This window comes from Felis catus, chromosome F1 (assembly GCF_018350175.1).
Source record: "Felis catus isolate Fca126 chromosome F1, F.catus_Fca126_mat1.0, whole genome shotgun sequence".
Taxonomy (NCBI): Eukaryota; Metazoa; Chordata; class Mammalia; order Carnivora; family Felidae; genus Felis; species Felis catus.
In genome coordinates this window covers 62611164-63095100 of record NC_058384.1, presented here as the reverse complement: position 1 = coordinate 63095100, position 483937 = coordinate 62611164, and the positions used below count along the sequence as shown (strand labels likewise).

Here is a 483937-nt window from a genome sequence, read left to right as displayed (position 1 = left end):
CAATATTCTCTGGATTAACTAAAAGACATTTAAAATGTTTGGTTGGTCAGATATATATCCCTGCATTAATTTTGAACCATTTTCCACTGTTTTTACAAAATACTAGTTTTAAATTCCTATACTCTTTCTAAAAAGAGCTCTTTTAAAAAGTAAAAGATTTAATTGCAAGTTACTTTTAAAATTACTGTAGTTTTGAGAGAAAAAAGTTCATTCTCTTACTTACAAAATAGGAAAAGTTAGCATCTTGACTGCTCTACAGACTTATTTTCTGTGACCTTTCTAGTGATACACATAGTATAAGAGGCCTCCGCCGGCTTCTGAGAGTGAACTTGCAAGTTGGGTTTTAGGAACTCCGAGCAGTTTCTTGTATTATATAAATGGTGACATGATTCCCAGACCAAACATCAGAAGCCTATTTATGTTTAGTCCGTAATACTGATGAATGTGATTTCGATAGTGTCACGATTGCATTTTGTTTTCCTACTAGTGCTGGGTATTACCGAAAACACAAATAATGTTGTAGCACCTTGGTATCATCTAAAGATGTTAAGGCATCTTGCTCATAATCTAGAAAAAAGAAAAAAGAAAAGAAAAAAGCCCAGAAATCACTGTGGTCCAAAGAGAAAGTCCCATAAGGAATATACGAAGTACTAAAGAAATTTAGTAAAGGAGAGATTATTTCCAGCTGGGTTCTTCATGGAAAAGAGAAAGAGCTTACTCCCAATGCCAGCTGTGTGTGGTAAATGAGCACAGTGTATCTCGTTGACTAATTGCTTTCTCTGACACATCATATTAGGGCTCTAATGAAACCGGGGGGACTGGCCATCCTTCTCAAGTCCATTTCTCCGACGTAATGGAACTACCCGTACTTTTTCTGTCTAGGAGTAGGAACCTCACAGTTTATGGGTCAGCCAAAAATGAAAAGCTCCTGGAACTAACCTGTAGTTGAGCTAGTTCACATTCTGACCGACGGTCATAGTTAAACAACCACATACGATTATTAAAAAACGAAACGAAACGAAACAAAAATCACTGGGATTCTCGATAAATTCCAGTAAGATTTAGTCTTGGAGAAAAAGTATTAGGTATTCATTGTACATTTTAAGACCGTAGAGGACCATAGAATTTCAATGAGCCGGTTCCCGACCGCTTATTAGAAATGCTCAGGAGGCAGCTTTATAGATATAAAAGAAAAACTTTGCTTTGCTGATGTCTAAAAGCATCATGACATTTTCTTAGTCTTACAAAGACATTAGAACAAATTTTTAAAAAACAAACAAACCGGAACACCGAGAACCTCTCTTCCTTCAGTGAAGGCACACCTCCAAGGCTTTCATGGAGCAGTCCTACAACTACGTCAAGAAGAACAGTACATTCCAAAGAGTATGTTTACACTCGAAAGAAGATGTTTGGGAAGTAATCGTCTGTTCTTATTTCATGGGTACCTAGGTTTCTGTGCTTTGAACCATAGTAGATTTAAGTTCTGGTCAGCTCACGCTCAGAAAGGCTGTTATCTAAGCTTCGAAAGACAGAATTCACGGAATCTTGTTCTGATATTATGCTCTTATGCAAGAGAATGCCCGGTGTCATTTTTATAACAGTGAGCTATCCATAGTTATTAAGCCAAAAACAATAAGATGCTGTTCCACTCTGTTTATCTTGGCCCGGGGACCAATTTTTGCAAATGAGCCTTTCATGGGTTTAAAGAATACAGTCACTTAGAGGATCATTTCCTTTTTAATCTGGCTTGGATTTCTTGGTAAATAAATTCAGTTTTTTCCTTTTTAGAGTACAGTAAACCGTTTGAAAAGTTAAGATTCAAATTCAGGAGATACTGGTTGAACGTATAGCATGTGCTAAGCACCGTGTGGCGTCCTCGGGCTCCGTTCTGAACGGTCCCTTCACTGTTTGCTCACGTTAGAATCTGATTTTGCCTCCTCCCCTCGTGTGCCTGTGAGCCTGCAGGTGGGGTGGGTGTATCCTTGCTCCCCGCGGCAACTTCCACATCATCTCTCCTCCTTTCCCCCTCAGTCCCCCTGACATCTTAAACTGTGTAAAATCAGGCTTTACTCCTCTGACCCCTGTTTGTTGCCGTCCTCCCCCACCATCACCGATGACTCACCGTCACTGCTTTTGCTAGCTCTCTGTACAACTTCAGCATCCGCACAGAGGATTCATCCAGCACCCCCGCCTCTTTGGACCCAGTTCCCATCCATATGGTCATCCTCTAGACCTCGTCACCATCACTGATGCACTGACTGCCCTTGAAAACCCATCTCCAAGCATCCCACTCCTCCCACTGCCCTGCGTGGCTGGGCAGGGCAGGGCAGTTCGTTCTTCCGTAGCTCGGCCGCCTCATCGGCGAAAGGAGAGATGCCTTCATACCTTTATCTTCGAGTTGGCGAGAGAGCGAAATGAGCGAAGGCGCTTTAAATAGCGCCTGGCTCTTCTCTGGCTCTTCTCCGCCTGGTCGCGCGTGCCCCTGGGTCACGGTCGTCGTGGTCACGCTCACCGTCACGGGAGGGGCTTCCTTCCTTTTGGATCCCGCGTCGCGGCCCCTCTCACGATTTCAGACCCTTGGCCTCTGCACCGACACTTCCCGTCCTGCGCGGTCAGCGTCTTCTCCGCCCCATCGCTACACACAGCGTGTTAATACCGCCCGGGTGTGGGGCGGCCCTCCCAACGCCCAGGTTCCCTGTGGCCCTTCAGAGAAACACTCTGGGAAGGGTTTGCTCATCTCTGGCTCTCTCCTCCACACTCACGTTGTGGGTTTTTTTCTGAACCATTTTGAGACCGCGTTGCAGGCACTCTTACATTTTACCCCTGAATGCTTGAATATGCATCTGCTAAGCAGGGGGTATTCTACATAAACACAGGAAAGTGACTACACTTAAAAAAAAAAAAAAGTTTGGGGCACCTGGGTGGCTCAGTCGGTGGAGCATCTGACTTCGGCTCAGGTTATGGTCTTGCGGTTCGTGAGTTTGGGCCCCACGTCTGGCTCGCTGCTGTCAGCCCAGAGCTCCATTTCACATCCTCTGTCCGCCCCCCCCCCCCCCCCGCCCCTTCCCTGCTCACGCTCTTTCTGTCTCAAATATAAGTAAGCATTAAAAAAATAAGTTTAGGGGTGCTTGGGTGGCTCAGTCGGTGGAGCATCCCACTTGGGCTCCAGTCGTGACCTCACGGTTCATGAGTTCGAGCCTGGTGTCAGACTCTGGGCTGACGGCCCGGAGCCTGGAGCCTGCTTCAGATTCTGTGTCTCCCTCGCTCTCTGCCCCTTCCCGATTCATACTCTCATTCTCTCTCTCTCTCTCTCTCTCTCTCTCTCTCTCTCTCTCTCTCTCTCTCAAAAATAAATAAATATTAAAAAAATAAGTTTAGCGTTGATCCTATACAGTTTAACATATAGTCCATTCACATTTCCAGTTGGCCCCCGAAATACTCCTTACGGCTTTTTGTGGGGAGGGATTCAGAATCCAGACACCATATATTACACCCACTTGTCACCCCTCTTTAGCACCTTTTCATCTAGAACCCTTGCCTTTAAAAACAAAATTGGTCTTTCATGACGTATACACCTTTTAGAAACCAGAGTTATTAAAGTATAACGTCCATACAGTAAAAACTAACAATTTTATGTGTACAGGTTAACGAGTTTTGACAAATGTAAACGGTTGTGAAACCACCACTCAATCATGATACAGATGTTTTCCTTACTTCGGAATGTCTCCTTGTACCCCTTCGCAGTCATTCCCCTGAAGTCCGTTTTTTGACATTCCTTCCTCTTGAAACGCTTCATTTTATATGGTCTCATGAAACCCCGGCTCGTCTGGCTTTCCTTCTGTGTCTCCTTCTCAGTCAGCTCAGCCAGCTCCTCTGTGAGGACAGCACGTTTGTCTGTCACGTTATGTTTGCCAATTACAACCCGGCACCTACCGCAATGTCTGGTGCATAAGAAAATTGCAAGACGAGGCACTTTGATCTGTGCTAATTCAGGTAATGCTCACCTGCCAGCTAAGTATTATCCTCCTTTCATAGATGAAGACGGTAAAGCTCAACAAAGTAATTTGTACTGCTTGCACAGCCACTGCATCCCCGAGAGCCAAGAGCCAAGAGCCAAGAGCCGGGATTTAAATAGTGTATAGAATACATCCTGATTAATGAGTGTATTGTTATTTCAGTGTTAAAGACAGATATATGAATATCAAAAATGATTGGGATTCCAGAATTTAAGGTAGATTTTTATACCACTTTATCCCTTAGGGGGTAAGGCTGTGCACATTCGGTGAGCGCAACATAATGCAGTGTGATTCGTGTGTTTTGAATTTGATAGGCTCACGCTTGTTGAATGGCAGATTAATTAAGTAAGGTAAATGCTATTTGGTCATTACTTTGTGGTCACTTGAAAGATTTTACTATTTTAATTCTTCACATGATTAAAAACAGTTGGCAAGCACGGTTTTTCCAATCTTCTCAAATGTAAATTAATTTGTGTACTTAGTTAACCTTTCTACCACATTGGTCGAGATTTGGAATTCACGGTAAGGAGTGAATTGAAATTATTAACCTCCTTTTCAATGCTTGTTGTACAAAGGAAAATGCATGCAAAAAATGGAAGGGGGCGCCTGGGTGGCTCAGTCGGTTAAGCGTCCGACTTTGGCTGAGGTCGTGATCTCGCGGTCTGTGAGTTCGAGCCCCGCGTCGGGCTCTGTGCTGACAGCTCAGAGCCTGGAGCCTGTTTCAGATTCTGTGTCTCCCTCTCTCTGACCCTCCCTCCCCCGTTCATGCTGTGCCTCTCTCTGTCTCAAAAAAAAAAAATGTAAAAAAAAAAAAATTGAAGTACAGAACTCTCCAAGATCCATAAATTGGATTTCTTTGGCCTTATCGCGGGTATGAATTTGTATCACTTACAGTCTGAAGAGTGTAAGTTATGTGCACACAGAAACGTTCGGGCACCATTTGGAAGAGCAGAGGTGTAGTGAGGACATCTCTAACATCAAAGTTTTTCATCCTGAGCAGTGTAAGGGCTTGAGAAATTTGAATGAAAGATATTTTCCACCATTTCTGAGTGCAGAAGTTACATGTAACTTGCGAGGGAACATGAGTTGTGGGCTTGATCCCTCTCGCTGACTCAAGTGGTGCCTGAGGCTTTGGAGAGGGTGATAGAAGGCATAAAATCAAATTTTGTTGAGCCGTTGGTTTATGTCGTATCCTGGACAGGGATATTTGGGAAGAGGAATTTGCTTTTCCAATTTTGGCAAAGTAAATTAGATTCCGAAGTCAATATCGGGTCTTAAACCATAACGTATAACGATTCTACTTTGTGGTTTTGAGCTGTGGAAAAAAGTCTATACAAGAAATAGCTAAAGAGACTAGGATATGGGTGTGAAACTCATGCCGTTTAGAAAATAGCAGTGACATCATTCTGTTTTCTGTGCCAGTTCAATTTTTGTAATTTACTTCATTTTGCAATCCCTTTCGTTACTGAATTTCCTTTGTCTCGTATGACCTTTGAAAACGGGTTAGTAAAGCTGTAAGAAGGGCTTTCTTTGAGGGAATTCTTCACACTGAAAATTATTAAAGTAAAATAAAATGCTAGGTATGCTTTAAAAACGCTTTTAAAAAATGATTGCAGATGGTTGGCAGAGCAGTGGATGATAAATTAAAGGCTATTGCTATTTTTAAAGAAAGGATTCTGGAAGTTTTCCTTATACTATAAGTCAACATTTCCTGCTTTTAAATGATTTCCACTTATGTTGTGGTAAAACTGTTCATTTCCTTTCTTTCTTTCTTTCTTTCTTTCTTTCTTTCTTTCTTTCTTTCTTTCTTTCTTTCTTTCTTTCTCTTTCTCCTTCCTTCCTTCCTTCCTTCCTTCCTTCCTTCCTTCCTTCCTTCCTTCCTTCCTTCCTTCCTTTCTTTTCTTCATAAGTAACTCAACAAAATAGACCATAGTAGAGATCTTGTTTTTTTTAATTTTTTTTTTCAACGTTTATTTATTTTTGGGACAGAGAGAGACAGAGCATGAACGGGGGAGGGGCAGAGAGAGAGGGAGACACAGAATCGGAAACAGGCTCCAGGCTCCGAGCCATCAGCCCAGAGCCTGATGCGGGGCTCGAACTCACGGACCGCGAGATCGTGACCTGGCTGAAGTCGGACGCTTAACCGACTGCGCCACCCAGGCGCCCCTAGGTCTTGTTTTTAATGGTAGCTGCTTTGTAAGTATCTTTCACAGAGAATGAACACTGCCGTTAGCAAACAGGTTCCATAATTTGACCACCATTTTCACGGATTGGGTTTTACTGTTCTCCTGCCCTCTGTGTGTCATATACCTAAGTTAGTGTCATACCTAAGTAATAAAGAGAAAACTCTAACTCAGATCCTACCCTGTCCTTAGTAAGGGTTCACGTAGATGAACAAATGACTGTAAGGCTAAACTGTATTTATATTTAATCTCGAAGTAATTTCCACGTGAAGAAAATTGAGAAGAACTTACTAGCAATGAAACACCTTTTTAGTTGAAGAGGACGTAATAGAAGGGCAGGAAGAAAACCAACTAAATAAATGTGTTGGTTCTAATAATAAGAGAATGTTGATACAACTGCTTTTGATGATCACCGGTTTCATAAAACTGTGATCCCAAAGAAAATGTATTTGGAAACTGGCCTATTTAGACATGTTCTACACAAGCAGGCTGGTTATCCAAGAGAACTGTGCCTGGAAGTTGTGCCTTTTACTTTTGTAAGTCCATTTTTTTTCTTAAAGGTCTGCAAATTACCTACTTTCCTAAAATACATTTGCAAGCTTGCATTTCCTTTGCAATTTATTCCATGTCAGTGTTCTATAATTGTGTCCAGACAGTTGAGTGGAGTCTTCTCTTCATACCACGTTTTAAATTTTTTAAAGATGCACAAATATTTGACTTTTGATTCACTACTGAGACCAGTAGCAAAAATTCCCACACTGAGAATTTCTACTGAGAAAGGGAGAAAAAGGACACTACTCACCCGGAAAAAAGATTGTTTTCTTTCAGGGTATATCTGTAGATCTATTAATTATGTGTAACTGGCAGTAAAATGATGAGTGTTAATATTCACTATACTGGCTGTGATAAACAATACCTTCATAAAGACCCAAGTTTTCACTTTAATTCCTCGGATTCAATTGGCAGTTTCCTAGTGGAAGATAATCACGTATGCGAAGCAGAATATGACTCAAATTGTCTTTAGAATGTAGGTAAAATTTGGCTCATTTCCTTAGGTCCCTTTTTAGCCATGCTAAATCACCAGCTAGGCCTAGACCAACAGTGGTGATTTAGATCGGTTCTAAACCAGACACAACATGCTGATTAATATTTTAAGAGAAATCAGTTAAGTACCGGCTAGTTATAAATCGTAACGCTTCTGGCATAGGATAAAAAATTTGAATATATGAGAGGTGATAGAATCTTGGTGACTAACCTCGCTTGGTACCTTGGAAAGCAAAACTTGAACTGGACTGGAAAGGAAACTTAGAGTAGGATAAGGAGAGGAATATGTATTTACATAAGGACTGCATTTAGCTGTAAGTAACAGAAAACCTTAACTAAGCATTGGCTTAAATAAGTTGGATTCATTTTTTCTTCTATATTAAGAAGTCTACAGCATTGAACCGGTCTAGTTGCCAGTGTTGGTTCAACAATTTAAGGATGCTAGGGCTAAGGTTGCCGCAGATGTCCTCAAAGTGGCTGCTGCAGCTCAAGCCATCGCATCTGTATTCCAGGCAGGAAAAAGGAGGAGGGCATGGCGTCTTTCAGGAAAGCAAACGTTGTCCAGACATTTCTAGCAGACTTCACTTATGTCTCATGGGACATAAACTGGCTCACGTGCTTATGCCTAACTTCAAGGGAGGCTCAGAAATACAATGTTTTAACCAGGCACACTGTGATCGGAAAAAAACACGTGGACTTCTCTTAGCATGGAAGAAACGGATACCGAGTGGACAGATCAGCAGCAGCTGCTTGCCGCGGCACTTCATCATGTGCTCAGTTGGGATTGAGTAAAGCGTCTGGGAGGAGACGGGAAAGAGAGGACGCGTGTTGAAGAGAGTGAGAAATAGTGTTTACTGCCTGAGACGCAGCTATATGATTGAGGCCATTAATGAGTGAAGGAAATGACTGACAGCTCTCCAACATAAAAATTACACCGTGAGAGCTCTATTAAGAGACGGCTGATCGGGCTGAGGTCTGTAAACGAAAACAAAAAGTTAGGAGGCAAGGTGAGCTGGGATGCCTTGCAACGGTGTTGGGGTGAGGTTGTTAAAGGCCTGGGGTGGAGAGAAAGGAAAAATGTCCAAAGACGTTGCAAAGGAAAAGTCTGTTGCGCTTGGCAGCTGAAGGAGGGCGAAGGAGGAGCCGATTCCACGATTCTGGAATCGCCGTCCTGTGGCTGTTTCTTGCCACCCTCATTTCCCCTGGTTGGAGTCAGCAGGGCATCCATGAGTAACTCCTCCCAAACCGTTCGGTTCTCTCCACTTGGCATAGCCTCTTCTGAGCCCTCTTGTACAAAGGAAGTCTGAAAGTAGATGTGGGGAATGGGAAAAGGAAGGTGAATGCCGGGCCTGCCTTTCTGTACTTGAACGCCTCTCACTTTGTTGAGAGTGATGTTGCTTTGAAGATTTACCGGCAGTTGCCCAGGTACAGTTTTTTTTCAGGAGTAGTTTGTCTTTTCTGTATTTGGTTTGCTAATAAACTTTTTAATCTGTGGGAACGTTTGCGAGTCTCCAGAGACTTACATCGGCTCGGCTTGCACTGCGCCTTCTCGGATATTCGTACTTCTTTTCTTTCTTCACCCAGAGGGGCCAGTTCCCGAGACCCCTGCACCTAGCCGACCTTCCGAGTCCCGTCAACTTTCACTGAGGCCACTTTCCCTCTGTCTCCCTTGCGGCGAAAATCTGTTTCTACTCAAACAGATGGTTTAGCTTTTGACTAATAAAAACTAGAGATCAGCATCTATTTGAGCCAACAAAGTTGGTTTGAGCTTCCTACTACTGGCTGTTCAAAATCCGAATCATTTCTTTATTTTAACGTATTGAGGTCCTCAGATTGGATTTTTCTTTGTGCTGGAACATCAAGGGTCTTACTGTAGTGTGTCGGAAGACTGAACCATCTCACATCATCTCCAGTTTCTGTCTTTCCGAAGAACTTCTTAAGCTCAGGGCTCAAGTCCTCGGTTTTCTCTTCTGCCGTGATAGCAGCTGGAAACAGTAGGGATCCTAACTTTCTGTGGAGCATGACAGATAATTTCTTTGTTACTTAAGACACGGCTGGGGACGGATGCTAGGCCAGCATCATCTCAGGGATATACGTGTCACAGACGCTGTCATTCTGTCCACATTGGAGAATGCTCCTTTTCTTGGGCTTTTACAAGTAAAGGTTAAAGCATCCTCAGAAATCCAGGTTTTTCTGAATCTAGAATGTTGCAGCTGACAATATGGATACGGATCGTTAAAACTTTCGCTTTGGGAATCTTGAGCGAATCAGACAAGAATTGCCTTTGGACTTAACCGAATATCCGTAGAGATATTTTCTTCCATATTTATTACAGATTTTACGATCTGAGACAATCGCGTGCCTTAAACATAAGATTTAGATTAAATAATGAGGCAAATGTGAACCGTAGAATAGTTTGTTGCTAGGAGCCGAGTTGTTAGGAGGACCGTACTGTTATTTTGAGGACGTCTAAAGCCCATCGCTTTGTTTTCATCCTATTTACCATACGGGACAGGACCTTGTGGGAAATGTGATCCACTTGGTATCCCTACAGTAGAGATTAGGACAAGGAAAGACTCATTAATATTCATGTTGTCCAGCCATGAAGTACCAGGGTTAAAAGGCATCCAGGGTGGGGCGCCTGGGTGGTGCAGTCGGTTAAGCGTCCGACTTCAGCCAGGTCACGATCTCGAGGTCCGTGAGTTCGAGCCCCGCGTCAGGCTCTGGGCTGATGGCTCGGAGCCTGGAGCCTGTTTCTGATTCTGTGTCTCCCTCTCTCTCTGACCCTCCCCGTTCATGCTCTGTCTCTCTCTGTCCCAAAAATAAATAAACGTTGAAAAAAAAAAATTAAAAAAAAAAAAAAAAAAAGGCATCCAGGGTACAGTCATCCAGGGTAACTCCCTTCCGGTGGTAGGATTTTCTCCTGCAACACTTTGCTCCGTGGCCAGCCACTTTAGATACGGTCCCCTCCGAGGACGCAGACTGCCTGCTTTCAATAGCTCTGGCGATTGGGAGATGGTTCCTCTTCTGTCTCTTCCTTCCCGTACCTGCAAATCCACAGGATCACATATAAAACCAGTCTTTCTTCCACACGACGGACCTTCAGCTACTTGTAGTCCACAGATTTCCTCGGAGGCTTCGGACACCAAGGCCTTCCGGTTGTCAGAAGCTGCTCTTGTGACCTGGGTTCAGGGTGTCTCCGTCCTGGGTGGGTTCAGGTTTCCCGCCTCTGAAGGAGGGCTGTGAATCCTGAACATAATGGAGTATCCCCAAAGTCTGTGGACTGTATTTCGTTTGGGGACAACGAAGTGTTTTTTCCCGGTCACATTGTGGGTTTGGTCCGTCCTAGTCCGTGGCTCCTTTCACGTATATTACCACCAACCCGTGTCTCTTCCATTTTGCTTGCTGATTTTGATCTTTGGGCCATTTTTTTATCCTGATTTAACGTCTTTTTGATAGTTTTTTTTTTTTTTTCCTTAAATCCCTTAAACACTCCGGGAAGGCTTTTCTGAGCCCACAGAATGGGTTTGGTGCCCCTCTCCCACCTCCACTGCCCCGAATACTCTGAACTCTTTATTTGTGTAACATTCATATTATTTATCACCAGTAGCTTATTGTCTAACTTCACTGCTAAACTGTAGGCTCTCCAAGGCTAGGGACCCTATTTGTTTAATGTTTTTCGTTAGTCCTAGTGCCTCCTGAAAAACATGTGCCTAACACACAGTAGGTGCTCATGAAAATGGGTTGGATTGAGTTCCATGGGTACAGCCTCTTTGTCATTGGTTTCTAGGAAATGATACCATTTCTTCATACCAGGTACTGCCATGTGTATCCAAGAAAAAAAATTTAATTAAATAAACAAATACACAATCACAGAGTGATCTTTGAACTGAATCCCAAAGGATTCATAGGATCGGCCAAGTGTGTGGGACGTTCTGGGAACAGTGGATATCCGAGAAAGGAAACTAGTTAGCCTGCATGGGAGATTAAAGTAGGAGTTAAGTGCCTGGGCCTTGAAGTGCAGAGGAAGCCAGAGAGGCCGGCAGGGCTCGGTTCACAGAGGCCTGTAGGACAAGATGTGGAGTTTTGGGTAATAGGGATCTACCAAAAGATTTTGGGCAGAGGAGAGGCACTAGTAGAATCGTGTTTCAGATACTTCCCTGACAGCAAGGATGGATGGGGGGGTGGGGGTGATACTTTTACAGAAGCAACAGTTAGAAAGTTACAATCATCTAGGCAAGAAACAGCAGTTTGAACACACACACAGATTACGTCACAGTTTCTGGGGGCCAGGGATGTGGGAGCAGCTTCGCGGGGTGCGTGTGGCTCTAGGTCCCTCGTGGGGTTGTAGTCAGGCTGTGGGTAGAGCCGAAGGTTTGACGGGGGCTGACGGATCTGTTCCCAAGCTCACTCAACTGTCGGCAGCCCGCTCCAGCTCCTCACCATGAGGGCCTCTTCCTGGGGCTTCCCCAGAGCAACTGATCCGTGATCCAAGAGGGCAAGAGAGTGAGAGAATGAGAGAGCTCCTCAAACAGAAGCCAGCCGTTTAAACCTGGTCTCGGAAGTGACACGCCGTCTCTTCCCCGCATGCTGTAGATTACACGGGCCTGGCACGTTGGAGGCGGGGCTGCACCAGGGTGCGAACACCTCGAGGTGGGGCTTAGGGGCGGAGGGAGCATCTTAGGCCGCTTACCATGCTGGCTTGTCACAGTGTACAGAGAGCGAGTCCAGAAGTCGGGAATATTGTGGGGGTTTTACGGAGACAAAAGGACAGAATACCTCGCCCCGAATCTAGCCTGTTCATCGTTTCTCCCAGTTCATTACTGCCTAGTGCACTTGCTTGACTGGAAGGTCAGATCATGGAGCCCCCACTGTGAATGTTAAATAAGGGTTAGTGTGCCATCATGGCTTCGCTTCCCGGGCTCTGATAATCTGGTCCCACGTTTGTTTGATAGCGTAACGCGGCTGTCGTTCAGGTTCACACATAGCCATCACATGGCACTCTGCTATACATAACGCACAGATTTTGGAGGTACCCTACCATGTGATTTATGCCTTCAGAGAGCTCATAATCTCACTGGGAAGCAGGACCTACGTAGATCAGAGAGAATCTCAGAGCTGGAAGCCTGAGACAACAGGCAGGAGGGGGATTATGGAAGGCAGGAGACAGCAGCCTCCTGACACAGGTAAGAAAACAGGTGGAGGCAAATGACTGAGGGGCTGTGACCCAAAGCCCCGTCTTTACATCCCCCCCCCACCCCACCCCAGGCACAGCTCGTGAGTTAAATGTGAAAGGTAATGTTTTTCCTACCACAAGGACATTGTTGGAAAGCAGAAACCATTTTTATATTTGAAGCAAAATGACCTAGTATTTGATGTGGGGAAAGGCGAGGCGTGTCTTAGAAGACGTTTCTGTCTTTTGTTAGAAAACCACCTCACTCCGTCATGATCACTGTGTGGCTTGAGGCTGAATTATCATACATGAGTAAACACAAAATAATTCACGGTGCCACATACCTTACAGTGTTGAAAGCAGGGACCACCCTAATGGACAGTGAGATCTTTACATAAACTTTCCCGTGTGTGTGTGTGTGTGTGTGTTAAGTTTATTTATTTTTGAAGGGGAGAGAGATAGCGTGAGTGGGGGGAGAAGCAGAGAAAGAGGGAGACACAGAATCAGAAGCAGGCTCCAGACTCTGAGCTGTCAGCACAGAGCCGGATGCGGGGCTCAAACTCACAAACTGTGAGATCATGACCTGAGCTGAAGTTGGACGCCTAACTGACTGAGCCACCCAGGCACCCCAGACTTTCCCATTTTAAAGTAATAAATATCCATGGTTAAGTAATGTAAAAATTATAGTGCAAAATTATGAGTAAAGACAGTATGCAAACATAAGCTATGTGGTTAGAATGAGAGTAGAAATAAAGAAAATAAAGCATTTACAAGATCTACTCAGTATATATCTACCACAGCTTAAAATATTTTGGAGGGTTTTTTCCTTCCAAAACAAAATGCTTTTTAATCGTCCGTCGTCTATATCACTAAATAGTTTAAGTTGCAAATTCAGGTTTAGTTCCTCTGTTTTGAGCACCCACCATGTGTGTTAAGCATATCGTGGGGTTCTTTGACATACATAATTGCATTTGGTCCTCAAAAGGCTTCATGACAATTTGATCCCTGTTTCGCAGCTGTAGTGGCTATGAAATTCGGGGAACCATCAGTGAACTTTCTGAATAGTCTTTTGCCATCAGTTTCCTGTGGCCCCAGCACTGGCTCCTGTCGGCCTTGCCCTCAAGCACGGTTTGCGACTAGTGAAGACAGGAGAATTGAATACGAGTTTACGCTCCCATAATTCCAGAGTAACAGCTGCTGCGATTATGTTCCAGTCATCTATAAATATTTTAATATTAAGCACATAATTTGGCGTGCTGGCCAACCAAAAGATGACATATTTATATTCTTAAAAGATAGACGCACTCACCCAACAGTTCCCTGGAATTTCCATGGTAAACTGAGAAGACTTTTTCACCACTATCTTAAAATAGAAACAGTAGGAAGCTTCAGCTTCCTTGCCCTCCTAAGTTTACCTAATTAAAGCGCTGTTTAAGAAATTCATTCCATCCAAGTTTAGTGGACATTGATTTCAAAGTTTGCTGGCTTTTTCCATGGTACTTAAACATACTTCTCCCCCCCATTTTCTAGGAAATAAATGTTAGTCATTTCCCTAAACTAGCTTGTCCCAGACCAATAGATCAGTTCCACGTTCAAAATAAAACATACCACTTTGTAGTAAAATTAAGCAGTCTGTCTTCTCACGAATGAAGTTACTGTCTGCATTTGTATAGATGTGGCCCTGTGTTTTCCCAGGAAAACAGGCCTGCAGTGAGACTAAAATAGCTAGTAAAGTTCCTTTAGAAGGACTAGACTGTGAGGCGCCTGGGGGGCTCAGTCAGTTCAGCATCCAACTCTTGATTTCAGCTCAGGTCATGATCTCACAGTTCGTGAGTTTGAGCCCCACATTGGGCTCTGTGCTGACGGCATGGAGGCTGCTTGGGATTCTCTCTCCCTCTCTCTGCTTCTGTCTATCTCTCAAAATAAATAAATGAACTTAAAAAAAAAAATGGAATAGGCTGTGAACATGAAAAATCTCTTGCTCCCTCAGTTGAGTTGAGTTAATCATGTTCTTCTCACACATTCTAGCAAATGTACTGTCCTGTTAGTGCTGTCTTCTCTTATCCCACAGAGCCTCATTCAGCGTACAGTTAATAAGTACTACTTTGTAAATAGCCAGTTTGATTCCACATTTATGAAAAACCTACTAAATGTTAGATGTCATTTTATGAGCAGATACTATTTAATACGAAAATTATACATTAGGCCCCTGCCCTAGGTAAGCTCACAATATAATAGAGCTTTTTTTTTTTTTTTTTTTTAACTTTTTACTGCTTTTATGTGTAAGTTTTCTTTAGTTTCAAATAACGGGGTATTTAAGCAGAATTTGATAACATAAGCAGAATTTCTAGGAGAGTCAGAGGAATAGACTTAGAGGTTTGTTAAGCAAAAACAGAGCCCCAAATTACCCCACAGAGCGTGCACCACTGATAACACAGATTCCAAATTCTGCTTCCAGAACCAGTGCCATGGGTGACTCTTGAAACCAGATGCTACTGCTTCCAGCGCCAGCCCCCCCCCCCCCACACACACCCCAGAGGAGTTTCATAGCCATGGCTTCTATTTGGTCTAGAGCCTGGTGCCTTTGGTTGGCATTGCCTAGGTCACATGCCCACACCCTCGTTACAGGGAAGCCTGGGAACTGAAGTATCTGGTACTGTACTGGAAAAACCTATAGCCCTCCTCTCCTGTATCTTCCTCCTTTACTCCTCACACGGAATAATCAGGACACTTGTGGCCACCATTTTGGGGAGGCGGTCCCCTTACCAAGCAGTTCTCCATGACACCAGCTAAATGTCCTACAGTTTAGCTCAGTTCTACCTGGAGATTGCACCCGATCCCTGGGTTGAAGGGCTCCATTCCATAAGATTGCTCCCACCTCACTTCAAACGCCAATCACAAGTAGGTCCCCAGATTACCCAAAACTTCTGTCCAAGTTGGCTATAAATCAAGGGTTCTCTTGACCCCTTTCTCAGGTTCAATGAATTTGCTAGAGCAGCTCACAGACCCAGGGAAACACATTTACGAGTTTATGAAAGGATGTGATAAAGGATACAGATGAACAGCTAGATGAAGAGATAAAGAGTGAGGTCTGGGAGGGTCCCAAATGCAGGAACTTTTGTCCCTGTGGAGTTGGGGTTGTCTATGTTTTTAACAGCCTAGAAGCTCTGAGGTCCCCATACTCTTGGGGTTTTTATGGAGGCTTCATGGTTGAGGCATGATTGATCATTAACTCCATTTTCATTCATTAACTCCCCCCTTCACCAGAGAATGGGGAGTGGGCCGAAAATTCCAGACTTCGAATCTTGGTTTGGTCTTTCTGATGGCCAGCCCCCATCCAGGAGCCCACCCAGAGTCACCTCATTAGAACAAAAGACATTCCTGTTACCTAGGAAATTACCTGGTTTCAGGAACTCTGTGGGCAGAGACCAAAATATATCTTTCTGTTATCTCACAGGTACTTAAACTTCTATAGTGGGAGGTAAGTGCTGCCTCATAAAATAGGAGAATCTCTAAACCTAGGAAGATGGTCAGATGCTTTGGCCCAAAACTTCTCCCAATAGCATGTTGAATAATCAGAGAAGAAAAACACAGGAAGTGAGAAGAAGAAAACAACAAGCAAAGGAGAAGTACCGTGAATTTGGCCTTAATGTCACTAAAAGAAGTGTTGTTTTTTAAAAATCGTATTTTCCAGAGGAAATGCAAACTGGTGCAGCCACTCTGGGAAACAGCGTAGAGGTTCCTCAAAAAATTAAAAATAGAATTACCCTATGACCCAGCAATAGCACTACTGGAATTTATTCAAAGGATATAGGAGTGCTGATTCATAGGGGCACACGTACCCCAATGTTTATGGCAGCACTTTCAACAATAGCCAAATTATGGAAAGAGCCTAATGTCCATCAACTGACGAATGGATGAAGAAGATGTGGTTTATACATGCAATGGAATACTACTTGGCAATGAGAAAGAATGAAATCCTGCCACTTGCAGCAACATGGGTGGAACTAGAGGGTATTATGCTAAGTGAAATAGGTCAGTCATATGTTTGCAGTCAGATGTGGAACTTGAGAAACTTAACAGAAGACCATGGGGGAGGGGAAGGGGAAAAATTAGTTTCAAACAGAGAGGGCAGCAAACCATAAGAGACTCTTAAATGCAGAGAACAAGCTGAAGGTTGATGTAGGGGGTGGGGGGTGGGGAGAGAAGGGAAAATGGGTGATAGGGGCATTGAGGAAGGCACTTGTTGGGATGAGCACTGGGTGTTTTATGTAAAGCGATGAATCATGGGAATCTACTCCCGAAACCAAGAGCACACTGTATGTTACCTAACTTGACAATAAATTATATAGAAATAAGTTAATTAAAAAAAATGATAATAAACATGTTTTCCTAAACCATTTGATAAAACTCCGTTAATGGAAGGCTAGATGAGAGGACCTAAGTTCAGAAATCCTAAAGAATGTACCCTCCACTTGAGGCTCATTTACTCTCTGCAAATACAGGCACTATCATCTCTTCGGAAAGGGTTATTAGCCTCAGTATAACATACAGGAAAAAGGCCCACGCTTGGAGTCAAAGCTCCTAGTGTTCACCCTGCTCAGTCCTCAGCCAGATGTGTGACCTGTTATCAACTAGTTCAGTTTTACTGAGATGGTTGAGGTACGTGATCTTTAGTCTCCTGTGGGCTCTAAAATTCTGTAACTTCTACATGATAGGCCAATGACAATTATTTTTACTTGAATTGATTGTAGGTTTTAGAAGGCCAGTAAATCGTGAGTTTATTTTTTGATGACAATAAATTTCCATGAACTCAAAGAATTAAGTCTCCATCTTCCACTTAGTTTTTTGTTGTTTATTTTTTAAACAATGGTATTTTCCCACACAGTACAGTTTAAGCATTCAAGTTGCGACAGGGGAAATACTCACTGAATTTGTCATCATTATTTTTGGCTTCTATTTTTATGAGAGCCTTGTTAGTTTCCTAGTTTCGATAATTTATTTTTCAAATAGATAGTAAGCCGCAGTGTATCTGATTTAACACTTGGGGATTAAATTGCACTTATGGAAATGGATTAGAATGGTGCCATGTTTCTTTCAAAAAGGGCTTTATCTTAGTATGAAACACCAGATGCTTCATATTTATTGTAAAGTAGAGAATTTTGGAGACTTTCTATATCCCCTGATAAGCTGTTTTGATTCAGTTGATTTAGTGATGGAAATGGCCACACACCGTGCATATATAATGAATAAGTGAACCAAGCAAATAAATGCTGAAGAGTTTGCCACGTTTTACCTGCCCGCCAGTTGTGTACAGGGGTTCCATTTTTTCAACATTCTTGACAACACTTTTTTTTTTTCTTTTGATTATATTCATCCCGTGGGTGTGAAATGGTTTGTCAGCTCGTAGTTTTCATTTGCATTTTACCAACGGCTAATCATGCTGAACATCTTTTCACGTATGTTTATTGGTCAACAGATCATTTTTCAGTTTGGTTATTTGTCTTTTTATTACTGGCTTGTAAGAGTTCTTTATATTTTCTAAATAAAAGTCACTTACGAGATACGTGATTCGCAAATATTTTTACTCATTCTGTGGGTTTGTCTTTTCACTTTCTTGAGCAAACCTTATTCTTAACTCTGGTTAAATTTTGGTTTCTTGAACTTTCTGCTAAGTTTTCTAAGTGTCTCAAGCTGTGAAGTAACCTGATATTCTTTGAAAGTAGAACTCGATTCTTTTTTTAAAAAAAATGTTTATTTCTTTTGAGAGACAGACAGAGAGCATGAGTGAGGGAGGGGCAGAGAGAGAGAGGGAGAGACTGCACCAAGGAGGCTCTGCATGGTCAGCACAGAGCCCCACACGGGGCTTGATCCCAGGAACTGTGTGATCATGACCTGAGCCAAAATCAAGAGTCAGACACTCAACTGACTGAGCCACCCAGGTGCCCCGAAAGTAGAACTAGATTCTAATATAAAACTGTAACAGAAAAGAGTAGCTGTTACAGGAACCAGTATTTTTTGGTTTTTTACCATGGGCCCAGCATTGCACTGAGTGCTTTATCACCCTAAAATGTAGGAGTTCTTACTCCTGTTACCTGTGTGGAGAAACAGAGGCTTGAAGAGGCTGGGTCGCACTAAGAAATTGGAATGCCAGTGCACCTTATTTTCTTAATTGCTATTCATATTTTATTTTGTATCTTCATATCACACTATCATGTTTTGTAGAACGATGTTATCTTACAGCTGCGTTCTTCATTCATTGATAATCCCGAAATTTTTCTCGGGTGTATTGGAACCTAGTCGTTCATTTCTGCTCTTGGAGCTTTCCCTCTTTGAAACTGGATTTCTTAGTTTCTGACCAAATCTTTCCACTAATACAACCTTTTGATTTTTTTCCTGCCCCCTCCAAATTGGCTCTTTCAAACTAACTTTAATATTTGTCAGTGTTTAAAAAATATTATGAAGGTCAACTTGCTGTTACAAAGTAATTAAATGTATATTTTAGGCATTGTAAATGTCTTTCAGATTTTAGCCACTGTCAAGAATTTAACTGGTCTCCTTCTCCTTTAAAATGTGGTCCAATGGATTAGTTATAAATTGCTGTGTAACAAATTACCCCAAAACGTAATTGCTTAAAACCACATTCACTGTTTCCCAGTTCCTGTGGGTCAGGAATCCAGGTGTTAGCTGGGTGCCTCCGGCCCCAGGTCTCTCACGAGGCCACTGTGAAGCCACCAGCTGGGGCTGCAGGCCCATTCTGAAGGCTCGGTTTGGGGAAGATCCATGTCCAAGTTTACTCACATCATTACCGTTGGGTTTCAGTTCCTTATGAGCTGTTGGACTGAGTGCTGTGCTTTCTCACTAGCTGCTGGCCAAAGGCCTCCCCCAGTTCCTTGCCACATGAGCCTCTCGTAGGACGGCTCACAACATGGCATCCGGCTTCTCTCAGAATGAGCAGACAGGAGAGTGCTCCCAATAGAAGCCACAGTCTCTCTCTCTCTCTTTTTTTTTATGTTTATTTTTGAGAGAGAACACAAGCGGGAGAGGGAGAGAGAGAGAGAGAGAGAGAGACATAAAATCCGAGCTGTTAGCACAGAGCCCAACATGGGGCTTGAACCCACAAGCTGTGAGATCATGACCCCAGAACGGAAGTCAGACGCTTAAATGACTGAGCCACCCAAGCGCCCCAGCCACAGTCTCTTTGTAACGTAATCTCAGAGTTGATAACCCATCAACTTTTATCCTTTTTCAGTCACTGGAAGCAAGTCACTAACTACAGTCCACACTCAACAGAAGGGTGCCAAGGGTATCAATACTGGGATGCAGGGCCCACGGAGGTTGACGTTAGAGGCTGCCTGTCACATGCAGTGAATGTGTCGTTCAGTCGTGAAGTATCCGCGAGTCATGGCGTGCTTAGAAAACTGGCATATGTAACTCCATCATGCAAACAAGTGATAATTTTCAGATAGTATGTATTGGAAGTTGTCTCCATCCTAAAATGTGTGTGTGTATTTAAAAGTATCTTAATTGTAAATACTTGCTACTCATTCACTTTATTGAGACAGCGTTCGAGTCCTGGGACAAAATCAGGAGAGAAATTTTTATGTGTAACTTCATTTTTTTTTTTTTCCTTGACTTAGAAAGATGGACGTTGGTCAGTTTCAGTAATGAAAGACTTTGGCCGGTGTAAGAGGATTTCCGTTTGAACATGTTGGGCGTGCCCAAGAATATTTTTCTTCCTCCTAAACCTTACTGTAAACTTCAGGCCTCATCTGACAAAATGAGTAGTTCAGACTGGACTTTAATAATTCATTTGTTCAACAGGGCTTTACTGAGTTACTCTTACAAGTCAATTATGAGTTGCACCTGCAATTAAAGTCCACACTCCTCCTTCGGCCTCCATAGCTCAGTTGATCTCTGTCCGTCTCTCCAACTTCCTTTCCAGTATCACCACCACCCCACCCGCCTTGTTCTTTCCACCAAGAGCCCACAGTTCTTCTTGCGCTTCTTTGCCCTGGCTGCTCATTTATGCCTCAGGCCTTTCCATCTTTCTGGAAACCTCTTACTCCAGATGATCACATGGCTCACTGCTTTACTTCATTTCCTTCTCTGGTCCCTCATCGCTGCCACAAGGAGGCATCCGTTCACCACTCTTCGCGATGTAGTGAGGACCATCAAAGGCCAAGGACACGGTAACAATGATGTTCGAGAAAGATTATTCTGCTGGCAGTGTGCAAAATGACTTGTATGTAGGGGCGCCTAGACGGCTCAGTGGGTTAAGCGTCCAACTTCGGCTCAGGTAGTGATCTCACAGCTCGTGAGTTCGAGCCCCACGTCAGGCTCTAGGCCGACAGCTCGGAGCCTGGAGCCTGCTTCGGATTCTGTGTCTCCCTCTCTCTCTGCCCTCCCCCCACCTCCACTCACGCTCTGTCTCTCTCTCCCTCAAGAATAAATAAACATTTAAAAAAATGTTTTAAATGACTTGTATGTACACAGAGGTTGGACTGAATGTGCATGAGCAGAGACAACAGTTAGGAACTTTCACACTCACGCAGGTGTCCATCGATAATGGTCTGATGTGGAAGAAAGGACTGTGTATTCTTTTTTTTTTTAATGTTTATTTTTGAGAGAGAGAGAGAGAGAGGGAGAGACAGAGCATGAGCATGGGAGGGGCAGAGAGAGGGAGATACAGAATCCAAAGCAGGCTCCACGCTCCAAGCTGTCGGCATGGAGCCTGATGTGGGGCTTGAACTCATGAACTGCGAGCTTATGACCTGAGTCAAAGTCAGGTGGTCAACCGACTGAGCCACCCGGGCGCCCCAAGGACTGTGTGTTCTTACGCAGAACAGAATATACTCCAGAAAATGGCAAGTAGTGCTCCAAAACCACATTACTTTTTCTTGACCATTTAATTGACCTCATTTTTTTTTGATGTTTATTAATTTTTGAGAGACAGAGACAGAGCGGGGGAGGGGCAGAGAGAGAGGGAGACGCAGAATCGGAAACAGGCTCCAGGCTCCGAGCTGTCAGCCCAGAGGCCGACCCTGGGCTCGAACTCCCGAACAGTGACATCATGACCTGAGCCGCAGTTGGACGCTTAGCCCACTGAGCCAACTGACCTCATTTTTAAAGGATCCTGTTTAGCTCTTTGCGTACAATTTTATCCATTTTATTGCCTCTGCCTCAGAGACTTGTTCATGAGAAATGCTTCCCTCCTGAACACAGATGTCTTGCTGAACATGTGGGATGTCCATGGTTACTCTGATTATGTCTGTTTAGCGCAGGGGAGATAGCTGAGCTTAAATGGAAAACATCTGCTATTAGCCTTTCTGTTTACCTGTCATAGGGAACGTACGGGGTCAGTCTTCCCCGAACCGGCGGTCCAGTTATCTTTGTCTTTTCAGTGAGATTGCAGACCACTCTTTCTGCTTCTACGCTTGTGTCGAGAACCCCGTGAATTTTTCAGAATTCACGTCAAGCGGTCATGGCTCCTGAGCACGCTGTTGGCTGGCCCCCACCCCCACCCCCCGGTCACTATCTATAGCCTACCAAAAACCCACGTACCCTTTGAGACCATTGTCATTGCAGGCATGCTGGTTCTTGTGTTTTCTGGACTATATATAAAGTTTCTTTGCACATATTTCTTTGTCACCCATCTGTGCCAAGGACGTTTTGGAGACCGCAAGAGACGTTATTGTGGGTAAGTAGGCCCTTTACCAGAGCCACTGCACAACCCAGCCCCTGGTGAAGCTGGATAAAAACAGGAAGTGCCAGAGAAGGAGCAGGGAGTTCTTTATCGGGAGTGAAGACCACCAGGCCGGAGGGGCTGTGCTGGGAGGAGGGAGCTCTTCACAGGGGCGCACGTGGGTGTGCTCTCGCGCCCGAGGCTCCCTCAGCCCGTAGACGTTTCCCGGTGGTGTTGGCAACAGCGTCTGCTGGGCATGCCACAGACTTTCCCAGAGGCCTTTTCAAGGAAGCTTACGGCCAACACCCTCTGTGTAAAGGCCCATGACTCTCGGGAGCGTGGGCTCTACTGGAGGTTTTTTCCGAGGGAGCTATGATTTGGCGGTTTCTCTACTTCCAAGCTCCCTTCTAATTGTTTTTCCCCTTGTTCTTAAGCGCAGTGATTTATTTTTTTTTCCCCCTGTATTTTTCACATGCTTGTGGAAAGAACAGATATGTTTCCATGGCACTTAGCGTGTTGTAAACTGCATCGTTTTCCAGGCGGTGAGCTCAGTCTACTTAAGCCCGTGTTCCTCAGGTAGCCCGTGTGTTCCGAGGGGCGGGGGAGGAGTCGGGACCAGCTTTCGCCTTCCCTGCTCTCCTCCTGGGGCATCGCCCACCGCGCCGCCCACTCCCAGGAAGTTTCCTCCCCGAAACACCGTTACTTCTCTCCTTACCCTCGTTCCGGTTGACCCTCTATTACAGGTGGAGAGAATCCGACTCTGCCGAGAAATCTGACCATGTTCTGCTCCTCCTTGAGCTACACGATTTGTTCACCGTCCCGCTTTGGTCTCTTCCTAGCACCACCCCTGTGTGCAACTCTGGTTTTGTTCTCATTTCTCCGCTGTATACAAGTGCCGTGAGGGCAGGAACTTCGATTTTCTTGTCGCTCTACCTCTGGCCCCTGAGATGGTGCCTGAGATGTGTCAGGTGCTTGATATTTCCTGGATGTTTGGCCGCTTCTTCGTATTTCACCGTGGTGTGTAAGCCGCCAGAGACCCAGCAGCCCGCCGCAGATGACGTAGGAATTCAGGGTTCGGGGAAGGACCACACGTGCGGAGTAGAGATGGGCGGACTGTCTTTTGTCCTCTGCCATCTAAATGGCGGCCCCAAGCGATCTTGGATTTGGACATCCAAGTCCCTTCTCGCCTCTCTAGCCCCACGCTCCCCCTTTCCATCTCACACTCTATACTTCAGCGACACCTTGCACAGAACGTTGCCCCATGACTTCATGTATTTGCTAATGCTTATCCATCCCTCTCTAGAATTTCCGCCACCTCAGACCAGGCTGAAGAAGCCTTCAGAGCTCAGCTCAAGTGTCACCTCCTTCAGAAAAGCCCGCCTCCCCAGGCAAGGGAAGGCCCCTCTCTCTTTGTTCTCATTACGCCACACGCATACCCGTATCACACTTATGCCACTGCCACCGCGTTTTATCTGTTTACATAGCTGGCTCCCGAACCGCATGGCAGACGCCTTGATCGGGGGCCAGGTCTTACTCATCTCTGTTTCTGCAGCACCCAGCACAGTGCCCAACACATAACAGCTGCTAAGTAAATATTTATGTAATTGAATCATATTGATCATATGAACAAACTCCCACTGGGAGAACATCAGCCCTGCCTTATGTATCTGAAAAAAGCCCTTGTGTAGTACAGTCTATTAATTGAGAGCTGCCGTGCTATACATAGGAAGTTGGGTATTTTAGTCCCTGCTTAGAAAATAAAGGTTAAATTGAGCATATTCATAGTTCTGTTGAGATTACATCGTGGCTGTTAGTGCGAAAACAGGTAGTGACTACAGTGTGCGGTTGTTTGGGATTTGCGATGGCCAGCTGCAGTCTAGGGGCTTTCTGCGTCTCGTGGTGTTTTGACTAGATGAGCTAATAGTGTAAAAGTAACAAGTCACTGTTGCTCCGTGGAAGAGGGTGGCTGGCAGACCTTCTCTGCTTTCAAGTCTTGCTCTAAAAAAAAAAAAAAAAAAAAAAAAAAAAAAAAATCCCAAGAAAGGCAGATTCTTTCAAGAAGGTTTATGGCCTGCATTTTCTAAGCCTTCAGCCTGGCTCTCCTCAAGATTAGCGGCGACCCGCATAAACGACGTGGTGGTTCCACTTGTGTTACTCAGGACGGGCCCCCAGATGTTCACTGAAGAACCCCAGAGGGAAGAGGTGTCACAGATCCTGCTGAGAAGTACTGAGTTACAAGAAGCCGGTTGGGATAACTTCTCCTCGAAATGAAAGAGAGATAGGAAACTTGCCAGGTTTTCTAGCACTTTCTTAGCACTAAAAAAGGACTTAAAGAAGCTCTTAATACTTGCCAGGTTTTCCTTTCTGGAACCATTTCTGCTATGTGATAGAGAGCCGCTGCTCCGAAATCTGTTTGGTTTTGTTTCCTCTCCCCTCCCCTCCCCTCCCCTCCCCTCCCCTCCCCTCCCCTCCCCTCCCCTCCCCTCCCCTCCCCTCCCCTCCCCTCCCCTCCCCTCCCCTCCCCTCCCCTCCCCTTTCCTTTCCATACACTAAATCATCGAACTCAAAAGACAGGACGATGTTTTCAAGATAAACAGATAAATCCCACATTGTTTCCAATGCAACAGCTTCCTCTGGACTCTTTCTTTCGCTGTCTCCATAGGGTAAGGCTCAGCCACACTTGTATTAACAGTGGAAACAGGCTGAAGCAAATCCTTCCTATGGCGGTGTCACAAGCATTAACTCAACTGTCACACCACCGCAGCCACTGTCACCTCCATCCATGGCAGAGACGGAGAAGATGAGACCGCGAAGCAGTGGGAGGTCAAGGCTAGACGCCAGGGTCGCTGATTGCTAGGGCTCTTCTGTGCTCTGGACCTTGTGTTTCTTGGTCCCCGGAGAGGCGCGTGTTACCTGCCACGTCAGGCGCGTGACCTAAGCTTTGCTCTCCCAGCCACCCTGCCGGTCAGGTGTTACCCTTCCTGTTCCTGATGAAGTCACAAAAGCCTGCTTTGCTTGCTGGCTTCTGATCAGGAGAGCTGGCCTCCAGGCCCCTGTCCGTGATCCCGAAGCCCTCTCCACCTCTCCACGTGCCACACCGACTCCACACAGCCACCGTGCGTTACATTTGCTGTCACTCGGTAGCCTGGCCGTCCTCCACAGACACCCTCGCGTTCCCCCCTTAAGAACTTTGGAAGTAGGAGCGGTTATCCTACCCTTTGTGGCAGACAAGACGCTGGACCCGACGCTCTTGTTAAAACCGTCGATTCCCGGCGCTCCCGCTTGACCCCTCCAGCTGCGTCCGTCTAACTAGAGTGAAGGCCCAGACCTCGTGCGGCCTGTAAGGCGTCTGGTGCCCTGGTTCCTCCCCCGACTCGTTCTCCTTCTCTCCCTTCACTGTCTCTGCCCAGGCGCGCCGGCCTCCTCGCTGGGCCGCAGATACTCAGGGCCTTGACTCTGGCTGTCCCCTGGGGCCTGAAGTGCCCTTTCCCCGGGTGCCTGCAGGACCGGCCCCCTCGGTTCTGTCAGGGCTTGACCAGAAAGTTCTCTTTTCCCAGAAATCATCTTTCCAGTCACTTGTTCCAGACCGTGCCTTACTTTCGATCCTGGTCTTCGTCACTTTCAAGCATTCTGTGTACTTGTCTTGTTCACCATCTGCCTCCTGCCCCCTGGGACAGAGACGCCCTTGTCTGTCTAATTCACGTCTCAGCTGCAGAACAAGGTGGGCGTGTGGTAGGCACTCGGTGCGTATTTGGCAAATGAAAACAAATTAGCAAACGAACGATCAGGGGTGCCTGGTTGGCTCAATCAGAGGGTCGTGTGCATCTTGATCTTGGCGTTGTGAGTTCGAGCCCCGCACTGGGTATAGAGTTACTTAAATGAATAAGTAAATCTTTGGAAAAAAAAAAAAAGAAAGAAATTGAAAGATTCAGAGAGGTAAATTTTTTTTTCCCAAGGTGAATGTTTCCCCCAGAAAATGATGTGGCCCCAGAAGTGCCAGAGCTTGAACTGACACTGGTCTCCTGACCCACACGGTCCATGCTCTTTGAGCGTGGAGCCCAGCGAGGTCAAAATCGGGAAAAAGTTGCAAGTAGTGTTACCAGGAAAACCCAGTTAGTTATGAACACTTTTTATATAATATGCACTTTCTAAACAATTGTTGCATCAGTTAGCGTATCACCCTCACTCGGGCTGGGATGGAGAGCAGCCTTCCTTTGGACCGTCTCCAGGCAGCAGGAATAAGGAAGTCACAGGACTTCATGCCAACATACTTATTTCTGGGCCTTCTGAGTCTGAGCCTCTAAAATGATGAGCTGTGTCATTTCAGAGTCCCTTGCAGCTCTGACTTATCTCGACTAAATCACAGAAGTGGACGAGATGCCGTTGTCTCTTGCATTTGCCCAATTCCACGCACACAAGGTACGCACAGTTGGTTCAGGAGATGAACTGGGGTTGTGCCTTCCTGCAGCTCCTCCTTTCTCATAGATGGTCCACACCCATGTGCTCGGTGTCTTTATGTTTGTGCAAAACGTAGGCTTTTCGGCTCACCGTGTTGCGTCGTGGGATCATCTCGTGCATCGTCTGTTGCGGGAAGACTACAACTGCTGCCTCTGCAGCGTTTCCCAAGAGGCAAACAGACCAGAAGGCCAGGCCACGTAAGGCCAGGGAACTAAGTCAGAACAGTGACACGTGGGTCCGCAAAGGATGCCTGTCAGCGGCAGAGCCCCGCCCCCACCATTCTGAATCAAGGACATGCACACGAGTTGTCAGACCTAAAAAGAAGTGCAGTAAGTCAGGCCATCGTTGTCCAGCTGTGTAGACAGTTTTGGCAGAGAGGCTTAAATGCAGCATTTAGCACTGTATCTCAGCCTGGTTCATTTCCCTGTTAAAAATTTCCGGGGCGCCTGGGTGGCGCAGTCGGTTAAGCGTCCGACTTCAGCCAGGTCACGATCTCGCGGTCCGTGAGTTCGAGCCCCGCGTCAGGCTCTGGGCTGATGGCTCGGAGCCTGGAGCCTGTTTCCGATTCTGTGTCTCCCTCTCTCTCTGCCCCTCCCCCGTTCATGCTCTGTGTCTCTCTGTCCGAAAAATAAATAAACGTTGAAAAAAAAAATTTAAAAATAAATAAATAAATAAATAAATAAATAAATAAATAAATAAATAGAAAAGTTTAAAAAAAAAAAAATTTCCTCCACAGAGAGAAAATGCAGTTCTTTGGAGGTGGTGTCCACATCCTTACGAGCAGGAGTGAGATTTCCAAGCTCCTTCACAAATATGAGTTATTAAAATGCGCGGTTTGAGGCTGGTGAGTCCCACTCCTGTTATATTGCTGCACAGTGGTTTATAACAACGTGAGCCTGCACGCCGTCGCGGGATAGAACACGTCAGACAAAGTTTGAGACAATGAGAGTGGCAGGTGAATTACTGAACTTGGGATTTGGTCAGTAACTGGACCAAAACTTCTATCTGAAAACAAACTAAAAGAACACACCCGCATCTTCAGTCACCTTTCTCTTACTCCATTTTCTCCGAAAGGAATGTATCTCTTCCTTCTTCTCCCCAAGCACCTCCGTATCTGCACTCGGTTAAAGGCAGCTCTATTAATTTCTTTGCTCAAACTGAAGTGTCTTTGATCGATCGTAACCGTTACGCCTGTCGCTGTACCCGCTAGTGTCTGGATTTCACAAATAGGTCTTGCGGTTTCCAAAACACCGTCTATATTTACTCCTGAGTGACTTTTCACAGGGAGAAATTATCATCGATCCTTCACAACAGAACTACAGACGGGACAGATTTGCCCTTTGTTAATTTCTGTTACACTTGGGCACGCTGTTGCTTTGTCTTCTAATTTTTCCACACCCCAGTTTTCTGATTGTAAACTCCTTACAGACAGAAAGAATCCATGCTACTTCTGTGAACGATGGCAGGTGACCGGGAACTTGGCTAGACACGTCTGCGAAAGCAGTCCCTGCCCCGAGTCCACCCCGGGTCTGCTGAGCCCTCAGCCACTTGCTTCTGTGAGCACATTTCCTGTGTCTCCCACCCAAGTATTTCCAGAAGATGCTACCGGGTGCCTGCCTTCAAACCTACAGCCTTTCTCGTCCAGGAGTAAATGCTGGGAAGAACCTCCCGCCTTTTCCCCCTGGTGCTAACGCTTCTGTGAGGCAACTGCGGGTCCTCTAAAAAGATGATGTTTTGGCTCTATCAGTGACACCTATTAGCTGTTCATGAGAGAGCATGAGAAATTCTCTGGAGTTCAAAACACCAAAATGACATCCTTGGTAAAAAAATCTCTTTATGATTTGAGTATCGTGGTTAAGAGCAGGAATCTCTGGGACTTTGGCCTCGAAGCTGTTCTCAGAGCGCGTTGTATACATTCCACGAGGGCCTTGGGGGACGGAGCAGGCTTAGGTTGGAGTTTCCAGCCCGCTTTGTCATCGTCACAGCTGAGCGGAGTGCTGGAATGTGACATTTAGTCAGTTGTGCCCATTCCTCATCCAGTATTTATCATTTTCCCGTGTGGCAGCTCTTGTGTTAAAAAAACAAACACCTGCTTTGATTTTGCGAGGTTAGTTTGTAAAACACTTGAGAGGAAGAAACTCCTCTCCGCTGGACTTCACCCCCGGGTTTCACCCCTCACTCTCTGCTCCTGCTTGTTCCTCAGCAAGTCGGATGGCATTTACTGACCGGACCATTTTATGGTTAATTCACCTTTAAACTTTCCAAAATGCCATCTGGCTTCGTGCCTGCAGAGCCAGGACTTAGGAGCCTTGTAAACATGACTGCTGCCCTTTTCCAAAAGAATAGAAGCCACAGAGAGACACACACAGAGAGAGAGAGAGAGAGAGAGAGAGAGAGCGCGAGCGAGCTAGAGAGAGAATGGCTTCCCTGCTAAAAAGAAAAGTTACTTTTTATGGCTCAGAGCGTAATCGTGTAACTACAGCAAGCGATGGCTTGTCTGTGTCTCACTTTATAATAATTCAAAATCATGATAAATTCTTGGAGAAGGTGCATTTGTTCTAAGATCCCTAAGTCGTGCTGTTTGCAGACGTATGTGATACTGGTGTCAGAATCCACTGAACGGAAAAATCCCTCGATGTGTAGAGTAATATGTTCCGAACGACTCTGTGTTATGAAGTCAAAAACACTCCACAGTCGTTAAGCTGTTTCTTTTGAGTATCTGAACAAGGGTAACAGCCCGTGCCTTCCTCACTCCGTCGGTTGGGGACTTGAGTTCATAGCAGAGCAGAGCCTTAATTGATCTTGGTGGCGACCTTCCAAGCTCTTCAGGCACATATCCTCCTTCTTCTGTAGATAATGTAGAGATCCTTCCTCGCTTGTTAGGCGGCTTCTCTAGATTGGTGTCTCACCCTAGCAAAAGGGAGCGTCCTTCCTTCCATCTTTTCCAGAATATTTTCTCATTACTCCATCTGCAAGAGTAAGGCGGACATTGAAAATGCCCAGGTGAGCGTCAGCCACCTGTCAGGCACTCATCAGTCACTTCTCTTCTGTGATCGTATTTCTGTGGGGCTCGAACCCACGAACCGTGAGATCATGACCTGAGCCGGAGTCGGACACTTAACCGACTGAGCCACCCAGACGCCCTATGATTTCTTAAAATCCTATTTGTTATCAAAGACCTGTGTCTAAAAAACAATTCTTTTCTATTCTTTGAAATAATAAAATCTTAAATGACTCAACATCCAGGTTTCAGCTAAGAGTGAGATTGAATCAGCAGCCTCAGATTCTCCACATCCATTTAGCCTTACCTATTGTTAACCAAACTTGCCTGCGAGCCGGGCTGCATGTTGCAAAACTTAGAGCAATAAGACTATTTATAAATCCAAACACCTTTATGAAGACCTGTTTCCTTGGTTTCACTTATGTAAGCCCACAAAACTATCAGTTGCAAGTAACTGAGGGTAGCAAACACAAGTGTTTTCAAATGCCTAGACTTTTTTGAACGTTATGTGATTGAAAAGCAGCCAAGTTTAATGCCGACTGAGAACTGCTGACATTTCTGCAGAGAAAGTGACACCCGGAATGGCAAATAACGTTCTGGACACCAACCTGCGAGCTCGATCTCCGCCCCTCCTGCCTCCACTCCTGCCCCCCCCTTTTTTTTTTTCAGGGGGAGGGACTCCTCTACTTAATCCAGATCTGTAGGACAGGAGTCCATTTGATGAATAAAAGGTACGCTAGGCTTTTAATAGGCTGGGAGGCATTTGGTAGTCTCAGACCTCATTACCCTTGGAAGGTTCCTTTATGCTCTAAAACGCTTATTCAGGGATTCCCTTTAGAACCTGAATCTGACGAACACAATGGGCACAGAATTACTGCAAAAATAATATTGCAGAGAAAGCTATGTCAGTGCCCCGAGAAGAAGGTGTAATTCCCAGACATTGATTTTAAGTGCGATTCAAGAGCCACGGTGTTTCAGAGGAAAGAGTGCTTTCTGACCCAGTAGCAGCAAAGGCAGAGGTTTGGTCTTTAATCTGCCTGCAGGGAACCCTGGGTGCTGGATTGTGCAGGGAGGTGCTTCTGAACATTGCTTCAGTGTTTATGGGTCTCGAATTTCAGATTGTGACACTGCAAAGCAGTCTTCTAGGCGCTAGTGCCGGTGATTTAATTCTTAGAAGCAAGAAAGTTACTGGCCATCCCTAGAGTTGGGCTCCAGATCCCAAACTAACACTCCCAACTACAACCTCAGGGCAGAGCAGGGACCAGGCCCAGTTCACTCGGCCTTCGGAATGAATTTTAACCCCCGCCCAGTCTTATGATGGGTCCCCTACCTGCAGTTCACTTGTTTTCAGTTTTTGAGGCAATAATTACAGTTACATAAGCAGATGTCTGTTTGGTAGTTCAGGAACTCAGTTTGAAGAAACGAGTAATAATTTTGTTAATCCTATCCTTTTTAATGATCTTTCAGGAGCTGTTTGAGATCAGTGAACCAGAACTCTTCTGCCCATCCCATGAAAAAGCCACCCTATTTGTGGGCAGAATTCTCAGGGAAAGAGTAGGCAGGCCCAGAGAAAAGCAAGTCTAATACCATCCATCTCCGAACAATTGTGGAATGAGCCAGGTTTCCTGAAATTCTCCTAGGAGGCTATCAAAAGCCCCAGAGGATCTGAACTTGAGAAAAAAGTAGGAACTTGCCCAAATAGATAGTGTAGACCTTTGTAGCATAGGCCTCAAAATTTCCCAGGGGATCAATCTCATCTGGTCACCTTTAAGAGAGTCTTTGTTATTGTATATGAACTATATTTCAATAATAATGATAATAATAGTAATAATGAATCATTGTGGATGATTAGGAATTCAATATATAAACTAGAGGTTGAAGAGAAGTGACTGTGTTTCAGAGACGAGGTCTTAGCGGGACTGTTTTTGTGTTTGAGGACATTAGAAATCCTTTGCTGCTTAGCACCCTTTCTGGAACCTTTCTGGGATGGCACTTTCTCAGGTTGGAGCCAAGAATGGTGGAATTTTCAGGAAGCAGAGTGTTAGCTGATGACATAATTAGCAGGTATGACAGGTCAGCCTTCTTAACACTAAGGTCACTTTCTGTATTTCTCATTGTCTGCTGGGTGCCGGGCAGGTGCTGTGCCAGCTCTGGGTGTGAGTAGTGGTGAATGAAACAGACCTGCTTCCTGACTTGACCGAGCCGATGATCTAGTAGGGAAGACACACATCAGTAGACAAGAAAACAGGCCAGTGTTTAATTATGCATGTGACAGGTGCTTTGAAGAAAAAGGGCTGACATGACTCGGGGAGGTTACTTCAGTTTTGGCAGTAAGGAAAGGCCTTTCGGAGGAAATTCACTTGCGTGATATTTTACCCAGTATGGTTTTTTTTATTAAAGGATAACTGGCATACAATATCCTATTAGTTTCAGGTGTATATCGCAGTGATTTGGTATTTTTATACAAAATGATCCCCACAAAGCTAATTACAGTATTGTTGGCTATATTCCTCATGCTGTACATTACATCTTGACTTATTATAAGTGTAAGTTTGTGCCTCTTAATCCCCCTTCACCTATTTTGCCTGGCCAGCCCCCCCCCCCATCCCTCTCTCTTTTGTTAACCAACATTTACAAACACACCAACAGTTTGTTTTGTATTATCTACGAGTCTTTTTCTGTTTTGTTTTCTTTGTCCTTTGTTCATTTGTTTCTTAGATTCCACACATAAGTGAAATCATACAGTGTTTGTCTTTCTTGGTCTTATTTCACCAAACACAGTACCCTCAAAGTCCATCCATTTGTCTCAGATGGTAGGATTTCATACTCTTTTATGGCTAATACTTCATTGTGTATAGGTACCACACCTTCATTATCCATTTATCTGTTGATGGGCAGTTACATATCTTGGCTATTGTAAATAATGCTGCAGTGAACATATAGGCACATATATCTGTTCAGATTTGTGTGTTTGTTTTCTTCAAATACTCAAAAATGGAATTGTTGGATCATGTGACAGTTCTGTTTTTAATTTTTTGAGGAACCTCTATACTGTTTTCCATAGTGGTTGCACCAATTTACATTCCCACCAGCAGTGTATAAAGATTCCCTTTTCTTCATATCCTTGCCAAAAATTGTTACGTTTTGTCTTTTTGATAGTAGCCAGCCTGACAAGTAGGAGGTGATATCTCACTATGGTTTTGATTCGCATTTCCGTAATGATTAGTGATGTTGAGCATCTTTTCATGTGTCTGTTGGCCATCTGGATGTCTTCTTTGGAAAAAATGTCTCTTCAAGTCCTCTGCCCATTTTTTAATCGGGTTGTTTATTTTGTTCACATTAACTTGTGTAAGTTTTTTATATATTTTGGATATTAAGCCCTTATCAGGTGTCTGATTTGAAAATATTTTCTCCCATTCAGTAGGTTGCCTTTTCGCTTTGCCAGTGGTTTCCTTCATTGTGCAAAAGCTTTTTTAGTTTGATGTAATCTCTTCTCTTTCTTTTAGCTTTCATTGCCCTTGCCTGAGGAGACTCATCCCAAAAAATATTCCTAAGACCATGTCAGAGAGCTTACTGCCTATGTTTCCTATAGGGGGTTTATGGTCTCAGATTTTACATTCAAGTCTTTAAACCATTTTCAATTTATTTTGGGGCATGGTGTAAGACAGAGGTCCGGTTTTATTCTTTTGCATGTGGCTATCCAGTTTTCCCAACACTATTTATTAAAGAGACTGTCTTTTTGCCATTGTATATTCTTGGCTTCTTTATCATAGATTAATTGGCCATTTATCCATGGATTTATTTCTGGGCTCCCTATTCTATTTCATTGATCTGTGTGTCTGTTTTATACCAGTACCATACTGTTTTGATTACTGTAGCTTTGTAGTATAGTTTGAAATCAGACAGCATGACACATCCAGCTTTGTTCTTCTTTCTCAAGATTGCTTTGGCTATTTGGGTCTTTAATGGTTTTATACAAATCTTCAGATTCTTTGTTCTGTTTCTCTGAAAAATGCCATTGGTATCTTAATGGAGATTGCATTGAATCTGTAGATTGCTTTACTTAGTGTGGACGTTTTAACTGTTAATTCTTCCAGTCCATGAGCAAGGTATATCCTTCCATTTATTTGTCTTCAGTTTCTTTAGTCTGTGTCCTATAGTTTTCAGAGTACAGGGTTTTACCTCCTTAGTTTACATTTATTCCTAGGTGTTTTATTCTTCTTGATGTAATTGTAAGTGGGATTGTTTTCTTAATTTTTTTCTGATAGTTTGTTATTAGCATATAGAAACGCAACCAACTTAATTTTGTATCCTGCAACTTTACCGAATTCATTAATTCTAATAGATTTTTGGTAGAATCTTTAGAGTTTTCTATATGTAATATTGTCATCTGCAGATAGTGACAGTTCTGCTTCTTTCCAACTTGGATTGCCTTTTATTTCCTTTTCTTGCCTAATTGCTGTGGCTAGGACTTCTAGTACTATGTTGAATAAAAGTGGTGAGAGTGGGCATCCCTGTCTTCTTCCTGATCTTTGAGGAAAAGCTTTAGCTTTGCCCCATTGAGTGAGTGATGCTAGCTGATGGTGTGTTGTATATGACCTTTATTATGTTTAGATATGCTCTTTCTATACCTGCTTTGTTGAGTGTTTTAATGCATCTATTGAGATACGATTTTTACCTTCAATTTTGTTAATGTGGTGTATCATGTTGATTGAGTCATGGATGTTGAACCATCCTTGCATCCCTGGAATAAATCCCACTTGATTGTGGCATGTGATCATTTTAACATATTATTGGATTCAGTTTGCTAATATTTTGTTGAGAATTTTTACGTCAATGTTCATCAGGGATATTGGCCTGTAATATTCTTTTCTTATGTTGCTTTTGTCTGGTTTTTGGCATCAAGGTAATGCTGGCCTCGTAAAATGAGTTTAGAAATGTTTCTTCCTCCTCAGTGTTTTGGGATAATTTGAGAAGGATAAGTACTCTTTCTTAAATGCTTGGTAGAATTCACCTGTGAAACTGTCTTCTGCTGGATTTTTGTTTGGGGAGTGTTTTTAATAAGCTGTTGATTCAATTTCATTACTTGTAATTGTTCTATTCAGGTTTTTTGTTTTTGAGAGAGAGAGAGAGAGAGAGCATGAGTAGGGGAGGGGCAGAGAGAGGGAGAGAGAGAATCTTAAGCAGGCTCCACACTCAGCGCAGAGCCTGACATGGGGCTTGATCTCATGACTGTGAGATCATGAGCTGGGCTGAAGCCAAAAGTCAGATACTTAACCAACTGAGCCACCCAGGCATCCCAAACTCAAGAGTAGATTTTCTAAATATTCGAGATTCAGTCTTGGAAAGTTTTGTGTTTCTGGCATTATTTCTTTTAGATTTTCCAGTTTGTTGGTGTATAATTGTTCATAGGAGTTTCTTAGGATTCTCTGTATTTCTGTGGTATCAGTTGTTAACTTCTTTCGTTTCTGATTTTATTTGGGCCATCTTTTTTTCTTGATGAGTTTGACTAGAGGCTTATCAATTAGAAGAAAAAAACTTTTACATTGTTCTATTATTTTTTTAAATCTCGACTTCATTTACTTCCTCTCTCATCTTTCCTTCCTTCCACTAACTTTGGGCTTTGTTTGTTCTTTTTCTAGTTCCTTTAGGTGTGAAGTTAGATTGTTTATTTGGGATTTTTCTTGTTTCTTGAGGTATGTATGCCTGTATTGCTATGAATTTCCCTCTTAGAACTGCCTTTGCTCCATCCCATAGATTTTGGAAAGTTGTGTTTCTATTGCCTTGTGTCCCAAGGTATTTTTAAATTTTTTCTCTTTGATTTCTTCATTGATTTATTGGATATTTAGTAGCATATTTAGTCTCCACTTATTTGTAGGGTTTTTTTCTCAAGTTTTCTTATTGTAATTGATTTCTAGTTTTGTACTATTGTGGCCAGAAAATATGCTTGCTTGGTAAGATTGCAGTCTTCTTGAATTTATTGAGACTTGTTTTGGGGCTGAACATGTGATCTATCCTGGAGAATGTTCCATGTACACTTGAAAATGTTTATTCTTTTTTTAAAAAAATTTTTAAAAATTAACATTTATTCATTTTTGAGAAACAGAGAGAGAGCACTAGTGGAGTTGGGGTCCAGAGAGAAAGGGAGACACAGAATCCGAAGCAGGCTGCAGGCTCTGACCTATCAGTCTTGATCCCGACACAGGGCTCGAACTCAGGAGATCATGACCTGAGCTGAAGTCAGACACTTAACCAACTGAGCCACCAGGTGCCTCATTTTTAAGTTTTTTTAAATGTGTATTTATTTTTGAGAGAGGGAGAGGGAGAGAGAAGGAGGGCACACAAGTTGGGGAGGGACAGAGAGAGTGGGAGACACAGAATCAGAAACAGGCTCCAGGCTCTGAGCTGTCAGCTCAGAGCCTGATGCAGGGCACGAACTCAGGAACCACGAACCATGAGATCATGCATGACCTGAGTTGAAGTCAGACACTTAACTGAGTTACCCAGGCACCCCTTGAAAATGTTTATTCGGAAGGGAGGAAGGGAGGTAAGGAGGGAGGGAGGGAAGGAAATGTGTATTCTTAAGTTTTAAGTCCATTTGGTCTAATAAGGCCAATGCTTTTGTATTGATTTTTCTGTCTGGGTGATCTGTGGTTATAAGTAGGATATTAAAGTCCCCTACTATTACTGGCAGCTAGATAGGCACGGGCCAGGTGTCCCTGGGAGTGCCATGCTGGGGTTACCCTGGGAGGATGGACAGCTGGAGCTGGGGTGGCCCTAGCAGGCTGGCCCTGTTCTCACCTGAGCTATTATGATTTGATGGGGGGAGACGTAAAAAATGGCACTGGCTGGCACCTCCAGCCATGTCTCTGTGTGGTCCTTCTGTTGTTTATTGTGCAGAAGCTGTTCAACCAATCCTCAGTTCTTCCTTAGGAGGAATTGCTCTATATGTGTAGATTCAGTGTGTCCATGGGAGGACATTGAGTTCAGGGTCTTCCTATGCCGCCGTCTTGGACTGCCAATATTTTAAAGATTTTAAATATTTTAAATTCTGCTTTTGCAACACTCCAGGAAGTTGTGGAAGGGAAGAAGCCCCATTTTCTTCTGTAATCCCTCACAGTTTAAAGCACTCAGTGAATGTTGACAGTTTTGTAACCCATCATATGTTGTCCATGTTCCTTTAGAAAATGCTCCCTAGGTCTAATTGGATATGGCCTAATTATGGTCTGGGACCTAATGTTTATAAGAGTCGGTAACAGTACCTGGCCTGTAATCAGTGCTCAAATACTGGTGAATGAATGAATGGATCAATGTAGGTTACAAATTGAGTTTGGTTTCTCAGATAAAGGTACTCTCCGTGATCTGATGAAACCACAGACCTTCCCTTTTCTCCTCATGCTCGTTCTTCTTTTTTTAAATGTTTGTTTATTTATTTTGAGAGAGCATGCGTGTGTGCAAGTGGGGAAAGGTCACAGAGAGAGGGAGAGAGAACAAGCAGGCACCGTGTTATCAGTGTGGAGCCTGATGCGGGGCTCGATCTCATCAATCATGAGATTCAAGACCTGTTCATGCTCTTCCCCCCTCCTCCCTCTCCCCCCTCCTCCCCCTCCTTTTTTTAATGTTTATTTATTTTTGAGAGAGAGAGAGTGAGTGGGGGAGGGGCAGAGAGCGAGGGAGACACAGAATCCAAAGCAGGCTCCAGGGTCCAAGCTGTCAGCACAGAGCCTGACGCGGGGCTCGAACTCACAAACCATGAGATCATGACCTGAGCCAAAGTCGGATGGATGCTAAACCGACTGAGCCACCCAGGCGCCCCCATGCTCATTCTTCTTAACCCACATGTTCCCATCACTCCTTCCCCAAGAGTGATACCATTTGGTCCCATCTGTCTTTTGTCTGTAGACAACTCCCAAGTTACAGTGCTAGCCCTGTTCTCTCCGGCCCATCAGGCCTCACCTGTTTCCTATCGTTTGCTGCTCTTCTCTACTAAATGTCCTCCTGGCATCTCAGATGTGCCCGAGACTCTCCACTTGAGGGCTGCATGGCTTGCCCCTCACTTCCTGACGTTTTTACTCAGAGATCACCTTCTAGGAGAGGCGCCCTGGGCACCGTGTCTAAACCCGCATGCCCCTCCCCACCCACCACACTCGCTAACCTCCTTCCATGCTTTTGTGTTCCTCTGTAGTACTTAACATTCTGTATACTTTCCGTCTCTGCCTCCTCTCTCGTTTTATAAGAAGGAAGCTCTGTGAGGACAGGAATTTCTTTTCCTGTTTGTTCACTCCTCTGTCCTCAGTGCCTGGCACGTGGTAGGAATTCAGTAAATGTCTGTTGAATTCATGACTATTTATGTATAATGTTCAGGCGCTATATATCATATAGAAGAGGTAGTGACCAAGTCAGGTACTTGCACCAATGCATACTGTCCCTGCGAGCAATTGCTAGAAATGCAGACTGATGCCAATGTGTCCTGACAGTGATCAGATTCCAAGAGTGGTTCTGGCACCGGTGATGTGATTTTCTGAGATGAACCCTTTTTTTTAATGTATGTATTTATCTTAGAGAGAGAGAGAGAGAGAGAGAGAGAGGGAGCTGGGGGAGGGGCAGAGAGAGAGAAGCGAGAGAGAATCCCAAGCAGGCTCCATACTGTCAGTGCAGAGCTCGACACGGGGCTTGAATCCACGAACCATGAGTTCGTGATCTGAGCCCAAGTCAGACACTTAACCGACTGAGCCACCCAGGCGTCCATGAGATGAACAGTTCTCGAGTTCAGAAAGAAACAATATTCCCAGCATAGTGGGGTAGTTATAAGAATGTATTCTGAAGCCACACTACCTAGTAAACCAGTGAGGTTCTGTCTTGATTAATATAGTAGTAATAAGGGTTTTTTTTTTCAACCTATGTGAATATTGCACGAGATGTGGGACTATCCCTGTGCCTTGCAGATTGTCCAGCATCCTGACCTCTGCCCCCTGAATTCTAGTAGCTCCCCTCATTCATCATGACCACCCCAAGTAAGGGTTAATGGTTTTTGTATACGCTATTCCAGGCCCCCACTTTTTTGTGTGAAATTATTATAGATCTGAATAACTAGATAGGCTCTTTGTTATTTGACTCCCAATTGCTCAGTGCCCATAACAAGTTCTGGTTTGTCTTTTTAATTATATATATATATATATATATATATATATATTTTTTTTTTTTTTTTTTTTTTTTAAGTTTATTTTTGAGAGAGACAAAGACGGCACAAGTAGGGAAGGGCAGAGAGAGGGAGAATCCCAAGCAGGTTCCGCACTGCCAGCACAGAGCCCATTGTGGGGCTCAAACCCACGAAGCCACGAGATCATGACCTGAGCTGAAACCAAGAGTCGGACACTTGACTGAGCCCCCCCAGGTGCCCCCCAAATTCTGGTTTGTCTTACAGCTGAACATGATATTGCTCCCTCCCCCGGGTCTCCCTATCTTTGGACACTCCCAGCCCAAAGTTCTGCCCGCCCCCCCCGCCCCCCCACTGCTTTTAGTTTCTTCAGGCAGAGGGCAGACATGGGGTCGCAAGGGGTTCTTTTGCTTGTCCGAGTTCCTTACGTCTCCAGAAAGACTCTTCAAGTCGGAAGTACCTACTGTGTTTCCACCCGTAGTGTGACTGTTAGGGTCCTTGCCAGCTGAGCAGGGAGAGGTTCTAGCTGCCCCACCTTTGGAAGTGCCAGTCATTTCTTAAAGGAGCCAAAGCTCTTTTCTGTAAGTATTTTGACATGGTTCAATTAAGTAGAACATTTATATATTGGGTATGAAGAAAAAGGTCAGTGGCGGAGTTCTCGTGGAAGGTTTCTAACAAGGGGGACTTGAAATGGACCTTAGAGGGTTAATAGAATTCGGAGAGAGAATTTGGGTGAGAAAGAGCAGGAAGGGCGATTTTTCCAAATAGAGGAAAAAATACCAACAGAGATACAATGCATGGTGTGTTGGGATGGTCAAAACCAGGACTCGAGTTGAAAATTGGCGATAAGATGGACCAGGCGTAGTGGCCCCAGCTTATGGGAGTTCTTGGGAGCCGCCATGCCGTGACCTTGTGCCGCTTCACTGTTCATTGTATTCCCTTCCCTCCCCTCCTCCCCTCCCCCTGCTCCTTCCCTCCCCACTTCCTCCCCTCCCCTCCCGTGGTGTCTCCCCTTTTGGACTTCCTTCCGTGTTTTTCCTTTTGTTTGTTTTGCTTGAAGGTATCTCTTGTGGTCTGTGGATTGGCGGATTTTTATCTACTGTCCACGCAACCCTACACACCCCCACCCCACCCCCCAACCCCACTGGGTTCAGGCACAGATACCGACAGCCTGTCACTGCCTGTCACCAGCTTAGCTTACATGGAGCCAACTACCTCTTGTTAGGATTAGCGTCTGATCCCGAATAGAAATCTGTTTTATGACACATGCTTCTTTGCAAAGCATTGAAGTCTTGTGACTTCTTAAAATTAAACTTCCTGTGAAACGTCTGCATCTTTAAATTCTGTTTATGGTCAAGGTTCTGGCGTGGGCTAGCCAGCTAACCGCCTCCTTCCTGGCAGGCCGTTCTCGGTTATTGTGCGTTTACAGGCTGTTCAAAATTCCACATTGCCTGGAGTCTTTCCGCCTCCAGGGTCCAGGCACATTTGCTGCTTCCTCAACCCTTCTGAGCTTTCAGAGTCACATTTTAGCGTTCGTATCTGAAGTCCTTCATTCCTTTTCCTTTTTATGTGTCTGATGAATTTTGTATTTGAAGTATCCTTTTTTTTTTTTTCTACACCTTTTTCCTGACTCAGATCAGGGTTTCGTCTCATTCTCCTGCTCACTTCAGAAGGCCCAGGACGGAAAAGGACTTTCGTCACCTGTGCAGTAGCCACATGTTTGCTGAGAGGCGACGGAGAGCGAGCCCTTCGCCTCTCGCTCCATGCCGTTCCTTTTGGGCCAGCTTTCCCCGGACAGTCCAGGCCTTTTTTTAATGAAGTACCCCAAAACAGCTTAGCCGTCCTGTCACATATCTCAGCTCTCGGCTGTCCTGTCACAAGGCTCCTGCGCTTGACGCTCTTAGTACGAGGGCGCTGCGCGTGGACGGCGGGGACCTGGCCCGCAGTGGAGGTGCGGAGTCTGTTACTCACACTGAGGCGCGAATCGTGGGCGACAGTTGAAGACGCTGGCCTTTCAGGGACGATGAGTTGTTGACCACACTCACAGCCTTGGGGTGAAAGGTAACAGGAGCCTCACCTGCCCTTTCGAGGGGACTTTCAGAGCCTCTCCGCTGCTCCTGCAAATGTACCGTGTGAACAGACGCCCGACAGCCCAGGCGAGGGGTCCCAAGTTACCATAGGCTGTTTCCCAGTCCGTCCTCCTTTAATTAAAATAGTCAGAACCTCACCAGTAGTGGTGAGATGCAGGGGTGAGTACTGAAACGCCCAGAGAACTCTTGACTGAGTCCCACGGAGCGGATAGGAGATTACGCTGTGCCCCTCGACTGCCGTGCAGAGGTCCGGGTAACCTGGGGCTCCTCGCGGCAGGTCACTTCACGCCCGGAGACCCCAGCTCGTCACGCAGAAGGGGCTTCCCGAATCCAGCTCAAGGCATTCCCGTCCTCCCTGGTGGCCTTCCGACGGCACTCATCGTTTCCTTGCCCCAGAAGTCGCTGCTTCCAGGAAGGAGGAAAGCACCGAACCCGTCTTTATGGCGCCTAGACCATCCTTCGTCTGAGTCTCCCGGCTGGGCTTAAGATGGCAGTGCCGTTGCAGCCACGGCTGGGGACTCCCGGGTCTGGGGGCCAGGCCACAGCTTTACTTTGCCCTCAAGGCCTCTGAGCTTCTGTCACCAGGTCCTCCGTTTCTCCTCAGCACTTAAGGTATCAGGGAAATCCAGTTATCGGTGTGGACCACCGCGGGCACACGGGCTGTAGTGACTTCTGCAGGTGGCTTGGGCCACGTACGAGGGAACCTACTCCTGATCTCAAAATTGTCATCTGGATCCCACATTAATCCAGAAAAGCAGTAAAAATTAATAACGTACGTTACATGTCTCTAACACATGTGCTTTCCGTTATCGGGGCACGTATGCCCCAGCGTGCACGTGAGCATGCCTGCACCCCCCCACCCCCCGCAACACACACAGTTTTTCTGAAACGGGGAGTAACTGTGGTTCCAAAAGGAAACGACTGGTGTGACCCCTTGAAATCTGAGCCCAGCCGCACGTTCCAAATGAAATGGCTCCAAATGCACGGGCAGGTTGTCTGTCTTCCAGAGAGCCGCAGCTGCCCGAGAAGCGGGGAAAGAAAGCACTTTGGTAGGAAACGTTGGCTAACTTGCAGGCATTCGGATTTAATTCTCCGAAGATGAGCAAACGACTTCCACAAGGTGCTCATATAGGAAGATCCCGACTCCCCTCCTCCCGCACACACCTACAGCTGCCTCTGGAAAGTTTCCCTCTGCTTCTCCCCGACAAAGGGTAGAAAGACCCCATCCGGACGGGTGAGAGAAGCAGAGAGATGCAGGGGTGCCAAAACCCCGTCCCTGGCACAGCGATGCACAACAGGGAAGGAGCTCACCAGCCCGCGGCCTCTGCCCGGGAAGCAAGGGGTCGGCGCCCCACCTCAGGCCCCTCGAGTCCTGCACTGGAGAGAGAAGCCCAGAACATCCGGCTTATTAGGAAGTGAACGAGGCTGATTATCCAAAGAACCCAAAGGACTGTAGAAACCGAGGTCCCCTTTCAGAGAGCTTGCCTGCAGCCTCATTCACCCCGACCCAGTGCACAGACAGCAGCTTGACAAGTGCTTAGACTAGATGAGAAGGAAATTCACTTGCCGATCTAAAAGCAGCAGCTGGAGGGGAGACAGTCGAAACTCTCCCGGAGGAGAGGCACTGGTGAGGCCAGTTTTGCACCCGCCGCCAGCACCCCCCCCCCCCGCCCCCACCAGCACGCAGGGAGGAGACCATCCTGCTGCCTCACTGCAGCCAGAGAGTGCCTGTAGGCAGGTGCCGCGCTCCCCTCTCCCTGGCAGCTGAGCGCAGCATTGCCCCACCCCCAGCCGGTGCTCCGGCACAGGAAGGCGCCCTCCTGCTGCAGTCCTGATGCCCACAGGCGGGCTCATCTTCCGGCTGCCTTTCTGAAGCCGGCGAGCATGCCACGCCCCGTACGCTCTCCACCTGCCTAGTTGAAGCCAGCAGGTAGGCACAGTCTACACGGTGCTGCCCTTGGTTGCCTGGCCCTAGTGCCAGGGGGGCTGCCGTTCCTGAGCTCCAGGGGAAGGTAACAGTGGAGAATACAGTTCCTGGCGGGCCACCACCCCTAGAGCACTGCAGACAGCAGTCTCCCTGGGGAAAAGGCCAGCTACCCTCGAGCTCCTGCCTGGGCAGTAGGCTTCAGGTTGCCCACACAGGGAGAGGCTGATAAGGTGCTCCCGGGGAGCGTAAGCCAGGGAGATACCTCTGTGTCCGCTCCTCTGGCCTCATGACAGATCTATAAGACCTCCCAGAAAGGAGATTATTCATTCATCTGGAGCCCCACTTGTTAAAACTGTTGCCCAGGTGACACCTCCAGATCTCCTGGTCTGGTGGCCAGCACAGGGAAGGGATTACGACTATCTCTTTGCATACTTTTTCTTTTTCTTTTTTTTTTTTTAAGAGAGAGAGAGGGGGGAGAGGGCCAGAGAGAGAGAAAGAAAATCCTAAGCAGTCTTTGCCCTGATGCAGGACTTGATCCCACAATCATGAGATCACGACCAGAACTGAGATCAAGAGTTGGACACTCAACTGACTGAGCCGCATACTTTAAAAGCTCTTGGCCGGAGGGATTTCACTTTTAATTGCCTGAACTCAGTGTTAAATGAGATTCCTCCCCTGGGAACACTGACAGGTCTTGGCACACTCTCAACAGCAGGGACACATCAAGAAGAAATCAGGTGGTGTAGACTGTCCCAAAGGTTCAAGAGATCATCATGAACCAGGGCAAAGTTGAATGAGAAGCTTCATCACCTACAGAGGCCAATCCTTCAAGATTGAGAGAGAGAGAGAGAGCTGCTTTGTCTAATACATAGAAACACATGGGGAATCAAACAAAATGACACAGAGAAATATGTTCCAGATGAAAGAAAAGACAGAACCTCAGAAAAAGACTTTAATGATACAGAGGTTCAGAAATCTGATAAAGAATTTAAAGTAGTAGTCAATAAAGGTGATTGCCGAACTCAGAGGAAGAATGGATGAACACAGTGAGAACTTTATCAGGGAGAAAGAGAATACAAGAAAGGACCAAACAGAAGTCAGAGACCTGAAGAGAAAAATAACTGAGCTGAAATATGCTATAGGGGTTCAACAGCAGGCAGAGTAACACATTAAAAGGCTCAGTGAGCTGGAAGACAAGGCATTGGAACTCATCCAGACTGAGAAGCCGAAAGAAAAAAGAATTCTTTTAAATGAAGAGACCTTACGGGACCAAAAAGACATAAAGTAGAATTACATTCACATTATAGGGTTCCCAGAAGGAGAAGAAAGAGAGGGGCAGAAAATACCCCTAACCTGTGGAGGGAAACAGACCTCCAGATCCAGGAATCCCAGAAAGTTCCAAGCAAGATGAACCCAAAGAGATCCACACCCAGACATGTTATAATTATAATTAAAATACTTAAAGACAGAATCTTAAAAGCAGCAAGGGAAAAATAAATTGTTACATACAAGGGCAACCCATTAAGGCCGTCAGATTTTCGAGCAGAAACTTCGCAGACCAGAAGAGACCGGCAGGATGTATTCAAAGTGCTGGAAGGAAAAAACTTCCAACCACAAATACTCTACCCAGCAAGGTTATCATTCAGGATTGAAAGGAGAGAGAAAAACCTTTCCAGAGCTTTCATCACTACTAAACCAGCCTTTCAAGAAATGTCAAAGGGACTTCTTTAAGCTACAAAGAAATAGCAGTGATTAATAACAAGAAAACCTGTGAAAGTAAAAATCTCACGAGAAAAACTAAATCTATAGTAAAAATAGTGGATTCATTCACTTACAAAGCTAGTATGGAGGTTAAAACACAAAATTAGTAAAATCAGGGGTGCCCGGGTGGCTCAGTTAGTTGAGTGTCAGACTTTGATTCAGGTCATGATCTCGCAGTTTGTGGGTTCGAGCCCTGTGTGGGGCTCTGTGCTGACAGCACAGAGCCTGGAGCCTGCTTCAGATTCCGTGTTAACCTGTCTGCCTCTCCCCTGCTCACGCTCTGTCTCTGTCTGTCTCTGCTGCTGTATTATGTTTATCCAGTACACCCAGAACACCCACTAGGACAGATCACATATTAGGCCACAAAACAGAGCAGTAAATTCAAGAAGGTTGAAATCCTTTCAAACATCTTTTCTGACCACAATAGTATGAAATTAGAAATCAGTTATAAGAAAACTAGAAAAACTGCCAGTACATGGAGATTAAACAACGCATTACTGAACAGCTGCTGGGTCATAGAAGAAGTCAAAAGGTGAAAATACTTAGAAACAATTGAAAACAAACACAAATACCACAAACTGTAAGATGAACAAAAGTGAGGAGAGACGTTCGTAAGGATACAAGCTTACCTCAAGAAACAAGATACATCTCAAACAATTTAACTTTACGTTTAAAGAAACTAGAAGAACAAACAAAGCCCAAAGTTAGTACAAGGAAGAAGGTAAAGATCAGAGCCGAAATAGATGAGATAGGAGGCTAAAAGGATAATGGGAAAGATACCTGAAACTAAGAGCTGGTTCTTTGAAAAGATAAACAAAATAGACAAACCTTTAGATAGACTCACCAGGAAAACAGAAGGCTCAAATAATGTCAGAAATGAAAGTTAAACTAATACCACAAAAATAAGGAGGATCGTAAGAGACAATTATGAACAATTATTTGCCAATAAATTGGACAATCTAGGAGAAATGGATAAATTTATAGAAACACAATTTTCCGAGACTGAACCAAACATAAAGAATAGAAAATCTGACTAGACCAATTATTAAGATTGAATCAGTAATCAAAAACTTCCAAACAAACAAAAGTCCAGGGCAGATGTCTTCACTAGTGAATTCTACCAAACATTTGAAGATTTAATATCTATCCTTCTCAAACTCTTCCAAAAATTGAAGAGGAGGGAACACTTTAAACTCATTTTACGAGGCCAGCATTACCCTGATGCCCAAGCCAGACAAGGACACTACAAGAAAAGAAAATTGTAAGACAACACCCCTGCTGAACACAGATGTAAAAGTCTTGAACAAAATACTGGCAAACCCAATTCAGGAATACGTTAAAGTGATCATAGACTACAGTCAAGTGAGATTTATTCCAGGGATGCCAGTATGGGTCAACATCCACATTAATCAACATGATACACCACATTTATAAAATGAAAGATGAAAATCATATGATCGCCTCAAAAGATGCGGTAAAAAGCATTGGGCAAAATTAAACATCTGCTTATAAAAACTCTAAACAGGGGCGCCTGGGTGGCGCAGTCGGTTAAGCGTCCGACTTCAGCCAGGTCACGATCTCGCGGTCCGGGAGTTCGAGCCCTGCGTCAGGCTCTGGGCTGATGGCTCGGAGCCTGGAGCCTGTTTCCGATTCTGTGTCTCCCTCTCTCTCTGCCCCTCCCCCGTTCATGCTCTGTCTCTCTCTGTCCCAAAAAATAAATAAAAACGTTGAAAAAAAAATTTAAAAACTCTAAACAAAGTAGGTATAGAAAGAGCAGACTTCAACGTAATAAAGTCCGTCCACAACAAACCTGCAGCCAGCGTCCTACTCAGTGGCGAAAAGCTGAAAGTTTTTGCTCAAAGACCAGGAACAGGACAAGGATGCCCACTGTCACCACTTTTATTCAAAATAGTATTGAAAGTCCTCACCACTGCAGTTGGGCAGGAAACAAAAGGCATATGCATTGAAAAGAAAGAAATAGGACTGTCACTATTGGCAGACGACATAATACTGGGCCTAGGAAACCCTCAAGATTCCACAAAAAAAGGACTAGAATTAACGAATTCAGTGAAGTTGTAGGATACACAATCAGTAAACAAAAATCTGTTGTGTTTCTATACGTGAATAACGAACTACCAGAGAAATCAAGAAAATAATCCCAATTACAGTTACATCAAGGAGAATAAAATACCTCCAAGGAGGTGGAAGACCTTGCACTGGAAACGGTAAGACGTTAATGAGAGAAATTGAAGAGGATACAGACAGATGGAAAGATATTTCACACTTAGGGATTAGAAGAATTAACATTGTTAACTCTCCATCCTAACCAAAGCAACCTACAAGTTTGGTGCCATTTCTATCAAAATGCCAATGGCATTTTTTCACAGAACTAGAACAAGTAATTCTACAATTTATGTGGAACCACAGGAGACCCCGAATACTCAAAGCAATCTTGAGAAAGTCCAAAGCCAGAGGTACCATGCTCCCTTATTTTTAACTGTACTGCAAAGCCATAGTAGCCAAAACAGTATGGTACTGGCACAAAACCCTGTGGGTCTGTGGAACAGAATCAAGAGCCCAGATACGAACCCTCATATATGGTCCGTTAATTTTTGACAAAGGAGGCAAGAATATACAATGGGGAAAAGACAGTCTCTTCAGTAAATGGCGTTGGGCAAACTGGACAGCTATGTGCAGAAGAAGGAAACAGGACCATCATTTTATACCATATACAAAAATTAACATGGATTAAAGACTTGAAGACCTGAAACCATAAAACTAGAAGAAAACGTTAACATAAGTGGTAAACTCCTTGATGTCATTCTCGGTGATGTTTTTTTGGACCTAACTCCAAAGGCAAGAGAAACAAAAGCAAAAATAAGCAAATGGGGGGCGCCTGGATGGCTCAGTCAGTTAAGTGTCCGACTCTTGATCTCAGCTCGGGTCATGATCTCATGGTTCGTGGGTTCAGGCCACGTGTTGGGCTCCTCACTGACAGCACAGAGCCTGCTTGGGATTCTGTTTCTCCCTCTCTCTCGCTCTCTCAAAAAAAAAAAATTTTTTTTAAGACGTATGTATATTTATACGTATGATGGAATAGTACTCAGCCATAGAACAAATGAAATCTTGCCTTTTGCAACAACACGGATGGACTTAGTGGATGTTATGCTAAGTTAAATAAACAGACCCAAAAAGACATACTCCACTCATATGTGGAATCTGAAAAAATAAACGAAACCAAACCCAGACTCCTAGACAGAGAACAGACTGGTGATTGCCCGAGGGGGAGATGGGTTGGAGTGGGGAGCAAAATAGTAAAGGAATCAGGAAGTACAAACTTGTAGTTCTAAAACAAGTCGTGTGGCTTTCATGTACAGCATGGGGAATGTAGTCAGTGATATTGTGTTAGCTTTGGTGACACATGATAACTAGATGTACTGTGGTGGTGACTTTGCAATGTATATAAATATCAAATCACCAAGTTGTACACCTGAAACTAATATTTTATGTCCATTATACCTCAGTTTTGTTTTTTTTTTTAAGCTAAGCAAATTACTTAGTTGTCACCGCATGGTGGCAAGACTCCTAAAATTGAAGTGTCCAGAGCGACGGTCTTAAAGAATAGGTAAGGTTAGTCAGTGCGCACAGTTCTTCCTCTCTAGTAAAGTGGGAAAGAAGGAAATCAGCTCCAAGTGTAATAGAAGACATTTGCAATACTTGTAATGAGAAATCAGTCATCCATGGAGACTGTGTTAAAAATTACAGCAGGTAACCAACCAAGAGAAGTGGAGGGATGGAATCTTCCATTAGCTTTGAAATAGACTAACATCTGCTCAAGGAACTTAAAGTTGATAGGTTATTAGATCCAGTAGTTTTCAACTTTCGGGAAGTCATAGACCCCATTGAGAATGTGATTGGGGCCCTTCTCCAGAAAACTAAGCACACAGAACTTTGCATGCAATTTCAAGGAACATATGGACTCCCTGAAGTCTGTACATTAGACCCTAATTTCAGACGCCCTGGATTAGCGCATTTCTGTAAATCCTAACCTGTGACACACTCCATGGCTCAGTGTTCCCAAACATAACAATGGAATCTGAAGATCAGATGTCAGACTCTGGATTTCCCTCCTCTAGATTAATAGTACTTGGCGTACACAGCGTGAAAGTAAAACAAAAAAAGAAAAATTCTACTTTTAAATTCAATTCCTGGTCCTGGAGAAGCCCAGCGTGTAATTTCAAAAGTCACTGGTGGGCTGCGTATCATCTTCATAAACAGGTAGTAAGCTCAGCCCTTGCCCGATCCCCCTCCCAGCTCCGGATTCACAGGGGAAACACTAACGGACACGCAGGCGTGAATTCCGCACTCACACACCTTCTAACTGCATTGCCGTGAATGTCCAGCTGGCCTTGAAAGACTATCCACTTACAGTTCCCTCATCAGTTTTATGCCCGAGTTTCATTGACTTCAAGTTGGAAAGCGAGTACCCAGAATTACAAACCAGGAAATAATTTGGCTCTCTCCCTAAAATAAAGAGTTTTCATCCTCTTAGGAAGTAAGAGCATGTGTCTCTATATTTTGAGCTCATGATGAGTTACCCAACACGTGTCAGGTAAGTGTGGCTCTGTGTGGTTTTCCTGTTCCCTCTGCAAATAGCCTCTAGTTTACCTGCAAGTCCTGTAGCACTCTCTCTAATCCCAAATGGGAAATGCACTTGTCTCTTGTACCAGGAATCAAGAACTCTGGGATGGGAGTCCCTTCGCGCGGAAGGGGAGCGATGGGGACCTCTGGGCAAGAGCATCACTGTCATGTCTACAGCTTGTTTTTCCTGTGCTTTATGCTGCTAAGGCAGACCTTTAAACTCGTAGCTGGGAATCTTAGCGAAATTAGAAACATGACTGATGAATGGGAGGCAAGTAGTCTGGCCCAGGTCTCCTTGCCACCCACATGATAGGTTTGTTCTTTTGACAGTTACTCGTTCCCACTGTTGAAGGGGAAGGGAGCGCTTAAGCATTCTTGCCTCCACCCGCCACCGAAATCTTCCTGTAATGTCTGTGGACAGAAGCTCTGGTGTTAACTCGGCCACTGCTCCGAGACCTTACTGAACCGACGAAGGCGGTTTGGGAGCTGGAACCGAGGAGGACGGGCCATCTCAGCACCTAGCCCAGCCGCAGCGCCGCTTGGTGACTGATGGAGTCCCTCTGTTCCCTTGAAAGCGTATTGACAGTTCGCAGCCGTTAAAGCTTATTGATGTCTTTCTGGGATCGAAGCTGATGGCAGAATCGCACACTCTGTTGAATATTGATTCCGTATGTGTATTCCTCCCGCAGAGAACGTGATCAACGGGCAGGATTACGAAGTGATGATGCAGATTGACTGTCAGGTGATGGACACCAGGATTCTGCACATCAAGAGCTCGTCCGTTCCTCCTTATCTCCGGGATCAGCAGAGGAATCAGACCAACACCTTCTTTGGCTCCCCTCCTGCAGCCACGGAGGCAGCCCACGTCGTCAGCACCATCCCGGAGTCGTTACAGTAGTGACGTGGGGCTGCGTGGGAAAACAGTGGGACTCTGCCAGACCGCAGAGCGGGGAGAGATGCTCCTTCCTGCCTGCTTGGTGGCGAGCACAGAGCCGCCTCGCAGTGGGGTTCAAGGGAGTGGGAAAAGCTGTTTTTCACCATCTGCCCTTGCACTTGGAAAGCACTGAAATTCAGACTCGAGGGAGACGGCATTTCTCCAGTGGCAGCTGCCTCCCTGTCCTCCAGTGCTGCCTGGGGTGGACTGTTTCCTGTACTTTCTGAATTGCTGTCTCTTCTGTATTTCTGTTGTGTTTAAATAGTCATCTTTACAGTAAGATCCCCTTCCCTCCTCTGCCATTTCACTTCTTGATAAAGAGATTTTTATTTACAGCCGTGCAGCACGCCAAGTGTTTCCGCGGATGAGCGTTCCCGTTGACTTCATGCAGATCCGTTGCGGATATTGTGCTGATTGGAAAACAGGTTTCAGAACCGGAACAGCCAAAAAAACACCCCCCAAAAAGGTCAAAACAATGTGGAGCTTTAGGCAAAGGGGGGGAAGAAAAAGACTCCCCATTGGGGAAAGTTGGTCTTTACCTGGGATTGTGGTTCAAACGTGACACTGAATGTGTTGGGCGCCACAGGGAGGGCGGCGGGTTGGGGAGGACAAAATGCGAGAGCGAGGTGGGCCGTGGGAGGAGGGGCCAGCTCTGTGAACACACACGTGGAAGACACGGCAGGTTTTGATGCGCTTGTTGGAGTTTAAGATTAAGCCACAGCAATGCTGAGGCCGCTGAGCGTTAGCATCTGAGCCTGTGCGGGTTCCTCAAGGACCCGGGGACAGATCCTTCACTTTTGCCGTGAATTCCCACCCACTACCCACCTTCTGCTGATAGTGACGTGAAGCAAACAGGTTTTCTTTTCTCTTGAGAACCGACAAGTACTTATTCCTTAAGACTATGCAGACAGGCGAGCTTGGATTCCTGTTTGGCCAGTGCCTCCCATGACTCGGCAATAATCTTCAGCTTCTCCAGGGAAAAGACAGTGAAGGAATTCACTTCTTTGTCCTCCCAGATTAAAAAAAGAAGAAGAAAAAATAGCCCTACCACGTTCCTTTGTATCTTATTGTACTTTGACTACTTTTCTTTTTCTCTCTGATGTTCTGCCTTCGGTTTCTCGACGGAGTCTTCCTTCTTCTCGTCCTGCGAAACTTTGCAAACACTGCTTCTCACCCTCATCGCCCGGGCCGCCTCTTCCTGCAGATCCTCCAGGGGACCGTGCGGCTGGGGCGTTGTCAGCCCACACGGTCAGGCCTGGCTTCGGAATCTGAAGACTCGCTCAGGCTTCTGGCTCTGGACGGTGATGCCCCTCTGCCCGAGCTAGTTGGATGCTCTCCGAGGAAATCAGTTTAACTTGCGCCTGCAGGGTGGGGGCGAAGCGCCCTGCTGACTGGGTACCCGGCCGTCTGGAGTTGGCCGTGATAATGAGCCTCGCTCTGCCCCACGCACAAGCCTCCCAGAGTCCGGGGCCATATCCCGGCAGGGACTGTCTTCCTGGGATGCTCCACTTGGAATGGGCACCAGGACGAGAGGGCCGTGCCAACGAGACCCGCAGGTCACAGGACCGTCTTCTCTTGGGAGTCTCTTCTCCGTCCCCGTGCCTTCCGTCTGTCGTGCAGATCAGCTGAGAAAGCAGCGGTGGCCGCGGCCAGCGGGAAGGTGACCTCGTTCCCCAGCCCCCGGCCTGCCGGAGCTGCCCACGAGGGCGACCTGCGCGTGCACCTCCCCGTCTGTCCCAGCTCTCCCTACCTGTCCGCCGGCAGGTGGCGGTCATGCCATCGGCCCCCCCAAAGGCCTCTCCTCCAGGTGGACGTGCAGGAGGGACAGCAAGGAGTCATGACCTTCAGCGGCAGCCTGGGAGCCCCTCCCCCCCACTCTCCCTGCTGAGCCTCCAGCTCCTCGTGGTTTCCTGGCCTTGACTTGGTGTTTGGAGATGAGGGAGTGGGCTTCTCAGGGTGCGGTTTCAGGAAGCGAGTGAATGGCCGCTGACAATTGGCAAAGAAGTATTCCACCGTCTGAGTTTCCATCAAAGCCACTACTACTCCCTGGGCCCCACAGTGCTTTTGATCTAACACGTGTAAGGCTCCCGCCAGTGAGGGCTGTCGGCAAATAGCAAGCGGCTACACCTGATTCGTTAATACAGCAAGCTGGTGTTTTGGTTTAGTGTGTTGGTGAAATCGCCTCTGGGGGGTTGCAGCCAGAGCTCTGCCCCCAGGATATATATGTGTACATATCAATTTATTTTTTAAGTGGGGTTTTGCAAGCTGGCAGGGACTTGGTTAAACTAGAGCGGGCAGTCCCCCCGGGAGGTACAGGACCCTGTTCCCCTGGGGCCGCCCCCGCTGCAGTCTTGGGAAGTGATGACGGGGACGGCCAGGAACGGTCCTTCACCTGGTGGCAAATCCCACGTTTTTAGGCTTTTAATGGAAGTAGGTGTTTCCCCGTGCGAACTACTGAGTCAGACGTAGGGGCTCCTTCCCCAGGGGGGCGTTGAGCTCGCTCAGAACAGATACGCAGCTGCGTTACAGTAGTAGGTGTAGACGGCCTCTTTCCAAAGTGAGGATTTGTACAAGGATCATCTCGAACCCAGTGTTTGCCAGGCTTGTAGTTGAGAAGCTTTATGTTAGATTATTGAGTGTCAGGGTTTGTCTTTTCACAAGTAAAAACCAAAAAAATCTAACAAAACTAACTTTTTTCTAAATGGCTGCAGCCTCCCAACACCAAGTTGGCACGGCTTTGCCTTTTCTTGTTAGCAAGGAGTAGACACGGAGGTATTTGAAAGCAGCAATGTTCTGTGAGTCATTCTTGAATGTTCTAAATAAACATTACTTAGAAACAGACAAGCAACTTGGGATTCAAACTGATTTTTCTATCATTTTTAAAGAGACACTGTCCCGACTAAACCTTCCTGGCTGGACCCTTCCTGCCGGGCAGGAGCCCGGTCGTCACAGCAGTGACCCCGACAAGACAGCCGTTGCTGTGGCATTGGGGGTCCTGGACACTGGACGGCTGCCCAGCTCCTGCAACTTTTGCACTACTTTCTGACTCCTGCCATTTTCCTAAAGCTCAGGTTGTGAAACTTGGCAGAAAAACAGCACAGGGAAAAACCCGTATTCGACTTCGCGACACCGAAAAGTTTCAAAGCAACTCCCACGTCAACTACCTATGAGGCGTGACCCCCTTTTTTACTGATGAGCCAGAGTAAGACCCCCGTCCCCTCCAGTCCGACCTCCCGCAAGCTGTCCACCCAGGAACGCCCTCTCTCCGCTGCGCACCGATGGGCCGACTCCGGGCTCCTGCAGCAGATCCGCGGGAACCGAAGCTCCAGTGGAGCCTTTTATACTAGCCGCTGATTTATACGAACTAACCTCTCAAGTACGACTGCCGACGCCAGAATCGATAGATGCTTGTTACCACCTGTGCACCCCACGCTCTTAACCAGAATGTTAGTTTTGCCCATCCTGAGTCATTCTGATCTACAGAAAGTAGGATCTTTGCTGCTGATATGAACACTAGTTACGTACGTTAAAAACAAGAATAAAGCCTAAAGAAAGGAAATATGAGAAATTTTCATTTGTACCCCTAGTAACATTTGGGGAGGGGGGAAGTTTCTGTGCCCCCCCACCCCCCACTCCTAGGGGTTACGGTCAACTTTTTATTTTCTAGGAAAACAGGATACTGGACTGTGCAGGAGGATGTTGCTGGAGTCCAGACGGAAGTATGCACGTAACAGAAATGCCGTGTTCTGTTCCCCCCAAACAGAAATCGGAACGTATCCTGTTAACTTCTATTTTTAGTGACTAAGCTGAAAACAAAGTCTATTTTAGATAAGTCCAGAACTTTGAGCAGTTTGTTCTAAATAGCTGTGTTACCTGTCAGATTATCTGTCAGAATAATCTGTATAAAAAGAAGGACAGAGGCATCTTGATCGGGAAATTCGGTCCTGTGTGTGGATCGTGTCGTAGCTAGCCACTGGCGGATAACGGACACCAGTCTCGACGTAACGGTTTGCTCACTTTAAGCATTAAAGGTGCAGCACATTAAAAGCCTCCATTATATTAGTTTGGGGAACCAAGGAGTAAATAAATCCTGGTCTGTCATTTGCCAAGGTCAACAAACAGCACACTGTGTTGCTTCTTGTGCCCAGTGCAGCTGGTGACCATTAATTAAACCTGGAGGCTTGAGACGGCCCCCACATGGGAACCCCAGAGAGATGAGCAGGTTGACTTTCACAGTGAATGCAGATTGGACCATTCCCCTCACCCTCGGCCCTAAATGCCAGGCCAGCCACCTGGATAAGAGATGAGGGGGACGTAGAACGGTGGGTGAAAACCGCCACGTACATCTGGCCTTAAGACACCAATTACTTAGTTCTCGTCACGTTGGCAAGTGTGGTGGGGCTGAGACCCGTGGTGCTTCACCCGAGCAGCCGTTAGGGCCCGAGGAGAGAGCGTTCACCAAGCCACATCAGCGGGTTTTCCTTCCAAGATCGTGTCCATGCTGAACAAAGAACAGGTTAAAAGACGAGGAACGGGCTACAATTCTCTCCAATAATAGTTACGTCGGTTCATGATGCGTAAATGACACCAGATTTATGTGCTTTTAAGCAAGTCTTTATAAGGCCATGCTTGTCCTTTGTCTAAGATTCAAATAAAGGACTTTTAAACCTGCCTTATTTTGTTCTGTATAGACCAAGAAACAAGACCCCAAATGAATCTTCAGTGTTAAGTGATTAGTTATGAGAAGGGAAACCCAAAGGGTTCTGTGGCCTGTTACTCTTTAGGTGGAAACAACAGAATGCTTTTCCACTCCCCCCCCCCCCCCCGCCCCCCAGCCTGGTTAAGTAAAAGTTTCCTTTATTGTGTCCAAATATTTCAACTACAATCTTACTAAGAAAAAAAACTCGCCTAAGGACTCACACTTTGTCCTACATCAACAAACTGGGTCACTCAATCCCATCAAAGGCCTCTTCCCGGTTTGGAGCGACAAGTGTCCCCGTGCATGGAGACAGTCGCTGAAAAGCGACGGCAGCGGGTCCATCCGGGGGTCGTTAGTGCAGGCGCTCACTGAGCGCTCGGCATATGCTTCAGACGACACCTGAGGCTCGTCAGTCCTGCTGTCCTGTTTCGGTCCTCCCAACAACCCGGTCCCGATCGCGGCCACGTGACTAGGAAGCAGTGTAGCCAGTATTTGGACCCAGGCAGTCTGCTCCAGCACATGGATTCTCGGCCACCGTATTGTTTCACCTCCGGAGACCCAGATCCCATATAGGTCCTGCCCTGCAAGGCTCACAGTTGGCCTGTGAGGCCAGAGACGGAAACACACAGAGTAACGTCAGGGTTCTCCTAGGGGCAAAACTCCGTGTAGTTCCAAAGACATTCGAACAGACCTCTTGGGCAAGTGAGACCCAAGGCCCCTTTTCCGCCGAGAAAGCAGACCCTGGAGGACGGGCTGAGCGGCAGAAAAGAGGGATCGAGCCCCATGGCGCGGTGTCTGGGTGCTGCAGCTCCGGAAGAGGAGTCATGAGAGGGCTCCCTGGTGGCGGGAAGTCAAGAGGACTTTTACAAACCGTAGCACTAAAATGTAAATGCTCTTGGGGGCACCGGGGTGGCTCGGTCGGTAGAGCGTCCAACTTTGACTCGGCTCGTGATCTCACGGTTTGTGAGTTCAAGCCCCACCTCAGGCTGCTGTCAGTGCAGAGCCTGCTTTGGATCCTCTCTCTCTCTCTCTCTCTCAAAAATTAATAAACGTTAAAGATAATTCATTAACGTAAATGCTTTTTCTGCCCGAGCCCTCAGTAAAGCCTGCTGCGCGCACAGTGCCGCGTCTGTGGTTTGGCGAGCGACGTCGCGGAGGGTGCGGCGTGGGGCGGCCAGTGACAAGTGTGTACGCGGGACAGCAGAGAATCCAAAACCGAGGAGTCCGTGAAGCCCCAGGGGTGAACAGGGAACCAGAACCTCGCCACCAAATCCTTACGGGATTGTCCCCTGGGACCTCCCACTGTATGTGGGATTCGGGTTCCGGCCAAGTTTTGGATCTCGGAGGATAACCACGTGGCCACTCGCCCTGTTAGCCACAAAGGATGCGGCCGGCGACGAAGAAGAGAGGAAGAAACCGAGCCACGTGTCACGGGCAACGAGGGCGTTGAGGCGGGTTCAGGAAAGAGGGACGACAGCTGAGAGCCTGTGACCTCCGACAACGCCGGCGGGTTTTCCACGGGCCGCTTCCCTGCGAAGCCACATACTCCGTGCTGGTTGTGGGTGGGGCACACGGGGGGCTACCGCCCTGCTTCTCCTGCACCTCAATCCCCGGGGTCTCCACCCCAGGTGAGCCACCCGCGGGGTGAAGACCAGCCTGGTGCTCCTGTGATCGAAAGCCCCAGGCTCAGCTGACCTTCCCACCCTGCTCATGTCCAAGAGCCTAAGCGGGACGTTGGGCCCCGTCCCCAGGGTGCGTTCAGTGCCTACTCCTTGGGTCGCAGGTTCTGTCTTTACAGTTTTCGCTGCGGGATTCACGTCTAGTGTGGATGTAGACCTGAGGCGGGAAAGGATGCTTCTGTAAGAGATCACGGATCTCCAGATGCAAAACTGGATCCAGAAGTGAAGGACAGATCTAGAAAAGAGACGCCAGCCACATGGCCATATTAAGAAATGGGTCATCTGGGGGGCGCCTGGGTGGCTCAGTCGGTTAAGCGTCCGACTTGGGCTCAGGTCATGATCTCACGGTCCCTGAGTTCGAGCCCCGCGTCGGGCTCTGTGCTGACAGCTGGGAGCCTGGAGCCTGTTTCGGATTCTGTGTCTCCCTCTCTCTGACCCTCCCCCATTCGTGCTCTGTCTCTCTCTGTCTCAAAAATAAATAAACATTAAAAAATTTTTTTTAAAAGAAAGAAATGGGTCATCTCGTAAGAGTAACTGTCGGCAGCACTGTCACTCCTGAAAACTGCGCGTGTCGATGGGGGACCCGGCGAGGCTAACAAGCAGAACGTACTATACGGTCCTCCCAGTTGTTGACGGGCATAGCCCCGTACCGGTGGGCATCGGCTGGTTGCAAAGGGAGCCCCGAGAGCCCCCAGAGCCATCCCGATTCTCCTTTCCTCGGCGTCCTGCCTGACTTCCACGGCCTCCAGGCTTATCCACACGGCCTGAGCTTCCAGCGGGACTTGCGTTCTTGGGGCGCGTTTCCGCACGGCCAGCGGGCGAGAGGGTGCGACCCCAGAACTGAAAGTCCGCCGCAGATTCTCGGGGTTGGCCCAGACCTGTCCCACGGATCTGTGGGAAACCGTACAGATGAACCAGATGATCCCCTCGCCCCAGAGGCGTGGGAATGATGTCTCTTCCGTGGGTCTGTGTGGTCGCCCTGCTGTTCCCACAGAAGAGTAAAGATAACTTCCAGGACGGGGGCAAGATTTGTGGACAGCCTGAAAAATGAGCTCAGACGCACAACAGCTGCTCCCGGGAGAGCGCCGGGGTCGAAGATTCGTTGGCCGGCGTCTTTGTCGTGGCCGCAGGGCTCACCCACTCACTTGGCTGCCGGTCCTAAGATCCAAACGATGCGCTTCCCCACGCGGTCTCTGACTTCCCGGCGGTGCTGGAATTCTCCTCCGCCGAGCGACTTGTGCACAGCAGACCCGCACGCTGCCCCCTCCGGCCTGGCAACCCTCGCGGAAGACGGAGTCGCAGCGGCCCCCGCACCCCCAGCCCGGCCGCTTCCATCAGATAGATCCTCGGCAGGAGGGGGACTCGAAGTTCATCTTAATTGGAACAGTATGAGCAGCGAAGGTGCCGGAACATTTAGCCTCTCGTTACGCGGCTCTAGGGGTCACGGCTCAGGCGAACGCGACTAGAAGCGCGTTCCGGCGAATTCCGTCTCCCCCGGATCCATAACCTGGTGCAAGTCAGCAAAGCGTGAACAGTCCGAGCAGGGGAAAATCTAGGCTTAGGAAGACAGCTGGGGGTCTCGGGGGCTCCCGTAGCAGCATCTTGCCCTTCTCCTTCCCAGACTCCCCCCTGCAACGGCCTGGGTGTGCCCGTCGCCCCCGCGGGGCGGGGCGGTCCGGGAGGCCGGGAAGCCGGGCTGCGTCCAGGCCACCAATGCCACGGCGTGCTTGGAACGTGCCACCTGGGGGCATCTCAGGCTGACCCGGCACTTCTTGGTTGAGCCGAAGGACGGAGCGGTTGACCAGGCCGCAGACAGACCCGGTCTTTCCAGCGGACGGGACGGACCGGCACCTGTCGCTTGCCGCGGCACATCCTCGCTACGTCGCCCCCCGGCGAGCGCACGCGGAGCCTGGGCCCCGCGGGGCCCCGCTGCCCGGATGCTGAGGCGGGACCGCAAGCGACACGCGAGGGCCCGCCTTCCCGCGGCAGGGGCGGCAGCGGCAGCCTTCCTCCTCGCTTTTCGACTCCCCCGATGCCGGTCCGTGGCGAGCGGCAGGCGAACCCGGAAAGAGGCCGCGGGCTGTGGCTCCGCAAGCACGGTCCCCGTCCCGCGGCGGCAGCGGCTCTTTGGGGTCCGCTACAAATGCAACCTCTCTGGCCCCAGCCCAGACCCACTGAGTCAGACGCCGAGCCTGGGCCCAGCAACCCGCGTCTCGACGAGCCCTCCAGAGGACTGTGGCAGGAGTTTGGGAACCACCCGTAGATGCCACGTAGAGGCTGGGGGAGGGAGAACGCCGGGCATCCACATCCACCGGAGCCGGACCTCCCCAGGCCACCATCGCTGGGGCCTTATGGAAACACCAGGAAAGATGTTCCCGTTGTCACTCCCTTTCTGGGAGTCCACGGGGGTCACATCTTGAACATCCCCAGCCTCGCACCCCCGGTGGCATCACCTGTCCCCCTCCCTGCTGTTGGTGGCCCGGCTGTCGGCCGGGGGGGGGGGGGGTGGGCATCGGGGCTGCGCAGAGGGGCCCCCGATCACGGGGGTGCACCCGCTCCGTCAGCAGGCCCAGGGCTCGGGCTACACCCGGGAAAGGGACACGGATCTCCCGGGGACTGAGCTCCTGGGAGTCCCCCCCTCCTGGAAGGGAGAAGTCTCCTGGGCTACCGGAAACCCTCCCCGGGGCAGGGAAAAACTCTGGGCACCCCAGCAAGAACGCCCTGGCCCCGCCGGCAACACGTGACATGCCCCCGCGTCCCCATCCGTCACCGCTCCGAAGACGAGGTGGGCCGGCGGAGGCTCTGACCCCTTCGATACAGCGCCGTGTTCCTGCTTCTCAAACTCTGCACACTGGAATCACCCCGGGGACCTTTCAAAACGGCCACTGCCCGGCTCCCACCCTCAGACGTCGTGACTTCATCGGTACAGGGTGTGACCCCGCCGAGGGTGGTGCCGCGGACTCCTGCCCAGGTGATTCCTACGTGCGGCAAAGTCCGGGGACCCACGACCGGTGTCTTTCGAGGCCAGGCCCTCACTCGTGTTCTGATGTCTATGGAGCAGCGGGAGGGGGGAGCGGGGTTCCAGGGACGAGGAACAAACGTGTCCGCGTCATCAGACAGAAGCGAGACTTAGCAAAGAGCTGGTAAGGAAGGGAGGGGGAGCGGGGAGGGCTGGGGGCGCTGGTGAACACTGGATTCACTTGCGGAGATGATGTCAGACATTCCCCCGTGATGCTAGAACTGGGGAAACGCATGAAAATAACCATGGCTGTGAAAACGGGGCTTTCTGTGAAATGGCACATTCTTGGAAGGAGCGGGAGCGGGGAGGGGGAGGGCCGGGCCAGAGGGGGCGCCGGAGGGAGACTGGCTCCCGGCCTCCAGAGAAGGGGGGGGGGAGGGGACATAACGAGGGATGGTTTGTGCCATTGGCCTGAGGGATGGTGCGGGAGGACAGCTGCTGACCAGAGGAAGCCGAAGCCCCAGAGGGAAGAAGCCAGGAGGGAGAGGAGGAATCGGTGCTAAGAAAACACACGGACTTAAGGGCGCCTGGGTGGCTCCGTAAAACATCCGACTCCGGCTTGTGTCATCATCTCACCATTCGCGGGTTCGAGCCCCACATCGGGCTCTGTGCTGACCGCTCGGAGCCTGGAGCCTGCTTCGGATTCTGTGTCTCCCTCTCTCTCTCTGCCCCTCCCCTGTGCGCGTGCTCGCTCTCTCTCTCTCTCTCTCTCAAAAATGAAAAAACATTAGGGGCGCCTGGGTGGCGCAGTCGGTTAAGTGTCCAACTTCAGCTAGGTCACGATCTCGCGGTCCGTGAGTTCGAGCCCCGCGTCGGGCTCTGGGCTGATGGCTCAGAGCCTGGAGCCTATTTTCCGATTCTGTGTCTCCCTCTCTCTCTGCCCCTCCCCCGTTCATGCTCTGTCTCTCTCTGTCCCAAAAATAAATAAACGTTGAAAAAAAAAAATTAAAAAAAAAAAAATGAAAAAACATTAAAAAAAAAAAACAACGCACCCAGCTCCGGGCCGCGTGGGGGGCTCCCATGACAAGGCTGAGTGGCCGGCTTCTCGCCCTGCAGCCCCTCCGGAAGGGACGAGACACAGCAGAGGGCAGTGCACCCCTGCAGGAGGGCACCGGGCCCCAGGCCAAGGCCACCAGGAAGCCAGGCCCGAGGCAGGTGGGCGAGTCCCGGGCACAGGCGTCGGGCTCCTGTGTAGGGGTGCGGTCCCCCTCATTCTTAGATCTCACCCTTCCCTCCGGGAGGGCCATCCACATGTTAAGTCACACGGAGAAAAACACCCTGCAGATAAAACCAAATCACACAGGCTCTTAAATTCCCAGGTGAAAGGCTTTCTGCCTGCTCTGTGCACTCAGGAGACTTCCCGAGCCCCGGCGTGTCTGCGACCCACGTGCCTGTGACGAGCCGTCTGCTGGGTAAACGTGCCAACCGGGCCGCACGATGCGACGTGGCCCCCGAGATGCGCCCTTTGGCCTGTCCCGAGAGGTGGGCAGGCAGGTCCCCTCCCTGCCTGTGTGACGGCCGGGAGGAGCGGGCCCGGAGACCCCGCCACCCCGTCTGGGGGTTCATGCTCTCCCCACAGGGCTCCTTCCGGAGGGTGTCAACGGAAACGCTGTTGGGGCTCCAGGAGACGCCGTTTGGGGTTCTTGGAAACCGATCTCAATGTCAAGTGCTTTGAGATGCTGAATGTCCTTCCCTAGCCGGCGCTCCTCCTCCCTGGGCACAGCCTTGCCAGGCCAGGCTGCACGCCCCCACCCCCACACCACCGGAGCCTCTGCCCCAGCCGTCCCCTTCCCCTGGGGCATCTCGCCAGCCAGCTCTGAGGTGCCCCGGGATCCGCACAACCTCTGAGCGCCTCGGGAACTCTGGTCAGTGGTTTCCTGTGGGAGAGAGGCCACGGCCTCGGCTCTCCACTTACTGGAAGGCCTCCCTCTCCCCTCTCTGCCTCCCGTCCACCCTGACCACCGGCCTGGCCTCGCAGAGGAACAGAAGTGGACTGGCTTCCCTGGGGGGTAGAGCGGCAGAAAGCCTGGGGGCTGTGACCCGCCGCTGGCCCTTAGTTTTCAGGGGAGGGGAGGGGAGGGGAGGAGAGGCGGAGGGGAGAGGCGGAGGGGAGAGGGGGAGGGGAGAGGGGGAGGGGAGAGGGGGAGGGGAGAGGGGGAGGGGAGAGGAGGGAGAGGACAGGAGGGGAGAGAAGAGGCAGGGAGGGGATGGGGGAAAGAGGGGAGAGGAGGGGAGTGGAGGGAAGGGGGGAGGGGAGGGGAGAGAAGATGAGGGAGGGGAAGAGGGGAGGGGAGGAGGAGAAGGGGTGGGGGGGAGAGGAGGGAGAGGACAGGAGGGGAGAGGAGGGAGAGGACAGGAGGGGAGAGGAGGGGAGGGGATGGGGGAGAGATGGGAGAGGAGGGGAAGGGAGGGAAGGGGGGAGGAGAGGGAAGAGGACGGGGGGAGGCGAGGAGGGGAGGGGAGAGGGGAGAGGAGGGGAGGGGAGAGGAGGGGAGGGGAGAGGAGGGGAGAGGAGAGGAAAGGAGAGAAGAGGAGGGGAGGGGAGGGGGGAGAGGGGAGGGGAGGGGGGAGAGGGGAGGGGAGAGGAGGGGACTCCGGGGTCAGGAGCCCATCTCCTGCAAAGTGGCAGCGTGTAGGACAGTGTGTCCGACAAGAACGCCATAACCCCGGGGTGCCCCGTGAAGGCCGTCTTTTCTGGAAATCCAGCACGGAGGGCAGTGGCCCGTCCGTAACAGGAGACACAAAGGAGTCAGAACTCGGCTAAGGTCTTTAAGGAGGGGGTTCCGCTGCCGACAGAGCGGCTGGAAGGGTCAGCTGACTAAGGGCAACCACAGCCTGAGGGTCAAAGGTCCTTCTGTGCAACCAGAATGGGGCCCTCTGGTGACAGCCTGCCTGTCAGCCCGTCACGTCAGGCCACCACTCTGAGCCAGGCCCCGGCCGAGCCCGGACAGGCCCCCAGAGGCAGAGACGTCCTCCAGCTGCAGCCAGGCTGGCCGGGGACACGCATGCAGGCCTCAGTGGCTGGGAGGCGGCCAGATGTGGTGCGGGCTCGGACCCGGGTGAAGAGGGCGGAGGGGATGGGCACTGTGCCCAGTGAGCCCGGGAGGCCTTCCGGAGGGAGGTGGCTTGGGGCAAGGCCATGGTGGGGGGGGGGGGGGAAGAATTCACCCAGGTAGTGCTGGGGTGGGGGGCACGGAGGATCACCTGCCAGGGCCTCCTCGCAGGGGAAGGGAACAGCCTGAGCAGAGGCAGGAAAGGTGAGCTCCAGCCGCGTGGCCTCCGTGTGGGAGGCCTTTCGTGCCCAGGGGGAGCCAACTCGGCTGGTAGGTAACTTCCTGGATCTCAGAGCACCACTTTGACGCAGAGATTGGTTCTGGACAACCTCAACTGGTCCCTTGACCTTGGATGGCTGTCTCTCAAGAATGCCATGCTCGGAGGAGTTTCCTAGAAAGACCGAGGGGTCAACATGCAAAAAGGGAGTCAGTGCTTCGCTGAAAGTCAAGAGCGTCACTGTCCTCCAACAACCGGAAGGTGCCGCGTGGCCCTCAGACTCACTGGGCCCAGCGGCCCTGGGGTCCAGGGATGCCTTCCACAGCACTTTTGACAAGAGTCCTGGGCTCTGAAGGTCCGGAGGGGCGTCTCAGGGGCCCTTTGAGAAGCGGCAAAGCCAGCGGAGCTAACCGTGATCGAGACCTTCTCTCCAGCCGGGGCTGGTGGACGAGGGGAGGACGCGCTCTGCATGAACGGGGGAGCCGGGCCGGCCAAGGGGTCCGAACGACGAGACACAGCGAACGAGGAGCACTCAAGCTCAGGGGTCTCACTGAGGCCTCTTAGGCAGAGGTGGGGGGTGGGGCACACACAAGGTGCGTGGGCAGAGGACAGACGGTTCCTGAATTCTCTGTCTCGGTCCGGAAACGACTGTGGTACCTCCCCCCACCCAATATCCGCCGGGGCACCTGCTGTGTCCTTACAACCACTGTCTTGTGTCTGAGCGTCTAGGAGCCAGAGATCCCCGATGAGAAAGCCCTCCCCCCTGGGTCTCCGGGCTCAGGCAGGAAAAGCCAGCTTGTCATGGAGCAAGGAGGGAGGAGGGAGGAGGGAGGAGGGAGGAGGGAGGAGCGGGGTTCTTCTGAGGGCAGCGGGCGGACTTGGACTTCCCGGCTTCCTCTCCAGCCCCGAAGTGAGGCTGCTATGTGACTCTGGGAAGTTCACCAGTTTTCCGGCCCGTTCCTGGCACCTGCTGCTGTTGGCTGCACTTTAACCCCCCCCCCCCCCCCAGGCACTACCAAATTCTCCTTGGTGCTCCCAGGCCAGGCCACCTCCTCCAGAGAGAGAGAGAGCTCAGCTGAGGTCACATGGAAAATAACCCCGAGGAGAGCCCTGCTCCGAGCTGCTGTAGCTGATTTCCCTTTGCCCGCCCTCCCTCCCCTACCCCCCACACAGGGAACATCCCCACAGGTCACATCACATGCCCCTACGCATAGGGGTGCCGTGCAGTAAACGTTTAATACGACTCATTTGCATCTGGCGACTCTGGGGGAGCTTGACAAGTACAGAACTCCAGGGACCCCGTGCCACGAGGCGTGTGTCACTGCTGGCTTCCAGACGACAAGCCCTTCCAGTGGGAAAGCTCACGGGGCAGATGAACCTTGCTTTACACCAGAACGCATTCCTGAAGAGTCACAGATGATCGTTTCTGCTCTGCCTTATGCCAGGAAAACAAAACACAAAACCACAGCAAACACGAAGACGGCGAGTTAGAAAACGGGACATTAGAAGCAGAAAATAGAAAAAGATGCTCGGCAGCACTCAGCACCGGGGAAATGCAAACCGACGCTGCAAGGAGTGGTCATCTCTCACCTGTCAGAACGCCAGAATCAACGACTCGAGAAACCAGCGTTGGCGAGGATGCGGAGAAGGGGAACCGTCGTGCGCTGCTGGTGGGAATGCTAATTGGTGCAGCCGCTCTGGGAAACAGTGTGGAGGTTCCCCCCCAGATTAAAACTGGGACTGCTCTATGACCCAGCAATGGCACTACTAGGTATTTATCCAAAGATACAAGGACACCAACTCGAAGGGGTACACGCACCCTTATGTTTTATAGCAGCGTCATCTACGACGGCCACGCTATGGAAGCAGCCCAAGGGTCCATCGACTAATGAATGGATAAAGAAGGCATGATATATACCTACACGCACACAGACATGCACATACATGCAAGGGGACATCACTCCATCAAAAAGAATGCAATCTTGCCATTTGCAGCAACATGGATGGAGCGAGAGTGTCTTAAGCTAAATGAAATAAGTCAGAGAAAGAGAAGCACCCATATGATTTCAATCGCATGTGGAATTTAAGAAACAAAACAAACAAGGAGAACAGGCGGATGGCGGGGCGACTGGGGAAATAGGGGAGGGGGATTAAGAGCACATTTAGGACGACGAGCACCGGGTGACGTATCGTATAGAAGTGTTGAATCGCTATATTGTACGCTTGAAACTAACGAAACACGGTGTGTTAACTATACTGGAATTAAGATGAAAAATTTAATTTAAAATATATAAAACAGGGGCGGCTGGGTGGCTCAGTCGGCTGGGGGTCCGACTTCGGCTCCAGTTATGATCTCACGGTTCGTGGGTTCGAACCCCACGTCGGGCTCTGTGCTGACAGCTCGGAGCCTGGAGCCTGCTTTGGATTCTGTGTCTCCTTCTCTCTCTGCCCCTCCCCAACTTGTGCTCTGTCTCTCATAAAATAAATGAAAAAAAAAATTAAAAAATACATATATAAAATAGAACCGGGAGAGAGTCAAAGACAGCATGGACGCCCTAAGACTCCAATGTGCTCGCTACGGTGAAACACAAGTTGGCCATAAACTCCCCAGCAGCTAGCACGAACAGAGAAGTTCGATTAGTTTCCCAAAGCATCACGTACACACTGAGCTTTGGGACACGGAGTCCTATTTCAAATCCGTGAGTGGAGCTGCTATTCAAGAAGATGTTTGGGGCGGACTTGTGGGTTCGTTTTTTGTCTTTGCGGGGCAGCCCTTCATTTAGGGGAGAGGCCTTTCCTCACTCGGTGTCATCAGGGTGTGGTGTCAGTCACAGAATCCCCGCCCCTTAGGGAGGCAGGCTGTGGACCCCGGCTCACCCATCACATCGGACCCTGGACCCTCCGGGACACCTGCGACCTGAAATGGAGACACCTGGGGGCCACAGGTGGCTAAAGCCGAGTCTGTCACGAGACCATCTCCAGACAACTCCTGCATCCAGCGACGCAGAGCCCCAGACCTGACCTCGTTCTTTCTTCCCATATCTTGAGTTTCCAGGTTTCCCTGGAGTCTGTGAACTTTGCAGATTCTTTCCAATAAAATCCTTTTCGTTTAAGCTCACGAAAGTCTTTCTGTTGCTGACAGCCCACAACTCCTAAAGACACGGGTGCCAACGAATTCACGCGGAATAGGAGAATGCTCTCAGAGAGCAAATACTCATCTTGAGTCGTCTTCTTAGAAAGTCACAATCCAGGACCTTTCATTTGCACGCACAGCGTTCGGGGCTACTGCTGCCCTGTCTGGGGAATTGGATGAGGCCCCCTTTGGCGGTGGGGGGACCTTGAAGACGGTCTGAGTGTGGAGGAGAGGAGGGGGTGGTGGGGAAGGTATTCTAGAAGGGCAGAACCTCGGGGTGTTACAGGAAGTGGGTGGGACCTTTCGGCCCGGCCCCAGGAGACACTAGACCCCACGTTCCCGAGACGGGGCCAGACCGCATGCTGTGTTCTCCAAGGCGACGTCCGGAACTGGGTAGAGACTGAAACTCTTCACCCACATTAAAAGTGCAAAATAAAAACGGAATTGGACTTTTTTCAAAGGGGATGTTTGAGGAGGATTCCTTGGGAGAGATTCTTGGATCCCTACTCTTTCCCTGGGGTGGGGCGAGCCTGCCGGGCTCCTCAAGGCTAAGCGGGGAGAGCGTTAGGTGGACCCACTGAGACACTTCATCCATGTCTCTTATGGTTTGGGGGTCACAGCGGATGAGTGACTAACTCCGTTTGGGGTAGGCTGGGAGGGAGGGAAGGTAGGCTGGCTGTTACGTTTCAGCAAAGATTACTTAGTGGGGGCAACTGCTTCCAGGCTTGGTCAGGGCAAATGGGTTGGACATTGTCTGCGGACCAGATATGGCCACACGTGGGGTCTCTCGGGTCTGGTGTAGAGGGACAGTGATTTTAGCAAAATGCTGCTGGAGGGTCTCACGAAATTCCCAGGGGCAGGGGAAGGGGTGGGCAACCAGGCAGCACGGGGACACTTTCATCCACATGAAAAGCAAAACAAAAGTTGCTTAATGATCACAGCCCTGGAGGCCCTCCTATCAGCCTGACAGTCACAGGGACATCATCAAAGCAAGATCTGTCAGCAGTGGGCTCGACAGGTTTGTGGGAGGGGACCCAGGGGGCAGGTGGAACTGGTATAGGGTGTTTGCGAGACGCCATCACGGGGTGGGGAGGCTGGAGAAGGTCAACGGCCGTCGTAGGGCGGACGTGGAAAATACCAAGAACCAACCGCACAGCATCACCGTGAAGTCTTTGTACCAACAATACTGAACCTGGATGTCATCAAACCTCTAGATCTAACTTCTAGTTTAAAGGAAAAACAGGGGAGAGAGAAACAAAAGAAACGTTTGAAGGAAGCAGTCAGGTCATGTCAGCAAGGGATATTCTGCCGAAAAACCAACATCATTTCTTCAGCAAATCGACGGCAGGAACGGAAAGGGGCAGAAGAGCGGGGAACAAATCTGGACTAAAAGAGATTTGACAACAATTAATACCGGGGCGCCTGGGGGGCTCAGCTGGGTAAGCGTCCACTTCGGCTCAGGTCACGATCTCATGGTTCGTGGGTTCGAGCCCCGCGTCGGACTCTGGGCTGACAGCATGGAGCCTGCTGGGGATTCTCTCTCTCCACCCCTCCCCCACTCAGGCTCACTCTCTCTCTAAAAATAAACAGATTTTTTTTTTTTAAAAAAAGGGTCCTCGAGCTTATATCCCAGGGGACCATCAAGGGAAGTCCAAAAGGAGAGCAGACTTGAGGAATCAAGGACTTTAGCTTTGGGGGGTGATAGCGGCCGGTATTTTTCACTTAGGTTCCTCGCACTGCCTCGTTCGAACCTTCCGCAAACGCTCTCCCCATGCAGGTGGAGGGTGCTCCTGTTTACAGAGGGCAGCCAGGCTCAGAGAGGCTGACTCCAGGTCACGTGAAGGCCAAGTAGGGGAGCCAGGACTCACGCCAGGCACTGGGGGCGGTTCCCTCCAGCGGACATCCGGCTTCACCGCGTGGTAGCCGTCGGGGAAGGCGGTGCCGGGTCGGCCTCAGGTGCGGCGGCCTCACCGAGCGCCTCGAGGCCTGGGCCGTCCCCCACCCCGCTGCCAGCCTCTGGAGGTCTGCCCGCTGAGCCCCTCACCGTCCTCTGCCTCCGCCCAAATGTCCCCTCATCGCACAGACGGTCCCCGAGCTGCCTTTACAAACAGCCACGCCCTCCCCTTCTCCCATTTTTCTCTAGCATCTTTCCCTGCTTGGGACTGGTGCCACCTGTCACCTTACACAGAAACGCATTTCCTCCTCCCTCCCGCTCTAGAACAGAAGCACCCTGAAGTCAGGACTCGGCCAGTCCCGGAGGCTCCATGAATATTTATCGAACGAATACATGCGCACACACGAATAAATGAATGTAAAAAGAGGGATGTTGGTCATTTGTTTCTCTACTTGAGAAAATCACGCTGCTGGGAAGTACTGTAATGGGGGGGGGGGGGGAAGCACACTTGACCCTTAAACAACACGGGTTTGAACGGAGGTGCATTTTTTCCGATACAATACAGCACTGCCCGTGTATTTCCCTTACAATTTCCTTAACATTCTCTCTTCTCTGGCTTCCTTTACTGTGACATACAGCATAAAACGCATATAACATAGCAAAAATGTGTTAATCCACTGTTTGCACTATTGGTAGGCTATTAATAGCTATGTTTTGAGGGAGCCAAAAGTTATAGGTGGATTCTCAACTGCACGGGGGGGGGGGGGGGGGCGGTCCTACTCCCCGCGCCGTGCTGTTGGAGGGTCGAATGTAAATCTGTCTTCCCGTCACTGTCACTATCGAGAGGTGGCAGAGCCCAGAGGAGACTCAGCAGGTTTGAAAGCCGGAAGGCCCCCCCCCCCCCACTTCTACAGGTGAGGGGAAGGCCAAGGTCAGAACTCACCTGGCGTTGCTCTCTCTGCAACCATCTGAGAAACTCATCCTCTGATTCTTCGCGTTTCCAAAGGTGGATCCCATGATGAGGAAGCGGCCTGGGGAGTCCTGCCTGAGCTCAGGGAGGCCGCTTCCGACCACCCGGCCTCCGGCCGGGGTCACGCTCCGCACAGGCCCGACCGCCTTCCTCTTCGTCCTCCTTCCGGCCTGTGGGAGCTGAGCCGCTGCCCACCTGGCCCCAATGGGCCGTGGGGCCCGAGGGTAATGAGCTCACACACACACGAGCTGCAGCTGGCACCCCAGGGGCCGGTCCTCGAGGCTCTTGGCTGGAGGGCCAGCGGGTGAGGACGCCCCACAGAGGGGCCGGGAGAGTGCCGCTCGGATCCGGATCCGTGGCCAGGTGTTTCCAGGTCGGAGAGTCAGCGAGGGGGCGGGGACGTGCCCTTCGCACCTGCTGACCACCTCCCCCCCGGGGCCCGGACCTCGACGTGGCCAGTCAGGGCAGCCACTCCCCCGGCCCAGGCAGCACCACTGTCCCCTCCCACCTAGAGGCTTCTCAGGCCAGGGCCCGGCTGGCCGGGGGATGCGGCCTGTGTCCCGGGATCCCGCGCCCCCACCTCGCGAGCTGGGCCCCTCGGAATTAATTCTTTGGCACCACAGCTGGGCCCTGACCGAGCCTCCACCCCTCCTGACTGCCCCCGGTTGCCGGTCCTGTCGCCCGGCCCCGAAGGCCACTCTGTCCCGGAACCCTGGGGTCTGAGGCCTTTCCGGACACCGCAGGGCAGGCCAGCTTTGAGGTTGGGGCTGAGGCTTAGACAGGAAGCAGCCCGGGAGCCCTGGCATCGTGAGGACAGCAGCAAAGAGCCGAGGCCAAGGGTGAGGCATAGGTCACAGGGGGCAGATATCCCGCACCGGACTCGGCCGGCCGCCCAGCGACGAGGTCGCCAGGAGTGGGTGGTGGGACGGGCCCCGGTCCAGCAGGCTGGCAACCGTCAGCACGTCACTTTGCAGGGACGGACGGAGAAGCGGACGTTTTCATGCGTCACCCCGGTGCCTCAGAGCAGCCCTGCCTGGAGCTCGAGCCTCTGCTACGGTTTCCAAGCCGGGGCCCGACCAGAACACCTGTGCCCCCCTCCCGCCGAGCGGGGCTCTGGACACGGGCACCAGCCGCCGTCTGTTTGAACCCTGGACACGCCACCTCTCTCCCTCTAACCCTCCTGCGGCCGCCAAATCTGGCGGGCACCTGCATTTGCTGAGGAAACTTTACCCACGCAGTCCCGGGACAGAGAAGTCACTGGGTGCAAGTGGAGGGCGGGGTGGGGGTGCAACCACCTGGCCACACAGGGAGGCTGGCCGCAGCCCGGGGATGACCACGCGGGCCGTGTGTGCGTGTGTGTGCGCGTGCGCGCGTGCGTGTGTAGGGGGCACCTGAGGTCTGTACAGAAGGACTCTCCAGGCAACTGCTCCCCCAACGGTGGGGGGCAGGGGAGGTGGGGACAGCGTGGTGACATGATGTGCCTGACTTCCAACCTCATCCTTACGGTCGGCCCTCTTCCCACAAACTCAGGAGTCACCTGTCGAGGCTTCTCCGTCTGTTTTGTGTCATGAGGAGGCCAGCGCAGGCCGGTGGGCTCAGCGGCGTCTGGAGAGGGGCCCGGGCCTTCCCTTCCTGCACACGCTTCCCGGCAGGGGCGGGGGGGGGGGGTGCTGCTTTCAGAGCGGGGCCGAGTCCCCCCCCCCCCCCCCCAGGGGAAGGTGGGCAGGGAAGCCCCGCGGAATGGGAACATTCACCACGAGGATGAGGAGGGGGAGGCGGACTGAGCAGACTGATCAGGCTGCGTCCAGACCCCCCTCAGCAGGGGAGGTGGCTCAGGGTGGGTACAGCTCCGAGGGACAGGATCGACCCTGCCGGACACAGCCACGAGGAACAAAAACGCGTTTGGGGGGTGGTTTTACATTTCCTCTTTATTAAAAAAAAAAAAAAAAAAAAAGCATTTTTCTGGGTTTTTAAAACTTCTCCAATACATAAAAATTTTCCCGCCCCTTAACGCTTCTTTCTCGCCTCCTTCACCCTGCTCCTGGGGCCTTCGGCCTGCAAGACCCGGATGGAGAAACCTTTCCAACGGCCAAGATCCGGGAGCTGGAGGGGCGGAGGGTTTGAAGGAAGGTGGTTCCTGGTCAGAAGGAGAAGTTCATTTGCACACAAATATAAACCGTGGAGGATGAGACCAGCACATACGCGTATGGATCGATCTACAATCCACTTAAAAAAAATAGACCCGAACTGTCATTTTACAACTGCAATATTATACAAAATATTATATATTTTTTAAACAACACACACCCACCCACACACGCGCGCACGCACGCACACAAGGCGCCGGGGGCCCCTCTGCACTTCCGCACGTGGGGACGGGCGTCAGTAGGCGAAGATGACGTGGTAGGTGACCTGGTGCCCATTGTCCCAGGCGTAGAGCAGGCGGTCCTTGGGGTTGTAGTCTATCTGCGTGGTGTACGAGTACTCGTTCTCAAACAGCAGCCGGGGCACGATCTGCGTGTTGGTGTGGGTGTCGAAGGCGTAGGAGATGTTGGCGTTGCGCTGGTTGTGGCTGTCCACGGCGTACAGCACCCCGCAGATGACGAAGCAGTTGCCGTACAAGTGCCGCCGCAGCCCCGTGCGCCACGTGGTCTCCTTCTGCGTGCTCAGGTCCGCGGCGTTGAGCTTGCTCAGCACGATCACCTCCTGGCTGAAGCCCTCCTCGTCCAGGGCCGGGTAGATGAGCCACAGGCCGTTCTCGTCCACGGCGAAGTCCACGTCCGAGTGGCCCTGCCACCGCCAGGGCGTGGCCTCCTCGTAGGCCACGTCGTGGAGCATGGCCCAGGCGGCCACGAAGCGCTGCTTCAGGTCGTACTTGATGATGTTGCGGGTGAAGGCGCGGTTGTAGTAGAAGGCGCCGCCGTACACCACGTGACCCGTGCCGATCCAGCTGTAGGGCAGCTTGTAGGAGTTGCTCCAGCGACCTGGGGGGGGGGGGGGGGGGGGGGGAGTGTGATGGGACCCGCCAGCGGCTAGGGGTCCGGGCCCTGGGGCTGCGTCTCCGCTCTGCCACTTTCGGGGGGGGGGGGGGAGGGGTTGGGGAGGGGGAATAGGGGGAAGGGCAGTGTGATGGGACCCGCCACCGGCTAGGGGTCCGGACCCGCGTCTCCGCTCTGCCACTTATGGGTTTCGTCCAGCACACGGCGAGCCTCCGCACGCCCGCCCACCACCCGGAGAGAAGGCGGCCCACTCCCCTCGCCTGGCGGTTTCCAGTCCCGGGGCGCTAACCCACAAGAGCCCGGCCCGCACCCCACCCCACCCCGCGCCCTGGGAGGGGGAGGGGCTGTCACCACCGGCCCCCTCCAGTCCACGTCCCAGGAGCTGTGCGCAGGGAATGAGGGGCGGGCAGAAGTGGGCCCTCCCGCGACCAGGAAGGACCTCTCGCCACCGGAAGGAAGGCGGAAGGCCCTTCTCATCCGCCCCCTGCTTCCGGAGATCTGGCCGCGATGGAAGCAGGAGGGGGGAGGGCGCCCACGAGGGCCTGCGATGGAAGTAGGGGTGGGGGCGGGGGGGGGGGGGGGCAGAGGCACCCACGGGGCCCGCGGCCTGTACCCTGTTTGAAGTTCTCCAAGTTCCGGAACTCCACCAGCGTGTTGCCATAGTAATAGTTGGTGACGTAAATCCGCTCATCCTTGGCCAGGGGGTCCTTCATCCAGGCCCCTTCGTTCCGCCCGTACGTGTTCTGGGTGATCGGTCCCGTGATGGTGGACAGGGTGTCCTTGCACCTTCCTGATGGAGACAGGGACGAGGGGCAGGGGTGAAGGGGGACCTGAAGCCAGTGCCCCCCTCCCGGGTCTGACCCCGTGCGGCTTCAGCGGCCTTCGAGGCGCCCAGAGCCGAGACGCCTCGACATCGTCCGCTCCTCCTCCCGTCGGTCCTGCGCTCTACTCACTCCGAGCCACCTGCTGCCACCATCCCCACTGCGTTAATGTCCCCGTGCGGGCTTGTCAGCCCTACAGACTCCTCCCTCAAGGATCTAAGCTCCAGAGTTCTCTTCTGACACCACAGCCTCCTGTGAAAAACCATCCTACTTCTACTGGATTCCATCTGTTCCCACCGTGCTATGAACGAGCCTCTCCGGGACGTCATTTCTCTGCTGAGTGACCCTGGTGCCTCCCCCTCCGCCCTCTAGGTCTCCCCCACCTAGAACGCGAGCACCGCGGGAGGCAGGCAGGGGGCTTCCTCCTCCCCCACGGTCCTCAGGATACAGCATCTGGGTGGATACGTGGCAGCTGGGGAAGCCCGACCAGAGCTGAGCAACTTGCCTACTGTCTGTGACAGGGACGCGGGGCTCCACCAGCCGCTGAGCTGCCCAGAGGCATCTGGCCAGGCTGTCTGGGGCCAGGTCAGTCCCGGTTGAACAGTGGCTGTTGGTGCCCCTGAGGCCCACCCCCTGGGTCCTGGAGAGCTGCCCTCAAGCCCGTGCCCCTGTCGCGATGGTGGGCAAGATGCCAGGGTCCCCTTCTGGGGAGCTGGGGGAACAGGGGACCCAGCTCCACGTCAGGAGCTGCTTGGCTGTAGGTGCCCCTTCTAAGCCAAGTCTGCCTTCGTGGGACAGGTGCTCAGTAACGTACCCCTGATGGGCTCTCTGGAGTGACCTCTTGTGCCCAGGAGGGGCCCTAAAAGGCCACGGGAGCCACGCTGAGTTCTAGACCAAGTGGAAAGCCTGCCGTGCTTAATACGTAGTGTTGTTATGTAGTGAGCGCAGCCCTCCCAGATACTGAAATGATGTGCGACCACTGAGGACGTGTTCTTTCTGTCCCCGCACTGGTGGGTCAGGGAGGAGGTGGGAAGGTGAATCCAGCCCTCACACGGCCCCCCGTCCTGCTCCTCCCGGCCAAACACCCCCACCTGCCATCAAGACTGGAGTGCACATGGGCAAGAGTGATAAGAGTAACTGGTCCCTGACGTTCACCTGGGACAAAAAACAAAGGCCTACAGTTCAGATTCAGGGTGCTCTCGATTCCAGGCCACCCTCATTTCCAAACTGCTCCGATCCGTTCCATCCATCCTGCTTCCCCATCAGTGGGCTGAGGAAGGAGCTCGAGCTGGCAGGACAGGCAGGCACCGTGCCCTTGGCCCCGGGCCCGGGGCAGCAGGCGGCCGGAGGTGGGATGAACATTGTTTCCCAGGCGGGCCCCGCGGTGGGGTGCAACTGGCAGGCTTCAGGCAGCTCTGTGTGGGGTTCATTAGGTCCCGATCTGACAGAGCGGGGAGGGATTCGGTCTCCGTTAGACAAACAACAGAGCCGACCAGCCAAAGCCTCATTCCCCCACATCTGAGCTCATCTGTTCAAGACAATAAACCAGAAGGCTAGAGCCGAGCCCAGGCAGCGGCGTCTGATGGAAAATATCTCCTTCCCTGGCGCCGACCGGGGGTGCCGGCTGATAGGTGGGGAGGCCGTGCTTCCTCTGCGCGGAGGTGAGCCCTCGTGTGCCACCCCCAGGGAGGAGCACTTCTCGTGTCCCCTCTCTGACCAGACTCAGGAACTGCCGATGAGCTCCCGGGAGCCAGGACTCCTCTGAGTTTTTTGAAACACTAGGGTGCCCTGGGCAGCCCGCTAAATCCCTACAGGTCCCGTCTGAGCCCCGAGGCTCTGCTGCGGCTCCCGAGGTGGGGGCGGGGGCGGGGGAGGCTTTAGAATCTGTCCCAGGTTTGGAGCCAGAGGCCTGGCCTTGGTCTTGGCCCTGCTACTGACCCCAGAGTCTGTGTTACCTCCAAAATGTCATACAGCCTTAATTTCTTCTGCAGTAAAGCGAGCGTAATATATGTCCTACCTACTTCACAAAGGTGCTCGGAGAGAATCCACTCCGATGACGGCACGGTAGGCTGAGCCATGGCCCCAAAGACACCCAGGTCCTAACCCCTGGAACCTGTGAATGTGACCTAACATGGCAAAAGGGACTGTGCAGACATGATTAAGTCAAAGATCTCGAGATGGGGATATCCCGGATTTTCCGAGTGAGTCCCCAATGGCTCAGCAACTCCCTTATAACAGGGAGGCAGGAGATTTGACAGGAGGAAGCATGAGGGACGCAGCCGCCAAGCCAGGAAAGGCAAGATAGGGATTCTCCCTTGGAGCCTCGGGAAGGAATCGGCCCTCCAACATCTTGATTTTAGCCCCCGTGAGACGCATTCCAGACTTCTCACCTCTAGAATGGTCAGAGAACAAATTTCCATTGTTTAAGCCACTAAGTTCGTGGCAATTTGTTACAGGAGACATGGAAACTGAGGCGGATGGAGTCGGCTCTGGAGTCAGGCGTCCCTACCTCTGTAGTTAGACGGAGTCCCAGCTGGCAGGCACCCAGGACCTCAGATAGAGGGACACGGGCCAGCAGGAGGGCAGAAACAGCGGGCACACACACGCGGTTTCAGAGCACTTGAAAACATGTTCAAGGTCAGTAAAACCATGAGGCCCAGACCCATCACCGCGGCCTGAGAACTGGGGCCGTTCGGACGCTCCTGCCCTTGGCAACAAACTGTCAGCCTCGGAGGGAAGACGCTTCGTGTTAACAACTCTCTTCAAGGACAGGGAGAGAAAGGCGGGAGGAAGTTCAAAGGAGCCACAGGGGAGACGGGCTCTCTGTGACTCACGTTACAAGCGTCCCCCGCGCTCAGTGACGGCAAACGTGTACGAAACCCTCTCTAGGTATCAGCCCCTTTAATCAGACACTTCGGTGGCTCTCCTGCGCAGGGTCCCAGGGGCTGAAAACAAGGGGCTCCTCTCCTGAACACATGCACCTCCCGCCCCCGAGAAAGGCACCGCATGCCACCCAGTCACCACACCAGGGTCCTGGTCCCTCCTGCTGTCTCCTCCTCCCCCACCTGCAGGTGGCTGTCTCCCACCTCTCCCTCTCCCCGCCTTTCCCCTCCCCACCACTGTGGCTTAGTTCAGACCTCACTGCCTGTTTCCGGGGTCACTCCAGTTACCCCGCTGGCCTCTCTGGCTCCTCTCTGCCCCTTTCCACCTCCCCTGCCCCGTGGTCACGGGCTGTTTTCTGCTTAAACCCTTAACCCGCCATCGCCATCACCGGCCACCGTGGGACGCTGAATCAGCCCCTATCCCGGCACGCCTGTCCTCCTGCAGTCTATCCCTGCCCCCGCCGATCCCCACCAAACTCTGGTGGCTCGGGGGGCCAGGCGGGGACAGAAACAGGTGAAGCGGGGGGGGGGGTGTGTGGGACGACAGGCAGCAATATAGAGGCCATGGTGGGTTGGGAGAGCAGCTGGCCCAAAGGCGTCCAAACTCAAGGCTGTAAGAACATCCTGGGATGAATTCAGCCCTCTGGCCACCACACTAACTGCTTGTGTTCGCGGGCTGCCCTCTCGGGGTGCACAGGCCTTCGTGGCCTGTGATCTCTGTGCCATCACAGCGGGCCCCCGCTAGGAAGGGGCCGCCCTGGCTTTAACGCTCTGCTGTCACCATCCTGACGCTCTTGATAATTTTACCTGTGACCTTGTTTCTAGAAGCAAAGTCTAACAGGACCGTGGAGCGCGTGCACGTGTACAGGAGCACGCAACACGTGTGTGTCTGCCTTCCTCGTCACCCGTTTGCACACGGCATTTGCTGGGTCTGATGGACACAGGACTCCGGGGGACCCACCGTGCACAGGGGTTCAGCCAGACTCGGGTGAGCGCGTTGCCCCCACGGCGGAGCCAGGGGACCCGCGGCCCCAGAGGCCGTGCTTTCCCCGGGAGCCAGGACTTAGCGGAACGTAGAAGACAGTGGCGCATTCAGAAACGTGAAAAACCAAGTAAAGGGCCCTGTGTTATTTCTTGTGTTACTTCCTGGGATTAGCCAACGACCGACAGCCGGTCTTGTTAGCCTTCCCCGCCCAGCGGGCTGGAATGGCGCGTCCTGCCATCACGCGCACCTACCAAGAAGGAAAACAAAAGAGCCGAGCGGGCTCGTGCGGCCTTGCACCGGCCTGCTAAGAACAGAATCCGCCTGCATGAAGGGGCTGTGACGTAGGAATTGCGTCATTCTGGTGACTTCCACACGGGAGTTAAAAGATCTTACATTCGCATTTAAAACTGATGTTTCACAATGTAAACGTGAATGGTAAAACTCACGCGAGTAATTTGAATCTTTAGTATTTCTTCACTTACACTGGCACGAAATAGCAAAGAAAAACAGCATGAGAGAGACAGAGAGAGAGAGAGAGAGACAGAGTCACCGCAGAAGAAAGGGAAAAGCTTCTATTCACTACCTCTCGTGACGCCCCACCCCCCGCGCTCTCATTCCGGACGAGGCTCCACAAGTCACTGGCCGCCCCGACCATGACCATGCCGCTCCCGCAGCCCCACCTTCCTGCTCGGCCCGGCCAGTTCTTCCTCATCCTTCGGGACGGCCGGTCCAGCTCTCTTTCCAGGAGAGAGTCCCTCGGACCCAAAGCACCCCATGCATCCCTCCGCCAGAACTGGAACGATGTTCACGGGTCCCAAACACGAGCGGGGACGCTACCTCGCCTGAGTTGTGAACGCCTCCTGCACCTGCCGCCAACCTGCTGAACACCTGCCTTCCACTGGGCATCTCAGGTCCCGCCTCAACAGCTCCCTACCACTTTCAGAGTTGACGCTGTGATCCCTTTTGTCATCAGGCCCCTGTCCCTGTTCCCCCCCAGCATGTGCCCTTGCCTGGGGGGCTTCCTTCACGCCCCCAGGCAGGTGGCTCTGCCTGCAGGGGCTGCTCTCCCCCCACCCCGGGGGTGCCGTATGCTGCTGGCCATGCCTGGAGATGGGGGTCCACAGTCAGAGCTGCTGTCGGCTTTGGCCGGACCAAGAACATCCCCATGTGCACGGCTCCCTCAGGCCACACTAGCCACTTGTCCCCGCCTAGTCCCCCTGGGACGTGAAAACAGCTCCCGCCCTTTCCGGCACCAAATGAGCCTTTTCCTGGCAGAGAGGTGAGGACTGGATTCCTCAGCCCCTTACAAGGAAGCCTCCACTGCACACTCCTGCTTCTAGGCCCAGGGCTCCTACTTGTGACTGAGGTTCCCTGTGGCTTCAGGGGGCCGCTTAGGTGACTGGGGACAAAGCAACTGACAGCAGAGTGCCCGTGGGGTCAGGGAACGAGCCTGTTAGGTGGCAGGTGGCAGGTGGTGACTGGGGCAGTTCCTGTCCGGGCACTGCGGGGGGTCTGGCCAGCACTGCTCCTGGCCCGTCAGCACCACCTTCCTCACGCAGCCCAGACCGGCACCCCCTGATACGTGGCAGGCAGGGCTGGTCACCCCACCCCTAACCAGAGGGCCGCCAGACCTCGGGGACTGTTAGTGTCTCGGGCTTGTGGGGGAGACCGGTCTTCACAGATCGGGTTTCCTGGGTTCAACGAGGAGACGGGCTCTCACGGGTACTGTCGTCATCCTGACGGTCCCCTTGTCTGCTCCTCCTCTCTCCTTCCCCACCCCAAACCAGCCCCATGGAAAATCTTGAATCAGGAGCTGCAGCTGTTGGAGTCTGGGGCTCTGCAGAGCCTGGTCCACGTGGCATAGGCTTTTCTTCCTCTGCAGGAGCCTCAACAGCCATCCCCAGGCCCCAGGTTGGTGGCTGACCCCTCCCCAGGCTGCAGGGACAGTGGCTGACCCCTCCCCGGGCCCCAGGATGGTGGCTGACCCTTCCCTGGAGAGTTGGCAGCATCTTTCCTCTCCTGGTCCTACAGTGAGTAGACTTTAGCCAAGGCTTGTTTTCATAACCAAACGTTAATTCTGATTTACTTGTTTTTGGAGTTTTTCTGAAAGGTTTACAATTCTCCTGAGGATCATGGTAGACATTTTAGGACATCACAAAATCAGATTTGGAAAACATGGCATAGGACGTTCCTTTTAAAAGCAGCCCCATTTAAAACTGCATCTCAAATAGCTCAACATCAAAATTGCCAGACTCATTAAACAGCAAACAGCCTCCACGGGCAGCACACTAGTAGCCTGTGTCGGTTTCAGCCAAATGGTTTTTATTTACCTGCAACTAGGACACGTGGGCGCAACCTGGTCTAACTCAGCCGGGCACAGACAAGCAGGGGTCTGCAGAGAAGGTTCCGGAAAGGAAATCCCATCCACACTAACAACAGCTCGAGGGAGCCACCTGACAGTGATAAACGATTAAAAATGATCCCCCAAAACGAGCCAGCCAAGACCACGCCGCCGGAGACACAGAACTTTCCTCTCTCTGTGCCCCCCTCTCTTTTCACCCCTCAGTGTTCGGAGAAAACACCACATGTATGTTCACATCCCTGTGTTTTCTCTGCAGTGGACTCCAGAGGCAAGGTTTTTCTTCTGGAAAACCCTCTGGGCCAGTCTTTAGGCAGACCCTTATATCCTCTATGTGCCAAGGTCATTCTGGTTAAACAGAATACTGAACAGCAAGAGAAAATGATTTCCCACCTCCGGCTCCCACCAGGTAAATGGCCACGAGGACGCCAGGTTTCTCCCGTCTGGGCCTCAGCATCTCAGACAGGCTACTGGAGGTGGACAGAGTCCTAAGAGCCCTAGAAAGGCACGTGTTGGCAGCTACACTGGGGGCAACCACCCGCGAAGGCAGGCACAGCAGAGAACCCCACTCCTGGCTAGGAAGTCACCCAGGGAAGAGCTCTCAGGCTGATAAATAGCATCGCTGAGGGCACACAGGTGTGCAGGTTCACCTGTAGCCTGTCTTCACCGTCAGTATCTGAGCCACCCGTGGAGGGACAAGTCTTCTGGACGAACTGTCCCTCCCACTCAATGGGGAAGCGGTGGGGGTACAGGGGCACCGGGGAGCTCACTCCATTTGGGGGGGTATACAGTGCTGATCTCAGGGCCTGTGGTCCCATGAGCATGGTCAAGGCCGCCCAGAGCCAGTGCGGAAGTGGAAAGCTCGGGCTCAGACCCCAGGACGTTCTGCAGAAATTGGGTAGGACCTGTGGCTTCAGGATGGACTTTCCACGCAGTAAGGAGCCGCCGTCTACACTGTGGTCAGCTTGCTTCCGCCACGGAAGGGAAAGGAAAGGAAAGGAAAAAAAATGTTCTCTCCTGTTCCCACCCCAACCTCTGCGGCCCAAGAACTGCCTTCTTCTCAAGGTTCATGAGATTTTGCCCTGGGGTCTATTTTTCCTGGATATTTCCCTGCTCCCACTCTGCCATTATTCTGGGATTTTCCCCCAAGAAGAATCTCGTGCCGTATCATGGCCTGATAAACCTACCGCAAACAACAACAACAAAAAGCCATAGGATTTCACGCAGACGACAGTCTTTAGCAGATTTCTGATTTCATGTGAGACCCACAGAAAGGCAGGGATTTGGCCAAGGTCACACAGCTGTCAGCGGCCGGGACCAGACTACAACCCAGGTGTTTGCTCCCGGCAGGTGCTCTGTCCACCACCTGGTCCGACAGCAGCTACCAGCACCTTGTTGGGAGGAGGGAACGGGAAGAAGGAAGACCCAGGCAGAAGGCAAACCATGTCTTCTGCAAAGCTCGTGCACTTTTCAACAAGCATTTTGATGAAACTATGATTCAACAGTGTTTTCATTCACTACCCGTGGTGACTTAACTAAAGTTGGGTGTCGTTCTCTTTGGGAGAGGCACCTGTGGCTCCCACCTCCTTCTGTTGTCGACTTTCCCCCACCCCGTGTCCCACGGTTCCCAGAGTCCTCCTGTGGCCGCGGAGCCCCCAGAAGGGGGCACAGAACAGGGCTGCACTCCTCCATGCTTCTGGGACACGTTCCGCTCCTTTAGGCCCAACAGTCAGAACGCTTCCCTTTCTCTCTTTAGAAAACTCCTGCTCATCCTTCAAAACCCAGCTCCAATGACGCCCTCCTCGGGAAAGCTCCCCCGACCTTCTTGGCATCCGGGCCAAGCTGGTGCTCCCCTTTCCACTCCTCTGTTCCTCCTCTGTGAGCGCATTTGCCACACGGGGCTGCGATGTCCCCGCGCTCTCCAAGGCCGCCGCTCGTGATCCCCACGCTCTCCAAGGCCGCCGCCCGTGAGATCTGGCCCTGGGGCCCGTTGTACTAGTTACTCCCCTGCCCCCTCCCTGACCCCACAGATAGGAACCCCTTGTTATTTCACGGCCTGGCAAACCTCCTGCAGAAAACTTAACTCAGTCATTGCCAAAGACCCAGTCCCCACTACAGGAAAGCACACCAGTGTTTACAAAACTGACCAATGCAGGCGGGGCCCTGGCTCCGCTGACTTCGATTTACTCTGGAAAGGAGCTTCCCACCGGGCTCGCCGGCCACACTAGGAACGCATAAACCCAGGGTCAACCTGCGGCACTGGCCGAAGATGCAACTCCACTCACTCTCCTTTCCGGAGAAGTCTGACCATCTGGCTCCTGTCTCTCCATTCAACCTCTCCCGTGTGAGTGGGAGACAGGGCCAGGCAGAAGGAACTCACCTATGACATTCCGGATGTCATCCTCCTCCTCCGGGCTCAGGGTGGGGCTGGCGGAGGCCCCGCCCTGCCCCGTGGCAGCGTCTCTCCCCAGCGGGTCTGTCTGGACTGTGGTGGGAGGCACCAGGGCCGTGGGTGGAGCCTCGGTAAATGCGTCCCCAGAGGCCCCTGGCACGGAAGGTGAGGCCGGAGGCTGCTGGGTGGCTGTGTGGGCCACGGTGGTGGCTGGGACCTGAGTGGAAGGTTCCAGGCCTGCCCCCGTCGTGGGACCTGGAATCACGGAGGAGGTCTGGAGCGGGTCTGGGAACCGCGTCGCTGAGGGGGACAGGGTGGGGTCGGGGGAGCTGGGATCTGAGGGCGAGGCCGGGGCCGAGGTCTGCATGTGGGTCGTGCCGGTGGTGCCCTGGTGGGTGGTCACCGGCCTCCGGGGGGCGCTGGTCAGCAGGTCGTTGTGTCTCAGAAGCTGATCTTCAATCAGCAGATCCACTCCGTTGTCCCCACTGAAAAACTCGTCTTCTGGGAAACAAACAGAAGGTCATCTGTGATTCGGGCGGAGGAGCACTGTCAGGCGGGCAAGACTATGCGATATTCGGCAGATTAATAACAAGGTTTCTTTCCTCGACATGACGGCCTGATTCAGAGATGCAGCCCTGTTGGGACTGCAGAAGAGGCAGGTAGGAAGCAGCGGAGATGGGAGGGCTCTGCATCTCCTGGAGGGTCTCTGAACAGACCGCCTCTGAGCTCCACCCGGTCTCTGGCGCACCGGGAGGACGCACAGCCACGACCTGAGCTGGAGGAAGTCACCCCACCCATGTCCACTCCCCTGGCAGACGCATATGGAGCACATTCAACAACGGTGAGCAGTACAAACATCCTTCCCCTTCATGGAGCTTCTGTCCAATGGTGCAGACACTAAACAATAGACAGCGCACTTACAGTGCTTGGGGGAGAAAGTCGAGGGGGGTGAGGCATGCCCTGGAGCAGGGAGGCGAAAGGAGACTTCCAGTAATGGATAAAGTGGTCAGGAGGGAGATGAGCAGAGGCCCTAAGGAGGTGAAAGAGTTGGCCAAGCAGCCATCAGAGGAAGAGTATTCTGGGGAGAACAGCAGCAGTGCAAAGGCCCTGAGGCCAGAACCTGCCTGCGAAGGCTGAGGAGCAGCCAGTGTGGAAGAAGCAGAGGGTGTGAGGGGAGAGTAACAGGTGACATCAGGGAGGACACAGGAGCCACGTCACATTGGGTTTGGCTGCTGTTTGGACTTGAGTTCTTCTTGTGCATGAAATGGGGGACTGTGCACGGTTTTGAGCAGAGAAGGAATATGAGGAGGCAAAGATCTCTTAGGACACAAAGTCTAACCACAGATGAAATAAACAGAGAATTGCATTTCATCTGTTTGTTAAAACCACCATTAAGGAACTGAAGCCATGGGCAGGGCAAAAACGTTTGCAGTACATACAATGAACAAAGGACTTGTTCCAGAATATGTAAAAGAAAAAAAAATCCCATAAGTCAGTAATTTAAAAAGACAGGGGCACCTGAGTGGCTCAGGTGGTTAAGTGTCAGACTTCAGTTCAGGTCACGATCTCACAGTCCGTGGGTTCGAGCCCCACGTCGGGCTCTGTGCTGACGGCTCAGAGCCTGGAGGCTCCTTCGGGTTCTGTGTCTCCCTCTCTCTCTCTACCCCTCCCACATTCATGCTCTGTCTCTGTCTCAAAAATAAATAAACATTAAAAAAAATTAAAAAAAAAGGCAACAAACATGGTTAAAAATGGGCAAAGGGCACCTGGGTGGCTCAGTCGGTTGAGCGTCCGACTTCGGCTCAGGTCATGATTTCATGGTTCGTGGGTTCGAGCCCTGCATCAAGCTCTGTGCTGACAGCTCAGAGCCTGGAACCTGCTGCGGGTGCTCTGTCTCCCTTTCTGCCCCTCCCCTGGTTGCACGCTCGCACGCTCTCTCTCTCTCTCAAAAATAAATAAACATTAAAAAAAAATTTTTTTTACATGGGCAAAATGACTATGCCAACAGCTAGGTGAGCATCAACTGTGAGGAGGGACAGGGGAGAAGCCCAGGTACCCTGGAGGCAGGAACAGGTACGGCGGGGGCAGGGGTCTGAGCACATCATCCCACCTCCAAGCCTCAGTGTCCTCATCTGCAAACTGGGAAACCAGGCTGGGGGGTGGGGGTGGGGGGTGCATAGAAGTCCCTTAAAGCTCTGCTGTGTGATCTTCTGCAAGCCCAGAGAGGTCAAGTGACTTGCCCAAAGCTGCTCAGCAAACTGTGAGAAGATACAGCAGGAACTCTGGATAATTCGTAACTGCAGGCAATTTTCCCATGACCTGGCTGGCCCGGAGAGGCCACAGTAGCAATCGGACCCCAGAAGGGGCGTGTGGCTCAGAGGACGTGCAGATACACAGGGTGCAAACGGTGACTCCCTCCCCACCCCGCCGACCCCCAACTCACGCTGCTCTTCGATGTTGTTCTCCTCCTCCGGGACCTTGGCCTTGTAGTAGGTGATGCCCCGGATGACGGTGGGCTTGGAGGCCGGCCGGCCCCGCAGGGGGACCTGCCTCTGTAGGGGCCGCTGTGGCCTCACCACCTCGGGCGGGGCCAGGGGCCGCGTCTGCAGGAGCTCGATGGAGTTGATCTGCTGGGACACGGTTTCTTCCTGCAGAAACCGCTCCTCATACTGTTCAGAGGGGACACAAGTTAAGGTCAGGTCACTGGCCAGACAGGAAGTGGTAGGCAGAGGGACTGCTGGAGCCGGGACACTGTCCTACGTGCTTTATGGACGCCAACCAATCTTCCCGAGTCCCACGAGGTAGGAGCTATTTATCACTCCCACGTACACATCAGGAACCTGAGGCACAGAGACGTCATGTAAATTGCCCAAGGTCCCACAGCAGGTAAGTGGTAGCAGCAGGATTTGAACCCAGGCCCTCTGGCTCCAGCATGTGTCTCTGTAACGTCCACGCTGTGCTTCCCAGCCTAGGGCTGCTGCGTGACTTAGATCTCGTTTCAGCTGTTTCCGGGGAGGTCTGTGTGTGGGCAACGGTGCCCAGGCTGGAACATGAGGCCCGAGAACGAAGATGCACCCCTCGGGATGAAGCTTTTCCTTCCACGATCGGAAGGAACTGCTCCACAGCCTCCCTGATGCATCCAGGATAAAGCCCAAAGTGCCTGGCCTGGCATTTTCCACCCTCTTAAGCACGGACCCGGACCCAGCTCAGCATTCCCCTGTCTTGTTCTGCACCCCCAGCCCCAACCCTTCCTTGGTGCTTGAGTCACCTGGCTGACTCCTCAAACTCTCGGCTCTCCTGAGCTGCTGGGCCTTTGCTCGGACTGTTTTCTCCATCTGGAAGGCCTCCTCTCTTCCCCGCTCTAGCTACTTATCATAATGTACCCATTTCTCAAGGCCCCGCTAACCTCTCACGTCCTTAAGAAAAGAGTCCCAGCCCTTCTCGTTCATAATTAATCTTTGTTTCCCAGTTCTCACTCTGCACTTTGTGGCAGAAACTTCCAACCGACCACGTAAATCCCGTCTCCTTGTTCCTCTCTAATGGGAAGCTGGCTTTGTGGGAGGGGCCACGGGACAAAGTCCTGGCCGGTGGGGTATAAGTAGAAGTTGGTGGAAAGAGCTTTGGGAAGAGCTCCTTAAAAGGGAGGCTGAGTCAGCTGGAAGGCACTCTTCCTGACTGGTCTGGCCTGAAATGCGGACGGGCGGCTAGAGTAGAGCAGCCCTCCTGTGACCGGGGCGGGGGGGGGGGGGGGGGGTCTGGAGGATGGATGCCACTGATGGCACCCTGAAGTTAACCACCCACCACGGTCTGCCTGCCCCTGGAGCCCTTCCACACGAAAGAACAGCAGACTCGGGCCTTCTCCTCACGATGCTGAACACAGCTCCTAAGGGACACAAGTCTATACCTTCTACCACAGCACCTCTCCCAGCCTGCCTTCCATGGGCATTATTTAAGAATTTGCCTTTGCAGCCCATATGGAATAGAAGGACAGCAATCACCTCTTGCTCATTTTTGATGCCCCCGGCTGGGCGCTCCTTAATATTTACACTGAATTTCCCTTAAGTCATCTCTGTGCCCAACACGGGGCTCAAACTCATGACCCCAAGATCGAGAGTCGCTTACTCTACTGACTGAACCACCCAGGCACCCCCCGTTGCGCTGAATTTTTTAATCAGAACAAATCCCGAGGAACAGTCTACATTTGTGACTGGCACTGGGATTCTGTCAAATGATGCTTTAAAGTAGGCAGCCCATGACCCAGGCCTCTTTTTTTTTTTTTAAGTTCCGTTTATTTAAGTAATCTCCTCCCCCAACATCGGGCTTGACCTCATGGCCCCGAGATCAAGAGTCGCACGCCCCTCCGATGGAGCCAGCCGGGCGCCCCGACCTGGGCATCCTGACAGCACCCTGAGGACGCGGCCATGCTGGTTCTGGTCCAGCGGAAGAAGCGCCCTGTCCTCCGTGGAGCTGCTGCCCGGGGAATGGCCTCTTGTGTCCACGGCGTGGCACGCTCTCTGGGTCCTGCCTCGGCCCATCTGGTCACGTAGCCGCCCCCAACCCAGGATCCCGATCACCCCCCACTGAAAACAACAGACTTTGGGCACAGGTTCCTGGGAGCTGAGTTCAAAGCCAGGGCCGCCCACAGGTGGGTCCAGTTCCTGAGGGGTGTGGCCCTGTCCTGCTCTCAGGAGGAGGCTTCCTGTCACCCCCGAGCCATGGAAGCCCCCTCCTCACCACGACGAGGTGGGCAAGCGCCCCTAAATCCCGTTACCTGAGACCCCAGTGACATCCCCCCAGAGAAGCAGAGCCCACTGAGAAACAACACCTCTGTCCCCGGAGGCCCAGGGTCCTGAGAGGCAGGGCAGGGCCTTCAGGGTCACAGAATATGAGCTGGAGGAAAGCCAGCCCGAACGGCCAACTTTCTCACTTTGCACAGAAAGAAGCAAATAAGGCTCCTGTTTTGACCTTAAAAACCTGGCCTGGAGGAAACCTGGAGTCCTTCCCGACCGCGCCCCCAAGGCGGTGCTGGGTTTTCCGGTGACAAAAGAGCTGAACCAGGTGACAGAGCAGACATGGCAGCTCCATGCTCCCTGGCGTCCCGCGGGGACCGACTTCTCCAAAGCGGGGGCACCTCTCTGCCAGCCTCCCCTGGCTGGGGCCAGACGGCGCTCTAGAAAGGGGCAGGCGTGTGCCCAGGGGAGCCCCCACTCCTGCCACCTGCCCCCTCCTCAATTCCCACTTCCTGCGGTGAGCTGAGCTGGACTAGAGATGCAGGGATACGTGGCCCGTGGGGAAGAATTGCAGTGGGCTCCCATTCCGACCAGACGCGTCCCTTTATGGCATTTTTTAACCCTTGCGACAATGAGGCAAGGTAGAGAGCACTTTACAAATAAGCAACGAGGGGCTCGGGGTCATTTAGAAATTCGGCTGAAGGTCAATCAGTGAAGTGGCTGAGAGGGGCACTTCCGAATCAGGCCCAGGGCTGCTGTCTTTAGAGCCTGCACGCTTCCTTACATTAAGCCACACTGCCCACACCGGTGACCATGGGACGGACTTGTCTGCCATCCAAAAACTCGTCTACACCCCCAAGCCCACAAGGCCATGGTCTGGCTACTGCCCAGCAGACTCGGGGATCCCTCATTTCCCACTGGGAAAGGAGGCTGGGAAGCTGAGAAGAGGCCCCCAAGCGCCTGACTCAGACGCTGTGGGCCGGCTAATTGCTGGACCCTGGCCTCCCTCCGCATTGCAAAAGCAGGTTGTCATTTCTTCATGGTAAACCCAGGAACTGTCTTTAATTCCAGGCTCTCCGGGACAGGCGGGAACTGCAGTTCCTTCTCCCAGCCAAGCAGATGGAGTAAGACCATGGCGGCCTCTGCCAGAGAACATATAATTTCCCTGGATCCGCTGGCGACAGGCTGTGCTGGGCGGCCGCTGCCCCCACCAAGCTTTGATTTCCTCTCTCTGTTAATCCAAGAGTCTGTTGTATGACTTCAACTCCTGGCGTCCCTGTGTCCCCACTCCCAATCCGGCCCCCAGAGCCCCTTGCCAGCCCTCCAGGCAACGACCTTGTTGGAGACAGGCCTCCAACAAATGGCCATTCACCACGCCGAGAAACCCCAACATCGTCGACGAGAACCCTGAAAATAACCACCGAACCCAGCACCCCATTTGCCCCCTTTTGAGTCATGGGGTTCGCTACAGAGACAGAAAGATGAAGCGGGGGGGGGGGCAGGAAGATCCTAGCCTTGGCCTTCCCCCTTCCCACCCCTCCCTGGCCCAGGCTCTACCCCCTGGCACGGGAGGATTGTGCTCACCTCAGCAGCGTGCTGAACGGGGATTTCAGGAGGGGAAAGGGCTTTGCTGAGCAAGGACAAAACGGGTTTGGTGCATTTGATTTGGTTTACTGTTTGCCCTCAGGAAATATGAGCCGGGTTGCTGAACATACCACATAATGTATCATCAAGACAACAGACGGGTTCTCAGGCTCAGCCGACTGGGAAACTGGAAGCCAGAGAGGGCAGGGAATGCCGGACTCCGCTGGGCACTGGGCCAGCTCAAGTTGCCAGATGGGCTGGGACAGGAGTGGCTGGGTCCCAGGTGCGGGGAAAGGGGACCTCCAAGTTCCCTTCCAGCCCAAATGTCCTCAGCTTTTTGGTTTAGAAGCTCAGATCTGGGGCGCCTGCTGAGTGCCCGACTTCGGCTCAGGTCATGATCTCACGGTTCTTGAGTTCGAGCCCCGCGTCGGGCTCTATGCTGACAGCTGGAGCCTGGAACCTGCTTGGGATTCTGTGTCTCCCTCTCTCTCTGCCCCTCCCCCACTCATGCTCGGTCTCTCTCCCTCTCAAAAATAAATGTTAAAAGAAAATTTCTAAGTTCAGACTTGTTCAAGGATGACCCACTAAGCTGACTAAACACATGCTCAGCAGCTAGTGCCTTGGGGACAACTAAAAATGAGAATAAAAATAATTGCTTAAGAAACATGGTATTTCCAAAAAATCATCAAAGCAGTCATCATGGGCAAAACCAGAAAATTATTGGCCTTCCTTATACTTATCTTCTGGTCTGGAACTGGTTTTATTTTCAATTCCTTCTTGGGCAGGGCGCAAGCACCGTATGGTCTTCAGGGTTTCTGGCCTCCACAGTCCTGATCTGCCCACTGTCCTGCCTTCGGAATACATGTGCCCAGGATTTCCCCTAACCCACAGCTGCCGCCTGCCTGGCATCTCTTTTACGAGTCTCCAAGCGTTCCGAGCATCGGCTGACTTCCTCTCTTACCCCAGTTCCTAGTGGCCCAGGCAACAGGCTCCCACGCGGCAATGCCTAGCCCTTCTCCACGTCGCAGTGCACAGCAACGGCTCAGACGCTCTGAGTGTCCAAGGCCCTGCGCCCTGCCTGCCCCCCAACACCCTGCCAGGGGACACCTCGGCGACAACACTCACTCACGGAGCCCCTCTGGGCCGCAGAGTCAACCCTGCCCCATCACACCCACAGAACTGCTATCTAGATAAAATGACACCGTGACCGTGAAAGAACCAAATCCGGCAAAGCTCTGTGCACGCGTGAGAGCCATGCCAAGTCCGCATGGCAAGAGGAAGGTGACCGGGCACCGATGGGTTCCGCAGGTGGCAAGCGTGGGGCTCATGGGGGTCAGGGCAGAGAGGGAATGGGCACAAAGCAGGCTGTGCTCGGAGGCCAGGGAGCCGGGGCCGTACCTCGGGGTGGGTGTAGGCGGCCGCCGCGTCCCTCTGCAAGGCCGAGCGGACGTCCGGCATGCTGTCCAGGAGGCTCTTAGAGCAGTTCTCTTTCCCCCGCTTGTTCATCTCCGTTCGGATTTCTTCCATGTCTTCTTTGATTTGCTCATTTTCCTTCGTGAGGTTTTTGGAAACTTCCTGAGAAGAGAAAAAATGTAAAAAAGAAAATCCATGATGAGGCGTCTGGGTGGCTCAGTCGGGTAAGCATCTGACTTGGGCTCAGGTCACGATCTCACGGTTTGTGAGATCGAGCCCTGCATGGGGTTCTATGCTGACAGCTCGGAGCCTGGAGCCTGCTTCGGATTCTGTGTCTCCCTCTCTCTCTGCCCCTCCCCTGCTCAGTCTCTCTCGCCTTCAAAACTAAATAAATGTTAAACACAGTAAAAAAAAGAAAAAGAAGATCCATTAATGTCCTCTAAAGATGAGCAGAAGGCAGCTGGCAGCCATCTTCGGCTCAGAGCTAGAAACGCAAAAGCGGGCTGAGAAATCGGCCAAGAAGTGACTGGGGCTCTGGAGAGGTCCGGCCCTGTGCTGAGGGCCAGATCCCAGGCAGTATTTCTGGGCCAATGCGGCTCTGGGGTGTCCCACTGCCGGACATGCCACCCCGAACTCCCATAGCTTTCCTAGTCATGACACTGCCTTGTCTCTAGGTCACCAGGACACCTGGCTCCTTTTCTGTCATTTGCACATGGTCGTCCTTATCCGGTGAGAACACTACACACACTTCCACTCGTACCCCATACATGTGTACCAGCAGTTCAACGAACGGAAGAAGGGTTTTTAAAGCAATTTTAGAAGAGGTGGCTGAAGACATCTACTTAACCTGCGTCTCTAATGAACACAAACTAACCCCCAGCACTTTGAAAGCATCATTTACGTAGAAAACCCACAGGCTGGTTTTAAACTTTCCTATTTACCCATAAAAACAGATTCCCTAAATGACTTCCACCTGGCAAAGGAATGGTGTTCCAGTCCTGGTTCATACCGGAAGGGACCAAAGGTACATCTAAGCCAACCGACACTGGTGAGTACCTCCTGTGTGTCTAAGGAGCAAAGCCTCACGATACCCCGGGGCTCTTGGTCTGGGGGTGCCGGGGAGGTGCCAACTATAACTGGGAAGAAGGTCCGCGTGGCAAGAGGAAGGTGACCGGGCACCGATGGGTTCCGCAGGTGGCAAGTGTGGGGCTCGTGGGGGTCAGAGCAGAGAGGGAATGGGCACAAAGCAGGGCCCCAGAGGCGGTGACGCAGCACGGGATTTGAACCAGGGATGGGTACCGACAGGCTCAGAGGGGCCCTTCTCCTCTGGTTATTCTGCGGGAGGTTGGTTTACTGCACGGAGACCCAACACTGTCCTGCTCTGGCCTGCATTCTAGTTTGCATGAGCATCTGAGTTTTTATTTTTTAATTTTTTTTAACATTTATTCATCTTTGAGAGACAGAGAGAGATAGGGTGCGAGCCGGGGAGGGGCAGAGAGAGAGGAAGACACAGAATCCGAAGCAGGCTCCAGGCTCCGAGCTGTCAGCACAGACAGGTGCCCCGTGAGTTTTCAAATGTGATGTTCTCTTTGGGCCGTGTTTATGACGTGGGTAGAGGAAGCCACCGTGTAAAACAGAAGATGCATTTGCTTTCTGTCTTGGGGACCATAAAAGCACAGACGTTGACAGGCACAGCCCTGCAGCCTGGCAGGACACTAAGTCCTAGGGGAAAGCCGCCGTAGCTCCGAGTGGGGTGTAGAAGTATCCAGGCCGGCAGTAACCCCCGGCACTGGGGCTCCCATGGCTCCCATGGGGGCTCCCCTGACCAGTCCACTAGGCCCCGGAACCACCGGCCGTGCCATTCTCCTGACATTTCATTTCACGGCAGATTTCGAGCACTGGAAGGGCTTGATGTGTTTTGTGGGGCTCAGGCTAAGCTCCTGTCTCTAAATAGCGGTTAACTGTGAGAGAGAAAGCCCCTGAGAAAGAAGTCTTCCTTAAGGAATACCCGGAAGGAGCAGTCTTACCGGCGGTCAAGTGCAATGGTTAAGAGCATGGCTTCTGGAGGGAACAGTCTGGCTTACATGTCGATGTTATTCCTACTTCTTTGATCCTAGACAAATCAAAGTCCCTGAGCTGCAGTGTCCCCAGGGGTAAAATGGAGTAATACTAGGATTTTCCCTACGGATTATTAGGAGTAAATAAGTGAATATATATGGAAGTGCATGGGACATGGTGATTATTTTTGATAGGATGTTACAGCTGGGTGTTCTAGGCCCCTGCAGGATCCCAGAATTCAAGCCCTTCTCAGATGGGGAAACTGAGGCCCAGAGGCACGATGTGGTTTTCCCACGATGATAGACACAAAAGCGGCAGAGCTGAGCCCAGCACCCGGCCTCCTGGCCCTCGCGTCCGCAGTTCACTTGTGGAACCACTAAGACGGCGGGGGGAGGGTCCTGGAGCTCAGCCAGTTCTCTGAGCAGTGGGGAGCCCATCAGAGGGGCCTGTGAATGTGGCAGTGTGGTCTCAGGGTATGTGAGAGAATATGCATATGCAGAGAAATGCAGAAGTGGTGGACTCCCCTAAGTCCTTGTTACACAAAGCATGTCTCAGGAACCTGTCAGGAGTGCAGTCTGGGGCCCCGCCCAGGCACCTGTGGAATCAGAATCTACATTTTAACAAGACCCCCAGGCGATGTGCATACACATCAAAGTTTGAGAAGGGCTGTCTGAAATGTTGGAAGCTTGGGGTACATCCGCTGGAAACAGGGCCAAAATGTATGAAAGGGGCTGTTTCACCGGAGCCAAATATTTGGATTCACACGTGTCTTTTTTGTTTCTAAAGATTTCATTTTTTAAAAATTTCTTTTACATGTTTATTTATTTTTCAGAGACAGAGAGCATGGGCGGGGAAGGGGCAGAGACAGAGCCAGAATCCGAAGCAGGCTCCAGGCTCTGAGCTGTCAGCACAGAACGTGACTCAGGGCTCGAACCCACGAATTGTGAGATCATGACCTGAGCCTAAGTTGGACACTTAACCGACTGAGACACCCAAGCACCCCTAAACATTTTATCTTTAAGTAATCTCTACACCCAATGTGGGGCTTGAACTCACAACCCCGAGATTAAGAGTCTCATGTTCTACCGCGGAGCCAGCCAGGCGCCCCGGGATTCACGCCTTTCTATACATCCACGAGCACCCGCTAAGAGCAGCGTCCAGGCATCTCCCCCATGAGTTCTCCACATCCTGAGGCAACACAGCCCAGCAGGCTCAGTGGTTCAGAGTGTTACTTCTTCATTAATGCATTAATGTGCTCAGTGCTGGGCACCAAGGGGTCCAGCAGAAGCCACAAAGCCCAGGATCCTGCTCTGATAAAGACCACCCTCCACTGAGGGGAAGAAAGCAATAAACAAGAAAGCACCAACTAGTGACAAGTGGAAGGCAGGGCGAGGTGACAGAGGTAGCTTCTGACTCCTCATCGAGGTCAATGACTCTGTCTCTAAGGTGGGGGCTGAGGCCCTCGGACTCCACTCTGGGTGGATCCCGCATAGGGCCCACATAGCCCACATGGCAGGGCCCGCATAGCCTTACGGCCAAAACAAGATTCCGCCTGATTCCTGAACACCCTGCAAGAGTCCGCATCGGCCTGTGCGCTCACTGGGAGGCAAAGGGGCGGCCCCCCAGATTCACCTGCTCTCTAGACCCCGGGGGTTCTAGGTCCCTGGAGGGGCTTCCTTCTCACTGATGTATGAGTCCCCAGTACCCTTTCAGATTTCAGTGAGGAAGCATTATTTTGGGTTTCAGCACGGGAGGGTTGACATGGCACGGCCTTGAGCGCCCACGGGAACAACAGAGTTTACTCTCCTGAATCAACACCCGGCTGGCGGTGACATCACCCCACCGGCCAGCCAGGCTGAGCCAGGCGGTGTCCCCCAGGATGGCACAGCGGCTCTACCTCCTCAGCCACCCGCTGACCCGGCCACCTCCCCCCTCCCCGGGGGTGCTGGCCCTGCAGGGCTCCCCACGGCCCCCTGAGAGTCTGGCTTCCCCGTGGGGCACTTCTCAGGAAGTACGGGGGAGGCTGCTCACACAGGGCCCTCTAGACTCAGCCCTGGCAGAAGAGTGAACCCCATGACCTCATGCCTTGGGCTCTTCCCCCGGGACAGCTGCAACCGTGACGTCCGTGGCGAGTGCTGCTTGGCTCACGGGCAGCGCTGGCAATGTGTCTGAGGAGGCAGGCAGGGGGTCTACCTGGCAGGGGCCGGCACACCGCACGGTGGCCGCCAAGGATCCCGGTGCTATGAGGAGGAGGGTGGGGAGGAGGGCGGAGCAGCCAGTGGACAGAAGGCTGGCACCAGAGGCTGGGTGCAGCCAGGTGCAGCACTTAAAGACCCGAGCAGAGCCAAGGACCTGAGAGGCGCTCACAGAGCAGGCGGCTCGTGCTGGAGGGACACGCGGTCGGGCAATGGGCACGGGAGGGTGTGAGCTCAGGGCGCGAAGGGGACCAGCGTCCCGTGCTGACTACAGCCGGATGCGCAGATACCAGAGGAAGGAACCAGGCGAGGGGCTGGGTGTAGGCGAAGTCGGGGGCACAGCTGGCACGTGGTCAGCCAGAGCCATGGAGGGTCTGGTGCAGGTGGGTGGGATGGGGGCAGGGGCCAGGGCCGAGGGGGAGACTGAGCAAGAGCGTGAGCCGGCGGTGCTGGGACCTGCTGGGAACTGCTGGGACCTGGGGAAGAGACACCACGGCGCAGGGCTCTGGCCGCTCGCTGTGGTCTCACTCCCCCTGCCCGGAGCCCTGGATGGCGCTGCTGTGAGGGGAGGTGCTGGCTCCGGGGACCAGCCCACACCGCCATCGCCACAGGAAGGCAGGTGATGGGACCGCTCTGGGAATAATGACGCTGCCCCCTCCCCCCAAGCAGGCCTGGCGTGGAGAATGAACCAGGGGCTGCCTGCACGGTGCCAGGCATGGAGTAGGACTTGGTGCGCCCAGCGAAGCTGGAGTGGGACCCCTGCGACCCCAGCAGCAGACAGGCAGGTGGGAAAGGGCAAGCGAGCTAAGGTTCGGTGGGCTGGGCAGGAGGGAAGGGGACGGCCCCGAGGCTGCTGTGTCTTAAAGAGATGCACCAGACGCCTGCAGGAGGAGACAGAGCTGGACTGCGGCTGGGCCAAGCCTGGGCCCCAGGTCATGCAGCAGGCACGTGTCCCCACATCCCAAGAGGCCACCTGACCCCATCGCTCGCTGGCTGGAAGTACACAGGGCCCGATACAGATGGCAAGCCTGAGGGCCCAGACACTGGCCTTCCTTGAGGGGGTGAAGGTGTGGGGGTGACTGGATACTGGGTGGGGGCCCACTCACAGCTCCTGGTCACTCGCCTGCCCTTCCCCCTCTGAGCCGTCCAGGACACAGCGAGGACCAGGTGGCCTGGGACAGCCGCCCCAGCCGACAGCTGTCTCCAGCCCCTGGAGAAAGAGCTGGGTGGGGGGAGAGCAGCTAGAAGCAGCCGGTGCTCCAGCTGACAGGACCCGGAGCGATCCTGGAGCACGGATGACGGAGCTGGGCAGGCCGCCTGGGTGCAGGGGCCACCTGCTGTCGCCTTCAATCACTCCCCCTGCCCAGCCCCAGACAGCTGCTGCGTGTCTAGCCCGCATCAGCTGTGGGGCCAAGACCCGGAAACAGAGATGGCTCAGGCCCAGGTTGCCCTCAAAAGTCCAGAGCCCGGAAGGACAGTCAACCAAGCAAAGAACAAGAAGTCCCAGGCCTCTGCTGGTGAATTTGCTTTAGGGGCAACCTCACCCCTTTAAAACAGCCACGGGCTCCTTCACGTCTTGGTACCTACGAGCTGCTCCCAGGCCAGCAGACGGAGGGCGGGCTCTCACACCTTTAGTCTGGTTAGCCGAAAGAAAACCTTTCTTTCCACAGAGACAAACTGGATCTGAAGTACATACAAGCCCAGGAGATGGAATATATTCACTCGAACCCATATTCAGATGTAATTGAATTAAGTAACATTAAAGCCGAAATCTATCTCAGAGATATTATCTCCAACCCTTTCCCCTTTCAGAGATGACAACACAGTGGTCGGACAGAGTGGGGGACACTTCTCCCCAAGAGCAGGAGAGGCAGGACGTGACCAACTGCGAAAGCAGATTTGCTCAGGAAAAACGGTGAATCCTGGGGGTGTCTAGAAGGGCATGGAAGGCAGGCACAGAGGGGAGGCCTGGAAAGAGACAGTTCCCCTAACTCACGGCCAGGCCTGCACAGACGAAAATTACATTTTCCTATTAGTTGATGAAAAGATACATCCCCTCAAGTCAGGAATGCTCCTGTGATCTTGCCTTTCAGACCAGAAACACAAAGGCCACCGAATCCTTTGGTTTGAAGAAGAAGCCTCAGCAAAGCCTGTGCTGGCACATTCTGGGGGAGCAGGCCAGTTCTGAGTCTGGTAACTACATCACAGAGTTTTAAATTTTTTTTAATGTTTACTTTTGAGAGACAGAGCATGAGCAGGGGAGGAGCAGAGAGAGAGGGAGGCACAGAATCTGAAGCAGGTTCCAGGCTCTGAGCTGTCAGCACAGAGCCCGATGAGGGGCTCGAACCCACAAACTGTGAGATCATGACCTCAGCCAAAGCCAGATGCTCAACCGACTGAGCCACCCAGGCGCCCCATTTTTATTATTTATTTTTTGCATCACAGATTTTAAATCTTACTCGGACACAAAGCTATCAGGGGAAAAGGCTTCGGAGAACACACAGGGTTCCACGGTGACCATCTGTGCTCACGGACAAGCTTTACAAACGCCGGCAGACGCGTGTGAGGAGAAGAGTCGGGTCACCCTCTCCAGAAAGTGCAGGGCTTCCGCAACAGAAAGCACACTCCGGGCAGCTTGCAGGCATGCAGCTGTGTTAAGAGCAGGGGCCGTGCACCCACACGTACACGTGGACATACGTATCCACAGTCACACGCATATCCAAGTACCTGGGAGCACTGACAGGTGTCCTTCTGCCACGCGGGGGTGGGGCACTTCTTCACAAAGCCCTGCAAGTTGTGTAGGAATGACTTAATCATACTAAAACCCTGATGCTAGAAGAGATTATTTTAATGACCTGTCCCTCTGTCCTCTTCTCCACTTTGATAATCAATCTGCTCCTGGAAGCAGTATTTGGCACTGGGCATAGGACCCCATGACTCTGTCCCGCTGCCTTCAGAATCTATCCCCGGGCCTGGGCAGCCTACAAGGTTTCGGGTCTCCGGGTGCACTCAGAGCTCAGCGTAAAAGTCTCCTCAGCGGAATCACTGTCACTGCCGGGCCTAGACGCAATGAACAGGGTTTGCCTTTGGAAGCCACAGATTGTCCTTCTAGACTTCCGATTCCCACCTCTGCTGGCACCTATTCTCTGTGCCCACCCACCCCTGACTCTAATGTAACTCATACTCCTGGATCTCCTTCCCCTTCCCAGCCACTGCCAGGAGAGGGTCAGCCTTACTCTGCCACATCCAAGGTCCTGGACCGCTGACCACTTTGGATGTTACTTCTCCCCGGACCAGTTCTCGAGGAACGCCCGTGGGGTTTCGGGCCTCCACCAGGCGAACAGAAAAGATGTGTGGGGGGTTAGGTTTCCGGAATACGGTGAAATGGCCCTGCTCTGCTACACCCTCCAAACTGACGAAAGCTAGAAAGTCTGACCACAGCAGGTGCTGGCGAGGACGTGTGCGGCACTTTCAGTCCCCGCTGGAGGGAACGTCAACTTGAACTACCACTTGGGAACACAGCTTGGCAACCCCCCGCCCTACCGATGAAGATGAGCGTAACTAACGTCCCGGTAGCTCCCTTCCTACTTACACACCACAGAGAAATGCACGCGCGTGTGGGCCAGGGACACAGACAGGGACGTGCATGTACAGGGAGACTCCTGGGCTACTGTGAATTATGAAACTGAAAACACACCCCGTATCCAGCATCAGTACGACAGAGCGACCAACGGTGGAACATTCACACAATAGACTACTACACGGCGATAAAGGTAAATGAACCACAGGACACAAAACTGCGTAGGTAGCTATTAAAAGCAAGGGGTGCCTGGCTCGCTCAGTGGGTAGAGCATGTAACTCTTGCTATCTGGGTCATGAGTTCGAGTGGCATGGAATTTACTTAAAAACTATTGAAAACAAAATTGAGGGGCGCCTGACTGGCTTAGTCGGTTGGGCATCCAACTTCGGCTCAGGTCATGATCTCATGGTTTGTGAGTTCGAGCCCCACGTCCAGGGCTCTCTGCTGTCGGCGTAGACAGAACCCGCTTCAGATCCTCTCTCCCCCTCTCTCTTTGCCCCTCCCCCGCTCACATTCTCCCTCTCTCTTGAAAATAAACAAATATATTTTAAAAATAAATGTTTAGGGGCGCCTGGGTGGCGCAGTCGGTTAAGCCTCCAACTTCAGCCAGGTCACGATCTCTCAGTCCGTGAGTTCGAGCCCCATGTCAGGCTCTGGGCTGATGGCTCGGAGCCTGGAGCCTGTTTCCGATTCTGTGTCTCCCTCTCTCTCTGCCCCTCCCCCGTTCATGCTCTGTCTCTGTCCCAAAAATAAATAAATGTTGAAAAAAAAAATTTTTTTAAATAAATGTTTAAAAAAAACAACAAAATAAAATCTTAAAAAAACACACAAATGAGTGAAAGAAGCCTAACACACACGTGTGTGCACACACTGACACACACACTTCTGTAGGACTCTTTATTTAGAGTTCAAAAACAGACAAAACTAGTGTATTTAGGGATGCATCCTTAGGTAATGAAAATGTTTAAAAAAAAAAACAAGCAAGGAAGATGATTAACATAAAAGTCAGGACAGAGGTTCACTTCAGGGAGGGGGTGTGAGGAGAGGCCATGTGGGGGGCGCTGAGCTTTCCTGAGCTGGGTGGTAGTTACATGGGCATTTGCTTTATAATATTTTTTTAAGTTTATTTATTAAGTTTATTTATTTTGACAGAGAGAGACAGAGAGAAAATGCAAGCAGGGAGGAGCAGAGAGAGAAAGAGAGAGAGAGAGAGAGAGAGGATCCCAAGCAGGTTCCGCACAGACAGTGCAGGGCTCTAACTCACAAACCATGAGATCATGACCTGAGCTGAAATCAAGAGTCGGACGCTTAACTGACTGAGCCCCCAGATGCCCAGCTCTGTAATAATTTAAGCTGTACCCTCACCATGTATGTACTTTTCTATGCGTATGCTATTTTCACAATTCAGAACAACAGCTTCACCAAAATCGCTCCACGAAGCAGAGCTCTCGGAGTTGATTTTACCAAAAGGTGAGACTCGAACGGTTTAGATTCGACTTCTCTCTCCTTCCTCTTTCATCTGCAAATGGAGTTTCCATTCCTTCGTCCTCCTACATCCCAGGGGCGGGGATGCACACGTGTGCCCACTCCCACTGCCAGGCCCTGATCCTACTCTGGGCAAGACGCCCCTTCAATCTGCCCCCTTTGTCCGGTCTGACCTCCGAAGCACTCCCCTTGGGCTTCCAGAATATCCAAAGACCAGGAGCAGGATTGTACTTCCATTCCTCCCGCAGAGCCCGGCTGCAGAAGGAGTGTTTTCCCCATTTACCCAACACCGTGCCTCTCCACCGAATGCAGACAGACAGTCAGCCAGCGCCAGCCGGGAGACGGTGCTCTGCTCCGTGGGCCCGGGGCCCGGACCCATCTGTGACAACTGCCACGCCACAGCACCCTGCAGCCTTGGACTGCCTGCTGTGTGGAACCTCTCACTCCTGCTAATCCTATTTAACAGGAATTCTGGGACACAGCCACAGTTCTGCCTAGAAGTTCCCTTGGAAGAGCTATTGTTTTCAGCCCCAGTTAGGAAAAACTGATGCTTCCAGGGCAGATAGCAATGATTCAAAGCAACTTACGGGGCTGATTAGAAAGAGCCCCAGCCCAGGAGCCAGAAGGCCTGAGCTCCTGCCTACGTTTCCCTAGCACTTTCCACAGGCCTCACATCCTGCCCAGCTCACAGGGACAAATGTACGGAATGTATACGGGGTGGTTTGAAAACCATAATTGCTATATAAATATAGGGGATTATTATTATTAATACGAAGGGCCAGTTTTTGCTACTAAACATACCATGGTTTTAAAAAAGAGATCACTCTCAAAAAAAAAAGAAAGAAAGAAAGAAAAGAAAAGAAAAGAGAAGAAAAGGAAAAGAAAAAGGAAAAGAGATCACTCTTGCTGAAAGAACTAGGATCAATTTTGGCAAAAACCCAGTTGTTGTGCGACTGCACCAAATTCACCCACTAAACCCACTCCTCTCCTGTGCCGGCAGTAAGGGCTCAGCTGCTAACAGGCTGCAAAGAGACCACAGCCCTTGAACCAAGCGCTCGGAGGCCCAGCGCCTGACTCGGCCTCACAAGCACTGTGCTCCACCCCCGGAGCTGTCTTTCCCAGGCTCCAGGCTGTTCTGCAGACAGAATGAAAACCAGGTGAAAGCGGAAGCGGCTGCCCGCCCTGTTCTATTAAAAAAAAAAAAAAAAAAAAAAAAAAAGCAACCCTCTTTCAGAAAGGGCATTGCCCGTTTGGATGGTGCTGGATGCCAAGGATTAAAGCACTTTCCAATTTCCAAGGACGACTTGGGTCCTGGTTTAACTTCTTTTGAGCCCATTTGAAAGAATCAGGAGAAAGAATCCCAAGCCCGCATGAAGCCCTTCGATAGAAGGGTGGCGTTGACCATTCCCAGTCTCTGCACGCCAGCCGCCAATGCTGGGGACGGCGAGAGTGAAGATGAGGCCAGCTTCTCTTGGGAAGTGCCCTCAGCAAGAGTGGGCCGATGTGGTCCCGTTGGCCGCCTCGAACTGTGAAGCTCAGGCTCCAGGGCCCCGACGCTTCTCGGCAGACCCAGTAACTGAAAGGCTGGGGACCCCCCAAGCCTCCCAGGGCTGGTGGCCATGGTCAGAAAGCGCTCATCACAGCACAGGGGGAGTCAAGCCTAAAGACGGGCAGACAAGGAAGCGGCGTTCGCTTTCCGGGAACACTGGGGTGTAAGGAAGGGGCTGGAACCAACCTTCGCAAGGGCAACGTTTCATCACCCGCATCCCAGCGACTCGGACAGAGCAGCAGAGAGATGCTGCCCCCACTCACTCCCTGGCCATACCCCGAGCGCCTTGTTTTGTTTAACCATTTCAAAGTGTTTCCAAGATGATTAGCTCACTTTTTTATCCCCTGAGCAACCATGCAAGGTACGTAGGGCACCTCTCCCACTTTACAGATGGGGAAGGTGAGACACAGCCGCTGGGGAGCCGCCAACAGAGAGGCGTCCGCTCCGTCCTGACTCCCGGCCCAGCGAGCGCTCTTTCTGCCAAACTGGAGAGTCTTACCTTTCTTACATCCTGCGGCTGCTCTTCAGCCATCATGGAACCCCAGCTCCTCCATGAGAGCCCACCCCCAAAGCCCACTTTTTCATGAGGAATATTGGTCTATTAATCATTCCGTTATTAAACTTACCATTTACGGTAACATTCTAAAGATCGAACAGACCTAATTTTTTGAGTCACCGTTTCAGGTATCAGTTCAAGACGTGGATGCCAGGCAATGACACCTATGTAAGCTCCCGACCAAGAAGGGTGAGTGGGCAATGTCCCTTTTCTGGTGATTAAATGACTTATCTATGTGTCAGAGCATTACAGCAATGGAATGGTGTCCAGGTTACTGTGGTGTGTGAGCATTTCTCTCTCGCACCCCGACCCCCACACCACCCCCTGGAAACCATGGTGCCAGCCACACATCTCCCTGGAGCCCGGTCACAACCATGTGATGCCTGTCTGTGGAAATGACACTATCAGTCCGTTCTCCCAGGGGGTGAAGAGCCTGAATGTTTTCCAGTGGGGAATATTATGCGTCAGTAACCGTTTTCACGTCTTTTTCCTCTAACGTGAACCGGAGACGCGTTACCACACAAATGCACGCGCACGTACAGAGACAGAAAGCAGAACGGCTAAAATGACAAAGCAAAACCAGAAGCAGAAACGAACAGCCATACACCCAGGAGATGCCGCCCTCTTAAAACCGGAAGTGAGAGGCTTTCTGTACTTTTATGTTTCATTTAGCTCTGAGTTCCCTGGAAGTCAAGGTGAAAACAGAAATACGATGGAGACACCTGGATGGCTCCATGGGTTAAGCATCTGGCTCTTGATGTGCGCTCAGGTCATGATCTCACGGTTCATGAGTTCGAGCCCTGTGTGGGACTCTGCACTCACAGCATGGGGCCTGCTGGGGATTCTTTCTCTCTCTGTCCCTCTCTCTCTGCCCCTCCCCCTCTTGAGCACACATACGCACACACACACTCTCTCTCTCAAAATAAATAAACTTAAAAAAAAAAAAAGAAATACATTGATTATATGGTTCTTGTGTGTGAAAAAAGAAAGTATTTACATTTATATTCATCAATTCTTTGTCACCCACGATTTGGCATGAGTTTGAATGGGTGTTTTATGTATATGTTTTCTTCCCAAAGCACAGGATAGGTGAAGTCTAGTCAGGATACATGCTTTCTGAAAAAATATTGTGGGAAGTTGGATATGCTTTCGGGCCTGATGGAGAGAAAGATACGGAAACCCAGAATCTTCCTTACCTCCTCCAGTTTATCCATCCGTCCAACCAGTTTGGTAGTGACAGAATGCAGCTTCAGGAGATCCAGACCATAGAAGGCTCCTTCCAGCATGTCTATGATGGTGGAAAGCTATGGAACGTGAGTAGCAGGTTAGTCGAGGGCTGGGGTGTGACACCCAAGACGAGACTTCTCCTGTCAGATCCCCAAGCTGGAGGCTCAACAGAGAGGCCACTGGCCAGGAACGGAGAGGGGGGCTCTTGGAAACTGGCGTTTTGTAGGTGGGAAGTATTGTGCCCCCTGGAATACTCAGATAAGAAAATGGAAGAATCCAGGGGTGCCTGGGTGGCTCAGTCGGTTAAGCGTCTCACTTCAGATCAGGTCATGATCTCACAGTCTGTGAGTTCGAGCCCCACGTCGGGCTCTGTGCTGACAGCCAGGAGCTCGGAGCCTGCTTCGGATTCTGTGTCTCCCTCTCTCTCTGCCCCTCCCCTGCTCATGCTCTGTTTCACTCTGTCTCAAAAATAAAATTTAAAAAAATTAAAAAAAAAAAAAGAATCCTAGAAGAACAAGTGAAACAAGTCTACACATCTTCACCCAATCGCTCAGACCCCTTTTCTTCTCTTAGGTGTATGCCTGCTTGTCTTTCCTCTTAGACGCTGAGCTCCTTGAAAGTGGTGCCCCATCTTTGTTTCCCCAAGATCTCTAGCACAGCACCTGGCCCACAAGAGGTGATCTATAAATACTCAACAAAGTGGCTCATAAACTTCGATGCCTTGAGGATGTGCTCCTGAAACACCCAACCTCGTTGTCTACCCTGGGAGATACCAACAGTTTTCCCTCAGCACTAAAACTAAACTAACCACGGGGTAAAAGAGGCCCCATGACCCATCTCTGCGATAGCATGCCATCGTAGGGCGCGAGCCTTCTCAGTGCTTTTAATGCTGTCCTTCCCGCCAGTACTCTGGGAGGACGGTGGCCGAATATCTGGTGACATCCAGGTCACCCAGAGCGCAGGCAAAGGGGCAGGCGAGAGATGCTTGAACTGGGCCTCCCTGCCGAGGACCAGTCCCTGGAAGAATCTGCTGGACACCCTTCTGCGATTTCTGTTCCCCACCCGACTCCCGGCCTTGCTGGTAGATGAAGAATTCCATGTCATGAGACACTTGTGTTCAGAAGCCCTCCTTCCTCCCCACCAGAGGAAAGTAGCTGAACTGGGGGTGAGAGCCGCAAAAAGGCATCTTGTTGGCACGCACTGGGATGATTTTCTGAGTGGCTCCCAATAGAAAATTTTGCCTGCTGCTGTTCCAGAAGCCCCCAGGAGTCCAATCCTGTAACTGGGTGGTTCAGAGAGCGGCTTGATGGTGGGGCTGCGGCTCTGAGGCACACTGGATCCCGGGGCAGGATGTTAAAGCACTGTCCTGCTAACCCCCGCTCTGCGAGAAGGGCATCCATGACCGCCAGCTACCGAGCGCGTACCAGGCACGGGCACAGAGGCAGCTCTTCACGTTGGTCATTCACGAACAGGACGCGTGTCTACTGACCCTGACTGCGTATCAGGCACCGTGCCAAGTACTCCGTAGGGTCATCCATCGGTTCCCAAAGCAACCCCCCAAAGCAGACGTTGTTATCCCCACTTGCTACTCAAGGAGACCAAGGTCGGGCAAGGCAATTAGGCACCTTGAGTAGGATTACACGGCAAAGAATAGCAGAGCAACAATCTGGACCCAAGTCTGTGTGACTGCAAAACCAGGCCCAGGCCACCGCTCCCCCCTGCCGCCCCCCACTGCAATGAAGCGGGGAGGGCAGAGATCGGACAAAGCCCTCAGCCCACCCCTGCAGCAGCCTCAGGCAAGCCTGAGCTTCCCCCCCCTCCCCACCCCCCCCCCCCCCCCGGACCAGGATCACAGTCTGATGAAGACCCACAGCCGGCCCCAGGCCCCTCCTACCCTGGGTCACCCCGGCCCGCGGGCTGAGGACTGACAGGCTCGCCCCTCCGCGTCTCTCGCCTCTTTAGGGTGCGTGCTGGGCTGACAGTAAATCGTGGCAACAGCTCTCCGGGAGAAGAACACTGAGTTCTTCTGGCCCCCGGGCCTGGCAGTGGCTCCCAGGCCCAGCCTCCCTGGCTCCATAGGGAGAGGCAGGCACACTTTGCTGTCGGCATCCCCTTTAGACGTCCGGATCGCGAACGACCGCTTTGTCACATGACCAGCCTTGGACACACACAGTACTCCAGATGCCAGGGCCTGACCTTTACAGGCTAAGACACGTCCCATTTACTCAAAGGCCTTACAATCCCTGCAACAGCTTCTGCCAGAGGCCTGGGTCCTGAAGGCGTCCTCCCACCCCTGGCCTCGCCCCCACACCAGGTCCTACCTTCAAGTCCCGGCTGTCTGCCTCCCGAAGCTTCTGGAGCCGAAAGTCTCCCTCACAGGGATTGAGGGCCGACGGGGGTGCGACACAGGCACATTTGCAGGACGAGCCCGAGGTGATGGTTTCCACGGTGTAGAAGTCTTCCTTCCTGGAGGTCCCCTCGTTGACCCTCTGACAGGCGTCTCGGCCCAGGGGTCTCACCACGCACTTGCACTGACAGTCTGAGCCCTCAGACACAGCCTTGACCTTGTCATAGTCTCCCAGCAACTAGACACAGAGATAAAGCAAGAAAGGGCTGGGTGTGCAAATACAGGCGCCTATCAGCCCAGCACCTAGGAAGGCTCTCCACTCACCCTGTTGAATGTCCTGCACTAGCCCAAGACCTCAGACAACTCTGAACTGTGGCGAGAAGAGGTCATCAGAACACAATTTGCTGACTCTGAAATTTCCTTGAAGGCACGAGGAGTTCAGCTCTCTTCATTTGTCTTGGAAAGCTGTGTGCTTCTCAGGGGGCCTTAGCCTTTCATCATTTCAAGGAAAAAAACAAATGAGCCCCATCATTCTTCCAACGGCCCTTGCCTTAGCGGACATCCAGATTTAGATTAAAAAAGAAAAAGGAGAAGGGGCTAAAGGGAGGATTGGAAAGCTGATATTCCAATCTGAAGGCTGCTTGCTTTGATCCTTGTTCACTCAGTGACCACATACCGAATGCCCATTCGGGGCTGTGCCAGGTAAACAGATGGGCCAGAGAGCCCACCCGCGAGGGAGCTCTCCGTGCAGGAGGCACACAGATCACAGCCATGCCAGGTAAAGGGTGGTAAGTGCCCTGACGTGATGATGCAGGGCAGTTGGGGGGAGGGGGCGCTCAACCTGGCGAGAGAAGCTCCGGCCAAGCATCAGAGGAGACTTCCTGGAGGAAGTGGTATTTGATCTGGCCCTCGAAAGACGGCTTCAGTTTGGAAAAAGAGAGGCTGAGTAAGGTTTACGCAGCCTAGGGATTCATTTGGCTCCTTGATCAGCTTCTGAACCCAAACCCTAGGCCAAAGCCAGGAGAGCAAACTGGCAGTGGTTGCTGCTTCTACGATGCTAAACATTTCCTTCTGAGCCCTGGCCCCTGCCAGCCTCCCCAGGCTGGAAATCACACAGCAGCAGCAGCAGCAGCAGGCTTTCTGGAGCCACCATTCTGGGCACTTGCTCGGTGGGGGGGGGGGGGGGGAAGCCTCCTTCCTCCTCTGCACAGACCCCGCATCCCCAAAGCCACGGGGGCCCCCAAAGCCTTTCTAGGCACCGGGAAGGGTTCCCTTCACTTGCCTAATGACCTCGGCAGGCAGGCACAGACCTAGCTGGAGTGGAAATGTTCTTGGGATGCTGTCTGGGGGCGGGGGGAGAAAGCTTGTAATGTTTTTCTTGCAAAGGCTGGGTTTCTTCTAACACTAATATTTGCTTTAGAGCTGTTGTCAAATACAGAATGGCGCAGCGGGCTAAGGGGTAGCAGTGCAGGGTGACTGAAGCGGCCGGTCCTCAGGGGCTGACAGTAAATCGTGGCTGTCTGCTCTCTGAGACTCTGCCTAGATTCCTGCCGGAGCCCGCGCCGAGGCCCCGGGTGGATTCCTTCCTTTCAGACTCCGGTTTCAAGAACACTTGTGGATGGTCCTCCAGAGCCCCAACATGAAGGGCTTTCATGTCCTTTCGGTTTAGGGGACGATGAGAGGTTATGGGTGGCTCTAGGGGTAGATAGCAGCCTAACTTCCCGAGGAAGGGGAACTGATTGTTCTTCCCCCGGGAAGGAGACAGGACCCAGAGCAAAGGCTTCTCCAGATGCAGCCATCCCTCATCTTGAGGATGACGGCAACTCCCACCACACGTCATCATGCTGAACAGAACACTCCAGAGAACTGTCCCTTCCAGTCACCTGGGCTGCAGATTGTCAGAAGACCTGGCTCTACCCACCTGGAGCTACAGGCGGGGAACCAGGGTGTGTGTGACCATCAAGTCAGATAAAGCGAGCCAAGTGCTTTGTAAAGGGGCACTTGACCAAGCCGGTCCCTATCAGCTGTCACTCACCCCCCACTGACCACGCGCCAGAGGTGAGTGGGTCTGCATTTCCACCCTGCCTTCACCAACACACGCCGCCCCTCTGCGCGGGGCCACCTGCCACGCGTCACACCTGCAGCTGCTGCTGGGTCTCGACCCCGCTTCTCCCTGGTGGGTGTCTCACTCCGGCCCGTCAAGTGTCTCCCCCTGGGGCAGCCGTCCGCCCGCCCCAGTCCATCGTGCCCGCCTGTTGTCACATTCCAATTCCCACGAACAGCCACACAGGCAAGACACGACCACACTTTCGCAACCCTTGAGCTAGAAACTAGGTCTGGATTATTATTGTCCGTTTACCTCCCTCTTTCCAGGGAGCTGCGCGGAGTCTTCCCTTCCTTCTCTCCTTTCTCCCGATTCGGTAACCTTGAAGTACCCGTCCCGTCCCCGGAGAAACGCAGCGAGGAGGGCACCGCGCACGCCCCTCCCTCCGGGAACGGGGCGCAGCGGCCGGCCGCACGCCAGCGACGACGGCCACCTCCGGTCCCCCCTCCACCCAGCGCCCCGGCCCGGGGGTGGCCAGGGCCCGCCGCCTACCTGCGACAAAACGTTCTCCTGGTTGTCCGCCTCGTTCTGCAGGGTCTCGTCCTCCGTGGGCGCCACCGTCGGCGCGTCCGGCGGCTCGCTCGTGCCGGCGGGGGTCACGGTGGCCCCCCACTGGGCCCGGGCCACCACCAGAGCGCCGCAGACGACCAGCAGCAGGGGCTTGGCCATGAGGGACGCGGGCAGAGGGGCTGCGCCCGTGGGAGAGCGGCGGGCTCGGGCTGCGGGCTGGCACTGAGGCGGAGGGCGGCGCGGCCGCGGCCCGGGAGTGGCCGCTCAGAGCGCCTGCTGACGCTGGGCGCGGCTGAGCGCGGCGGGAGGGTGCGCCCCCGAGCCCCGGCGCATGTCCTCCCCGGCGCGAGCGGCCGCGACTGTGCGGCCCCGGCCGAGAACTGGGCGCGGGGCGGGGGCGCGGGGCGGCGCGGGGCGGCGCGGGGCGAGGGGGGCGGGGGAGAGGGGGCGGGGGGCGGCGGCGCCGGGAGCGAGCGCGGCGTCCGCCCGGGGGCTCAGGTGGCAGGCGGGGCGCCGGGCGCGCGGGGCGCCGGGGGGCGGGGCGGCGCGGAGGGAGGGAGGGGGAGAGGGCGGGGGCGGGGCCTCCATTGTGCGCGCGGCCCGCCCCTCCCGGCCCCGCTCCGCGCCCCCGTGGCCGCCGCGCGCGCGCGCGCGCCCCCCCATCACGCTCCCCGCACCCCCGCCCCGGTGAAATCTGGGGTCCCCCGTGCGGTTCCGGCCCGCGGCCGCGCCCCCCCACCCCCACCCCGAGCGGGAGGTAGGCAGGCAGCGGGCGCTCGCTGCGAGCCCGAGCCCCTGTCCTCCGCGCGCTCCTTTTATCGCCCCCCGGGGAGAAGGAGCCTTGCTCTCGGCGTCTCTCTTCCCGGACTCGGCTCGCAGCGCGAGCTCCGGCAGCTTTGAACTTAGCGCCACTGGTAGCCTGCCTGCCCGGCTCCGCGTCACACCCTGGCAATACCTCCACCCAGAGGATGGCCGTTGAACTCCCTGCCGGAGTGGGTCCTGGTTTGTGCGACTATCGAATACGAAGACCGCGACTGTCAATCGCGGACGCTCTGCGGGTCCCCGTGGGGGAAGCGGCTGCCCGAGAAGCCGATGATTGTCCAAGGGAACAGCTCTTAGCTAGCTTCCTGCTTTGGGACAGGTGTCAGAGTCTGTCGCTACGTGATCCCCAAGAGGGCGTCCACTTTCAACAGCGTGCGATTATGTTACAGTGTCCCTTAATTAGTGTCCCTTTGGGGGGTGCTTGGGTGGCCCAGTCGGTTGAGCGGGGGACTTCGGCTCAGGCCATGATCTCACCGTGAGTTCGAGCCCCGCATGGCGCCCCTCAGGGCTTGCTGCTGGCAGCGCAGAGCCGGTTTTGGATCCTCTGTTCCCCCCTCCACCAACACTTTGGATCCTCTGTCCTCCTCTCTCTGCCCCCCCCCATCCCCCGCTCATCCCCCCCCCTCAAAAATAAACATTTAAAAAATTTAGTGTCCCTTTTGGAACCTACTGTAAAGATTAATACTGTGTGAATTCAAGGAAAGGCACAGTGCCTTCCGGGACAACTGTCATCCTGAAAATATTGAACAGAACCAGACCCCTTCAAAGATGTGAAAGGTGTCAGTACGCGTCTGGGGAATTACAAACACCTTGCCTCTCACGCTGAGGAATAAGTTGCAATAGTCAAAGTCATAAACTAAGGAGTTTCAGCTCATGTAAGTGATGATAGTTGACAGACATATAATGATTGTCTTTATTAATGTTTAAATAGGGGTTTTTTTTGTTTTTGTTTTTGTTTTTTGTAATCTCAGTTTGTGGACAAAAGTCCAAGGTTCTGGGTGTCTGGGCCTGTGGAAACCTCTCTCTCGCACAAACACACACATACACATGCAAAGTACTCTGTGTGAGCTAGCAAATGTTTTCTGAAACTAGACGGTAGTAAACATCCATAAAATATAGTTTTCAAATTCAGTTCGAATAAGCGTTGAATGTTGGCTAAGCGCAAGACAACAAACTAGGTTGCTAGATCTTTAATGGGAAGATAAGAATGTCCGTGTTTTCCAGAAGGGGTGGGGTGGAAGTGACGGGGTAAGCAGAATAAGGGCTCGAGTTGTAAGGCAGGGTGAGAGCATTGGCCAAGGGCGTTCAAGGAGGTATGGGCCACGTGTCATTGAAAGGTCAGGGCTTCGTGGAAGAGTGACGCTGGAGGTGTCTGGGTGTATGGAAAGGCTTCAAGGGAGAAGATAAGCCAACAAGACATAGGCAAGAAAGAGAGGGCATTGTGGGCAGAGACACAAGCCTGAAGCGGATATTCAGATCTCAGACTGCTCGCTTCTCAGGGAGACCTTCCTGACTCCACCACCAGGGCCATTCCTACACTGTATTCTCGTAGCACCTGTACCTTTGCCCCGCAGCATTGTGGGAATTACATTTTTCTACTCCTTCGTGGATTGCTTCAGTCACGCCTGTCTTCTCCACTGGAATGTAACCTCCATGAGGGCAGGGCTTCTGTCCGGGTTTGTTCACCATTACAGCCCCAGAGGTTAGCCAAGTGCCCGGAACAAAGTAGACACTTCGCAAAACTGGTTGGATGAATGGGGTCTACAAACAGTCCGGGTGGACACATCCCAGTTACTTTCACAAAGACTGCCTTTGTATCTATTAGCGTGCATTTGACCGCAAGTCACAGAAAATCAACGGTGGCTTAATCACATATGCATTTATTTTTCTGTCATTCTAAGAAGACTGGAAGTTGGCCATTTTAAATTTAGTTCAGCAGCTCAATGATGTCATCAAGGACCCACGCTCTTTCTGTTTTCCCAACTATTATTCTTAGGGTATTGGCCTTTGTACTTAATCACACGTGGTGGAGGCCAGTCCTCGCTACCCCTCTGCCATTGTCTTTGGCCAGATACTCAATTCCCCAATCTTTCTTGCAGCTAGGGGCAGCCACGTGATTCACTTCTGGTCAATAGAATAAAATAAACCTACAGAGACTAGAAAAGATATGTGGCCTCCTGATAAAAGAAACAAATTAGAGAGAGGAGCTTTCTGGTGCCCCCGTTTCTTGTGTTAGATTGTAGTCATGATGGCTGGAGCTGTGGCAGCCATCTCACGACCATGAGGCCTTTCTCCTATTGAACTGAAATAGATCTCCTTTGAAAGTTTCTTTTTCAGTTCAGTCCTGGGGCACCCGGGTGGCTCAGTCGGTTAAGTGTCCACCTCTTGATCTCAGCTCAGGTCTTGATCTTGGGGTCATGAGTTCAAGCCACGCATTGGGCCCCATGTGGGGCCCCATGCTGGGTATGGAGCCTACTCAAAAATCAAATAAAGCTCAAGCTGTCTGGGTGGCTTGGCCGGTTGAACATCTGACTCTTGATTTCTGCCCAGGTCATGATCCCAAGGTCAAGGGGTTAAATCCCAGGTCAGGCTGTGTGCTGAGTGAGGAACCTGCTTGAGATTCTCTCTCTCCCTCTGCCCCTCTCCCCTTCTCCTCCTCTCCCTCTCTCCTTCTCTTCCCCACCCCACCAGCTCTAAAAAACAAAAAGTATTTTTAATTTTTAATTAAAATGAAGTTCAGTCCCATGGTCATACACAGAACACATCTAAGACCTTTCCCACGAGAGAGTTTTTCTTTCACTTAAATATAGAAGCTAAGTACCTTCTGGATCTCCTTCTTTCTCAAGCTAACTAACCAGATAACTAAGTCACCTTATATATCCATTTTATTCACCTGTTTCTCAGACCACATGGTCTTTTGGACCCCCTATTATTCCAGTTTTTTTTTTCTCTAGAGAGGTTTGAGTAGATGTTACAGCATATTGAAACCATTTTTTCTCTTTTTCCAAGCACTGTTAGTTTATTACTGTAACCCAAGATTGACTTTGCCTTTTTGGCATTACATTGCACCAATGATTCACATTAATTTATTTTTTTAATATAGTTTTTTTTTCCCTTTTCTTTTTGTTTTTAACATGAAGTTTATACTGGTTTCCTCCATCCTGTACTTTCCAGCTGTGTTCTTTTTTTTTAATTTTAATCCAAGTACAGACGTTTACATTTTTTCCCACTGATTATCATGATGCTTTTGGCCCATCTTTTCACCCTGTTGAAATCTTGTCTAAGTTTTCCGGATTAAATAAGCACGATTTCTGTCTTAATTCAAATCATTAATTTATTAAGTCATAGTCATTCGAATACAGCTAGATTCTAGAGCCCTATACCCATAGAAAAAGTATTTCCTTATTGCTATTACGTCCTTTGGTGTGTGATTGCTTGGGTAGTCGGAGGTGCTGGTGCCTAGCCCCCAGGGCTTCCTCACATCTACAAGCGTTTCTCGAGAGACTTTTAGCACCTGCCTTTCAGAAATCAAGACACTGCCCATGGTGTTCCTTCCACCTGCCGGTCTGATAGCCTGATTTGAAGATCCTGAAGTGAGCTTGCTTTGGCTTTTGAACATCCAAGCCGATGTACTGGAAATTCCTTAGGATCCTTTGCTAAACACCTACAGATTCGACTTCACTCGATCCTTAGCAGATGAGCGTCAAATAGGTATTACGCTCCCTGTTTGACAGGTGGAAACATTGAGGCATTAAGATAATGAGGTGGGGACACCTGCGTGGTGCAGTTGGTTAAGTGTCAGCTCCTGATTTCGGCTCAGGTCATGACCTTGCGGTTTGTGGGATGGAGCCCCACATCGGGCTCTGTGCTGGTAAGCACGGAACCTGCTTGGGATTCTCTCCCTCTCTCTATGCCCCCCCCTCCCCCCTCAAAAATAAATAAATAAGCTTTAGGGGCGCCTGGGTGGCTCAGTTGGTTAAGCGTCCGACTCTTGGTTTCGGCTCTGGTCATGATCTCATGGCTCCTTCGTAGGTTTAAGCCCCCCATCGGGCTCTGTGCTAGCAGTGAGGAGCCTGCTTGGGATTCTCTCTCTCCGTCCCTCCCCCAGTTGTGCTGTCTCTGTCCCTCTCAAAAATAAATAAATAAACTTAAAAAAACCTTTAGGGGCACCGGGGTGACTCAGTCGCTTAAGTGTCCGACTTTGGCTCAGATCATGATCTCACAGTTCGTGAGTTCGAGCCCCGCCTCGGGCTCTGTGCTGACAACTCCGAACCCGGAGCCTGCTTCAGATTCTGTGCCTCGCTCTCTCGGCCCCTCCCCTGCTTGCACTCTGTCTGTCTCTCTCTCAAAAATAAATAAACATCAAAAAATTTTTAAATAAATACATAAACTTAAAAAAAAAAAGGCAATGAGATGTATTGTAGCTACTCTGCCCAGAGTGCTTCCCATGTGCAGACATTATTTGGTATTCAAAATACTCCTGGGGTAGGTAGTGTCATCCCCTTTTATAAATGAGAAAGCAGGCTCAGAGATGGAAATGTTCAGAGGGTCTTAGAAAGGCCCGAACGTGCCACTTCAGCCACCTGGGACCCAGGACCCTCATCCGGCAGGTTGCCGGGTCCCAGGAATCCCTGGTCAGCGGCTGCATCCACCAGGCCTCCCCAGCCAAGTCCACTGCTGGCAAGAGTATCTGTTTTCCAGTTCATCTGGGAGCCTCTTGGCCTCGCTCTGAAATGTCTGCCTGTAGAAAACCAAGGCTCCGTTTGCCAGGTGGGGCTGGGGCGGCTATAAATGACCTGCCACCTAAGTGGGTAATTTAGCATATGCACCTGCCCCACAGCAGCAGAATCAAAGAACGGGACAAAATCCCACGAGCAACATCATTCTGCCGCCCCCCTCTCCTGGCTTGCTGCAGCGTGGGAGCCCTGCCAGGGAACTGCTATAAAAAGCTGGAAAGGGGTGATGGAATGCTTGGCTGAAAAAGAGTTCTCCACCACCCCCCCCCCCCGACCCCCGTTCACCTCGCGTTGCTGCTTTCTCGGCTTCTTAGTTCGTCTTTGATCTTCCACGTTTTCTCTCTTCTTTAATTCAGTTTAGCTCACTTTTTGAACATACGTTAGGAGCCAGGTGCTCTGTGGCCTGCTGAACACGCAGATGAAGACGGCCAGACCCCTGCTTTCAGGAGCTCCTATGCTAAAGCTTATAGATGCGTAACTCTGGGGAAGCACACAAAAGAGCTTTCACTCCCCTCGAGGTATTTTAGCAAAGCAAAAACGGTTTTCTTCCCCGTGAGAGGGATGGGAGCATGTCTGGTAGGCAGGGAGGAGCCGTGAAAGGGTTTGGGCCCGGGAGGAGGGTGCCGTGGTCAGCTGGGCAGACCAGATGGGTTGATCCGGGCGGCGGAGAGCAGAGCGCAGAGGGAGAGGCAAGAGGGCAAACACAGTTTTCTGTTTGCAGACCACCTGGCCTCCCAGGGTGGCCCTGCCTGAGCCTGAGTCCTGTGCTGGATGGGTCAGTGCTCTGACTCAGAGAGGAGCGCCCTTGCCTTGTGGTGACCTAGGGAGGGCCAGGTGGACAGAGGCCCTCTGCCCTCCCATGGGATTTCCCAGCTCTGCTCTGTGGCACAGCTCCGGGAGAGACCAGTCACACCACAGTCCATGTGAATGGACCCCTGTCCCCCAAGAATCAGGCAGGCACAGCCCCCAACCAGGCCAGGTCAGGAACACTGCAGACAGCCTGCTCCGTCCTGCCCACCATCATATCCCTGCCCTCTCTCACCCCCACCCCAGCCTCTCCCTCCCTCTTCTCCCGGTGCCCCATCTTCCGTGATCACAAACAGAGCAGTTCTGATGCCGATAATGTGCGTCAGGCTGTGTGGCTCCCCTGCCTTCTCACACATGCCTAATGTGGCTTTAATAATTCTGCCTCAGTGGGGAGCCTTTACAGGCAAATACTCCTGGTAGAAGTAACTCATTGCCTTAAACCTATACCAGGAAATAAATAATTGGTAACAGGTTTTGCTAGGGACGTAACAGAGGGAAGACACTGGGAAGTTAAAAAGACTCATTACGGGGGGAGGCCTGGGCGGCTCAGTCGGTGAAGCCTCCCACACTTAATTTCAGCTCAGGTCTTGATCTCTCGGTTCCTGAGTTCAAGCCCCACATCAGGCTGTGCGCCGACAATGCGGAGCCTGCTTGGGATCCTCTCTCTCTGCCCTCCCTCCTCCCCCACTGTTTGCACGTGCTCTTTCTCTCTCTCTCAAAATAAATAAAAATTTTTTTTAAATCTTCGGAAAAAAAAAAAGACTCATTATGGGACAATCCCAGAGGTCTTGGACTTTGACATGAGGTCTAAAGGACTCACGTTTGTTGCTTATCATTAGGAATGAATAGAAGCTTGTTCCACAGAGATGGAAGAGGAACGTTCCAGGTTGGGAAACGCAGGCACGGGGGTTACAGGGAAGGAAGAGAAGGGGAAACAGGTGAGAACAGGGGCCAGATCACACGAGGCCTTTACACTATGCCGGGAGTTTGGAATTGAAGTCAAAGGCTATGGGGAGAGAGGGAGACAGAAAAACTGTCTCTGGAATAGAAAGAGAGCATGTGCACGGCAGGGGAGGGTTGACAGAAGGCTGGGGATATTAGTAAGAATCCTTAGTGGTCAGCAACAAAGCAAAGAAGGAGACTTATTATAAAGATACAGGAGTGGGGGCGCCTGGGTGGCTCAGTCGGTTGAGTGTCCGACTTCAGCTCGGGTCACAATCTCGCAGTCCGCGAGTTCGAGCCCCGCGTCGGGCTCTGGGCTGACGGCTCGGGGCCTGGAGCCTGCTTCCGATTCTGTGTCTCCCTCTCTCTCTGCCCCTCCCCCGTTCCTGCTGTGTCTCTCTCTGTCTCAAAAATAAATAAACGTTAAAAAAAAAATTAAAAAAAAAAAAAGATACAGGAGTGTCTCACAGAACCCGAGGTCTCTAAGGTCAGTAGGGTCCATACAAGAGACAGAAGATGTTCAGGCCACAGTTACGTGAAGAGAAGAGTAAGGCTTTCTCCTTTTTGGGGCCAATTCCAAATGCCCAAAGAAGGGAGTCCTATCTCACATGGTCAGGTACATTTCCTGAATGAATCACATAAGGTGGGTGCCGAGGGGGTCAGGTAACTTTGTAGAAAGAAAGTGGGGAGAGGCGCAGGCCCCAGGAAGGACCAGACAAGTCAAAGGGGATCCATTGCACTCTTGCCCGTGGCTGGCTGGCTCTCTCTGCGTGTCCCCTCGACCTCCAAAGACGCACTTACTTAACATAAAGTAATCATCTTACAGGAAAGCAGAAATATCTCTCTATAAGAGACAATCCAAATCATCCTGCATAAAAAAAGAGAGAGAATCCAAATTAGTATCTAGGAATGTCAAAGGCAACTCTTCTGTGTGTCCACATCTCCAGGAGATATCTTTTCCAGCTCGGCGTGAAACTTGTCCAGATGTGACTTCTCACTAGGTTCAACCACAGCCAATAGCTCTCAGCTCGTTATAGACACTTCACTTGGCAGAATAGCCCCCGAAAATATTTAATCCACACACGTTCTCTTCAGGATGCTCCCTTTCCTTCACTGGGACACTTGAACAGCTTTCAACCCTAGCCTCATCAGGCAGCCAGGGGCCGTGGGGAGCCCGGGCTCCGGGCTCAGACAGATGGGCTAGGGAATCTGGCCTTTCCAAACTTACTAGTGACCTAGTAAGTAAGTAAGTGGGCAAGTCACTTCCCCTCTGTGAGCCTTGGTCCCTTCATTCCAGCATGGGAATCATGCAAGTACCATTCTGTGCTTACTATGTGCTCAGCAATGTTGCTTTCTCTACCCCTTGAGGAATGAACCCCACCCCCCAATTCCAATGCTAAAAATAATGAGACATATAAAAATCGCAAGTGGATTAAGAAAGGTCTTGTGTTGAGCATCGAGAGGAAACCCAGACACTGATACGAAGGTGAAGGTTCACTTGGGAGCAAGAGAAGTGATTGTAGCCTGAGCTTTGGAGGGGCTTCAGAAGCACAGACCTGGGTTGATATTAATCCTGCTACCTATCCGGTGGGTGATCCTGGGCGAGTTTTCTCTCCTAAACCTCACTTTTCTAATATTACTAGGTTGTTGTAGCATTTAGAGATACATAAAAAGGCCTAGCCCGTGGCTTGCCATGTGCACAAATATTTGCTGAATGGTGAGTGGCTGCTAACATAGGAATCATTCATTAAATGCTAGGATATTATTATGCCTGTTTCTGATTTACTATGTGACCTTAGTAGGAACTCTGTGCCTCGATTTCTTTACCTGAAAAAGGAAACCGTCATTTTTTTTCAAATATTTATTTTTGAGAGAGAGCGAGAGAGGGAGCAGGGGAGGGTCAGAGAGAGACGGAGACGCAGAATCCGAAGCAGGCTCCAGGCTCCGAGCTGTCAGCAAAGAGCCCCGTGCGGGGCTCGAACTCTTGAACAATGAGATCATGACCTGAGCCAAAGTAGGACGCTCAACCGACTGAGCCACCCAGGCGCCCCAGGAAACTATCATTTTTGATTCTCTGTTCCTTCCACCTGGGGATAATGGTTTAGGCAAACTGAAGGTTTTCCCTTTTGGGGGTTTGCTTTGTTCCAGGGACTAAAGTTCAACCAGGTCACTTTCTGAAAGTTGAACGATTCCTGAAGTGTCTTCAGCAACTGGGCTCTGGAGGCGGCTGCCAGCCCCTTGCTTTTGTTGGCCGGACAGCCCAGGCACATCTGGAGGCTGCGGTGGCCCAGGTCGGGGGCGGGGGGTCCTCAGGGGGGACCAGCGGCATAGCCTGGAGCTAGGCAGTGAGCAGAGCGAGGCATCCCTGGCCTGATGTGGAGTCCCGAGTGAAAACCCAAGGGACCCCTCACTCCAGACAGGAGGAAAGCCAGCTCCGTGCTCTGAGAGCCAACCCTCCCGTCCAAGGAGAAGACACCTAAAATAGCAGCAACACGCTTGGACGGAGAGGCAGCGCCACGGGTTTCCATCTCCCCCGACTTTCTCCCCCTTCCTCTGAGAAATTACTTTCTCCCATTTGAAAACCCAACTCAAGCTTGTTCCGATTAACCTTGGGGCTCCCCCGTCCCCCTCTTCCACCCATCGTTCCCAGCCGTCCTTCACCCCATCGATGACACCCTGCTTCCCTCCCGTTCTGCTTGCAAGGGAAGAGCCACTCAGAACCATTATCTCAGTGACGGGTGTGGTTTCCTTCCTTCACTGGAGATTTTCAGCGTCTGAGGGTCGATTCTTCTTGACCTAGACTCGCACGTCCCGTGACCTGTTGCCTTTGCGAAACTCCAGGGGGCGCCAGGCAGTGTAACGTCTGTCCTCTGGGGTTCAGGATGGTCTGCGCCCCTAAGTAAAGCCGGGTGCAGAAATCTTACGTCATCCTCACCACCGTCCTGCGCTTGGGTGGACGAAACAGAAGCGGGGAGGTTGACCTGCCCAGGGACAAGACTGCACAACTAGCGAGGGGTCCACCAGCATTGACCTCAGGTCTGTCTGCCTCCAAGCTCATGCTGCGAATCACACCCAGCACGTGTCCTCCCACATTTAACTTTTAAAACTCAACTTGGGCGTCTCACCTACATGCAACCTCTTCTTCTAGAAGCCCGTATTTCAGGTTCTCTGGCCACTGGCGTGCAAAGTGGCACATCTCTGGGAACACAACTGGCTGCAGCCCCAAGCGGGCCGGCAGATGTCCCGTCGGGAGACCCCGCTCCCCGTCACAACGCTGCCACTCCCGCTGTGGATGCGAACTCGGGAAGTCCTTGGCCTCTCTGGGAAGTCACGGGCCTAGTTTTGCCTCTTTGCCGAGAGAATCGGTTGGACTGAGTGATTCCCAGGGCGGTGCCTTTCAGCCCAAACATTCTGGATTCCTCAGTCCAAGCAACTTGATTTATTGATCCTCCCGTTGTGTGTTCTGAAACACAGTTGGCTTGAACATCGCTACCGATTCTCAAAGCAGGTGCAGTTTTCTCCATCGTATAGATGAGACAAACCGACACTCAGAAGGTAGGAGTGATTAGAGCAAGGTCACAGCGTCTGGATTGGAACTCGGTCTTATTTATTCAAAGCCAGTACTCTGAAACACCCAACTACATCCAGGCTTTCTTAGGAAACGTCTAAAGGAAGAGTCTAAATGTAAAGCGTGAATTAATTTAATATCTATTTAAAGAAAAGGGTTAAGTCCGTCTAAGTGATATGACAAAAATCGCGAAGGTGGGGACTTTTACACATGCCTGAGGTTTGGGGACCGCTGAATCAGATAAATATATTCCGATGTTCATTGGTTCTATGAAGACAGAGCAGGACCACGGCCTCTTCCTGAGCACCTGGTACTGTGTCTCCAGCTCTTGGGCATTTGGAGCCCTTTGAAGGGGGGAAAAGAGGGGCGCCTGGGTGGCTCAGTTGGTTGAGCGTCCGACTTCGGCTCAGGTCGTGATCTCGCAGTCCGTGAGTTCGAGCACCGCGTCGGGCTCTGTGCTGACAGCTCAGAGCCTGGAGCCTGTTTCAGATTCGTCTCCCTCTCTCTCTGTCCCAACCCACTCGCATTCTGTCTCTGTCTCTCTCAAAAATAAATAAACTTAAAAAAAAATTTAACAAAAGAAAAAGAAAAAGAAAAATGAAGGGGGGAAAAGTAACAAACTGTGTATCCGGAAGACTTACTTGGTCTGGATACTCTCATATCTACTCCCCCAGCCCCCCCTCCCCCCCCACGTCTCCTATGCATCCAAGACTTTGCTGTCAGGCATCTGTCAACATATCCCTTAGAGAAGGGCTGAAGTCATAGGTTGCAAGGTGGTTGGCCGAAGGTGTATTTAGTTAGGCCAACGCAGTGATTGTTGTCGATTTCTGAATTTGAATGTCTTCAGGGACGGCACCCAATCTGGTTTGCACAGACCTCACCTCCACGTGAGGTAGGTAACCCCGGGCCCCTGAAGGCATATGAGCCTGTGACCCCTGGTTTAAGGCCTTATCTTCCCCGAGATCAAAATCCTCAGTAGGGGGACTTCAGAGCCCAGAGCTCCCGGGAGCCACCAGCAGCGTGGATGTCACTAACACGGTGTGAGTCTCTGAAGCTTCTATACCAGTCCTGCCGGAGACAAAGTCAGGACAGCAGTCCGGACCAGGAGGTGGCTATAAAAGGTCACAGCTTTTTATGATCCTTTGGGAGCTCAGTGGCTGCTTCTTGATTTTTCAGACTGGGAGCAGAGTGACACCTGCTGTCTAGTGTCGCGCTTCCAACCCAGCGGTTCCCCGTCTCCATCCCCACACCGGCTGCTCTTCCTCCCCCCACTCCCCTGTTCCGCTGCCTGCAGCCCGGTACTGGGCTGAACACGTCAGGGCCATTGGCGATGCTTTCTCCTCCCTCCTCTCCCGAGACCCCTCTGTTGCCACGGTCTGTCAGTTGGACTTAGTTGAGTTTGTGTGCCTTGCCCCTTCTTGTCACTGCCTCTTTGGGACTCATAAGTTCATCTCTGTCTTCCTAGAGTGGAGGTCCTCTGATGACAAGGATGATGTCATACTTGTTTTCTTTCCCTTAACAGAGCCTAGCACATTCTGCTGCATTATGATTGCTCATTAAACGCTTCTTAAATTGTTGGTTGATTCTTTTCCTTGCGATGAGGCTACTTTTTCCTTTATTTTCACTTCTTTATTATTCTTTCTTCTCCTTCAATCTCTCTTGACCCAGGATGTCTCTTTTTGCATTCTTTTTAAAAAAAATTTTTTTAATGTTTATTTTTGAGACGGAGACAGGCAGAAGGCGAGTGGGAGAAGGGCAGAGAGAGAGGGAGACCCAGAATCTGAAACAGGTTCCAGGCTCCGAGCTGTCAGCACAGAGCCCGACGTGGGGCTCAAACTCACGAACCGTGAGATTATGACCTGAGCCAAAGTTGGATGCTCAACCAACTGAGCCGCCTGGGCACCCCTCTTTTTGCATTTTCTAGTTTTTCCTCCCCATGTAAACTCTCAGGTGACTAAGCGTGGCCGGGAGCATTGCCTTGCTGATCTAGGTTCTCTTGAGGCTAGGAGACTGTGCAGTTCTAGAATAAATGAAGATCGTTTAACAGTTAGAGATAGTAATGTCCCCTGAACACTCTCTGAAATAGGTCACCAGACTTCTTACAGAGACAGGGTAACCTTGGCTAGAGTGAGTCCAAAACGGACGAAAGAAAAATCTTTAGTTGCTGCAGACAGAAAGGGTATTTCATTCAATGACGGTCCACGGGGGCCCATGGCATCGTATTCCTACTCAGTTCAATTTTTCTAGGGTTTTCTTTCTTTAGATGTTGTCCTCAAAGTGCCACAACCAGACGACTATGCTCACAGAATTCAGCAGTAACTGAAGGAATACACACAGACACGAACTCCCTACCCAGGAGACTGAAAATGCCCCTCCCCCTTTACATCTTAATCCGGGGAACCTGTAAATGTTACCTTATTTGGAAAGAGGGGCTTTGAGATATTTTCAAGGATCTTGAGATGAGGAGGTTACCTGGATTCTCCAGGTGGGCCCTAAACGCCATCTCAAATGTCCTTATAGGTGAGAGGCAGAGGAAGAGTTGCTACACACGGAGGAGAAAGAGAGGTAATGAGGGGGCAGAGAGAGATTTAAAGTTGCTGGCTTTGGAAATTGGAGCAAGGCAGCCCCAAGGCAAGGAAAGCCAGCATCCCCTGAAAGTTGAACGAGACAAGGAACAGATTCTTTGTTAGAGCCTCTGGAGGGAATGCAGCCTTCTGCACACCTTGATGTGGGTCCAGGGGAGCCGATTTCGGCCATCCGGTCTCCAGAACTGTGAGAGACTACTTTTCTGTCGTGCTAAGCGGCCACATGTGTCGTGATTTGTTACAGCAGCCATAGGAGACTAATACGAGACACCGGTGAAAAAAGACAAGCCATTGCCTCGATGATAAGTAACCACTGGTGGTGGGGGTGCGGGGGGGGGGGCATTTTTGCAGAAGTGGAGCACGAAGAACATTATTATTGGAAGAGAGAAAAATATCACTACTGATTTGGTTGTGAAAGACCCCGACGTTCAAAGTAGAAATGAGCAATTTTAGACAGAGGCTAAACATCAGTTGTGCCTCTAGCAGGAAAGGCACTGATGGATAGACGTCCAGCCCACCCTTCCATGAGGCAGAAACAGCATGGGACGCTCAGAAGGGGATCGGCCAAGCCAGACAAGGCTGCGGAAAAAGGGAAGTCGACATTGTTCCAGAACAGGCACGAGCCTTTTAGGCACACTTGGCTAAAGATTTTTCCACCTGCCTCGTAAGGAAAATTTTGAAGTTAATATAAACAAAACTCAAATGTTGAGCGATTGTTATTTTATGCTTGACTAATTGTAACACGTAGTCCTTTATTCTTGTTTGCGATGTGAATTCAGTTACTTTCAATCGGTCCTCGTGCTATTTTCACAATCTCCTGAGCTAAAGACGTCCTCCCAGTATCGTTACGGATAATGCTGGTCCCAGTGGTACCTGAGTATAGCCGTCTCTGTCTGTTCCTCAGATTGGTTGGATAACCCGGATGAAATGTGCCCCTTCCAGAATGCTGGCTTTACAAGACTTATTCCAGAGTGTGAGGGCAATCCATCCACTAAAGCAAGAGTAGCAAGCTGATGGTTTCTGGGAAGACAGAGCTAAAGTAAGCTCCTTTTCTGTAACAGGAAAATATGAAATCCGAAATGTGGTATCTCCCCATAGGAAAGGAATCCGCTTTGCTTAAGTGGGGACAGGAGGATGACTCCCTCTTCTGGCTGCACTGGGGTAACGGACAGATTTGCACTCCTGTTGGCAACAACCAGAGAACTGGACAAAGTGTGAGAAACACCTGTGGTAGACGGTGGCCGGTAAGACCACATAGAACCGTGGTCCCGGAGAGAAAGGGAGCAAACACAGTAAGTGCTACGACGAACAGTTTCCGGCCTGGAGGCCCTTTCTAGAATGTGGTACAGAGGTGGGAAGCCCCAGAAGCCCACGGCAATTTCACTGAGGTGAGGAGAGAGCGTTCAGGCAGGTGAAGGTGGTGCGGGTGCACGAAGCAGAGTGCCAGGAAGGAGGGAGGTAAAAAGAGAACGAGTCAGCAACCTGCAGAAGGTGAAGCCTTGCCTGGATGCTGAGCTGTACGTGTGGATAAAACCCCGTGAAGGCCAGGCGAGTAAAAATCCGAGAGAAGGAGCAATGGCCGGAGAGAGATATTTGATGAGCAAATCTCGGAATTCACATGGGATTACCAGCATGCCTTTGGTATCATACAAAGATACTTAGTCTTTGCCCCGGGTTCCTAGCCCAGAGCTCCTAAAACCCTTGGAATTTCCTGAGTTACAAGGGTAATAGGAGCGTCCTTTGTTCTGATGAGGTGACTATTGACAGGCCCCTAGACAGCCTCAGTATGAGGGATGGTTGCCAGGAAGACCAAGGCTTGATTAGAAGCTTAGAACTCTTGGGCACCTGGGTGGCTCAGTCGGTTAAGCATCCGACTCTTGATCTCAGCTCAGGTCACGGTCTCATGGTTGGTGGGTTCCAGCCCCATGTCAGGCATCTGCACTGATGGTGCAGAGCCTTCTGGGGATTCTCTCTCTCCCTCTTTCTCAAAGTAAATAAGTAAACTTTAAAAAAAAAAAAAAGAAGCTTAGAATTCTTAGCCCCCCTGCCCAACCCCTGGGATGGGAAATAGACTGGAGATTGAGTGAATCACCAGTGGCCACTGATTTAATCATTTGTATCTGCATAATGAAGTTTCCATAAAGACCCCCAAACGATGGGGTTTGAAGAGCTTCTGGGTTGGTGAACATATCGATGTGCTGGGAGGGTGGGTGATCGGCCCCACACTGCTCCCCCATACCTTTCCCTCTATATCTCTACCATTTGGGTGTTCCTGAGTTGTTGTATCTTTGTAATAAACCAGTAATAGTGAGTAAGGTGCTTTCCTGAGTTTTGTGTCATTCTAGCAAATTATGGAACCTGAAGGTGGGGAGGGGTTGCGGGAACCTCTGACTTTGGAGCCACGTTGAACAGAAGGGTGGATAACCTCGGGACCCAATACTTGTTGCTGACATTCTGGTGGGACTGAGCCCTGAAACCTGTGGAGTCTGACATTGTCTCCAGGTAGTTAGTGACAGAATTGAATAGCACTATAAGACACCCAGTTGATGTCAGAATTGGTTGGCGTCAGAGGAAAAAAACTTCTCAATACCACCGAGGAAAGACTGTACAAAGTCTACCCTAAGAAAGCCTTTAAAAAAATTCTTAAAAGATTCAAGGTAGTCTAAAAATAACCACATCTGAACACAAAATTAAGCTTTCATTTTTGGGGGTGCCTGGGTGACTCCACAGGTTGAGAGTCTGACTTGGCTCAGGTTATGATCTCACAGTTCATGGGTTTGAGCCCCATCAGCACAGAACCTGCTTTGGATCATCTGTTTTCCTCTCTCTCTGCCCCTCCCCACACTCTCTCAAAATAAATAGATAAACTCTAAACTTTCTTTTTAAAAAAAAGGCAAAAAGGTACCCAGCTGGCTCAGTTGGTGGAGGCCATGAGTCCTGGGGTTCTGAGTTTGAGCCCTTCGTTGGGTGTAGAGATGACTTAAATTTTTTTTAATCTTTAAAAAAGCATAAAATATAATCAACAATGTCCAGCATCTAATGAAAAAAAAAAAATACTACTGAACACACAAAGAAGTAAATGTGATCCATCCCTAAGAGAAAAATAAGTCAATAGAAACAGACCCAGAGTGGGGTTTCTGGGGGGCTCAGTCAGTTAAGCGTCCAACTTCAACTCAGGTCACGAGCTCACGGGCCAGTCCATGAGTTTGAGCCCTGTATCAGGCTCTGTGCTGACAGCTCAGAGCCTGGAGCCTGCTTTGGATTCTGTGTCTCCTTCTCTCTGACTGCTCCACCCGCCCAACACTCATGGTCTCCCTGTCTCTCACAAATAAATAAACATAAAAAATTATATTAAAAAAAACAGACCCAGATGGAATTAGTACACAAAATTTTAAAACATATATTTGAAATATGTTCAAGGGGCACCTGGCTGGCTCAGTCAGTAGAGCATGCAGCTCTTGATCTCAGGGTTGTAAGTTCAAGCCCCACATTGGGTGTGGAGATTACTTAAAAAATAATGAAAATTGGGATGCCTTGGTGGCTCAGTCAGTTAAGTGTCCAATTTCAGCTCAGGTCATGATCTCGTGGTTTGTGTGTTCGACCCCGCATCAGGCTCTGTGCTGACAGCTCAGAGCCCTAGAGCCTGCTTCTGATTCTGTGTCTCCCTCTCTCTGCCCCTCCCCCACTCTCACTTTCACTCTCTCAAAAATAAACATTAAAAAAAATTTTTTTTGTAATTTTTTTAACGTTTATTCATTTTTGAGACAGAGAGAGACAGAGCATGAATGGGGGAAGGTCAGAGAGAGAGGGAGACACAGAATAGGAAACAGGCTCCAGGCTCTGAGCTGTCAGCACAGAGCCCGATGCGGGGCTCGAACTCACGAGCTGTGAGATCATGACCTGAGCCAAAGTCAGACGCTCAACTGACTGAGCCACCCAGGCACCCCTAAAAATTTTTTTAAATAATGAAAATAAATAAAATATGTTTAAGATTTAATGGGAAAAATATATAGATTATCCCATACAACAAAAAATAAACAAAGCAACCCTTAAAAAAGTTTAATGTAGGGGGTGCCTGCCTGGTTCAGTCAGTAAAGCATGAGACTCTTGGTCTTGGCATTGTGAGTTCAAGCCCCATGTTGAATGTAGAGATTACTTAAAAATAAAACCTTAAAAAAAGGCTTAATATAAAATATGAGTATAAGAAGAAAAATGAAAGACATAAAAGAATCAAATGGTCTCTCTAGAGCTGGAAAATATATTCACCGAGTGGACTTAGAATATTAGAGGCTATAGAAAAGAGATTTGTAAACTTGAAGACAGCAATAGAAACAATCTAAATTGAACCTCAGAGTGGGGAAAGCTGGAAAAAAACACTAGAAGCCAAGTGACCTGTGGGACAATTTCAGGGGGTCTACTATATGCGAGATTGGAGTCATAGGGTGGGGAAGAAAAATATTTCAAAATGCAAGAACTGAAAAACTTCCATTTTGATAAAACCTACAAACCGGAGCTAAATGAATCCCAAGTGAAATAAACACACACACACACACACACTGCCCCCCACAAAAACCACACGAAAGAATGTAATAATTGCATTTCTGGAAACCAATTGTAAGGACAAAAATCTTAGAAGCGACCAGAAGGAAAAAAAATAAAGGCACACAGTGTATAGCAATGCAAAACACAAGAATTTCTTGACTCCTTATCAGAAACAGTGCAAGGCAGGAGACGATGGAATGAACTTCTTCAAGTGCTGAAATTATTTTTTTTTAAAAACCCATCAACCTAGAATTCTATATCTAGCAAACATATTCTTCAGAGATGAAGGGAAAATCGAGACCTCTGTAGAGAATCAGAAGCTGAGAAAAGACGAGGCAGCTGGGTGGCTCAGTCGGTTGAGTATCCGAATGTTGACTTCGGCTCAGGTCATGATCTCACAGTTTGTGAGTCCGAGCCCCTCACCGGCTTCTTCACTGACAGGGCTGAGCCTGCTTGGAATTCTCTCTCTCTCCCTCTCTCTGCCCCTCCCCAGCTAATGCTCTCTCTCTTTCTCTCTTTCTCCCTTTCTCTCTTTCAAAATAAATAAATAAATAAATAAATAAACAAACAAACAAACAAACTTGAAATTTTTTTAATATTATAAACTCTAAAGCAACCCCATAAAAAATAAGTTTAAGAGGTATATAGCTAATGTATCAGTTTCCTGGGGCAACTATAACAAACTATTACCAACTGAATAGCTTAAAACAGCCAAAATTTATTCTCTCACAGTCGTAAAGACTAGACGTCTGAAATCAAGGTGTCAGCAGGGCCAAGGTGACTGAAAGCGTTAGGGGAAAATCCTTTCTTGGCCCTCTCTAGCTTCTGGCGGTTACTGGCAAACGTTGGCATCCTTGGTTTATAGATGCCACACTCAATCCCTGTCTCCCTCATGTGGTGTGCCATGTCTGTATGTCTCTGTTTTCTCTTCTTATCAGGATACCAGTCATGGGATTACAGTCCATTCTAATCCAGTGTGACCTCATCTTAACTGTATCTGCAAAGACCCTTTCTCCAAATAAGGCCACATTCCTTATTCCAGAGGTGTTCCAGTGAACATACAGTACACTGGATAAACGTCCAGTACAGCTGATAAACCCAAAGTGGAGATGAAATGGAATTATGAAAATAATAATATTACTTGATTATTAGAAAGTAGACAACCTCGTCAGGTGTGAAAAACAATCCAGCTAAGTCTTTATAGAGCTAAACTGGCCAACTCTTCTTTTTATGTCCGGTTCAGGCATTTTGGTGAATGGAAGACGTGGTTTATTTGTTTATGTATTGATGCCCATCTAGTACCCATTTCTTTCCTTTTTCTCACCGTGCTCTCTCTCTTACCCACGTGACTCATCAGAAGGTAACGCTATGCCCTGCTCAGGGTTAGGTCTTAACTGGTTGAAGCCACACAGGTTAGTCTCATTTCCATCAATGGTTGCTTATTTAGGGGTGAGCAGGTGACACAGTTCTGGCCAATGACTAAACTCTTTCTGGGAGAAGTTATTCTCATTCCCAAGGAGGACATACCAGGAGAGACAATGCTTTTCCTATCTCCGAATATCGTGTTTGAGTACCACATTTAGAACTGTTGCGGCCATCTTGCTACCAGGATTATAGAGACGAGGAGTTGGAGGTTGGTGAATCCTATGTGGAACTTCCCAACATCTGAATACCTTATGACAGAGAAAAAAATACGAGTCCTTTTTGTTGAAGCCAAAATGAACGCAGATTTTCTGTGCCCGCTGCAAACTCACAGAATGGGTCTGCACAAGGCTTAGGCGAATAAGCCTAGATTTGTATTAGTCAGAGACGGATGGATGGAAGAGGGTTCCCATTCGTGGGATACAATCATGTACTATCTTTTCAAGGCCAGGAGTGAATCAGCAACTCCTACCAAAACAAAGACAAAGATTGTCTACTTGTGAGTGATACTGTCTTGGAAATCTGATATCTGATTGTAATTTCCTACGGACGTTTTCTTTTTCTTGGTCATGTTGTTAGCCTACCTCTTCCCTCTACTCGTGATCTTATCAACCACATATACTCATATATACATATCAAAATATCTTACATGTTGTGTAGACATAAGAACAGGTGAGGGTAAATCTGACATTATGATTGTCTATGTCACAATAAGGAAAAATCTGATGATATGTCTATCTTTCCATAATTTTTTCATCTTATATTTTCATTTTGAAAGTATTTTTGAAGTCAGATGTCAGAGTATTCTAGAACAGGGCTCATATTTACATTTCTGTTGACGGTTGCATTGCCACCCAGTGATCCCCTAAGTGACAGTCCTTGATTTTTAATGTGTTAAGATAAGATGTGATATGTTCTAATGTCCAAGTGATAATTGGCCCATGACTGTTATTTGTCCCATGTGACCCATGACTGTTACCACGGCAAATTCTTCTAATAGTTTTTTTTTTTGAAGTACTCTATGCCTAACATGGGGCTCAAACTCACGACCCCAAGGTCAACAGACGCACGCTCTACTAACTGAGCCAGCCAGGCACCCCTGAGTTATCCTAATGGTTTAAGGACAAACCTTTTCTTCTGCAAGGATAATTCATGTTGCAACATCATATAGTCTTCCATTGGCATGAAGCATTATTCATATTTTTTGAGAAATAAAACTCCTGAATTATAGTGTTGATACCTAAAATGCAGCAATTTGGAGTTCAGCATGCCTGTGCCCTGTGACTCAATTCTTCCCGCGTTTCTCTCTATTTGAACTACTAGTAAGTAGCGGTATTTGGTCATCTACGACGGCATTCTGGATGATCCCCAAATACACTTCTTAAAAAAATTTTTTTTTAACGTTTATTTATTTTTGAGACAGAGAGAGACAGAGCATGAACGGGGGAGGGTCAGAGAAAGAGGGAGACACAGAATCTGAAACAGGCTCCAGGCTCTGAGCTGTCAGCACAGAGCCCGACGCGGGGCTCGAACCCACGGACTGTGAGATCATGACCTGAGCCGAAGTCTGCCGCTTAACCGACCAAGCCACCCAGGCGCCCCCCAAATACACTTTTTATTGCATATCTTCTTTCTGAAAGTGAAACAGAGGCTCAGAAATGTTAAGTAACGTTTCAAGGTCAAATAGCGTTTCAAGGTCAAAGCATCAGAACCCTGATTTGAAGTTAGGTACGTTGGCTCCAATTCTAATTGCTCCTCCCCCTTGTAAGAGTATTTCCCAAGTTGGCATACACACCGCTGGTGAGATGTCTGATAACCTTACGTGACAAGCGGGAAGACATTCTTATTTTAACAGTTGTCTTAGTTAACCACCTATTAGAAAGTATAATGAATTATATTTCAAATCTTTGATGACTCAGGCTTTTGCATGGGACAGGGGTTAAAGTAGCGAGTGCCATGAAAATCTTGGTCAGAATTCCTAAAACACAGGACGTGCTCTGGCAAGTATGTGGGTGTTGCCAAATTCCAGTAACTGAATCTTCTGTTGTAGAAAATTACTGATGTTAGAGACGGCGTAGATCACTTATATGGCTTCTCATATAATGAGTGTTTGCATCCTTTTTGGCAAAATATCGAAGACTGTTCCAGAAACTCCCAGTTATTTGCAAGAGTAATAAGAAGGTTTATTTCTCATATAGAATCTATTATAGCAATAGAAAAATTTACTTCCTGCTGTAACCACAGGGAAGTCTTTTCCACTAGAGAACTGCATGAAGATTTAACAAATCCGTTAAAAGTGTCACGTCAATCCCATTATAATAAATTCTTTTTTTTTCTTGAAGTTAGTTAACGTCCAGTGTAGGGACACTTGGGTGGCTCAGTCGGTTAAGCGTCCAACTTCGGCTTCGGTCACGATCTCACGGTTCAAGCCCCGCATCAGGCTCTGTGCTGATGGCTCAGAGCCCGGAGCCTGCTCCGGATTCTGTGTCTCCCTCTCTCTCTGTCCCTATCCCGTTAGTACTCTGTCTCTCTCTCAAAAATAAATAAAAAATTAAAAAAAAAAAACATACAGTGTAGTCTTGGCTTCAGGAGTAGAACCCAGGTGACTCATCTCTTATCATATGACACCCAGGGCTCATCCCGAAAAGTGCCCTCCTTAATGCCCACCACCCATTTAACCCCCATCATACCCACCTCCAGCAACCCACAGTTTGTTCTCTGTATTTAAGAGTCTCTTATGGGAGGGCATGGGTGGCTCAGTTGGTTGAGTGTCCGACTTCGGCTCGGGTCATGATCTCACAGTTCCTGAGTTCAAGCTCCCCGTCGGGCTCTGTGCTGACAGCTCAGAGCATGGAGCCTGCTTCAGATTCTGTGTCTCCCTCTCTCTCTGCCCCTCCCCTGATCATGCTCTGTCTCTGTCTCAAAAATAAATAAAAACATTAAAAAGAAAAAAGGGTCTCTTATGGTTTGCCTTCCTTTCCATTTTTATCTTATTTTTCCTCTTCTTCCCCTATGTTCATCTGCATTATAACAAATTCTTGATTTCTTTTCTCGGATAGGTGGTGATCATAAGCAATATTCATTTCATACTGAATGTTAGTAACTGTCACAAGAAAAAGCCCTCTTTTGTCTTTTCATGTTTCAAGAAGAGCTTCAGGACTTCTAGAAGGAACCCATCACCCTGTAAGACAGTAGGCATGATTAGGACTAACATCTCACAAATATATTTGATCATTTAAAAAATTTAAATTTGGGGGTGCCTGGTAGCTCATTTGGTTAGGAGGCCAACTCTTGATTTCCGTTCAGGTCATGATCTCGTGGTTCGTGAGGTCAAGCCCCACGCTGGGGTCTGTGCGGACAGCGCAGAACCTGCTGGGGCATCCTTCCCTCCCCCCACTCTATCTCTCTTTCTCTCTCTTTCTCTGCCCCTCCCCTGCTCACACTCTCTTTCTCTCTCAAAATAAATAAACATTAAAAAAAAAACCAACTTGGGGCGCCTGGGTGGCTCAGTCAGTTAAGTGGCAGACTTCGGCTCAGGTCATGATCTCATGGTCCGTGAGTTCGAGCCCCGTGTCGGGCTCTGTGCTGACAGCTCAGAGCCTGGAGCCTGTTTCAGATTCTGTGTTTCCCTCTCTCTGACCCTCCCCCCGTTCACACTCTGTCTCTCTCTGTCTCAAAAATAAATAAATGTTAAAAAAAATTAAAAAAAAAACAACTTAAATTGTTCCTTTCAAGACAAGCCTATGAAAATGTACCATGTGCAAAATCAGGTGCACACATTCTCGTGAAACTAGAGTGGGATACATGCCATGACTGTCTGGTCTTAGGTCCTTTTTATCTACACTATCTGCTACTGCTTTGATTTCTGAGCTGCCCAATAACATCGTTTCCTCCTATGTTCTCCCTGTACATTCACTTTGTGTCCTGTGGCTTGCTACACCCATTTACTACCTCTAGTTTAGTTTTTATAGATTCTTCAGGACTTTATACATAGATGATCATATTGTCTGAGAAATAAGGAATTTTTATTTCTTCCTTCCCAATCCATATACCTTTTATTTCTTTTTCATGCCTTATTGCTAAGGCCTCCAGTATGGTATTGAATAGACCTGGGAGTGGACTTGTTGCCAGTGTTGGGGTATGACATTGTGATTTGTAATAAGAAACATATATTTGGTTTTCACCCAGTTTCTGGTACAGAGTTCCTAAAACCCTTGGAATTCTCTAAGTAATGAGAGCAATAAAGGTCTTTTTTTTGTGAGATGATTCTAAGGGCAGGGCTGGTTTCCAGAAGGACCAACCATGTGACTAGAGGGTTAGAACTCTCAGTTTCACCTCTCCGACCACCGGAGATGAGGAGGGTCTAGAAGCTGAGTCAGTTGCCAAAGGCCAATGACTTCATCAGTCATGCCTACGTAATGAAGCCTCCGTAAAAACTCAACAGGACAGGTTCAGAGGATTTCCTGGTTGTTGAACACATGGAGATTTGGGGGGAGTGGCCACACCTGGAAAGGGGCAGATGCTCTATGCATTTTCCCACACCTCGCACTATGCATCTTCCATCTGGCTGCTCTGAAGTTATATCCTTTTATAAAAAAACCGTCTAGGTAAGTAAAATGTTGCTACCCGTTCTGTGAGCCATTCTAGCAAATTAATTGAACCCAAAGAGGGGGTGATGGGAGCCTCTGATTTATAGCCATTTGGTCAGAAGGGACAGGTGACAATCTGGGCTTGCAATTAGCACGTGAAGTAGAGCGGGGGAATTCTTACAGGACCGAAGCCTTAACCTGCAGAATCTAATACTATCTCCAGATAGATAGTGTCAGAATTGACTTGGATTATAGGACACAAACTGGTGTCTGCGAATTGTTTGGTGTGGGGAGAAAGCCCCACACGTTGGAATTGGTGATCAGAACCCATCAGGGAAAAAAGACATCAAACTTTCACCGTAAGAAAAAAGTAAGGTGAAGTTTTCTTAGATTTCCTTTTCTATATTATCTGTTTAATTCCCCCATTAAGCTTAGTGTTCGGGCAGATCTAGTCCCATTTACAGATAAGAATACTGAGGCTCAAAGAAGTTATGTAAATTTCTACGATCATGCAGCTACCAAGAGGCAGTCAAGACTCTGACGCCAGGGCTGATTCAACTGTACCAATGATCCAATTTGTCGACTGCCTGGTGCTTTACTCAATTTCAATCATTCAATGAGCTCATACGGTGTGCTTTGACAGTGCGAAGCACTGAACAAAAGTTATTTACTTGAATTCATAGTTTTTTTGTTTTTTTTTTTATAAATTTTTTTTTCAACATTTATTTATTTTTGGGACAGAGAGAGACAGAGCATGAACGGGGGAGGGGCAGAGAGAGAAGGAGACACAGAATCGGAAACAGGCTCCAGGCTCTGAGCTGTCAGCCCAGAGCCCGATGCGGGGCTCGAACTCACGGACCGCGAGATCGTGACGTGGCTGAAGTCGGACGCTTAACCGACTGCGCCACCCAGGCGCCCCTTGAATTCATAGTTTTAAAATTTAGGCGATTACCCTTGTGATCTTTTAAGGAAGGTTTGTAAGATATTCTTGCACAGATTACTTAGAAAGATAAAAGGAAGCCATTTTACTGATGGAAATGTTCATGTTCAGTCAGGATGGTGCCTCCCATTAAGCATCAAAGAGATGCTGAGTTTTAGTTCTTTTTTTTTTAAGTATTTATTTGTTTACTTTGAAAAAGACAGCGAGCGAGTGGGGGAGAATCCTAAGCAGGCTCTGTGCTGTCAGTACAGAGCCGGACTGGGGGCTTGAACCCAGGAACTGCAAGATCGCGACCTGGACCGAAATCGAGAGTCGGATGCTTAACCGACTGAGCCACCCTGAGTTTTAGTTCTCAAAGAATGATCTCCAGAGATCATCTGTGATAACAACTATGTGTTTGATGGCCCTATTTATCTGTATTGAGGAGCACGTACGTCTACATCAGAAACACATCCTATTCCAGGAAGAGCATCGTTGATGTGGGTGATTGCCATTGTCTGCTTGAAGCATTATATCAGGGACGGCTCTTCCATTCTGAGTTTATTGGGAGTTAATTTATTCACATTTTAGGCATTTTAGATGAGGACATTTTGATTTTAGGTACAGACTCTAAAAACAATCTTTGTACATATGTATGTTCTAATCCATTCATTCTAAATTGAGGGGCAATTTGCAAAGAAGAAATCAGTTCATCTTTCTTCTTCAGATTATGAATAAATACGAGGAGGAAAGTAAAGATTGTCAGAAGACAATGCTCCCAGAATGTTAGGGCTGAAAGAAACAGTGGCGGTCACCCTGTCATGTTACAGATGGGGACATTGAAGTCCGGAAAAACGTAAGCCACAGGCAGTCGATTAAGCATCTGACTTTGGCTCAGGTCATGATCTCACGGTTCGGGGGTTTGAGCCCCACATTGGGCTTTGCACTGACTGCTCAGAGCCTGCTTCAGATTCTCTGTCTCCCTCTCTCTCTGCCCCTCCCCTGCTCTCTCTTTCTCTCTCTCTCTCTCCAAATAAATAAATAAACATTGTTTTAAAAAATTTAAAAGAAAGGACCCTTGGGGCGCCTGGGTGGCTCAGTCGGTTAAGCGTCCGACTTTGGCTCAGGTCATGATCTCGCGGTCCGTGAGTTCGAGCCCCGCGTCAGGCTCTGTGCTGACAGCACGGAGCCTGGAGCCTGCTTCAGATTCTGTGTCTCCCTTTCTGTCTGCCCCTCCCCTGCTCATGCTCTGTCTCTCTCTGTCCCAAAAATAAAATAAAAACATTAAAAAAAAAAATTTTAAAAGAAAGGACCCTTTCAACTCAGAGTCCTTTATTATTTTTCCTATTATATTTAGAATTTTATATTATTCCTACAAAAACTAACATTTGAAATATTTCATGCTATTCTCTCTGAATAAAGAAACACTTCAAATTAAAAACAATAGTTTTGGGGCACCTGGCTGACTCAGTTGGTAGAGCATGCGACTCTTGATCTCAGGGTCGTGAGTTTGAGCCCCATGTTGGGCATAGAGATCACTTAAAAATTAAAATTAAATAAAATAGAATAAAATAAAATAAGATAAAATAAAATAAAATAAAATAAAATAAAATAAAATAAAATAAAATAAAAACAGTAGTTTAAAAAAGTCAATTATAGGCCGGGGGCACAGGGCTGGCTCAGTCGGTTAAGCCTCCGACTTCTGCTCAGGTCATGATCTCACGGTTCGTGGGTTCGAGCCCCGAATCGGGCTGTGCTGACAGCTCAGAGCTGATGCCTGCTTCGGATTCTGTGTCTCCCTCTCTCAAAAATAAATAAATAAACATTAAAAATAAGTTTATAAGAAAATAAAAAATCAACTATAGGCCAGTTTAATTAGAATCACTACCGCCTTTGAAGAAGTTTTTCTTCAGAATTCATACGCACGTTTTAATGAAACAAAACACTTTTGTACAACTGTTTGTGTTTTGTAAGATCCGTGTTGAAATGCTACCACCTGTTTCCTAAAGGACCTGTGACTCCCCTGCCACCCTGGAGACCTTTACCCCCAGGGACTCCACCCATCTGCACCTAAATGAGCAACTCAACACTTACTCTTTTTTGTTTTTTTAAGTAATTGTTTTAATGTTTATTTTTGAGAGAGAGACAGAGAGACAGAGAGACAGAGAGACAGAGTGTGAGCGGGGGAGGGGCAGAAAGAGAGGGAGACACAGAATCCGAAGCAGGCTCCAGGCTCCGAGCCGTCAGCACAGAGCCCGACGCGGGGCTCGAACCCACGAACCGTGAGATCGTGACCTGAGCTGCAGTCAGACTCAACCGACTGAGCCCCCCAGGCGCCCCAACATTTAGCTTTCTTGAGACAAAAAGTCAAACGTATAAAAATTGGATCCCTGCTTTAAAATTTAAAATGTGCATTGCCAACAAATGAAACATACATATTCAACTTTTGAAAGCTCTATGATAAGAGTATACCGAGTGACGTGAATATTTTCCTTAAAAAAAGGTTTTAATTTTTCTTGGAGGGTGATGGAAATCTTTTTTATTTCTGTCAAATCCACCATACTGTAGCCTCTTAGCTGACAGTTGTTTTCAGCTAAGTCCCCAGCACATACCAGAGAAATACTTAGTCATGCTGATTAAAAATGCAGATTTCTGGTCTTACCCCAAATCACCCTGCTAGTTGGGGCCCTGGGACTTTGCATGTTGACACATTCTCCTCCCTACTCCCAGGATGATACTTACATGCACTAAGTTTAGATCATCAGCCTGGAGGACAGTTTTTTATTTATTTATTTATTTATTTATTTATTTATTTATTTATTTATTTTATTTATTTATTTTTTATTTATTTTTGAGAGAGAGAGAGAGAGAGAAACGGAGGGCAAGCAAGGGAGGGGCAGAAAGAGGGGGGTGGGACGCAGAATCCAAAGCAAGATTCAGGCTCTGAGCTGTCAGCACAGAGACCGATGCAGGGCTTGAACCCAAGAACCATGAGATCATGCCGTGAGCTGCTTAACCAACTGAGCCACCCAGGTGCCCCCTGAAGGACAGTTTAATCTTAGTTTAAACACCTCCAACCACACAGGGTGCTTGCTTCTTACTGTACTCTCTGGCGATGATCATGTAATGTCCACCGAGCTCTTGCTTCTCAACCCCTTATACTTAGAGCTAACTCAGTCCGTACTTACAGGTCAGTCCCCACCTAAGTTCTGGGATCAGTCTTGCACACGTTCAGCGAGAATTTTAGAACCCACAGGTCCGTAGCCAGAGATAGGCATGGAGAGTGATGATTCAGTGACTTCGGTATCTCTTCTGGCCCCTCTCTTGTTCTCTGGGTTTGGTATAAAGCTCCGGGAAAGGGAGTGGGTGCATACCGTAGGATCCCTCTTACTTCTAGGGGGCCCGTTTCTCACTAGTTAGTTGGTTCATTCTACAGAGCTCACCATACAGCCCTTGGACTGACCCTTCCCCTCCTCCTCTTTCCCAGGTCCACCCAAAGGGCCTGCTTGGGCAGGATTTTAGGCTTGGGCAATATTTGTATCTATTTTTTTGATTGAGGAGGGAAGCATTAATTGTTATATCCCAAACAGAAGCAGTCTGTTTGGGATATAACGATTAACACTGAATTGTCCCTTAATGTAAACTATATCATCGAGAGCGTCTGGCTGGCTCAGTCGGTTAAGCTTCCGACTTTGGCTCAGGACATGATCTCCAGGTATGTGAGTTTGAGCCCTGCGTCGGGCTCTGTGCTGACAGTTTGGAGCCTGGAGCCTGCTTCGGATTCTGCGTCTCCTCCCTCTCCGCTCTTCCCCCCACTCATGCTAAGTCTCTCTTTCTCAAAAATAAACATTAAAAAGAAAACCAAGATTTTAAAGTCACTGAATCTGGGGGTGCCTGAGTGGCTCAGGTGGTTAAGTATCCGACTGCAGCTCAGATCATGATCTCTGGGTTTGCGAGTTGGAGCCCCTCTGAACTGTTAGCACAGAGTCTGGAGCCTGCTTCGGATTCCGTGTCTCCCTCTCTTTCTGCCCCTTCCCCACTCATGCTCTGTCTTTTTGTCAAAAACAAACATTAAAAATAAAAAAAACAGGGATCAGGTCTAGGCTTTTTTTTTTTTTAACGTGTATTTACTTATTTATTTAGAGATAGAGACAGAGCACCAGCAGGGTAGGGAGACAGAGGTGGGTAGAGAGAGAGAATCCCAAGCAGGCTCCTCACTGCCAGCACAGAGCCGGATGCGGGGCTCGAACTCACAAACCATGAGATGATGGTCTGAGCCACAATCAAGAGTTGGACTCCTGCCTGAGCCACCCAGGCGCCCCTGGTCAATTCTTTTAAAGGTGTTTGGGGGCAGTTTGTGTTTCAAACATATTTTGATGGTTTTAAACATGTTTCATGATCTTTGAAATGAAAAGGTGATTCCAACACATTCTGTAAAATTGGGTGGAGGTGAATCAGAGGGTTTTATTTCTCAGACGGCCTCCAGATCTTGTCGTGTGAGTAATTCTCCACTACTCGATTCTGCCCCTTGAGGGCACCAGAGACTGCTTTACGGTACAGAGACCTTAGAAAGCAGACAGGTTCTGGGGAGCCAGGGGGCCATCAGCCGTGTGACCCGTGAGCAGTCAGTGTTTGGCCTCCGGGATAGTCCTGCCACAGGCATAGCCCTGCAGAGTTCTGCATGGCAGGTAGATAATAGCTAAATTACTGGGGTCACGGAAGGACCCAGAAGCCTGAGTTCTAGCTCCAGCCATGCAATCAGCTAGCTGTGTGGCTTTTCAAAAGTCACTTACCTTCTCTGGGCGTCAGTTTCCTCCTGTCTTTTTTTTTTTTTCATCGTTTTATTATTTATTTTGGGGACAGAGAGAGACAGAGCATGAACGGGGGAGGGGCAGAGAGAGAGGGAGACACAGCATCGGAAGCAGGCTCCAGGCTCCGAGCCATCAGCCCAGAGCCTGACGCGGGGCTCGAACTCACGGACCGCGAGATCGTGACCTGGCTGAAGTCGGACGCTTAACCGACTGCGCCACCCAGGCGCCCCAATTTCCTCCTGTCTTTAAAGGATGGGGGTAGAAGGAGCCAGCCCAAAAAGTGTCTTCCTTCAGTGTTTTAAATTGCTCTAAATAATAAGGGAAAATGGGAAATGATAGAATAGTATAGATTCTTGTTTCCTAAAACCTTTGAATGCGTCCCTGTCCTGGCCTCCCTGACTGGGAGCGAGAATGGCAAGGCGGCTGGGAATGGCGGTGACGTCAGAACTGTGAATGACAACATAGGGAAATGAGGCTCGGGAGATAAACTGGGGGTGGAAATTTCACAAGGTGTCCCTCATCTGGGATCCCGGCCAATGCTGGGAGCAGAATCTGGACAAAGATTAAATAACTTTTTTGTAACCATCCCCAGCTGCCTTGCTGTGTATGGAGGAACAGGTAAGAGGCACAGTATGACCCAGGCCTGCCCAGGGCGGGGGGTCAGTACCACTCACCAGCCCCGTTGCAATGTGGGTAGCGGTGTCCATGGTATTCTGAGGTACCAATGAGCTCTCCTTGACAATTCATTTCCACTCCCGAGTTCTGTGTGATAAGGCACGTATGTAGCATTTTTCCCGAATAAATGAATGAGTGAAGCGACGGATGGAAGAAAGAATGAACATGGACAGGGAGTGTTGGCTGTGAGGAGAGAAGGGGCAACTCTGATTGAGGCAGAGCCCTCTGGGGTGGCAGAACCTAGCTTCTGAGCAGAGAGAACATGGCGGCCAGCCGATGGGGTGTAATTAGCTGTCCCAAGCAGTGCTTGAACGTAGGTCAGACGTAGAGTCCAGGGTGTGGCAGAGGCCCCTAAAGACACTCTGTGGGAAATGCGGACGACAGAGAGGATGTTCTGAATGTTGGAGAACCACGTGATCCCTCTGCTGGGGCAACATCAGACACCTCACTACTTGTTTTCTAGGGATGCCACACGGGACGTGGCTCAGTCAAGTAAGACAGAAGTCTGGGGGAAGATGGCTTAGAGACAGAAGAGTTCATCACTCTTCCTGAGGAGCCATGAGGATGGCAAGGACCTTGTCTTTGGTCTTGGCTTTGCAAATATGCCCCTTTCCACAAAGTCCCTCTCATAAAGGCAGATGGGTTGACCGTGGAGTGGAGTATGGGAGTCAAGGACTAAACAGAAGGAATGTATAGGGGGTGTGTGGTAAGGCGTGGAGGGCTCACCCTCTAGACCTGGCTCCGTGATTATGCTCATGCTCCATGAGTATGTGCTCTCCAGGAAACCCTATAACCTCCTTTGCCTTAGTTTCCTTACCTGCACCATGGGAGCGATACACGCCCCTTCCTCAACGGGGTCTCATGAGGATTCAATGAGGCAGTAGAAACAAAAGGGCTTGGCAAACTGCGAGGAGGGCATAATAAAACAATCGTCTAATTTTTTTTTTTAATACTCATTTATTTATCCTTGAGAGACAGAGAGAGAATGAGCGGGGGAGGGGCAGAGAGACAGAGGGAGACACAGACTCTGAAGCAGACTCCGGGCTCCGAGCTGTCGGCACAGAGCCCGACGCGGGGCTTGAGCCCACGAACCGTGAGTTCATGACCTGAGCCGAAGTCGGACGCTCAACTGACTGAGCCACCCAGGCACCCCTTATTTATTTTAAATGTTTATCCATTTCTTTTGAGAGAGAGAGAGAGTGTGTTTGCACGCAAGTGGGGGAGGGGCAGAGAGAGAGAGTGGGAGAGAGAATCCCAAGCAGGGTCCCTGCGGGGCTCGATCTCACGACTGTGACATGATGACCTGAGCTGAAATCAAGAGTCGGATGCTTAACAGGTTGAGCCATCTGGGCGCCCCTCAACCATTTTAAAGCGTACAACTCAATGGCATGAAGTACATTCACAGGGTTGGACGACCATCACCGCTACCGGACTCCGGAAGTCTTTCATCAAATAGACCCCTGTAATTCTCCATCACCCTCTCCTCCCAGCCCCTACACTCTCTATTCGACTTTCTGTCTCTATAAATTTGCCTATTCCAGGTACCGTTTAGAAGCAGAGTCACATAATACTCGCCCTTTTGTGACCAACTTGTTTCACTTAGCATAATTCCTCGTGGTTCATCCGTGTTGGGGCATGCGTCAGAATTTCCTTCCTTTTTAGGACCGGATAATATTTTATTCACATTTTATTTATCCATTCATCTGTTGATGCACATTTGGGTCGTTTCTGCCTTTTGGCTCTTGCGAATTACACTGCTTACAGCTTTTTTTTAATGGAAAGTTCCAAACATGTACAAAAGTGGACAGAAGATATAATGAGCCCTTATGCAGAACAATTACCAACTCCTCAACAATGATCGACTCGTGGCCCATCGTGTTTCATCTGTATCCGCATCTAATTCTCTCATCCCACGTTACTCTGAGGCATGTCTCAAACATCATACCTGCCATGACTGCGTCCATTTCAAAGATGGGTCAACTAAGGCACAGAGTGTCTAATGAATTATCTTACCAAAGTTAGAGCTCGTGAACAATGGGCTGGGATTGAAACTCAGGCACACGGGGGCACCTGGCTGGCTCCGTCAGGAGTGCACAAGACTCTTGATCTCTCGGGTGGTGAGTTCGAGCCCCATGTTGGACATGAGCTTATTCTAAAAAAAAAAAAAAAAAGAAGAAGAAGAAAAAGAAATATTAAAACAAAACAAAACAAAACAAAAAAACCTCTGTATGACAGATGGGTCTGTACTCCTGAGCCTTTGTCACAACTCTGCGTGTGTGTGTGTATGTGTGTGTGTTCTTGTATACACATATGCACCTGCATCAGGTCAACTTTGGGCAAACTTGTACACTGGGACAAGTTTGCCTCTGGTGCCTCTTCTTACATCTTCTCCCACACCCGGCTGCCGTGTGGAGTGTGGAACAGACAGGCATTGAGTTTGAAGTCTTCAGTTCCAAGAGTCAGTGCTCCCCACTCCCCAGGGTTGTGTGAGAATTAGATGAGATAAGGTCAGCGCTGGGCACCTAGCAGCCTGCCACAGCGGTCATTCTGTGTACTCTTCCCTTCCCTCCTGGGCCTGGGGTGCCTGGCTTCCCTCCGCAGGAGCAGACGTCAAGAAAACACACACTGCCAGAGTGTGACTCTTGGAGGTCAGCGTGTCATTGCTGCTGGGGGATTTGTCTCGTGAAGTGGAAGGATTCTATCCTTTCACGTTGCAGTGTGCAGTGTCGGTGAGTACAGAACAGAGTGCTGAATCCTTTTTTTTCTCAATATTTATTTACTGAGAGAGAGACAGAGAGAGAACAAGCACGGGAGGGGCAAAGAGAAAGGGAGAAAGAGAATCCCAATCAGGCTCCGCACTGTCAGCACAGAGCTCGATGCAGGGCTCGAACTCACGAACCTCGAGATCATGACCTGAGCCAAAATCAAGAGTCACGTGCTTAACCGTCTGAGCCCCCCGGGCGCCCCGGTATGGTTGCTTCTTGTCCCTGAAATCACGGACGTGTGTGGATGTGTGTGCGCACAAATGGGTAAGACAGGCCCACGGACAAGCTCGGTTTCGTTCTCTGCTCCAGAGCGTGACATTGTCTTTCTTTTCTGTAAGTAATTGTGACCTTTAAATACACAACCACGTTTTCTATCCCTTTTTCCTCTTATTGGCTTAAACGGGAGGAAAATGCCCTTTGTGGGGACCCCATCATTTTCTGGCCCGATAATGCAGAAGCAGAGGAAGGAGGTCTGAGCTCACACAGGTCTTGCCAAGTTCTGCTCATCCCCCTCTCAAAGGGCCAAGCCCCTCGAGTTAATTTGGGAAGGGAGAGCAGAGCTCTGCGGACGATTGAACAGGGTTCCCCCGCTGACCACAGAGGCGTCTCGGGGAACCCCACAATGCATCACCTGCAGAGGAGGATGGGGGAGGGGCACTGCTGCCTCAAGTATACCCAGTGACAGCGAGAGTCTGGCCATTTCCTCTGCCTGGAATGCCCTTTTCTGCTCTTGCCCATGGACGTACTACAGTCCTCCAATGCCAGCCTGAAATATTGCCTCCCCCACGGAGCTCTCCCTACGTCGCCTCCCACCTTCCACCACGACGCACCCCTGGCTGCCATACAAAGTGACTTCTCTTACTCCGTTAACTCCTTGATAGGTCAAAGTGAGTTCTTCGAGAAGTGGAAACCTTTTTTTTCTTGCCCCCTAATTAGGCTCCACACCAAATGTGGGGCTTGAACTCATGACCCTGAGATCAAGAGTCACATGCTCTACTGATTGAGCCAGCCAGGGGCCACAGAAGAGGAATCATTTGATCTATTTCCTTCTGCTGATCAGAGCTGTTCACAGCACCCACAGTTAGCGACCAACAATGTCTGTTGAGGGGCGCCTGGGTGGTTGAGTTGGTTAAGCATCCGAAACTTGATCTCGGCTCAGGTTGTGATCTCACGGTTTATGAGTTTGAGCCCCATGTAGGGCTTGGTGCTGACAGCACAGAACCTGCTTGGGATTTTGTCTCTCTCTCTCTCTGCCCCTCCCCGCTTTCTCTCTCTCTTAAAATAAATAAACTTAAAAAAAAATGCCTGTTGAATAAGTGATGTGTCTCACAACGGCACACAGTAGGCACTCAGTAAATGCATACTGAATGAAACAACATCCATCTCCAACAGCCAGGAAATGTAAGAGCCTTTTTTCCCTGCCCTCGATGTTCAGATGGAAATCATTTTCATCTAATCCTTCAAGCTCTAAAATCTGTCAAAACTCCCAAGAAAATAACCATAAAAATTGTCTCCAGAGGAACCTGAAACCGCACAGAGTACGTGTTCCATTAGAACAAGTGATTAACCAGAACTTTTCTGCTCATCAGTAGAACAATGACAGATACTCGCAGGAGTGACCCTGCGGTTCCACAAGAAACCCAAATACCTTAAGGAAGTGTTAACAACGTCTTCAGGAACGCGCTTTTTAAAAACCATTAAATTTGTTTGGTGTTTATTTATTTTTGAGAGAGACAGAGTGCAAGTGGGGAAGGAACAGAAAGAGTGGGAGACACAGAATCCCAAGCAGGCTCCAGGCTCTGAGCTGTCAGCACAGACCCGGATGGTGGGGCTCGAACTCAGGAGCCGTGAGATCATGACCTGAGCTAAACTCGGCTGCTCAACCCACTGAGCTACCCAGGCACCCCTAAAAACCCTCTTAAGAGGTACAATTCAGGGGCGCCTGGCTGGCTCAGTCAGAAGGGCGTGCGACTCTTGATCTCGGAGTCATGAGTTTGAGCCCCACATTGAGTGTGGAGATTACTACCACTATGAAATAAAATGTACGATTCAGTGGCATTAAGCACATTCCCACTGGTGTACCAGCACCACCACTGGCCATCTCCAGAACTTTTTCATCATCCCAAACAGAAACTCTACCTACTAGACCACGAGTCCCCGTCCGCACCCCTCCCCTGAGCCCCTGGTAACCTCGATTCTACTCCCTGTCTCTACTGTGTAAATGCAATCACACATATTTGTCCTTTCATGACTGGCTGACCGTAGCACGTGTCCGAATTTCATTTCTTTTAAGGCCGAATAATATCCATTGTACGTATCGACCACGTTTTGCCCACCCATTCATCTGTTGATGGACCCTGGGGTTGTCTCTGCCTTTGGGCTATGGTGACTAATACTGCCAGGAACACAGGTGTACAAATATCTGTTCAGAAATGTGCTTTGTATCAGAGTCTTTTTGTCCTTGGTAAAATCCTATATCCATGGTAACTTCCCACTAACCAGAAAATGGGACTCGTTAGAATAGTCCGTTCCCCCGTTAGGCTTTGTAAGGACTTCCTGGAACATGTGTTAGAAGCGCCGTGGGCAGTGATGGGGTCTGTCTCACGGATGGACACGGGCCACAGGAGGCAGATGACCGGGCACCAGCAGTGTGCCCGGCACGCGGTGTGGACAACCAGGTCTGCGTCAGGCAATCCCATCCCACACCCACCTTCTCCCCCACCCCGTCAGTGTCCCAACGATTAGACGGGCAGCTTTTCTAGAGAGGTAAGAAGTCGGGGAACATTTGTTCTGAATTAAGCTTGGCTGCAGTTAAAGTGTTATCACGTACGTAAAGCTCAAATTACAGAGGCCACCTTGGGCCAGGGAATGGCACAGAGACCGGCTGCTCAGAGACCTGGAAATTTCTGAGGCCCCTCCAGCACTGTTTCAGGGAAAATGTTCAGAGTGGTGTGGAGGGGGGCCAGCTGGTGATGTCAAGGGATTTATAGAGGAGATTTCAAGACCTTTTAAGGGAATGAGGCAGTTGCTGACGACTGGGAAACGCTAACTGGGAACCACTAACGCCGCCGTCCCCGGATAAGTCCTCAACCCTTATTTTGCTACTTATGCTGAAACGCTTGCGATGTTTAAAGAACATCTTGTGCCACTCCCTTTACATGTGCTTCAAAAGACAACATTAAGTTCTGGGGAGGGGGGGCGGTTAGGGGGATCAGAGTCTAGGGTAACTGAGACTGAGCTCTCAGAAGACATAAAGCCCAAAGTGGGTGATCCGGGACCTGGGAGGGAAAATTAAATGCCCAAACACACCTGGGTGCATTGCACATCTGTATTTTCCTTTCTTTCTCATTTTTTTTTTTTTTTTTAAACCACACTAGTCGGGGGTCTGGAGGAAACTTTATTTTTGTAAGCAGTTATAAAAGCTGCTTAGCAGCTTTGCACCTCCAAAGAGAGATCTGAAAATAAAATATTTACTTAACATCGGGGCACCTGGGTGGCTTAGTCGGTTGAGCGTCTGACTTCGGCTCAGGTTTGTGGGTTAGAGCCCTGTGTTGGGTTTGGGCTCTGTGCTGACAACTCAGAGCCTGGAGCCTGCTTCGGATTCTGTGTCTCCCTCTCTCTGTCCCTCCCCTTCTCGTGCTCTGTCTGTCTGTCTGTCTCTCTCTCTCTCAAAAATAAACATTACCAAAAATTTTGAAAACATTTATTTACTTACATTGCATTTCCAAGTGTTTCCATACTCTTCCCCAATGGTCAGGGTCCCCCCCCCCCCCCCCCCAATGGTTTCTTATCTTAAGAATGTGGGTTTTATAAAGAGGAACCAAGATCGATTACAGCGACAGAGTAGATTTAGTGGAACAGATAAGCTCCAATTTGAACAGCTGGGCTTACTTTGTTGTTTTAAATAGATAACGAAGGAAAATAGTCCCAGAGTTAGGAGCAGGGATCTAAGTTTGGAGGAATGATGGTGAAAGGCCTAAAACCAACTTTGAGCGGACTAGAAAATTCTCCCTGCCATCAAGGAACACCAAGACAAAGGAATAGACCACGCGGAACCAAGCAGAGGACCCTACAGAATACTCAATGCCACCCAATGACAAGGCCCAAGGCCCAAGTGGAATGGAAGGATTAGGAAGCATCTGGAAGTGAGCCGCGCGGAAGTACTTTGGGGGCCGCCACACTGAGGGGTGACCGATTGCCGCTCTGTTTCCTTTTATTTCTGGGTGCGGAAGAACTCACTCCTGCGATCTGGAAAAATCCAATCATCTGCTTTAGCGCCAGACATTTTTTTCAATTGTAGCGCCAATAAAAGGGTCAGGGAACATACGTTTTCTTTTCCTTTTCTGAAGGGCGGGCCGGGGGGTGCTCTTTCTGAATTAGCACCCGGGGTCCCATCCCAGTTCAGATGTTTCCCACGGGGGAGGAGCGCAATCCTGGAAGCCTGCGTGTGGAAGGCGCCTGCGCGCTGCTTCCAGACTCTGCTTGCCTGCATCACCCCCAACGGCCCTCTCGGCTCCATCCATCTTGCGGGATTCTCCCTCCGGGGAGCTTGTCTCCTCACTGACTCCGGAAGACCCTTTGTAGATCAGTGTCACTGCAGGCCCAGTCTCCACGTCTTCTGCGCTCCTTCTGTGTTCTTGAATTCTTTCCCTATTTCAGACCGGGCTCAAGCCTCATCTTCCTGAAGCCTTCCCTTCCCTCCCATGACCCTTCGAGACGACGCCTCTCCTATGCTTAGATCACCCTCCTGCCCTTAAAAGTATCTCATTACGGTGTATCCATACCTCTCTTACAACCCGCCGCCTCTCCGCCCATAGAAACTATTGTTAGATTTTGTTAAATATGATTTTATTGCCTTTGATCAAAAGGCTTTGTGGCGACAAGGTGTGGCATTAATAAATATTTCTCTCCTGAGATACTAAGCAGGGCCAAGAAACAAGGCTGTTAACTTGAATCTGAATTCAAAAAGCAAGCAATGGTCCCATAGTCAGGGAGAGCTTAGAAGAATCTCCATGAGAAAGGACGGGCAGACCCAGCACGGCACTCAGCCCTCACGTCCTTGGAGTCAAAATTCAGTAGGCCCTGCTCCCTTCTCCAGATCTCATTCCACAAGTCTTCCAAGAGAAAGAAGGCAGTTAGGCCTCTTCCAGAACCTCCCAGAATGTCTCAAACCTTCAATACGGTTTGTTTCTTGCCTCTCGGGTCCAGGGAGATGGGTGGGGAAAGTGCTGGAGAAGGCCAGAAGGTGGGGGGCGGGGCGGGGGGTGTAGGCTCCTTGCTAATCGTGTCTTCCCACCGTGTTCCTCTGCGGGGGGGGGGGGGGGGGGGGGGGAAGGGGGGAGGCACCAGCACCAGCCTCCCCGTGGAAGTCGATTTGAAAGAGTACTTAATTTATAAAAACGTAATATACATAATTGTGTGCACAGAGAGGCTTACCTTTAAAAGAAATAAATGGGAAATGTGACCTGCCCTTGGTATAGGGGCCTAGGTCACAGGAGTCAGTTTCAGTTAAGGGGGAAAGATGATGCAGGCCAGCATCAGAAAATGTGATACATGTAGGGTAAGCTTTTTTATAGGGCAAACAACCCAAATTAATGCTTATGTAATAAAAGATCATAATAAACCATTGGATTAGACACCACTAGTGATAGAAGGATTTTTTTTTTGGCAGAAAAATTACTTAATATTTTTATTGTCACCTTTTAAAACGGGCTGATGATTAGGATGCCTGAGTGACCCAGTTGGTTAAGCGTCTGACTCCTGGTTTTGGCTCAGGTCATGATCTCACGGTTTCATGAGTTTGAGTCCTGTGTCAAGCTCACTTGGGATTCTCTGTCTCTCCCTCTCTTTCTGCCCCTCCCCCACTTGCACCGTCTCTGTCTCTTTCAAAATAAATTAACTTAAAAAAAAATCCAGCTTAAAATGGCCTGATGAGCAGGTGATAGATAGCACAGTGTGATAGAACACTGGACCAGATATTTTTTTTTAAAAACCAGGTCTCTCATCCTGCCTTTGCCATTCATTAACTGACATCTTAGGCAATATGGGTCTCCGTTTCTCTGCTATCAAATGAGACTAAAAGGATCTTCAAGTAATGGCTTTTCCAGCTTGAAAATCTTATGCTAAGATTATTTCATCATGTATACATCATAGGCCCACCCTAGGTATCTTTGCAAGTTCTTTATGTGAAACTTTCATTTGCTATTTATCAGGAATAAATTCACTACTCTATAAAGTAAAAACAAAAAAAACAAAAAAAAAACCAAACCACAACAAAAAACAACAACTCTCCAGTCCTTTGTTTCAGTAGATTTGAGCTCAGATTGAGTTCTGAACCGTGAGTTCTGAGTTCTCTCCCCTATTGCAATAGCCTTGAATAAAACCTTCCTTATCAATTGAGGAAAAAAGAAGGGGGGGGGGGCTAATGATTTCTAGCTCTCTATGCCCCAGGAGACACTGTCGGGTTAAAAACAATAGCATGAAAAAAGAACCTTTTGAAGCTAAGTGTTACCTAATAGGAGGAAATCATTCTGTGTTCTTAACATTTTATATTATTTATGCAAAGATTTGATGAGTTCTATTCAGGTGTGCATCTGAGCAGTATTAGGCAAGCTGATACAATCTTTATTCTTTGTTGGTTAAACTCACAGAAGGATTCCCAGGACCTATTGCTCTATGACCTACCCTTCCCTCTCTCAGCCTCAGTTTCCTCATCTGTAAAATGGGTATACTGATCATACTTATCCCGTATGGCCAAGTGAGACAATGCACAGGAAGTGCATTGTAAAGCAGGTATTTTACGACCAAAAGCAAATCAATTTTCTCAGTTCCAAATATGTGTTACGGTTTGCTGTCAGTTTACTTATAACCCATCATCGTGTGATGAAAAGATTACTGAGGTAGGAGCTGTAGCTTACAGGGAGGACTAGGCAAACTACTTCATCTCCCTGGGTTTCTGTTTCTTTCCAACAGAGGAGCTGAATTAGAGGACCCCCTAGTAACTTCCACTTCTAAAGGGATTTAGGAATTTTTAAAAACACTTTTAAACAAAGTTTTAATAAAATTTAACATAGCAAGTATTATACGCTTAAGCAATTTACATCTTAATTAAATGTACTTCAGATTAAAATTGTGTTAAGCAGTTTTTAAATACAGAAGGATACGGAGAGTGATAAAACTTGATTCATTTAAAAAATAGATTTCGAAATGCTGTGGGAAATTCAATCATGTTTAAAGGTGCAAAAACAAGATTGAAATCACTGCTAAAAAATAAGGAAATTTACTTTGGACGCCCATTGTTTCTGGAAGAAGGGTGTTTTCATGCCTGTGTGGCTCTGACGTATTAAATGGAGGCCAAAACAGAGAACAGGCCTCTCCTGTTTGCACCATTGCTTCTAACTGAAATGGACCGAATACAGCTTAGCAACAATACACATCTAAATAAAACGCGGACCCTGAATTTGACGGGCGTCTCATTTGCAATAAAGAAGACTTTCATGGCAATCCAGGCCATGATGGAAACACCTTGTGACATAGAATCGGATTTAAATTCTGGCTCCTTTCCTTTCTAAGTGTGTGACCTTGGGTACGTTCATAACCTCTCTGTGCCTCAGTTTCTTCATAAATGGGATGAACCTTAGGAGTGTTTTAAATATTAAATGAGATAATATACGTAAAGCTCTAAGAATAATGCCTGACACATAGAAAAAGCTCAATGCATGTTAGCTACAGTGATTGATTCCATACATAACTACTAGAGGTCTATCTACTATGTAGTGGTCACTGTATTAGGGACCTGAAATATCTTTGGGGCTTCAGCTTTTTTGTGTCTGGTCTACAATGTGTTACAGAGTTAGACAGGAAATTCCAAAAATTCAGCCAGTCCAATGGGACCCAAGTAAATCTAGAAAGAAGGCCCTTCGGAGTCAAAAGACTTCAAATTCAGGAGGGAAAAGGAGATGTAAGTGAGGTAGTTGCTTAGGGTCTTGCCTTGAAGTGGTCGAGTTCTGATGCCAGCTTTTAGAGAGCACATTATGATGCATGTTAAAACCACCATGACATTCAAAGAGTCAGACATGCCCGATTAGATTTTCATGTTCTGTATTTATAAAAATGTTAGAGGTGCATTTCCTCAGTGCAAATGATTTTTTGGCTCTTACTAATATTTATGTCTGTAGTAAAGTCTATACAGCATAAAGTAGGTGATGAATTTGTTCTAGTCATCAGTTTGCCTTTATTTAAGGGGATGTCTCAGAAGATGCTGCATCTTGGCCAGGAATTTCAGCAGATTGGAAGCAGGCAACATATAGGAAAGGACAATTGTACTTTAGCACTAGGAGACAAAATGAGAAATACAATTATGGCAGTAATGCATTCTCTTATATAAATTTATCATGGAAATCGTCTAGGAAGCTATGCCTTTTGCAAGCCACATTGTGTTGCTTTGTGGTGATTCCCAGCCTTGCCTCTATGACAGTCAGTGTTGTTTGGTTTGGGAGTTGTCTCGGGTGGATGTGTCCACAGGGCACCAAAAGCAGGATTCAGATGATGAGTTCAACCATCATTCCTCCTCCTACAGAGGAGCTGACCATTTGGTCTCAGTGATCTTAGGCTGGACTGGCTTTGGCACCAGCTTTTGGGAGGTAATAATTTGAAGGCACGGTGATCATAGCTTTCATGGACCACGACCTATAATGCTTCACAGGTAATCCTATGACCCCCTCATTTGCACATTGCGCATAGCAGAAGCTCTTGATGTAAAGGAAAGAAGTAAATGGGTCTCTTCTTAACAACAGGCAAATAGACTGAAGTATTTGCCAAAGTGGAAAGAACAGTCAGAAATAACTTGGGGGGCGGGGCGCTTGGGTGGCTCAGTCCATTGAGCGGTTGAGCACCCAACTTTGGCTCAGATCATGATCTTGCTGTTCATGAGTGTGAGCCCCACATCCGGCTCTGTGCTGACAGCTCAGAACCTGGAGCCTGCTTGGGATTCTGTGTCTCCCTCTCTCTCTGCCCCTCTCCAGCTCGTGCTCTCTGTCTCAAAAATAAATAAATGTTTAAAAAAAAAAAAAAAGAAAGAACTTGGAAGTTCACCTTATCCATACCCAGTTACAGAAGGTTTAATTAAGAAAAACAAAAACGTTGAGGATTCTCTTGTCTTTAGTATTCCTTTTTTGGCCTACCCCATTTCCACGGGCTGATGGCTTTTTAATATTACAACCATTCTAAAAGGCACTCCCCCCCCCCCCCCCGCCCCCAAGCCTGTATGACAGAAGTCACAAATCACCGCTCAAAGGAAGAAAAGGCTCCTGCGATGGGCCCCCAGTGAGCACAGTCTTGATTCTCCAGGAAAAGGGAACTCTCCGAATTCACGATTTGCACAGATCTGGGCCAGGACTGGGGCCTTCCTGGTAGAACATAAACACACGACCGTAAACACCGCCCCTCCCCCCCCCTCCCAAAAACAAAAACAAAACATCCAGGGCGCTGCTACCGCGTCTAACCCTCAGCAGCCCGGCCCCGAACGTGACCGTAAAAACAGCAGCGCGCTCGGGAGCAGGGCGCAGCTCGCGGGCCGGGCCGCAGGGCTCGCGGGCCGGGCAGGGCAGGCGCGGCGCTCCCGAGGACTTTCACCTGCTCGGCGGGCGGGCGGCGCGGGGCGGGCGCGGGGCGGGGCCTGGGCGCCCGCGGGAGGAGCCGGCCGGGGCCCGCCCCGCAGGAGGAGCCGCTCGCTGGCGGCCGATCCGGCGTCTCCGTGACAGGCACCCCGCTCCGCCGCCACCGCCGCCGCCGCCGCCGCCGCCGCCGCCGCCTTTTCTTCCTCGTCCGGGGCAGCCGCCGCGCCGGGTCCCGCTTCGGGCCGCGCGCCCACCGCTCCCCTCCCCCGGCCCGCCGCCTCCCGCCCGCTCCCGCCGCCGCCGCCGCCCTCCTCGCCCGCAGAAATCGCGCGGCCACAGCGCCGCCCGCAGCCGCGCCGCCCGCTGCCGCCCGGCCCTCGGCGCCGCTCGGGTCCCGGCTCCCGCGGCCGCCGCGCGCCCCTCCCCTCCGCTCCCCTGCCCGGTCTGGCCGGCCCCTTCCCGCTGCCGCCTCTGGAGGAGCCGGTCCACCGCGGGTCACCATGCCCAGCAAAACCAAGTACAACCTTGTGGACGATGGGCACGACCTGCGGATCCCCTTGCACAACGAAGACGCCTTCCAGCACGGCATCTGCTTCGAGGCCAAGGTGAGGGGTCCCGGGGGGAGGGGGCGCTGCCCGGGAGGGGGCACGTCCGAGCGGACGCGGGGCTGGCGGGGGGCCTTAATGTTAGGGAGGTGACTTCCCTTGTCGGGACTGAATTCCCCGGGCTCCTGCCCAGAACTGCTACAGAGCAGCTGCGAAGTTTGGGCGGAATGGCTTCGCCCCCTCCTCCCACCTGCAGACTCCCCCATCCTCACCTCCCGGGACTGCTCGACTTGCCGATCCCTCCTTCCGCGGAGGAGAAGCCGGCGGGGGAGCGCAGCCAGGTCCCCTGGTTCTTTAGAATCGCTTTAGGGAAGCTCTGGTGTTATTTACCTGCTGGGATCCCTTGGGAGAGGTGTTTTCAGGAAGGTCTTTTAAAAGGGGAATGCCTGCTTCCTGATCGAGGAAAATAATACCGGAGTGGTTTTTTTTGTGTGTGTGTGTGTGTTTTTGTTTTTTAAATTCCAGGTAACCGGGTCCAAGTGTCAGTCACTTCTTAAATGCTTGATTTGCCACGACTCCTTTGCAAGTGCCAGTCATTGAAGGGGGGAGGGGTGAAAGCTGCCCATTTGCTAGTTTTGTGGCGTAATGTTAAGTTTCAGCAGCCAGCAGGGAACCGCTGCTCAAGAATTTAGCGGGGATGACTGGAATTTTCAGGGCCGAGGCCGGAGCCCCAGCAGGTCGGTCCTTCGGGGAGGGGGCGGGGCGCGAGCCTCGGGACTGGACCAGTAGGTGCGGGATAAAGGCTGGCCCCCTGGGATGCACTTCCCCGGGGTGAGGCGTTCTGGTTTCTGCGATCCCAGCTGGGGCTCCCGCTGCCCATCACTTGGGAAGAGTGCTTCTGCTTTCTTTATGCCGCCCGCCCCCAAAGGTCCAGGGTTTCTCAGTGTGCCTGCCACTGATAAGTGACGGAGAGTACTGCCCCTCCGAGTGGGTTGTTTTTTAGGTTCTTGCTGGTTTTGGAAAGACAGTACTTCCGATGTGGAGGCAGTTTTACTCTTCGTTCCCTTTTTTTCCTTGATGACTTCGTGGATGCAGGGTGTGATTTCCGGCAAGGATGACTCTGTCAGGTGGCTTTTTCCTTCAATTTGTAAAACATCTTTGGAGTGTCTGATAGGCGCCCCATGCAGTCAGTTATCTTTAGATTTTTTTCCTTCTCCTGGAGATGTGTGACTTGGTGAATCTTAACCTTTTTTTTTTTTTAATCCCCCCGAATAACCTTCGCCCAGCCATATTTGCCGCACTAGGACACCCCCTGCCCCCCACCGCCCGCCCCCCCCCCCCCCCCCCCCCCCCCCCCCCCCCCCGTCAAACCCTGCACAGCTGAACTGCTGGGTATGGCTGGGACCAGAGTGGGGCTGTGGCCGAGATCTTATCTTGCTTCTCCCGGAATAGACCTGGTTGGTCTAAGATGGGGTGTTTGGGTTAATTTTCGTCGAGGCCTGTTGCTTTGGTGAGCAAGTTTTTCACGTTAAAGTATGAAATTTTCATCACGGTCATCACTCAGTTTTCTTGGATGTATTGAAACTGGGGAATTGGCTTCGCCTTGTGTGGCTCACCAGTGCCCCACAAGAATCAGGGCAAGAACGGGGATCAGAATTAAAGTGTTCTAAAAACCTTTTTATTCAACATAAATAAACAAGTACATAAAGTAAATCCTTTTTGTTCTTTTCTCAGTCTCTGCCTTTGGTCCCAACTGGGTCTCAGAACCCGGTATGCGTCAGAATCACCAGGTGAGGGGACTGAAAAGTCTGATTCTTGCCACCCCCCCCCCAAGTCTAATTTGCTACATCTGGGGAGTTGGGGAGCCTGGGACTGTGTACCTTTAATGAGCATTCCAGGTGATTTAATGCAAGTGACTGGGACCAGACTTTGAGAAGCATGGGGCTTGAGGCTGGCCTCCAGCTTGCTGGATCTTACCTTCGCTTTCCCCATATGCAGTTTTTTTTTTTCCTAAGCGAACGCCTGGGGGCTGCATGACGTAGTGCCGATCGTTAGCAACTTCCCTGGGTTCACACGCAGTGGTGCTTGATTAGAGGGGGTTTCACAGTTGGTCCAGGCGGTGTTCCCAATGCGGACCTGAGACCTAGGGGACCAAGGAGGCCTGCTCTGAGTTCTGCAAGGTAGAGGAGCGAGGGCGGGGCTCAGAGCTGGGTCTTAACCCCCAGCCCTTTGTAATTGACGCTGGACGCCAGTACCGTCAGACCCCGTCAGTCTAGACCTGGGTAGAGGTGGAAGCGGAAGCTTTTCTGTCCCATGGGCTAGCGCCGCCTCTGGTTGGTTTCCGCCTCCCAACAGAGCAGTGTCTGTGGGCCTGCGTGGTCCCTGGGATTTCAGGGTTAAATCCACACCACATTTGTCTCTTGTTTTGGAAAATCACAGGCTGTAAAATGTAAATGTATTCTTGCTGCCTTGTCAGATACCCTTGGAAAATGAGCCCATGTCTTTCTGTCCCAAGGGCTGGCAGCTTTTCAGAATCAACACTGGGTGAAGTGACTGTTTGGATGGATGCCGCTCATTTTCAGGGTTCTGCAGAGATTTGAAAGGTTGCGGCTGGGGCTGGAGGGCGTCTGGGAGTCAGAGGGTCTGGGCACTTACACACAACATCGTGCGTTTAATTATTAAGCGGAATCGTGTAATTCTTACCCCTTCCCTAGAGGTGGGTCTCCTCATGTCTTATGAATGAGGATCTAGGCTCAGGGAGGTTGTTGCCTGCTTTGGTGCACACAGCTGTGGATGGCAAAGCCAGCATTTCAACCTGGGAACTTTGGCTTCAGACTCCCAAAGGTATTGCTTATTTAGTCATTTTTATGGAGTGTTCACTCTATGCCGGGCAGTGGCCTCATTCACAGCTCACTGGTGGGGCATCCTCAGGCTGCTGGCCTCTTGGACTCTGATGTAGGAATTACTTAAATTTTTAATGCTGGGCTGTTTCCAGATGTCCCCGTGGACTGGTAGTGGCTCCTGAGGGATCACCTGCGTTCCGTGTTCAGCATGGGTGCCTCGCCCATTGATCATTGCTGGTGGGTGGGTGGTAAAAATCTCACTCGGCTTGAATGCTTGTATGGCCCTTCTGTACCAGCCTCTCCCTTTCCCGGGGTGTCTTCCTGGGGGCCAGTGCCATCTCCTGACTCTCTCCCCTTGCCGGGCGAGGAGGAGACTGCTAATGGTTTTGGCCCAAAGAACAATACAAGTGTTACTAACATAGTTATGCCTTCCATTTGTAGGTGATTTTTGATTTGCATGGGACTTTCCCATACAAAGAGTTTTCTTCACGTAGAGACAGAAACATTGGTTTTATCTCCATTTCTCAAATGAAAAAAAAATTGGGGATCAGAGGGATTAACTCGTCTATAGTCACAGAACTGCTAAGACAATATGATTAGAGCTGGTATTTAGTGAGCACTTACTATGAGCCATGTAGCTGTCCCCTCTATTAACCATCCAGTACTTTTGTCTCCTGGTCCACGCTTCCTTCCGATGCTGAAGTAGTTGCCCCTCTATATCCACAGCGCTGATGGCCTCGCCCGTTGTCACAACTGGGTAGCACTTTAGCGCCACCTGCAACAACCTTCTCATTTTACAGATGAGGAAATTGCAGTCCAGGGGGAAGTCACTGGCCCAGGGTCACCTGGCTAGATGCGCACGGGAACCAGGACTCTGGCCTAGTTTCCTGGCTTCAAGTTAGTTTCAGGAATCTGTTGCCACTTGACAAACTACCTGAAAACTCAGTGGCTTAAAACAGTATCTGTTTAATTGGCTCATGATTCGTGGGCCAGGAATTCAGGCAGGACTTGGCTGGGCCGTTCTTATGTTGACTGGCTCACTCATTTGGCTTCATGGCTGGGCTGGGCTGGAAGGTCCTAGAAGGTATCACTCACATGGCTGGTCCTCCACGTGATGGTTCTCCCCAGTGGGTAGCTTGGATGTCCTCACAGCCTGATGGTGCTTGTATTTGTCAGCTGGCTTCCAAGAGACAGTGTTCCAAGCAGGGAAGGTAGAAGCTCTTAAGGCCGGGCCTCCAAAGTTACAGAGGGTCGTTTTTGTATCCTGTTGGTCAAATCAGGCCATAGGCTGGCTCAGATTCAAGGGGAGAAATGGACTTCATTCTTGGGGGGGTATTAAGGTCACATCGCAGGGGTGCCCATGGGGCGGGAGAGATTGCCGAAGCTGTCTTTGGGTCATGGTCTGCCACAAAACTTTGTGTTCTTTTCCCTCTGCATACACCTTCTCCAGTGTTCTGAGTGTTGAGGACCTTGTCTCCTGCTTCTGTGTATAGCCCCCTTCCCCCGCATCAGGAACCTACATAGCAATAATAAATCTTTTGTCAAGTGCAAGAAATGTCCAGTTGTAGAAAGTCTGAAAGCAGTAGGTATATATTGTCACCCAGCGGAGTGATTTTGCAGTTTGGGAGCTCTTGGTCAAATCTGAACTCAATTCTGTGGCCCTGTTTCCTTCCCTCCTTGCTAAATGGCTTCACTGGCTGGTGTTTTCCATGATGCGGATTTTAGAGATGCCGGTAACTCTGAACAGCATGCTGTTGGGAGGGCTTCCAGATTAGGACATAACGTTATTGGCTCGCCATAAAAGGGGTGTTCTGACTCACCCTTGAGCCTGCAGCGTGGTAAAGGCTCCCATCGACTTCACTATATCCTGGGTGTGTGAACTCTGCCTCCAGGGTCCTGTTTTTCTAGGGTTCTGGACCAGTGGGGATCCAGATGCAGGGCCTGCTGTATACACGAATACCATCATGGCTTATTTCACCTTCTTGTGTATTTGCCCAGATGCTTTCAAACTGATTGTTATCTTTTTTTTTTTTTTTTTAAACTAAGTTGACCTCCAAGATGGGGCTTGAACGCACTGCCCCAAGATCAGGAGTCCCATGCTCTACGGATGGAGGCAGCCGGGCGCCCCTCCCGTTGTTATCTTCTCCGACCACTTTTGGGGGGCAGTAAGTCTCAAAGATACAGCGCTGCTCTGAAATGATGCCTTTATTTTTTTTTTTTTTATGCGTCAAGGTGTCCCAGGGCCACAGCTGGCGTTGGGGGATCTGATGGGCAAGTCTATTTCTACCTGGCTGTACATTTCATGAATCGATGGCTTTCGGTCTGGTCTCCTTGGCCCCAAACGTCCCAGTTGTTTTAGTGATGCGAATCGTGCAGCCACACGGAATTTGACCTTTGCCACAGTCATTACCTCCAAGACCCTAATCAGACGCACTGTTTATTATCGCTTACTCATAATGCTGCTACTTCCAAGAACTCAAACTTTCAGAATGCTTTCTTTGACTATAATTATCTGCCTCCTCACAGCCTCATTGCCTCAAGGCTGCTTTTAGCTCCTCAGTGACCTCGCTGTCCTTCTTCCTTCCTCTTTTTGGAAAGTGAGCTTCCTTTCCCCTTGCTTTCTGATAGCTTTATGGAGACATAATTCACACACCACACAATTCACTAACTTAAAATAGACAATTAAGTGGTTTTTAGTATATCCCAGATACGTGTAACCATCACTGTAGTCAATTTTAGAATATTTTCATCACTTCAAAAAGAAACCTCTGGGGGCGCCTGCGTGGCTCAGTCGGTTGAGTGTTCGACTTCGGCTCAGGACATGATCTCACAGTTTGTGAGGTCGAGCCCTGCAGCGGGCTCTGTGCTGACAGCTCACAGCTTGGAGCCTCTTCAGATTCTATGTCTCCCTCTCTCTCCGCCCCTCCCCTGCTTGCACTCCGTCTCTCTCTTTCTCTAAAAAAAAAAAAAAAAAAAAAAAAAGAATAAACAAACAGAAAAGGAACCTATATACCCTCTGGTTATAATCCCCCTACCCCTCCATCCATCCCAGCCCTAAGCAACCATTAATCTACTTTCTGTCTCTAGAAAGGACATTTCGTATCAGTGGGATCATAAAGTATGATTTATGTGTGTGCACATGTGCGCGTGACTGGCATCTTTAACTTAGCATAGTGTTTTCAGTCCACACTGCCTGCGTCAAAGCCTCATTCCTTTTTATGGCTGTATAATATTCCATTGTATGGACATACCACAATTTGTTTATCCATTCATCCATCGACGGACATTAAGGTTGTTTATTTTTTTTTTTAAGCTTATTTATTTTGAGAGAGAGACCGAGAATTCCAAGCTGGCTCCGTGCTGTCAGCGCAGAGCCCATCGTGGGGCGAACCCACGAAACGCGAGATCATGACCTGAGCCGAAATTGAGAGTCGGACGCTTAACTGACTGAGCCACCCAGGTGCCCCAAGGTTGTTTATGCTCTAGCTACTGTGAATACTGCTTCTGTAAACACTGGTGTGCATGTTTCTGTAGGGAGGTATGGCTTCATTTTTTGTGGGTAGATAAGTAGGAGTGGAATTGCTAGATATCGTAGTAGCCAGGTTTAACCATTTGTGGAACTGCCAGGTGGTTTCCAGCATGGCTGCACCTTGGCCACCAGCAGGGTTTTGGTTTCTTTACATCCTCACCGACACTTGTAATTGTCTTTTTGATTCTAGCCGGCCTAGTGGGTGTGAGGCGCTATCTCCTTGTGGCTTTGAGTTGCATCTCCCTGATGAATGATATAGAATACACATTTATTTGGCATTTATATATCTTCTTTGGAGAAACGCCTGTTCCTTTACCCATTTTTTGGGTGGCCTTTTTAAAAAAAAGTTACTGAGTTGCGGGGTGCCTGGGTGGCTCCGTTCGTTGAGCGTCTGACTCTTGATTTTGGCTCAGGTCACGATCCCAGAGTGGGGAGATCAAGCCCTACATCGGGCTCCATGTTGGGTGTAGGAGCCTGCTTGGGATTCTTTCTCTCTCTCCCTCTCTCTCTGCCCCTCCCCACTTGCTCTCTCAAAATAAACTTAAAAAAAAAGAAAAAAGAAATTGTCCTACTGTTACCCTTTTCTGTCTTTGTGCGTCCTGAGTTTTCTTCCTGCTCAGCCCGTCCTCCGTGGTCTGCTCTCTGAGCAGACTCTCCTCTTTGCTGGCTGCTCTTTCTCCTCCCTTGGACCTCTTGTGTGAGGGCTTGATTGCTGTGCGGGTTGGCTCCTGGATCCCTAACTCCAGTCCAGGGTCCGGATCTCCATTTTCTGTTTCCTGCTCGTGGTCTCTGCACCGAGGAACAGGTTGCTGGCTCCTTCCCCTCAACAAGCTGGATAGCAAACCTCTCTGACTTGGGACTTCTGTTAGCGACCCCAGCATGCTGTCGAGCACCCAGGCCTGATACTTGGGAGCACTGCCCGGACCCTGTCATATAACAGGCGAAACTCACTGGCTGTTCACTGGGTCCCTACCGTGGCCAGGCTGTTCTCTCCGCTAGCCTCCACATGAAGTCAGTTGCTGTGTTCTTGAATCTTCTCCGTGACCTCCATCCACGCACCTCCGCCTGTTCCATCCTTTCCCACCTCTGGCCGGTTCACACTCTCACCGCCTCTCCCCGGACTGTTTGAGTAACTTTCTGGAGGCTTCCACTTGATCCTATAAACTTGTGCTCTGGTAATTTTCCCGAAGTATAATTATGTTGTCCCTCCTCCTCCAAAACACGGTGAGTTCCTAGGCCTACTATATTAGGTCCCGATTCTTAGCATGATATTCAGCGCTCTCTGTTTCTGAATAATTCCCTTTATCACCCTGCGCTCTGACCCAATCAGAGCACACCCCGTTCCCTAGGCCCCCTTGTCACGTCCCACCCAGTGTCTCTTGGTGAGGTGGATGTTACCAGCCCCTCCTCTGTGTGGAAGGGACTGACGAGACCCCACGGTGGTGCTGAGCTGCTTGCTGTGATTTTTTTCTCCGCATGTCGTCATCGGGGGCCCTGTCACTCTGCCCCCCGATGCCTGTACCTTCTGCCGTGCTCAGGCAGCGACTTGCATATAGAATGTGCATTTGGAGGGAAGGAACATGATTTCTGGGATGTTCACTACGAGGACTGCCAGGAGGGCCCTGCTGTGAGCCCAAGAAATGCATTTGTCTCAGCTGGCTCCAGTCCCTTCTCAAGCACAGTTCCCGTGCTTTTTGCCTGGGTCCCTGGGGACCTCAGGGCCTCCCCGGCCTCCCAGGACGCATCCGTACTCCCACCTCACAGAGCGGCTTTTCCTCCCAGGGGAAGTGCCGAGTAAGCATTTTTTCCTGCATTAAATGGAATTCCTGTGATGGGCGTGCGGTGGAATTAGAATCTTTGATTACAGAACATATGGCCAGTTTCAGGAATACCTAATTGCCATTTATTAGTAAAAAACATATTTGCAGCCTGTTGTGTTCTCATTAACGAATCGACACCTTTCCCCCCTCATTCACTGTTTTGTTTCCTTTAACTTGCTCTTTGGTAAGTTTGGTGACATGAATTTGGTTGACGTGCGGCATGGCATGGATTCCGGAACCAGACTGTCTTTGGGTTCAGATCCTGGCCCTGTCTTGCTGCGTGACCCCGTGGGAGTTACTTAGCCTCTCTCCTGTGGTGCCCTGGTCTGAACAAAGAGGGTACGAATACGTACCTTCTGGGGTTCACGAGTAAATGAGTTACACGTGGAAGTGAGTTACACGTGGAAACGCCTGGTGCTGTGCCTGGCTCAGGCCCGGCTGCTATTTTTATTGTTACTTCATCCGACAAATTGCACCTTAAATTTCATGTGTGTTTCATCTGGTTGTAATCTGTGGAGTTAGCAGATTCATTCTCTGATAAGTCAGAGGCCTCCTGGTGCACCATCCCCATTCTGCACACGGGGTAAAGATCCAGCCGAGGCGGCCGGAGTGCTTCTCAAAGTTGCAACTCAGGCAGCGTGACTACTTTGTGGGCTTAAAATAGCTGTCAGCCTCCTTGGGAGGGAATAAAGAAGGGTTAACTAGCTCCTGGGGCATGCCCCCATCCCATTTGTTCCAGCCCGTGAGCCTCGTTAGGATTAAAAAATCACAGAATCTCGTTAAGTGCGGTGTGCTGTCTGTCTGCCCTGTCTCTCTCTGAAATTTCTTGGATAAATATTTCTTTAAGCAGGGGTAATCTGAGCAGAAGGAATCTCGCATCATGGGATTAATTAATATCTTGTGATGCTTACATTTCCCTTTTCAATTTTTCTATTCAGCATCATGTTTCCTTTTAAGCACCAGAGCAGCTGGTTTAAAAGTGACTTACAATGGCACTTCCAGCAAGTTCCGTGCCCAGAGTGTCGGAACGCTTTCAGACCCCTACGCCTCTCCCGCTGCGGGCAAGGCGGTTGGTTTGGTGCAGCGCTTCTCGGAGACTTGTGTGTTCTTACACCCTTGTGGTCCATCCATGAGAACTGAGGGCCGTGGCTTCTCCCGCACATACTCTAGAGGCTACAGTGCTTTCCAGGAGACCTGGTGAAATGATCGGCCCTGAGAGGTGAGGGAGACCTGGGACTCCCTACTAAGGGGTGTCCGGGAAGGGGGCACTTGCCACCCAGTGCACCCTGTATGCAGAAGAGTCTGAGCTCCCTTAGCCCGTGCGTGAGCACGTGGGTGGGAAGTGTGTGCTTGCAGAATTGTCCCATGTTCTGTATTCTGGGTGCTGTTCCCTGCTGGCTCTGGGTGTGCATTTCTCATCTCCTGATCTGGGCTATGAGCTGCTCGAGGGCCAAGGGGAGGTTCCCCCTACCTCAGCCTCGTATGGTCCGCATCAGAGAAAGCTAACAGAATCGCCATTATCACGTTAAAAGCACTTGCTGGGTTCCAGGCACTGTTCACATTCTGTGAAATGGTTAATCCTCTCAACAGCTGCCTGAGTTAAGGTTCTCTCACCGACTTTTACAGATGGGGAAGCCGAGGCAGAGAGAGACAGAGTAACTTGCTCAAGGTCCGTAGTTAGTAATGGACAGACCTTCCAGTCAAAGCCAGGCAGTTTGGCCCAAGGCATCTCTGCATATCTTTCAAAATATCAAGAGCTAATATTTGTCAACTACCACCTTCTACCCTTGGTTCTCAGCGTTTTATTTATTTATTTTTAGGTTTTAAAGGTGTTCTTTTGAAGTAATCTCTACACCCAGTGTGAGATTCGAACTCACAACCCCGCGATCGAGAGTCACATGCTCTCCCGACCGAGCCAGCCAGGCGCTCCTCTCGGCCTTTTACGTATGTTAACTAACTTAATCTTTACAGTGGCCCCGTGAGGCTAGGTGCTATTGTACCCGTTTTGCAGATGAGGAAACTGAGGCACATCTTTCTAGGTTAGGTTGAATGGGCAAATGGTCATTAAAGGTGGTGGTCTTCTTGCCTGTGGCCCAGGGACTGGTCTGCTGTGTGCCAGCAGGTGGTGGGCCATCTGCCGAGACCGCTCTTGTGGGCCGTGTGGCTGAGCTCTAGACAGGGACCTGAGGCATTAGTGAGAGGGATAGCAGTTGAGGGGAGAGGAGCTTTGGGGGCCCTTCCTTCCTGGAGAGGGGTGTTATTTGCTGGGCTCTTGCCACGCACTTCCTGTCTAGCGATGGGTTCCTCTCCCCCCCACCCCCCTTACCACACCTCTTCCTCCCAGCAACTTCCACGCCCCCTTCCCTGCCTTTTCCTGCGTTTCTGAGGCCCCCCCCACCCCCACCCAGGAGACTACAAATGCTGGAATGGAAAACTTCAGCCTGGGAGCTGCTGTTGCCCTGGCTTGGAAATCTCCGTGCACAACAGAGAAGCCCCTGAGTTGTGTCTTTTTGTTCTCTCTTGATTATAAACTCTTCCCTTTTTGTTTTGGTCCCTTTGGACGGGGAGAGGCGCTCATGTGGAAGCATTTCTTTTTCTGCCAAGAGGAAGATCAATGTCTCCCAGGGGCCAAGTGACAGGCAACATAATCTCTCACTCCCGTGCTGTTTCCACATAAACACACACAACCTGGACCTGGGCTGTAGCTAGCTCTCTCTGCAAACCGGCCCTCGCTGTGCGTGGATTTTCTTTTATTAAAAAAAAAAAATTTTTTTTTTTAATGTTGTTATTTATTTTTTGAGACACAGAGAGACAGAGCATGAGCAGGGGAGGGGCAGAGAGAGAGGGGGACACAGAATCCGAAGCAGGCTCCAGGCTCTGAGCTGGCAGCACCGAGCCCGACGCGGGGCTCGAACTCACAAACCGTGAGCTCATGACCTGAGCTGAAGTCGAGCGCTTAACCCACTGAGCCACCCAGGCGCCCCTGGATTTTCTTTTTTTTTTTTCAATGTGGCCGCCCAGGTGAAGCGCGTTATGTCCCGGGCGCCCGTACCCAAAGTGTGATGGAAACTACTTCTGGACTCAAGGTTATTGAAATGCGACTCTGTCCTCCTCCCGGCCCAGAATTTTGCAGCGTCTTTCAATGAGGAGAATCACCTGCAGATTCCTTTGATTAGTGAAAGCAGCTGTTCTCAAACTTTGGCGTCTCTCGGAATCATCTGGAAACGAATAAAAATACGGAGGCCCAGGCTTGTTGCAGTAGTGAGAGGGCCTGACCTCTGTCTTGATCATGTTTCCCAGGCAATGCTGACAGACGCCCTGGGTCTGAAACATCGTCGCTCATTGGGGAGGTAAAGAAGGAAAAAAAAAAAAAAAAAAGACTGATGACTGGGGGCTCCCAGCGATTTAAATCCAGCTCATACAGGAGCCCCCGGGTGGCTCAGTCGGTTAAGCGTCCAACTTTGGCTCAGGTCATGATCTCGCGGTTCATGAGTTCGAGCCCCGCGTCCGGCTCTGTGGTGACAGCTCGGAGCCTGGAGCCTGCTTCGGATTCTGTGTCTCCCACGCTCTCTGCCCCTCCCCTGCTCAGACTCTGTCTCTGTCTCGAAAATAAATAGACATTAAAAAAAATAAATCCAGCTAGTACAGGGTTGTAGCCTGGGAGTTGCAGTTTTTATGTCCTTGGTTTCTTTGCTGAGACTTTTTTTTTTTTGGTCTCCAGCACATTAAATGAAGGCTGCCTTAAAATTTTTTGTCAGGTAATTCTAATATGTCTGTCCTCTTGTGTCGGCATCTTTTGATTGTCTTTTCTCATTCATGTTGAGGTTTTCCCGGTTCCCAGAATGATGAATGATGTTTGATTGAAAGCCGGACGCTTTGGGTATTATGTTATGAGATTCTGGATCTTAATTAAATCTTCTGTTTCAGCGAGGCTCCTCTGTCCTTGGCGGGGAGTGCTGCCTCATTACTGTCAGGTGGAGGCAGAAGTCTAGAGTCTTCTCCTGGGCCTCGGCTGATCCCACACTGGAGGCGGGCAGGAGGGCCTCACCTGCCTCGCTTATGGGGCCTCCGCTGACGCTCTGCCTTTTTTAAAAAAATTTTTTTAATGTATATTTTTGACAGCATGAGCGGGGGAGGGGCAGAGAGAGAGGGAGACCCAGAATCCAAAGCTGGCTCCAGGCTCTGAGTTGTCAGCACAGAGCCCGACGCGGGGCTTGAACTCACAGACCGCAAGATCATGACCTGAGCCGAAGTCGGATGCTCAACCGACTGAGCCACCCAGGCACCCCTGATGCTCTGCCTTTTTTAACTGCTGGGCGGTGGTGAAAGTTCTGGACTCTCCCCTAGGCCTCCTCTGCCCCCCAGCAAGGAGGGGAGGAGGCTGTGTTGCCCCCGTGGCCCAGCTTCCCTTCAGCCTTCCCTGATAGCCCTGGAGGAAGGTAAGGGTGCAGGCGTCTCCATACAGCCTGGTGAAGGCCGAAGTCGGGTTTCTGGACCCCGCAGGTAGGAGTGAGGGTGGGAGGTACAGTTTTCTTGTATGGCGTTGGGCTGGAGTAAAGCTGTTGTCTGTCTTGTGACGCTGCCCCTGTCCTGGTCCTTTGGCTGGAGAAAGCAGTCTCTTCTTAGACCTTTCTTTTTCTTATAAGTTTATTATTATTTAGTAATTTGTACACCCAACGTGGGGCTCGAACTCACAACCTTGAGATCAAGGGTCGCATGCTGTTCTGACTGAGCCAGGTGCCCCCGGACTTTTTAAATTGTCTTTTGGCGTTTCTGGGTCTCTGGCTTCTCCAGCAACCGGTCTGAGATGTGTGAGGCAGAAGGAAGACCCAGGGAAGCCAGGTGCCACGTTGTGCCTTGGGTGCTCAGGTCCTTGGCTGGCTGGCCTTCTTTCCATCTCTCCAAGTCCTCTTCTGCTTGTTTTATGTATAATGGCTGGAGTTTGCTGGTTATTAGCAGGAGGAATAGAGAAAAGTTTGTCTCCTCCATGTTTCTGGAAATAGGAGTTTTGCACATTTGGAACTTTAAAAGATGAATAGGGATGCCTGGATGTTTCAGTCGGGTAAACGACTGATGCTTGATTTTGGCTCAGGTCATGATCTCCTGGTTCATGGGTTCGAGTCCTGCATTGGGCTCCATGCGGATAGTGCAGAGCCTGCTGGGGATTCGCTCTCTCCTCCTCTCTGTCCCTCTCCTGCTAGCTGTTTGCTAGCTCTCTCTCTCTCTCTCTCTCTCTCTCTCTCAAAATTAAGAAAAACCAAAAAGATGAATGGATGACGAAGTTGTGTGTGTGTGTGTGTGTGTGTGTGTGTGTGTGTGTACATGGACACATATGGTGGAATATTAACTCAGCTATAAAAAAGGGATGAGATCTTGTCCTTTGTGACAACATGGACGTGGAGGGTATTGTGCTGAGTTAGACAGATGCCATGTGATTTCACTTATATGTGGAATCTGGAAAAGAACACAACACGTAGCTTCATAAATGCAGAGAACAAACTGGCGATTGCCATATGGGAGGTAGAGGTGGGTGGGTGAAACAGGTGATGGGGATTAAGATGTACAAACTTCTAGTTACAAAAAATAAGTCAGAGCTGAGCAGTGCGGCAGAGGGAACACAGTCAATGGTATTGTGATAAAGTTGCATGGTGATTAGATGGTGAACACACTTGTCCTGGTGAGCATGGGGTATGGAATTGTCGAAACAACTTGCACGCCTGGAACTATAACCCTGTCAGACGTCAGTAAAGCTCCCGAGGTGATTGTGATCAAATCAAGACGCACAATTGAGAATCTCAGGGTCAGCGCTGGAGCAGGCCAAGGCAGTTTGGGTGGAAAGACCAGAAAGACCTGGGCTCTTCCCCAAGTGGTGGTCTTTATGAATCATCGTGTCCTCCCTCCCAAGTCCTTATAGTACTTAGATTCACTCTCCTTCCATAGATTTATTTTTTCCCCTCTGTTTAGCCCTTTGTGAACCTAACTTGGGCTCCCTAAATACATGCTCCTAAATGCAGATGTAGAAATTGATCCGGTCCTATAGGAAGTATTTATTGTGCTTCTGTCTTTGGGGCACAGTGCTTGGTGTGGAGGTCAGAGAGTCAGAAGGCCAGATGGTGACTTAGGGGAAATCCATGTAGATGGGGAGGTCTGGGTAGATGGAAAGACAGGTGTAATGGCAGGATTATGTATTGAGCACATACTGTGTGCTGGGTATTCTACAAGCTGTTTTCTAAGCTTTCTCATTTAATCCTTTGAACTACACTGCATGATAGACGTTTTCTTCTCCCTTTTACCGTGGAGGTTTTGAAGGCTCGGTATTAGGTGACTTGTCCAAGGTCGCTGGCTCCATGTCCAAATCTGAGACAAAATTGGACCACGAATTTGCTAAAACAAGGCCTTGCTTTTTCCAAAGGAATGTTCCACTGAGGTTTCCTCATGAGCTGTGGGTTCTGCTGTGTTGGGGGAGAGCTTATCTGTTTATATTCTTACCCAGGACAGTTTTCAGAGGCAGCTGTGAGTGGCTTGGTCTGTGACTTTGGAAGGGGTCTTGCAGGGGCGTTAAATGACTCTTAATTTCGGGTCAGGTCATTATCTCGCGGTTGGTGAGAGGGAACCCCGTGTCGGGCTGTGTGCTGATAGCGCGGAGCCTTCTTGGGGATCTCTCGCTCCCTTGTCTGTCTCTCCCCTGCTTTCATGTGTGTGCTCTCTCCCTCTCTCAAAATAAATATTAAAAAAAAAATGTCACGATACTAGTTCTGTGAGGAGTGGGTTGTGGCAGGGGGTGGGTGGGTTATAATGGACCAGAGAGTGGCTCATCACGTACTCGAGATGAGAGCTGGTAGTGGCTGGAACGAGGGCGCGTGGTCCACTCCGGAAGTTGCCAAGAGGCGCAAGGCATCTTTCGGTTTGGAACGACCACGTGTGAAAGCGATGAAGGGAAGGGGCAGATTTTAGGTAAGTGCAGGGAAGGGTGGTCCTGTGGTTGGGGTAGGGGAGAGGAGGGTTTATATGGTAGGGTTTAGTATTTTTTTTCTTTTTTTAAAGAGACAAAAAAAAAAAAAAAAAAAAGGAAAGGAAAAAATGACTGAGGTAGGAAGACCTATATCCCAGGAGGCTTGAGCAATGTGGCTTAATCTTGTAAACATTGGGGAGCAAAAAATATTTTTAGGGGATGAGCTGTGTACCTGTGTGTATATGTATGCACACACAGGTGTCCTGTGTTAGGACGAGGAAAGGGATGAGAGCTGTTTGTAAAAATTGCAGTGAGGGCCATTGCTAAAGCCCGGGTGTAGGACCTGGACCAGGATGACTAAGGGGGGGGAGGCACGTGGAAATGAAGGGATAGATGTAGGAGAAACTACAAAGACAACATCTATTGTGTCCTCTGGGCCAGTCCATGTTTGGGAAGGAGAATCGGAAAAGATGCAGAGTTAAATAGTCTGAACTTGGATCGGATCGTTACAACTCACATGACAAAGCTTTGGATGCCACCTGTTTGCAGGATCCTCTAATACCTGAACTGCATGAGCTGGAAAGGTGGTTTAAGGTACCTCCTCTCTGTATCTGGTCCTAAGCTGGTCGCCAGGGGTTAGGCCCTTAGCTGCCCGATGTCCTCGGGTCCCGTGTGGCATTCTCTACTTCTTAGAGCAGTTCCTGATCTCTTTCACTACCTCCGAATTGAGGGAGCACGTTGTCAGGCTGTAGAGACTTGGCACCTGAAGGTCTGTTGAGGCAAAGCGATGAGCACGAGACCGAGGCCGTACGAGCCCCTTGTGACATGCGGGGAAACGCTGAGTGGGATGCTCGCAAGGGCTGTAAAAACACGGCCCCTGGACAGTCTGCCATCGCAGCAAAGGGGCGGCCCTTTCTTCCCGCCAGCCTTTTCTTGGGAGTGGAAGTTGCTGAAACATGAGAAGTTCAGACAGGGATTGTGTAAGTCTCTGGTGACAAGTCTGTAATGGGTTCCCGAGGCTAATTAGGTTGTTAGGGGTATTAGCAACTCCCCTTGTGTCCCTAAGGCTTTCTGTTAATACCACTGCCTGTCCTGCAAGGACTTCTGCCTTCTATGGCCTCCCCCACCCCCCATGGTACCCACTGGGGGGGGGGCGTGCGATCCTGAAACGAGCACCATATTTGATTTGCTTCTGACGCATTGCAGGTGCACCACTGATCGTGACCAGATGCATGAAGCCAACACCATTGGGTTTGCCCGGCTCTGCTCCCCCTTACCTTTCCCTGGAAGCCCGTGTCTGGCGTGGGGTCCCTAGTGTGACTCTTGCTGCCAGTAACTCTTCTTTGGCCCGGCCCAGCTGCCGTCTGGGTTGTGTTGGTTTTTGCACAGAGAATGTGCTGCTTTGGCTTTGCCCTCTCAGCCTTTCTTTCCCTTTCAAGATGCTGCAGATCTCTATGGTACGAGACTCCTTTTTCTTCCGCTGAGGTGATGCAGCCTGCGGCCCGAAGCTCTCTTGGTTCTCGCGCACCTGGGATGGACGCATCCCCCCCACGGTCCGCTTGCGGGGCTTACCTCCTCAAATCCTGGTTTCTCCACTGGTCTCCCAGCTTTGCTGCCCTCCCTTGGATTGCTAAGCACCATTTCACATATAATCTGTCGTCTGTGTCCGTAGCATAGGCTCCGTAAGAGGTGGTTGAACTTCTGTATTTTTGGCAGACGGCCTGGCACGTAGTAGCTGCTCCCTAAACACACGTGAGCAGGCGCAGAATTCACGGATTTAGTTCGCCAAGGTTAGGCTGCTCCTTAGCGTCCTTCAGACGTCTGGTGCCTCCTGCCCGTGGTGCATTTCATGATGATTTCCTTTTTCCAGCAGGGCCTTGTACGTGTTTCTCGTGACACACATGTCTGAAGCACACACTGGAGGCTGCTGACTCCCCTCTTCTTCGGGAGAGGGCTTGGGCACTGGGTGTGCCGTGTGGGAGTGACGTGCCTCTTCACGAGGGTGTACTCAGGCTCTGGGAGACGGGATGCGGCACACAAGAGCTCTGGAAGCCTGCAGAGCCAACCCTAGCCTTGGATCAACGGCCTTGACCCTGTCACTTTCATCCCTTTGTACTCTATCCCCTTGCCCGTAAAATACCAGAGCTGACTCAGAACCTAAATCTTACATGACCCCAGGGTCCCTTCCCACACGAACGCTCAGAGGCTCTTGTATCCTTCCCGTTTCTTCAACAGACCATCCCCCCTTTCCTGGTGAAGTCACATCCCAATTACCTAATGTCCACATCCTGGCAGACGGATCAATCCGAGCAAATAGCCAGAGCACAGCAGGACTGCACGTGGCACTCACCACGTCCCCGGCTGTGGAGGTGCCCGCTCTCTGAGGCGTGGGAGGTGGGAACTTGTGTTCTTTCTTCCCTTAACTGTTCATCAATATGCTGCTCAAGCATAACCACCCTTAAGCAGCATTTAGTCGTTACTTGTCTTGTGTCCTCAAACATTTACACCTTTCATTCCTCCTTGGGTGGGGGGGACCCTTTAAGTCATGGTTGTTGGGTTGTCCCTAATGCGGTCAAAAGAGAAGTTTTGAAAACCTGTAGAACCGTACAGGGTCACATTCTGCAGGAAGATGGAAGAAGAAGAAAAAAAAAAAAAGACTGAGTTCGGTCTTGGGTTTTGCAGAAATTCATGCAGGAAGAGGCCTCCGGGTGCTGACAGCTCTGGGGGCCAGGGCCGTGGCCTTCAAGGGCACAGCCTCGCTGCCCTCTGCTCGGGGGTTAGCCCTCGGTCCTGCTGCCGCGGAAGCCTAGGCCTGTATTATGACAGGGCCTTGCCACCCAGCTGTACCTCAGGATCACGTGAGGCTCTTCAAAGCAGAGATCCTGCTTCCCCAGAGTTTCTTGTTTCATCTTCCTGGGCTGGGGTCTTTCCATCACCGTAACTTTGTTTTATTATTAATTTTTAGTGTGTGTTTATTTTGAGAGGGAGGGAGGGAGGGAGAGGGAGAAACCCAAGCAAGGATTCGCCACTGACTGTGTGGAGCCTGATGCGGAGCTCAATCCTGCAAACCAGGAGATCATGACCTGAGCCAAAATCGAGTCGGACGCTTAACTGACAGAGCCACCCTGGCACTCCTCTGTCACTGTAAGTTTATTTTACTAGATGTATAACATACATAAAATAAAGATTTATAATATATAAAAACATATGTTTATATAGCACTCATATAGTATATATAACCATATATATAATATATGAACATATATAACATGTATATAATATATAAATGTATAATATATACATATAAGTTATATAAACATATAAATAAATATATAAATACATATAATACATAAATATATAAATAAATACAAATATATATCATATATATAAATATATATTGTATACAAAATATATATATAAAATATATATTACATATATGTTGTGTGTGTATATATATATCTATATATATACATATCTATCATATATGTTGTGTGTGTGTGTACACACACACACACACACACACACACACACACACACACACACAACATATATGATAGAGGCAGAGAGAGCGAATATCCCAAGCAGGCTCCACACTGTCAGTGCAGAGCCGAACGTGGGGCTTGAAAAAAACCGTGAGATCACGACCTGAGCTGAAGTCAGATGCTTAACTGACTGAGCCACCCGGGTGTCCCTCCATCACTGTGATTTTAAAAGCTCCCAGGTGACGGCCGCGTGCAGCCGGGAGAACCGATGTAGACGCAGTGAGGCACGTGTATGAGCAGGCCTAGGTTATTCAGATTGACAAGCTGATTTATTGGACCAGAATGCCTTTTTGTGGGTTTACGATGAGATGCGTAATTGAATCAGTGACTGGATATGCCCAGCGCTTGCCTCCTTGCAGGTAAGAGGGTGGGGGTTCAAGGGGCCACCTTCTCCGTCAGAAGGCGGGTTGATCTGTTTGATGGCAGACCTAGGGGCTCTGAGGTGTCCACCCACACGGTGGCGAAGCCAGAGTACCCAAGTCTGTAGGCCAAAGTATTTGCCTTTCTGTGTTGTGTGTCACCATGATGAGGGCCGATAGTTTCCACCCCCGTCCCCTGCTTTCTTGCCCTTCTCCTCTCTTTGACTCCTGATACATTTTCTGCTTCAGACTTGAATCTGGTATATAAAGACAGAGCACAAGAATGAATGTGACAGATCTAAACATACTTGTGAGTTCATACTCCTATTCTCTTTTTTTTTAGTTATTTTTTAATGTTTGTTTATTTTTGAGAGAGAGACAATGTGAGTGGGTTAGGGGCAGAGAGAGAGGGAGACACAGAATCCGAAGCAGGCTGCAGGCTCCGAGCTGTCAGCACAGAGCCCGACGCGGGGCTCGAACCCACGAACTGTGAGATCGTGGCCTGAGCCGAAGTCGGACACTCAACTGACTGAGCCACCCACGTGCCCCACATACTCCTATTTTCAACTACAACTCAAGACTACGAGGTTTCTACTTAACCTCTTCTGTATTTCCTCTGTTCTTTCTGCCACACCACTTTCTGGTTCTCAAGAGCATAGGGAACGATGGAATGGAGTATCCTGGAATTACTCATTTGCCCTATCCCATAATACCCAGTCTGCCGTCTCAGAATAGCAATCTTTTTTTTTTTTTTTTTAATTTTTTTTTTTCAACGTTTATTTATTTTTGGGACAGAGACAGAGCATGAACGGGGGAGGGGCAGAGAGAGAGGGAGACACAGAATCGGAAACAGGCTCCAGGCTCTGAGCCATCAGCCCAGAGCCCGACGCGGGGCTCGAACTCACGGACCGCGAGATCGTGACCTGGCTGAAGTCGGACGCTTAACCGACTGCGCCACCCAGGCGCCCCTCAGAATAGCAATATTAAGACCAGCATCAGTTGTTATGCTGAAAACATTAAAAAACCTTGTTTTCCTATGCCATCCCCGTCCTCCACCATTGAAGAGAATGGCTGCCCTAGATCATTGTGGTTGGCTGAATAACCTGTGGCCCCTCACGGTGTCCAGGTCCTAATCCCTAGCACCCATAAATGGCAGAGATTGCAGAGGTGAGGAAGGAGGATGTCGAGAGGGGACGTTATCCTGGATTATCTGGGTGGGCTCCAGATGCCACCAAAGATGTCCTTAGAAGGAGGAAGCAGAGACAGATGATTCACAGAAAGGGAAGAACCATGTGATCCTGGAGACAGAGACCCAGTGATGCAGCCACCAGAAGCTGGCAGAGTAAGGAATGGAGTTTTCCTCTAGAACCCTTGGAGAGGGGGACGGCATGCCAGCACCTTGATTGCGGTCAAGTGGAACTGATTTTGGACTTGTGGCCTCCAGACCTATAGCAGAATATGCTTCTGTCATTCTAAGCTACCACATTTGTGATAATTTGTCATCGCAGCCATAGGAAGCGAATACCATTGCATAGTCGTTGCACATTGTAATAGACCCTTTTAAGCCTCACTTAGCCTTATTCCTTTATAACTGCTTGGTTAATACTTTGGATACTTCTATCCATGCGTCTCGTCATTAGGTCCTCTGAAGTTCATTCTCTAGGATCCTGAGGAAAAGCTCATGCATGGGACAATATTCCCAGGTATAGACATGCCTTCTAGTTTTCTTAGAATATGTCTTTACTCTGAGTTTGTGTTCACAGATACATAGTATGCTCTTCATAAGTTTTCGATATATGTATTTTGGGGGGGGAAGTTTTCATGAATTACTATTCTCAGAATTCTGTTCCCTTGCTTTGGTTTATTTTGTTTTGCAAGAGCCCCTCTTATCCCTATATTGGTTCTTCTTTGCCCGTTTTCGGTACTTGCCACTTTCAAATCCCTTTGATCTTTCTGTGTTTTTCATTTGAGTATGTTCCTGACTTTCCAGGCCTTTTGTCAGATTTATTTTTTATTCTTTCTAGTTGAGTTTTCATTTCTAGAATGATTAAAAAAATTTTTTTTGATTCTTCCTTCAATTTAGTCACTTTTGAATTTTCATAATTCTAATTTGTTTTCATGTCTTGCATAATTTACAGTATTTTTAGCTCATTTTGAAATGATGTTACATTTTAATGTTTCTTGAATGTCTTTTTGGCGTGTTTTCATTGTCCCACATCTCCAGAGGTATTTTGGTCCTTACTCTTTTTCTTTCAGAACTGCCTATGGAGTTGACTCTGATACTTTCATTAATTTTTATTATGAACATGTTTTCCTGAATTAAAAAAAAAATGTTTATTTTGAGAGGGAGAATCTTAAACAAGCTCCATGCTCAGTGTGGAACCCACTGTGGGGCCCGATCCAGCAACTGTGAGATCGTGACCTGAGCTGAAATCAAGAGTTGGACACGTAACCGACTGAGCCATCCAGGCGCCCCTGTTTTCCTTAACTTTTAAGAGGATGGTAAGTTCAGGAGGATTTCTGACTTCACAGTTCCTTTTCCAATTTCATTTAGATTAGAACATGTGGTGTCTCTGTTCCTTCTCTCTCTCTCTCTGAACCTTTTTCTTTCCTTTGTCCCTGTTACCTGTCCCGCTCAATTTCGATTCTGCTCCAGATGGTTTCTCCTCCCTGCGGGATCCAGTCCTGGTGAGTCAATTGAGCGTTTACAGGGGCTGGGCTGCCCCTGCCTTCAGACCTTGCTGTCGGCCCCTGACAACTGCTGTAGTTCTCCACTTCTGTGGTCTTCAGTGAGTGGTCTTCTGTTGGCCCTGTTGGAGTTGAGTTTTCAGGATCGTGGAGGGCCCAAAAAATATGGTCACCGTTGCCGCCATTTTCTCCAAACCGGGATGCCATCTTTTTGTTTCCTCTACAATAGGCCACACTGCTGAGATTGTTCAAAGGGGTTTTCCTCCCCACGGAGTAGCCAAAGGTGTAAATATTTGAGGACATAGGACAAGTAACAAATAAATGCTGCTTAAGGGTGGTTATGCTTGAGCAGCATATTGATGAACAGTTAAGGGAAGAAAGAACACAAGTTCCCACCTCCCACGCCTCAGAGAGCGGGCACCTCCACAGCCGGGGACGTGGTGAGCGCCACGTGCAGTCCTGTTGTGTTCTGGCTGTTTGCTCGGATTGATCCGTCTGCCAGGATGTGGACATTAGGTAACTGGGATGTGACTTCACCAGGAAAGGGGGGATGGTCTGTTGAAGAAACGGGAAGGATACAAGAGCCTCTGAGCGTTCGTGTGGGAAGGGACCCCGGGGTCATGTAAGATTTAGGTTCTGAGTCAGCTCTGGTATTTTACGGGCGAGGGGACAGAGTACAAAGGGATGAAAGTGACAGGGTCAAGGCCGTTGATCCAAGGCTAGGGTTGGCTCTGCAGGCTTCCAGAGCTCTTGTGTGCCGCATCCCGTCTCCCAGACCCTGGCCTCCCTGCTGCGTAAAGGGTAAACAGAGTATCGTCAAGTGAAGAGGCCTTTTGTAGAGTAAATTGAAGGGTATTCAATCTCTTGTTTTAAGAAGTTCAGTGTTTCAGTTAGTAGGTTTTCTTAAAATAGAGGCACATATAATTGGGGGTTTGTGTGGAATAATTGAGGGGCAGAGCCGAGGATTTCATCCACGGTATCTCTGCTTTCCTATGGCAGAATCAAGAACAGAACCTGAGGGCCTGACCTCGTCCCACTGAACTTTTCACTCCACCAATGATAAATCTGGTGTTTGTGGACATTTCCAAGAAAAAGAAATGTTTCTCTGGAAGCTCTGTGCTACCCATTGCACAATAGTTGACGACTGATGATTTAATGAATTGACATTGATTCATCTCCACAGATTCTCTCCTAATGGTTGACTTGTTTCTTTGGCCAAGGAGATCATAAGTCACATTTGTGTCCCCAGTGCCTGGTATATGATTTCTGTATGTATTATGGGCAGAATCTGGAGAAATAAAACTAATAGGTGGAAAAAAATACTCAAATTCCGTGCATTGTTGAGCCCTAAATCCACAGATCCTTAGAAGGTGCAGTAGGGCAAGCCTTCCTGGATGAAATGGTCGAGAGGATTTGAATGCGAGTCCCTCTCCTACACTCCTGGGCACCAGCCCTGTCAACTACCATACTGTGATAGTCACCGTAAATAAGGGATGACCACAGGAAAAGTGTGTTTTGCCATCAGAAGAAGTGGCTTCTTGGAAAGGCAAGTTCAGTAGCTGCTTTTTTTTGTTTTAAACATTAATTTTGAGATAGCGTGACAGCAGGGGAGGGGTAGAAGGAGAGGGAGGGAAAAAAAAAATCCTAAGCAGGCTCGGTGCTCAGCGTAGAGTCCGATGCGGGGCTCAGTCCCACAACTACGAGATCGTGGCCTGAACTGATACCAGGAGTCAGATGCTTAACCGACTGAACCATCCAGGCACCCCTCTTTACTTAAAATTTTTTTAAAGAATTCTCGGGCACCTGGGTAGCTCAGTCAGTTAAGCATCTGACTTCGGCTCAGGTCATGATCTCACAGCTCGTGAGTTTGAGTTCGAGTCCCAAGTCAGGCTCTGTGCTGACACCTCGGAGCCTGGAACCTGCTTCGGATTCTCTCTCTCTCTGCCCCTCTCCCCCACTCATGCTCTCTCTCTCTCTGTCTCTTGAAAATAAACAGTTAAAAAAACTAAAAAAAAAATGGGATGCCTGGGTGGCTCAGTCGGTTGAGCGTCCGACTTCGGCTCAGGTCATGATCTCGCAGTCTGTGAGTTCAAGCCCTGCGTCGGGCTCTGTGCTGACAGCTCAGAGCCTGGAGCCTGCTTCGGATTCTGTGTCTCCCTCTCTCTCTGCCCCTCCCCTACTCATGCTCTGTCTCAGAAATAAATAAACATTAAAAAAAAATTTAAAGAATTCTCTATATCCAGTGTGAGGCTCAAACCTACAGCCCCAAGATCAAGAGTTGCACGTGCCGTTGACTGAGCCAGCCAGGTGCCCCAGCTTCTTCCTCCCTCACCCCGCCTGCTTGCTTCTGCAGTTTCTCAACCTCTTAAATTACTGTATTTGATATGGAGGTCCTTTGTCACTGTTATTTCCTCTTATAGGTTGGAAAAGTAGGTCCTAGCCTCCAAGCGTTTTCCCTCCCTTGGCTAGTGAAAGGCTTTTCCCAGTGGAGCTGGGACGCCAGAGCCCCTGCCATATTGCCTGGCCATCTCTCGGAGCTGGTTCTGAAAAAAAAAATATCCCCCAACCTGGCTCCCCAGCAGAGGACAAGTGGGAACGTGCTGAGAGTAGAGGATCACGGAAGGTAGTTTTGTGACTGCAACCAGTAAGTACTTGCTGAGTGTTCCGGCAAGTCTGGCACAGCGCTGGGTTTTAGGGCGATGACTTTGAACGAGATCGGACTGCCTGCAAGGGTCGTGTGGTCTAGGTGGGGCATCATGCAGAGGTGGCCGATTCTGTGGACTTTTCAGGATTGCCCAGGCAGCAGGCGTGAGTAGTGTTTTTCCACGTGGGGACGCCAGGTACGTGTTAGGCATTTTGTCTCTCCCTCAGGCTCCGTATGGGTTAGTGGTGGAGTTGCTGGGGGCATTCTTGAAAAACGCAGCCGTACCAAACAGCTGGGCAGTACTAACGGGGCCACGATACAACTTCTGTCCTCTAGGACTTGTCTGGGCTGATTGTGACCGGGAAGATGGACCGTGAAGTTCCTTTCTGCATTCTGGTGATTCTGTGACTGAGAACTCGGCGGGTGTTAAAGTGCTGCTCTGGAGCCTTCCTCAAAGTCTGTTACGTCCTCGTGCGTACCGACCGAGGGACTTCTGCTCGTGGCAGCGTGTTAGTTGAGCTCTCGGCTGAGGGATGGGCCTGAGTTGTTACCCCTAGGGATGGGGAGAAGGCCTTGGCGTACCCTTGCCTCCCCCTGAAAGTGGACTTGTCTCTCTGATGGGGCGGCCCTGACAGTCTCATAAACATGCGTTGAGTCCCTTGGTCCTTCTCCCTCATGCTTGTGGTTCCGTTGATGGTACTCTGCCACCGGGACAGCAGTTGGCGTGGCGTGGGGAGGGTGGTCTCTGATCCTTTTGGAGACTCTTGGTCTCATTTAAACGTTGGCGGTGTGTGCTGGGCCAGACTTGGTAAACTCATGCTTGATTTATTCTTCCCCTGGAGCCCACAAAACCCATAAAACAGAGTTAGAGAACCAGTCCCTAATTGTGCTTGTTAGGGCTAACCATAAACGGTCTTGTTGATGGATGGATGGCTTAATATCCACTGAGCACCTGACTTGATTCTGCAGGCATGCCCTGGGCCTGTCCTGAACCTGAACTTGGCCAGAGGCAGACATGGACACGTGGCAGATTCTTGTGTTCTTTGAGGTCATCTGTTCCTTCTTCTTGACTTTTTACCGGTTGAAGCTCCGTCTTGGATAAGTTTGGTGACTTATGCAAGATCACACAGCTATCCGCTGTGTGAAATATCGTTAAGATTGCTGGAGGGAGGTGAACTGATATGCAGCGTGTGCTTGTGAGTTGCCTCACACCCATGCTCACACTTGGTTTTCTTAGCCTTAACTTTTTTTTTTTTTTTTTTTTTGGCCAAATATGCTGGATGTGAGCTAGCTTTCAGAATTTGCATTTCCTTCATCACTAGTCAGCATCAGTTCTTCTGATTCGTCTCTTTTTTTTTTCGCCTGAGGTGTATGCTCCTATCTCTTGTCTGTTTTTCAACGGAGTCTTCAGAGTTTGCCTTCTTGACTTGTAGAAGTTTTATCTGCCTGCTGAGCTCGGTTGTGCGTATTACAACTCTTTTCCTATGCTGTCTTGTCATTTCACCATCCTAGTGGTATCTTTTGATGTATGAAAGATTTATGTTTTAATATAAAATGTATTGATCTTTTCCTTTTCACATATGCTTTGTCTTTTAAAAAAATTCTCTGTACTCGGAGATCATAATGGTGCCATTCTATAGCTTTAAGTTTTATAAGCTTTGCCTTTCACATTTAGCTCTAGAATTTATTTTTATGCATGGCTTGAAATAGGAGTCTAATTTTATTTTTTCCTCCATGTAGATAACCAGTTTCCCTGGCACCGTGTTAGTCGGTCTATTCACTACTTTTGCTCCACCGCTGCTGTCCTATATCAAGTGTCTGTAAAATGTAGACGTTGGTTTCAAGGCTTCCTGCTCTGTTTTCCCGGTCTCTTTGTCTCTCCTTCCTTTAGAACATTTATTATTATTTTTAATGTTTATTTTGAGGGAGAGCAAAAGTGCAAGTAGGGGAGGGGCAGAGAAAGGGGGAGAGAGAATTCTAAGCAGGCTCCACCCCACGACCCTGGGATCATGACCTGAGCCTAAATCCCGAGTCGGTTACCTAATCGACTGAGCTACCCAGATGTCCCGGAACATCTATTTTAATTATAAGTCTTGTCATTCGGTAGGATGATTCCCAACCTTATGGTCTTGATAATTCGTGGGACTTTGCTCTTTCAATAGAGTTTTAGAATTAGTTGAGTAAGTTCTTTAAAAATCTCAACCCCCCAAAAACAAATCAGGGGTGTGCTCGTTCAGTCCGTACACAGCAGATGACTCTTGATCTTGGGGGCATGAGTTCAAGCCCCTCGTTGGGCATAGAGCTTACTTAAGACAAAAAGACATGCCAGCAGGGGATCCTGGGTGGCTCAGTGGGTTAAGCATCCGACCCGCTCAGGTCACGATCTCGCAGTTCGTGAGTTCAAGTCCTGCGTCCGGCTCTATGCTGACAGCTCAGAGCCTGGAGTCTGCTTGGGATTCTGTGTCTCCCTCTCTCTCTCTGCCCATCCCCAGCTCTGTCTTGGTGTCTCTCAAAAATAAATGTTAAAAAAAAAATACCAGTAAAGGAAACACTGATCTAAAGATCCTTATTTTAATCACAATTAAACTGAGCTTCTAGAATAATTTTGGCGATTACGGACATCCTTATGATAGTCTTCCAGTTCATGAATATGGCATATCTCTTTATTTAGATCTTCATTAATGTCTTTTAATAAAATTGTATAGTTTTTGAATTTTTCATCTGCCTTTTATTGAATTGATTTGTAGTGCCTTATAGTTTTGGTTGCTACAATAAAAGGTATCTTTCTGAAACTTTTCTCACTGGGGGCTGGTATTCTGCACTTGTATCTCATGGCTCTTTTTCACGGGTGGGCCATCCTAAATGCTTCCTGTCTCCCCAGCGGTAGAGGTCTCTGTTCTTAGGCTGGTCAACAATAGACCTTTGGGGGCACCTGGGTGGCTCAGTCCACTAAGCGTCCGATTCTTTTTTTTTTTTTTTTTAATTTGTTTTTCAATGTTTTATTTATTTTTTGGGGGACAGAGAGAGACAAAGCATGAACGGGGGAGGGGCAGAGAGCGAGGGAGACACAGAATCGGAAACAGGCTCCAGGCTCTGAGCCATCAGCAAGCGTCCGATTCTTGATTGCGGCTCAGGTCATGATCCCAGGGTGGTGGGATCGAGCCCGCGTTGGGCTCTGTGCTGAGCATGAAGCCTGCTTGGGATCCTGTCTCCCTCTCTCCCCTGCCCCTCTCTCTACCCCGGCCGAGACCTCTCCCCTCCTCATGCTGTGCATGTGCACTGTCTCTTAAAACAAAGAAACAAAACACCAGGGCGCCCAGTGGCTCATTCTGGAATAGCCAACCATGACCCACCCACCCTTCCCTGGAGCAGCACTGTGCGGATTAACTATGGTGGCTCCACATGATGGAGAACATGAAGCTGAAGAAAAGAATCCAGGGCGTATCTGTAATGCAGCCATCTCTCAGATCTATTGAGCAAAAGGGCAAGGTAATTTATCTGAAACGAGAGAGAGTATGTATTTATTTACATTAAAAAAAAAAAACGGTGGGGGCTCCCGGCTGGCTCCGTCAGTGGAGCGTGCGACTCGATCGCGGGGTTGTACGTTTGAGCCCCATGTTGGGTGTACTGATAACTTAAAATGTTGGGGCGCCTGGGGGGCTCAGTCGGTTGAGCGTCCGACTTCAGCTCAAGTCACGATCTCACGGTTTGGGAGTCCGAGCCCCGTGTCAGGTTCTGTGTTGTGACAGCTCAGATCCTGGAGCCTGCTTCACGTTGTGCGTGTCTCCCTCTCTCTCTGCCCCTCCCCTGCTTATGCTCGCTCACGCGTGCTTTCTCTGTCTCTCTCTCAATAAATAAATATAAAAAAAAAACCCTTTAATTACCATTTAATTTTTTTTTTAATCTCTTAGGAGAAAAGAAATAGCCTGGAGGGAAAAGGAATAAAACTTTGTCTTCTCTGAAGATTCCTTGCTAGTTTGAAGTCGGAATTGTGTAAATTCTTAACATGCTTTTCTATTTAAATTTAAAAATGAAGCAGTCCCTGAGAAAACCAAGTGAATCTCGCTGCGTCGAGCTAGTTGGCATAACCTGCAGAGAGAAAGCGAGGAACTCTGCCAACTGGCTATAAAACACAGTGATTTGATTGTGCATTGTTGGTGGTGCATACCATAAAGATACCAGACGTGCAGAAAATAGACTTTTGTAGACTTTTTTTTTAATATCATTGGTGATGGTGGTGTTGGTGGGGGTGTTCTGAGACCCTTTATATTTGTGGTGGGATAGAGAGAACAATTACGTTGGTGGGAAGAAAACACTAACGTACGAACAACGAGGTCAAGTAAAATCCCTACTGTCCTGATTTTGAATTGGATGTGAAGTATGAACTCATGAAGCATTTCGTTATTAAAATATGTTCTAGCCTTGTCCACTGGCAAGGCCAAGAAACCAGGACAGTGAGCATTCTTGGTGTCCAAATACCATTTTCTATTAAAAGGGATCAGGGCTCTTTGGAGAAATGGCTGCTTTCAAATCTGGGGACGCCTGGGTGGCTCAGTCGGTTGAGCGTCCGACTTCGGCTTAGCTCATGATCTCGCAGTTTGTGGGTTCGAGCCGCGTGTCGGGCTCTGTGCTGACAGCTTGGAGCCTGCTTCCGATTCTGTGTCTCTCCCTTTCTCTCTGCTCCTCCCCTGCTCATGCTCTGTCTCTCTCTCTCAAAAATAAATAAACATTTAAAAAAAAAATTTAAAAAGTAGAATAAAATAAAGGGCTTGGGGCACCTGGGTGGCTCAGTCGGCTGAGTGTCTGACTTTGGCTCAGGTCATGATCTTGCGGTCTGTGAGTTTGAGCCCCGCATCGGGCTCTGTGCTGACAGCTCAGAGCCTGGAGCCTGCTTCCAATTCTGTGTCTCCCTCTCTCTCTGCCTCTCCCCCACTCATGCTTTGTCTCTCTGTGTGTCAAAAATAAATAAAAATTAAAAAAAATTAAAAATAATAAAGGGCTAAAGAGGAAGCAGGTGGGTATGGATGAAACCAGAGTGGCCCTGAGCTGGGCGTGACTGAAACTGGTGAAGAGTTCCTGGGAGTTCGTTCATTTGTGCTCGCGCTCTACTTTTGTGTATAAGGTTTTTGATGGTAAAGCCTTCAACAAAAGAAGAATTCGCATAAATGTGGCTCCGAGGAGGTGCATTTCTGAAAAGTTTTGTCAAATGAGAAGTCTCTATTAAACTTGATTTTCCTATCCTCGTACATGAGAGGGACAGTCCTGGAGGGACTGGAGTTTGTCCTGGTTTCGATTCAGTGGTTTAGCCTCCCACCAAGACCCCGAGGCCCATGATTGCTGAGGGAGCAACCCAAGTTCGCTCCCTGGAAGACCATTCGTCAGATGGCTTGCCGGTGTGGATGATGATGCTCTTGTAATCTGGCTCTGTCTTCTCTCCTCACCACCTCCAGCCAAAGAGGCTATAGTCTCTTTGATGGAAAAGGGCCCGTTGCTCTGTTTGCAAATATTTAAGGGCCTCTGAACCGCTAGGCACCTAGAGATGGCCTGTGACCTCCCAGCATCACTTGGCCGGTTATGGGATAGCTGGGATTCGAACCTGAGTCTCTGGGCCTCCACTGCCCTGTACTCGATGCTTTCCTCTTCTGTGAGAAGCTAACTGCTACCTGTTGTTTCCCCAGGTGATGAGGGGTGACTGCATTCTTTGAGCCTGTGCTGTGCTGTTTAGAGCGAGGTTTTGCCCTGAATAATTCACACACCACTGTGCTTGTCCGAGTGTATGTTCACTAGCCAGATAACCCTTTTTTTTTAAACGTTTATTTATTTTTGAGACAGAGGCAGAGCATGAACGGGGAGGGGCAGAGAGAGAGGGAGACACAGAATCGGAAGCAGGCTCCAGGCTCTGAGCCATCAGCCCAGAGCCCGACGCGGGGCTCGAACTCACAGACCGCGAGATTGTGACCTGAGTCGAAGTCGGACACTTAACCGACTGAGCCACCCAGGCGCCCCTAGCCAGATAACTCTTAACCTGCCCAGGGAAGTGAGCGCTGCCTCCCAGGGTGTGAGGAATGTTAAACTGGGGACGAGAACATTTTTAATATTGATAATACTCATAAATATCGTGCCTTCGAGTTTAGAAAGTGCTTCATGTAAATCTACTGTCTCGTTTGTTCTTTGAAACCTGCTGTTATCGGTGATGGAATGCCTTGTCAAGTTGGAGACTCCAGTCAGGGTCTTCTGACCATGCCAGTGCCACTTTGTCACGCTGCCTCCTTCTTTTAGCAGAAGTTGAAAATGGTAACAGATGCTGTCTTGAGGTGCCAATGGCCTGTCATTATTACGGCGTAGGCTATTGCTGTCACCGCCACCGCCACCAGCTTTATCAAATGAGTCAAGGTTACCACTAATGTCCTCTTACGACTTAGTGTCTGTTAGGCATGTTTAGAAGCCGGAGTCCTGATACTTAAAAATCCTAAGACTTAATTTTCATCCACACCCCGTGGCATACATCTTGAAACCTTTCCAGCTGCGCGATCTTGGATAAGGTGACTTTCCCGAGGTCACGGCACTAATAAAGAGCCGGGCCGGCATTTGAACCCAGGCGGGTCTGATCCCAGGGCCTGCTGTCTCCCCATTAAATCATTCACTGGCATTCATTCAATTAACAGATTCCGCCCCCCCCCCCCCCCCCCCCCCCCCCAGCATCCACTCTATGCTGAGTACTTTCCAGGCACTGGGGATGTAGTTGTGAACGAGACAGACTCGCTCTCCCGTCTTTAAACCACTTACAACTTGTGGGGTGAGACAGAGTAAGCCAGATATTTTTAGGCGAAGATGAGTGGTTTGAAGGAAGTGAAACTGGGTAACGTGATGCAGAATGTCTTGAGCATATGACTGGGTTGCTGCTGTAGGCTGGTCAGGGGGCTTCTCTGAGGTTAGCCAGGACTCGAGCGTTTTAGTCAAAAGGTGCAAGTGACCACTAAATGTTATGGAGTGGGAACTTGCCTGGTGGGTCTGCGGGAGAGAACAGAGAGTGTGCGGGAGAGAACGTGGGAGCCACTGGAGAAGAGGGGTTGCTCAGAGTAGCGGGTCTAGATTGGCAGTGAACTTGCCACATTCCCTGTCCTTGGTCTCTGGTGACCCAGGCGTGACCGGGGCCGCGTCTGCTGACTGCCTCTGACCGTGGCGCTCGCTGACCTGCGACAGGCCTCATTTTTTGGAAGAAACAAGATCCCTCCCGGAGAACTGGTCTGTCTCTTCAAGAGTCCTGGCACTGTCCTCTCAAAACCAGTAGGGCAGGTCTAAGATGCAGAGACCCAAAATGTGTGAAAACGAGCCCAGGGTCTTAAATGGCATCGGGAGGAAGTAACGTCAACAGCATGACTTGGTTGCCGGAAAAGTTGCTGCGGTCGGAGGCTTTCCCGACGGATGATGTCAGCAGGGGTAGATGTCTGCCAAACGTAAGGAGCGCGGTCCCAGCCAAAAATGGAAGAGGCTTCTTCGGAAGCTGCCGCATTCCCTCGGTTGATGCGGAGCTCCGAGACGGCCCCTCGTGCGGAGTGTTTCGAGATGACTCAGGCGTGGCTGGGGGCAGGGGAGGAGGTGGCCTGGGGGCATCGCTGTGGGCCTTCCACGCCGTAGTTACCGTTACCGGGGTGGAGGTCAATTGCAATGAGAGTTAGTAGCAATTTACGGGAGACGCGTTTTGTTGCCGGCTGCCTCGCGCTGGAGGCCGGGGCTCCCTCCCCTTGCACGACTACACCGGGCCCCTGGTTTCCTCTGGGATCCCTATTATTTTTAGTGGTGTTTGGTGCAGTTCTAGATTTTCCAGCTCACCACCACCATCTGTCTGTAGTCACACTTCTCGGAGCTGCCTCCTTGTCACCAGCCTGCCTGCCTTTCTGACGGGCTAGGAACCGGTTGCGTCTCTGTACTTGCTGTGCTTTAAAGTTTGCACTTGGCACGGTCCACCGAGGGACCTCACGGCATCTGCGAAGCTGGCGAAAGCCTTGGAGCAAGGGCTTGCGTTGTCCTCTCGGGGTAAGAGCATCCCGGTTCCTAGTATACTGAGCTTGCAAGGCGGCTCTGGGTTCCAGTTCCTTTGTCACTGGGTTTTGTCTGTTTCTTTTTTTTTTTTTATTGTTTATTAATAAAAAAATTAACGTTTGTTTTTGAGAGAGCATGAGCAGGGGAGGGGCAGAGAGAGGGAGACAGAATTCAAAGCAGGCTCCGGGCTGTCAGCACAGAGCCTGATGTGGGGCTCGAACTCACGAACCGCGAGATCATGACCTGAGCTGAAGTCGGCCGCTTAACCGACTGAGCCCCCCAGGCACCCCAATGGCCACTTCTTTCAACGCCTTCGGGCTAATTCTTTTATCTCTGAACAAGTTGGCGAGATCAGACCTGTGGCTCTCGGAAGGGCCCGTCCAGCTCTTGGGTCAGTCAGGAACTTTCTGGGCCCGTGCTCTGCACCGTCGGGAACATAATTGGACTCTCGGGTCCTGACTTGTCAGAGCTCGCCACCCAGGATGGTCTGACGCGTGCGCACCTTTTAAAGACGGATGCCCGACAGGTGACCGGACGGTTTTGTCCATGGCATGATGAAGCTGTCACTTCTCAGAAAAGGATGTGTGTGTCTGCTTGGGTTTTCACTACTTCGGTTACGTTGTTTCCCCTAAGAACTCCCCCAAATACAGGCGTGCGTGTATCGTGTGCTGCGTATGTGAGCTCCGTGAGCACGTCCAGGACGAAACAGCCGCTTTTTACATAGAGTATTTATGTTCTTCCTAACAACTCTGCAGAGCGAGCTGCTCTGATCTCCAGCGAAGAGATGCTCGCGTTCAGAGAGAGGAAGTAGCCTTCCGAAGGTGACGTGGCCCCTCCCTTGTGTCTCACTTGAGTGCTGGTGGCTTTTTCCGCTGTCTGGACGGCGTGTCCTGCTGGGGGTGTCCGGTCGGGAGGTGGGGGGCATGGGGGTCCCTGAAGAAGGCAGGTTCCCACAGGATCACAAGTATGCATTCCGGGTGCCCGGAAATGGGGGCGAGAGGGAGTTGTTGCCTCTCCTGTCCGTGGCCTTGGGGGGCGGAGGGATGGAGCTGGAGGCTGGCAGCAGGTAGGGTGTGGGTAGTCTTGGTTCCTGTTGGAACCAAGGGTTGTCGCAGCAGGACGGAGGCAGTCTGCGGCTTAGCTCGCGGGACGTCTGTGACTCAAGCGTCCAAAGGCGTGTCGGGTGGCCCTGTGGAGTCCTGTCGTCCCCACGGTGGAACGTGCTTGGGGCTGAGGCTGCCAAGGCGTCTCCTCCCTCCTGCCCATCCTCCCCCCCGTGGAGAGGCAGCCACAGTAGAGCTCCTGCCTCTGGTTGCTCTCGCGTGCCCTTCCAAGGCGGGAGAGTTACAAATCTGTTTTATTTTCTTACTTTTATTCTTTGACTTATTTTGATTTATTCTGAAGGCAGTGCTGTCACAGGCAGCTTGAAAACCTAGAGCTTATGCAGAAAAACATAAGTCAGTGGGAGAATGTTTCAAGTGGTGGGGTGGCAAATGGGGTTTCCTCGACCCCTCTGTAATCTCAGTTTATGTGCCAGACGTTGAGGCACTTCAGGCAGTGCTTAGTATGATTGGAAAGAACTTCCATCGTGAGCCCCCCCAGGGCTGGAAGAGGCCACGTTTGCTCTCCTGCGGGGCAAGATCACCCCGCTTTGCAGGAGTATCAGCCAGGGTTCAACCCGAGAAATGGGCCGGTTGGAAAGGCGTGTGAAAAGCTTTGCTGTAAGGGGCAGGTGGGCACGTCCCACATGCACAGGGCCGGCTCCGAGGCTGGAGCTCTTGGGCACGGGCAGCAGCTGTCCTCCTAAGGCCTTTCGACTGCTTGCATCAGGCTCATCCGGATGATCTAGAGTAACCTCCTTAAGGAGGATTGCAGACCTTAATCACATCTCCAGGACACTTTCACAGCAATGCCTAGATGAGTGTTGGGTAGAATGACTGGGGACTATATCTTAGCCAAGAAGCTGTGAAAAAAGAAACAACAAAAAACAATCATTTGGTCAAGTATCCTGTTTGAAAATTAATTTGGAAAATTGGGTGCATCATCTGCCTTGCTAGCCCAACCCTTCTCCTGCAGCCCTCCCTGATTTACCAGCTCTAATGTGAATCCTACTGGTCTCACCTGGACCTGTGCGCTCAGAATGTTGTGTCCTATTTGGACTTGGTTATATTTATACTTTTTTCTTTTCTTTTCTTTTCTTTTCTTTTCTTTTCTTTTCTTTTCTTTTCTTTTCTTTTCTTCTCTTTTCTTCTCTTTTCTTCTCTTTTCTTCTCTTTTCTTTTCTTTCTTTTTCTTTCCTTCCTCCTAAGTTTATTTATTTTGAGAGAGAGAGAGAGAGAGAGAGCAGGGAGGGACAGAGAGAGGAAGAGAGAGAATCCCGAGCAGGCTCCACACTGTCGGTGAGGAGCCGGATGTGGGGCTCAAAGTCATGAACCGTGAGATCATGACCTGAGTCAGACGCTCAACTGACTGAGCCACCCAGGCGCCCATCATACTTTTTCCGAAGTATGCTTAAGTCTTGTGTGTCTGTGGCATTTCCCCGTGACTAAGTTGGGAGCTCTTGCCAGGGTGGGTAGAGGCTTCTGTCGTGTTCGTCTGTATCTGGTCTGAACCCATGCCACAGTGCCCTGAGAGGCTTCTCCGTGACTGAAACTGAGGACCCTTCTGCAGGTCCCAGAACGGCCGAGATTCTTGCTCTGTCTCCTTTTGGAAGAAAAAGCAATTTGTTTTGTTTGCTTTTGTTCACGCGACAGATATTTTCAAGTGTCCCCTGTGAGCTGGGGATTTTTCTATGTACCAGAGATCTAGCGACGAACAAGACAAACATGATCCTTGCTCCTTTGGAGCTTTACAAACTGGCCTGGGTGTTGGGGACGTGGGAAGAGGGAGAATAACAAACAGCCATACAAACGAAACACAGGCTGATGTCAGATGGTGCTGAGTGAGTGCGTTGAGGACGTACATACAGCAGGTTGCTGGGACTAAACCTGGTCCCTTTCTGAGTTCAAATAATGACTTTCTAGTTGTGTGATGTGGGACAGATTCCTTTATCTCTGTGAGCCTCCGTTCTGTCTACGATAAGAATCTCAGGTGTTGGGAGTCTGGGCTGCCTCGGGGGGAGGTGACTGTTGTAGGTTTTGGAGAAGAGGCCCAAGGAAGATGAATTATCTAGGAGTTCTTTGGGGTGGTAGGAGCTTTGGTTCTCAGGGTGTGGTTTGCAGAGCTGGCCTCTACGTCCCTGGAGATCTTGTTAGAAACACGGACTCTCAGGTCCTGTCCGGGACCCACGGAGTCAAGTCTGCATTTTATCAAGATCCCCAGGTGACTTGTGCACAGACTCCAGTTTGAGACCCATGGAGCGGAGAGGCTGAGGGTGCTTCAGAGGCTGATAGAGCAACTCGTAGAAATCCTTGGATTCTGGAGGGAAACGGGGAGGAAAGAAAGCACGCAGGGGGTCCGTTTTCCTACTTGTGTCCTGAGTGAGGTCCGTCCGTGAAGAATGGACTGGTAGGAAACTGCCTTATTCCCGGGATTGCCAGTTGGTTACATCATCACAGGAGGCAAATAGTGGGCATTTGCTCTGGTGGCCGGGCGTCGGATACGCAAAGTGGGCGGCTGTGCGGAGAGGATCCAGAAGGTGGAAGTGGCTTTTACCCAAAGGCTGTTCAGGCCACTGTGGCTGGGTGTACCCTGTTCCTTGGCTTCAGGAGTGCTTCCCTTTGAGATCTTGCAGCCTTCCGCAAGCAGCCCCAGCTTCCAGCGTGCGGCCTGCTGACATAGCCACCGTCCCCTTCTCCGGAGGCTGGGTGAGGGCTCACCTCCGTGTGCGGGCTCCCGTGTCACTATCTCCCACTGTAGTTGTGACTCTTGGACTGTAGTGTGCTGATCCCCTTGGAGGTTGACCGCTTTTTGATGCCTTGTGGGAGTTGACTGCATCATCTGTCCGAGTTTCCGGAATAGGCTGCGGCCCAGTGAATTTGCGTCAACAGCTAACCCTGACCCATGGGATGTCTGTTCTCGTGTGCCATGTCCCCGAGAGGGCAAACCTTTCTCCCTTGGGCATTGTTGAGGCCTGTATTTCCGCCAGCTACAGCTTAGAAAGTTCTTGGGTGAGCTGGTAGCTTAATAAGATTGATCAATTCATAGTATTTTCACCTCAAAATCCATTCTAGTTAGGGGTGACTAGAAGCTCTAGGGGTTTCTTTAAACAATATTTGTGTCTTGGGGCACCTCACTGGCTCAGTCGGTTGAGTGTCCGACTTCGGCTCAGGTCACGGTCTCACGGTTTGTGGGTTCAAGCCCCGTGTGGGGCTCTGTGCTGACAGCTCAGAGCCTGGAGCCTGCTTCGGATTCTGTGTCTCCCTCTCTCTCTCTCTCTGACCCTCTTCTGCTTGTGCTCTGTTTCTCTCTCTGTCTCTCTTCAAAAATAAATAAAAGCATTAAAAAAAAGAATTTGTGTCCCAGAGGTGACAGGTGGGAAAAAGTCAACCAGGCAGGCAGAGGGCAGGCATAGTTTGTGATTTGACCACGTTAGCATTCTGATTTGTTGACTTGGTTGCTGATCCGGGACAGGTGGGTGTCTCAGAAGTTGCCATGTGTGATGTGAAGACCCCTTCACCCCCTTGCCACCCTTCTCGCTGCCCCCCCCCCCCCCAGCATCTTCTTTAACAACTAAGAGCTTCATCAGAGGGCTGTCTTGATGTTCCCACATAGACCCGTAGTTTCTTTGCGGGTTAAGTGTGTATTTCATCAGCTTTGGAAACGAGGGGCAGCCTTCGTTCCAGTGCCTGCATCACAGTGAAACCCATTTCATTTTTAAGTTTCTCGAGCTCTCCTGCAGCTTCTTGCCGATCTATAGACCACAGCGCCAGGGAGGAGGACAGGCGTTGAAAGTGCCCGTGTGGACAGCATTAATCCATTTTGGGGGCATTATCTAATCAGAAAATGCTGGCTTCTGTTTCCCGGGGATAGGAGCTCATTTTGTGCATTTTGCTCTGTTTGCATCGGCTGTCTCTCCAGATACTGCCCTTCTCCACACATGGCTCCCGTCTTTATCAGATCGGTCTCGGCCAGTAGCGACGAGATGCGTGTGTGGATTTACTTGCTTCTGTTTAAATGGATCGCAGCCCGTGTCTGATGCTTCGGTGCCAACTTCTTGGTAGCTATTTTTTTTTTTTTTTTTAACTGATGAATTCTTGCCAGGTAATTCATCATGAGATTTCTCCTTCTCTAGACACGGGGGTATGAACTCATGCAACCTAATGCTGTCATCTTTCTTGTTTGAGGGGAAGGGAAGGGAACGTGGGAAAGCCCACAGACACATCGTGGGCCCTGGCAGCTCGGGACCCCGAGCCCCACAGAGCCCCAGTCGCCCTCCAGGTCAGGACTGCTGGCCTCCTCCCTCCTGGCCTTTCAGACAGGTCGTCGAACCCATCGGTGAACAATGTGCCCTTGTGCTCCTGGAATAAAAAGAGGGGCTGGTGTCCCGAATGTACCTTGTCGGGCCGCTACGGGGAGACCCCTGTAGGCTCTCCCAGGACAGCTGCTGGGGCTGCACCCTTCCCGCCCTCTGGGAAGGTCCTGTGCAGATAAAGCTGCCTGGCCTGGCACGTATGTGCATACACATGTATGTGCGCTTGTACATGTGAACACAGGAGGCGTTTTCACAGCCTCCTGGGAGCCTGAGACCCATCTGAGCGGGGACAAGTCCACATACTCCACACTGGTTTCCACTTTCTCGCCAGACATGAGCCCGTGAACATTGTTCTGCCTTCCAGGCCCTGGCACATCCTAGGGTCCCTCTTCCCAGTGGTGTTAGGAGAAGATAGAGATCAAAAGAATGAGCTATTTCATCAATGACAGTTGCTTAGTGGGCACTGTGCCTGGCTGATACTCCGTCAACTCTTCATTTAAAAAAAACCCCCAAAACCCAAACCGTCCTTGGCCTCCAGTGTTTCCTGCGTGATTGATCAGTATTTGTAGAGCCCTTCTGTATAACCACTGGTTTCTGAGGAGTCACTTGATATTTTTGGATTTGCTCCCTACGTCCTGAACACGCGCTGCGTATCCAGGGCTGTGCGAGAGGTGGGGGCGAGTGTGGGTTCGCTGGGGATGAGTCAGAACTCCACACCCGGTGGACGCTTGGTTCCTTTGAGTCACGGACCCTGTGGAAATCTAATGAGCTCTTTGGCCTCTCTCTTCCGAAAACTGCTCGTGAACTGAACCTAGCATCTCATTTCAGGGGGTCCATGGAGCCTGTGAGAAAGTTCACGGGGATTCCTCGGACCCCAACATAGGAGCCCCTTGTCTTGATGATGTGACCGACCAGTCTCTTAAAAGCTGCCTGGTAATATGTTATCATGGGTATTTTGGGAGGTAGGGATAGTAACTTCTGGACCCTCACATCATATTCTCCTTTTAAAGAAAAATCTAGAAACTGGACCGTTTCACTGTCCTAACCAGAAGAGGGTCTGTTTGGAGTCCATGAAGGGGTGGGGTGGGGAAGCTATTTCACTAGCCCCTGAGGGAAGGCAGGGAGAGGTATTAGGAGGTCCGGACATTCCAGAGAGGTTTTCACCTTCCTCCAGTTTGGAAACGGGGTCTGGGCTCAGTGCCCGACACAGGCGATGTGCTGTCTGAGTAATAGGGAGGGGTTTGCTCCGCAGACAGCACGCCTGGGTGCCCGTCCCCGAGGACCGTATGGGGATGTCCCTGCATTTCAGCTTCTGTTTACATAGAGCTGACGTCGCTGGGTTTACTCCACATTCTCAGAAAAGCCAAAAACCAAAACAAAACACCAAATGGCAAAAAATAAGCAAAGAACTTATACTGCTGCTGTTCATTTTTTATTTAAAAATTGGCAACGTGAAGAGGGTTCGGTCAGCCTTAGCAGGAACTACTTGTGTGACTTTTTAAATTAAAAAGCACAGGAAATAGGGGGGGTGGCAGCATGGACTAAATGGGCGATGGGCCTTAAGGAGGGCACTTGTTGGGATGAGCACTAGGTGTCGTATGTAACACCGGGTTCCACTCCTGAAGCCCAGGCTGTGCTGTATGTTAAGTAACTTGAGAATAATAATAATAAAAAAAATACATGAAATAGTGACGGGGATTAAGAGGACACATACGATGATCACTGAGTAATGTATAGAAGTGTTAAGTCCCTGCGTGATACACCTGAAACTAATATAACACGGTGTGGGAACTATCCTGGAATTCAAATAAAAAAATGTAGTAAAATTATACACACAGAAAAAGTACATGAGTCCCCCTACTCTGTTCTGCAGCTGTAGGTTTCGCTTGGATTCCGGGGCACTTAACAGCCAGGGCTAAGGAATCTCTGTCTTGTCTTCGTGGGTATGGGAGGCTAGGGAAGGGTGTTCTTGTTGGTGAGAGGATTTGCGGAGCTATTTGGAAATTGCCTAGAGTTGCCCTCTGAAGTCTCGGAGAGGGAAATACGCTGGGGGTCCTGGGCTTGTTGGATGGGAGACGGAGGGCATCGCGGAGGCAGTGGGCATGCTGATAAGCCGGTGTACGGGCCGAGGTGACAAATGTGATCCTAGTCCACGAATAATAGAAGGTCTCCTCTGCTGCCGGTAGGAGCATCAGTTGGTACAACCTTGAGAAAGCAGCTTGATTAGGGGCGCCTGGGTGGCTCAGTCGGGTAAGTGTCCGACTTCGGCTCAGGTCATGATCTCGCGGTTCCTGAGCTTGAGTCCCACATTGGGCTCTGTGCTGACAGCTTGGAGCCTGCTTCAGATTCTGTCTCCCTCTCTCGCTGACCCTCCCCTGCTCACACTCTGTCTCTCAAAAAAGAAAAAGGAAAAAAAAACAAAAAACAAACCACAGCTTGATTATATACATGTGTGCATGTGCACCTGTATGTAGCTATTTCAACATTTTCCTACCCTTTTGCCAAATAACTGCTGCTTCTGGGGATCTGTCCTAAAGAAACAGAAGTGATTTTGCGCATGTTCAGCCCAGTGAAAAAGTGAAAGGCAGCTTTAAGGGAGTACAAACTGAGGAATTGTTATGCAAGTTGGCAGTTCCTTCAAGGGGGGGGGGGACATTTGTGCAGTTGTGATGCTCATTAGGAGTGGGGAAACAAGGGAAAGATTGGGGATCTGGTGCAGGAGAGGAGGGGAGAATCCTTTCAGGTCCTCCTGCCCCCCCTCGTACTTTTTAACATGTGCTTCTGCACATTCTCCATGTAGACCCCCCCCCCTTGGCCCCCCTCCCCCCAGTTCCTTTATCTGCCCACCACACTCCTCCGCAGTCTGTCTCTTTCCTCCGCAGTCTGTCTGTCTCCTCCCGGGTCTGTCTGTCTCCTCTGGCTCTTGGAGAAGTGTTGATGCTTCTGTTCTCTAATCCCCGAGTTCCTCTCTCGGGTGCACGTTCTCAAAAGGCTCCCTGCTCTGTAATTTTCTATTTACCCGCATCTCCAGGGCAGAATTCCTCCTGCGGGGTTAAGACAAAGGATCCCTGTGGAGCCGTGTTGGGGTACAGTGAGATGCCTTTCGGCCAAAGGACTTGGAACTTGAGGGTTTTTTCCGTTTACGAAACTGTGTTTGAAAAGGGGTAGACTAATCAGACTTTGAGGGCGTCTGTAGTCCAGCTTCCTCATATTGCCGGTGAGGAAACTGAGGCCTGGTGACGTGCTCGGAATGGCGCAGCGGGTGGTGACAGGTGCGCCTCCTCCCTTTTACAGAGGAGGACGCTGACTTATTAGCTGTGTCACTTTGGGCGAAAAATCTGAGCATCTCGGTGGTTGCGTTTTTTTTATTTAAAAAAAATTTTTTTTTTAAATTTTAGAGAGAGCATAAGGAGGGGAGATGCGTCGAGGTAGAGAGAAAGAGAATCCCAAGCAGGCTCTGTGCTCAGCGCGGAACCCGACGCGGGGCTCGAGTCCCTGACCTGGGATCGTGACCTGAACTGAAATCGAGAGTCAGACCCCCAACCAGCCGAGCCACCCAGGCTCCCCAGCGGGTGCATTTGTAAACTGGAGGTTATGAGGTGCCTGCCATGTACGACGTGGATCTACTATAAAAAATGAAAATAAAAATAACAGCGAAAGTTAGTAATTTTTATGGTTATTACTAAAGAGGAAGGAGTTTTCTGTTATTGTCTGTACCTTCTCAGAAAGTGGAACCCTTTCCTGTTAAGGGGTGTGGGATCATTGTTCAGATAATGTCCCCACGTGGGAGACATAAAGCAACAATTCAGTGTTTACAGTCAGGGTGGAGTAACCCCTTCCTGAAAAGTTAAGGTCATTATGTTGAAGTAGAGAACCTCCTATTGAGTATGACAAGATTATTCATGGACGGTTTTCTCGTGTGCAATAATTAGCAGAATGAAAATGATGTAAAGCAAGACATGTAATCCGTTAAAATTGTCTTTTTTTTTTTTTTTTTTAAGTTAGTTTTGAGAGTGAGGGCATGAGTGGGGGAAGAGCAGAGAGAGAGGGGGAGAGAATCCCAAGCAGGCTCTACCCTCTCAGTGCAGAACCTGCCGCGGGGCTTGAACTGACAAACCCTGAGATCATGACCTGAGCCGAAATCCAGAGTCAGCTACTTAACCGACTGAGCCACCCAGGCGCCCCTAAAGTTGCCTTCTGATGATGGAATAAATGTCCAGAAACTGTGCTCTGAACTTCCAATGGTGCTTAGAAATCCTGACGCTAGAAAGTGTAATGAACTATCTGGTGGGCATGTAAGAAAATGAGAATTACTGTTTTAATTTTTATTCCATACAGGTTGTCCATAAATCTTAAATTGAATTTTTGGGAAGACTAGCAAACCCTCCAGAATCCAAGGTCACATTGTGCTGTGTATGTAGTAGGTCTTTGGGAAGTCTGTTTTAAGACATTTTATTGTGAAAAAATTATAAGATACACAAAAGTAGAGAGGGTAATATAACGAGCCTCTGAATACTCATTACCTTGATTTAATTGCTTTTAAGATTTTGCCACATCTGCTTTATCTACAACCTTCTTCCATTATTTTGTTGAAATATTTTAATGTAAAGTCATGAGATCACGTTTCACCACTCTATCCTTGAATATGAATCTGCATAAAAATGGGGACTTCTCTTACACACCTACAAAAGTTAGCAACACAATCCCTGTACTGGTCCTTTAAATTTCCTCCAACTGTCTTCAAATTATACTTGGTTTGTTGGGACGAGGATCCGAATGCAGGTATACGCATTGCACTGGGTGGTTAGGACTCTGGACTATTGGCAAAAGTAGACCCCCTGCCTCCTTTATTTTACCCCTCTGATGCGACTTTGAAGAAACTGGTTCAGTTGTCTGGGGGAATGTCCTTCCACTCTGGAATTTTGGGGGACTCCTGAACACCTATATATGATCTATTCAGTGTGTTTCACAACTTTTATAGCCGTTACTCATTTTGATGCTCCTGCTGTGTCCTGTTTTGATAGGGATGATTCTTCCACTCTAGTGTCCTTTTGACATGACCCCATTCATTACAAAAAAACAATTTTCCCATTAGTTTTTATGGCCTCCCTGCTTTGTGGCGCATGGAGATATCCTAGGCTGATCTATTTCCTGGCTGGGTCTGTACATTTCCCAACCCAGACCTGGAAGCAGCCTCGTCTTCAAGGAGACCTGTTTTCATAGAAAAGGATTTGAGAGACCATAGTTCGGGTGTTGGGGGTACTCATTGCTTGCTTCTAGGCCTTTTCATCGTTAAAATGAGGAAACCTATAGTTTTGAAAAATTTATACTGCCATTTCCTATTTTAATGAATGTTACAGATTTTTTAATTTCTTTAATTTTATACTTGTGTATTTTTTTTTATTGAAAAATCTTGGTTCCTCACAATGTTGTCTTATAACATACAGAATACTTTCTCCCCCGAAATACCAATATTGCTACTACTAATACCGAATAAAGTTGAAGATTTCATTGCAGTTCTTTGTCCTTAGAATCTGTTCTATCAAGTATTTATTGTCATCAAGTATTGTCCAAATACTGTGTTCTGAAAGCCTGTGAAATACTGATTTTCCTTACGGATTGTATCTCCAACTTGTTTCAAATTTTTACGTTAAATTTTTGAATAACCTAGGACTACAGATTCACAGCTGTTCACATGGTATATTCTGAGATGTTCACCATCTGCCCTGGGTCTCTTCTCATCCCGTATGTAAACAACATTATTAGTTTTTGGATAACACGCTTTTTGGTGTTTCTCTTTTGCAGATGTAAATGTATGTAATATAAAGCTGCCCCTTGAACAACACGGATTTGAACCGTGGGTCCAATTAGATGATGTGGGTGTTGGTAAATAGAATTCATTACTGTAAAAGTATTTTATCCTAAGATTTCCTTTAGCTCACTATTGCACATAGTGTAAGAATATACATGGGGCGCCTGGGTGGCGCAGTCGGTTAAGCGTCCGACTTCAGCCAGGTCACGATCTCGCAATCCGTGAGTTCGAGCCCCGCGTCAGGCTCTGGGCTGATGGCTCAGAGCCTGGAGCCTGTTTCCGATTCTGTGTCTCCCTCTCTCTCTGCTCCTCCCCCGTTCATGCTCTGTCTCTCTCTGTCCCAAAAATAAATAAAAAACGTTGAAAAAAAATTAAAAAAAAAAAAGAATATACTACGTAAAACCAAACATACAAAACATATGTTAATTGACTGTTACTGGTAAGGCTTTGGTCAGTAGTAGGCTATTAGTAGGTAAGTTTTGGGGGAGTCAAAAGTTATACGCACTTTGTTGATCGGGGAGGTGGTGTCCCAGCCCCTGCGTTGTTCATCTGTGTGTATGTGTCCATCTCTTCCCTAAATCCCAACAGAAAAGGGAACATACTCTATTTACCATTTGCCATGTTGGTTTTTTTTTCTTTGAATTTCAAACAGAAGAGTTGCAAATACAGAAGGAAGAATTGCAATTTATTCTTCACCTTGCTTCTCCTTCCTTCCCTCCCACCCACCCATCCATCCACCCACCCACACACACATTATCTACAGATTTTACCATTAATTGCCACTAAAATAATTTTTTTTTTACAGTCAGGATCTAGTCCTGGATGGTATGGTATGTTCTGTCTCTCTAGTCTTCTTTAATCTGGAATAGTTCTTCAGTTGTTCTTTTATGACCTTGACATTTTTGAAGACTACAGCTCAACTTGCAGGTGTCCCTTATTTGGGGTTTGACTCATGTTTCCTGATGATTAGATTTAGGGTTACCATTTGGGACAGGAATGCTGCAGAAGTGATGTTCTGTCCTTCATGGTGCATCCTATTGGGAGGTACACGATGTTGGTTTGTTCCATTATGGGTGATGTTAACCTTGTTTTCTCCATATTGTTTTTGTTCACTTAGCAATATATCCTGGAAACCACGTAAGCGTATGGAGCTCTTCTTCATTTTCTTTTCTTTCCTCCTCTTCGTTTTCCTTTTTTTCTTCCTTCCATACAGCTGTATGGCATTGTATCCTGATGAACATGATTTGTCAACTCCTTCCGTATTGACTGTTAGATCATTTTTAGCCTTTTGCTGTTAAAAATTGTGTCACAATGCATTACCTTAGGCAAAAATCTTTTAAGAGTTTTGCTGTTTTTTTGCTTTGGGGATAGATTTCTAGAAGGGGGAGTTCCTGGGCCAAAGGGGAAATGCATATGCATTTTTGATAGGTTTTGCCAGGCTTCTCTCCATAGAGATGATACCATTTAACATTCCATACCCTGGCCAACAGTGTCATGAAGCATGGAGTTGAGTTAATCTCATATGTGAGAAATCGTATCCCTGTGTAGTTTTAACTTGCATCTATTTTGAGTGGGATTGAGCACCCTTTACTTTGTAGAAGGGCCACCAGCATTTATTTTCAGTAAAGTGTTAAGATCTTCTGCCATTTTTCTATCAGAGTTTTGGTCTTCTTCTTAAAATTTGGAAGCTCACTGCCTATTAGGGACACAAGTCCTTTGAGATCAGTTGCAAATATCTCTTCTACTTTGTCATTTGTTTTTTGACTCTTTATGGTGTTCTGTGCCTCCCACCTCCACCCAACTGCATACAACTTTTTGTGTTTGAAAAATTAAAAACTTGAAAGGCCAGTACAGTGAACCTCTAAACTCTATCTAGGTTCACCAGTTTTTAATAATTTTGCTGTATTTGTTACATCTTCTTTTTTACACACTACTGCTGTTCCACTTAAAAGTCTGTTGTAGAAATTATGACTCTTTCTCACTAAATACTAAAGATCCCTGTCCTAAGAATAAGGACACACCTCTATGTAACTATAATAAGGTACTGGAAAAAAATTAATGGTTATCGAATTGTTTCTGCTATAGTTTCATATAGTTTATACGCTTTTATATAGTTAAATTTATCTTTTAGTGCTTCTGGATGTTTGAAGCATTATAAGATTTTTCTCCTGTGAGAGATGGGAGGAAATTTATCTATGTTTTCCTTTAGTTAAAAAATTTTTAAATGTTCATTTTTGAGAAAGAGCGTGCAAACAGGGGAGGGGCAGAGAGAGAGGGAGGCACAGAATCTGAAGCAGGCTCCAGGCTCTGAGCTGTCAGCACAGAGCCCAACGCAGGGCTCGAACTGGTCAACCACGAGATCCTGACCTGAGCCGAACTTGGACACTTACCCGACGGAGCCACCCAGGTGCCCCTGTCTATGTTTTCTTTTAGTATTTGGATGGTTTTAATTCAGTTCTCTCATTTGGTATTTACCCTAGTGTCTGAGATGAGGGGCAGATCTGATTTTAAGTCTTCTAAATGCATTCTGGCAGTCCCAGCACTATTTTTTAAAGTAAATTTCCCGCTACCACTGAAGGGGAATATTGCCTTTATCATACACTTCATTTCCGTATACACTTGGGGGGTTTTGGCACTTGTCTTTTGCATTGTCTTTTAGAGACGTATTCATTTAGTTGTATTTCATTTCACTCCACAATCTGTTACCCTGTGGCTCATTCTCCTCACGGAGAATTCATTCCGTGTGCATATTTACAAAAAGTTCATCATATCAGAATGAAATATTCAGTGGTATTTTAAATATTGATCATTTTCTTCAACATTATCCAATATCCCTGAATGAAAATGCCTCAAAAAAAATTTTGTATTCCAAACTGAAGTTGATCTGTTGCACTTTGTATCAAAGGGGTAGAGGTTCCGGGTTTTCCCCACTATCTTTGTTTTCTCTCCTTTCCAAAAGACAGAAGTATGTGCTATTTACTTAGGCGGTACAATGGAGTTTGCAAATTGGACAAACAGGGAAAAATTTGTCCCACATTCAACCCCTGCTTCCTCTCGTAATTTGCGAAAGTCCGTTTGAGCCTCCAGACTCCCCACCAGGGATCAGCTGCTGGGCTGGGAGGCCAGCCTGGGCCTTCCCTTCCCGGTCAGCTGATCACTTTGGTGGGAGGGCTGTTGAGTGACCACAGGATGGGTCCCGATGAAGCCACTGATTCTTTACCCAGTCCGGGGGATTCTCATTGGGCCCCCATGACCCCTGGCTGAAGTTTACACTTTACTCTGCATACCGGGATTCACGACGACTTGAAGATGCAAAATGTACTGGTTTTTTTTTTTTTTTTTTTTTAACGTTAATTTAATTTTGAGAGAGACCCAGAGCATGAGTGGGGGAGGGGCAGAGGGACACAGAATCCCAAACTGGCTCCAGGCTCTGAGCTGTCAGCACAGAGCCCGACGTGGGGCTCGAACCCACGAACCGTGAGATCATGACCTGAGCGGAAGTCTGACGCTTAACCGACTGAGCCACCCAGGTGCCCCTAAATGTGCTGGCTTTTGTGAAAGTTCCCATCAGCTCACGCCCGGGTGTGTTGGGTCCCCGTCTAAGCTTTTCTCTCTTTGTGTGTCTGTGGTTGTCTGTGTGTGCATACCTCTCTCTGGTTTGGCTGCAACCTGACCATTCTTGCCTTCTGTGCTCCCTCTCTTCTCAGAATTCCCCCCTTTGACCTGTGGTCACGTGTGCCACGTGTTGTTGTATAACTGTTTCTCTAGGTCTCCTCCCCCGATTGAATAAACTGGGCTCTTTGTCATCTGACCTCCTTTTTCTTTTTTCTTTTTTTTGGTCAGCCATCATTGCTCACGTGGCCACAGCATTGACTCCCTCCTCTCCCTCCTCCTCAGTGTCCTGTCATTGCCACAAATGCACCATGATGCTTTCCTACCTCTGTCTCACGTGTCCCGTCCCCCGTTTCCCCAGCTCGAAGTGTCCTCCCTTATCACTTCTTTATATCCGTGTGTCCCAACAGGCCGAGCTCAAACGCTACATCCTCTGGAGCTGCCCCTGATCTCGGCTTCGTTAGCAGATTGCACGGTCTCTGTAGAACCCTTCATATGCAAATGCCAGTCTTCAAGAGGCTGTGAGTTCCTTCAGGCTGCTGATCCCATGTCGTTGAAGTGTCCTATCTCGTGGAAGCCTGTGCTGGGCCCACGGCAGGCGATCCCTGCGTGTTGCGAAATGAGTAAATACAGATCTTCAGCCACTGCGGAGTCTGGCTCCCACCCCTGCAGGACTGTTTCTCTTGCTATGACTGAGGCTTTTTTTTTTAAGTGTATTTGTTGAGAGAGAGAGAGAGAGAGAGAGACTGAGAATCTCAAGCAGGCTCCGTGCTGCCAACGCAGAACCCAACGCGCGGGGCTCGATCTCACGAATCGTGAGATCGCGACCTGAGCTGAAATCGAGAGCTGGACGCCTAACCGACCGAGCCACCCGGGGCTCCCCTGACCGAGGCATTGCTGAGAGAGTTGGTGACGAAGCCGAACGCAGTGTCGTGCACGTATTGTCTGGCTTGGTTGACGCGTGTTAACTTTTCCCATCTGAAGTGAGTCCCTTGAGGTCAGAGACCTCTCCGCCGTCACGAATATATCGGCAGAATTGTTGCCTATAAGCGTCTCGGTAGGGGAGATGCTGTGCTAGGCTCCCTACATCTTAGTGCCAGACCTAGTCTTGCAATATGGAAATACCTGCTACTTTGCTTGAGCTGTTTTGGGAGCCCACAGCCGTTTCTGATACCGGCTGTAATGACGATAGCCCCAGAAGGCGCGTGGCATTTCTTCCGTCTGGCAGATGAGAAGGCAGAAGCACAGAGAGGTTAAGTAACCGGTCCAGTTTCTCTCAGCCTGTAAGCGGCAGAGCTGGGATTTGAATCTAGGTCTTTCTAACTTTTGAGGCCACAAGGCTCCGTAACAAATATGTTATCGCCGAGTCTTCATTTCTCCTACGGAATTGACTGTGGCGCTTTGCACCCAGCAGATACTTCCTACGTTACCGTTCCGGAGCTGTTTATCGGCGTCGCTTTCACAGGTGATGAGTGTTCACCTGCTCTGCTCTATTTCTCGGGCAATAACCACATGACACTTGCTGAAAGCCCTGTTTCTGTCACCTCCCAAGAACAGGAGAAACCGAGTGCTTTGGGCCCTCTCTGCTGCCGCTTACATCAGGGTACAACGTCCAAGGCAGGGAAGAGGCCTTTCCAGAGGCGCTCTCGCTATTGAGCAGAATGAGACCTTGCAGGGATAAGTTAGTCCAGAATCTTCACACTGGGCTCTGGAAGTTGACTTCACGAGGCAGTTGCCATGTCGGCTGTACTAAAGTAAAACCAGGCACCTTGTCAAGTGCCCACTGTGTGCATGATGTTTGTCGGTTGAGGCTGATCATCAGAACCACCTAGTGAGTTGAAAAACTGTGGCTTCTCAGGCCCCACCCAAGGTCTAACAGATTAAAATTCTCTTCATTGGGCTCAAGTAGGTCTGATAGTCCAGGTTTTCCATCCACAAATTTAGTCCTTCTCCATCTTTCTCCAGAGAAGAGAGAATTGAGACTTGGGGGAATGGATTTGGAAAAAGTCTTGGTTGTGAGTGAAGCAGGAGTGCTTTCCTATTTTCTTACTGTTTTCTGCGGCCAGAGGAGTTTCTGCGGTGGGGGCTCAACGAATGTAGTGGGAAGCACGTCCCCTCAGGGCTCGTGTATCTGTTGCATTTGCACATTTGAATGCCTGCTTGCTCTCTACTAGGTGCTAGGTGTGGGGAGTCATGAGGTCTTTGGTCTTGGGGTCTGTCAATTTAGTGAGGGGCAAGTAGGTGAGCAAAGGACTTCATTCAAGCTGATTCCACGACGGGGGGCCGGATGTGAGGGGGAACACAGAAGGGTCTTCGTTATGTGAGCTGTTGGGGTAGATGGGCCAGAAACAGTTAAAGTTTGTGATTTCCCATGGAAAGAGGCTTCTAATTTAGATCGGTAAACAGGCTGACCCAAAGTACAATGTCCTTGCGGGGACATTTCCCTGGGAGGTTGGAAAGTATTCAGAGGTGACTTGATTTAGTTGCTGTCCAAGCTCAGCAGAAACAGCCCTTTTTTTTATGGGCCTCTTGGACTAGTCCCTGGGCTCCAGGGTTATCTGTTGGCATCTTTTTTGTTGATTGAGATTTAGAGGTAGAAGGAGCACCAGACAGGAAGTCAGAATCTCTGCCTTTCAGTTTCTGCACTGCTGTGAAACTTTGGCCAAGGGTCTCCGTTTCTCCAATCCTCGGGCTTCTCACCTGGGAAACAGAGCCAGCAACATTGTCTGCCTGTGTTTTAGGATGTGTTAGCAGGATCCAATGAAACAATGTGTGAAACTACTCTGAAAATTGTGAGCTGCATAATGTAGCCCTTTGTGACCGTCAGGACTTCTAATTTGGTGGCACTGGCACATGTGTGTTCTAGACACGCTGACCTGAGGTGTGCATGAAAAGGCGGACCCAAAGCCTTCTAATCGTGGTGGAGGGAGGTGGGACAAGGTGGAGTCCCCGGGAGGGAGGAGGTCACGGGACCCCTGATTCAGCTAAGTACCGGGTGTATTACATCAAACACAATACTCCTTTGAGCAGGAAGTGAGGGCATTCACAGACTCTTTGGGACGTGAAGCCCGTTGGAGAAAGCCCAAGTCACAGATGTCTCCTCCAACAGGGGATCCGTGGGAAGCTCACGATAGGAGATTTATGTCCGGTGAGATTAGGTAGATGGGTGCAAGGCAGTGGCACCGTGAGATCATTTCCTATCCACCTTGGTCAGATCAAAGGAGAAATGACTTTGGTGTAGAGAGTAGTAGCCAAGGAAAAAAACCTAGATTCCTCCCTGAGCTTCAGGGACAGTGGAACACGGAAGGTTACCTTTGGACAGAATTACCTGGTGATGTGAGATCACGGGAATGGGATGACTATTATTTAATAATAGCACTTAATAGGTGTTCAGTGTAATCTCAGCTTATTAAAGTAATACGGAAAGTGGTGGTAACTGTGTTCTGAAACTGACATTAGGGTACAATATTCTGATGATGATCTAATTCCCAGCGCACATGTCTCCATGTTGAGTCCCTCAGCCCTGTGGGCCGTGAGCGGCCTCTCCTGGGCTCAAGACCCCTTTGGTTGACCCCAGTTACCCAGTATATACCCAGTGCTCTCTGGGTGATCCATGGTGGGGTAGAGATCTGTTTTCTTGAAACCAGAGTTCTCCGCTAGGTAAGGTTTCTGGCTTTGCCTGAAGGTGTCCCGGTTTCCTTGTTTGCTCTGGCTGTTTTCTCTGAGCTGTAGGCGTTTTGTCTTTTCCTTTGTGGTCTCTTGACTTGGCACCTCATTGAAGCTTTGGTGTTAACAAGGTACAGTGATCGTAGTTGATGGAATATCACGAGGTCATGCGTTGGCTGGGATTTCTGGGTTCGTCACTCCAGTTCCATCTGTGTTCACTCTCTAGCAGCCGTTTACCTAAACTGCTCTCCAGGTGTGTGCTTGTTATGTTAGTCTACTTAATTTGTCTGTGTTCTTGGTGTTCAAGCCTTAGACACTTGTCATGAAACTCTTTAACGGCAGAGGCAAGTCATTGTTATCTTAGATTCCCAGCATTTGGTTCTATTTTCCTAACTTGGCCACAGGAGACCTTTTAATCCCACCAAACAGTTTATATCCCTTGTGTGTCTTACCTATTTTTGATAGAGGCAGCTCTAGTAGATTGCATACCCCTCTTGGTTACCATTGTGTCTGAACCCAGGGACCATTAACAGTTTTCCCTCAAGTCTATAAATGAGGTCATGCTCTCGTGCTGTTCTCTTGTTCTAAAAGTGGTATTTTATACGAATGAGATTTTAGAACAATCTCTCCTTTTTGTAATCCGACAGCAGTATAAATTATTGATGTTTATTATTCTCTTTTACGTGATAGATGAATCTGCTCAGTTTTAGCCATCGGGTGACTCATATGTTGTTAGCATTCTGCTGGGGCAGTGGGTGGTCTTCAGCATTTTATTGGACTAATATGAAACTCCACCAAGGAAATATGTTGGAACTGGTATTTATTGCCTTAATCTTGTTGTCTGCCTTGAGAAGTTGCTAACTAAATGTTTTCTCCAGCTTTTCCTTAATTGCAGTGTGGTTAGTTCCTCTTCGCTGCAGGAAGCCGAGGTATTTATAGATTGTTGTTATTATTTCCGTGGTCGGTAGAAGTAACCAGCATTCACCGAGTGCCAAGAACCTACTTGGCGTGAAGCAGAACACAGAAGCAGATCTAGTTCCTGCCCCACGAACTTGATGCAAAGTGGGCTGGGCAGGGAGGAGGGAAGGAAGGGGAGACATTTCCCCCAAATCGTATGTATTCGAAAAGGGAGAGAAAATGAAATCAGCTCAGAAGGACACCTTAGGAATTAAATGGGATAAAAGACAGGTGACACCGCCATCAATATTGCCTTTATGGTCAATTACACAAATCTGAGGAATGAGTCATAGCCATAGCGAGTGCGGGTGTAATGGATAATGTCTTTCAAAAACAGGTGAGGGTGGTGGGCGGTGGGGAGAGGGTGACAAGCGGAGATGCAGATGTTTAGAGGAGTCCCGAAAATCATCCTGGTTCTGTCCCCCTCCCGAACGGCCACATCTGATGAGTTTCCCAGGCCTGTCTCAGTGCCTCGTGGGTATCCCCCCCCTCCTGCCCTGATTCTGTGGCTCTGGTTCAGGTCCTTCTCTCTCACCGGTCTGTCCTCCACGAAGCGGCCATATGCATCTGAACAAAGTTTGCGTAAGTCCTCCTGTCCCCGGGTGAGAGGACGTGCGGCCCCTAGAAACCATGTGGACCGCGGCTCTGTGTGTGCGTGCTGTGCTCCCGTCGGGAACGGGCTCCTCCTCAGCTGCCGTGTGACAGGAGCTGTTTCTCCTTCAAGCTGACTCTTCAGTGAAGACGTCTGACCTGACCTGATCAACTTAGGTTTTGGCCTTCTGTGCTGCCGCTGTGTCTCGTAGGTAGGAGCTCATCACAGCGGTGACCTGAGTACTTTGTCTTGTCCAAGCGCAGGTCTGTCCTTGTAACCTGGGTTCTCGTAGAAGATCGTTGTTGTGTCTTCGAGTTTTCATATCCTCAGTGGTCGTGGCTGCGGGCTGGGTGACGGAGGAAGGACCGGCCGGGTGGTTTCGGGCTGCAGGCTTCTCAAGGACAGTGTGCATGCTGAGTATCTACAAAGGCTTTTGACTTTTACAGATCACGAGAGGGAAAGACAGGCTCTTGGAATCGTGGGAAGATGAATTTCTTTCTCATTCTGGAAGATTTCCAGTACTGGAGGACAAGAACAGTTGGTACAAATGTCCTGAATGTGTGGATATGATCTTGATAGGGGAACACCTGTTCTACCCACAGAACTGGCATTTACTGGGGACTCTGAGAAACGGAAGCCTTCGTTTCTTTGTCTCCCAGGGGGACAGCCAGGTCGTGCGGGGAGGGGGCAGACCCAAGTTTACCTTGCAGCTTGGCAATTACTGTCACCATCTGGGGCTCTGCCTTAAAGCATGAGGATGTCGGGGACACTTCTGACCTTCGTGGAAACTCAGGAAGGGTAACTGAATTTCGAGAGCAGCGGTGACAAACAGACCTGTTTTCTAGAACACCAAAGGCCTCATCCTAAATGAACTTTAGCATGCATTTAACGTCTAGCTAAAGTGCTTTAGCAGTTAATTTAGTTCATTAAGTGGACTGCATGTCATTTCGTTTGCCCGTGTCCCTTAAATTTGTTTAGGAAATGGAATATTATGAATTGACTTTTGAGGTGGGAACTCCAAACATTTTTTTTTTTAATTTGAAAACTTCTATACTTGCCTGCCTGTGTATATGTGATTAAGTGTTGTAGGGGGCGCGATTTAGGCACACAATGCAATCTAGGATGCTGAGATTTGGGGAGTCTAGTGAGAACTGTTATATGAGGGGCACCTGGGTGGCTCAGTCGGTTGGCCATCAGACCTCAGCTCAGGTCATGATCTCGCGGTCCGTGAGTTCGAGCCCCGTGTGGGGCTCTGTGCTGACAGCTCAGAGCCTGGAGCCTGCTTCGGATTCTGTGTCTCCCTCTCTCTGACCCTCCCCCACTCACACTCTGTCTCACTCTGTCTCTCAAAAAATAAATAAACATTAAAAAAAAAACTGTTATATGAGCAAGTGAGAACATTAAAACAACCCAGGTTAGTACTGTGACAATCGGTTTCAACAAATGCTGCAAACCTCGTCAGAAGTGGAGATTCTGCTGTGGGCTGGAGGGGGTTGGAGAACGTTGTGTAGGGAAGGAAATGAGATCGAACCACGTCGTGAAGAGGGTGGAACGTGAAGAGATTTAAGAGAAAAGAAAGAGTTCCAGGGCAGGAAAACTGTACGTGGAAAGCCAACCACATGGGGATCCTTCATACTTTTAATACTTTAAGAAGTTACGGTGTTGATTCAACCAAGTACTTAATTATAGAAATCTGGCTCGTGATCCCCCTACCCCCGCCCCCTTGCTCTTTTATCTAACCTCTTCTAATTCTGGGCTGGATATGAAAACAAATGCAAGATCGTGTCCTTCTCCTTATGGAGCTTCAGTCTCGTGAATTACTCCCTCCTACTGCAAAGTGGAATCCACTGCAGATTTTGAAATGAAAATGTCAAATTAGAACCTCAGATTCTGTTTTCCTGGTATGGCGCCCTGGGCTCACGCTCTCATTTTCCCACTGCCTTCTGGAGATATTCTGTCCCTCGCCCCGCCCCGTGCCGCGGAGGTGGGTGCATGCCTTACCTTTCGCCGGTGGGCAATCTCATGTTGGGTGGCTTGCCAAAGTTCAGGAGACAAGTTGGTGGCAGAACCATAGCGTTTGTCTTTAATTGCTTCTCAGCTGGCGTGAAGGGAGCCGCCTTTGAGCAGACAGAAGTGCCTCTTGGCCTTTGCGGGACGGGTGCTGCCCTCCTAAACACGCCCCGGGACTTGTGGAAGCGGCGGATTGCGTCAGGCCAGCCAGAGCGCAGGTCACAGTGCAGCAGGTCCCAGCTTCCTGGGGGACGCGTGGGAAAGCGTACGAGGATTTGGAGATCCTGGGCGTCTTGGGACTTGGTCTTTGAATCTCGCCCCTACCCTGAGTCCTCAGGGCCCTTGCTCCTGGTGATACAGGTGGAAGCTGAGCGTTGGAGTGCCATCTTCCTTCACTTCTTTGACTTTGTCACGTATAGATGCTCTCCCCACCCCCAGTTAGGAGGCAAGGCACGGTTGGCGCTTGGACACCACCGCCTCCTACGGCAGAACCGCCTCCCGACATTTCCTATCCATCTATCTCCTCTCGGTCAATTTCAGCCTCTCAGCCACACTGTTGTGTACATTCAAATTCTGGGCCACTCCTGCTACCCCCAGAGCCATGTGTCTGTCCCTCCGTGCTTCTGCAAGGCTATTGATTTGCCATTTGCATGCAATTTAACCGGATTTGGGTTGGCGTGTGTTTCCGGATGCTTTTATATCTATTGATCTGATTTGATGGTACCCATCACCATAGTTTCTAGGAGTGCTCTCAGAGGGGAGCAGCATGGTGGGTTGCTGTGTTTTCTTTAAAGATGAGGCAGTCCAGGGACGCAGAGGCCCTAGAGATAAACTGCAGAGCTCTCTCTTCTTTCTAGAGGTCTGTGTGTGGGGACCCTTTTCTGCCCTTTCTCCTTGTTTTCTAACCCCGTTCTTCAGCCTGTTCAGTTGCCTGCCTCCCGTTCTGCTGTCGCATTAATCAAAACCTGATGCCTTCTCTCTACCGCAATCGCTCGACATCTGTCCTGTGCCTTAACACACGCACATGTGCTTGCATACACACACGATTCTGTCTTACTATCGTGTTAGATACGCAAGCTGGCATTTCTCCTGGGGTTACTCAAGCTCCTCTCCGTCCATAAATCATAGACAGAACACCCTCCTTAACTGAAAGTTACAACAGCTGTGGATTGGCTTGGAGCGTGTGTGTAAACATATCTGTATCTGTGAGTGAGAAACTGTGCAAGTGGTGTGGTCAGGGGAGCCCGCCGTCTGTCCCTCACATTAAATAACCTGAAGGAACAGAATGCATTGGACAGTTTCTTTGGATACATAATACATTGATTTGTTAAATAACTCCAGCTAACGTAACAAACGTATTGTGTACTAGCTGCCAGTTACCTCAAAATTTAGCTCCCAGAAACAACCATAATCATTTATGACATCACATAGTTTCTGTGGGTCAAGTTTGCGGGAACAGCTTAGCTGGGGGCTCTTGTTCCAAGGCGCTTCGGAGATTGCAGTCATCTGAAGACTTGATGGGACTGGAGAATCCAGTTCCAAGATGGTGCACTTGAATGGCTGGCAGATGGGAGCTGGCTGTGGCCTCACGGATCTGTCCGTAGAGCTGCTCAGGTCGCTCCAGGACATGGCGGTAGGCTTTGCCCAGAGGAAGTGAACAGAGAGGGGTAAAAGGTTTACTCTAAAAACCCACCTACAGAATTCATACTCTGTCATTTCTGTAACATCTTACTGGTTCCTCAGATCAGCCTATTCACGCTTGGAGGGAACTACACTGGGGTGTGAATACCAGGAAACGAATCATCTAGAGCCATCTCAGAGGCTGGTTACCATACACCCGAATCTCAGTGACTTCCGTCGGTCAGTATTTGTCACTTCTCACCGCACAGTCCTTAGTTCCTTGCGGACCCAGACCCTTTGCATCTAGTTTATCCTCCTTGAATGGGAAAGACAGCAAGGATGTCCCGTGGGAATCTTTTTAATAACCAGATTTGGTGGTGGTGAGCATCACTTCTGTTCACATTGTATTGGCCAGAACTCACAAGATCTCACAAAGGGGGTTAGATAATGCCATCAAGCTGTGTGTTTTCAGCAACCGAAGGGCACGGATACGTCCGAAGCCTTTCCTTTGAATTCACAGCTCTTCGCGGAAGACTTCCCATGTAGTGAGGTACACCCTGTACTTTACATGTCTTATTTTTCACGTTAAGCCCTTCACTGAAGTATCATCTCCGTTTTCAGATGAAGAAATTGAGGCTCACTCAATGCCGGGCCGCCTCTGAGCTATCCCAAAGTGGAAACTGATAGTACTAACCAGTCTGGTGATCTTTACGGTTCCAGTCTTGGGCCATGGCATCTGGAGAATGGCTCTGCTTCTCCCTTTGCAGGAGAGAGGTGGTGACTGAGGGCAGCCCCCGACTGGAGCGCATTGCTCTGCGTCCTGGGAGCAGATAGGGCTGTAGAAAGGGAGAGTCTGTGGTCCCCCCACCCAGAAAGGCTGGTGCTTTGGTTTGGCTCCACCCTCCCTTCTCCCTTTGATTGTACCTCCTGCTCCCCATCTTAGCAGGCAGGGAGCCGGTGCCACATTTCCACTCTATCGCAATAATATCACCTTTTAAGATTTTTGCCCCGCCCCCTCCCCTCACCGTTTTTTCTCAAGTAGGCTTCGTACCCAGCACAGAGCCCAACGCGGGGCTTGAAGACCCCCGAGATCGAGGCCTGAGCTGAGATCAAGAGTCGGATGCTTAACTGAGCCACCCAGGAGCCCCTATAATAACTTCACGTCTTGGGGCGCTTGGGTGGCTCAGTCGGTTAAGCGTCAGACTCTCGGTTTTGGTGCCGGATGCGGTCTCACGGTTTGTGAGTTTGAGTTCGAGCCCTGCGTTGGGCTCTGTGCTGACAGTATGGAGCCTGCTAGGGATTCTCTCTCTCTCTCTCTCTCTCTCTCTCTCTCTCTCTCTCTCTCTGCCCCTTCCCTGCTTATGCGCATGCTCGCTCACTCTTAAAAACAAACATTGAAAATAATATCCGCTTTTGCAGAGCTTTATGATTTGCAAAATCTGTTCCCATCGATCACTCCATCGAGCCTCACAAACACTCTCTGCCCGCTAAGGGGTGGGAAGAACAGGTGTCCTGACCCCTGTTTAGGGAGGCTGAAGCTCAGAGAAATCAGTGCACCCTTCTGTTGGGTAGTGGGGTGGTGGTGGTGATGGGGCACATGGTTTTCCTTTGGTTTGGTTTTGTAAGCGTGGGAAGAGTGGCCCAAGAGGATGAAACCGTGGTCATAGTGGGTGAGGAGTTTGCAGTTCTTGGGATTTGTACAGAAATGTGTACATTGATATTGTGGTCATTTTTTTAATAGAGTTAAAAAAATTTTTTTTTGTTAATTTATTTTTGAGAGAGAGATAGAGCGCAAGTGGGGGAGGGGCAGAGAGAGGGAGACACAGAATCTGAAGCAGGCTCCAGGCTCTGAGCCATCAGCACAGAGCCCGTTGCGGGGCTCCCACTCTTGAACCGCGAGATCATGACCTGAGCTAAAGTCGGACGCTTAACTGACTGAGCCACCCAGGCGCCCCGATATTAATGTGGTTATTAATCGTTATACTCTTGAGCATTTTATTTTGTTCTTTTGCACCCCCCTCCCCCCACCAGTCCATCCCGGGCAGATGACAGAGGAAGAAGCTGGTGGGGCTGAGTACTACTTCTCAGAGGACATCCCTGTACCTCTGGCAAGATGGGGAGTCTGGGGTCTGGGAGACACCCCAAGGGGCTGATCTTCTTTGCTCTTCAGTCTTCCTTCCTTTGCTATAACTTTTTCCAGGAGCTGAGGCAGCAAGAAGGCCATTCTCTGGGAGAGTTGGTGTGCTTAGCTGGTAAGGCTGATGACACCTGAAGCACTCCTGCTAGGTCAGGAGTGTTTCACCATCTTGCTGGGCAAACCAGGATAGAGGGGAAAGGGGACACGGCGCCTGGGGTGACCAACCAGGACAGGTTTACCCTGGAATGGGGATTTCTCTGATGTGGAATTTTCAGTGCTAAAACCCAGGACAGCTGTAAGGGCACCTGGGTGGCTCAGTCAGTTAAGCATCCAACTCCAGCTCAGGGCATGACCTCACAGCTCGTGAGTTTGAGCCCAGTGTCGGGCTCTGTGCTGACAGCTTGGAGCCTGGAGCCTGCTTTGGATTCTGTCTCCCCCCCCCCTCTAACCCTCCCCTGCTTGCGCACGCATGCTCTCTCTCAAATATAAATATTAAAAAAAAAGTAAAAACGAGGATATCTCTAGATAAATGGAGATGGCTGGTCACCTGGTTGGCCTCCCCTTCCCATCCTCCGCCCTGCCCTTCATGCTCCAGGAACTTCATGGCTCATGACGGGCGAGCATCTGGTGGGAAGGCTCCTTGTGGATCAGGGTCCTCTCCCTGGTGGCTCCCTCTCCACGCATGCTGGCTTTTGGCTCCTCCCCTCCCTAAGTGTTCTCTGAATCTCCCAGAACAACAAGGATCCGGTAGACCGCTAACAAGGACAGCCAACAGGTTTTCGTTAGCTCTGTGCTACATAACGTGGCTCTTTTCCACCTCTCCACAAAAATCTTTACTTAAAATACCCATTTCTCCTTAAAAATCTAGACACTGGCTGTGCTTTGTTGGCATCTCAGAATGGGAGGCAAAGAGTGTGATTTGAAGTTCAGCTTTAGGCCTGGTTGGGCAGAGTCTTTTGTTTTCTAGAGCTTTTCTCCAGGTCCCTGAGGGACCTTTGCCTGCAGCCCCTTCTGTCCCTGTTCCAGACCGCTTCCTTTTCTGTAACCTGATTCCTCTTGTATTCATTCAAGGTTCTCCAGACAATACCTTCCAAACCTAGTTCTTTGTTAGGATAGAGCTTGGGTATTCCTTATTATTATTATAACCCACTCCCCCCCCCCTTACAATCTCTTCTTCTTGCTCCCTGATCTTTGGCAGATAAAAAGTTCTCTTTAACTTTTTAATAAAGGCTTGGAGCTCTCTGATAGGCTACTGTATGCTCTTACATAGTCTCGTTTACTCGCCTTGATAAAGTTCCATTTCCCGTGAAGAAGACGAGATGCAAGGAGGTTGACCAGCTGGCTCCTCTTTGTAGACCAGTTTAGCTGCGACTGGGACTGCCCAGTCTTTTGATTCAATTCTGTCATGCTGTTTTTAGAGCATTGACTTGGAGGCCGGGACACCCGGGTCGTAGTCCCATCTTGACTCTAACTGGGTGACTTAGAGCAAAGCACTTGATCATTGGACACCTGTGTCCTGCCTTGTCGGAGTAAAACAAGAGGTGGGGGTGAAAGCCTTTGGAGATGCCCTCCTGTGCTTATGCTTCACTTCTGTCCTTTCTTCTCTCTGGGAAACTGTCTTCACAGTCCAGGTGTTCTCGTTTCTGCCTCCTCTCACTGGCTACCCTTGTGGGCTCTTCTCTTTGATTAGACTTCTTGATTATCTCTGCGGCTTACCCTCTACCACTTGGTAAGAGGACTTGTTACTGTGACTTTTGATTTCCTAGACTTCCTGCCTCCTTTAGGTTACCTGGATGACCGTATCTGAAAAGTCATTGCAAAAGTATTTGCTGTGCGGTGGGTGGTGGTGGTGATTAATTACTCTGCTAGGAGGACTGTTGGGTGATCACCATGGGAAGGTGGGTCATTAGATGCAGGCTGGCAGTCTGGGATTGCCTGAAGGGAGGTAAGAGAACAACATCTGAAAGATTTTGCTTCACAGGAAAAGCTGCCACGTGTTTGTTCATTTGTTTGATGGGCCAGGCTTTGTGCCGGGTATTCAGAAACGGTGTTGATGACAACAGCGACTCCTAGTTATTGCAGTCTAGTTAGGGTGGGCACAGTTAATCTTAAGAATCAAACAGAACTCACGACTGATGAATGAACCAAGTACAACGGGGAGAGCTAACCTAGAGAGCTGAAAAGATGTATGAACCGAGCACTTTATGTGCGTTATCTCATTGAAATTTTTTTTTTTTTTTACATTTATTTATTTTTGAGAGACAGCATGAGCAGGAGAGGGGCAGAGAGAGAGGGAGACACAGAATCCGAAGCAGGCTCTAGGCTCCGAGCTGTCAGCACAGAGCCCGACGCGGGGCTCCAACCCACGAACTGTGAGATCATGACCTGAGCCAAAGTTGGACGTTCAACCCACTGAGCCCCCCAGGCGCCCCTATCTCATTGATGGCGGCTCTGTAAGGAGGGTAGACTTCGTCCTGTTTTGTAGAAGAAGAAACCGCAGCTGATTTTAATCCAGATCTGACTCGAAAGTCCAGGTTCTTTCTGCTGTACCTTGCTCCCTCCCTGACCGGTCCTTGATCCCAGCCTCTCTAATTCTCTGTGCAGAGGCTCTGCTTGTCTTTGGGTGGAAAACATGGAAGCTTCCATGTCGTGATTTGAAGGGGCTGGTGAAAAGGCATCTCGGTCCCCAAATAGCCACTGTATGGTCTGATGCTCCGTGCTGGGAACTCTGGCCAGCGAGTAGCTGCTGAGGATGTTGGGTTTCCGTGAGATGCTAGGAAGGCAGGCTCATTAGTCCGGCCATTGGCACCAGTGTTGTCCTACCACGGGTTGGTTTATCTAATTAGCTGGCTGTGTGCGGAGTGGGGAGAGGGACTTGGAACAGAGGACAGGGGAGTTTTGGTGGGGACAAGGGAAGGGGGCAAGGAGATCGCGGAGAGAACGGCTGCCGCCCTGGAAGGAGGGCTGGATACAGGGTACCTGGAAAGGTGAGGAAAGGGATCGAGAATGAGGAGTAAAAGGTCACTAGAGACCAGCTTTGCCTCCCTTGTTCTTGTCAATAACCGGTCTGTCTCTGCGTTAGTTCTCCTTTCAGAGATGGAGCGCACGAGCCTTTTGTTTTCTCAGCTCTTGTGGGAGAAAAAGGAACCGGTATCCGTGGCCTCCGTTGCACACTGATGAGAGACCAGTGCAGCCTCGTGGCTGAGCCCAGAGCGGAGCGGCTCAGGCGTCTGCTGGAGTTCTCGAGCGTCTGCTGCTCAGGGTTCGGGTGGCGTCGGGGTGAAAGCGTAGCCTCTTGGGGCAGCTGGCTTTCCCGGCGCCTCTGGTGTCCCTCCCGTGCCCCTTCTCACTTACTTTGTTGTTCCTCGCTTTATTCTGATCTAGACTGCCCCTCCTCAGCCTAAGCCTGCCAGAGGGCACCCATGGTGGTGCTTGGTAGAGCTGGTAGCACCTGAGACCCCTTATTGAGGAGGGTGGGGAGGCCTTACCCATAACTTGAACTTGAAAGAGGAGAAGAGCTCTAATGTATACAAGAGCAGGCCCATGGCTGCCGGGTGATGAGAAACATCTTGAGGACAGAGTAGAGTCTGAATCTTTTTGGTTTTTTTTAAGCTTATTTATTTTGAGAGAGAGAGAGAGAGAGAGCGAGCACGCACGCACGTGAGGGGCAGAGAGAGAGGGAGAGAGAGCAAGAATCGGAAGCAGGCTCTGCACCATCAGTGCGGAGCCCGATGTGGGGGCTCGAACTCACAAACCGTGAGATCATGACCTGAGCCGAAATCAAGAGTCAGATGCTCAACTGACTGAGCCATCCAGGCACCGCTGGAGTCTGAGTCTTTATAGAGACCAATTTTAACCTTCCATAAAAGGGAGAACTTTCTAGCAGCTGTCGTCTGAGGGAGTGATCTCTTCATCGGGGGTAGTATTTAAGCATTGCTGGTTGACGATGTGGCGGGCACCTACAGAAGAGATTAAAATTCCAGGTGTATGTATGTGCGTGGGGGGTCAGGCAACATGATCTGTATTTACTGTCCCTCCCAACCCTGAAATCTACTTCCTTTCCTTAGTCTCACTGTGGCCTTTTCTTTTTTTCCCCCCTTTCACTCATGGTCTTGAACGTTGAAATTTCTAAGCTGCAAAACGTAGGATACGTTATTTTATCTTTTTTCTTGGTGTGTCTTTAAGAATCTATTCCCGCCTAGAAGATGAGCACTCTTTGTGTTTTGGGATCGCCCTTGCGTGCCTGGTTCACCCAGACAGTCCCAGAAATGTCATGGTGTTTGGACTCTTTGCTTTAGAAGGTTCAGCGTGATACAGAAATAATCTATTTTGTGAGCTTCTGTTTCATTTTATTGCATTGGAGAGTCGGGACGTGAAATGAGATTGCTATACTCTTACAGTGTGGAAAAATGCGTATTCTTTGGGGGAGGGAAATATATCTTCTAGAACTAGCGCTAAAATTCAGTACAGTTATAGCTCATATTTTTTCCCTTGGAATGCTTTATCTGGTGAATTTAAGCAGCTAGATGACAGCCAGCAGTGTGGACTCGCACGGACGAGCGTTTGGGCAGCCAGAGTGGATGTTGAGGGTCATGGCCTTGCCTTAAAGAGAGCACTTCAGAGGCTCACTCAGAACCCATTTTGGTTGTAATTCCAGTTTCTTGTCCACAGCAAATCAAAAGAAGGACGGTTATTTTTTGTGTGTGGGTTTTTAAGATCACAGCTTTACTGAGAAGATGCAGTGAGTTTTATGGTATGTGAATTTTAACCGTACAATTCAGTGGTTTTTAGAATAATCACCTTGTAGCACAGATGCCACCACTATCGAATTGCAGACCATTTGTATCCCGCCCAAAGGACCCTATCGCTCCTAATCTCCCGATTCCTGGCAACTGCTTACCTACTTCCTGTTTCTATGGATTTGCCTGTTCTGGATGTTTCCTATAAGGTGTAGTCTTTGGTGACTAGCTGCTTCCACCCGGCATGATGCTGAAGTTCATCCGTGAGGTAGCATGTGTCCGTACCCCAGTGCTTTTTACTGCCGAATAACAATACGTTTTCTTTGCACATCCCTCCATTGGTAGACACTTGAGTCGTTTCCATTTTGGGGCTATCGTGCATAATGTGGCTATGAGCGTTCATGCACAAGTATTTGTGTGGCCTTACGTCTTCATTTTTTTTTTTTTTTGGTGGGGGAGGGGGGTGCATACCTAGCAGTGGGATTGCTGGTTCATATGTTAACTCCGTATAACTTCTTGAGAAAGTGGTTGCACTGTTTTGTTTTTGTTTTTTAACAGCAATGTATGAAGATCCTAATTTCTCCATCGCCTCATCAATACTCGTTATCATCGGTCTTCCTTTAGCCATCCTAGTGGGTGTGAAGTGTATCTCATTGTAGTTTTGATCTACATTTCCCTGACGACTAATGATGAGGCATTTTTTTCATGTGGTTATTGGCCATTGATCTTTTTGGGAGAAGTGTCTGTTCATATCCTTTGCTCCTTTTTGTTTCTTAACGTTTGTTTATTTTTGAGAGAGAGCGTGTGCGCTGGAGGAGCAGAGAGAGGGAGACAAAGGATCTGTAGCAGGCTCTGCGCTGTGAGCGCAGAGTGCGACATGGGGCTCGAACACATGAACTGTGAGATCATGACCCGAGCCAAAGTCAAGAGTCGGCCACTCAACCAACTGAGCCACCCAAGCTCCCCTTCTTTGCTCATTGTTTGTGTAGATTGTTTGTCGTTTATTGTTGACTTGTAAGAGTTATATTCTGGATGAAAGTCCCTTATCAGATATGACTTATAAATATTTTTCCCATTGCATGAGTTGTCCCTTGACTTTCTTGATATCCTTTGAAGCACAAGTGTTTTATCTATCTACCTACCTACCTACCTACCTACCTATCCAGCAGGGTGTGAGTGGGGGAGAGGGGCAGAGGGGGAGAGAGAGAATCCGAAGTAGGCTCCACACTCAGCACAGATCCCAACGTGGGGCTTGATCCCTCAATGCTGGGATCGTGACCTGAGCCAACATCAAGAGTTGGATGCTCAACCGGCCGGGCCACCCAGGCGCCCTGAAGTGAAAGTGTTGTTAATTTTGATTAAGTCCAATTTATTTTCCTCCTGTTTGTGCTTTTGTTTATCCTAAGAAACCATTGCCTGATCTAAGGTCATGAAGATTTACTATGTTCTAAGAATTTTATAGTTTTAACTCTTAGATGTATGATACATTTTGAGTTAATTTTACATAATAATGTGTAGCAGGTGTCCCGAGTTCATTCTTTTGCATGTGGATATTTAGTTGTCCCAGCACCACTGTTGAAAAGACCACTTTTTCTCCAATGAATTGTCTTGGCATGCTTGTCAGCAATCAGTTGGCCATAAATTCAAGGATTTATTTCTGGACTCTCAATTTTACTCCATTGATTTATATGTCTAGCTTTATGCCAGTACCACACTATATTGATGGCTGTAGCTATGTAGTGCTTTTTGAAATTGAGAAGTCTGAGTCCTACGACCTTCTTTTCCAAGATTGTTTTGGCTATTCTGGGTCCCTTGGATTTCCACATGAATTTTAGGATGGACTTGTCAATTTCTGCAAGAAAGACCAATGGGATTTTGTGATACTGTAATGCAATCAATATGTATTTGGTCTCTAGTTCCTGGCACAGAGTTCCTTAAAAACCCTTAGAATTTCCTGAATGATAAGAGTGAGCGGAACATCTTTTGTTTTTCATAAGAAGCCTCTTTGTACCTTATCTTGAGCTGATCTTGAGGTGACTCTTGGTGGGTCCCTAGTAACTTCAGCATGGGGGATGGTTGTGAGAGAGACACCAACCATGTAACTGGAAGGTTGGAACTTTGAACCTTACAGGAAGGCAGAGGGACTGGAGACTGAATTCAGTCTCAGTGACCAGTGACTTATGCCTGTGTGGTGGAACCTCCATAAAAACCCTAAACAGTGGATTTGGAGAGCTTCTAAGTTGGTGAGCACCTTGAGGTGTTGGGTGGCCTTCCTGGAGAGTCTCACTGGAGCTCTGTGTCCCTTCCCACATACCTGTGTACTTCTTTATCTGGCTGTTCATTTGCATCCTTTGTAATAATTTGGTCATAGTAAGTAAAATGTTTCCCTGAGTTCTGTGAGCTGATAAAGGCAAATTATGGAACCTGTGAGGGGATCATGGGAATCCCTGAGTTATGGGTGGTTGGTCAGAAGTATGGGAGGCTCGGGATTTTTGACCAGCCTCTGAAGTGGGGGGCAGTTTTGTGGAGTTGAGCTCTTAACAGGTCGGGTATGTGCAAACTCTGGGTAGTGAGCGTCAGAATTGAATTAAATTGTAGGATACCCAGTTGGTGTTTGCAGAGAACTGGAGAATTACTTGGTGTGGAAAACCCACATGTTTGATAGTGGAAGTGCCAGTTTATAAACAGGTTATAGATTTTAATGGAGATTGCATTGAATTTGTAGATCCGTTGGGGAGCATTTCTTTTTTTTTTTTTTTCTTTTTTTTAGTTGGGGAGCATTTCTATCTTAAGTCTTCCAATCCATGAACATGAGCAGTCTTCCTGCTGATTTAGGTCTTTTTGAATTTTGCAGTATTGTTTTGTAGTCTTCAAGGTACATGTCTTATGCTTCTTTTGTTAAATTAATTACTAAGTATTTCTTTGGATGCTATTGTAAATGGAGTTGTTTTCCTAATTTCATTTTTAACTCATTCATTGATTTTGATAGTGTGTGTGTATTCCTTGGGATGTTTTATATACAAGATCATGTCATCTATGAATAGAGATAGTTTGGCGGCTGCTTTTCCAACTTGGATGCCTTTTATTACTTTTCTTGCCAAATTGCCTGGCTAGGACTTCCAGATCCGTGTTGAATAGAAGTGATGAGGGCAGACCTCCTTGACATGGTCCTGATCTTAGGGGAAAAACATTCAGCCTTTCACCATTTAGTAGGATAGTAGCTGTGGGTTCATTTGTTGGTTTATCACCCTTTATTAGATGGAAGAAGTTTCCTACCATTCATAGTTGGTTGAGTATTTTCATCATGAAAGGGTGTTGGATTTTATCAAATACCTCTTGTCAATTGCGTTGATCAAATGGTCTTTGATCTTTATTTTATTAAGTGGTCTATTAACTGTTCTATGTTCAACCAACCTTACATTCTTGGGATAAATCACACTTGGGCACTGTGTATAATCCATTTTATAAGTTGCTGGATTTGTATTGCTAGTACTTTTTTGAAGATTGGGGGCAGTTATTGTTAAAGGCAGAAGCATATTTATAGCCTGTTGTTATCATCCTTGCCACTAACAGTGTAGGAAGCACTAAATTCTAAAATCAGCCTCAAGGACTCAGAAGGCATAATAGTAGTCTGGAGCCATTTCTCATTGCTTTAGAGCTTGTACACTAAATGACATGTATAATGTTTATATATTTTGAATCCTGAAGAAATGCATTGAGTGCTCGTTTACAGAATCTCATTTGTTAGGGCAGAGTATGATGCATTGTAGGGAGGTCCTACTCAAAACAGTCCAACGTAGAGAAGAGTTGGGTATTTTAATGGGGTACCAGCCAGTGATCTGGAAATATTACTTGGTTGTGGGGTTTCATTCGGTGATACTGATAAGTGACTGGGTTAATGATCCTGCACCCCCAGCTCTTGGCCGGGGAGGTGCTGTTCCTGGTCACAGCTCATGCAGTCAGGAAGGAAAAGTGGCAGGGTGTTCACCCCAACTGCACCCCCCCGTGAGTCTCTGTGAGCAGTGTGATGGCCATTACTGGTGTGGGCTGGTCCTTGCGGCCCGGGCACACTCTCTGCTCCAGGGTTCACCCCTTCCCTCCTCACAGCTGCTTGACCATTGGACTGAATTCTCGACTCCGCCTTCCACTGACCCCATGGCAGTTTGGATCACCTTGCTTTGTCCATTCATTAGTCTGTGAGAATCCAAGAGGCGATTATTGTAAAGCTACAAATTCTGTATCCTCAAGGTCTGGTTGGCCCATAAAGCAGGAACATAATGATACAAGGAATATCCTCTTTATGATTCTGTGGTATTTTAGAAGCTCTGGAACTTTTATCTGCATTATCTAATTTGGATTCTAGGACAACCCTGACCTTGAGGCAGTCCAGATACTAGCTGTATTCCAGGGAGGAAACTGAGGCTTGGAGAGGTTAAGTACTTAGAGTTCGGCTGGTAGAGAATGTTGCTGCCCCAAGGCAAATGCCTTTGTTCTTGATGTGAAGAATTAGGGGACCCCTGGGGGGCGGGGGGGGGGGTCTTCTCTTTTTCTACAGTTCCATCCCCTAAATCTTTTGATGAATCAGAGAGTGAGCCCTTGTCCTTTTACTGCAGATCTTGGTGCCCTGCCTCTGTCGACTGGTTTGTTTTAGAGCTGACGACCGTTCAGGTGCTGGTGCACAGGCCCTCTCATCCACCTCCATCCAAGGTTAATGTAGTGAAGCAGCCCTGAGTGGGGCATCGGCCCGGGTTCGCCCTCATTGCTGCTGTATCAGGCTGGCGGTGTGGGGTAGGGAAGACCCACTTTGGTTCTGATCCCCCCGCTGTGATTCGGTTCTCTCTGAGCCTCCGTTTGGCCCTCTGTAAAATGAAGATTTGGATCAAATGACCGTTGTGGCCACTTAACGCCCGGTCATTGCGGTCTGCCTTCCCTCTGATTTGGTGGTGTTCTTTGTCCATCTCTCCAGCGCTGGTTTACCCGGTTGATGTACAGGTGACGACTTAAGTACCACGTAGCCTTGGTCAGTGTTTTTCTCTTTGCCTGTTTCCCCTTGTCCGCCCCCCCAGAGGAGAAGTAACCCACTGGGCAAGTAAGCCTCCCAGATGGGCAGGGCAGAAAGTGCCTCCCTGGCCTCTCCCACACGCCTGCCTCTGTGATGCGAGCCAGAGCTCAGGCTTTCATTCGGGAACTGATAGTTGAAAGACCAGAACGTTTTTTTTTTTTTTTTCTGCCTTCCTGCTTTTTCTCTCCCCTTTGCTAGATCTCTCAGATCCTCATAATAAAGAGAAATAATCAGGCCAACCCATCTGAGCTTTTGCTAATGGACTAAAAGAACCCACAGAACCCATGTTCTCCACGGGCGGGTGTGCTGGATGGTTCAGTCCTACCCTCTGTCCCTTGTAGAGAGTCGCATGGCATTAGCATAAAGACGACTCACCACAATTCTTTTGCACCCAGCCCCTTCATGTTGAGCAGGAAGGATTCTGCTGTGATCTCCGGCACATTCATCGGCCCCCGCTGAGCCCCTGATCAATAGTGACACAGTCCCATCAGATGGCCCTCAAATAGTACTTCCTTTTTTGGATGGGCTGGGAGAGAGGGGAAGAAATATAAATGCCTCTTTCCTCTTAGACTACAAATAAATGCAGCTGCATTTCAAGCATCTTGGAAGCTTTTCTGGTGGTGTGAGTGTATAGGGCGAGGAGGGGTGCGGGTAACCTGCCCTGAGCTGCTAAATGTCCATACGGGTCCTTCCAAGTCCCCCCTGCCCCCGCCCGCACACCTCGGCACCTGGAGAACACAGAGAACACAGAACCGGCCTCAGAAAGGGGGAGTGTGCCGCCCCGAGGCCACGTTTTCCTTCCCCTCCCCCAGAGCATCTGGGGGGGGTGGGGGGGAAGGTCATTGGCTGAGTGTGTGCCCTGGAATCTGGGGCCGCTGCTGCCTGCAGTTAATGCTGCTTTGTTCGATGCTAAATGAGGCGAGAACTTTCACCCAGGTCACATTCATAATCCCGCTCAGCAGGACGCTCAGCTGTGCACCAAGGGCAGTCTCTGAGGCTTGGGAGAACCTTTCCCGTTGGAGCGGTGGCGGGAGAGTGGGCTTCTTGGCCCATTGCTGCCGTACACTGGGTCTCGGACAGGTGGCCCCCTCATTCATTCCGCAGATGCTCGGGCCTTTGTCTCCCAGGCCCTCTTCCAAGGGCTGGGGATGCGGACGCGGGGAGGGCAAGGTCCCGGGGAAGGCAGAGGGGGACCCCGTGAAGGAGGCGCACCTCACACCTGCAGACCGTGGGAAGTGCTGGGACGGAAACCAGAGGGTGATGGGAAAAAGGACAACGTAGGTGGGTCGTGATGGTGGACGTGTAGGAGGCGTTGGCAGGATACCCAGCCTCTCTGACTGCTGTTTGGTCACGTCCTCCTAGGACGTGACTCCTAAGGTCCCTTTTGGATTTGACACCCTCTGCCTCTACGACTCTGAGTTTTTAGAAGGTAATTGGGGCAGGATTGGTTAAGGGACTAGTTGAGATGGGCCCCCCACTGGGGATGGCTGGATTCCAGCAGAATATGGCACTGCTCGTGCGTGTGTCTGAGGAGAGGACACAGTGTGGCCAGGAGACTGGTGGGGGATACGAGAAGGGGTGGGCAGGGTGGCGGAATAGAAGCCAGGCTGGGTCTGGACCTGGAAGGAGTGAGTTAGCACAGATGCAGGCAGGGGGGTTTGGACCCGCCTTACGCGGGTCCTTTGTCCTTTTCTGGGACAGGAGGGGCTTCCTCCCGAATCCCACATGGTCTTTGCTGTGGGCTGGGGCTGTCCGAGTGGTCTTCAGAGAGAAGAGGAGCGCCGGGAAGGCAGAGTCTAGGGACCTTTACATGGTGCCCCTTTATGGGGGCCCTTGTCCTTTTGCGCCAGGAAAACATGGCCCTGTGGCCTTTGCCCATGGCCTTGCCTGCGCTGGTCAGTCAGTAGGGTTTTAACAGCCCTGTGACACAACATTGTGCTGTTCTCTTCTGAAGAGTGTTGAATTTTGTTCTTCATGATGGTTAACGTGGCTGGTCTTAAATCCTCAATCTGCCGCTCCTGGGGTGGGCCCTTGCCCCCTTCTCCTGGGCTCCTTGGAATCTGCTTCGCAAACGTATAGTTTGGAAGTCGTCTACGGGCCTGGGTGGGGTTGACACGATTTGGGAGCCCCCTCTACGACCCCCTTCTGCTGGGGATTTCTGCCCCCCACCGTCCGGTTCCTCAGGCTATTGCAACTCTGGTGTCCGGACCCCCCAGGCTGTCTGACTGGGTCTCTGGGCCTGACCTCCAGCTCCCTGGCCCCGTGTTTGCACTTTGTACCACTGGGTGGGAGACAGCACAAACCAAGCGTCACTGAGGGCAGTGGCCTTCTTTCAGGGACGATTCCCTGCTAAGCCCTGCCTGTTCTTGTCCAGTGCCTTCAAAGTTATTTTTATTATTTCAACCAACAGACTTGATGTTTTAGGGTTACAGAAAAATTGGGTGGCAAGGACAGAATTCCCATATACCCCTACTGTTCCCCACCCCCCACCCCCGGCCGTCCCCATACACACATAGCTTCCCCTGTTAGCACCTTGCATCGGGTGGTGCGTTTGTTATGACTGAGCCGATATTGATTCGTTGTTGTTAACTAATGTCCCAGTTTATATTACGGTTCACTCTTTGTACATTCTCTGCAAAGTTGTTTTTTTTTAAATAATCTTTTCCAGACTTCCTATTTATTGCTTGTTGGAGGCCTAGTCCGGTGATATAGTTCCTCCAACATTATCAGAAGCAGAATCATCTGATACATTTTTTTATTTTTATAAATATTTTTGACTCCTATATCTATCTATCTATCTATCTATCTATCTATCTATCTATCTATCTATCTATCTATCGTTCTGTCTGTCTGTCTTTCTCCTTTTTTTTTGGGTGGGGGGGGGTTGGTCTCTGGAAACAGTTGACGGAAACCTTGTAAATAAGGGGAGTTCCTGAGGAACGTGATGGCAGAAAGTCTAGCAAGTTCCATGGGTGACTGTTAAGTCTTGCTGCCTTTTAGCCTTGTGATTCATGCACATCACCGGGAGACATGGCCACGGTGCAGTTTATCAGTGTCTCCAGGAGTTCATCTCTGGGAAGCGGAAGCAAGAAAATGAAAGTGATTTCAGGAGGTATTAATCTAGCACGACGCTGAGGTTGTCCAGAAGCTTCAAAAGAAAAAAAAATACCTGAAGTCTGTCTGATTAACCTCATTTGCAGCGAACTCCTCCTTATCTGGGAGATGAAGCCGCAGATAAATTGGACACAGGTCATTTGTATCTTGAGTACCGCTGCAATTTGAATCTTCCTTCTAGTTTTTTTTTCTTGTGCTAATGAAAAAGAAGTAGGCCTGGATATTTTAAAACGCCGTTATTCTCCCCTTAAGCTCTGTGGTAGGTGTTCTTCTGAATAGGAGCCCTAGGAGATGCCTCACCGCAGGGATTTCTGGAAGGCGGGCAGAAGTCCAGCAGAATGCCAGGTGACTAAAAATCCACCAATGCAAAGGTGGGATGTACTTCATCTTCCTTTTTTTTTTTTTTTTTAATTTTTCTATTTGGCATCAGTTTTTTTTTTTAAGTTTTATTTATTTATTTTGAGGGAAGGGGGAGTGGGGGAGGAGCAGAGGGAAAGGGAGAGAGAGAATCCCAAGCAGGCTCCACGCTGTCAGTGCAGAGCCTGACGCGGGGCTCGAACCCACAAACCGCGAGATCGTGACCTGAGCGGAGATCAAGAGTCGGATGCTTAGCCGGCTGAGCCCCCCGGGCACCCCACGTACTTCATCTCTTGGCAAGCCAAGAATTGCATGTGCTACTCTGAGAGCATCTGGCTTAGGTCCAGTTCAGGTACCGGCACAAAATAGGTAACTAGATAGAATCACCACAGGGACTGTCCAGGGTGGGATGGCTGATGCCTGTGATGTCGGAACACAGGTCAGGATCCAGGGCTCAGGCCTCTCCCGTCCCTCCTCAGTGTGGTGATTGTCCGTGGGGAGTGCACGGGGCGGGTGCGAATATGCTCATTCTTGGAGGATTCCAGCCAGGTAGGCGCGGTTAACCCGTGAGGAGGGAGTCCCTTATGGAGCCGCGTGTCGATGTTCTGCAAGAGAACTGGGGGGGGGGGGTGGATCGCGGGAGTGTTCCGGAGGGGGCCGCCTTCCCTGGCGGTCAGCAGAGGGAAGTAGAGGTGAGCAGAGGTCTGCAGGGCCCATGGATGTTGGAGGGCTGGAGAGGGAGGGTAGATAGGTGCACAGGGAAGGCCCACGTGTAGAAGCTCTTGGGTGTAGGATGTGTTGCGGGCCCTTCCCAACGACGGAGAGGCCTGTGGTGTGAGAGGGAGCTGTGCCGTGCGGGCCCATGGGCAGTGTAAGCCCCACCGAGGGCTTTGACGGTCACCTTCAGAGTTGGCGGTGCACCCGAGGGTCTTAAGGGAGGAATACGGTCTAGTTTGCATCTGAGAGTGAGCGCTGTGATGGCCTTGTGGGGAGTGGTTTGGAGGGGCCCTGGGGACAGTGGAGAAACCTGTGAGGAGCCACTGTGTAGATGGAGGGAAGGGTTTTGGGGGATGAGGTGGTGAGTGTGGGAGGAGAGGGACCCAGCAGGTCCCTGGTCGGCCGTGCCGACTGGCTGTGGTGGCCAAGGCAGAAGCTCGTTCGGGGATGACTCCCAGATCTCAGGCTTGAACGACTGGTAGACGTTCTGGAGGCTGTTCGTCAAGATGAAGAAACTGAGGTGAGCCTGGCGTTTGGGGCACGTTTCCCTTCTGGAAATGAGCCTGTGGCACCCAGAGTCCTGCAGGAGAGGCAGATAAAGGGGATGCCCTTTCTGACCGAGAACCCGTCACTGTGCGTCAGCCTTTGACTGAAGGCAGGGAGTAGATTTTGCCTGATCCCTGCAGGAGGTGATGGAAGCGAGGATCTTCAAAGGTTGTTAGCTCAGCAGGTGCATGAGGTTCAGGCCTGGGAGCCGACTTCCCGAAGGTGAGTGGGAAGGCTCTCTTCCGTTTACACGGATATGAGGGCCAACTTGACTGCAGTTGAGCGCAAGTTGAGCGGATGTGAGGACCCGCCTCCAGCAGGGGGGGAGGGACTGGTCTCAGACCGTGTCTTACACTTTCTCCATCTCAAGATGCTCGGACTGAAGTTCGTTGGGGAGGGGGTGATGTTCGTGCCTGAGACGGGTTGTTGCGAGGCCAGACTGGGACATCGTATTCGCTTGGCCGTCGGGTGTTGCCCCAAGGAATGGGCTCCCTGACCTGACCGCTCTCCGGCTTCCTTGGCGTTGCGGTTCTGCTTTTTGCCTCATGTTCTTGGTGTGAATATCTAGGTGTTGCCTAGATGTGGACTTGAACCCTACCTCGCGTGTCCTTTTCATCTCTTTGACCCTAAGGGACATCTGTAGTGGGGAATTTGACCCTGAGCTACACCTCTCGTAGGTTCCCTCCTCCGGACAGATTGTCAGGAGGGCGGATTTGTGACTTTGTGGGACTGGGAAGGAAGGCAGACCAGTGAGTGCGTGCATGGTGTGAATTGAGTGTCGGAGGCTAGTATGCGCGATGACCACGTGGGTGTGAGCACGCGTGCGCCGTACGTGTGTGAAGGTGTGTGGTGTGTGCACGGGTGGTGGCTGATGGAGCGAAGGAGGCACGTGGGGACCGGTCCCCTCTGGGCATTCGTGTTCACGCGCAGGTGTGGATCTCACCAGGCAGCGTGCCCTCCTGGTGTGGCAGGGATCAGCGTGGGAAGACGGGCCGGGTCCCCGGGCTCACCTGTAACGAGTGGCCTTGCTCGGTCTCGAGGTCCTGGCTCTCACGTGACGGCTGAGGGAACACGAGCCCCTGGAGGTCTGACTGCTTGGAGTTCAGGGAAGGAACCCTCGGGCCCGCAGGGTCTGGGACAGGGAGGGGGAAACTGCCCCTGGCTGGGGGCTCTGCGAAGACGGGTGGTCACAAGCCCGGGCTGCCGCTCTGGGCCGTGGAGGTCACGGACACGTTGCCTGATGCTGTGGGGTCCCAGCAGCGCTCGGAGGGGGGAGAAGCGCCATCCATATTTAAGTCTGACCACACTCTTAGATCTAGGGGGCCTCATTCACCCAAGTGGGTTGCCAGACGCTTTATCAGCAGGTACATGGCTTCCCGCCCACGTGGTGGGGCTGTCCGCCTTGGGCCCACAATGCAATGGGCTCACAACTCACCACTGGCTGCTGGGACTGTGCTCCTCAGGGGATTAGCACAAACTGGATCAATCCTAGGGGAAACCTTTGGCAGTTTTTAGCTCTTGGAACCTTGCTTCCTGGGGCTAGCCTTCACTCTAAAATTTCAGCAAGAACCTTCTATTCCTATATAACCACAGGAACCGCATTTCTTACAGGGATGACTACCCTCTTCTTTTAATGCCATTTTTGCCCAGGCAGACTTATAAGTTATTTAGAAGCTGTTGATTTCTAGGATATCCCCCAGGCTATTTTATATAATTTGAATGAAAAAAGGAAAGGCGTACCCCAATATCAGTATGGAATGGGATGGTGTATGTGAAGGAACCAATACATGTGCTTAAAAACGTCCCCCCGCTTTTCTTGTTTCATCCTACTTAGGAATGATCTCAAGATCTTTCTGTACTTTTGGTCCAGCAGTCCTGCTTGTAGAAGCCCCGCCTACAGAGCTCTGGATGAGCTCGGAGGTATATAGATGAGGGCGTAATGGAAGCAGTGTTGTTAATAGTGACATGTGTAGGGTTGGTGGCCACCACGCGTAACGTGACTGACTTGTACGCGTTGGCAGAGAAAAACGTCCAAGTTGTGTTTAATGTTAAAAAGTAGGGGCGCCTGGGTGGCTCAGTTGGTTAAGTGTCCGACTCTTGACTTTGGCTCAGGTCACGATCTTACAGTGTGTGAGTTCGAGCCCCGCGTCAGGCTCTGTGCCGATAGCGCGGAGCCTGCTTGGGATCGTCTCCCTCTCTCTCCACCCCTCCTCTGCTTGCCCCCCCCCAATAAATAAAAATAAAGTTAAAAAAAAAGTTAAAAAGAAATCAAGTTGTAGGACAGTGCGAAGAGCGAACCTTTTTACGTAAAATAAATTCCTTTGTGTCCACGAATATGTGTCCATCAGCATATAAAAAGACTATGTCAGACTATCAATGGGCTGGGGGTGGTTATTTTGCTCAGCATATTTCTACATTATTAGAATAGTATACCGTGAGGAAGTATCCATGTATTAAACATTAACCTGGATGTCATTTTGTGTTTTGAAACGTTTCAGAAGATTAAGTTTTCTTTTTTCTTTTTTCGAAGATTCAAATTTTAAATAAAACATAATTAGCGTGTTCCTGTCCTCCAGTTAGGAACTTAATCAAGTGTGTGAGGTCCCTATAACATCGAGGGCTAACTCAATGAAGTGCCGTTAATTGAATAAAGCACATATTCCTTTTTTTTTGAAGGGGGGGTTCTGCTTTGATATAAGCAAAGCATATCTGTGTAAGACATTTTCTACCTCCTCGCATTTGATCTTTACTGGAACCCCATTTTACAGGTGAGGAAATTGAGACAAAGGCCAAGCGCCTCCCCCCAAAGATAGCGGTTCGGAGGTTCATCCCACCCAAGTCTTTCCGATTCAGGAACCTGCTTGAACACCATGCCCGGCCTCATTTCTGATGAGGAGCAGCATGACAAAGGAAGCATTGGTTTCTTGCGTTGATTTTTATAAAGTTAGAAGTAGGCCCCGAACGAGACACCCCTTTGGCTCTCGGTTTCCTCCTCCACAAAATAGGGAGCTTAACTGGATCTCCTTCCCTCCGCTAACATTCTGTGACCGGGGTCCCTTGCTGTCCCTCTTCTCAATGAGTGCTTGCTTCCTCCCCGCAGTACGTCGGAAGCCTGGATGTGCCGAGGCCCAATAGCAGAGTGGAGATCGTGGCGGCCATGCGCCGGATACGGGTGAGTGGCCGGAGGTGGGGCTGGGGGGGGTCAACTCGAGCATCTTAGCTGGTGCCCTTTTAGATGTGCTGGGGGTACCAAGGTGGGAGGCTGCGCCCACCGCCAACCGCAGACCCCTCTCCCTCCACTCTCCAGGGAAGCCGTTCTGAGTCGGGTGGTTCATCTGGATTAAAGGCCAAGGATTAAATCGATGTGGTGGCTGGAGGGACACTATCCCCCCCACTCTTCCGCTGCCCCGCTGCTCCTGAAACGAGGTGCAGGTGCCCTTGAGGGTGTGTGGGGTCCGCTGGGGAGTGAGAGAGAATGCTGACGTATCTTTTTAATTCAGATTTTAGGGGAAATGTCTGATAATTAGCTGTTAATTGACTCAAAAACACTAAAAAGGTAAAGCAATTTATTGTGGTATGTAAGAAGGTTGACTTGAATTTTTAAGAACAAACGTGGGATTTCAGCATAATTTCCTTGATCAGTTGCTTTGGGCCCCGAAAGGGTGTGTGTGCATTCTCTTGTGGCATTTCGGGCACCTTCTAGCAGCGTCTGGAAGACATTCCAGCCCGTTGCTTTCCGACTCTGGTACACAGAGCAGAGACTGAACAAAAACGAAGCTGCCTTCTGATCACCGTGAAGGAATTTGTCTGTGTGCTCTGCATTGACATAGGAGCTACTTGAAATTTTGTACATTTCGAAGGTAGGCTAAGCGATTGGTCAAATGGCATTGCATAACTTTTTGGAGAGAATGGGTGTCGGAGGTGGCTGGGTTGGTCATCCAGGATGCAGCCTGTTTTGGGCTCTTTGTTTGCAGAAGCATCTACCACCTAAATGGAAAACGTGTAGCAGATGTTGGGAGCTCCAGTTGGCTGTTCACCAATTTTACTTCCAGCCAATTCCTCTCCCCTGCAGAAACCTCAGGTCGGGGACAGCAGATTTGGGAAGAAAATTAGCATGTTTGTCCCTGTTTATCTGAGCAGTTCGTTAGCCTATTAAAATAACTTTTTCAGGGCGCCTGGGTGGCTCAGTCGGTTAAGTGTCTGGCTCTTGATTTCGGCTCAGGTCATGATCTCACGGTTCGTGAGTTTGAGCCCCGCATTGAGCTTCCAGAACAGAGCCTGCTTGCGATTCTTTCTCTCTCTCTGCCCCTCCCCTGCTGGTGCATGCTCTCTCTCAAATAAAACGTTAAAAAAAACAACAACAAACCACTTTTTCACTGCCTTGATCTTCCCAATTCAGCGTTTTTTTATTAAGTTGTATTTGTTGAAACTGTCAAAAAAACAATGCTCTTTTTCATGGTTGTGGGAATGAGTTGCTTCAAAGCACCTTCATGTGGGTTCATTTGATGTCCACAGCAAGCTGTCGAGGGGGGGGGTCCTGTTGCCCTCATTTTTTTTTAGATTAAAGCTCAGAGAGGGGCGCCTGGGTGGCGCAGTCGGTTAAGCGTCCGACTTCAGCCAGGTCACGATCTCGCGGTCTGTGAGTTCGAGCCCCGCGTCGGGCTCTGGGCTGATGGCTCAGAGCCTGGAGCCTGTTTCTGATTCTGTGTCTCCCTCTCTCTGCCCCAACCCCGTTCATGCTCTGTCTCTCTCTGTCCCAAAAAGAAATAATAAAAACATTGAAAAAAAAATTTTTAAAGCTCAGAGAGAGAGGGGTCCTGAGGAACCCTGGGGTCTAGGAGATGGTGGGCATGTGACCTGTGTGTAGTTCTCCCCTCACTCTCGAGAGACTGAGATTCTTCATCCCTGTGGCTTCAGGCTTGGCATTAAGTATATTCCCAGGTCTTTCCTCTACTTTCTTCATCTTCCTGTTCAGATAGAAAGCCCAGCAGCCTTGGTTGGGGGGGCGTCTGGGGGAGGCGTTCCCTGTGCTGGGATGGCCTGTGCTGTCACTATGGTTGGCGTCATTGCAGCCTGGGGCTGGCCTATCCTTGGGGTTTCACCGAAAATGCCTCTTTTCTTCATGTCGGACTAAGACATGGGGTGGGGGGGGACTATGTTGTCATTAATACCTTTATCATAGTTAGAGTCCTGTCTCTGTTAATATTAGCCGTCAATGGAAATAGTTACCGCTCCGCACGAAGTATGTGTGAGGTGCTTCATTAGGCCTTTTAGTCTAGAAATAATGATTCGCGACTACTCTAGGTGAGGCGAGGATACGATCGCATTTTGTAGGTGAGGAAACAGAGTTTGGGGGAGGTAGTTCTAGGTCAAGCTGCTGTCAGTAGGTGGAGCTGGGGCTCACACCCAGGACGGTGCTGCCGCCTCTGTGACCCTGCTCTCGAATGATCTTTTGGGTGATCGGCCCAGTTGGCGAACCAAGGCTTAGGATGTGGAACTTCCCTGGCGAGGGAGTCCGTGGCAGAAACACCACTTTGTGGAAGGAACAGAGCGTACCTCTGCAGAAGGCATCACCCCAAAGCTATGGAGGCCCCGGGGCATCCGGCAGGACTGGCCATGTGTTGGGGGCTGGAGCGGCCCCTGTCTCCTCTGCCCTTGTCACTTGTCAGCCCGTGTGGCCTTGTGCCAGCAAGTCCCTTCCCTGTGACCTGCTTCTAGCGCTTAATGAGCAAGCAGCTCATTAAATCAGAGGGAGAAACACACTGGCCAGAAAGCGGCTTGGTCTGGCTGGCCAGTCGCTTGTTTCGACTGGCCGCCATGACAGCAAGCGCTCTGGGTGTGTGTTTTACCCCGAAACCTCCAATTCACGGCTAGGTCCGGGCTGCTCTTTTCTGCTCTCCCTTTCACAAGCTGTTTGGTTGTAATTACAGTTGTCAAGGACTGAGGCGTGGGGTTTCTGTGTAAACGACCGTTCCTGACTTTGTTTCTCTGTGGAACGGTGCCAGGCCAGCGCTGGGCAGCAGACTCCGGGGTTTGGGTTGCTGGCTGCTCTGCAGATCCAGAGACGCAGGCCTCCCAGCTTGGCCGGGGCGGAGTGCTGGTCCTCAGGTTATAGAAGGATGACTGGGTCTTACACCTGGGTGTCTTGCCAAGCCCTTGACCTGCCGGTCTCCCTGATCTCTCCGGAGCTCTGCACGGGACAGGGGATAGGGCATCAGAGAGAAGGGACCGGCCTGAGGGGGGCCAGATGCACCTTCAGAGCTGAGGCCGCAGCAGGTGTGTGGACCCCTGTCCCTTCCTCAGTCCCACACTGGAGTGTCGGCTCCCCACTGAGTGTTTGGACCTTGTTGGTGTGACCTGTGTTTTGTTCTTCCCTCTCTCTGCTGCTTCTTTGTCTTGCCATACAGATTTTCTCTTAAAATTTATGTCATGTGTTTTTGGCATCTTTTTTCTTGTGTACTGTGCTTTTGAGATTTTTTAAAACAATGGTTAAAATACGTTAAATGTGACTATTAAAAAAATTGTTTTTAATGTTTATTTTTGGGAGAGAGGCAGAGTGGGGGGGAGGGGCAGAGAGAGAGAGAGAGGGAGACGCAGAATCCGAAGCAGGTTCCAGGCTCCGAGCTGTCAGCGTAGAGCCCGATGCGGGGCTTGAACCCGTGAACCGTGAGATCGTGAATTGAGCTGAAGTCGGACGCCTAACCCACGCAGCCACCCAGGCGCCCCGGCAACCACCTGTATACTCCGTTTCTATGATTTCGGCTGCTTGGATACCTCATCAATGGAGTCCTGTTGTATTTGTCATTTCGTGACTGGCTTACTTCCCGTAGCATAACGTCCCTGAGGTTCCTGTATGCTGTGGCACATGCCGGGACTTCTCTCCTTTATAAGGCTGCGCAGTATTCAATTGTATGTGTGTAATGAACACGTTTTCTTTATCCGGTCATCTGTTGACGGACGCTTGGGTTTCTTCCCCCTCTTGGCTGTCGTGAATAGTGCTGCCGTGACCATGGATGTGCAGATACCTCTGAAATGCTGCTTGGAATAATTTTGGGTCTCTACCCAGATGGGCGATTGTTAAATTATATGGCGATTCTATTTTTAATGTTTTGTATTGTCTTCCATAATGATTGTACCATTTAAAACTCTCACCGGTGGTACGCGAGGGTTTCAAGATTTTTTTTTTTCTCCTTAGTAACACACGAAACTTCTTGATGCTGGCCCTTTAAATAGATGGGCTTTCCTTTTCTGGACGGGATCTGTTGGGGGCAGGGGGGTCTCAGGAAGCAGAGCATGCATTCCCGGTGACTGCTAGGTTGCTTGCTGTCACAGAGTCCTCCTGGCTGAACTGTCCCCATGCCAGGGCATGCGGGTTCCTCATACCGTACTTGTGAGGACTGGGCTCGGGGTTGTGGATGGCAGTAACTTTAATACCTGAGTTTTGAAGCATTTTGGAAACGCAGGTAAATGCAGGTAAATACACCGAGAGACCCTCAGTTGCTTCGTGCAAGTCCTTAAAACTGGCAACGTCTTTTCACGGATTTCAGTGCAGCCCTCGCTGCCTTGGGGCGGCCCTCCCCCACCTGATCGTTTTGTTCCTTCCTGTGTTCTAGGGCACCTCTCTTCTGTGGTTTTTGAGTGACTTTCCAATCTGTCAGCATGACAGCCTGTGCTCAGTAGACTTTTGTTGAGTGACTCAGAAAATTAATCTTAGATGATAACCACGTGAGCATAAAGCAGGGAAACCCAGGAGGGGTTGTGCCAAGACGGGGGGGGGGGTGCGGGGGGGACCGGGAAGGAGGAATGCTCTGGACTCCGGTGGGTGGGGAGCCAGGCGGGGCTCCAGCGTGGCACCTGGTGTCGCCTTACCTCCTCACCTTTGGAACGTGTAGTAGCTTCTAGAAGGGAAGCCCCAGGTGGGCAAGGGGAGAGGCATCTTGCTGCGCCTTTGGTGCTGGAGAGGGGACAGACAGCCGTCTTTGTGGCCAGAGACCGAATGTCTGTCTGTTAAAACACCAGGGGACAGATCCCCACAGCCGTGTATCCGCTTGTGACTCCTGGCCCTGAAGTCACTTGTACTGCTTAGAAGTCACTTGTATTGCTTGTATCCAGATGCGTTCCGAGATGCTTGGTCTCCCGCTGAGGCCCCTCTGGCTGTGGGCTGGATGAAGTCCCGGCCACATGGCAGACAGCTTTCACAGTGGCCCAGCAGGGGACCAGAGTTTTCTGTTTTTGCTTTTTTTTTTTTTTTTCTTTTAAATGTTTATTTTTGAGAGAGACAGAGCATGACCAGGGGAGAGGCAGAGAGAGAGGGAGACACAGAATCCAAAGCAGGCTCCGGGCTCCAAGCTGTCAGCACAGAGCCTGTTGCCGGACTCGAGCTCACAAACCGTGAGATCGTGACCTGAGGCGAAGTCGGACACTTAACTGAGTGAGCCACTCAGGCGCCCCCAGAGTTTTTGGTTTAATCGTGGCTTGATTTCTCAAGTGTGGCTGCTCGGGGGTGGTGTGGTCATGCGGCCTTGAACAGAATGGGCTGGTGACCAGGAAGTGGCCAAGTCCTCCAGTCGCCCACAGCTCCCTTCTGGGATTGCCGACTCTTCCAGAACTTTTTCTCAAGGGAAAAGAAAAAAAAAAACCAACCCCTTGGGAGAACATGAGTGAAATGCCGTCCAGAGAACATCCGGGTCCTGGGGGCTGGTGGGCTTTATGGAGCAGCGTCTGCCGTGGTGAGGGTCTCTTGTCCTTGCCCGGGTCTCCTTCCCCACGGCCGGTAAGTCCCAGCAGTCACGTCCTCACTGCGTGTAACCCTCTGCATGTAACGTGGTCCCCGCAGCAGCATCTGCTCCTTTGCTGTTCATGGTCTTCCTCCTCGGGCTGGGAGCTGGCCCGTCCTCCTCGGAACACCGGTCACACAAAACTAGCACTTGCCACCCTAGCCTGGCCCTGTTAATTTCCTGTGGCTGCCGTAACCAGTGACTACAAATGGAGAGGCTTAGAACGCCACAAGGTGATCATCTTGCTTGGGGGGTCACAGATTTGAAACGGGGCGGAAATCAAGGAATTGGCAGGACTGCTCTCCTTCCTAAGGCTCCAGGAGCACATCCATGTGCTTGCTTGTCCAGCTTAGAGGCTGCCTGGATTCCTGGGCCTGGACCCCCTTCCATCTCCCGAGCCGTCAGCCATGGCACTCTGCCCTCTGCTCTGGGCCCCCTGCCTTCCCTTTCCCTGGTCAGGACCCTTGTCCTCACACAGGCCTCTCCTTCCTGCCCTCCCCTGATGATCCAGGTTTATCTCCCCTCTCAGAGCCCCTTTTGCCGAGTAGGGTAACCTAGTCACGGGTTTTGGAGACGAGGTTGGGGACCTCATGGGTGGCAGTGTCCCTACTCTGCCTACCACAAAGGGGTCAGAGCATTAGGCTTGTAGCAGGGATTGGAAAGATTCCACCCCTTTACTGAGGTGCCCTTGCGTGGGGCCAGGACGCCGTCTGCTCAGATCCCGCCTTCTGTGTGCTGCCTGAACGACTGTACAAGGTTCTTACCCCATTGGCCTTTGTTTAATCATCGGTAAAATTGGGATGTCTTCTTGGCAGATAGATGTTACGGTTATGTGTGTGCGTGCAGAGCACTGAGCAAAGCCCTCGTGTGGGTGGTGCTCTGTAAATAATAGTTCCTTCCCCCCCTTTCTAGTGTGTATCGGGGAGGGACAGTGGGGTGAGAAGACTGCACAAGATGGCTGCCGGACACACACAGGCGCCTGGTAAGTGTTTGCTAGAAAAGACCTCGTCAGCTCTGTGCGTCAGTTACTTTTTTCCCTTAGTCTGTAGATGAGTGTTTCTCAGAGGGGGATCCGTGGCACTCTTGGAATCTATGGGTGTGTTCTCCAGGGTCTGAGAGTCCTCTGTAAGAATTCAAAAAAATGTCCGTTTTCATTTGATCCTAGTAAAGTAACGTAAGCCTGTCCCGGCCTGTGGGAGGGCCCCCCTCTGCCCCAGCGCCTTCAGCTAATTTATGGTCCGCAGTTGTGTTTGTCTGCTGACGTTGGCACCAAATAGTTCTTCCGTCATCATCGTGTGCTGCGGAGAAAGAAAAGTTCATAATATGTCTGTGATGAATTCCCGTAAGGCGTGGGACACATGACTGTACCGTGCCCTGTTTGGAATTAAGACCGTGCGGTGGTTTGAGCGGAGGAAAGTGGCAGAGAATGGGTTCGGTGTGTGGGTCCTGGGACGGAAGGCAGGTCCCTGGGGCGCTGGTTGAGATGCTCGTGGCTGATGGGACTGGCACCTGTCCTGGTTAGTTCCGGCATCTCTTCTGATTCATTGGCACCTGAGCTTTCCTGGTTGTCAAAATTCCGAGTATCACCCCTGAGTTTGCGTACCCCAGACTTAGAAGAACTTGGGTGAGGTGGTCACTTGGTCGCCTTGTGAGCAGTGACGGGATTTCAGTGAAATAAACTCTTCTCTGAAGTTACTGGGCGTATAAGTTGTGTTTAATTGAGAAATGTGTGCAGGCTGTGGATGTATGGGTACTTGCTGTGTAGTTTTAGGCCCTACGTATTGAATGATGTGGCAAGCACGATTTGTTAGCGCTCGTTTTGGGAGCTGCTTTGTTGAGACCTAATCACATATCCTACGATTCACCCGTTTAAAGTGTATATAATTCATCAGGTTGTAGTCTATTTCTGGTGTTCTGCTGCCATTACCACAGTCGATTTTAGAGCATTTTTATCACCCCGAGAAGAAATCCCAGTTTTTTCTCGTTTAAATAATTTATTGTCAAGCTAGCTAACATACAGCGTGTACAGTATAGTCTTGGCGTCGAGAGTAGATTCCTATGATCCATCGCTTACCTACGACACCCAGTGCTCGTCCCAACAAGTGCCCTCCTCAGTGCCCATCACCCATTCTCCCCTCTCCCCCCACCCCCATCAATGCTCAGTTCTCTGTATTTAAGAGTCTCTTATGGTTTACCTCCCTGTTTGTAACTTATTTTTCCTTTCTTTCCCCCATGGTCTTCTGTTAAGTTTCTCAAATTCCACATGTGAGTGAAAACATATGATCTCTGTCTTTCTCTGCCTGACTTATTTCACTTAGCGGAATACCCTCCCGTTCCATCCACGTTGTTGCAAATGGCAGGATCTCACTCTTAGAAATCCCACTTCTTAGCCAGCACTTCTCAGTCTCTCCCTTGAGGCCCCCAGCCGCTAATCTATTTCCTGTCTTTATGGATTTGTCTGTTGTGGACATTTCCTATAAATGGCATCGTTGGTACACGGCCTTTGATGTCTGGCTTCTTCCACTTAGTGTGATGTTTCGTTTGTGTTGTGGCACGTATCAACACTTCATTTCTTTTTGTTACTGAGTAATATTCCATAGTGCGGGTGTGCCACATGTCATTTATTCAAATGCTGTTTGTGAAAATCTTTTTTTCTTTAAAAGCGGGCCAGACTTCATTAAACTTCCTAAAACACTTGATATGGCTTGAATGGCGTGTGACGGGGAGGTTACTAGGGCTCTTTCTCAGCCAAACGAGAAAGGGATCATTGCTTTCTTAGGGATGCTGGGGCAAGGCATTCTCATCGATATGAAGAATAGTATGCTGATAGCATAACTTCATTTTTTTCCTGCGCTCCTTTAAAAAAGAAAAAGGTATCAACGTCTTTTGTGAGCCAATATTGTTTTAGGCTCTGGGGATACGGCAGTCTACAAGACCAAGGGCTTGTCTGCCTGGAGCTTATATTCTGGTTGAGATGGAGGTAGGAGATGGTTACCCTCCCGTGTCACATGTGACTTGTCTGCGGGCAGATAAAGCACCAAACAGGATAGATGGTGTCAGGAGGTAGGGTGGGTGCTATTTTATACAGATCGCCGGAAAAGGCCTCTGGGTTATGGTGACCTTGGAGTCTGTAGAGGTGTGAATACGGAAGGGAGGGAGGACTCTGTGAATCTCTGGAGAAAGATCTCCAGACAGAGGGAGAGAAGCAGTGCAAAGGCCCTGGGGCAGGAGTGGGTTTTGCTGCGAGAAGGGAGAAGGTCGTCAGTGTGGCTGGAGACTCAAGAGTCCCACGCGGGGAAGGCAGATTATACCTCGTGAGAATCTGGTTCACCGAGTGAATCCCTGGGTGCCTGACCACACGTGAGAAAATGCATTTATCTTTCCCCCGAATCCGTACCAGAGCGAACACGCACCCTGCACAAGGAGTGAGTGATTCTGCTCCCGCAGTGAGTGATTCGGGAAGGATTTTAAAACTGGGGCAGAACTGCCAAATGCGTTATCCGTCAGCAGAGGAGTTAGTAAGAATCCGTTGTTACCAAAGCCAAACACCTGTCTTTATTACAGCCGTGCATGCTCAAGAGTAAGAAATAATGTAATTGGGTTTCCACGGGAGCATTTGCATACTGCCCAGCCCGGTCGACAGATTCTTGCACCGGCCCACTTAATACCTAAAGCCAGCAATGTTTATCCATCACACCAGGAGGATATGAAGAGTTCAAGTTCATTGCCGCCACAGCAGCCAGCCTTTGGGGACCCATGTGTAACTGACCAGCTGCTCCTTGTTTTGATGGCTTCTGTGGATTTTTAAATCTACCTACCATGATGCTTATTGTAACCATTTGTAAGTGCACAACTCAGTGGCATTAAATACGTTCACAAGACTCTGTACCCGTCACCACTACCTGTATCCTAAACCTTTTCATCGACCCCAACGCGAGCTGTGTACCCATGAAACATCACTGCCTCTTTCCCCTCAGCTCCTGGTAACCTCTATTCTGCCTTCTGTCTCTATGATTTTGCCTATTTTGGCTTCCTCCCCTAAGTAGAATCTCCTACAACACGTGTCTGCCTCTCTCTGGTGTATTTCACCATGCAAGGTGTTTTCAAGGACCATCTATATTGTACCGTATGTCAAACACTTGATTCCTTTTAATTGACTAGTATCTTTTCTGCACTGCACACACCACACAGGCTTTAGTGTGTGGCTGTTTCCTCTTTGGATCTAAAGCTGCGTCCTCCGGGAGAGCGATGCACACCCCCAGACCAAGACCTCAGAACCGGCCGCTGAGGACCTGAGCCGCCGGGAGGGAAACCCCTGTCCCCTGTGGAGAGGTCCAATCCCTATACACAGGAGTCAGTGTTCACGTGCATTGTCCTCAAATATTGGTTTCTAGTAACCCTGTAAAAAGCAGGTATTACCCTTGCTTTGCAGGTAAGAATGATCATAGAGAAGTGACTTGCTCAAACTAATGATAGTGATTTTTTTTTTAAATGTTTATTTTTGAGAGAGAGAGAGAATGTGTGAGAAGGGGAGTGGCAGAGAGAGATGGGGACAGAGGATCCGAGGCGGGCTCCATGCTGACAGCAGAGAGCGCGACACGGGGCTCCAACCCATGAACTGCGAGATCGTGACCTGAGCCGAAGTCAGACGCTAACTGACTGAGCCCCCCAGGCGCCCCTGGATATTGTTGTCCTTACCAGTAATAACCAAATTTGAATATAGATTGTACCATTTGCTGTCACAGTGCTAGGTTCCATGCAAAGTGCTTCACAAGTGTTACTTGATCCTACCACAGCTCCGTGTGGCATAGGTACGATCGTCATCTCATTTTATAGATGAGGAAACTGAGGCACAGAGAGGCTAATTAACGCGTCCCGAGTCACAAGGCTGGTATGGTTGTGGTATCATAACCGAGACGAGGCTGCAGCCTGCTCACTCCCTCCCGGCTCAGACATCCTGCTCAGAACCTCCGAGAATGTGCTGCCGGGCCCTGCTTTACCGCGTGTCGCTCCAGGCGGCATCGTCCGTGTCCCTGATTGTGCCTTTCTCTAGTCTGGGCACACGGCCAGACGTTGTACAGCGTGAGATGTCAAGAAGGCCATCGTCTGATTTTTAGAAACGACTTTTTTAGAGTTGGAGGCTCGCACATCCTGTGCGACACCCCCCATTTGGACGTCCCAAAGGCTCCTTCAATTCACTGTGTCAGAAACGGAGCACATCATTTTCGTGGTCTCTTCTCTTTGCTGGGAACCCTCTCCCGGGGTCGTTTCGCTCCTCGCGCTCTCTTACCTCATGGCAGGCATCTTATCCATGCAGGAGCGGAAGCCAGAAACCTCAGGGTCATAGACTCTTTTCTGTGTCTGCCCCCACATTCGTCACCCTTACCAGCTTTGCCTCTGAAATATTTCTCAATCGCGTGTCTCCCCTTGAGTCCCTGCCTGGGGAGGACCATGTCCTCTTACTGCTTGGACGGCTGCAGTAGCCGTTCACACGGCGGCTGGACCACATCCTATCCGTCCTCCACACGGCTGCCCAGCTCCTCTAGCTAAAGGCCAGTCTGCAAGAGTTGTCTTGCTTAAAACCACTGGGTGATGATTCCTCACCTGCAGGCCGGAGCCTCAACTCCGTGCAAGACACACGGGGTGCTGCTGGGAAGCTCAGGCCACATCGGTGGTCCTCTTGCTCGGAGGGCCCTGCGTGTGGCCTGTCCGGGGGTCCGCCTCTGCTCTTCCCTCTGAGAAGCACCCCCTTCTCAATCAGGACTCAGCTGAACTTCTGCTTATCTTCTACAAGGCAGGGGGACTTTTGGTCCCTTCTGGAGGCTCTCCCTCTCTGGAGACCTCTGTCTCTGCATTTACCACGACGCATTTGTCTCCTGGAGGGCTCGGACTGTGATCATCATCCTGAGAGTCAAGGGGGAAGTTTCTCAGCTGCTAGCTCTTCTTAAAACAGGGCAACCCTGCAGGAATTAAAGTCAGTTGATGGGTGTCTGGTCCTTAGTACGGGCTGGCCTGTGGTCGATAATCCAGTAGTTGGGGGCGTCTCCTTTCCAGCCCTGCTGGGGATGTGACGGGGACACGGAGTAGTTGCTTCGTGTAGGTTAAATGAAGTGCTACATGAGGGGCGCCTGGGCGGCTCAGTCAGCTAAGCATCCGACTTCAGCTCGGGTCGTGATCTCGTGGTTTGTGGGTTCGAGCCCCGTGTCAGGCTCTGTGCTGACAGCTCAGAGCCTGGAGCCTGTTTTGGATTCTGTGTCTCCCTCTCTCTGCCCTTCCCCTGCTTGCTTTCTGTGTCTCTCTCAAAAATAAACATTAAAAAAAAAAAAAAGAGAGAGACCCCGTGTGAAAGGCTTTGTAAACTGTCACGTGCACGTGCAGACAGGCGGTTGTTGGACCCAGAAGGCATCGAGACGGGCGGCCCCGGACCCTCGCTGGTGCGGTCTCCCGCCTGGTGTCGCAACCCCGGGTTGAATCTGGTGCTTCCCTCCCCGGATCTCGATGGAAAACGTGCTGTGCCTGCCTATCCTGTATGGCAGCCGGCCCTTTGGCTTTTCAACAGTGTGAAAAATAATGGGGCAGCTGCTGTTCCCCCGGAGAGGTCCACGTGGCAGTCGGCTGCGGGGGTGACGAATCGCTTCTCCTTAGTGAACTCAACCCTGCTGTTGAGTGTGATCTTAGCAGTTTCCTTAACCGCTAACCCTGCTGAGAAGAAGCGGCATTCTTTTTTTTTTTTTTTTTTTTTTTTTTTAATGGTGTCATCTCCACGGGGCTTGATAGGTGGGTGAAGTGCACAATCCTGGCTTTCTGCTGCAGAGTGGGTCTTTGTTTACCCTGGCCCGGGAGATGCTGGAAGAGAAGGCAGTTGGCAGAGTTCAAGGTATGTGTTAATATTTTAAAATCGGACTCGGCGCCTTCTTCTTTCTTCAGAGGTATGAACCTGAAAGCCCCGTCCTGGAAAATCCGGCAAAGAACAGGGAGGGGATGGTTTGATTTCTTCTAGGTGACCTGGGCACCCAGACCTAGACGCGCAGGCATTAAGAGCCTGGTTCAACTGTAGCAACGGCAGCGAGTCGAACGTCGCCGTCATCAGTTGTCACGCGACAGGTGCCGTTCTGCGCGCTTGGCCTGCGGTGTCTTGCCGAACCCTCCCGGTCACGTGCCCAAGGTCACACACTCGCTCACTGGCCAGGAATCTGGCTCCAGAAACTGGGCTCCCCACTGCTTCTCTAGGATAGACCTACATCCCCACCAAGTGCGCCCTTTGGAGATCATCTGTGGTCGGACGTCACGTGTTCGCACAGCGCGCAGCCTTGGCCTCCCTGCCGGGCTCCCCCCTGCGCCGGCTCAGCAGTGGTCTGCATTTGCTCCTTCCCGTTGACAGTGGTCCCATCCCATCTCTGCTTCCTGGAGCTGCTGGGTGAGCCAGTGTGCCGAGGTGGGGCTCCCAAACCGACCCTTTCCTGCCCGGTCCTCGGCCGGGCTCCACTGGCACAGCCTCGGAAACAGCTGCTAACTGGGGTCAGGCCCCTCGGAGGGAGAGGGGACAGCAGGGGACCTGCTGGCTCGGAAGAGCAAAGGCCGAGAACCCATATGCCATTGGTGTGGGTGCTGTCTCAGGCTTGGGGGCAGAAAGGTCGGTCTGTCTCTCTTGCCTCCTTCCTTCATGCACCGAAGCACCAAGAGGAGGTCGTGGTGAGGACAAGATGGGGAGAGAGGCTCGGAGCCTCCAACCACGGTCTCCTCTAGGTGGTGGAGACCGCGGCTTATCGAATAAGGGGCTTCAGGGGCTGAGGTCGTGAGGGATTGGAATCCAGTCTGGCTCAGTGCGGGCGTCAGAGCCGAAACCGGGCCCGCTTTGGGGTCGGGCCGCCTGCCTGGTGTGAGGCTCGGACCCCAAGATTCTGTTCCACGCGGGGGAACCGGGCTGGGCCGTCTTTGAAGCACCGGACTTTGAGGTCAGAATAAAAGGTTGGCTTCTCCTGACCGGGATTTCCGAAGGAGCACAGGACGCGAACCAGCAGGATGCCGGGTGCCACTTCCGGATGAGACCCGCCGCGAGGGGGTGCCGGGCACCCCTCCGCCTCTCCACGCTGCTGCCCCTGCTGCCCCGGGACCCTGGCTCTTCTCCCGGCACCTGCCTTCTTGCGCCCCTGCCCCCGGTTTTCTACAGAGATCCCCCTCCTTCCTTCAGCAGGCATGACACTTAATTTGAGCAAGAGTTTGGCTGCCTTTACACAACTGCACCCTGCCAACGGGCCAGTGGGGAGTCGGTAGCTGGGTCGTTTATTGAAAGATGTCATATTGATTTATGATTTTCACTTTAATCCACTCCCAGACACCCCTGCATTTAATTGCCTGGCTGGGCACTCAGGCTGCTCCCTTAAAGAATCCAGTGCCCTGGGGCGCCCGGGTGGCTCCGTCGGTTGCACGTCCGACTCTTGAATTTGGCCCAGATCATGGGATCGAGCCCCCCATTGGGCTCGGCGCTGAGCATGGAGCCTGCTTAAGATTCTGTCTGTCTCCCTCTGGCCCTCTCCCCCACGCGTGCGTGCTCTCTCCCTGTAATTAAAAAAACAAGCAACAGAACCCAGTGTCCTGTCCCCAGAGAGAAGGGAGTTTCTCTTGAGTGTGCATGCAGAACCGCTGTGTGCGTGCGGCTGGCGTGCGTCCGGCCTCACGGAGGAGGCTATGCTGGCAGGGCTGGAGGGCTTGTCTTGTCCACCCAGCACGTGGCTTCTGGACCAGCCGGAGGTCCGTCACGTTCCTGCTCAGACGCCTTCAGTGGCTCCCTATGGCCAGCAAGTGAAACCCGGAGTTCTCAGCGGGCGGGCAGGGACCAGCTGTGCCTGTCAAAACTTCTCTCCCATTGCTGTCCAGTTCTGTGGGCAAACTGACTTAAGAATAATTAGTCTTCGAACGTGTGGTGTCCGATGTGTCCCCCTGTCACGTGCTTCCCTGTCTCTGGAATTCTCTGCTTTTGCTGCCTGCCTATCGTCTTCGTCTTCGAGGCCCACGTCAGATGAAAACCTTTGCTAGGAAATTCTTGCGATTTCTGAGCCGTGGCTCAACTCAGCCGCCGTCTGTCTGTCTGTCTCTCCCCCTCTTTCCTCAGGGATTTCAGCCTGCTTTGTGTTATAATCGGTCGTTCGTATTGAATTGCGACTTGGTGAGAGCAAGTGACAACTGTTTGTTGGTCACACGCGTCCCGGCAGTGTGGGGTTCCGTGCCTGGGGGAGTGACACCGAGCATCTCTGGAGGGGTTCCCTCCGTGTTCAGTGCACTAGTCCTCGCCGGAGCTTTCGAAGATCAAGGCTGTGTTTAGTCCCATTCTGTCAGCTCAGGGCCAGCCAGGGGAAGTCAGGAGCCATTTGAGTCACCTTGCTGGCATGGACGCTGAGGGTTGAGAGTCCACTACCCAGGCCATGAACTACCCCACCCGTTAATGGAGTGCTATTTTTCTGTGAACCCACAGAGCAGAGTTTACCCCTGCCCAACGGGAGTCTTTTCTTTTTTCTTTTCTTTTAATAAGCTTTTTACTTAAAGATGTTATGTTTACGGAATTATTGTAAAGAGAGTAGAGGGAGTTCCTGTATACCCCCACCCAGTTTCTCCTCTTATTGGCATGGCACGTTGGGAAACCTGAATGAACCAAGTTCGATCCGTTGTTGTTGACTGAAGTCCATACTTGATGGCGATTCCTTAGTTCTTCCTAATGTCCCTTTTCCAGGATCCCATCTGAGATAGCACATGATATTAAGTCATCATGTCTCCTTAGGCTCCTGTTGGCTGTGACGGTTTCTTAGCCTTCCCTCGTAGTTGATGACCTTGATAGTTTTGAGGATTCCTTGTTGGGCGTGTTGTATAGGATGGGGGGCTGAGTTGGGTAAGCGTCTGACTCTTGGTTTCTGCTCGGATCATGATCTCATGGTTCATGGGATGGGGCCCTGTGTCGGGCTCTGTGCTGACAGTGCTGAGCCCTCTTGGGATTCTCTCTCTCCCTCTGCCCCTCTCATACTTGTGTGGGTTCTCTCTCTCTCTCTCTCTCTCTCTCTCTCTCAAATAAATGCGTAAAAAAAAAAAAGGCCGCTCAGCTGGGATTTGTCTGGTGTCATGAGTGAACCAGGGTGTTTGGGGAAGAACAGAGGTGAAGGGTCGTTTCTCAGCACATTCTGTCACGGGCCCATTCTGTCCCTATGACTTAATTGCGGTTAACGTTAACCTTGATTACATGGCTCGAGGTAGCGTTTGGGAAGTTAGTCTTTCTCTTTCCCACTTGCTTTACTGTCCTCTCTGGAAGAAAGTCACACGTAGTCCATAGTTACAGAGTGAAGAGTTAGGTTCCCAAGGACGGAGTATCTAGCAAGTTGTATGGAATGCTGCCTGGGGATTTGTCTGTCCTCCCTCACTTTGCGTCTTCAAGCGTTTATTTCCATGTGGACTCACTGATCCTTATTTCACACTCTGGGTAATAACTTTCTTTAGTTTGTTGCTCACATTGTCTCTGCTTTGCCATTGAGCACTCTTCCCCTTTATCCTATATCCCCTGGATACAACCCCATCATTGTGGGGTTTTTTGAGTGCTCCCCTGCCCCCCCGCACTACAAGGTGCTCTAGGCTCATGTAGATTTCCTGACCTGGCTCTAGAATCCATCATTTCTGTAAGGAGCCTTGACTCCTTTCATTGGAGAATGGTGCCGGGAAAGCAAGATGTGGGCCCCAGGTGCGCGTGTGTGTTCCTGATGCAACTTTGCTCCTAGGCCCCTCAGCTGTCAGAGCAACACAGGCAGGCGTACAAGAGTTTGTGCACACGTACCGTGCTCCGTCACTTTCTCTGCATAACCACCTGTATCTGTGTTAAGCTCGACGTAAATTCCTGCCGGGCCTCCGGGTCTAATCGCTCCCACATGACTCATGCCAGCCTTCTCCCTTTGCTTAACTGGGACTTCCTTTTCCAGCGGTGAGAAAGCTCCCTCCATGCATTCCCTTCGTCGTCCAGTTCCAGTGCAGTGGTTTAGGAATCGTGAACCTGCGGGGAAGCACTGGGTCAACTCTCACGCAATGTGGACGTACGCCTCCTCCAGCCTTTGGTGTGACAGACCCCACACCTTTCCAGCGTCACCTAGGTCAGCACCTTACTCCTCACCTCAAGTGACGCCGTTTCATACGTTCGTGATACGTTTAGATTCTTGGGTCCCAGTTTGCCTTCCTGCCCGGGACTCCCCCTCCCCGCGCCCGCCACATGGTTTTAGTCCTAATTGAGTGTATTAAGGGTTACTCCAGTGCTGTGACGTTCTCCGGGGTTTTGACGAACGCTTAGATGTCCTGTATTTACCATTGCAGGGTCGCACTGAGTGACTTTCCCACCCTAAATAAGCCCCTATGCTTTACCTGTTCAGCTCCCCGTATTTGCAGTTCCCTGGCCACCACTGCGGGGCCCGTCTCTCTAGCTTTGCTTTTGCCAGAATGCCACAGGGTCACGATCACGGTGGGCAGCTTTGGCATACCGGCTTCTGTCACTTAGCCATACGTGTTTAAGATTCATCCACGTCCATGAACAACTCAGGCAACAACAGATGTTGGCGAGGATGCGGAGAAAGGGGATCTCTTTTGCACCGCTGGTGGGAAGGCAAACAGGTGCAGCCGCTCTGGAAAACAGTATGGAGGTTCCTCAAAAAACTAAAAATAGAACAACCCTACGACCCAGCAATTGCACTACTAGGTATTTATCCAAAGGATACAAAAATCCTGATTCGAAGGGACATATGCACCCCAACGTTTATAGCAGCACTGTCGACAATAGCCAAAATATGGAAAGAGCCCAAATGTTCACTGACTGATGAATGGATAAAGACGATGTGGTATATGTATACAGCAGAATATTCCTCGGCAATCAAAAAGAACGAAATCTTGCCATTTGCAACAATGTGGATGGAACCAGGGTGCATTATGCTAAAAAGATAAGTCAATAAGTCCGGGAAAGACAAATACTATATGACTTCACTCATACGTGGAATTTAAGATCCAAAACAGATGAACATAACGGAAGGGAAGCGAAAATAAGATAGAAACGGAGAGGGAGACAAACCATAAGAGACTCTTAAATACAGAGAACAAACTGAGGGTTGCTGACAGGGGAGGTCGGTAGGGGGATGGGCTAAAGAGATGATGGGCATTAAGGAGGGCACTGAATGGGATGAACACTGGGTGTCCTATGTACGTGATGGATCACCAAGTTCTATTCCTGAAAAAAAAAACATTTTGATTAAAAAATAGAACATAACCAAAATATGAAAAATGTGTCCATTGTAAAACAGTGGATGTAACTGAATGTCTAGCAGTAAGAAAATATTTGATTTACAGACCATCCATAAATGAATTATAATGTAGTCACTAAAATTGTGTTCAACTATTTCTAGGAAGAAGAAATGTTTAGGCTGTAATGTTAAGTGATAATAAAAGGTATTAAAAAAAAAAAGATTCATCCATGTCTGTGTGTGGCTTGCCTCTCACTGCTGGGTAGCATTCCGAGCCATTGACCTACCACTTCCTGGTCACCAGTTCAGTGTTCTTCATTGAAGGGCAGCTTCGTTGCTTCCAGAGTTCGGTTCGGGAATGAAGCTGCTGCAAACGGCCTGCAGATTTTTACGTGGACCTAAGTTTTCAAGCCAATTGGACAAATAATCTGGAGGGATCTGCCTGCCCTCATTCACCCGGACAATGTCAGCAGCCTCTGCAAACGGACTAGTTCTCTTGTGGAGCTGCCCAAATGCTGACGTTCTCTTCTCTTTTTCTTCTTCCCTTGTTTATGAGCGGTGAGCCTTGCCCCCTGTGTTGCTGAGAACTTTTTTTTTTTTTTTTAATTCTGGGAGGTGATGTGGACGCACAGGGCGGTGATGATGTGATTTGGAGCAGCCCTGGAGGAATCGGAAAGGAGCTTAACATGCTCCCTGAAGCTATTTTCACCTTACTTGGGTGTGGCGGGAAGGCCACCAAGCCCGGGGGAGTTTCCCCGCAGCAGAGCCGGCCACCCTGCTGTGACACAGGGGGAGAAGCTGGCTCACACGTGGCTGACCCGGGTCACCTTAGGGTGGGGAATGTGTTCTGCGGGTGGCTGGGTTACCGAGTCACTGCCTGAGGACAACCAGCCCCAGGATCAGTGCTGTGCACCTGCCCGCCTAGGTTAGCCACACCCACTTTGCAGGCAGGTTGCTGGCCTGCACGGGTTTTAGGTTGAGACATGTCCTAAAGTTCACCTACTCTTATTTCTGAGACATGCGTACTGACTACCTTGCCAGGTAGCAAAGGCCGTGTCTGTTTTTTCCATCCGTTATTTAATCCTCTTAGCAACCTTAGGAGTTAGGGTTTTCCATTTTATAGCTGAGCAAAGAGAGGCCGAGAAGGTCGAATAGTTAGGGACAGACTTAGCATTTAGATTTCTGTCTCTGGAGACCGGGACGTCTCTGGATGGCCATCTCTGGAGAGAAGGATGGCCTAGGAGATGATATCCATGGGCTGGCGGGGCTGGAGACTCACACGGCCGCACGGCTGGGTGGCCACTGCCGCAGGAAGGATGGGGCCCTGGCCCACGGGCTGTGACTCCTCTCGGGACGCCGGGCCGGTGCTGGCTTACTCAGCCTTCCGTTGTTTTCATTACGGGAAATCACGGAACATGCGAAAGCTGACCCGAAGAGTTACTTAGGCCCGTCACTCACGTACTGGAATTTCTGCCTTCTCTGTTCTGTCCTCCTTTAGTCTTCATTCCCTTTCTCTCTTGGCGAAGAGTGTTTTCAGAACGACATTGATGACAACGGGGTTACCGTTGGCTCCTCTCCCCGGTCTGATGTCTCTCCTCCGTTTGGATGAATTTCTCACCATTGCGTATCACGCGGCTGCAGGGTGTTTATTTTACTGAACAAATATTTGTATTGTCACAATCCCATCCGTACCTTTTTCTACGTCCTTCACAAATAAGAACCTGTTTATTCCTTCTAGTGATCTTATAAAACAGGTATTCTTTTTTTTTTTTAATTTAGAGAAGTTCTAGAGTTAAATTTTTTTTTTTTTTTTGGATAAAGATTTTTCATTTGGAGATGATGAAACCAAGGTGCAGAGAGGTTGAGTAACGTGCCCTGAGTCATGCTACTAGTAAGTGGTGTCACTGGCCTTCAGACCCAGGCTGTGTGGTTTCATAACCCCGGGCTCTTAATTGCCACCTTGTGCTAGAAATAGGGTTAATTCACATGCCATTAGTGTTTCCTGTTTCCTGGTACTGCTAAGATTCAGGAAGGAAAAAATGACCTCTTGGCCTCCAGACTCTGCCCCCCACCCCCCCCCCCCACAGTATGGTGGGGAGAAGAATCTGGAAACCGGTAGCTGTAGCAAAGAAGGTAAGTGCTGTGTAACAGTCATGTGGAATATGAAAGATCATGCAGGACCCCCTGTGGGAGCCAGGGTTGGCCTCACAGAGGCTGTTCTCCAGAACGATGGATGGTTGGGCGGGGCGGGGGGGGGTCACCTGAGTGGCTCAGTCAGTTAAGTGTCCGACTCTTGATTTCTGCTCAGGTCATGGTTTCACAGTTCATGAGTTCGAGCCCCGTGTTAGGCTCTACACTGATAATGAGAAACCTGCTTGGGATTCTCTCTCTCCCTCTCTCTCTCTCTCTGCTCCTCCCCAGCTCACACTCGTCCTTTCTCAAATAAATAAACATTTAAAAAAAAAAAGGAGGGGATGGGTAAGGGGCAGGGAACTCCAGGCCGATGGAACCCCCTGGGTCTCAAGGGGAGAGCGGGAGAGAGAGGCACGTGGCAGTGGACTCCTCGGGCCCCAAGACCGTGAAGGCACTGCCTTGCTTGTGAAAAAGCATTGACTTCATCCTGCTGCTGCCAGGGGGCTACGGATGCCTTTTAACTGGAACACGGTGAGGTGTGCGTGTTACTGAGCCCTCTCTAGGGGCGGAGTAGAGAATGGATCCGGGGGAGAACAAGACTGGATGCCATGTCATTCGTGCTGTGACAGGAAGTGCTGGACCCAGCAGGGCCTTGGTGGTGGAAATGGGGAGCATGCGTTTGAGGGTGGGGACCAGCGGGCTCCAGAATTACGGGGTCACCTAGGAAAGCAACAGCGTTTGTAACATCTAATGGTCCTGATGGTAAATGTGCCCTAACCTGACCCCCCCCCCCACCAGGGCATCATGCTCTTGTATGATCCCCCCCAACCCCACCGAGATTGTGTCCCTTTGTAGGAGATGGTGTTTGGGGGCACCTGGGTGGCTCAGTCAGTTAAGCATCCGACTTTTGATTTCGGCTCAGGTCACGATCTCACAGTTTGTGGGTTTAAGCCCTGTGTTGGGATCTGTGCTGACAGTGCAGGGCAGGGCCTGCTTGGGATTCTCTGCCGCTCCCCCCCCCCCCCCAATATAAAAATATAGAAAACCAGACTTTTGGAGTAAGACCTGCTCCTGATGGCTTTGAGGAAGTGAGGGGTCCTGTGGACAGGACAGGTGCGTAGGAACTGAGTGACCCCCCTAGCTGACAGCCAGAAAGAAAATGGGGGCCTCAGTCCTATAGCTGCCGGGAACTGAATTCTGCCAACAACTGGGAGCTTGGAAGATGACCCCGAGTCCGGAATGGAACACCGCCAAGGCCACACGGGAACAGCCTGTGAGACCCTGAGCAGAGGACTCCAGCTGGGTCTGGGGAACCAGAGAGATGATAGATGTGGTTTGTTTTAAGCCTTGAAGTTTGTGGTAACTTGTTAGGAGGCCACAGAAAACTCCCGTCGCCCCCATTCGGTTTCTTCCCCTCAACACTGGCCTCTCTCCGGGCCCGTCCTCAAGGGCTGTACCGCAGTACAATGCAAATTCCATGCAAATGTATTAACATGTGAAATTGCAAATCTTGCAAAAGATGTGGGATTACAGATAGTCAATAAGGATTGCTGGAGGACGGCTCACACCAGACAAATGAGGCCCAGACAGGGTTAGATCCTTTCATAATTGGTGAGAAAACCAACCAGCACGCTGACAAGAAACTGGCTTCCAAAGAGGATTTGAATATCTTTGGATATTAGGAAATACCTCTGAGAAAGTGTAAGCCCTGAAATAATTTTTGCAAAGGTTACCCTCTTACAGTAAGTAGCGTGTGTGCAAGTCAGAGGTGAAGGGTTCACCCTGTTGTTGTCCCATTGGAACAAAGGGGAAAAAGTACACCGGTACATCGATAATCAACGCTCGCTCCAACGGAAGATGTCAAAATTCGCCGTAACCTCGGTGTTTCGCGTCTTGATACAGTGGCTTGCGTTTTCAATAAGCGCATTTATGTACTTTTTGACTTCATTTTGAAAGATGAAGTCTTGGTCAGCCCTTTTACTTTTTCAACACTTTGCAATATTTTTCAGATATTTTCACTGCTTGCTGTAAGATTTGGCTCTTGTTTCCGGGGGCCTGGAATAGAACCGGCTGCCCCAGATGAGCCTTGCGGAGGGCCTTCCGTACTGGGGGCTGTTCCTCTGAGCCCCTCACGACAGCCAGTGACATCTGAGGATGGACTATGGCCTTCTCGCTTCTGGGAAGGGACCCAGAATGTCCAGTTTACTTCATTCGTGGCTTGTGAGCCGTCAGTGACTCTGATGCATTAGGATTTCTGCTTAGTCTTTTCCTCAAGCACAAGTAGCATCTTTTCCGGTGACGACCTGATGTGGGCAGGCCCTGATGAGGGACCCCGAATGGAAATGAAAAGGTCCCCCTTCCCATCTGCGTTGGGCTTGTGTGTTTCCCACTGTTTCCACAACCGTTTTAGTTTTCATCCTCAGAGCTGTAGCGCGAGACGGGTGGGGAGCCTTCCTCATGGACTCGCCAAGGAAGCCAAGGCCCAGAGACCAGAGCCCGGTGCCATGTTTGTGACTCGCAGGCCCCGAATGAGATCAGTTATTAGCCGCGATCGCTATTACAGGGTCTCCGCTGACAGTGTCTGCTCTCTGATGGGACGTTCGGTTGTCGACGTTCACATGTATGTAATCGTTCCAGTTGGTCACGGCGCTGTGAGGTTGGAGGAAACTGAGGCTTGGATGGGCTGCTTGCTTCTGGTGAGCGGAGCTGGGATTTGAACTCTGCTCTTCCTCACTCCCAACACCTCTTTGCTCATTGCGGGGCGTTCCAGCAATTGTCCTTTCTGCCTCCCCCCGCCCCCCGGCACTGTGCCCAGCCTAGTAGGAAAGGGCCCCAGAGGATGCCTGTGGAGAGCCCGGCTGCCCTGTCTCCCCACCGCTCCCCGAGCCAGACAGAGACGAGCGGCTTGGGTGACAGGGAGGCTGCAGCCTTGTTGGTCATCCTGCAGTGAGTCACGGGATCCCAACCGTTGACCAGTCAAGATAGTCTCTGTTATTTCCTACTGCTGTGATAAATTACCACAAATTCAGCGACTTAACATAAATTTATTATTTTACAGCTGTCGGAAGTCAGACACGGGTCTCCCTGGGCTAAAATCAAGGTGTCTGCAGGGTCATCGTGTCCCTTCTGGAGGGGAATCCATTTCCTCACCTTTTCCAGCTTTAAGAGGCTGCTGGTATCTGCTGGCCTGGGGCCCCTTCTTCTGTGTTCAAAGTCAACATGGTCACATCTCTGACCATTCATTCTTCCATAGATGCTTCCCTCACACTCCTGCCTTCCTCTCCCATCTTTAAGGACCCTTGTGATTACATTGGGCTGCTAGATAATCCAGGATAATGTCTCCATAGGATACTTGACTTAATCATGTCTGCCAAGACCCTTAAGGGCCGGGGAAAGTAGCATGTTCACATGTTCTGGAGATTAGGATGTGGACATCCTTGTTGGGGTGGGGGAGTTATTTTGCCTATCCCAGTATCTATTTGGGGACACTAGTTGGCAGCCTGTGTTCATTTTATGCTAAAATGATTCCACCCTACTCTCCAGAACCTGTTGCTTTAATGGATAACTCTTGTCTTTTGCTCAATGGCTTGGTGACTTGAACTGTAGAGTCTTTCTTTTTTTTAACTGTTTATTTTTTGAGAGAGAGGGAGAGACAGAATCTGAAGCAGGCTCCAGGCTCCGAACTGTCAGCACAGAGCCCGATGCAGGACTCAGACCCATGAACCGCAAGATTATGACCTGAGCCAAAGTTGGACGCTCAACCGACTGAGCCACCCAGGCGCCCTGAAGAACTCTAGAATCTTGATGGGGGTTATCTGGACAGCCATTTAGAAAAAGGGCTGGCCTGAAGGGAGACTGCCACATCAGCACTTGCTTCCTCAGTCCTGGGCTCTGATGCACGGTCACCTGGTGATCACATTGAGACAGCACGTCCCGACTACACAGCCTTCTGATTCTCCAGATGTCTCCGCTTTCTCGCCTATCTCCCAGTGCCTCTAGAATCGCTGAGAAGAGGATTATAGTGTAATTTCTAGTAACAATTTTGTACCTATATGCGCAACGTGAAAGCCAAGATAATAATGAGGAATGCCCTGGGATTTGTGGAGAGGGACGTATAAAACCTTACGCCTGCAGTTTCTAGAAAGAATGTGTGCACATCACCTCCCTTCTCTAGAATCAGATCTCAGTTCTGGACCTTTGGCTGACACGTTCCTGTCTCCTCTTCCAGGAGACAGCGAGGCTCTGAGGTTGTTCCCAGGATTTGCTAGGAGTATGTCCCTAAAGGGGCTGAGCCTGATGATGAGCTCTGCCTGAGACCAGAAAAGCAAGTTCTTTCCTTCTTTCATAGTTGCTTTTCTTAACTTTGTGTGTGTGTGTGTGTGTGTATGCAAATGTTAAAATAACACTTGTAATTACGGCATCGAGATAGGGCAGTCCTGGTGTGATGGGTCTATATCTGGCATCATTTATTTAAGACCTCAGGAGACACACAGTGAAACTGCATTCTGGCTGGCACCATGTTATAATGCGTGTCGCTGGGCAGAAATCTTAATGTCACCGTGGTTGCTTCTGAGATGTTGTGATTGTCTCCCACAGACGAGTGTTTAAAGCCTGCGAGATGTTTCCACCGTGCATTGAATTATTTTTAAATCATAACCCCTATTCTCTTTGATGTGCAGCCTGTTTCGCATTTATTGTATCAGAGTTTTTTAAAAGCTAAGGAGAAAAAAAACAAAATCAGAACTTGCCAGTAATCCTACTGGGCAGAAAAAGCTGCTGTAAAGCTTTTTGGTGTATATCTTATAAGATGTAATTTGAACAAAAATGGAACGCTTTTAACAGAAAGGAGATCTTCTCATGAAGAAGCTTTTGCCATCTTTTTTTTTCACTTAATATTTTATAAGATTGCTTCATGGTATTAATCCTGTAGTACAGCATTGTTCTGAATGGCAAGTATATTTACATTGGAGGAAATGGATATAGCATCATTATTTAATCAGGACCATGTTGTTTGACATTTAGCTTGTTTCTAGTTTCTCATAGCTCCCTGTCAATATCCTTGTAGTTCTGTCATTGAATACCTTCAGAATTACTCCTTTAGAATAAATTACTAAAAGGACTTGTTGCAATCGAGGGTATGTAGAATCCTAAGGCTTTTGATATACAGGTTGCCAAATTGTCCCTCCCCTCCCCCCCCCCCCCCATCATACCCTTTGGGTGTAAGAGTGTGCTGGGTTCTCGGTGTCTCTCTCTCTCCACTGTGCTGACGTTTGGTGCTGGTCTGTGAAGCTAGTTGAAGAAAGAGCTTAGTTCGTGGAAACATGGGTCCCTGATGGTGAGCCGGAATCTGATTCAGAGTGGTCTTGTTCTCGCAGCAGGTGTCCAGAGCCCATGACCACTAGTCTGCCGCCCTGATTTGGAATTTCCCAGTGTCTCAGATGTCAAGTGATGTCCTGGATGGAAAACAGGCTGCGTGTGCCCATGCCTGATTCAGCCACACTCATGCAGTGGTTGTAGAGATGAGACTCAGAAGAGCATTTGGAGAAGTTTCCGGGGCCACGGAAATATGGTGGTATACCATTTTGTAGTCTTTATCGCTGGCTTGCCATTCTTTTTTTGAATGCTAGAGAGAGAGAGAGAGAGAGAGCAAGCGAGCAAGAGCTCGGCACGGCCAGCGGGGGTGGGGCAGAGAGAGAGGGTGAGAGAATCCCAAGTAGGCTCTGATCCCAAGTAGGCACACCGATTGAGCCATCTCGGCGCTGTATTCCCCCTGCCCGGCTTCCCCGGCTTCCCCATTCGTATTGTGAGGAGGCCTCTTGCAGCAGGGAGAACTCTCAGCAGCCCAAGTCACAACCGATCTCATCACCCTTTGATGGCTTTCCCAGCTGCCTGGTGGAGAAAAGGGGCAGAGAATTGGGACGGATTCCCACTTCTATTTAGCATCTCAACAGAAACGGCCTCTGGTCAGATGGTAAGCTGGAGTTTTCAGAAAAAAAGACGCAATTTTGTATAAGCAAATGATGCCCTTTGCAATCATTTAGCAAATTATCTGTGGCCTGTTGGGAAGCTTGCTCAGTATTCTGTTCCACAAACTTCTCCATGAGAATTCTTCCTAGACTTTTGTTGCTGGAGCTGGGCCCATACGCGGTCTCTTTATAGGCCGTTTTCATGACACTTGATTAATGCTCCACTGTTAATGCCCCTTATACGACCTGGACCACTGGGTTTATTGAAATGGGATTTTTTGAGCGCAGGCACACCACTCCTGTTTGTCACGTGGCCCGAGACCCAACTCTGGCAAATACGGCGAACGGCTGTAAGAGCAGTCTGCCTGGTTACTGTCGAATCCTTGGGAGGAGCGATGGAGGTAGCCTGAAGGTCGACTGCGTTGTAGAGGTATTATGTGTCATCCCTGAAGTTCAGAAAGTTTTGTTGAACAATACCCGTGTGATAAGATACTAAGATTATTTCAGTATCTTCCACAAATATGGTTTGTTGAATTTGGATTTGAATCCTAGTATATGTGCTGTGATATGTTTATATCCTGCCCTTCTACCTTACCGTAGAAGGTCTAAGAATGATCTTGCACATGTGGGACATTTTAGGTATTAATAACCACCCAGCCTTATCACTTGAAACTGCCATTATAGGGCACCTGGGTGGCTCAGTTGGGTGAGCCTCTAACCCTTGATTTCGACTCAGATCATGATTGCGAGGTTGTGAGAGCCCCGCCTTGGGCTCCTCCCTGGGTGGGGAGCCTGCTTAAGAGTCTCTTCCTCCTCTTCTAGTCCTCCCCTGCTTGCACTCTCCTGTCTCTTAAAAAAAAAAAAAAAATAGGTTATTACAAAAAAAAAAAAAAACCTGCCATTATAAAAAGCAAAAATATCTAGGCAAGCTTTATGCAAAACATGGGAAAAGTTTAAGGTACTCATTTAGTTCTAACGATTTATCATGGACATCCTGATGTATCTTTTGTCAGTGGTCTGCTACCTCTTCAAAAAAATTTTTTTTCTTAATGCTATTTTTGAGACAGAGAGCCAGAGTGTGAGTTGGGGAGGGGCAGAGAGAGAGAGAGAGAGAGGGAGACACAGAATCTGAAGCAGGCTCCAGGCTCCGAGCTGTCAGTGCAGAGCTTCGTGTGGGGCTCGAACCCACAAACCGCGAGATCATGACCTGAGCCAAAGTCAGACACTTAACTGACTGAGCCACCCAGGTGCCCCTGCTAATTCTTGGTTTCAGCAAACTGGTTTTCTATAATTTAGGTGCAAAAGAACACACCTTTGCGTACAGAGCCAGACTTTTCATACTTAAAGAAATGGGCTGTGCCCAGCGTTTCAACAAGTATTTCCTCACCGAATGTTTGAGTGGCTTTATCTGATGGTGCACCGGGCACTGGGAAGCAGATGGGGTGAGGTCTCTCGTCTTCATGGAGCTTCTGTTGAGGCGGGAACACCAGTTACGGTACGGATACGTAACGAACAAGGCAGTGTCGGGTAGGGGTAAGTCAGTCCTTCGAGGAAAACAGAGGATGTGGCCAAGGGTGATGTGTGGGGAGGGTGGGGTGGCCTGCCTTGGAGCACTCTGGGAAGACCGGTTGAAGAAGCCTGGATGCTGACCGTGAGCCGGCCTTGCCGCGGTCTGTTCGTGGCTGAGAGATCAGCGCACACCAGACTGGAAGGCAGGTGTGAGCTTGGCCTCTTCCAGCAACAGGAGGAAAATTCACATGGCGCGTGACACCTGGGAGGCTGGAGAGATGGGCAGGCCCAGAGTGTGTAGGAATGTCGAGGCCACGGCCAGGAAGGAGCTGCCCAACTGGGCTTCCTGTTGGCACGTGGTGAGGTTTTGTGGCACTTCACTTTCTGTGACGGTTACAAAAATAACGTGATTTTGACGGTACTTGCTCCTACCTTCTGCCCTTGGCTGGTGCGGTGCACACGTCTCTTTCCTGTGGTACTTGGCTCCCCGACCTCCAGGCTGAAAGCCCTCGGTTCACGAGCCAGCCTGTCCTGTGTGGATGGGCAAGTCCTCTCTGAACACACTTGAGGAAGGGCTAAAATTCTGGTGCTGTGAGTGTGGCAGTGGAAGAAGAAGGATGTGACGTTACCATAAGCTGAGCCAGGGTCTTTGAAAACTGTTTCCGGAAGCAAAGGAATCTCTGTGGTGTTGCTGTTCTGGAGTCCTGAATGGGAGGGGCCCTACTTTGCCCCGCCCCCCCACGTGACTGAGGTGTTTCCCCACCAAGGCCATCCACCACCCCACAGCTGAACTTGCCCGCACCCACGGGCAAGTTATTTAGTAAAACAGCTCTTTTCTTGGCCTCATTAATTTTCTCTTAGCATTTCTTTTTTTTAAACGTTTGTTTATCTTAGGGAGAGACAGAGCGTGAGCAGGGGAGGGGCAGAGAGAGAGAGAGAGAGAGGGAGGCGCAGAATCCGAAGCGGGCTCCAGGCTCCGAGCCGTCAGCGGAGTCAGACACGGGGCTGGAAGTCACAAACCTCACAAACCGTGAGATCACGACCTGAGCCAAAGTCGAAGACGCTTAACCAACTGAGCCACCCAGGCACCCCCATTCCTTTAGCGTTTCGGTGCGCCCATACCACTGAACTGTTCCCACGACATGCAGATTGGAAAGGACCCCCGAGTGGAAGATGTTCCTTTTGCCCCTGCCCCCTTCAGCTCGCCAACCCTCTCCCCTGGGTAGTGCGGGCCCTCATGACTCTCTTCTGGGTGGTATTCCCCTGCGGGGTGGGGGTGGGGGGGATCTTTTCCTGCTGGAAAGTGCTTCACCACACCCTGCAGTGCAGAAGTCTGGGGGCACAGCCACTCAGATTGCGTCTGTTTCTGCAAACCCTACATCAGCCATGACAGGGTTCTGGCCCAGCTGCCTCTGCTGCAGGCTTCAGCTTGGAGGTACAGTGGAAGGAGACCCCGGTGGTCTCCCAGGACTCTTCTCTCGTATTCTTTGATTTACTGACTTGCTTGAGGATCTGTGTTGGGGCTGGCAGAGGAAGATAAGAAATTCCAGGAATTCTTGCTTTCTCCCGGATAGCTGGCTAAATTCCTTTCCTTTTCCTCCTCCATTGCAGAGGTCCGGGGCCAGGGAGCGTTGAGCCCAGATTGATCCTGTAATTGACCTCTTGATGTTTGTCACAGACTCTTGATCCTTCTGATCAGGATGATTTATTGGCCCACTAATTTTGATAATAATTAGTGTTGTCGGAATTACACCATTCCTTTGGCTGAGGCATTACTCCGTTGATTGAGAATTGGATACTATGGGCCCAGGCGCTTGTCTAGATCCTGGCATGTGATTGGTGTTCGACTAGTGGGTTCACTTCTGCTCAGACAGGAGGGGACTTGTTTGGAGTTTTCAGCCAACGACCGTGTCTTTGGTTTCCCGGCTCTGTATCATACATCGCTTGAATGGCCTAGGCCAGTGAGTCCCAAAGTGTGGCTAGAATGGTATCATCAGGCCCCTTGGGAATGCGGCGGGACTGCGGTAGAAATGCAGAGTCTTGGGCCCTACCCAAGAACTGCTGAGCCAGAAGCTCTGGGGTGAAGGCCTGCGGTCCGCACTTTAACGAGCCCTCCAGGTGATGCTGGTACAGCTCAGGTTTGAGAACCGCGGGTCTGGGCCTTCAGCGTGACCCTTCCCAGGGAGTTTTCAGGATCCCTCTCAGACTCCAGCGTGAAACTTGCCGCTGCTTAAGGTGGTTCTCTTGAGGTGGGAAAGGTCCGAGGAGTGGTCTGTGGCTTGGTTACATGATTAAACCGAGGACACGTGGTTTGGTTTTGGCGATGAGCTGGTTGGGAGGAAGACTTCGGGGCGTGGCGCAAGACTTGGTGGGGCAGGCTTGGAATTGGAGCGGAGTGATGAGCAAAGGGCTGTTACGGGTTGTAAAGTCGGAATAAGAGGTGCAGGTAGCACTCGTGTCAGGGAACCAGGCTGAGAGGCTCGATGGCTACCTTCACGCCCACGGAAAGGATGTCCCTCGTCGTGTGGCTTTGGCAGAGTGTCTTTGGGCCAAGGCTCCTCTGGTCTCTGCCTCTGTGGACAGTAGATATTTGCTTGTAAGACTCCGCTTCTCTGTGCTTCTGCCAATGGCCAGTCCCCTTCTGATTTGGGTATGAGCAAATCGATTTTACCAGTCAGGTTTACCAGTCTGGGCACCTGTCTCTGTTTTCTTTAGGTGATCTTGCATCTTTCTGTGTAAATCCAATACGCACTTGAACTTGAAGTTAAATGCTCAGCTGGGGACGGACTGGCTTACTGCCACCTTTTCACAGGGCAGAAGGGATCCCCACGTCCTTCGCATGCATACAGACCACGGAAGAGACTTGAGAAGGTGTCTGGCCCAGTGTCCTGAGGGCAGCCAGACCCGCTAACATCCCACCCTGACCCCCGGTGTGTGACGACGATGTGCCCGTGTGCCCGGAACCCGCAGCCCCTGCTGAGAAATTCCTGTGTGAGAGAGCACACTACCTTTGGAGAACACTCAGGACGTTGAAGGGAAATTCTGACAGTTACGGGCTTCTCTTAACTGTTACTGAAAAGACGTCTTTCAGGCTATCAGGAAATACCCAAAATGCCTTAAGACGCAATGCTGATGTGGCTGGAAAGCGGCTAAAGTTGGGAGCCTGGACTGTTCTGGAAGTGGCAGCGGCTTTAGACGCCCCGTTTTAATTCTGCTTGCCAACAGGTCCCTTTGCGAATCTCTTAAGGCCAACTTCAGGGCTGTCCCAGCCTGAGGCCAGAGGTACGCTGGGGGTGAAGGGAGATAGGACGCTGGGTCATTCTGTACCAGAGTATGTCCCAGGGCCTGGGCTTCAAGGGAGGAGCCCAGGGCACAGAGCTGATGGCATGTTGGGGTGGGAGTGGGGGGCTCTGTAAAGCCTCCAGGACACATAAAGCAGCAATGGCCCCAGGGCTTGGAAAGGGAACTAGATCAGGAACGAGGACTGAGTAAGAGGAAGGAGAAGGTGTTTAAGAATTTGTGCTGATGGATAATTACGTGTGCTTCCTTTTTCTCTTTCCCCGTTTGCTAGGAGTTTGTCTGTTTTGCTGAATAGCAGCCAAAAGGCTCTGCATTTTCTTGGCCGCTGTTGGAATTGAGCTGGGCCGTCCGTTCCCTTCCCCGACCACTCCCTAAAGACTCTCTCCTGATTGCAGAGGGGCCCAGGGAAAAGGGGCACTGCTCAGAAAGCGAGCCAGACCTTTCCTGTTTCTTGCAGACTCCTTTCCCAACGCCCGGAGCCCTTCCTTCCCACCGGTGACCACCGCCCCCTCTCCGAATGTTAGCTTCCTGCTCTTTTCCATTTCTGGATGGATGTTTCTTTCTCTTTAATTAAGAGATTACCTTTCCATCTGAGCTATTGGCAAGTATTTGCCGGGAGATCCAAGGCAAAGTTGCCGGCTTACTGGAGCGCGACCCAGCTGCTCGGGGCCGCCCGTCTCAGGCTCCGCGGAGATGCGAGGCTGTCGCTTCAACAAGTGTCAGACACGCGCTACGTGTGGAGCTCCCCATGCATGGCCTTAAATAAACATCCCAGACGGATCTGCCCTATTTCCCATCTCTGGCTCCCCTTCTGAAGACACGATTTCCCAACTTGCCAGTCGCTACCTCCCTAGGCCCCTGTTGTATTCCCTTTCTTCTCTCCCCATCCCCGGCAAAATAAAGAACCGAAGCTCCCTTTACTGCTTGAGTGTAGAGCAGGTTATATATTCCCCTGGCCATGACCAGTTTGCAAGCCTGCTCTGCCTGGCCTGGGGGATTCGAGAGAGCCTGGCTGGGTCTGTCTGTGCAGGTTGTGGGGTCGGGGAGGCCGTCTCTGAGGAGAGTCCTGTCCATATTGAACTCAGTCTTCAGTGCTGGCTCTGCCCAAGTTTTGTTTTGAGACCTTTTCTCAAAGGGCGCTGTGGTTTCTGCTTCCCTCTTGGAAGTTCTGTGTCTGCGGAAAGTTCCGTATAACCTTTCAAGGTTTGTACTCTGTTCCAAAGGGGCTCTTGGAAATGGAAATGTTTTTTTTCTGAAAATGATCTCACAGATGATCAAAAGAAGCACATAAAAAGTGTGCCGTGGGGCTGGCAAGATCGCCAGTATTCTCTTTACCTTCGGTCTGGGCTGCTGGGTCTGAGACAGTGTCTGGCCAGCGGTCCTTGGCTGTCCTTGGGGGTTGGGGCCGGAGAGACACAGGGCGGGGAGGCAGGAGGGGGATATTAATGCCACGAGGAAGTCTAACTTGTGTTTTATTCTAGCAGAGGCATTCAAAATTGGGTTGACATACTCAGTCTTGGAGAAGCTTGTGGAAGTGGAGTTTGACGTTCAGCATCGTCTTGGGTGCATTGCCCTGCTGATGCCAGGAAGCTGGTCTGCGTTGAAATCGCTCCTGCCTCGTAGGGATGGTGCTCTCTGAACCTTTGGCTGCCACTGACTTAGTAGTTCTGTGATCTTTGTAAAATGCGCTTCCTTTTTGGATGAAAGGGGGTGGGTAGCGATGGGGGGCTCTCAGGATCACGTGGATACCGACTCTAGTGCCTGACATGCATTAGGGGTTCAGTAAATGGAAGCTGCCATTAATAACAGTATTGGGACGCCTGGCTGGCTCAGTCGGAGGAGCATGTGACTCTTAATTTCGGGGTCATGAGTTCAAGCCCTATGTCAGGGGTAGAGTTAACAACAAAAAAACCCACCTAGTGTTAATAATAATAATAATAAAAGGATAACTATTTTTTTAATGGTTATTATTAATTTTTTTAAGGTTTATTTTTGAGAGAGAGAGAACGTGAGTGGGGGAGGGACATAGAGAGAGAGGGGGGCACAGAGCCCGACACGGGGCTCGAACTCATGAACCGTGAGATGATGACCGGAGCTGAGGTCAGATGCCCAACCGACTGAGCCACCCAGGCGCCCCACTACTGTCTTTCTGAGCAGCATGAAGCTGGTACCCCATCTTTACTGTCCGGTCGTACTTTGTGCTCATAGTGTGTATCACTCTGTCCTTTGATGGCCAGGCCGTTTGCCGTCTTCCTGAGGCTATACTCCGAGGTCCTTGAAATCCCCGACCTGTTGAAATTACGCTCCGGTACCCAGCACAATGCCGGGCCCATGGGACGGGCTCAGTATACAGGCTTTGAGTAAATAAACGAACAAACGCCTCTAATTGACTTCTCTGTTTAACTGTTGCTCTCAGACTTCCTGTTCCCTACACTGCCGTGCGCTGGCCTTCGTGCGGGCCGGGTACCTGTTTGGACTGTGTTCTGCTTCCCCGGTTACCGTTTTGTTTGCCATTCCCTTTCTTTTATTCATGCTTGCCCTCTTGTTTTAAAATGTCATTCTTTTCTGTTGCCATTCTGCGTGTCTCCCTCCCTCCCTCCCTCCCTCCCTTCCTTCCTTCCTTCCTTCCTCCCTTCCCAGCCACTCCAGGCCGTAGTAATCCCATATCCCATTCGTGCAGGCCTATTTCATTTATGACCCATAAGCCCTTTTTCTTGGATCGAATGTTTGTGTGACAGTGTTAGCTTTCCAACTAGATTGTCAGCGTCTTGAGAGCAGCCAGATGCCATAGATTGTATCTCTCTACTCTAGGTCGTGGACCAGGGCCAGGTATGTAATTGGTTCTAAATAAAAACTAAAGTCAGAGGTGCCTGGTGGCTCAGTTGGTTGAGTGTCCGACTTCGGCTCAGGTCATGATCTCACGGTTCGTGGGTTCGAGCCCCACGTCGGGCTCTGTGCTGACAGCTCAGAGCCTGGAGCCCGCTTCCGATTCTGTGTCTCCCTCTCTCTCTGCCCCTCCCCCATTCACACTCTGACTCTCTCTCAAAAATAAACAAACATTAAAACATTTTTAAATAAAAAGTAAGCCAGGGTCAGAATAGGTCTATGAATTAGACGGTTGGATAAAGGGGTAAATGAGATAAGAATATCCTGGCTGATGGAACACAGTCTTGAGAGTTGGTCATGTGCCTGGGGTGGGGGGTGGGCAGGGGCAGGTTTTGGAGCCTAAATGTTTTGTTTAGATTTGGGTTTGGGGCGCCTGGGTGGCTCAGTCGGTTAAGCATCCCACTTCAGCTCAGGTCATGATCTCATGGTTCCTGAGTTCCAGCCCCGCATCAGGCTCAGTGCTGGTAGCTTGGAGCTTGGAGCCTGCTTCAGATTCTGTGTCTCCTTCTCTCTCTGCCCCACCCCTGCTTGCACTCTGTCTCTCTGTCTCTCAAAAATGAATAAGTGTTAAAAAAAAATTAGATCTGGGCTTTTAAAGTTATTTTTTAGTTTAGAGAGAGTGAGTGGGGGAGAGGGGCAAAGCGAGCGAGGATCCCAAGCAGGCTCTGCGCTGAGCGGGGCTCGACTTCACGACCCTGGGATCAGGATTTGAGCCGAAATCGAGAGTCAGACGCTCAGCCCGCTGGGCCCCCCAGGTGCCCCCAGATTTGGGCTTTCTGTACATTGTCTTCCCAGTTCCTGGTCTCGTGTCTCCCAGTCACTTCTCCTGGCCTGACCTCAGGCACGTCCTGAGATGCCAGTGTGCTCAGGGTACCGAGGCTGGAAAGCGATGGAATCTGGCTCTCAGATGGCTGAGTCCTGTCCAAGGAATGGCGGAGCTGCGGCCCTGAGAGCGCCTTGGTCAGTCTCTTGGGCTCAGGGTCACATCGTCTTGCTCAGTGCCGGGTGTTCGCTTTCTTTTCCTCCTGAGGATTCTTACCCTGTGTGAAGACTGGGGTGGCTTTGTAAGAGGAAGCAGGAGCTGGTGGCGGAAGCTGTTGGGTACGGGGGTGGGGGGTGGTGGCCGGGGTTCACCGTGTGAGATCGTAGTGAGCCCGTCTCAGCTTTCTTTAAGGTTACGAAGGAAATGTGGTGAAATGAAAACCCGTCCGCTGGCCCTGGGGAGGGAGGCGGCATCTTTGGTGGCGATAAAGGCGTTGCGAATGGCTCGCGGCAACGTGGGGGCGTTGACGTGGACATCGTGGGTTTTACCGACGCCCGCTCTGTTCATTTCCTCATCGGGTTGATTCCAGGCTGTTTCTCTACGGAGCTTGATTGATCGGAACGATCGATTGATTCATTGTGGTTTTTTGGTTTGTTTTTCTGAGGCTGGAAGGACAGCAGAAAACTCTAGGCTGCCGGGGTTTCGGGGGCTGCCGTGTGCAGCGGAGTAGACGCGTGGCCGATGTCGGGATTGGAAAACGCTCTGTGGGAAGGAGCAGCCTGGTCGGGGGCTTGCGGTGGAGCCAGGGATGAGGGCACCAGCTCTCAAGAGGGAACCGCTGGGAAGCAGCGGGAAGGGGGTACCGGGGGAGCATCCCGTCAGCACACCGACCGCCTCTGACCCACCTCAAGTGGCAGAATGCAGAGCATCCCATTACAATAAGTATTGAAATACTCGCAGAGAGGCTGTTGGGAGGGAGCACGCTGCCTGGCACTTAGCAGGTGGCCAGTGAAGACGAGGGATCCAGTGAATGAATCCGGGCTGGAGGCCCCGGGGGCGTCTTTCTTTGCACACCCGGCCCTTTTGCTGGTTCAGGCGGCAGCTTTTCTTTGCCAGCCGCAAGCTGATGAGCAATCGTGCAGACTGGTTGAAGTAGCTTATGGGTGGTTTTCCTTTTATTTCCCGGTCCCATCGTGAGTAAGGCCACGTACTAGGCGGACGTTTGTGGGCAAGTGCAATAAAACGCGTTTTCGAGGGCAGAGTCCGTTTCTTTGAGTAATAATTAACCACCATTGACATCGTCTTGGGTGCCGTATAGTAAATAATCAAGAGGTACCCACTCTGTCTCCGATGAGCATTTTCAGGCCAACGCAGAGACCACACACGGTCAAACCTGAAAGGTGGCGTTATGACTACATACAAGCGGAAACAAAGGGTCGCCGTGTTTAATGGTGTCGCGCTGCGGGCCTCCCCTGCGTGTCCCCATGCGGGTGGAGGGCACGCGGTGCTGGGCCGCCCAGTGAGGAGCCCAGGGCCTGGCGGGGCAGGGGGTGCCCAGCGCGGCCCGGGTGTCCTGGCTGCTGGCTTTTCCGCCGTTGCCGGGTCTCGTCGCGAGTTTTCTGGTCTGTTTGCGAAATGGAACAAGTGCATCGAGCCTGGTCTGTCCGTAAAAAATAAGTCTCGAGAACTAAGCAAAGTGCTTTTCAGTGGGAAGCCTGTGGGGACGGAGCCTGGGACGCAGACTTTAGGAGTAAGACAATGTAGGGGCGCCTAGAGGGGCTCAGTCGGTGACGCATCCGACTCTTGATCTTGGCTCAGGTCATGATCTCACGGTTCCTGAGCATGAGTTTGAGCCCCAAGTGGGGCCCTGTGCTGACGCTGTGGAGCCTGCGTGGGATTCTCTCTCGCCCCCCAACTCTCTCTCTTTGCCCCTCCCCTGCCCATGCTCTCTCTCTCTCTCTCGAAATAAATAAACTTAAGACAAAAAAACAAAGGCAATGTAGGGTCTCTTCCGTGTCCTTTTAGGCTCAGGAGACACTTGCCTCTGGGTCAGTCAGGGCCAGACCTAGAGCCTGCATGTGCTGTATGGCCCTCCCTGGGCTCCTCCCACCACCGGGCACCAGCTGTCTCCAGCGGGGCTCCCCTGATGGAGGAAGGAGAGAGAGATGCCTGGCCCTCCTGGCCCCTGCCCTGCCTGGGGTCACACTGTCCTCAGGCTAACTTGTGGCCCTAGGGCTGCTCTTGAGGGCTCCAGTGGAGAGAGCTTCAGGGCACACGCTGTGTGTGGGGGACACTCTGTCTACCAGGGTCCTCCCCTCCCCCAGCTGCAGGCTCTGACCTGGTAGGCTTTCCGAGAAGGTGCGAGAAGGTGCGGTGGGAGGAAAGAGCCTGGGGGTTTAGGAGAGAGCCGGCTGTCCTGGTACTCTTCTAGGGGCTGGGGGCGGGGGCAGAGAGAGAATGACATTTCATTTTTTTATTTAAAAAAAAAATTTTTTTTTTCTTAATGTTTTTATTTATTTTTGAGACAGAGACAGAGCACGAACAGGGGAGGGGCAGAGAGAGGGGGAAACACAAAATCAGAAGCAGGCTCCAGGCTCTGAGCCACCAGCCCAGAGCCCGACGCGGGGCTCGAACTCAACAGACCGCTAGATCGTGACCTGAGCTGAAGGCGGACGTTTAACCGACCGAGCCACCCAGGCGCCCAGAGAATGATATTTTAATTAAGGACTGAGTTGTCAGACCTGTAATCTTCCCTAATGGTCCTTATCTGCCCGTCTTCAGAGTCCTCTGCATATGAATCCGCGGCGCTGAGGCTTGAAGCTTCTGATCTTTGTAATATTCTCTCAAGTCCAACCTTTTGTCATCTTGCCCTTGGTGAACAGCAGGCAGGAGCCAGCTCTTTCTAGAACAGCTTTTAAGAACCTTGAGGCAAAGACCAACCCAAAAAGAAACTTGAAGCCGAGGTGAGGTTTCTGGGTGGTTCTTGCTGACCCGACTGAGGGGTGGGCCTCTGGAGGACCTGGGAACCGCCGAGGCTTCTCCTCTTGGCTTCGGAAGTGGGTCACACCAGCCTGGGCTTTGTCGGTGTCTGTATGCAGCCAGTGTCCAAGTGATTGCAGTGCCTCTGACTCACATTTAATTAACTCATTCTTCTGTTGATTTATTTACCGACCTAATATTTTTTGAGGGCCTTCCCTATGCTAGCACTGGAGGTAAATGGCAAACCAGGCACTCAGTGTTTGCCTGTGGCCCTAGGCTGCAGTGCCTGTCTTGAGACCGTCTGGACAGATTCCTCTGCCCCGTCCCCTATTTAGATGTGCCCCCCCCCCCCCCCCCCCACCTCGAGGCTGGAGAGGGGAGGAGTCTTACTCAGTCTCAGGGTTATGGGCCTCACTCTCCCAGGTAGATAGCAAGCTGCTGGAGGGTGGGATCAGGTTTTGGCCTTGTGCGTAATGCCCCGCAAGCAGTGGCCCCTCTGCGAATATGGAAGGACTGATTAAGCATGGCAGAGGCATTGCTTACAGTGGGCTTCCGCTGTCTTGTTTCCTCTGACCCGGGAGGCTCCAGGCCCCTGCCTCAGGGGAGGTAGGCCTGGGATGTACCGTTCGGTCGGCTCTAGGTTCCATTGGACCATCACGTCCCCCAGAGGGAGGCTGAGGCAGGAGGAGACAGGATGGAGATTTTACTGTCGGAAAGGTGTCTTGCAGAGATGTCCCTTAAAAGAGTGGGAGGAGGGAACAGCATCATTTCGGGGTTTCCTGCAGGTGCTGTTTGCTTCCTTGAAGTGCAGTTGTTTTATTTAACCTTTCAAACCTCTGTAGGGATCGCTAGATGGTGTGATCCCCGTTTTGCTGAGGACGTGCAGAAGATAACTCAGGAGCACGGGCTGCAGCCCGTGTCCCTGTGTCCTCTTCTATTTTTTTCTAGCCCTTCTGGGGCGTGTACGGATGTACACGTAGGTGAAATCAGGAGCTTTGATTTGTTGTGCCTTCCCTTCCCCAGAAGTATCTGGGAGATGGAACTCCTACAAATTCCCTTGATAATCCTTGGAGAGCAGACCATGGATTGCGTGTGTTGTGTGTGTATAAATCCCTGTAGACTCACCTGTTTCTAGAGTGAGTTCTGCTAAACCACCCACCTTACAAGCCAGCCCCCAGGTCATCTGGGTTTGAGGACGATTGCGGAGGACTGGCCTAATTGACTTACCCACGTGAAATTAAGAACTGTGAATTCCATATGCAGATGCAAATTAAGCAGGATACAGATGGTCTCCTTGGTCCCAGAGCCCAGAGGGAAGCTGACAGGGTTTGTAAGAGGAAGCAGGAGCTGGTGGCGGAAGCTGTTTGGTACTGGGGGTGGTGGCAGGGGTTCACCATGTGAGATCGTAGTGAGCCCATTTTCCTTCTTCGCCTCGGTGTTTCCATCTGTGAATGGGGAGGAAACGTTACTGGCTGTTTTCCTTCCCTTTCTTGGTGCCACCTTATCCAGAAGTTGTGCTTCGGCGGGGGTGGGGGCTGGGGAGGATCTGCTGGCTGGCCAGGCAGGGGTAAAAGCCGGGGTGTGAGCGCACAGATCTGTGCACAGGTAGTTGCGTGTGGATCTTGGGTAGTTTTCACCCTTGAGGCCCAGAATTTGGCCTTTTAAACCTCCCCCTGACCTTCACTCAGGACCTGATGACACAGGAAGAATCCTGAAACCTTCCACTTTACCTCCCAAAAGCCTGTGCTTGGGGCAGGGCATTCTAGCTCCCTGGGGTGCAGGCCCATGGAAACTGGCTGAACAGAAGAAATCTGACCGAAGCGCCCATGCATTTTGTGAGTCCATGGGGGCCTGGCCTTGGAGGCAGGGGATTACCTTCAGAGGGCTTAGAAGCTCAGGGCTTCTGCTACATCTCTCCTGGCACCCCTCCCCTGAGCTTTAGAAAGTTCTGGACTTGGTTCAGAGTGACCTCACCCCTGAGGAATTCTTTGGGGGTTGTAGGAGGACTTTTGGAAAACCAGGAGCTCTCTGGAGAGAGAGAGGAAGTGTGTATTGCTGTGGTGAGTTCCATCTTTGCCTCTGGAACCAGAACTGCTCTCTTCCCTCCTGTTGTGAGCTGGAGGGAAGTGGGAACTTAGGCTGCATTAATAGAGATGCTACATCTAGAAGAAGGGAGGTGAGAATCCCATTCCCTGGGCATAAGTTATTAGGTCATACCTGGAGCATTGTGATGAATTCAGAACCCTTTTTGAAGAAATACGGGTACGTTGGAACGTGTTCAGAGGAGGGTTGAAGGGGCCACCCTGGTTTGTGGGGATGGCTGGGAAAATGGATTTGAACCTGGAGAGGGCAAAACTCAGGCTGTGGCAGGCTCGTAAATATCTGAAAGGCTGTCCTGGGGATCCATGTGGGAAGGATCCCAGAGGTCCTTACATTGGAATCACAGAAATCTTGGATGGAGGCTTTAAGAAATGTTGTTTAATAGGAAGAAGAATGACTTTCATTTGGAACAGGAGAGGAGTAGTTTTAGTGTTTTTTTTCCCCTGCTTGTCCATCAAAATGATGTATTCATTGTGCAGCATTTGAAGAGGAGGGAATAAAAAAAAAATCCACGAGATGTCTATAATACCCCTTATTCAGAAGCGGCCACATTAGCATTTGGCCCATTGTCTTCTATTTTTGTGCATTTTACCTTTCTTGACAAAGTTAAAATCATAGTGCATACGCAATTTCGAATCTTAATTTCTAAGTAAGGTTACAGGGAACCTTACTTTAATGGTTTAAATACTTTAATTTAATTTAATTTAATTTAATTTAATTTAATTTAATTTAATTTAATTTAATACTTTAATGGTTAACCTTACGTTAATGGTTTGTGGTCTGCATACTCTTTTCATGGTCTCATAATATTCTATCCCAAAGATAAAACATGATTTTATCTAACATTTCTTCCAGTGAGGGCCGTAATTGATTTCCTGCTTTGTGCTTTTACAACAAACGTCATTAAATATAAATCTTTGCATATGTTTTGGGTTATTACTTGGGTTAAGGTCCTAGAGATGACTTCGCCAGGTCAAAGCGAAGGGACGGTTTTAAACTATCGATGCGTACAGCTGTATGGTTTTACAGAAATGTTTTTCCACTTACACTTGGTATCAGTTTAAGAAGCTTTTCCCCAAATAGTCAGAAAACTTAAGCCCAACTGCCTTGAATAGAAAAGGAATGTATTGCCTTATATAACTGGGGAAAAGAAAGATGTAGGGCAGGGCTTAGCTTCAGCTGGGCCTGAACAGAGGGGCTCGACTTGGGTCTCTAGGACTTGGCTCCCCCCTCCTTCCCCATCACAGAGGCTTTGTTGACTACCAAAGACCCCTGTTGGGGGTGGCCAAGGGGTGTGTGTGACTGGGTGGCCATAGTTGAGGGGTAAGTGTCCTCACCACTGGCACAGACCGCCTGAGCACAGAGAGGCTGTCACAGGAACCTGCTTCTTTCTTTGGTCCCGTTTCATCTGGTTTTTGCTGACACGAAAACATTTTCCCGAGAAGTGGTTGATTAGACGGAGCAGGTAAGTGTGGAGCCATCAAGGGATTGTCCATTGGTTCATCCCTCTGTTTCTGTGCTTGTCCGTCTGTCTCTTTGTTGACCCAGGTTAGGGAGTGGAGCGAGCCTCGGGTTAGGAGGAAAGGTTGTGGATTTCCCTCTGGGTTCCAGCACCGTCCCCCTAATGCACTGTGCCCTAAGGGCAGTGACCAAAGCATAGCCGTGATGGGGCGCGTCCTCAAAAGCATTTACTTTTTCGAAGGCGACACATTTTAAAAGGCAACATTATGATGAAAAGGCATTAGAGGAAGTAGCAATGGAAGCCAGGCTTGGGAGCCACCAGGGAAGATAATCAAAGAGTCCCTTCATTTTTCCCCCTGATTTTCAGACTCCACCCCCAGGCCGCTCACCATGACTTCAGAACCTGGTTTTGTATCTGCTTTCTGCATATTTCCTCGTTACTTCAAGGGGGCTAATTGCAGTTCTGTGCTCTCCAGGGGCTCACCGGGGAGCACCTGAAATGAAACGGCGCACAACGGCACCACACGGATGCAAGATGATGTTGTAAGTGCTGAGCACCTAGAACATCACAGCTAGTTCACCTCGCTTCCAAGAGGAGCCGTTCGATCCCACCCAAGGGGCCCCAGAGGAATTGGCCTTTTTTCCCCTCTTTGGTAGAGAAGCCCAGAAGGAAGGTTGGCAGGAGATTCAAGGGCCGCTGAGGGTCCGTATGTAAAGATCAGGACTTCCAGAAAAGTATACAGTAAATGTGGGCTTGCCACTCTCGCCTGCCCTGCTCTTGGGATGATACAGACTCTTTTGTCGTAGCCGGAAAGGGCACGCAAGAATGGTGGGACTCCCGCTGGCCCCTCCACCTTCTTTCAGCTACACCGTGCTGTCCCTTGCGTTCAGACCTGCCATGCATGGTGCACTTGTCCTTACTCCCCACCCCAGAGCTATCAGTCATCGTTCAGATTTCAGATTACCGGTCACATCCTTCGATTTTTGTCCATTGTTTGTTTGGGAGACTGAAGGGCTAGTCGCCGATAATGGGGAGACTAAAACTTATGGCTCATGCATTTGCTTCCTCTCGGGTATGAAAAAACCCAGGTCCCACGAGTGGCTGGCAGGTGTTGGAGTGGTGTGCTCACCCTGAGCACAGTTCACAGTGGGAGCCGGGAGGAAGGTGCCCCGTGTCCTCCTGTCCCGTTGGCACTCTCCTGTGCATGCCTGCTCTGGGCATGTTCGGGGTTAGTGCGTCTTGCTCTCTGGTGTGGAGTCCCAGCTTGCGATCGGTGCAGCTGCCCTCGGCTGCTGTTGGAGTGGTTTCCAGAAGGGAGTGGAATGGAAGAATGTAGATGTCAAGCTGCAGCTTTCCTTAATTCTTAGAAACGATCACGAATCTGAATCACTCAGTCGTTGCTGTCATTTTCTGGGGATTCTGTGTGCGCACGTGTGGCTGTGGGTGCTCGCGTGGGATGTGAATGGGTGGTGATTTGTTTACAGGGTAGGACCCGGGAACGTTGAGGAGCAGCTACTAAAATTTACCCAAGATTTTTGCAGAAGTGGATGGGAAGATAACTGGGCTCCGTGCACAGCCGAGCATTCATGAGGCTGAATGACACGTGGCATCGAAGGGTTTTGTAATACTTTACGTGGCATGAATGTATTGCCAGAAATCCCAGTGCTCATCAGTTTGTCCTGGAGATGAAACAGAACTGACGCCTAACTTCTTTCTTTTTTCTTTTTCTTTTTTAAGTTTATTTATTTTGAGAGAGAGAGTGAGCAGGGGAGAGGGGCAGACAGAGAGAGAGAGAGAGAGAGAGAGAGAGAGAGAGAGAGAGAGAGAATCCCAAGCAGGCTCCATGCTTGGTGTCGAGCCCAACGTGGGGCTCGAACTTGCAAACCATGAGATCATGACCCGAGCTGAAACCAGGAGTTGGACGCTTACTGACAGAGCCACCCAGGCGCCCCAAGATGGTGCCCAACTTCTTTTTTTTTTTTTTCAACGTTTATTTATTTTTGGGACTGAGAGAGACAGAGCATGAACGGGGGTGGGGCAGAGAGAGAGGGAGACACAGAATCGGAAACAGGCTCCAGGCTCTGAGCCATCAGCCCAGAGCCTGACGCGGGGCTCGAACTCACGGACCGCGAGATCGTGACCTGGCTGAAGTCGGACGCTCAACCGACTGCGCCACCCAGGCGCCCCGGTGCCCAGCTTCTTAAAGGATGAGAATGTGACCAGAAGCCCTGTGAACCCCAGACAAGAAGCTGGTTCCTGGTGGTTGTTTATACATTTATTGAGCAAAACATTTGTTGATTATTGTGTTGGGCCTGCTCGTGCCCGCACACGCGTTACCTCATTTCTTCTCGCAATTCCAGGATCGGTTTGAGTTCTATTTTAGGAGTTTTTAAGAAGTAGCTTCGGATTTGTTTTAGAAGGCGTGGATGTTTATCTAATGGGGAGCGGTGTGGACTTGTACTGGCTGATGGTAGGACAAAGCATTAAGAGCGAGCTTGGCTCTCTCTACCTGCCATGCCTTTTTTTTTTTTTTTTTTCCCCTTCTGGCAGAGAGTAACTGTGAAGTGAATGGAGAAAGCAGAACTCGTTAAGCAGGATGCTTCTTGGAAATGGGACTCAAAGTTATAGGGTTTTCCTTGCGTCTCTCTAAACACGACGCTCGTATTGCCACACTCGCATTTCCATTTCTGCGTTCCGTCCAGAACAACATAAACGGCTTCTCTGGGGAGTCTTCTGGTGTCATCGCTGGCGGAGCTTTTTATTAAGGAAGGCTGTGGAGATGGGCGGAAGGCGTGATCGGCACTGAATTGCAGGTTTGGGACTGGCAGTCGCCTTGCTGTAGGTCAGTGCCGTGCTAATCGCTAGTTCTGCTGTGAGAGCCACCCTGCAAAATTCCCAACTCTGCAGACGACCTCGTTCTGCGAGCGAGCGGTGCTTTGGGAGCCTGTTGGTGGTTCTTCATTTTTCTTGCTCAGAGGTCTCCTCAAACTATTTCCTAAAGGTTTGTTTCTCCCCAACTTTCAGAGGATTGTTTCTGATGCGTGTGACCCGTATTTGCTTCCCTAAGATGCTGACCAGGAGTGTGTGTGTATCAGGGATCCTACCTCTTTGTCTTTCGGTCCACTTTTTCTCAGCTGAGAAAGTGAAGACCCCTTTCTTGTCGTCATTTCTTTCTTTTTAAATTTTATTTTGTTTTTTTTAAGAGAGAGCAGGGGGACGGAGGGGCAGAGGAAGAGAGAGAGCATCTGAAGCAGGCTCCACACGCAGCACGGAGCCCACTTGGGGGCTCGGTCCCATGACCCTGGGATGATGATCTGGGCCGAAATCAAGAGTTGGATGCTCGACCGATGGAGCCAACCAGGCGCCCCGTGAAAACCACTTTCTAAGCAACCTGGGGATCCTCTATTTACATTTGGAAAGGGAAAACAGCAGCGTACAGCCTTTCAGGGAATGTTACAGAAGTAACTGGAAAGCTCAGAGAAACGGGGGTGGGGTGGGGGGGAGGGGGTGTGGAATTGGGGGTGGTGGGGGAGCAATGTGGAGCCACGTCTTTGGATTAGAATAAAGGGCTCTTTAATTCAGGGAGCTCTGGAAAGGGAAGTGGACTGAGGCATTTTAAACCTATTTCCATTAAAATTGTTTTTTCCATATTTTTCTGAGTCCCTAATGGGTTGATCAGATTTGTTAGAGCATGGTGTTTTAGTCTGCTTGGGCTGCAGATGAATTCACCGCAACAGAAAACCACAGACAACAGAAATTTATTTTCTTAGCGCTCTGGAGGCTCAAGGTCCGGGTGCCGTAAAGGTTGGTTTCTGGCGAGGCCTCTTTTCCTGGCTCACGGGCAGCCTCCTCCTTGCTCTGTCCTCACCTGGTCTTTCTTCTGTGCATACACACAGTTGGTGTCCCTTCCTCTTCTGAGGACGCCAGCCCTATGGGATCAGGCTCCACCCTTGGACTTCATTTAACCTGAAGGCCTTGAAGCCTTGTCTTCAAATACAGTTTGGAGGTTAGGGCTTCAACATATGACTTTGGTCGGGGGGTGGGGGGGGGTGGGGGGTGGCCCTTCAATCCTTAACAAATAGGGAGATCTTACAATTTAAGGGTCAGCACACTAGTCTCATCTACCTGTTTCTGTAAAGTTGATTGGAACACAGCCACACCCATTCATGCATAAATTGTCTGTGGCGGCTTTTGCACTATTAAGAGGAGAGTTGAGTGGTTATGATAGTCTGTGCTCCAAAATCCTAAGATATTTGCCGCCTGGCCTTGTACAGGAAAAGTTTGCCAACCCCAGAACTGGGTGAGCCTTGTTGTAAGAAGAGAAGGGATTATCAGGTTTTGCATCCGTGATTTCTTCTCGTTGGCATACAAGTGGGCATTGTTTGTTGTTTACAGAGTACATAGGATAGGAAAGGAGGACGTAAATTGCCCCATGGCCAAGGAGGTCCTGTCACGTGGTTGGTACACACCAGGGTTTGCTGGAAAAGGTAGCTGGGCTGGGACCTTGCTGTGTGACCCCGGGAGAGCCACTGTACGTCTCTGAGCCTTGATCTCTTCCGCCGTGGAATGGAACATAAGGGGGCCTGTCTCCTAACCTGCTTGCTTGGATCCAGTGAACTGAAGCCACAAGAGCATCCTATAAATGGTAGGAAGACTGTATAAACAGGAGGGATTAACCAGTACCTATTTGTGCTGCAGCAGCTGCTGTAGATACGTGCCTTGTAAAACTACCCTATTATTTAGAGACTGAGAAATATTTGGAGGGTGGTAACGTGCCGCTCCGGGAAAAGCAGTCGCCAGTAGGATTTTTATCACATAATTAGAGGCTCTGTTAAATGTGCTGGTGACAAGCTGCCCTACCCTGCTGCCTGTGTGAACACGGACGAGGGACCTCAAGCCTTTTCCCTGAGGATGTCCTGGAGCCGCGTTCCTGCTTCCTTCCCTTCCACGGGGCCGGCTCTGGCCGGCAGAAACTCTGGGAAGAGCTAGGCATAGTGCCAGTGACACAGGCCTCAGGGACCCCTGTAAAATCACCAGCCACCCACTGGACGCCTCTGCTGTGCACACTGGCTGCCGGTCAGCCCCGTTGTGTACGTGCACCGATGTGGGGGGGCCAGCCGGAAAGCTGGGGAACAGTAGACCAGGGAGGACTCTAGGTTAGGAGGAGAGACCAGGGCCATTCGGGGCGTTTCTTTACCCACCCATTGATTGATTTATCTGTGCGTTCCATCGCCCGGTTTCCTCCTTCTAAGGACGGCAGCCCTGTGCACTCTCCAGGGTTGTGGTGAGGAGTGAAGGAGATTGCGCAGACGGCGTTAAGCAGGCTGTCTGGCATGGAGCAGATGGCCGTTAGATGGTAGTTCCTATTTTTTCTTTTTATGTTTGTTTATTTTGAGAGAGAGTGTGTGAGCAGGGGAGGGGGAAAGAGAGAGGAAGAGAGTCCCAAGCAGGCTCTGAGCTGTCAGCCCAGAGCCCGACGCGGGGCTCGAGCTCCTGAACCGTGAGATCATGACCTGAGCCAAGATCAAGAGATGGACGCGTAACGGACGGAGCCACCCAGGAGCCCCAGTGGTTCATGTTTTTGTGGTCATTTCATAATTATATCCTATCCATCAAGTCCGCATGCTGTTCCAGGCACTGGTGAAGACACACAGGTTCCCGGCTTCTGTAGCTGGTGATTATGTGGCCGGTGGGCTTCGCGTGGGTCCACCAGGCACGCCTTTCTCACAGCGAGGCCGGGGAGGCTGATGCTGTCCCTTAAGTCAGCCCGTTCACCTGCCGGAACGCCCTCAGCCTGCCCACCCCAGACTCCCCTCTCCTCCAAGACCAAGCTGGGGACCCATCTTCTTCCTGAGTAATGTTGGCTTTCGGGTGTCTTCCTTTTAGCAGAATCCCGAAGCATTTACACACCCAGTGTAACTTTGGGTTGCCTCACACCTTGTATTTTATAGTTGTTTTACGTAGCCTTCGGAAAAGAGACGTGTCTTACTTCCTTCCAATTCATGATATGCCTGTAACCTGACACATGCATGTGCTCAATAAATACTGAATTGGATGAATTCTTAAAGCAGTTTTTTTAAAACGTTTATTTATTATTGAGAGACAGAGACAGAGTGTGAACAGGGGAGGGGCAGAGAGAGAGGGAGACACCGAATCGGAAGCAGGCTCCAGGCTCCGAGCTGTCAGCACAGAGCCCGACGCGGGGCTCGAACTCACGAACCGTGAGATCATGACCTGAGCCAAAGGTGGACAGTTAACCGACTGAGCCACCCAGGCGTCCCTGAATTGGATGAATTCTGGTGAGCGTCTACTTCGGGGTTTCTTAACCTCATCACTACTGTCATTTGGGACCAGATAAATCTTTGTCGGGGGGGGGGGGCAGGGGGATCTTGTGCCCTATAGGATGTTAGCAGCATCCCTGACCTCTGTCCGCTTCATATCAGTAGCGCTTTCCAGTTGTGACGACCCAGAATGTCTCCAGACGCTGAAACATGTCCCCTGAAGGGCAGAATCACTCCTAGTTGAGAACCCCTGATTTACTGTGTTCTAGACGTGCCATGTATCTCGTCTCCTCAGTTAGGTTATAAATACCTTGGGGGAGAATTTTCATTATCTCCACAATGCCTGTATACAGACGATAGAGTAAATGTTTAATAAGCGTTCATTTCGATAGGCTCAGCTCATGTTCCTGGTTTGTACCTCCTCCAGCTGGGGCCGGGGAGAACCGAAAGTCTGAGGCCGTATTCATCATCGTCAGTCAGCGTGTATTAGATAAATACTTACAATTTCCTGGTTTTTATTTTGCTTTCCTTGCTGACTCTTGGGTCCGGAGTGCCTTACGTTCAGAATGCCAGCACTGGGAGGGAGTGGACGGGTAGCACGTCCCTCGTTCAGATTTACGTTGGAGAAACTGATTAATAGACTAGGCTTATGGGTAAAGTTTTTCCTCTTCTGGATTCTCACTCACGGCATCACACCTCTGCGGGGACTGTGTGTTGGCCATTTTTATATGAGCTGGTCCTAAATTTGCTGGGGAGTAGTTTCCAGAAAGGTTTGCTGTGCCCTTCCCAGTGTGGGCGCCAGTATGGGGCCCAAGTGCCCCAGGGCTCAGTTTTACCTGTAAGGTTGGACCAGGATAACCAAAGGCCGGAGGTCTAGGCCTGTATGTTGGGAGCAGCGCTGGACTGAATGTGTGTGCGTGTGCACGGCGGTAGTGAGAGTGGCCCACGGTGTTGTTGGGAAAGTGAGGAGCGTACCCCAGGAGAACTCAGTACCAGGAGACCCAGAACTGAGGAGAGCTCACGTTACCACCCAGTGGCTGTGAGGACTGAGCGAGGAAGCTTCTCTTCTCCAGACCCGGGCTGGCCCTTGAAGGAAGAAGAAGGATTTAAAGGATCTTTTCCGTCCCTCCCGCCTCTGACCACCACGCGACTTCTCCTTTACCCCGAAGTCCACTTCTTTTGTGCTCCTGGAAGAGAAATGGACGAGGCAGGCTCGGGCCAGGGCCTTCCCAACACTTAGTGGAGACCAGGCTCTTGCCGTCCGTCTTCAGCTTCTGGACCGACCGTCAGGAAGCTGAGAGCAGAACCAGGTGTGGTAGGAAGGCAGATTTGGCCCGGGAGAACTTTCTAGCTGCCAGGGTTGTTGGAATGTGAAATAGCCCGCAGAGGGAAAGCGCTCTAGGCACTGGCGGTGTTCTCTTGCCGAGGCTGATCCTGGCTCGGCAGAAACTGAGCTATCAGATCAGTGGCCAGACTGGGTGACTCCAAGTCCTTTCCCACCCTGTGCATTAAATAAAATTTTTTTAGAGGCATCTGGGTGGCTCAGTCAGTTAAGCGTTTGACTTCGGCTCAGGCCGTGATCTTGCTGTTCGTGAGTTGGAGCCCCGCGTAGGACTCTGTGCTGACAGCTCGGAGCCAGGAGTCTGCTTCGGATTCTCTCTCTCTCTCTCTCTCTCTCTCTCTCTCTCTCTCTCTCTCTCTCAAAAATAAATAAACATTAAAAAGATATTTTTATATTGTTGATTTTTCTTTATGTCTTGAGATCCTTGAGAAGAGAATGAGAAGGGTGATGGACAGAGCTGCCGTCTAAAGACCAATTTCTTGGGGTGGGTGGGATGGGTGTTCAAGTGAGGACACTGATGGGCAGAGAACATCGCTGTTGTTACATTTCTTCAGAAACTTCTGGGTGGGAAGCGGGCTGCCATGGGGGAGCCTGGAGAGGCCGTGGTAAATCTGAGATTTTACTGGCCGTGGGGTCCTGGCTTGACCTTCTTGGGCCAGTGACCGGCCCCGGCGCTGGGCCCAACTCTGCCCAGCTCTCTCCCTGGGAGCTGTCCTGCCCTACTGAGGGGCAAGCAAAAGCCACGTGGTTTCCCCTGCTGCTTTCTGTCGGTCTCTGCGCAGCTCTGACTCCGCCGTCCAGGGAGTTGGCTGTGACCGAGGACCACAATTAATCCATCTTCTCCGGAAACTGTTTGCTTCAGGCCCTTGACTGTCCCATCACTGGACTCTCTGAGACCGCCTTTCTCTGTGACGCCCTTGCTTTCCACGAGAGCGTTTTTGTCAGGCTCCATGCAGCGCCCGCTCCACTCTGTCATTGACCGGACACCTTTATGCCACTTGTCACCACCTCGAGGCGCTCGTCACCCATACTACTCTCTGCTTCTATGTATTCGATTTTTTAAGATTCTACATATAAGTGAGGTCATGCGGGTTTTTTCTTTGCGTGTTTGGCTGATAGCACTTAGCACGATGTCCTTCGGCTTCATCCACATGGTTGAAAATAGAGTCTCCTTCCTTAAAGCTGAACGGTAGTTCGCGATGTGTTTATACACACCATCATTTCTTTGTCCCTTCGTTTGTCTAAACCTCGGTGGTTTCCACGTACTGTCTGTTGTGAATGATGGTGCATGAGGTGGGGGGCACAGATACCTCTCCGAGGGACGGACTTCATTTCTTTTGGGTGCACGCCCAGAAGTGGGATCGCCGGATCATGTGGTAGTTCCATTTTTAATTTTTTAAGGAACCTCCGGACTGTTTTTCCGGTGTGGCTGCACCAGTTTACATTCCCACCAGGAGCGCGCAAGGATTCCCTCTTCTCCACATCCTCACCGACACTTCTGTTGGGAAGAGTCCTCCCACAGGTGTGAAAGGATATCTCTTTCTGTTTCGAAGTTTATTTGGTGCCTAGTGACGTTGAGCGCCCTCTCGCGTACCTGTTGGCCGTTGGTACGTCATTTTTGGAGAAATGCCTGTTCAGGCCCGTTGCGTATTTTCTGATTGGGTTATTTGTCTTGTTGCTGTTGAGTTGTCGGGAGCTCCTTACGCATTTTGGACATTCGCCCCTTAGCAGATACATGGTTAGCAGTTATTTTCTCCCAACCCGTAGGGTGCCTTTTCATTCGCGGACGGTTTCCTTTGCTGTGCCAAAGCTTTTTAATTTGCTGTAGTTCTACTTGTTTGGGCTCTTGTTACCTAGCTTTTGGTGTCCTAGCCAGAAACTCCTTGCCAAGGCCAATGTCAAAGATTCTTGCCCCTCCTGTTTTCTTCTAGGAGTTTTGCGGTTTGGGGTCTTAAGTCTTCCTTCTCTTTTCTGTTGATTTTTATGGGTGAAGAGAAGGGTCCAATTTTATTTTATTTTTTTTCTGCAGGTTCCTTAAACCATTTATTGAAGAAACCACCCTTTCCCCATTGTATATTCTTGGTGCCCTTTGTTGACAGTTAGCTGTCCATATATGTATGCATGGTTTATTTCTGGGCTCTCGAGGAACCTAGGTGCAGTTAGGCAGTGACCTGAAAACCCTGGCATGTATGTTTCCTTAGGAGGGACGTGAACTTGTGATCGTGGCCCCTTATGCCTTGTTGTGTACATGTTTAGATACCCTGGCAACTCTCCTCTTCAGCACTAGCTGTAATAACCTACCGCATTTCCTGTCTCAGGGCCTTTCCTTATCTACTAATTAGCTCCTTTGTCTTGCCCCTTTAATCTAGCAGTGGTTGCACAGGGAGCTGCCTGCCTAGGAATTTCTGCATTAAGCGAGGAGGCTCTCCCACTGATCCTGTGCAGGCATTTTTGCTGACAGGCTGATCTGGCCGGAGCTGTCAAATCCAAGAGACGGGAGACCTTTCACCTTCACCTGGGTCACGTGCTGTGGGGAGAGAGGGATGGGCCCGTCCCCTACTCCCTGCCCTGACTGTTGAAGTTAGCTGACGTTCAGTTGCCCAATCTGCAGTCATACTCCACTAATTGGATTGTTTTTAAATTCTCCTCTGGATGAATTACGAGCTTTCTTGACTTTCGCCAGGCTGCCTGGAGTCAGTCCCAGCCCGGGCAGGTGCCCTGCCAACTTCCCTGGCATGTGCCTGTGCCAGTGCACTTTACTATCGACCCCGAGCTCTCCCGTGGAAACACCGAGCCCGGAGCCCTGGAGAAGGTGCGGCCGCTCCTGTCGTTCTGAAAGGCCGCCTTTGTCCTGCGGAATGCCTGTCGCAATGAAGCCTGATAAACAGCCAGCTCGTATCTCCAGTAAATCGACATGAAAGAACCTTGCCCACTAGGAGCAACTTTACTTGCCTCTTCTCGTCTCCTTTATTCAAGCCTATTTAATGAATAACTGTTGAAGACCCCAAATCTTGCCCTGTGGTGCCAGGCATTGGAAACTGGGGGTGTCGAAATTTGGGGCCCTTGTTCTCTAGGACCTTAGGCTTCTGGCTGGACACAGAACGCGTGCTTCGGAAACCATGAAAGAGTACAGTGAAACCTTGGATTGAGAGTAACTTGTTCTGCGAGGGTTTTTGCAAGACGAACAAACGTGTCTAATACATTTTAACTTGATAAACCAGCAGTGTCTTGCGATGCGAGTAGTACCTGACCCCGAAGGTCACATGATCACAACTGACTCAATGGTTCTTGAAATTCGCTCGGATATAGGAGTGCTTTGGATGCCAAGCATGTTTCCGGAACAAATGATGCAAGGTTTTACTGTATATAAAATGGAATTCAAGGAAACGCCACCCGCGTGAGTGGCCTTCTCTGGCGACCTCGCGAGACCAGAGCTTTCTCTCGCCATGGGGTCCAGAGGCCCGCTTCCATTTCAGTTCCCCTGACGGTTTTTTGGTTCCTTCAGGAAGCACCCGTCTGGTGCTTCCTCCCTGCCAGGTGGGCTAGGCGCTTGCGACGAGGAGGTGAGCCTAAGACACGGCCCTCAGTTCGCTCACGGTCTAGTTGGAGAGAAGAATAAAGAGGGAGGTGAGCCCGCGTGGCCGAAACGCTGTCCCCCGTGGTCAGGGTAGGCCGCCATGCGAAGGAGCGGCTGGATTTTTACTTTGCAGTTTGTCTCCTGATCGAAAGCGGTCCTCAGTGTTTCTCTCCTCCTACCCCCAGTCAGATGGCGGATGAACCTCTTCTGCCGTCCCGTCCATCTTGCTGACTTTTGGAAACGTCCTTTTCCTCGTCAGCCACCTCCCACCACGCGGGAGCTCCGTGTGTGCGCTCAGACGTGTTCACGAGTTCTGTTCCTCTGCTTCCCTTGCCCTTTCTAGTTGCTTGGAGTTACTCAGTCACCATTGCGATCTTTGAATCTTAAAATTATTTTGAAAATCACTCCCCGCCACCCCCTCCAGGGCCATAGCAGCGAGTGGAGCATCAAAACCAGAACAAGTTGGGGCGCCTGGCGGGCTCAGTCGGTAGAGCATGCGACGCTTGATCTCGGGGTCATGAGTTCAAGCTCCACGTTGGGCGTGGAGGCTACTTAAAGAAACCATCATAAAATTAAAAAAAAAAAATACAAAGACAGAGCAACTTCAGTATAAAAAACAAAACAGAACGTTCCTCTGGTTCTGCCCCTAGCACTACAGTAAGACTTTTTTTTTTTTTAATTGATTTATTTATTTTGAGAAGGAGAACATGCAAAGGTGAAGGAACAGAGGGAGAGAGAATCCCAGGCGGGCTCTGCACTGTCTGCACGGAGCCCGACGCCGTGCTCGCAAACTGTGAGACCGTCGCCTGAGCTGAGATCAAGAGTTGGACATTTCACCAACTGAGGCACCCGGGTGTCCCCTCTACAGTGAGACTTTTATGCTGCTTTGCCCTGAAGCTTCTCCGGGTGTTTCTGAGCACCCCTGGGAGGTGTCTCATGGGTCCTATATCTGCTTTCCTCCCGTGGCCTTTACGTCCTCGTGACTGTTCTGAACATGCTCCCCGACACGTCCCAGGAAGTGCCCCTCTAGGGCCCTACGACCAGAGTCGAGCCACTCAGCACCTGCTGAGGGCCGCTGCAGTCCTGCCCCCGTGCTGCGTGAAGCTGCCTGGCCGGGCCACACTGGTCATGCACCGGCACCTGCCGGGGCAGCTGCACTGCTGTGCCCTCCTCCGGCGTGCCGAGACCTTCACCTGCAGCTTGGACAGCCCTGGGCGGTGTTTTTCTGTTACTCTGTGAAGTCGTGCTGTTTGTGGTCTTTTCCTAAGATGCAAATATGAATCCGTGGCTGCCAGGCCACAGGACACGGTGTTCTGCTTAGAATTGCCCTGCTCCCTGGACTGAGCCCTGCCGCTGGCTTGCGTTATTTCTGAGCACCGCTGGGACGTCTTCGGCCAGAATGGCCCCGCAGGCCTCAACTCACGCCCAGAGAGGCCTGAATCCTCCAGGGCCCTCTTGGCTCAAATGGCGACCTTTAGAGTACTTATAATTTTACTTAATTTATTTTTTAGTGTTTCTTTTGCGAAAAGAGAGCATGCCAGCAGAGGAGGGGGAGAGAGAGAATCTCCAGCAGTCTGCACGCTGTGAGCGCAGAGCCCAATGTGGGGCTCGATCTCGGGAGCCGTGAGATGGTGACCTGAGCTGAAATCAGGAGTCTGACGATTAACCGACTGAGCCCCGCCCTTTAGGTGAAACTGAGGCTCAGGGCGAGACCTAGCAAGATCCAGACAGACCCTTTGGTCCAGCTCCAAATTGGCGGTGTTTTTCACCATACTGGACCGCTCCCCATTTGGGTCCACATCTGTTGTTGGCCTCTGCATGATCAAATGAGTGTGGCGTCCCAATTACTGTTGGTGCCAACCAGGCAGAGCGAGTATATGTGGCTGACTCACCAATGCCAGAGCAAAGGACGTGACCTTGGCATTAACCCTGTGAATGTAATTAAACTCGTGTGTACACTTTTCTCTTTCTCTTTTCCCCTTTTCGGTACATTTCTCTGATTTGCTCAGCATCAGTTTTTAAATCACCTCTTGTTTTAAAGCACCTCTGTTCTGCTGCTTGGTTTACGACTGACTGGTGGCATCCTGCCAGCCATTGGGGCACAGCCGCTTCCGCCCGCAGGTGCAGGGACGATCATGCTGTCATGGGCTCAGCATCCGGAACCTTCACGTAGTCTTGTTGATTTCTCACAAATAACCGTGAGGGAAGCAGTATGATCCCCTCGTTAGAGATGAAGAGACTGAGTTGTGGAGAGACTCACTTCCTGAACGTATCACAGTTGATATGTGGCTGCCTTGGGATCAGAACCTGGGTCTTCCTGTTCCTGGAGGCCCTACCTCTATGCCCACGAGCGCATTTCTACTGTTGACCAGCCGAAAGTCTGAGCTTCCTGGGAAGATTCTATTTGCAGCAGTCCCGAGACTTTAAAGTTTGAAAATCATTGGGAGGCAGAATCTTCCTTGCCTGGTGACCTGAGGTCTCACTCTGGGTTGAAATGAGGTCACCTGTCCCTACAGAGCCTCTGTTTCCCCTGAATCTGTGCAAATGGGCTGCATTATCAGCCCCCATACATCAGGTTAATGAATAAACTGCCTTGATGACTGGCTCTGAGCTTTCTGACCCATCTGAAACCAAGCCTCTCTGGTTATGCCCTTGAGGGATCCCGGGAAGTTTCCATAATAATACAGTTGTGACTGTCAATGGCTTCCACTCCTACCACCCTCCTGAGCCAAGTCCTGCAGGTGTCACCACCCTGCGATCTTGAGAGAGTGTCTTCAGGACTGATGAGGGGCTTGCTGGTCTCTGGGGGCCACCGTCACGTGTAGTTTGCTGGGAGCAGTAAAACACCTGTAAGGCCAGTTTGCCTCACTGAGTGGCCCCCTACTCCAGCCCCCTGCTGTTCCTGGAGCCCAGCCTATCAGGCAACAGACAGGATGGCAGGAGTGGCCCTGTCCCCTCCAGTGGCCCACGCATGTGGGGTCACTTTCAGGAGCTTCCTCTGCTGGAGGGCAGATACAGCTCTGGGCACTGTGGGTTCCACACTGTTTCTGCAGCCAGTTTGGAATTTCTCTTCTCTGCCCTGCTAGGCTCCATATCGCCAGAGCATTTGTTGATGGCTTGGCCTCAGCCAGTCTTTCGCTTAGTTTTTGGTTTGTCTTAGGACGGTCCCGAAGGGCCCAGGGGAGGGTCTCTGGGGTGACAGCAGCTTCGTGTGCAAGCACGGTGTTACGTAGTGCTTAATGGAGGGTTGGGGGGCGGGGGAGGGGGTGGGGATTCAGTTACACCTGGGTGTGGGGCGTGACTCCGTCATTTGCCAGCTGTCTCCCCGAGCAAGCTCCTGAACTTTCCGGCCCTGCCTCTGCTGGTAGGGTGGGGGGGTCAGAACGTTCACCTCATTGCGTTGCCATGACAGGTGGCACAGTATGTCCGGAGCCTCCACCGGGGGGTGCACGTATGTGCTCAGTAATACTAGCTACTGGGAGTGGCTGTCCCCGGGGATGTGGGCTGTCCCCTAGAATTATTTGTTTAGGTCTGGTTTCATCATCTTTCCATCTCCTGGTCCCCAGGGATCTGGTCCTTCTGCCTTTCTTTAAAATGACCGCTCTTGGGGCACCTGGGTGGCTCAGTCAGTTAAGCTCCTGTGGCTCTTCTAGGGCCCAGTGTTTGCTGCGTTTTGAAGGACAGAAGCTTCCGTGAGCCCCTCTGGGTTGCTCTGGTCAGTGTTTTCCACTCTGGCTCTAAAGCCTCACACTTTGGTAACCTCATCAAGCAAACCTAGCCTCTCCCTGTGGCCTCGTGCCAAGGGCCTGCTGTCGTGTCCCACACGGGTGTTTATTTAGTTGCATATTGCATATGCTTGGAATCTTTAGGGCCAAGTGGGGGGGGGGAGGGGTCAAAGTTGATACGATTCACCACTCCCATGTGTCTTTTGGATGCCGAGTCTTGTTATCCAGAATTGGTTGACGACCCATCAGAGCTCTGTTCCAGGAAAAACCAATCCAAACCCTTTAAACACTGGTCTTTGAGGCGATGGTTTGCCTGACGGCAATGGCGCTCGCCTGTTGAGGGACTCCCATTGAAGGCCTGCTGATTTTCTGTCTTCTTTTCCAATTTATAGCTAGAATTTCTTGCTTGGGGGAAAAAAAAATCCACTTTGTAGCGAAGACAATGAAATCGCCTTTTCCATTCTCCCATATAGAGAGCTTATCACCATTAACACCTCTGGGAATCTTTGATTTCTTCTTGTTTTTTTCATGCACATAACACACGTCAGTGCTCGACCCACAGCTCACTGGCTTTTCGACCTTGAGCAAATCATTACACCCCAAGCCTGACTTTCTTCTGTTTTCAAGTGGAGAATATTAAGTAACTCCTAGGGCTGTTAGTAATGTTAAATTTAAAAACCATGTCAATGTTTAACATAGCACTGGAACATGAGCCTTCAAATGCCAGCTACTGATTTTTTTAAAAGGCAAATGGGATCATACAGTACCTACTTTCTCAGCTTTTCTTCTTACTCTGTGGTAAATTGCGGGCATCCTTTCCTGCCTGTAGATACAGAAAATCCCCATTCCTTTGTTAAGAGCCTCACAGTGTTCTATTGTATTGATTACGTCATAATTAATGTAATCATTTCCCCAGTGAATTAAAAAATTCTTTGCTCTTATAAAGAAATGTTGCAGTGGCTGTGATTGTATGTCTCTCTACACCTTGTATTTCTACACACCTTTTTGTTAGATGCGGAATAGCTAAATTGGAGGCTGTGCCAGTGTTTCAGGGACTATCAAATGGCTTCAGGGCCCGCTATTAATTTCAGCCTACGCAGTATGACTGAACAGTGTTTTTTTTTTTTAGAGAGAGGGAGCGAGAGAGAGCAGAGGAAAAGCAGAGAGAGAGAGAGAGAGAGAGAATCCCAAGCAGGCTCCGCACTGTCAGCACAGAGCCCGATGCAGGGCTCAAAGTCACGAATGACGAGACCGTGACCTGAGCTGAAAATTAAGAGTCGGTCAGTTACCCGACTGAGCCACTCAGGCGCCCCGTACTGAGCAGTATTATTGTGATAAACAAGGAACGCTGATAGTGGCCACTCTCAGACCTTTCTTCCTCAAGCACGAGTGGACATTTGAGAGCCCTTTTTACCTGACTGGTGTTAATTAAGGAGCTTATTATGACGTGGGTGCCCCCTGCATTATCAGGATTCTGTATAGTATGGGGATGGTTTCATGTTCTATTTATGCACCAAAGGCACGCATCGGTCCTTCTTTCACCAAGCAGGGGTTTTTGTTTTCGTTTTGATAAATTTTAGTGAAAATGTGATGTACATCAGCCTCAACGGTGATTTTTACTCTTCACCCAAGTTTCTAAGCCAGACAGGCACACGGCCCAACATGGCGGCCCATCGCAGTTGATCTTGCTGGGGGGGGGGTTATGAGGCTACTTTGTTTTACCTCTTTGGGGACTCCTTCATTTTCCTGTTGATCGTGATGGCGAGCACCTGAAACTACTGAAAACAAAAGGAGAAAAGAAAAGTACTTCCCCTTGTCGGTATGGATCTTGGCATTCCTCCTGGGGCGAGGTGAAGGCCCCACGTGACCGGGGAGGTCAGGAGAGAGTGGAAGAACGTGAGTGTGGCCGAGTGAGGACGCTGTGCTTGCAGATCACGCTGCACCTCGTTTTGGCCTTTGACAGCCACGGGTAGACCCTCATCAGTCGCCTCACCAGCTTGTTCATTGGTTGTAATACCACCTGAGCATTCCGTTCAAAGACTTCTCCACGTTTTATCCAGGATGTTGAGTACAAGAGATGTGGAATCTCTGAGAAAATGGTTTGGAAATTCTATCCAAGACCGTTGTGACTATTCCTATTCTGGGTCAGAGTTCAGTGAAAAGATACCTTGTTTAGAATCCACTTATGAAATTTTTTGCTTTCAGCTTAGACATGTAGTTCACAGGCCCACCTCCCTAACCCCACACTTTCCCCCAGCTGCCTTCCCCCCCCACCCTTGGTCTCATATTAAGAAAGCAGAGAAACTCGTTAAAGGACAGGAAAACAACTGAGAACAGTCCTGTAGTAATTTGAAAGCAGCCCCAGGGAAGTTTCCTTCTTGCCCCAAAGTGGATGGGGGGCAGGGGCTGAGGCACTGCCACGGTTGAGGAAAAGCAGGCTCACAAAGGCTTCTGGAGTCAAGCTGAGCTTAATGTTTGCAGAAGGGTCCAAAAGGGGTTGTTTTTCCGAAGTCAAAGCATAGAAACTGCTTTGTTTCAAAGTTTATTTGTTTGGAGAGAGAGAGAGAGAGAGAGAGAGAGAGAGAGAGCGCAAGCGAGCGCATATGGGAGGGGAGGAGGCACAGAGAGAAAAGGAGAGAGAGAATCCCAAGCAGTCTCCATGCTTCCAGCAGAGAGCCTGATGCAGGGCTCGAACTCACAAACCGTGAGATCATGACCTGAGCCGAAGTCAAGAGTCAGATGCTCAACTGACTGAGCCACCCAGGCGCCCCAAGCACAGAAACAAGTTTAATAAAAATCTGATGTTGAGATCAGGGTTCAATTAAACAGTGATTAAGAGATTTCTGAGAAAAATTCCTAATTGTGCTTGTAATTGTTTTCATAAATATTTTCTTTATGAATCATCTAAGTTCGTCTCCTTTAATAGTCATAGCTGAGTAGCATGTAGGAAATTATTAAAATTTCAGAGCTTTGCAATGCAGAGGCCCTGCTTCCCGTTTGTACTGTGGCCAATTTGCAGGTGGGACCTTAAAGGAATGTGAGATGACAAACTCAAGGTAAACGTTTCAGTGCCACACGTGGTTACGTGACACACACAAAATTTATTTCTGAACCCAAAAGGCACCTTTCACTTGTGCCTGGGTGCCCTGCAGAGTATCTTCTTCTTCTTCTTCTTCTTTTTTTTTTTTTTTAACCAGAGAGTTACTCTACTAAAGACAATCTCTAAGTTCACTTTTAGGAAGTTTAAACGATTTTAATTTGTACTCCCTGGCACTTTGCAGGTTTAAAGGAAGTAGAATCATTACCTTGTAATTAACAAAGTCGGCACTCCTAACACCTTCCATTCATGATCTCAGAGTGTTTCTGGAGGCGGGAGAGGAGAGGGGACAAAAATACCTTTCTCAGTCCACAGTAGACAGCTTTGAGGCTTGGGATGTGTGCAGCCCAGGGACCCACTCAGGAAATAAGGTGAGGATTGATTCTCGAGACCATTCGTTCATTCATGTGTTTATTGCCTGCCTCTCCATTGAAGGCACTGTTTGATTTTTAGGATTGCCTGTATCCTGGCAGTTTTTTCCTGCTTCTGACATTTGCACATTCTTTTCTTCTCTGGTGGAGGCTTGACTTTGGAAGAACAATAACTTAGCAGGGGAAACATGCCTGTGGAAACCAAGGGCGTTATTTGGTTTTCAAGGTGGTTGAGCTTTTTTTTTTTAATGCGTTTATTAGTAATTTTTTTTTTTAAGTTTGAGAGACCGTGTGAGTGGGGGAGGGGCAGAGAGAGAGAGGGAGAGAGAAAGAGAATCCCAAGCGGGTTCCGTGCTGTCAGCGCAGAGCCAGATGTGGGGCTCAGACTCACAAACCGTGAGTTCATGACCTGAGCCGAAAACAGGAGTTGAACACTTAACCGGCTGAGACACCCAGGCGCCCCAAGGCTGTTGAGCTTTCTAAGTACACGGTCTTAGAACTGGAACCCTGGGAGCCCCGAGAAAGGTCAAGGAGAAAAGTATGTGTTGTTTTGGAGGTAGGCTGCTGTGACAGGAAGAGGGACGGTCCTTCTGATAGAAAGTTTTGCTTTAACAAAAACCGAAGCAAAATAAAATATGAAGAGTGTGTGGAATAGGAAGACAGGAGCGATGCTCTGGACCCATCCCCTGTACCTGACTTTATCCAGAGAAACTTTGGCAGAAGGTGGGAGAGAAAGAGAAGTTAGGGCAGCTGACTGTTGCCCCAGGAATCGGCCAGCATCCTCCCCATGGCTTTGGCTAAGACTGATGGTGTTCACAGGACGGGACCACAGGTCCAGACTGACCTTCTCAGAGGGAGGCCGGGGCTAATGGGTCAGGAGCAAAACAGCAGGGCCCAGGGGAGACTCAAACGGAGAGAAGTCAGTGTCCAGTAAGAAGCATCTCAGTGAAAAATAAGGTTCTAAGCAGTTTTCCCATTGGAAATGATCTCTTCCCAATGATAGACCCGAGACCCAGAAGCCAGGAATGACTGTCCATCCCTCCATGAGCCCGTGCGCTCCTCGCTGAAACCAAAACGTTAATTCTCGTCCCTCAGGAGCCATCGGGGATAATGATCAGCACAGACTTCAGTGTTTTCTGAACCCTGGGGTCAGGTTAGGAGGTCACTCCCTTTATTTCTTATTCATTAGTTTTATTTTATTCAAAGCGCTCACCTTTCCCGAAGGCCTGGACTGTTGTCACAACACAAAGCACAAGTAATCATGAGAAAGGTGTCCTTTCTGGTCTGTCCCTCCTCTTCCTTCAACCTGTTCCGGGCTCCGTAGATCAGGGCTGCGGCTCCCACAGCAGGTGCTCCGGCCCAGTTGTCCCTCTGGGCTCCGCTTACCTTCCCCAGCCTGTAAACTGGGCAGAGTCCCTCCCTGCAGGGCCTCCCTGTTCAGACAGGTTGTGTAAAGAGACCAGATCTGTGTGTGTGGGAACACTTTGCGTGCACGATGATGTACCTGTGCTTTTCTAAAGAGGATTAAAGGACCCACAGGTGCCTCAAACAGGATGTCCCGCCTTCCATTTCCTTAAAGTTTTCGCTCTTGTGGATCCAGCTAATCCAGGTTAAGGTCATCAGTTTGCCACCTGTGCTGTCTTGTCTGCTTGAAGGGGAGAGGGCGGTGACTTCCCTGTGCTGTCTGCCTCCTGCTGGCACCTTGGATCACTAAGCGTGTCCCTGGGGTAGATGAGGCCCCGGAGTCACCCCCACTTTAGCCAGAGACCACGAATGGCTCGGGTTATTTTCTTTTCACAAAATGAAGGCACATAAAGTTTGCTTAGCAACAAGGAATATTAAAAGTAATGTTTTTGCTTGGAAGCAGCAGTCATTTAAGAGAACTTTACTGGGCTTGGGGTCTTCAGCAGGGAAGGGGATAGACAGGGTCCTGGAGTTCCTGGGCTTGCACAGAGGGGTGGGCGGGGACCTAAACACACCCAGAACATTGTCGCAGTTTCATGAGCTTGTGAATTGTGACAGGTGCAGTGACGAAATAGTAAGAGGCGTGGTGGGAACCTGCCAGCACCCTGTTGTAGTTTGGGGGCGCCGGGAAGGCCTTTCTATGGAAGTTGTGTTGAAGCCGTTACTAACTTCAGATCGTTAGCTGTCTTCTGTGCTTACTTTCTCCTGTAGGCTGATGCAGCTCACTTTCCCTCCTCCGGGCTGTATTTCTTCCTGAGGTCTGTGCTCGTTAGGGAGGGAGTGATAAATATGCCCATTAGCACTTTGTGTCTTTCTAAGCTGGTGCTGTCCTCAGGGAGCTCTTAAATCCTCCCCTCTTTAGTACCCTCTGACGACAGGCCTGGCCTCTGCTCTTAACTCTTTTCTTCCGTAGGCCAGTAGCTTGTCCGCCCTCAAGGGCCAATTTGTCTGGGGGCTGTGAGCAGGGAGGTGGAGGGGGGCATCTCAAACTGCTTGAAATTGTATCATTCATTTCCCTTTGGGTTGTGCGCTCAAGAGAAACATCCTGGACACCATATTAACGATTGCAGAAAATGTGTTTAAGCCAAAAGTAAAATTATCTAACGTTCAGAGTTGTCATTTTTGTTTTTAAATGTTTATTCATTTTTTGAGAGAGACAGAATCTGAGCGGGGGAGGGGCAGAGAGAGAGAGGGAGACACAGACCCTGAGCAGTCAGCACAGTGCCCGACGCGGGGCTCGAACCCATGAACCATGAGATTATGACCTGGCCAAAGTCGGACGCTCAACCAGCTGAGCCACCCAGGTGCCCCTCAGAGTTATCATTTAACACTTAACAGACTGTATGCTCCTGTCTTTTCTTTTTCCTATGCATTTGTCATTAAGTATATGTACATATTAACACATTTATAACATTAAAAAACTTTTTAATGTTTGTTTATGAGAGAAAGCACGAGCAGGGAGAGGCAGAGAGAGAGGGAGACACAGGTCTGATGCAGAGCTTGAGCCCACGAACCGCGAGATCATGACCTGAGCCAAAGTCGAATGTTTAACCGACTGAGCCACCCAGGTGCCCCTTTATAGCATTTTTAAAAAGAATGCGTTTTTTAATACTTAAGAGGGCCATATTAACATTTCTCTGTGGACTTTTTACAAGTATAGTAAACAGATTGAGAACGGTCTCTCCTCCGTCCCAAACACATGGAAACATTTTTTTTTTACATAATTGAATTCAAAACCAAGAGGGGGACAGTTTTTGGACCAGGAGTGGAGGCGGGGTTGGTGGTGATGTCTCAGACTTCACAGCCGGCCCCAGGAAAGGGTGTCAGTGCCTCTAACACATGGCGGGAGAGCAGGACCCGACTCCGGCAGGAAGGTGGCGTTAGGGCCGTGGTCCTTGCTGGGACACTGGAGGCATCACGGTGGTCCTCTGCGATGGGACCCGGACTGTATGGCACCACAGATATGATTGATATCCTGCATTTTGTGGTCCATAAAGGAGAAGTTCCTAAAAGCCTGCCTTCCAGCCTCGTTCACAGTTGCATATCCGACAGGGCAAGGCCCAGCCTTGCTGTCAGCAGAAGCAAATAAGGAGGGAAGACTCCCCAGATGAGTTTGCAAACAAAATTCCAGGAAAACCATGTCCCTGAGAGACAGGAAGCAGCCCAGCAGCCCCCCCACCCCCACCCCGTGAGTGGCCCCCATCCCCCACTCGAGCAGTGGAGCAACTCTGTAGATGTCTTCCTTTTTTCTTTTCTAAATTTTTTTTTAAATGATGGACGGGGAGGGGAAGAGAGAGGGAGACACAGAATCTGAAGCAGGCTCTGGGCTCTGAGCCGGCAGCTCATAGCCTGATGTGGGGCTGGAACTCACGAACCGTGAGATCATGACCTGAGCCGAAGCCAGACGCTTAACTGGCTGAGCCACCCACGCGCCCCCTCTGCAGACGTCTTTCACAGTGTGTGTGTATAGAACTGCAGAGAACTACAGGCATCGTAGCACCGGGAAGATGAACGTAGGATTTTAAACAAAATTCAAGCAGGAGTTTCGCCAACACAAATAAGGGGTCTGTGGGGCACCTACGTGGCTCAGTCAGTTAAGCGTCCGACTTTGGATCAGGTCACGATCTCACGGCTCATGCGTTCAAGCCCCGCATCGGGCTCTGTGCTGACAGCTCAGAGCCTGGAGCCTGCTTCAGATTCTGTGCCTCCCTCTCTCTCTGCCCTTGCCCCCCTCGCACACTGTCTTTCTCTCTCAAAAATAAATAAACATTAAAATTAAAAAAAAAAAACCTAAGGTTTGTGCTCAGGGTGGAAGGCGGGGGACTGAGACACGGTGGCCACCGCAGGCTGGGTATAACTAAGAAACCATGCATTTGCACACAGAAGGGAGGCAGCCCAGAGATGGAAAGGGCTGGAACGTCTGAACAGAGAAGAGCCTGGAGTTTGGACTGAGGAGCTCTGCATACGGCCAGCTGTTTGCTTCTTGGGGTTTTCCTGGTTTTGTCCGAGTGGTTTGTATCCCACCAGTCCTTCCACCAGGAGTACTGTGTGTGTGTGTGTGTGTGTGTGTGTGTGTGTGTGTGTGTGAACACAAGGAAGGTCTGGAGGCTGCTGAGGCCGTGAGGCCTGGGGAAGAGGGAAGGACAGGTGAGCCCGACACTAGGCTCCACTTTCCTCTCACTTGTTTGCTGTCCTGTGGCAGAGGCCACATAGGTACACAGGGCTTTCAGCGATCTCGCACAAGTGGGGACACAAATTGTGGTTCAGCGCTTGCCCAAGACGGGGAGTTTACCAAGGGGTCCTGGTAAACACCGCTTGCTTTGAGCCTGGAGCCCCGACAGGTTGCATGCTTGGGAGCAAGGGCAAACGGGAAGTGGACCAGCCCTTACAAGGTGGACACTTAGCTTCTGATCGGCTCGGTTGGATCAAGGTGCTGCCTCTCTAGCTACTTGCCTGCGAAAAGCACATCCTCCCTGTCTGGAGGAAGATCAGGTTTTCCAGAGCCTCATGTTCACGCACTAGTTTTTCCTGTACGATGTGGGACAGTCAAAGAAACGTGACCAGATGGTTAGAGAGTCCGACCAGATGAAAAACAAGCTAAAACCCAGAAGAAATAGGCCTGCTCAGGATCTTGGTGCCTTGTGGCTGCCACACGTGGACTTGAAAAGAACAGTGATGAGTAAGCTTCCGGGACAAGATGAGGTGGAGAACTTTAGCAGAGAACTGGAATCTACTAGAAAGAATCCTAGGAATTCTAGAGCTCCGATTTCTGTGGGAGCAGGTAATAATGTTCTATTAATGATAGGAGTTGGGGTGAAGTTGGGGTCGGGCGCTGATTCTGATGCCTCTGTCCCCAGGAGGGTCCCTGGGTGTGTAGCTTGCCCGTGGCTTGGGAGGGAAGGCAGAGGCCAGTGGGAGAGGAAGGGCCAGGTCTATGCAGACACAGATCCAGAGCTAATGATGAAGAGCAGAACCTTTGATTAAGAAGAGGCTGGCTGGATGCCTAGAGGGGAGAGGGCAGCCTGGGGTGAGGAGAGCCAGTTCCAAAAAGTTCTTTTTGTTTCCTTTATATGTATTTTCCTGTGGCCCGTTGGGGCACCCAGAGTGGATTAGTGGCTGCTTTTGTTTTTGTAATTATTCATTTCCCTGTTGTTTTATATTATAGTGATTTGTAGCATCCATTATTTTTATTGGCTTGGCTGGTAGGTGCTTGAAGCCACAGTTTGTTTCCTCCGTCCGTCCGTCCGTCTGTCTCTCCTGCGGGTGGCCTTTCCCTTCTTCCCACAGTCATCCTCCACCCAATAGCACGCTACCCTCATGCAACAGAAGCTAAGTAAATATTTGTTGCATGAATACAGGGCATAGCTCTTGACTGACTTATGTTTTAAAGGTCTTTTTTTAATATTTTTATTTATTTTTGAGACAGAGAGAGACAGAGCATGAGCAGGGGAGGGGCAGACAGAGGGGGAGACACAGAATTGACGCGGGGCTTGAACTCACAAACTGCGAGATGAGCTGAAGTCGGACGCCTGACTGAGCCACCCAGGTGCCCCTTCTCTTGATTGACTTTTTAACTGGAGCTCTTCAGATGCTCCCCAAGTGATGGTAACAGGGTGGTGGTGCAGCGGGAAGCATTTCTGCCTTTAGGGAATGGACAGTGGGGGAGAGGGAAGATCGTACTGGAGAAAAGACCGGACGGAGGTGAGTGGAAGGCACGGAGCAAGTGTTGGGAGCCCCGCCGGCAGTCTGACAGTGACTTCTACTTTATCTGTGTAGGCTCCAGTCAGGAGACAGAAACCATACGATTAATTTGACCAGGGAAAATTTAATATAAAGAATTATTAACTAAGGGCGCCTGGGTGGCTCAGATCATAACCTCACAGTGAGTTCCAGCCCCACATCTAACTCCTCACTCGGAGAGCAGGGCCTGCTTGGGATTCTCTCCTCCCACCTCCCCCCCCCCCCACCCCTGCGCTCCCTCGCGTGCTCTCTCTCAAAATAAGCAAGCTTAAAAAAAAATTTAAGTAGTATATGAGAACTAAGTACAAGAGGGGTAAAGAGAATTTTGCAGAATACAAGAGCAGCTTCTAGCTGTAGGGCTAAGGGAGAATGTTCAAGGAAGGATCAGCTAGGAAGGAGAGTCCCCCAAAGTTGAGATTTAGACTTCTTGAGAGAGAGTGTGTGTGTGTCTGTGTGGGGAGGGGGGGAGCCACCGAGTGGTAGGGAAGTCACTGGGGCACCAGCAGGACTGGTGAGGGGAGGGTATATGCCACAGAGCCTCCCACCTTCCATGAGCCAGGAAGTCGCCTGCTGTGTCAGGGAAGCAAGAACAAAAGCACTAGAACCTCAAAGAGAAACCCTTCTTACCACGGTGTCCTTCCAGCACCCTCTACTGACGAGACCAACGTTGTGCCAGCTGGCAAAGGAGGGTTCCCAGCAGCTGAGTCCAGTAGAAATAGAATGCAAGTCACATATGTGATTTAAATGTTTCTAGCAGCCACATTTGAAAAAACAAAACCAGGGGCGCCTGGGTAGCTCAATTGATTGAGCTTTGGATTCTTGATTTCAACTCAGGTCAGGATCCCAGAGTCGTGGGATCGAGCCCTGTGTCAGGCTGAGTGCTGAGCGGGGAGCCTGCTTGGGATTCATTCTCTCTCTCCTACAAATCAAAAAATAAAATAAAATAAAAAAGCGAAAAGAACCAGGTCGCATTAATTTTGATAATGCATTCTATTTAACCCAGTATATCTAAAATAGCATTTCCACATGTGATCAGTATAAAATTATCGAGATACTTTATGGTTTGGTACTAATTCTGCAAAATCTGGTGTGCGTTTTGTACTTTAGAGCACATCTCTGTTCACACCAGCCATGTGCCGAATGCTCACCTGTGTTTGGCTGCCGGCTACCATGGTGGACAATTTGCACAATTTTCAGGGTCCAGCTCCAGGATCAGAGAGAAAGCCTGTGGTAGCATCGTGGATTTGGCACTTCGATGCTATAAATGGATAACTAGCACATAATTATAATAATTATGTGGCCACATAAGGGAAGATTGATGTTCTCCTAAGTTGCAAGAATTGGGGCGGGGGGAGCTTTTATGATGTAGGTCAAGTAGCATGTAGAATTCACCTGAATAGAATGGCCATTTTGTAATAGCAAGAAAACTCAAAACAGAAACCGGTGTGTTAGGAAGGATAGGGAAATGCACTAAAACATTAACCGTGGTTATCCTTGGCGGGGGGGGGGGGGGGTGCCTGGGTGGCTCAGTCGGTTGAGTGTCCGGCTTCGGCTCAGGTCATGATCTCACGGTTTGTGGGTTCGAGCCCCGCGTCGGGCTCTGCACCGACAGCTCGGAGCCTGGAGCCTGCTTCGGATTCTGTGTCTCCCTCTCTCTCTGCCCCTTCCCCGCTCATGCTCTGTCTCCCTCTGTGTCTCAAAGATGGATAAACGTTAAAAAAGAAAAGCAAAAAAACCCAGCGGTTACCGTGGGAAGTAGTACTGGGCTGTTGGCTTTCTTCTTCATACACTTCCGTGTTTTCAGATCGTCTTCAACGAGCACACAGTTCGTTTACCTAATACCCATGCTCTCACAGCACAGAGGCTTGTGGGGGCCCAGGCCCTTGAGTCGCAGTTGGTCACAATTTCAGAGACAGATGACGTCGTCTCCAACAAGCGCGCGAACCTAGCGTCGTAAAGGTACGACACTTCTGTCACGCTGAGTTTGAAGACTCACGACCAGGAGTCCCTCCGGTGGCAGAAACCTCAATCTCTGAATTTCTGGATAAAAGAAGGTGCTTTACGCCATTGCCATTAAAAGCTGCTCAGAATGTTGGTCTTTGTTCATTTCTTTTCTTCCTCGTGGGGACCAGGGAATTAAAAGGCCGTTAGTTACTGGAGGTGATTTATTTTGCCTCTTCTGTAAGAGCGCGTTTTACCCCCTCTGCTCTGTCAGCAAAAGTAGAGGTTCTGTTTTCTCCTCAGGGAAGCTGAAATGGGGAATCTTTTGTGCTGCGTGGGGCAGGGGGCTTGACACGGCTGCAAGACCGTCTCTGGGACTTGCTCATTTTGTGGGATTCTCTTGGGTTCTGACCCTCGGCTTTATGCTGGTTTGGTCTAGAAAGGCCAAGTCCACGAGACCACCTTTTTAAAAATGTTAGTTAATTTATCTTGAGAGGGAGCACTCCAGCGGGGGAGAGGGACAGGGAGAGAGAATCCCAAGCAGGCTCTGCAACACGGATCCCGACGTGGAGCTCGATCCCACCAACCCTGAGATCGTGACCTGAGCTGAAACCGAGGGTTGGACCGCCAACTGACTGAGCCACCCAGGCGTCCTTGACTATATGCATTTTGAAGAAGCAAATGCTTTTTGACTTTGTTATGAACCAGATACTGTCGTGAGATATTTGTCGTGGAGAGGTTCTTGTAATCCTCATAATACCCTATAATATGTGGACGTGGCTGCTTCTCCCATTTTCTAGGAGGGAAACCTATGCCTGGAGGTTGGGTAACTTGCTTTTGACCTCATAGAAATTCAGATTCACACAGTCTCGCTTCAGAGTCTGTGCCCTTAAGAACTAAGCCAGTACCGTGGTTCTTAAACTTGACCATGCCTTGGAATTGACTTAAGGGAGGTGGTAGGGCGTCCCTGGAACAGAGTGGGTTCAGTAGAATGAGGTTGGGAAGCTCCATGGGGCTTCTGCCATAGAAGGCATGGAATGTCGCACTGAGGAGTGTGGATCTTATTCCATAGATGGTGGAAGGTCTCTGGTTTTTGGACAGGAGAGTGTCCGTGTGGGAGCTGTGCTCTAGGATGTGTCTACTGGGAGGCGTTTTTCTTGTCAAGTCTGCGGGATCATTTTGGCATCTGTTCTCCCCAAGCTTCCAAGGGCCCCACCTTCTTCTAACCGCCCCCTCGCCCAAGCAGAGCCTGTCTGTTCCTCTCTCTCTCTACCCTGTGTCATGTTCCGTCCCCATCCTTCCCGCTTACTCCCTCCTTTAAAATGGTGCCGCCCTTCCCTCCACGATCCCAGTCTGTTTGAAGAGATCTTCATCATGGGAGGAGTGGGTGCTGCTCTAACTCTTGAGGCCATTCCAGAAAGTGCGGGCATGGGTTCACGGTGTTCTGTGAGACGAGCACCCCCTCCCCACACCCACTGCCCCTTGTTCTTAGCCAGATGGGGTGGAGGAGTGTTCATGCAGGAGAAGAGGCCAGCCCTCCTGGGGTCCCGCAGCTGTACCCTGATTCTAGCCCCTCTTTGCTGTGTCCAAGCGCTGTCCTGGCAGGTCCCGGCCCGTGTCCACCCATAACCGTCTCAGCCTACCTGTTCACGTAGATTTGGGTGGCGGCTTTTAATGGTAAATCAGAGAATTCCTTCGGCGAGTCCTTAATACACGGGGAAGAGGTGCTGCGCAGGGTATGTGGACCTTTCATGTTTCAACGTTTCATGTTTCATGTTTTAACATTTATTTTTGAGAGACAGAGAAAGAGCACGAGGGGAGGAGGGGCAGAGAGAGGGAGACCCAGAATCGGAAGCGGGCTCCAGCCTTCGAGCTGTCAGCGCAGAGCCCGACGTGGGGCTCGAACCCACGAGCCGCGAGATCATGACTTGAGCCGAAGCCGGACGCTTAACCGACTGAGCCACCCAGGTGCCCCGCAGTTTTCAACTTTATAAAAACGTGTCAGCGGTCCTGAGGTTAGACGCCGGGGACTTGACTCTGAGAACTTTCCCTTCGCAGAGAGGTTCCCACGGCTCACCTGAATTTGTGCGGACTCTTGGCATTGTCTCCCCGCAACAGAACGTTTTTCTCCCTGTCTCGATTTGCGGGCTCACGGAGCACCAGGCATTTGCTCAGGGGCATCCCTGAGCCAGAGAATCCCGCCCCGGCTGTCACTGCCCTTTCCTGCCTCCCTCTGCTCTGCCCCTGTGCCTCGGTGGGCCCTCGCCCTCGCGCACACCTGTACGGGGGCCGCCGGGAGCTCCGTCAATGGCTGAACTGTCAAAGGCTCCCGCTGGTTTATGTTTCAGGCTCCTGGAGCACGATCAGCAGTGCAGAAGCGTGCCCCGTGGGGGATCAAAGCTTCAGTGGCCAGACGATGCAGATGCTGCTCTGCTTAATTAAAACCAGGCCTGTGTGCGCGGCAGTGTGATTAAAAGCAAAGAGGCAGTTGCAAAAAAGGTGATGGTGGTTAATCCCCGGCATTCTGTCTCTTGGCCCACGGGGGTGGGGCTGGTGTGGGAGGAAGGCTAGCCTACCTCACCCATTCCCAGGACAGCGCGTGCACACGCGTACGTGAGGTCACGTCGTCTACCGGTACCTCTCGCTCATCAGTCGGACGGATCCTAGAAATGATCGGAGCGCTGGAAAGGACGTGGAGGTCATTTGGTGCCGTCCCACAGAAATGTGAAACTGAGGCCAGAGGGATTCTCAGAGTTGGTGGGGAACAGAGCCTATCTTTCACGTCCCTTCTCTAGTTTTTAAAATGCTTTTAAAAGTTTTTGTTTTGAGAGAGAGAGAGCGTGCACACGGGCAAGGGGGAGGGGCAGAGAGAGAGGGAGAGAGAGAATCCTAAGCAGGCTCTGCACAGAGGCTGACGCGGGACTCGAGCTCCTATACCATGAGATCATGACCTGAGTCGAGATCAAGAGTCGGGTGCTTAACGGACTGAGCCGCCCAGGTGCCCCCCGCCTAGTCCCAGCTTAATGTCATGTTGTAAAGGACAGATATGTTAGCTGTATGGGTTCTCCTTCATTCCAAAGATGTTCGTCCATCGCCGGCTATGAGCCAAGGTCTTTATTATTTCGGATTTCGTTGTGACCTGCTCATCGGGCTCCTTTCCGTCTTAAGTGCTGCAGGACTGTTCCACCCCACGTTCCCCGTGCTGGCAGATCTCCCCAGCTTCGACACCGACCGGCAGATTTGAGTACCCACCGTATTAGGCGCTGTGCTAACGTTTCCTGAGTTACCAGCAACACAAGCTACCATTCTGTTGAGCCCTTAGGAATGCCTGAATCTGTGTTCGATATTTTGCAGATGCTCTCTCCCTTCGTCCCCAGGGAAGTATTTTTAGCTGACTCATCCCTCACAACAGGCCGTTCATAGCAGCAGCTGAAGGACTGCAAGCTTGAGCAGTGTGCCCGAGGATACCCTGGGAGAAGCTTCTTGACTTACTCTTTCTACCTGCCTGGCATTAAAGCACATCTTTTTTCCGTATGCGGCCCTGCTAAACCCTGAGGCAGTGGGGCAGGTCTGTCTGTCTACGTCTGTCTGTCTGGTTCTCTGGCTCCTCTCCACCCTTCTCCTTCTAGAAACAGTATTCGAGCCTTCTCTTTTTTGTGGGGTGGGTGGGACTCCCTCCATTCTTCTTGTTTCTTGTTCTCATTGTTCCGAGATGGAGTCTCTCGAAATCTAAACCCGCAGCCCACGGCCTGGCCCACACCTTGCAGAGAGGCTGGCTGGTTCAGGGCTTGCTCTGCGTGCAGCTCTCATGGGTCCCCTGGCGTGGCCCCCTCACCACAGCCATGAGAGCAGCCTCCTGTAGCTAAACCACTAGTTATTTGGGAGCGAAGTGGTGTCTTCTTGACGGTAACGTGTTTATCAGAGCCTTGGTTACCTCTGGCCCTCAAGGAAACGTGATCCGTGTACGTGCTATTAAATTCATCTTGGTGCCTGGTGAGAGGGTGGTGATTTAAACCGGTTTATTTCCCACTTACTGCTGAGGCCGGCTCACCTTTGCTAGAGAGGATTCTTGACTCTTCCGCTGTGGTAGGAACTCCTGAGTCAATCTTTTCAAAAACTTACGGCTGAAAGTTAAGGCCTCTGAGCAGTAAGCCCTATTTTTTTATTTAATGGGGCAAATGATTATTTTTTTTTTAATGTTTATTTTTGAGAGAGACAGAGCGCGAGCAGGGGAGGGGCAGAGAGAGAGGGAGACACAGATTCCCAAGCAGGCTTCAGGCTCTGAGCCATCAGCACAGACCCCAACGCGGGGCTCAAACTCACGAATTCATGAGATCATGACCTGAGCCAAAGTCAGATGCTTAACCGACTGCACCACCCAGGTGCCCAATGGGGCAAATTCTTATTAGAGATGGAGGACCATGGATTCTGCCAGTAGGAACCGTTTTTATAATGTTGACTTCCCCCTAGTAAAGCCCCTGGTATGCCGTTTAACACTTGGCCCTGGGAAGGCAGTGTGGCCACTGGGACCAGAGGTCAGGAGATCGGGATTTGATTTCCAGCATTCCGTTAACCATACCCTCACCCGAGGCCTTGGGCCACTCACGTCCTGTCCCTGTTCCCCCGTTTTGCACCGGGACTTATGTGAGCATTAAGGCCCACTGGGGACCAATCCCTTTTTCAGTGCGGTGCCTGGTTTGGTGTGGTTGCTGGTCAAATGGGATTTAAAAAAAAAATTTTTTTTTTAACGTTTATTTTTGAGACAGAGAGAAACAGAGCATGAACGGGGGAGGGGCAGAGAGAGAGGGAGACACAGAATCGGAAACAGGCTCCAGGCTCTGAGCCATCAGCCTAGAGCCCGACGCGGGGCTCGAACTCACGGACCGCGAGATCGTGACCCGAGTTGAAGTCGGATGCTTAACCGACTGAGCCACCCAGGCACCCCTCAAATGGGATTTTAAGGCGCATAGGATTTTGGATTACCCCTGCCTGAAATTAAGCAGGCAATTGAGAGTTGACTGACAGGAATGAAAATGAGGTCTAAAGAATTAAAGCATAACCAAGTTGTTCATTAAACGAATGTGCGACCCAAGCGGACACAGGTCACCTGTTCTCACACGTCATCTGCCACTGCACTTAAAAGGAGACTCTGCAGGGAAGTGCTTTGAAAACATCGAAGTCTACTCTGCAAATAAAAACTGTTATTGTCGCTGTGACTTTTGCTCTTAGTCCACCTCTGAGGGCACAATGAGAAGAGTGTGAAGCATTTGGTGCGTGGCCAGGCACGCGTGGCCGGGTGCCGTGCAGCCCCAGTGTGTGTGAACCAGGCCTGAGAGAATTCATCACATTCCATATGCAAGCATTTCTTTATTTGTGCCGTCGTTTCCAATGAAGGCATCATTTCCGTACGTGCAGGGAGCGCCTCAATCTAATAATCCCGCCTGGTTTCTGGGCACGAATGAGAACACAGGGCAGAAGGTGGGACTGGGGGAGAAGGAGAGACAGTGGGTGTCCGAGTCTGGGAAGGCACCTCTCCGTTTGGGCACCTGCAGCCCCATGCACGGCTGTACGGCTTGGAGAGGGGAACATGGGTGCGTTTAACCCTCACTTAACCCCTCAGCCGGGAGCCTTTGTGCAGGTCACAGCCTGTGTTACTTTACACGTTGCGTCTGGCTGGTGATGGTGTCCACAGCTGGGAGGAAGGTAGGGGTTTGCGGGACCTCATCGGAGAAGCTACTCTCTTAAGTGACTTCCATTCAACTTAGTACGTACTTTCGTGAAAGATCAATGGCTTCTGTCCCTCTATGCTCTTGTTACTTTTGTAGGCCACGCTCATCCTTCCTCCATTTAGGCTGAATGCATAGCTAGAGCCAGTGGCGTGAGTTCCTAAACCCGTCTGCCGCCAGGCCACTTTGCTACTGTAACCGAGTAACTTAATCGTGACCAACGAGCCGGAGGATAGACGGCTGACTTACATCGAGCGCTGCCGTGTGCTAGGCACTCTTCTTCCGAGCGCTTAACATCTAGTCTCCCATAATTTCTGTGTTTATAAAACTTAAGTCATCTTGAACAAAACTGGCGAAAGCGAGCTGCTACAAAAGAAGCTGCCAATGTTAAGCGGGGAAGGTAACAGTAACACAGTCACAGGGCAGGAAGCATCCAAAGTCTTGGTGTCTGCTGAGGCGATGTCTTCGAGTTCTGCATCTACTTGGAAGAAAGCCAACTAGAGATCAGGGTCAGTGGCACTTATGCAAGAAAGACTTGGGGCAGTTAATCCGTGGACCCATACCTAGAGGAGAGATCGCCCACCCGCGTCAAAAATGTCAGCGAGTAGACCTACATTTATAGGCTTCTGTCAAAAGGCCCAAGGTACGCACATTTCGTTTTCTGTGATTCTTTGCTTTAACGTCCGTTGTAATTAATGGACCGTAGTAGTCTGGATAAGCAGTCTTTTGCTATAAAAGTTACTGAAGCCAATCAGATATGAGCCCCGCGTGGCTCCTGTCCGCGTGCGGGTGCCTACAGGTGACCTGCTGCGGCTCTTTGAAGTCACCGTTGGGGTCTCCAGATCTGTTCTCTTATGGCAAGTTTCTTTTTTTCTTCATTACTGGGTTGGATTGGATTTTAACCTGTGACTCCGTGCACTGAGTCAGCCAAGCTTTTGGAGCTCCATTTTGGGGATAATGAAATGTGACATGAGATAACACTGCCCTTTGCGGTCTGTCACTGAAGAGGTTTGTTGGCTGTTCCAATGGTCAGTTCCTCTGAGGATTAGAAGGAGAAACACGTATGCACCTGCGTGTATATGCACACAGGCTTATATTCAGTTAAGCAAATAACTCAGTGAGCCCATGTGCCAGGTGCTGGGCTGTGAGCCTTAAGGCCCCAAGAAAATACCTGATGTGACCATTTCCCTGAAGACGCCTGGAGATATGTCTAGAGGAGTCACACATGACTGGCTAAGACAGGTGGGGTCTTAGAAGCCATTACGAAGGATGAAGACAGCACGAGAGGATCCCAATGGGAAAGGCAGTGGAGAAGTGGGGTGACAAAACAGAGGAATTGTACAACTCACGGCAACTTCCGGAATTACTGACTTTGAGATTGCTTTTATGTTTATCTGATTTTTTTTTCTCAGAAGAATTTCAGGGAGTAGAAAGGCTGCTGTATTGGTAACTGACACTTGAGTGCACGGATACAGAGGGAAGGCAGCTTGTCTCGGTAGCGGGAGCCAGAGCTCCCTGGTGTTTCCGTTGGTTCTACCCCACCGCCAGGCACCTTCCTGCCACATTCACTCCCCTCTCTGCCACCCTAGAGACACTTCGAAACCAGCACCTTAACTGCCCAGATTCAATGGTCTTATTGCCTTACTGGCTCTCCTTTATATATGTATGTACAATTTACTACATATATATGTATATACATGTGTATATATATGTATATATGTACACATATATGCATACATGTGTGTATATATATATACATATCTGTACATAATGTATATGTTTATTTAAATTTTTTTTTAATGTTTAGAAGGGAGACACAGAAGCAGAAGCAGGCTCCAGGCTCTGAGCTGTCAGCACAGAGCCAATGCAGGGCTTGAATGCACGAACCATGAGATCATGATCTGAGCCAAAGTCAGACACTCAACTGACTGAGCCACCCAAGCACCCCTATTTATTTTTTCAGAGAGAGAGAGAGAGAGAGAGAGAGAGAGAGAGAGAGAGAGAGAGAACACACACACAAGAGGAAGAGAGGTGGAGAGAGAGAATCCCAAGCAGGCTCTGCCCTGTCAGCATGAAGCTGGATGTGGGGCTTGATCTCATGAACTGTGAGATCATGACCTGAGCCAAAACCAAGGGTTGAACACTTAACTGATTGAGACACCCAGGCGCCCCCTGTCTCTCCTTTTTTTTTAAAAAAAAATTTTTTTTTCAACGTTTTTTATTTATTTTTGGGACAGAGAGAGACAGAGCATGAACGGGGGAGGGGCAGAGAGAGAGGGAGACACAGAATCAGAAGCAGGCTCCAGGCTCTGAGCCGTCAACCCAGAGCCTGACGCGGGGCTCGAACCCACGGACCGCGAGATCGTGACCTGGCTGAAGTCGGACGCTTAACCGACTGCGCCACCCAGGCGCTCCTGTCTCTCCTTTTTAATAAGCCACAACTACTACCAACTTTGTGAATGTAGGGCCCCGCTGACCTTCAGGTCGGCCCAGGAGCTCCCGTCGCACCGAATGGCACGCAGGGTGTGTATGGGGGTGGGGCACAGTTGCTCGTTGGGCACATGGCTCAGGATTCCTGTCTCCTGGTCCTGTGGACGGCGGCGGGGGCAGTGCCCTTGTCCAGGGCCTTCTGAGCCATTCAAGGAAACCGTAGGTTCCCCATTCTGCCCCTCCTGGGCAGACTCAGCTGGGCCCTCGATAGCTCTTTGCTGTTTCATAGGGAGGGTTGCATTTGCAGGGGTATGATAGGACCCCTGGAAGGAAGGCCCTTACAGCAGACCACTCTATCCAGCTGGAGCCTGATGAACTATCCTGTGTGATCAAAGGATCTGGAAGCTTCCCTCCCTGTTCCACCTGCTCGGAACAAAACCCACAAGCATGTGGGTGATGATAAACAGTCAGCATGTGTTACTTGGGGTGCTTTGTGTTTACACTGGCCACCGGAAGATGTAAGGCAACACGAGGGAAGAATAGAAGGCCATGGTCTATCCTTTGTGGTCCTTCCGTTTATTCGGCAAGTATTTACTGAGCACCTGTGGGGTGCAGAGTGGTGTCCTAGGTATTGGAGATTTCATTTGGGGCAGTTGTGGCCATGCCCTCGTGGAGTCCTCTGACTGGAGGGACGCGGACAAGGGCTGATCTCACTGAGGGGGTGTGGGAAATGCAGTGGGTGCACCCCAGAAGCATGGCAGCCCACGTGGTCTTTTAGGGTGGGGTTGCTCACGGACTCTTGACTGAAGGGTGAGTAGAGGCTGCAATCCAGTCCACACTCCACACCAGACACACGCTGCCTTAGAGAAGGGGAGCCTTTCTCTACAGAAAGGCCCCTGGGAACCAGCAGGGACCTTGATTGGAAAGACCCCTGACCTGGATTTGTGGGGCAAGGGAGAGCTTGGAAGGAAACATCGGAACTGAGACTTGAAAGATGACTAAGGCTTAGCCAAGGGGAGCAGAGGAGAGGTGGGCAGGAACATTTTGTGCAGAGTCCTAATTGCCAGCACTGGGATGGTGCTTATTACCGTGTGCCGGGAGCTGGGCTGAGTGCTTTGAGTTAATCCTCGTAAGAGGAATTTGCATGCAAGAAAACACGGTGTTTTTCGGACTCTGAAAGATGTTCATTGTGGGTAGAGCTTGGAGTTCAGAGGGAAAGGAGTTCCGTGAAGGGGAGGCTGATGGCTGATGATTGCAGCTAATTACACTTGCACTGCACTTGCTACATGCTAGGTAACCTGAACGCGGAGTGCACAGCGACTCCTTTTTAACCTTCACGGCAACTATACGAGGCAAATATTATTTTACCCTCCTCCTGCAGATGCAGATGAGACCAAGGAGATTCGAGTGACCGGCCCCAGGCTCCTCTGTAGAATGGGAGAGACAGATTCGCACAAAGGCGCTAGGTTCCGATCCCCACCCTGCCTGTCCAGGAGGAGCTCGAGATAGAGACAGGCCGTCCGTCAAGAGTTGACCGGGCAGCAGAGAGGAGGGAGAGCCAGGCGCCAGACAGGATGACAGATCTCCGCAAGGGCGGGGTGGGGGTGGGGAAGCACTGTAGCTCTGTGGACACGGACAGGCCACGTGGTGCCGGTTCGAGTCTTTTCCAACAGCCAAGGGAAAATGAATAAGTTACCTCGCTTATTCTTATCCACAATCCCATGACCGCTGAATGTAGTATTTCCACTGGAGCAGTGGAGGAGGAAATGAGTCTCAAGGAAGGTAACTTTACTTTAAGAGAACAGATCCTCATTCTGGAAACTCCTTTGTTCATTCATTCAACAGCTATTTATCGAGCATCGACATTCTGCTAGGCATGATGGGTAACACACGAGGCACATTCCCTGACCCCAAGTGGACGAGGACTTTAAAAGTTAAAGCGGTCAGGGGTGCCTGGGTGGCTCAGTTGGTTAAGCGTCCGACTTCAGCTCAGGTCATGATCTCAAGGTTTGTGCGTTCAAACCCTGCCAGTGGGCTCTGTGCTGACAGCTCAGAGCCTGGAACGTGCTTTGGATTCTGTGTCTCCCCCTCTCTCTGCCCCTCCCATGCTCACGCTCTGTCTCTGTCTCAAAAGTAAATACAAATAAAATAATAATAAGAAGAGGGGTGCTTGGGTGGCTCAGTCGGTTGAGCGTCCGACTTCAGCTCAGGTCATGATCTTGCAGTCTGTGAGTTCGAGCCCCGCGTCGGGCTCTGTGCTGACAGCTCACAGCCTGGAGCCTGCTTTGGATTCTGTGTCTCCCCCTCTCTCTGCCCCTCCCCTACTCTTGCTCTCTCTCTCTTTCTCTCTCTCAAATCTAAGCATTTTAAAAAATTTAAAAAATTAAACCAGCGTGGGGATTTAAAACCATGTCTGCAAAATCTTTTGACATTCACATGGTTGAGAGAGATGGGGTCTGTGACTACCTCCTCCTGGATTCTGGGCTCAGCTTAGTGACTCCCTGGTAGCCCGAAGAATGCGGTGGAAGCACTGGGCTTCTGAAGCCAGCTCCAGAAAAAGGCTGGACGGCTATCCTTCACTCTGAGAGAAGCCAGCTGCCAAGGAGTCTGGCTAGCCAGCTCCGGCCACGCGTGGGCACTCCGGTCGGCCGATCCGGCCGATCTCCCGGTCAGCAGCCAGCGACATCTGCCAGCCTGGTGAGTGAGCCATCGTTTGCACGCCCAGTCCCAGTCTGGCCTTTCGAGGACCGCAGCCCCAGCCAACATCCCACGGCAACGTCGCGAGGACCCCCCAGCGAGGGCTGCCAGCCCGGCCTCTCCCACGTTCCCAGCCCACAGAGGTGTGAGCGGAAGAAGGTGGTGATGACATCGGAGACGGTGTGATTCATCGGGTAGACGTCGTCCCCGGCACCGAGGGGAGCAGCGCCCAGTGGAGACAGGGCTCGAGCCCTGAGAGAGGAAACTGGTTGGAGAGCGACAGTCAGAATTCCAGCTGCGTCTCCGCTTGTATCGCTAATCGGTCCTTGGGAAGGAGGGGGCAGGCACCAGCCGGAGACGTGAAATGGGCAGCTTAATAAAGAGGCCTGGGTTGGAGCTGACGTCCGCCGCTCCACACGCACCTGTACACACACACCCAGAGGCCGTGCAGGGGCCTGATTAACCGGGAGTTACAGGCGTCGCTAACGGAGCCTCCTGTTCTCCGTCCTTAAGCTGGTAATGAATGGCGCTCCCCGCTCTATTTGGGTCCGGCGCCCTGATGAAGCGCACGGAAGTGTCTGCGGTGGCCTTGCCGAAGGCTCGGCCGTGTAGTAGCTGCGGTGGCAGATGGGCGGGGGGGGGGGGGGACCGAGATGAGCCAAAGCATGCCGCTCAGAGCCCCCGCCACGCGCTGGGGTAGTTGGAGGCCAGCAGGGAAGGTGATGGTGAGCGCGGTGGGTGTGGGCCCCGGCCTGGGAGCGTTTCCTATCAGAGACATTGCCTTCCTACGTGCGGGGGGCTCCCCTTTGCTCAGCCCTTCCCGCGGCTAGGCCGGGGGAAGCCTTCCTTTGTCGTCACGGAAGACGGAGTGGGGGTGGTGGATAGCGCGTCCCCACTGTCACCCTCACCCCGCAGGACAGGAGCAGGGAGGGCGCAGTCTGCTAATTGTTGCAGGAAGGGCAGAATCTCCTCCCCGCCAGCACCGGCCTTGCCCCTCCCCTTCGCCCGTCACTCCTGGCAGCAGACAGGATGCCTTCGCCAGAAAGCCCTCCTGGCCGCTCTCGGGATTACCTCCGAGAGGCAAGGTGCTCCCGGTGAGTCTCCTCTCTGAATTAACGTTTCTCATTTTTAGTCAGTTTGCAACGAAAGCACTTCACCCCTGGGCTGTCCAAGATGTTAGCTGTCCGTGCATTCTTGCAGAGACCCACAGGAGCAATTTTCAACCCCATTTAACCCACGGAACAGCTGTCGTAAGAACTGGTGCAGGATCTTCTTCCCCCACAGGGCCCGAGTGACAGAGACTTGATGCACGTTCCGAGTTGATACTCTGCCCGGGCCCCCAGGGAAGCCCGGTGTCGCGCGGAGGGGAGTCCCAGGACCCTTCGTGAGGCGACTCTCCTCCTGCCGGAGCTCTGTCTGGATTTTCAAAGACACCCCGTCATTGGTGCCATCTCTCCCCTGAGCTGGAGGCTGGCTCTGCGAGGCACGTCGGCCCCGGAAGGTTCTCGCCTGCTCTGCTGTGGAGTCCCACGTGCACTTAGCGGAGCTCGTGTTTATTGTTGAAGCTGAGTGGGGGTGTGTGTGTGTGTGGGGGGGGTGAAGTGGAGGGCGGCCCAGGGCCCAGCTCAGCGGGGCAGGTTCTGTTTAGGAAGCTCCTGCTGGGGAGGTCCTGGCATCCCTGTGTCATCTGCCATGCCCTGTTGACGCAAGGTCCCTGCTGAGGCCAGTAGTTGGTCCACGTTTTTATTACTTTTTTTAAGTTTAGTTGACACACGATGTTAAGTTAGTTTCAGGTGTACAACAGGGCGATTTGACAATGGGGTGTGGTGCTGTGCTCACCTGTGAAGCCACCGTCTGTCCCTATACAACGCTATTACGGTACCATTGACCGCCTTCCCTGTGCGGTGCCTTTCGTCCCTTGATTCTTCATTTCACGACTGGAAACCTGTACCTCCCTCTCCCCTTCACCCCTTTAGCTCATCCTCCACCCCTCCGCTCTGGCAACCTCCCCATCCTCCTTTATCAGACACATTCTAAGAGACCGTGGCCTCAAACCAACCTTTGTCACCATCTTGTTAAGCTCTGTAAGCATAAAAAACCCACGGACAACTTCGTCACCGCTCCAGGTTCTCAACAGCCTGAAGATCGTATTTCTTAGACCTTAAAGATACTTTGGGTCAGCCCGTGCATTTCCCAGATGAGGACTCCGGGGCTTTGAGAGGTTACTTGCTTTGCCTGAGGATACACAACTGGTCGGTACAGAGCTTGGAGGACCCACCGCCTCCCCTCCAGGTTTCCTGCTCTTAAATCGGTATTTCTTTGGCACTCTCTTGCTTTATCTGAAAACAGTGCCTGCAAGTGGGTTTAACGCAGGGTTTCCACGTAATTCTTCGTGGCGGGGGCTGACCTGGGCTTTGTGGGTGCTTAGCAGCCTCTCGGTCCTCTACCCATCAGGTGTCAGGAACGACTCTTTCCCCACCCAGATGTGAGAAGCAAAAACGTCTCTAGGCTTTGCCAAATGTTCCGTGTGGGGCTGAGATGTTTCCAGGTTAGAGTTAGTGTATTTTTTTTTTAATGTTTATTTGTATTTGAGAGACCGTGGCCTCACGGGGAGGGGAGGAGAGGCTGGTGGGGTGAAGGAACGGTTAGAGGAAGGCGGTAGGATATTTGGTCGGTATGGGAACCACTTGCTATAGACATTCTTGTATAAAGGCCTTGTATCCAAAATCCATAAAGGACTCAAAATTCACTAATAACAAAACAAACAACCATTTTAGAAGGTGGGCAAGAGATTTGGAGAGACACTAAACCAAAGAAGATCTACAGATGACAAGACCATGAAAAGATGCTCAACGTCATTAGTCGTAGGACAATGCAGGTGGACACGAAGTGAGATACCACCTCTCCGCTGTAAGAACGGCTCAGGTGGAAAAGACGGACCGTGCCAGGCGTTGGTGAGGATGCGGAAGTCCCAGAGCTCTGGCACGCAGCTGACAGGAGTGAAGAATGGTCCGGCCACTTCCGAAAATGGTTGGGCAGTGCCTTGAAATGTGAAACATACACCTGCCGTGTGGGTCAGCCTTTCCACCCGTAGGTATTTACCCAAGACAGATGAAAGCGTGTGTCCGCGGCAGCTTTAACTGTCGTAGCCCCAACTGGAAACGGCCTGGATCTCCAACAGCCACTGCTTTTTGGACATTGTTTTGTGAATGAGAAGTTTTCCAAACCTGCCAGCGAATCAGGTTTAGTTAGAGAAGGGAGTCAGACTGAGAGCATCTGATTGGGTCCAGATACTGAGTTGCCTTCTGAGTGTGTCACAGTATCACTAGAGTAAGTCAGGTGGCACTTGTGTTCTTTTGGGCCATGGAGTTTGGCAGTGGGGTTGGTAATCTTTCTTCTTTAGGTCCCCTCTGGGCAGTTTTAATGTGGTGCTTGGTGATGATGAGTTCTTTAAACTTCAAGGTTTAAAAGATGACACCTAGCTTCAAAGACTGGCTCCATTAAAGCATTCTATTTATGCCAACATTAAAACATTTAGGGAGTAAAGATGTACTTGGTCACTGTGATCTCTCTGAAAGATGGGAGGCCAGATGCCCTTGTGGCTAGAATTCTTCCCTACGAGTCACGAGTGGGAGCCAAGGAAAGAAATCGTTTCAAGGGAGGGCGGAGCGATCAATTCCTGCCCCCGAAGTAGCCAAGAGTCCTGTGATGTGTGTGGGTGGGTTGAGACTTGGTCTAGAATCCATTTTTTTTTTAAATTTTTTTTTTCAACGTTTATTTATTTTTGGGACAGAGAGAGACAGAGCATGAACGGGCGAGAGGCAGAGAGAGGGGGAGACACAGAATCGGAAACAGGCTCCAGGCTCTGAGCCATCAGCCCAGAGCCCGACGCGGGGCTCGAACTCACATACCGCGAGATCGTGACCTGGCTGAAGTCGGACGCTTAACCGACTGCGCCACCCAGGCGCCCCTAGAATCCATTTTTTAATTTAATCTTCTTTTGAGCTCCTTATAGGTGTTGGGCATTGAGATTCACACAGGAGGTAAGACATGGTCCAGTCTTGTCTTTAGAGATGTTAATGGTCTAGAGAAGAGAAAGATCGATCAGTGCACAAGGACAGTCCAGAATGAGGCACACCATAGTGGAGGGTGGGCTTCTGGTGCTGTGAGCATAGCACGCAGACCAGATCCTTAATGAAGAGGGAAGTGAGGGTTGGTCAGGAGACTCCTCAGCATTCCTCCTAGATATCTTAGCTCGGTGCTCAGTGTTCTGGCATGAAGGACAAAGGCGACTAGGAAAAGGTCTAGTTCTTGCTGTCAGAGATTTCCGTCTAGCTGAAATAAAGTCAGTACGCATAGGATTAAGATGGCCGTGTGTTGGTAGTGATATAATGTGTTGGAAACAATACTGCCGTGAATGTCAAGAGAAACTGATTCCAGCCTGGGATCTGCTCCTAGGTGGCTCTTGACCCCAGATAAGTCACTTACTTGGGTCTCTTGGCCTCAGTCTTCTCAATTCTGAAAAGAGAAGCCTGGATAACAGGGTAGGATATGTCTGGTCCATTCCAGCCCTCTCTGTGCTGTGATTGTATCAAGGGGAGATCTGGGGAGATCTTGACCATTTTATTCTCACTGGAAAGATCTGCTGGCAGTGAAGCTGTTGACGAGAAGAGGCGCGGTCCGTTATTAGGTTGGGCAAACTGTGGGAATCAGGGATTTTTAAAGTTCCGGAAGTCACTTTGTGGGAATCCTATTTAAAGCTGAAGCAAAGTGTGAGTCTTACTGCTGGAACCAAGGGCATTAGTCCCTCCGGCCTCTGTCCTTCAGCAACTCCTTTTTGATGATGTGGTCTTGGACTGGTGCTGGGTTCCTGATCGTTATCAAGAGGGGACCTGTGCCCCGGATCTAGAGCAGCTGGCATGTTTTGTCTTGTCCTGGCGCCTTCTCTCCTGGCACGTAGGAGTAGCCAGTGCCACCGATCCCATGATTGGGAAGGCCTTTTCTCTTCTCGCCTCTTTCTTTCTTAATTCCTCCTGATACATCAAGACATGTGCTCCTGATCTAAGAGTGTCCCAACAATGCACGGCAGTGTTCTTGGAAAGAAAAACATAAATAAGGAACTTGTGCAGAATTGGAGGAATCGAATGCACGTCCTTTTCTCTGCCCCATCCGGTACTACCTGAATGCCTCCTTTGATGTGTGGGGCTCCTTTCCTGGAGCAGGACCTGGGTGACTGCAGGCCCACCGGGCAGCGTTTTGCAAGTGCGTGTTTTGTCAGATGGGTTTCAAACTCGGCGTTGTCTTTATAAAGCGTGTGAGGGGTGGGAAGACTTTCCAGACTGGGGTAGCAGCAGTGTATTGTTTCTGCTCTCATTTTTTTTTTAATGTTTATTTATTTATTTTGAGAGAGAGAGAGAGAGAGAGAGAGAGAGAGAGAGAGAAAGAGAGAGAGAGAGAGAGAATGAATCCCAAGCAGGCACAGTCAGCACAGAGCCCGATGTGGGGCTCGAACTCACAAATGTGAGATCGTGACCTGAGCCAAAATCAAGAGTCAGACGCTTAACTGAGCCACCCAGGCGCCCTTCTGCTGTCCTTTGTTTTTTTTTTTTTTTTTAATGTTTGTTCATTTTTGAGAGACGGAGAGTGGGCAGGGGAGGGGCAGAGAGAGAGGGAGACACAGAAACCGAAGCAGGCTCCAGGCTCTGAGCTCTCAACACAGAGCCCGATGCAGGGCTCGAACTCACGGACCCCGAGATCATGACCTGAGCCGAAGTCGGACGCTTAACCCATTGAGCCACCCAGGCGCCTCTGTCCTTTCTCTATCTGGACTCCAGATCTTTCCCCACTCCCATTTGCTACCCTAAATTCCATGTACTGGGTTTAACAGCGTGCTTGCCGGATTATTCCTTGTTTTCCCCCACACGGTGTCTACTTGTCATCCCCGTTACTCCAAAGAATTCCTCCTCTCACTTCCACATCTTCTTCCCGATTGAAATTTGACTTCCCAAGACCCCTTCAGGGGAAAAGACATCTAATTGTCAGACTTGATGCCTGTGCATGGTTTGACCAGAAAGTAATCGGAAGGCTAGATGAGAGAATAATCCGAAAGCTGTGTGGGGACATACTCTGTTGGGTCACCCCTAATTTTCATGTCATCGTAATTGGCTAGTTACCGGTTATTTTCCAAACAAAAAGTTGGCTAACACAAAGAGTTATAACAGGCCTGCCTGGAGTAATTGTAGTAAAAACAAAAAGCCTTTTGTGAATATGGGTGTGACATCTTAGGTCACCAACACCATGGTGTTTTTTGCACGAGAGGGACAATTCCTTGATAAGGCTTTATACCGTATGAAGTAGCCCGGCAGTTACTGTCTCTGTGGAATAAAACAGGTAATTGAGACTCGGCAAGTAAAGTGCCCAAGGTCATGCCTATAATAAGGGATGAGACTGAACTTCAAATTCTGATCTTCAGACTTCATGCCAAGTCTGGTATGTCTTCCGTGACCCGTATGCATTTCTATGTGTTTGCTGTGAATGGAACTTTTCTCATTTACCTGTGAGCTTCTCTTGTCAGATTAAAAAGAAATTAGCACTTTATTGGTGGTAGGTCTTATGAAATGATAGCACAAATCTGAGGGACTTCTATGTCCCCCTTCTACCTGAAAAAACATTTCAGAAGGGAAGAGGGGAGGGGACAGAGCGCTCCCCTCAGTTTCCTTCTGGCCCTGCCATTTCAGGGGTCATGGCCTGGACCATGCTGATGACCCTTAGACTCAAGTGTTTCCTTTGGAGGGCCCAACAGATGGGTGGAGGTCCTTCTCCTGTGTTACAGTACTCACCCCGACCCCAACACAAATAACATCACACCGTAAACACTCATGTCCCAAATTCATCTCCTTTGGAGACCGGAGGCTTTGTTACTCACACCAAAGAAGTCTTCAGGCAGACCCATCTCAGTGTGTGTTTTCATCTTGACTTAAATCCAACTCCTCTTGTTTCCTTCTCCATCAAACCGCACCCCCCTTGCCTTTCTGTCAAGGGGTGATGGACAATAGATGGTAGCAACGGTTTCTATGGTAACAGCATCTGAGTCATCTCCTTGGAAACCGGCATAAAGACTTTCCATCTCCAGACCAGCTCAGTGCAACTTGGAAGGCCTTTGTTCCCATGAATGTATCAGCATGGGGGAGCAAACTCTCCCGGGCTCTGGCCACTGCAGTTTCCTTTGGCTCCTGATGCCCATGGCAGTTTGGGTATAGAGTTGGATTCAACCAAACGTGGGGGTTGGTGGGTCCTGGGGTGCTTTTCTCAGCCCAGCCCGTGTCCGGGCCGCATTGTCTTTGGTCCAACACCAGATACCCAGCAGACTGAGCCAGTAAACCTCTTACGTTTTGAAATGCTCAGATGACTCAACCAAGTCTCCCACAGTGGCCAGCAATGAATCAGAATAAAGCAATAACGCATCTGAACACAGATGAGCTGGGTATTTTGACATGGTCTTGAAGAGAATCCTGAAATAGGGCACCATGGGATAGCTTGTAAGAGTCCCTTTCCTTATGGTGTCCTTCAAATGGAGCAGTTTTGTTCCTCAAGTGAAAGCAGAATGGTTTCCAGCAGCTAAGAGGATTAATTCTCTTGTCATCATCCGCACCAAGTAACCATCACAAACGCTTTCATTGTGCTTATTTTATAGATCATTTTCACACGCAGGAGCTCAATTAATCATTTATTCAATTGTCAATACATGTTAATTTGAAACTTACTATGTGTCGCATAATTGTGTTAGGAGCTTGGGGCACGATCATGAGGAAAAAAAAAAAATACACAGTCCCTGCCCCGATGAAGTGTACAGGTAAGAGAATCAAGGGCTAATCAGATCATCGCACACGTGTGAACATTCAACCGCATTCCGCCAAAGGAGCAGGTCCGTGGGCTGAGTCTTGGGAGAGAGGATTTTGACCAGTTGGAGACCTCTTCCTGGAAGAGGTGATGGTCACGCTGACACCCGATCAGCAGTGCCCCTTGCAGACGAGGAAGTGAAGACCTGCAGGGGGAAGTGACTCCCCCACCCCCCAACCCCGTTCACACCAACTGCTGACTGACAGTCCAGGGGTCCGATCCCAGGCTCTGTCTGTCCCCTCCTGCTGACTCTCCGAGCACAGCCTAGGGTCAGTCTTGGGCCTGATAGCCAAGGAGGTGTTCTCCCATTTCCTCCCCGAGTTCTGCCCACCGTCTCAGGCCTGGGCCTGTTGCCCATTTGCTCGGGGGGACGATTGTAGGAATTTTCTCTTTACGTGGACATTCTCCTCCAAGGTGATAACTGATGAAGGCAGCTTGCCTGGCCCTGTGGACCTCGAACCACAGGACTCCGAGGCTCAAAGTTTTGTTTTCTCCCAGCCCCCTTAGGAAGGGATAGAGGTGAGAACATCCGCTGGTGGAGGGTGATGGGCCTTAGGACGGTTCGTACCAACATCTAGGAGCAAAGCATCTGTACCGAGCAGCTCTGTCTCATTTATCCCCGGGCTCTTCCGCCTTCCCTAGGGTTCCCTCCATCCTTCCGTTGTGGAAGGGTGGGGAGGAGTGTGCCCTGTCCTTGGAGGAGTGGAGCGGCCTCCACTGTCTCTGGAAAGGAGGGGGCGAGGGACGTGAAAGGGCACCACCCCCAGGGCCCTGATGGCTGTGCAGAATGTCCAGATTTAGACTTCTGCCTGCTTGTTACGTTTTTTAAAACCCGAGAATGTAAATGTGGTTAATGCTGTCCCCCTGCTCTGGTTGCTGGGTGTGTAAAGCGAGTCAGGGTAGTCCTGCCCCCCTCCTTCTGCCTATCATGGTGTCCTTCCTCCTTTTCTGTGGACACCACCGTCAGCCAGAGATCTCTGTCTTGAGTGCTCATAACTCCGATCTGAGCTTCCTTCTGCTTTCCTGCCTCCGCTTCCCAAACCCCTCAGAGCCCTGCCAGACTCCCTTCATCTCAGGGCCTCTTTCTGCTTCCGGCAAATTCTTTGAAGGCCCCAGGGGGCTGCCCTGCCTGTCCTGCCAAGGGGAAGTGATTCGGTGGTGTCCCAGTACCCTGTAAGTTCATTAGCATTAGATCAGCCTAATACACTTGGCTGAGGACCTGTGTGAATATAGATATTCTGGGGAAAGCAATATGGCGCCACGTTGTCTGTGACCAAGACCATTCGCTCCAGTAGGCCCTCTCAGCTCATGTTCTGCTGTGTCTCTAACGTTGTCCCTCACTTCCTCAAATTCCCATCGCCCTTGCTCCCCATGCCAGTCACTCGGCATCTTTTCCTACAGAAGGTACTGTGATTGAATTAGTTGTTCATATGTCCTTATCTTGTTCTTCTAGAAACATGATTCTATGTCCTGCAGCGACTGTTTTCTCATATGTTGGCATCTCCTGTAGCCATGCTACTTAAGCCGGTAGCTGCTGGCCACACGAGGCAGTGGAAGTTTACCATAGAGGTGCACCTGGGTGGCTCAGTCAGTTGGGGATCTGACTTCGGCTTAGGTTGTGATCTCACAGTTGGTGGGTTCGAGCCCCGCGTCAGTCTCTCTGCTGTCATCCTGGATCCTGCTTTGGATCCTCTGTCTCCTTCTCTTTGCACCTTCCCTGCTTGCGCTCACTCTCAAAAATGAAAAATATACACATTAAAAAAATTAACACAGAATAAAATGTTCTTTGGTTGGACTACCCACATTTCAAAAGCTTAGTAGTCATATGTGGCCAGGAGCTGGTGTGTTGGACAACACAGATCTAGAACATTTTCATTATTCTAGAAAGTTCTATCAGACAGTTCTGTTCCATAACACCTGGCACATATCAACACCTGATTGCCCCCAACAAATATTTCCTGTGGAGGAAATAACAAGGATTAAGAAAGGCTATTTCTCATGGGTGAAGCTGATGGCAGTTACAGTTATGGGGGAAACCTGGTATTTTGCCCTGTCACCATTAAGAATTGTCAGAACAGAGCTTAGCATTTCCTTAATCCTGGTTTCCCTAGCTAAAATGGTGTTATCCTTGTCTTTTTTGATGCTGAGATCTGAGGAAATGTCACCATCTTTGTGGATGTAATTTTGAGACGGTTTTTTTCTACCATGAACAAACTGATCTTATTTTTTTTAATAGAGACATTGATTTTTATTTTCCAAGCCAAATGTTTAATAAACATTTTTGCTGACACAGATAAGTAGTTGAAGATTTATCTTTTTTTTTTTAATGCACAAATCCAGAAAATAAGCAGGCATCTCCTGTTTCAAGGAAATAATTCCTGTCTTGGGGAGACCATGTCCATTCCTACAGAGGCCCCTTCAAGGTTGAGGACGGAAAGGGGAAGGTGGTAAGATTCCAGGATTCTGGAACTGTGTGATTTGGGGCAACTTGGCTTTCTATTCATAAAATGTGAGTGTGTGTGTGTGTGTATTTCTTTTAAGTTTATTTTGAAAAAAAATTTTTTTTCAACGTTTATTTATTTTTGGGACAGAGAGAGACAGAGCATGAACGGGGAAGGGGCAGAGAGAGAGGGAGACACAGAATCGGAAACAGGCTCCAGGCTCTGAGCCATCAGCCCAGAGCCCGACGCGGGGCTCGAACTCACATACCGCGAGATCGTGACCTGGCTGAAGTCGGACACTTAACCGACTGCGCCACCCAGGCGCCCCATCTTTTAAGTTTATTTTGAAAGAGAGAGTGTGTGCACGTCGGGGGGAGGGGCAGGGAGAGAGAGGGAGAGAGAGAATCCCAAGCAGCGCTCCCTCCCACCAACCGTGGGATCATTACCTGAGCCAAAATCGAGAGTCAAAAGCTTAACCAACTGAGCCACCCAGGTGCCCCTATAAAATGTATATTGAGAGCCACTTTCTTCTCACGAAATGTTTGTGTCATTGTCTCTAAATATTTTGAAGTTAGCACCTCATAGGGTTCGGATTTCTGGTGACCCACAGCAGCTTAGCAGGGTGCCACTGGCTGGGAACGACATGTCCTCATGGGTATGAATGGACAAACACGAAAGCTACCCCCCTCCATGCTGCCCCTAACAAGTGTTGATAATTTGAAAATCACCTGCATGTTCAAGCCGATGGAGTCCTCTCCTTAAGATTTCACAGTGTAGAGAAACCACTCTGGGCCCCCTTGCTTTTTTTTTTTTTTTTGGACCTTGAAAGAGGAAACCACCTTGTTGCTGAGATGCACACGGGAGAATTGCAGTCGAAGGCACTGGCTTTGAAGTAGGCTCTAGGGAAGGGAGCCGACAGGGGCCCAGCAGGGCTCCTGGCGGGTGACTCGGAGCATGGGAAGCTGGGACCTGGGAGGCTCCACCCCGCCTTGCTGGCTAGGACGAGGCAAACGTGTTGGTCATCTCACAGTCAGGGACAGAGAATCTTCATGAACGTGTTTTCTGCAGTGGCTGGCATGTCCCAAGAGGCTGGGATTGATGTGTGGTTACAAAGGAGAAGGGACCATGAGGATAGTATGTTCTAAATTACAAACTGCTATAGTACTTTCTAGCATACTGCAGTTGACCATACACCGCAGGCTATAAACTAGAGCCCACTGTAAAGTGGGGATAGGCAAGGCATTTTGCCAACAAGATCTGTGGTGTGGGTAGTGCCCTCCTCTCTCTCTCTCTCTCTCTCTCTCTCTCTCTCTCTCTCTCTCTTTTAATATGTTTAATGTTTCTTTTATTTTTGAGAGGGAGAGAGACGGCGTGAGCAGGCGAGGGGGGAGACCCAGGATCGGAAGCAGGCTCCAGGCTCTGAGCTGTCAGCACAGAGCCCGATGCGGGATTTGAACTCACGAACCGCAAGATCATGACCTGAGCCGAAGTCAGTGCTTAACCAACTGAGCCACCCAGGCGCCCCTCCTCCTCCATTTTGCAGATAAAGGGACTGAAGTCCGGGATTTGGATCCGGATCTTCCTCCAAGCCCATATTCTCTGCACTATCCCTGCTTCCGCTCCAAAGAGGCTCTTTGTGGCCATTTCAGTTGGGACAGTCAATGATGCTGTCAGAATGCCTTTCTTCAAAAGGCCCTTTAAAAAGCTGTTAGAGCGCCAGGAATAGTACAGATTGAATGTGCTCATCAGTTGAACACATTTACATCTCCCTTGGGGTGTGGAATCAGGAGGGTTAATTAGCGTCTGTCAGGCTGTTCTCAAGCAGTGGGAAGGGCTCAAGATCACCTTGAGGAGCCGTTTTTGTGGTGGCTTCCAGAGTTTATGTTATAGATTGGTCACTTCTTTTTCTTTTTAATTTTTGAGAGAGACAGAGGGAGACACAGAATCCGAAGCATGCTCCAGGCTCCAAGCCGTCAGCACAGAGCCCAACATGGGGTTCGAACCCACGAGCCGCGAGATCATGACCTGAGCCAGAGTCGGATGCTTAAGTGACTGAGCCACCCAGGCGCCCCTAGATTGGTCACTTCCCTCCCCCCGGCCCCAGCCTCTCCGGGAGCTTTTAAGGACAGTGGCTCGAACTCTGGAAGCTGGGATCTGCGTCTTTTCTGTGCTGCCCTTGGCCCCACTGAGGTCTGAGAAACCTCAGTGGCCGGCCTCAGAGAGGGATTTCAGGTGTGAGTCATTTGCTGAAGAGGACTTTGGTTTTTCTTTACAGGATAGATCACGAATTTCTCAGCGCTACCCACAGTTTCTGATTTCCTCTTTCCCTGACCTTCTGTTGCTGTGTGTAAGGTGCTGATCAGGACAGCCGTCCCGCCGATACGCGAGCTGCAGTCCTGGCTGCAGAATGAACAAGGTCAGATAGATTCTTTGGGGAAGGACCTCGGTGGCATCGTAAACTCAATGCGTGACCTGTGTCACACGCAAGAGAAACCCTGAAAACCAGCCTGTACCACTTGATTATTTTCTGTGTGAGCAAGCTAGCCCAGACGCTCATGGTAGGAATACGGTGAATGAGGCTCGAATACGTCGGAATAGAGGTGAGACTGAGGAAATAGCATTGGCCATAGCAGTCCAGCGTGGACAGACCGCGTCTGGCATGGTGGCAGAGCATCGGGCTGGTGGTTCCTCTGTCGTTGTCCTTACTTTGGCTTCGGGGCTGAACTTAACCTCCCAATGGATCTCGTTCCCTTCAAAAAGGTCTTTATTATATTCTATCACCTGTGAGTCTTTGGGATTTTTGTTTGTTGGCCAAACAACTACATTGATGTGGACACCGTTTAATGGACTGTTGCCTCTCTGACCTGACTACGTAAATAACCGTCTCTGAACACCAGCTTTGCATGTCTTACTGGGCCACTCTTCCTCCTTCACCTCTCTGCTTTCCTTCCTCCTCTTACACACAACACACACACACACACACACACACATACACACACACACATACACACACACACACACACACACACACAATGTGTGGCTTGCTATATGGAGTACCAGTGTCTCTTAAGAATAGAGTGGTTGATGATGTAAAAGTCATCTCTCATGGAATCTTAGGATCCCGCATGCATTTGGTCTGGATTGGGGATTTTGGCTGTTTTACCCCAGCAGCGAGAGCCAGGTGCTTACAGCAGCTTGTCCATGAGTCCCTCATTCAGGAAACGGCTTGTTTTAGATGATCTCTTAATGATTCCAGGCCTGCTGGTGATATAATACTTTCTAAGCATCTTCTACTTCGAGGGTGTTCTCCTCTTGCTTCAGATGATTCCGTGGTGAAACTGACTTTGGCTCGGGCCTTTCCCAAGGGCGGGTCAGAAAGTTTGGGTGTTGGAGGGGAATGGGCCTCTGTGGATGGGAGATAGGGGCCCTGAAAGGGCAGGGGAAACATCAAAGATGATAAACTCTTGGCTTATGGTACAGCTTCCCCTATTTAGGCCTTGGATCTGTGACAGATGCCACAGAAGCTTCTGGTTGGAGGAGTATTTAGAGAGGGAGCTCTGGCTGGAACTTGATGGAAGCCAGGGCATTGACATGTTGGGAGGACAGGGGAAGCCGGTGGGTCTCTGTTCACATGTGTGTGTGATTGTTTAAGTGCCACCGGAGACAGCTCCTGGGCAGTAAGAAAGCCAGGTTCACGTCTGGCACACACGTAAAAACTGTCAAAGGCCACGTCGTCTGTAGTGATGTGGTGTGGAGGCCGTAGCAGAGGGGAGGTGGCCATTGGCTTGTGTAGGATCTTGAGGCCTAGACGCCATTTTAGTGCCTTGGATCGCCATGATCGCGACCCCCGATTTCTGGGCCTGACGTGACCATTTGTCTCTTCAGGTTTTCTCCACTGGCCGTAGATGTTTCTGTTTTTTATCTAAATTTCAGAGAGGCCGTCTCTGCCTTTAAGCAACGCCATTGATCAAATGTACCAGATTTATTGCTTTTTTTAAAATTTTTTTTATTTTTTGTTTTTGAGAGAGAGAGTAAGTGGGGTAGGGGCAGAGAGAGGGAGACGCAGAATCTGAAGCAGGCTCCAGGCTCTGAGCCGTCAGCACAGAGCCTGACGTGGGGCTCGAACTCGCGAACCGTGAGATCGTGACCTGAGCTGAAGTTGGATGCTTAACCAACTGAGCCACGCAGGGGCCCTGGTTATTTATTTATTTATTTTTTTTTTGAAGTAAGCTCCACACCCAACATGGGGCTCAAACTCCCCACCCCAAGATTACGAGTCTCCTGCTCTACTGACTGAGGCAGCCAGGCACCCCGCTTTGTTTTGACTATTAAAAAAATTGATCGCGAACTGTCCCCTGGCTAAATGTTGAGCCTTATTTCTGACCACACCCCTGTGCTCACTTCCTCCAGATGCGCAGGGCCAGTCGCATTTCCCGAACACTGAGTTGGTATCTGGGGGCTTCCGCACGTGCTCTTGTCCCCCAGTCTCCTCCAGCCCTCCTCTTCTTGTCCCCCTGGGCACCCCTTATCACCCTTCCACTTTATCACACGGCGTTTGTAACACTGAATTCGAATGATCAGACACCTAGCTTTTCTCCTCTGTGAGCCCGGTGAGAGCAGAACCACGTCTTTTAAGTTTCTGTCTTGTGGAACCGTCACTCCTTACCGCTGTGTCTCCTGCAGGGCTCTGAGCGAGAGGTGGTGATGGGGTGGGTGGGGACAACCGATTCAAGAACAGCCTACCTGGGTAGGTGGTATAGACGCAGCCTCCGCCCTGTCCTCCTCCAGAATCTACCTCTGTGCCCTTCTCCCCTACCCTGGTTGATTTCCTAGGTTGACACAAAGTGGTCTCTGGCACTTCCTTGTGTCTTCTGTCCCGTGGCTCAATTCTTGGCTCTAGATGTTTGTGTCTCCTCCTGGGCCCAGCCCTTAAGGTCTACGGCGGCAGTCCTGACCGTCACGCCTGTCTGACCTACGGCAGGTGATGTTCTGGGAGGTGTTTCCGGCCACCCTGTATCCATCAGTATTGCTCTTTCGCTGCTTCCTGCGCGTGAGTTTCAGGGAGGGGGAAGGGTGCCCCCAGACAAGGCCACTAGGATAAGTAAATGAGCCTTTGTCGGGTTTCTCACCATTAAATACTACGCTTAAACGTGCTTAAACACTTACACTACACTTAAACGTGCTTAATAAGCCCTAGTGGGTTTGACATAGGTCAGTAACAAAGGAACGGTCATGGGGTTGGGAGGGTGTGCCGTGGGGGTTCACGGTGGTGTGCGTAGGATGGTGCTTGGTTGATTCTACGAGGACCCTTTCCCTCAGCTCGGAAGCCGCGGTTTCCGTACCGGCCACTGCTCAGCTGTCACCTTCCTTCGCTGCTCAGGGAGACCAGACGCAACCCGTGACCTCGGATGCGGCCGTTTGGTTGGGATTCTCCTCCTGGGGGGGCAGAGAGCTCCCATATTTGCACACACGCGGTCTCTCCCTGAGAATGCTCCCCTGTGCACTTTGTTCGTCTTTTCTGAGTTAGATTGCTTTTGGGTGACTGATTTGGGCAACATTTTCCGTCTTTGAAAAGACTATCCCACATCGAGAAAGGCATTCCTAAGATGTTTCTGGAGTTGTAAATCAGACTATTAATTATAAACACTTGAAGGAATGCTGGTTTCTCTCCATAAGCACAGTGGGCTATTTCTAACAATACCAGTGTAGTCTCTTATGTTTATGGAAAGAATTAGAGAATGGTATTGGTGCCTGATTTTCGTCTCCGTGAATTTTTCATTTTTGCGATCGTTCGTGAAAAGATCCTGTTCAAATATTATCTGCGACTTTGCCTTTGTGTCCAGTTTCATAAATAAAATTCCATTGTTCAGCATTCCCACGATTGTGGCTTGGTTCTCACATTTTTTTTTTTTTGGCGTGTGGAATTTGGCCACATATGAAATTATTTCTCTTAGTTGAACCGCCAGAAAAAAAAAATCACTAAAATTTACTTTCAATTATGTTAAGTTGATACCGCATTGAGTCAAAAAGCATTTAAAAACTTTAAAATGTTTTTAAAGGCATTCAAACATTGACATGTCCGCCATTAGTAGGGTTGCAGGACTTATTTTAAGAGGAGTTAAATTCCTTAAAACTAACTTGGCCAAAGTCAAGTGGGTTGTATTTCCAAAAGAAATGCAGCAATCGCATTTTCTAGCCGCACTTATTCCCCCTGTATTCGCAATTTTTAAAATCCGCACTTTGTGGTTGTGTTCTTCGCAGAGAAACTAAGGCATCTTTTCGAAAGCATGTTAGCTAATAGCTTGCCTATTCCACTTGCATTGTTTGGGTTTTTTCTTCTTTCACAATCTCTTGTAGTTTCTCCCCCTTTGAAAATGTAGCGATGTTGTTTCTATGGAAACAGTGATGTCATGGGTATGAATGGGGGCTTAGTGACCACCCAGAGTGCCATATATCAAGGCCAGTGATAGAGCCCAGCTTTACCTATGAAGTTGCTAATGGGGCTCTGTTGTCAGCAACTTGAAATATATATGGCTGGGAGGAAAGTACATTTGTGTAGCAGTTCTGGGCAGCCCATATGGAGTGAGTGTGTGTGTGTGAAGCCATGTGTATTTGATTGTGAAATAAATCCTTCACGGTTTGACCGTAGATCATCTGGATTCCCAGGTCTGTAGGGTGGGAACTTGAAACCTATGAAATCAAGTCCCTCCAGTCCATGGAAGGAATGAGGGGAAAAAAAAAATATGTCTCCAGAGTTTGGAATCCAGATACGGAAAACCTGCAATGTCAACTTTAATACAAACAGGAGTTTGTAATGCGTGTAGTATGTAGACCTAGAGTCTAGTTTAGGTGGTGTGCATTTAAATGTTCTTTAAGTGTGATGTGGTAAATACTACATACATGTTGTGACTAATTGATCAGAGCCAGAGTCCTTAAGTTAAGCCGCCATACTATAACTTACACACCCAAAGAATGTGGTCCTGCCCAAAGAGGTGGTCTGGAAAGGTTTAACCCTTAATTCATTGATAACTCCCACTTTTATTTACTTATTTATTTAGGCTCTACTATTTTAGAACTACGTCTGGATCTTGCGGCTCATTCTTTTGACTATCAAAAGGATAGATGGTATATTTTTTAATGGCTAGAAGTCATGTGGAGCCAAGTCTAATGATTGCCTACCTTGGTAACGTACCTTATTGCTAATGCCAATTAAAAAATGAGGTGTGTGGGACGCCTGGGTGGCTCAGTCGGTTGAGCGTCCGACTTAGACTCGGGTCATGATCTCGCGGTCTGAGTTCGAGCCCTGAGTCGGGCTCTGTGCTGACGGCTCAGAGCCTGGAGCCTGCTTCGGATTCTTCGGATTCTCTGCCCCATCCCCACTCATGCTCTGTCTCTCTCTGTCTTAAAAATAAATAAAACATTTAAAAAATTTAGAAAAAAATGAGGTGTGGTTACAAAGCAATGAGACTGGCAATGATGTGGTTTATATATTGGGGTTCTGAACTTCTTTTTAATACACTTTTTAAATTTTGTTTGTTTATTTTGAGAGAGAGACAGCGCTAGTGGGGGAAGAGCAGAGAGAGAGAGAGAATCCCAAGCAAGCTCCGAGCTGCCAGCCACGGAGCCTGACACCAGGGCTCGAACCCATGAACCGTGGGATCATGACCTGAGCCGAAACCAAGAGTCGGACACTTCACTGACTGAGACATCCAGGCGCCCCTGGGTTCTACACATCTTAAGGAGAGATTTCCTCAGAGTTTCAGGCAGTAATTATTTATAGAAATTTATTATGTTCCCAAGGCGACTGCTTGGAGGGTCAACATTTATTTGGATATACTTGACAGAAATCCATACCTCTTGGTAATCATCGTCTGAATCTATTTGAGCTGCTGTAACAGAATACCATAGATTAGGTGGCTTTTGAACACCAGAAGCTGTTGCTCATGGTTGTGGATGCTGGAAGTCTAAGGTCAAGGCACCGCATGGTCAGGTTTAGTGAAAGCCCTTCCCTGGGTTGCAAACAGCCACTTTCTCACTGTATCCTTTCCTGACAGAGGGCAGGAGAGCTCTCTAGGTCTTTTTTTTTTTTTAAGTTTATTTATTTTGAGAAAGAGCACGACTGGCAGAAGGGCAGAGAGAGGGGGAGAGAGAGAATCCCAAGCAGGCTCCATGCTGTCAGCACAGAGCACAAAGCGGGGCTCAAACTCACGAACTGTGAGATCATGACCTGAGTGGAAACCAAGAGTCAATGCTTAACTGACTGAGCCAGCCAGGTGCCCCTGGGTCTTTTTTTTTTTTTTTTTTTTTAAATAAGGACACCAGTCCTATTCTTGAGACCACCCTTCTGACCTAATCATCTCCCCAAAGCCTCCCATCACATGGGGAGGTAGGATTTCAACATCTGAATTTTGGAGGGACCCAAACATGAAATCCATAACAGAGTAAATCCCTTTTGGCATCAGAGAATAAGGTTTTCCGTGGAAATAAAATTTCCAAGTGTCTCAAGCTTCCAGCTCTGAGTCTTACCTTTCAAAATTAATGGTCGTTTAGTTGAAATATTTCATGATCTCTCATGCTTCTTTTAAAATGAGCTTTACAGAATGACATTAACTTTTCTTTCATGACTCAGTCATTCTTTTGAATTCTATTTGTAATATTGGACCAAGACAAAGAAATGCCCCCCCTCAGCGGTCCTTGAGGGAATGCGTGCTAATTTATTCCCACTTTCTGTGACACAGGTTGCCCCATTTTTTTTGTTGTTTTAGCGTTCCTTCACTTTCCATCTTTTTCTGTTTAATCCCTTGCTTGTAGGCCGCTGGCCCTTGGTTTTTGCAGCTGTCCATGTGGCTGGCTGTGCTCAGCTGAGTAACAGCCCCTCAAAGATGCCATATCCTGATGTTACCTTATAGGGCGAAAAGAGTTTTGCAGGTGGGATTAAGTTAGGGATCGCCAGAGGGGACCTCATCCAAGACTATCCAGGTGGGCCCCGTTTGATCACAGAGGTCCTTATGAGAGCCAGGAGGAGGGTCAGAAGTTTGAAGATGCTTTGCTGAAGGCAGAGGTCTCAAGCCAAGGAATGCAGGCAGCCTCTAGAAGCTGAACAAGTGGAGGAAACAGATTTTCCAGAAGTCATTTTAGACTCCTGGTCTCCGGAATTATGTAAGATTAAATCTGTGTTATTTTGGACTGCTCCGCGTGTGGTAATCTGTTACGGCAGCTGTAGGAAACAAATCCACTGCGCTAGTCATCTCCCTCCTAATTTGATGCATTAAAGCAGGTTACTAAATTTGTCAGAAAAATACCATCTCTCCAACAACCATTTGTTATCAGTTATGTGTCAGGCGTTCAGAGTGAGGTAAGACGTGTGTGTTCAGACCTCGGTTCCTCCATGCACGTGGTCCAGTGGGGAAGCTAGAACTGGGGAACGCTAGCTAAACACATAATTGGAATTAGTGTATGAGATGCTCACATTGAACTATGCACAAAGGGTGCTAGGAATTCAGACGAAGGGGTGATGCTTACTTAGTGGGATCCGGAATGTTTGGACCTTGTAGAATGAGTGTACGTGTGTTTGGCAGAGAGAGGGTGTGTGAAAGAGGGGGCTTGCCTGCTAGAGAAAGTAGTAGGTGGGCAAAGACCATTCCAGGTAATGCAAAAAGCAGAAATCACCCTGCATTTGCCCTAAAGGGAAGTAAATGAAGACCCCCGCAGGGACCCACCCCTGCTTTGGGTTTCTGGGGTCCTCTTGCCCCTTCACCCTATGTCGGGGCTGGATATTGGGTCCTTCGAGCTGCAAAATTGCACCTATGGGTAGGAGAAGCATTAACTGCTATGAATATAAACCAAAGGAACACTTAACCTGTGGCCAGTGTCTTTTCTGGACTATTCCAGAAGATCTCATTCTTGCGTTGACCACAGCCAGGAGCAGCTCCTGGTTCTAAGGTCAGCTTTGTTTTCAGCCGCTGGAGGCGCTCAGTGGTACCCTCATTAAATCTCACCACAATGAATAGTGTTGCAAACGGTAACCATTTTCTCTTTTAAGCTAAATTTGGGGGGGAGGGGGTTGGGGGGGAGGAGCTTCATCACGGTGGTAATATAGTGACATTCTAAGATTTCCTTAATTCATAGCATGAGGGAATAAAGACTACAGAATCGTATTTAGATTAGCTTATATTTTTACAAAGGGAAAAAAGGGCATCTGGTTCACCAAGAATTTATAGCCACTTTTAATTGCAAATCATGTGGAATGATTTAGCATCCCTGTGTTCCTACTTAACAGTTATCACAACCAAAATATTTATTGAGTACCAGCTAAGTACAAAGCTTTGTTTAAAGTGCTGTGGGAGGTTTAAAGCTACCGGTAATCTTACTAGTAGCATTTAAAAAAAAAACAAAACACTTAATTATTTAAACCCATTTATCAAGCCCTTTAAATGAGCCAGGAACCCTTCTAATCTCTTTAGATATATTATCTTGTTTGATCTTTGGAAGAGTGCTCACTTACTGCCCATACCCCAGTTTTTCGGCTCTCTCTCCTCTGAAACTGACTTCCACCCCAATCTTTCTGCCAGACTAAGTCTTGTTAAAGCAACTGGTGATCATTCTCTCCAAACCTGTTGGATGTTTTCAGTCATCCCTCTTGATTTCTCAGGAACATGTGTCACCATTGACCATCATCACCTCTTTTCCATTTTTTCTTGGCCTCACCCCCCCTACCTGACCTAACCCCCTCTTGTGGTTCTTTCTGTGGGATTGAACCGTACAGAAAGTGCTGGCAGTCAACCATTTCGGTCTACCAAACGGCATTTTCCTATGGTTTCGCAGAGAGGTGGACCTTCCTAGTATAGTCTGTGAGTAGTGGAGTTCTGTCTCTCTTTAGTCTCCCTTGAGGTAGTCTCTTGTACATTTACAGCTCTACGCAGACAATCCAGAATTTCTATTTCTGGCGTAGACCTCTTCTCTGACTACAAAGTTTGATTATTTTCCCCCTGGCCTACTGGACCTCTCCTCTTGGGTTTCTCGAAGACCCCTCAAAGTCGTCACGTCCAAAATCCAGCTCTTCCTCGTAAATCTGTTTCTCTTCTAGTCATCCTGATCCAGTGACTGCAGCCCCACGTATACAGTTGCACAAACATTTGAAACCTCGCTCTTGGTTCCTTACTCGTTCTCCTGGCCGATATCCGGTCCAGCTCTAGGCCCTGTCCCTTTTACTTCTAAACGAGGTCTTGAGTCCAACGACTTCTCTCCCGCTCCACTGCCCTCCTAGTTCTAGTGGACTGTTGATCTAGCACCTGAAAGGTCTAGATCATCTATGCCTGCCTTGTCCCCCACCCTTGATCTGTTCTTTAAACTATTGCCAGAGTGAACCTTTGAGATCAGAGTCTTTAGCCATGGCCCACCTCATCCTCCCAACCTGAACGTGTCTACCGCTTCCTTTTTCTCAGACTAAAGGCCATACTTTTAATTTTAATTTTTATTATTTTAGAGAGTATGCAGGGGAGAGGGGCAGAGGGAGAGAGAGCAAGACTCTTAAGCAAGCTCCACGTCAACTAGGAGCCCGACACGGGGCTCGATCCCGCGACCCTGTGGTCATGACCTGGGCTGAAATCAAGAGTTGGACAGTCACCAGCTGAGCCACCCAGGTGCCCCTAAAGGTCATACTTCTTGACCTGGCCCATAAGGCTTGCAAGGTGGCCCCTTATCTACCTCTTCACCCTTCATTGCTGCCTGCCTCGTCTTTCCTGGGGTCACGCTTTTCTTCTGTTGCTCGTGGCCTCCATATTCCCCCTAGTCCAGGGCCTTTGGCTATGACAGTGACCTTTGCCTGAAACTTTTCCTCCCTTCTTGCCCTACTTAGCTTCTATTTATGTTTTACATTTTAAATGTTACTCCTCAGAGAAGCCTTCCTTGTCTTTTATGACGAGGTCACATCTCCCTGTTGTAAGCTCATTTGCTTTGTGAAAATCTTCAGTTACAAATTTGTGTAGATTTGCATGACGCTTTGCTCTGTACCTCCTCATAACTCTGAGCTGAGTAATACTGATCCCATATTACAGATGAAGAAACTGGGGCAGGTGATTTGCCTGAGATCATGCAGCTAGCAGGTGACCGAGCCGGGAGTTGGCCCCAGATCTCTGTGACTCCATATTTATTAATGTTAGGTTCAGCTCTGAAGAACAGAAAAACCTAAAATAACTTAAGTCTATGTAAGGTAGAAGTTTTTCTTCCTTATATAAATAATGTCCCAAGGTAGGTTGGTATATGTCATGGTGTTAGAGACCTTGGCTCCTGTTGAGTGTTGCTCTACCTAGTATGACCTTGACCTTGTGGTCCAACGTGACTTTGAGTCCAGGGCGGGGGCAAAGAAGACAAATGCCAACGGTTACTTCAGGAAGGATTCCTGTAGCTGCCACAGGGCACTCGTGTTTATGTCCCATTGGCTCACTGCAAGGGAGGCTGGGAAATAAAGTCATTGCTGTGGTAGCTAAAACTTGGAGTTTCTTACTGTAGATGGAGAAGCAGTCTCAGTATAGACTCTGAAACCCAGATTCTTGATCCCTTGGCTGTAAGTGCCTGGCCTCGAGGATCTCCATTTTTATTTGGGAAGCAAAATACTAAACAAGGGAAGAGTTAACAGCAAAAGAGGAATACCGGTGAAAGAATACCAGTAATAGAATGTCAACAAACATGTGGGATGGGCACAGAAATACCACATGAGTTTTGGTGGCACCCAGGAAGGTTTCGGGTGTTCTGTGGGCTTGGCAGTCCATAACCATGCATTGCCTGGTAAGAAAATTACTCCCTTGTAAATTCCTTTTTAATCTTTCTGATGATATCGACATTTGTTAGTAACTGATCTTTACCAGCACTCTAACACTGATTATAGGAAAATTACTTCTAAAATTTATTTTATGAGAGAGAGGAAGTTCATGGAGGAAAGGGGTGGAGGGAGAGAGGGAATCTCAAGCAGGCTCCACACTTATGGCAAAGTCCAATGTGGCGCTCAGTCCCACGACCCTGGGGTCATGACCTGAGCCCGAATCAAGAGTTGGATGCCCAACCGACTTAGCCACCCAGGCGCTCCTGCTTTTGAATCTCGTTGTTGTCAGTGAGGACTTTGTTTGCCTTCTGATTCTTGGCATTTCCTCACTACTGAGTCTTAAACATATGGTTCCTTTTGTTAAAGTCCTTGACTAAATGGCTGTCTTCATGTTCTGGAATAATTCTGCATTGCCACTCTTGAATGCTGGGTTTCTAACTAATCCTGACAGAAGAACCTATTAACTGTTAAAGCATTTGACCAGGAGGCTTTGAATTCTGATCTTTGTCCTTTTCTTCCTAGAGGACACGTATTTAAGTAGTAAGCCGTGGAATGTTAGGCCACGATGTGACACGCGCCCTTCTGTAGTTGTTAAGTTGGTGGCGAAGTGGCTTGTTAGAAAGGCACGTGGGGGACTCAAACCCTTTTTATAATTTCTGAAGAGAGTGCTGTTGATACATCATAATACCAGGTCCTGTGCATGAGAGTGTCTCTCTTCTGTGGTGTAATATGGTGGAGGGGGTCCATCTGGTTCTCGTCTGACTTTTGTGGCAGTGATCAGAAAAATACAGGCAGGTCATAATGACATGGAGTGAGTAATTACTGGGATTTTTGGCACAAAGAAAGAACTATGTGTGGTAGGCCTAGCAGACGGGTCCAAAAGCTGTATCTGGGGGCGCCTGGGTGGCTCAGTCGGTTAAGCGTCCGACTTCGGCTCAGGTCATGATCTCATGGTTCGTGGGTTCGAGCCCTGCATTGGGCTCTGTGCTGACAGCTTGGAGCCTGGAGCCTGCTTTGGATTCTGTGTCTCCCTCTCTCTCTGCCCCTCCCCCACGTGTTTGTGTGTGTGTGTGTGTGTGTGTGTGTGTGTGTGTGTGTGTCTGTGTGCCTGTGTGTCTGTGTGTCTGTGTGCGTGCACGCTCTCTCTCAAAAATAAACAGAAAAAATTTTTTTAAAAAAGCTGTATCTGCCCCGTTAAGGTAACAGTCCTTCCAGACTAATATTTGAAGAGAGGAGAGGCTGCTTCTGTTAGAGTTTTAGCATCACTAAAATTGGTGCAGAGAATCCTATAGAATTTTCTCGGGCTTAAGGAATAGCCAGTGAAATCTGGTAGATTGATTGTATGTATTTATCTCCCTTCTCTCTGAAGCCTTACTAAAATGACCTGTTCTTGGTCTTCTTAATAAAAAGATTTCAATGACTTTTTAAAAGATGGAATTCATAGGGCGCCTGGGTGACTCAGTCGGTTAAGCATCTGACTTCAGCTCAGGTCATGATCTCACAGTTTGTGAGTTCCAGCCCTACGTCAGGCTCTCCGCTGACAGTGCGGAGCCTGCTTGGGATTCTCTCTCTCACCCTCTCTCTCTGCCCCTCCGTGGCTCTCTCTGTCTCTCAAAAATAAATAAATAAACTTAAAAAAAAAAAGATGGAATTCGTGGGTGTGTTGATGGCATTGATTGAACAGAGGCAGCTTCAGGTGACAGGTAAGTTCACTGATGTGGGAAAACTCCGGACAGGCTCAAGATGTGGAGGTACCATTTGTTGCAAAAGCCTAGTAAAGTACCCCAAGTTTTAGAAGTTTGTAAGTAGAGGGGCACGTGGATGGCTCAGTCGGTTAAGCATCCAACTTCGGCTCAGGTCACGATCGCACGGTTTGTGAGTTCAAGCCCCATGTCGGCCTCTGTGCTTGACAGCTCAGAGCCTGGAACCTGCTTGGGATTCTCTGTCTCCCTCTCTCTCTGTCCCTCCCCTGTTCATACTCTGTCTGTGTCTCTCTCAAAAATAAATACACATTAAAAAAAAATTTTTTTTTAAGTTTGTAAGTAGAAGTCTTCATATTTAACTGGTGGGGCTCTAGAGCTCCCCCTCCTGTTTCTGGAATATTGATGGTAAGGTTTTTCTCTAGAGAAACTGAAAGGTCCCAGAGAAGAGATCTTTAGGCCTTGACATTTGGTTTCAGCAGCTAGAAGGTCACTTTGCGTCCTGGTCAGTGTGCAGCGAAGCTCGAAGCTCGCTGGTCTGTGAGGCCTTCCTGGCAATTAGCCCCACCCCCACACAGAGCACTTCCTGCCAGCTTTTGACTTCCTCCTCCTTAAATAGGGGTGGGCAGCTCCAAATCATGAGACGTTGGAAGAAACTGTCCAGTATACTGGAGACCAAAATAAAGGGAAGGAGGAAGCTGAAGAAAACAGAGATGGTGGAGACGAGAAGGAAACCCGAAAAATAACCACACTCACCCCTAGAATTAAGACACTGCATCCTAATCGGAGAATGCTCCAGAATCAAAACTGACAAAGGAAAAGTAGAAAGTTGGAAAGTTTCCAAAACAAACAAACAAAAAGACAGCCAAACATTAGAATAGAAATAGAGAAAAGATGAATTTTCTGATTTGCTACTCTAGGAAGGTCGACATCTGATGAGTTCTGAAACAGAAAAAATAGGAGATTGGCGAGGAACCAGCACAAAAATTTGCCAACTGATAGATTTCAGTTTCCAGATTGAAACCGAGTACGCCAGACAGACCTAGGTAGACCAGGGCACCTCCGGGATCCATCCTGGGCCCAAATGTAGCTACTAGACAGGGCTGCCCATTGGCTGTCTCTTTTGACCTTGGAAGGGACCACAGTCTGTCACCAGGGAGGACTCCTGCTCTGTCATTTAAGCCCATTGAGTCTGGGACTAGCCAGTTACTTTGCGGCCAGTTTCTGAGGGTAAAATACCCCTTTACAGTTCCTTGGTTCTCTTAATTATTCAGTATCAAATATAATGTCCTTGTTTTAAAATCGGATTTCCTTTTATCTTTGTAGTGGCCGGAGGGGGGATGGAAAGATACAGAGATATGAAATGAGGGACCTTTTTTTTACACCTTTTTGAGAAGTCATTTGAAACATTTTAAGAAAGAGACAATGGCTGATATTTTGGGAACGGGGATGGATAAACACATTCAAGCTTTAAAAAAAAAAAAAATCAGTGTTCATTTTTGAGCAGTGATCCATCCGAATGCAGTTGGTTACAACTGAGTATCATCCTGATCGGAAAAGGGATAGGGGGAACATAAAAGGAGCTCGCCTCGTTTTAGCCTGGAGAAAAATAGTTCTCTTTTTTGGCACAATTATTCGAAGCCAAAAAATTGTGAAGACGACATATTATTTTGGAACTTAGTCCTAGAAGAGCCTTTGATTTGGACTCAGAATGTAGTGATTGCTATGAAGGAAGGTGGCCATTAGAGGTAATTTTCTAAGGGGATCCGTGGCTACTGTTCTTTTTTCTTTTTCAATTTTCTTTTGAAAGAGTAGGAAGGAGCGCAATTTACCTGCGGTCCAGCCAGTAGCCTGATGTCCTAAAAGTTGTTAAGCTCGTAGGCAGAGAGAAGTAGGTCAAGGGGCCAAGTCTGTGCTTCTTAAACTGAAGTAACTTTTCCAAGTGTAAGTTGGGCTCAGAGTCCAAGGGTCATAAACCTACGGTTCTGAGATTTGATCATGCTGTGACTCTCCTCTTGATAGCCATTAGAGTAACCAAATATTTAAAAAGGAAAAATAAACGGAAGGAGAACTTGGCTGCATCTGGAAGACTGTCTTCCTCCAGAATTATAAATGGCAGCCAGCCAAGAGCCTGCCCCCTGGAGCATTCCTCCCGCCCGGGATCTGTCTGCCTGTAGGTGTGGGTAGTATTTACAAGCCTGGTGGGGTACTTACTTGTACACTTTCTCACCTTGCTAGGACAGGTAGCCTCATTGGACCTCTTCTTACTTCCTCCCCTGCCCTCATATTCTCAGTGCTGCAGCCACAGTGATCTTTCTACATGTGTCAGATCCGGTCCGTGTATTTGCTGGAATATTCTATAATAGATACTACACGGATATAAGGCTGAACCTATATAGCACCTGCCTTCAAAGAACTTAGTCTGGTTGAGAAGACGAGAAAGAACCTGTTCAAATTAGAGTGTTAGATGCATTTTATATATAGCATTGTTATAAAACCAGCCCCCTGTGTGCTAATTGCCACAGCAGTGTGGAAGATGTTCCTTCAGGTTACGGTAGTCGGGGCAGGCTTTTATGAAGTGCTATTGGAAGGAGAACCTAAGAGAACACTTTGGACGGACAAAGGGACCGAAGGAGTTGTAAGGTGGTAATTGTGTACATAATGGTGCAGACACGAGAAAATCCGAGTATCTTCAGAACAGACAGTGAACAGACCACAGTGTATTGGAAGTGTTGCAACATAGGACTTAACGTAGGTCCGCGACTTTCAGATTTTTCTTTTAAGAAGTCAAGACCTCGTTTGTCGAACAATATTACATGGAACCCCGCATGTTAAACACGACCACCGTAGGCTGCAGGTGGAGAGGGCTGCACGTCTCTGCCTGTGTGGTTTCTCGGGCCGAGAGAGGGATCTTTGAGGCCCTGTGCCGAACACAAGGCTGTGAAGAATCGAACTGAGACAACACATGTGTCGGGGTGGTTTGGTGGGAGAAGGGAAACCGGCCGCTTTGGGGCAGTCGGTGGAAAGGGTTGAATATCGGGTTTTGCATTTATTTAGGCAGTGGGTCGTTATGGAAAGGTTTTGGTTAGAAAGAACCTATTTACACATAGCGTTTCGGGAGGATTAGGACGGTGGCAGGGTGCAGATTCTGTGGCCCCCCTCTCCCCTGAAATAAGGGGAGAAACAGAGAATCGTCCTGTTATTCCTGAAATAAGGGGAGAGACCGAGAAGAGAGAGGAGGCCAAGCTGGTGAGCGCTGGTCAAGGTTAAATGGTCTAACACGTAGGAAAGTACTCTTTGACTCCGAGCTGTTATGAAAGACGCCAGCACGCGAGTTAGGACGAATCATCTCTCAGCAGTAATGATGCTGCGGCGGAGTCGGGGAGGGGAGGCGGCCTCTGAATTGGAGAGTGGTTCAGCCTTGCGTGCCCGCCGGTTCCAGGGGCACGAGCTTAGCATTCAGATCAGTGACAAGGACAAGCAGGCCGCTCGCTACTTTCCTCCCACACCGAGGACCTCCTTGGTTCCCTCTAAGAACCCGCTTGCGGCCGGCGTGGAGAGCAGGAAGACACATGGCTGTCTGAAGCTGGGGACGCTGCCGCCCTCGTAGATCTCCTGTGTCCCCGGAGGGCTCTGTGCAGGGAGAGGCACAGACAGAGGATGGCCCGAGGAGGAGAGACAGACTCAGGGAGGTGGCCTGGGGAACAGAGGCCTTAGGGAGGGAGGGTGCCAGGAAAGCCCCATAGGCTGGGTTTCCCCCCTCCTCTCCACCTGCTGATGGCCACACGACTTCCCCAGTGCTCCCCTGTGAGCCTTCCCTCCTCTGGCTGTCTCTCGTGCCTTCGTTGGTTAGCTTACCCTTTTGTCTGATCCCACGTGTGCCAACCTTTGCTTGGTGTGGGTTCGGTGACCAGGGGATGTCCAGGAACCAGCAAGGTTTGTGTCGCCCTGTGGCAGACTCATGCCCGGGAAATGAGGCTGAAAAAACGGTTTCTGCCCATTGGAACTGGGCCCTGAGTGCCAGGGCCTGCCGAGACACGTCCGGTCTTGACTACGGTTCACGAAGGGAATGGTTATCCCCCCCGCCCTATCCCCCTTGCCTCGGCAGAAGTAGTGGCCTCCCGAAGGGGCCCAGTTATCAGACAGAGTCTGTTTCTTGGTTTGCCTCCCTCCTTCTCCACCCCCACCTTTGCTCATTTGTTTCTTAAATTCCACATATGAAGTCATGTGGTGTTTGTCTCTGACTTACTTCACTTAGCATAATACTATCTAGGTCTATCCATGTTGTTGCAAATGGCAAGACTGCGTTCTTTTTCATGGCTGAGTAATGTTCCACTGTGTATATGTACCGCATCTTCTTTATCCATTCATCTGTGGACACTGGGGCTGTTTCCATAATTTGGCTGTTGTATATAATGCTGCTAGAAACATGGAGGTGCACGTATCCCTTTGAATTAGTAGTTTTGTATCCTTTGGGTAAATACCTAGTAGTGAGTTGCTGGGTCAGAGGGTAGCTCTATTTCTAACTTTTGGAGGAACCTCCACACTGTTTTCCTGAGCGGCTGCACCAGTTTGCGTGTGGTTTTGGTTTTTTTTTTATAACGATACCCGTCACACTTGAACCATATATCTTCCTTACGGTTTTTTGAGTGGTATTCCATTCTACAGATGTACCGCCATTTATTTACCTCTTGGAAGGATATTTGGGTTGTTTCTAATTTTGGTGATTATAAATAGAGCTGCTAACATTTTACACACAAGTTTTTGTGGGAACATAAGTTTTGATTTCTCTAGGGTAAATACCTAGTTGAGGTATTTCCGGCCGGAGGGTAAGTGTATGTTTAACTTTACGAGAAACTGCAGAACCATTTTCCAGAACGGGGGTGTTAGTTCACATTTCCATCAAGAGCATACAAGAGGCCCAGCTGTGTCCCATCCTTGCTAGTGCTCGATGGTAGTATTTTTTTTTTTTACTTGATCTAGTCTAATTAGCATGTAGTGGGATCTCCTCGTGGTTTTCATATGCTTTTCCCTAACAGCTAATGATGTTGAACATCGTATCATGGGGAAGCCATTATTCCTGCCTTGGGGGAATATGCTATTGTCTTAGGGAGCCGTAATGAGGTATGGACATGTCTTACTACCCCCTGAGACTCCAGATGCAGACCTCAGAAGTTCTAGTGGGCACAAATAATTTGTATCCTAGTTTCTGAGGCGGGAGTCACCGCAGTTATGGGTCAGCAACACTGAACCAACCTCTAAACCTTGACTTCTTTTCATCTGCTTCTTTTCCTTCCTTATGTCCTCTGATGAAGTTCCGTTTGTTTTTGCCCAATTTCGACTTGGAATTTTTTAAAATGAGGTGTTTAAAAACAATTTTTTAAATTTATTCATTTATTTTGAGAGAGACAGAGACAGAATCGGGGGGGGACAGAGAGAGAATTGCAAGCAGGCTCTGTCCTGGGAGTACAGAGCCCAATGCAGGGGCTTGAACCCATGAAACCGTGAGATCATGACCTGAGCCGAAACCAAGAGTCGGTTGCTTAACTGACTGAGCCACTCAGGCACACCTTTTTTTTTTTTTAATTTTTTTTTTCAACGTTTTTATTTATTTTTGGGACAGAGAGAAACAGAGCATGAACGGGGGAGGGGCAGAGAGAGAGGGAGACACAGAATCGGAAACAGGCTCCAGGCTCCGAGCCATCAGCCCAGAGCCCGACGCGGGGCTCGAACTCACGGACCGCGAGATCGTGACCTGGCTGAAGTTGGACGCTTAACCGACTGCGCCACCCAGGCGCCCCACAGGCACACCTTTTAATAATGCGTTTTGAGTGTTCTTTATATATTCTGGATGTGTCTCTTGTGAGATGTGTAATTCCCAAATATTTTCTCCCAGTCCGTAGCTTTCTTTTTATTCACTTCAGGCTGGCTTCCATAGAACAAAAGTTTTAAATTTTGATGAAGTCCAGGTTCTCAAACTTTTTTCTTTGCTGGATCATGTTTTTGGTGTCATCCCTGAGAATTCTGTATAACCCCAAGTTGTGAAGATTTTTCTCCTATGATTTTCCCCTGAGAGTTTTCTAGTTTTACATTTATTTAAACCTGTGGCCCAGGGGCACCTGGGTGGCTCATTCGGTTAAGCGGCTGACTTTGGCTCAGGTCATGATCTCACAGTTCGTGAGTTCGAGCCCTGTGTCCGGGGCTCTGTGCTGACAGCTCAGAGCCTGGAGCCTGTTTTGGCTTCTGTGTCTCCCTCTCTCTCTCTGCCCCTCCCCTGCTCGTGCTCTGTCTCTCCCTTTATAGGAACATTTTGCCAACCTCTGGAGTTAAGGCTGGTGGTGGGAGTGAGTCTTGGGGTCACTTTGCTGTGGTTATCATGGAGTCCTGTAGAAAACAAAGGATAGCATAAACCATAAACCATCTTGCCATCTTTCAACTCACCGTCATCTTGTCATAGGAATTTGGAGGAAGTAAAATCTGGCATAGCCTTGGAATAGTAACCTGTTGGTAATGGGCTGGAAGGAGCAACGAAATGGGGATGGTGTGATGCATGTGAGTCCCGCTCTGGTGATGGGATGGCCGGCATTTACCTCTTAGCCTTCCTTTCCTCTTGGTTGCTCTGGGTCTGCTACATCTTACTCCAGTACCTTAGAATCACCTGGGGAGCTTTTAAAAAGTCCCAATATTCAGGCTACACACCAGGCCAATGAAGTCAGAATTTCTGGGGGTGGGATCCAGATATCAGTATTTTTTCAGAGTCCTGAGTGGTCCCATTGCACAGGCAAGGTTGAGAACCTTTCTTGCCCTTTGCAGTCCCTTGGACCCCGAGGAATTATTGCCACCAGCTGACAGTGGGAAATTATTATGCTTGGAAACCAGTCAATAACTCTTCAGAGGGTCCCCTTCTGGGAACTTGTGCTCTGGATACTGTTTTTATCATTTTTATCATATTGGAGTTTGAGTTTTGGCCATCAAAGGTGGCTGTTTATGAGAAATGTCCTGTCTCAACTTCCATTCAGCCCGGAATAATTGACATTACCATTGGTAGGAATCCTAGACTATTGGCATTAAACACATACACATAACCTTGGAGATCATTGGTTGAGACAGTTAACGTTTCCAAATACCTTTCGGATTCACGTGCTCCGGTTCTAATACCAGGACTCTTGCTCCTCCAAGTGTGGTCCCGGGACCAGTAGTGTCAACATCACCTGGAATCTGGTTAGAAACGCGGCCACGTCCCACCCCCACCTCCCCAGGCTGTAACTTAGGAAGATCCCCGCGTGAATCATATGGACGCTCAGGTCTGAGAAGCACTGCTTTAGAGAAGCATATAAGTGGAAGCTTCTGAGAGTAGATTTCAGACTCATTGTGAGGACCTGCTTTTTAAACACAACGGCCAGATAGCCTCTTAGCTGGATGATCACTCGACAGAGGCAAGGCGATGACTCCAAGAACCCTCCCCAACTCCTCCTCCTCAAGTAGTGTCTTCAGTTTTCCCAAGAATGACCCTTTCGTTCATACCTTTCATTATATTGTGAACATTCATTGCAATCATGTGTTCTGCTTCCTGTGGCTTTTCCATTGTTTCCCCCCTTGTACCTGGCAACTCACGACCCTGGTGGACGAGCGCAAACGCGGGTCTCTCACATCTCCTTGCCGCCACATTGTGCTGATAGGTCTAAGCTTAGGAAGGAGAGTTCCGGAATAAAGGCTTTGTAGAGCCAAGAAGGGGAGCGCCACATGAATGGCTCCACGACCTGCAAATTCCCTGCTGGTTCCTGTGCCCTGGTTCTCCAGTACAAGGTACCTCCTTGAACACCTAAAACATCTTTTGTGCCCACCTGTGCTGTCATCGTTGAAAGCATTGCTCTTTTTTCTGGGCAGGGGATTGACCACGTATTCATCTTGCTTCTCAGTGTGTGCAGGGATTTCATCTGCGTATTTTCTTCATTCTTACAACCCAGGGCTAGATACATGCTCCTGGCCTTCCTCGGGGTTCTCATTTCTACTCTGTGTCCTTTTGGAATCCTCAGTGCTGGTGCTAAGGTCGTGTCCAGCCTCTGCCCCTCTGCTTTTCACTGTTCAAAACCCTAAAGAATGTAACACCCCCCCCCCGACTTTCTGTGCCAAATTCTAATAATTTGCTCTCCAGTTGAGAACCCTCCCTGTCTGTCGCATGCTTTCTCCTTTCCATTCTCTTCCCTTGCTTCTGGGCTGGGCCTGGGCCCATCCATGAACGCCTGCTACACGGGCTGTGAAGGCTTGACTGCATAGCGTTCGCGCTGAGAACTGGGCAGGTTCGTAGACATCATCTAACCCAATACTCTCATTTCACAGAAGGGAAGGGTGCTTCCCAGAGCGTGTAAGTATTTTGCCCAAAGTCCAGGCAGGTGGTGCCCCAGTTACGTGGTTTTGCCCACAGCTCAGAGTGCACGTGTGGCTTCTGCAGGAGACCTGATAACCCTCGATGTGAACGGTTTCATTTAATTTTACAAGGTGGGTGTGGGATGTGCATGATGGAAGGCGGGGGGCCCACGGAGGTCACGACACATCATCAATTGCCTTCTTTGAAAGGTATCTTAGAAACCTAGAAGGATTCATTCTTGTCTCATAACCAGTTGTGGTCTGAGGAAGAAGACCCTAAATCCTCGATTCATGGCTCTACTAAATACCAGCAGACTTTTATTCCTTCTGTGTGTGTGTGTGTGTGTGTGTGTGTGTGTGTAGGTATGGATTATACTGTTGGAGCATTATTTTTTTCTTCCTCTGAAAGGCTGTGTTAACGTTCCTGTCTTCCTGCTTACACGGGACACAAACATTTAGAGGAGCCTCCGGGTTAGATATTCGCGGGCAAGACAGAACTGGTCATCATCAGCCATAGTAGGGCTTGCTCTATATTTATTTGTGCCTCTTCGCCCATCTCTGCCTCCGTGTTTACTTACAAAGGTTCTGATACGTATTTGCAACGTGCTGGGAGAGCTAGCAGAGGGAAAAGCAACCCGAATGCCGTAGATTATTATTAGTCGTGGTATTTATCTTGCTCCATAAATCACCCCTTCGGGCCCCTTAATCATTTGGGTTGTTGTTCAGCTCCCCGTGACCTGTCAGCGTGCTCCCAGTAGGAAAAAGTGATGGCTGTATTCCAGGGCCTGTCTGTCTCCTCTCTGCGGGGACCAGCCGCCATTCAGAGGCTCCCCTGTGCACACGGCCCGCAATTGCCCACACTCGAGGCCGCCTCTGTCTGCCATCCAAGGGCCCATTTGATTTGCCCGCTGCTATCGTGACAGTGTCTTGACACTGAAAATGCCTCCCTCCCCCAGAACATCTGGGTTTGGATGAACCTCCCTCCCCTTCCTCAATGTTGCAAACAGCAAGAACTTGGATATTTCCTGCCCCAGAGCCCTCCCTACGTTCAGAGGGCCCCTCTGCCATGTTTTTGTGACCTCACTGGCATTCCGTGACCTTCCCAGGTCACTGTGTCCCTGGGTGTGGAACAGGGTAGAGGAAGAAACAAAGGAAATGACAGCCGCCGGTGCGAATGGCGTGGGAAAGAATTGGGGGAGCGGGGCATTGCAGGCTTTCCATTGAGCAGCCTGAGAATATTCCAGATTCTGTGAAGTCAATTTCCTTTCTTTTCTTTTTTTTTTTTTTTTTACGTTTATTTTGAGAGAGGCAGAGTGAGAATCCCAAGCAGGCTCTGCACCGTCAGCACAGAGCCCAGCGTGGGGCTTGAACTCATCGAACTGGGAGATCATGACCTGAGCTGAAACCAAGAGTCAGACGCTTAACCCACTGAGCCACCCAGGCGCCCCTGTGAAGTTAATTTCTTTTTCTGTCTGTTATAAGATGGGTTACCTGTACGTCAAAGAACTTGTTACAGGGAATATTGAATAAATGGGGGAATAAACGAATAACTTCATTTCCTAGAGCCAGGATGCCAGGCCAGCGAAAAGAACAGATGTTGGCAACATCAGGAGCACAGGGCAGGAGTCAGAGATGTGGCTACCGGACTCGGGTTTTCTGCTCATGAACCTAAAGAACTTTTTCTTTTTTCTTTCCTTTTTTTTTTTTCCTCCATCTTTGGGCGGTAGCTTTTTCTTTTTCTATTTTTTTTTTTAATTTTTTTTTTTTTAACGTTTATTTATTTTTGAAACAGAGAGAGACAGAGCATGAACGGGGGAGGGTCAGAGAGAGGGAGACACAGAATCGGAAACAGGCTCCAGGCTCTGAGCGGTCAGCACAGAGCCTGACGCGGGGCTCGAACTCACGGACTGTGAGATCATGACCTGAGCCGAAGTCGGCCGCTTAACCGACTGAGCCACCCAGGCGCCCCGGGCGGTAGCTTTTTCATGAGATGGTTTGGTCAACAGTTGTGGTCCCAACCATTTCGAACACAAGTATTCGCCTAAAATTTTGTTAATGACGTATTTCAGAGCTACAAAATGCATAAAACACAGTGTATGAACATCTGATATCTACCACGCATCAGTATTCTCTCCCAACATAATGGTGGTAATTTTAGGTGCCTTTGATTTAGAAAACGGGTGACTGTAAGCAGTCGTGGTGCTGTTATAAGAATCTGTATTTTAATTGCGAATGACAGTATCCACACTTTAAGGGCGCCAGAGTGGCTCAGTCGGTTAAGCGTCCGACTTTGGCTCAGGTCATGATCTCATGGTTTGTGAGTTCAAGTCCCACGTCAGGCTCTCTGCTGGCAGCATGGAGCCTGCTTTGAATCCTCTGCCCACCCCCTCTCTCTGACCCTCCCCTGCTCACACTTGATCTCTCTCAAAAATAAACAAACATTTAAAAAAAAAAAAAAGTAGTATCCACACTTTAAAAAAACAGTACACAGATGATGAAGACACACTGATTTCATCTAAGGCAATTCTAGATGCAAATGAAAATATGAAGGAGTTAATTGTAATACGGTTTGGGGACCCAGAGTGGTGTTTCTGAGCAATGCAATTTGTATTACCGCCTAGATCCAAGTAATGCCAACTTCTGGCCCAACCAGTCTGAACATCTCTGAGGGCTGGGTCTGGAATTTTGCCTTTAAAAAACAAAAACAAAACAAAACAAAAAACCAAAAAAAACAGGTGTGCCAGATGGGATTTAAAACTTGAGTTTTTGATTGCCTGATCTACAGAGGTGGGTAAATACTTAAATTCTGCATTTATGATAAAACGGCAATGAATATTCCTTTCTTAAATAGTAGCTCCTCTGGTTTCTTTTTGGTATTTTGCAAGTTATAGAGATTTTATTTGCACCCCAACTTTCAGTGATAGGTCTGTTACGCTGGGCTTGAGGTTGATAATTAGGAACTAAATGTCTCCACCTAGTGTTTGCCAGAAACCGCACAGATACTCCAGAATTTGGATTCGGTACAGACTTTGGTCTTTATCTTGCTCACGTTTCTGTGATTTCATATGAACGAGCACTACAAATCGCCGAGTTACACAGCAGTGTCGGGGGCGGTCATGGCTCTTGGGCATCCGGTCCCCCGGATTCTGGCCCCACAGGCACAGGAGCTCTTACTTAGGGAAGCAGCAGGGGAGCCCAGAAGACAGCTTCATCTGCGAGATCCTTCCCCCATGTGTGACCTCTGTGCCATCAGATGACTGGGAACAGCCCTGACCAGTAATGGAAGCTAAATTATTTTATTAAACCACGTATGGATCAAACAAAAAATTAAGATGCCTCGTGTGCTGTGGGGTACGGAAGAATTACAGAAGTCAGATCTTAAAGTCCTTCTGCTCCTAGAATGGAATCTGTGGTTTTAATCACTTCCGTTGTTGATTAATTAACTTCTGGAATATTTATTTTACCCTGGCGGCCAGTGTCCTGTTTTCCCAGGGTCTGTGAATAAATACTGTCCGCTGAGTTCGTTAATGTATTTGACACTCATCGATCACCCTCTTGTGTCCCGGTGCTGTTTCCCGGGACACAAATATATCCTATTTCTTGCTCCCGGGGAGGGCATGGCCTAGCGGGGAAGCGCACAGCCAGTCGGCGGCCGGTGATTATAGAGGCTGTAATGACCACACCGATGGCCCTGCTCGGTGGGAGCACACGGGACGTGGGCCTACGAGCCTTCACTGTGGAGAAAATAATTCAAGGATAAGCAGGAGCTCCCCAAGCAGATGGTGGGGGGAGGGCATCCCAGGCACAGGCAGTAGCAAACACAACTGCACGGAACTGTGGGAGATTAGGGCATGTTTAACCTGCCTGTGGGAGAGGGCCGGAAATAACGTGCAGGCAGAAGTAAAGTGGACTTGCCATGTATTTTTGTACAGTGTTTACAGATCTTTCTCTTTTTATTGTGGTAAAATAGAACCTCTTCCATTTCCACTGTTCTTAAAACAGCTCGAGGACGTTCACAGACAACACTCACATTGTTGTGTAACCATCACTGGCACCTCCAGATTTTCTTCAGCTTCCAGAATGGGAACTCTGTCCCTGTGAAACTCCTCCTCCTCTTCCTCCTCCTCCTCCCCGGCCCCCCATCCCCGACAAACATTTGACCGCCCTTAGGTCCCTCGTGTACAAGTGGGACCGTACGATACTTGTTCCTTTGTGCCAGCTTACGTCATTGAGCGTAACGTCTTCAAGCTTCATGTTGTAGCGTGTTTTATCTGTTCGTCCGTCGATGGACACTTGGGTTAACTTCCACCTCTTGGCTGTCGTCCGTCATGCTGCCTATGGGTATGGGTGTCCTTCAATTCTGTATCTTACCACCTCAGTAGTAATTGGTGGGTAAGCGCAAAGGGGCTTCCTACAAACCCCCCTTTGGTCGAGGTGCTTACAGTCTTGTAGAGATGGGTTCTCACTCATGAAACCAAGACCGGCGGAATATGCTTACGATGCCCGATCCAATGGCGCTACCAGAGCTCACTCTTCAATTCCCCGCGATCGTTCGCAGGAAGCAGAGCAGACTCATTCTAGAAAGGCAGTGACCACAGCCCAGTGTAAGCCAAGGACTTGCCTGACAAGAGCATCACCATCCGCTTTTGCAAACGGAATCTCTCTTCCTGGTGGAGTTGCCCCTGGGCACCTTGACTCGCGACTGTAGGCATGGTGGGGTAAGTGAGGGTAGAGAGAAGGACAAAATGGATTTTCTGGTGACATGTGGGGCCAGCCTCTGATGTCGCCGGTGAGAGAGCACATCGCTAGGCAAACTGTGGGTAGACAAGGAACCAAGGATCCTGTGGAAAATCCTGGGGCTCTTCAGGGAGCTAGACGTTGTCGTGGGCGCAGACTATTGTGTGTGTTGCTGGGGGAGGGGTGTGGCCCCAACCCTTCCCCTGACTCCTGAGAAAGTCCTTCTGTTACTTCTGTTTCTGCAATACGTCCTCAAGCCCAGGGCAGGGCTCGTCCCTTCACTGAGCATGCTCAGTTGCCACAGACCTCCTCCTTCCTCTTTGTGGACCCCCAGTGGCGGGGACTGAGACACACGGGGTCAGGAAGCAGTTCTAGGAGCTGGGGGGGACAGGGAAGCATCGGGGACTCAGGACATGCTCTGTTCTGTCAGTCGCCCTCAGCCTTCCAGCCACTGTGACTCCTTCACTTGCTGAGGGCTTCCTCCTGGTTCCTGCCGGACCTGAACCCCTCCCTCTTCCCAGCTTCCCCTTCATGGGCCTCGCCGGTTGGCACAGCACACTGAGCTCTGGGGCCACTGTTCCCACACGGGGTCCCAAGGCTCTGTTTATGAACCCCTGGCACATCACCATGGCCTTTTTTAGTCAGCGGTTAGTGTTCCAGGACTTGTATTGTTTCGTTTCCTGAAAGGTCAGGTCCTAGAGAGCTTAATCTGTCCTTGCTGGGGGAGCCCTGGCTGGCTAAGCAAATCTATCAGGTCAGCCTGGCCACATGTGGGGAGAGCCAGAGCTGGCATGGGCTTTGAGGGAGGCTGGCCAGAGTCACAGACGGTGGCCCTGACAGTCCTATTTGTTCCTCAGCCCCTGGCAAAGCCTGAGTGGACTGGATTCCTATCCTGCGGAACACAGATGCTTCCTCCTGAGCCTGTCTGCCCCTCAGAGGAGCACAGCCGGGGGGAGGGGGGGAGGAGTGTTTGTCCCCTGTGAGCCCCTTCTCTCTGTTCCCTTGGTCACTCCCATGATCTCTCCCGCCTCCAGCTCCGTTTTCTCTCCTCCAGTGAGCACGATAAAACATGGTTGTCCAAGCGAAGTGCAGTTGCCGTATAAACAAACGGTTTCACGATAATAAATGTTTAAGCCTTTTCAGATACTCTGTTTCCTTTGGTGTCCGCAGTTTCTGACGGGACTGCAGTCTGAGTCCTTCCTCTTCGGTTGGAAAGGACTCGGAACCTCGGACCACCGGGCAGGTGGAGTCGATGGGGAATGTGTCCGACCCAAGAGCCCTGATAGACGGGCCTCGGGCAGCACTGGCAGCTGTAACCAGGGCTATTTCATGCCCGTCTTGCCCCCCTTTGTTTGGAAGCGCTCCAGACCGTTCCACCAGCTGTTGTACGGAGGGACACCTGCATTGCCACTGTCACTGAAATTCCTTTTTTTTTTTTTTTAAATTTAATGTTTATTTTTGAGAGAGAGAGACAGAGCGCAAGCAAGAGAGGGGCAGAGAGAGAGGGAGACACCGAATCTGAAGCAGGGTCCAGGCTCTGAGCTGTCAGCACAGAACCGGATGTGGAGCTCGAACCCACGGACCGCGAGATCATGACCTGAGCCAAAGTCGGACGCTTCGCTGATGGAACCGCCCACGCACCCCTGTGTCACTGAGATTCCGCTGCAGCCATTTGGTCATGCTTTTCCGTGTAGCCCCTGAGCCCGCAGACCCTGTAAGAGCCGCCTGGGAGGTCCTGCGCAGCCATGGGATTCGAGGCTGTTGTCCTGTTCTGAAGAGAACTTTTACTTGCATCTTCAACTCTGAAGATCAGGGTATTAAAAGGCCTGGCTCATCAAAATCACGAACTATAGAAATAATATTTCAGATGCACAGGCAAGGTGCCGGCCAGGTGCCTCTGGCCAGCCTTGGGTGTGCAATGGGCAGGGGGGATTCTTGATTTTTAAAGACCTCCCAGAGACCGTGGAGTCCATAGGGAGGCCGACCCAACAAGAAAGACATGAGCAGCTACCAGATTCTTCTGGAAATAGAGGACCGCTAAGGTGGTTCAGCAGGCAGCGTGCTTTCTAAAACGAGGACTGGGAGGGGCACCTAGGTGGCTCAGTCAGTTAAGCAACCGACTTCAGCTCAGGTCATGATCTCATGGTTTGTGAGTGCGAGCCCCACGTCGGGCTTTGGTGCTGACAGCTTGGAGCCTGGAGCCTGCTTTCGATTCTGTGTCTTCCTCTCGCTCTGCCCCTCCCCTGCTCATGCTCTCTCAAAAATAAACAAACATTGAAAACAAATTTAAATAAACGTTACAGTGCCTGGGTGGCCCAGTCGGTTGGGTGTCCAGCTTTGACTCGGGTCATGATCTTGTGGTTCGTGGGTTCGGGCCCCACGTCGGGCTCTATGCTGACAGCTCGGAGCCTGGAGCCTGTTTCAGATTCTGTGTCTCCCTCTCTCTCTCTCTGCCCTTCCCCTGCTTGCTCTCTGTTTCTGTTTCTCTCTCTCTCTCTCTCTCTCTCTCTCAAAAATAAACAGTAAACAAAAATTTTTTAATAAAACTAGGGCTGGGAGAGTGACGTGGTGCCTTGCAGACGTGGACACTTAATATTTCCTGGTTTGATATTATGGCCGAAAAGCAGAATTAGAAAGCATGTGGAGCTTGTGAGTAATCTCTTGGAAGAAACCAAAGATGGTGAAGCCGGCAGGGATTGACCGATATGGGGCAGGGTTCGTCCACATCTGGTGCTTCTGGGACTCTTTGGCTCTTACCCCCCCGCCTGAGTTCTTTGAAACACACCCCTCTGCACACCTTTGACTGGCAGGAACAGGCCTGACCTAACGACCTGGTCCCATGGGAGGCACAGTGGAAGGCTGTGTTTACTGGAAGCCCAGGGGAGTGGAGGTAAATGCAGGTGTGGTCGGGAAACGAAGCCGCTTCACTTCACCCGGGAGGCACAGGGCCAAAGCCGGCTGACCTGCCCACACCCATGCTGGCTTTCCCACCCGGGTGGTTCCTGCCCCCTGCTGAGCACGGCCCCTGAGCAGAATGCAGTCGGGGGACCCACTGCGCGTCGCAGCCACGCCCCGAGGCGCACGCCAGACGCGCTCCAGCCTTCGCCAGCTTGCAGCCTCTGCCCCAGAGCAGGTGGGTCGTGCAGCTGAGGTCCTGTCCTGAGCCACACGCCGGTTTAACACGCTTCTCCCTGCCATCGGACATGCTTGCTCGGAAGCAGAGTCTGAGCCTGATGTTTGCTGTCTCCTGTGCGTCCGCTGATCTGGTTTGCTTTTTCTTTCGAGCCCCCTTGGTAAAAAGGACAGCTGTCGACAGGGTAGGAAGAGTGACCTCCGGAGTGGGGGGTGATGTATGTTGCTGTCACCTGGAAACTCAAATCAGCCATAAGCCAGAACCTTTGCTGACAACGTAAAGAAAAATATCGTGCTTCGGTTAGGTCGTGTCCCTGTCTATAAGAAGCAGACAGCCAGAGGGCATCAGCACTAACTGCAACAGAGTGAGGTCAGCTCAGATGTCAGTGGAAGGGACGGGATGCACACAGGGTTGGAAGCTCTAAGTGGAGTCCTTAAAATCAGAGTATGTAAAAAAAATTTTTTTAATGTTTATTTATGTTTGAGAGAGAGAGGGAGACAGATTACGAGCTGTCGGCACAGAGTCCGACGCAGGGCTCGAACCCACGGACCATGAAATCATGACCTGAGCCTAAGTCAGATGTTTGACTGAGCCATCCAGGCACCCCTAAAATCAGAGTATTTAAAGGCATCGCTAATGGAGTGGAAGGTTCTGGATTTCTTTTTCTGTTTTCTTTTTTTTAAGTTTTTTGATTCATTTTGAGAGAGACAGACAGACAGAGGGGGAACACCAAGCATGCTCCACATTGTCAATGCAGAGCTCGATGCGGGGCTCAAACTCACGAACTGTGAGATAATGACCTGAGTTGGATGCTTAACAGATCGAGCCACCCAGATGGCCCAGGTTCCGGATTTCTGATGAGATTTTCAAAGTAGGTTATGTTTTCATCGTGTTAGGATGGGTTAGGTTAATTTCTATCCCCACACTAATTAGAATTAATTAGGCTCTAGATGTACAGGCGGGTAGCCGAATGCCTCACCGAACTTGGCTGGTGGCATGATAGGGGAGGGTGCTGAGTATAAGAAGTCCCAGAGGAGAGGGGCTGTGGGTTGGAATACAGGTCTTGGCCTTGGGTCTCGTGTTATTATTAACCTGTAGCCCAGATGTTTCATTCGCTTGGCAGGTGAATTTGCCAGTTGGTGCTACCAAGATAGGGAGCAAATGAAAATGGTATTAATAAATCGGATAAGTGCTCAGAATGAAGTTCAGTGAGGAAAACAGAACTGTACCAGCCATTACAAATGCCTGCAGAAACAGAAGAAATGGCGAAGAATGGGCAAATGTAACAGAAAAATGTCTGGGGTTGAGGGTGAGGCCAGCGTCCCTCAGTGGTGTGGGGCTGTGGTTGAAGCAGCCATAGGGGAATGCTCTGGACTATTTCAGGCCAATAAGGCTATAGGTAGACTTGGAAACTGACCTACAGATAAAGGAATTTGGGACTTGAACTTAGAACAACTTGGAATTCCACATTTTTAGTATGTAAAAAATCCCGATTTGAAGACAGGTGCCAATTCTTCTTCATCTTCACCGGAGATGGAATCAAGTTTCCAGAGTTTGGGTGGATGCAGGAAAAACCTGGCAGTGAACGTCATGAAACATCAGAATGAGGTTTTGAGGGAAGGTTCTGGTTTCTGATGAGATTTTGAAAGCGGGCTCTGTCTTCATCTCGTCAGGATGGATTACCTCCATCCCTCGGTTGTTGCTGATGGCTGGGCCCCGACACCGAGACCCCCCTCCCCCACCTGCTTTTACGCCCCCAAGAAGCTCCGGGTCTCCCTGTGCCCATCCGTGGCCCTCTTTTCTGGGTCACGGGCTAGCCGGAGTCAGATACCCTGACCTAACCGGATCGTGCTTCTTTGTCTCCTCTCTTGCAGTACGAGTTTAAAGCCAAAAACATCAAGAAGAAGAAGGTGAGCATTATGGTTTCAGTGGATGGCGTGAAAGTGATTCTGAAGAAGAAGAAAAAGGTAAGTGACTCTGAACCAGAAAGCAGGAAGGAGGGGAGCAGGGAATGTAGGCGTGGGGCGCCTTTTCCTTCTAGGCCGCTCTCTGGACAGAATCCTTCCTCATCTGGGGAGCAGTCTGCCTGGACCAGCCATGGTGTCGAGAGAAGTGAGGCTGAGGCCCATGGCCCGGGCAGCCGATTGGCTCCATGAGTCCTGTGTCCCTTGGGTGACAGGGCCCACCTCCTGTCACCCTTGTCTTTTGTTACTGTACCTTGCAGTCTTGATCTCAGGAGATACTTTAAATTCAAGTGATGACGGGTAAGAGGGTTTGGCGGGAGCGGATGAGGAAGCTCCATTAGCAGCTGTCGCCTTCTGTCCCAGGAATGACCCTCAGTCCCACCTGAGGTGACGTCCAGCCCCATTGTGTGTTCTGTTGCTGCTGTTACAGCCCATCTATTTGAACAGTCCTTCGAGACCCGTCCACTGCGGCTGTTCAGTGTGCGGGGGGCTGGGCCAAGGGTCTCCAAGGCGGGAGGAAAGGGAGGAGGCACTGAGCCGTTCGAGGGGCATTCCTCTGAGCTGGGCTGAGACAAGCAAGTGGGTGTATGTTGCCTCAACACGTGGCTGTTTTTGTGTTAGTTGTACGTGCCGTGGGAGAATGATGTTACTAACCCCTGGGAAGAGCTAGGTGTCCATATTGGCAGAGGGTAGAGTGTATGTTTCCAGAAAGAAACGGAAAGGGGCTTGGTTGATTGAGGATAGATGAGGAATCTTCTTGTTTCTTTGTTTCTGAGCTCTGCTGATACTTTTTAAATTTATGATAGCTTTGTTTTATACGTATATTTTTTTTAATGTTTGTTTATTTTTGAGACAGACAGACAGAATGCAAGTGGGTTAGGGGCAGAGAGAGAGAGGGAGACACAGAATCGGAAGCAGGCTCCAGGCTCTGAGCTGTCAGCACAGAGCCTGATGGGGGGCTTGAACTCACGAGCTGTGAGATCATGACCTGAGCTCTCAAGCTGCCTTTCGTTCCAAACCTAAGATGCTGTTAATTCGAACGGGAATCAAGGCAGGCCTTGAGTCTGGGGGATATGGAAGTAAAGACAAGGGCCTGGTTGTAGGTGACATAAGCTCAGAGAATCGAGTGGTTGAGAGGGGTGTGGAAGGGTGTTGGCAATCCAAGGATTTAAATCTGCTCTGTGTCCTCCACCAAAGACATTACCCAGCGTGTGACCAGATGCCACACAGTGGTGGGGACTTGACTGCTTCCTTAGGTAGCCCATTTTTTCTCTGGACAGCTGGAGTTTACAAAGGTCTCCCATGTACTAAAACTTGCTGTCTTATGCTCCCTAAATATCTTTAAGGGTGGTTCAAGAAAGTGTTATGGCTATGAGGTTGGAAGTATATAGGAAAAAATAGCACATGGTACTGTTTGTAAAGAACACCTTAAAAATTCACAAGTGGTAGGGAATTTGTAATGGCGTCTTAGATGTTTTTGACCTTATAAACCCTCACAGCGGGGCCACAGTCCTTGTCTTGTTCTTATTCCAAGGGTCTCTTTTCCGCCCTTCCCCCACCACACATACATGTGCACGGTGGTTAACCGTGGGACGGCCTTGAGAATATCGTCCTCTTAGGAGTCCCTGAGCAGGAGAGTGGCTGAAGCAAGCTGAGGCCCATCAGGTGGTGGTGTCCCTGGGCCCCAGTTAAATAAATCACGGATGACAACCATGTGGATTTAAAAGCGAGAGATACCCTCAGGAAGAAACGTGGGTCGGTGCCACCTGAGCTCATGATTCAGGCAGCCGGGCTGAGTCCCAGCTTGGCTTTTGTCACGAGTGTCCTAGAGCTTTGCTCGGCCCTTCGTGTGTGTGGGGGGAGGGGGGGTGTTGGGGGGGGGCAGGAACCTATGGCTCAGCGCCCTCAGGTCCTACCTGACGAGGCGACGGTTGTGATTGAGGGCACTTTCCACATCACAAGATGCCTTCCCGCCCGTTCCATCCATCCCTTCGTCAGGCCCGCTGGGAAGGTCTCGTGGACACGTGATCACCATCCACGGCACCCGGTCGCCTGGGGAAGGCAGCCACGCGCGCCGTGTCCTCCCCGAACCGCCATCCGGCCGGGCGCCAGGCGGTCGGCCTTTCCAAGTCCGAGACTCTCCTCACTTTTCGAGGTTAGGAGCCTGACCGGACGCTGACTTGTACTTGACAGAGGTCAAAAGAGGCTGATGGGTGGACCAGCCCACCGCTTCCTTTATTCGCTCTGAGACGTCGAGCGGTTTCCCGGACCAGCTACACTCACGTTAGCCCGACGAGCCTGCAAATCTCGGTTTTTCTCCATGGGGGGGCAAGTGATGTGAGAAGGCAGATTGCCCGAGGTGGTCCGGCAAGCGTGACGCGGAGGGAGTCCGCTAACTGTGTGGCGGGGACGTTTCCTGGTCCCTGGCTCCGTGGTCCCCAGGTCCCCAGGATGTTGGGAGGGGCCTTTTCGGGCGCATGCTGTCCGAGGGTCTGTTCCACAGGCTCATCACTGACTTTGGTACCTTCCTGGCACCCCCCCCCCCGCCCCCTGCCATGCACGCACACTTCTGGCTGACATCACCTTTACTTTCCGTTAGGTTCTGCTTCAAGGCCTGCTGTCCTGGGGCCTCTTCTGTCTGTCCCTTTCGGGTAACTTCAAACACCTCTGATTTGATCCATTATGATGGCACTTTGCGGTTTTGCCCTTCGGGGACGGTCTTACTGTCATCTCGCTGTGCCCCTTCCGTGTCCTGTACCACATGCAGCATCACCCCCACTCTACCTGGGGAAAAAGTGATGTCAAAGAGCCTTAGATATTTGGCCCGAGATCACGCCACACACAAGGACACCTGTGTGCGGAATGTCACCTGGCAGAGACGCCGGCCCCCTTCCACTGGGTGATGCAAGCTGAGCCGGGGAAGCGTCTCCCCTGGGGAGCCCGTGGGGCCTTGCGACTCATTTCGGAACTCCATCCCTGGTAATTGCTAGTGCAGGTCCCCCCTGCAGCTGGCCTAGGGAAGAGGTGATCTAACAGGCCTTCCCTCGATCCGATTCTTCTGATGCCAGGCTCGGGAAGGAAGGGAAGCCTCCCGACCTGTTTCCTCCGCCCCTGCCTGGTGTCTGTTCCAGGCGGTGGTTGTGAGTCAGATGCTGCCTGTAAGCACAGTGACTGCGCGTGCCGCCTCGGACAGACTGTGTGCACGCTAACAGCCATCAGCCTTTGCGGCGTCTCGTTCCCCCGGGACCGTCTACCGCCCCGATGTCTGTGTGCCTGTCTGTGTCTAGAATGGAGAGGGACTGGGTAGAGACCTGCCACACCTGCCTCCCCGGACATGGGACGGTCTGCAGGTTTGGGTGATGGCCGTCCTCATCGGGTTAAGAACGAGAGCTCTTGCCGGGCAGCCGGATGTGCAGAAAAAGTCACGGCCGATGTGCAGCCGTGGGCACCCGCGTCGGGACAGCCTGACGTGCTCCACTGATGAGTCCGTGTCTGCGCTGCAGCGGTCCGTCCAAATGCCGAATAGCCCCCGCTTCCTGCAAACACGCTGACCTTCCGTGGGTTCGTGTGCGTGCCGGAAGGAGCCCTTGGCCGAGGAAGGAAGACCTGGCTCCGAGCCCTGGCTCTTCCCTCCCTCGCTGCGTGGCCGTGGGCAGGTTGTTTCGCCGTCTTGAGCTTCAACTCTCGAGAGTCCGATTAGGTGACCGCTTTCACTTCGCCAGCTGGAATATTCTGCACCAGCTCTGGAACCGTGCTGTTGGCCGCTCCCGTATGTCTGTGGGGGTCACCTGTACTTAGGTCCTTGAAGCCTACTGAGCTGTGGATGAAGTAGACCCTAGAGGCCAAGCGGGCTTACGTGTTGTTGCTTCCTGATCCTCTGAGGTCAAACACTTCCCAAGGCAGCCGCCCTTCCCCGCCCCACCGCCTGTCTGGGCCTGGGGAACAGTGCAATGCATCCTGGCAGGGGGGCGGCGGGGAGAGGAGTGTGTTTACAGGGATTCTCTGTTCTCCCAGGAACTTTCCAAGGGCAGGGGCCACTGTTGTAAGCTCAGCACTTACTTGGGGGCCTGGTGCATGTGGTGTGTTTTCAGTTATTATGGCTGTCGGCTTGCTGGATGAGGGAACAGGATTTGTGTGTGGTGATATCCTCAAATCAGGAGGAGCTAAACACTTAGCAGTTGGATCAAATGAAGCCTCGTTTGTTACTTTGGGCCATCACCTTCCCCTCCCTCTTCCTCCTCCTCTCAATTTGCCCGTTTGAAGAAGCAGAGACAAGAGCCTTCCCCAAGCTCAGAAAGGCCTCCGTGGAAGTCACTAACGTCGGTGGTATTATGAGTCGGACTTGCTCAGTGACTCTGGTCTGTGGTGCTTGATTCTAGTGTAGGCGGTAGCCAAATATTTTGCGATTATCTCTCCCTGGGACATAAAAAAAATATGTATCTTTTTGGTTATATTCGCAAGTGTCTAAAAAAGGCTGCCGTCTTGAACCGATGCCGGCAGATAATGAATCTCAAATTGCTGTGACTCTTGGTTTATATTTGTGGTGTGAACCCCACTATTAAGTGGCTTTGTCATCTTCCAATCAGTACATTTTCCTCAACTCCCAGCCAAACCCAAGTAATTGGTTTTGCTGTGTATATAATAATGATTACTCATTACAATCCCGGAATCCCACTATAGCACTCTTTGCTAGGGAGTGGACTTCTCAATAAGAAGAATTAGTCTTGAACTTCGTCCAAAGGATTTTTCTACAAAAGGACCTGAAGGGCCTCAGTTTCATGTGGTTTCTCTTCTAAACCAATAACTTAGTTGGGATCTCCTAAGGCAACATCCTAGAAAGGCTCCATCGTTCTCATTAACAAATGTTCATTGTATGTCTACCATATTCAAGGAACTGAATAGGATCTGTAAGGGTACTAGACACAGACCCTTTCCAGCAAAATTATTTTTAATGGCACTATCTGTATACGTAGGTCTATAGCTCCTACACAATTGCATGATGGTGATTTATATCTTTCCCCCATGGGCTGTGAGCCTTTAGGGGCAGGGACCCTGTCTTCTCTCTAATCCCGTTTCATCTGTTTGGGAAGGTAGCAGACGAGAGGGAGCAAATTCGTGAAAGTAATGACACTCTAAGATGGTAATGAGACGAGCTAACAGTAATGGCTAACACTGATACTGAGCACCTGCCATTTGCCAGGGCTGTTTGATGCACTGTATTACTTAGGAAATGGTCACCATCGTCCTCTGAGGTACATACCGTTCTTTGTGAAAGAAGGTGTAGCAACTTACCCAAGACCTCACATCCCATCAGAGGTGAAGTCAAGATTTGAACCAGGTCTTGCTCAGATAAGTAGATTGTTCCCAGTATCATGTTCCCGTGTGTGCACTTACCTCTTCAGGCTTCTTGGAGAAAAGCCACTCCATAGAAAATGCATCACTAATTAATCCAGGGTCTTTAACTTCTAGCCTGTACTCTGTCAACTGGCCTATTACATTGCGGGAAAACTGGTTCCCTGTCCGAAGAGAAGCATTCGCTGTCATGGAAACACAGAACTCAAATCTAATTGAGTGAGAAAAGGAGGCGCTTAGAATTATAGAAGCAGGATTTAGGAGAAAGAACTTCAGAAATGGTCTGATCTGATCCCCTGGTGGATGAGTAAGCAAATCAACAAGAGAGGCACAGTGACTGTCCTAGGGTTACCCAGAGATAACTAGGGTACATAGTTACTGATGGAGCCAGGACTAAGCTTGGTCTGGTCTTCTTTCTACCCTGTTATGTTTCCAGGCCTTCTTTATTTTCTGCTAACTTTAAAACATGCACATTAGGAATTGCGTACATTGTGTGAGAATTTACTAGCAAGCACTTCAGTTTTGAAATGTGTTTTCTATATCCAATATCCATAGGTTATGCCAGAAGATGAGTGATAGCTATATTTTCAGACTAATCCTGTTCCCTCTGGAAGCACGGAGAACTTGTCAAGCTGAGTTAATGAGACTTTTGCAAGGTTATGCTTTGGGCTCTTTGATTTTTTTGTTTTGTTTTTGTTTTTGTTTTTTGAGAAATCCCCATTGCTGCCAGGAACATGAATAATGGTAAAGCTTACAGACTTTGCAATGTGCCTACTGGTAATTTCCAGTAAGGGTAGGAAATAAATCTCGATACAAATCCTTCCTCCACTTTTGGGGAAGAGCTTCAGAGATGCCATATGCATTTCTGGGCTCCAAAGGGAGACAGAACAGCTATGATGATTATCCCTAACTCTCTTTTGTGGTTTTGGCCCTTCAAGGCAGACCTACGTCTGACCTAGTTCCCAGGTAATATTCCTTGCCGGGAGATTTTGGAACGTCAAAATGGCTGTAACTTTCCGTAGAGGACTGGCCATTTGCACCCACTAGATACAGGACGTGCTTACCCCATTCAGTGGTCTTATAGGAACATACCCTGTAAGCCCTTTACCATTTGTAGGTGACAGAGAGGGACGTTCTTTGATTCCATCACTTGGAGTAGCAAGGAGAACATGGGTCGTGGAGGGTATACGAGTTGGGTTCAATTACCACTGGACTAGGTGAACTCAGATGGAAGTAAGTTACCATCTCCGAGGCTTAGTGTTTATCTTTTAAGGTTGAGATCAATTTTGATAACGCAAAGGAAGCATTATATAAACATCGTTAAATGAAAGGAAGACTTCTCTCCCGTATCAACTGGAGAATTTCTTGCGAGGATAGAAAATGAAGCGGTCATAAAATGACTTTCCTGTATTTTTCTCACTTTGTGTTATTCTAGGTCCTCCAAAAAGCACATGCCAAGACAGGATTGAATTCCTGTGAGAGAAAATGGGGGAGGCCCTGGGAGAGGCTGGTAGCTATCCCATTTCTGAGTGGGTCTGATTCCAAGGGGAGGAGAGAGCAAGGAAGGAAGGAAGGGTGGATGAAAGTCTCGTAGATGGCGGTGTGCTCTGAGGAAGGTTTGGCAAGACTGTCAGGAGATTGTGAAGGCAAAGTCCCATGTGGGAGGACTCCTGTGTCTCCCAGAAACGGGCCTGCCCTGTGCACCCCTGAGCACCCCTGATGGGCCGGGAGCATCCCGGAAGCAGGGCCCCTCAAAGAAGCAAGAGGACGGGCTTCAGAATGCCACCCCTGGGATCTTGGTTAAACTCCCTGTAATGGAAGATCGGTAGGGCACATCCTTGCAACGACAACTTCTTAACTCCAGAAAATTCTGACTAGCCAATAATATGACGCAGAGCCTTCCCTCACGTTAAGTTGATCTATCCTGTTGACTTTTTAATTCCCTTGGAGTAAGGAATTGATAAGAAGAAGAGAAGGGGGAGGGGAGACTGATGGCAGAGGGAAGGCATAGAGAGACATGGGTTAGCGAACCCTAGTTCAGGGGCCTCCTGAAGGTCTCGACCGTGCTGTGAGTGTCCTTGGCAGGTGCAGAGGGGACAACCAGCAAGAGAAAGGAGTTACGTGTGTACAGGTACAGGGTGGGGGGCTGGCAGACGGCCAGACAGCTGCCCCTAGGGTGCTCCCTCTCCGCTAACATTCCCCCTCCCCCCCATCCCTTTATATTTATGGAGCTGGTGAGGGGCTGATCTTTGCCTCCCTGGGCCTCGCTTATGGGCCTCCCTGCCGTACCTGCTTGGACTCTGAATGGTGCCAGTGAGGCCCGCCTGAGCCTGGGCCTCAGGCTGAAGGAGGCTGAAGACCAGCTCGTTCCGTCCTGCTGGTCCTCCTGGGCTGATGGTGGCACACCCTGCCTCGAAGAGGTGTTGACAGCCTCAGGGACGCACCCCTCTCCCTTCCTCTGCTCTTCTCCTCTCTCCTCTCCACTCCCATCTGGACTTGAAATGTCTTCCTTTTCTGGGGCATCTTGGAGACTACAGCCAGCGGGTAAACAAAACTGAAAATTCCTACATGTAGCTACCAAGACTCCCAAGACCTTATTTCTAAGCATTAAAAAAAAAAAATGCTTTCAGATAGAAGCGAGAGGCATGTGAGTTTCTGAAGACAGTAAAACTACCACTCTCTCTGCCCTCCCCCAAATAAACTTAAAAAAAAAGTGTTTTCTGAAATGTCCAGGTTTCCATTGAAAATCACTTGCCACACCACAAATGAGGAAAATCTCAACTTGAACAAACAAAAGATAGTCAAGAGATGCCAATACCGAGAGGACAGATGTTAGATGATCTGACAGAGACGTTAAGGCAGCCGTGGTAAAAATACTTCCATGAGCAGTTACGCTCTTGACACAGAAGAAGTGGAAAGTCTCAGCAAAGACGTAGAAGAAAGCAGAACCAAATGGAAATGTTAGAACTAAAGCCTGCAACTCCCGACATCAGATGTAAATAAACAGGCTTAGCAGCAGAGAGGTGGTGCTTTCCAGACATGAATTAAATTAACCTCCGGCAGGACATGTGGTCCTAAATATAGATGTGGCTTAACTTAATATTTGATTACTTAATATTTCTATTATGCTTTTGCCCCCACATCAAGCCGTATTTGAAACCTTATATTTTGCTGTGTAAAGAATTCCTGTGGTGAACGTTTATAGTGTGTGTTTAAAATAGGCATCCATGGGGCACCCAGGGGACTCAGTCGGTTGAGTTTCTGCCTTCAGCTCAGGTCATGATCTCACGGCTTGTGAGTTTGAGCCCTGAGTCGGGCTCTGTGCTGACAGCTTGGAGCCTGGAGGCTGCTTCAGATTCTGTGTCTCCCTCTCTCTCTGCCCCACCCCTACTTGTGCTTGCCCACGCGCACTCTCTCTCATTCTCTCATAAATGAATGAATGAATGAATGAATAAATAAGTAAATACAGGCATCCAAATTATGAGTTACTTTGCCTCTGAGAACTCTCAGTGTGTCCGTTGGAAACTGGCCTAACATGTGCCAGGAAGGGTAGGAGGCGGCTAAAAATACTATCAACCGATCCTTGCTGGGTTAAGAGCAGTATCACAGCCAGAACAGAGATAGGAATGTGTGTCTGCAGATTAGACCACATGTAAATCAGGAAGGGATTCAGGCCAGAGTAGCAGGTGTTGAGGGGGGCATTGGCAAATACAGTGGGTACGAAGGGGGCACCTGGATGGCTCAGTTGGTTTAGCATCCCACGTGGACTCAGGTCGTGATCTCACATTTTGTGAGTTTGAGGCCCGCGTCGGGCTCTGTGCTGGCAGCTTGGAGCCCGGAGCCCGCTTCGGATTCTGTGTCTCCCTCTCTCTCTGCCCCTCCCTGGCTCGCCCTCTGTGTCTCTCTCTCAAGAATAAATATTTTAAAAAAAATTTTTTTAAGAGGGGTACAAAGAAGGTCAGCTAGGGTAGTGAGAAATCCAGAAGACTTGTCTGCTGAGGAATGTTGACAAAGCCTGGGGTGATTTAGTTTAAAGAAGAGAGTCTGCATTGGCTGTGTCTGTACGCATCTAGAGAGTTCCTATTTAGAAAAAGATGTACTCTCCTTCTTTCTGGATTTGCTCCAAATGGGCCATTCCTGTATTAAAATCTTGCAGGGCAATGAGTAGCAGTTACAGGAAGGTAACTTTTGAAAACAAATAGTTAATTCTTTTTTTGCTTTTTTTAAAGTTTATTTATTTATTTTTGAGGGAGAGAGTTGGGGAGCAGCAGAGAGAGGGAGGGAGAGGGTATCCCAAGCGGGCTCTGCACTGTCGGCGCAAAGCCCGATGCGGGGCTTGAACCCACGAACCGCGAGATCAGAACCTGAGCCCAAATCAACGCTTAGAGATTTAACCGGTTGAGCCATCCGAGTGTCCCCCCAAAACAGTTAATTCTTGAAGCTGAGTTTCCTTGTCTGTAAAACAGTGTTTGATACCTAATGCTTGTAAGCCCGTCGAAAAGCCACCTCTGTGGGTTGGATTGGTATTGAATAAGAGTTTGGGGGTGAAATGGCGTGTGTGTGCATGCACGCGCGCGCACGTACATACACCTGCCAGGTGCGTACGGGGTTGTGTTTGAGTGTTCACGCTGGAGAAATGCTTCAGGCCGAAGGGGCCTGAATATAGTCCCCCCCCCCGGCCCCGGGGGAGGCCTCTGTCTTCACACCCCCAGCGCTTTGAGAGCCACTGCCCTGTGCTCTCCGACAAACCCCCAGAGCTGACGGTGCTTGTTCCACGGTGATTAATCCAACACACACTTGCTTGCCTTTCACTCTGCTTGATCCCCATCGACGGAGAGAGGACTGTGAGACTCCCAGGTTGTCCTGGGCAGCACTGCCCCTGCGGCAGAGGCCAGTGAAGGTGCAGCAGGAGCCCCTGTCCCTGCACCTGGGGACCTGGGAGGTGGGGGTGCTCCTCCCCTCATCAAGCATCTGGGGCCTCTGGAACCGCCCCTGAGTCCTCTGCCCTAGCCCTCGCCCCCATCGCGTCCTCGTCCCCAGCTGCTCAGGGGTGTCCTTTGTGTTCACCGTGAGTTAGGTTCCCAGCCAGCACAACGGTCCTCTTGGGTGACTACAAATGCGCTAGTTAACTCTCCAGGCCTGTATCCAGCTTTGCCCCCTTTGAGGAAGGGAGGGTGAGAATTACACTTCCTTTGCTTTTGACAGCACCATTCACAGCTCTGCCCCCTTCTCCCTTTTTAAAAAAATATTTATTTTGAGAGAGTGAGTGAGTGAGCAGGGGAGGGAGGGAGGGAGGGAGGGGGAGAGAGAGAGAGAGAGAGAGAGAGAGAGAGAGAGAGAGAGAGAGAGAGAGAGAATCCTAAGCAGGCTCCACACTGTCAGTGCAGAGCCAGAGGCAGGGCTCAAAGTCACGTCCCATGAGATTATGAGCTGAGCCCAAACCAAGAGTCAGAGGCTTAACCGTCTGAGCCCCCGGGTGCCCCTCTTTCTCCCTTTTGTTCCTCCTGCTTCTCCCACTCCTCTGGCGTGATATATCATCTTTTTTTTTCCCCTTGGCGATTTCTCCATGAAATTTTGATTTAGAGTCTGCTTGCGGCCCCCTGGGGTGGCCTTGGCTCCCACCTGCCTCCTGTGCCCCGGAGAGACAGTCTCCTTAAAGTGTTGGAAGGAAACCGCTCAGACCAGACACGATGTTTTCCATTTGGCCTCTGGAGCCCTGGGCGCCAGGCCTCTTAGAAGAAGTCAGGCCAGGAGCAAGTGCATGCGTTTGCGTAGGCGTCAGTAGCTCAATGTCTGCCCTGGTTCTGTAGCGGAGGACAAGCCTAACTTATTCATTTACAGCTTCTTTTATTGCAGAAAAAGGAGTGGACGTGGGATGAAAGCAAGATGCTGGTGATGCAGGACCCCATCTACAGGTAAGAGCCCCATCCCTACCTGTTGTCCCTTGGAGCTGTCAGGCTGGTGGGTCCAGACAAGTCCAAATAAATTTCTACTGCATGTCTCTTCTGAGACCTGTGGTTTCTAGACACGTAAGTACAAGAAGCAAATCGACCTCGTCTTGAAGATTGAGTGGAAAATTCTTCTCGGGCTCAATTGCGCCGTCTGGAAACGGCGAAGGATTTTTGCCTGGTGTTTAGGCCAAATCTTTTGGTTGTAGTTTGAGACTTTTCCGTTTTGTGCTAGTTTTATCTTAACTGAAACTTCATAATTGCATATCTGTTCCACCTCTCTGCCCCTTCAGAAACTGAGTGCAGATAAAGGGTTCGTGATCTTTTGGAAAAGCGGAAAGTCCCACGTATAATCCCTAGAAATTGCTTTCACAGTGAGACTGGTGGGATTCCTCTAGAGATCAGATGTGTGCTCTCGGGGCAGGGGAATACCTGATGGTCACAACACGGCCGCCAGGGCCTGCTTTAGACCCTCGGTGGGACCTTGATTCACCGTGTGACTCTTGTGCCCCAGACTTCGCTGACCGAGCCCCATCCACCCCACCCCTACCTCCTCCTTGTTTTCTTCGCTGACAGAATGGGTATGAGCCCTTCCTTTGGGATTTGGGGGAACCTAGATTTCAGTGTTTCATCTCCCCTCAAATGACTTGCTTCGGATGACAAAATGGATAAAGGTTGGGACTCAACCGACAAGTTGGCAACATGGTGGCCCTGCCTTCCAGTCAAAGAGCGGATGCCTATGAAGTGAAATTTCCGTTCGTTCAAACAAATACACAAGTGTGAAAACTCTCGTGTCAGGTCCTGTGCTGGGTGATTGAGTGGATGATTCAAGTGAGTAAGTCACGGTCCCTTGTTCTTGGGGAGCGTTGGTCTAGAAGAAAACGGGGTCCCGAACCAGTCGCTACAGCACAAGACCACGCGTCTGACAACACCAATTTCTTTCTCCAGGTTCCTGTTGTGCTTTTAAACGTTTGTGGACATGTTACAGTGTGTTATTGTCCAAGTCTTCTGCCAGTAAACTACGAGGCTTTTGCCGGTAAAGAACTACGCCCAGCTCACATTTGTATTTCCAGCACCAGGCCTCTGTGAATCTGGCCTAGATGCGTCATTTAATAAATGTGTGATGGGCGGTTGGAGAAATGCACTGAGCTGATATCTGAAAATTAACTTAAGTGTTGGAGTGATTCACAGAGGGGAGTAATCACTTTCTACTTGAGCGATAAGGAAAGAAACAGATTCCATCAGGACTGGGCTCGAAGGGTGTGAATGGATGAACCCCTCCCTGCCATTTGCATTTTGTAAAAGGAAGAATTTCTTGTTTCTTGGGTTCCCCCTACCCCCCGCAGTGGCACATACACATACAAAGGCACCTCATCGTGGACGCTCCTCATGGACTAGAATCTTGCCTTCGCTTGGTTGAAAGGACTTTGCCCAAAGTTTTAACGACATTGCCCAAAAAAGCTGTCAATTTTATTTATTTTTTATAACAGCTTTATTTTGAGCTTTAAATTGAGCATGCTTAAATGTGATTAATTTGGTAAGTTTTGACCTACGTGTACACTTCTAAAACCTAAAACCATCACCTTGGTCAAGATGAGGGGTATATGTTGCCCCCAAAAGTTTCCTTGTGTGCCCACGTATAATCTTCCCACCCCTCCCTGCCCCACCTCCCTCCCTCCTGCCCCCTACATCCCCAGGCAACTACTGATCTCTCTTCTGTTGTTCTAGATGAGTCTGTTTTTTTTCTCGAATTTTGTGCAGAGTCCTACAGTGTATCCTTTTGGGGGGGCCTGGCTTCTTTCCTTAAGGAATCATTCCTTGTCATTGTATGTATCAGTAGCGTATCCCTTTTTAGTACCAAATGGGATTCCACTATATGAGTATAACTCTGTGCTTAGCCATTCACCTGTTGGTGGTTTCCAGTTCGGGGCTATTACAATGAAAGCTTCTGTGTTCACTGCAAGTATTTGTATGGGCATACAGTTTCATGTTTCTTGGGAGAATACACCAAGAATCGAATGACTAATTATACAGTAGGGGTGTGTATTTATTTTTATTTATGTATTTTTAATGAAACAGTTCTGCTAGTGGAGTTTGAGACTTCCACTTCCTGCACATCTTTGCCAACATGTGATATTGTCAGTTTTTTTCTTAAAGTTCAGCCCTTCAAGTAGGTATGGGTTAGTATCTCACTGTGGTTTTCATTTGCATTTCCTAATGACTAATGATGGTGAACATCTTTTCATCTTCTGTGCCCTTGGTGTATCTTTTGTTAAGCATCTGTTGAAATCTTTAGCCCCTTTTTGATTGTGGTGTTTTGTTTTCTTACTGAATTTTGAGAGTTTTTGGTAAATTTTGAATGCATATCCTTTATCAGGTATCTGGTTTGCAAATATTTTTTTTCCAAGTCTGGTTTGTCTTTTCTCTAACAATGTCTTTTGAAGAGCAGACGTTTGCTTTTGATGAAGTCCAAATTATCAATTTTTTTAATGCATGGATTGCATTTTTGGTGTCATAGCTAAGAAACCTTTGACTGACTCAAGATCACAAAGACTTTCTTCTAAGCGTTACATTTAGGTGTGTGATCTACTTTGATTCATTTGTTAATCTAATGTGAGGGATATATCAAAGGTTTTGTTTTTCCTCCTGTACGCGGATGTCCACTTCCAACCTCATTTGTTGGAAAGACTGTTCTTAGCTGAAGTACCATTGTTGAAAATCCATTACCCCTCTGTGTGTAATTTATTTCAGAACTCTTTCTTCTGTTCCATCCATCCAGGTGTCTGTCATGATGCCGGAACCACAGTGTCTTGTAGCTTAATAAAAATTCCTGGGGGGGGTGCCTGGATGGCTCAGTTGGGTGGGCATCCAGCTCTTGATTTCAGCTCAGGTCATGATCTTATGGTTCATGAGTTTGAACCCTGCATCGGGCTCTGTACTGACAGCATAGAGCCTACTTGGGATTTTCTCTCTCTCTCTCTCTCTCTCTCTCTCTCTCTCTCTCTGTCTCTCAAAGAATTAATAGGCTTAAAATAATTTTTTCAAATCGGGTAGTTTTTCTAATAACTATTCTTTTTATAAAGATTACTTTCAATTAGTATTAGTATGGCACATCTTTTTTCATTCATTCACTTTTAAGAAATATGCTTTTTTGTGCCTCTTGAATTTGGAGTTGTGAGTTCAATCAAGCCCCATGTTGGGTATAGAGATTACTTAAAAATGAAATCTTTAAAAATATATATATATGCTTTTTGGTGGGAGAGTAGAAAACAGCAAAGAAATCTTAAATCTTACAGTGAATTTTAAACAGTATTTTTTGGGGGTGCGCCTGGGTGGTGCAGTTGGTTCAGTGACCAACTCTTGGTTTTGGCTCAGATCATGATCTTGAAGCTTTGTGGGTGCTTGGGGTTTTTTCTCTATCTCTTTCTCTCTCTGCCCCTCCCCCATCCACACTGTCTCTGTCTCTCTCAAAATAAATAAATACACTTAAAATAATAATAATTTAAAAATTTTTTTTAAATCTTTTAATTTTATTTATTTAATTTACATCCAAGTTAGTTAGCATATAGTGCTATAATGATTTCAGGAGTAGGTTCCAGCGATTCATCCCCTGTGTATAACACCCAGTGCTCATCCCAACAAGTGTAAAAAATTTTTTTAATTTTAAGGTAGGGTGCATGCCCAACATAGGGCTTGAAGTCACAACCCTCAGATCTGTTGGGCAACGCCTCCCCCCGCCATAAAGAAACCCCCTACAGCAGACTTTCTGGTTGTAGGTCTCTCATGGATAGCTTCCTAACCTGTCAGAATTCAGCAGCCCACATGTATGAACAAGGGCATGAAGTTTCCCCAGTGTTGTCCCAGGTTTCTAGATACTTCTTTCCCACTTATGTATTAAATTGGGTGTTTTTGGCCCCTGTACTTGTAAATTTGTATGTCTCTGTGTTATGGGTAGATGAAAGAGGACTTTATTCTAAACTGTGTGCCCCATTTCATCATCACTAAGGACATTTATCATCATGATAATATGGGGACATTTACAAATGCGCTTTCTTTGTATACTGTTTCTTCCCCTCAGGAACCCCTCTGGTTTGATTGACTGGCATTGCCAAAGAATGCACAATTGCTTTTGGCTTTTATGTGTCTTTATTTATTTATTTTTTTAATGTTGATTTATTTTTGAGAGAGAAACTGAGCATGAGTGGGGCAGGGGCAGAGAGAGAGGGAGACACAGAATCCGAAGCAGACTCCAGGCTCTGAGCGGTCAGCACAGAGCCGGATACGGGGCTTGAACTCACGAACCGCGAGATCATGACCCGAGCCGAAGTCGGACGCTTGCCCACTGAGCCACCCAGGCGCCCCTGCAGAAACACTGGGTCCCTGCAGCATTTGCTTGCGGAAAACCCCTTTGTGGTACAATACATTCTTCCCAGCCAAAAGAAATGCCTTTACCACATCGGTAACGGAGTCCTCTTTTATTGACTCAGATGTTAAATTTTTTTTTGCATCTCTCACATAGACTAATAGAAGCCTGGGTTTTTTTTTTTTATTGTGATGAAATATATAGAACATAAAATTTGCCATTTTAACAATTTTCAGCGTACAGATTAGTGGCATCGATTACACTTAGAGTGTTGCGCAGCCGTCCCCACCTTCCAGACCTTTTCCATCGTTCTAAATAGGAGCTTTGTCCGCATCAGCAGGGACCCCTTATTCCCCCTCGCCAAGCCCCAGGCGACCTCTAAATTCATGGAATTTTACGAGGTTAAATGCGCTGTGGTGGACTTGTAGTCCAGCTTTGCCCGCTTGCAGGAGACCTCCGTCCCCTGTGCTGATTTGCTGTGACCGTGCTTTTCACTATGTTTATGTAAGTTTTGTCCCCTTGATCCTAGCTCTCTTCCCTGGAGCCACAAATACATAGACCTCATTTCCCTAACGTTCCCGAAGCCTTTCTTCATTGTGCTTTTCTTTTCCAGACTTCCTGATTTCAGAGCACATTACTTCCTCTTAAAATATGTTAGAATATTTTTAATGTTTATTTTTTGAGAGTGGGAGACGGTGAGCGGGAGAGGGGCAGAGAGAAAGGGAGACAGAGAATCCAGAGCAAGCTCCATCCAGACTGTCAGCACAGAGCTCAGTGTGGGGCTCGAACTCATGAACTGTAAGACCATGACCTGAGCTGAAATCAGGAGTTGGATGCTTCACCGACTGGGCCAGCCGGGCGCCCCAAAATATGTTAGAATTTAATACCGAATCCCAGATGTTGTCTTACCAGTGTAAAATACAGAGAACAGTTTTGCTCTCACGATACGGACATTTGCATTCATTTTTAAAGAATGACATCATGCTATGGGGCGCCTGGGTGGCGCAGTCGGTTAAGCGTCCGACTTCAGCCAGGTCACGATCTTGCGGTCCATGAGTTCGAGCCCCGCGTCGGGCTCTGGGCTGACGGCTCAGAGCCTGGAGCCTGTTTCCGATTCTGTGCCTCCCTCTCTCTCTGCCCTTCCCCCGTTCATGCTCTGTCTCTCTCTGTCCCAAAAATAAATAAATGTTGAAAAAAAAAATAATAACTTATCTGCTCCAAAATGGGAATCTTTATTGTTTGGTATTTTTAGTTACAGTTCTAAAACCTCATTGAATTATCTATTTAGGGATATAAAAAAAGAACTTGTTGGGGCGCCTGGGTGGCGCAGTTGGTTAAGCGTCCGACTTCAGCCAGGTCACGATCTCACGGTCCATGAGTTCGAGCCCCGCATCGGGCTCTGGGCTGACGGCTCAGAGCCTGGAGCCTGTTTCCGATTCTGTGTCTCCCTCTCTCTCTGCCCCTCCCCCGTTCATGCTCTGTCTCTCTCTGTCCCAAAAATAAATAAAAACGTTGGAAAAAAAAAAAAAAGAATGACATCATGCTATATTTTTCTTGTTTAACATACTGTTAGAACCTGGGTCATGATGGATTTATTGTCCAGAATCCTTAGGATTATGTCATGGCCTTTAATCCAGATTTTTTACTCATTCTTTATTCCTGCAGTTTTCTCTGTTTTATTTTTCAACCTAAATACAAGAAGTTACATAGATCGTTGCCACATTAGATATAATTCTTTTGAACCCATTACTCAGAGTGTTTGATTTGTGTGTGTGTATGTGAATCAGGATTTATCCAGTAGGGAAGCAGGCAACTATGAGTGTTTGGGCCTAAGGAAGTTGTTACCGGATTTGGACCTACACCATTGCAGCAGGACCCAAGAAGTAAAAAGTCCACACAAGACCGGAAAGGAGCCATGAGCCAGCCCCGCTGTGGCTTATAAGTCAGAGTTCACAGGATGCCAGGGGGGGCCACGTGCGAGAGCGGCATTGCAGAGGGGACAGGTGCAGACCTCTGCGGAAGGCTGTTGACTCTTCCTCGCTGCCGCCTTTTAGTTAACTGAGATGCTTCTGTTCAGGGTCCTTGATGTCAGGGCGGCTGGCAGTTACGAAGGAGGACATTTATGAAGGAGAGCCGGCTATGGAGCACAGACGAGTGAGGCCACCCTCGGTTCGCCGATACCTCAATGTCCGTTTCTTCCCACTGTAGCCGGGGATGATGCTTCAGAGCGTAGCTGTTCCTGCTTTATTTCCTCCGCCCAAATGCCACACAGGTTTCTCTCATGAGCCATCCTGCACAGCAGCTCTATGGTGTGAGGGGTGCCAAATTCTGGTTTAGCAGAACTGACCCACTGTAAAACCATCACACCAGATGGTAACAGGTGAACTGTCCCTCTGAGCTTTCAGTCAAGTGTAACTTGAATAAGAACATTTTCATGCCGTATCAGTGATACGGTAAGGCTGTCGAATAGAACAGGATTAGGCCTCAAAAATGAAGGCTTCATGTCTTATTTTCCCTTGTTTCAGGTTTCACATCCCATATTTTACCCTTTCTGGTTTAATGGCATGCTTTTTTTTCTTTTTTAAGTTAAAAAATAGCTCTGGAGTAGTGGTACCATTACAGAAGTCACTGTGCTTTTGAAATTTCTCGGTCTTATTAGGAACCGAAGGAATTACCCGTCCCCTGGAGGTTTCTGATACCGGGGCCAGACATACAAACAAAAATCCTTCTTTTTAACCAAAGGAAGTAAATTAATTGACCTGAAGTCCTTAGGAGCCAGACTGGGAGAAGGTCTCCAGTTTTGAGTATAAATGACCAAACCAAGCAGGGTCCCCCTAGGGTGTCCAGCCAGTTCTCAGAAATGTCATTAATTAACATGCCAGCAGTTGGTGAGAGGAGACATTAGAGGAGGTACGTTCCAGTTTGGGGCCCTCCACTTTGAGCTGTGCTGTGATTTGGAACAAGTCAGAGATAAATTATTCAGGGCTAGCTGGGGGGAAGGGAGGAAAGGACGCCTGGAGAGCTCCGATATGTATTGTTGATTGTGCCAGGCACCGAGGAAAACAGTGGTTTATCAGTCTGGGTCCAATCGGAAGACAGAATTCACACAGTGATTTACACAGAAGAATTATAAAGAATCATTCAGCTGTAACAAAACAGCACCTTTAAATTGGAAGGAGCACTCCGAACAGTCCTCTAGAGCTGAAAGAGAACATACGAGGAAGGACAAACTTGGGGGGGGGGCCTCCCCCAGGCTGGAGTTCATTTTCGTTTGTAGGAGGTGTGTTAGAGCCACTGGACAGCAGAGAAGCTTGCTGAGTGGCCGAGGCCAGAGCTGGTCCCCGGAGGCTGGGAAAATAGAAAGCATCCCTTTTGGGGCTGGGTCCGGAGCGGCAGCAGGTGCACGGAGGGAATCGGGGCATCCCTGTGGGTTGGAGGCCTGGAGCAGCCAGAGTCTTTTCTGGGAGGGCTGGGGGGAGGTGATCACCAGGGATGCCAGGTTACCGAGGGGCCGTGGCTGGGACAGAACATCACCCGATATCCTCGTACCCACGCTGTTGATTAACTCGGTAGCACCTGCCACCACCAAGACCAGCCCTTTCCTCCCACACATCCTTCACCTACACAGACAAACCCGCACGGCCTGCTTGCCGGAAAGGACGTGCTTGGAGGGATTCTGTCCATTATCCGAGTATTATTGAAAGAGCAAGAAATTCACCCTATCTGGCCGAGCAAGACCTCGTCCCTGCCCTCAAAGGATCTACAGTCAGACGAGACCGGACCAAGGTTACGTCAATCCTAAAGGCAACCCCATGTGTAGAACCAGTCATCCCCGTTCTTAGGATGAAATGAAGCTTCAGACGTCGTAGGTGACTCTCCCATGATCACGAACTAGTTAATCGTTGGAGGACTGTCCTCCCCGGGCTTCTGTCCTTAGGGTGGGCACACTGCTCTGTTCAGTGGCATCCCCCTTTTAAGATAAACCCACACATTCATTTGCCTTCATGTTTTTATCGCTTCAGAGTTACCCATCAAAATGCAGAACGTTTTGCAGGACAGAAAGCCCTGGATTTTAAGGTGAATGAACTGTTTTCTCTCCTGGGGATTGATAAACCTGTGACATTTGGGAGTGTCTTGGAAAATAAGGGACTGTGGTAGCATATTTCACTTAGTTAACAGCCAACAGTTGCAATGATCCAACCGGAGACAATGAAGGCGACGCGAGTACCCTCAGATTCAGGAATCACATTAAATGACAAAGTAAAGAAAAAGAATTTGATTTTTTTTAAATGTTTACTTATTTATTTTGAGAGTGCATGTGAGCAGGAGAGGGAGAGAGAGAAAGAGAGAAAATGAATCCCAAGCAGGCTCCACACAGCCCAATGTCAGCACAGAGCCCGGCATGGAGCTCGAACCCACGAACTGTGAGATCATGACCTGAGCTAAAATCAAGAGTTGGACGTTTAACTGACTGAACTCTCCAGGCACCCCGAAAGAGTTTGATTTTTTTTTAAAGAGTTTGATTCTTAAACTCTAGACTGCTAGTGATGAAACCACAGAATGTGGAAGACACCGATTTTCAAATCATCCAGATCAGAAAAAAATACATTGCTTATAAAGGAACACAATTCGGCTGATAGCAAAACTGGAAGACAGAAGACAGTGGATTATCTTTAAGAATATGGGGGGCTGGGTTAAATGCCAAAGCTTAGAAAGTATCCTCTCATACTTTGTTTTTATGAAAGTGGGGTAGAAAAAATCCTAGGCAGCATTTTTAAAGACTTGCAAATAAACGAGAGAGCATCCACCCTAAGAGAGAGTAAGGGCAGAAGAAGGGCTGGCGTTCAGGAGGGTGGAATGCATAGTGACTCATAAAGGAGAAGTTTTATCAGAGGAGGGGACAGGGTCTGCCAGCCTCTTGCTAGGGAGAGAAGGGAGAAGCATGGGGCCACAAATTGGAAATCAGCAGTGGAATCAAACAAATTGACATTTTTAAAAGGAGATAATAATACCCCTAGAAAGGCAGAAAGTCGAGGTCCCATGGGATTAAGATAACAGGTTTTAAAAATATGTTATTTTTTTAATGGAATCAGATACTATCCTAACCTGTAATATATAGGTAGAATCCCGTAATTAGGAGAAAAGATAGAATACGTAGTAATTACTTGCACTGTTGTTTTGTGGATCCAGAAAAGCTGTCAGGATTCTTAGAGATGGCTCTCCAACATCCAGGCTGCCCCCCACAAAATCGGATCAAGACCTCCCAGATAGACAGTTCTACTCTCCAACCTCCCTCCCTTCGTAGCTCCACACGCCCAAGTCCCCGCCTCAGACTGCTCCATTGCCACAGGAGTGGGACAGGGGGCCCGGGTACCGGGGGTCCTGGAAGGTCAGAGAAGAATGAGCAGATCTGGAGCTCAGACACCTGGGTCCCATTTGTGCTCTGTGCTGTACAAGGGCCAGGGCGATTGCATCTTCCCATATATCTTTTTAATTTTTTAATGTTTATTATTCTTGAGAGAGAGACAAACACTGAATCGGGGCGGGGCAGTGAGAGAGGAAGACACAGAATCCGAAGCAGGCTTCAGGCTCTGAGCTGTCAGCACAGAGCCTGAGCCGGGGCTCGAACGCACGAACTGTGAGATCATGACCTGAGCCACCCAGGCGCCCCTGCATCTTCCCATATTTTTCTGAGATTGAACCTCCTCCAGCCTTCCAGCATGGGAGGGCCTTGAGGGGCCCCTGCTGGACTGGAACCAGGGATCTGGAGGTAGCCTGACCTGTAGATCTCTCCCAGGCTCCTCCTGTCTTTTCTGGACCCGCCCGTGGAGGGATCGAGTATCCATCACTGCAGCGAGTAATGTTTCATGTAGAGTTGATGTTTTTATTCCCTCTGGTGTCAGAACCTTTCATAGACTGTGCCTTTTCATACATATGCATGAGTAGGAATTGCCCGGTTTTCCGCATGGAGAAACTTACGAAGTAAGAGGGGAAAGAGTATCCTTCGTGTTCTCTGGCTTCAGTTAGTTCCCCGGGGGTGCTCTGTGATCCCTCATTCACCCCGGCGTTAATTCCCCTCAGTGCCAAGTCCTTCTCACCTGCTTCTACCTGTGGGCTCTGTGCACCCTCCCTCTCCCTAGGTGACCCCCATCTTCCGTGAGCTTCCTCCGCATCCGCCTCCCCTTCCACACATCGTGGGTCACTGCCTACCGTCATCGCCCCTCTGTGCCCTGCCCTCCTGTGTTCCAGACCCGGCTTCTCCGGTCTCTTCCCCATGGGCCTGCCCTTCTCTGGCCTCTCCATCCCTCCCTGCCGGTCCTCTCAGCTCTCCCCTATCCTGAAATAAATAACCTCCCTCACCCCTGCTGCCCTGTGCGAGAGCACATCTGTCAACCCTCGGCTCCCTCCCAAATCCCGGTGCCCACCACCCTGCCATTCCTCGTGGCCTGACTTCGCACCCTCCCCCACCTATCGATTCTTCTCTTCTTTCCAGTTTTCTGCCTGCCTTTCTGTGGCTTGCAGTCCTACATAGTTATATGCATTCTTTATCTGTTTCTGTCCTCTTTCTTTCCTTGAAAGCAGGTTCTGTGCTTCAATTCTCATACCTCTCCGTGGGCTTGGCAAAGTCCCTTGAGCTCGGGAAGTCTCGGTAAACACGCAGAAGCACCGTAAGTCCCCCCGGGGGACTCACTGGCCTGTCATTTATGACACCTCGGGGCTCTTTGTCACGTGCACGTGTTGGTGCACACATCTAAGACCTACCTTTTCCTCTGTCCTTCCTCCTCTCTCTTCTCCTCCTCTGGAGGCCACTGTGTGCCCCTTGTAGATGCAGAGACAGGTAAGGCATAGCCCGGCTCTGCATGGTCCCCAAGGTGACTCCTTTCTGTGACATTTTTCAGGAAGTGTTCAGAGGAATACGGCTGAGGCATAAGTTTTAAAATGGCCACATAATATATGCTTGCCACTAAGAGTAGTGAAGACTTTTTTTTTAAATTTTTTTTAATCTTTATTTATTTTTGAGAGGGTGAGAGAGACACAGAGTGAGAGCAGGGGAGGGGCAGAGAGAGAGGGAGACACAGAATCCGAAGCAGGCTCCAGGCTCCCAGCTGTCGGCACGGAGCCCGACGCGGGGCTCGAACCCACGAACCGCGAGATCGTGACCTGAGCCAAAGTTGGACGCTTCACCGACTGAGCCACCCAGGCGCCCCGTGAAGACGTCTTACAAAAGGAAGAGTCAAATATTCCTTCATATTCCCTCTGGGAACATTCCACATGCAAATGTGCCCTCAGATGTTTTTCCAAAACCCAGCGTTGTCCTGTAAGTAGTTCTACGATGAACCTGTTTTTCTCTTGGTAATGTATCAGGACCTTCCTTCCGCACCCATGTTTACAGTCCTTCCATGAGGGCTTTGACTCAGGGTTCCAGGGTGGCCGTTGACAGTAGGGTTTTAGGGAAGCACCCCACTCGCAGAGGGACTTGTGTCAGGGAGGCGGACATGGGAGACATTGCCCAGGAGTCAGGATAAAGGGCAGACTGGACAATAGAGCTGACAGCATTTGGAGGCACAGACGGGGGGTCAGTCTGTCAGGCTTGGGTCATTCAGACTAGTGACAGTCTGAATAGAGAGTAAATGAAGGAGCACCCTCTTTTGGGGAGGTGCTGGGAGCGGCCCCTCCCATGACCTCAACTTGGCTCTCTGGTCATTTTACCTCTGCTCTTTCCGCTGGCTTTCTGCCTCTGGTGGATCCCCCTTGATTATCAAATTCACTCATGGCAAAAGAATGGAAACTTTTACCATGGTAACTCTAAATACGAAGGCAGGAACCATACATGTTTTGTGCACTGTAACCCCGGTGCCCGGAAGGGTCTTTGTACGTCGTAGGTGCTCCGTAAATGCCACGTGACGAAGCTAGGGCAGGCTCGATCCACTTGTTTGTACTAGAATGTTCATTTCGAAAAGGCCGTTAGGCTTCCTTATTTTCTTGGTGGCCTCATCCTCTGCCCTTCTCCATGGCCTAAAGCACAAACCTGGCAGATAGTGAATAGATCTATTTACAGCAGAAAATTGAAGAGCCTCCAGAATGATCAAAGCTAAACCTTTGGATCAGTCTCTCTGTGCCAGACCTTAGCGGGCATCTTTTACCCTTATGATGGAACATCCAATTAGGCCAACTTTAGAAGACTTCACATCATTAAACGCTGTCTACCGGGAAGGGAATCACCCTGTGGAGGAAGAACCAGGGGAACCGAGAATCCAGGCCTGGTCCCAGTTCTACTTCTAAGTGATTTCTTACTTTGAAATTCCATTCCTGTTTCATTTTCTCCTCCTTACATGCATAAAGGGAGTCCATTTGGAATTTGCAAAGCTTTGAAGAGGCCCACATGGGAGAGCGTATGCAAAGTAAAACCAGCCATCTTGCTCTTGACCCCTTTCCCTGCTAACAGGTAGACACTGGCCCGGGCATCCGTAGGGTGCTGTTGACCTTTTATGTGACACAAATACTTTTGAGAATCTGGTAAAACTGAATTCTCTCCCTGTAACAATTCATTCATGTACATGCTTGCAGAATTTTGAGTTTGGGACAATACATGGGCCTCATAGCCCTATGGTTTATTGGTTCCAAGGAGAGACCCTCTGGTGTCAATAATCATTGTAAGTTATCTTTGAATATTTTGCTTCTCAAGCCAGGAAGGTTTATCATTGGCTGTCCTTCTGTAGGAGGAGGGAGAACAATCTCTAGCTTGCTTAATAATGTAGTGTTTGAATGATTGATGGAGTTTACTTTATCAGCCCAAGAAGCACTTGCATCTTGTTAAAGGAATCATCGTCTTCAAAACAAACCAATCTCGTATCGATCGGTGGGTTTCAGATCACGTAAAGGGAGAGGATTTGCTTAGGAAGAACCTTTATGGTACGCTAGGTGTTTCTGGATTCACGCGGATGTGGGAAACCTGGCGTAGGGTCTGTGTTTGACACTGGGATGTAGGGCCATATGATGGGCCAGGGGAAGGACCACTGTGTGGCCAACCTTAACCCCAAAGGCAAGCAAAGATTGCTTTCGGTCTGGAGCGATAGCTCTGGTCTGACCAGCCCTTACTATCACCAGATGGTCTCCAGGATCGTAGAAGGACGCTGTCCCAGCTCATCCCCCAGTGACTGCTTGGGCATTCCGCACTGCACAGCAGTCTAGACTCTGTGTTGTCATGCCCTGTCCCTCGGTCCTGGCTGGGAAGCTTTCTGGGTTCCTTTTCGCATCTTGGCACAGTTAGGAAGAGGAGGATGACCCACCACTAGGAAGACTATAGCCAGTTGTGAGCTGGGCTACTTTTCTGCTGGCACAGACCTCAGACTGTAGAGATGAGCATGACTGGGAGACCCAGAGGGTGAGGCGTAGAATTCAGGAACTAGGCTAAGTTGTCGGCAAGTCCCCACACCTTTATTAGGAGACCCTGAGAAGCAGCTGTGGAGGACTGACAGCCTTCCCCAGTGGCTGGTGGCAGTCACCGTCAAACCACGATTGAGCGAGTCTTCTGGGTTCAGTAACGTTTCTGTCAAGTTCTCGAATAAGAATCCCGAGGTGTCTTTTAAATACCACATCCACCAGGAACTGTTTCCTGCTTTCAACCCCACCCCCACAGTGGGGATCTCATTTCCGTTTCTTCTTTGTACCCAAGGCTCTGTAGTCCTTAAGTTCAATCTTGTAGCTATTTATCTAATATTTCTTAGTGGGAGCCACATCTTACTCGTCTTTGTCTCCTTGACTGCCATCTTGCACATAATTGTGCTCGATGCATATTTGTTAAATCGACTTGATTTCTTCTTAAGTCTTTGCACAATTCCCAAGAAGTGGGCACATTTATTCTGTAGACTTTTACCTAGGATGGATCGGATGGGTGGATGGACAGTCGAGTCGACCAGCCAACCTAACCTTTGTTGAGCACCGAATGCTACCCGTCTGTGAAGGTGTTTGGAGACGGTGATAAAAAAATGTTAACCAGAGACCATCAAGAACATATGTTCTAATGGAAGATAATACACAGCACACAGACGACCGTTAAAAAGGCAGCAGTGCAGTCGGGAGCCCTGAGAAGTGAGTGGTCACGTGACCTTGCTCAGCTCTGCTCAGGGAGCAAGCCAAACATGTCTTCCTACTGTGGGACTAACCACGCGGCAAGGCCGCCTTCGAAAATCTACTGCCTCCTTCCTCCAGTTGGCCAAAGATGCCAGCCCTGTCCCCTGTTACTGCTGTACCGTTAGCTCTTTGCTTACGGGACCAATAATCTTTGTCCGTGCAATATCTTGGTCTCTGGCTTTACCTCTTGTCCAATTTGTTGCAGTTTTTACCGAAAGTTCGTAACTATCAGAGGGTGGATGGGAGAAACGAAACCATACTGAACGGCGAATGTGCTCATCTTGGTTTTAGCACCGGCCTCAATAAAAGCTTTTTGGGAAGGGAGGAGCAAGAGGGGCCTCGGGGGGTAACCCCTGATGGGTGCCATCTGCACGTCAGCTTGTTGTCTTCCAATGGCACTTAATTCATCGTTAGGGGCTCCCGACTGCGGGAAGAGGTGGGGTATTGCTGGTGTATCGCCTTTCAGAGTCAGAGTGGCCGTCCAGGCGGTGGGCCAGTGGTCTGATCTACTCTACCTATATTTACACCCAAACGCGGATCGAAATATCTAGGAGTGTATGGATGTGCACATGTGGGTGCACATATAAATACAAACATCTATCTTGGTAAGAATTTTTTTTTAATTTTTTTTAATGTTTGTTTTTGAGAGAGAGAGAGAGACAAAGTGTGGCGTAGAGACAGGGAGACACAGAATCCAAAGCAGGCTCCAGGCTCCGAGCTGTCAGCACAGAGCCCGACGCGGGGCTTGAACTCACGAACCGTGAGATCGTGACCTGAGCCGAAGTCGAAGTCAGATGCTTAACCGACTGAGCCACCCAGGCGCCCCTGTTTGTTGTTGTTGTGTTATTTTGTTTGCTTGTTTTTAATATCAAAAAAGCTAAACCCAAATCCTTCCCAATTGCCTTTGTTCGCTGATGGGAAGGACAAAGCCCTAAGGAAACAATTAAGCTTGTCGGGCGCTTCAGCTGACAAAGAAGAATCTGACAAGCTAAATGCGAGAGAGAGAAACTGCAAGTGTTCCTAAACCAGGTCCCGGGAGAGCCTCTCGTGTCCCCGGCCAGGCCTCCCACCCTCGCCGCCCCCGTGAATTTCCGGGAGCCCCGTCCCTCGGGCCGTCCGCCCCAGGATGAATGTGTGCACGTCTCTGCTCTACGAAGACGCAGCCGGCTCTTTCTGGCCTCGTCTGGATCCACGTCACATCTCCGAGAGACGTCCTCGCCCTGCAGAAAGAGAGGGAATTAACAGGTGAAATGCAGGCGGGAGCAGTTAAGTCAGCCTTCGCTCTAACCAGGACACTTGACTTAAAAAAAACCGTACTGAGCCTCTGTCTCAGTCAGACGACTCCTACGTGCACATCAGGACGGCCTTGCCTCTGCCGAGCGGGGGCGAAGCCACCCTACGACAGGAGGGGGCGACAAGCCGGGGCGGGACCGGCCCACCTCCGGCGGCCTCAGAGACCCGTGTGCACTTGACTCTTCCCCCACTGGCTCTGCACCTGGACCCTGTCTCCTGCCGTCTTGCCTGGATCTCCAGACCTCATTCTCCCTGTATTTCCCCCTGGATCTTGAGGCTATTTCTGTTTTGTTTCTTCCTTTTTAGCCTATAAATAGGCTCAGGTTTTGCCATCTGAAAAGAAAAGCTACTCCCAAAGCCTCCCTTCTTATCTTGTTCTTTCACTGACAGACTCTTGGGCCTGATTGCGCTTTTCCGCACGTATTTCCAAAACCCCACTCGCTTTTCAGCTCCTTATGTTTGGGCTTCTGTGCGCCGCGCCAAGATCGCCCCTGCTGCGGTCACCAGGGATGTCTCCATTGCTAATCCGTGGCTCACTCCGCGTCCTCGTCCCCTTTGGTCCCTCCAGAGCACCGAATGCCGTGGACCTTTCCTCCCTCCGGAGACTCTCTCCTCCCACGCATCCATGGTGGATTCCTGTGTTCCTCTTATTTCCTGGTCTTTTCCTGTTTTTTGGTTTTTTGTTTTTGTTTTTTGTTTTTTGCTGACTCCCCCTCTTCTGCCTTTAGTTTCAATCAATGCTGTTAACAGGATTCTCAGTGAACCCTGTCCCTTCCTTCTCTACTTGCTCCGGGGGAATCTCCTATTTCCCACGGCTACTGCCACCCTCTGTGTCCTGGTGGCTTCTAAGTCTGTGCCTCTCCCCTGATCCCTTGTTCCCATTTGTCTCCTAGGCAGGGCCATCTGAGTGCTCTGGTGGCCCCTCAGGGTTGTTGACATGTGCGGAACCACACCCTTCTTTCCCTGTGCCCTCAGCTGCTCCTGCGTCCTTCGACCTCCTTGACCTCCTTCAGCCAAGTTGTACAACTCAGGATCTTCTCCCTCCCCCTCCTTATCCCCGCATCCAGAGAAATGGCTCTGGAATCCACATCCTGCTACCCATCATCACCGTTGCTGCCTTACATAGACCTTCAGCTTTTCTTGCCTGGACTCGGGGCCAACCAGCCTGGTTGCACAGGATGTGCACTGCATAAGTCCAGGCTGTGTTGATCACCGTGCCCTATGGTTGGCACCTGACTCACCCGGTCTAATTCTCATGACTGTTTGTATGTTTGTGGATGCGAAAAATAAACTCGATGGTTAGAAGACTCCCCCAGTGTCTCACAATGGGAAACAGCGAAGCAGACATTTGAGTCCACTTCCTTTGACTGGCAAGGCCCCGGTCCAGGTTCTTCCTCTTCCCCCAGACCTTCCATATCGCAGTGGCCTCTTTTTGGCCTCCCTTCTTCTCCTGTCCTCCTGCAGACTCCATCCCTCCACCACCATGACTACCAACTACGTCGTTCCCATCAGTGCCATGAGCACACAAGGTGACAGCTGGGCTCTGTGCAGCAGGTCCTGACCTCCCTCTGCTCCCGTCTCCTGCTGGTCCCTCGCGTGTCCCCTGTTCCTGGTGCCAAAGCAAACCGTGCTGTGTCAGGACTCCGTGCCTTTCTATGTGCAGATTGCCTTCCTCGGTGTCTGATGGGCGGTTTTCCTTTGCTCCTCCAGACCCGCCGCCGGGCCAGGTGCCCACAGAGGCTGGCCTGTGTGGACCATCAGTGGGCTGCCCTCTCCCCACCTCTGTTCACAAGAGCTCCTGCCGGGTGGCACACAGTTCTCTCTCTGGGTCCTGGCAGCCGCCCACTGCCCTGCTCCTCAGGCCTTGGGGCACCGAGAGCTCCTCGGGCCCCGTGCTGCCCTCAGGTTTCCCTGCACGGTGCCCTCGCCTTTGTAAATAGTCCCTCCCTAAGCTCACCTTGGATGGCTCCAGTGATCCGTTTCCTGCCAGGACCCAGGCTGCAGCGTTCCCCTCCGTCATCCCCGCCACCTTGCACATACTCAAGGCGCTGCTCGGATGGCAGACCCCCCCCCCCCCCGTGCACCCTTACCGGGAGCAGGCGGGCTCCGTGTCGCACACGTGCCCGGTGCCCTGCTCCACGCCCTGTGCTCGCCCCACTGTCCGGCAAGCACCCCGAGCTCCTCAAGGACAGGCTCTGGACCGGGCTCCGTTCTGCCTCCCAAGACGACGCGGTGTGGGGCCGCGGTTGGAGTGGGTAGAGTAAGACAGGTGTTTCTTAGGATGATAAATTAGGCCAAACCACCTCCAAGGCCCTCTCACCCCTCAAGAGCTGCTCTTGGGTAGTGGGGAGACAGACAAGGGCAGGAGAGAGCTTCTGGCCTGCGGCAGGAAGAAAAGAATTCTCAAGCCAGGACCCTTCTTTCTTTACAACCTTCTCACATCCCCCTACCCTGGTACCTGGCTTCCTCAAGCCTCCCAACCCACCGCTTCCCCAAACTTCCAAAGTGAAAATAGAAGTTGGGGCTCAGTCACTTAAGCGTCCGACTTCAACTCAGGTCATGATCTCACAGTTCATGGGTTGGAGCCCTGCATCAGGCTCTGTGCTGACAGCTCGGAGTCCGGAGCCTGCTTGGGATTCTGTCTCCCTCTCTCTCTGCCCTCCCCCTGCTGGTGCTCTGTCTCTTTATCTCTCAAAAATAAACATTAAAAAAAAAAAAAAAAAGTGAAAAGAAAAGAACGTTAAAAAGGGATTGGAAATTGAAATGGGATCAAGACTGTGTCAGTCCCCCGCCCCGCCCCGGCCGCCAGATCTGTTTGTGGCCTGGAAGTAAAGATATGTGGTCCCTTGCAGTTAAAAAAAAAAAAAAAAAAAAGACACTGAGTCATGACTGAGAGGGAGCCGTCCTAGGATAAATCGTCCTGGGGTGTGTTTGAGAGGTAGGTTGCCACCCCCGTCCCCAGCAGCAGCCTCCCTTGTCCTGAGAGGAAGTGCCGTCAGGTCTGCTCTGATGGAGAAGCAGGCGGGCAGGTGGGAGCAGTCGGGGAAAGAAAAGTACCTGGTCGTGCCAGCCAGGCGCCGTGAGCCCCGGGAAGGGCGGTGGGTGCCCTCTCCTCGTTTCCCGTTGGGCACACGCAGTTCCCATGTGCCGAGCCAGAGGCCTGGGGATGCGGAACTAGAGGGACAGAGGGTGTTAGGGGACGGATCCCAGGAAGTTCCAGATGGGTGATTTGAGGACTGCCTTTGGAGAAACTAGGGTGAGCTTCTGACATTTATAGTATCTGCATTCCTGGGTTGGTCTATTTGAAGAAACTTGGGTGGAAGGTGGGCAGTCGGGGATAGCAGAGAAACCGAGCACCCCTCCCCCGAGTGTCCACTGAAATCTGACCCACGTGAGGATGGAGTTTGGGGCAACCATAGAGAGTGTGAAGGCATCGAGGACGTGGAAAGCTAAACGGAAGAGGGAGATTCAGAGTTCCTGGGTGGCATAAATGTACCCTACCGCCCCCTTCTAGCTGGGTGGAGAGATAATAGTAATGACAATCTAGTATTCAAATGACATTTGCCAGTTTGTAATCAGCCAAGGAGACGCGCAGGTGACGTAGAAATTAGGAACCTGGTTAAGATTGCTGAGGTTCAGGTTCTGGCCCAGAGACCGGAGCAGGTCAGGTTGTGTCCCTCAAAAAGATGGGTCCAGGTCGTAACCCTTGATACCTGTGACTGTGACCTTATTTGGCAAGAGGGACTTGGCGGATGTAATTAAGATCGCAGATTAGGATGGGTCCCAGATCTCGTGACTGATGCTCTCATAAGAAGGGGGGGTTTTGGAGAAAGAAACACAGAGGACACACAAAGAAGGCGGGCGGCCCTGTGAAGGAGGCAGCGGAATGCCGGAGAATGCCAGGATCGCCGGCAGCCACCGGAAGCCAGGACAGAGGCGTGGAACGCATTCTCCCTCGGAGCCTCTGGAAGGAACTAACCTTGCCAACACCTTGATTTCTACCTCCTGAATGCCCAAACTAAGAGATTAAATCATGGTTGTTTTAAACCACCCCAATGTGGTAATTTATTACAGCCCGGGGAAATGAACACAGATACCTTCTGGCCAGCTCTGCGTGACCTTGAGGAAGTCGGGGAACCCCTGTGTTCCCCCCTCTCTGAAATGGAGACTTTACACATAAAGTGATTAGAGCACAGCCTGGCACAGGAGGGACACACTGCAGACTAGCAAGTGCTCTGACCAATTTAGTGAAGTCTTTTGAGCACCTACTAAGTGCCAGGCGCTGTGCGTAAATCGTTCCATTTGATTCGCACGACAGTCCTGGGAGCCTCTTCTCATGCCAGTTTGCAGTTGAGGAGACTATCTGTGGCTCCGAGTCGTAAGTGGCTCTGAGTAGCAGAAGGGCCTGCGGCCTCCACTGAGGCTTTGTGGCTCTGTTCTGTCCGTTCTGTTGTTCCAGGAAATCACGGGGGTCTCAAGGTGCACAGGCGAGTGGGGAAGGAAGGGCGTGAACTTCCGATTGGCTGTAATGGGTGTTCGCATTGGGAAGACCCATGCGTGACTCATCTCTTAACACACAACTCGAACAAGTGTTCACGGTTTTGAAAGCAAGGACATCAGTTGTTTGTGGGGAAGGAGAGGAAGACACAGCTTTATAGGGGAGGCCCCCCCCCCTTTCCGCTCTGCTCTCTGGCTCTGGAAGGGGACCTGTGTCTCTGAGCAGACGTCTTCGGGAAGCCTGAGGATCCTCAGAAGTGTGGGAAGGTTGAGCTGACCCCAGAGGGCATGAACACACCGCGTGGGTAAACGCAGCCAACAAACGCGGGAACAGAGGAGACAGAATTGGCAACCCGTGTGAAGCTTGGCTTTTGCACGCCGACGACAGGTGACGGCTATTTTGGAGAAGTTACCAGCGTCAGAGAGAAGTTCGCCTCGAAGCGTATGGAGGGGTTTTGGCTGAGAGACACTGGCCTGGTTTTTTGCCTGCCTGTCAAGCACTGAACTAGAGGAAATGAGCTTATCGCGGTGCTGGGCATTTAGAAAGTGCTGTGTGATGGTTTGTGGTCGACTCGAGCAAAGCAGGGGAGATTTTCGGGTTGGAAGAAAGAATTTAACAGCTGTGAAATTAACACATCCATTAACTGCTGAGACGGGCCGCAAGGGCGCCTTAACTCGACTTTCCAAAGAGCAATGCGTATGTGCCTGACTCTCACTGCATTTTAGAACTCAGGGGATTGCTCATTTCTTACCCCAGGTACACCGTAGATCATACTAATCACTTAGACATTCGTATACTTTAATTCCTTGAAGAAACCTTAGAAATCCGCTCCGATGTTTGCAAATCTCTGCCTGCGGTTGAGTAGATGGGCTAGATGGCTCTCGAGGTCTCTCCTGGCCCGGGAACCCCCGGCTTCCTCCAGACCGCGCTGTCGGGGCTCAGGTCTGTGAAGACGGCCCAGCAGGGCGACACTCAGAGCGTGGACGCTGTGTCCCAGCACCTGGGGCGGATGTGACGTAAGCAGACCAGTTCCCCGAAGAACTGTGGCACCGTTTTGTGAGCTCATCACCGTCCCTTTGCGCCAGATGGCGGCCTGAGGAAACGTCTGAGGGAGGCAGTCCTCACGTCAAGAACGGCTAACGTGAGGGATGAAAAAGACAGAAACTGAAGTAACTTCTGATAAAAGAAAACCAACTGAAGGGATAGAGTCCTGGAAATCCAGCGAGAGGAAAAGGTAATCAGACCAAAGCGGTAAGAAGAGAGAAATGATCACCGTGAACGTCAGTTTTATCTAAAGATTACATTAGAAATGAGAGGCCTGGGCGGGGGCACCCGGGTGGCTCCATGGATTGAGCGTCTGACTTGGGCTCAGGGCATGATCTCACGGTTCATGAGTTCGAGCCCCACGTCGGGCTCTGTGCTGACAGCTCGGAGCCTGGAGCCTGCTTCGGACTCGGTATCTCCCTCTCCCGCCCCCTCTGCCCCTCCTCCGCTCGCACTCTGTCTCTCTCTCTCTCTCAAAAATAAACAAGCATTTAGAAAAGAAAGAAAGAAGAGGCCTGGAAAAAGTGTGGCGACCAGGGACGGGAGCTTGGAAGCGTGTGAGTGCCGCGGGGCCGGGCGGGCAGAGGGGGACACGCCAGTACTCGGGTAAGAGGCAGGGGCTGGAGGGGGGCACTCACTGCCCTGGATTCTCGTGTGGTCCCGTCAGCAAAGCGTTGGGGGGCTCCCTCCAAACTACCGTCTCTTCTCAATCTCCTCCCAGGCCCTCGGAGGATGGCGCACTGGTTTGGGCGTGGGCGGCTGGGCTGCTTGGGGGAATCTTACTCCCGTGGGCAGGGGTCAGGCTGGCTTTTCCCGGGACCGTCTCTCCACGCGGCTGGCGTGACGCAGCGGGACGATTCTGTTTTCTGTCCTCTGTTCTTTTCACGTCGTGCTTGGTCCTTTTCCAGAGGTTTTTGCCTTGGGGCACCCCACTGGGGCGCCTGGCTGGGTCAGTCAGTAGAGCATGCGGCTCTTGATCTCGGGGTTGTAGGTTCAAGCCCCATATTGGGTGTGGAGATTACTTAAAAAAAAAAAAAATCTTAAAAAGAGAAGCAGACGGGGATGACCCCAGTGGACGCTGTCTCTGCCGTCTGTACGTCACTTGGTAGCTTTTTAGTCAAGTTCATTTCCCTTTGTCTTTTGGGGTGTCTTTGGGGTTAGGAATGCCCAGACTTGGGGGACCTCCAGAGAAAAACCTATGCTGCTTTCCAGCTGGAGATCCCCTCCCCCATACACACACCCCAAGAGATGATGATATTGGGGAACGGTGACGATTTCTCTTTGCTCTCCCATTTGCACCTTCACGGTCTAAAAGTATTTGGGGCGCCTGGGTGGCGCAGTCGGTTAAGTGTCCGACTTCAGCCAGGTCACCATCTCACGGTCCGTGAGTTTGAGCCCCGCGTCAGGCTCTGGGCTAATGGCTCGGAGCCTGGAGCCTGTTTCCAATTCTGTGTCTCCCTCTCTCTCTGCCCCTCCTCCGTTCATGCTCTGTCTCTCTGTCCCCAAAATAAATAAAAAACGTTGAAAAAAAAATTTAAAAGTATTTGTACAGCACCTTATGGTTGCAGAAGATCTGCCCGTGCCCTGTCTCACCCACTCTCAGGATTTGCCCATCCCACAACTTGACAACCACTCGGAAAGATATTTGTGTGCTCATTTCAAGGCTTAGGAGAGAAGGAAAAAATTGTGCCCCGGGCTCCATGGCGGGTCTAGACCCTCTGCCCTGGGGTTCCGTGCTGTTGTTCTGTGGCAGGCCCCAGGCCGGCTAGTGAGACCCACCCGGCAGGCCTCCCCTCCTGTAAGCAGGAGGAGGTGTGGGGGCCCTTGGGGAGGAGGGGGGCTCCGCGTCTGTGGGTCTCAGATGAGGGGGAGCATCGACATAGACTCAGGAAGCCCTACTCTTGACTTTTCGCATTCCCTGTAGCTAGTAGGCTCCAAAGTCAGCAGGCGCAGTCCCCATGGAGATGAGGGCAGCGGGCACAGCATTAGCACCTGGGGGCACGGCCACATCATTTCTTAGAGGCCACGATATTCAGAGAAGGTGGTGACAGTAAGCCAGAGACTGAGTGGCCGTAAGGGACGAGCACTTGAAGACAGAAGGGCGACATAAGTGATTCCAGTTGGTCCCAAAAAGGCAAGGCCATGAAGGAAAATCATGTGGCTACCCAGATTTTTATATAGCATTCCTTAAAAAGTACACAGTGCGGTAGGCAGGGAGCGGCCATTGCTGAGAGCGCTGAACGTCTGGGTGCGGCGAGCCCTTGGAAAAGGCTGAGGATGAGAGAAAAGGCTCAGGGGACCGTGGCACACGATGAGGGGAGGCTCCCAAGCCTCAGTGTACATCCCCACCTTTCCTCTTCTCATCTTCAAACACAATTACAATGAAGAAGTCTCCACATATTGAAACACCAGAGGGGAAACCTTACAGGTCATTTGGTCCCATCCTAACACACGGAGGGGAGGAATGAGTGGGGACGGGGCAGGGGTCAGAGAACAGTGAAAGGGGAAATACCCGTATATTAAAGTCATGGCTGCAGTGAAAATATCAGAGGTAAACGTTTGTTTGTTTGTTTGTTTGTTTGTTTGTTTGTTTGTTTTTAAGGAGGCTCCTCACTCTACACGAAGCCCAACATGGGGCTTGAACTCATGACTCTGAGATCAAGACCTGAGCTGAGATCAACAGTCTGATGCTTAACGGGCTGAGTCACCCAGGCATCCCCCCACCCCCATTCCATTTTTCTAACTCTTTTTTTTTTCCTTCAGTGGAGAACTATCTGATCTTCAAACTAGGAACTCTAAAACTTAAAAAAAATAGAATGTTTAAAAACCATGAAGAAAAAGGTGTCCCTCCTGGGGCGCCTGGGTGGCTCAGTTGGTTAAGCGTCCTCCTTCGGCTCAGGTCATGATCTCAGGGTTGGTGAGTTCGAGCCCCACGTCGGGCTCTGTGCTGACAGCTCAGAGCCTGGAGCCTGCTTCGGATTCTGGGTCTCCCTCTCTCTCTGCCTCTCCCCTGCTCACGTTCTGACTCTGTCTTTCAATAATAAATAAATGTTAAAAAGAAAAAAAAAGGCGTCCCTCCTTTAAGTGTGTCTGCACCTCGGGGTCCTAATGAATGAGTCTGTACATTCGTGGGTCATAGATGTGAGAAGATGACCAGGGTAAGAACATCCCACTTTGTAGAAAAGGGACAAGTGTGGGTCCAGGGACTACACACTAGTGAACTTGTAGAAGAGATCACAAAGCAGAAGCAGCAGCGAGAGGCTGTAACCAAATAAAAAGCCACCCTCGGAGACGCTTTGCTAGAAATTCCATTCTGGGGCGTGGAAAATAGTTCTCCAAGTGCGCTCGGTGATGTTCACATCCCTTCAGGAACGTGACTCAGCTCTGTGAACTGCTTGGGGAGCGGTCCCGGAAGGCACAAAGGTGCACAGGGAAGAGGGAGGTCCTCCTTACCGGGCAAGCACATGTGTCGGGCGTTGTGTTAAATGTGGGGATGTGTTTTTCTCATCCCTCATCCCGTGAAGAGATTATTACTTTCCCTGTTCAGGAAGGAAAGGGTTGTGTCGACTGAGCCCTTTGCCGGAGGTGAACAGCTGGGAGGTTGGAAACGCTAAGGCTTGAACCCAGATCTTTCTGCCCCCGCGGCCCCCAGGGCAGGCCTGCCTGAGCAGTGAGGGATGAAAATGCGCCCTTTCAAGCACTGTTGAGAGAAGAGGTAGCTCCTGGGTGTTCAAAAGGTTGCCCTTTGGAGGAAAGATGGGCCTGGTCTCTAAGGCCCCACGGCGGGGAGCCAGGGCAGTGGTGTGAAAGTGACAGGAGCCGGGAGCCGGTCGCAGGTCCTGTTTGCTAACCGCTTGCTGTAGGCTAGCTTGCTGCAGGCATTTGCTCTGTAAACCCCGGGGGTGAGGTGCAGCCCTGCGATCAAACCTGCTTCGCTGGCGAAGAACCACGGGGACACCATGACCGGATATCACCCACTAGCGAGTGGCAGAGTCTGGGCCTAAAATCGGGTCCGTCCCACACCAGGGCCAGCATTTTCAACCAGTTCCCTCCGCTCTATTCCTGGTAGTAGATTTCTTTCTCTCTCTCTCTCGCTCTTTTTTTAAATTTTATTTTAGAGCACGCAAGCGGGGGAGAGGGACGGGGGGGGGGAAAGAATCTTTATTTATTTATTTTTTAACATTCATTTTTGAGAGAGTGAGAGAGAGTGCAAGCGGGGGAGGGGCAGAGAGAGAGGGAGACACAGAATCGGAAGCAGGCTCCAGGCTCCGAGCTGTCGGCACAGAGCCCGACGTGGGGCTCGAACTCATGAACTGCAAGATCATGACCTGAGCCAAAGTCAGACACTTAAGTGACTGAGCCACCCGGGTGCCCCGAGAGAGAATCTTAAGTAGACTCCACACTCAGCACAGAGCCCAGTGCAGGATTCGATCATGATCTGAGCCAATATTGAGAGTCGGACGCTCAGCTGCTCAGGCATCCTGTTGGTAGGTTTCCAACCTGTGTGAAAATTCCCAAGTGATGAGAAGCTCCCAAAAAGAGACTATTCCGTCAGGGAGCGAATTGCCCGTTGCCGACAAATCCTGAGTGGCAGGACCCTGGGTTGGAACCAGGCCTGACGACCACACGGGTGTCTTTCTATGTTTGATTTTTTTTCTCCTGTGCTCTTAAGAGGAACAAGTTTACTTTAGATTCATAGTCAAAGAGAAGGGGGTTATTGATGGTGGGTCTGGCGGTTCGTTATCACTCCATCCACCTGAGCTCCCGGATAAGCTCCAAATCCAGTTTGTCCACGGTACTTTTTATGTTTCGGTCATTTATCATAAGTTTATGGGTATAACAATCTGTAGAAAAGTTTATCGCTGTGGCTTGATAGCATAACAGTTCCAGTAGGAGGTGAACATTCTGATTCTGTGCGTATTTGAAAATAAACAGAAATTCGAAGGGGGAAGAAACAAAACCTCACAAAACCTTAGCACTCGTTATTACAGTATGCAGACTACTCTGATATCCTGCCCTTGGCGATTACACGGAAAGTTGAGAAAATTGGCGTACTTTTTTGGGAAGTACTTTTTTTGGAGGTACATTTTGGAAGCAGGATCAAAACTGCCCAGACTTCTCCCCCACCCCCAACACACGCCAAGGTATAGAGAAATAAGAGTTTGTGGAATATGTTTCTAGATCCGGAATTTTGGACCTGCGGCGATACGTGGCGAATGAGGTCGCACGTGCCCCTCAATTGTGTCAGCAGATGCTTTTCTGAGCTCTAGCTAGCTGACGTTTTGGTTCGCCAGAGGTGGTTCTGTTTGCGACAGTACGTCAAGTTTCTGCACTCAGACGTCACAGAACCCTCTCCAGAGAGCTCCAGTCCGCAGAGACTGCCTCCCCGCACAGGCTGTCCTCACGGTTTCTGGAAAGGGGCTTTGTCCGTCAAGGGAAAGGTAACCTGTGTTTCCCGCCGTTCCTGGCCGCCGTCCCCGTCTGTGTCCTGTTGGCATGCCTCTCCACACTCCTATCGCCTTCTCAGCTTTAGATCTACTTCTCTGTCCTTAGGGCATTCCGTCATAATTAAAAACTCAGAAATGGAAGGAGTTTTATGTAGGACACAGCTGAACCGACCGACCTTCCTTCCAGTGGACAGGGAGCGAATAACCAGACAGACTACGTCGTGGGTGCTCGTTAACGACAGCATGGATGCCTCTCTCCCTTCTCAGCTGGCATTAGGAACTTTCTATGTGCCACTTGCCACACTGGCACGGGGGCCACCAGGATGTAGTCCTTTTTCCTTTAAGGAGCTCGAGCCTAAATAGCATCATGTAACAGATGTGCTGTGGTAACGGTGAGCCCAAGAAGGTTCAGCAGCCCAATGATACTTGGGGGGCGGGGTGGGCAGGAAGGTGTCTCTGAACCAAGTCTTGAAGGATGCCAAGGGTGTCACCGCAGTGGCAACGGCAGGTGGGTGTACATGACTAGTTCCGAAGGGCTATGTAGGTCAGGGCTCTGGAGAGAGAGAAGGGCAGGAAGGTGGATACTCCATGCTGAGGGGATCGGACTTTATTCTGAGGGAAGTCGGAAGCCTTTGAGTGGTTTTTAGAGGGAAATAATGAGATGTGTTTCCGATTATCCCAGTTTGCTAGCTGTGTAGAGAATGGTTTGGCCATAGGTGAGCTAGGAAGCAGAGAGAGACACTAGATGGGTTGCAAAAATCCAGGTGAGGGGCACTTGGCTGGCTCAGTCGGTAGAGCGTTCGACTTCGGCTCAGGCCGTGATCTCAAAGCTTGTGAGTTTGAGCCCCGCGTCGGGCTCTGTGCTGACAGCCTGGAGCCTGCTTCGGATTCTGTGTCTCCTTCTCTCTCTGCCCCTAACCCACTCACATTCTGTCTCTGTCTCTCTCAAAAATAAAAATAAACATTAAAAAAAAATTTTAAAAACCCAGGTGAGAAAGAAGGATCTGTGAACTAAGGCAGTACCGTAGAGACGAAGGAAATACATTCCTAAGCCGTACTGAGGAGACGGGCTACAAAGAACTTGGTCATGAGCAACAGATAACAGAGAACAAGGAAGGGGGTCAAGGGTGTGGTGCAGGCTTCTGGCTTGAGTGGATCCAGTGTTTCTCATCAAGATGGTTCCTGGGAGAAGGAAAGTATCGATGCTGGGAGAATTGCGAGGATGATGATTAATTCGGTGGGGGCCACGATAAATTTGAGGAGCTTTGAGATGTTCAAGAGAGAGGTCTATGGGGACACCCGGTTGGCTCAGTTGGTTAAGCATCTGACTCTTGGTCTTGGCTCGGGTCATGATCTCACGGTTTGTGGGATTGTGCCCCACGACAGGCTCTGTACTGACAGTGAGGCGCCTGCTTGGGATTCTCTCTCTCTCTGCCTCTCTCCAGCTTGTGTGCACTCTCTCTCTCTCAAGTGACTAAAACTTTAAACAATAAGAAAAAGAGGGGATTTCTAGGATTGCCAGGTGGGCCTGGGTTTCAGGCGGAAGGTGCTGAGTTACAGAAGTCGGTTGACCACTCTCTTTCTCGGAAGCCGCGTTAAACATCGGCACGTCTAGTCTGTGCCATTCACGCTGGGTGCACACGCGAGATGTACTGACTCGACTTCTAGCACCGTGAGCAGAGGAGTGGCTCCCCAAGGTGAACTTGGCGCTCTTGCCAGGATTGTTCGTCTCCGTATCCACTTTTCTTCTGAGCGCCCCTCCCGGGCTTCTTGGAGTCCTTGGCGAGAATCTCAGTACAAAGGCCATTGAGAGACCGTATCAGTAAGAAGTACAAAGGCACTTTGCCCATTATTCCATCTTCCAGGTAAGCCCGTGAGGTATGAAGAACGAATAGGCCCGTTTTACGGGTAACAGCCTCTGAGGGTTACGTGGCTTTTGCCTCATAAGTGGTGAAGTTGAGGCTACGACTCTGAATCCCGTTCTTTCTGCCAAGTACTCAGCCCTGACATACACCAGAACGGATCGACTTGTTAAACCCTTGGATGAGAGTTGTTACTGAGGAAGAGGTGTTTTACGGAAATGATGCGGCCCCGGAAGTGTTCGTCTGGAGCGATCCTCTCCTTGGATCTCCCAAGACGGGTGCCACTGATGTACCCCGTCTACTTCCCTCCCCTGCCCCATGCCAGCAGCGCTGGGACCTGGCGGGCCGGGTGGCACCCTGTCTAGGCCCGCTGTGGCCTCAGCCATCACGGCCTTGCTTATGACTTTCCCCAGCTTCCCCTCTGCCTCCCCTCTGGCGCCCGGCACCCAGAGAGATCCTTCCGTTCAGAGCGTCGGGGAGTCAGTCCTCCGCTCAGAAGCCTCCAGTGGTTTCTCACCTCACCTGGAAAGCAAGCTCCACCCTTCAGGGCACCCCCCCCCCCCCGCCCCACACCCTGCCATGTTCTGGCCTCTGGCTGCTTGGATGACCCTGTCAGCACATCCCTCCACTTGAGCCACACTGACCTCTGGCCATTCCCTGAACACTTCTAGCACCTTCTGAATGCCACTGGGCTTTCGTATTTGCCGTTCCCACTTCCTGCACCACATTTGCCCCGGTGGTTCCCTCACACCCAGGCCTCTGGCTCTCCGTGGCGCCTTCGTGCTGGCCCTGCGGCCTCCCTGGCTAAAACAGCAGCCCCCACCGCGCTCTGTCCCTTACTCTGCCTGTTTTTCCTCAGAGCACTCGGTTTCTGTTTCATTGTGGAGATCTGTACCTGAGGTCTGAGAGTTTAGGGCGTCCTGCCGCCTTTATGTATCTGGGCTGGGCTGGGCTAGCGCCCGGCCCATAGTGTGCATGCTGGTTGGGGGGGGAGGAACAGCGGAGTGAACACACGGAGGCCGTGGGGGTGAGGTCACTACCCAGAGAGGACGGGAGGTGAGGTCACTACCACTGAGGGACTTAACGGTAACGAGACTGAGCGTCTTCGTCTGGGCAGGCGTGGCCGACATTGCCGGCTCCCAAGTCTCCTTGTTGGGAGACAACTGGGAACAGGTATCCGGAAACTTGCCCCCGTTTCCGTGGGTTAGATGCAGGTTGATTGCTCTGATGAGGATGGCAACAATTTTTGTCCCTCTAGCCCACAAGTTACCAGCACAGATTTGCGGCCTGGTGACAGCGTGGGGTCCGTCCCCTACCCATGCCCGCTCTTCTAGATGTGGAGGTCCCCCAGCGTCGTGTCACTGTTTCACCAGTGTCCTGGTGAAAGTGCCACCTGCATTGTGGCTCTCGTAGGAAGAAGCGAGCGTGTCCTTGAACACAGGTTCCCTGGTTGGGGGTTTGACCGTAATGCCACCTTCAGTGCGTTTTTCTGTTGCTCTCTCTGTAGGATCTTCTACGTCTCTCATGATTCCCAAGACCTCAAGATCTTCAGCTATATCGCCCGAGATGGTGCCAGCAATATCTTCAGGTGTAACGTCTTTAAATCCAAGAAGAAGGTAAATGAGCAGTCATCGGTCATTGTTTTTGTTTTCCTCTGATGGAACCAGAGGGGTCCCCCCACCATTGGCCACTGTTGAGAGGCAAGAACTGACGTGGCTGTTTGCATGCGCAGCACAGGGGAGCCATCCAAGCAGTCCGTCGGTACTCCTGCGTAACGAGATTCTCCTTTCGTTTTATCTGAGTTTTGTCCTCTGACATGGAGACAGCCGGGAAGAGCTCGACCATTGGATGAGGGCTCTGGATCGGGACAGGTAGATAGCACCAGGAGTGATGCTCCCCTCAGTGTGCGGCGGGAAAGAGGCATGGCCGTTTATTTACGTGACTTTTCACCATAATTCTGTGTGTCGGTCGGGGGCCTATAAATCACGACATGCGGAATCTAGTTTAGACTTTCTGTGCGAAGCTGGTTGTCCTGGGCAATTATTTTGGTGTGGTAACCTTGATGCTTGAGTAAATGCAGCTTTGGCCATTCGGGAGATGCTTTTCCTGTCATTTCTTCAGGAATTTAACACACGAAACTGGTGTTGGAAACCCGGGGTTTAGTCCCCGCTCTGCTGGAAGCCCAAGAGATGTTATGTGGGTCTCGGCTTCCTTGTCTATAAAGTGAGGAGAGACAAAATCAGAGTTTCCTAAAATGTCTCCTGTAAAATACTTAACGTCCAAAACGTTTCGTGTTAAAAATATCCTCTTTGAATTTGTTGGGAAGCCCTAAAGTTCGAGAGAAGCCCTTGAACTCTGTTTAACCCAGCGTTCCTCAAGCTGATTCAGCCATGGAATCATGTTTCTTCCAAGTGATCCGTCTAATATCCTGGGAACTATTTTTTCTGCAGGGTCAAGATTTGCTAACATGTGTCCCATCCCCTACCCTGGCTCTACCTCGAAAATTCTACTTGGCTGATTTTGCCTCTTCCTCTAAGGATTGGCGGTGCCCTTGGCCTCCTGTTCCCAGGGTTTTTCATGCAAACCATGGAATTTGGATGGAAAGAGCTAGAACTGGAAAGGTGGAAAGAAAACGCACAAGTTGCCAGGCTTCCCTTCTAGAAGATGGTACGGTTGAGCCGAAAGTGTGTAAATGGGCCTAAGGCGAGCTGCCTGTTGAAGAACTGATAGGAAGAAGAGGAGGGTGAGGGAGAGAAAGAAAAGCCGGAAGGGCTGCAGACAGGCATGTAGGGCTTGGGAGGGTGAGCGGCTCTTGTGCAGCTTTGAGGTGCAGGGCGTCTGGGAAATGAATGTGTTCCCGGGACTTATGAATCGGATCGACAGTAATGTTCTTTGACAGGTGCAACTAAAGACTGGAATCCCCATGTAATTCATTTTGAGTGTTCAACTGTGCATCTGACTTCAGCTCTGTCCAGAGACTGGACCGCGTGGACCTTGGAATTTATTAGAGCTACACATGGCACGTGATAATTTTCCAAGCGCTTTAATATCTAAGCTTACCTGATCCTTATAAAACCTATGCGAAGAAGTTAAGACTGGTACTTCGATTTCGCAGATGAGTAAATTGACGCTCAGAGAGATCAGATGCCTTGCCCACGGTCCCGGGAATAGGCACCGGCTAGAGGCAGGGAGACGTGCAGACAGCATGAATTTTGAGCCAGAGACCTAGGCAAGGGCTGTCATTATATTTGCTTTGCTGTCAGAGCTAGCATAGCGATGCGAACACAGTGGGGTGGCCCCGTCCTTCTGCTAAAACCTGAGTCTGAGAGCAGCGCCCACTGGAACTTTGAGCTTGAAGTAAAGCACGGAATTAAGTTCTTACTATCCAGAGACCAGGGAGTGGTCACCCGGCTCCCTATCTCTTCCGCTTTTTCCGTGTCTCCTAGCCCTCGGAGCTCATTCTGAAAATGCCACGTCCCGTTTGCCCGCACCTACTGAGCCTGTAACTCTGGGCAGGGTGGATTCTCAGGCCCTTTGCTGGCCTGCAGCCACGTCACTGAAAGAATGGTTTCCAGACAGCCTGGCCTGTGAGCCCCACTGCTGCCGAACTATGGGCAGAAGGGCCAGCTTCCCAGCCAGTAAGGAGGAGGGAGTTGTGCAGGAAAGCAAGCAGTCTTGAGGAGGGTGGGGACCGTGCCTGCAAGGTTTTGCACATTTATCCCAGGTAGCCTCTGGAGATGGTGATGTGCTGTTTTGTAACACTTCTGGTCTAGGGAGACCATAGTTAGCTTGGGAAAGAGTTTTAATTGGCGAGTCATAGGAATACTTATGAAGTGAGGGGGGTGAGACCGTATACCCGGAGGAAATGTGTTGCAGGGATGTTTCTGGATTGTTGGGGGTCAATAGGGAGATCTCTGGACTGGCAGCCAGCAGGCCTGGATGCTTCCGTGTCAATCATAGTGTAGAAACCTCAGATGAGCTCCTCGCTCTGTCAGGGCTTTGGGTATTGCCGTTCAGATCACCCCATGGCCCCTGTGTGTGTCCCCATGGCCCGTTCCCCATGACAGGCCCCCGGTGTGCTTGTCGCCGTTCCCTTATAGTTCACCCAGGGGAGCAGATTCACCTCTTCTGTCATTTGAGAATATGGGTCTGGTGTCTCCGCTTTCCTGGTGGAGGCCCCCGTGCCTCCCCGCCGGCACGGCCACAGTTCTGTATCTGTGGCTCTTCACACGGGTCGCTCACGCATACAGCCAGCGTGGTTCCCCTCTTGGGCTTTCCTCGCGAGCTAGGTAGCAAAAGATTGCAGGAAGGTAACATACCACCAGCTGCTAGTCATCTAGGTCTTGGGTTACCCAGGTTCTAGCTTTCTACGAAGGCAAGCCTTATGGGAAGTCATCTAGCTTGGTTACCTGCTATGTGCCTGTGACTCTTTTTTTTTTTTTTTATTTTTTTTTAATGTTTATTCATTTCTGAGAGAGACAGAGAGAGAGAGAGAGAGAGTGTGAGCATGGGGAGGGGAAGAGAGAGAGAGAGAAAGACACAGAATCCGAAGCAGGCCCCAGTTTCTGAACTGTCAGCACAGAGCCCAATGTGGGGCTTGAACGTGTGAACCGCGAGATCACGACCTGTGTCGAAGTTGGATGCTCCACCGACTGAGCTGCCCAGGGGCCCCTGCGCCTGTGACTCTTTGTGTGAGTTCTCTCCTTTCATTCCTATGGCAGGTACTTTTTCTGGGAAAACAGAAGCTTAAGGGACATAAGTCACAGTAAGTAGAACTGAACCCAGAGAGTCTGACCCTGGAGCCCACATCCTATTTTCCATCAGGAAGTCACGTGATAGGGAGTAGCCTTGTTCCCCAGGACCTATTTGTGATGAGAACCTACAGCACTTGTCACTTGGGTACGAAGAGCTCCTTCGCTCTGAATGACCCGAGTCACTCTGACCTAGATTTTCCCTTCTTCCCTCGCTGTCTTTGGTCACTATTGACTCCATTTGCATAATTGAGGAAGGAAAGGGTCCGGGGAAGTAGGTTGCCATGGGTCCCACAGCTCAGCAGTGCCGCTGAGACTAGAACTGGGCTTCCTGCCTCCCAGCCCAGAGCTTTGGCCGCTGAACTCTGTTACATGAAACTCACAAAAGGAACATGAGCCTTTGGACCTGAGCTTCTCCGGCCATCAAGCCAGCTGAAAGGCATCTCAGGAATGCAGGTTGTCATGTGTGAAGCGATATGATCTTCAGGAACAAGTTCTGTGTGACTGGGAAGGATTGCCAGGATTGTTAGAATGTGTCTGTGGATGGGGTGACCATCCCAGCATCATTCAGACTCCTGTTAGAAAGGAAGGCGGAGAAAGGGTCTTTTCCTCACCCAGAGCATCCAGGGGAGACGTTTCCCAAAACTACAGCATTCTGCGCCCCCCCCCCCCACCGCCCCGTCCGCCCAACCTGGGGGGTATAATGATAGTATTCATTTGCAAGACCTCTTGCCTCTTGCGTGGTCTCTTGACCTCTCCTGTGGAGAGGACATTGCCCTGCTGTCATTTTTTCCCGGCCCCAGGAGAATGAGGCTGTCGGCCCTGATTAAGTGTGACTGGACTTATTAGTGCAAGAGTGTGTGAAGTGTTGGTGATTAACGAGAGCTGCAGGAATCTCCCCGCTGTCTTCACGGGGCAGCTCCTTGAAATCATTTGCCTGGAATCACAGCTCAATTGGTTTGGTTAGGAGAAATTACTTCCTCCTGTAATGCTGTCCCCATCAGATTAGGGGCCACAGCTGAGAAGTTTCACCGTCCTCGAATGCTTGAAATGGATTTTTTTTTCCAACTTTTATTTATTTTTGGGACAGAGAGAGACAGAGCATGAACGGGGGAGGGGCAGAGAGAGAGGGAGACACAGAATCGGAAACAGGCTCCAGGCTCTGAGCTATCAGCCCAGAGCCTGACGCGGGGCTCGAACTCACGGACCGCGAGATCATGACCTGGCTGAAGTCGGACGCTTAACTGACTGCGCCACCCAGGCGCCCCTTGAAATGGATTTTGAATGATGATGACGGTCCCATGTGAAAGAATAAGTCGCTTGCCTGGCCAGGTTTAGGATATGAAGGAGAGACAGGTCCTAACCTTAGAGAAAGAGCCTAGCTTTGTATCTTAAGGGTCGGGGTCAGATGGGGTTGGGAAGTCAAAATATAGAAATCACAGATCTCAGCACTCGTCTGGTCCAAACCTCTCTGTTGATGGATGAGGAAATCGGGGCCTGGAAAGGTGAATTTACTTGCTCGTGGTCACCCAGGTGGTTATTGGCAGTACTAAAGTTATAACCCGGCCTTCTTTTCTCCGTGGTAGAAGAAGTTCATAGAGTACAAGGAAGAAGCCAGCAGTCTACTGGAAATTTTAAGATCCCCTATCTCTGTCAATGTTGAAAGTCCTACCCACTTTGAAGCTAAACTTTCCCCATGGCGAGCAATATTCTCGTGTCCAAGGCATTGCCTCAATCAAACTCGAGGATCAAGGCTATTACGTAACGTGTCGGACGGTAACCTAACCCATCTCAGAGCCTTAGTAACCTTTGGATCTGTCTCTGTATAGGAGTCCAAATATATTTCCTTGCTTCAGCATTGCGAATTCCATACATTGCGGTCATCTGATAAGATAGAAGCTTAAATCTTTTACTGCGGTTCAAACACACACACACAAAAGCACATTAAAGAAACATGACCTTCGGTTCTGTTTTTTTGTTGAGACTCTGTGGTGGTTCAGGTCAAGGGAAGGGCGCTGTACGTTACTGCTGTGGTAGATGAGAAGAATTAGAAACCCAGGAGCTGTCCTGGAGCTGACTTATTGGGCTTCAGTCCCCTGGAATTCAGAAGCACGTGGCAGACAGAGCTCCCGTTGGGGCTGAGGGACAGTAGATGAGAAGACAGAGCGGGTAGATGAATAAGGAGCCTTCCTCGTAGGAAGCGTGCCCCACTTCTCTTTCTCTTCTTACTGTCGCCACTGCCACCCCCCGTCTTCACCTTGTATTCTCTCCTCACTTTCCTTACTTATCTGAAGACGCCTCTCTCCGTCTCCTGGAATCGTGAAATACAGCTTTTTCCAGGACAATGGAATTCGGAACGGCGCCCACGGTGATTTATGAAGTCAGCTGCAGAATGAGACAAATACTTCCCATTCTTCCCACGTGCGTTACGCTCGGAAGATTCCCAACGTTCACAGGGCCAGCCAACGACAAGGTCGCTTAAAATGAGAACAGCAGATAAAACCATGACTGACTGGACTTTTCCCCTGGATCAGTGAAGTACAGGGATCAACCTTTTGATTTCTGTCTTCCTGAAGCTACCAGGGCGGGCCTCCCACTCTGGCTGGGAGCATGGTGTTAATTCACGATCGCTGCTGCCACATAGCAGGTACCAACACCCGCCCGGCGTGTACTTAGCACCCACGGCAGGCACGCTCTAGGACGGCCGTTGGTTACATCTTGACATCTGTGCTGCATTGAGGGACGGCCTGGGGGGTGGGCAGGAAGGCGGCTTTGTCGGCATGAATAAGTAGGTGGTTAAAAGGAGCATTCCTGTGCGTCGTGAGGGTAAGTGGTATCGAGTTCTCAGACTGCTCCCTTTCCAGTCCCCTTGTACAAAATTGCCTGGAATCGGCACTCCCCTGAGCTGCCACGCTCCCCGTCTGCGGCTGAGAGCCCCTCTGAGGTTAGAAAACATCAAAGCCACCATATCCAGCCTGACCTTGACGACTCAAAGCCAACAAATGCGTCGGGGCTGCTGATGGAAAATGGCTTCAGGACAGGAAGATTTGATCCCTGCGCCCAAGTTCTTTCAGGGGCTCTTGTGGAACTAAACTGGGTTTGTACTGAAATAATCCAGTAGGTGATGTTTTTAAAAACCTGGTAAATTCCAGAGGATGGCCAGATCCCGGAGCTGGACAAGGCTGTGTTCCCAACATGCCACCTGTTTGTTGTGCTTCGTACCTGGCTGCCTTCACATCTTTAAAACTCTGCTTTGATTTCCGAAGGCCTGTGTGTGGTCATGAGACATGAGCAGCTCCTCGTGATCCATGGGGACCTATGAAAAGGGTTCTTTTGAAAGCTGCCTTCAGGGAGAGTTCTCCCTTGTGGGCTTAGACGTGGCTTCTTAACTATTAAGTCTTAGCACGTGTGGATCCTGCACTCCAAGTGGGGCAGGCCCAGCAGGCGGGAGCCAGCATGGCTGTGCAGAGAGCGGACGGCCCCAGTGAGGGGAGGGACGGCCCCACCAGGTGCAGGCTCAGGTAATTTCCCCCAACAAGGTCCTAACATAGGAATCTACTCGAAGTAGACTTTTCACTGGTGAAGGGAGGCAAGCCTAAAAGGTCAGGGGGCCCCTGAACTCACAAAGCCATTTCTGAGAATTTGAGGCCATCCAGCCTCCTCCCACTGCTACGGTGGGGAGTGGGGAGGCCAGTTCTCTCCTGCTGTAAAGCAGGTAGCAGCGTAGCTTGATTCCACGTTCAAGTTCAGAGCGCTCTCCATGGAACATGCTACCACAGTATCCTTTTAGTGTGAATGAAAATACAACCTACATCAGAGCGGAGTAAAGCGAACACTGAAAGGAAACCATTTAGTGGTGAATGTACACATCTAGACCTGGAATCCAGCAATTTCCTCGTGGTGGAAACCATCATGGTGGCTCCCACCAGAGACAGTTTGGCCCATGGGTTCTCCTCTGTCGTGAGTTGGGTGGGGGAGGGGGTGGTTTCGCCTCTTTGATGCTCACATCCGTATGTAAGAGGCAGTCCCCTTAATATCTGTAGGTTTCTGTTGTCGATAAAAACAAGCCCGGCCTTTCCTATTTATTTTCTGTCCTCGTTGCCTTTCGGCACAAAAACCTGTGTTCGAGAGCTTAGCGTATGCCAAGCCCTCGGGGAGGTGTTCGTCATACGCTTACCCCTCTGCGTGGTGGAGGAGAGACTGTGGACATCGCTGACTCAACGCTGATGACTCCCGTTGTCGCTTCTCGATGGTTGGTTGAAACTGGTAGGCGTGTTCCACGTGTTCGTCCTTGACGAAGGTGACAGAGATGGAAACCATAGTCTGGGTTCTTCCGATGTCAGTCCTGAGTGTGTGATCCAGCGCCCAGCTTGCGATGTCTGAGAAATGCGGGGCCTCTGAGAAGTCATTTCCTACCGGATTTAAGTCTTCCTTTCCAAGAGAGGATTAGAAATCCTGTCCCCGTCCCTTGTCTTCTCCTGTGGATTTGGGGGCACTTGTTCGAACACCTTTCAACTTTTAACATCGTCTTTCGTTTTTTAATGTTTACTTATTTTTGAGAGAGAGAGAGTGCGACTGGGGGAGGTACAGAGAGAGGGGGACAGAGGACCCGAAGGGGGGTCGGCGCTGACGGCAGTGAGCCCGGTGTGGGGCTCCAACTCACGAACCGTGAGAGCGAGACCTGAACCGAAGTCAGAGGCTCAACCGAGCCACCCAGGCGCCCCTCAACTTTTAACGTCATCTGAAAAGCTAGTTAAGGAAAGTGTCTGTGGCTTACAGGGATGGTGGAGTTTGTAAGCTGTCCTTCCTGGGAGAACCTAGGAGAACTTTTTTTTTTTTTTTTTTTTTAATTTTTTTTTTTCAACGTTTATTTATTTTTGGGACAGAGAGAGACAGAGCATGAACGGGGGAGGGGCAGAGAGAGAGGGAGACACAGAATCGGAAACAGGCTCCAGGCTCTGAGCCATCAGCCCAGAGCCCGACGCGGGGCTCGAACTCACGGACCGCGAGATCGTGACCTGGCTGAAGTCGGACGCTTAACCGACTGTGCCACCCAGGCGCCCCCCTAGGAGAACTTTTATAGCAACAGGCACTTAGTGAATGTGGGACTCACTAGGTGGACACAGCTGTCCTGGAGTCAGGCCATCCAGAATGTGATTAATCTCGGATGCAGGCATAGGGTGACAGCCACAGTTAGATAAACTGTCTGCGGTGGGATGTTCGGGGAGCACCGGGGGCAAGGAGCAGTGAGCTGAGCTCAGCCAGCCTGTGTGCTTAAACTCCACCTAGCTTACACCAGACTCGGTCTCGGGAAGAAAATGAGAGCTGACCGATTCTGCAGTCGGTCAGCTATCCTCTTTGGAGGCCAGACCCTGAGAATATTGCCTGTGGTTCGTCCTCACAGCCTGTGTGGGTCGCTTAGGACTGTAGGGGAACGGGCTTCCTTGTCCTGTGTCCTCCTCTCCAAGTTAAGCAGCGGAATACCGAGAGCTAGGGTCAAGTTCTGTTCTTGGGCTATTAAAAGATATGGTTAAATAGCTCCTCGGCACCCCCACCCCTGCCCCAAGAAAGGAAGGGAGGGAGGGAGGGGAGAAGGAAGGAGGGAAGGAAAGAAAGAGGAGTGGCCAAAAACAGAGCCAAGTGGGCTATGTCTTACGGCAAGACTGGGAAGGCTCACCTGGGTTGGGCTTGCGGCCACTGGCATCCCAGGGGAACTTGGACTCCGGGTTCGCGGCTCTGCTGCTGAGACGGTGGCTTCCCAGTCCCTGGCCTGCAGGAGCAGCAGGGAGACCTGGAGAAACCGAGTTTCTCTTCATGTGGCGAACCCACCAAACGTTCAGTTGTGGTTGGCGAAGGGTGCTGGAGCGTCTGGACCACTTTTGTTAAACGTGGAAGGGGGACTTGGGGTCAGTACCGTCTGTCCTTCCAGTTGACTGATTGTTCTAGAACTGGTGAGTTTCTACTTCCTGGGCCATTTCAGGAAGGAAAACATCTCCACACCCTTCTTAGTGAGCATGGGCGCATCGGAGCAACCTTAGGTTTTTCCGTCTCTTCCTTTGCTGACTTCATGGGTTTCTGTCCGCGTGGCCCCCGGCGCATCCTCTCCCGTCCCGGGCCCTTCTTGTGTCCTTTGCAGAGGGTCCCCACGCCCTTCACCTGCTCTTTTCCTTTCTCCTTCCCAGAGCCAAGCCATGCGCATCGTGCGGACGGTCGGGCAAGCCTTCGAGGTCTGCCACAAGCTAAGCCTGCAGCACACGCACCAGAACGCAGACGGCCAGGAGGACGGTGAGGGCGAGAGGGACAGCAGCAGTTCGGGCGAGCCAGGTAGGCGCCTGGGCGGGTCGCTGCAGTGGGAGGGGGTGGCCAGCAGCATGGGACAGTGCATTCCTTCACCAAGCCCCCAGACCGTCAACCCACTTAAAAAACACATTTATTTTTTTTCTCTTTCTCTCTGGAGTCTACATTTTCTTTAAGGAACGTGTGTGGCTTTTATAATAGACAATTAAAGATGTTTATCGAACACGGAAGCATTTAAGCTGCTTTATGCTACCAAATCCAACCCCAAAGAAAATTTCAGTACAAAAGCACCTTCATAAAACAAATTAGAAAGAAGATAAAGCTATAATTACCTTCATGGCTTTTAAAAAACTGTTTTTAATGTTTATTGATTTTTGGGAGAGACAGAGTGTGAGCGGGGGAAGGGCAGAGAGAGAGAGAGGGAGACACAGCATCCGAAGCAGGCTCCAGGCTCCCAGCTGTCAGCACAGAGCCCGACGCGGGGCTCAAACCCACGAACTGTGAGATCATGACCTGAGCCCAAGTCAGACGCTTGATTGACTGAGCCACTCAGGCGCCCCACTTTCTTCCTGTTTCTAAATTCTGTAGTTCTGTAGACGTTCCACGTGGACATTATTCCAATATCTCTCACTTTGAAGTGTCACCGAGAGTCGGGAAGAAGGCAGAGTTGTCTTCCATCATGTCGATCATCTCACAGTAAATGTGGGGAAAGTATGAGCATCAGGAAAGAGCAGACGGAAAGTCAGTATTGTTTATATCAACTTCTAATGTGGAAAACCCAAGAAAAGAAACTAATCACTGTTAGAAACAGGAGAATTCCTTTAAGGAGGTGAGGTCTGGTAGTACGACCAGTAACTCAGGGTTGTGTTGTCCAGCCACGACCACTTGGAAGTCTTAGCAGGAGAAAAAATTTATTAGCATAACAATTTAAAAAGATAAAATACCCGCAAAAGATTGTAATAAAATGTCTACATTTTACGTGAAGAAAGTTGTAAACAAGTGGAAGGTTCTTGGATGGGAAACCTGAACCATCCTTTTTATTAAAAAAAAAAAAAAGCCAATTCTCCTGTGAATCTCTCAATTTAACAGCACAGTGCAGATTTCTGATGGCAAAAGGGGCACATCGGAAAGCTGTCGTCTTCAGAACTTGCAGGATCCAGATAAGGCAGGGTTCAGAGGAGCATCCAAAGGTTCAGCTACTTATTTTTGTAGACCGATAGCCAATCATGAAAATCAAGTTAGCTAAGCACCCAGTTCGGGACGCTGCAAAGTGCTTGAGAGCAGACCCTTGAATTTCATTCCGGCTGCACCTGTCCCTGGCTGTGTGATCTGGGGGCAAGTTCATAACCTCTCCGGGCCTTTGTTTCCGCTTTGGAAGAAACTAGAAAGAACGGCAGAGCAATAGGTCATACAGTTGTTGTGACAATTAGGTGAGCAGATACACGAAAGTGCCTAGTCTGGTGTTTGGCCCGTAGTAAACACCAGATCCGCGTTCGCTATTATTATTCTAACATAAATACGGAAAGATCGGAAAGGCAAGAAGAGAAAAATTTCTGGAAGAGAGGAGTAATGACAGGCGAGTGGCTTTGCAGACAGGAAAGCATGAAGCGCTAATAGTAAAACTGCTGATGTAGGACTGCTTCCCTGATGGGGGGTCAGAATGGAAAGTTCTCACATAGACCCAGAAACACACGCTAACACAGGGCACCGTGGAAATAGAAGCCCTACAGAAAAAAATACAGAAATCAAGTTTAAAAATCCACACGCCTTTGACCCCCAGCTTCCCCTCTCTGAATTTATCGTAAGGGTAAACCCATACATGCGTATGTAAAGTTACATAAGCAAAGAACTGGAAACAGCATGCGGGGGTTTTTCAGATAAATTATGGTACAAATAACAGAATATTGCACAGTCATTAAAAAGAATGAGTCTGCTCTTGGGACGCCTGGGTGGCTTAGTCGGTTAAGCGTCTGACTTCAGCTCAGGTCATGATCTCACGGCTGATGAGTTGGAGCCCCACATTGGGCTCTGTGCTGGCAGCTCAGAGGCTGGAGCCTGCTTTGGATTCTGTGTCTCCGTCCCTGCCCCTCCCCGAGTCGCACTCTGTCTGTCTCTCTCTCTCTCTCTCAAAAATAAACATACGTTAAAAAAAAAAAAAAAAACAACTTTAGAAAGAATGAGTCTGCTCTCTATGAAATGATACAAAGTCTGTCCAAGATACTTTGTTGAGTTTTTCTTTTAAAAGAAATTTTTTAACGTTTATTTATTATTGAGAGACAGACACAGGGCATGAGCAGGGGAAGGGTAGAGAGAGGGGGAAACACAGAATGCACATGCACATGCTCTCTCTTTCTCAAAATAAGTAAATAAACTTTAAAAAAAAGGATACAGTGTATTACCTGTATCATACAAAACACGTATTAATTGACTGTTACTGATAAGGCTATTAACAGCAGGCCATTAAGTGTTTGGGGAGGCCAGAGTTACACATGGATGGATCTTTGACTGCATGGGGTGGTCTGAGCCCCTAATCCCCACGTTGTCCAAGGGTAAACTGTGCTGCACTCTAAGTGCATATTACTTATTAGCTGGTTTGCAGCTCAGACTCTGAAATACATGACCCAGCCCATCTCTGCAGTGTGGGAAGTAGCCAGGGGATCTCTCAAGTCCCATAGGTCTGAGTTAAAAGATTAATCAGGGCTCCCTCTGATCACAGTGTTTGCAGCATGCAGCTGAGCCTCCTTTGAGTAATATTAGTGTGTGGGATGGCACAGATCTGGAATGGGAAACATTTCTTCCTCAAGAAAAGCTGCTTACCGCCCAGCCCCATAGTCACTTCCTTTTTACGGCCCCCGCTTGCTTGCTTACGGCCTACAAACCACTAGGATACACGTTTCTTCTTTCCATAAGTGCTTCCCCCGGAAGCATTTATCTACCGCGTTAGGATTTGTCTCTGTTAACGAAGCACCTTGCAGCACCGGACTAGAACTCTTGATCGGTAGCTGTTTGTGTGTATTTTTGTTTTGTTGATAGGAGTCTCCCATGTGAGGGACTTGTCATTTAACGCACAGTTTATCTTTCCACTGGAGCCACCTCGCCTCTCCCATGCCCTCCCTGCCTGCCTTTCTTGCCTCCCTCATTCTTCCCACTGTTCCCGACCCTCGGGGAGATGTATCTTGTGTAACTTTTGGCAGCAGCTGCCGTAGGCCGGGTCCCCGGGGCTCAGAGCCAGGTGGGGCCGCTGCTCCTGTTCCGCTTGCCCGCCTCTGCCTGGTGCGGTTTCTTTGACTCCTGCAGAGGGTTTCCTGGGAGAGCTCCCGTTCCCTTGGAGGCGTCATCCTCCCACGGAAGCAATCCAGTGCAGGGAAGGGCTTGGAACCCTTAGGAGGAATAGAGCTTCTTAAAAAGAACACTCGTCATCTAGACAGCGAGCAACGGGCTGGGGTACCTGTTACACCTGCACCTCCTGGGCCTCCTGCTCCATCAGGACCCCCGAGCACGCTGCTCACCTCACCCTTCTGCTCTCCCACCTCACCCACCCCTCCGTCCCTGGCAACCACTGCCTGATCCTTTGTTTCTCCTTGGTTTTAGTTTCCTCCTTCCTTCAACAGATGTTTATCTAGTTCCCCTGATGTGCCAGGCTTGATTCTGGGTAGGCTGTGAACAAAAAAAAGGGTCCCTGATGGCGAGGAGCTCGCTTTCAAAGTTGGGGGGGGGGGGCGGGGGAGGTGGTGCAAGCACGTGACAGATAAACGAGATCATCTGAGAGCATGTAAATGCAGGGAAGCGGGGTGGGGGGCTTTGCAGGTGGAAGCAGCCGGCCAGTTGGGAAGCAGGGTGGCACTGGTTTTAAGCACCAGGCCTGGAGCCAGACTGGCAGGCTTTGAGCCCCAGCTGCAGCCTTACCAGCTCGGTGTCTCAGTTTATCTGTCACTGCCTGCCTCTTAGGACGGTTGTAAGGACAAATGATTTATACAGGTAAAACCCTTGAATCGTACCTGGAATGTACTAAGTGCTATTTTTTTTAAATGTTCATTTATTTTGAGAGAGAGGGAGGGAGAGGCAGGGAGAGAGAGAGAAAGGGAGAAAATCCCAAGCAGGCTCTGCAGCGGTATCTTGGAGCCCTGCACAGGGCTCGATCTCCCGTGAGATCACGACCTGAGCCGAAACCAAGAGCCAGGCACCTAACCAACTGAGCCACCCAGGTGCCCTAGTAAGTGCTATTTGATTTTAAGCTATTACTACTGCAGTTTTGAGGCCAAAAAAAGAAAAAGAAAAAAAGTGGGCATTTCCAGCACTTTGCGCCCGAGCTGATAACCCCTTGTTCCTTTTTTAAACCGTTTTATTACGGTATAATTGACATGTGAAAAGTTCTGCATCGATTCAGCAGCACCTATCCATTTAGTCCCTGAAACCGCCTTCCAGAGTTACGCTTCTGGGGTCACCCGGCTCTGCCAGGCTGCTTGTCCCCAGCTTTTGCCTTGTGGCCAGTGTCCCCCAGTCCAGGATTACCCTTCACCTGCCTCTTCCTGAGCCCAAGCCACCACTTCTGCCCCTCCTGGGGGGGGGGGGGGGTCACCTGAGTCTTTTGCTATGTTGACTTCCTCCCCACTGCACACAGACAAGATCAAGCCTTTCTCCATAACAAAACCAAATCCAGTCTTCCTTGCCCCTGTATCGCTTCCCCCTGCCAGCCTAGCCCCTGCATCGCTCCCCCAAGCCTTGCCCCTGCATCACCGTCCCCGCCCCCCAGCCTTATCTCTTTCCTTTCCTTCAGAGCTCAGCTCTTTGCCAGACTTATCTGCACTCTCGTGTCTTCTTCCTAGTCCCCCACCCTCGCTGTTACTCCTTCAACCTCCAGTTGGTTGCTTTGCCTCCTGGCCTTTCCGGAGACCCCGGTCAAGGTCACTGGAGGGCCCCCAGCTAGCAAACTGAGCCAGCCTCTCTGTGCAGGGTTCATCACGGGGAACGAGCACTCGCCTTCCCTGGCTTCTGGGGCACCACCCCGTATACACGCACACACAACCTTTCTTTATCGGCGACTTGCTTTCCAACATCCTTTGCGCTTCTCCTGGTTCCTGGCGCCCTTTTCTGACTTCACTGGTTTCAACTGATGTTTATTTCCAGGCCAGGCCGTTCTCTTGAACTCTCCACTTACATACCCAATAGCTGAGGGGTATCTCCACTTGGCTGTCACAGACCTTGTGATTCCAGCAGGTTTAAAACTCAGTGCATCCTCTTACCCACAGCCCCGCTCCTCCTGAATTTTCCCTATAGGACGCCAGCCCCTACCGGATCATCTAAATCAGAAATTTCAAAACGTCCTTGCATATTCCTCTCTCCTTCCCTCCTTCCTCCCACCTCCCACTCTCTCTCTCTCTGCCACCAGTTTTTCCCCACATCCTGTGATTTCTGCCCCCCCTGAAAATCTTTGACATCTGTTCCCCTCTTGTCTGCTACGGCTAGCATAAGCCCTCCTGTTTCTCACCCGGGTATTGCTTTTCATCTTGTCCCTTCTAGATCCGTCCTCCACATCATCTCTAGGGTGAAACTCAAAAGAACGAAATCCTTTGGTATTACTCACCTGCTTCCAGTCCTTCGAGATGAGATCCACAGTCTTCCTGGTTGGGTCCCTCCCTACAGAGCCATTTGCAGTGAATAGCGCCTGTATCTTTGCCCGTGCCTGCTTCCTCACCTGCCTTAGCTGGCACTTCTCCAGGTGGTGTTGTGCCCTCTGGACAGGCTGCTCTAACCCCTGCCTGAGTTAGCTGTCCGTCCTCTGTTGCCCTGCACCCTGGATCAGAGGGGACACGGCCCCCTGCTGCATCCGTACTGTGTGTCTGTCTCCTCCTCCAGGCTGGGGAAGCCTGGAAAACAGAGCTTTGGCTTATTTATTCTTATGCCCGGTAGATTTCTGTCACATACAGGTGCTTAATGAATGCTCATTGAACAAATGAAATCAGCATATGTCCTGCGGCTTCTAGTTACAATTCACTGCATCGAGTAGATGTGGTTTAAATAAGCAATTCGGAAAGTGGCACTTCTCTCCACTTCCAGGTCCAGTCCTATCACCCTTGTGCAGGTGGGAATCCACACAGCCCAATCTCCTGTCTCCCAGTTTGCTAGAAGGTTTCGGTTTTTTGTTTTGTTTTTAAATATCATTTCTTGTCCTTTCAGCTTCTGGGTCCCAGGAAAGTGGCAAATACCAGATCCCCCTCTTGTCTGTTAGGACCTGAGGAAGATCGTTAGCTGTGGGTCCACCCTCTAGATCTTGCCTTACCCGATGTGCTAACAGGTCCACCCTCTAGATCTTGCCCTACCCGATGTGCTAACAGGTCCACCCTCTAGATCTTGCCCTACCCGATGTGCTAACAGGCACGGCGTTCCGTCCACCCCAGCTTACCCTCCCGGTGCTTACAGATCAGTTACTGGACTGACCTCTGCCCATCAGCCACAGTCAGCGATCGTGAAAAACAGCTGTTTTCTCAGCCAAGAGGGAGAATTGGGCGTGAAGGGTGGGTGGAGACGACAGGGAGCCAGTGGCCTCTCTAGACATGACAGTCCTGAAGGTGAAGTGCCGGGAAGGGAGGACCCTGGCCTCGGTGGTGCCCTTCCCTTCCCTCCCTCTCTGTCATCCCCGCAGGCCGCCAGCTCACTGGAGCCGAGAGGGCCTCCACGGCCACCGCAGAGGAGACGGACATCGATGCAGTAGAGACCCCGCTCCAGGGGAACGATGTCCTGGAATTCAGCCGAGGTGTGACTGACCTTGACGCCGTAGGGAAGGAAGGAGGTTCCCATGCAGACCCCAAGGTAGGCAGGACGTGACCCGTCACACCGTCTGCACGCATGCTGCCTCCTGGAGCACAATGTGCTGTGGCCTGGGCCACCGTCAGAGTCCCCTCCTGTCCCTGCTGGGTTAGCTTCCACGTGCGGTGCATACGACCAAGCGGAGCAGCTTTCGTCTCCTCTGTGGGGGCCCGGCTCCTGCAGATGGGCCCGGTGGGCCGGCGCTCGACCCTGCTGTGTGTCAGGACACCACAGAGTTACCCTTGACGTGCGCCACCCTCCAGGGTCCCCTCTGTCCTGAGTCCCCTTCTCCCCAGAAGTCCTGCCCTCAGTGGCTCCTCATGGCAGCCTGATACCTGTGCAGAGCTAAGCCTCAAGCACCAGGACCCATCCCTTGGGGCTTAGCTGCTGGAGCGGAGTTCGTCCAGGCTCCCTCTGCCTGCGGCCAGCGACTGTGCACTTTGGTGCTGCCTCCTGCTGATGCCACAGAGGCTGGCAGTGCGCCCTCTGGGGGCCGGAAACTGTGAGACCACCTGAGGCATCATCAACTCCAACCTCACATCCTACAGCTGAGACGGCGGGGCTCCCGAGAGGATCCCGAGAGGGGCGTCTGGGTGGCTCAGTCAGTTAACTGTCCGACTCTTGGTTTCGGCTCAGGTCATGATCTTGTGGTTCATGAGTTCGAGCCCCACATCGGAGGAGAGATTCCCTCTCTCCGTCTCTCTCTGCCCCTCCTCTGCTCTGTCTCTCAAACTTAAAAAAAGAATTTTTTTACAAAAGAATCCAGACTGAGAAAGTGATAACTTGAGAGCACGTTCCAACCCAAAGACACAGCAGAAAACCCAGAAGGACAATGCTAAGAGAGGGGGCTCCCCCTAGATTCCCCGTGTCACGGCCGCCTCTCCTTCCTGCCGTGTGTCGGCCTTTTCCGGTGCAGGCTGTGGGGCAGCTCATCAGGAGGAGGGAGAAACCTGTCTGGTCTGGAGGGTGGGATGGTCCCAAGTCATCACCTGATGCTTTCTTGGTGACATTTGTCCCCTGCAAGCGGCAAGAGCTGTCTGTCACTGGGTGCCTTTCTCCTGCACGTCTGCAGAGGGACCAGCAGCAGACCTCCCGGAAACGAAATGGCTCTCCCTGCAGTTAGTTGATTTATGGATCCCATAAGCCATCTTCGTGACAGTTCCCACCTGCCCAGAGGGAGACAGGAGGGAGGGCACAAAGACGCCGTTCAGCCTGGCCCTCCCCGCGAGGCACACCCTGCTGGACTAGCCTCCCTCAAGCCTCGGGGCCCCGGGGGCAGCCCTGGAGGAGGGAACCCCGAGGACCCATCGGAGTGAAGGTGGAACTGCCCCCTTCCGGGTCTCATAGTGGGGTGGTGGGTGGCCAGAGATGGGCGCCCCAAAGTCCGGGTGTGGTATCGCTGGATATGGTGCGAGAGGCAGGTGCCCACCGTCTGCCTCCATCGCAGGGGGTCAGCCACTGAGGGTCCAGGCAGGGTGTCCTGGCAGGTGGCCCCGGCCGCCACACCACCTCCTCCCGGGGCCCCGTCCACACGGCTGCTGGGGACGCCGCATCTCCCTCCACCCGTGCCCGTGCCGTCTGTGTAAGAGCCGTCACTGCCCTGTGCTCTCTTCTCTCTCCAGGCTTCTCCCCACCCCCAGGAGCCCGTGCTGGCAGCCTCGCCCAGGATGCTCCTCCCCTCCTGCCCCTCGCAGCCCCCAGGCCTGGGCCCGGGGACACCGCTGTCCTCCCACCACCAGATGCAGCTCCTCCAGCAGCTCCTCCAGCAGCAGCAGCAGCAGACGCAAGTGGCTGTGGCCCAGGTCCTCCTCCGCCTCCTCCCTCCCCCTCAGGCTCCACTCTCATGGGCTTGACGCGCCTTCCCTGGCGGGGGGCGAGGGGCAGGTGTACAGCCTAGGGAGCCATAAGGGATCGCTCACGCTGTTGGGTCATTGCTTGTTGGGGAAGGGGGGCTTGGGGGATGCGGTTGGGCTAGGAGGGAACGTTCTGGTTTCCCGCGTACCCCCCCTCCCCCCCGCTCTGAGCTGGGCTTGGCTGGCTTGGCTGGACGTTGTTGGATAAGGACCTGAGCTCACCAAGGAAGGAGGTGCACACAGAGCCCCCCCTCCCCTTCCTGCCTCATTTTCCTGGTGTTCGGGTGGGAAGGGACGCCTTTGGAGTCAGGACAGCTGTGACCTTGTGCAACCAGTCTTAAAAGAGCTTCAAGGACGAATTTGCACCAAACACCCTTGCAAAGACTCCCACCCCGCCCCCTACTGGCATCCTAACTGCCTTGTCCATTCAAATCCCCACACCTCCGTCAGTGCTCTGCTTCTTCCCGGCAGGATTTGATCTTGTACTGGCCTTGGAATTCGTCCCAATGGGATCTAACTTACAGGATGTTAGGTGCTGTATGTGAGCTACGTGAGAATTGGCTTCGATCTCAGGAGCGAAGTGCTGTTTGGGCCCCAAAGGCTTGTCAGGCCATGGCCTTGCAGAGGACCAAGCTGGTTTCCCTTGCTGCTTCCGGCAAGGATTCCTTCTGCTTGCTTTCCACAGAGGGGATTCTAATCCACATCTGGAGGGGATTCTAATCCACATCTGCTTTGGGACTTGTGAGTCTGACCTTCATAGGCTCATACCATTCATAGGCTGAATTCTGAGACTGAGGGATGGGTCAGGCTCTTGGGTGGGGTGGGGAGGGGGTCGTGGATAAGGGCAATGAGGAGGGCGGGGCCTCCCGAGCAGGGGAGTGGTGTGCGATCTGGCCAGGCAGCTCCACGCGCTGGCATTCTCGATCTGTGTGACTAGGCTGACCTCTGAGGCTTTCTGCGTTCTAGAACGTCAGGGAGCAGACTTCTCTGGGGAGCACTCCCTGATCCCTGTTGTTTCTCCTGCTTATCCTTCTCACGACCCTTGGGGTAGAGGGGTGGCCCAGTCACAGCTGTGCTCTCCCATATGCACACCTTGAGAAAGCACCGGCCGCCTAACCAGAGAGGGATCTGCGACGACTTAGTTTTCTTGAAAAGACTTAGTTCTCTTAACACAGTCTCACAAGGACGGGTCCTGAGACGTCCTGAGATGTAAGCCTCTCGGAGGACTTTTGCAGCCAGGTGGGAGAGAGTAGAATCAGTGTGCCATGGCTCCAAGGTGATTGGAGCCTTTAAAAAATTCTGACGGTGAAACAAAAGGATGTGTGCTAATGGTAGGAGCATTTGCAGGTGTTTCCAGAACAGCAAGAAAAAGAAGGCAATGTCATTAATGGCTTCTTATACTTGGGAGGGGTGGGGGGGGGGCAGGGAATCATTACTCTTTGTCAAATAACAGAATTCATCTCGTCTCCTTAATGGCGGTGTGGCAGTCCCTAGCGTCCCCTCCTCCCCGTTGTGACAGGATCACAAAGCCTCAGTGCTCCAGCACAGGGCCATTCCACGACTCACATCATTTCCGGAAGTTTCCCCTTGAATACAAATCCATTCTCCAACCCATAATACTTTTCTCTTGCAGCATATCAATTGCCGAGTAATTATTATTTATCTAAGAAAGGGCTTGATGCATATTCATGATAGATATTACCAGCGAGTCATTTGAATTTGAAGTCACTGCTAAACGCTAAAGGGAAACTAGACACAAACGTACAATCTACACAACAAGAAGATTGTTGTGTCGGTCTGGGGAAGCATTCAGTCTGCAAAGCCACAAGACCTGTAACTGATCGTGGCTTTGCCACAAGCAGCATGAAACCCTAAAAGTGGTCTTCCGGTAGGGAATCAGGCATCTGCCTCAGTGGGGCAGCACTGCCCCGTTTTAATGGTCTCTCTCCTAGAAGACAGTGGATCTCAGGGAAGGGAAGAGTGTGGTGCTTGGGTTTACTTCTTGTCACTCCCACGGGCTCTGACTCACAGTCTGTGGATTGTGGCTGGCGGTGTCCTGCCTGACCCTTGGTTCCCGCAGTGACGTGGCTGATTGGCCAGCATCGTGCATCGGTCCCGGCGAGGTGACGGGTAGGGCCGGAGGCTTGCGGCGTCTTCAGCCGGACGGGGAACTTGAGGTCAGAGATAGCTTCTGGAACATACATCTCTCCCCCTCTGCTGCCTGGGAACGCAGAAGAGGTGTGGTGTCGCAGCCGAGGCTTTCAGATCCTGTGTCCTCCAGCCGACTGGGCCCTAAACCCTCCTTCTGTTACAAGTTCTTCTGCACGTTCCTCTTTCTCCCATTCTAGAAAGAATGGGCTTTGTATTAGTTTCCATGTCTTTGGGTGAAAACTATTGTATAGGAGATAGAAGTGGATCAATAGGCCTTCTTGACGTCTTTCATGCATTTAAAATAGGGCAGACCAACGTTAAAAAAAATTAAAAAAAAAAAAAAAGGGGGCGCCTGGGTGGTTCAGTCGGTTAAGCGTCTGACTCTCGATTTCAGCTCAGGTCGTGATCTTAACGGTTCGTGAGTTCAAACCCTGCCTCAGGCTCTGTGCTGACAGCATGGAGCCTGCTTAGGATTCTCCCTCTCCCTCTCCGCCTCTACCCTGCTCTCACTCTCTTTCTCTCTCTCCAAATAAATAAACAAACATTAAAAAAAAAAACCTGCCACAATCTCCAAAATTACAGGGGGCAAGAATACCATGACCTCAGCACTTCAGGTAGGAACACAGTTTCTTTCTCTCTGGAAGCATCCAAGTCCTCCTATGTGACTTCTGGGTTGAGCTAAGGGTCCAGGCAGAGTTCCTTGCAACCAGGTTCACTCTTGAGGTCCCTTGTGGCATCCTGTATGCATGCCCCCCTCCCCATGTACTCTTCACAGGCTACTCCGTTCTGCTGTTGTCCTGGGACCGGGCTTGGATCTCCTTAACAGTGTTCTGATTTGTTCTAAGACCTTAAGATCTCTCCCAGCCTCTCCCTAATTGGTTCAGAGCCTCTCTAGGGGAGCCTGCCCTGGCCTTAGAGGTACAGGGGCAAAGGAGTTGTTCAACCAGCTCTTAAGCGTTTCTAGCTTAGACCTCAGTGTGTGAATAAGCCCCTCTGACCGCTTTCCCCACCCAGCATGAGGCTTGCCTGGCTGCACTAGCTTCCTCTTCTTTCAGCTGGGCCAGAAGTTCAAGGGTGTGAATGAGGGCATAGCCAAGCCCCAAACCAGAGCTGGGACATCGCTGGCACCTGCATGGCCATGAGCTGGGCCCCTAGAGCTCCAGAATCGGCCTGGGCACCTCGGCTGACTGGCAGTAGTTAAGTAGGCCGGAGTCCTCCACACTTTGCCAGCTCCTGGCCTAGCTTGTGAGTGCACTGTCGCAATCTAAAGATTTCTCCTCTACCCGCTGCCCCTGGTGCTTATTCTGAAACCCGTGATTGGTTACTTCTGCTTCGCGATCGAGTACGCTGTCGATGCAGGAGCCGCACAGAAAACCCTCCACGCCCCACCTCCAGGCCCTAGACTGAGCTTTTGTCGCCGTGGCTTCTGCCAGTCCCCAGCACCCCGGGTGCACTGCCCAGTCCCTGCCTTGTGCATGCTGAGACAGCGTCACCTGCCTCCGCTGGTGCGTCCGGTGGGGGGGAGGGGGGGGAGGGCAAATTGCTGTGGTTCTCTCCACGCCATTTCCATGTGCCTGCTCCCTAACTTCAGCCTGGCCCTGCCCCCACTTCTCACGGAGGAGCTGGAGTCCAGGCAAGTAGGCTGGAGAGCGAGTGGGCAGTGGTCTGGTGTCGCTGGGTGGGCTGAGGGAGGGCGTCCGAACTGGAGGGTGCAGGGTTCAACTCCCACGTGGGGCGCCGTGGCGGGAACGCAGAGCGGGACACCGCACCCCAGCCGTGACCTTCCCACAGACTTCGTCTGTGAAGTGGGATAGTCGTTTGCCAAAAACCCTGTGGTTCTGGAAAGGAGAGGCTAACCCATACCTTTTCAGAAATTAATACGGCCTGCTTTTGCGAAAGGTGTTGAATTCTCAGAAAGAAAAGCATGCCGAATACAAAGAACGGTCCCATCTGGGAGGCGGGAAGGGGCGGTGTCTGCTCCCCGTTCACGTTCACGGTGGAGGAAGCGAGCACACACAGCTAGAGCAGACTGCCCGGAGCCCAGGCTGAAAATCGTGCTGCCCTGTTTCAGTGCCTCGAGGCCAGACCTGTATGAGCAAAACACAGGGACTATTAAGTGGCCTCAGATTTAAAAGGAGTCCAGGCTGTTTCGTCGCAGCCTGGCCCGGTTTGGGCTCTGCCGTGGCACGGACTGCCACGGACAAAGTGATCCTTCTGCCTGATGTCACTTCTGATGGCTGCAGAAGGGCCCGTTGGCGCTGGCTTTAGGGAGCGGTGTGTGCTTTTGCATTCCTGGGGTTTGAAAACACTGGAAATGTTCTGACTCTGCATTTGCAAAGCTAAAATTCTTTCTTAATCTGTTCGAGGAGCACTCAGACTCAGGAGCGTTTTCTCCTGGAGCTTACTGCCTGAGGGAAGCATTAGATTCAAGGGCCTTTTACGAATTGATGGCACTCCACCAGGGGAACTGGATTACCTGCAAAAAGAAGCTTCCAACATCCCCCCCCCCCACCTCACTTCTGCAGGAGGGGACTCCTCTTTTGTCCCCAGTCCTCATTCTGTGATGTCAGAATGGGAATCTAGGGGTTCTCTTCAGTGAGCCTTTGACACATGGCCCCCAGCGCTGACTGCCCTGTTCACCAGGATGTGGGATCCTGGATTGCCTGAGCCTCTGGGGCCCCCTCGGGTGAGAGTTGGAGGAAGTGAGGTCCAGGTGGAAGTGAATTCGCTACAATTGCATAGGGTGTAACCGCCAGGCTGGAGCATTCCAGCTCCCGGTCCAGTGCTCCCAAGTGGCCCGTCGTCCTGGGATGCGAGTCCTCGAGTCCCTGGTGTGTGTGCAGGGAGCCCGCTGTAGATGCCGATTAGCAGCATCTAGACTTCTCTGCTTTTTCTGTTCATATGCATTGAAAACTTTATCCCACATTTCTGCCTCATGTTTGTTTCAGTCCAAAGGTAATAGAAAAATGGGATAATTAACCCACCTGCACCGTAGATGCCTTTCAACGATACTCTTGATTGGAGTACGTTCCCTTACTCACAGATAGGAGGTTAAGCTTGGCCCTTTCTCAGGAGGCACTTCTGGAGCCTTCCCACAGCAGTTGTTCTGTTTCTGAGAATCAGCAAGATTTGGGGGACTCTCAGGGGAAATACCTCCATGTCTCAGTTTCCAAAGAAAATAAAGGCTTAACAGCCACCCCACCACCTGATACTCCGCTTCAAATATTATTGCCACTTCTTTCCCTGTTCTCCTTGCTCTCTAGATCCTTCCTTAGTTTCCATGAGGCAGCAGATGAGGCTGATTTCTAAACCAAACTGTCACGTCCGTCCTCAGCAGCACCTTATGGAGGACAGATTTACTTTAGACTCCTTACACATCCGCCCCCTGGGGCAAGACAGGCCCAGCCTCGGGAGCCACTAATGGAAAGTGGCAACTAATCTCATTAGCGGCTCCCACATAACCGACTGCAAGGTCAGGTCCTCAAATCTGCCAGGAAGGAAGCAGCTGCTGAATCCAAGAGTGGGAGTCTCCAAGCGTCAGCGGCTGGAAGGGGCAGACGCTGGGCTCGGCAGGTCGCTGGGTCCGGTTGGACGGACCACGGAGCCGATACGGTCCTTTGCTCTCCGACAAAATGTGCGACCCTTTGGAGCAAACTGCTCTTCGGAAAAAGCCCGAGCCGTTACTGTCTGAGCAAGAGTCGGCTGGCTCTTCCGACCCCTCTCCTGCCCCCACCTGACTCGCCCCAGTCAGCCTGCCTCAGTGTCTCCACTTTATCCACGTCGTATTTCCTGGTCCAGGAAAACCCTCTTTCCCACAAGCGGCCTTGGTGTGGGCCAAAATTCATGAGCTCCGTTTCTTCAGGGACCTTCTGAAACCCTCCGCGAAGGCCCCTTTATCCACCACTTGGTACAGAAATCAAATGGGTGAACATTGTTGTTGGCATGTGACTCAGTTTCCTCAAGCTGGGCTCCTGTTATGATCATTCCACCTGTTCCCTTGGGTTTTCTCCCCATACCCGGTTACGCACCGAGAACAGACCCTCCGGGGCCCCGAGCACACTGTATGTGCCCTCACCAGCTGCTCCACTGTGTATGAGGACAGTGGATGAGGGTCCTCTCTCTCCCACAGTGGGCGGCTCTGTAAACCGTTCACCTCCACCCTGCTGGGCTTGTGGGAGGAGGCCCGGCTGTGAATCAGTCAGCAGGCGTGTGACCCCTACCAGGTATAAGGCACAGTCCAAGGTGCTGTGAGAAATGAAAAGGGGCTGGATGGTCAGGGAAAGAGGCCGGTTCCCACAGATGGGAAAGAACAGACTTTATCATGACCACCTCACTAATGAGGGGACTCTGTAGGCCTTCCGGTTTCCCAGCATGTGTGGGCATGAGGAAGGGGAGAGGAAAGCCCGAGGAGGGGTTTGCTGTGACACCGTTCTTAGCTACTGGCTCAGCGTATCAGTTTCCGTTTTCCTTTCTTAAAGGACACGATGAGCAAAAGGCACCTCCGTCCACGTGGGGTCACATGTTAGTTGTCAAACCTGATGGGGGCGCAGGGGCTGGGGCTCGGCATTTCCCTTCCTCTTGTGCTTGGTGCCGGGCCCTGAGTGGTATCTGAGTGACAAGCCACAGCCCTCCCTCGGGAGATGCAAAGAGGCGCACGGGGCCAGTGACCCAGCTTCTTTGGGCTGCCGCTCCGAATGACGAGCCCAGGTGCCCACGTGTCCCCGGAAGGGCTTCTTCCTCGTGAATGGAACATGGCAGGTGTCTCTGGTCCCAGCCGTTCCCCCGGTGACTCTCGTTTGCATTCATCTCTCTCTCTCCTCTCTGTCCTGTCCTCTCCGCCTCTTCTCTCCCTCCCGTCTGCAGGTTCACTTGCTGAAGGACCAGCTGGCTGCCGAGGCCGCCGCGCGGCTGGAGGCCCAGGCCCGAGTGCACCAGCTCCTGCTGCAGAACAAGGACATGCTCCAGCACATCTCCCTGCTGGTCAAGCAGGTGCAGGAGCTGGAGCTGAAGCTATCGGGACAGAGTGCGAGTAAGTGAGGGCCCCGCCCAGCCTCCCCGCCCTCCATGGAGGCTCTGGAAAACCCACAGGCTTTTCTCTGAAGCTCTTGGTGGTGTTTGATTAGACCCCTGACCCGCCCCGGCGTTCCAGCAGGAAACATAAGGCAGCTCTGTCTGTCCTGTCCACACGCTTTGTGGAATTGCAAAATGGCAGGGCTAGCGAGGGTCTGGGCCCCTTCTCGTCCAGCATCCAGACTTGACCTTGAATGTCCCCAGGAGTCACTGCCACGAATTCATCCAGGCTCCCCCTCCTCGAAAAGGGCTCGGACGCTCGTCCTAAGGCAGCCCGTTTCAGTGTATTTCTGTTGAAATCTACTGAGCACCTATCATGTCCTGCTGTCTGGGGGCTCTGGGGAGGACCTCACGCTGTACGGGGCTTACGCACCCTGCACTATACATTTCACACCTCTGTAGCATAGAGCAGGCTGGTAGCCGTCGTCTACTTAGTGGATAGGGCAGGAAAGAACCGGCCAGATAGCGTTGCTGGTGAATGACAGAGTTGCCCGGCACCCGGCCTGAGAAGCCCGGCACCCGGCCTGAGAAGGCCGGCCGCCTCCAGGCTGGACTGGGAGGTACTAGAAGGCAGCACACATCTCCGGGCCTTCCTTTTGTTTATCCGTGGCCTGTAAGCCTTCTCCAGATGTGTGTAGGCTGAGGGCCAGTGTAGATGCCCTGGTCCTCTTTTGTGCCAGAAACGATGCTAGAGTTTCAGACACGTGATCTCCTGTAATCCTTGTAGTAGTAGATGTTGTTACGCCCATTTTATGGATGAGACAGACTCAAACAGCTTAAGGAGCTGGCTCAAGGTTACAGGACCAGCAAGGTGTGGGTCACACGGAGATTCAAAGCCAGGTGTGACTGCCAAACCAATGCTTTTCCTCTTCGCCCAGTGGTTCCCCCAGACTATCCCATAACTTCTTAAAGAATGAATATTCCCAGGTCCAACCCATGGAGATCACGATCGGGGGGTCTGGGCAGGGCTGGGGCCCTTGTTAAAGCAGCACCAAGGTCTAGATTGGGACCCGCTGCACTTCACCGCCCCAGAAGTCTGGCCCTCTCGATGGGTACCTCCTTCAGGGTCGCAGGCTGGTGTCCCCCGTGCCCTTCCCGCCCCTCCCCCTCCCCCCCAGCCCGGCGGGCTGCCTCACTGACCCGGCCTCCTGTGCTCTTGTCCCCCCCTCCGCACCCCCCAACCTCCAGTGGGCTCCCAGGACAGCTTGCTGGAGATCACCTTCCGCTCCGGAGGCCTGCCGGTGCTCTGCGACCCCACCACCCCGCAGCCGGAGGACCTGCCCTCGCCGCCCCCGGGCGCGGGCCTGGCCGAGCTGGCGCACCCCGCCGGCAGCCCCCTAGGTAGGCGCGATCGCCTGGTGAAGCTGGAGTGCTTCCGCTTCCTGCCGCCGCCCGCGGGCCCGCTGCTGGGTGGCCTGGAGCTCCTCCGGTTCCGCGAGTCGGGCATCGCCTCGGAGTACGAGTCCAACACGGACGAGAGCGAGGAGCGCGACTCGTGGTCCCAGGAGGAGCTGCCGCGCCTGCTGAACGTCCTGCAGAGGCAGGAGCTGGGCGACAGCCTGGACGATGAGATCGCCGTGTAGGGCGGCCCGGGGCGCAGGGGCGGGGGGCGGGGCCCGGGGGGGTTGTGGGCTGGGCGCACCGCCGAGGATGCCCGCGCGGCGGAGGGCGGTGAGGACCCTGGCGACCGGAGACTTAGGCTCCAGCCGGGGGGGCCCCCCCCCGGAGAGCCTGCCGTTTCAGGAAAGGATTAGGATTTTGCTTTGGAAGGTGACTCAGGGGAGCACTGGGACTCCCACCGGTCATTCGGCCCCTCTCTCCTATTTGTGACTTTGGAGGAGGGGGGGCAGGGCCTTCCAGGACCCGTGGCTTTGGGAGAGGGTCCCTCGCGAGGACCACCGGGCTGCTGAAGGACCGCTGGCGCCAGCTGCTTCATCAGGCTCCTCTGCCCTGGCCTGGCCTGTGATGCCCGGGTAGCCCCCTCCTGCCCCACCTCAAGGCCCCACTGTGAAGGGAAGCCATCGGGTACCTTCTGGGGTACTGTGCATCTGGGTGTCCAGGATAATACCCGTTGCCTGACCACCCGCCCCAGACCTTATGGGACGAATTCCTTCTCCAGGCCCTCGTGGAGAGAACAGAGGCTGAATGCTCTGGGCTGTAAGTGACAGGGTAGAGCTTTCGGTGTGAGCGCCGTGTTGGGATGTGTCACATCGGGGAAGCTTCCGGATGAGTTGAATCTGGACATCTTCTCCAGCTGGATGTTAGGTGTTGCTTCCAGGGACATTGAGCGTTTAACATCAGTCAGGCCGGGGCTGTGAAAAGCCCTCGGGGAGGGCAGTCTCTTTGCTGCCACAGATGCCTTAGGTCTGATTCTTCGCTGTGGAAGTCCTGCCCCCATCCTGCAAGCCCAGCTCGCCCTTCCCTCCTCTGCGTCCTGCCTCAGGGGGCTCTGCCAGCTGAGGCCTCTCGTGGTACCCTCACCTCGGAGAAAGCCTCAGAGACCCAGAGCCACCCCCCCCAAGCCTTACCTCTCAACCTGTCCCCTCCACTGGGCAGTTGTGGTCCCTTTTTACTGCAAACAAATACAGGCCGGTAGCTGAGACTGTTTCTTTCCTCTCTTCAGAATCACTGCCACTTAGGTCAGGGACCACAGCCACGTCACCCTTGACCCGTCCCTGTGGGTGCGTGCTTCGAGCACACCTGTAAAAAGTGCCACGTGCAGTTGTCTTGTCTTGGACTATCTCGGCCTTGTCTAGAGATTACCACCCGGTACTGTGTGCTGATGGGGGCACAGAGGACAAGTTCCTTCTGTGACCGCTAGACTCTAGCGCCTGTGAACAGATTTAACGATGCCTAAAGAGCGAGAGCCGAGCCGTGCTAGTGTCACGTGTTTGGGGAAATCAGCCTTCATCCGGGACAACGAGCGACAGACCCAGCCTGCAGTGTTCTTTGAGGGTTAGCTGGTAAGGACGTGGTGATCCAAAACACAGAGCGCTTCGGCCCTGACTCAGCTTTACAGTTTTGATAAATGAAAGTGTAGCCCTTCTCTTAAGCAGCTGGATTCCCTCTTAGCTAGAAAGTCCAAATGAAATAAACGCAGCTTTATGTTAGCCTCCCTTGGTGCACCAGGGTATCAGCAGAAATAGGATGGGGTGTGTGCGGATAACGCGTGCGTGTGTGTGTGCACACGCGTGCCTACGTGTGCGTGTGTGTTTGCGCGTGTGTGTACGTATATGCACAGGTGGCATGCGAGGGAACGTGTGTACGTGGTGTGTGGGCTTGTAAGAAGTGGCCAGAGAGAAGAGACGGGGAATCTTCAGGGTCTTTGAACGAAGCAGAATTGTGTTCTTTTCCTAACGTGTATTTAGTTGGAGAGGGGTGGTTGTGTTTGTTTTACCGTATTTTCTAATTAACCATTGGATGGAAGGTAGGTCCAGATACACAAGGGAAGGAAGAACCAGGAAGGTAAGAGCCACAAACTGAAGGAGCGACGGCCGGAGTCTGGTGTGGCCGAGCCTGGCCGGCTCACCAGATCCTCCGCTGGGTGCGACCTCTCAGAGCGTGGGAATTTTGAGTGTTCCAGAGCGTGAGAGGTCTGGCTTCTTGAGGCTTCCCCTGCCTTCCCCTGCGTGTCAGCAGGAGCTGAGGGGGAAGCCAGGGGGCCAGTGGACTGGCTTTGTGGAACGTGGCAGGAGAGGGGGTGAGGAATGGGTGGGGAACGGTTTCTGAAGGGTCTAGGAAAGCTTGCGAGGCGAAAGAAGAACGGAAATTTAGGAGAGACGAAAGAATCAGAGAGACGAGTTTTCTGTACCACTGACTCAGGACCCGTTTGGGACCCTTGCCCTCGGATGCTCCGTAGTGGTTTCCGCCTGCCTCGGCCCCAGCCTTCCCCCAGACGGGGCCTTTGCCGGAGACTGGTTTGCGTGCCGGCACCTTCCCCGGTTTGAGCCACAGCAGCACACGGGGTGTGTGGAGATGACAGGACGGATCTAGGGGCCCTGGCGATTCACCAGCCAGTGGGCAGGAAAGAGAACATCGCAGACCTGATTTCCCAGCGATGGCCCCCTCTCCTTCTCCCTCCTTGCTTCTTGCTCTGCTCACTCAACTCCTGCCCTCCTCTTTTTATCCTTCCTCTGTCCACGGAGGACAAGTGGACGCCAGGGGCGCCTACCTTACTGGCGCCTGCCTCAACCTACCCCGGGTGCCAGCCGACTTCCGGCCTATCACAGTTGCAGAGCCAGCAAAGAATTTCTCTGCACAGGATGGACTGTATATTGCGATGGAAATGATATTCCTTATATCCCTGCTTGTATCAGTGCTCTCTGTGAAGCCCCTTCGTAGCCTCCCTTCTCCCAATGGCTCCTGTTTAGGACTCGTGTTCCTTTTATTTCCTCTCTGCCTGACTGCCTCCTCTCACCCCACCAACCCTGAGCCCTCTACTTTCTAAAACTGTTGTGTCATTAACTCTGTTGGTTCAACTCTCTGGGAAAAGATTCTCTGTTCATGTAAGTGCACTTACTCCCTGGATGTTGTCACTAGTCTAGTGGCTTTTGCTAAATAAACCTTTCTGATTTCTAAAAGCTTTTCCATGGTCTTTTCTTGCTTCTTCTATCCCACCTGCTGCCTGACCTCCCCTCCCTCCCACCCCACTTCCCAAGCCAGCGGCCATCAGCTCTGCGACACACGGTTCTCAAGGGTTGTGGTGTTCAGAAAACAAAGAGGGGAGGAAAGCGGTGCCTTCGGCTACAGTTTGTATGGACCAGCCTTGCGGGATCAGGTTCTACGGTGGTTACGATCCGAGGATGATTTTGCTTCCCCGGGGGACGTGTGACCTTTGGTTGTCACGACTGGGGGAAGGATGCTTTTGACGTTTAGTGGGTAGAAGCCAGAGATGTTTGCTAAATATCCTACGATGCACAGGTCACCCCCCCCCACCCCTTCCCCCCACCCCCACAGCAGAAGCATCCAGCCCCAGTGTCAGTAGTGCTGAGGCTGAGAGACCTGGGCTTGTGCCCGTTTTTTCAGACTCTCCCAACCCCGGGTCTTTTGAAACTCCAGGCATCCTCGGCATATCAGCAAGTGTTGGGTGCTTGAGAAAGTACATCATAGATGTTTTCGGATGTAACTCCAATCACCCAGAGTATAAAATTTCATTGACCCCCTGACTACACGTCTGAAATATGCATGGGATTCTGACTGGAGTCAGAGCTGGCCCCTCCGCACACCTACCTGCAAATATCATGATGTCACTGCAGCACAGCTCAGTGGGAGAGCCCTCCCTGGCTCGTGGGCTCTCGGCTTTCCTGCCAGGCGTAGAAACGAAAGGGAGGCGCAATGCTAGCCAGGGAAGAGCGTCCGAGAACTAGAAGCCACCGTCCTGGAAACCAGTTACGTTGGCCAGAGAGCTCTGAGCCCTCTGGAAGGCAGAGGGTTTGTTGAACCTGGTACTTCGTAAGGCCCAGCTCTGCGGGAAAGCTGAGAGTCCGATCGGCCAGCTTCTCACGCCCTTTAGCCCCTTCCTGACTGAGCGAATGGAACGCAGCCTCGTTTTCTCATCTGTGAAATGGGGATAGAACCTGCCAAGTAAAGCGATAACGAAGAGTAAATGAGGTTGCATTTTAAAGGCAGAGCGCCTGGCAGGGGCTCAGGGCACCCCTAGCGCTTACCTTCTGATCGGCTGGGGGAGGGGAGGTTGTACCCGTTACCCGTTGGCCATGCAGTTGTGTGCTGGGTTGTGTTTTCTGTGTGCTGAAGGGTTACTCAGACCTCCGCCTTGAGAGAGCAGGGCAGTGGGGGGGCGGCAACGATGCTATTAAACGTGAAAGGCAGAGAGCACCTGTCTTTACACTCAAGCACCTCCCAAGGTGACGGGTAGCATGTGCCATGGCCCTTGAGCTCGATCCCCTGTGCCTGTGATATGGGTGCCCTGGTGGAGGGAGTGCGGGTTGGGCAGAGGATGTGCAGCCAGACAAAAGCTGATTCTTCTCCTGACTCTCCCACAGACCAAGGTAAGGCCACAAGGCCCCCGTGTGGGCCCCTCCCTTACTCCCTCAAGAGCCCCGTCGAGGGGACACACATGCGCAGTGATGCATGTCAGGGGGCATCTTCAAGGGCTTGGGTGGCCTTTCCCTTTAAGGAAACAGGAAGTCAGAGTGAGGACTCCTTTGGTCTCTCCCCTAGGGGGTCCAGGGAGTGATGTCAGGGCTGCCTAAAGAGACCACCCACCCCAGAGTGGACAGGCTGGGACCCTGGAGTCCACGGTTCAAGTACACTCTTACACTCTGGCTGGGTTGGTAGAGGGTGGGGGGCAGGGGAGAGCGGGTGGGGAATGTTCTCACGGTGTGGGACATGATGGGATTTGAGCCCAGCCTCTCTCAAAAGAACCACAAATGATATTTTCGCAGGACAGGGTTAAGCAGAGACAGCTCTCCTGAACCAGAAGGTGAGGCTTCGGGAAAACTTCCTACATGATCACCAGAAGGGCAAGGGGAGAGCCTCTACCCTGACCTGTCCGTACGCAGGGGGGCCTGTGTCCCCCCGGTTCTACCCCTCAGGAGCTCGAACGCCTGAGAAGCTTTCAGACTGTGCGGAAGTCCTTCCGGGGAAGCTTCCCTGTGCCAACAGGAAAGGGTGGGCAACTCTCTCCCCTCTTGGGGGGTGGGGCAGGGACTGACTGACCACGGGGGACCAGCAAGGGGGCCAGGATCTGAGGGCAGTGTTCTCATACCTGAGCTCCACTGGAGTCACCTGGAGGGCTGGTCAGAGCACAGATGGCTGGCCTACCCCCGGAGTTTCTGATTGTGTGCATCTGGGACGGGCCTGAGATTTCATTTCTAGCAAATTCCCTGGGGATGCTGACACTGCGGATCTGGGCACCTCACTTTGAAAAGCACCCTGTAGAGGCTCTTCCCGACCTTGAGGAGGAGAGGGGCGGGGGAGGGGGGTGGCGAGGGGTGGAGAGGTGGGCCTGGTGTTGCTAAGCAACCGTTAGCCACAGGGAAATGGGACGGGGGGGCCCCTGGGAAGGAGAGCAGGCGGACCAGGCGACCTCAGACTTGACAGAAGGCCGTGGCCAGTGTCGGTTTATTGACATCTCTCCGGAGGCGGAAACAGGCTCCGTCGCCTCTTGCCCGAGGCGTCCGCTCACCATCCCGCGGGCCTACTTGAAGGCCTGGCAGCTGCCGGAGGAGAGCCTGTCCCCCGGCCGCGCCTTCTCCTTGCCCCAGAGGGTCTTGAGCTTGCGGTAGTACACCTTGCAGCTGAAGCCCTCCCGGAAGCCCCCCTTGATGTGGCTCTTGAGGGAGTGCAGCGTGGGGTACATGCGGCAGCAGGCTGCGCACTTGTAGCCGCTCTGCTGGGCGGGGTGCCACCTGGCGGCCTTCAGGATGTCCTGGGACGTGATGCCGTCCGTGGAGGCCAGGCCGTGCCCGAATTTCTTGGCGGCCTCCCGGGGGCAGGCGTCCTCCTGGGAGGAAGAGGACGAGCAGATGCTCTCAGCCGGGTCCTCGGGCAGGCAGCCGTCCCCCCTGCCCTTGTCCCGCGGCACCTCTGGGAAGCTGTAGGCCTCCAGGTGGCTCTCTTGGTCCGTGCAGACGAAGTAGCTGTAAGGGGAGAACCAGGGCCGGTAGACAGTGCAGCCCCGCCGGGGCTCCCTGGTCTGGGGGTCCCCCAAAAGGCAGTCTGCAGAGGAAGACAGGGGTGGGTGTGAGCGGGAGGCCCGGAGCGGCCAGGGGCCACGGGAGAAGCAGACAGGCAGGAAGGCCGGGCCTGGGGTCGGGTGGCCTCTGTCCCACCTTGACTACAGTTGTTGTTTTTTTGAAGTGTATTTATTTTTGAGAGTGAGCAGGGTAAAGGCAGAGGTGGGGGGGGGGGGGTGGAGAGAGAATCCCAAGCAGGTTCTGTACTGTTAGCAGGGAGCCCAATGCGGGGCTCGAACTCAAGAAAATGAGATTATGACCTGAGCCAAAACCAAGAGTCAGGCACTTAACCGGCTGAGCCACCCAGGCACGCCCCCCCCCCCCCACCGACTGCTGTTCTGAGAGCAGGTGGCACCCGGGGTGGGGGGAGGGGTGGGGGGTAGCCGTTGAAGGCATTCCTTCCTGCTGCTCGCATCTCCACGAGTGGCAGCTTGATCTCTGGACAGTGGAGAGTGCCTTCGTTCACTAAGCCTTGACATTTGTCAGGTGCCTCCCTCCCTGCAGACAGCTTTCCTCTGCCTCCTCCGAGGAGACGGGCAGGGGGCTCAGCCAACAGCCAGACGTCTGGCTTCCTGCAGTCTGTTTCCCACCACCCATGGTTGTGGCCATTTTTCCGGCCTCAACACCTGTCTTCCCGTAACAACCCGAGCAGGCCGAGGCCCCTGTGCCACCCCTGCGTGAGAGGCAGGCCAGGAGAAGTGGGGCCCCTCCAGGCCTGTGGGGTGTCCGCTCCAGGAAGGACGAGGCAGGAGACCACAGGGGAAAAGACGCCCTCCAACAGTCCTTGCCCCTCCAGCCTCTCCCGTGTGCCCGCCGGGGCGGAGAAGGCCTCACCTGGAGAGAGAATCGTGTTCTGCACCCCATGCCGGAGAGCGCTGCCGAAGTACTGGGGTGACAGGGCCTGAGCTGGGCTGGACGCCTCCGTGAGTAACGCGGTCTTTGCGATGTCTGGGTTACAGAAGAAACACTCTGGTGAGCTGACATGGAAGTCCTCGTCTTGGTGACCCCCCTCCCCGACATACCTAGAGGCTCCACCTTGGGACCCTATGACCTCGCAAAGCCAAAGAGAAACCATGCCCTCTTCTGTACCCAGATAGGCAGAACTGTTCTGGGTGGCATCCCGGGGAATTCCAAATGGGGCATTTTTGTTGATCTGGGGAAGATTCTCTCCAAAGGAGAATTTGAGATGCAGACCGATGGGCAGCTTTCTGCCTGGCCCGCCTTTCTCCTGACCTTCCTGCAGCTCGCTCTGTGTGCATGTGTGTGCGTGTGTGTGTGTGTGTGTGTGTGTGTGTGTGTGTGTGTGTGCCTGTCTGTCTGCCTGCCTGCCTGCCTGCCTGTGTGTCTGTCTGTCTTCATTCTGCAGTCCAGCCTCTGGGCTCGCTCCAGGATCCAAGGGAGGGAGTCTAGTCATGGACCCCATATCCCACATAGGTTACATTGTCCCTTTGATGATGAGAAGCCAGTGTCTCCGAACGAAACCTCTCTCACCCATAGGCAGGGAGCGCTTGGGTGGCCCCTGGATGTCTGCTAGCGCTTGATAATAAGCCAGCCTGCTTCAAGTCCCAGAGTGGTATCTGTGCTCCATTTGAAAAACCAACGTTTAAGGGTCCTCTGCCCAGGCATATGGATACTGAGGAGACCCAGCTCCTCCGTAGAGCAGCCCCCTCAAGCTTTAATGTGCACACTTCTCCAAGGATCACCCGGAGGTCTTGTTAAACACACAGGCTCTGCCTCAGCAGTCCTGGGGGTGGCCTGAAATTCTGCATTTCTAACAAGTGCCCAGGTGATGCCCACGTGGACGCCCCACAGACCGCGCTGTGAGTAGTGAGTCCAGAGGTCCATGTTTATTCCATGATGTCCTCAGTGACCCTGCCTCTTAGGTTCCTACTGATAGATTGGAGAGTCTTCTCCAGCTTGTCAAAACAGGCCTGAACCTGGCACATACCCTACATAGACTGTCACCTGAGATTCTAGAAGAAAAAGAACTTTTTGAGAACAAATGTTTCCCCATCCTTCCCTTGCCGGAAATGAATAAACAGCAGGGACTACTTACCGTGAATGCAGCATTTTGAAAAATTATTTTCTCCCCGTGTGTATTTGCCTGTCTCACTAAATCGTAGTCCTGTAACATGATCTGGTAGAGGACTCAATTAAAAGCTTCCGAAAAACCACATTTTTGTGGCCCTAATGGCACCTGAGTTTACCTGGCAAGCTGGTGGCATGTGAGGACATAATGTCAGGAAACGCGCTCAGGGCAGAGGAAGAGATTCGAGGTCCAGAAATGCTGAGGAGTGAGAAGTTCTCCATGTTGTGACTACCGTAGGGTATGGAGATTATGCACCTGTTCCCAAGAGGCTGTTTGGGTTGTCCAGACGATAAACATTCTGAGCGCCGTTGACATCACAAGGTCACCTGATTCCACTCCCCAGCTAGGGTATCCCTTTCAAAGATGGATAGCGTCTATCACATTCTGTGAAGATCTCTTTTGACTTGTCATTCCTCGTTGGCTGGCCTGGATTGAGGATACCTGGGGCAGGGGATGGGGGAGGGGAGAAGGAAGCATATGGCAGAAATGTGATGGTGATATAATCTGTTGACAGCCCCCCGCCCCCTGACTTTGATCTTTGGTGTCATTTTTGTATCATTGCTGTCACCCCCCCCCCCCAGCTCTGGGGACCTCTGTCCTCTCCGGATAACCTTCTTGCTTTCCTTCACCTGCCTAACCTCTGCCATCAGATGTTTTTGTTGTTTCTGTTCTTTAGTTTGGTGTGTGACTTTTACATTTTCCTTGGAAATCGTTTCAAAGTTAGAAAAAACTGCAAAAATAAAATTAGTATGAAGAGCACCCATACATTCTGTATCCAGATTTGCCTGTTGTTAACAGTTTACTGCATTTGCTTTATCAATTCCACCCCCCCCCCGCCCCAGCCCCCAGCATGCTTTGTTTTCTGAACTATTTGAAGGTAAGTTACAAGCATCCTGTCCCTTTGTGTCGAAATACTTCAGCGTGTCTGTCCCAAGAACAGGGACCAGATAATGCTTTAAATGGTTGGTGCTATTTTCAGCAAATGGGTGGCTTAACACCATTATAAGCCTTTTTCCTGGTGACACTGAACTCCAGAGTAACAAGGTTGCCTCTGTGTCCCTGCTACCCTCTCCTGTGATGACCTAGCGCTGGAGGGAAGTGGGGGAAGGGTGAAAGGTGAGAATGCTCCATGCTAATCGTCACAACAGGTGCAGACTAGGTACATCGGTGTATTGGATCTAAATGTGTGTGCTTGTGCAGCATGGAAAGATCTGGTCTGGTCTGTGAGCAGCGGCAGCCTCCCCTTGCAGCGTGCGGAGCAAGCGGGCGTGTGAGTAAGCGTCTGTGTAGGAGGGCCCGGAGTTGTCGTCTTGCTGGTGTTCCTCCAGAGCGCTGAAACCTTGTGGGACAGTGTGGAGAACCTGACTTCCTTGCCCGCCCACCTCGGAGCCCGGTTGGAAAGCTTAGAATGAATTGGAATGTCACTGATGCCCTGGCCTTTGGCAGCTTTGAGGGTATCGGCGATTTGATTTGGCCCTCGTGGTGCAGAGAAAAATCACGGGGTCCTGGGAGTCGGTGTGGGTGAGTCCTCATCCCCGCTCTGCCGTTCGCTCCCTGTGCGGTGTTAGGCACGCCTCCCGGCCACCGTGTTTTCCTGTTTTGTTAACTTAGACAGTTGGAATGGATAGACATCTTCCTGGTCGAAAACCTGGTGATTTATGTGTGGAGGTGGGACAGCATAGTAATGAGCGATGCATGTAGGGGTCCAGAAGACTTTGAACTTCCTCCTCCTGCCGTGGGTCATTGAATTCTTCCCACTGCCAGCTGGGAACTTCCGACAGACTTCCTGAAAAGGGGGCTCAAAATATTGGGGTGCCCATGGGAGACTGTGTCAGTGCTTGTTTGTAGAGTTTTTAAAAACAGGACTCTTTTGGTTTGGTTATTGAAAAGGTCATGGGAACCTGGTCGCCCAGGGTTGGTTGTAATCCTGACAACAGGGCCTCTGTCTTGCACGCTATACCCTCTTGGTATGTTGTTGCTGGTGGCCCCCAGGCAGGAGGTGACACTCCCAAAGTGGTCGGTCACTACATAAAATGTGTCTCTCTCTTGTTTGTTTCCCACCTGCTTTCCGAGCCCCTTTCTCGGACAGGTAAGATACCGTCTTTCTTACAGATGACCCACGTCACAGGTGTCTCCCTCTGCTTGGATGTGTGCATGTTGGGGGTGCTGTTGGGCGGGCCACCGGGTCGGGATCCTATCACCTTTCAACCATCTCCATTAGGTTCTGAACCACCAAGCCTCTGGTCCAAAGGGAGGGACAGAGCGTGGGGGTCATCGGTGCCATCAGCAGGAAGGGGACTCGTTGCACGTCCTTCAGGTCTGGAAATGCAGGAAGCCCCCAGCCAGAATCCCACCTCAGACAGAAGGGCGGTTGCTCCCGGACTGACCTCGAGAGAGGGTCTTGAGTGGCTTTTGTAAATGGAAAAAGGCCCAGGAGCAGTTTCTCTACAATGTCTGCCCAAAATGTGGTCGGTTTTTTAAGTATTCGTATAAAAAGCCAGTTCAATGAAACCAACTTCTTAAATGCCGACTCATGCCAGGTTCCGTGCTGAGCATTGTAGAAAATAAAAGTCAAGATGTTCCATCCCCTCCAAGAGCTGACCGTTTTATCATAGAGACAAGGTGTGTTGGCCAGAAAGACCCAGAGCATTGTAAAGAGACCAAATGATGGGTTATCTTTAAACTTCTTAAGAATTCAGTACATGCGTCCTAAAAGGTAGAGAGCAGGAAGTGTAGAAAATCCACAACGGTGCCTAATCCAGAAGCTATTTATGTTTTATTAGAATGTGTTTTTAAAATAAGAGGAGCTCACCGTTTACAAGTCACTTTGACACGTGTTTTTGGTACTTACACATTCAGAAATGAGCATGTCTGCACTAAAAGTTCACTTTAAACCAAGAAGGAAACCACCACGGAAACATCTGAGCCAGGAAGTGGTGAGGGATCAGGATCTCCTTCCCCTGCGAACCTCTCTTGAACATTTGCCCTGGTTTCGTGGTGGCCCAAATACGTTCTAGTTTGGGGGAAAAGAGTCAAATGCTTTCATTTCCAAGGGCTACTCTGAGATCGCAGATGTTATGATCAAAGAAAAATTAGGAGGGTGCAGGATGTGATAGGCAAGTTACTCGAAAGCAGGTGACATGGCAAGATAACACCTTTAGGAGGAGAGTCAGGAGCTGATAACCCCCTTGTGGGTCCGGCTGGAGCTCTTGCTAGTGTGACGTGTCTACACCTGGAGACCGGGCAGCCTGAACCTGTCAGCTCTGTGCCCCGGCCCCCAGGGTTGTCCCCACCCAGCTCTTCATGGCCCCCGAAGTGGTGCTTTCCCTGTGTGTGCGGTAGATACGCACACTGGGGGGATTCATCCACCCCTCGTCCCCCGCTTCCTGTGCCGCCCAAAGACCTTTACAATAGGGCTTCCCTAGGTAGTTACAGAAGGGATACGGCTGCTGAAAGCACAGTAAAGAGACCTGCATCCCCTGTCCCAGGACTCCGCAGTGCAGGGCAGAGAGAAGTACTTTATGCCAAGTTCAGCAGAAGACAAAGCATCCCCCCGACCTCAGTTACTCTTGGGAAGGCTCCGCATGCATAGGCCTTTAGAGGTGTTGATGAAGATTGGAGTCTGTGATCAAGTATAACCTCTCCTTCCCCAAGATTGACAGAATATACGGAGCAGTTGGTAAGGACAGAAACCTCACGCGTGATTCCAAGGCCCCCTGGGGTGCATCTGGAGCTCCCTTGAGGATTGAGCTGGATCTCCAGGTCGGGGAGGAGTCCCTGTTGCCAGTGTGTAGACCATGTGGCTTACAGCCCTGAGCTCCGTTCCTTGGAGTTATGATCTCGGCCTCCATAAGTCTCCAGCTGCAAAATGGGTTTAGCAGTTCAACTCGGGATACTCATTGAGCACCTACTGTATACCAGACCAGGCTAGCCGTTCAGGACACGGAAGTGAATGAGACATGGCCTTCACCCTCCAGATGTTCACAACCCGGTGGGTTTGAGTTAATCTTTCGAACCAAAGATCCCGGAGAGAAGGGCCTTCTGTGAGGTGTGTTCCACGATCCAGGCAGAGCGAGGTGGTGGAAAGGGAGAGAAAACCTGAGCTCTGGTTCCATCCCACCAGTAATCGGCCCGTGACCTCGGGCCTGCCGGTACTTATCACTGGGAGCCCCACCTTGCTCATGTATAAATAGAATTCCTGCCACCACCCCTCCAGGTTGTCGTGAGGGTGTCGGTCAAGTTCCCCCGGCTTCCTTGGCCCAGAGTTCGTACGCATTTGGTGTGAGCCCGGCCAGAGTCCCCACGGCGCATCTGAGCATGCAGCTGCCCATTGTCCCCAGTGCCTCCTCAGGAGTAAGGAGGCCCGTTTCCCACCGTGAAAATGTGCCACACAGGTGGCTTCCACTTTGAGCCTGACCTTCAGCGTCTGTCCCCATGCTTATGTCTGTCCCCATGCTTGTGTCCCCTCAGCTTGTGTTCACAGCAACATACAAATACCGTAGTTCATTACTTCCATCATTTCTTCTTCAGAGGGCTCGGTGACCTCAAGGTAAGGGGTCAAGCCGTGGGTCAAGGAGGCAGGTTTCACGGGATGAGTTACCTTTAGGTTCTAAGTTTATGGCTGGAGCTTGCCCCTCATTAACTGGGTGGGGCAGAACTAGAGTGGCTAGTTCTAGCAATGGATGGACTTTCCCATCAAGAAAACCGGGTCGGGAGGCTCAAGAGTGTGCCGGCTCTTTTGAATGTTCCCAAAGCCTCGGGAAGGGACAGCTGTGGGCGTGGGATCAGGGAACGCAGCAGAGTGACGTGGCCCAGAGCCCCGCGTGCCTCCGCTCACCGTTCCCATCTTCCCCTCTGTTTGCAGTGGACCACAGCATGTTCGAGAACTTGAATGCGGCCCTTCCTCCAAAGCTGCAGCCCGGCTGCTCCCTCTCCCACCTGTCCAGGCTGATGGCCCCCGGCTCTGCCGCCCCGGGGTCTGCGGAGCCTGGGGGGCCGGGGCTCCGGGTGGGTGGCAGCCAGCACTTCAAGAACCTGGGCAGAGCCGTGGGGGCCAAAGTTAACGACTTCCTGCGGAGAAAAGAGCCCTCGAGCCTGGACGGCGCGGGCGCCATGGAGATCAACAGGCCGGCGGGGGCGCGGCTGGACGGCGGGGCCGTGGAGGCTGACAGGTGAGCGCAGGAGGCTTGCTCGCAGAGCTCCAGACCGAACCCGTGTCTCCAGGGGACATGAGGTTGTCACGCGGGGAATGGTCGGGGCGATGCTCCTGCTTGCTGACTGCCACCGCACCGCAGCTAAGGCGTCCTGAGCGCCCATCGCGTGTCAGCAGATGCCCAGCTACGTGCTTCCCCGTCCCTTGCAGCGACTTTGCGAGGTAGATCCCATTGTTACCACTTTGCACGTAACTGAGGTGGGGGGGTGGGTAGCGTGAGGAGCTTAAGGTTACCAAGTTAGTGATGGGCAGAGTGGAATTCGAACCCAGGTGTTGCCTGCAGCTGCCCAGGTGGATTCTAACACCCAGCCACACCTTCGAGCCCCGGCCCCGGCCGATGATGGTGGAGGAAAGTGGGCGTCTGTGGGACCCATTGGGGCCGGCGAGGGAGAAGCCTGCTGTGGTGGGCCTCCTGTTCTCATGCCCACACGTCCCTTCTAGGCCTTGCTTTATTATTATTTTTTTTTAATGTCTATTTTTGAGAGACGGAGGGCACGCAGGGGAGGGGTAGAGGGAGAGGGAGACACAGAATCGGAAGCAGGCTCCAGGCTCTGAGCTCTCAGCACAGAGTCCGACACGGGGCTCGAACCCACGAACTGTGAGATCGTGACCTGAGCCAAAGCTGGATGCTTAACCGACTGAGCCCTCTAGGCTCCCCCCAGGCCTTGTTTTAAACACCTGCTGTGCTCCTGAGCCGGCAGGTCCTTCGTAGGGCTCATCACACGGGCTCTGACATGACTCGGTTCACCTGTGGCCCCAGCGGCACTACCCTGCTGTTGTGAGCACTGAGCGGGGGTGTGACGGGCGGAAGGCCAGCTCTGTCGGCTGCCACAACCCACACGCCACACCGGGGACGGGGCCCGAGCAGGGAGGTGTGTGCCGGGTGGGGGAGCCACTGGGCAGCTGGGGGGCTTGGGGCGTCGCCATCCTTAAAGCACACGCGCTTGTCGCCTCAACCCCACAGGTCAGCCCTGCAGGACGCGTTCCCTCGGCTGGACCCCCCGCCTCCCATTACCAGGAAGCGAACCCCTCGTGCCCTGAAGACCACGCAGGACATGCTGATCTCGCCGCAGCCAGTCCTGAGCAGCCTGGAGTACGGGACAGAGCTGCCTCCTGGGCAGCCCCGGGAACCCCTTCCCGCCGCCCAGCCCGACGTTCCCTCGGAAACGGCAGAGAGGGGCGAGGCTCTGCCCAACGGAGAGGTCTCCCTGTCAGTGCCCGACCTGATCCACCAGAACAGCCAGGACGAACCCAAACCGAAGATAACTGAGTGCAGAAGGGCCTCCTCCCCTGGCCTCCTCGAGAGGAACGGCCTCAAGCACAGCCTGAGCCCCGTCCACCTGGCCCAGCCGCCAGAGGACAGTGGCCCCCCGCCTCGGGCACGGACCTCCAGCCTTGACAATGAGGGCCCGCACCCAGACCTGCTGTCCTTTGAGTAGGGCCCCTTCTCCCTGCCGGGCACCGCCTTCCCCTCTGCCGTCCCCATCCCTGGTGCCCCCTGGCCCTTGCCCCCGTTCCACGTGCCCTTGGCCCCCTTGTGCAGAGATCAGAGCGCCCATCCGGGGCCAGGCTCCCTGAGTCACCCTAGTTAGAGCCTCTGTCTGCCGAATGCTAAAGGGCTGCTGGGCTGTGGCTCCCGAGCCTCATTTTCTAGAAGCTCCCCTCCGGGGGCTGGCTGCCACACTGGGGGATGGGAGCATCGCTGTTCCCAGGCAGCCCGGACTTCCCACCGGCCTGCAGGGCCACCAGCCCGGGATGAAGGGTCTTGCAGGAATGGTCTCTGCCTGCCCCCCACATGCCACCTGTGCCCCCCCCACTCTTCTCCCTTCAGACCCTGGTTCGTTTCTTCTGCCTCTGGTTGGGGCATCGGGCCGAATGGAGAACTGATGGGTTGGGCTGACGACGGCCCAGACCTGGAGAGCCACACACCCTGCTCCTCCTGGTCCCAAGACCGTGTGTTGTCCCCTCGCCTCTACCCTTTGGGGGCCTGAGACCTGGGCGCAGCCTTGTCGCCAAGGGTTCTCAGGGCATTTTCCACCTGCCCTGTGGGGGGACACACCAGGCCCCCCGGGGCCGACCACTGAGAAGACGCTGGGGAAAGGCCAGGGCCCCCCTTGCTGTGTGTGAGGACAGGGCGAGGCGGGCCCCCGAGGACGCAGCGGAAGCAGCTGAGCAGATGAGCACCTTGCTTTGGGGGGAGGGCCCAGGAACTTGGCCTCCAGGGAGCCGGCCCCAGGAGAACCCAGAGCAGAAGTCACAGAGAAGACAGGGTGAGGACAGAGAAGGCTTTGAGGGAGCGCCCACAGCCTGAAATGATGCGGCTCCGGGGTCTGGGCGTGGTGAGTGCGAGCGCCAGAGTGACCAGGGAGACTGGGAACGAGGCACAAAGCCACCTTCCACTGGGCAGGAGGCGCTGTGTTCTGCCAAGTTGCCCGGGTCTCCCTGGAGAGGCCTCCGCCCTGCCTTTCCCTGCCCCGATGCCGCACGGTCCTCTCGCTCCCTGCCTTGCGATCTATGTCAGGGACTCACCCGGTTCATCCTGCCCTCCTGGCTTTACCCATTTTATGTTCCTCTGTCCCACCAGGAGTCCCTGTCAGCGGGGCGGGGCGGGTGATCCCAGCCCCGGGGGCCTTTGCAGCCAGAAGATTTGTTGAGCAGGGTGGCCGGCTCCCCGGGCGAAGGCAGGTGCAGCGTGGCCTGACAGACTGTCGGGCTGTCCTCCCCCTAGGGTTCCTGCTGCCTCCCCTCTTCTGTCCATCGTTCAGCTGCCCCCTCGCCGCCCCCCACAGTGCTCACCTCCCGTCTCCCAGCTCCTCCTGCCCACCCCCCCAGGAGAAACATCCAAGCTAACTCCTGTAGACTGGGAAGCCTGGGGGCGGCGGGTGGGGGGATGCCAGGAAGCTGGCTGCCCTTCCTGCGTGTTTCTGCAGCGGCTGCGACCTTGCCACAGCTTTCCCACCCCGTCTTCCATTGCTCTGGAAAGCAAGGCTTCGCTGCGTTTTCACAGCGGAGCCTCGTGTCCCCCACGAGGGTCCGCACATGTCGGGCGCCCTACGGGCCGTGGTGCAGTGGGCAGTAACTGGAGGTCTAGGTCCTGGCTCAACGCCAAGAACACCACGACGATGTGCTAACCTGACCCCGAGGCTCTAAAGTTCTCGGGACCACATTTGGAGGCCTGTGAGTTTTCCCAGAATGGCTTGGAGTTTTGCACGAGACACAGAGCAGGAGGGGGCGAGGGCAGAGAGCCGAAACACATTTGCTGGGAGTTCACACAGCTCCACGAGAGCCTCCGTACGGGAAGCTCGGTTTGCTTCTCTGGTGGGGAACTTGGCAGGCCCTTGTGCTCTGGGGCTCCTCCTCCAGAGATCGGGGTGGCCCCAGCCAGGTGATGGGGGCAGCCGTGTGTGCAGAGGTTGCAGGCCCGGGCTGGCTTAAGCACCTTGCTCTGCACACCACACCCGGCCACTGCTGAGGTCCTGGCCCTCAGATTCAGGGTTAGCACGGGAACCCTACCAGCTTGTCCCGGTGCCACGGCCAGGATGACCCCAGAGTTCTCCGGATTCGTGTCTGCTACCAAACGAGGCTCCGATCTTTGGCCTCTCTGTGATCTCTACCCTGGCCATTGTCCTCCAGCCGAGGCGATGCTGCCACCTGGGGGAGGGGGGTCGAGCCTGAAATCCCGTCCTAGGTGCTGCAGACGCTACCCGGTGCTAGGGGCTAAGTGCCACCCGGGACAGCAGCAGGGGCAACTTCCAATCCTGCTGAGGGCCTGGGCGAAGACCAGTTCTCCATCCAAAGCCCCATTTGGCTTCCCATGTCTGTCTCAACAGCCTGACCTTCCTGTGATCACAGCATGGCAACCGGCACCCCCCCACCCCCCCCAACACACACACACACACAGCTTCTCTGGGAGCTTCTCTGGGAGCTTGGCCCTTGGGTGGCCCAGTTACACAAAGGCAGGATACCAAGAGTGAAGGACCATCTTCTATGTCTGCATAAGGAAGTTGGGGGCACGGAGTCTTTTCTCTCCCCGATACTCCCCCAACCCCACTGTACCCCCGTAGTCAACACGTAGCTTTCCCCTGATAAATCACAGGTGAGCTTCCAGAACCTCGCAGGTGGGTGGCACATCCCCCCGCACAGAGAGAAACGCGTCTGTTCTGTGCGTGGATGGTCTGAAGACAGACACGCACGGGATCCATCGACTTTGAAAGAGCAAAGAGGTCGGCCCCAGTCTGGGAGAGGAAGAAGATTACAGATCTATTCTGAGTATTTTCTAGATATTTTATATTTATATTTTTAGTAGTTTTCCGGTAGAAGGAAACTGCAGAATAAAATGATCGGCTTTGGTTTTGCTGGTTTCGTTTGGTTTCTCCAGACTGATGGGAAGTGGTTGGACTTCTCGAGGCTCGCTTGTTGGGTGGAGAGCGTTGGCATTTAGGGTTATGAGCCTGCCCTGGGGAGGTGAGGTTGGGGGGGGGGGTGGTTGCTGCTGGCCAACCTCCCACCTGGGGCCCTCGGGGGCCGTCATGTGCTCCCCTAACTGGCTGGCTGCTAAGCGTCCCCCTTCCCACCTGACCTGTGGCTGTTTCAGGGGCTTCAACATGACATGCGTGGGCAAGCCCCCTCCTCAGGAGGCGATGCGAGTGGACCCCTGGATTGTCCTCCAGGCAAGGACTTGACCTGGGGTCTATGGCCCTCTTCCACTGAGGAGGGGACACCGAGGCCTGCACACACACACAGACCTTCAGAGGGACCAGATCTGCGGTCAGGTTCTCAGAGTCACCATCAGCAGATGTCAGTCAACTACCCGGAACTGCGGACAGAGGTACTTCCCACATTGGGGCGAGCTTGGCTCTGGCTTGCTTAGAGAACGTGGCTTGGAGCGGCGCTGGCCGGAAGCCTTGCTCCCCCAAGGCCGGTGTCGGGCCCAGGGACCCAGAGGACTCTCACAGCTGAGAACCCACCAGGCCTCTAACCACTTTAAAAGGGAGGAAGCGAGAACAGACGGGAGGGGGGAGAAAAAGGCCTTCAGTCTGTTCACAGCAGCCAGACACGTTTTTAAAGGGGGGGAAGGTCGGCGCCTTCCCGCCCAGCTCTGTCCTTTGCCCCCACGACCAGGCCCAGTGGTTGGATTCGACAGCACACGGGGTCCCAGGCTCCACATCAGAAATGTCTGGGGCAGGAGGCTCCAGCCTTTTCCATCTCGAATTCCACTCCGTGCCTCGAGATGCGTGAAAAGACGGTGCTCTCAGGTTGCCTGCTCGCTCTGCACTGTCCTGGGGAGGCAGGAGAAACGCAAAAACCAACCCAGCCCGTTCTATGCCTGGGGGAAAAAAGCAAAAAAAAATTAAATAAATAAAGGCATTGAAAATACTTACAATAGCAACCTTTTCTTCAAGTGTAAGCTCCAATGACTTCTTCAGGCAACTCTTCCCATTGGATGGCTCCGGGGTTGGCCTCCTCGGGCATTCAGGTGTGAAATGTGCCGTTGATACGCCTTTCTTTTCCGCTATTATGCGGGGTAGTTATTTTTGGCAAAGATCAACTAGGAAAAAGGGTAGCATAAAATTTTCTTGAAGCTTTCAAGTGTAAAAATGGATGTGCACAGGTCACTCCTAAGGCTGTTCTCTGAGCTGAGCTGATTGATGGTCTAGAGAGTGCATGTACTCAGACAACGTAACCAAGCCCCCCTGCATGAGCTGAGAGCCGTCTGGTGACACAGTGGTGACATGGTGGGAGAGGGGTGCCTGGTTTTCTCTCTCCGTGTTGGCAGTGGGTGAGGACGCCATGGGCCTGTCCCTCCTAACAGGCTACATTAGCAGGATATCAAAATACAACAGAAGCACCAAATGGGGGAGGGGGTGGGTCGCGGGAGGCAATTAACTTCACCTGGAAGTGTTTCTCCTCCGAGCTTGATCTTGCAATAATTGCTGAAGAAAACGAACAAATCAGAGGCCATTCAGAACCCGCTTCATTCCTGAAGTCCGTGCGCGTGCTGGCGGGGGAACCCCAGTAGGTATTCAGAATTAATGGAATTAACTAATCGAGGACTGTGCCTCAGATGCTGCTCCGAACTCCAAGAACTCCTTCTTGTTCAGTTTGCTCCCAGGCTTTGGCATCCCTTTCAAGTCCGTGAATCCTGGGAGTGTTCTAGAACTCTCTGTGCTTTGACTCCCTGTCTCTACCAGTACAGAGGGTCCCAGCCCGGCCAGCGGCTGCTGATGACTCAGCAATGGTTTCTCTTTGAGCTCTTGGCCCTCAGGGTCCCCTGGGCTTCACTCAACAAGCAGCATTTGGGACGCCCCATGCGGAGCCCCCACGGCGGCCCCCCTGTGAGTGGGAACACGTAATTAAGTCTGCACAAAGAAATACAGCCTGGTAGATGAATCCCGCCTCCCCCTGACCGTGTCCTAAGTGCAGATGGCATTTCATGTCTTTTCTCTCTCCCAAGGAAATCCACTCTGGAAACTTTAAGTTCAGTGAAAGCATCTCTGAGTACTTTACCCCCCCAGCCCGCTCCCCCTCCCTGCTGCCGTTTGCACTGGGGCACCCCGTGAAAGCCCACAGTCCCCACCACTGACTTCCTGCTAATGAGAAAATTCCTCCGCGTTGGTATCTAGGGCTCGTCCCTCCTCAGAGACAAATCCTCTTTGTGTGCGGCTTATCTCCAGCTGCTGCCATGATAAATGGTCCAACTCAAGGGAGCCAGGAGCAGGCCTGTCCCGCGAAGCGAACCCCTTGGTTAGAGGCTGCACGGACAGGGAGGCGAGCTCAAGATGTTGAAAGACCAACCCCAGGCTGCTTGCTCTCTCGTGGAAGGCGCCTGAGGAACCGGGCCGTTCAAGTAGGGAACTGCCAGCATTTTCTCCTTGCGATAGGCCAGAAAGGAAAACAAAGCAAAAAGCAACCTCCCAACAAATTGCAACTTGTTTTGTTTTTTGGGTTTTTTTTTTTTTTTTTTTTTTGCTTTTACTCTTTAAAACTTCTAGGGGCGCCTGGGTGGCGCGGTCGGTTAAGCGTCCGACTTCAGCCAGGTCACGATCTCGCGGTCCGGGAGTTCGAGCCCCGCGTCGGGCTCTGGGCGGATGGCTCGGAGCCTGGAGCCTGTTTCCGATTCTGTGTCTCCCACTCTCTCTGCCCCTCCCCCGTTCATGCTCTGTCTCTCTCTGTCCCAAAAATAAATAAACGTTGAAAAAAAAACATTAAAAAAAAAAAAAACTTCTAGAAGCTCTCAGTGCCATTTGCTCCCTTCTTCCTTAAAGCACCCGCCACGATTACCACCTTATGCTTTCTGGGTTCCTGTTTATTGCGTGACTCCTGTCGGTCTGGCGTGTATGCCCCCCCTTCATGGGCTAAGTCATGGCAACTTAAAAGATGTTCTCTGGGGCCGCCTGGGTGACTCAGTCAGTGAAGCATCTGACTTCAGCTCAGGTCATGATCTCGTGGTTTGTTGGTTCGAGGCCCATGTCAGGCTCTATGCTGACAGCTGGGAACCCGGAGCCTGCTTCAGATTCTGTGTGTCTCTCTCTGCCCCTCCCCTGCTCATGCGCTGTCTCTCAAAAAATGAATAAACATTTAAAAAAAAAAATGTTCCCTGTGGTTCCCTGCGAGGGTTCAGGTTGGTCCAGACCACCGTGAGGCCCGTGAAGGAGCAGCCTGGCCTTTTGAGATGGTGGGAAGTGAACTCCATCGTCCCCGTGACTGGCATGCGGCTTCAGCCAGTGCTTGAGCTCCCTCCACATCCTGAGCCCCCAGCGGACCCACCGGTTGCTGGATAGGAAAGCTCGGGACGAGTCTGGACTACCCACCTTGGACTAGCTTCCCAGCATCCTCCAGGTGATCTGGTAAATTCTGTTTCAGTCTTCCTTGCTCCATTCTACGTGCTGGGTCCTCTGTGTCAAGAACTGTCAGATAGATGGTCTTTGCAGCAGACCTGGCGAATTTTCTCTAAACCGGGCCGAGTCTGCCGTTTTCCAGGAGCTGGGGCTTCCGGCCAGGGCGTGTCGGCCACCTGGGAAGTGATCCCACGTGTGAGAAAAGCCGGAGGTTGAGGCTGCGGTTTGCAGCCGCCAGCCCCATCTCTCGCCAACACCTTGCTCATCACCCCGCAGTGATGTGCGTGCTGGACACTGTGGCCGGGGTCTGAGGCAGGGTGGCGAGATCACCCCCAGCCCGGCCCGCCTTGCCAGCTGCCTCTCCGGCTACTGCCGCTGCGCTCCATACCCCCGTCCCCAAACTTCTCAGGATCGCTTCCATGACTTGTTTGTTCAGGGCTGTCTGTCTGCCTGCCTTTCTCTTTCCTCTGACTTGGCCAGGCTGTCTTTTCACGTTTTGGCTCAGGCATCCCTTCCCCCCCGGGAGTCCTTCCCGCTCGCCACCCCCCAGCCGCCTCTGCACCACCCGTGGCATCCATGCATCCGTCATCCGGACACTTGTCGAGTGACTGGAACGGAGCTCCCGCCCGGTCTCCCGCGGGTCCCTGAGCTCGAGGCGGGGGCCACGCCATGTTCACCTCTAAGGCCTCAGTCCGCAGCCCGGCCCCTGGCTCATCTCAGGAGCTCGATAGAGATGTGCTGTGAGCTGAAGTCAAAGAACTTCTCACTTATTTCGGGAAATTTTATACATCTGTCACACACACACAATCAAGTGCTGAATTGCGTGGAACGGACTAGACCAGGCTTTCTCTGAGGCCTGGCCTAGACCAACGCCACTGGCTTTCAGCCCCTTCCTCGGGGCCCCCTACCCGCACGCAGTCTCTGCACCTGACCACCGACTTCAGAGGATCGAGGGAGGGCCACTCTCAAAGTGGAGGATGATTAATGGGCCAGTGTGTGGGCCATTTGTCTCCAGCCGGAGCCTCCATTAATTCAGTTCCCTGGACAGGTGCCACCCTGTCACAGAGGCAGCAGAAGCCGGCGCTGCGTCCTGCCTGATGTAAGAAGGGTCACACTTCGATGCCAGGCGCCTGCCCGGCTCCTGCGGCCACTTCTCCAACCGCTGCATCCCATTCCAGTTCTCAATACTTCTGCTTTACCACTGCGGCCTTTGCTACCGGAGCTGTATTATTACGTTTCTGAAGTTCCCGCGCATTCCAGGAATTGTGCTCATCAGTTGGCATCCATTGTCTCATGTGTGTCTCTCAAGAACCCGCTGGGAAGTCCAACGAAGCCCATCCCTCGGACACAGAGCTTCTTACTGCGTTCAGAGAGATTCACACACATGATCTCGTGAATCCTCATGTCTTGTGGCGTCGCTGTTTCAGCCCCATCTCACAGATGGGTAAACTGAGGTTAGGGACGGAGACAAAGCAGAGCCTGAGACTTGGGGCAGAGAATGGGCAGCACAGGACCCGGAGGCCTGGGTCTCTAGACCCGAGGAGCAGGCATCTTCCTCACCACATGGCTCTTCTCTGTTTCCATCACACCAGCGTGGTAAAAACTCTCAGGAAATGGTCATGGCCCAGAAATGTCTTTTTGACTTGGACCTTTTCCAGGGGCGAATGCATTTTCATTAAACACTGAATGTTTGTGTAGGATAGGGATTTAGAGACCCATTCACCAACCCCCCTCATTGCGCCGAAGAGGAAAGAGCAAAGACTCTACTGTTTCAAGGTTCACCTATGCTGGCGTGGTCTCTGATTCCCCACAAGACCCTATGCAGTGAGAATGATGCCTCCGTTTTCTAGGTGCGGCTGACCGGAGGCTAAGGGAGTTTCAGCCACCTGCCCCAAGTCACTCTGCCCGTGAGCGACAGAGCTGACTGTCCTGCCTCTTGAGAACATTGATTCACGAGGGTTTGGGTATGAATCTGCTCTATGATTTGTAAGGAGTTCAGCTCCAGGCAGGAGTGACAATAGTGTTTCTACTGCGTTTCAAATGCCATCGGGGAACCTGGCTCATACACTAATCCTCTTATCGACACTGGAGATTAAACATCCAAAGGAGAGGTGAGTATTATTCCGAGCAATGTTTCGTTATAGCTCGGATGGTTCCTCGCGGTGCTTTTTTTAAAACACACACACACACACACACACACACACACACACACACACACACACTTTGTTTTCTTGGTGATTGTCTGCTCTCTTGTGGCTGACTTTAGCCATTGCAGTTTCTGGTAACTAATTTCTGCAAAGAGCAACTTTTCGTGCTACTGCTAACTATGAGAAAAGCACTATATCCGTTTTAGAGAGGCTTTTCACATTCCTCAGATCATTTCCTAACACCAACAAATAGAATGCAGGGAAAAAATAGAGGACAGTTCTTAACTAAATTCCAGTAGGCGAGAGAAGATAAAGGGGAGGTTATCTTGGAAAAAAAGAATAATTTCCAAAAGTATAGAAAGATGAAGTGGTCGCCTGTGTGGCTTGTCGGGTAAGCATCCGATTCGGCTCAGGTCATGATCTCGCAGTTTGTGAGTTCAAGCCTCACGTCGGGCTCTGTGCTGACAGCTCAGAGCCTGGAGCCTGCTTCCGATTCCGTGTCTTCCTGTCTCTGCCCCTCACTTCTCTCTCTCTCTCTCTCTCTCAAAAATAAAACATTAAAAAAAACCCTTAAGAATAAAATGGCATATGAACTTTCAAACAGGATAAAGGAAAAACTTATATTCAGACACATTACTGTGAAATTTAAGATCATAGAGACAGACCACCTTTAAAGTTTCCAGGAAAAAAAAAAAACAATCAGATAATAAAGAGAATCAGATTGACATTAGACATGTCAATAAGAATCCTGGGTACAAAATGATAATGGCTTAAGATTTTTATGTTGTTGAAAGAAAATCACCTTAAGCCTATATTGTATGTTCAGCTCAACTATTGTTTAATTGGACATAAAAGGAAGATGTAGGTATGTGAGGCTGTAAAAGGTTTGCTATTCAAAGACCATCTTTGCAAATACCCTTGGAGGAAATATTCTAGTAAGAAAAGTAATAAACTCCGGAGACTGCTATGAGTTTGGAAACGTATAGGAAGTAAGGATGAGAAACTAACTCTATAGTTTATTTAAATGATGAAGGACCCAAAAGGAATAGATAATAATTCAAATTTTAGATAACATCCGAAAGCAAGATAAGAGTGATGATGGTAACAGAAGTGAAATGAGAGTATGCTTAATTATAACAATTGATCTATCTTAAATATTGTAGAGAAAAGCAAAAATACACGTCTTTGTAAGGTAGGGGTGACTACCAAAAACTGTCTTTTAAAAAAATAGAGCCGGGGCACCTGGGTGGCTCAGTCGGTTAAGCCTCCGACTTCAGCCAGGTCACCATCTCGCGGTCCGTGAGTTCGAGCCCCGCGTCAGGCTCTGGGCTGACGGCTCAGAGCCTGGAGCCTGCTTCCGATTCTGTGTCTCCCTCTCTCTCTGCCCCTCCCCCGGTCATACTATCTCTCTCTGTCTCAAAAATAAACATTAAAAAAAATTTAAAAAAAAAAGAGCCTTCAAGGTACACAGGTAAATGTGATCTATACACTAGAAAGCAGAAGAGAGGCAGGAGGAAACAAAATGCATAGTAAATGTAAAGGCTAATAAGATTTCTATCTTAGTTCAGGCAGCTATAACAAAACACCGTAGACTGGGTGGTTAAAATTTTTTTTAATGTTTATTTTTGAGGGACACACACACACACACACACACACACACAGCATGAGTGGGGGAGGGGCAGAGAGAGAGGGAGACCCAGAATGGGAAGCAGGCTCCAGGCTCCGAGCTGTCAGCACAGAGCCCGATGCGGAGCCCGAACCCACAAACTGCGAGATCGTGACCTGAGCTGAAGTCGGAGGCTTAACCAACTGAGCCACCCAGGTGCCCCTGGGTTGGGTGGTTTAAACAACAAACATTGCATTAGAATCTATTTCTCACCATTCCAGAGGATGGGAAGTCCTAAGTCAGGTGTCCCAGATTTGGTATGTGGTGACGGTCACTGCCAGCAGTGCAAACAGCCACCTTCTTACTGTGTCTTCACAAAGCCTTTCTTGGCGCTTACACATGGAGAGAGCACTCTGTCGTCTCTTCTCCTAAAAGCCCTAGTCCCATCATGAGAGGGATTAAGGCCACCCTTATGGCCTCCTCTCAACCTAATTACCTCCCAAATGCCCCACCTCTAAACCACATTGGGGATTAGAGGGGCATCTGGGTGGCTCAGTCGGTAGGGCATCCGACTGTGGCTCAGGTCATGATCTCACGGTCCATGAGTCCCAGCCCCGTGTGGTGCTCTGTGCTGACAGCTCAGAGCCTGGAGCCTGCTTTGGATTCTGTGTCTCCCTCTCTCTCTCACCCTCCCTGCTCATGCTCTATGTCAAAAATAAACATTAAAAAAAATTTTTTTTAATCACTTTGGGCATTAGAGCTTCAACATATATAGGGACTGAAGGACATAAACATTCGTCTCATAACAATGGCAGAAATAGATTCTAATAGACAAATGGTAATAAATGTAAGTGTATTGATCTTGCCAAACAAAAGGAGACAATCTTGGGGAAAAATTAGATCCGGCAACATTTTGTTTACAGAAGGCAGAGTTAACACAAAAGATACGAGAAAACTTGTAAACAAAGGGATGGGAAATTATATACTAGGAAAGTATGAATGAAAAGAAAGCCAGGACAGCAATTTTAATATGAAGCAAAATATAATTAAAGGCAAAAAAAAAAATCCTAAGAGACCAAGAGAATCACTTCATATAAAAGAAAAAGATCAAGAGGATTATAAAATAATTATTAAAAGATATACACCTAAAAATATAACACTAAAATAGTTAAAACAGGTATGGCAAAACTAGGGGGGGGGCAATCTGTATACCAACTATTGTAATTAGTTTCTATAAAATATTTGTTTGGCATGATTCATAATCTTGAATACATGGGGTGGGTCACAAGAATGAACTTCAAAATGACAAGGAAAAACAATTTTCAAACAAATGAAATATTCACAGAATGTTCACCACGGAAGCATCAGAAATCAAGTCAAACCATGTTATTGAACTCTTAATGCTTTACAGTTTGGAATCGACACAAAAATAAAAGCTAAAATATATGTGTAAAAACAATAACAAACTACTAAATTGTCCTTGGATCGAAGAGGACATTTTAATAGAAATTAAAACTAATTTGACCTACACAGCAATAAATACTATTCATGTTAAAATTTGTGGGATACTACTAAAATAGTACCATTAGCTAAAATAATGGCCTTATATGTATTTATTACAAAATGTGGAAATAAGCCAGCATACACACACACACACACACACACACACACACACACACACACATAATCAATGGCCAGACTGGGGCATCTGGGTGGCTCAGTTGGTTAAGCATTTGACATCAGCTCAGGTTATGATCTCATGGTTCCTGAGTTTGAGCCCCACATTGGGCTCTGTGCTGACAGCTTGGAGCCCAAGGCTACTTCAGATTCTCTCTCTCCTTCTGTCCCTCCCCAGCTTGGACTCGGCACAGTCAATGCAAAGATCCACGAGAGGAGGCTCCATCTCAGAAAACAGTGAGATCATGACCTAAGCCAAAATCAAGAGTTGGACGCTTAACCAGCCGAGCCACCCAGGCGTTCCTTTAATGCCAAACTCTTAAATGAAGTATTCACTTACCAACTCCAAGAGTTTATTGAAAATAATACAGCATGGTCAAGGGAAGCAATGAAAGGATGGGATCATCTCAGCAATTTTATTACAATAATTTACCTCATGGAATGAAGACAAAAGGAATGCGACAATTTCGGTAGATGCAGAAATCACTTAACAGATTTCAAAACATTTCTGATGAAAACAGCAAATGTGGTGGCGAAATGGAGAAAGTTTCTCAACTTTCCATGCAATGCTGGGACCCACACAAGAACGACCCCTTTTGTGATTACTGTTTAGTGGATACTCGAGATTTTAGCATGGAAACATGGAAAATAAGTAGATTCACAAGTGTGGAAACAGAACAAAGTGGTGTTATTTACAGCCGACAAAATAATTTACATAGAATTTACAATTTGATTTACAGTAGGATCAACGGGTAAACCAGTAGATCCACACAAGAGAGTAAACATTTTTCCACTGCCATAGGCTGCTAGAAATGTAATAAAACATAAGACAGAATCTGTAACAACTAAAAACAATTTGGAATTAATCTAACAGAATATACAAGACTTCTCTAGTGAAAATTTGTGATTCCATTAAAGAACAAAAAAGACAGGGCACCTGGGTGGCTTGGTTAGTTAAATGTCCAACTTTTTTTTTTTTACCATTTTATTTATTTTTTAAATTTACATCCAAGTTAGCATATAGTGAAGTGTCCAACTCTTGATCTCAGCTCAGGTCATGATCCCAGGGTCATGAGCTCAAGCCCCACATTGGGCTCTGTGCTGGGCATGAAGCCTACTTAAATTAAAAAAAAAAAAAAATGACCTGAGTAAATTGACATAGCATGTTTATGCATGGGACAGCATTACAAGAATGTCTGTTTTCCCTAATTACAAACTCTTTGCAAATTCACTCAAAATCCCATCAAGATGTTTTGAGCAATGTAACATATTTATCCTTAAATGTATATGGAGGAACCAAGGTCCACAGATAACTCAGTCGGTTTGAAAAATAAAAGGGTGTCTATCCTACCAGACAACAAGATTGGAACATTGGAACCATTGTGGATAAAGGAGGAACCGTAAATCAGAGGGGACATTAACTATTAAGCAGGTTGAAATGGAAAACTACTCCAATCTATATGGAGAAATACAAAGTTGGAAATACCTCTTACCATGGACAGAGGTTCACCCTGGATTCATCCTTCATTTGAGAAATATTTATTGAACATCAACTATGCGTGAAGGGCTTTTCTCGTTACTGGGAAAGTGTCAGTGAGGAGTACAAGAGACCTTGCCATCACTGAAACCTTACCCGCAGAGGGTAAAGGTATAAAAGCAAGTGAAAGAAAATGCAGGATAACTTTTTTTCATGATCTCGGAGTAAAGAGCTTATTACAGAAGAATCAAAAGGCACCTGATGGGTTTGACTGCATCATAATTAAACCTGAGCATATCTTAGGATCATACAGTTCAGAGAAACTCTCTTACACTTCCATAAGGGGACTCGTTCAAGCTTGCTCCACACACCGTTGTGCTGCAACCAACCTAGATGTCTATCTCTAGAGGAAAGGATAAGCTGGTGAGAGCACACTACGGAATACCATGCACCATTTAAGGTGCTGAATTACACTCTGGGGCGCCCAGCTGGCTCAGTCGGTTGAAGGTCGAACTCTTGATTTCAGCGCAGGTCATGATCTCTGGGTTCGTGAATTCAAGCCCTGCATCAGGCTCCAAGCTGACAGTGTGGAGCCTGCTTGGGATTCTCTCTCTCCCTCTCACTCACAAGTGCCCCTCCCCTGCTCATATACTCTCTCTCTCTCTCTCTCTCTCTCTCTCTCTCTCTCTCTCTCTCTCAAAATACATAAACTTAAAAAAAAAGAGACTGAATTACACTCAACAATATAGGCTAGAACCAAACATGGTGTTCAGTGAGAAAGGTAATAACATAATTGGAACAATAGAATATTGTGTATGTAAATATAAAAGACCTGTATTCACAACCAATGCTGTACCTTCTACAAGGGTGCATACATATCAAAGGTATATATCAAATAGTATTGAGCAACTTCCCATGGGGAAGGGTGTGATCATTGGAATGTGCGCAAAGAGGATAACAATGAAATAAAACAGAAGAAAGGTCTTACATGGATTAATGGTGATAATGAGTTAAGAATTAAGGGATGTGATTAACACCACTCTCCATATGGAAGTCCAAAAAAGAAAGAGAGGGAGAGAGATTCCCACTAAACTGTTAAGAGATGACCATAGGATCCAACGATCCTTGAACTGGAAGGTACCTTAGCATTCAGGCAGTCTAATTTCTTCTCGGGGCAGGACGCATCTCTCCCATATCCTTGGAAAATATCACCCTCCACTTAAACTACAACACAGGGCAGGCTCTTAGTGTAAGATTGTTCTAGTGGGTTCAGAGTTCTTTTTGCCACACGGCTAAAACTGCCCTCCTATAGAGAGCCAGCACTGGTGTGAGTTCTGCTGGTAGGCGTGTATCCTCTGTCACAGAATGGCACCCCAAACACTTAATACACCTGCCATTATTGTTTCTCAGGTCTTCCCCTCCCCCCCCCCCCACACACACTGCTTCCTGTCCCACCTACCCGGATCTTGCAACTGTCCTTCACGTGACCTGTTCAAGGTCTTCTAAAAAAATGTCAGCAAATTATAGCATGGCATCCACATCGGCTACTCAGTGTGACTTGCTTGGTTGAGAAATGTGGTGAAATCCCACGGGGGACCAAGCATCATGTAAAGTGCTATGCACGGGTACTCAGAAAAAGGAAATCACTTCTGCGAGAATTACGACTGCAAGGTCTTGAACTAACAGTCTTGTTCTACTAGGTTCTGAAATGAATGAAGCTCAAACAAATCTCTGCTATCTGGAACAAGTGGCTACATTTTACCTACTGACTTATTCAGTCATTTGTTCAAGAAATAAATATATTTTCATTGGCCCTGAATATGTTTTCTGTGCCAAAGATTGCTTGGGACTCTGGCAACTGACACATGCTTCTTTGGATGTAGAATCAAAGACTAGGGACTGAACCCCAAGAAGCAGGCTTGCTTCTGGTGCCCTCAGCTCTCTGAATATGGTGACTGCATTTCACTTCTTACCTACTTGGTAATAGCTCTGGATTTCTATGAGCCAGAAACTCAGAATGGCTTACACTTTGGGACTCCAACCACAATGTCTGTTCATGTCATCCGGAAATCTCGAGCTCCTCTCTTGAATAACTTTGAAAGATAAGACCAGTAGGGTAAAATGAATCACTATGGCTTGAAGATAGGTAAGAGGATGGGCATAGAATTGGCACATTCCACACTAATCAGGTTTTAGTTAGAATGTCGAACCAGCAGAAAAATTCAAAGGACTTAGAACCAATTCAACAAACCCTTCAGGAATGTGCTTCCGGTCAGAAAGTTCTGTGAACGGGCACGGCTCTACACAGCACACATTTCCACGCTGGGGAATAGGAGGGAGACCCAAGCGTGCTTTGGGGGGCACTTAGAATCCAGTGGGAACAGGAACCACACGAAGGAGGGTACCTTTAAAATCCCCACACCTATCAGTGTGGTACACAGCTACATCCATGCTGCTGAAGTGGTTCGTGCATTAGTGAAATTGGGCAAAACCAGGGAGATAATGCATCCATGGATGTGTCTGGCAGGAATATCAAGATTAGTAAGAAAGAGGAGAGCTAGAATGAAGGGGGAGAAGGGTGTGGGAGGGGTCAGGGCCTCCGTCATGACCAAGCCCAGGACAGGCAGGTGCAGAGACCATGTTGGCTGTTTGGGAGGATGGAGACCCATGCCAATTCCACATACATCTCCATCACCCCAGGACCCCTCAACTCCACCAGATACAGCTGGGCTCAGCACAGGGGCAGGGGCAGTGTTTGTTTTACAGATGAAGAAATGGAGACCCAGCCTGGGGAAGAGGTTTATCCGAAGTCACGTAGCCACAGGGCTGGAACTCAGGCTCCTAGCTCACGGCCAAGTGTGTTCTCTTCTGTATGAAGCTGTGCTTCCGACTGCCTGGTCTAAAGGAGGGTGTCACCCATGATGTAGTGGTATCTTTGATAAGTCAGGGAGAATAGGTTCAGGCTGTCCTATTCCAAGAAAGAAGAGTGCTCAGGGGGAAAGGGGCTTCAAAGCTGCTCGTGGTGGATGCATGGGAGGTGGGGACATGGGGAGCGAGTTCTCTGAGGCTGGTGGACAGAACATCTTCAGTCGCCCAGTCCAGGAGAGTCTGGATAGCTCACTTACAGCTCAGCATTCCAGGTCCACATCTGCAGGAGAAGCAGGGTCACCAGTGAGAGCTGACACCTGACGTCTTCTCGAATTGCTTTGTTCAGTCTCCTTGTCTTCAAGGCAAGACCTCCACATATTCACTGTTACTGTTCTCTGGGGAAAGAAACAGAAGACCAGCCATGAGGATCAGTGCCCAGGAGTCTCACTGACCGACCTCACTCCAGGGAAAGAAGACCTCTCTCCAGGCACAGGACGACCTCGGTTGCTGCATCACAGTGGCATCTTCAAGGGCTGGGGTACCCCAGGGAGCTCTCCTGACAAAATGGGGGGGGGGTCTCTTTACAAAGTTAGGCATCGGAGATTCCCATCCCAGATGCCTCCACCCCCTGCCAGAAAACCTGTGATTCCCTGAGACTGAGAGCGTCTGAAGCTTATTCTAAGGAGGCCAAGGGAATGGAGGAAGGCAACAAGCTGGGGAGAGGACTGTCTCCCCTTTGGGGAAAGCTGAAGAGTCCGGGGGGGGTCACCCACCAGGGCTAATCAAGCATGGGCAGCTGGGGAGGTGAGACTCCCGCCCAGTTCTTAGGAAAGATCTTCAAAGGACTCTCCTCTTGCATTTGTGATTCTTTTATCATTGCTGGACAGATACTACCACCGCCCCAACCACCCTCGGCACACGTACATTCCTGGGTTTCTACCTCTGCCACCCCCCACTTTGTGCTTTTTTTCTATAATTTTTGGTAGAACATGGCCGCGGGACGACACCCGTAGCCGAACCTATATAGGAAGTGACTTTGTGTGTGCAGGGGGCAGGGGGCAGAGAAACAGTGGCGGAGGAGGGGTTTTTGTTTTCATTCTTTCATTACTTTCTTAAAGTGCATTCACTTATTTGGGGGGGTGGGACACGGGCAGAGAGAAGAGGGAGACAGAGAATCCCAAGCGGGTTCCGTGCCATCAGTGCACAGCCAGACGTGGGGTTCGATTCCAGGACCATGAGATCACGACCAGAGCTGAAACCAAGAGTCAGACGCTTAAGGGACTGAGCCACCCAGGTGCCCCCGGGGGGGTTTATTTTAATCATTAAAAACCCATACTTCGGGACGACTGGGTGGCTCAGTCGGTGAAGCGTCCGACTCTTGATTTTGGCTGAGGTCATGATCTCACAGTTCGTGGGTTCGAGCCCCACTCTCCCTCTCCCTCTGCCCCTCCCCTGCTTGCACTGCCTCTCTCTCAAGATAAATAAACTTTATTAAAATAAATAAAGTAAAAAGCCATGCTTAGTTTTGTTGGGGGGGTGAGAAGCTTGCCCTGGCACTCCGGAGGGTGATTTTGCTGTGGACAGAGTGGAATGTGGGGTGATTTCAGGTTCCCTGGAGCTCCCTAGCTGGCCTGGAACTCTCCTACCAATACCCCCAACCTGGCCACTCATAGCTGAAATCCCTCTGCTTGGGAACGTAGCCACACACGCCACCATGAGAAAACGGGGGTGAGCCAAAAATGTCTCAGGGCGTCTGAGCTAAATTCCAGCCACATTGTACCTGACAAGAGAGATTATTTTCTGAGAGCAGGTTCAAGGTGGGGGTAAGAGAGTAGTTGCGGCTGTTCATGGTAACAATTTGAGAGGCCTCAGCGTGGATTCTCGGCACTTAGGTTTACTGACCATCTCTCATGTTCCGCCATGTTTCCATTCCTTTAGGGATGTATCTGAAATCACTCGTCCCCTAGCACTTATCGAGCAGAATGTGACAGTATGAGCCTTGGAGAGGGCCTTGGAGCGATTTTCTCATCTGAAAATTTTGCCTGCTTGTCCATCCCTTCCCCGAATGGTGGTTCGCACAAGGTCATGGGGCAAAGTCGGCCAGTGGAAGAAACGGGACTATAAGGTTCCTTCTGGACCCCCCTGTTAAGGGTTTTTACCGTAAATATTATCCAACTTTATCTGTGACCGTCTCCATCTCAGGCGGGAGCTGGTTTTCTTTATTGGCCGTACAAGGTGGACCACCAGCCCTTGATTTGGTTTCTCAAATGCGGAGATCAATTCCTTTAGGTCTGGAAAGATCTTCTTGGGAGCGCCTTCCACGGTCTGCCAAGATACAAGAAGGAGATGGCTCGTCACCTTCAACTGTGAGTGAAATGTGATACTTCTCAAAGATGTGGTTTTCAGGGCTACCTCTGAGCTGGCAAACTGAAAATAAGTGACTGGCGGTTCAAGCTTCAGAGCTCACCCCGATGGGGCCCCCCCAGGGGGACTCAGCGGGTTAAGCGCCTGACTCTTGATTTCGGCTCAGGTCATGATCTCACGGTTTGTGAGTTCGAGCCCTGAAACGGGCTCCACACCTGCTTGGGACTCTCTCTCTCCCTGTGTCTGCCCCTCCCCCGTGCATTCTCTCTCTCTCTCTCTCTCTCTCTCAATAAATTTAAAAACATTAAAAAAGAAGAAGAAGAAGAAAAAGAAAAAAGAGCTCACAGCAATGGAAATACACAGAAACCTTTGTTTTTAAGACTGGCCTTTGACTTGAGCTACTGTGAGTAAAGAGAATAATGACTGAGGCGTCCCGCCTCGGTCTGCAGTGAGCCCCAACCTCGGCAAGTTGTCTGGGGTACCACACAGGGTACCCCTCTGGGAGCCGATGTCAGACACGGTGCCTTGTGTGTGTTTTCTCCTTTTTTTTTAATTTAAATTTAATTTTAATTTTTTTTTAAAATTTAAATCCAAGTTAGTTAGCATATAGCATAATAATGATTTCAGGAATAGAACTTAGTGATTCCTCACTTACTTAGAACACCCAGTGCTCATCCCAACAAGGGCCGGCCCATGTAATCCGTCCCCCCACCCAACGCCCCTCCGGCAACCCTCGGTTTGTTCTCTGTATTTAGGAGGCTCTTATGGTTTGTCTCCCTCTCTGTTTTTATCTTATTTGTCCTTCCCTCGTCCTATGTTCATGGTTTTCTTGATGATCACTGTGGTTCTCAGATGGCTCCATGTCAGACTGCAGACGGGTGTGGTGACCAGAAGTTTCTCTGACGTGTGGTGTGGTTAACCTTCATCGGAGATTCTGGCAGACTTTGCAGCAGACTGCGGGGAAGTTCCATATAAGGCCGTCACTTCAACCCAAGCCCCCATCCACTCACTACAGGCCCCTGAGAGTTTTGCTACCCCTCAGTGAGATGCCTCCTGTATCTGAGTTATAACTGATTTCCGTGCCTCTCTGCTTTGTCCAGACAAGAGACAAAATATGGTATTAAGGAATTATCACAATCTGCCAAAGCATGGACAACAAAGAAAAAAAGTTTTAATGTAAGTTGCTTTTTAGAACACATTTTATTTTGAAATAATCTCAGACTTGAAGAAAAGTTGCAAAACTCTTTTTAAAATCTGTATATATATATCCTTCACCTACCTCTCAAAGGTTAACGTTTTATTGTATATATTTGCTTTTCATTTCCTCTTTCTAAATGTGTATAGATATATGTGCATATATAGCGATACATATATATGTATTTTTTATTTTGAGATTGAGTGCGAACGCGATAGCTCTTTAACCCTAAATTCTTCAATATTTCCAAAAAAAGCAAGGACATTACATATCCACACTACAATGATTAAAATGAGGAAATTAGGGGCGCCCGGGTGGCGCAGTCGGTTAAGCGTCCGACTTCAGCCAGGTCACGATCTCGCGGTCCGTGAGTTCGAGCCCCGCGTCGGGCTCTGGGCTGATGGCTCAGAGCCTGGAGCCTGTTTCCGATTCTGTGTCTCCCTCTCTCTCTACCCCTCCCCCGTTCATGCTCTGTCTCTCTCTGTCCCAAAAATAAAAATAAACGCTGAAAAAAAAATAAAAAATAAAATAAAATGAGGAAATTAACCTTGATGTAGTACAGACCTTATTCAAATTTTGTCAATTGCCTTAATAATGTCCTTTGTAGGGAAATGAAAAATTATATGTATATACACACACATCTCACACACACACCATACATCATACACACAGACACACACACACACACACACACACACACATATGGATATGGCTATATATGTGTGTGTGATATGTGTGTGTGCTTGAGGATCACTGCGTATTCTAATTTCTTTTAGATATGCACAACGAACATTAACATATTGAAGATTCTGAGATATTTTGCAGTAAAAAGATCTGCTTAATCTTGTCTGCAAGTGTTTCAAAAAGATTATTTCAGGATTCCCTGTTAGTGAAGATTCAGTTAAATTTATTATACTCTACTTCCTAAGCCAGAGAAATCATTTCAAAAAAAAAAAAAAGGTTTTCTTCTGCTTAGTGCTCAGTAAACCAGAAAAATTAAAGAAACCCCCAAGACTGCTAGTCCACTGATGCTCCCCTTATATTTTCCTACAACCCTGGAGCTCACACGGCTTCCTAAACATTCAGACCTCTCCCCACCTTCCCATTCCATCCCGCCCTGGTCATTGCGTCGTCGTCTTCTAATTGGACAGTGGTCCCGTATGGAATCCAGGCTGGTGCATTTGACCCTGGGGGATCCAGGGTCATGCATACCTCTACGGGTCTGAATAACAGCCTTGGTTATTCAAAAATTCTCCCTATTTCCCTCAGAGAAAGACAGGGTTAACTATTGATTTGACTCAAACTCTGCATGTTGCTTCCCTTTTTAAAATGCCTCTACGTGGCCACATCTCAGGTTCAAGAGATGATCTCAGATTCTTCTCCCCACCTTTTGTTGCTGCTTTTACAGCAGTTCCGGTACGTTCTTACCTGTATGTTGTAAAACCCATGTCTCTCTTTGAAGATTCGGTATGTGTAGACGAAATTTTTAAACCTGTGGGAAGATAACTGTGTGAATCATTATATTCTTTTTTTTCTAAGTTAATTTATTTATTTTGAGAGAGAGAGAGATGGAGAGAGTATGGGAGGGGCAGAGAGAGAGGGAGAGAGAATCCCAAGCAGGTTCTGAATCATGGACTGAGCAGAAATCAAGACTCAGACGTTCAACCGACTGAGCCACCAGGCACCCCAACATAAGGTTCTCATAGGCAAATCCGGGTAGCATATACCTCTCTATTATGCATGCAGTGCCTTTGGCATTCTTGGGTCCTAAAACGAAACCGATCATTTTCAGGCATTCTCATCTGTGGGAATTTGAAAGAGACAAAGGTTTGGAAATGGGGACCCTAATGCTGCTGGTGGACGTCAGGGCTTGTGGCCAAGAGGGTAAGGAGAGGGAATTTTCTATTTCCATGGTCTTGGTACTTCTCTCTAGTTTTTTTCACTTAGCTCTAAGTTGGTGCAACATACAAAATGCCATTGAGCCGTTCCTGTACTGTTTGCCAAACGATGTGTCATTGACCTCGACAGAGATAGTTAGTGTTAATTAAAACAGAACGTTGAGAGTTCTGTCCAGGGAGGTGACATGCTGTGCTTTTGTTCTTTGTTGGGATTGATGCCACTGGCTGAGTAATCTAACCGGAATCTATACAACAGACCCAATCTAACAATTTCCAAAGCAAGATATAGCATTCAAACATTACCATATTTCTGCAACTCCAAGATGCCATCAATGTAAAGTGTCAAATTAACAATAGCTTTCCAGGAGAAAAATGCATACGTTAAATGTTTCTACCAACCGTTCAACATGTTCTGATCCCACACAAACATTAAAATGTAAAAAAAAAAAAAAAAAAAAAATGCCTGGGTGGCTCAGTTGGCTGAGTGTCTGACTTCAGCTCAGGTCGTGATCTCAGGGTTCATGAGTTCGAGCCCCAAATCTGGCCCACTACTGACAGCACAGAGCCCACTTTGGATCCTCTGTCCCCCCCCACCCTCTCTCTGACCCTCCCCTGCTCATGCTCTCCCTCTCTCAAAAATGAATAAACAGGGTGTTTTATGGAAACCAATTTGACAATAAATTATATATTAAAAAATGAATAAACATTTGTTTAAAAAGTAAAGAGGGAGTGAGAGATTAAAGGCATTGACATGAGGTTCAAATTATCTGATGACTCTCCCACCACCACTTTGCACCTGTGCCAAAGAATCATTGGACTGAATTGAGAATTTAGAAAGCTACTTAGAGCATTAACAGAAGCTTTTTACAGAAGACTTTATCACTGTTTGTCTGAAGGCTTTGGCAGTTGACTTCAAATCCCAATCCTTTTTGTGGGGTTTCCTGAGGCCGGAATAAGCCAGTGGGTGTCCCCAAATCACATGGGAAGCAACACAACATTTCACATGAGTCCTTGTCCACATGTGATAAGGTATCACATATCTGGGAAGAGGTCTCAAATATTCCTTTTCATGGAGGTATCGTTCAAATTAGGATCCAAATGAGGTCCATACATTGCATTTGGTTGATCACCCAGTCCTTAGAGACCCAACTATCAAATGTTACGTTCTTAAATGACTTCATTTTTAATTACACTGTTGTATTATGAGCTAAGACAATCTCCACCAGAGGAATGTGAAAGAGTAAAGCAAATGGAGTTTCTACGTTAACTAGTCCGAAAGCCATAGACTTCAAATTGTAAAGACAGACATTGCTCAAATTTGATCTTTTTCTTTGCAAAGCACTTTAAATTTTTTTTTGCTGTTTATTTATTTTTGAGGAGAGAGAGACAGAGTGTGAGCAGGGGAAGGTCAGAGAGAGAGGGGGACACAGAATCTGAAGCAGGCTCCAGGCTCTGAGCTGTCAGCACAGAGCTCGACGTGGGGCTCGAACTCACGAGCTGTGAGATCATGACCTGAGCCGAAGTCGGACACTTAACCAACTGAGGCACTCGGGCGCCCTTTGCAAAGCATTTTAAGTGAAATAACGAACCATGTTGCCACATTGCTTTGCAAAGAAATGGACTTTTTGAACTTGTGATACCTACCTGCATTGATTTTGGAATGTTTAGGGGAAAAAATTCACTAAGAGGTTACAGAGCATATACTTTATATGACTATAGGGTCTTTGGGTAAACGTAAAAACTTATTTTTTTAATACCCTCTGTTCTAATTATTATTATTTTTAAATTTGTTATTTTTGAGAGAGAGAGAGAAAGCACGTGAGCGGAGAAGGGGCAGAGAGAGAGGTGGGGGGAGAGAAGATCCAAAGCGAGCTCTGTGCTGACGGCACAGGAACCATGAGATCATGACCTGGGCCAAAGCTGGACGCTTAACCGACTGAGCCACCCTGGTGCCCCTAACTGTTATTTTATAAATGCCACTTAAAAACTTATAAAAGAAACATGGTTCTTCCAGCATACATTTATACTAAAGATACATAAAAAGACCATGTTTATCCTAGGCCTTCGCCCCATCACCAATGGTGACGGGGAAGCCCCTTCTTCGGCTCCAAAGCTTACGGTCTTGCCTCTACTCTCTGCCTTCAGTCCCCTGGCCTAATCTCATCATGCCCTTTGTCCCTGCTGTCATCATTACAAGAACCCCAGTCTTTAATCATCCCCGTCCACCTTGCTCTAAAGGAAACCTTGCTTTGCCCCAGGACATGGCCCCCCCTGCCTCGTCTACAAGGCTGCTTCTTTCTCCCAAAGCCCTCCCCCTGCAGGGCCTGAGGGGGACACCCGTGTCCCGGTTCTCAGCTGTTTCCCTCCTTCCTCCAAACCCTCAGCTTTGAGGTTCACATCATTAGATTATGTTGCCTACCTATTGCCCCTCCCTGCTGCGGCATGTCGTGCCCCGGCTTACTGCCACTCGATTCTCCACGGCACAGCCTAGCTCTTAGCCCATCGTCACTGTCTTCAGTGCTATTCCTGCCTCAGCCTCCATGATTGTAGTCCACACGTACATTCCCCTGAGACATTCCAGTTTCTCACTTCCTTCAGCTCTTCTCCAGGGGCCTCACCCTCCACCTACATCAGCCACGCGCTCCTATGTCCAACAACCAGGACTGGGGGGCTCAGGGCAACATCAAAATGCAAGGCCCCTTGGTAAAAAATGGTTAGGACTTTCAACATGGCGACAGCAGAGCATTAAACCAAGTGCAGGGCCCTGTGAACAGGGGGGGGCTTTGTGCAACTGTGCGGGTGGCAAGCCATGAAGCCAGCCCTGCTTTCAACTTTGAGCTTGTGGTTGCCACTAACCGTAACCCTTTGTAATGTGACCTTCACACATCCCGCTCTCTTGCTCCCGCTTCTAGACCCTTTCCTCCATTCACTGACCCCATCAATCCCTTGACCATAGAGCCTCCAATCTATTGGCGCTACCACTTTTCACTTTTCATGCCAGTCACCCTTGGCATGCTGACTGGTCTCACTTTGAATTAATGACCACAGACCTCCAGTGGGCTCTTAGTGCCCCCACCCCAGACCAGCATTTCCTTCTCTATTCCCTCAATAGTGATTCTACGTTGTCTCCTTTCTTCTTAAACCCTGAACACCTCACGCTTAACTGATGACTTCATAGAGATTCAAGCAATCAGAAGGAAACCGCCAGTCTCTGAATTGCCACAGCTATTAGCCTGTGTGGTTACCTACTCTGCCTTAATTACCATGCCTGAACTTTGCATGTTACTCTGGAACTAATCCCTCTTACTTCCACTGGATGCCATCCATTTTCATCTATTCAAGGACATAGTTCTAGAAATTTCTTCCTCCCTCTCCCTGATGTCATTATTATTCTTTCCACAGCTAGGGTGGCCCTTTTAAAAACTGTGAGTCTGATGTGTTGTCTTAATTATAGAGATTTATTAACTTTTTCCGCTTGTTCAAAAGATTTTCCTATACAGATAAATAGCAAAAATATTTGTCATCTATTTGCACCAAGATGATTTTGATTTCAATCATCAAGTAGCAATTGTCATTGACTCTTATATCTTCTAATATTTAACAAATGCCTTGAATTTTTGTGCAAAAAAAAAGAATGTGAGTCAGGCTATGTCCCTCCTCTGCACAAAAATATGGTCAATTTATTTTAAAATTTTTTTACTTTTAAGTAATCTCTATACCCAACATGGGGCTCAAACTCACAACCCCGATATCAAGAGTCTCATGCTCTTCCGACCAAGCCAGCCAGGTGCCCCAAATCTGGTCAATGTTGAATAAGAAAAATAAGATTGCTGCGTGTGAAGGGACGGCAGGGCGTGTTTCTGTCTTAACACATCTCATGTCTTCTTATAGAGCTATAATTAAGACAGCGAGGAACTGATTCGAGAGTAGAAAAGATATTAATGGAATAAAATAGAGAGCCCAGAAACAGATCCACATATGTCTGAAAACTTGATCTATGATAGGGTTGGCACAACAGAGCAGTGAGGAGGGGACAGGCTAGTTGTTAAATGGTGACGGTGATGTTCTCACGTGTAAACAAGTAAAAGTGGACCCTGCTTCACCCTCTTTTTTTTTTTAATGTTTATTTATTTTGGGGAAAGAGAGAGAGAATCACAGAGCACTAGTGGGGGAGGGGCAGAGAGAGAGGGAGACACAGAATCCGAAGCAGGCTCCAGGCTCTGAGCTGTCAACACAGAGCCCAACGCGGGGCTTGAACCCATGAACCGTCAGATCATGACCTGAGCTGAGGTTGGGAGCTTGACCTACTAAGCCACCCAGGTACCCCACCTACTTCACATTCTAACTGAAGACCTAACTGTGAAAAAACAAAACAGTGAGCTTAGGAGAAATAAATATGAAGGAACAACTTAGTGACTTGTGAAGGAAGGAGTTTCTTTCCATCACAAAAAGTATAAGCCTTAAGAAAGATTAATGAACTCACTATATTCAAATTAAAATTTCTTGGGGCACCTGGGTGGTTCAGTTTGTTAAGTGTCCAACTCTTGATTTTGGCTCCGGTCATAATCTCACAATTCATGGGATCGATCCCCACCTTGGGCTCTGCACTGACAGCATGGAGCCTGCTTGGAACACTCTCTCTCTCTCTCTCTCTCTCTCTCTCTCTCTCTCTCTCCCCCTCTGCCCCTCCCCCACTCACACACGGTCACATGCAAGCACACGCTTTCCCTCAAAAAATTTAATTACTTAAATCAAAATTCCTAATTATCAAAATATATTACCAAAGCGAAAAAGTCTGCAAACTGGGAAAAGATATTGCAGCACTAGCATGTAATAAGAACACTGGTTTACCGTAAGAAAAAGGCAAACAAAATGGCCAATAAACATAGGAAAAGATGCTTCACTTCACTCTCAATCAGGGAAATACAAATATGAACCACAATTAGATATCATTTCACACCAAACTGGTAAAGACATATGAGTTTACTAATGGAAAATATTGGCTGTGATGTGAAGCTATAGAAAGTTTTACATACAACAAAGGGGTTGTAATTAGATACTGATGTCTTGGAGAACAATTTGGCAAAATCTAGTAAAGCTGAAATGCATACACTCTATAAGCCTCAATGTGTGCCTTTCGAGATTGGTAATATTGACACAAAACTGACAATGCCAATATCTTATTATTTACTAAAAAGCAAAGATCATAGAAACTAAATATGTAATACATTTAAACACATTTACAAAGAAAATCATAAATATATGATAAAATATTAGGTCAAAGTGTAAAACTAATGACAAGACATAAAATAAATACCAATTTTCTAATGCAAACCATCATTAGATGAAATTAATTAGCATATAGTGTCCCAAAAATAACAAATCAAACACTCCCTAAACCTCATTAAATTTAAATTAATGATGAAAAGTGTAAAGTACAATAGCTATTTTTAGTGTAATTTTGAGGCGCAAATGGGGAAAGGGAGAGGTGAGGATGAAGGGAAGGGGAGGGAAGAAGACAGGGAGGGGGGTGAATCACTGGGGTCATCACCGGCTTCTGAGGATTTTTTTATGCGAACACTTCCATCTGTCGGAAGAGCCTTATCTGTTGACACTAGTTGGGGTAAGTTTACGCTCACTCTGACCACTTTCCTTTGATTTTTTTCACCTTCAAACAATCTCCTCTCTTGCTCTGCAACTTCAAACAAATCTGTTTTGGACATTTTGGATCCTCGTAGGAGCTGATACCTTTTTCCTGAAAGCAGAGTTTGTTCTTCAAGCCTTTCCGAATGTCAGGGGTTAGCTCTCTAAGATTCCGCACTCTTACTGACTACTCTGAAACAGACTTTATCCCAACACAAAAACAAACCAACAGTCAAAAAGGGGCTCAATTTTCCTTCCAGGGTAGTGGACGCACAGGGTTGTGTTTGTTTCAGGTGTGCAATATGGTGATTCAACACTTCAATCCGTTACTCAGTGCTCGTCACGACCAACCGTGTCCTCTGTATCCCTTTCACCTCTCTGCCCCATCCGCTCCCCCATCTCCCCTCCAGTAACCATGTTTCTTCTCTATAGTTCAGAGTCTGTTTTTCGATTTGGGTTTTTTTTTTTTTTCCTTTGTTGGTTTGTTTCCTAAATTCCGCATATGAGTGAAGTCATAGGATATTTGTCTTTCTCTGGCTGACTTATCTCCCCTGGCATTATACACTCTACTTCCATCCGTGTTGTGGCAAGATTTCATTCTTTTCTTTTGGCCGAATAAAGTCCCACTGTGTGTGTGTGCGTGTGTGTGTGTGTGTGTGTGTGTGTGTGTATACACAGTATTTTCATATTTTGGGGGGGTAAATACCCAATAATGAAATTACTGGATCACAGGACGGTTCTATTTTACATTTTTTGAGGAACGTCCAGACTGTCTTCCACAGTGGCTGCACCAGTTCGCATACTCACCAATGGTGCACAAGAGTTCCTTTTTCTCCACATCCTCCCCAACCCTTGTTTTCTGTGTTCTTGATTTTAGCCATTCTGGCAGGTGTGACATCCTCGGCCCTTTTGAAGTACACTATTTTGCAGTAAAGGCTATGTTTTTATTCTCTAGTGATTCTCTTTCAGGAAGGATTTACTTTTTTCAGTCATCAGAAAAAAGTTGTGCTTCGAAGAAACGGACCCAGGGGCGCCTGGGTGGCTTGGTCAGCTAAGCGTCGGACTTTGATCTCAGCTCAGGTCACAATCTCATGGCTGGTGAGATTGAGCCCCGAGTCGAGCTCTGCACTGACAGCGTGGAGCCTGCTTGGGATTCTCTCTCTCCCACCTCTCTCTGCCCCTCCCCTGTTCACACATGCGCTCTCTCTCTCTCTCAAAATGAATAAACTTTAAAAAAAAAGACCTAAAATGAATATAGTATAAAAATTGGTCTCCCGATTTCTCCCCCTGTGCTGGGATGGGAAAGGGGTAGAGGTGCCTACCTGCTGATGTCCACAGGGACCAAAGAGGGGCAATGGCTGTTGGGGTACACTTGGCAGATTCCTGTCTTACCCCTTCTCAAGTCTCTTAAAGCTACAGTAACTGATATCATAATATCCTCACTAAGCTCATAGCAGCCAAGCAGCCACATGTCATCTTCGCCATCCAAAGCTTTGCTCAAAGACCTGGTGGTGCAAGGCAGCTGAGTGGATGATTCAGGGCACCGAGTGCTTTAGGTGGAGTGCCTTGGGTGGGGTGCTCCATCAGGGGGAAAGGAGGGGAAACTTTGAGAAAAGTTGTCCATTACTGGTCAAATATACCTCTGATCATACTGAATTTCAATTACTCATTTCCTCCCCTGCACCTCACACTTGGCTGTGAGCTCCGAAAGGCCAGACTCATGTCTGCTTTGCTCACTCCTGCACTTTGCCTGCCCCATAGTTACGCTCAGTGAATATTTGTTGAGTTGCATTGAATTATATTTTTTTAATTTTTATGTTTATTTTTGAGAGAGAGAGAGAGAGAGAGAAAGTGTGAGCGGGGCAGGGGCAGAGAGAGAGGGAGACACAGTATCCGAAGCAGGCTCCAGGCTCTGAGCTGTCAGCACAAACCCACAAACTGCAAGATCGTGACCTGAGCCAAAGTCAGATGCTTAACCGACTGAGCCACCCGGGTGCCCCTGCACTGAATTATCTTAACAAGAAATGTGCCAAGCCTATATGAAGAAATCTTACTAAGAGACACGAGTTGCAATGTTTTTGAATGGAAAGATTAAGTATTGTAAAAAATAACAATTCTTATCAAATTATATATTATTTTTTGAGTGTTTATTTTTTGAGAGAGAGAGACAAAGCATGAGCGGGGGAGGGGCAGAGAGAGAGGGAAACACAGAATCTGAAGCAGGCTCCAGGCGCTGAGCTGTCAGCATAGAGCTGAACGCGGGGGTTGAACCGTGAGATCGTGACCTCAGCTGAAGTCAGATGCTCAACCGAGACACCCAGGCGCCCCTCAAATTATATTTTAATTGGCACCCCTAGCTCCAACCTGCCCTGAACTCCACTCACTTATTCAACTACTTAACATCTCTTAAGTGTCCACTAGGTGTTTCAAATCCAGTATGCTCAAAACCAGTTTTATACCTGTGCGATTCTATCCCACTACCGAGTCAATATCCTAACTGATGTCCATGAACTATGAGAGTTTCTACTCTGGTGAGAACACACGCATTTGCAGACTAATGAGAGTCCCAGAGATTTTTCTATTGGCTTCTTTTGAGTGATTTTTTTTTTTAACCTGGCTGTGGGTACCTTCCTCATGTGGATGAGCTATTCACCACTAAGCTGAAGATTTGAGATTTCTGCAGATCTCTGGATGATCGGCAGATCTGCAGATCTTTCTCCATGTGTCTCTCTCCTCTTCTGCATTCTCCCCCATGAGTTCTAGGCACAACAGACTTCCTGGACTTCTACCTCTAGCTCATCAATTGAGGGAGACCATAAGGCCCTACCTGGGTAGACAAGGACATTAATATTGTTATTGAGATTATCTCAGATGCTCAGGAATCTAGAAGAAAGATAGAGCTTGTTATGCAGAAACATGGAACATAGAGACACCCAAATTAAAATACTAGAGGTAAAAACTGCATTGTCTAAGATGTAGAATATGCTGAATGGGATTAGCAGCAAATTTCACGTTGCAGAAAAAATTAATTCGTGAACTTGGAGGTAAAGTGACATGACAGAAACTACCAAAAGTGAAATGAAGAAACCATTGAAATACAAATGGGGGAAAAAAACAGTACAGAAAATAAACCAAAGAGAAAGTTATTCTCTCAAAGGGTAAATAATATTAATGAAGTTTCACGGGCAGCTGGGTGGTTCAGTCGGTTAAGCGTCTGACTCTTGATTTCGGCTCAGGTCATGACCTCGGGGTCATGTGATTGAGCCCCACATTGGGCTCCATGCTGAGCGTGGAGCCTGCTTGGGATTATCTCTCTCTCTCTCTCTCTCTCTCTGCCTCTTCCCCCTCACCCCCCCCCAAATAAATAAACATTCAAAAAATATATTAAAGTTTCATTTGACATCAGTGAAATGCACAACTTACTTGGTAACACAAAGTAACAGACCTCACTCAAATAAATAGACTGAATAACCCTGTACCTATTAAAGAATTTGAATTGGTACTTAAAAACTTTCCCACAAAGAAAATTCTAGGCCCAGATGACTTTACTGATACATTCTACTGAACATTTAAGAAAGGAATAATACCAATTGTAAATAAACTCTTCAGAAAGTTAAAGAGACTACTCCTAATTTATATTGTGAGGCTAGCATTTCTCTGATATGAAAACCATTTATAGACATGTTTTTAAAGTTAAGGTACAGATTGTATTCCCCATGACATAGATTCAGTAATTCTTACCAAAATGTTGGCAAATCAAATTAACCAATGTATACAAAAGACTCCACATAGTAATCAAATGGGATTTATGTCAGGATTAATTTCAAGGTTGTTTTAATATTTGAAAATTAATGAATATTGGTTGATTAGCTCCCAGAAGAAACCAAAAGGGATACACTCCTTGGCATCAGTATTGGCAAAGATTTTTGTGACACTGAACACAAAGACAACAAAAGTAAAATAAACAAGTGGGACTACTTTGAACTACAAAGCTCTGCACAGCAAAAGAAACCAACAACAAAGTGAAAAGGCAAACTACTGAATAGGAGAAAATATTTGCAAATTATATGTATGCTAAGGGGCTAATATCCAAAATATATAAAGAACTCATACAATAGCAACAAACAAGTAATCTGATTTTAAAAATGGGGAGAACTACATAGGCATTTTTCCCAAGAAGATATACAAATGGCCAACAGGTACGTGAAAAGTGATCAACATCACTCATCATCAGGGAAATACAAATCAAAACCACGATGAGATACCATCGCACGCCTGTCAGATGGTTATCATCAAAAAGCCAAGAGATAATAAGTGTTGTCACGGATGTGGAGAAAAGGTAAGCTTTGTGTGTTGTTGGTGGAAATGTGAGCTGGTGCAGCTACTATTTAGGAAGCAGTAAGAAGATTCCATGAAAACGTAAAAATGAAACTACCATATGGTCTAGCAATCCCACTTCTGGGTATCCAAACTGAATGAAATCAGTATGTTGAAGAGATATCTGTACTTCCATTTTTAATGAAGCATTATTCACAGTACCAAGATATGGAAACAACCTAAGTGTCCATCAACAGATAAATGGGTAAAGATGTGGTGTATGTGTGTGTATATATATATATACACACACACATGTATATATATATATATATATATATATACACACACATGTATATATATATATATATATATATACACACACATACAATGGAATATTTTTCAACCATGAGAAGGAAGGAAACACTGCCATCTGTAACAACATGGATGGGCCTTAAGGGCATTATGCTAAGTGAAATAAGCCAGACAGAGAAAGACAAATATTGTACAGTATCACATATATGTAGAATCTTAAAGAAAAAAAAAGAGAAATTAACAGACTAAATATGACTCTCAATCAATGCAGAAAAAGCATTTGACAAACTTTGATATACATTTCTAATAAAAACTCTCAACCTTACTAGGAAGAGAAGGACTAAAATCACAATGGTAAAAGACTGAATACTTTTACCCGAAGATCAGGAGATGACAAGGATTTTGGCACTTGTCACTTCTATTCTGCGTTGCTGTGGAAGTCCTAGCTAGTGCCTAAGTCAAGGAAAGAAACGGAATGGGAAGATTGAAATGGAAGAAGTACGTCCATCTTTAATTGCAGATGGCATAGGGAAAATCACACGAGCGCTACAAAGAAGCCACCAGGCTAGCGAGTGAGTTCGACAAGGCGGCAGGATACAAGATCAATATACAGAAGTCACTATATTTTTATTGACTTGTATTGAGCAAGTGGAATGTGAAATCAAAGTAACATCATGTCAAACAACACAAAAAGATGAAATCTTAGGGATGCAATTGACAAGAGATATACAAGACCTGTTACAAAACATTTCTGAGAGAAATTTTAAAAGACTTAAATAAATGGAGATATTAAACTATGTTCATGGGTCAGAAGTATACATGTAAGTTTCCATGTCAGTTCTCCCCTAATTGATGGATAGGTTCATGCAATCTCAACCTACATCCCATCAGGCTTTTTTTGGTGGTAGCTGAAAAGCTGAGTCTAAAATATGTACAGAGATGCAAGGAACCTAGTACAGCCAAAATAACCTTGAAAAAGTTGGGGACTTACACTACGTGATTTCAAAACTTATTATAAAAAGAAAGTCATCAACACAATATAGAATTTGCATAAAGATAGAAAAAGATCAATAGATCAACAGATCCAAACTTACATGGTCAATAGATTTTTTTTTTTTAACAAAGACATCAAAGCAATTCATGAGAAGAAAAGATAATCTTTTCAACAAAGGAGCTGGAACAGTGAGGTAGCCATACCTAATGAACTCCAACCCTAACCTTACCCCAGATACAAAAATTAAATCAGTATGGGCTGCAGTAAATGCAAAAGCTGACACTGTTAAAACCTAGATGAAAACAAAGGAGAAAACCTTTGGGAAATTAGTTAGGCAAGGATTTATTACATACACACCAAAATTGTGATCCTCAAAAGAAAAAACTAATCAAATTTGGCCTCATTAAAATTAAGGATCTCTGTTCTTTGAAATACACTGGTTAAAGAGGATAAAAAGACAAGCCACAAAATGGGAGAAAATATTCACAAACCACCTGTCTCATAAAGAACTTGCACCAAAATAGGTAAAGAATTATCAAGACTAAGAAACTAATGATAGGAAAATAAAAATTTCATGGGCAAAATATTTGAATGGATACGTCATCAAAAAGATATATGGATGGCAAAAAAGTGTATGGAAAAATACTCAGTATCGTTATTCATTAGCTACACGTACGTTAAGACCACAATGAAATACCACCGCACTTACTAATATGGCTTAAACTTAGAAAGCAGACCAAGCAAAGTGTTTGCGAGAATGTGGAGCAATCAGAACTCACATGATGCCCGTGGGAATGTAAAATAGTGCATTCACTTTGGAAGACAGTATGGTAGTCTCTTGGAAATATAAACGCACATTGAACATATGACTCAGCAGTTATTTTCCTGGGACAAATGAAGCCATACGTCCACAAGACTTGGTCACAAATATTCATAGCCACTTCAGGTGTAATAGTTCCGAATGAGCTAAACCAATAGGGTAATGGAATAGTACTCAGCAATGAAAAGAATGCACTTTGTAACTATACCGATGAATCTCAAAATAATTATTCTGGATGAAAGAAATCAGACAAGGGGACGCCTGGATGGCTCAGTCCGTTAAGCATCTGACTCTTGATTTTGGCTCAGGTCGTGATCTCACGGCTCATGAGTTCGAGCCCCACGTCGGGCTCCGTGCTTACTGCGTGAAGCCTTCTTGTGGTCCTCTCTCTCCCTCTCTCTCTCTCTGCTTCCCCCCTGCTTGTGCTCTCTCTCTCTCTCAAAATAAATAAATAAACTTAAAAAAAAATTTTTTTAAAAAGAAGTCAGACAAAAAGGGCTACTACTTTATGATTTGATTTCTATTAAATTCTGGAAAATAGTCTCAAATTATATTGGGTCCACCGGACCAAAATGGAAATAACCTAAATGTCTGATTATGTATAAATTATGATATATCCAATCAACAAAACAGCCAGCAATCCCGAAAAGATGGTGTGTGTTGCCTTTCTTTGATGGGGAAAGATGCCAACGACGCACTGAAAAAAACCAGCGTGCAAACCCTCGTGTATGACGAACGATTTGTGTACATATACGTGTTTCCTTATACACGCATATGCATAGAGAGCAGCCTGGAGACATGTGTACTGAAATATCAGAAATGGTAATTTCCATGTGGTGAAACTGAGAACATTTCACTTTCTTTTTTATGCCTTTCTCCACATTTGGCTTTTCTAAAATAACCAAAAAAGTTCGAATTCTTTTTTTTCCTTTGTGAGCTCTAGAGTCTTTCCAAAGATCTCAGAACCTGGGAGCTAGAAATGACACCCTCTCTGCACCCCCCGCCTCCACCCAGGGCTCTTCCACTCCTTTCTATCTCTGCTTTCTCCTCAGTGAGCACATGTGGTAAGTCAGGGCTCGGATTCTTCTCATCGGCAGCTGTCCCACGGCTACAGGAAGTCCCTCCTTTCCCCTCAGACCCACAGAGGAAGCCTCGGCTCTCCCCGTAGCCACTCCACTTTGACTCTACTGATTATAAAGGCAGACCCATGTCCAACTTCTCACACTCACAGGGTCACACTACAGAGGCAGTGTTTTTGCATGCTGGTGCTTCCTGAAAGCTCTATCAGGGTACACGATCAAGTAACATTTCCTGTCTAGAGTTACCACATCGCTTTCTGGTCAGTACTAGGTGCCGCTTGGCCAACTCTTCGTGTGACTTCCTTTAGTTCGAAACTTCCCTAAGATATTTTTGTTTAGGTCTGTGAAAGCGTGGAAGGTGGCCTATTGCCATATTGCCATTCTAACAGCAAAGAAGGGGCAGCCTCAATGTTGGGAAGCAGAATGGTAAGACTCCACGTATCAGGGTCTGCTGGCAAGACCTCCGGTCCTCGGCTTGGGCACTTTATAACACAATTCCAAGGCGAGTACCTTGAGCATATGTCAGGGGCACTGGGGACATTGGTAAGAAGGAACATACTGACGCGTTGGCAAGTTGGGCTTGGACAAGTTATCTAATAAGACACTCCAGTATCTGGGGCACCCGGCTGGCTCAGTAGGTGGAGCATGTGGCTCTTGGTCTCAGAGTCATGAGTTCGAGCCTCACCTTGCGGGTAGAGATTATATATTTAATAAACAAATTGAAAAAGGAGAGAAGAAGGAAAAGGAGAGGAAGGAGAAGGGGAAAAAGAAGAAGAAGCACTTCTAGTTTCTTCTCCCACAAATTAGGGGTAACGTCACCTACTAGAAATGGCTTTGTAAAGGGCAAGTGAGATAACAAATACAACATGCCTGTCACGATGTTTGGCTCCTAGAAACCACCTTCATGGGGCACCTGAGTAACTCAGTTGGTTGGGCATCAGACTCTTGATTTCAGCTCAGGTCATGATCTCACGGTCGTGGGATCTCTCTGTTCCTCCCCTGTTCACGTATGCACATGTTCTCTCTTTCTCTTTCTCAAAAAAAAAAAAAAAAAAAAAAAAGGACCTTCACGGTGGCTCCAAATGCACAGTTACAGGCAAATAGGCTAATTCTTGAGACCATTTTGGCTTTGCTCACGTCGGGCAACCTAAAGTAGCCTCTCTATCCCTCACTGTACTATGACTCTGTTTTGTTTTCATCATTATTGTCTCCTCTCACCGGAATGTACTTTCACAAGGGCAGGACTGATGCCCGTATCATTCATCGCTATTTTCCCGATGCCTAGAACTATGTCTGGAATACACATTATAAGAGGCGCTCAGTGTATGCTTGTTGAATTAATCGTGAAGGTTCTATTCATTCATCCTCCAAATACCTGCTCCACTAAAGCTCTCCACACCTTGATGAGTGAGTCGCTCTTTGCTCTCAGTTCCCACACACCCCAATGTGAGTCCAGTCATCGGCACACACTTTGAGTGTCCGTTTACTTCTTTATTTTCCCCACGAGGCTCTGAGCTGTGTTGAGGGCACCAATCTAGTGCCCAGCATAGCTCCTGGCATCTAAGAGACTCTCAACACCCGTTGGACAACTAGAATTGAACAGTCAGTGCTGATCTGTGTGGTGACAAAATTTCACAGGGATCATGATAAAGGCCATTGAGATGGGGGCCATTTGACCTGAGCCTTAAGCCTGATGCACCTGAGATAGGTCTGCCTTTCAGGGACATGGGCACGGGCAAAAATATGTACTCCTCTCTCATCATTTGATTTAGTGTTCTTTTTCCGTTTCTTAGAGACTTTCGCTTTAGATGAATATGCAGGCTAGCTGGATATTCCACAAAGTTGTCGAAAAGAAACATCGACTTTTAAAGAGAATCCCAGGATAGACTACTTACCCTGAGGTCTGGGTCAGGGTCTTCCTGTCTCTATGACGTCCCTGGCACCTGCTTTTCCCATTCCTGCTGTTTGCCCTGCCACAGCTAGTTCCTCGCCATCTCCCATCCAGAGACACAACACCCTCAACCGCCATCACCTGTCGGCTTCGGAGCATCTTCCATATCACACTGGGCTCCGAAAATTCTAGTCTGGGGGAGTTCGAGGAGTTCCAGTCTGGGCATTTCCCTGGTAGAATCTCCCTAGGCTCTAGTACCGTGTTTGAATAGATAGTAGGGATTCACTACCTTTTTATACGTTTTCAAAAAAAAAAAAATTCGCGGGTGGGGAGGGGCAGAGAGTGAGAGAATCCCAAACAAGTTCTGCATCGTCAGTGCCGAGCCCGACTTCGGCGGGGCTCAATCCCACGAACCGTGAGATCATGACTTGAGCTGAAATCAAGAGTCTGACGCTCAACCGACTGAGCCACCCAGTGCTCCTACATTCATGATTTTAGCTGCAATTTTCCTGTGCTTCACCCAGCCTTTGGTGAAGAAAGTACCTATTTGGCTTTGTATGGTTAGGAGTGTGTAAGCGCACACATGTGTGCGTGTGTGTGTATTTAGTTGAGGGATGGGTACTGAATTTTACCTAATACTTTTAACCAAATCTGAATGAGTTATGCCGTTCGTAAACTTTGGCTAATTAATATTTCATTAAACTAATAATTTACCCGACCTGGAACCGTCCTTGATGTCTTGGAATGGACCAGACTTGAGCACCGTGTACTTTCTCCTCTAACGTGTTCCTGGCTTCTGTTTTGTTAGTAGTTTACTGAAAAGTGGCATTGATTAAAATTGAAATTGGTCTGTAGATTTCCTTTGTGCCTGTGTCCTTTTTGAAAAAAAAAAAAAGTTTTGCCTTCATACATAGAAATCAGGAAAAAACAATGCAGAGAAACAACTCAAGCTAAAAATGGGTAAAGAATGTGATTGGTCAGGGCCCCCCGGGTGGCTCAGTCTTCTGAGCGTCCGACTTCGGCTCAGGTCATGATCTCACTGTTCATGAGTTCAAGCCCCGCATAGGGCTTGCTGGTGTCAGGGCAGACCCCGGTTTGGATCCTCTGTCCCCCTCTCTCTCTTTGCCCCTCCCCCATTTGCACTCTCTCTCATAAATAAAAACATTAAAAAGGAATGTGAGTAGGCAATTCTCAAAAGAAGAATTACCAATGGCTAAGAAATATATGAATACACTCTTGTCATCACTGGTAATTTGAAAACTCAAACTGCTAACCCCTAAGGCTATCTTTCTTTTACCTACATCCCTGGCATCATATAAAAAAGGAAATCTATCCCTGCCAATTCTGCTAGTAATGACAGTCCCTTTTGTCTTCATTCTTTTTCTTTTTTACGATTTTCTTAACGTTTATTTATTTTTGAGAGACAGAGACAGAGCATGAGCAGAGGAGGGGCAGAGAGAGAGGGAGACACAGAATCCGAAGCAGGCTCCAGGCCCCGAGCTGTCAGCACAGAGCCCGACGCGGGGCCTGAACCCACGAACCGTGAGATCATGACCTGAGCCGAAGCCGGACGGTTCACCCAGGCGCCCCCCTGTTGTCCTCATTCTAAGAAGCACCGAAGCACATCCATAGAGACACTTGGGTTTTAATTCCTATAACAGGCAAAAGAAAAATTTCAGTGATCTCTCCAAACAGAGCACTTGAAGACAGTTAGGTTCCCACCGATAGCTGTTCAGGATTGCCTTCTCAACGGGACTGAACAAGCTTGTTTAGCGGGGGAACTCTGATACTCTGGCCTGAACTCTTTGGAGATGCCAGATAAATTTCAACACAAGCAAGGCGTTTGAGAAATCCGGTCTCTGTTTCTTCGTCTAGAAGATGGTGACTGTTTCTGCTGGCCTTGACTGACTCTAAGGATGAAAGGAAAGGATGCATGTGGAGGCCCTTTACCCATCTAACAAAATTTGAAATCGTATTTTAAGTATCACCACTGGAGCCGGCAGAGTATACGTGAAAACTTACGTCTCTCGGATTAAAGTTTCCTGAGCATCTAGCCTTTTCCCAGCGCAGACAAACCGACCTCTACGCTGAGCCCTCCTCTTTAGATATGCTGGCACTGATGAGAAAATCCTTTTTCTTTCTTCCTCTTTCTTCCTTTCTCACGTGCACCCCCTTGCCTCTGCAATGCCCCTTTGTCCCCCATACTTCCTGCAGCCCTTCCCTTTGCCCCCATCCCCTCCCCTGCTGCTGCACAGGGGCTCCTGGGGTCGCGTACGCGCCGTGGACAGATGGATAGGACACACTCCTTGCGCCCTCTTCAAGCAGAGCCTAGCCTTTTCTCATTCTGCTCATCTGGGCTGCAAGGTCGGAGTGAAATACAATGTCTTTCCCACTGGGCTTCTACTACACTCGGTGTGAGGTTCCAGATGTGTGTGTGCGTGTGTGTGTGCGCGCAAGATGAGACTACTCACGAGACACAGAGGCACAGCACTCCCGGCACGGACTCGCTGTCCCTTATCAGGAAGTTGCCATCCACCCCATCCTTGAGCAGCAAAGTCTCGCAGTCTTTCTTGGACAGAGGGCCGTGGTAACAAGGCAGATCCATGGGGAGCCCTTTGGTATCCCCGAAATCCATCCCCAAGTCTGGAGATGGCTCTGAAGAGGGAATTAGAGGAGTGGCCTTGAGGGGCCTTTGGAAGCACCTCTCCAGCTGGCTGGTGGCAGTGAGGTGACGCTGCCTTGCGGGACCCAGACTGTTTCAAAAGATTCAGGAAATGAAAGGGGTGGGGCTGACGAAGTGACCATGACATTTCAGCCTGTGAGTGGCCCTAGTGTGACTCACAGAAGTGAGTGAGAGCAAGTTTGAGCACACGGTAAACTCGGTGATGTTCGTGGGTGGGCTGCAAGGCCGAAGCTGAGCTCCCCAGGACGGGGCTGCGGCCTTGAATATCACCCTGAATCACCTGTTTTCTCCTTCTCCGGCTGCTGGCGTTCCTTCCAGGGAGCACACCGCTACCTTTGGCTGCGACCCTTGCCCATTTCTGGCTGGAGCTGCCCACCACTGTGCTACGCTAAGCTCATAACAGGTGCTCAGGCTCCCGGCCGTTGATGAACAAAGGCCACTGTTAACATCTTCCAGCAGTGTGCTTTTTGGAAGGAGCTGGTGCAGGTGGGAGAGATATCTGGGTATGCAAAATCGTTCAGGAATAGTTCTCCAGGTACAAGAAAGGAGTATGGCAGGCTTGGTTAGAATATCTTTGGGTCCTTTGAAGTTCCTGTCCTGGAGGACAGCAGTGATGTGTCCCCACGAAGAAAGACCAAGAAAAGTCTATCCATCCGGAGACACTGAGCCCTCTTTAGTCTGCTGGTATTGATGAGAAAACCCTTTTACTTTCTCTTGCTTTCTCTGCCTGCCTTCCTTCCTTTTTTCTCGTCTTTCCTTCCTTCTTTCTTTCCTTCCTTCTTTCTTTCCTTCCTTTTCTTTCTTTCCTTCTCTTTCTTTCTCTCTCTTCCTGAGCCTTTTCTGCCTTGATCAGCTGATATTCTTGGGAAGGGGGACTTCCGCCATCTGAGAGTCAGATTTAGCCTTAAGAGTAATTTCTATGGCCTTACCCCCGCCCAGCTTTAAGATATAATTGACATATAACATTGTGTAAATTTAGGGTGTATAATGCATTGATTTGCTATCTTTCTACATTGCAGAATGATTCCCACTGTACCATAAGCAAACACCTTCATCTTGCCACCTAATTACCGTTTGTTTTTTGTGGTGAGAACATTTAAGATCCACTCTCTTAGCAACTTTCAAGTATGTAATACAGTAGAGCTATCACTATGTACATTAAACTCCCCAGAACTTATTCAACTTATAACTGGAAGTCTGTACCCTCTGAACAACATCTCCCTGTTTCCTCTAAGGCCTTTATGAACAACCAACCTGTCGACATATTATTAATTAATTAATTAATTTCAGACAGAATAAGCCATGTGAGCCAATCTGTAATCCACCATTTTAAATTGGGTCACATTTACTTATCTCCCACAATTACTGTGGTACAATGTCAGTTGGTATAAACTATATGTGAATTTCTTTCTGTATATAGGACTCGCCACACATCCCGAGTGTGTATCTATGAAAATAAGGGGCGCCTGGGTGGCTCAGCTGGTTAAGCATCCACCTCTTGATTTCAGCTCAGGTCATGATCTTACAGTTCGTGGGTTTGAGTCCTGTGTCTGGCTCTGCACTGAGAGTGTGGAACTTGCTTGGGATTCTCTCTCTCTCTCTCTCTCTCTCTGCCCCTCCCCGACTTGCTCTGTCTCTGTCTCCCTCAAAATAAATAAATAAACTTAAAAAAAAAAAGAACTATGTGCTCATGAGTCATCCTTACTTCTCTTAATCCCTTCTTAAGCAGATGATTATTTCATCTTGCTGCTATGCTTAAGCAGTCCACCTACTCGTGGAAACCTGTCATACATTAAGCTTCCTTGTAACAAATTTTTGTGCTTCCTTGGAAATCACACTGCTCTGCTGTTGGTGTAATGGAGTGACATTCATCAAGAAACTTGTTATCAGAGAGTTATGCTTTCAAATCCCCATTTTTTTTTCTTATGTGGCGTAGGGCCATATGCTATTGAATTTCCTGAGAATTATGACAGGTGAGGAGAGAATTTTTCCTTGGGGAAAGAGGAAACCGGTTACCAAGCTTGATGGGAAGATATTTTTTGACCAAAAGGAGAGGCAATAAGTTAGTGTGTGCTTCAAATCATCATCATCACTGGGGCTTTCTTGCCTTTTTTGTTTGTTTGTTTGTTTGTTTGTTTGTTTGTTTGTTTTCAAAACCCAGTTGCCCTCATGCTCACTCATCATAAGGGAAATGCAAATTAAATCCTTACTGAGGTGACACCTCTTGTCTATCATATCAATGAAAACCAAAACTTTGAAAACATGCTGGCGTGAGATATGATAATATCTCCTACATTGCTGATTGGAATAAAAAATGGTTACAATGGGGAGTTTGGGTGGCTCAGTCAGGTAAATGTCCAACTTTGGCTCAGGTCATGATCTCATGGTTCACGGGTTCGAGCCCTGCATCGGGCTCTGTGCTGATGGCTCAGAGCCTGGAGCCTGCTTTAGATTCTGTGTCTCCCTCTCTCTCTCTGCCCCTCCCCTGTCTCCTCCTGCTCTCTCCCCTTCTCTCTCAAGAATAAATAAACACACACACAAAATTTTAAGAATGGTTACAATTCCAGCAGAAGAGAATCTGGCAATACCTAGGGAAGTTACATATGCACTTGCCCCCTGGTTGGATCTTCTCACATCCATTTTGTAGTACCTAATGAAATAAATAATTCAGGCAAAGGTAGTCAATGGGTAAGCATTTTAGGCAAAAGTTTGATAATGACATTTACAAGGGAGAAATCAAACTGTCACCACCTGAACCCCCTGGTCAGTCTTAGAGTAACTAAGAGTGGGACACTAGACATTGAATGGCCATGAACTTGAGGCATCAGGAAGCATGCAGCACCACTAGTGACATGTACTTTCAAAAAATGTTGACCTTGCAGTAAATCAAGCCCTTAGAATGAAATTCTATTTATGAGCCCATAATGAAGACGCAAACAGATAAAATCCAGTATGTGGGACATTCGGCAGGAACAACTAACATTGTTTCTTCATAGGTTAATGTCATAAAAATGGAGTCAGGGAGTGGGGTGGGGACAGCTCTAGGTTAAAAGAGGTTGCTGAGGCATACAACCAAGGTAACATGAGGATCTTGTTTAGATCCTGGTTTGAAAAAAAAAACAAACACAAAGAAGTTTCCTGCCATTGGGGCAATTTAAATATTGATGGGATGGTAGATGATACCAAGGAAATTGTTGATTTTGTTAGGTGTGGTGATGGCATTGTGCTTATGTGAGTAAACATCCTTAGTTGGGTGATGGTAAGGTTCATTATATTAATGGCTCTGATTCTGCATGTGTTGAAATTTTTTATGATAAAAAGTTTTCCATTCTCATGTTCTGATCCACGTCACCTTTGAGAATAGCTGCACATTACACAACAAAGTCCTTAATTTCTTTTTTTGAATTAACTTAGTGAGATGAGGGGAGAGGAGGGGCAGAGAGAGGGAGGGAGAGAATCCCAAGCAGGCTCCACACTGCCAGCATGGAGCCCAATGCAGGGCTCGAACTCAAGAACCAGGAGATCATGACCTGAGCCACTGAGCCACCCAGGTGCCCCAACATCTTTAATTTCTTACATGGACTCCCCTTCCTTTCATCAATGACAATCAAAGCCTATTGTCAAGTTTTGTGGAACATGACTCCAACCCTCTAGCCATAGTTGATTGGACCAACGGTAGGCTTCTGATCCAAGATGCGCTAGTCCAAGACCCTAACCAAGGAATTTGGAGGAAATTAAGAAATGAGAGGGAGGCACAGGAGATGGAGAGTGGGGATAAGAATGGAAATGAGTTCTCTAGGAATGGCTATAAATGGGTACTTTTTTTTTTTTTTTTTTTTTTTTTTTTTTTGCTGTGGACCCAGCAGACAGGAGAAGAGAGAGAATTGGTCCACAAAATGAAGAAAGAAGTAGACTCATGGAGAGAAGCCAAATCAAGAGACAGTCCTACCAAGACAACTTACTGAATGGGACAATATATTTGCAAACCATATATCTAATAAGGAGTTAATATCTAAATATATAAAGAATTCATACAACTCAATAGCAAAAAACCCAACCAATCCTATTTCAAAATGGGAAAAGGACCTAAACAGGCAATTTTTTCTTTTAAAAAAATTTTTTTTAATTTAATTTTTAATTTTTTCAAATTTACATCCAAATTAGTTATCATATAGTGCAACAATGATTTCAGGAGTAGATTCCTTAGTGCCCCTTACCCATTTAGCCCATTACCCCTCCCCCCCATAACCCATCCAGTAACCCTCAGTTTGTGCTCCTGAGTTTTTACGAGTTTCTTCTGTTTGGTCCCCCTCCCTGTTTTTATATTATTTCTGTTTCCTTTCCCTTCTGTTCATCTGTTTTTTATCTTAAATTCCTCATATGAGTGAAGTCATATGATATTTGTCTTTCTCTGACTGACTAATTTCACTTAGCATAATACCCTCCAGTTCCATACATGTAGTTGCAAATGGCAAGATTTCATTCTTTTTGATTGCTGAGTAATACTCCATTGTGTATATATATATATATATATATATATATATATGTGTGTGTATATATATATATATATATATATATACCACATCTTCTTTATCCATTCCTCCATCGATGGGCATTTGGGCTCTTTCCATACTTAGGCTATTGTTGATAGTGCTGCTATAAACAAGGGGGTGCATGTGTCCCTTCGAAACAGCACACCTGTATCCTGTGGATAAATGCCTAGTAATGCAGTTGCTGGGTCATAGGGTAGTTCTATTTTCAGTTTTTTGAGGAAACCCCATACTGTTTTCCAGAGCGGCTGCACCAGCTTGCATTCACAAACATTTTTTTTTTCAAAAAAATATACACAAATGGCCAACAGGTGCATGAAAAGGTGCTCATCATCACTAAGCATTGGAGAAATGTTAATCAAAACCACAGGGTATCACCTCACACCTGTTAGAAGTGCCATCATCAAAGAGAAGAGATAACAGATCTGGTGAGCCTGTGGAGGAAAAGGAATCCTTGTGCACTATTGGTGGGGATATAAATTGCTACAACCACTATGGAAAGCAGTGTGGAGGTTCTCTAGAAAATTAAAAATAGAACTACCATATGATCCAGGAATTCTACTTCAGGATATATATCTGAAGGAGATGAAATCAGTATGTTGAAAAGACATCTGCGTCCCCATGTTCATTGCAGCATTTACAGTAGCCAAGACGTGAAAAGAACATCAGCGTCCATCAACAGATGAATGGATGCAGGTGATGTGGTATATATACACAGTGGAATATTAGTCAGCCATAAAAAAGAAGTAACTCTTCTAATTTGCAACAACATGGATGGAGCTTGAGGGCGCTATGCTAAGTGAAATGAGTCAGGCAGAGAAAGTCCAATATTGTATGATCTCACTCATATATGGAACCTCAGGGGGAAAAAAAAAAACCTCACAGAAAAAGAGATCAGATTGGTGGTTACCAAAAGTAAGGGGTGGGCGAATCACATGAAGGGGGGTACAAAATTCCAGTTACAAGATAAGTAGGTACTGGGGGTGTGATGTACAACATGGTGACCATCTCTAACATTGCTGTGCAGTACATAGGAGAGTTGGTAGGAGAGTAAATCCTAAAGGTTCTCATCACAAGGATAAGACATTTTTTCTTTTCCTGTGTGTGTGTGTGTGTGTGTGTGTGTGTGTGTGTCTATGGGATGATGGATATTAACTAGGCTTGTGACAGCAATCCTTTTACAACATATGTAAGTCAAGTCCTTATGCTGTCCACCTTAAACTTACACCATGCTGCATGTCAATTATATCTCAACAAAACAGTTATATCTCAAAAAAAAAAAAAAAAAAAAGAAAGAAAGAAAGAAAGAAAGAAGGAAAGAAAAAAGAAAAAGAGAGAGACAGTCCTACTTAGGTTCTCTGTGGATTTTTATTTCCCAGATCCAGTGATTTCTTAGGTCTGGCTACACTCTTGTTTTGGGGCTTTTTGTGATTTTTTAAAAAAGTTTTTACTTAAATTCCAGTTAGTTAACATACCTTTGGCAACCATCCTGGGACTGTAGGAGCCAGACTGGCTGCTAAGAAGGGCAAAGTAGACAGAGAGACAATCTGGGTCCTTGACAATGACGTTGAGCATCTGACCCAAGAACCTACCTCTCCTCTGGACTTCCAGTCAGGCTGGAGAATAAATTTCCTTCCTGTTTAAGCATTTGAATTGGGATTCATTGTTGCAGCAAAAGGGATCCTAGTAGATACACAGACGTGTGGCATTGGGGTTTTTAATTAGCTTAAATACTATCTCCGTTGATTTTGGAATTATAATTACTTATTCATCTGTCATTGTAATTCATTAGCCGTTGGAATGTAATCGCACCATCTACGAATAGCATGTAAATGTTCCCACAACCATGTTGAACTCCCACTACTTTTTGATTTCCTCCAACCTTGAACTATCAGCTTTCCTGACGACCCTCTCCACAGATTAGCCCTCATTCTTCCTGATATCATTCTTTAAATAAGTTTTTAAAAGCCATGTTATAACTATTGATTATTGAAAAGAACAGCTAGGTGTTAAATTAGCATGAGTGTACCTACGACTCACTGAGCTATTTAAGAGGTAAACTTCTGAGTTATTTAAGAGGTGAATACAGACGGTACAGTTGACCTTGAACAGCATGGGTTTGAACTGCGCTCTTCCACTCATATATGTGCATACTTTTTCGTTAAAACAGCAAGTACTAGGGGGGCCTGGGTGGCTCAGTCGGTTGAGCATCTGACTTCGGCTCAGGTCATGATCTCACGGTCCGTGCGTTCGAGCCCCGCATCGGGTTCTGAGCTAACAGCTCAGAGCCTGGAGCCTGTTTCAGATTCTGTGTCTCCCCCTCTCTCTGCCCCTCCCCCACTTGTGTTCTCTCTCTTTAAAAAATAATAAATGAATAAACATTAAAAAAAAAAAGTAAGTACCATAAATGTATTTTCTCTTTCCTATGATTGACTTAATAACATGTTCTTTTCTCTAGCTTACTTTATTGTAAGAATATCATGTGTAACACATAGAAGCGTACAAAACAAGTGTTAATCGGCTGTCTATGTTACAGGTAAGGCTTCAGGTTGATAGTAGGCTATTAGTAATTAAGTTTGGGGGAACCAAAAGTTATATTTGGATTCTGACTGCACGGGGTGGAGGGCGGCGTCAGTACCCCCATCCCTCATATTGTTCAAGGGTTAACTGTATACTCATTTCACTGCTTTAGGTATCTTATATGTTTAACTATCTTATATGCTTCACTTTATTTTACAATTGTGGTATTTAGGAGCCAACAAAGTGAAAAAAGAAATCCCCGAAGAGTGCAAACAAAAATCTCAAAAGGGTCTAAGAGACTCCAATCAAACATAAAAGGTAAACTTGGTGAGTATAAATTTCGGGCGAAGATATGATCAGGAAGTTTGCTCATTGTGCAAGTACACGTTAGGCAGCTTTATTTTTTTCCATGCAACTTGGTTTAAGTGAACAGGTTTGAGTCTTCTTGGAACACCGTCAAAGAAGCAGGTTGAAACCCTCTTCCTGCAACAAGGCTTGGTTGCTGGGCTAATTTGCAATAAAGAGGATCATCCTCTTCAATGTAAAGGCCAGTGAGTAGGGTGAGAAAAGGTTAGGAAATCTACCTCATTCTCCACAGGAGAAACCTGGGTTTACTTCCTGAGGGAACCCGATGCCTTAAGTCGATTCGTTTCTTATCGCCACTGTAACAAATTACCACCAACGTAGTGCCTGAAAACAACACAAATTCATTATCTCAGTCTCCTTGGGTCAGAAGTCTGGCAGGCTTGACCGGGTCTCCGCTCAGCGTCTCACAAGGCCAAAATCAAGACGTCAGCCTGTGTTCCTTCTTGGAGGCTCTGGGAGGGGAGTCCATGTGCCTGCTCATTTAGACTGTTGTGGAGTTCAGCTTCACGCAGTTGTGGGAACGGCAACCCAGTTTCTTATTGGCTGTCAGTTGAGGACTAGTCTCAGATTCTAGAGCCTTCCCCTATATCTTGGCTTGTGACTTCTTTCCTCCATCCTCAAAATCGGCATTGGAGGGTCAAGTCTTTCCCACACTTCAAACCCCTCTTCTGCCTCCCTCCTCTGCCGCCGATCTCTAACCACCAACTGTGTTCTTCTACTTTTGTGAGCTCCTGGGATTACATTGGACCCCTCCAAACAATCCAGGATACCCTCCTTCCTTCAAGGTCAACTGATCAGCAGTCAGTTTTCATTCCGTCTGCAAAGTTCTTTTTGTCAAGGAACTTTTTTTTTTTTAATTTTTTTTTCAACGTTTATTTTATTTTTGGGACAGAGACAGAGCATGAACGGGAGAGGGGCAGAGAGAGAGGGAGACACAGAATCGGAAACAGGCTCCAGGCTCTGAGCCACCAGCCCAGAGCCCGACGCGGGGCTCGAACTCACGGACCGCGAGATCGTGACCTGGCTGAAGTCGGACGCTTAACCGACTGCGCCACCCAGGCGCCCCTGTCAAGGAACTTAACATAGACGCAGGATCCAGGACTTCGGGGGGTTGTTATTCAGTTTTCACATCAGGGACATGACCGAAGGAGGAACCAGAGTCGAAAGAAGATACCAAGGCAAATGTCTGGGACCACGAGAAGAGAAAACAAAATTTTGGTGGTTAAGTGGTCAGCCCGAGGAAATGGCAGATATCTGCCTTGCTGCCCGGGCGTGTGGCAGGGTCTCGTCTTCTCTGTCACCTTTTTAGCTGAGTTTGCTGGCCCTCGGTAGAAGCCCAGCCCCTGAGATGGGGAGCAGGGATGCACCCCCTGAGAGATCTCAGCGGGAAGGCGATTATACTTATTGGCCACTGCCAGCGCCGGCCACATCCCGACTGCGAATAGTGGCTTCTCGTCTGACATTTCTCAGGGCTCCAGGGTGAGAGGGAGGGTAGCAAGCGAGGGTCTTGTACAAGTTTACTTTCTGGGCTTCCAGGAAACATCACTTCACAACCTGAATCCCTCCTGCAGGGCACAGGAGTCTAGAGGAGCTGGCATCTCGTCCCCCCCACCCCTCCCGAAGGCTCCCGCAGGAGAGCGGCTTAATACCATCGCCTAGTTTCTTGGGTTTCTTTTTCTCTCTTTTAACTTGTTGATGTTTTTATTTATTTTTTGAGACAGAAAACACGAGCTGGGGAGGGTCTAGAGAGAGAGGGAGCCAGGAACCGAACTGAAGCAGGCTCCTCGCTAACAGCACAGAGCCCAAAGCAGGGCTTGACCTCACAAGCCGTGAGATCGTGACCTGAGCCGAAGTCGGGTGCTTAGTTGACTGAGCCACCCAGGTGCCCCTGGTGTCTTGGGTTTCTATCTCTCGCCCTCATCAGACAAGAAGAAAAACTGCAAACGTCAGCATGAGTGATACCCATAGACTACAGACCGTCCCCAAGTTGTGCCCCGGGCAGCACAGCATTCCGATTGTGCCAAAGGGCCCACAGCACTTCAAAGACCTCTAGAACATTCTCTCATTTCACTCTGAGGGTCTTTAGTACAAGGGGATATAAGGGACATACATCACTGATGAAAAGTTTGGGAAGGTCCCCTTGGGCCTTGGGGACTGAATGACTCTTACTGAAAGTGGCCCCTCGGTTTCACTGACATGGCCAGGGGGTCCAAAATCTTGTTTCCTCCCTGTGGTAATCTCTTAGGGCCACCATGACAAAGTGCCAAAAACTGGGTGGCTGAAAGCAGCAGAAATGTATTTTCTGACAGAAGTTAGAAGTCTGAAACCGAGGTACTGTGAGGCCTATGCCCCCCCGGAACCCATAAAAATCCTTCCACGTTCTTTTAGCCTCTGGTGTTTGCCAGAAATCCTTGTCATTTCTTGGCTTGTGGACACATCGCTCCAAACTCTGCTTCTGTCATCCAAGGTGTTCTCCCTGTGTGTTTTCACATGGGGTTCTATTTCCCCCCATCTCCTCGTCTTCTTTAGGGACACCACATTGGCTTAAGGACCCATCTAACTCCACTATGACTTCATGTTAATTAATTACATCTGCCATGACCTTATTTCTTTTCTTTTTTATTTTAGAGAGAGAGGGAGTGAGAAAGTGAGTGAGGGCAGGGGAGAGGGGCAGAGGGAATTCCAAGCAGGCTCCATGCTCAGCCCGACGTGGGGCTTGATCCCATGACCCTGGGATCACGACCTGAGCCGGAATCAAGAGTTGAGCTGATGCTCAACAGCTCAACCGACAGAGCCGCCCGGGTGCTCCTGCCATGAACTTATTTGTATATAAGGAAGGCCACACCCTGAGGTTCCAGGCAAGACATGAATTTTACTCCCCTCTGCCTCTCCTCCTTCCTCTTCTAAACCACTGGCTGGCTTAAGAAATGAGTTCCACCTAAATGCAAACTGCAGAAGTGAACCCCCAGGCCCTCAGAGAAACTCCAGAAAAGACAAGGGATTCGTCTCAGGGACCAAAACTCACCTATGGGTGGACCTTGGCTGATGGTTCAGTAACCTCAAATGACTGGTTTCTTTTTCCATTTAGTGTCTCAGGGGCTGGGATTAGAAGAGTCTCCAGAACTGTCTGGGATCGTTGCTGTGGTTCTTTTCCCTTCATTTCTAAGTCGTCTTCCTCTAGGATGGCCTAGAGAGGCCCCTGTTTGCTCTTTTCAGCTTCTAGACACTATTGCTTCCAATAGGATGGCTAAGAGGGCCTCCATTTATACTGGAATCCAGTGTCTTTGAGAAAAGGGCCCTATCTTAGAGGGTTCCTTGAAGGGAGGAGAAGAGATCATACATGCAGGTGGATGCCAGTGGGCCTGGGGGGGGGGGGTGTCTGTGTCCCAGGAAGAGCCTGTCTTTACTGACTCTTCAGCCTCTGCAACCTGGACCAGACCTGCACCTGCACAGCCTTGAACCCTACGGGCGATATCTCCTGCCGTCCCTGCCCAGCAGCCTCGGGCAGGCGACAGCCCTTCTAGCATCTCCAGGACCCCCCGAGAAATGCTCTGAGAGGTGTGGGGAGAGCTGAGAAAGTGGTACACGCACATACACAACACAGCACACACACATACCCACCATGCACACACACGTACCCCCACATACACACATAGCACACACCCCCCACAAGTGCTCCCATCCCTGCCAGTCTCCTCGTTTCTCAGGTTTCCAGGCAGTTGCAGGTTCTTACCGCCCGATGATGTGGATTCTCGTGGGAAAAGTGTGTTGATTCCTTGTGATCCCGGGTACCTAAGGAATCTGGTGCATCCAAGTCTGGTACCAAGCATACTTACGGACAACTGAGGTTCGGTAAGGCTCACAGAGCAGCAGACGATTGCTGCTGAAGACCACTACAGTCCTCAGGGTTCCCAGGGGAGGGGTCATGCCCTCCGTGGCAGGCAGAGCAGGGGGACGCGGGGGAAAATACGACGCAGGTCGCTGGTGCCGGAGAAAGATGAGGAACCGCAGGCCCGAGTCTTTATTGTGGTTTCCCTGGGACGGGATAGACAAGGAAGGGACAGCGGGTGTAAGAGGGGCTGGTTTGAATCGTTTCAGCATCTCCGGCTGGGCCGGAGGGGTTTTGCCTGGCTCTCCTCTCTGACACCTGGCTCCGGGGTGATTAGTGAAATAAAGGAAGGGATTAAGGGTACTGGTTCTGGATTGGCCGGTTTGCATTTGAAAAGAGGGGCGAGCTGTTTACTACCTCTAGTAATTGGCTAGTCCTGGGAGGGACAGTCCTCCAAGGTCAGCAAGGCCCTCAATGTCAGAATTTCAGAATACAGGGGTGCCCGGGTGGCTCAGTCGGTTTGAGCGTCTGACTTCTGCTCAGGTCATGATCTCACAGTTCGTGGTTCAAGCCCCGCATCGGGCTCTGTACTGACAGTTCAGAGCCTGGAGCCTGCTTCGGATTCTGTGTCTCCCGTTCTCTTGGCCCCTCTCCCGCTCGCTCATGCTCTGTCTCTCTCTGTCTCTCTCTCAAAAATAAATAAACATTAAAAAAGTTTTTTTTAAATATTAGGGTACAGAAAATAAAAAAACATGCTTAACGCAGCTGTTCAGCAAATCTGTTTGATTTACTGGAGAGAATGAGTGGTCAGCACGGTTACTTCTAAGAGGTTTTCTGCACAGGAGGCCATTGCCTAAATCAGTTACTCAATCTACCCAAACGCACTACAACTGATAGAAATCTAAGGGGTTTCTCCCAAGTGTAAAATGTTATCTTGCTTGGGGACTTCAGGGCCAATGCAGCTGTCTGATTGGCTAACATAGGAGTCACTCCAGTAGCTAACCCAGCTTGCGGTGGACCCCTCCCCAGCACTTGAAATTTAGGTAGAATTACCTCAATTCCCCAAGATCATGCCCTGAGGAAAGTTCTGTAAAGTTTCTGTAAATTCCTAGGGACATACTTTTTCATGACCCCCTCTGCCTGCAAGCCCCCAGCCACCACCACTGGCCCCCATCCCACCTGGGGTTCCCGTCCTTCCCCAGCACTGCCCCACATGACCCCAGAAAGCAACATTGCAACAGTTTTGCCAATGCCCTTCCCTGCCCAAATCAACGCTCACTCATAAGAAAGCAGCAGTGAACAAAGTCGAATTTACTGAAGACTTGGCAGAGGAGGTGGAGGAGGAGAGAGCTACATGGAACACTCCACAGCAAGTAACAGAAATCCATTTAAATGTTCAGATTCCCCAGAGGGCCTTTTCACCCAACCCATCCCCCAGGCAGTCTCTCAGCCCCCTTCCTTGTACCCAATGGTATGCAAATCAATCAATCAATCAAACAAGCAAACAAAACAGGAGGGAAAGGAGATAAGGAAACTCCGAAAAGGCTACACTGTTGAGTTGCATACGAAATGTAGTGAGATTATATTTAATAATATTTTGTATAGTGGTTTGGGGCCTGTGTTAGGTGTTGAGCTCTGCGCTGGCATCGCAGAGCCTGTTTGGGATTCTCTCCCTCTCTCTCTCCCTCTCTCTTGCTCCTCCCCGATCGCGCTTTCTCTCTCTCTCAAAATAAACAAATAAACTTAAATATAGATAGAGATATAGATATGTATATTTTTTCTTTAATCTTGAGAGAGAGAGAACAAGAGTGAGCAAGTAGGGGAGGGGCAGAGAGAGAGGGAGAGAGAATCCCAAGCAGGCTCCATACCACCAGCACAGAGCCCCATGTGGGGGCCCTATCCCAGGGACTGTGAGATCATGACCTGAGCTGAAATCAGGAGCCAGAAGCTTACCCGACTGAGCCACCCTGGTGCCCCCCAAAATAATAGTTTGAGCCACCCAGGCGCCCCCCCCAAAATACTAGTTTGAACAGTGCGAATTAAAGAGTATGGCATGAATGATTTAAATATTCTCTAAAACTTCAGTCAGTGTAAATCTCTCTAAATTGGAAAGGTTCATCAACAGTTGGACAATTACAACACCAATGAACATGAATCACAAACCGTGTTCATGCGAGTGCTACGTTGGGAGGTTCTATTAGCCAGCATATTGAAGATAGCCATCACTTGCCATACTTTGTCACCCTGTCTTGGTCCCCTAGGGTTGCTCTAACAAAAATGCCATGGATGGGGTGGCTTAATAAAAAGTTATTTCTCACAGATCTGGAGACAGGACGTCTGAGATCCAGGTGCTGGACATTCGGTGTCTGGTGAAAGTCCACTTCCTGACTCATAGATGGCAGTCTTCTCGATGTGCCCTCACAAGACAAAAGGGGTGAGAGCTGTCTGGGGTCTCTTCTCTAAGGCGCAGTCATTATACTCCTGAACTCCTCATGACCTAACCAACCTCCCAAAGACCCCAACCCCTGACACCATCACGTTATCAGTTAGGGTTTCAACATGTGAACTGGGGGCGAATGCAAACTTCAGTCCATTACAAAACTGTCACGTTTTGAATCTGAGCTGCAATGTGGCTGCTTTGACAACAAAATACAGTAGAAGTAACACGGTATGACTTTCAAAGCTAGGTCCTAACAAGCCTTGCGGCTTCCAACTAGATCTCTTGGAATATTTGTGCAGGAGGTAACCAGTCACTGTGAAACCGTTCGGCTGTCCTGAGACTGTC

At 49.8% G+C, this 483937-nt stretch overlaps 5 protein-coding genes and 2 long non-coding RNA genes across 24 annotated transcripts in view; 2 read left to right on the top strand and 5 right to left on the bottom strand.

Annotated features, from left to right (window-relative positions):
- ATF6 (activating transcription factor 6) overlaps positions 1-54742 on the top strand; it is a 205015-nt gene extending 150273 nt beyond the window's left edge. For 3 of the 6 annotated variants that reach the window (XM_023247597.2, XM_023247596.2, XM_045048952.1), the window contains one exon: positions 49826-54742. In XM_023247597.2, coding sequence (XP_023103365.1) covers positions 49826-50034 — 209 coding nt within the window. In that variant the 3' untranslated portion in view covers positions 50035-54742. Of the gene's footprint in view, positions 1-27295; positions 29947-40352; positions 40999-41084; positions 41583-49825 lie in introns of those variants that run through there. The other 3 variants (XM_045048950.1, XM_023247598.2, XM_045048951.1) reach the window with 3 other exon arrangements.
- Positions 54743-70644: 15902 nt separating this feature from the next.
- OLFML2B (olfactomedin like 2B) lies at positions 70645-106880 on the bottom strand. Of its 3 annotated transcripts, none has more exons than XM_045048648.1 (8): positions 106493-106879; positions 103871-104134; positions 101519-101626; positions 88885-89061; positions 83616-83841; positions 81161-81670; positions 72347-72523; positions 70645-71718 (listed from the first exon to the last, which is right to left on the bottom strand). In XM_045048648.1, exons 1-8 carry the CDS (start codon positions 106667-106669, stop codon positions 71117-71119), a joined length of 2241 nt encoding a protein of 746 aa, XP_044904583.1. In that variant the 5' UTR covers positions 106670-106879; the 3' UTR covers positions 70645-71116. The 3 variants fall into 3 exon arrangements, with proteins under 3 accessions (XP_044904583.1, XP_011289425.2, XP_044904584.1); XM_011291123.4 differs by having other exon boundaries at positions 81161-81673; positions 106493-106877; XM_045048649.1 differs by lacking the exon at positions 101519-101626 and having other exon boundaries at positions 81161-81673; positions 106493-106880.
- Positions 106881-147776: 40896 nt separating this feature from the next.
- On the bottom strand, positions 147777-151073 carry LOC111558372. Of its 2 annotated transcripts, XR_006591872.1 has the most exons (4): positions 150128-151073; positions 149835-149977; positions 148980-149100; positions 147777-148025 (listed from the first exon to the last, which is right to left on the bottom strand). It is a non-coding gene; the product is annotated as an uncharacterized LOC111558372 (long non-coding RNA). The 2 variants fall into 2 exon arrangements; XR_006591871.1 differs by lacking the exon at positions 149835-149977.
- CF1H1orf226 (chromosome F1 C1orf226 homolog) lies at positions 149672-433429 on the top strand. 7 transcript variants are annotated; one of them, XM_045048983.1, is made up of 12 exons: positions 149673-149915; positions 225730-225801; positions 347121-347213; positions 358419-358477; positions 388659-388767; positions 398085-398226; positions 404843-405009; positions 406629-406808; positions 413874-414039; positions 415269-415421; positions 428731-429037; positions 430043-433429. In XM_045048983.1, exons 1-12 carry the CDS (start codon positions 149811-149813, stop codon positions 430515-430517), a joined length of 2028 nt encoding a protein of 675 aa, XP_044904918.1. In that variant the 5' UTR covers positions 149673-149810; the 3' UTR covers positions 430518-433429. The 7 variants fall into 7 exon arrangements, with proteins under 7 accessions (XP_044904919.1, XP_044904918.1, XP_044904917.1 ...); XM_045048982.1 differs by having other exon boundaries at positions 358404-358477; XM_045048984.1 differs by lacking the exon at positions 225730-225801 and having other exon boundaries at positions 149672-149915; positions 358404-358477.
- LOC109495787 lies at positions 285175-287740 on the bottom strand. Its single transcript, XR_002151480.3, has 2 exons — positions 286365-287740; positions 285175-285343 (listed from the first exon to the last, which is right to left on the bottom strand). It is a non-coding gene; the product is annotated as an uncharacterized LOC109495787 (long non-coding RNA).
- Positions 421130-424148, bottom strand: SPATA46 (spermatogenesis associated 46). Of its 4 annotated transcripts, none has more exons than XM_045048988.1 (4): positions 423985-424147; positions 422612-422725; positions 421627-421760; positions 421130-421545 (listed from the first exon to the last, which is right to left on the bottom strand). In XM_045048988.1, the coding sequence occupies exons 1-4, from the start codon at positions 424085-424087 to the stop codon at positions 421240-421242; spliced, it is 657 nt and encodes a 218-aa protein (XP_044904923.1). In that variant the 5' UTR covers positions 424088-424147; the 3' UTR covers positions 421130-421239. The 4 variants fall into 4 exon arrangements, with proteins under 4 accessions (XP_044904923.1, XP_044904925.1, XP_003999602.3 ...); XM_045048990.1 differs by lacking the exon at positions 423985-424147 and adding an exon at positions 423834-423978 and having other exon boundaries at positions 421627-421681; XM_003999553.6 differs by having other exon boundaries at positions 421130-421760; positions 423985-424148.
- Positions 433430-444488: 11059 nt separating the features above from the next.
- SH2D1B (SH2 domain containing 1B) lies at positions 444489-469942 on the bottom strand. The gene is made up of 4 exons (XM_003999546.5): positions 469676-469942; positions 451679-451742; positions 448851-449016; positions 444489-447086 (listed from the first exon to the last, which is right to left on the bottom strand). Exons 1-4 carry the CDS (start codon positions 469837-469839, stop codon positions 447049-447051), a joined length of 432 nt encoding a protein of 143 aa, XP_003999595.3. The 5' UTR covers positions 469840-469942; the 3' UTR covers positions 444489-447048.
- Positions 469943-483937: the final 13995 nt, after the last annotated feature.

Coding starts and splice junctions, on each gene's coding strand:
- OLFML2B (XM_011291123.4), bottom strand. CDS start 106,669: ATGGCCAAGCCCCTGCTGCTGGTCGTCTGCGGCGCTCTGGTGGTGGCC. Junction 104,135..106,492: donor AGGAGAACGTTTTGTCGCAG/GTAGGCGGCGGG, acceptor CTCTGTGTCTAG/TTGCTGGGAGACTATGACAA. Junction 101,627..103,870: donor CAGACAGCCGGGACTTGAAG/GTAGGACCTGGT, acceptor CACGTTCCATAG/CTTTCCACCATCATAGACAT.
- CF1H1orf226 (XM_045048982.1), top strand. CDS start 149,811: ATGCCCAGCAAAACCAAGTACAACCTTGTGGACGATGGGCACGACCTG. Junction 405,010..406,628: donor GTTCCCATGCAGACCCCAAG/GTAGGCAGGACG, acceptor TTCTCTCTCCAG/GCTTCTCCCCACCCCCAGGA. Junction 414,040..415,268: donor GCTATCGGGACAGAGTGCGA/GTAAGTGAGGGC, acceptor CCCAACCTCCAG/TGGGCTCCCAGGACAGCTTG.
- SPATA46 (XM_003999553.6), bottom strand. CDS start 424,087: ATGGAGAACTTCTCACTCCTCAGCATTTCTGGACCTCGAATCTCTTCC. Junction 422,726..423,984: donor ACATGCCACCAGCTTGCCAG/GTAAACTCAGGT, acceptor TCTGTAACCCAG/ACATCGCAAAGACCGCGTTA. Junction 421,761..422,611: donor GAACACGATTCTCTCTCCAG/GTGAGGCCTTCT, acceptor CTTCCTCTGCAG/ACTGCCTTTTGGGGGACCCC.
- SH2D1B (XM_003999546.5), bottom strand. CDS start 469,839: ATGGATTTCGGGGATACCAAAGGGCTCCCCATGGATCTGCCTTGTTAC. Junction 451,743..469,675: donor GTGCTGTGCCTCTGTGTCTC/GTGAGTAGTCTC, acceptor ATCTTCCCACAG/GTTTAAAAATTTCGTCTACA. Junction 447,087..448,850: donor AAAGTTGGATAATATTTACG/GTAAAAACCCTT, acceptor TTCTTTCCCCAG/AGAACAGTAACAGTGAATAT.